The sequence below is a fragment of the Salminus brasiliensis genome, chromosome 16 (assembly GCF_030463535.1).
Source record: "Salminus brasiliensis chromosome 16, fSalBra1.hap2, whole genome shotgun sequence".
Taxonomy (NCBI): domain Eukaryota; kingdom Metazoa; phylum Chordata; class Actinopteri; order Characiformes; family Bryconidae; genus Salminus; species Salminus brasiliensis.
Genome location: NC_132893.1, coordinates 23,544,692 through 24,121,407, shown reverse-complemented (window position 1 = coordinate 24,121,407; position 576,716 = coordinate 23,544,692). Strand labels below are relative to the sequence as shown.

Here is a 576,716-nt window from a genome sequence, read left to right as displayed (position 1 = left end):
GGGGTCCATTTCATGGCAACAGTTAGAAAGCTGTGCTGTGAAAAGTTGCTGTCCTTCAGGTGTGACCTGGTCCAGACGGTCTCCGGCTATTAGAAATCCCAGCGCATCTTTCCCTAGAATTTCAAGCAGGGAAGCTAACCCCACTTGTCCAAGCCAGAGTTCCCACAATGACCCTTATTGATCACTGTCTGTGTGGTGAGAGTGCTGATGCACATTGGCTGCAAACCTCATCATCCAGGTGGCTGCGACATACCAGTAGCGCCTGAGGTGAGCCAGCGCTCCGTGTAAACATGTCAGGAAGAGCGCCGCACAAGCCCAGTGGTTCATTCATGAGCCATTACGCGGACTGTATTAATTTATCAATCATAGTATAATTTATAGCATAATTATGCATGATAATTAGATGGCTGTTCAATCACTGGTGAATGGATGGCACTATTTTCCCTAACGAACATCATTTGTTAATGAGGGAGAAAAAATGGGTGTGACTTTATGATAATGGCTTGTCAAATTCCACACTTTCCCTATCATTACCATACCCAAGACAAAACTCTCCCCTTGCGCCTGCTGTGGGAATCCAGAATAGAATGTATTATCATCAGCCCATCATCGGCTTTGTGCGATTTGGAGCGAAGACTTTCCTGTCTGGATGGATTAGCAATGTTGGAGTTGGAGCCCTACACTAAAGCAGCTCACCCTTGATATTCTGAAGGCCAGATGTGCACTTGTGATTCTCAAAATTAATTATTTCAGTTTACTAAGGCTATAGCTAATTACCCGAACTGCACAAAAGACCACCTACTAACTGTGCTATACTCATGAGGCATGAGGTTCAAAAGACGCAGTGAATTAGTGGAGCCTTCAACAAGCTCAGAACAAAATGGAGGTTCAATGAGACTTGGTCTCAGCCGTTACTCTCACCAAATATCTGGTCTCCATCTCCTTTTAACCCCTTAATGCTGAAAGGCCATATTACTTAGAAACTGTACAAATGGGTGGGGCTGTTCTTTGGTAATGAAGCTGGATGGGGCTGTTCTTTGGTAGAGCCACCCAGTGGGGCGTAGGCGTAGGGGTTTACGTTTACTTACATGGGTGTAATTCTACTTCAGCTATCATCAGAGGTAGTGTATTTTATAGAGTGAGTCAGACTGTGGTTCAGGGTTTACTTTGCTCTACAGCTCCAACTTTAAGATCAAGGAACTGAAAATCAAGCAATAACTGTTGTACTCAAGACCACACTGAAGACGACTTTTCTGTTGTCTCAGACCTGCCTTTAAATTGTCATTGTTTGTACTTGACTTGTCTTGATCTCAGTCTCGCTGTATTTCGGTCTCGGTCTTGACTCAGTCTCGCTGTATTTCAGACTCAGTCTTTACTCGGCCTTGACTCAGTCTCGCTGTATTTCAGACTCTGTCTTGACTTGGTCTAGACTCAGTCTTGCTGTTTTTTTTAAACTCGGTCTTGACTCAGTCTTGCTGTTTTTCAGACTTGGTCTTGACTTAGTCTCGCTGTATTTTAGACTCGGTCTTGACTCAGTCTCGCTGTTTTTCAGACTTGGTCTTGACTTAGTCTCGCTGTATTTTAGACTTGGTCTTGACTCAGTCTCGCTGTTTTTCAGACTCGGTCTTGACTCAGTCTCGCTGTTTTTCAGACTCTGTCTTGACTCAGTCTCGCTGTATTTTAGACTCGGTCTTGACTCAGTCTTGCTGTTTTTCAGACTCAGTCTTGACTCAGTCTTGCTGTATTTCAGACTCGGTCTTGACTCAGTCTCGCTGTTTTTCAGACTCAGTCTTGACTCAGTCTTGACTCAGTCTTGTTGTATTTCAGACTCAGTCTTGACTCAGTCTTGACTCAGTCTTGCTGTATTTCAGACTCAGTCTTGACTCAGTCTTGCTGTATTTCAGACTCAGTCTTGACTCAGTCTCGCTGTTTTTCAGACTCAGTCTTGACTCAGTTTTGCTGTATTTCAGACTCGGTCTTGACACGGTCTTCACTCAGTCTTGCTGTTTTTCAGACTCGGTCTTGACTCAGTCTCGCTGTTTTTCAGACTCAGTCTTGACTCAGTCTTGTTGTATTTCAGACTCGGCCTTGACTAAGTCTTGACTCATTCTCACTGTATTTCAGACTCGGCCTTGACTCGGCCTTGACTCTGTCTTGACTCAGTCTTGCTGTTTTTCAGACTCTGTCTTTACTCAGTCTCGCTGTTTTTCAGACTCTGTCTTGACTTAGTCTCAATATCTTTCAGACTCGATCTTGACTTAGTTTCGTTGTATTTCAGACTGTGTCTTAACTTGTCATGCTCTCATTTCTCTGCAAAAGTCTTAACTTGGTCTTGATCCCTCTGGCTCAGTTTCGGCTGCAGCCCTACAAGCAATCTTTTTCTTTTTCTTTCCTACTCCACGTCTGTGATCAGCCAATTAAAGTTGCTGCTTCTTACTGTGCAGTGTAGGTGCTTTAGAGGATGCTGGTTTTTAATACAGGACTAAGAGTGAGAAAGCTGTATAGATTTTAAACACTGTAAGTATTTAACTATTGTATTAGTTCTAACGCAGTAGCTTCTTGTTCGCGTGCTTCTGTTTCTAACGACCTTCCCAGGCAATTAGAGGAGAAGCTCCATTAATTATCGGCTTTGGTGCAACCAGACTGGCACTTTACAGAATCCACAGGAAACTTTATCAAAGCCCAAGACCCGCAGGAGAGCGATTTAACACCACTTTCCGCCTGCTTAGGATTCAGTGTCTTCTTAATCAAAGGGCATCTGCGTTTTTCATCCCCGATATTCCGAGGTTTAAATTTTTTTGTGGCTGAATGCGTGCCAGTTGTGTGTATGTATGTGTGCGTATTTGATGCATCTCATACATATTGCAGGATCGGTGCAGCCAACAATGTCATTGGATTAAGCAGCGGCTTCCCATGGGCGGGCATGACACTGTTACTAAATAAATGATTCTGTCAGATTACCTCAGTCTCAGTGCCAGCGTGCCAGCCACATGAATGTGAAAGTGCAATGAGCTAGCAAAGATATGTGTCAAACACTGTCCTGCTGGGAGAGCCGGCGCGTACATGTGGAATGTAATGAGGGACGTAATGTAAGAGAATGGAAGTGACATACTGTACTTTTGAGCTTTACACTGAAGAGCAGTATCAGTGAAACGACTGACGTGGCTGAGTGACCATAGTTCAAGGCCAGATGAGCTATAAAGCATCTCTATTCAAATGAAAATAATGTGAGAAATTAGCTCTGAAAAGAACTTTGCTCTTTGCACCAACCTTATGGAGAACTTCTGTTTTCAAGGGGTCCGATTATTGTTAAAGGCAAAAGTACTATATCTATTGAATGATATGCTATATGTTTTGCTAAGAGTCTACACCATTCAGTTCTTTAAGCGATGCCATCAAAAGAACCACCTTTTTAAACATTTTGTAAATAAATTGATGTAATAGTTCTTTACCACTTTAAAGGTTCTTCACACTCATCTCCTATACAAACATTGTGCTTTATGGAACCAACAGTGGTTCTTCTATGGCATCATTCAGAGAACTCTTTGCAGCACCATTATATTTAAGTGTTCTTCAGTTCTGGTCCTGGAGGACCAGCACAGGTTTGATGACTGGAATCAGGTGTGTCTGAGGAAATCACCCTACTGTCCAAGATGCAAGCCCTCCAGGACTTGAATTGAAGAGGCCTTGTTCTGGAATAGAATACAGTAGAAAAGAATAGAAGCTCAAGAGGCTTTATTGTCATTTTAACTACACCCAAGAATGCAGTGAAGCACAATAATGTTGATTCGGGACCCTGGTGTAACATAAAACAACACACCACTAAACAAGATCACATAAAGCACCTGAAAATATAGTAGAAATTTAAAGAGCTTCCACAAAACGAAAATGTTTAATATCAATTGGAGGCTTTCATAGACTCGTATATCCAAGTCAAGAACAATTGAGGAACCCATATTTATAGAAGTACAAAACCCCTGTATCTCCTAAATGTAAATTTTACGAGAGAAAGAAAAAGCCTTAACTTTCAATGAAAATGAATAGAGGATTTCATTCAAAGTAATTTTAAGCATTTCTATTGTTCCATTCATCATGATATTTTAACAATATGTAAAGAACACTTAGAGTCACATTATGGAAAAATGCAAAATGACAAAAATTTAGCTACTTTTGCATGACAACAATGTGCTCTAATAAGTCATTATCAGTGAACATGATTCGGGGCAGCAAGATCAGAAGATCTAAAGCATTTCCACTATAGTGATCACATTACCAGAAAGTAGCTTTGAAAAGATGTCTTCTGAAAAGTCCTGCTTTGTGAATGTATTTCGCAGTGCAGAACATCATAGTGCTTCTTGAGAAACCTTTCGAGATCTTGAGAAATAGGTATGTGCTCCAAATCTGCCATAATTCTCCTCCAGGGCCTAATTCCCGAGCTGTATTCCACAGAGTGTCTCCTACATTGTGACTTTTGCACTGCACATACATCCCTTCCCCCTGACCACACATAGATCCAGGTTTAAACTTGTAAAGACTTTGTTTGTTCCACATTTAGAGACGTAGCACGAAAGCGTGGCGCTTTGCTGAAGCCTTTCTCTCATTCTATCCCACTTGCTGATGCAGGCAGCGGCACTGGTCCGAAAAGCTTGGATAAGTAGAAAAAGGATCTGGACGGATGGACCAGAATGAAAAAGTCACCACTCTTGCTAGCATGCCGTTTCTCGATAGCATCCTCGATACATATGTATTTGGCTGCCTTGACATTTAGTCAACAACGCATGTGACTGAGCCAAAAAGAAGGGACAGTGAGCTCGAGAGTGAGCTTGATTGAGTAGAATGTGCTAAAGTGTAATTCAGAGGAAATACTCTACTGTTATGTACGGGTGGGCGATGTGGCGACTACTAGAAGTACTAAAGATCACCATGGTCATCTCAGCATACATATCATCTTATTGTCCACCCTTACTGTTACTTTTATTGCAGCTTCATTAGCTTACAGCTTCCTTGAGTGAGAAAAGAGAGGTGATGGACAAACTCTATGGATAACAGGTTCTTTTTCATTAGAGTGCTGAGTGGCCTCTCTTCTGGTAATGAAGCTCGTTATTGTTAATCACGTCTGAGAGGAGAGAGCAGCGCTCAGGGCTTCATGGAGTAAAGCTACAGGCTCTCAGCGCAGTCCAAGAGGCTGTAGGAGGTTGTATGGGGCTCATTCAAGGGCAAATCTTGGGCCGCAGTTCTTGGGAACAGTACCAGCAGCTCTGAAGTAGTGTTGCCAACTAAGATGGACTGCCAAGCTTAAATTTGTCAGTTCACTGATGTGATTGACCATCTTGGACAGTCACATCACTCTTGGACTCTTTTTTACTTACATCTCATATTGTTTACGTAACTGTTCGCTCCCCAGGCTGTACAGTCCTTATGTGGAAGTGTGCCACGGAAACCAATGCATTCAGAAATCCCCCTTATTTTGCCACACCCGCTTTTAAGAGTGTTCCTTCAGCTGTTGTGTAAAATTTCCGGGGATATTGTTTTCAAAGAGAAGGGCCTGTGTCTATCTTTGAATGCACTAAATTGAAAAAAAGCCATCCAAACATCCATACTGTCTGTTCTTATCATTTTGTGGAGGGAAAAGCATCAACAGAACATGTATGTGTATGTATGTGAGATCAGATTACCTATCAGGTAAGAGACGTTAGCTTAAGTGCTAATCTACCTAAGAGCCTCACTGCAGCGTCGCTGGCCAGCAGACACCAGTGCCAGTCAGCACTGGACTGGAGTGAGTTGGGGACAAAATGTCATCAAGAGAGCAGATGGCACTTGGAGAGGGCAAGGTCAATTGGGCTCTCTCGGGCCCTGGCTGCCAAAATATTGTCATAGTGCTTGTCAGTTTAGGAGTGTGAACTGTTCAGATGAATGGTGGATATAGGTCACCTTAAAAAGATAATGTGAACAGCCTAAAAAAAAACATTTGGTGAGAAAATGGACCTGCTGTGTGTGTGAATGTAGCCTTGCAGTCCTCTTTACTTTTTAACACACTGTGCTGTTATACAGAGTTATCTAGTGTTTCTTTGTCTTACTTTGTTCTTCCTCTGTAGATGTCTAGGATTAAACAGCTGAAGGTTAACATCTTGCTATATGAGCGGCACACAGCCTGAGAACCATGAAAACATACATTTGGATGCAATTTGACTAGTTTATATTGCTTTTATTTGATGTATTTTTATTATTCAGTCATGATATAAATATGACTGTTAATGTCTCTATGCAATAATTTATTCTACACTATTCCTAGAAAGACTTTATTAATATTTGGGTCATGATCATTTGGTTTTGTTCAGTGCCAAGTTTTTCTGGGCTTTGGTCAGTTTTGTTCTCAGACTTTCATTTTTACCTTCTCCTGTAAAGTTGTCATTTTGGAGATACAAGGTTTTCGTGATAACATAAAATATGGGGTCGAAGGGTAAGAGACAGAAAGTTCTACCAAAGACGTGGTCTACTAAGGGTCAGACTTATGATGGATAGATTCTTCCTTTAGTGTTTCAGGTTGCAGAATAGATGGATCCATAAAGGCAGTAATATTCAGGCCGTTACAGGGCGGTAATGAGGCCTGAAATTTGTGAGAGAGTTTGATGTAGAGCAGAAGGTCGTGATGGGTGACCTCGGAGCCGCTGATTAAATTATACTGCCACAGGGTCAATATCACACGCACTGTGTTTTTGATACTTTCCTGGCTCGGTTGTTATATCAGTGTCCAGCAGATGAAAGACAGTCCAATGAGACCATGTTCCCCTGCATTAACCTTTCACCTCATCTTAAGCAGTATTGATGATGCCTCCTGACACTATTGTAGCTTTCAGGACCTCCCAGGCAAGCGTGAAAATAATGTCCAAAACATAAAGTTCAGCTTTCATTCATGGTGGATTGATGGAAGACAGAAATACAGTACGACTCGCGCCTAGGTGAGGAGCACTGAAGAAGCCGAATATTGAACTGTCAGTAGTTTTTAAATGGACAGGGAGGAGGAGGAGTGCTCATGCGATTATATTGTAAATCTCTGTCATCCAGTTTTATTGCAAACATTGTATTGATTGGAATGATGGTTGAATTTAAAGCCAGGCTGATCTATATTTCATTTGCTTTCTGATTGAAAGCCATTATAAAATAATTTAGCCAGCATGAAGCGACATTGATTTTCATCCTCCAAACTGTATCTGCTTGTAGATACAGCGCAGAGCCCGTTCTACATGGATTAATTGTTGAAAGTGTTTAAAGTTCACTCCTCTGACGCTGCATCATGGTCTTATTTATGACTGTCCTCATTAGTCTCTGATTTCCTGCTCTTGAATGGGCATTGATTGTGGAACAGTTGTGAGTTTATTCGTTTATTGTTTTAATTAGTTAAGATATTAAATGATTTGCCTGTGTGTGGGTGGCAGGGTGGATGTGTCTGATCTGTTGTAAAGTAATCTGGAGTTTGTGAAGGGAACTATATCAATAAAACATTATAATCTTTTATTTTTTCATAATGGAAAGGCCATATTAAAACAAGCCTCATTTATTTTTCTTGATTATTTACATTTACTTATTATATATTTATTCAGTATTCATCAAGGACAAAAACATTATCATTACTCATAATAGTAATGCTTTCTGATGCTTTATATTAATACTGGCTTATTTACAAATAAGTCTGCTATAAGCTCTCAGTGTTGGTCCCATTTACTTCAACCATTTTATATTAAGGAATGGTTTATAAAATGTGAATTTAATATGAAAATATGCATACTTAATATGCAGGTTTGTGAACTTACATTGTTTGTCAATACTGTGTGCATATATTGCATAGAGATAAGTATTGTACAAAGTGTCACATTGACTATAATTCTAGCATAAAGGTATCTATATAGTAATAAGAAGTGGTTCTAATTTTAAAAAGGTTCTTCTACAAGACTACAATCTTCCTTAAACTCTTTAACCAGGCATTTATTGAGTATGAGCTGTTTTTTAACATATAAATGATGAGTATGTGATTTTGGTTGGGGTAAAAAAAATTATGCGATGTGACAGGCCTATTTACAACACTGTTATTTTGACTTTGTCACATCACATTACACAGGTGTGGAAAACATAGGTGCATAGTCCCCCATGGTAAAAAAAACAACAATATACAAAATAAGATATGTAGAATATATACACATTAACTTTCCATACACTATCCATACACTTTACACACTATATATACACTATACATACATATACAAAATTGCACTGTAAATGGAGGGTCTTGTGAAAGATTCTATTCCAGAATCTTAATGGATAGCGTTACTGACCTCTCGTGTCCTCTAAGCATGACGTGCTGTTAGCAAGCTGAAGAGATTGTAGCCAGTTAGCTTTTAGTCTAGCCTCCACTCACTTTCCTGGGTTTGGATTTCTTTCTTTCTCGGTTCATAAATATAAATAATAAATAATAATAAATAAATAAATAATCCCTTCTGGCTTGTATCCACCTCCAGTGTAGTCCAGTTTGTTTTTTAAGGGAGCGATGATAAAAAAAAAAAACATGGTAATAGACTAGTGTTATCCTTCAGCCTAGCATGGATTCCTGTTTGTGGAGTCCTCATGCTTCTAACAATTGCGTTATATAATCCTTCCCATAACTTTGATGTGCAAATGATGACATGGTTTTGTTATGTGCTTCAGATGTCTGTATGTTCACTCGTTCATTTGAATAATTCAGTGTGGTTGTTCCTCCTCCACAGCACTGAGAGATAACCGGATTGACCTGGTCCGAGCCTCATGGCAGGAGCTGACTATCAGTATTCGCGAGGTCACGCTGTCAGATGAAGGCCCCTACACCTGTTCCCTCTTCACCATGCCTGTGAAAATAGCCAAGGCATACCTGACTGTACTGGGTAAGGACCACAAACACGTACAAGCACATGTTTCAGAAGAACCCACTCTATATTGTGTCTCTACACTTCAAAAAATAAAGGTGCTACAAAGGGTTCCTTGAACGATACCATAAAATAACCATTTTTAATTTCTTAAAGAACCATTTAGTGTAAAACTGGTAAAGAACTATTACATCTTTTTAACAACATAGTTCTTTCTGGAACTAAATGTGGTTTCTCTGTGGCATCAATCAAAGAACCCTTTGTTGCACCTTTATTGATTTTTTCTTATTATGATTTGTATAAACATCAGTGTGACTCATTCTAGCTAAATATTTGTATCACTGTCTTAACAAAACCGTGTATCTTCAAGATATATATTTTTTCTTTCTTTCTAGGAGAAGGAAACCATAATGTATGTTTATGTAACCAGATGTTATTCCGTATTATTTTGGACAGTTTCTATTGGTTAATTCATTCCTAAATATTCATACTATGAAAAGAGCAGCTGGCATTTTCAAATGGTTTTGATGTAACAGCAACAAAATGTTTGGTAATGCTGAGCCTGAACCATGAAACAAAATGTGGAAACTATTTTTATATGTGGCCAGGAATTCTCATTTTTCACACCTTGGGCCAGAGCAATATTGCTTTATTGTTACTGAATTTTTGGTCCATTTTAATGAGTTCAGGAATCCTATGAAAGGCTTGACAGGAAACCAATATCGCCAGCACAGAATCCAGCAAAATTAGTCTTTGTGTGTGTGTGTGTGTGTGTGTGTGTGTGTGTGTGAGTTGATAGATAATTAGATTTTTACCTCATAAAGTGGTGGGGGTGTTGCAAATCTAATGTTGCTGGGGATCTGAGTTTAATGAAGCAGATTCGCTCGGTCGCAAGCTATCACTGAAAACCACCCAGAAGACAGTTTAATTAGTATTTCTATCAGACCTTTTTTTTACTTTTGTCAGTCAAAAGTCAAACAAACCCTATTCCACAGAGTTCCTTCTGCGACATCACTGGTAATGTCAGCATGGGCAGCATGCAAAAATTGCTTAATTCCATATTTCCAAGCTAATTAGGTACCCAATTACTTAGTCTAATTTTAATTACTTGGCGTATGCCATTAAAATCATTACAGAGATGTGTGGCTGTGTCTTTGTGTGTGTGTGTGTGTGTTAGAGCCTGACACAACATTAACGATTACTCATTGTGGATATGGGTACAATTAACTTACTCACCATGTTTAATCATGGAAGCAAAATGTGTAAATTATACATTTATAATTATCTCCTGATTTTTTATGCATATAGTGGGTTCTAAAATCAAAGCGGCTTTCAGGGCAAGACAGGCACTACAAAACAAGACTGATCCTTTTTTCACAGCAATTACCAATGATCATTAGAGCAATGCAGTTAATCAAACATATCACAAGCTTGCAGTTCGGACCTCTGTAAGCAGATAGCTGACTGCTTACTGCAAGTAGTGATAGTATTTCATCAGAATGCCTAAGGGGCAGATGTACAAAGCCTTTTGTTCGGTTTCCTCATTTTACCCAAAAAGCATGTGTGTTATGCAAAAAAATGGTGTATGGGTCTACACATCCAGTTCATGCATCATGTACAAATTCAGCACTGACAAGAACAATATGGATGGATGGCCATGTACTAATGAAAAATTACTGAAAATAGTATGTTACTCTATCAATAAATAATATGTTCTAATACCTCAACACATATAAGTAAATGTTTGTGGACACCCAATTGAGCTGTGGTGCAGTGGAACTAACTGTAACTTTAGCTTTTAGCCTTTTAGCTGCTCTTCTGGCTGCAGACACAGCTATTTTGGTTTTGGTGAGGCGCATTGCTGGCCCTCAGCGACACACTGCCTAGAGGCATTGCTTACTCCCTTGTTCTATTAGCTTTTCTGGGATGGGGTACTTCATGCATATTACAATCAAGTATGTACAAGGTAAATACAATTTGACATTCTAGGGCCCCTTTCATTATCCTAGCACTATTTTTATTGCAGTACTGATAATGCAAAGAATGCAATATGCAAATGACTTCTGTGGTCAAGTCCATACAGTTTTACAGTGGGCTCCCTGTTCTGTTTTATGACAATCAATGAAGCCTGTAAGTCTACCATCATACCGACCATCAAAACATGCCAGCCACACTGGGACATGGTTACAGTGCTTTCCGACATGTTTGCTATGTTGATTTAACTGGTCTTCCTCCAGTTTTGATTTATGTTTTAGGAATGCAATCACAGTCTTGCCCTTGGGAGCAATATGCTCTGCAGAATGCCCAATATCTGAACTCTTCTTCAATCAGAAACAAACCCAATATCTAATTTTTCTGAGTAATGTTTCCTATTGATTTTCCCATGTTGCGCAGAAGAGCCCTGAGTCTTGCACATACAACGTCAGACCTCTTACATTCTTTAGATGTTTCATGATGTTTGCTCGCTAAAGTGCCACCAAATGCAGAGAAATAAGAAAAAAAAATTCCTGGATTAAACATCTGTCCTCATTCTCTGCTGTGTTTGGATTATTTAAGTAAGTTGTTGATGTGATGGTATATTTCTATATTCAACTTCCATATTCCAGTTATCCATAGTGACAGTTTTTTAATGCTTTATGCATCTTATCAAACGGTGAAGACCTAAAAGTATTTAGAAATTAAATTTCTCATACGTCAATAAAAGAACAATAAATAAAACAAAAGTATCAAAAACGCAACACTTTGGCCCGGATGAACAGAGGATCACTGGTTCAATTCCTGGTCATGCTGCTACGTACGGGTTGAGTAATTGGCGGTCCAAATTGGGGAGGAAATGGGCAGAAAATCGAGAAAAAATGCAACACTCAAGGCGAACAGAAGAATGGTCAGATTAAGCTGCTAGAAAACACTCCAAAACAGTCTGATCAGCTCTAGAAGAAGATTATTTTTATGGATGAAACCAATATATATCTCATCATGAAAAGATATATGAGCATGTCGCATGATTATATAGTATTTCCTATTAATTTCCCCATGTTGCACAAAAGAGCCCTGAAAAAAAAACTTTATCAGGATTGAACATCTGTCCTCATTCTTTGCTGTGTTTGGTGCATTTGAGTAAGTTGTTGAAGTGATGGTATATTTGCTACTTAAAGCTCTTAGTTAACCATAAATTAAGAATGGTGTTTTTTTTACCTACATATATAAATCTTTAGTTAAAGTAAAGGAACGATAAGTTTAATGAAATTCTTCTATGTCACAACCTCCATTTTATCAAAGATAACGGTTTACTCTGAAATGCTATTACAATATGATCAAACAGCCACTATGAATAAAAGGTCCACATTCAAATTAACCTCAGCGGAGGACAACACCTCAGGCAAAACTGGGGGACTTAAGCAGGTGATGGTAGAATACTGATAAAATATTTAAAATATGTGCACGTTCAACAGCAGTGCAGGAGAACGCAGCCTGCTCTCAGGTTCAGGAGCAGGACTGTTATAGACTTACTCTGGAAGCTTTTTCAGAACTTAGTGCAGATTTAATATAGTAAACCTGGTGGTTATTTTACCTATTTTTGAGCTTGATCAGTCCATTGTTTTCTTTTGCGTCCGTATACTGATCATCCATAACATTACAACCACCTGCTTAATGTTGTGTAGGCCCTCTACACAATAATTAATTATTAGGAATTTATTACGTTTTCAGGAATTTGGACTACTGTATACTCTTAAACATTAAGGTGCTAGGAAGGGTGCTCTGAGTGATGCATAGAGAAACCATCCTCAGTTTCACACATGGTCCATCTATGGCACTGCTCAAAGAACCTTTGGTAGCACCATTCCCTTTTATGGGTGCCATGGGTGCCACTAGCTAGCCTTTTATGGTTTATGTGCTAGCTTTGCTTTGCTCCCCATGTCCATCAATGACCCTTGGGCGACCATTACCCCGTCACTGGTTCGCTGGTTCTCCTTTCTAGGCACTGAGTCCTGCATACTGAAACACCCCACTAGTCCTGCCTGATGCTTTAGAGATGCTCTGACCCAGTTGTCTAGCCTATCTTCACAGTTATGCCCTTCTCAAGGTCACACAGATTCTTATGCTTGCCAAGAACTGACTGTTCACTTGCTGTTTCTTAAAATTAAAACTACCAAAAAGACTTCTCTGAAGAAGTGCCACAGAACAACCACTTTTGGATCTCTAATGAAATTCTGAATGAATGTTTCTTTATGGAACTATGTCTGTAAATGAGATGGTGAGTATGGAGCACTTAAGTTAAAGAAAGAACCGCTATAGAACGTTTATGTTCTAGAAACATTTATAGAAAACATTGATCCTAGAACTATTTATCCAAGACAGTAACTATTTGGGTATAGTGATATAGCTAATGAGCCCTCCAACAAGCTGTATTGTGATTCATAAAAGGGTTCACTTGCATATTTCACTGTTTGCTGTGGGCATGTTTGAATAACTCAAGCATTCACATGATTCAACGAACACCTCAGTGACGCAGCCATCTCAACGTTGGCCCAACCATCGGGAGATCTCAGGATCGATCCCTGGTGATGCCACAGCCATCTGTGACCGGGAGAGCATAATTGGCATCACTCTCTCGGGGTGGGAAGGATGTGTCCACGCTTCACATGTCTCAGATAAAGCACAGGCCAGCCTTCATCCTCCAAGTGCTGGTAGCATTGTGTAATAGAGGGAGTTCTAGCTAGTGGGTGGGAATGGAAAGTTACTAATTGGAAGTTGCTGAATTGGGGAGAGACATTTGGAAAAATAAACAAATAATAATGCTGTTGGCACAGATTCACTAGTTTGCTTTAATACATTGTACGATGTAGCACAAACAACATAGAGCAATTTAATCACACTATGGAATTGGTATTAGCGTTGTGCATTAATGGGGTTTCTCTCTATTTTCTCTTTCTCTCTCTCTCTTTCTCTCTCTCTCTCTCTTTCTGTAGGTGTACCAGAGAAACCAGAGATTAACGGTTTCACTAAGCCAGCCATGGAAGGCGACCAGATCACCCTGACGTGTGTGACCTCGGGCAGCAAGCCTGCCGCAGACATCCGGTGGTTCAGGAATGAGAAGGAGGTCAAAGGTAGAGAGATGTGGATGATTTTAGTGATATATTCTGTGTTTAATTATAATGAGTGATGAAGAACTTAAATGACTCATTGCATGAGGTCAAGAAGCAGAGTCACATTTAGACACGCCCTTTCCATGCTAATAAAGACAGAGCAGTCTGAAGTCCATCTCTGCAGAGTACCACAATGTTCGAGTACCACAAAGTCTGTTTCAGGGGGAGGGGCTGTATGCTTTTTTTGGTGATTTAGCTGGTAGATGTGACAAGACATTATGATTAAGATATTAAGATATAAAATGCAGTCACTTTTGATTTCCTACTGGGGCTTTTAACGGACAATTTTGTAGGCAGCAATGATAGAGACACTATTCTCTCTATCACTGGTCAGTGGAGCAGCAACATGACTCTGAAATTGTTTTTTAAGGTAATGGCTGTATGGGATTTGGGGGTTGAGGTAATCCTGTTCACAACCTTACATAGACAACCTTATGTTTTGGCCTCAAAATAAAAATAAATAAATAAATAAATAATTTGAGCAACTCTGTTTGGATAGTTTATGGAACAGCATTGCCTTACACACAAGTCACATAGCATAGAATCACATCACGTTTTTGGCTATGTAACAAAACCCTTGTAATTATTGTTTGTGAACAGTCTTATAGTCTTAATAGAGTCTTACAAGATAGTGCTGATGTACCTAATTGAAAAGAACATAAAGAAGGTCGCCTAGAGTGAATGTTTGGCCAAGAACGTCCGCGCCAAAGTGGCTGTTACGTTTTACCACATCACAGTTTTATTGCGGTATGAGTGAACATTGTTTGTGGTTCATGGTTTGTCACTTCCATGTACCAAACTCTCATTATTCAACTATGCCAAGGCAAATACAGTTCTCCATTCTAGAGCATCTGTTTAGAGTAGCATACAGCTACTTACCCTACTACTATCCACTTATTGCTGTCACAGATGTACACATGAACACACACAGTCTGTATGTGTGTGTAGAGACATCTATTGGCAGCATGCAAGGCCTAATGCAAGGCGTGAGCTAGAAGGGCATTAAGCCCCCCCAGCACTGAGCTCTCTGGAATGATGGTGCTCCACCCAATACTTTTGGGATGATGAGTTGGAGATGAGGTGGGCTGGTGATCATCTTTCCCTGGACAGTGGAGACAGTTACTCCAACAAAAGCAGGATCAAGTCTTTTTTAATACCCTTGATTTCAGAGTGAGTGTGAGTTCACTGTGAGTGAGCAGGTGTCCCAATACTTTTGTCCATATAGTGTGCACTTTACACAGTGCAATTATCTCAGCATTTCTAAAGAAATATTAATTTTTTTAGCTTTGCACAGAATAGCCTCTACAGATTCATGCCTGTGTATCATTCATGTCACTTCTAAGTTGTGGGTTTTTTTATCCCCACCATTTCAATACACCAGCTGTGCTTTACGTTGCGTGAGCATTTTGCGATGAATGGATGAACAGAAACTGTCCGTAATTACCTGGAGTGAAATCTAACTACATTAACATACATTAAAGTTAGGAACTTTTTTTTTTGCTTGCTTCTACTGCAGTGCTACCGCTTCAGAGATGTCACAATTGCAGCGCTAAACCATACGCAGCGTGGTCTTTCATCCGGCTGTGTTTGCAGTAATGGCCCAGGTGAGAGGCAGTGCGCTAACTGGAACATGGCAGCATGTCGAGAGGTCTGCGAGAACTCTGGTCCGGATCTATCTGCTGTGCATTCCAAGCAGGAAGCATTGATTGCCTTTGTTTGAGCGCTGTGCAGCACTTCAGAAAAATACAGCTGTTCTAATTAGCGATGAGACTGTGTTCTCCGTGCTGGGTGATTATTGTGTCTCTCGCAGACAGAAGCAGCAGGGAGAGGGGCCGTGTGTTGAGTGGGAAGTGGGCTAAAAGATGAAGGCGAACCAAGCTGATTGTTCATTTCTTTGTTAGGACTCCAGACTTTGATACTGGCTGCTGTTTCATACTTAATCTCGGCTTTCTGTCGGCCCTTTTTGTGATACGGCAAGTTGACCTATTCAGGTTTCGCCAACAGATGTGCTCCTCTGTGGCTGATGGTGCGAGCTTGGACAAGCTTTACAGAATGTGGGTAGATTAAGTACCCACATACTCCCCTTGTCCTAAGGGTGAAAATGACCTGAAGACCTATGAAGACCTATTTAGCCTGGAGGTCTACAGCTTTCAAAACGGCAGTGTTTCACTTTCTTTAATGTTGGGGTCACTTAAGGAAAAGTCATTCAATTTCATGCTGAAATTTCAAGCAGGTTTTCTGCAGTCTCAAGAGGAGCAGTTCATACATGTGTGACTAAAAGATCACTTCAGGATTCGTACAATGTGAACTAAATATAGTTCAAGTGCAAAATATTGTACAAGTGCACAAACTACTGACGCAACCCTGACCTCCAGAAATCAAAGGATTTGAGCAGATAATGTTACAAAAATGATTTAATAATGTTATCAGCCAGTAAAATTGTATTACTTAAACCTACACCTCACACTTAACCTACTACACCTAAACCTAATTCTAACTAGAGATTGAGTTTTTACAGCAGTAACGCATCGGAAACAGTGGTTCGGAATCACACTCATAATAACGGTGATCGTCGAAAGCGAAGCTCTGTTATACCGCTGAAACAAATAATGTTTTAAATCTGAGACGCAGCAGCTCCCCGTCCTGCTGTAGATCCGAGTTCAACAAGCTGAATAGAAAATGTCATATATTTGCGCTAAAATATAAAATATAAATAGTAAAATATAAATAAATAAAAATTCGTTTATTTGATTATTTTCTTTTTAAATGGTAACAGAACAGCGCCACCAGTGGACAGGAGGTCCAATGTACAAATATGTTTATGCAAATATTACAATAAGTATGAATTTTAGGAGATCCTGTCATTTTCTGTGCTGTTTTTGATCCAATTTGTTTGACTGGCAAAAGACAACAGAAAAGACACACTGACTAACAAACTGGCTTTCAGCACTATGTCTGACAAGCTTTGCTAGCTAACATCTCTAAAGAAGATCAACTTCTAGCTTAATAAAATAGCTTAATAATTAGGAACATAAACATAGAGCAACAGAGACTGTTGCAGGTCAACAGTTAGTTTGTGTAGCAGTGATTTTGGTTTCATTGTAAGCAGCCTGAACAAAAATTGGTGGGGCATCACGCCAGTGATTTTGGGTGGGGCCTCACCCCAGGCTTATTTTTGTATCACAAAACCGTCTACAATCTGAATCGTTGTTTCATAACGATGGACCACTTTATGAAGTTGTTGTTTCAGGACAGAACATGCATTATTATCACCTGCTATTCACCAGCAAGGCCTCAAAAGGTGAGTTGAAAGGAAGCCTGATACCAACGTAAACAAAACTACATTTTTACAACCCTGGCTAGAACCTCTTAGCTGATATCTGATGAGACCTAACAGACAAGCATCTGTTCATTTAACTGTAATTAACAATTGATCAAATAACATTTGCTGTCAGGCTTGATCCAGGCTAAAAAGCGGAGTGACATTGTAAACACAAGGTTTTATGTGCCTACATTTCATCAAGGGATTGCTGATGCTATAGATGAGAGTGTGTGGAAATCAGCTTATTTGGGTAAAATCCTGCCACAAACTGATGGTCTGATTTTCTGCCTGTATTGACTTAGATTGCTGATAAAAATTTGCCCAATAACAATCGGATTGTTCAGGCTGAGGGAAACAGAATTAGAAATGGTCTCATTAACGGGGATTATTCTAAGGCGGTAAACAAGTTTTTGTTGGGGTTTGTAGAGGGTGGGTGTGTCTGCCGGTCATGACAGAACAATCTGCTAAACGCTTTCGCCTTCACTTTGCCTCGCTGTTTTCAACCTTTTAATTGGATATAAAATTCTTACAAGTTCTTACAAGTTTTCAGAGTGTAGCACGCAGATAAGCAGATGAATGTCCCTAATTAATGCAGTGATGTGTTTGGCATGACCTTCTGTGGTGTTGCTGTGTTCTCAAACTTATTTATTTCAATATAGATCACACTTTAGAAAAAAAGTGTTATTTTTATAGTTGAAACTTAAAAGGGAGACTCTTCAATGGAGTTTTAATAAAGGAAAGGATTAAATATGTATATGTACAGTCTTATGCAAAAGCTTGACCCTGGTCAAATCATTATCATTTATTATCACCATTATCATATATTTTACACATTATTAATTTTTTTTTTATAATTTCATATTTTTTTATGAAAATGTCACAATCTCTACCGAGAAAACACTTCTGTAATTAGTACCTGTAAAAAGTAGCTTTATTTGACATATGGCAAAAAAGAAATGCGATGTGTTACAAAATATGATATTAAATGTATTACAATTAATATATTTCATTTATTTTTTGACTTAATTTCATATTTATTAATGATTCATTTGGGGGGAAAAATAGGAATCGCATCAAAGCAAGAATAATATTTTCAAGAGAACGCCTAGACTGAGACCAGGACCTGTTCTCTGCCAGCTATTAAAGCATAGGGTGTCCTGACTTTTCCTCACAAGAAAATTGCATTTCTATTAATTAGATTTTAAAAGTGATTTTTAAAAGACATTTCTTCAGATGTATGTGTTTAAGTATGTTACCTCCGTCTCCATATATTACTCCAAAGAAGATGAAATTTCTAATGTTTAAATATATTAAATTATTTCAAAAGGATTTTATTGGTTGGTAACATCATTATTTTTAATTTCTATTCATTCATTCATAATTAAATTCATATCTCAACTTATGTCTCAAATTATGGCCAAAAGTAAAAAAAAAAATACAAATTTAAATGATAATTTTTTAACACATGAATTTTACATTTTGGAGATATGCTATTTAGTCGGCAGTAATTTATTTTTATATATTTAATTTCAAATTTTAAAAAATGTTGACTTTAATGACATACTAAGGGTCGTTGTTCAGTAATTACATACCAACTGGCTGAGCAGACTGGCTGAGCAATTCTGAAGTCAAAGCAGTGGGGAATTCAAAGTCTGAAACCACTGGATGCAGAACCTTTTACTAATGGTTGAAATAGATTCCACTATTGGTAGTAGACATGAAAACCTTTCTTGGTGCTACACAGAACCCGTTTTTGCAAAAATAATAGCACTGGGAAGAACGGAAACAAGGCCAGATTGTACTGAAGGTTCTTTTGTGGCTTTTCTCTGAAGGTTCTGAGCGTTCTACTGTAGCAGGTTCTGTGTGGCATGAACCAGCAGTGTTCAGTGACTCTTGTAAATTCCCTGTATTGTTTCGGTGCTCTAAGTGTTCTTTATTCATCGGCGTAGCTGCTAGACGCATTTTCTTGTGGAGCCGTGAGTCAAAGGAGCATTTCATCCATCATGCACTCGAGACTGGTTTTATTTCAGGATTTATGAGCAGATGCCTGGAATCAGATTCAATGCGGGATATGGCGTGTAAATATGTGTGTTACACGGCTCCACGCTGTCAATCTAAACTCGCGTACAGTGAGCAGTTGCGGTCCCTGTGCAGAATGGGGGGTGTCAGCCATGGACGTTTTCATCATGAACACATGCATCCCAAACTGTGATGGATGGATTCAATAACATGAGCACATCTCAGATATGCAGAACGAGTCTGTACAGAGAGACAGACAGACAGTGAAAGAGAGTGAGAGAGAGAGAGACAGGTCTAGAGAGGCCAATAAAACTACAGCATGGTTGTCATTAAGGCTGATAAAAAATTAAACAGCACAATAAGCAAAGGGACATCATGAGCAGTGCTTGAAGTGGCTGCTCTCTGCTGAAGTAAACAAAGGGATATTGCTCTTTCAGCTTGACTCAGTTTCCATCAGCCGCAACTGTCATTTCCTGCCGTAGCTTTGTGGCCACGTCCTCACATTGTGTGTGTGTGTTCATGTTCGGGATGCACTGTGCATCATGTGTTCATTGTTTTTGTGATATTGACCTTTGTAAATATCTGATATCACAGAAGGCCACAATATACACTACATGGACAAAAGTATCGGGACACCTGCTCATTCATTGTTTCTTCTGAAATCAAGGATATTAAAATATAGTCCAGAGAAGACTCAGATTTTGTAGCACTGCTGTGAGGATTTGATTGCACTCAGCAACAAGAGGTCATTAACAGGTCAGGATGTTGAATGGTCACCATCTCACCTCATCCCCCACTCATCCCAAAAGTACTGGATGGAGCACCATCATCATTCCAGAGAACACACAGTTCCACTGCTCCACAGCTCAATGCTGGGGGGGCTCTATACCCCTCTAGCCCACACCTGGCATTAGGCATGGTGCCAAAAGGTTCATGTTTATCTGCTCCCTAATCTATTGACAATACTTCTCTACAGGAAGTAGACAAGCTGTGTGTGTGCATTTGCACATCATAAAGTAGCTAAATGCATTCATTGGAAAGGGGTGTCCACAAACATTTGGATATAAAGTGTACACATGAGCCACTAGCCAATCAGAGTAGTTTTTTACTGTGTGCTCTGAGCATCCTGACCAATCAGAGTGCTTATAAAAGTCCCTTTTTTTTTTTTTTTAGAGTAATGCAGGCTGTTCCTAATACAAGCTACTGCCTGTTGTTCTACGTTCACAGTATATAGTACTGTAACCACAGTAACAGTGTTTTAGGCCATTGTACAAGCGTAGGCTGTGCCTGTGTATCTGTATTTATTGTGTTCATGTGTGTACGTGTGTGTGTATGGGTGAGGTGACAGCTTCTGTCATCACTGATCTCAGCACCTCTCCAGAACACTCATGGTGTGATGAAGGCATTTATTTTGGAGCTCCATTCAGGGAATAGCATCACAGTGAACAAGAAACACTGGAGATTTAGCATTCAGGCTTCTATTAAATCTCCATCTCTGAGTTTTAACCCCCCACCCCCACCCCCCACACACTCTCTCTCTCTCTTCACAACCGTCCCCCTGTGTGTGTTCCTCACACAGCAATAAATCTGTTTCCTTTTTTTCTCACTCTAAGCAAATCATCAGAGATTTCCCAGATCAAATATTGCAGAGTGCTCCAGCAAGACCATCATATCCCATCACTTTCTTTCTCTCTCTCTCTCTCTTTCTCCTGGTATTTGTGTGTGTTTGATTTCCAAAAAAAGAGACATACCTATAAAATATCAAAATATATATGGCTGCTGTCCAATGAAAAGCGTGTCTCCATGTTTGTCCATTTTAAGTTCTCTGTTTAAATCTTTTTGATGCACTTTATTTTTACAGGAGAAAGAAAAAAAAATCCTAGCTTTCAGAAGAAGTCTTGTATAGTCCCTGTAGATGCCAATAGACAAGGACTCTCTAGAGCCTAATGCCAGGTGTGGGCTAGAGGGGTATAAAGCCCCCACCGTTGAACTGTAGAGCAGTGGAACTGTGTTCTCTGGAATGATGGATGGTGCTCCATCTAATAGTTTTGGGATGAGTTGGGGAGATGGGGATGAGGTGGGGTGGTGACCATCCAACATCCTGATCTCACTAACACTCTTTTTGCTGAATGTAGTAAGATCCTAACAGCAGTGCTCCAAAATCCAATATAAAGTCTTTCCTGGACAGTAGAGACAGTTACTCTAATACCCTTGACTTTGAACAAAAAAAGGAATGAGCAGGTATTCCAGTACTAAATGAAACATTTTACACCTTTACAGTATTTTCTATATAGTACTGTCATACTAATTATCTGAAACCTGGAAGTTGTGCAGGACTAACATATTACTTCATACTTTTTACACCTTTCTGCAATCACTGCAGTGCTTTTATTTCTTTTTACAAAAATAATGATTCCATACTTTTGAACTGTGGTGTAAAAATAATACATACTAGGCATTTATATATATATATAAAAAAAACTAACTATTGACATATACATATACATATAGATATCATGCATCATTAGAATGTATTGTGATTTTTACCATATCTTCCGACCCTGTAGTATCACTATTGTACTAAAGCTTTATATGTGGCAATCTTATTGGTGGATGTCCATAATGTAGAACCTGTGGTTCATCTGTTGGTCCATTTATACACTGTGGAGATTTCCTTATGCCTGCAGCGATATGGGACATATTTATGACCTTAGGTTCTGACATTGTAGGATCACAAGCTGTGTGTACCTGTGTGTGTTTATAAATGCTGGAATGTAGTTGATTTTACTGCCACACCTCATTCCCTCTTAATTTACAGTTGCATCTGTGTTCTGCCCCTCATAATGAATTAAAACGCTCCCAGTACAATGGTGAAATCAATCGATACCTATTAAAAATGGAAGTCTTGTGATTCGGTTGTGGCTGAATGATGAATAAAACATGGATGTTAATGCCATTTTCTGTCACACACCAGCCCTGCACTACCTCTCCCAGACTTCTCCAGTGGAGCTCATATACAAGCTCTTCAGAGTTATGGGACTCATTTGCATCCATTGCCCTGTATTTTATGAAAGTTGCATTGCACTTTCCACATAGGAGCAGGCGATAAGAAATCAATATCATGATAAATTATGTGACGATTTCAAACTCGTCGTGTGTGCGAGCTTACTGCTGCGCGAGAGCAAATGGCATATCTGAGCATCGGTCTTCCTCAGAGAAGCTGCGTGCGAATCTTCAAACAGAATAATGCAATGGATCATCGGTATTCCATGTCAGTTTGTGTACGTCGTCTGTACAATATGTATCTGACGGTGCATTGTGGGATTGTTACAGTTGGCACTGTGTTTTCGGACACCATCATATAAACCCCAAAGTAGTGCACTATATAGTTTCAAGCACATTTTGTGAGTGTCATCAGTATTGGAATCAGAAATTGTAGTGCAGTGCAGTACATCCATGCGTTAAGAGTGTAACACTGTATTATTAAGAATATTAATATAATATGTATCCCTGCCTGCTGGTGTATGATGACGTATAATCAACAATTCAGGTTATTGCAGTACATATGGTATCGGGCAGACTATTATACTCAGTAACTCAGTAACTCAATAACAATGTATTCCTGTTACAGAGGTAAGTGAATGTAGTGTTAAGGGTTCTACCTCATGGTTCTTATTGATATAGATAAACGCACCCAGGCAGGAAGTCGTAGAAGGCAGCATCATTACCCACTACACTACACCACATTTTCTAGACAGCCTTTCATTTAGTGAATATAGCAATATGATTTTGCTGGCTTATTAGAACTAATCCTACATGTAATACATTGTGATATGTATCATGTGTCTTTAAAAAATTGTCCCCTGTAATAATATAGTAGCAGGCTTAAGCAAAGCAAGGCCGAAAGTTATATTTACCCTGTTAACAAACTGCATTAGACACAGAGGGTTTTCTTTTGTTGAGTCTTCCATATATTTGGGCAGGTGTCGCTGCACAGTAGAAAAGTGCACGCCTCACTCCAGAGCCTGCTAAATCTTCCTGAAGTCAACCAGGGATTTTGAGTTGAGCAGTCCTATGAGTAGTTCTCTCAGAAAGGTTTCTTTGTTTTCAAGATGTCTACTTGACCTTCACTGCCATTACATTATGAACTGAGGAAACAGCGATCTGAAAATGCTTTGGTATTTGCTTCTATTTAGCCTTCTCCTGCTTTGTGGACATTCATTATTTAAATTTTCAGCTGCTTAGAGGACCCCACAACTGCTGAGTGTAGTGACCAGGGTTGACGAATCAGAGTCTTCGTACACATTTAATATATTTGCATCACATAGTCTTCCCTAAGGATAAATGTGACCCTGGTAAAAGTTATCCGAGAGCTCAAACGTATTGGGGTGCCCAAACATTTGCATGGTGCTCCTGTCCAACTAAAATAATACATTTTGGAGATCCTTTCATCTTCTTCTCAACTATTAACAGTGGTTTTGGGCAAATTTTTGCATTGCATGAACTGTATTCTGTATTCTGCTCCTGATTTTGAAGGTTCTTTACTGATCCAGTGTATGGAATATGCACTAGAGGAACATTTCTGGACTCTACACTAGCATTCTACATAGAGCTCATGATTTTTCAATGTTTGGAATAGTGATTAGACCAAGAACATTTCTAAACTGGGGTCTGTTGACACCCCTGGATTAGGATTCAATTTCTGTTCCCTATATTAGTGTTCTGTATAGTGCTGTTGATCTTCCAAACTAAGGGGCGGTAATAAGGGGTCCGTTTCTGTTCCCTAAAATAGTGGTTAAGAATTAGTTATAAGGGGATATTTCCATTTCCTACTATAGTGTCCTATATAGTGTTTCTGATTTTACATTGTACGGAAAAATAATAAAGGGGCCATTTCCAGCTCAGTGGCAGTCCCCACCCACTGGACCCTAAGCACCTAAAAAAAACTCAGTTGAAGCCCCACTGGTGGTGTTGTATTAACTTTTCCAGAGTGAGAGAGAAGAGTTGGTGGAGAGAGTGAAAGAAAGGGAAACGGAGAGTGAGCTGTGCGCTGACTCTAAGCGCACTAGCAGCTTCTCACTGCTTAAAGCTCCCTCTTTCATCCTGTCAGCAGGAGGCCGAATCAGAGTCCAGCTTCACAGCGCCGCGCGGACACGCTAACGTTAACATGAGCGCTAATCCCTCCTGTGTCAGCCAAAGAGAGGAGCAAGCCGTTCTGTTTGCAGCCCAGGGTTTAGCAGAGCGCAGTATTTTACTGTATCAACAGGACATTGCTCGCAGTACGCACCCATATGCTGCTCTAAGCCGTATGTACATACAGCTTATTCCAATGGAAAACTGTACCAGCTAGGGGCCCCCATTAAAGTTTCAACTACTGTGTACTATGTAAGTGACAGGGTGGCCTCTTCTGAGATGTTAGGCAGAAAGATGGTGGTACACTGTGCGATTATGCTTACTTTCAAGCTCAATGTTCTATATGCCAACTGGTTTATCGTCTAATAATATCATGCTATAAATGGAGGTCCTTTGTATTTATTGTATCAGCGAAGAAAATCACAGTGATACAGATACTGGCTTGTTTATACTATAACAAATCAAATGGTTAATAAAACAATAATAATAAGCTTCCACAGTTTGTTAGAATGTTGGACCTTTATAAGACTTTAACGGCTGAGCTCATGATATTAACCTCTTTTAAGGTCAGGTATGAGGGCTTGCTTTAAAGCACTGTGCAAAAGTCAGGTACCATCCTACATTTATTTCATAATGAAAGGACCAATAGTAATGGTCTAAAATGACTTTTCCCAATTGTTGCGCATCTTCTTACATTTGCCTTTAAAGCCACTTGCAAATAGGATTATATTTTATATTGAAATGTTCAGAAAGATTTCAATGATACTCCACGTGACCTAGAGGAGATACTCTTACCCTAAACCCAAAAAACTGAAGTCGTATTTGAGAAATTCTTCATATTTCATATTTATTAGGATTTGTTTTGGGGCTTGAAATTAGTTTATTTTACTGAATTCTAGATTCATAAAGGTAGTGGAATGTATGAATAAAATAGTATATAAATGGTGACAAAATGCAGAAGAATTTCTTCAAGTGTCCATTGGTCAGTTTCACACAAAACATAGCTGGACATAGGAATCCAGCAGTTACAGATAAGAAGCAGAGATGAGTATTTTCAATTCAACCTTTATTTAAACTTGGAATATATTGAGGGTGACCCTTATTTACAATGTAGCCTAGGTGATACATACAGAAAATATAGATTGAAAATGAAAACAAGAAATTTGTATAATGAAACAAAGAATCAATTGTAATAGTTACCTAAGAGTAGACATTAAGCAAACCATAAAACAGTAAAATAAATAAAATGTAAAAGAACTAAATAAATAAATAAATAAAACATTTACGTGAAAACATTCACCAAGAAGCTATAGTTAAACCATGACTAAAACTAATAATTAGGAAATAAAAAATGATAAAAGAAAGTTCAGTGAACTAAAGTTAAATGTACTGAAACAGACCAAAATCATGTAGAATGTTAACTATAATCTTATATAACAGTATCTCAGCCCATCTTTACAACCTTGTAACTTCATATGTGAGTCACGTATGGGAAAGGACATGCTCTACAGATTCAGAAAATGTTTGAACCACATTCCTCTGATGTATTATCACAAAGATATTAATAGAAACATCGAGGAACATTGTATTTGATGTGCTGGTGTGTCTGTAGACTCCTGAGGGTTAATATATCTGTAGTTTCCCCTAGATAGCAATGATAGTAGAGGTATAGTAATCCCTACAAATTATCCCTTGACCACTGCATTGAGATGGAGGTTGTACTACTATTTTGTGTTTGTGTGAGAGGTACTGAGAAACAGAGAGTGTAAGAAAGACAGAAAGGAATTATTAATGCTGGGCTGGCTCAGACAATCACACGCACAAATCTGATCTCAGACTGAAGTTGGAGGCTCCTGGCAGCCAGCGCTAACACAATGTGTGTGAGTGAGTGTGTATGTGTGTGAGGATTAGCCAGATAGCATTGCACAGCATTGGAAGGAGATGGAGCTGTGCCGTGGAGCTCAACTCGGCCAGTCACACCATGATGATTAGCTAGCTACACCATCAGAGAAAGGCCGAGAGAAAGAAAGAGAGAGGGGAAGGAATCTAAGCCTATAGCACATTAGTTCCGGTCGGTCACATACTGTATCACTTCGGCTCATGTGGCACATGCTGCCTACTCTCTCTCGAGTGCGGGAGATTACAGCTCATCAAAAAGCATGTGATCCATTTTCAAAACCAACTTAAGCCTAGTTACCCACACCTACTGCAGTACAGCAGTTCACTACCCATGTGTGGAAATACAGCAGGTCTTCTGCAGGCAGCAATGGCCTTTACTGTCTTAATAGCCAAAGTCCATGCTTAAAGACCACTCTTTTATTCAGTACTGAAAAAGAAGACAAGGACAAAAGCGTAACCATTTCTGCTGCAATATAGAGACATTTGAACACATAGGTTATCCGTCAAGTCTGTCACTGAACCATTTAAGGATTCGAAGGTTCTTCAAGTTGAAGTCTGATTTCCTGAATTAGTGCACATTTACAGACATTATAGGACACCACCTCTTCAACCAAAACCTAAAAAAGCATAAATGGTAAGGAACAAACCCCACAAATAATTTTATTTCTTACCCAATGTGCACCCAAATGTGTTTTATAGTTGTTAATTATTGTTTCACAGTGCTTTAGAAGACCTTTGTGTAGGCCATTCCAAAAAAACACGTCCAATCTTGAGATCAATGGGCTACAACAGCAGAAGACCACATCAAGTTTCACATAGTCTTTCTAATGAAGCATCTAGTCTAGTGAGTGGGGACTTGCTTGTATGCTTTTGGTAATTTCCAAAGGAAACATGTATTTTCTCTTTTGTCTAAAGAGAAAAATAAACAGATTGCATTAATAAAAGATCAGTGATTTTTATATTTGTTCTCCTAAACCCCCCCTTAGGAGAAGAGAAGGTCGGCATGAGCACCTTGCAGCAGGATGTTAATGACACTTTTTGCTCAGGCAGAGACAATGGCCCTGTTTACATCTGGTGGCTTCATGCAGGATTATATCTGGATCCGATTGAGCTACATAAAAATGCAAGTGTAGACACACCCAAGACTCATTTAAACCAGATACGAATCCAATCACTCAAACCACTTCAGGAGGTGGTCTGAGAACCATGTTATATCGGTGTTAACACACCCGTCTCTCCAAGACACATTCAACCACCAAAACTCCCCAGTACAACTGAAACACCAGTAACAACGACATTCAATGAGCAAATTTGCATATTTTGTCCCATACAGAAATCAGTCTGACTAATCGAAAATGCATTTGAGTACCGAGTGTTAATGCATGTGGCTAAAATCATATCAGGATACAGCTCAGATACTAGTCACATGAAGTGACCAGGTGTAAATGGGGTCATTATGAGCCTCTTTACACCTGTCATTAACATGCGTTTCACATCCGTATCTGTATCTGGATATTCTTTGGCCGGATTTTGGTTACACTTTTCACAAAAATGCATCCCAAATCTCTTAAATATGTACAAAATCTTCTTACGAGGAATGGTGAGGGTATACAATATACAATACAATATAAGTTTTACACATTTTTTGCAGTTTGCGACTTTTTCAACTGAATCAATCATCTACCACTGTGTAATCAGTCATAATAAAAAACAGACGTATTTATGCTTGTCTAACAAAATCCAAACACGGAAGATGCATCTCTAAACCACATTGGAATGTGAGTTGAGTGATTTATGATGCAAGGATGCACAGGATGTGTGTTTACACCTGGCTTTTCATGTGGTGCAATCTGAATGTGATCCGGTTACCAAAAACACATGTTAATGCAGGGTGTAAACAGCCTCTATGAGACATGTAGCTATTCTGACAGACTGCAGTACACTACAGGACATATAGGGGGTGATATAGCTTCTGTTGATTTGCAGGATCATAACAGAAGGAATCGTTTATTAGAACTTTGAAGCATGATGGTGGTGAGACAGAAGCCGAGTGAGAGGAAATGACTAATAGTTATCAAATTAATCAATTAGAGAAATAGTCATTAGTTACAGCCCCTGTCTAAACAAAATGTTACATTGAGACCCTAGTCTTTTTTCTTCATTAACCTGTATTATTATAAGTCGTCCACGCCACAGCAGCATGCAGATATGTGCACGCAGAAGTAATATATGAACTTGTGTACAGATTCGAATTGTATGTATTGTATTGAATGTTGGGTGTTAAGTGTAGCATGGTGTTTTTCCTAGCCACACACTTCTCTCTCTCTCATTGCTGTCTAATGGGCGAAATGGAGGATGAATAGGCCAAATCAGCACGTAACCTTCCCACCTCCTGTTGATTCAAACGCCCGCCATTTGGAAATGAGCATTAAAATTCAGATCTGCTCACAGCAAAAAATGAAATGCTAATCTTTAGCCCCCTTTTTTTCCCCTACCTTTCCCGCTGCTCTCTGTCTTGGCGTATGCTTTAGCTATCTCCGAATGCCAGGAAAGTCTTCCAGTTTGAGGCTCTGCAAGGCACATTCCCTTAAAAGTGAAATTAGCAACGTTAAAGAGAACTCTGATTCACTCTAAATTGTGTCTCGCTATGAATATAATTACACATGCAGTGTGTGTTTAATAAGGATCTGTGAGCCCTCTGCGAGTGTGTGTGTGTGTATTTGTGTGTACAAGCGTGTGTGTACTGTGTTGATTTGCCTTCATAAATATTAATGTAAAAACATGCTGACCTTAATTTTGAATGTGTCTGCTGGCACATCTCCCGCTCTACCCCGTAGAGAGAGATAGAAAGATAAAGTCAGCGCTGAGCCTACTCCATTATGCAGATGGATTCCACACATATGGATGGATGGATGGATGGATGGATGGATAGATAGATAGACAGATGGATGCATGGGTAGACGATCTATCTTCATAGCCTTCATTGACTAGTGTTGCAGATTATGCAAAAAGATGGAAGTCTTTTCTGTCATTTTCCAAATTCTGTGTCTCACCCCACTGCAGACGTCTGCACAGTTACACAGAGCACTAAAGAACATCTGAATTGTCTTTATTTTGCTCCTTGAGTTCATGTTAGCATAAAGAGTCAAACACAGCTTTTTATTATTTTCAACTTAAATTAACTTGTCTGAAAGTCTGAAGAGACGTTTCTAAAATACCTGCTGTAAGTTTGAATGGATGAATGGATTATGTACACTTTCTGTAGACTTTCGAGAGTTGTAAATTATGCAAAATACTGAAGTCTTTTCATTTTGTGGATAGAAGAGCTATCTTTGGATGGATGGGTGTGAACTTCAATGAACTTAAAGTTCTGAAACTTTTCTCAAACAGCTGTTACACGTGTATGGATGGATGAATGGATGGATGGAGTGATTGATGGATGGGTTGAAAAGCTCTAGAATGTTCTTTATTTTGCTCTATGGGTTCATGTTGGTGTGAATAGTCAAAGACTGCTTTTTAATTCACCTTCAGTGAAGGTCTGAAGAAACCTTTATTTCAACAGCAAATGCTGTTGAAATAAATACAAGAAAGAAAAATAAATGAATAGATAATGTACACATTCATAGACTTTCTAGAGTTGTGAATTATGCAAAACATTGAAGTCTTTTCCGTCTGTGGATTGAAGAGCTTCACTTGTATTTCCCTCTTATAGACAAAGGGTGGTTGGATGGATTTGAACTTAAATAAACTTCAGTTCAGACACTTTTCAATCAGCTTCTTTCTTTCTGAGAAAGAAAGAAAAGTAAAAACTAGAAAGAAAAGGACCAAAAAAATAAAAACAAAAAAGTCAAAGCCAAACTAATGAAAGAAAATAAAATAAATTTAAAAAAGAAAGAAAGGAGCAAACTAATAAAGAAAAGAAAGAAAGAAAGAAAGAAAGAAAGAAAGAAAGAAAGAAAAGGAAAAAGAAAGGAAAGACCCAAAGAAAAAAGGAACAAACTGAACAAAGAAACAAAATAGAAAATAAAAGAAACAATAAAAAGAAAGAAAACTGGAGAAAGAAATGAAAATAGGAAAACAAGAGAAAGAAAGAAAGAAAGAAAGAAAGAAAGAAAGAAAGAACGAAATGACCAAATATAGAAAAAAGGAATAAACTAAAGAAAGAACAGAAAATAACAAAAGAAACAAGAGAAAACAAGCAAGCAAGAAAGAAAGAAAGAAAGAAAAGACAAAAGGACCAAATGTAGACAAAAGCAAAAAGGGGTTTGGTCAAAATATATTTTTGCATGTTTACTGTTTGAATACAATTGCACTCATCTAAAAGCTGTGTACAGTCACAGTATTCCAGATCAGGATGAAGGTGTCACAGTTTAAATGGTGTTGATATCTCGCAAACTGTAGGAGGAGGAGCAGCTCCAAAAACAAGTGGAATAAATAGATGGATAAAGAAGATAAAAATAAAACCTAGTGTTCAGAAACTTTTATCAAACTGCTGTTGCAAGTGAATGGATGGATGGATGGTTGGGTGGATGGATGGATGGTTCACATTGGTTAGAAGATAAATCATTGGATACACTCCAAATACCTTGTTTTACTCTTTCTATCCATCATTTCTGCTCAATCACAGAGGGAAAGCTTTCCTGAACTTCCTTATTGTATTCTCTGAAATAATGTCAGGGAACGATGGCCACACTTTACATTTGAACCTAAATGAACTTGGTCTGTGTTTCTGTGAAGGTCTGTGAAGTTACATGTCTGTGTGTTTGAAGCATGGAGGGAAACCATCCTTCACAATGTTAAATCTAATTGTAAGTTTATCTTTCAGAGTCTCAGATGAATTGTTCCATGTTTGTAGCTTCAGGGCTCGTTGTTTTGTGGGAATGTTGTTGTGTGAGCACTAAAAGAGGTTCTGTTGTTTGTTTGTTTGCTTGGTTGATTGATTGTTTGGTTGGTTGGCTGGTTGTTTACATCAGAATAAAAGTTATACTCACCTGAGCTCCTGATGTGCTGCTTGCTACCTATTCTCTGAATGCAGATTTCCTCTTGCAAAGACAGTGTGTGTGTGTGTGTGTGTGTGTGTGTGTGTGTGTGTGTGTGTGTGTGTGTGTGTGTCTACATGCAAAGATACTTTATTGAAAAAAGAGAGAAAGTAAAAAAGAAATAAAGAGAAAGAAAGAGAGAAACATAAAGAAAGGAAGAAAGAAAAAGAAAGAAAGAAAAGGAACAAAAGAAAGATTAAAGAAAAAAGAAAACAAAAGTAAAGGAAAAAGATGAAAGAAAGAGAGAAAGAAAGACTCAAAGAAACAGAAACAAAGGAAGAAAGAAAAAGACGGAACAAGAAATAAAGTAAAAAGTGAATTAAAGAAAAAATGAATGAAGAAAAACAATAAGAATAAAAAACAAGAAAAAGAAAATTGGAAGAAAGAAATATTAATGAAAGAAAGAGACAAGGAACAAGTGAAAAAGAAAAGAAAAGAAATAAACAAAAATAACCAAAGAAACAAGATGTTCTGACAGTACAGTTGAGGTGGTGTATGGGAGACTTTAATTGGCTTTAGGTTGAAGGATGGAAAGAATTGAAGGCAAGTGTTTATAAATGAATGTATAAAACATTCAGATACTCAGAGTGAACCAGAGTGAAATCCAACAAGCACAGTGTCGTATATGATTTTCACAAACAGATATTGAGACAGTGGGGTCTTTTACACCTTCAAAAAGATGGCGTCCAATCAAATTTGCTCAACGGAAGACTTCCTTTATTTAGCAGTGGAAAATCCACTCTTTTTAAAACGGATAAAAGTGAAATCTGAACTTTAGCCGTCTTTGTACACAAAGTCGGAGAGATGTGTTTTGAGATGGGAAGCTGGTGAAGTGTTCTGGGAGTGGCTAGAAATAATGAATGCGCCTCCTCACTTTAGCCAATGTCTTCCAGGATGTCCACTTTTCATAACTCAGACAAAAGCACAACTGCACGCTGTACTATAACATCAAACACTGATACTGTGTGACCTGTCTGTCCCTCCAATCATACTTTTTATTTTTAAATAAATAATATATATCATTCCCTTTTTACTCTTAGCTACATCTGGGAACCCACAGGTTGCACCTGGGAAACCACAGCAACTGCCTATCAAACACCCTAGCAACCACTAAGCAACACCATAAGAACCACCTGAAATAACCTTGTTACCATGTAGCAACCACCTTGCAACACACTAGCAACCACCTTGCAACACAATAGCACAAATTTAGCATCCACTTAGCAGCATGATAGCAACATAGGATACCATAGCAGCCACCTAGCAACAACAAAGCAACCACCTATCAACTACTTTACAACAAAATATCAACCACATGGGATGCTAATGCACCAAGCAACACTAAAGTGACCACCTTGCAACACTATAGTAACCACCCAACACCATAGGAACTATCTATGATACTGTAGCAACCATCTAGCAACCAACCAGCGACTATGAACAGCTCCATAGCAACCACCTGGAATACCATAGCAACCATGTAGCAAAACCAATACAACCTTCTATCTAGTTTTATCCTAGTGACCACATAGCAACATCCTAGCAACTGCCCGGGAGTAGAAACCACTTAAGTTGAGCATCTGTGTTTTCTTCAGGAAAATGAACTTTTTGATGTATTTGTCATAGTAATTATTATTATTATTATTATTATTATTATTATTATCATTATTATTGATTTAATTTTTTTTAGAAGTGAGTGACAGGATAAACTGCATGTGTGTAAATCTGTTGTTGTACAGGAGCGAAGGAAGTGAATGCCAGTGGAAAGACGTTTACAGTCAAGAGCTCTCTGCAGCTTCAGGTGGACAGGGACGACGATGGTGTGGCCTACACCTGCAAAGTGGACCATGAGGCCCTGCCCTCCACCTCACAACAGGCCACAGAAGTGCTGGAGGTGCACTGTGAGTAGCACACCAACACCAAGCCATCAATCAAGCCACCAAGACATCTATAGAGTGTAAAATGAACATGATCTCTTTTCTTTAATTTAAACAGCTTCCACTGTTTTAGTTTGAGTTTGCAGCGCTGATTCTGATTTGGAGTCTATGTAGCAGTGTGATGTGACTGTTTATATCTGTCAACCTCTGCAGATGCCCCTCGTGTTGAGATCAGGCCTTCTCAAACACTCCCACTGGAAGGACAGTTTCTCAAACTGGAGTGTGTGTCTAAAGGAAACCCCTCGTAAGTCTTTCACATCATCCACAGACACAGTTATTTTCCACAGGCTGTAATGTGAATCAAGCTCTGCTTATTATGGCTGAATATAACAGTTTAAAAGACGTCCCAAAGTAGTCGTTAAAAAAAAAACACGAACAGTAGTCACTGGAAAATGTAACAGTATAGCATCGAGCTCCAGCAGATTAAACAAATGCTCGTTGATCTGGTCTCTGTCTGTGAGGAGTTTGCTGTGTTCTCCCACAGCAAATCTTCTGTCTGTGTGGGTTTCTTCTGGGTGCTCTGCTTTTCTCCCATGTATGGTTGGTAAATAGCATGCAATTGTCCCTAGGTGTGAGTGAATGAGTGTGTGTGGTACCCTGCACTGGACTTTCACCCAGTGAGTCCGGGTAGGCTCTAGACCCACATAATATATAATATCAGATCTCTGGTCACGCTAAGGGTGCATTTTATGTGAATGCTAATGCAAGGTGTAAACAGTCTCTTTCTTTTTAATCCCTTGAACCATTTCAATAAATCATAAGTTTGAGATCTCACACAAACCGCTCCTTCCCCTCTTTTTTGGGCATGTGTTTATGTGTGTCTGTATGTGTGTCTCAGGCCAGACCCGGTACTGTGGACAAAAGACGGGGGTGAACTGCCAGACTTGGACCGCATGATCGTAGAGGGCAGAGACCTCACCTTCACGTCCTTAAACAAAACAGACAATGGCACCTACCGCTGCGAAGCCAGCAATCACCTGGGCACCAACCACGCTGAATACGTGCTGTTCGTATACGGTAAGTGCTGCAGAGGAAGCGCTAACGTGGCTAACGGAGTGTGACCGCGTTAAAAAAGCACCTGTCTCATGTGCTGAAATAGGTGCTCTCACCCCCTGCCATTGCCCAGTGCTGTATTGTCCAACCGTTTTAAACGCCAGCCCCCCCTTCCGCCTTCCCAACTTGCAGCGTCTGTAAAGCAAATACATCACTAACGCCCCCGCCAGTATCTCTTTAAGATTTAATCATTTTCCCCTTCGGAATCGATTGCAAAGTGACCTTCATGTGGCCCACAGAACCTGAATCTAAAGCCAGCTCGAAAGAAAGTTTAGATAGACACCAGCGCTCCAAAAACCCATTAAAACTTTTCAAAATATTGATGACCCGCTCCAGACCCGTGCAGCGGGAGAGATCGCAGATCAGTGGCCAGGGAGAGGCTGTGTTTCGTATATATCTGCTTTATGCGGCTTCATGCTTGTCATTGAGACACACCCATTCCATTTGGAGCATTCTACGTATGAATGGAGGTAAAATGGAAAAACAGACAGTCCATTGCTTTGGAAAGGTTTGTGGACGCCCCCTTTTAATGAATACATTCATCTATTTAGAGATGCACCATTGCTGATACAGATGTGCAAATGCACACACATAGCTTGTCTAGTCCCTAAAAAGAAGTATTGCAAATGAAATAGGACTTTCTGGAGCAGATTAATGTGAACCTATTGGCACCATGCCTTATGCCAGGCGTGGGCTACAGGGGAAAAAAGCCCTCTAGTGGTGTGACGATCATGTAACCTTACTAACGCAAATCCTCAAAGCAGTACTCTACAATCTAGTAGAAAGCCTTCCTTGCACAGTAGAGACAGTGACTCCAACATAGGCAGGATCAATTCCTTTTAATAATAATTTTCTGTATAGAGAAAATCATCAACTGTCACTTGAGGTCAGTGTTTTTGACCCAAATATTAGAAGTGATATGCTTATTCTATTATTTACTACTGTAAGCCTTGATTTTGGAGAGACCACTAACACCTTTTTTCAGGGAAGAGTAATAATACACACATACTCGCAAAAGCACATACTCACACACACACATGCATGCCAGTGCCATGTAACAGCAGTGAAATCCTCTTACTGGTTGGAGGACATCAGGAAAGGTGATATTTTTCAGTATAGTCAATATTAATACATACTAATACAGCATCTTCCAGCATTCCCACTCGTCCATTTACATTTACATTTCCACACCTTTATTTACAGAGCGTGAGGAAGCTGTTATGTGCAGCTTACTAGCTTCCACAGCTGTAAACAGCTTTCTCTCTGAAGTAGCAAATGCATCATTCTATGTTTGAAAGCTTCAGATCTATATTTAGTGCTCTAAGATTGACTTTCACAGTAATGTAGGAAAGCTGAGACTTTATTTGGTCAGAAACCAATAAAACTGTAGGCTAGATTTAGGCTAAAACCTGATGCCTCCTATGTAAAAGACTTTTTTTATAAAAAAAATAAACAAAATACCAGAATTTAATATTACTGATCAAACTGATCATACGTAATTCATGGGTAATAAAACATGAATTTCTAAGAGATTAACACATTTACTTACAAACGTATGATTGTGATTCATAGACATTATGCTTTTACAGTATAGGCAAGTTTATTTGTACAGCACATTTAAAGGTAAAAGGGTAAAGGTGCACATATTTGTTACTGTACTATGTACAGCTAAATGTGTCCTGCATTTTACCCATCTGTGGTAGTGAACACACACTAGTGAACCAAGGGGCAGTGAGCACACACACACACACAGAGCGGTGGGCAGCCAACTCCAGCACCCGGGGAGCAGAGAAGGTGAAGGGCCTTGCTCAAGGGCACAACAGTGGTAGCTGAACCCACAACCTTGTAATCAATAGCCCGGAGCTCTAACCCCTGAGCCACCACTGTTCCATCAAAAGTATCTGTATCCCCAAATGATTCATAAATCATTTGTACCCCTGGTATATTATATGATTCCATACAGGAATCATGAATGGAATCATTTATAAAATGAATAGAACTGGCCCAAGAATTGACCCATGGGGCATTCCACACGTCACGGCCAAGCAGCTATCAGTAGTAGTTAACTCCAGCTTTCTGAATAAAATTTCAGGTCTGTTCCAGATAGTCCTATCCAGTTCACCAGCATCTCTAGGAGAATTCCATGACTGATGTGTCCAACATGGCACTAAGATCTAGTAATACCAGATCTGATCATTTAACAGAATCTGTATTTAGACATATGTCATTTAATACCCTTGGAATTTGTCAAAGTTTGGTTGAAAATGACTTTCTCAATGATTTCTTATTTCTACTCATGAATAAATTGATAAGCAATCAGAGCTCCCATGTTGAAGAGTCGTTTGATGGCAGCAGTTTTCAATGGTTTTGGAAAAATATGTAATTGGAAGAAGCCCTTGACTATTTGCTGCAGATCCCTACGTTTCTTGGACGCTGGACTGGCTACAATGGAGGATGAGAGTTTAATCCCAGCACACCCCAGTTCCTTCATCCTCTCTGAAAAGCTCCTCTCTGAAATGTGTGGAGGGGAGACAGGCTCTCCTGATGTGTCTCCTAAAATGGTTCTTCTCCATTTCAGATGTCCGATGGCCCATCATTAAAGTGCTCTGCTTAAGTTGATACCATCTGGTCTAAAAAAGTAACTGTGTCCCCAAATGATTCATAAATCATTTGTATACTTGAAGTCTCATTTATAAATTGCAGTTGGAGAGGCTGGTGCTATCTATAAGAGCCTCTCAACCAATGTTTCTTTAGAGAAACATTGGGAAATGAAAAGTTTAAAGAACTTCCAAGACTGTTAGAATTGAGTCATAAATGTCTGCCATATCTGTTGGGAAAACCAGTGGTCCTAGGGCCTCCTTTTGCGGCGGAATGGCTTTCCCAGACACAACACTGCAGCACCGATGTTCCAGTGTTTCAGCGGTCTACTAGCCTTGTGCAACCGCATCTGCCGTCTCTATCAGCAGAAGCAGCTGCATGGCAATGGCCAGCAGCATTAAGCGGAAACTTCTCCATCCCTGCTGCCGCCTCCGTGGCTCTACACACCCTCAGTCCTGCAGGCTGGAGAGCAGCTTGGCATGCTGGAAGTGCTCCAAGTCTGACACTTGCTTTCCTGCTCTTTTCTCTCTGTCTCTCTCTCTGAGAGCTTCTGAGGGAGATTTAATGAGCGTGCGGATCACAGTGTAGAGGTCCGGGCTGGGGCCCCATCGAAATGTCAGGCCACTGTAAGGACATGGATAACCAAAGCTTTTAATGATGTTGACGCTACAAAGCTGACAACTTCCTGTAGGGATAATAAGCTAATTGGGTGTCACAAATATAGAGCACCTTGTCTGGATTCATTACTGTCCTTTCAACTGGCACAACATGTTCCCCCACTGCCTTTCATCAATGATTAGCACACGCCCCGGTACTGTACAAAAGCTCCTGGCATTTATAATGCCAACCTTTTTTATTATGAGGCCCGTTCACAATGCATAGCAGTTAGATTTGGGTACTTTTATTCATTTTATTTACTCAGTTATACGCTATGTCCAAATGTTTGTGGACACCCCTAATAATGAATGCTTTCAGCTACTTTAAGTTGCACTTATTGCTGACACAGATGTGCAAATACACACATACAGCTTGTCTAGCCCCTGTAGAGAAATATTGCCAATAGAATAGTACTCTCTGGAGCAGATAAACATGAATCTATTCTGGTTCAAATACCAGTCATGCTGCTAGCCATTGGCAGCCGAGGCCCAGAGAGAGCACAATTGGCCTTGCTCTTTACAGGTTGGGTAGATTGCGCTCTCCCCCCACATTGCGAGGAATTACAGTTTGGGTAATTGGCAGCCCAAATTGGGAAGGAAATGGGTGAGAAAAATATATAAATTAAAATAAATAAATAACATGAACCTGCTGGCATCGGGCTAGAGGGCTATAAAGCCCCCCAGCAGTGAGCTGTGGAGCAGCAATACTGTGTTCTCTATCCAATTGATGAGTTGGGGAGTTGGAAATGAGGTGCGGTGGTGATCATCCAACATCCATCCTGATCTGATCTGTTGGTGGCACTCTTGTTGCTAAATGCAGTGAGATAAGTAGAAAGCCTTCCCTGTCTATATAGTGTTTGTGGTCAAATAAATTTTGATTTTTAAACCAATTTTAACCTTCAGTAACAATAGTAGGCTTCTGGGCACTTTTAGGCACTCCACCTTCATGCAGTAGTTAATAGCAGCATATGATGAGTGAAGGCCAGTTGGTAATATGTTTGCATTACATACTTAATTAACCCTCGGACATGAAATTCTCAATCTATCTACTACCAAAATGGTCCATCTATTTGGCAGAAGGCAAGAGTAATTATCTACTGTTGTACAACTGAATCATTTACTGTAACAAATGTTTCACATAGCTGGGCTATGAATGAGCCGTTTTATTTTCCAAAGACAGATTACAATAATGACTTTCCCTTTAAGGAATATACTTCTTTTTCCATGGTCAGTGATTACAAAAGCCAATAATGGAAGTGGCAATGCTCTTGTCTTCAGTCTAATAATCAGTCTTTATTTTAATTACTTCTGCATTAGAATAAAACACAAGATAAACACATTCTGTTCATCTACTGTGCTCCATTTGGTAAAAACAGCAAATACATCAGTGGCTTTGCCCTCCTGTGCTAGCTGCTGCCGCGGCGGCAGTGTGAGGCGAGAAGTGTCTGAGGTGTTTTGCTTCAACAGGCTTCAACAGAAGTGTGGGGCGCGTGCCTTTGAGCTCATTAGAGAGAGAGCAGCCCGCTGATTCACCTTATCAGCCTCAACCCAACTTTACTCCTCAGCCTTTATCGCGGGGCTAAACACGCTTTATGCATTTCTAATGATCGCACGGCCCGGCTGAGACAGGCTGCCGACGTGGATTCGGGATTAAAAGAAAGCTTGAATGTGACCTGCCATTTGAAAAAGCCTGAATGGCTCAGTTCGAGTTACAGCACACAGCGATGTTCGGTTAAAGCTGATTGGCGTGAACTTTGCTTTGACTTTGCTCATGAATTTTCAAATGGCAGGTAGCAGACGAACCACAAGCTGACTTCAGCCTGTTCCTGCCTCTCATTCTGCCAAGTCCAGAGGGTTGTAGTGAGGAGCTACATTTTCTCAGTCACGTGCATCTAAGTAACATTTTGTAGGTCCTCAAATGATAATACTTTTACTCAGGAATATCTGTGAGGAAATTCTTCTCAGTTTAGGTCCTGAGGCATTATGACACCAATGAGGTAAATCATAATGACCACACGTCCAATATTGACCATACGTACCGCTATTGTTCCAAATGGCTTTGCCCAGCTAAGGCATGGCTTCTACAAAACCTCTGGTATCTGGTACCAAGATGTTAGCAGCAGGTCCTCATACAGTCTATAAGTTGTAAGGTGGCCTCATAGCAGATCAGACTTATAAATGGCCATTTTACAGAATCCTGATAAGAAGGAGATCTGGGGACTTTGGAGGCTTAGTCAACTCCTTGAACTCTTCATCATATTCTACAAACCATTCCCAAACAATAAGTGCATATTTATGTATAATATCACATACACAGATAAGCTGTGTTATTTAAACTGCCAGACTCCCACCAAGTTGTTTTTCACCAGTTGTTTCCACCAGGTACTCACCACTGCATACCAGGAACACCCCACAAGACCAGTCTGATGTTTTGGGGATGTTCTGACCCTGTCATCTAGCTATCACACTTTGACCCTTTGGCTTCTTTTAACAGGAATCACTTTCAAGAAGTGACTGTTCACCTACTTCATCTGTCAGTGGTTTTAATGTAAAGGCTGAATGGTGTAGATAACTATATTGTTTGTTCATAATTTATTCATTTTTAGTCATTTTACATTAATCTCACTCCATTTTAATTTGCTTTACTGTATGTATTCAAGGTGAAGTATATCATCACTGTCATATCAATACCTGTCGTATCCATAAAAAAACTGATTCGTGTTACAGGTAAGGACTGCAGGTGTTTCCAAATGACATCATATTTTGATCTGATAGTGATGATATATGATATGAATGTTCCATTGCTGTTTTGATATATTTTTTATTTGATTTTTACCTTTGTTGTTGTTTTGTCTGTATGCGTCCATGTCTGTCTGTTTGTGCCGTGTGCCTAATTGCCAGACGCCCCTACCACGCCCTCTCCATCCACAACTCCTCCCCCTGTAGCCACCCTCCCAGACACCACAGATCCCTTAGACTCCAAGCACTCCAACCCTGCAGTGACCGGTGAGAGAGGTACAGTAACCCTGCTGCCCTTCCTCCTGCTCCTCCTCTTCCTTGCACTCAGCTCTTCCTCACACTGTCACTGTCCTTACTGTGACCCCTACACCTTTTAAAGGAATGACCTCCCTTCCTCTCTTTCTTGCTAATGCTCATCAGTCACATGCTGCCTCCTTTTTAAAACTGACCTCCAGCACCTCCCTTAGATCTTGTCATTATCTGAAATGGAAAATCTGGAGCAGTCCAGCTTACCCTTTCCTGGTTTTACCATACTTTTACCTTTTAACAAAAAAGAGTCATTTGATTGACATGCAAAACAACCAATTGTGCAACTGTCTGATGTGCTGTGGAGAATATAAGGTATATCTTGCTTAACAGCAACTTTAAAGAACACTCCTGAAGAACTTTCAAAGATCTGGTTCTGTGAACTTCACAACCCTTCTTCCGATCCCAGCAGCTATACTGCTCTAAAGGCTCAGTCATGGCACGCAGAGCAGCTGCTGGCAAAGGTGTGTTTCCTGTTGGACTGATAAAAAATGCTCCACACCAGTGCAGATAGCCAATCAGAATGTAAGGGACAAAATCCTGATAGCTGTAGTCAACTTAGTGTGCAAAAGATATCAAACAGTTTGAGAACATCGGTGGGTGGAGCGTCTGAGATTACATACAGTGTGACCCAACTGAACTATTGACAATATTCACTGACTGCAACCCAGAGAAAATAAGAACTTATCATGTCTCGCAAGAATAATTTATGGTGAGTCTTATTTCAGCTTTGTCCGAAAGCATTCCAGTCACTGCCTGTGAGTCCAGAGCATGAGGTTTAAGAAGTTTGTTGAAGTTTAACCATGTGTTACTGTCCACTTAACCTTACTTTAGTATATAGAGCTCACTTAATATAGAACTTACAGCTTCAGCATTAGTTACACATAAACATAAGCCTAACTGCATAATCTTTAAATTCTTAAATTGCCAAATCAAGGAGCAACACTATTATTTTCATTATATTTGTTATCTGAGAAACAACAACTAAAATGTAATCAAATCAAAGTACTTACATTCTTAAAGGTAAATATAGAAGATACAGTCATGTCATTAATTTACATACATCTGCTTACCCTTATCATTTAAGCTGAATTAATGGCTTAGCTCTCAGCTGATTATAACACCAAAGGAACATTAACGTTAACACTAACTAATGAAGAGTTCCATACCTCATAATTCAGAAGCTGCTCTGAGGTTCCTACCAACTATCTACCAATATAATAGTGATACAGGCTGACCTGATAAGCCTAAACCCAAAACATCAACATAGTAAGAATAATGAACACCTGTAAAATGCACCCAATCCTAACCTTTAACTTTTACCATCACAAGAAGAACCCAAAAGGAATGTTTAGAAAATAATGAAGAAAAATAAGAACAAATAGAAACCCACATAGAACACCTGGAAATTCTGCTTTTTTCTGTAATTAATTTTGTTATGGATAGAAAAGTAAATTTCAACCTTGGGGACTACAATGTGGTATCTGTAGTGGTCTTATTCTAGCCCTCATAATTGACATTAAAATGAACCTAGCTAGCTTGTTGGATGTGGATTTGTCTGTCTTATGTTAATTTCTGGTTTGATTATCTAGCTATTGAAGTTATATTACAGTAATAACTCCTTACATAATCCCCTGATCATTGTCAACAGTTCCACCACCTCCAAAATTCCAGTTGACCTCCCTCTTTCAGCCTCAGGACTCTTCTCTTCTCTTGGTCTTTAATTAGCCTATGCTAGTTCTGTCTTGTGGGCCTCCCTGTGTGCATGGTTTATACATTTTCGTAGCTTAATTTATGGATGTACACAATCCTCACACATCAGCTGCTGCATATTTGCAATCAATTCATCAATCTGTGGCACATCATTAGTGGACCAAAATAAGTGCTTATCTACATTAGAGGCAACTATACCATGATGGTGTTTGTGGCCTCTTGAGGGTTTAAGGGCATGTCTGTGCAATAATTAGAATTCAGTCTTAGTTTGGCTTCTTCCTACAGGAACTGCTTTGCGATCTTTAGAAGAAATGTGTCAAAGGGGGGTTTTAGGTCATGGAGAAACAATTTTTGATTCTCTGAAGAACATTGAAATTGAGTGGTTTCATGCTTTTCATGTTTGAACCTATTGAACCTATTTATTACCCTGCACAGTAGAAAAGCGCAGCATGCAGAACAGCATCCAACTAACCCCGAAACTCAGTAGTTTTGGTGACTGCCTTGCATCAGACAGCAAGTGCACTGTAACTGTTAGGACTTACTTTCAGCAACTGATGTAACATCAGTTAGCTTTAACCTATCTCTTTCTGCGCCATTGTCAAATTAAGCAGAAGCTCAACTGTGCCTGAAGGAAACCATTCTCAAGCACTTTATGGAATTATAGCTTTTTTCTTTCAGTCTGCCACTCGCCGGGCCCCGCATTGCAGGGCGGCTCTCCGTGGCTCGCGTAGCACCCAAGGTCTGGAGTGTTAACAGCACTTATTTCCTCCGATGCATTAGCCGGCCATCTCAGAGCCTGCGATCAATGGGGGGATTTCAGTAGCGGGCAGTCGGGGCTTAATGAGCATAATAACTCTTCCCCACAGAAGCACGGGGCCCAGACGATGTCATCAGAGTAGCTCCCATCCCCGTTAAATCTGCCAAGTGCATTTTTATGGCTTGCAAATTAGCCGTGACCTTATGAAGCTGAAAGGTTGAATAAAGTACTTGGGCTACTGAGAATTTTTTAAATATTTACAGCTCACTTTTCATAATCAGTGTGCGTGTCCGCCCCGTCTCGGAACCCCCCGAGCTGTTATCATCCCACCGAGGCACTTCCGCAAGACACAGTGATTGGTCATGCCTTTTGTCTCAGGATGGGCAGGAAAGAATGCGCAAATCCATCTTGTTCAGAGCGCGTTCGATATGGGTTCATTAGCCGGGGACTGGAATAATAGGACCGAAAAAATGGGAGGAAAAAACAAACCAGAAATTCGGGAGCCGTTTAATTGCCATGAAACTTTTTTCGAGTTGTCAAACTAAGTTCTTTTTTTATTTTATTTTTTTAAATAATGCCATGCATTATTTTAATGGAAGGCCTAACTGCAGAAGAACTTGTTCTGCAGTACTAGTAATTTTAATGCATTCACAGAGTATATGCAGTAGAACAACAGCAGTTCTAATTTAGCATAATGTTTTAATAACAGCAAGCAGGCTTAAGTTGGTCAGCGTCCAGTGTCTCCAGATAGGGTTCCCACAGGCTATTTGGAAACATATGTATTCTTTAGGCATCCAGCAGACATCCAGCGCACAGCATGGCTTCTCCACAGGGGTGTAATAGGCGAACATGGGCCGACAGCTGTGGGCTGGACGCCGCCTTGTCCATGGGCTCTGGTCCCAGTGAGACACAAACAAATGAGGAATCCTCCCAGTGCCATTTCACAAGTTCCAGCGCTTTGCTCCTGGGCAGCTGGCACAATGGGAGAGTCTTGTTGATCCAATTAGGGCTTTGTGGATCCAATGAGGGCTTTACATGTTGCCTGCCGCCCTCGTTCTGCTTTCCTGAGCTATCACTGGAGCTCAGGTGAGCGTTTTACATATGCATGGGCCTGCGGCGGGCTGCTTTACAAAGCTCTTGAGCACAGTGGTCAGAGGATGAAGGCTGGCTTTGAGAGCACCTTGTGCAGTTTAAACTTGATGAGCTTGGCCTTTATTCAGTGGATTTGAGTAATTTCTCAGAGAGCACACAAGCCTTTGTGAAAGAAATAGAAGAGGTCAAATTACTCAAGGAATGTGTCCAAAAAGCAGTGCATTTCCAGCGGTATTGATTCAGCTCCAGTTTTCCAGTGTTACTGATAGAAGGGAGGGAAAAAGTGCTGCAGTCTGGAAAAAAATATGGGCCCTCTGAGGTTCCGCCAAAGGACAGCAGCAAAAATCAGTTTTGTTTAACAAAGGGGATAAGGCAAAGTTTGCTGCAGTGTCCCTCCAGGCCAGGTCAAATATTGAGACAGCCGCGCTGAGTGCCTTTCCCTGCCCTCTGCTCCGAACAAGCCAGAGCACAGGGGGGGATTTAAAATGTAATGCAAAGGTCCTTAGTGAGTCAGACAGCGTCGTTATTGATGATCTATCACATTAAGTCACATCGCTGTGAGAATTATAGCAACAATTTTAAAAAGGCAAAGGACGAAAAAGAAAAATCATTAAATTCTGCAGACGCGGATGAATTACGAATAATAGTCCCTCCATTCATTATGTTTTAATAGTAAGAGACACTTTAAGTAATTCTCTGGAATGAACCCTTCTGCTCTCTTCATTTTACAGTGCCTGATCTTGTTAAGAAATTGACAGCGTAATTTGGAAAGAGATGATGTAACGTCTCTGGACAGTTCTCCACTCGTCCTGGCACTTGTTGTGTTAGCATTAAAGAGACTGTATATCTTTTAAAAGAAAATGTAGCATGTAGCGTGTAAGCTGTGCTGAATCTTCTAAATGTGCTCATTCACTCACCAGTCTACACAGTCCATCTATAGAAGACGAGCTGCAGAAACAGCCTGTTTGGAAAAACAGCACATTTACATACACTGTAAATCCAAATGTTTGTGGACACCCTTTCTAATGAATGCATTGCATCCATTGCAACTAAGCATGAATGTGCAAATGCACACACACAGCTTGTCTTGACCTTGAAGAGAAGTACTACCAATAGAATAGGACTCTTAATCCCTAATGTCAGGCGTGGGCTAGAGAGGTATAAAGCCACTCAGCATTGAGCTGTGGAGCAGTGGAACTGTGTTCTTTGGAATGATGGTGCTCCATCCTGTACTCCTGGGCTGAGTTTGGGAGTTAAGCATGAGATAGGATACTGATTAACCAACATCCTTTGTTGCAAACAGTTGAATAGAGAATACACAGTACACATATTCCATAGCACTTGTGTTAGCAAGCGCCAATTGATAGGAAGTTTGCTGCATGCCGTAAGCTCCCTGCTTTTAGAGTCATTTCAACAATCTGTTTGCCTGTAGGGACTGGTTATTACCCAGTAACATGCCAAAGAAACAAATGTTGAAAGTAAAATAGATGAAATTCAGAGCAGCTGACTGACCTCAGTTCAGTTTCACCTCTGTGATACAGTATTAAAATCATCCTAAGTGGTAGCGAAACTGCTTACAGCTGTATGGATCCAGTGTATCTACTCCATATAGGTCATATACCCGCTGCTGCAGGGGTTTCATGACTTTGAGCACTTTTTAATTCCTCAGTGAGCCACAATGTGCCATGCAGCATTTTGACAGTACTACATTACATGAAAGCCATATCAAGACCACAAAGTTTGTTTTGCAGTCCAGTTTTAATGTATTTAATCTCTTATGTCATATTTCCTCATTTTAGTATCTTTTTGACATTGATCTCCTATTGTGGGGTGGTCGGTCTGCCTCTAGAAAAAAAAAAAAAATCCTAGAGGAAACGCTAGGATCTAAATGCAGAACAAATAACAGTCATTATTTTATTACTTTATAATCACTTATTGTAGATTAAAAGAATAGCCGAGTGGATACAGGTGGGTCTCAGCATTAAAAAGATAGGGAAACACTGCCAAGAGCTGTAAGCGGTTAGCTATTTAACAACATTTGCTGAAGGTACCACAGCTTGAAGTTAGCTTAAACTTGTTGGTGTCTGAAATTAAACCGTGACTTCTGTGTACTGTTACACCCCTAATAACAATTCAAAGATAAGTACATACAGAATATAGCCCTGCACATTTGCATTTGAAGTTGTCATGACTGCTTTAGCCTGGACTGAGGAGGATGGGTTTCTGAGGAGGATGTGTTCCCCTTTTGAGTCTGGATTCCTCTCAAGGTTTCTTCCTCTCGACCCCAGGGAGTTTTTCCTTGCCAGTGTTGCCACTTGCTTGCTCAGAAGAGGCTTGGTTTTGGATCTCTGTAAAGCTGCTTTGTGATAACATTTGTTGTAAAAAGTACTATATAAATAAAATTGAACTGAATTGAATTGAATTGAATTTTTAAACAAGGCACAATACATGGCAACCAATCAGAACAGTCTGTTAAATTATAGGAGATAAAGAGTTGTTAAATGATCATGTGAAAATAAATCTTGATATATAAACTGACACAAATCTTGGCTGTAGCTACCAGTACTATGATTTCAGCCGACAACCTGCTTGTGCCACTTGTCAGTCACCAGCTGCATTTGCTCTATTTGATGTTTGAGATTGTTCAGTCTCTCATCAGACCACACACACACACACACACTTTTTCTGGCCACAATTAGAAGCTGTAATTTGTTTTGAAAATCTAATTAAACCACTCGGACCACCAGAGTGTTCCCTCGTGCGCACGCTTGGTCCAAAATCAGCTCTTTAGAGGCTCTGACATGTAAATGATTCCACTGCTGGTGTGTAGTTCAGCCCCATGACACCTTGTTTCTGTGGATGTGTGTTTGTTAGGGAAAAGAGACGAGAAGACAAAATTAGGCAAAATTGTGCCTACGTGCATTTCTTTCTTTTTTTTTTCAGGACTGTATGAATAAAGGACATATGAACTCCTCTCATTCAGATGTAAATTCCCCTCTGACGGACCATGCGAGATTCTGATGGCATACCAATAGCTTCTACCAGGCCTTTCTATCTTGGCAACCCCTCAGCATTTCCCATTAGATACAAATGAGCAGGATTTCAGCAGAAAGTGGGCCATAATTAATGCATTGAACTATCCAATCAGTGCACTAAGCCCATGGTTAATTTCTTCTGCTCTTCAAAAAATAAATGCTTGTAAATGATTCTTGGCTTGGATGTACAGTTGTAGGAAATATCTTTAATTGGTACTTTTACTTTCTAAAGACACTTTAATGGCTTATTCTGCATTTTTCAAGTATTTTATTATTCCCACTTATGAAGTTGTGGTTCACTGTAGTCATGATGTTCATCATTATTTTTGACCATTTTGTTTCAGAATTCACCCAGAAATCATTTCTTTTTTAAAGCTTTCAGAAATGATGGATGTAACCCCACTTTAAAGAAAAGCACTGTATTTATTTAGTAGAATAATGATAGTTTAGTAAATGGACATGACTTACCATGAACCTAAGACACTGTTGTGTCCTCCTAAAAAAGAAAATCCAGCATAACCAAAAATGTCTATAAAACAGGTCGATCCCAAACCCTCAAACTACTATGTAACAGTCTTTATTTGTTATATTTACACCCATAAAACTGACATACTGACATACTAGCCTACTAGTAAAACACAACACCCATTTCAAGAAAACATGGTGTTGATACTTTTAATACTAGAGAGCAAAACGTCACCCCCAGACCCTGCTAGTTATATAAATACTGGTTGCTATGTAAACCAGGCCTTGAGACCGCAGCTTTTACTGTGCAAGTGTCTGCAAAATGGGAAAGCAAGTGGTTATCTGTGCTAAGCTAAAATGTAGTGCTTCACTTACACTTACAATCTTCACTTCCTCGAAAACAAACCAGACTCCCTCAGCTGACTACCACACCTGGAACTAAACACACATCAGAAAGGAAAGCATTGGCTTGCCAATTTTTCCAGTAGACTCAAGCTGGGGTGCTAGCCTAATAGCTAACAGGCTAAATGTCTTCAGCTAGCTAAACGGAAAATAGGTATTTACAGAAAAATAAATTGTGTTAAAAATTATCATCAGCATGTTTCATTCAGGAACAATAACAGGGTATAACAGTAAATAGGCTTGTAAAACCACATCTGAGCATTACTGTTTATACATACAATGACAAAAAAATACGGAATAAATGCATTCAATGGCTCCTTAAATATTTTAAAACTATAACATTTAGGATTTGAGTTTCAAAGCATCTCATCTGTAAAGTTACAGATGCTTAACTTCATTACGTTACCAGCTTGCTAATTAAAGAGTTAAAGGCAAAATTAGACAACACTATACAACAATTTTATGGTGAGCTTATCACCAGCACTTATTCCCAAATGGTACATACCTTATGTTCAAGCTTCTCCAAAACACATTTTAAATGTCAAAGTAAGAATGGCTAGCAATTGAGCCATTCTTACAAGGCAGTGTTTAAAAAATTATGTTTTTCCACTTGAATATGTAAATCATCTCTGCCCTGTGCAGTGCCTGGTCAAGTTCTAATAACTGCTATGTAAATACATTGTTTTTTATAAGATCATAAAAGCTACTAAATGCAAAACAGGATGTTGGTGCAGCTTACGTACCATTTACATGTACCATGTGGACAGCAGGGTAAGTGTTTCTTAAACAGCCTTTACATGCTACATCAGACTGAAATTTAGTTGGCTGTAGCTGCTGTAGGCCCTTCTTCACACTCACATCACATGTTTTTTTTTAAGTTGCTTCAAGAACCAGTAGTAGTTCATCTAAATCATGGCTTAAAATAACTCATTTTGTCATCTTTATTTTAAAGAGCGTTACATTGTGCGCACTGCGGCCGCTGGGTGCGGCACGTGGAGCATGTATCTAAAATCCAGGAGCCTTCAGCAACGAGTCCTCATGCTCTATCTTTCAGCACTCTCGTGTACCATAATATCTATAAGCTTGGAAAACAGCCAGGGAAGCCAAAAGCACATGACAGGTGGATGAGAGGAGCACTAAAGCACACTAAGAGGCCTGCAGTCCTTTATTGATCCAGAGCTAAAGGCCTTGTGATTCACACTGCAATTCCAGGGGAAATCTGAGTAATGGAGCTTTGGGAAAGCAAAAGCTTCGATTTCTTATTGCTTAACTTCATGGATTTCTTGTGTATCTTCTGCAGCCATAAAAATAACCTTGACCTTTAATGGGTAATCTAGAGTGCAGAGCTTGCTTTGAATGTTATAGTGTATCACAACTTGGTGAGAAGTACTGCACATTATTAAAGAGCACTGCAGTAGATGCAGAGATGTTTGACATTCAGTAATAATATATTACATAATTCATTATAGTTGCATTTAATCTAGACTATATGTCCTATTTTTTGTGGACACTCATTTTAACAAATGCATTCAGCGACACCCATTGCTGATACATGACTCTGTGGAGCAGAGAAACAGGAACCTATTGGCTCCATACGTATTGCCAGGCATGGACCACAGGGGTTAAAAAAAAAAAAAACAGCATTGAGCTGTGAAGCAGTGGAACTGTGTCCTCTGGAATGATGTTGCTCCATCCAATACTTTTGGAATGAGTTGGAAATGAGGCAGCGTGGTGATCAACCAATGTTCTTGTCGCTAAATGTAATCAAAGCCTCACAGCAATGTTCCAAAATCTAGTAGAAAGCTGACCAGGGACAATGAAGACAGTTACTCCAACAAAAGCAGGATTAACTCAGAAGAAAGAAGAAACAATAAATGAGCAGGTGTCCATATAATGTACATTCTATATTTACAGGTATATTCTGCATTTCTAAAGGTTCTATTAGGGATTGCAGCTTAGCTACAAGTCTATACACCGCTATTGCAGCTTATGTCACTCTAAAGGTTTTACTTTTTTTTTAGCTTTTATCTAAATTGGCTCAAGGTCATGGATAAGCAAGCAAAGTTCAGACACTAAACATATCCTGGACAGTCGACTATAAATGCGGCAATAAAAGTACCCAAAACACAACGCCATTTGTACCATTTGTAGAGCCCATATCATTTTTTCATTATTTTAAGTAACATAGTTTTTTAAGTAGCTTGTAAACGCTGTAAAAGTATTCAAATATGGATACTAATCTGCCAAAAACACCTATTTTGAAAGCAGTGCTTTAGTGATATCACTAAAACCCACTCATTTACATAAATGACAACACCACCAGCAGTCTAACCCCACCCATGCACACTGACTGCATAACTGCAAAACTGTGGGGTTTTATGTCCTTGCAAAGAGAAGCTGAATGTCCAGCTGAGTTCATTATTAAATCCAAATGAGCTCGTACTTAAACTCATAACGTAGTTAATAAGTTGGCCTTTCCGTCCCAGTGCATTTGTCAATTACTTGCTAATTTGTTTAGTCAGTGATTATGCAGTGTACCATTCGAACAGATGAGGCCGGTGAATGAGAATCACGGCTGCTTTCTTTCAGATATTTATCACCCTACAGCATGCAGTATTTCATATGAGCTGCTGTCTGTACATTGAGCACATTATGTTTCATTTGACTTTTTCCATTGACTTTTAAAAAGACACAGGGCGGTGTTTTGACTAGACGTTTCTCGTAATTCTCATGGCTAGCCAACCGTGTTCCCCTATACCCTTGAATCAGGTAACACATCATTGGTCACCTGAATCAGAAGGTGTATAGAAGTCTGCGTGTTCATCGGAGGGAGACTGGGAGCACCCCCCGCTGAATGTTAATGGAGGGAGTTGTATTGTGCTCTGAAGGTGAAGCTATTGCAGCTCAGCACTTTCTCTTCAGAGCCACTCTGTAGCTCACCTAAGGAAAAAAGGGCTGTGGTGCGTTCACATGCGCAGCACTGCTCCGTGTTCGTACGTTTCTCACCGCAGCCCTTAAGAGCGTTCTTTCAAACGCCTTAAAGATTAACGTAACAGTAATCCTAGACACAGTCCCAGCTCCTGAGGGACTGAACCCGAATGTGGCATCAATATTCATGCTACCTTGAATTCTCCTGCTGAGGAGAGGGTGAAAAGGCGTGTCGGCCTTTCGGCCACTCCAACATGTGTTCTTTTGATGAGAAAGGTGTCTTTGAGCCCAAGTTTTGTTTAGTTTAGTATTAAAGTGCATCTACAAACATTTTTACAGACATACTCCTTGTAGCATTTGGGTAAAATAAGTGATTTGTCCAACAAAAATCATTTGCTGCTGATTATTTCATACACTTTTGCAGTTTAAAAAAAGGCCTCAATTGATGATAAAAAATAAAGAGGACTTTTCCCTCTATTACATAGTGGTGGGCAGTGCCCACTGGTCACCGTGGCGACATCTGATTTAAAAGAGCCTCTAACTGGCTGCTTTCTACCCTGCCCACGACTCATTAAGCTTTGCCAATGCACACTAGTTGTCGACCGCCTAAAGTGCATTTTTCAGACGTGCTGAACATAGGGGGAGCACTTGCTGACATTGAGGGTGGTTGTACTCTTCAAATGGCACAAGAATTCAAGAAGTTGTGATGTCACAACCATGAACAAATTTACATATGATGGCGCATTCAGCCAACAGGAGTTTAATCTGTCCATTCACATTGAAATGATGAGGAACGTTGTAACTGCAGGGCGTCTGTAGCTGATTTATTGGGAATATTCTTGTTGTCCAAACAAAGCTGTGTTTCCAGCACGATAACTTTACAGGGGAAGGTAAAAACATGCTTAACTTTAAATGTAAATAAATGCGATTTGATTTTGGATCCCCTTCATCCCTCCCTTCCATGAAATACATGGTTTTGATATGACAACGACACAATAAAGGTTGTGTTGTTCTTGGCTGTTATGAAGACAGCAACTGGCAGTCCCTGAAGTTTGTTTTCACTGTCACACAAATGTCTATCGGTCCATTTATCATGAAATTTGGCCACAATATAAAGAACAACTGCCAGATTCATATTATGTCAAAAAAAGGTACTGTTATAAAAACAGCCTTTGAGTTAGAAGAATAAAGACAGTTCGGAAAATGGCCATGGAAAGAAATAAAATATCAGAAAAAAATAGAAAATGGGCTTCATTCAAATGACATCACAGGATATGTGAATCTGGAGCTCCTGTCTGGTCTCGGCTAGGGTTAGAGAAGTGCAGCTGTGGGGCTTGAACTGCCAAACAGACACCAGGCCATGCCACAGGCGGTCAGACACCATCGGGAAAAGCACAGTTTGAACCCGTCCAATTTGTTAAATATGTGAGAGTTGCACGATACAGACTGAGAATGGCATTATAAATATTGAAGGAGGAATTTGCATGCAGTGCTCCAGTATTAAATCTCATAGAGAAGCCAGTCTCAGGCCTTATTAAAAGATAATGTGTTCTGAAGGAAGAGGGATGCAATGCTACTGCAAACTTCTTGTGGCTAAGCCAAAATCACCACCCAGCAATGAAGGAGAGTTCTGATTAGTTTAACCAGTCAGACATAGATAGACTGGGTGGAGGCCTCGTATATTAAACTGGCGCATTTCCCACCGTAACAGCCCATTCCCCTAAACAGAGCAGAGCGTAATGAAATGCCCCACGTTTGCCCGTATCAATCTCCCTGCCTGTAGAAATTAGCTTTCATATCGTTATCATCTTCCGGGCTCTACAAAGAGTTTGCCGTGTCAATAGACTTGCCCTGGGAAGGCTCTCATCACGGTGGCCTCATTGGCCACTGATATAAATAGAGCAAGGGCTGAAGATATCCAATTATGACAAACCCTGAAGCACATGCTCTGGGTGACTGGCCCCTCTTTCACCCACTATTGAGATATCACAGTTTAGCGTGAAGGAGTAGGAACGACTTTAAAGCATCTATAAGTGCCTTTGCAGAAACACGCTATCTGGTGCAAGATGGTGGTTGTATGGATCAGAATAAGTCTTGCAATAGAATGAGCTTTTTATGTTATTTTTCATATCCTGGCACATTTGAAAAGGCCATCTGGACATTAGTGTGACTGTTTCATGAGTGATAAACCAGCAGAAGTTTTGAAAAGCAAACTTTTACAGTGGTATTAAAGGCTCTGAATCATGGGACACTTTTATTACCTATTTTTAGATGCAACACATCTCATGGGCCTGGCTCACTCACAGCTCACTTACTCACTCACTCATGTTTAGTAGGCTGGGGATTCTCTACAAGGGGGTGCTACTAGCATACTCAATACACTGTGGTGCTTCACTGTGCGTCCTCATATATATACAGTATTCTGCAGAGTACATTATTGAACATTATTCAACAGCTCCCCTGATTTAACATCAATAAGCACTGATTTACCAAACCAGGTCTTGGATAACTATAAATAATACTTGACCCCCATGAGGAGAGTCATGGAAGTGCTTTAATGAACACAGTGGCGTAAAACCACCCTGCTGAAAAGTCCAGCTTAAGGCCAGCTCTGGCTGGTAGATGGTTTCAGATAGTCGTTGTTTTTTAAGATGTTTGAAAAGCTGGTCATCCAAGTGAAAACATACCCTATGCTGGTAAACTAGCTGGTTAATCAACTCTTGCCCAAAATAATGTATATGTTTGATTTTGGTCATACCTTGGTCAACCAACATAGTCAAGCTTGGTCATGCTGGTTGTTCTTAATTCTTGTAGACCAGCCAAACCATCAAACTGAACCAAAAACCAGTTTGGGCTGGCCAAAATCAAAAACATATACATTATTTTGGGCAAGAGTTGATTAACCAGCTAGTTTACCAGCATAGGGTATGTTTTCACTTGGATGACCAGCCTTTCAAACATCTTAAAAAAAAACAAAAAACAAACTTATATTAGCTTTTATGCACCAACAGTTGAAAACAGTAAAACAGCCTTGTGTAATTGTAATGGATAAGAGGAACAATTATGAAATGATAATAAACAGAATTCAGACTTTTCAAAAAGCAGTAGTATAGGATATGGCCCTATGGGCCCTAGATCTTATGTTCATAACTTTTTTGTCCCTTCTACATTCATTAGTTACTGTTTGAAAGATACAAGGTTTTGTTATGACAGTGCAAAAGAGAAGGTAGTACAAAGAGAGACAGCAGGACTAATCTAGCACAGCTACATCAGTGCATTTTCCAAACTGCATGTGTTTTTAATACCCCCCTACTGTGATAATCAACCCTCTTGTTTCCAGCCTTTATTGCTCAGCCTCACTACTGTTCAGGTCCACTGAGCTGATTCTTTTACACCTGTTTTATGGTAAGTGTTGGCTAAGCACTAACGTTAGTGGGCGTTCTTCATTCTGAGGCTAGAAATAGTTTTTCTGTTCATTTAGAAAGCGTTTCTAGGCATTTAGTCCATCTATGTGTTTTGGGATGAACAGCACGGTGCAGGCATTCTGAGCATTCCTGGGTGTTTAAAATTGTGTGTTTCTCTGTGTGTGTGTGTGTGTGTGTGTGTGTGTGTGTGTGTGTGCGCGCACGCATTTCCCTACATGCTCTATTAGTCAGGAGCAATGACCTCAAAATTGGTGGGCTATAAAAGTGTTCCTTACCCTGTCAATTCTGTTTCTGCCTCTTTTACCTCATCTTCTAAAGACCACAAGCACACACACACACGCACACACATCAGTGTGAAACTGCTATGTGGCTCCAGTCTTCAACCTTCACGTCCAATCCTGAGCTCCTAATCCAGCCCTGGGTGGCACATACACACAGAGGAGACCTGCTACTGCCAGTGGAGTACACTGCTGTTCTGCAGTGTATACACTGTGCCAAGTCTTCCGTGCACTTGTAAGAATGAGCCTGAATGAATGAAAACCATATTTCCCCTTTGTATTCACATACTTAAATATTCATGCCTTTATTTCCAGACTCTTATCGGTATGCTTAGAACTTTGCTCCTCAGGGGTTTCTAAATAAATTCACTTTTTCCGGCTGTTTGTGTTTCAGTTTCTCTTCCCTAAAATGCCCACTTTGAATATTCTCATATTCTCATAGCTATTTGGACATCTAGTGTTATTGGGAGATATTGTACTCTGCAGGGACATGCAAAATAACAAGCTTTTTGTCTCTCTCCCTCTCTCTCTTACTCTCCCTCCCTATCTCCCTCCCCAGATCCCAATGCTCATAATCATAGTCCAGACCATGCTCTGATTGGTGGCGTAGTGGCTGTTGTTGTCTTCGTTACCCTGTGCTTAATTATCGTACTGGGCCGATATCTGGCGAGGCATAAAGGTAACTCCCTACTTGCACAAAATTTCATGTCAAAATAAAAAACACTACTAAACTTATTTATTCAAGCAATTTATTCAGACCTCATTAGTTAGGCCAAATCTAATTTGGCCATAAGTATAACTGATGATATATTCTGTCTCTGATATTGCCATTGCAGCTACCAAGATGATCAAATGTGTTTAACATAGTTTGTCTTTTCCAACTTACTTCCTTTCTTACCTGCTGTCCTAGAATTTTGCACTGTAGCTTATGACCTAACTGAATACTGATAGCAGATCTGGCTAAATTAGTCAAGTGAAGAGGCTTTTATTGTCCATCTACAAGTACAAGTACACAGTGGAGTTGGTACAAAATGGAATTAGAATAATACAATAAATACCATAAATACAACAGACATTACAGACAGTAAACAGACAGGATAGTGTGGCGCCGACACAGCACTCAGTATGGAATGTGTGTGGTGGGGATAAGGTGCAGAGGCATGTGACATGCTATGACATACAGCATTACACAGCCAGCTTATAACATATGTGAACACACGTTACTGAGCAGATTAGGGACAGCAGAGGGGGAGGAAGGATCATTCAGCTACTGGAATCCAGACCTCCTTTCAGTTTGTAAAATACACAGTAGCCTGCCCATTTGTTTTACTATTGTCGTGAACAGTGCGTGCAGCATTGTTGTCTAAAAATTCATATTCAAATTCATAAAAAGTAATAGTCAGTGTGTAATGGTCTTTATCTTTTAGTTATCCTTTATTTTAGTTTAATTAAAATGAAAAAATGTAGTCTGGCTGCAGATACATGTAGAAAACGCCCTGTGCAACCATATCGGTTTTAAATCAATGATAGGGAAAACAACAGATTTAAATTAATATTCAATTATAAATGATAAAATAATGTAGTAATATTTAATTGTGTGCAGAATAACAAAAAAGTTATGTACACATTTAAATGGTAGAATAAATATTACAGTGTTATGTATTATTGGTATACTGGACATTTTTACAAGAATAATCCATTTCATGCTGTTCTTGGCTTAACAATATTTGTATCTAATATTGTACATTGTATTTGTATGTAAAATATATATATAAAAAAAACTAATAGGAAAAATAACATTAAAAAAAAAAGAAACCCAAACTTTTGAACGTTCTACTTGAATAGTCAAGTAAAAATTCAGCTAGTTTTTTAGCTATCACAGTGGATGAGTAGGTATCCATTCCAACTGCATCTCTTTTGACATTTTCCTGTGACAGGCACATATTTGACAAACGAGGCCAAAGGAGCAGACGATGCCCCGGATGCAGACACAGCGATCATCAACGCCGACGGAAACCACGCGCACGCAGAAGAAAAGAAGGAATACTTCATTTAGACTGCGCTCCACTCCTTTCTCTCTCTCTCTGTCTGTCTCTGTCTCTCTCTCCCTCTTTCTGGTCTCGCCTTCCCTGCTCAGCGTCGGAACCTTATTCTGGCAGCAGTGGAAACTTCTCCTTTACACCCTCTTGTTCCTCACGCTTTTCCTTTGCATTCCTCTGTTTAGTGTTCCTTTTTTTTCTTCATTTTTTTCTGATGTCAGCTCACCTGCCACTTTTTATGAATCATAAAGCATAGCTGCTGAAGATGTTCGCCTTGATTTTTTTTTTTTTTTTTGTCCACGGTGTGACTGTAAAATACACACGAAACAAAGTGAAACGTGCCCCAAACCGCTCAGTCCAACAGTGAAAGTCCACCGCCCTCACCATGTCACGTCCCTTCACAGTGCCTAAATATACAGACATCCATCCAGTTTCACTCAAATGCCTTCGTTTTTTCTTTATTTTCTGTTGTTGTTGTTGTTGTTGTTTATTCGTCAAGCATTTTACGATTGGTTGATCTTCAGCTTTACGACAAAAGCAGTGTCATGTTTATCATATCTGTCCTGTATTGTATTTTTTTTTATGTGTTTTAAGGTGTACCTGAAATAACGTGCTGAACTTGAAGCAAAGGAGGTGGCCTGTACCCCTCTGCGGAAAAATGCTGACGAGTAATTAGAATACATTCCATAGTCCAAGTGAACATTACACGATATGAGGCCGAGAGCTCACACTTGGCACTTCAGATCAGTGTTGGATCATGTACTTGAAACGTAGATATCGGTGAGAAGATTGTAGAGATAGGACAATGGTTGTAGCGCTACTAAGTCCTCCCATGTGTTTTAGTTAATGTGATTTTGAACACCAAAAAAACGTAGCGAGCGCAATAGCGTGCGCAATAGCGAGACAAGTGGGCCGGGGGGCACGTCATTTTGTAGAATGAAGTTGTATTACTACCTTTTTCTGTCCTCGGTGTGTGACATACTATGTCCCCGTCTAGTCTGTATATTCCTGCACTGTTACGCTACAGGACATTGCCATGACTCTGTGCTTGTCATTGTGTGGGGGGAAATGTACATGACGAAAACCTCTTCTGCAGTTTACATACAGTACACATGTGCCCTGCTGAGGAATGTCAATGTACGATAGAGGGTTAACGATATTTAACCGCTGCATATCATTCAGAAATTAACGTAAAAAATAGACTTTTTTTGTATTCAGACATTATAACACTTTTAATGGATTTTTTTTTTTATTTTGTCCCATTCGTCCCACAACAATTCCAAAAGGTGTTCCAAAATGTGCCATTTAGGGTTGGTTTTTGGATTCGATTCAATGCAGAAGCACAAGAAAAGTAAGTTAGCAGTGACTGCTAGGTGACACAGAACAGGCAACTAGAAGCCAATGTCAATGTTCATCACTAAATCATATCTTACGGTTAGAGCATCTCATCCCAACACTGATGAATGGTGGAAGTGTTTTTGGAAACAGTCTGTGTCTCCTTCTGTTCTTTTTCTTTTCTATTCTATTTCTGTAATGAATAGACTCCCTTGTTAATAAGGCTGTATAATACATCTGCTAAATGTAGTAACTAGTGACAATTGTTGTTAGACCTTGGGAATCCCGCTTATCATCAAGTTTGTATATTAGCCAATTTAGACATTGATTAAAAGACGACAGATTTTTCTTTTTTATGTTTTTGGTCATTGAGGATTCTTAACAAGCGCTCCACATCTTTCCTTTGTTTCAACTTCAAGTATGTATATACTGTACAAGTAATACATTTTGGTAAAAAAAAAGGAGGAAAAAAAAACTCTTTTGATGTCATGATTTTATTTCCAATCTTATTGTAAATGACTTCATTTCACCCAGTTAAAAAAACAGTCAGCTATGAATCAGGTGGAACTAGGTGAACAAATATTCCAGTTATGAGTTCTAATAATACTGTAGATGCTGCAAATTGAGGTAGTGTTTGAAAGGGATGGGGTGGGTGGGTGAGTGGGGGATGGATTTTAGCTTTTAATACAAGCCCTTACTCTGTTATTGGTCCCAGTGAATAATGAAGAATATAGTAGCGTCAAGCTAACAGTGGTATTTTCCCAGATATTGATAGCTCGCTGTCAGTCCATGTACCAGTCTCTTGTGTAGAACCAGATCAATTAATGCTGGGAAAAGTATAGAATATAAAGCTTCAAATCTGCAGAGTAGAAAAGAAGTTCAATGGCTTTTACTAAATTTCCAATTCCCAGCGCACCACAATAAATTCAACACAACACACAGGCAGGTAGGTACTTTTCTTCTTTCATGCCTCCACCATATGTATATATGAACCACAGGACATCATCATTATTACAATATGGTAATATCAGTATTGCCATTGAGGAAGCATTGGGGGAGGCTACATGAGGAGAGTTGGGTATTTACTTGAGACCATTATTTCGACACTACTTGGAATTGACACCTCATTGAGATGCTGTACTGATTCACTCTTAAAGGGAATAAGGGTTCTTTGGAATGATTTCATGGAAGAACCAACTAATCCTTGCAAAGGATAAACCTCGCCATGCATGGCTCTTGAAAGGAACGCTCAAACATCTGCTGCGTCTGCAGCCCATGTCCGTGTACCATAGCAGTGGTTTAGCTCACTCTCCAGTCACCAAACAAGGAGGAAATCAGAGGAAAGTTATTCTCTATGGTAAGCGATCATGTGCAACAGATGTGGCAGAAGGTTCATTGGAAGGTCCTTTAAGGAACTGATGTTGGTTTTTCTCCAAAGAACTATTTGAGCATCTTTATTGTCAAGATTGTGAACCTGAAGGACGATCTCTTTCTCTCTATGGTCCACATGGTTCTTCTCAGTTAGACCTTTTTTCCCCCACTTTGACCAACTACACTTCGTACATTTCGTAACAAAGACTACATAAATCAGCTTCTCTTAATCACCATGGTTGCCTTTGTGTTTGCCGTGGGAGGTTAATGTCATGTTGTTTTGATGCAGCACCTTCTCTGGACTTGGCTCCTTGGAGTTCACTTTCCACTTTCTCGACATGCCAATGTACAATAGTCTCTCTCTCCCTCTCCCCCTCTCTCTCTCTGATTCTCACTCTCACTTTGTGCTGGATCTCTTTTATATGCTGAATGCCGTATATTCTGGTTTGATTTTCAGTTTCAGCCTGTGTTTTAATACCCTTTTATTTCTTTGTTTGCGTGCAGGATTACTTTTTTTATTATTTTATTGTTCTTCTTTATTGAGCATGATGATAATGTGCTCTCGAGTACAGGCAAGGCTGCAGAACCGTGAGCCACTTGTGATGTTTCCTATCAGCGGTCTTCAGGCCTGTCGTTTTCTGACATTAGCTTGGGTTTAATCAGGATGGATCAGTCACAAACCAACCAACACTTGCCATTTTTGCCTCACTATCAGGGCTCCATTTAGCAGCGTAGGCCTACAGGCCGCTGTACGGACAAGACTTATGTCTTTGAGGTCCGTCAAGGTCTTTGCAGGTGCTGTGGAGTGCTGGAACACAGCTTTCGCAAGTGTAACCTGTCGTTGGGCCTGTAGACGTGTAGAAATCTTGGTTCTTTTAAAAACACACATGAAAACTCTCAAACATTTCATTCTGCCACGCCCTTCACATTAGCTGCAGCGTTCCCATGCTCTAAAAAGGGAAAAACAAAGACAGACACATTGCCCAAGATGCATCTAATGTGTAAATTGTGATTAGGTATGGAATTGCTGTTTAGCTGCTGTGGAGCGCAGAGCTTAAATACAGTACTTTCCATAGTTTTGTTTTATTTATTTCCTTTTTTTCTCTCTTGCAAAGATTAGGAATTCTTTGGTTCGTATAATGTTGTTCTATATCTATACACACATGCTGGAAAGACCCTAATTTGTGTTGTAACTATTGTTTCAAAAGAGATATTTTTAGTGGATTTACACATCTAATGGAGAATCTTGGTTTGATCCGTCTGGCTGTTTCTATTGCTTTGATGGCAGGAGGTTGTACAAGAACTGCTGTTTGTTTTAAAAAAAGAAATAAATAAATAAAACGTATCTGTGTCACTATATCAATGCAATCCGTGTACAAATGGAATAGTAAATGTTTGTGTCGGAAACTGGCCGCCATATTACACAGGGCATGTGACTCTTTTTGACATTCTCTTTTCTTTTGGCGTCTCAGGAATGACTCAGTGAGTTGTTTCATAATTTAATTGGAGAGATTTTGCTAAGTACCTCCCACCTGCTCATTGCCGACTGCCGAAGCTCTGTATCTGTTGCTTTTCAAAAATAGGCAATTATAATGTTAATAAAAATCTCAATGTTTATTTAATGCTGGCTCTTCTGATGCTGTCTTTTTTCATGATTTCTGATTGTAGATTCATATGGAGAAAGGCCAGTGGCTTCTTTTACTTGTTGTTAAACGCTGTTAAAAAATAAAGGCGTGACAAAGGGTTCTTTGTGCAGCAGCATAGAAGAACCACTTCTGGTTATATAATGAACCCTTTTTGTAAAATAGCTTTGAGTTTAAAAACCTTTTAAATTGATTGAGAAGCTTTATATCAACTTCTTTAAACCTTTAAAAGGTTTGTTTATCTCTTTTACAAGAATGGTTCTTCCATGGCATTGCTCAAGGAACCCTGTGTAGCACCTTTATTATTATTGTTATTGTTGTTTGTTATTATTATTTGTGTAGTATACAGTGTACCAAGACAAGAACTGAATTTAGCTGCTTTAATGTGCCCCATCACTGACACAGATGTTCAATTGCACACACACAGCTTGAATAATCTCCATAGAAAAGCACTGCCAAGAGAATGGGCTCAACATGAGTCTAAGGTCATCATGCCCAACTGTGAGTGTTGGCTAGAATGGTATAAAGGCTGTGACATTAGTCTAAACTAGGGTGTCCATATTTTGGTTTTTAAAAAAGAGGACACTGAGGACACATAAGCGCCTGTCGTGGTTAGGATGCTGTGGCTGGGGGCTTCCAAGTAGGCCTAGGTTGAAGGACCATGGTTGTGTGTGGAAGAGAGGGCAGCAGGGAGTTCAATAATTCTAATATGTCTTTGTTAATGTACATTAATATATCAAATGTATTTATTTCCCAAAACAAAACAAAACAATAGCATTGATAGCCTACACTTGTTAGGCTTACATTTGTTCACTTTTTCACTAAGAATTAAACTAGAAAAAGTATTAAAGGCCTTAATAAAATGTAGGCCTTAAAAATATTTCTAAATCAAAAAGAACTATTTTTCTCTGATTACATGTTTGTAATTTTTGCAGATTACTATATAACACTGAATCCTTCATATGGTGTCTATCACATTCATAATATGGCCTGTTGGATTAAAGGTTATTCACTTTGGTCTGTGTTATTTACAGGTTAATATAATACAGAGCTTTTGTCTGCCTCTGGCTCTGTAGCTGGCGTTAAATGTAATCCCAGACTGATATATGGCTGCCAGACTGAAGGCACATCCACAGACTCAGTGATAAAAGACCGCAGCAGGGCCCCGTGGGGCGACAAGACAGGTGCCCTAAGGGTAGAGAGCAGTGATCAGTGGGATATCCCCAGAGGGGACACTTCCTCACTGCTACATTCACCGACAGTGGGGTCAGGCCTGTCAGACGAGACAAACACACACATGCCAACACGCACTTACCCGCAACCACCAGAGACAGCAATCCCATCCAAACACAAGAGCCGCGAGAGGCACTGTTCGCAACATAACCTAGCCCACAACATAAGCAATCTCATCCCAGGGTCAAGCACAGATTTAATAATGTGTCTCCAGGGCCCTGTTTGTGTGCTAGGGACATTTGGCTCTCGTTAGCAGCTGCCATGGAGTTGCAGCAGATGCTGATTCAGTGTGTCGGCCTAGTGTAAATATGGTAGGCCCACACTTTTCACACTGACTGTTTGGTATTAAAGAGCCCATGCCATACATTTTTCTTGGTTTAAAGGCCCACATAGAACATTCTTTTTTACAGGACGGCTTTACAACTTCTCTTTATCTCATACAAAAGACTGATGTAAAGGACCTCTGTTCTGATCACCTGCACCTGGACTGTATCTCATTCAGAAATATAGCAATATAGGTTGAAACACTCCTGTGGGACTGGGAGTGGCTAAACTGCTGTAGACTGAATAGGTAAATACATAGAGTTTTAGAGCATCAGGTTCCACTTCTGGCAGTCAAGAACAGAAAGCTGAGGCTGCAGTCGGCACAGGCTCACTAGAATTGGACAGTCGATGACTAGAAAAACACAGCCTGGTCTGATGAATCTCGATTTTTGCTGGTGGAGAATTTGGCACCACCAGCTTAAATCATGAACCCATCCTGTCAACAGTCCAGGCTGGTGGAGGTGGTGTAATTGTGTGGGGAGTGTTTTTGAAAGTTTGGGCCTGTTAATACCAATTAATCATCAACATGGCCTTTTTGAGTATTGTGGCCTTTCCAGTCACTGGATCTTTAAACTAGTGAATCCCATGAACCATGAAAACTGCACCTGCTTAGGTCTGATTGATGGAAGCACCCAAACATCACTGAAATCTAATCACAGAAAATTCTGTGTTCAAAAGAGTTTAAAGTGACAGTATCGTCCTATGATATGACATGATACACTATATGTCCAAATATTTGTGGGCACCTCCTTCTTATAAATGCATTAAACTATTATACAATTAATTTATATTAAATTAAACTTTAGGCTGCACCCATTGCTGACACAGACGTGCAAGTGCACACACACAGCTGGTCATAGTCCCTGCAGAGAACTATTAGCAATAGAATAGGACCCCCCCCCCACCCCCTGTGAGCTGTGGTGCAGTGAAACTGTGTTCTCTGGAATGATGGGTGGTGCTCCATTCAATACTTTTGGGATGAGTTGGGGAGTTGGCGATGAAGTGGGGTGTTGATCACCCAACATATGGATCTCACTAACGGTCTTGTCGCTGAATGCAATCAAATCTTTGCAACAATGCTCCAAAATCTAGCAGAAAGCTTTAGTAGAGAGCATGTGTCCCAATAGTTTTTGCCATATAGTGTGTGTGCTCTTTTCTTGTCAAAATACAATCATAAACTTTTGTTGATGCATGAAAGCGTAATATAAATAAACAATGAACTTGAGCTAAAATCATTCTCACCTTCTGATAATGCGATTTTATGGCAAGTAATTTGGTTCGTTCATCATGAAATGTTAACACAATATAGAGAGCAGCTGACATTTCCAGGGAGTGTAAATAAATAAATAAATGAATAGAGGAGTGTTTTTATGACATCCACGTCTTTACTTATAGCTTTTTTCCACAAAAGGCAAGCTCTCAATTTGGTGGAATGAAGACTAATAACCATTCATTAATTCTTTATTTATTTAATTATTTATTTGCTAATCTTACCCCACTGGGTGTCTAGTGAGAAGTCTAGGCATTCTGTCAGTATTGGAAGACATGAGTGATGTGTTGAAAGAAGGGTGAGAGGTTTACCTGTCCCATCAATCACCGCATAGACATGTGACCTTCCCTCAAATGGGCAGCTGGCTTTTGAGAGTGATGGGAATGCCATCCATGTCAAGAACCCATTTACTGTGTGCATTTTCATCCACGCTACCAAGAAGACCCTGCATTTTCAGTGAGCTGCAGCCAAGGAACGTATGCCTCTGACAGCTGACCTTGGACATTTAGTGGGCTGTTTATTCTTAATTAAAATGTATGAATGGAGCGACCAATGAGGCTGCATTTTTCAATGAGGGAACCTGTTCCAGCATAGATTAGTATTCTTCGAGACTAACTGAAAATAACCGTATTAACAGACTATTACAAACTATGCCAAACTTTAGGTTAATTAGGTTATTTTAATTAAGAATCCACAGGCAATTTAACACAGATTTTAAAGGGCCTGTATCACTTGTTACAATTGTGAATCAAGTTGCACCCATTGGACATTTGCATATATATATATATACACACACACACACAACATGTAAATGTAAATAACATCTAATGAATGCATTCAGCTACTTTAAGTTGCTCCCATTGCTGTCTAGTCTCTGTAAGTCTCACTGTGAAATAAGACTTTCTGCAGCAGATCAACATGAACCTGTTGGCACCATGTCTAATGCCAGATGTGGGCTATAGAGCTATGAAGCCCTCCACCATTGAGCTGTGGATCTGTGTTCTCTGGAATGATGGCGCGTGGTGATCATCCAAAATGCTGATCTCACTAACACTCGTCACTGAATGCAATCAAATCCTCACAGCAATGTTCCAAAAATTGTTTCCCTGGACAGTGAAGACAGTCACTCCGATAAAAGCAGGATTAACTCTTTTTTACCCTTGATTTCAGGAGAAACAATGAATGAGCAGGTGTCCTAATACTTTTGTCCATATCTTGTATATAATGTTGTAGTCACCAGCTGTTTCCATTTTTGCTGTTTTAAATACAATTGATGATAAATGGACCAATAGAAACACTCCAAAATGAGAAATGAAATCAGATTTTCACTGAACATTTAGAAGGACTTTTACTTCCCTTGTAAAGTTAATCATTTTGGAGATACTATGAGGTTTTATTTCCATTCTGTCATACATCAGTTTTGCCCAATCACCCATATTAAAGAATAAAGAATGCTTTTTTGAATTAGGCAGTGCATGGCAGCCAATCAGAGCACAGCTTATTTATGTATACAGCCTATTTAAAAAAAATTAAAAACTGTTTTACATGATTTTGTAGTGGTTTTTATACACACGCAAATGGCATTACCGGACCACAGAGCAAAAATATAAGAAAACGAACATAAGGGTCTTTCAACATACTGGGAAACTTAGCAGTGCTCCCAGTTACTGGTGGTCAAGGATTACTTTGAATAGGTCAGCTCTAAATTATTCTGTCTATTTAAAGCATTATTATTATTATTTTTTTGTCCTTTTTCATCCTGCACATTTTACAAAGAAGAGTCTGGAAAAACTGGCCAGGCATTTATGATGCTGCTGGGGTCAAAAGGTCACAGATGAGTCACCCTTATAGCACAGAGGTTTGGTGTAGAATTTTTTTTAAACTCATGTAGAAAATCTATGAAACAAGAGATGCACCATGAAAATGTTAATGTACTTGACCCTTACTGACCCCACAAAGCAGCACTGATTCTACGTAGCAATACGTGGTGTAACACTGAATGAGCAGCAGCAGCTCATGCCCAGAGGAAACGTGTCTCATATGAAGTGTTCGGCATGCTCCTGCCCACTCTGTCCTCCCCGAAGCTGCTAGTGTAGGCTGTGAGCTATACAAAGACACAAACATTAAGCAGAACTGCTTCCTACAGATGGAACAGTGTTACCATCTGCTCAAGCAGAGCCTTCTGAAGATTTAAAAAAGCACAAAGAAGTGACAAGAAAAACTGCACAAATCTGGTATCCATAAGCATTTCAAATGTCATTTATGATGATATTTCTGAACCAAAAAAAAAAAAAAATTTTTCAGGTTGCAGTTTGGGAACACCAATAATGTTGAGATTTTTTGATCCTCACAATTCACATTACATGCTTATTTGGTTAAATAAAAATGAACTAAAGGCCACATAGATATCCTGCATAACGTTTGACCTCACAGGGTCCAAATTCTACAGTGTAGTGCTCTGTTGTTTTTAAAGCAATCTGGGCTGAAATACTCCTTAGAATTTCAGTGGGAATGTTTGGAGCTTCTGTAGGTCGAACAGGTGGGTATATGTAAATGTACAGTTTGTTTTTGTGACATGAATTCAAAAAGGGCAGCTTTTGCAGCTTAGATTCCATATGTGAAGAGTTTTTTAATTTATTTATTTTCTTTACATATTCCTTTACGTTAAGTGAGATGTATAGAATTACTTCAGGACAATATTTAAGCAGCAGTGAACAGTCCTTAGAAGCAAGCTGAGTTGCAGAGCTTTCAAAGTTTAGGTTTTGCAACTTGATTTTTGGACAGCTGAAGCTATCAAAACTTCGTAGGCCTCTGTAGGTTGGATATATAGTATATTTGGTTTGGTTTGGTTTGTATTATGTATCGTGTAATGTCATATTATGGACTTTAGGTAAGGAGATGTCAGTTTTTGTGAGCCGTGAAACCAATGTGTGCAGCTGGGTATCTCCAACATAGCCCATTTTGTCCTGGAAAAACCCAAAGCCCAATCTTTCAGATCAGCATTCAATATCACAGGGCTGCCTGGTAAGTAATCTGAGTACACCATACCCAGAGCACACCAGATACTGGGGCAACACAACCATCAATGGACTAAGCTAAACCAGTTTAAAGGAGCCCTTTTTTGATGGTCTCTCACCATGCAAGAGGCATCACGTCAGCAACATGTGGAATGCGGCTACATTGACTCCAACACATGTAAGTAGCTGAAACACTGAATAACAATGCTTGGAATACAGTGTCACAGAACGGTTCAAGTCATTGAACAGTAAAGTTAAGTGGTTGATCCTACTCCTTTCTTCCGTAGAACAACCTTGTGTGCATATTTCTGTCAAAATCTGTTAAAAGAAGTGAAATATGAAAATACTTAGAGTTTATATTCCAATCCAAACACATTGTCAGCAAAGACATCCTTGAAAAGTACCCCTTATTGCACAGCGCTGCCCTGAAGAAAAAAGAAAGATTTCTGAACTTGAGAAATAACAAAAAATCTTTATAAAATCTGACAAAAAACTTTTCTACACCATCATACTCATATCTATATTTTTATTTATGGTTCATTTGATTATTTCTTTTATTTTTTTTATTAATTACTAAATTACTAAAGAAAATAATCTGACCTTCTCCTCACACCATCAGAGAATTACATCCCATCTTCCATCAATGCTTGATAGTGACTTTCACACCTTTTTGAACATTTTTGTAAGCATTCTGGTTGGCTACAATCATTTAAAGAAACATGTACTGGACATGGGACTGAGGGCAGCGCAAATCAAATAAACAAACCTTGAACTGGACCTTTTAATAAACTGGTATATGGTGTAATTCCCATTTTTACTAAGTCTACTGCACATATGGCAATAAAAGTCTCAAATCTTGAATCCCTAAGATAAACACTGAGACTTTTCAATGAATGTGGTCACAGGACCGTGCCATATACATTATAGTACATAACATCCCCACCAGACTGCGCCCTCATCTACTGCACCTAAATATGCCATAGCATAGGTTTAACTCCCAGCGACACTGTCTGTCTCTCTCTATAGCTCACAGACTGTGTTTGTCACAATAGCAGGCTGGTGTGGGGCTGTTACCTGCAGCAGTGCTGTCTCCTGTGGCATGTCTGCCGGGCTCCGCTTTTTATGATAATGCAGTCGAGTGTCTGCCAGAGTTTTAGCTTTACCTGAGACACAGCTCCGAGCTCCAACTGACAGCAGACACACACACACACACACATAGACACACAAGCGCACGTACACAAAGCACCTGGCACTTCAGCTAGGCCCACAGCCACCTTCTTTCACACACATGCATACACACACAACACACTTGTGCTTGAATACACTGACATGCATTCACACACGCACCACAGAAGGCAACAAGCTGTAACACACAAGAACCACTGGAAACAAAAAAGAAGGCTTTACACCGTGTCCAGCATCGTTCTTGCTTCTACCCACCTGCAGCGCACCCAGATGATTCTCTTTAAAACATTAACTGGTTACAATTCAATCCATAGTCACTGAAATTTCCTATAAAAGATGTTCAAAATTTAATGACCCCTTTCTGGGACTCCTCTGTTTTAATCTAGCACTACCTTTTCCCTTTCGTCTGAATGATGCCATCTTGACAAAGTCACACTCATTACATCCTAAAGGGCGCCAGAGCCATGATCATTAATATTAAACCGCACCGGCTCCATGTGGCATGTGTCTGCCTCTTTAACCTTGAGCTTTACTGGGGAGCTGGTGTCTTATTTTACATTTTTATGTATAGCATGTCAGCTTTGAGCAGATGGTATCCGTATAAATACGAGCTGCTCGTCACTTTCCCTTTCTCTCCACACCTGTTGCAGTCCGTGTGTTACTTCAACGTTAAGTGTCCAACCTGATACAGTCATCGGCAGCAGCCACCACCCCCGCCTACCCAAACCCCCATACACCCCATACACCACGACCTTCAGTTCATCTCTCTTTCGCCTTCACGCTCATGAACTCAATGAACTGAAAAAGTATTAAAATGAACAACAAAAAAGACTTCTGACATTGAAAATAATTGTTTATATTTAACATATGAATAATAAACACCCCTTCTAATGACTGCATTCAGCTATTTTATGTTTTAACCATCACGGACACAGTACAGCCATTAAAATAGGACTCACTGGAGCAGATAAACATGAACCTAGGCATGAAGTAGAGGGGCATCAAGCCCCCCAGCTTTGAGCTGTGGATCTGCTGTGTTCTTTGGAATGATGGTGCTCCATCCAGTACTTTTAGGTTGAGTTGAGGAGCTGGGGATGATGTGGGTGGTGATCATCCAACACTTTTGCTGAGTGCAATCAAATCCTCATAGCAATGCTCCAAAAGCTAATACAAGGCGCCCTGGACAGTAGAGACGGTTACTCTTTAATACATCTGATTTCAGAAGAAGCATTGAATGAGCAGGTGTCCCAATACTTTTGTCCATGTTGTGTGCATAAAATGTTTTAGCATGCAATATGTAATAAATCATTTCTTTTTTTCTTTTTTTTCTTTTTTGTTCAAATGTACTGAAGCCACATTGTGTACTCTGGAATGATGGGGCTCCATCCAATACCTTTAGGTTGGTTTAGGGAGTTGGGGATGAGGTACATTCTAACCTAATGCTTTTGTCACTGAATGCAATCAAATCCTCACAGCAATGTTTAAAAAAAAACTCCATACCCCATGCTTCTGTCTATATAGTGTATTAGCTTAATTGGTGCAAAAGTCTTTCTTTGCCAATTCCCTGCCCTCAATAACAGCACTGAGCCCACAACCAGCTGACATCACCACTTTCTCCATTATCTTCGTCTGGCATGTTTTGCCAAGTCGTTCGCTGCAGCCATTTTCAGCTTTTGTTTGTTTTCAAGGGCTTCTGACTTCAATCTCCTTTTCAGCAAGTAAAATGCATGCTTGATTGGATTTAAATTGGGAGACTGACTCAATCAGTCCAGAACTTTCCACTTTTTCTCCGCTGACAAACTCCTCAGCTTCCTTCTGCTGTGCGATTTGGGCCGTTGTCTTCCTGCATAGTGAAATGCCTGAAATTACAGTCCTGGAGTTTATGACGGCACTGTAAAAGTGGATTTTTACATTACAGAACACAACAGAATTCAATAAAGCAGCAAAATACAAGTATTCAGTCAAAGTGAACAGTTGAAAAAGGCACTGCTGGGAGTTTTTGCGCATTAGCAAACAGTGCTGTTAGCAAGAAGCGTTTGGCAGCACTACAACTCTGTGGAATGGCTAAGTGCTTTCATTTCTCCCTCTTCTAGAAATGAGAACATCCACAGAAATAATTAAATCACCTACAGCTGATATGAAGGTCGTGGCAATGTTGGGCTTTCAGTGTTTTCTTTGAACTGGTTTGGCAGAATAAGTGACAACTCACATCTATAATAGCAAAAACAAACAAAAATAAATATATACATTGGGGAGGAGGATTCTGAAATCAACAGAGGGGAAAACATATATACAGGGTAAAAAGTATACATACAACATATCTAATATTTGTTTAATTGGACTTGATCAGCTTATTTTAATAACCATCAACAAGCTTCTGGCAGAATTCTGGTTGGATATTGGATCACTCTTTTTGACAGTATTGGTTTGATTCAATTTGTTGGTTTCATTGCACAAACCTGACCTTGCACAAAAGGGGTGTGTCCTAATTGTGAACTAATTACTAATACTAACTAGTTTTTGAGTATTAAGTATAGATAGAAGTGTCATACACAGGACCAGTTACTCACATCTGGAACAATCATTAGAAATATTTCAGAATAATGATGCACATGCAGAGGTAACAGTGGCTGGAGAATTTGCAGTGATGTATGTCGGTAAAGCAAGGCTTCATTATTCCCAGTTCATAGAAAATTAGTTTGTGTTAATATTTGTGTATAAACCTGCAAAACACTAAAATCTGCACTATTAAGCCCTTAACACAGCAAGCCATAGCCTGCTTACGGGGTTAAGATTACTATGTTGTCTATACCTTATCGTTTTAGTGTGTAGTACATGAACTTTTGGGATGGCCATTTCAAAAGCTTAATGTTAACCTGTTTTATCCATTTAATAAACACCATGGATGTGTTTGGGTTCAATGTCCTGTTAGAACACTCAATTGGGAACGCCCAAGTTTCAACTGTTAGCTGATCATACTGAAGAATTCTGAGGTAGTCCTCCTTCTTTATTATTCCATCCACTTTATGCAATGTACCAATGTACGGTGAATGGTCGATCAGTCCATGGCGATGTAAAACACTGCAGACAGTGACACTGGTGTTCCAGCAGCTTCCAGTTCATGCCAGTTCTGTTCCTAGTTATTCCTGACCATCTAAACCAGCTTCCTTTCAGGGTGACAATTTTCATTTTCTTCCACAGATTGGCACATCTCCCAATAACTGTCTCTCATGTACAACTGTATAAAGTGATGATCATGGAATCTGCAGTTGTTTAAAATAGCTTCAAGAGACCTGTGTAAATCTATGATCACTCTTCTCAGGTCTGCACTGACCTCCTTGGACTTGTCCAATGTACTATGTGTTGGTCAGTCCACTGAGTGCTTTCAAACAACCCTCTTTTATGTAAGCACAGAGGAGCCTCCAGCTGTAGTCAATCATGATCACTAGCAGGAAGTTAAGAGGCCTTGGCATTTAAAGGTATTTTGGAAAATTTTGCACCACTGAATTATTAATGTAAGTAAGTCTGACTGTGATTTAAAGGGCGCAGACTAAACAATTTGCTACCAAGGAAGGCTGTCCAGTATTTATCACAGACACAAAATTCAGTGCCAATGGATTTATTTTGCAAATATTATTTTAGCTATGAATTTGTAATAATTGCTCAAGGACTTAAATATATATAAGATAAATGACTATAGAGTTTCGTACAAGCAGCCTCAGAGCCCTTGAAAATAGGGGCCTTGGTCGTCGCTGCACTATTCCCCTAGTTGTGACACCCAGTGATTACTGTATATGGGAGTAAATGTGATGCAGCTGAGCAGGGCCTGCAGTCTCTCGAGCATCTGCCCTGCATTTACACCCACTCACTGTCTGTCCTTCCGCTCACTCTTTTTATCAGTACCTGCACACTAATCCTGACTGGCTGGTGAGTATGCAAGCCAGAATGGCACTTCACTTTGGGGAAGTCATTCTCTTCCCAGGGGATGCTGGATAAAATGCCTCATTTTGGATGTCCTTCCCAGCTCACATTATCCTGTGTGTCCTGCTTTCCAGTTCCCTCACTTTCTCTAGAACACACTCACACACACAGGTTGGCAGTACCTCTAGTGACTTCTTTATTACTGTGGCTATGTCAGACTACACTTACATCGCAACCTCCTTAACAGAGAATAACAAAGAATAACAAAACTTTTCATCAATTTTTTCCCTTTTTCTCCCAATTTGATAGAGCCAATTAATCAACCTGTTCAACCCATCCATTCTCCCTAGCAATGCTTCTGACACCTGGAGGGTGAGGACTTAACAGATGTTTCCCCTGGTACATGCAAATTTAGCCACTGCCTTATTGCAAACTGCCTCCGCCGCACATGCAAGTTAGCTCCACCGCACCAGCTAACGGACACCTGTGCTATCCAACACTGCTTTTAGAGTGATGAGGGGAGAGCATGCATCTACCTGGTCTGGAGAGCGCATGGTCAGTTGTTCTCTCCTGGACTCTGGCCACTGATGACAAAGTGGCATGGTTCGGGATTCAAACTCACCAGGACATAGACCACTGAGCCATTTAGAGCCCCCGTCTGTAAAAAGTTTACAAGGAGGTTTTCCTCATACCTCCCAAAACCACATGTGACTATACTAAATTGTGAAAGAATGGGTGTGGGAGGTACCCTGTGATTGACTGGCACCCTGTACAGAGGGTGTTCCTGCCTTAAGTCCAGGTGAGTTCTGAGGGAGACATTACTCAGAAGCCATGTCTAGTCTTTGGATAGTGATAAAATGGCTATATTTACAGTGTAGGCATTGAACCCCTGCTTTCTCTCACCACCACTGTGAAGCAATCAGCTGGTAAAATGTTGCAAAACAATGTCTCAGGCATCAGGCAACATGTTTGGAACCATTTCATGTAATATATTTCTGTGAGATGGCTTAAATATTTTAGACATATGGTTTCCATCACTACTGCTGTAAACAATTCTGACTGAGTATGTTTTTCTAAAATGAAGCATTTAACATCAAACTACTCTAAATGACTTTGTTTACATCTCAAGCATTAAATAAACACAGAAACATAGAAAATAAATAATAAATAATATTTCCATCATATCTTGTGAGGACCATCTATCATCATAAAGACACTGAGTGCACTTTCATGCACTTCACCACTTCCGACAACTGCAGAACATCAGATTTAGTCGGTAATCCAATGAACATATTTACATACAATTTAGTAACCAGATAATGGCAAACACCATGTCTACATGAGTCAGGCAGTAATCAGAGTTCTGCTCTGCAACAGCCGATAATCTCCCAGAATAAGATGTGATGTAAATGTGAGAATACTCTGATTACAGAGCTAAAACCCAGCTTTCTTTATCGGATTTCTTAATCAGATTTCTAGACTTTACTCCAGTCTAAGAAATTGGAGTATGTTGTTCACATGACCACTTGAATAATCAGATCACAGCAGAAATCCAATTATGAACAGATTTTAGAGTGCATGTAGACCCATTCACTCAGTCCTCACTAGGGGCTAATAACAAATGCATACACACACACACACAGCGGCTTTTTCTTCATTCTACAAGAGTACTCTAAATTGTCCAGGAATAAAAGGCTTTTTTCCAAATTTAGATGCTAGCCAGTCTTGGTGCCCATCTCTTATTTTTCATTTTTCTCTCGTTTCCGTAATGTCAGTAATCACCCCTGGTGACACTGACTCATGACAGAGCTGCAGGAATTACCAACCAGCAGCATGATCAATCCCTCCGCTTCTTCAGTCCCCATTTCTTTTTGGTGTTGTCTACAAGATGAAGAATTCCCATCCTTTCTCCTCTATATTTAAACCATTCTCAAACTCGCCGCCAATTCATCAAGCTCCAGCACTTTCTTCATTGCGAACAAATGACTCTATGTAAAGCTTCTCTTTGGCACGTCATGACAGCTTGGTTAAGGAGATGGAAAAAGGGGGAAATTTAGCGTTCAAGATGGCGGAAGAGGTGCGCTATAATGTTGTCAGCTTTCCAAACCATGTTGCTTGCTTGAACAGAATTTACGTGCCTAAATATTGTCATTCCTTGGACCTCAATGTGTTCTCAATTTGCTTTTCTGAAGTTCTAGACAAAGGCCATTTAATGCGAGCGATCATGCATATGGATGCGGGTGATATGTGGAAGTACCCCTCATCAAATTCAGCATGAAGTCTGCCATTTGCATGTAGAAATCACTACCCCCCCCTTACACACCTCCCCACCCTCCTCCCTCCAAGTGCAATTATGCTGCTTGTACTGCTGAATGACGGTTCTTTGAGGTTTTTAGAGTGTGGCACGGTAGGTAGGGGCTTCTATCTCAGAAGAAATAGGCGACTAATTTGAACAAGACTTTTGCATAAGCCATTAGGGAATGGTAAGTCTCCCATTTCTTGCTCCCTAGACGTTCATGGAAAATTACTGCCATCTATGGATAGGACAACTCTCTCTATGGATCCTGTACTACTATAGTGGATTATGTACAAATAAAATAACAGTTGCATGTGCTATTATGTGCTTAGCTGGTGCCATGGTCCTGCAAGATGAACTGCTGTCGAGGACAAAGACATATTTTTTCCTTGATATGCCCCTCTGCTCCACAGTTTAACATTTCAAATTTAAATCAGACATAATTAAAGAACACAAACTGACTCTAGATTTTACATAGTCCCCTTCATTTTAGGGCATCATCATGTTTGGGACATACGGCTTCACAGGTATTTAAAACTACTTTAATTTATGATGTTAAAGCTCTATATCTATATAAGTCTTTTTAGAAGAATTTGTCCAAATCCACAGCCAAACTAACTAGCTGGAAGAGCTTTTTATAGAGTACTTTAAAACATGCTGGAGTCAGTTATAGTCTGAGATCTACAAGGCCATCGTGGACACAGTGCATTGGCATACATTCTTAGTGAAAAAAGATTCTGTAGGACTATTTTAGTGTTATATAGAACCATTTTAAGTTTTTAAAAAATCTATAAAACAGTTTAACTATCATAGAATTCAAATAATTACATAAATATTAAAATGTTAGTATGCAGTTTTGTAACCTTACAGATCTCCAATTTTGTGTCTGTAAAGGCTAGTCAGACTGTTATCCCAATAAAAAAAGGCATGAAGACATGTTCAGTCTAAACATTGCCATGGCAATTTAACAGCAGCTGTCATTACAAATATGGAGTTCATAAAGTCTCTGTTCAGAGGTTCTGGTTAGTTTCAGACAATTGAATTTGGATTTGGATTCATAACTTGGTGCTATGGGTCAGTGTTCAGAACGTGCCTGGGATATATCTGGGTTAGGATGAAAACGTACCGCTCAAATAAAACTATACATAGACTTTTATAGTCTGCAATAAGGTAATCCCAAAATTCATCTTATTATATAATATAATATGATTCTTTATTCAGTCATATAATAAAATATCAGTGTGCAGTGTGCAGTGTCCTTGCATTTCTATGAAGGTTTAAGCACACCCTGAAGTATTGTCTCTGTTAACCAAAGCCTCATTAATTTCCCATTTCTCCCTCATGACCATGACCCATTGACCTCAGTGCTGAAATAAAGGTTAAATCAAATCAGTTTGGGCTGGAAAGTGTGAGTGGACTTGTGATGAGAGTCAGAAATCTGCAGACAAGAGAGAGGTGGGAGAGATTAATGGCACTTAGAGGAGCTTGAGAAGGCTGTATATGATCATCCCCTGACAGTGTATCTCTCACAGTTTTGTGAGAAAGTGAAAGTGAAGTGGGCCAAGCCAGAATCCAAATGTAAAAATATTAACCTTGATCACTTGGTTTAGGGTCTGCTTTCTCCCACGCTCTCTAGTCACCTTGTTGACCTTGACTGAAGATCGTGTTCTAGGATGCTCTACAGTTTCACAAATTATAGTGGTTTGTGATGATTGAAACGTCGCTCCGTTTTGTACTTTCTGTCTCTGTGTGCCTAATTGAAGAAGCGGGGGTATCTATCACAATCCGATAGCATCTACAGCAAGCAGACGATTATTCTGTCAGCACCGCTCAGCAGGCTAATCAGTTAGGGGTGGACCAAACTCTACAAAGGGATCCGATCAGGCTCTGACAAGGCCAGCAGAAGAAAAATGTATGTAGCTTTTTATTATGAAACATCCGAACATGGTGATGGATGGCCTAAATTTAGCTTCAGCAAACTTCTCTGAGCTTCAATTGATATGAGCTGATTAATGACTATATGATCTGTCCAACAAGGAGATGGGAGAAGAGGAAGAGGAGGAGGAGAAGGAGGGAGAGAATAAAAGATTTTTTTTCAATATCGAGCCGAACTTCCAGTCACGGCAGGGAGATATGTTATATATTGGTAAGGAAGGATATACAGTATTTCTCATTAATTGCATAAGAAACCAAATTATCGGAACTTTTCAATCTTCTCAGTGAAGAGTGGGGAATGTTCAAAGCAGTGGATGTTCATTATAAATGCATGCAAGGCAAAGTGCCTTAAAACAAAGTCACAAAGCAATTTTAAAGCCCTATTCAAGACCTACCCAAACGACAGTGCAACCATTTCCCAGGATTAGCAGTGAGTTTAACAACAGAGAGCACAGTGAATATAGATATTGCCCGTTTTTGCGGGGGGACGTTTTTGTTGCGGTAATAAAAAGTGGCCTGCCAGCTGCGGCGACTCGTGATTGGGGCTTTATGCACCGGCAGAGGCACTCAGGGAGAGACTCATTCAAAACACACACACACACACACACACACACAACACCTGGCAGCCCTCATCAATCACTTCCTCTCTCTCTGAATACCATTCCACACCAGCCTGCACTGAAGGATCAGATCAGTGTTTAGTCCCTCCACTCACGTAAACCCCCACCCTGCCCAACCCCAGTCTGGCCGTTCGGACACCCATCACAATGGATTTAAAGAGAACACGTAGGTCACCTGGAGGCAATGTTTGTTTAATAGTCTCCCAATGCCCCTTGTAAATATGTATTAAAGATGTGCCATTAAGATCTTGCACTGGGGACCCAGCACCAGACAATCTGCAAACAGGCCTTGTTTAACTTCAGTAATACACTTTCAATTGGAAAGACAGGGAGGTCAGGTTCACTTCAGAGAAACCCGGAACTGGTAATACTGGTGGTGCTGTGTAGACTGCTCCTAACTGCTTGAAATCTGCAATAATTGTGTTTTTCACCCCCCATTATTAGCAATGCTGACTGGCTCTGCAATGGTAGGCTCTTAAAAAGACAGATTCTTAAAATGGATTTAAGATGATTCCACTCTCTAAGACCTTTTTTCAGTCTACAAAAGTGGTCCTGTGTAGAAAAAAAACGTATCAACCTATGATCCGAGGAGTGTTGGTATATTGAGTGTAAATTGGCACTCTCTTCTAATTGAGTGACATCTTTGTTCTGAGGGGTGTTGGTATATTGAGTGTGTAACCCCATCACGCCCATTATGAGTTCGGTTTCAGTGTCAGAGTCCCTCTGAAAGTCTCCAAGCGACTTTCTTAAGCTTTGACGTACATTTCCATTTGTCTCCAATACACTGTATGCCACTTTCAAGCCGCTGTATCGACTAACAGTCAAAAGGGGAAAATGAGCTTTGAGGTGCTCTTTTATAACTGAAAAATGTAATCCAGTCACACAGTTGATAATGCCACCGCTTACTGCAGGGTCCAAGTTTAATCTTTCCACGTAAACCTCAGAACTACAGGCGCGACTTCATCACCAATAGCACCTGTCAAACTGTCCCAAGTTCAGGGATGTAGAGGAGGGTAAATGCTGTTAACATACCCTTTTACCAATGTTGAACCATGACTGTGGGTGTTTCAGTGTCTCATGTGGTCTCAGACTGCTGACTCAGAGCTCATGAGCTCAGGCCCGTCTAAACAGACCCACAAACCAACCGGACACAAGGAAAACACAAGCCACAAAGCCAAGACCTGAGAGAGGACTGAACCCACAACCTCACCTGTATATCAACTGATATACACCACATCCCTAATATCGAGCTGGTCCCCCTTGTGCCGCCACAACACATCTGACCATTCAAGGCATGGACTGCAAAGGCTTCTGAAGGTGTCCTGTGGTATCTGGCACCAAAACTTTAGCAGAAGATCCTTTAAGTCCTGTAAGAGGCGGGACCATGGATCACATCAATGAGCCTTAGGTGCCTTGTCGGTCTTGGAATTACCGGCTCTGATGGTTTGCATCATACCTGCAGGGACGCTCATACCAGGTAACCTGGCAGGGCGACACGTCCGCTCCTTGTAGTCTCTCGACTGGCGTTCCACAAGGCTCGGTTCTTGGTCCTCTTCTTTTCTCACTCTACACCAGCTCTCTAGGTAAAGTGATATCCTCCCATGGATTCTCTTACCATTGTTACGCCGATGATACTCAACTCATGCTCTCTTTCCCACCGTCTGACACACAGGTTTCTGCCCGCATCTCAGCATGCCTCGCCGACGTCTCTTCTTGGATGGCGGCTCACCACCTCAAACTCAACCCCAGCAAGACGGACCTGCTGTACATCCCGGGAACTGCTGGACCAAAAAACGATCTTGCCATCACCTTTGAGAACTCACTGGTCACTCCTTCTACAGAAGCTCGAAGCCTTGGTGTAGTGATGGATGATCAGTTATCGTTCTCAAGTCATGTTGCAAACGTAACTCGGTCCTGCACATTTCTCCTGTACAACATCCGGAGAATTCGACCCTTCCTCTCTAGAGAGGCCACCCAGGTGCTTGTTCAGTCTCTCGTCACTTCCAGACTTGACTACTGCAACTCTCTTCTGGCTGGTCTCCCTCTGCGCACCATCAGGCCCCTGCAACTCATCCAGAATGCAGCGGCACGGGTCGTCTTCAATGTCCCAAAATTTAGCCATGTCACTCCACTGCTGCGTTCTCTCCACTGGCTTCCTGTAGCTGCTGCCCGCAGAAGACAAGCGTCCAGACTCTTTTCTGTCCTGGCACCAAAGTGGTGGAACGAGCTGCCCCTGGGTGTCCGAACGGCCGAGTCGCTTGCTGTCTTCAAACGCAAACTGAAGACCCACCTCTTCAGGGAGTACTTGCACGAATAGTTCTATGGTCGCCTAATTGTATTGTGTTTAGCAATGTCTAAGCTTAGAGGTATCTTTTGAATTATTAGTCTATTCTAACTAGCTAAAGTTTTTCTTGGGTAAATAGCAAAGCACTTTGTAAGTCGCTCTGGATAAGATCGTCTGTTAAATGCCGTAAATGTAATGTAAATGTGCCCATGACCCTGTTGTCATTTCACTGCGTTGTCTTTTCTTGGAGCACTTTTGGTTGGTACGGACCACTGCATACCAGAAACAACAAGACCTGCATGGTGTTTTGGAGGTGGTCTGACCATCCAACCATCCAACTATCTAGCCTTCACAGTTTAGCCTTTGTCAAAGTGTCTCAGATCCTTGTGCTTGCCCATTTATCCTGCTTGTAACAGGAATCTCCGCCAAGAACTGACCATTGACTTGCAGCCTAGTATCGCCCATGTTTTTCACCTTTACTATCACACTCTCAGTAGTGCTTATTATGTTATTGCTGATCGGTGTACTAACCATTAAAATATTAAAACCTTACTGTGCAGCTCAAATTAGATTTTAACTGTACAGTAAATACATGGATGAAAAGCTAGGTTTGGTTTATGTATGATGTTGTTTTTGCTTCACCTTTACATGCCTGCTGAAATTCAGAAAAGTTCATTAAAGAGTCAAGATGGTCATCAGAAACAGACGCAAGAAAGAGCAAATCAGTGCACAAATAAAAAAACATGAGTAAGAGGTACAAGGACGCATGTGGACATGGAGAAGGTAATGTCATCATAGGTACTTTTTATTAAAAGGCTCATTTTGCTTCGTACTTCTTGTGCTTCATTTCATGTCAGTTCTGCATGAGAAAGATTAAATGCTGCAAGAAACTGTACCACTTTCATCTCATTTATTCCACTTAATGGAATTCTCAGGCAGAGAAAAGGGAGGAAAATAACTTTAAAAGCGCATGTACGACGAGGGATTATTAGCTCTCAGCCAGAGCTTATTGCTTCGTCCTTTTCTTGCATTGTACTGAAACCAATGCAGATCAAATCCACAGGTTTTGCTAGCATGGCTTTGTGCATAGCTAAAATATGCATAGTAACAGCAGCTGATTAAGGATGCTGTATGCTGAACAGTTTAGAAGAAACTAGAAGCGATACTCTGTAGCACAACAAAATTATTGTGATGCTTCACTGACCTGTAAGCAGGAAAATAGCATCTCTAATATTTCTACTCCAGGCTCAGCAAACTAATTACTGCACTTTGTATATTCAAAAAACCTTAATCAACCCAAGTAAAGAAGCAAGCACACTGCAGGCCTCTGCAATTGACCCAGAATGTGGTGGCACATTTGTGTTCAATGTTTCTAAGTTCAGCCATGTAACTTCTCTGCGTTCTCTTCACTGGCTTCCTTTTCCTGTTGATTCAAAACACTGACTGCTGGCCTACAAAGCCAAGAATGGGCCAAGCTACAAAGCCAAGTAGTGGAACAATATTTCCACGTGGAACAAACCGAGGGGTTCGAACAGTAGAGTCGCTTGCTGTCTTTAAACGCCAACTGAAGACCCATCTCTTCCAAGAGTACTTAGGCGAAGTGTAGTGCTGAGTATTGTGGTCTCCATACTGACTTTTGCATTTAATAGTATCTACGTAAGCTAAGAGGGATCTTTTGTTTTTTTCTGAGTAAACAGTCACTCTGGATAAGAGCTTCTGCTAAATGCCTTAAATGTAAATGTAATGACTGCACTATGTAACTATGATGAAGTGTGCAGGACAAAGCTTGCATGAACTGAATAATGATGCATTACTTGGGTCATATTTGTGGTAATGACCTGTAATATCACTTGATTGCCTTGGTCAAATGCTCCTTTCACTTTCAGTGATGGTTCTGTATCTCTCAGCTTGTCCAGAAATTCATGTGCAAAGCAAGTCATTACGTATTATTACACTTCCTGACTGTAGAGGGAGCCCAGAAGCAAGGAATACCCATTCTTGCATTATACTGTTTAAGGGCTATATTGGCAGGTGAAATCAAGTTGGTATAGGTTAACATATCTAATAGATTTTATTATGAGATTGTGGCAGAAATAGTAGAAGATTATTAAATGTATTTCTAGACACACTCACTTGTTTAAGTCAATTTATCTGGTTTATCTAAGATATAAATTTTTAAAACAAACAAAATTGTGTCTAGAGCAATTAATACAATTTCTTACAACAAGCTAAATGTAGAAATAGGGTGAGCATTCCTATAATATTTATAATAACACTCATAATAAAGAATATTCTATATATTTACCAGATAAAAGTCCATTTCACTGGCCAGGATACCACTGTTTGCAGTGAAGAATGGCCAATCCATACAGGTTGACCTCTTTAGGTGGTCATGGCACCTGTGTTCAGAACTCACCCTGAACACAGGTGGGGGGGGGGGGGGGGGGGGCACAAGTAAATCTTAACCACAGCACGGTTTGCTTTAGGCACAATAACAGTCCCTCTTGTTTCCTGCTGATTGTTTCCTTTTTACAATTAAAGCCCACCATGTGATTCATTTTGTTCTGCCACCCCCACCTTACTTCCTCAGACGCTAAACACACCACAGCAAGGGAGAGAGAGTGAGCATCTCCCTCCAGGTGGGCTCGAACCTGCTGTGGTGTGTGAGTGTGTGTGTGCCGGGGAGCCGAGGCCCATGGGAGGCCATTAAACTGCAGCCGCTCTCCCGGCCCTGCCGAGCATGACAGCAGGTGAGGGTAAAAATAGTGAGCCATCTGTTAAAAGCAGGAGACGGCAAAAACCCTTTCCTCGTGACTCAGTGGGGACTCAATTAAAATGTGCATTTTTCCACGCCGACGGAGGGGGAGCGCTCTGACAGCCCCCCGGCCCGGGCAAGCCCAGGTGCAGCAGGCTCAGGTAGGCAAAAAAGGCGTCCCGGACTGAGGGGGGTCTGCACTTGCAGACTGCGTGACAGCCCAAGTGACAGCACTACTAAAGCTAGAGCTGTTTTTTTTTTTTCATTTTTTGAGAGGGGGGGGGGTTGTTCCCTTTCCTGCTATCAAATCCCTCTGTGTTCTGTTTATTCTTTCTTTCTCCTTTTCTCTTCCAAACACTTGGAAGTAAAACCTGAGCCCTCGTGGGCTTTTGCTTTTTTCCCCCTTTCTAAAGACACATGCTGCTACAAAGGCTCTTTTAATATTTTTTATGTGCACATGCATGCCAGCTTTCAAAAAGAGGGAGAAAACAACTACTGAAGACTTCCAGAAGACTTAATTTTCTATAATGGAAAGTATTTACCATACCTTACAATCAAAAAGGCTTATTTAGAACACTTTTGGTTCCCTAAAGAACCTTTTAAATGGGGACTCATTAAACAGATTCTTAATAAATTGTTTAAGGAAAATTAGATGGCAAATGAAAGTTACATGATTGATCATTAACCGCAGATCAATCAGTCGAAACATATTTGGTATTTGACTTGTGCTTCCATTTACAATTGCTAGGCTAATGCTGCTAATAAATACTGAACCTAGGTTCACCAACATACCAACATGCGACAGATACATACCAAAATCATTGGTTTGCTTTAAGAATCTATTCAGAAGCTACATATTAAACTGATTTAATAAAAAAGCCTGGAAAGACCTTATTTAAGCAAAAATTAGAAACACACCATTATCAACATAAAGTCGCAGATGTATTTTGTTTTTTTATAGTTTAAAACAAGTAACTTAAATATTCTAAACAATGTCAGTTTGTTTGCCTCAAATGCATAAAGATCTGGATGTATTTTGAGCAGTTTGAGAGATGATTTTATATTTTTATATTTAAAAAAAATATTTTTCATATATTTACCAAGATGAGAAGTCCAGTGCTCCTTAGCAACATCAGCCTAACATCTCCCTTCCAAACCTGAAGGAGCACAGATATCAGCAATATCTTGGCTGATCAACTGCATCTCAAGTATGTGATAAACCATACTATTTTTTTTTACTTCATTATTATTTTCGGTTTTAAGGCTTTTTTTTTGTAACCTTTACATTATGTGGAAGTTCTTTAAATCTTTACAAGGTTCTTCCGACTCACACGTCTCTTTTTAAATATGCTGTTTTCACTTACTCACACTGGTATATCTTATTTACAAAAATGCAGTAAATCAAATAATAGCCATCAAATAATATAAACATTTTTCCTAAAAGTTTTTAATTACATAGAGGTTCTTTAAACTTGAATGAAAAAATGGTCCTTTAAGGATCCAAAGGTAGCTCTACTATGGTACCAACCCCTTTTTGCAACTCTTTATTAAAGAGTGTGTTTCTATAAGAGTGTATGTCTGTTCTACACCAATTACAGTTTTATTTTCTACAACTGTACACTTTTTAGGAACTGTTCAACTGCTTAGCTGTTTTGATCTCTGGCTAAAGCGATGGGTGGTTAGTGTTTAGACGTCCTATTTTGGGTGGAATTCGAGTTAATCGAGTTAATCACATTTGCATGTTTGCAGAGCAAAGACCTCCGTGGCAATCAGAGCAGGTGCACTCTCTCGTTCGCACACACCGGTATCCTACCAGGACCTCATCATTATCTCCTCCAAATCATGGGGCCGAATTAGTGCAAATGTTTCAGATAGCAGCTTGAATGCCATCTGGCATGTGGAAACTTCTGGGAAGAAAGACATTAAGTCCAGTCAGCAAATGACAACCAATACAAGACCCAATCATCAAATCACAGCAAGGCCAATAAGTCTGCCGTCATGTTTGGAAGTGAAGTCTGTTTTACTAACTTAACCCAAACAGGGGATTTTTCAAGGGTTATTTAGTAAGGGAAATAGTTCTACGTGGAATCATGACTTAAGACCATGCTTAAATGGTGCTTTGCCTGGTTAAGGGTTCTTCACATTGGTGAAAAAAACTTTTGGGGATAGCTCTATATAATATATTTTGCAAAAACCTTACCTTATGTCAGAGAACATCTTTTGCATAGCATGTATAATTCTGAAACCTTCATATTCTTGCAGTGTTGACATTACTTATGACATTATTACTTAACTAATGATAAATAATGTATTAAAATAATTTTAGTATTGTTTCTATGCATTTGTCTTTGTTATGTTAGCATCAAGCTAATAGTGTTGAACATTCTTTCTCCCACACTGGATCTCAAATAGCTCCCTAAAACCCTTACGTAGTGCACTATGCCCAAATACTATGTCCAAATACATGCCCAAATACGAGGTAACTGGTTGCCCTAAGAAAATGCATCAATTTAGCTGCAGCAACATGATGTTTTACCCAAAAGGGGCTGTGGTTGTTTGGACAACAGAGAAGTGACATAGGATTGCTCTCATCCATAACGGAACAGTTTACCATATGTGCTATATATTAACTATCTGACTATCTGTTGATCCACCTTGTTCTATAGTTGTCAGGAAAATCAGGTTGTTGCATTAACAGTTTTAATGACTTGCTGCATTAACACAGAATTCAGTTGCTATGAGACTGGCATTATTGTGTGTTTTTGTATGTATATATATATATATATATATATATATATATATATATACACTGAGTAACACATTTTTCTTTACATTCAAAACACTTTAAACCCCAAAAGTTCCAATGAGCTATAAGTAAGAAATTATATCACACATAATTACACACAGCTGTTATCATCAGCAATTTCTAAGAGTTTCCCTTGTATCTACATTACACAGCAGGATATGATTCTGTAGGCCCATGTGGCATGTTTCACTGCTTTATTGGTAAGAGGGACTCTAAATACCCCTGAGCCTATAGTTAAATATGCTCTACAAACACAGCCGTGGCTGCTATCTGTGACCAGCAGCCGAATATGTTTCTCTACTTAATCCCCCTCTCCGGAAGCAGCCGCTATAAACTGCCCGACAGCACCAGCATTTCTGCAGCGAGGGACGCACACAGCAACTCACAGATACTTTGATGAGTGGTGTACAACATAGCCAAGAAACACTCAAGTCTGAATCCAGTCAAATGATTGATCAGTATTGTGTACAGTGTGATCCTAAGGGATAAAAAACAAACGTAATTAAAATATGGCTTTTTTTTACAGTACGTGCTTCAAAGTTCTTTACAATTTTATATAGACTATGTGGACACAATGAATGTATATATAATTCTGCTTTTGTTGGAGTAACTTGCTCTGCTGTCCAGAGAAGACCTTCTACTTTAATTGCATGGTCAAGATGTTGGAGGATCACCACCCCACCTCATTCCCAACTCCCCAACTCATCCAAAAAGTATTCAATGGAGCACCATTATTCCAGAGAACACAGTTCCACTGCTCCACAGCTCAATGCTGGGGGTCTTTTTACCCCTTTAGCCCATGCCTGACATTTGGCATGGCACCAGTAGGTTCATGCCTATCTGCTCCAGAGAGTTCTGTGTCAGCAATGGGTGCAACTTAATGTAAGTGAATGCATTCATTAGAAGGGGTGTCTGCAAACATGCATTCGGCTCCTTTAAGTTGCACAAATTGTAATGTGCAAATTCACATACAGCTTGTCTCACTATAAAGCAGTCATTTCATATTAGTAGTAGACAAACAACAGATGACAGTCCAGAGCTGTGCCACTACACACTCACACAAATTGATTTGACTGCAGATTTTAAAAGGAGCTGGAAGCTGAATGGTCAGGGAGGAGAGTCAGACCGGATTATAAGATATTAAACACACTATAAAACAGTTATTATAAGAAAATTCTCTACTAAACTAAATAAATCAGTCCAGAATGTCTCATTGCTGTTAAAAATAAAGTGATTTTAGGTCAATGTTTATTAGCAGCTCATCTTATATAAACTGTGTGGCTGTATAATTTATATATAACACCAAGATTGGATCGGTATCGGTTGATACTCAGCAATAAGAGATGGCCAAGAGATGGCCAACTGTCCCCCAACTATTTTTATTGGCCATAAATATGTAGATTCTGACAGGCTGTTACTGAGGTCTCGGCTAACATTGTTAAAGCTTCACTCTTGAAAATAAAAGAGGCTTTAAATGATTCTTTGAGCAGCGACATTGAAGAAACGCTTTTGGTTTCCTGTAGAACCGTGTTTGAAATAGAAACCAAAGGGGTTCTTCTATGGCATCACCTAAAGAACCATTTGTAGCCTTTATCTGTAAGAGTGTTCTGAATTAAGAAAACCATACGCAAAAGGATTTCCATCATATGTTTTAAATTAAAATCCTAATAAATAATAACAAATGAAATCTTGTGTTTTTTTGTTGTTGTTGTTTTTGGAGAGTGACCAGCATGTGAACATACTTTTGGCATTAGCATTAACTTTAACAATGTAAAACACTTAGAATTAGTCCCTGGTGACTTTTTGTTACCAAAAAAACAGGATTGGTTTGTGGATTCTTTCTCACTCCATGGAGCACATTATTTCCTGTTTCTAAACCATATGGGCTGTGAATTGCGGGAGTTGTTGTGAGACGCCTGACAGCCCAGGCTTTTCAGAGAATGAAGGTGCCGCAGTGAAGTTGGTGTGATCAGATGGCTCGGGCTTTGCCAGGGCAGCCTACAGTGGCTGAAAATAATGGGCAAGACAGAGTGAGCTCACACAACAGGGCTGATACTCCGCTAAAATCCTCCAGCAGAGAGATGGATGTCGCGCTATCGACTGTAAATCCAGCGGGGAGCTTGACACCCTTTTTCAATAACTACCCTCCAATAAACACAGTGAGTGACATATTCTCATTCAGTGTGGGCTTGTGCCTGTCCTGTCTCCATCAATCTCAGAGTTTCCACTTCATCTCCATTCAGGTCCCATCCCCCTCCAGAACGCAGGCCATTTGAGCCATGCGAAATTACTCGGACAGGTAATATCTTGACTTCAGCGATAAAAGAGAGTTTTATGGACAATTTTCCCTTCAGTGGTTGTTCTCGTTGCTCCTCCAAGCCAACTTTAGAACTTCCATGTCCTTCTACTTTCTCCCCGGCCCGTCTTCCCTCTTCCCTAGCCGGAGGCCAGCTACCTGGGCTTTTAATTACTGTTTTTCCTGAAAAGACTTTGATTTCTGCCACCTGCAGGTAAGTCCATTCTGCCATGACATAAAGGCTCTCGGTTAAAAGTAATTAGTGCCTAGGGAGAGAGGCGTACCAGGGCAAGGAAACAACTGTCAAGCCTCCGCATTCAGGTGCTTCACGCCAGAGGTACACGAGTCCTCGTCAGCCGAGCAGAGTATGAGAGGAACTCTGAAAGCAAGGACAGGGGGGGCTTGAGCCTGTACAACTGTGTTAATGAACATTGATTTTAAACCCAATGGTTATTGCAGCCTGGTTACAAGGTGCAGAGGCCAAAGCAGAACAGAACCAACGCTTAATATAATTATCTCCACAAAAGAATTACTGAAATGCTATGCATGTTTTACAAGAACTCCAAACTCCAAATTCACACTGGAGTTATTAAACACTGGAGCTATTAAAAAAGCAAGCTAGAGTAAAAACAGCAGCTATATAATTATTGTTCCAGGTTTCAGACTCACAGAAAACACTGATATAAACACTGGTATAAAATAGACATGAAGAGATAATGGACAGTACTATGTTTTGTTGCAGCTCTAATTGGATTAACTTCCTTTATTTAGAACAAGGATAGTGAGGGCAATTCCAGTGAGGGCAGAAATAAGAAAAAAGTCCCATACTTAAGTACAAATATTTAAAATGAAAACACTTAAGTAAAAGTTGAAGTATGATTTATACTTTCACTTGAGTAAAAAAAAAGTACACGCTCAAAAATGTACCTAAAGTAAAATAAAAAGATTCTAATTTCTTCATTTTAAACATTTCTTGAAATGTTGAGTTACATAAGTACATAATAGAAGTGTAAATAATAGCCTATGCATCATCTGCAAAATCATACACATTTTAATCTATTTTTGCGCAGAAAAACTTAAACTTACCTAAGTAAAACGCTGAGTTTGCCCGTTTCATATTCAATTCACAGGTGAACAGTGTGCTAATATATGGTTCTCAGCTCTGATACCCTAAACAAGTGATTAACACTAAAAGCCTGTTTAGTGGTAACAACCCCTCCTCTCCTGTTTAACTGTGTTGGTTTCCAGCTATTTACTGCATTCAAGAAATTGGTGGTCTCCTAGTCTTCTTGTCTCCTAGTCATCCATTAAAATTAACCGACTTGCCCACCTCTAAGTATGTGGCTACGTCTTCATTTACCAGGGTAGAGTACAACAATGTTAACCAGTAATGTCCCTCTCCCACCATCCTTACCGATCATCAATCATAAATGCTCAGCCAGATCAGAGGCCCTTCCCTTCCCATTTTACATTGCATTTAATTTATGCACATTGTGTTGGTTTAGAGCAGTGGTTCCCAGCTCAGGGCCTGAAGTTTCCCCTTCCCTGCACATTATAGTGTTAGCCCTGTTCCAAGTAATCAAGTAATTAACAAGCCTTTCCTGAGCTAAAATGGGTGCGTTACAGCAAAAAAACAAGAGCAGAGTGGGTGAAACTCCAGAAGCAGGGATGGAAAGCTGTGAATTGCAGTTTCTTATTATAGTTTTCTATTATTTTTGTAGTTAAAGCTGTGGAGTGATGAAGAACTGGAAATGTACTTTATATATGTATGTACTTTATGTAGCAATTGTACCTTAAAATAACCACGCATAACCATTTTGATGCTTCACTGACTTGTAATAGACAGAATTGTGTCTTGATCATTGTTAATCTGGGCTGGAACACTGCTGCTGCACTATGTACTTGGTGCTGCTACACAGTGAAAATTTATTTTTACTGGGAAAGCCAGGCTAGCTTGGCTTTCCCAGTATAGACATCATGGCAGAGGCTGTGAAGAGACCAAAGAAGACGTTGTCGGAGAAGGCAAGGCAGAGAACATGAAGTGAGCCGTCAAGAGTAACTCTCTGACTGGTGTTTGCTCATTGGCGAGAGCTAAATGAGCTAAAAGGATGCAAGACGGCCCTAGCCTTCTTCCTTTTGGACTAGTAGATAATAACTTGCTAGCTGGCTTACTTGTGTTATTGCACTTGCTTGATTGAGTTTTTGATCATAAGCTAAAGTAGCCCATTTCAACAGAGATTTAAATTTACATTTATGGCATTAAGCTGACGCTCCTATCCAGAGCGACTTACAAGGTTAATTGCATCACAGAGGTGGGCTAATGTAGTTTCAGGAGTCTTGCCCAAGGACTCTTATTGGTGTAGCACAGCATAGTCACCCAGACCGTGAATGGTCAGTAGCTCACTGGCAGGTAGTGGTGTTATCTGTTGTGCCACACCAACCACCAGTTGGTGGTTAAACATCTCGAGGTGATACCTAGCATGAAAACATGCTAGGTAAGACAACTGGACAATGATACTGATGATAGCGCTCTATACGGCTGTGTTGACTAGCTTACCAGACAAGTTTTACATTGTGTCAGTGAAATCTAATTTTGATGACAGGGTTGTGGGTTTGATGCGTGTTCACTGCACGGATGGGTTAAAATGGGACCATATTCCATCCTTTTCCAACACAAATGGTGAATATGGTTATCATGTCTTGTCTTGTTCTATGTATATTAGCATCCCCTGCATTCCTGCATGTTTTCAAGACTTACAAATGCCACAGGGTTTTGTTTGTGGTTAGAACATACATCTAACATACATCTAAACAGATTGTTACAGAAGCAGCCGTTCGTGAGGGGGAACTTGCAAAAGTGACTTGTAAAAAGTGAATTACACTCTATATCTGTATGGGGACCCCAATAGCAACTATACAACGATTCTCAGATAATGCTTCTTTAAATAGAAAAAGGAAGAAACATGCATCAGTGTAGAGCAAATGCCATACTCAGCGTGTTGATTTCTATAAGCTAATTTGTAAACATGAGTGAAGCACATAAGCCTCCACCATAGCAATCCCATGTGAGTCAGAGATGCCTGCTTTTCAAGACTGTATAGGCAGAAAGAAAAAGGAAAAGCAAAAAAATAAGGGGTGGGGGGGTGGTTGGGGGGAGGTTAGATTTTTAGAAAGACGGATATCCCGCAGCTTGAAGGCTGTTTTGGGCCAGACATTTATCAGTGCAACGAGTCGGCCTCTGACAGAGCTCAGAGCACCCTGGATATTAACTCTGCAGTGGGCATCGTGATCCTCCTCCCTGCTCACACGCCCAGCATTGCAATGGGCCGATGAGAAATGGCGCTTTCTTCGGGCCACGGTATATCATGGCGCGGCCTCGCCACGCGTTGACAGCTGTGACCTTGTTTGAATGTGAAAGTGAGACATCCACTTTTAAGTCGTAAAGCTGTGAAGCCTTATTACAGTTTTTTCCCTAGCAGTTTTACCCTTGAAGACAGACATATATAAAAAAGATGAATCAACAAACCCAGAGCCAATCATTACAGAGGTGCATGGCAGCTCATAACCTGCTTCCTTTTGGTGCCTCAGTTGTTGTTGTTTTTTTGTTGTCTTAATGGCTGCAATGATGCTGGGTTGAGAGTGCTAAAGTTGAAGTTCTATTCTTCTAAACTTTTTTAGGCACAGAGAAAGGGCCTTTTAGAGGCCCCACCATTCTGGCTGCAATGACACACAGATTTTTTGCACTTTGTACATTTTAAGTCCAATCATCATGCTCCAAAGCACGACTAAATGAACTCTTAAAAAGTATCCTGGATTATATATCAAAGTAATTGGCAATTAGGATTTGCTTAATGGTATAAAACAGTAACTCATCACTAAGATTGCGGTCACAATTCTTCATTTTGTGCTTGGGTTTTTCAAAAAAAGAAATAAAGAAAGCGGAAATGCAGCAAGCAAGGGACGGACAATGCAACTCTTAGGTTAACCTCAGCCCAACACTTAAGTCACATTGTGGCAATCTGTCCAGCATATAGCTTTCTGACAGACAATGTGTCATAAATAGGACCTTACAAGAGCAGTCTCCAGCCATTACTGTCATGTAAGACATTTTCGCCCCTCTGTCCCCCATGAGGCAGTTGCCCCAGGCTCAGGCTCCTTACTGAGCTGCTCTGATCTCTAGACCTGCCGGCTATGACCCCATTAGCATACTGGGGTAAACAGGCTTCACTTTCCATTCAAACTAATGCGTCTGCACTGAATGAACAATGTGTGGCGCTGGTAGAGTTTGCCCTCGGCTGCTCAATCCTGACCAGAGGAATGTTTTCTTCGGTAATGACCACGGTTAGAATTAGAAAAGGTTAGTCCGAGATCAGTGCTCGTGGGCAGCTTCCCGACCTCTGACTCAATCTGGTCGATCCAAGAGCTGGAAAGATGCCAAGCTGGCCTGATTTTATTTCCAGTTTCAAATTCAGTCAGTGGTTGCTTAAAGCCCAGATATTGAGGAATAAACACTGCGAACTCTGTTCATATCCTGTAGACCAGCGGTCACCATCCTACCTTCAGGAGATCCAACTTTCTACAAAACCTACACTCTTAAAAATAATGATGCCAAAAATAATTATTTAAGCAAGGCCATAGAAGAACTACTTTTGGGTCCATAAATAACCATGTAGAGTAATAGAGATAGGGGCGAGAATGTGAAGAACCCTCAAATTAGAAAGGAAACTTCACACTCAGACATCTCTGTTATGGTTCTTTATGAAACCATAAATGGTTCCATAACGAACCACAGTTGCTTCAGCACCTAAAGGGGTCCTTGTGGGCCGGCGTCCAGCAAATCTTTGTAACTAAATTTACTGATGAGGATTGGGCAGAGAAACCACCAGCCTCTGTTGAGCTCCAGTGCTCTACAACCAGCCAGTCAACCCTGAACTAAGCAGTGTTTTTCAGCTCGAGGAGGTGTTTTCAGCTTGAGGAGGAGTTCATCTCGAAGCTCCCGATCTCCAGAGGTAGCATTAGTGACCACAGATCTACAAGGTCTCGGAGCAAACTGACACAGAACTAGTCAACTTCTTCATTTAATAAATGAATATAGAGAAATCTGCACAGGTGGTGGCTAACTCAACACCTGACATACCCAGGCTGTCACTCTCTGGGCTGGCTGGCTGTAACTGATGGAGATATAGCACAAAGGAGATGCAGCATGGTTACCTGAGTTGAACTGCTCCCACTGTTAAACCCTTCCTTCTTTTGCAGTCTCTCCACTTGAAAATATTCCTCGGACACAAACGAGTGTTCAAACGAAGGGCTGCTATTAATGGCCCCCTCTTTGGAAGTCGAGACGATTTACTGGCCTAAGCCTCTCCCTGGGCCTCTCCATTTGTACTTTGTCTGTGTCCCACTAGCCCAGTCAAACCGAGTAAACAACATGAAGCAAGGAGAATGGGCTCTCCTTTGCCCTCTCTTTTTTAATTTAGACATTCTGGCTTCGCAGCTGAGGGACATTAGGGAGCGTGGCTAAGGAGCCGGCCTAAAGAGCACTGTGAGATTTTAGCCCATCAGGCCTAGCCTTCAATCGCCATGCTCTTCCTCTACCACCGCTTGTACGGACTCCAGCAAAACGAATCAGTCCTGCCCGAGGAGCCAGGCACCATGTGCTGCTTGAGATAGCAGATGAGATTTATGCAATGAAAGATGAGACGCTCTGTTCGGCAGAACGCAGCGACGGCTAAAATTGAATACATGGTGCGCAGCAGAGGACTGCGATCGATAGCGAGTTTTCGAGCACATTTCTGAATAGAGAAGAAGCAGCGGTAATAATAATGACGCTCATCATCATTCAGGTCTGTCAGTTTGGGCACGGCAGCGCTGGCATGACGGCCAGAAAACTTCTCTGCGTAACCTGAAGCAGGAAAGATTCTTTTGATTAGATTCGATTCAGTTTTAATACTGATAGTGTCGAGAGCTTGCTGAAAGCTCCTTTGCAGCGTGGAACGCTCTCCTCGTGGTTAGATGGATTCTTTTTGACCGTCTCAAAAAGAATGGGTTATGCAGTCCCGGGAAACAACGCACGTCAGAACAGCCCAGCCGAAAATACAGATGATAGGAAAATCCACGCATGGATAGAACCGCTCGTGGAGCTCTAGCTGCCCTGATTATCAAGCCGGCTCAGTCTGAGGCCTAATAACTGCCTCACAGATGAAATTGGATAAATTCTAATCTCCTCCCATCAGCCGGTGAACAATGAGGAAGACTGTGAGGGAGAGGAGCAGTGACCCTGTCATCAAACAAGGACATTTCCACACGTAGCGAGGAGGTGAGATTGTGGAAGATGAAAGCAACAACACAGCCGTGCTTTGGCACCACTAGGGGTCAGCCGAACCGGTGCTCATGCAAATTGGCTACTTTAATGGCGATAATGAGAAGCAGAGAGAGTGAGAGAGAGAGTGAGGCTGGAAAGAGGAACAGCTGGCCTGGTTTTCATTGTGTTGGTGGAATAACACTGACATGCTGCTATTTAGAGAGCAGAACAGTAGCCTACAGCGCGGAGCTGGAGCGTGACTACACGCCGAAGAGCAGCACGCCTCAAATGGGTCAGGATGGGCTGAATATTAACTAGGAGCGCACACAGTCCTCCTCTCGGCAGCATTGGGCAGCAAATTGAACATGCAGCCCCTGCCCTGCTCACTCGCACGTACACACACACACACACACACGGACAGAGAATACTGATTGCATTAAGATTAGAACAATTTCCAGAGACAGTGACAGGGAGGAGGGAGTGACTTAGACCAGACCTTTGTGGCTTCTAATTTTAAGGGAGTTGTTCTGTAATCTAATGGAGAATAACATTATTCAAGGGTTACACAAGGTCAAGCTTTAACCAGAACACAAAAAGCACCTGATTCAGCATTAAACCATATTTTAATCAATGAAGAACTTCCCATAGTTACCAATGCCATCCCAGTGAACACTAAAAAACCCTTCAAGAAGCTCTTTTCCATCTCTCAGCACTGACTGGAAACAATAAAACCGTACTAACCCACATGGTGGACAACTGTGGACAAATGTTCTTCTTTAGAACAAGCCAGACTGAGCCAAGAAGAAAGATGCAAGGAAATGCTGCCACCTAGGGTTAACAATTCATTATTTCAGTATCTGGATTATTTTATGACTTTGCAATTCACACTGTCTGTACCCAAATGTACAGGCCATAAAAGAGACAAGAAACATGACAAACACAACGCCTAAACAATTAACGTCATGAGCGTCACTTAAACAGATCTGTACGGTCATCATAACCATGTCTGCTTAGCCTCACTGCTGAATCGGTCCTATCCAACTGTCTGTTTACTTTCATACAAGCAATAAATAAAAGCAAAGCCTTCTTCACACAAACACAAACAAGTGACTGAAATAGCAGTGGGAAAGACCTGAATCCAAGAAACCACAGCCTTTTGGCGCCAGTAGCTTTCACTTAATTGGGAGGTTTCCAAGAACCAATGGCAACCGAGTTAGGCTTTTCCAGTAAGTTAGAAATTGCTATTGGCATTCCAGGCAAATTAAACTTGATAAAAGGCCTCTGAGAGGAAATAAAGTTTGTTATGACAGAGCGCCGTCTGGGAGAAGTCAAAAGTTTCTCGACAAATGCCAGACACTATGTCTTCTTGCTTCTCTCGCCCTCCCTCCACCTCTCTCACCTACAACTGTCTATTCATCCTCTTTTCTTCCCGCTGACTTGCCTTCGACACACCATTAACTGTGAAGTCAATGGCATAGCTGTGGTAGAAGGAGGATGAATACATTTCCTCTATGTAATGCATTCTCAGACTTCTGACAATCCAGCTTCTTCGATGCTCACTGTAGTCTTTACCACTATTGATTTTGATCATAGATAAGAAGGAAGAAATCTCTCGCTGAGCTTTAAATCTCTCCACTTTTGTTGCTGCTGTATTAACTCTATGCTTTATGCTACAGTAAACACCAGTCATTCGAGCTCGGCGGGACCCATTCCTGTCCGTCAAACGGGCCTAGACACTGCTGGTCCCTAAAATGGAGCAAGAGGAGACATGAGGGAATGAAAAAGAAGTAAACCGGCTTTTCTCTGGTTGAGATCAGCTTCTGATAAAGTGGTTGATGGGGCTGCTTAAACATGTAATCACTATAATTATAAACATTTGTCATTGTTTTCTGATTAAGAAGCAGCTGCCCTACATAAACCTGTATTGGATTACTCATGAAAATATATAGACAAGTCTAAAATAACTCTCAAATCTGCTCCATAATGTCATGCACCAAGCACTACTAGTACTGGGTAGGGCCTCCCGTTGCTCTTAAAACAGCTTCAATTCTTTGTGGCATGGATTTAGCATTCCTTCAAGTTTCTGATCCATGGCATGTCTGCATCATGCAATTCCTCCAGATCTTTCAGTACACTCTCTCTTGCTGTGGATCTTCTGTTCTACCTAACGCCAAAGCTGTTCTACTAAATGCAGATACGGTGACTGGGAAGGCCACTGAAGAACACTGAACTCATAGTCATGTTCATGACCCCAGATGGAGATGACTTTAGCTTTGTGGCATGCTGCATTATCAGGCTGGAACTAGCCATTAGAAGACTAACAATACTAAAATAGGCGGTGGCAGTCAAGCGATGATTAACGGTATTAATGGCTCCAAAGTTGTGTCAACCTATACCATCTGATCTACCTACCATCTGTGTGCAGAAATCAGAGCCTCCTCGCTGCTTCTGGTGAGCCTGTGCCCACTGCAGCCTCAGCTTTCCGTTCTTGGTGGACAGTAAGGAGCCTGACCTTTATCATCAGTTTGAAGGCAAGATGGGTTGTATATTCTGAGACTCTTTTTTTGCTCACTACAGTTGTACATAGTTACTGTAGCCTTTCTGCCAGCTTGAACCAGCCTGGCCATTCCATGTTGACAAGGGTGTTTCCATCTACAGATCTGCCGCTCACTGGATGTTTGTCCTAAAACTCTAGAGACCTGTTGTACATGAAACTCCCAGGCGATCAGCTGTTCTAGAAATACTGTAAAATTATCCTGTCTGGCACCAGCAACCATGCTACCTTCAAAATCATGGAGATCACACTGTCTGATGGTTGATGTGATGTGGTTGATATATGCATGATTTTATGCATTACACTGCTGGCATACGATTAGATGATTGTCTCAGTAGATATTTGCAAGAAGGAGCAGGTCTGCATGTACAAAAAAGTCACTGTAAAAGGTTTTGATAAGTTCTGGACACTTTCTATTGGTCTTTCAGCGGCTGATGAGTTCTGGACACTCGGTTGGTCTAAATGGCAACTGGTGTTTACAGAACATGTAAATATGTATTGTAGAAATTGATGTTTAATTACTACTTTTTACTTTGAATCAACAATGTAATTACATGCTATCACAAGGGCTACATCATCTGAGGCCTCAGATTAAAATGCCAGCATTTCACATTTCATAGCACAGCCTCTTTGGCAGTAATCAATTTGACAGTAAATCAAAAGCAAATTTCTAATCTGCTTGTGACACCAAAAGAGCTACACATCCATAACAACACACACTCCTGTAGTCAGTTCTTTTAAAGAAAATTCACACCTGAGGAAAAGGCTAGAAACATCAGAGCCCTCCACCCAGCATGGAACCCAATGTGGAACAGGTTCAAAAGACAAAGTGTTGGTAAACATACAAGGGGGAGACAAACAGCAGAATACTGATGTGCATAATCATTCCTAGGGTGTGTGAACCACCTCAGCACACGGTTCTTCAATGGCAACCCCCATCAAATATTTACTGTTCAGCCAGCGTTGAGCAACGCTTTAGCTGTTTAGCTGTGCTTTGATCACACAGGCTTCTCTTCTTTCACTGTTCCCTGATGTGAGGACTCTCTTGGTGTCAAGGATGAGAGAGGAACCATCCAACCTTCTAAACTTTGGAACCATAAACCCACCCAACACACCTTTAGAGCAAAAACGTGGTTCCAAATCACATACACGTTCACGCAAGCTCATAAAAGCATTTAGAAGTGAATGAATGCGTGTATGAGACTGGAAGTGTGAAGAAACACAAAGTATGGAGATAAAAGTGTAAAAAATGCCTGTATTGCAGACCCAGAGATTGTTTGCATTCTTTGAAAGTACCAAGAGCCTGTACATTGGAATGAATGAGTCTACACACTCAGACTCTTGATTGCAGACTCAGATTTTAATTTAACAATTCTAAACAAAAATGAGGCTTCCCAGTCCTGCAGTTGAGACTGAATGGTCCCCAGTGTATCAGAGCAATACACTGTGATATGCAGGCCTACTTTAGTTAAAACCTGCACAGGGATTTCTTCATAAAAAAAACAATGTTCCCTTTATGAATGACAGCACAGGTTATTTGGCAGAGGGAATGCTGTATTGGACAATTCCTTCCTCTCCTCCTTTCATACAATCTTATATACAACCAACAATATTTGCATTCAAGAGCATTCAAAGTCAATCACTGAAAGATCAATTATCAGCATGATAAACACAGATAGGCCAAGATTAAAAGAAAAAAAAAAAAGAAAAACAAATCTCAAAACTGGTCACTCTGAATGCTGTATTCCTGGGGGTCAAATATTTTACAATGCTTGGAGCAAGCGATTAAGGCAGCATCTTCCAGTCCCAAAAAAGGGAAGAGAGAGCTTGACTGTACTCCACAATTGTCTCTTTACACTTCTGTCCTCTGTGGTGCGAGTGGATGGCTGACCATCAAGCTCATTATTACTGGTGGAACATGGGGGTAAAGTTGGTGCCTCTATTGACACTTGAGTGAGGTTTAGTAACTTACAGTAAATTGTAAAAATGTACAAACCTAGAAGCTAAGAAATTTCTTCTGCTCTTTGTCACACTGATTTTGGTTTTCTTTACTGTCTACATCCACAACTTCTTCATCTGTCCATGGCTGTGGTGTTTAAAAAAAGGTCTCCCTGCACAGGGGGCATGTGGACTTGTTGCTTGATGTGAACCATTTGTACTAGAAAACAAACAAACAAACAAACAAGAAGGTTGATGAACTCACATGAACCTGAAATGCCTGAAACCACTGCATAAATGTTCAGTGGAAAAAACAGAACAGCAGTTGCAAAAAAGTTCCACATTCAAAGTCTCAAACCACTGGAGACTTTTTGGAGAACTGTATTTGCCAAGGTAACAAGATCTAAGAGACAAACTCACCAGGCAAGCCGAATGGAACTTCTTCTTGCAAGTGCGGCAGGCCTTCTTAGGCAGTGAATAGTTGGATCCATGGATGACAGAGAAGCAGATCATGCAGTCCTCCACTCCCTCAAAACGCTTATCCACATTATTCTTCCACAGAGACAGTCCTTCCATAATGCTGCCATTCTACAAACACACAAACACACAGCTCTTTCTTTACATGCTCTTACTGCAACATTTAAGAAACATGTAGTACAAGCTCTCAGTTTGTAACCATTTTTTAAATACACTACTGGTCCAAGTGCTTGTGGACATTCCTTTTAATGAATGCATTTAGCTACTTTAAGATGCACCTATTGCTGACACAGATGTGCATATGTACACACAGACTGTCTAGTTCCTGTAGAGAAGTACTTGCAATGAAATAGGACTCTATGGAGCAGATAAACAGAAACCTAGTGGCACCATGCCTAATGATAGACCTGAGCTAAAGGGGCTTTGAGCTGTGGAGCAGTGGAACTGTGTTCTCTGGAATGATGGTGCTTTATCCAATACTTCTGGGATGAGCTGGGGAGTTGGGGATGAGGTAAGGTGGTGATCATCCAACATCCTGACCTCACGAACTTGTTGCTGAATGCAACCAAATGCAATCGAAAATCTAGTAGAAAGCTTTCCCTGGACAGTAGAGACAGTTACTCCAACGAAAGCAGGATGATTTCAAGAAGAAACAATAAATGATCAGGTCTAATGCTTTTATCCATAAAATGTCTAATGAACATAAAATATGAATGAAGGACAGTTATTTTTATACAAATTATAAAAAGTATGACAATGGCCATAATATAATATACACAGTATGTCCAATAACTCAGGTAGTTCTTCCTTTGCTTCAGAAACAGCCTTTACTATTCGGAGCAGGCTTTACACTACAGTGAACACTGCAGTTACGCGATAAAGCTTCATCATCTCAGAGTACAAAGTTCTAGTACCTCTAATACAAGGGATCTTAATACCCCTCTAGCTGACGCTTGGCACTGGGCACCATGACCAGGCACATGTGTGACTAGCAATGCTTTTCTATGGAGATACAAGCTATGTGTGCAGTTTTACAGATGTTTCAGTAACGGGTGCACTGTATACCTAAATCAACAAAAAAGTGTTATCTGGATATTTTAGGACCTCTAGTGTATCCAGACACAATGTTTTCTGTGGTCCTACCTGATGCGTAAGGTAGGTGCTAAGCTGAAGCATCCAATTGCGCCACTGTTGAACGGCTACTCCTACCCTGCGACCACTCTCCACAGTGATGGAGCCCAGAGGGTAGTTCTGAGGCAGCTGGATCACCAGTTCAATAAAGATATCATCAACTGAGTATGTGGCTATCACCTCTCGGGTGGCAGAGCGTGCTTTTACCTGACAGAACACAGAAATACACATTGGCTTTAGCAATTACAATCTTCTAGAACAACAAACAGGAATTATTCTAAAATAAAAAATTTTCACAGGGCAAAACAATCAAATAAACACTCATGTAAAAGATTTGTTGACATCTGATATCTAAACATGGAGGCTATCTAAGACAAGATCAGTACTACTGCTAGAGTTCTGTTTGAAACACTTTGTTGAATGGCAGTGTGCGATTCCAAATCTACAAGTCTTGGCACTACAACCACTACCAGGACCTTACCACAAACCGTTCAAACTGTCACACCACAGGAAAAGCTGCCAGGGTTTTATGCAGTAGCTCACCGTCATACTGTCGAAGGTTTGCGTGCTGGACTGCACTGAAGAGATCTCCTGCGATGACAGCACACTGCTCACAAACTTGCTGGTAAACTTGTCCACAGCGCTGAACACACGCTTCTCCTGACTGTTCCACCAGAGACGTACCATGGCAGGCAGGTCCTTCAAAGCTCCATAGTACACAGAGCAGGCCAGGTGGGGGACCTCACACTGCAAATCTTCATTTTCTGTCATAAAAGCAAACACACGTGTGCAAACATAACGACTCACATTCATAAAGCTTATCAGAGTACGAACACTGATCAAGGATCTGCGTCTGTTAGTAGGATAGCGTAAAATATGAGCGATTCTGAGAAGCTTTATGAATACAAATTAGTGAGACATGGTGTCTATAATGACAAATGTGTCTAAAATGGCAAAATGTATTTCAGAGCAGTGCTCTGTACTCACGGCGCAGGGAGAGGGACAAGCTCTCAGTGAAGTAGCTGTTGGGGTCCTTGCTGGCAGTTTCTGTGGACTGCGCAGGCAATGTTGGGTTCTCTGGCATGAGCCGGAAAAGATGCAGCAGCAGCTTATGAAGGGCACGGGTCTTTTTTAAATACAGGGAGTACTGAACACGCAGCTGGAATAACCATAAAACAATGGCCAATAGATTAGAGAGCACAAATAGAACAGAACAGGTAGATGTTTACTGGTAAAAAGTAAGGTTGTCAAGATGCCACAATTTTGACTTTAACAATAATACAAAGTTTGTTCAATCCCTAATATAGTAAATCAGATGAAATACCTAAAAAATCAACATTAAAAGAACATGATTATCAAAAACAGTCAAATATTTCAACATAGTTAAATCTTAATTAAGATCAGTGATCTTTGTGTTGAATATGTTAATTTGTTCTATATATGCCAACAGCCAGATCTTCCTAAAAAAACGGATAAACTGAGAGTAAACAAGGTGCTATCAGTTATAACAGCTGCACACCTAACTGTAGTCTGTACTAGAGGGATTATAGCCCTGAGCAGGGTGTGCAATTTTGGACATGCACAGATTAAAATAGTGTATTTAAATGTATAGTGTTATGTTGGGCCTGACAGATGTCATACCTGAGAAGGTGCTGCCTTGAAGAAGGTCAGGATGAGTTTCCAAGCCAGCAGGTATCCTAGGATGCAACAGTGCTCCATGCTGAGGGGCTGCACCACAGCAAACTCACCCACCTGCACGCCACCTAGAATATTTTCCAACAGCTCCTCTGTGGCCGTAAGAATACTCATTATCGCTGCTGGAGGGGACCTACAGAAGAATAAAACTTCACTTTCGTCTCATTGCTTGCATCATGCTCATTGCTTGCATCATGCACCGCTTAGCGCATCTTTGATTAATGCTTTATTTTCAGCTGTATAAAGTCTTAAAGCCCACAAAGATTTCCCTGAATTTTCACATAATTTTAAGAATTTTACAAAAGGATGTCTTTTAAAAGCCACTAAAGTTTTTCGTTTCTTGTTGTCCAGCACTGACTTGTGCACGCAGTTATGGACAAAAAAGGCAAGATAATGGGCAACACTAAGACACAAAAACCAAAACTGACTTACAGGCAAGGCTCCTCCTCATCTTCATCTTCAGATTTGGCAGTGGCACTTTCACAGTCGCTTTCTGGTAGAAGAGGCATGACCCTGGCAAAACATGAATATTTAAAAATCAGGAACAATAACAACAACAAAAAAAACAACAACAAAGAAATCAATTTGCTGTTATAGAAAATGTGTGATGTGGCTCCAAACTCCCACCACCACAGGTGAGTATGCCTTTTTCTTACTTGTGAAGTACGTGATAGACAGCTAGCTGCAGCGGCCGGGCCTTAAACAGCAGCAGCGGTGCGAGAGTGTTGAGCAGAGTTTGAAGGGCATTGGGAAGGCTGCTTTTCTGGTCTGCCACAAACCGGGCCGGGAGTTTGTTGTTAGTGAGCAGCTGGACAGGGATGTAGGAGAGAGCTTCGCCCACTGCTGCCACCACAGCCAGAGGAAACAGCGGCTCATCTGGCTCGGGGAACTCCACTGTGGAGAACAGCTCATTAACACACTGCTCTCAACTTTACTTAGATATTTAAACACTTCAGTTATTAAAACTCATAGCAACCGACTCTGCATTTTACTTTTCTTGACAAACTTGATGTATTTCACTTTTTTTAAGGAGCAGCTGTGTTTATTCAGCACTCCAGCTATTAATGGAAACTGTTGCAGTCTGGTGTCCCTGTCAGTTAAAACTTTTGGAAACTTTTAATAGTCGTTCTGCATATAAAAAAATAAATAAATGTTTACAGTTCTTGGCTTCTTAACCAGTTCCAAGTTTGCTGCTCCTTATGACCACACTGAACAGCACAGGATATTAAATCAGACTATTTATTATCAATAGTTTACCTGGGATCTTAACTAAAAGAGGCAGCAGCAGAGAGTGGATTCCCTCCACAAAAAACTCCTGCCACTCTGAGCTAAGCTCAGGCGGCAGCTGCTCTGCCACTCCAGCAGGTGGTGCTGTGAAGAACTCTGCAAGTCTCACAATTAGCTCACAGTTTGCACACACAAACTGCTGCACCCACGGATTCCAGAATGCCCCACTGCTCTCGCTGGCAGTCTACAAACAGAAAAGACACATACACACATTCAGACATTTACACACATACTAACATCACCATGCACAAATGTGTTTTACTTTAGAACAAGTGCTTCTTCAGTTCTATGTGAGATCTCTCAAAACATTATTGCCACCCTGGGAGTAGTTCTTATTACTAACAAAGAACAGCTCACCTCCAGCCAGGCCAGCATGGAGCAAAGAAGGAAGTCCCAGTGAGTGCTGCCAAGAACTGTGGGAGAATGGTCCACCATCCAGCACAGGAAACGAATCATTTCCACTGGCAGAGCCAGCTCGGCAGCAGACGCCTTACCCAGGTCACTGAGGACAGACGAACAGATGACAAACACCGACCCAGGCCATCACACAAGCTGGCTCTGCATACTGTTTGTCCATCTAAGTTGTGTTAAAATATACAGTACTCTGCAAAGGTTTAAGGGACTACATTTTTTTAAATGTTAAAAGTTTTTAAAACACTCTTATTGGCAAGACAAATGGTTGTAAAATGTGCTTATGTGCCTAAAACCTCTGCAGGATGCTGTATATAAATATTTATGTATATAAAAGAGTTTATACCCTAGTCTACACCTGGCATTAAGCATGGTGACAATAGGTTCATGTTTGTCTGCTCCAGAGAGTCCTATTCTATTGGCAATAATTTTCTACACAAGCTGTCCATGTTTACATTTGTGTCAGCAGTAGTTGAGAAGAGGGCTGAATGTTGAGAAGATAGTGTGTATGCTGTAACGGTCATTAGCGGGTGATCAATAAAATCTAAATCCCTCAACAAGGGAGAGTTAGAAAGTAAATATAACTTGGGAAAGAAAGATCTGCCTGTAAACAACTGAAAACAATTGTTCATATAAACTCATAAGTATTCTAATGGAGTCATGGTGCTTTTAGTACGCATGTGCGTACAAGAATATGATTTGAAACACTTCCATTGTGCCTAATTTGCCAAATATATAAATACAAAGATATATCACACTAAATATGCAGTGTATATACAAATACTACTGCCTAATACTAAAGCAGCAGTCACTAAACCAGAAAGGCACTTCAGTGAACAAAAACAAAGACACACCTGCTAAAAAGGAACCACTCCTCTTTGCTGTTGCGCCACTCCAGCAAGGTGGCTATTACAGCCAGCAAAATCTCTTCCTCCACAGGAGTCTCAGCCTGCAGACAGCAGTGCAGCACAACTAGACATGCCCACACACCTGCAAAACACATAACACCTCTTTTAACAGCAGTTCAATGGGATTGCAATGGGTAAAAGTAAAAATGCATTAATTTAAAAGGGGTGTCCACAAACATTTGAACATATAGTGTCTGTATATGTGCGAGTGTGGCTGTGAAGAAGTCAGAGTGGGAGAGCATAAATCTTACTGTGGGAGCAGTCTTGCTCTCTCTCCTGCCAGTTAAGTAGTTCAGCAATGGACAGAGCAATCAGTGCCTCTCGTTCTGCAGTGGCCAGTAAGGGACACAGCACCTGAACAGTGCTCACACTCTGCTCTGTAAGAGGGTAGAAACTGACATACACACATATGCACGCACACACACACACAGCAGAGAAAGAACACTAGTGTTAATGGTGCTGTTGTGTTTTTAGACTGTCATTGTTCATGCTGTGCGGGTTGTTTAAGCAGGCACTGCTGGGGCATGGTAATGGCTTTAACATTAGCACATCCTGAGAGGCAGACATCTGGCTGCTGCTGCTGCTGATGATGATGATGAGCTGATCCACCTGAGAGTTTAGCAAGTGCACTACTGCTGAGCTACAGCTAGCTCATCTACATTCAAGTTTCTGTAGCTACAGTGGCTGGATGGAGTACAGTCATTCCAAAGAAGACAGTTCCACCGCTCCTCAGCTCAATGCTAGGGGACCTTATACCCCTTCAATTCATGACTGGCATTAGGCACGGTGCCAGTAGGTTCATGTGTATCTGATCCAGAGGGCCCAATTCTACTGTAGATACTTCTCTCTTCTCTACTTAAAGTTGCTTAATGCATTTAATAGAAGGGATGTCCACAAACATCGGATAGTAGATGTTCTACATTTTGTGTATATTTGGTATATTTCTGGCTATTTAATATATTTATTTCTTTAAATTATTGCTATCCTGCTGTGGAGTGATTACCTGAGCCTCAGCACAAGCATGTCAATGCCTTTATGTCCTAACATGGTGTGCAAATTGACAAATTGAATTGACTTATTTCCAAACAAGACAAAGTTCCAGGAGAAGCTACATAAAAAAAGATAGAAAAAAAGCAGCAACCTATAACTATGGTGGGAGAACACAGAAAGAAGGCTTTTGTTAACTGTGGAAGTGCACTTGTTCTTCCAAACTTCTCTTACCTCTCCACGTTACCATAGAGACTCTTAATGACACTGGCAACTGGTTTGCTATTCTGGATATAGCTTGCCAAAGTCAGTGACCAGAGGGCACCCTCTTCTCGTGACCTGAGTTTTAAACAAAGCAGAGATCTCAGATTAATTACGCTCATTAAAAACAAATTTAAGACATTTGCAATCAGGGGAGGTCATGCATACATGCATCTAAACATGGATATTAGTAATTAAGGACAAACTAATTAGAAAATAATCAATGTTGTGGAATTGGAACAGATTAGAATTTGGGCATAGATGAATGGGTTCACCTTGTGAACAGAGTTTCCAGAACACCAGCGTTGGCTGCACTGTTGCTATGGGTTTTCTCAGCCACGTTCCAGTCTTGAAGCATTTTGTGATATTCAGACACCATGGCAGGGCAATGCCCCATCTCTTCACACCACCGCAGAGCGTAGAGAATTTCTGCAACTACATGCAATACAAAAACACAGAAATTTAGACTATCCAGGGTCCAATTTTTTTTAAATTACAACTAATAGATCATTAACATGCAGACAAACTTCAATCAAAGTTTAATTTCTTTGGCACAAATAAAACTATCACAGTAGCATGTAAACACAAAACCCAGACTCTGCTGGGAATTGGTCTTCTCTGGGTATTAGACAATAATACAATTTTCATTTGCAACTGCTTACATTAGCCACTTCTCATTCACCTGCATCTCCTCATTCATTAGAACTGTTTCAATCATTAGCTTATTCATTAACTTAGAAGAGCCCACCCCCATATGGAACATGCAACGCATCAGTGCTGTATGTCTCACCAGTGTGTCTGAGATCAGGGAGTTCTGAGGTATTTGTCTCCTCCTGCTGGTTCTCAGCTGGTATTGCGATGAAGATGATTTTTCCTAGCACAGCACTGGCGCACAGATGTGCAGGGACACGACTCAAGCCCCTCATCTTCCACATGTCCATGCAGGGGTACTCCCCACTTGCTCCGAGTCGCCCGCACAGCAAGGGCCGCTTTACCCACTGCATTTGAGAAGGAGCATTTCAGCAGGGGAGAACAAAAACAAACACACTGTATAATGTTTTGATCTTACCCTCAACTTTAAAGTGTATAGTTGCTTATCCCACACAAAATGTGTGGTCAAACCAATAAGAAACCAGCATGACTCATCATCCCATTATATAACATGCAGTGGCATGCAAACATGTGGACACCACTCGTCAAACTTTCTGTTAGCATGAATAGCCAAGAAAGCCAAAGATGACCTGATTTCTACAAGACATAAAGTTAAAGTTTAAACGTTTCTTTAATAATTTAAGCAAGATTACTTTTTTTATTTCCATTTTTTACTGTTCCAAAATTAAAAAATGGGCACCCTGCATGGTCTGTACTTAGTGGCAACCCCTTTGGCAAGTATTACAGCTTTGTAGCCACTTATAGTCCATCAGTATCAAGCACCAAGTATGATTGATCCATCCCTGTGCTTTTCATGAAATTCTGCACCCTTTTTTTGCCGAACATACCTTTGCTCATTGCGGACAAAGAAAATCTCCATTTTAACTCATCCGTCTACAGGACTTGCTTGTTTAGATGATCCTTTGAAAACCCCTGATGCTGGATTTTGTGGCGGAGACGCCATATTTGTGCAGGTGTCGCTGCACAGTAGAACAGCGCACCACCAAACCAGAGTCTGCTATATCTTCCTGAAGGTTTTTTGCAATCAGTCAGGGGTTCGAATTTGCCATAGTGATGCCGTAGTGATGTTTTTCACTATTTTTTCTTGGTGTTCCAGTCCATGTTGAAATTGTAATAAATGTTAAAATGAATGCCCCCAAACCACTGCATGGAACTATATACTGAATCATGTGAGGTAAGCCTAAGTGAACGTATAATGTGTACCTGAGGAGGCAGAGCTTTTCTGAGGCAGACCCACTCCTTGTGTGTGGGGGTGAGACAACTGATGAACTGTGACAGCAGACAGTCATTTCGCTGGGATGAGGCCAAAGTTTCGGCCAAGGACGTCACCGCCTGCACCAGAACCTGCAGACTGCACAGAACAGACACTTTTTCAGCTTCAGATCACTATGATGGGGTGGGCAACATAATGTTTTATTGATCAAGTGATAAATTACATCACAATCCAATCTTTTGAGCATATCATGGATATTGTCAGTACTTGTACTTAAATAACAGTGAACCACTGCATGTTTCTATACAAATACAGTATAAATAGCGCTTAGTATATGTAATGGTGGCCCTGGCCACCTTCCTAGTAGTATGAATAATTATCCTTAGGCTCGGATGAAAGTAGCGAGAGGTGGCTTGAATTGCATTAGGTATTCATTATAGAAGTTAACTGGTCTACAGTGCTGCGTTGATTGCTCTGTACCAGTAGTCATCAGTGGCCCGTGGGGCACCACTGTTATGCTGTTGGGAGGCACTCAACGTACAAGAAGTCCATTTTTGGTACACCTTCACTACAGCGGCTATAGAACATCCCACAAAGTTAGCAGCTTTTAAAATGTTACCACCCTTTTTCAGTATCCCCCATTATCATGCCCTTTTGGACATAATTCAAATTTGCCATCTGAGGATCGTTTGCACTCTTTTTGCACAGGTGGTCATAATATTCTTTTAGGACTGTGACAGCGGGCGAATTGTGGTAGCATTTTGGAAATTGCAAATGTCCTTGAGAATGTACAGACAATGGACTTCTCAAACACTGAGTGCCACAACAGTATAACAGCATAACAGTAGTAGTACAGAGCAATCAATGCACCACTGTGGACCAGTTAAGCTCTGTAATGAACACCTTCTGTCACCTAATACAGTCCATGCCTTGACGACTCACTAGTGTTATCCGAGCAAGAGTGATGATTTCCACCTACATTTAGTAGGTGCTTATAGTATTCTGATATGACTATGCATATTAAGATGAACAGACATAAGAGAAATAGGTGTGTCTTCATGGTTTCTGGAAGTTATAACTGTATTTTCTGTATTTTGTGTTTTTATGTACAATAAAAGAGGAAAATAGGGGTGTTTCACACCTTTTCACATTAAGAGGAGAGGTGAGAAGTTGGTTTTTAACCCAGACAGCAGCGCTGTGAAGGAAGGTTCCCTTCGTAACCCCTGCCCCCAACTGAGTGACTAATGAATGCACTCCAGCAACGTAGGCAAGCTTTAGCTTCTGGAGCAGATCATCTAGGACACACAACAAACACACATATGTAAGTCACTCAGTCACTATTATCCAGTTATTACCATTAACACCACATAGTGCACAAACAGATAGAACAGCCACAGAAATCTAAGGTTTGAAAAATTGGTTTTAAGATTTAGGTTTTACTGTAGATTTATTTTTAACGGCTTAACTGTAATTCATATCTCCATATCTAGTGAGCAAAAAGGCTCCATTTTCAGTTGGGAAGTGACATTTTCATTTACACCACTGCCACAAATTGTGCTATGAGCATCCCCTTGTGGACAGTTATAAACATGACACAGCAATGACGGAGACCATTCTCCTTAATGCAAGTCAGTGGATCATCAAAAGGATTTTAAAATCTGTTATTTTAAGGTGGGATTCCTTCATGATGTTGCTTTAAATGCTAACAGTTTACAAAAGGATTTACATTGTATCACAGAGCACATGGTTCTGCAGATATACCTGAGAGATGTGTGAGGGTTTGGTCCTGAGCACATAATTGGAAAATGGTGAGCAGCAGCTCCTCGGTTGCCGCCAGCAGCAGACAGCCTTTTACAGATGAGAAAAAGTTGGAGGCCACATCGGAGATAAAGGAGACAAGAGGCTCCATATTCCCAGCATCAGACATGCCTTTCGCCTCTGATAGTGTAGCATGCAGACGCTCAATGATCTGCTCCACGTACATTTTACCAATTAGAGGCTCTGGAAGGAAGAAAAGTGGTGAGGTGAGTGGACAAAAGGTGACACCAACTGCAAAGGCACTTTATTGTCTGGATTCTCTTCGTCCAATAAAATGTTCTCAGTTCCCATCCACCTCCCCCACATCTAATGAAGTGCAACTGCATCTTTTGGAACTGCTGCTAATGCAGTGTCATTGAACAGCTGTATACGCTTGGAGGAGAATGCTATCTGACAATTCTGTCAACTAACAGATGTACCCATTAGCTAGCATCATGCTGAGCATTACGATGAGAGTAATCCACACACATGGTGCGTGTATTATTGTTTACCGTTATTGTGTTGCTGAGAAAGAGCCAAGCTGATGAGTGGCCAGCTGTGGTTGTGTTGGCTCATGAGGGAGGAGGTGGGTGAGGGCGATCCTTTCAATCCCAAGGCACACAGCTCACCAGCCAGGCCCACCAAGCGCTCACCCAGCACTGAGCCTCTTAACCAGCCTCCACACAATTCCAAACAGTCAGTATCAGCACCTGCCTGAACCCACAAATCCAGACAGCAAAGAGAGCAAAATCACTGTTTCCACACCTTTCAAAAACACAACAGCACAGCTTTATGAAAAAAGATTACTACAATCCAGCCTCTCAACATACCTTCTGGATAATTTGAAGAATAACACCCCATTTCAAGTCCATCTACAGGGAGACAGCGAGAGAGTGTAAGATTAAAATAACTCAATTTAATCCATTTGATGCGCTACATGCACACCTTGCACTTGCTAGACGAGGTGGGAGTAGTCTAGCCATACATTCACAACAAGACAAAGCGGTAAGACAGGAGTGTTAGCACCTTATCTTTTCAACATTGAATTCATAGAGAGTAATAAAAGCCACAGGTTTGAGGGAAGACATCACACACAGGGGAGATGGTGATAAACAAAAACGTTTCTTTAAATTTTATTAAGCCTAATAACTGAGCAGCTGCCCCTACTTAAAGGGACAGAGAGTAAAAGAGGGACTTACAGTGATGTGATTAAGAACAAGAGTCTGCTCTGCTTTGGAACTGCAGCACTGCAGAGAGCTGAACACCATGTTCACCAGGAAGTCTGTGTCCTTTCTGTCATCCTGCCGGAGCCACAGCACCACCCTCTGCAAGAGGAAGCATACAGCCGGGTTTTCGGACAGCGTGCCCAGCTCCGCATCCGCCTGTCCCAGCTTAGGCTTCCTATCTTCTGACTTTACCAGCACCTGGAACACCTGCGGCTTCGGGAAGGCGTGCAGCAGAAGAGCCAGGAAGCGCAGGTGCCTCTCTGAATTGCGCTCGCACACATAAACCATGTTCAATTCTGCCAGCTGGCATACCAGCTCCAGCAGGTGGCTGCTCCTCAGGGGAGAGTCTTGCTTCCCCTGCTTTTCAGAGGGCACTGTTGCTGGAGTTCCGCTTGGAGGATCTTCCCCTTGTCCTTTTTCCTCCTGCTCCGCAATGCAGATCTTCACAGCCTTCTTTCGCTTGCCTTGTTTAGAGGGGTTCTGCATGATCTGCAGCAGAGAAGCCACACCTTCCAGGGCCACCTGTTCAGTCTCCTCACGGTCCACATATTGCACACAGAGGCTGCCCAGACCCTCCCAGAAATCTACCAGGAGCCTCTGGAAGGTCCTTGCCTCACTCCCAGTCGTACGCTTCTCCCATGAGACCAGCATTTCAGTGATCTGAGGGAACAGAGGGCCGCTCTGCAAAGCAGGGCTTGCTAAAGCTGTGTCTATCAAAGGCAGGAGCTGTGAAAGTAGAGTTGAATAGAGGAAAACATCAATTCATCATTATTCAACACATCTTTGATGAAGACAAGAAAACATATGCAAGAATGGCATAATATCCATCATATTTGAGCCATATTTATGAGCCATATTTTGAGCCATGTATTATTACTCTACCGCACTTACTCAGTACACACTTATTTCACTTTCAATGCTAGTTCTGTGTCTCCCAGCCTGCCCAGAAATGCATGCAAGTATGTCATTCTTCATGGATGTTTCTGATTGTGCGAAGAGCCCAGGAGGAGGAAATGCTAATTATTGCATAATACTGGTTTAACACTTTGCTCTAAACCTGAAAATTAACTTAAAATTTAAACCATACAGAACCTCAAACTGTTTATGTGACTAAATTTCACATTTCTACAAGATGCTGATGTCAAATTTCAATGCCAGCTTTAGTTGCACCTAGAATATGAAAGTCCCCTAAACAGCACTACAGCTCTACTGTATACAGTTCTAAACCCACTTACCTGCTCTGAGATAAGTGTAGTCTGTATGGAGCGATGTTCTGGCTCCTCTCCTGCGTTCTGTAGTAGAAGAAAACGCAGGCACTCCATAGTGGCAAAAACGATGGCAGCACACTCTGAGGGGCTGGCTACTGCACGTTCACTTGACAGTCTGAAGAAAACATCAATCACCAGTTGTTCATAGATTTAATTTTTTTATTCAATATTCAACAACCTTCAAGAAATATAGTTTTATATTTTCTCTATAAGAATATTCTACTTTTCACATATGAAGTGAATTATACTATGTAATATTATTTAACAGTTTAGATGTTCACATTTATAAACCTGAACTGAGAGTCATATTACTACAAAAAGATATATTTCACATTAATGTGTACCCGCTGAGGCTGAAATCACATGTTTTGTTTAGTGGTGCAAGTGCATTACCCTTCTATGATGGAGGAGAAGAACGTTCTACAAAAGTCAAGTTTAGGGTCCGTGATCGCTCCCGGCAGTTTGCTGATGAAGGGGAGCATGTTGGGGTGCAGTGCAGTGGCCAGGCCACGACCTCCCTCTTTCAGCAGCACCCACAGCTTGGGGAGTACACCTTTCCTGGCATTTACATGCGTCCAACAGTCCTGCAAGATATTGCAAAATGATTTCCACTGATTTAAAGTAAGATTTAGGCCCTTAAGTAAAGGGCTGCACAAATACGGCAATTCTGGGTTGATGTCTAAATCTTCTGATACCAGTATACTTCCGAAAGTATCGGGCATCCCTACCGTGAGTCTAACTCCCTAGACTGACTCACTGAAAACATACTTTTGTTAAGCAGTTCTCACATTTAAGCAAATCTCACAGAATCCACTGCATCATTGCCAAGTGAATGTACATTAAAATAGTAAAATCTCAGTCAGACGGCATCATTAAGAAAGGGCCTAACCTCTATGCTGGAGAGAATGTGCAACACAGCCTCCCACAGTGGTGGCAGGACCACAGGGTCAGAGTCGTCGATACTGAGAAGCACAGCAGAACAAGCTTGTGCTGCTTCAGCTTGAACCAGCTGAGGAGTGAGTTCACACAGAGCAGCTACCACCTCGAAGAACGCCCCTCTGACCTGAAGCAGAGAGTACAACTTACAGTACAGAAACAGCATAGACAGCAGTCTCCTTCATTAGGTAGACTCAGAACAATAAAAATTGGCAAAGACTAATATATTTTAAAAACATTTTTATTTAAAGCTTCCTAGTTTATCTTAGCTGTGAAAAGTTTGTTGTGGTCAGGGACCAGTTTCCCATAAGTGTCTTAGTGCTAAAATAATCTTAATAATAGCAAAATAATCTTAATAATTAAAGAAAAAGTGTAAAGAATAAACGTGATGCTTAATGCACCATTTTTTAAAATCATTTTTGTGCTTAAATGCTTTCACAAACCTACTCTTAATGTGTGGCCTTTCCTAAAAACTCAGATTACTTACTTACTAATATTATCAACAGTGAGAGACCAAAAAGATAACCATCTAAAATTATCAGTTGTTTAAGTGTTGATATCTAGCTCACCTGTGGAGTTTTATGTTTGCTGTACTTCCAAAATTTCTTCTGTGAGATAACATGAGCAAGCCGTTCGCTGAGAGCCTCACTGTCTGTTTGAGGTAATGCCGTCAGCAGTCTCTTTAGTGCCAGCAGGGAGCTGGTGAGCAGACGCACATATTTTGCTTCTCGCTCCTCCTCTGTAACACTCCTGAATGTGTAAAATGTACAACACACACACACAAACACACACACACACACACACACACACAATCAAGGACACAAAGAGGAACACAAATTACAATGAAACAATAATAATAAAACATTGTACTATTACAGAGATACAACATATTACAATACAGCATCTGATGGGCAGCACTACATCAATCAACACACACTCACTGTGGGTCACTGAGTGTATCGGCTGTTTCTTTTAGCAGATTGTCTTGGAGCACCTGAAAAACAGAAGTTGTGCGTATGATGTTTCATTCATCATTGACACATTCGAATTATGAGTGAAAAGTGTAAAAAATTGAGATACATGGTGTGACTGCGATGACAGTCACAATACATGATGCTTGGCTGGAGAAATGTAAGAGCAATCCATCACTTGCTGTGAAGGGTGAATTTATTCCTTAATAGTTTAATAACACAAGTGACTTACATTCAACACTTCATCTCTGCAGAAGCTGAGAGCCTCTGGCTGTTTGTTGAGAGGAAAGGCAGCCTGGAAGGCGACGCTAGCAGCAGAGGCAGCAGGGGAATATGTGTCACACTGAGCTATGAGCCAGTGGCCCATTATACCTTTCAGGTAGGGGGCGAGGTTTCGCTTGACTTTTAGAATCAGCTGCTCGAACGCCTGCTGTGTGGCCTCTCGAACACGGCGGTCATGATCCTAATAAACATAAAAGTATTAGCTAGAAGTTGTAAATGTATTACATTTGCAGTGGGGCAAAAGAAAAAGTCATTTTTGAAACAAGTATCTTACCACTGATATTTTGCAGTATATCCGTGGCCAGTAGGGAAGAACTCCTTTTACTATATCCGATTCCCGCTCTTGACACATAGCTCCAAATTCTTGTACCGCCTGCAAAACAGATTTTACAGATTTGACCTGTTTGGAACCTGCATAAACCTCTGAGTAACGATATAAATGATAAAATATAAAAGGTGACATTAGCCCATTTAGTTCACTGTGACTTCCGAAATGTCCAGGGCTGTAGTTTGTCCCAGTGTTCTGTCTGAGAACATTAGTTAATAAGCTATTTTTAATTGCATCACACAAACATTCCACCTGACTGGACTCATTATCATCATAAGGTTATAGATTCCATCCATATACAAGCAGGAGACCATACAACAGTACTCAATAAAACTAAAAGTACACAATAGGTCCAAAAGTTTGAAGAATAGAATTTGAAATATTTTAACTTGACACCTTTTGAATGTCAAGTTATCTCAAACCTGGCAACAGGTTTTGAGAATTTTATTTTCCATGAATCGTAATTGACATCATGTACACGCTGTATACATTTCTGGGCATGTTGAGAGATATATACTGGCATCTAAAGTAAAAGAATCATATGGACTGACTTGGCAGAGTCATATTACAGGAATATGCATTTCTCAAAAGCACTGCCCTGCCCACTTTACCAAAGTTGCATAGAGAAGTTAGCAGCATGCCGAGCCCGGAGTAGCAATGATAGAGATGCTAATCTCCCTATTACAACTCAATTCATCTTCAATGATTTCTTAATAACACTAATATTTTATGGTAAAAAAAGCTACATAATGTTGTTTGGACTATTCACAGCAACATCATTTCTGCAGCCAGAAAAAATCTAAAATTATTACCTTCAGCTTTGTAACGGCATCTCTCTTGGACAACTTTCTCAAAACCAAGCGAAAGTCGGCATCTACCAAATTGTCTATTTCTTCTGCTCCGTGGACAGCAGGCACATATCCTGGCTCACTGGATGTCGAAATCCCGAATCCAACAAACCCAGGGACAACCCCACTTTCCCGGGCCAGTAATTCGGCTGCTCTGCCACTGCTGGACGGCTAAACAAAAAAAAGGACGCATAAAAAGAAGTTAGAGAGAGAAGCAAAGAAAATAAGACATTAGCCTCTGTGTTAAATAAATGTAAGAATAATTTAATGGACATCAAAGGACATCCAAATTAAAGATGAACTGCAAAATTAGTACAACTAACAAAATGATATTACAGTGAAGAAGACTTAAGGCGTACCTTACATTTACCATATTTTGATCTGTGTAAATAGTAAATAGTAAACAGTAACAGTCCTAAAAGGATCATCAAATTTACAGAAAAGTGCCTGCACTAGAAACCATTACTCGCTTCTTTACACTGTATATCTACACTGTATCCAGCTTTATCAGAAAACTAACCGGACAGAAAAGCCTCATGACATAACTGCTGCACATGATGCAGGTGACGTAGCTAGCTTTGACAGCGCTCAGCCCAGACCTCACTGACCACCCGCCACTGTTTTCATTTCAACGAGACTATTCACCTACACTACATCCGAACATGTGGTAAAACACTGCACACTTCTGGTCGAGTGTTTTATCACCAACACTGCCAGCCTGACTCGCAGCGACTCGTCAGTGAGTTCAGGCGGACTAGCCTGAAAGCTAGCTAACCCCCTATAACCGTCGACCCCACAGCCCTCACAAATCAATAAGCCTCCTGGCAACTTTAGTTTGTCTCACCCGAACATTTCCCTTCGTTCTCTGTTTATTTTTGCCACCCATGTTGGATTAACCCCTCAGTTTCGGTGCGGTTTCCAAGCGTCCAGACTCTTCACTGCACTTTACAACCGTCGCCCATGAGTGAGGTATGGACACGACGTAAAGCCACGTCATTTTCCCTGCGCCCCGGATCAGGTTCCGCACGTGTGGTACAGCCTCGCCTCAGTAATACAGTAAAGGTATTTGTTTTGTTATTTTTGTTATTATAATTTCATAATAGAGTCTTTCTGCCGTATTTTGGCATCGATCTCTACCTGGCGTTTGTTGCACAGAAACATTGATGTAGCTACTAGCTTCAGTGTCTGCTCTATAATTAGAGCAGTGGGTGGTTGGAAAGCTTTAGTGTGTATATCTGTGTATTTGTAAGACACATGTCCCCAGTACAAAAATATGTTTTCTTTTTTATTATTATTTACTTTTTGGTTGCTGAACGTTCCTAATGAGGCAAACTAGTCAGTGATATGACTTTAGTATTCTGCATTTATAGCTTATTAGTGTGAATAACGTTGCTTTTTTTTTTTTTGTTTGAAGGATTTTAATGACATAATTTGTTTAATTTATGTTTAATTTATTCTTATATCATAAGAATAAATAATAATAATAATAATAATAATAATAAATAGTACCCAGAACTAGAGCTGGCCAATATGATGATGATATTTTATCGTATTGTGATAAGTTTTGTTATTGTAATACACAGTATGCTTTTCTAAGCATATCGAGGATATTGCATGTTCCATTACCAATAGTGTAATTAGGCTGTTTAATTAGATGAAGTACAGCAGGCTGTATTCAGTATGGGAGAGTATCTGTTGCTACAGATGTATTTAGTCTGTGATTGCATGCAGTGTGATAAATATTGTGTATCATGGAGAAAAGCCTTTAAATATTGTGATCTAGTATTTTTACCATATCGCCCAGCCCTGATCAGAACGTGTTGTGTAGTAGTTATAAGGACACAGGTTTGGATCTTGACCTCTTTGTGCACTTTACTGTATATTGTCATATTGCCCAGCTCTAGTTCTGAGTACTGTTTATTAATATTTATTTATGTTTATCTTTATTATGTTATATAGCTAGTGATTTTACTGAAAAACACATTTACTGCTGAGAAACAGCTTTAAACAGATTCTCCAATCGTATATTACCATATACCTCTGAATCGCTGTCATTTGCTCAGATGCATCTCGGATATTTGCACAGTATTTTGTTTGATAGGAGATAAGCGTTATATCTGTAATGCTTGAAAATCATCCCTCAATCATTCAGTCATTTTTTTTCTGTTTCGACAGCCACCGTGTGGCAGGCTTTCAGAAATGAGCGGGGACGTGGAGCGCATGTTGATCCAGTTTCAGGATGAAGGGGGTGAAGCTCTTGGATCTCCCTTTGATGTACCGTTGGACATAACTCCAGATAAACTGCAGCTGGTCTGCAATGCACTACTACAGAAGGTAACTGCAATGAAGACACTGTTGAGTGGTTACGTGTTTTCTGTTCCACTGGTGAACTGTTTATATCTGACATGTCTAACACTTTTGAAACCATCTTAGCTTGGTATTATTGTGTATTTTTGGTTGGTCACTCTTGTTCTCTCCCTGTCCCTTGATTTAGGAGGAGCCAGTTCCTCTGCTGTTCTTTGTGCGTGATGCAGAGGTGGTGTCGTCCCTGGGTGCCTCTGTGCAGACTCTGGGTCTGGAGACAGAGCAGGTGCTGCCAGTGGTGTACCAGCCACAGGCTGTGTTCCGTGTAAGGGCGGTGGCCCGCTGCACCAGCTCTCTTCAGGGACACACTGAAGCAGTCATCTCCGTAGCCTTCAGTCCCACTGGCAAGTAAGTGGAACAGCTTTAAAAGTCACTGGACAAGAGTATCTGAGAGCCTGGGACTGAGGGAAAGATGGGTAAAGATGACGCAAAAAAATGTTGCTTATCCCATATGAATGATGCATGTCAAGGTCTGCGATGTATGTTACAGTAACTGAACAGTCAGATCTCATAGTCGAATTGTTGGCTGCAAAAGAAATGGTCAGGAGTAAAGATCTAAGTGACTTTGACAAGGGCCAAATTGTTATGGTCAGACAACTTCATTTCCAAAACAGCATGGTTTGTGGGATGCTTTTGATCTGCTGTGGTGAGTAACTACCAACAGTGTTGCAGTCTCAGAAATGTTTAATAATGGTTACAGGAGAAATTCCTTACAATACACAGTGAATCACCGCCTGCTGTATAGCTGCAGACCAGTAAGAGTTGATTGACTTGATCATCAAAAGTGCCTACAATAGGCACACAAGTAGCTGGACTGGACCTTGGGGCAATGGACAAAGGTCTCCTGGTGTGATGACTCTTTTACATCCCACGGGTGGTTGAGTGTTTACCTGTTGGATGTGCTGGATCTGTGTTAGATGCTAACGTTTCCAAATGCCACAGAGCTCCTTTATAGATCATTTGGTGGCACACAGATGACCATCAGCATTCTGGTGTTAATGCTTTGGCTCATCAGTACTGTGTATCAACACTTATATATAATGCATATGCGCATACATGCATGCAAACACGTTTTTTAACCATGTTGCTCAAAATCATTCTCCATAACTTTTCAGATACCTGGCCAGTGGGTCTGGAGATACGACCGTGAGGTTCTGGGATTTAACTACAGAGACCCCTCATCACACTGCTAGAGGTCAGCAGTAGTGTACAGAAAGAATGTTACTTCAACATTATGTTGATGCAGACTGAATATAATATTATAATATGTATGAATATATACAACTTTCAGGACACACACACTGGGTTTTGTCCATTGCCTGGTCTCCAGATGGCAAGAAGTTAGCATCAGGGTGCAAGAACAGCCAGGTGAGTACTCAAAGGTTTTCATGCTGCTTCTTAGGATGTTCAGTATCATTGTTGTCATTTATATTGTGCACATCATCTGTATAGATTATCCTCTGGGACCCAGTCACAGGACAGCAGATGGGAAAGACTCTGACTGGACATACTAAATGGATCACTTGGCTGTGTTGGGAGCCTCTGCACCTGTAAGTGACCTATCTGTAAAAACTTGTCTTTGTCTCATCTTTGAGCAAGCATCTCATACTTTTTAGTACTGCGTCTGCTGCACGGTTACAATGACACTCTCCTCGCTATAGGTTTGTTGTTTGAACACAATCTGTCCATTGAACAATTCCGAACAAGTGGACCGATAGAAATGCTCACATGACTTATGAGAAAAGAAAGTTAAGATTAGATTAAGGTTAAGGTTTCTTTTGTTTCAATTTTTTTTTTGTTTTTTTTTGGGGGGGGGGCGCAACACTGACCGGCCATCTCCTTGTTCATTAAATCAGCTCCACCTCCCATATAGGAACACTTTGTAGTTCTATAATTACAGACTGTAGTTCATCTGTTTCTCTGCATACCTTGGTATCCTTTTACCCAGTTCAGTTTAATGGTCAGCACCCCACAGGACCACCACAGACCAGGTATTTTTTGAGAGGTGGATCATTCTCAGCACTGCAGTGACGCTGACATGGTGGTGGCGCGTCTGTGCGTTGCATTGGTATGAGTAGATCAGACACAACAGTGCCGGAGTTAGAGACACCAGCTCATCTGTTGCTGCACAGTTTGTGTTGGTCATCTTCTAGTCCTTCATCTGTGGTCACAGTATGCTGCCCAAGGATGCTGTTGGCTGGATATTTCTTGACTATTCTTAGTCCAGCTGTGATGCAGAGGGGTTTAATAACTCCAGCAGTCGCACTGCTGCGTCTGATCCACTCGTACCAGCGTAACATACCCACCACCCAATGTAGATAGTGCATGTAGAAATAATGCGGTAGTTTTAATGAGGTAGGAGTGGCCGGTCAGATTTTTTTGGGTTTGGGTTTTTGGGGATAAATGTTGTGAATGTTTAACAATACACCATGAGATGTCTGAACTCTGTCCTCCGCTAGAGGACAGAATCATTGTGAAGATTATGTTGTAGTCAGAGTGTCTTTCTGTGATAAGACAGTGCTTAGGGAAGTTTAGTCCTGGGAAGACGGGTCCCTGCACAGTTTTTGTAGGTTTTTCAATCAAGCCCACCTGATTCAACCAACCTGTCAATTGCAGGGCACTTAACTATGCTGGAGTCCCTTTTTTGAAAATGGGGAAAAGACTAAACACTTGAATATCAACTATCCCTGCAATGCCCCAACCTTGCTGGCAGTTTTTTTTTAATACACCCTCAACCTTTTTAGCAAGAATTACATCTAATCATATATACTCTCTCATCCTGCCACAGGAACCCTGAGTGCAGATACTTGGCCAGTTCCTCTAAAGATTGCTCTATCCGGATATGGGACACAGTGCTGGGCCGCTGCGATAAGATCCTGACAGGCCACACGCAGTCAGTTACCTGTGTTAAATGGGGTGGGGATGGACTCCTCTACACATCTTCTCAGGATAGGACCATAAAAGTCTGGAGAGCGAAAGATGTAAGGACAAAGTTATATGTTTCCATGTGCGTGTGCATATACGTGTGTGTGTGAGAGAGAGATTTTTGTTGTACTAGGGCTATTTTTACTGTTTTTTTTTATTAAATATCACTTGTATTGAGTTGCAGTCTGTTAGAAGGACCCTGTCCAGTATTTAAATTGAAATTATAATTTTAGAACACTTCTGTGTTTGCGTAATTAATGCATTGACTCATTTTCTTCCATTATGGACGTCATTGATGACTAATCGAATTTGTCACCTAATTGCTGCAGCTCTGATTTTGTTTACTTCCTACATAATAATACTGTAGAGTACAAACCAGCATGACTTTTTTATTATAATTATGCTGTAAAATTAGATATTCCTAAGTCAAGAGCTTTTTCTGAGATGAAGTCTTTTTGTTTTAGGGGGTACAGTGTCGAACCTTGCAGGGTCACGCTCACTGGGTCAACACGCTGGCCCTTAGTACTGACTACGTCCTCCGCACGGGAGCATTTGAACCAGCCACTGCTACAGTCAACCTTCAGGATATTACCGGCTCATGTAAGACTCCCAGTAACGTCTTCATGCAAAGTCTCTATGTTTAATATCCGAGTTCAGGATTCACAAGAATGTTTTTGATTAATGTTAATCTGTTTGTGTCCTACAGTGGAAGAGATCAAAGAAAGAGCTTTGAAGCGATATAACAAAGTCAGGGTAAATGAACAGTGTGTTATGAATGGGTTTTTTTGTTTGTTTGTTTGTTTTTTGTCTGGTTTCAATGGAAATTCCTGTCTGATTCACAGGGTGAGGGTCCTGAGCGGCTTGTGTCAGGTTCCGATGATTTCACACTGTTTCTGTGGAACCCAGCAGAGGAGAAGAAGCCTGTGGCCCGTTTGACTGGACATCAGGCACTGGTCAATGAGGTGCTGTTCTCCCCTGACACACGACTACTTGCCAGCGCTTCTTTTGACAAGTCGATTAAGATCTGGGACGGCAGGACTGGCAAGTAAGTACTTTATGTAAAAATAAATAGCTGGGGGGGTCAGATCAATAAAACGAATAATTTGAGCCTGAAATAACTCGCTATGTGACGTTATATTATTGGCTGTGTATCTCTTCCTGTGTTGTTGAGTGTTTGAATAGTTTTTGTATGAAGGACTGCTTTTAGTTGCTCATCTCAAGCGCTTCAGTTAAAATTGGCTTATTTTAATGCAAAAGTTGTGTTTTAGATTCAATACTGTTTGATAATTTATTATTTTGAATTGTTTATTGATTGATAACCAAGATTTCAATATCTGTATCACACAAAAAGAGGTATGGAGTCTTCTCTAGAAAGTTCTAATTATTTCAAGTGTGTAATGTTGGCAATGACCGCTAAGTGGAAATATTACCACCATTGTACTTGAAGTATTTGTTTTATATAATGTGGCCAAGAGTTTTATCACGTGTCTAACCACGAACCAATAAACACAGCAAGAAATACAGAATGATGAGCAAACGATCAGAAAAGATCAGAATCAAATCATATAAACTTTTTTTTTCCCTGCTCGATAACACCTTACTATCTAAAGCTCATCAGCAGAGCAAACATTAAATGAGCTTGACTAAGGTACTCTAGATTTAAGATTGGGTGCTTCTGTTCTGGAACAATGTTGACTATAACTTAATGAGAGATTATATAGACAGACAGGTATTACCAGTATAATACAGCAGAGGGTGCTCAAGTTCCATGGTCAACAAGTCCATCATTTTAGCATGGTCTTTTGTGAAACAGTAGAAACTATAAATTTTTAGTTTTTTTTTGTGTATTTCACGTTCCTCATCATTTAATCTAGCTGTTTTTGCAAATGTTCTGCAACAAAAAGGCCTTCTTGTCTCCTGCTTGCAGGTATCTGACATCATTTCGAGGTCATGTGGGGGCAGTGTACCAAGTGGCCTGGTCAGCAGACAGCCGACTGCTAGTGAGCGGAAGCAGCGACAGCACACTAAAGGTGTGGGATGTGAAGACAGGCAAACTGAACGTGGACCTGCCTGGCCACGCTGATGAGGTGAGGGGTCTAGGCAGGGTCATCACTTATCACCAGTTATGTTTCCATCAGATTTTTTTAGGGCATGCATTTAACACTTTAAATCAGTTGTCAATGTAGGATATGAAAACTGAAATTGGATGGAATGTTTAATGAATGTTGACAGAAGTATAGAAGTGTGTGGTTTAGTAAACAGAAAAAACAGCATACCCTAGGTGGACTGAGGAGATGATGAGAATGTTGGGAAGCTGCCACATTTTAGCACAGAGAGAGAGATGTCCAAAAAAGAATGGGTCCAAATGCTGTCTTCTCTTCCTTGTGAAGCTTTGCCAGGCATTTACTGCAGCAACCTTGAGTTGTTGTTATTGTTGTTGTTGTTATTGTTTCTATTCATCAAATCTGACCTTTCTGTTCTCAAGTGTTTCCAGTGGTTTACATCTTAAAGTAAACCATCTGTATTTACATTCATGAAGGTGTCTCCTGATTGTAGTCTTTGACAATGATATGCCTATGTCCTCAAGAGTGTTCTTGACTTGAGTAGATGGTGTTAAGCATTTTCCCTCACCAAGGAACATTTACTGCAATCATCTACTCGAGCTGAGCTCACCAGTGCGTGCCTTCTTTTTAAGAATGTATCACATTGTTGATTAGGCCACTTGTAAAGTTTCTGCTATTTCTCTGATAGGTTTGTATTTTCAGCCTAATGACGCATTGATGCCCTTTGGACCTCATGTGAGGGGTTTCCATATACGACTTCCAAATTAAAATGAAACACTTTGAACTCCAGACCTTTTATCTACTTAATTTGTCTTAAAATAATGAGGAAGAAATGCCACAGTTGGCCATGATAAATAAGTTTGAGCTTTTTTTCCATTTTCAATTTTAATTGCTTCATTTAAAATTTTAGGTTATGGATTTTTTTTACATCCTCCTGTGAAATAGGTGTGTGTTGTGTTGTGTGTTTGTTTATTTTGGATTTGACCTTCTGCATTTTAATGCCATGCTGTGTGTGATGCGTGGTGGCAGGTTTTCGCAGTAGACTGGAGTCCTGATGGTCAGCGAGTGGCCAGTGGTGGCAAAGACAAGTGTCTACGGATGTGAGTGATTTGTCTTACCTACTATTGTTTTTCTTTCACAAAACAAAACCCAAAAACATTCATACATGTGTAACACTACCTGGCTCTAACACCTGGTCAATCTGTTCTTCCACCCTGTAGATGGAGAAGGTAGCAGACAGCCTCCACCAATCCATTGATCAGACGATCAGGTGCCTCACTGATTCCCCTGATTCCTTCATTGTGCGATGCCCCAACCCTGAGGATGACTGACAGCAGTATCAGTTTGAGGGGACTTAACCTAATCACCCAGGGCATACTAGCATCTAGCATACACTATGCACCCAAGAGGATATGTGCAACGCTTATGCACATGGCAGTCTTGTGCCACAGCAGACGACCAGAGGAAGAGAGAAACATGAGATCTGTCGTGGGTCTCTTTGGCTTTTCTTAATGGAATTTTGTTGTGGTAACTCAGTTAAAGGAGCAGCCAGCAGACCTGGTCCAATCTTTGTAATCTCCTTCGACACACACTGCTTGTAATTATTTAATCCCTAGCGCAGACTACATGGCTTATCCAGGATCTCTTCTACTAGTGAGAGATTCTGCCCCCATTCATTGAGACTAACTTAATGAGCTGGTGGTAGAAAGAATTTAATGGGGATTCCCCCCCCCCCCCCCATTTTTCGAATGGAACAACTATTAAATGTTAGGAGGAGGGAAAATAACCTCTGCCCAAACATGTTCAGTCCCTGTCGCACATTGACATCCATTGAAAGTTACTTTTGTAGTTTGTTTTTTTTGTAAAGTTGCTGTTTTGGAGATGACATTTATGCATCGCATCAACGAAATCCAGGTTGGTAAAGCAGAATAAAAATCTGTTAATGAAGCAAATCACTGGTTTTACTGTGATATTAAAATTGGGTCCAACATTTACACCTCAGGTGAGGTGAAGAAGTAAATGAGGCATGTGCTACATTGCTACAAAACTGTAAGGGAGCAGCTTGTCCTTAAAGGCTTTAGTGGAAGGTGAACACATGCCATCTGCTTTAGCAGTAGACTGGCACAACTTAGAATCAGGAGCTCGTACTCTTCATGTACTTTGACACCGGGGCTTTATTTTTTTGAGTTTGAATTTTTCTGTCTTCCATTTGTACAGAAAACGGACAAACATTGCTTAGCTCGCCATGAATGAACTGTTAGTAATACTGACAGTCTGAACAGCAGAATCAAATCATAAGTTTACAATTCCTTGTTTCAGAAGGAAACAACCATAGGGAAACACTCAAGTTGTACAAAAAAGCCATCATATACATCTAAACAGTTTTCCACACATTGATAAATGTTTCAGTGCAACAAATATAAAAAGTTAAGCCATGTACATTAGGAACAGGGGGGACTGTGTGCTTTGTTTTATCTTTTGGTTTTGCCACATACGTGGGCTACTTGGAGTAAGAGCATGGTGGTGAAGACACTTGCATGGTTTTACATTAAGTGAAAAAGTGCAGCTGTATGATACATATGCTAGGCAGAAAGGTTAGCAATATACGGTGCATCAAAACACCACACACAAGATTTACTCTTTCTTCTCGCTCATGCTCTCACGCTGCTGGGTAAAGCATGCAGACACAGATGGCTGCATAATCCAGAGCTCTCAGCCAGGGGTCAGGGTAAGACTTGTGCTCTTCACTTGAGTGACACAGCCAACTGTGTCTGCATAGTCCTCTTTTTCTCTACAGCTAGCGGTTAACCCTCTTCAGTCAGTCCTCCACACTTGGTTCAGAAACTTCACAACCTCCTCATAAAGGACAAAGACGATGGCCACGTCCAGACACACCCGACCTAGCCGAGGGACCGTACCCTTGTAGAACCTGTAGCATGAAGAAAAACATGTTATAGGGCTGAAGTGGTTAATGGATATTGAGAATGTAGAGATGATGTTGAAGATAAGAAAATGCATACGCTTGAGGGCCCTCGTTCTTTAGTATCTGGAAAGCACAGTCTAGTGTGTTCTTGTAGCGATGGGCTTCCAAGCCCTAGAATAGGAAGAAATTACCAAGGACTTATATGATGGCAAAGGAAAAAATTACACAAAACACTCAATTTGAACAGGAGGAGGTGTACCTGCATTCTGGTCTTCACAACATCAAGAGGTGTGTTCCCAAAGACGCTTGCCGCGCCTGCAGTAGCACCAAATATGGCTGTGACTAGTGGATGCATATCGCGTCTGGGGTCGTCACCTGGAAACAGAATCAAAAACGTTATGCTTTTGCTGTTTTTTTTTTTTAAATATTGCAATCCATTAATAGTCCAACAAACAATTTGGCATATCCTTTCTAACCTTTGTACCAATTACGTAGAAGGTTCATGACATAAAAGCGTATAGCTTGATTGGTCCCCTGTTTCAACACTGTAGCCGTCAGTCCTTGGTATGTCCCTCGAACCCCTGCCAAAAGAGAAGAGATGCCCTGCTTCACACATTTCAACCAGCATAATGGTTTATTTTAAAAGGCAAGTTATGAGTTTCATTTTCTGACTTGGTAACAGTTAAAACTTACACAAAGTAAAGAAAATTAGTTTTTCTTCATTCTACCTTGATCACGGATGATTTCGCGCACACCGTGGAAGAAGCCTCTGTATCGTGGCTGAAGGGAACACTGGTCATGGATTAACTTCACCTTTAAATGAAAGTAAAGTAAAGTAAGGAAATGAAACTGCTTAATGATATTCCCTCAAAATCTTGTAGTATAGTTCTAGAAAAACAGAGAGTATTGGGCTATGTTCACACAGCATGTAAAGTGGCCCAAACCAAATTTTCTTTTTTCCTTTTTCATGTGACAGTCGGCTCAACGGTTCATTCTCCTAAACTGCCACGCATGCACCAAAGGCCATTTTCCCTTCTCTTCAGCACACATTTATGAAGAATGTCAAGCAGGACCGCTGTTAAAATTGCATGAATCTCAATCTGGTTGTTCAAACCGAGCCACATCAGTGTGTAACGAATATGTATCGGATTTCCATACACATTACAATACCATATATGAACGTGCCAGAGTCAGAACTGCAAATGTTTTTTGCGGATCAGATGTGGGCCACTTTTACATGCTGAGTGAACGTAACCTTATTGCTCCAACCTTTAGCGTCTCCATTGGGCAGACCACTACTACTGCTTCAGTGATGCCTGCTCCCAGCCCACACAGCAAGCTACGGGTGTTATCAAGGCGGCCGTTATCATCTCGCATTGGGTTGCTCAGGACCTCAAATGTGCCAAACCTGCAATCAACCAGCCACAAGAGAAGAAATGAGGTGTACATGCATTTTCGATATATATATATATATATATATATATATATATATATATATATATATATATATATATATATATATATATATATATATATAAATAAAAACACTAAGTGAAGGCCATTTGGTGTCTCATTTTGCATTCTCAGAGAAAAAGGATGAGGACAGTAAGGATAAGGGCAAACAATTTAAGATATGACATCCACCCTCTGATTTTCTTTCTGATCACATTTCTAGGATTACAAAGGTATTCTAAAACCAGAATCAATACCAGTTCTTATCAAAATCTGTATCTGGGTCTGTATGTGTCCAACTATCAACTATTTGTGCTCTATAAGAAACAGAAGAAATTCATGGGTGTTAAATTATTGAAATGACCTAATATTAGGCCTGTTGCTTTCTTTTTCCAGGGGTGTCCAGAGTTCAGCACACCAGCCAATTTATCTGCTCTTGCAGAACTACTAAACCTGCCAATTAACAGGCGAGTTGAATCAGATGTGTTTGATCAGAAAAAGGGGGGGAGAAAAAAAAAAAAAAAAAAAAAAACCAAACACACCACTGTGCAGGAATCCAGCCCTCCACGACTGGAATTGCCCACCCTCGTCCTATTCTCTTACATATTTATTTCATGCAAAACACTGGTTAAAGAAAACTCTTGTTAATAATGTTTCCACATACGCCAGGATTGACAGTATTGACACTTCAGTATAGATCCACCAATATAATTTTTGGATGCATTTGTAAGCCTGTGGTCTTACCGAACTGCAGACTTGGGGATGGAGCCATAGAGAAGTGAGCTTAGGCCTCTGTATAGCCCTCTCAGTCCATGATCCTGAACGGTCAGCTTTACACAGTCCCCTAAACAAACAATTACACTTTGCAATTCACATTTTCAACATCTAGCTCACAGACTTAGGTCTCTGTGTTAAGGATTTTGTGAATGGCACTGGTTTCAGCAATTAAAATGACTTGGGTGCTGAAACCAGACTGAGGTTTTCCTCACCTATCCCTCTGTATCGAGGAGGGTTGGCCCTCTCGTCCAGCTGGAGTTGAGTCTTCACATATTCTGTCGGGAAGGTGATGCAGATCTCTATCCCTCCTGCAATCCCACCTGTACACAGAGGACAGATAGCATTAACCAAACATGAAAGCTGTCCAGGACCACCCATGTAATCTTGCCTTGATCACTTAGTAAGGATTCATGCTTACAACCTAAAAGATGGTGAATGCTATAGCTGGCTGGCTCACCATATTATGGTTGTGTTTTCTTTATGGCTGGTTGGTGTTTGTTTTTCACAACGTCATTGTCTCCTACCATAAATGGGATGCCCCGCCATGATGATACAACAGAGGATGTCAAGAGGCTAACGGTTGCTAGCTATGTCACTACAGGACAGGTCACAGTTAGCCAACTCGCTAATATCGTTAGCTAGCTATCTCTCTCGGTGGCAAACTCTCGATAAAAGCAAGAAAAGCACTGCGGCGCTCCTAATTGTTACTAAAAGAGACTAAAGGGGTATCCTTGCCACCACTTCTCGACGTGAAAACAGACATTTGACCCAGTGCTGCGTCTCACAGGCGCCAGTGTTGTTGTGCGGTGAACCATAGAAGCAGCTTCAGGTCGGCTAGCGACCGAAGCAGCAGCGCTTATCTGCACCATGTGCATTTACCTGCGAGAATAGCCTTTCCCGGGTGAGTGACCTTTCTTCCTCCTACCGCGGCAGCCGCTAAACTTCTCTTCCCTGCACAGAAATGTTGAATTGGCGCACACCTGCTCGCCTGAACTCCACCAAAGCTGCCTGCTAAACAAGACGGCGGAATCGAGGTCAGCGCCGCAGGATGCTGCTGCGACTTGCATCCCTGTCTCAAAATCGCATCTTTACACGGCCCATCCGAAACGGAGAACGGCTGGTATAAAGACGACATTTTCTAGTGAATTCTGGCCGCAACCACACAAATAGATTGGCATTCACCAGTGCTTTCACCTATATTTGCCTGCCCAATGAGACAGAGCCAGCACAATCACGGACGGACCACTCTATGGCGTGGGGGTGTGGCGTTCATGAATATTAAAATGTACGTCATGCGTCTCGTCCGCCTATTGGTTTAGCTGCAAGATGTGGTTAATTTATTCAGATATTCAACCTACTTAATAACAAAGAGCTCTCTCCGCCAATGGCATCACTGTATAGCAGCAGGTCCTGCTCTGGCATGATGTCTGCTATGAAACACATGATTGGTCAGCATCAGGGGAATTAAAATGAGCTTCCACAGAAAACTGAAAAAAAATAAATAAATAATAAAAAACATCAGATATGAACACGTGTAAGGTTTTATTTTATTTTAAATCGAAGACAATAAAATCAAATAAAGCTGATATTGCGGAATATTCAGATCAATTCACTGCAGCCGACTATAATGCAATCAGCTCTAAAATGAACTTTACTCAAACCACTCCCACGGATTCCCAAATAATAATCAGCAATCGGATATTGTATACATATTAAGGTTGTACAGTTCATTTGATCAGAGTTTTGAACAGAGTATTGAACGCAAAGTTCAAAAAGGAAAAGGAGTCGAAAATTAAGTTCAGGAGCGACCTCTAACGGTAAGCTGCGATTGGGAAACATGTTTTGTGTAACAGCCTTTAATAAGATAGATCCTTCTGGATCCTTTTCTGCCGGGTACCAGCCAGCATTTTACATGACACCTCATCTGGCAAATCTTAAAACAGCTGGCACTAGCCTGCACACCACCCGGCCAGGACACCATCCAGTACATCTTAAAAAAGCTGGCGCACCGTCTGGCACACCATATCCCTCATACTATAGCAGCTGGCACACCATTCAACACCACACGGCACATCTTAAAGCAACCAGCACACCATCTCCCTCATACTATAGCAGCTGATATATCATCCCATCCAACATACCATCCAACACACCAACTGGCATATCTTAAAGCGGCAAGAACACTATCCGGCAAATCTGAAAATAGCCAGCACACAATTCAGCACACCTTAAAGCAGCCGGCATACCATCTGGCAAGCACCTGGCACATATTAATGTTTCTGGCAAACATCACATCTTAACGTAGCTGGAACACCATCCGGCACAACATCCTGCACACGAACTTCACATCCTGCACATCATCTTAAAGTTGCTAGCACAATATCCGGCACATCTCAAAGTAGCTGGCACACTATCTGGCACACAATCTACCACACCATTTGGTACATCTTAAAGTAGCTGGCACACCATTCGGCACATCCTAAGACAGCTGGCATACCTTCGGGCACACAAAATGGCACATCTCAAAGCAGTTAGTACACCATCTGGTAATAACTAAAATCAATTAAACATCATGTGTCACACCATCTAACACACCAACTGGCACATCTAGTAGTTAACACACCATTTGGCACATCCCAAAATAGCTGGCACACTATTTGGTACATCTTAAAAAAGCAGGAACACCATCTGGTCATGCAATCAGCAGCTGGCGCACCACTGGCACATCTTAAAGTAGCTGGATGGTGTGCTGGCTACTTTTAGATATGCCAAGTGGTGTGCCGATTACTTGCATTGACTTTAAGAATTGCCAGATGACATACTGGCTGCTTGTAGATGTACCGGATGGTGTGTCACTCACTGTGTTATTTGGTGTGCTGGATTGTGTGATGACTGGTTTAGGATGTGCCGGGTGGTGTGCCCATAAACAATGTCCAAGTTGATGTGTTGGATGGTTGCTGGAAAACTGGATGTATTAGGATGTACCGGAATGTGTGTCTGCTACTTCAAGATGTGCTGAATGGTGTGCCGGATTATGTGCCGGATGGTGTGCCTGATGGTGTGCCAAATAGTGTGCTAGGTGGTTTGAGATATGCCAGATAATGTGCTAGCTACTTTAAGATGTAAAGGGTGGTGTGTTGATTGGTGTGCCTGATGGTGCTCCAGCTGCTTTAGGAATTGCCAGATGGTGTGTTGGCTGCTTTGAGATGTGCCGAATGGAATGCTGGATCGTATGGCAGATGTTTTAGCTTACAATGTGTGAGTTGATGTGCCAACTGTTAATGTGTCAAATGGTTTAAGGTGTGCCATATGTAGTGCCAGCTACAATCAGATGTGCAGGATGGTGTACAGAGTAGTAACAGTGTGTCGGCTAATTTAAGATGTGCCGGAAGGTATCGTTGGTTACTGTGCCAATGGTGCTCCAGCTGCTTTAGGAGTTGCCAGATGAAGTGTCTGCTACTTTAAGATGTGCCAGATGCTTTAGAATTTGACTGTTGGTGTGCTAGATGGTGTGACATTGAGAGTTATTGGATGGTGTTCCAGATGATGTGCCCGACAGTATGCAGCTGCTTTAAGATGTGCTGGATGTGGTGCAGGATGATGTGCCAGAATTGTACTGAATAGTGTGCCGAATGGTTTGCCAGATGGTGTGCAGGTTACTTTAAGATGTGCCGGTTGGTGTGTTGGATGATTTGCCAGATGGTGTTCCAGTGATTTAGGGAATTGCCAAATAATGTGCTGGCTGGTGTGCAAGCTACAATAAAATGTGATATATGGTGTGCCCGGATGGTGTGCCAGCTGCTGTTGGATATGGCAGATGGTGTGCTGCTTGCTTAAAGATGTGCCACATTTTGGGCCAAATGGTATGCCAGATCCAGTGGTGTGCCAGTGTGCTGGCTGCATAAAAACATTGTTTCATTCTCCTGTTAAGTTTATTGGTCACAGCAATGATATGTCAGCTAGGTTAATAGTCTATAATCTGGACTGGGTTGACTTGGACACCAATAAACTGATGCATCTATGCATTTCAAGGAAGAATAAGTCATTTAGGAATCTCCACATTTGTTGCGATGCATGTTAGCTGTGAAGCATCTATCCACATGTTTCTCAAAACGTTGCAGCATAAAGAGAGGTCAGAATGCTGGCCATTAACCAACAGCACTGCTGATGTGGAGAGTGCTACATTAAGCTTCCATGAAATGCATGGATGCATCAATCTGACCTTGACAAATTTAACTGTGTCATTTTTGGAACATTGATTTTTTTATCCTCTAATTCGAATTTGCACTCATTTGTACTCAACTGTAATGCAGTCACCTGTTTGTTTTTCTCTACAGTTGTTGAGATTTTAGTCACAGCTCTCTCAGGGGAGTTTAATCATGACCTTCCTCTGCGTCTGGTTAATTTTAGGCATTTCGTGCGTCTTTGTGCGCTTTATGCGTCCCGTGCATTTTTACGCATTTGGTGCGTTTTTGTGCAAGGTGTATAAAACATGAAAAAACTGAAGTGCACTCAAGAATCAGTGTTCTTTTAACGTCTCTTTATGCTGTGCCGTTGATAAACGTTCCCATACATGCTTTATAACCAACTGCACTGCAAGTGTGGAGACTTCTACACTACCTAATCTTCCTTGAAATGCAAAGATGCATCAGTTTAATTCTGGCGAAATGAGCTGCGTTATTCTGAGAATATTTATCGGTTTTATTATTATTTCATTTAGATGTGCAACACAGATTTGCACTTTTTAGGATGAAATGGTTCAGATATTAATCAAGTTATTATATTGTGATTAAGGAACATCTTAAATGTAGTCACCCTCTTTCTTTGTCTTTCTCTACAGTTGTTGTGGGTTTAGTCTGAGTTTAGTCTCTGAGGCGTTTAACCATGACGTTTCTCTGCGTCTGGTGTGTTTGGAAGCACCGGGTGCATTTTTTGGCATTCCGTGCGTCCTCATGCGTCTTTACGCATTTGTTGCATTTTTATGCAAGGTGTATAAAACATGAAAAAACTGAAGTGCACTCATGGATTCATGTTTTTTTAACGTCTTTTTATGCTGTAACGTCTATAAATGTGTTCATAAGTGCTTGACAACCAACATCACTGCTAATGTGGAGAGTGCTACACTACCTGAGCTTCCTTGAAATACATAGAAGCGTCACTTAAACTATAAACATAATTAGTCAGATTTTACAGACCTTTCCTGAATTATTATGATCAGACACAGTTTAATAAAACAGACAACACTAAAAATGTGTAGCAGAGTAACATTTCTATAATGAAATTCACTTTTTTAAACACTGAAAGAATAAGTATAGCCCACAGACAGCATAGACAATTTGTGACTTGCACTTATAACCTAAAACACTGAGACCAGACACGCAAATAAAAACATAAAATAAGTAAGGGCACCCCAGCGAAGGTAACCTTTGGAAAAGGAAAATGCCTCAGCTTACCTCAGCTTCCATGAAATGCATAGATGCATCAATTTAGATTGGTGAATTCAACTGCGTTGTTTCTGGAACATTGTTAACAATTTTATTTACTTTATTGCACTCATTATTGCACGAAGTACCATTCCTTGGGTTTTTGTATTTTCTAAATAAAAGCATTACATTCTGATTGAACACATTAAACACAAAATGAGCTGTAAATTTAGCTCCTGTCCAAATTTCTTACTCTCTGAGGATTCATATTATACATAAATAACCTACACAAATTGTCAAATGATTGACAGTGATGGCGACCAAAAAGAAACGCAATATTAAAGCCAAGTACCTTAATTAAAAAACAATACATTTATATTTCATTCAAAGTTTGGCAGAGAAGCATCATTATTATGATCAGACACCTTCAATAAACACATATTGCAGAGAACCTCCTTTTTTCAGAGCTCTTCTGAACTATGAGACACCTTCAACAAAGTAACAAAAGTAACATTTCTGTAGTGAAATTCACTTCATCAACTACTGAAAAGATAAATCTGTTGCAGCACTAGAGCGAAGTCCAACAACAGTCAACACAGACAATTTGTAACTTACTCCTACAGCCTACAACACTGAGGGCAGACAATCAAACTGAAATCAAATCTGAAATATGTTAGGACACCCCAGAGAAGGTAGCCTTTGGAAAAGGACAATGTCTTGATGGTAAGTGTCAGTGACTGGAGGACCCGCCATGTATGCAAATAGCTGGTGCCTGAAGCCAATGAGAAAAATGTAGGTTTTACTTTAGGTTGTACTGCAGGCACAAACCCTACAGGTCAGTGTATATTATTAAAACAGCACCACTGGCACTGTTACATGGGCCAAGTTCAGAAACGAAATCCAACATCGGTGCAGTTTCTATTTTTCAGTAAAACTCACACCTGTCCCATTGGCTCCTGCCATGAACCATTTGGATATTGAGCGTGTCCTCCCTCTTCACTCACCGTCAGTGTGTTGTGTTTTCTGACTGGTGGTATAGGTTTTTTGCCTATATTACTGTCAATATTTTAAAATGTCCATTTGGACTGGTAAGTTTTTTCGTCATTCATAATATTGTTAGGATGAGAACTGTATCTTTAGAGATCATTCTTTACTTTTCATTCATTATTTACAAAAACTCTCACACAGGTACAAGTACAGGTACAAATACATGACAGGCAGTGACTGAGTGACAAGGGATAGATGGATTTACACTTTATTTTGACATGTTTTCTAACGTCGGCCTTGCTGCAGGTTGTCATGAGTCATAAGATGGGATAAATGACAGCTGAGCACTTCAGCCATGCCTCAATAAGGTGTCTGTACTGTTTCCTCCAGCTTCTCCTTCTTTTTTCTGTTTCTTCTTCACAAGTATAGATCCTAAATTGACCTGGGAAAACTGGGAATATCAAACCAAATCCTTGTGTAATAAAAGGAACTCAGATAATACTCAGATACCATAACAAATCCAGATAGCAATCATTGATTAGATGTTAACGTTAAACTCAACATTTCAATATGATGTTGATTCATCATCACTTCTGCACCCTAAATTAATATTGAAATGTGGGAATATTGAGAAAATCTACAGAAAATCAACACTACCTCTTTAAACCTATTAAAAAATAAATTGCTGCAGTAAAATATGCTAAATCAAGCCTGTTTTATGTACATCATTGAGCATTTTGTAAAGCGCAGAATAGGGAAAAAAAGTGAAAATGTAGCTATTTAGTTTTTTCAGTAATATCAGTAAACATGAGCACAGTACAATAGAAATACAGTTGCACATACTGTTATGCATACAAACTCCCAAAACCTCCCTCGCATTTAGTACTACCTACTAGAAAAGTTAAGTGGATGTAATATTATCAAAATCACAACCACATAGAAAACTACATAAAATATCCATGTCATATGTTACCATGCATTAGGATGTTCCCAACTCTCCCCAAGTTAATATTAATGCCCTCAGTTCATGTTCCAAATCAGTAGGTGCAGCACTTGTCTGGCGACCTGTTCCAACTAAGCAATCCGGTGCATAGCAGCGCCTATAGCACATTTAAGGCAAGAAAGTAATTATTGGATTAACAAGTGTTGGATATCTTTACAACATCACGTTACCTATAGTTATATTTTCCTCATGATAATCAAACTCATACTATCCATGCTCAAGTCAGCTACCCCCATGCTAATGACTGAAAATATAGACTAGTTCATATGTTGTGCTAGCCTGACATTATGTGAGCATTAAAACTAATGCATTTCCATTAACAGCTGAAGACATAGACCTTCACTCATAACCAGGCATTTCTCCACAGAATAATGATTAGGTATTTTAGTTAATGCTTTAGAATAATTCCTATTCAGTTGACTAATTTATATTACCAACAATCAATTAGAAATTGATTTTTTTGTTTTTATTAAATATTTTCTTTGGACCTCAGAGGCAACAGTTAACTGTAAACGTCTGTTTGGGTCTGCTGGAGTGAGCTTGGGCGTCCTCTGTCACATGAGCTAGTCCCTGGTTGACTATAACTCAATGTATGTTGAATGTCATTTTTGGCAACGTTAGGAACTGCCAACTTTCTTTGTTACTTTACCGTTCATCCAACATAGAACAAACTAAATTTCACCCTCAATCAAAATGAGGATTATGATAAATAAATTACTGATGTTTCAACATGACCTTGTGATCTGGGGAATGTAAATATTCAACTCAAATAAGCATTATAATAAAAGCAAGTACAATAATTATGCATCTGCAGTTCTCTACCCTGCATCACACACATCACTGGACTGTGGCCAAGATGCTGAAGATTTACATTAATCTCCTATTAATCATTTAATCATGAGTGTCCAGGCAGCGGAACTTCCAGGCACCTGGAGCGACTGGTCCACAAAGCTGATATCAATAAAAGTCGAAGCTTTCTGGTAAACTTAGCAAAGATCAGCTTCCTGCTCAGTGTGCAGGCATTTGGTGAAGCATCCGTGAGATGGAAACAGCGGAATCACCAGAGTCTTTGGTGACACACTAGTGAATCTTGGCAGCGATCTTTGTTGGACGACCATATGAACACCTGCCTCGGATGCTGGTTCTGCCCTCTGCTCTCTTGTTTCTTTTTCTTGTTCTTTATCTCTTCATCCCTCTTTCACTCCTCCTCATCAGTCTCAACATGCTCATCAATTCTGCTGATTAGGTGCTCTTCAGAGACGTCCTCCAAACTAAGGCCAGGATTCTCTATCTTGCAGGGTCACCTAGGTTCATTTGGTAGCTTTTGTGTGGAACTCGAACCTAATAATTAGATCTTGATTTTAACCTCAGCTTGGAGGTCCCCAGTAGTTTTTTTTTTAGTTAATCTGAGCTACATGTGCTGAATGTAGATTTATTGGATGTACACAGAAGCTCTTCCTCTAACAAAGGACAACTTTGTAACCAACTATGCGTATCAGAGATGGTTATAATATTAAGCTTTTGTAAAGGCAAGCTACACTACTGAACAAAGACCACTAGAGTCCACAGTTTTCTGATAATAAACAGTGTGCAAATGTCTTTATTAATAGGCAGATTAGTATAAATATGCATTGCCACATATAAATGATGAAATAATGTTTATGTATACAATTTCTGAGTTTAGTGATTCACTGTTTTAACAAGAGTATACAAACTAACTTACCCCGGCTATCACTATAGTCTGGGTACATTTTTACCTTTAACATTATTTTGGTAGGCCCTATCATGAAATTTTACTTGTGGTTGCAGTGGAATGTGTCTTGGCAGGCTTTAATGGATATTAAGGCTCTGTCTGAAACCAGAGGTAGCTAGCTTACTGTATGCAGGCAATTATATGCAGTAACGTTCTGACAATGTCTGTTCCCAACGTCTGTTGCCAATGTATTGACAGCTCACTGCTAGATATGAGCGTTTAGCTGTGTTGTCATTAGCCATTAGTGTTTTCACCCAATAAAATAGAAGGGTAGATTATTAAACTTTAATTCTGACATGACTGGGTGCCTTCATGCCTCAGAATCCTGTCTGAGTAGGCAGCATTTATTATGTTTCAGTCACAGCAGAACTTGACCTGAACTTGACCTGTCCAGAACCGTCCTTGAAAGTAAAAGAAGTATGTGGACTGAGGTGGTAGACTCACATTACGTAGGGTTAAGCAGTTCTCGCAAGTGTTTTCCTGCCTGCTACACCAAAGTTACAGCACGCTGAGCCCACAGTAGCAACCCCTTACAGGTCAGTGGAGCATTCGAATGATTTGAAGTTGATGATGAAGTTATTTTATAATAAACGTGCTTTAAATGGTGTTATTGTCACCTACACCATAAAATTACACCTACACCATAAACCTAGCATTCTAAACTAAAACATTTTGACATGGCAGGCCTGAAAAAATAGTTATAGACCACTTACTTTACTTATCTTACCTCAGATTTGTTTTAAGCCGATCTTAGCTTCAAATTCAAAATATGTCCAGGGGTGACATAGGGTGCTAACCAGTGATTGTAGGACAAAGAAAATGTCTGTATATCAGTGTTTTAATGAAACTATTTTAATTCTAGTTACAGAAGCTCTGGCCTAAAACAGGCCTGGTTGTTTGTAGGAAGGGTGGCCTTCCTTGACTCCTGGTCAGGATCATATCTTAATGATATCAGTTGTGTAAACAATTTAAACAGTAATGACAGAGTATTTTTATTCATATGTTATTGATTAATACAAGATATTACAAAATGACTTGGTCTGAAACCAAAACGTGTCATCCCTGATTCACACATACAGGAGTTATTTGACAGCATTGCACATTACAACAAACATTTAAATTTAGCATACACCAAAGAGCCATAACGTTAACAGCAGGTGAAGTGAAAAACATTGATCATTTTCATCTGCAGTGGCATCTGTCAAAAGAATTCGATATATTAGGGAGCATGTGAACAGTCAGTTCTTGAAGGTGATTCCTGTCAAAAGCAGGAAAAAATGGTCAAGTTAATGGATGTCTTTGCAACTTTCACTAGGGCCAAATTCTGATAGCAAGACAACAGGATCAGTGGGGTCTTGTGGGGTTTCCAATATACAGTAGTGACTACCAACCAAAAGTGGTTTAAGAAAGGAATCACCAGTAAACTGGTGACACACTGATGCAATCCCAGCTGCTAATGTTTGGTGCAAGATACCACAGGTCTCATACACAGGTCTTGTGGAGTCCTTGAATGTTCGGATCTGTTATGGCATTGGTCACTCTCTTCATAACTGTGTCATACATCTCATTTTGTCATTACAAAGACAGACAACAACAAAGTAAGTTAAAAACAATATTGTATATAAGACTTCAAAACAAGATACAGCATGCATTTTGACAAATCCAGGCAGTAATACTGTCTATCAAAGCTAACAAATTCATCTAGTAACATACTATTTTAAATAGTACAGAAGGAAGTAGTTTACAATAGGCAGACAGCTTTTTTAAATGAATGAATTGCTTATGTCTCCCGAAATTGCTTGCTTCAGACAGGCTTGCTTCTGATCTAACAATTTAGTAAATCATAAACCTGACCCCTCTCCCCTTGACATTTAATTTTACGCATCCTTTTTCGGGCCTTCAAATAACAGGCATTTTTCCTGTGAAGGAAGAGGGATAAAAGAAAAATCAAACACCCATAGGAGAAGATAATCACAACAGCCAATTAAATGATAAAAGCTTCATAGTAGTGAATATGACTAATACATTTACAGAATGGCTTGTTCAGTTGGTAATGTAGGCCACGTCAGTGCAGTTAACCTTGCTTTGCTCTCCTTTTATTGCTTAAGTATAATTTAGCAATTTAGCATAAATTCTTTGTCAGAATTTATGAGGTGTTTTGTTTTTTTACCTCATGCCAGCGTAGTGTATCAAGTGGAAGCCCCAGATGGCAGTGTGGGCAACTGGCAACAAAGTCTGCATCCTCCTCTCCTGCTTCCCTCTTCATCTCTCTGGGACCCTCACTGTCCCACAAAGGGAAAGGTGTGGAGCGAGAGGAACGTGCTACTCCAAAGTGAGGCCTGGGGTCCAGCTGGTAGCTTAAGCGCTCACCACCATTGGCTGATGTTAAGGCCTCGTTCTCCAGCTGGAGCTGCAATAGAATATTAAGAAGACACCACCATCTAGAGGACACATGTAGAAGTGGCGCTTGGCATAATGCACTGCAGGCTCAAGATACATAATTTACAGCTAGCTGAAATGGTTGAAACAAGACACTGAAGTCATGGTAGGACTTTGAAACCCAACCGTGAATGATAAAGCAGTACCAAAATAGATAGACAAAACAGATCAGCTTACTGTGATAAATTCCACCATACTCCAAAAGCCAGAGAGTACCTGCGATAATTTGAGCTCCTCGTTGGGAAGGGATTTAACGCAGTACCAACAGAGCTCCAAGGAAATTCCTAAAGAATTATTTCAGCACAAATGAACTACCTCTTAGTCATGCAGAAGATTATAATGTAGATTAGTATACCGTAGATTATTATCAGAGTCTTTGTCTGTATGAACCATAACAGTGTTGATTGCAGTTAAAAGATCTTCTCAAATCTATCAAATTCTCAAGACCTACTTTCAAGGACACATTAGTAAATAACTGCCCTACAATGGTGTAACGTTATACTAATACAGAGATACGTACCCTCTGTGTTTGTGGGCACACCTTCAAAGCCTGACATTAGATATGGGGACTGTTCTTCTGGTTCAGACCATTTCTCAGGTTGTTCAGGTAGTTGTAGTTGTTCTTCGTACTTAGATTTTTCTCCAGATTTATCATGTTCTTGAGTCTGTTCTTGCAGCTCAAGTTCTACCTTTGTTAGGAGGTCACTTTCATTGCAACTCTGAAGAATACAATGGTAAAACAATGGAAAACAAGCTTACAAAGCAACCTAGCCTTTTCCATAGTTTGCACTCCAAGTCCAACGTGTGATTCTGTGAGCCCTGACCTGATCCTGCTTATCCTGTTGTATGGAATGCTCCTCAGTAGGTGGGGAGAGTGGCACACTGTTTGTCTGTATCTCACTGCGTACATGGGATTTAGAGGAAAAGCAGAAAATAAATAGCAGACACAGTCATATTCCACTTCGTGCTTTTTAAACGATTAAGACTTTCTTTTGTGTTCTTTAGTGCAATGCCCATTGCAAGTAACTCTCTATCCTCTAGCAGTAAGTCTTAACGTCTCGCTTACAGGACTTTACCCCTTAACGAGAGGTTATCAATGAATCCGGCTCTGAACTGCACCCAAAGAGGCTCAAGCCAAGACCCTAACATGCACTCTTGCTTTTGTCCCAAATGCCAATCATTAAGACCCACATTTAGACCTGTCTACTCACCCCATGCAAGCTGTCTGGCCATCCTCCATGCTGCCGGCCATTCCACCAACCACTGAGCCTATCGGGGTGGCAGCACCTGCTGTTTGTTTTTCTCCGTCTTCTCGCTTTCCATGAAACGGAAACCCTGAGCGTTCAATAATGGATGAGTCTGAATGGCTCACAAGCAGATTTGCTGTAAAGAGTAAGCGAAGGCCAGCTCAGGTGACGCCCCGTGGCTGGCAGACCATGTCAGTAATGTGGGCCACCCTGCCGAGGGACAAAGACCAAAGACAGATAACTGGGTTTATCTTCTTCAGTAGCACCCGTGTAAGCTGTAGGTAAATAATGCACTGCTGACGTTCCTCTGCAAAGACTTATCAGGGCCTCATTCATTTGCAGATCCGGCTCTTGTTACCATTTCTCACCATGTGTGTAGATTCTGCTATGCATGCAGTGAAGGCAGGGTGAACATAAGTGCGTTTATAAGTGTGTGTGTGTTTTGTGCGTTGTGTGCAGTGGAAATGTTCGGTGGAGGCCGAGCGTGAATATAAGTGCTTATGACTGTGCAGTGAGCTCATTAGTGTGGAGGTGGCCCACCACTTTATGGAGCTGTTGGATACGTACTTACACAGGATGAGTCACTCAAAGCTTCACCTCTATTCTCTCTTTTACTCCCTCCCTTTTCTCTCTCTCACTCCATCAATTTCTCACCCTCTTCACCTTTTCCTCTCCCCTTTTCAGTGCTGCCTCTGGCACAAACAGCATCAGTGGGGAAGGGTGGATTAAGTGGTAATGCCGTTGCTTTGCTCCACAGTTTTCACTATTAACCTTTCTTGCAGGTGTTCCTGACACAGCGATGATAATGATTTGGCTGCGAAATGCACAATGCCGTGAGCTAGAGACACGTTGGAGTTGTAGTGCATGTGCATGTGTGTCTGTGTGTGTACTGTGTGAATACAGCATTCCTTTTGGACACTTTGTTTTTACCTGTTCGGTTTAGAAGCAGGCTGTTATCGATGAAGGCCATCAAATGAATCATTAACCGCAGCTATGGCTGGTTAAATGTTCCGTGCATTTATGCATTTACTACATTATAATAGAAACATGACTGCCGTCTAGTAGAGAGCTGCTGGCAGTGAACGCTCAGCCATTCTTTCCAAGCTTTTGACAGGATTTGACACAGTGTAAACATTAAAAGCTCAAGCCCTCGCTGTCCTTATTGTCCTGTGATACAATGGCACAAAAACACAAAAAACATGTTGCCAATCTCAAAAATAAAGGTGCTTCAAATGGTTCTATGAGAGATGCCCTAGAAGAACCACTTTTGGTTCCATAAAGAACATTGTTTAGAATATTGATGTTGGAGTGTGTGGAACCTTTAAATTGGTAAAGAACCTTCATTCGAATCACCTTTTTTATTGTTAAGACTAAACATAGGATTTAAATATATGGACAAACGTATTGGGACACTCGTTCATTCATTGTTTCTTCCAAAATCAACGATTGGAGTAACTGTCACTACTGTCCAGGGAAGGCTTTCTACTACATTTTGTAGCATTGCTCTGAGGACCTGATTGCATTCAGCAACAAGAGCTTTAGCATTTGTAGGGTCAGGATGCTGGATGATCATCAGCTCACCTCATCACCAACTCCCCAACTTCTACAAATATTATATGGAGCACCATCCATCATTCCAGAGAACACAGATTCACTGCTCCACGGCTCAATGCTGGGGGCTTTATACCCCTCTAGCCCACATCTGGCATTAGGCATGACGCCAACATGTTCATGTTTATCTGCTCCAGAGAGTCCTATTCTATTCTATTAGATATATATATACATGTATATGTATGCATGCTATTGTGCATGATAGCACAAACACATTTATAAGATCAGTGCAAAGCAACACTGAATAGCCTGATCTGAATTTGCAAAACAACTTGTTTACCTCAGCAAGGAAGCTCAGAGCACACTATAGAGACAAGCAGAGAAACAGCAGCTCCTGCACAGGCAGGAGAGATGATAATTATACTGTAATTATCATCATGCATAAAGGTTTGGCGTATAAAAGAGGATCAAGGGGATATTATTGCAATCTCATGGAACTCCAAACGCTTTGGCTCAATTATTACTAATCAGGCAAATATAGGGAGTGAGCAAGATGTGCTTTAGTCACTGGGAAAGTTTGAGTGGAGAGTGTTTTGGCCGTTTCGAAGCGCTGTCGTGTGCTGGTTGGTTGACTTGGCGGAGTGCATCATCAGAGCTGCTTCCAGTACTGCGTATGACTCAGTGTAATTATCTGTCTGTTTTTATATCTGAAGTATCTGTGCCTCTGCCGTCACTGCCTTAGACTGTTTTTTGTGAGCTTGATTTTGTACAAACCTATGTGTGTGTGTGTGTGTGTGCTTGTGTGTAGTTGTGATGGAGTGATGAGTGAGTAAACGCAACAAATTGGCATGGGTGGAGACGCTGCATACGCTTGAAGGCTTGCTGCAGTTTGCATGTAAAACAACTGCTGTGCTTGTACATATGTGTGTGTTTGTGTAGGCTTTAAATGGTTATGTCACCATTTACAGTAATTATTGGCATAATGTAACAGACTCTTTTCATATTGCAGTGGAAATGTTCAGTGGAGGCCGAGAGCGAATGTAAGTGCTTATGACTCACCGGCATCCTTTGACAGCGGCTCAATGGCACTACTTTCCTCTCTGCCCGCTGATAGATCTCCTCTCATCACGGCTCACCGAAGGGCTCCTGCATGGCATCAAAGAGGAGAAAGACAGAGTGCAGTGAAGTACTGTGTTTCTCAAGCTGATTTACTTGCTGAAAGAAGCACTGCTGCTGTCATGCCTCAAGTTGGTGGTCATTTGGAGCTAGATTGAGTCAATTTGGAGCTGCTTCGCTGCTTGAAGCACCTTTGAGCGAAGCTGTAGAAGAACCATGTTTGTAATAGAGATGTGAGAGCATGAAAACCCTTTGAACTGGTAAAGACTCCTTACATCAAGTGAAGGTTCTCTAGATCTTTAAGGTTCTGCACACTCACACATCACAATGTTGAGCGAAGCCATAAAAGAACCACTCCTGGGTTCAAGGACCATGTTTGTAATAGAGCTGTGGGAAGAATATTTACATCACATGAAAGTTCTTAAAGAACCATTTGAGTTCTTCTTTAGACTTTCAACCATGTCAAAGAACCAACATCATGTGAATGTTCAACATCTCTCTTACAGTCATGATTGTGCAAGAATCAGGTTTTGCTCAAAGATCCATTTGAGGCACCTTTGAGTGGTGTGACAGAATGACCACTTTTGGTTTCATAAAGATGTGTGAGCGAACCTTTACATCGCGTGAATGTTCTTTAGACCTTTAGAGGTTCTTTACACTAACACATCTCTCTTACAGTCATGATTGTAAAAAGGTATTAGGTTTTGCTTAAAGAACCATTGGAGGCACCTTTGAGTGATGTAATTGAAGAACCACTTTTGGTACCATAAAGAACCATGTTTGTAATAGAGATTGAGAAGCGGGAAGAACATTTCAAGTTCTTCTTCTTTAGACTTTTAACCAATCATGTTTCGCTCCAAGAACCATTTGAAGCACTTATGAGTGATGCGACAGAAGGACCACTTTTGGTTCCAAAAAGAACCATGTTTGTAATGGAGATTGAGAAGAGACTGAGAAGCCTCAGAAGGACCACTTTAGGTTCCATAAAGAAATGTTAGTAATAAAGATGTGTGAGTGTGAAGAACCTTTTCATCACGTGAATGTTCTTTAGACCTTTAAGAGGTTCTTTACACTAACACATCTCTCTTACAGTCATGATTGTAAAAGAATCAAGTTTTACTAAAAAAAAAAAACATTTGAGCAATGCCACAGAAGAACCACTTTAGGTACCATAAAGAACCATGTTTGTAACAGAGATTTAGAAGTGTGAAGAACCTCTGAGTTCTTCTTCTTCTTCAGACTTTTAACCAGCCACTTTTGAGCGATGCCACAGAGGAACCAATTTTGGGACCATAAAAAACATGTGTGTAATGGAGATTGAGAGGAGACTGAAAAGAATTGGTAGAGAAGAAGACTTCTAAAGGGTCTTCGCACTCACACATCTCTCTCACAAAAATAGCTCTCAAGGATCTGTAGCATTTGAAGCATTTGATTTTTACGAGTGTAGGGTTTAAACAGCCGGAATCAGGTTTGAGGCCATGAAGTACTCTTTCAGCACTAATTCTATACATAATGGTGTGCTTGTGTAATGACATGAGCGCTGAAAGAATGTAAATCAAATGTAACCAGTTTTGCCCAGTGGGTGGTTGCATAATTCATGAATATTATGCACACTTCATTATGACAATAGATGTCCATTTGCACAATATTACTCCATTCAGAGGTCAAAACGATTCTTCTGCATTTAATTAGAGAGCAGTCTTTCATGCCAAAAAGGGTTTTGAGTTGTGGACTGTGTGTGGGAGTTGGTGTGGATGTGGGTGTGCGTGTGCGTATGTTAGGGGGCAGGTGGGTTGTTGCGTAGGTATGAGTGTGTACCTGTGTCTGCGTATTTGTCAGTGTGCATTTGCTTGGGGTCTTACATTAGGGTGACAACACATTTTATCTGGCAAGGGTGTATGAGTGTGTGGGTGTTTGTGTCCAGTGTGTGAGTATAAATCTTAATGCTTGGGGTTCTGCAGTGGTGCATGGCAGTAGATGACTCACCCGTCAATCATGTGACTCATTAATCACTGCAGCTCGCTCTCTCTCTCACTCTCTCTCTCTTTCTCTCTCTCTTTCAGCCCACCCCTCTCTTTTGGTTCCAGTTGTGTCCCCATACGTATTCCCGTCACATCATTGTCCTTTCTACATTCCAGTCTCTTTCTCTTTCTCCCTGCATTTGTGAATGACTCTTAAACATATACTTTTTCATGTCTCCCCATTTCACTGAGCGCAATAATAGTCAATTGGTCACAGAAAGTAGTGGTTTATTTTTAATGGTATGTGATTTATTGAGTCACAGAGGACATGTGGTGTGTGTCTCCAAGTGCAGGAATGAATATGAAAAAGCCTCATTTGAATCAAGTGCATCAAGCGCAGCAAATACCTCCAGACCTTTAATTCAGCTGCTACGCTGTAAATCCGTATTTACTTAATATTTTTATTTATAATTACATTTTTGTTGTTTTAAGGTTCATGAGTGATATCTACATAGCTTTTGTTTAGCTTCAAGCATAAGATCTGTACTGTTCTACGGTTGCTTTCATTTTGTTTCCGCACAGATTTCCACGTTCTGCTGCCAACTGCAGCCGAAGGCTTATAATTTCGACCATTGTATTTTCAATTGTGTGGGCAGGTGAAAGGAAAAATAATACAGTCTATTACAGTCAAGGTCCATTCTTGTGAGATATGAAATAGTGCACTTGAATGGATAAATGGCACATTATTCTGGATGACTAATCAAACGCTCTCCAATAAGGCATTTTAAAAAACTGATCTTTAATAAAATAGTTGCTTTTATTTTTCGTCATATAGCAAAACTAGTAATCAACATGCTGTTATTTACACATTGCACACACTTGTTTATTTGACACTGTACAACTTACAATCTGGAAGTTGACATCAACAACAAATTCCTTTCACAAGACTGGTTCACTTGTGGAAACACTTGTTTATCATAATTAGTTTTCTTTCTTAGGGTTTTTTTGTGTTTTTTAAATAACCACAGTTTTTCAAAGAGGCAATTTCCCCCACATTTTTTTTTTCGGCTTTTTTTAAAAGATGCAAATACAGATAGACGTGCAGACGTTCGTTTCGACCTCGGTTCAGTTCTCACGACTTTTCAAACATTTTAAAACTTCTTTAGAATAGACATAATATATACAGCTTTCATTTGACCCTCAAGACGAAGATACAGTGTGTTGATAGAATGTCAGAGGTAACCCCATAACCCACAGGCGTAGGTTTCAAGACCTTTTCAACTTGACAATAAGAAAACGATATGTGAAGTGTACAGAAAATCACTGGCATGGGGAAAGAATACCAAAAGACTACCTTAACAGGGCACCTATCCATGAAAGACACCCACCATTTTGCATTCCTTTCAACAGAATGGAAGAATTTTCTTTCAAGTATTGTTTGTGGTGGCTATTTCTTTTTGTTGTTGCTGTTGTTTCACATAAAGTTGTTTTCTCTGGTGCAAGACCTGCATGCACGTGAATTAAACGGATCCATATTAAGGCAATAGGAGCACTGATAATCACACCTAAACAGAGCCTATGAAAAAGATGGGTCAATAATGATACTCCTTTGACTGGAGTTACAGAACCAGAAGAAAGCTATAAGATGTGCCCTGCAGTGCCAAGTGATTCAAGATTTCAGCTCCAAGCTTAGACCCTTTTTTCAGATCACATTAATTAATCACATTAGACCAAAACAAAAAGAAAATCTTTCTGTAAACATGGGTCTCTTGCAGTTGGCACCTTTTTTTTTTGACATGCAAGAGTAAAACCATACCTGAATGAAACCTGACAAATTCACCCGTAAGTTCTCTCACCAAATGAAAATGTAAACTGCGAGAGGAGCGGAATGCAAACACACACAGAGGGTCCATAACCTCATTAACATCGCTTTCTGGCCTGACCTGGAATGTTTTTAAAACAAGAGTGGAGAAGTAACATAGAATTAGTCTTTTCTCAGCCCCTAACCTCATGCCCGTCACTCGCTCAGGTTTCCTCTTTGTTCTCCTCACTCTTTTTTCATCGCTATAGAATATCACCGGTCTTCCTCCCGGCTTCTAAAACAACCTGCGGTTGTAGTAAATCTTCTCGATGAAGTTCTCCAGCTCATCATCGCTGTCTGGCACTGGCTCTGGCTCATCGTACGCATAGTCTGGGTGGAAAAAGTAGTTGGGTGCTGCTGCACTCTGAGGGGGAGAACGGGGTTTGGGCACAGGGAGGGTCTGGTAAGTTCGGGGATGAGGGAGGATGTAGTTAGAAATTACTGTGTCCACTAAAGGGAAGGGGCTCTGAGGCTGACGTGCCCCCTGTGCCCAGTTTCGCTCCCTTGTCTTGGCCCTGTCCCTGTATCTGCGCTTGGGGGGCTTGAATCCGTAACCCATGGAGCCCCCAAAGTTGTAGTCAAAAGAGAGGGCAGGATTTGTGTAGAAGCGCGGTTCGGGAGGTGGGAAGTAAACAGGGTAATAGGCTCGATATGGCTTCTGGTAATAAGGAAAGGAAGGATATGCTAGTAACTGCTTCTGTGGTTTAAACCAGTAGTCCTGCTTGTTGAACTTGGCTTTGCTTTTCTCCTTGTACCATTTCTTATATGGGTTCACCTTGTGGGCAGATTTCTTTGGGGACTTGGGGTATTGATAAGCAGGAGCCCTTTGCTTGGCTTTGAGGGGGACTAAAGGACGGAAACGAGGAGCATTAACGGGGGGTGAGTCCTTCCTCTTCTTCTTCTCTTCCACATCTGTGATGATCTCGACCACGTCATCAGCAGGTAGGTGCAGCTTACTGGAGATTTCGATCAGCTTGTCAATGGTCTCGGGGTCCATTTCATCGTCATCACTGTCCTCCACTTCATTCGAGCGTTTGTCCTCAGCCACGTTGTTGAGCAGCGAAGCTTTCTTCATGTCTTTCATGTATGAGGCTGCTTTCTGTTTTCTGCCCATGTACTGCAGAAGCATGTCCGAAGCGATGTCTGCCAATCTCTGCTCCTCTTCACGCGCCTCCTGTGCCTCTGCCTCCTGCCTCCGCACCTCTTCCTGCTCAGCTCGTGCCCTCGCCTCTTCTTCCTCACGGGGGAGGACCTCCTCCTCCTCCTCAATGAAGTCGAAATCATCCATGAAGTTCCTGTCGAGCTGGGAAGGGTTTCTCTCTCTCTCTTCCTGCCACTTGAGCTTCTTGCTGGCCATGGCCAGCTGCTGGTTATAGGCTTTGTAACCCTTCAGAGGTGGGAGGATCTCATTGTCCTGCAGACCAAGGTCAATGTTTTGGAAATAGCCCCTGGTTTTACGCTGAAGGGAGGTGGCGAGTTGAGGTGGAACTTCGGTTTTCTTACTGAGTAAGCTCTGCAGAAGCTCTTCCTTTCCCTCAAATGTGATTGCGTCATTTCCCTTTTCATTCTCACCAGAAAGTCGTGCCTCTGTTAATCCTACCTTTTCTTCTCCTCCCTTCCCCTCGCTCACAGTAGACTCAGTGACTCCAGACTGTAACGTCTTTATGTTCTCCTCCTCTTCCATTCTTTCCCTGTGTTCATCCTGATCCCTCCACATCTCCAGCTCCTTCCCTGGCTCCATCCTCACAAACTCCTCTGTCTCCATCCGGCTACCTATCTTTTCTCTGGCTGGGTGGTCGAGAGCCTCCAGCAGGACAGAAGCTAGTGCCCTCGCAGAATCCATGTCTGTGAGGTGGCCCTGTCCTGTGGGTGACTGGAAAACCCTATCCACCCTTCTGTGTGTCCTGGCTGCTCCGTCTGCCGTGGCCAGGTCCTGGTGCACCAGCTGGAGCGTCTCATTGCTGGTGCGGGTGAGAGGACTCTCAGTAAGCAGCGGGGCAGCAGTGGACAGCTGTGGGGCAATGCTGAGCAGGATTAGCAATAGAGCAGAGGTACTGGAGGAAGTATGGCAGCAGATCATGACCATGCAGAGCAGACCGGATACGGCCAGGGGGAGAGGGGGACAGGGCAAGCACCTAGAAGAGACAAAAACCACAACAGAAAGTGTTGACACCCATGACCTCTTTAAAATATAGGTCTTGGTCATTATTAACTCTTGACATTAGGGGTCAGTTTCCTGGACATGGATTAAGCCTAGATTTAGCCTTGACTGCACAGAATTCTGATTTAGATTATCTGTCAAAAAAAATAATGTAGTCCAAGACTAGGCTTGTCTGAGGGACCAACCCTAAATTATTAAAGTGGTAAAGTAATTTGTATTATTGAAGATGGTAAATTAGGGATGGTATTTCCATCTTATGATACTTTTAGGAAAGTCAAGTCTGTACAAATGACACATAAATACACCGTATAAAATTATAAACACGTCTGAATTCCCAAACCGGTTGCACTGCTCCACAAAAAGCGGAGGACAGAGTTAATAGCCGATCTCTAGCTGCAGTTGCAGTGCGCCTTCTAATTACCTTGCGCCCAGTCTTCCTATGCCTGCACTGTGTTGCACTGCACTGTAACATTTTCCTCGGAATAGAACTTTTCTAAGACAGATTTCACACCTTGATCCGATTATTGCGAGATTGGCTAATTCAACAAATACGATATACCGTGCCGTTATACCGTAGATGGAGAAATGGTGATCTAGTGGGACTATTGCGCGCATCCTCTTCCCTTCAGATCAGCTTGCACCTAGTCTATATTCCTCATACTCTCTATAGGCTACTCTCTATAAAAGCCCAGTAGAATCCAGTGCGCTCTTTACATGCTTCATTTTCGAGGAATAGTTGGAAAGACAGTCGGTTTGGGCTCCAAAGGTATGTCTGTCAGGATTAGGGTCATTAAAAAGCGAAATCAGAACCGTAGCGCATGAATGGGTGGTTTTACGCAGGAAATGGTCCCTTCTGTGTTTGTCTGTTCAGTCTGCAATGAACTCAAAATGATGCAGGATACACCAGCCTAACTCCTGATACAGGACAGAGCAGTGGCATCGAGAATGTCAGTGAATTCTGCTTCACACCAATAAAAATTGCGAAGTTCTGCTCCGGAATGGAACTGAATGTAGGCTGCAGGCTTCTCGCGTTCTCCCGCTAGTCTTTGGTGCTGCAGATGTTCAGCAAAGATAGACCACTTTCCTTCAGGTAAAGCCAGGTCTTAGACTAGAACAGCCTACTCTGCATTAGTGCAGATCCAGTCAAAGTCTCTTTTTTCTTTCTAGTCGAGCATTAGCCTCAGTCCGTGTCTTGGAAAACCGACTCCTCAGCTGAGAACCTTCACATCAGCCTCAACGTTAAAGCAGTATTCTGCAAAACGTCCAGTCTGCTCTAATACTTCACCGTTTTTAGGGTGTTTTGAAGAGAACCGTGGAGTCTCCACTCACCTGCTATCCCGCAAGAAATCAGCCAGGAACTCCGAAGCGCGTCTGTGTGCCTCTTCGTGTCTAAACGCGTGAACTTCAAGCGCTGCTCTCGCTCCTTAATTTCATTCAGAACTGAAGAAGAAAAAAAGTTTCTTCCCCCCCCCGAAAAAACGCACACCTGCTTTGGTTCACGATTCGCTCTTTCGGGCACATGTGAAATAGGTCGTTTGTGAGCTGCACATGAACGCGCGGCGCGTGATGCTGTGTTGGTTTTTGTGTGTTTTTGGGGTTTTTTTGCGGTTCAGCACCGCGGACAGCGCAGCGCCAATATGTACCGGCGCTCCTGGCCACGTGACGCGAGGAGGGGGGAGAAAAAGCCTCGCGGCGCGTTTGACGTCATCCTCTTCATTGATAAGAATTTCGTGCGTCGCTCTCGCGCTCCGCCGCTCTGATGAATGAACGGAAACGGCATGAATGAAACGGGCCTCTCCATTAAGAGCCGCGGCGCGAAGCACGAACCCGCTCGCATTTAAAGCGACGTACCCCCTCCCCCCCAACACACACACACACACACACACACACACCGCCCCATCTTCCCCAGCCCCGTTACAGAATTCCCGTTCGAGCCTCGTGAATCTGGAAGCAAGAGGGCGAGGAAGGAGACATGGGATGCGATGGAGGAATCGGAAGGCAGGAGGGGCAGATGCTCGAACCCAGCCGGAGAGGACGCGGGCGGCTGGGGCCACCGTGACGCTCCATTGCGCCCGAGCTCCTTTTGTCTCCCCGTGATTCCCCCTCGCGCATCTCCTGCACTTATTTACGGCCTGTGTCAGGAGTGATCTGGATCAATTCTTCTACATGCATCCTAAATCGGGTGGGGGTGAAGTGGTTGCTGGCAGCCTTTAGTCTCGTCCTATGAGAGTGCGTGCGCGCGTGTGTAAATTACCCAATTTTAAGAGACAATTGCCCCCCCCCCTCCCCCTCCTCCCTCTCTGCCCCATGTACGGGGTTAGAAATTCATCATAAATATTCTGGACCTAACTGGAAAGCACTGCGTGGAATCCGGGCCCCCACCACCTCCACCAATCTCACTTTATGATTTGTTTAATTGGATCAGTCTCAGCGCGAATATTGAAGCCCCTCCTGCAAGCCACGACATCATCATCATCATCATCATCATCATCATCATTATGGAAATCTAATTTCGATTTCTGAAAACGCCGCATGCGTCACGGCGGCTTCCCGAAACACCAGTGCGCTTTAGTGATCCAATCACGGGCCTGTAGAGTTGAGCGCGCTCTAATCAGCCGTGGTTCTGATCTTCTAATGAAGGCGCGGTACAATCAGCCGCGCTTCTGGTCATGTAGGCTAACAAGCACGCGCTGCGAAGGCTGCTTGAGGTCGGACCTTTTAAAGGTTTGAGGAACCTTTTCTTGAGGTAAATGTTCTTTAGCAAATGAAAGGTTCCTCTCACTCACGCGTGGTTCTTTTTGGAACTATTTGAAGGGTAGGGTAGGTTTCTACAGGACCTCTAAGTGACCTCTACATAAGTAAGACCTCTGGTCTCTTATGAGCCTCTTGTTAGTCTTGCTGAATTAGAGGCCATTTGGAGGTCCAGTAAACCCCCCCCCAAACACAGTGCCCTCCTTCAAAATCCTCCTATAGTGAGAGCCACCAGCGTCGAAGCCCCCCAACCCTTTACCTCCTCTCAAATCCACCTAAGACAGGCCCCTTGGCTCGGTGCGTAGCAGTGGACACCGGTATGCAGTGAGTGGCTTCACGGGGGTTGGGAGGGGTTGGGGGGGGGTTCTGTTCTTATTATTAAAACACTAAAACTGTACCACTCGCGCAGAAGAAGGACAGGTAGACCTTTATTATGGACCCCCCCCCCCCCCCCCCAAAAAAAAAAAACATTGAATCGTGCATTAATGCATCGAAGTACAAAGCAGCCTAATGGAGGAGCCATAACAGACAGCGCGCGCATAAAAGGACTCTTTTCCTCCCACGAGATGAAACGAAACAAATGATCGTTGTGGGGACGACTAAGCCCCCCTCCGCACGCGTACACACCCTCTGCGGCTCGGGCGTAATGGTGTGGAACCCGCGCTTGGCGCCCACGCGCGGACCTGAGTGAGTGTGCGTGCGCGCGCGCGCGCGTGTGTGTGTGTGTGTGTGTGTGAGAGAGAGAGAGAGAGAGAGTTTGGCTGGGTGGGGGCTAAAGCGTCGCGTCTCTCAGCAGCAGAAGCGAGGCAGTGCCCAAAATGTCGGACTGAGAGGTGTGTGTCGGTTACGCAGCAGCCCCCCAAAAACACAGCCACTAACCGCAGGGGGCTAAGGGCGACCCGGCTGAAGCTCCTCAGTAAGGCGACGCGAGAAGGGGGCGTGCAGCGCAAGAGGGGGGCACAGAAAGAGTGCTGCATGCGGCACGTGGATGGTTATTCTGCCGTTCAGAGCCATGAGGGTCCACTGTCCGTCTGTGTGTGTGTGCGCGCGCGCGGTGGGCGGTGGGCGGTGTGTCGTGGCGTGGTTTACAGCACTAAATAAACACGATCATGTAGATGGGGCAGCGCACGGTCTGGTGTGTAGGCTACCGTACTGATCCTTATTAAAACAGGGTTTCTGTGTGGTGTACTTTCTGCGGTCCTGCTGACCACTCCTGTATCGTCAGCTTCGGGAGCGCGCGCTGAACGCGTCAGTGACGGATCACGTCCGAGCTCTGGGCTTCGTATTCGGAGTTAATGAGCCGATTCATATCAGCGCGAGCCGTCGGTTCTCTGCGATCAATCACCCTCGTCTCTCTCTCTCTCTCTGTCTCTCTCTCTCTCTCTCTCTCTCTTTCTCTCTCTCTCTCTCTCTCTCTCGGTCTCTCTCTACTGAAGACTATAGGCGTTCACCAACAACGCGCCTCTCTATTTGGCAGCTTGGTGATGTTTCATAAAACAGGAGGTTGAACGTGATGACGCGTTAAAGGCCTCCACAGCATACAGACGAACTGACTAATAGACTAATTGTATGTATGAAAAAAATGAATGAATGGACAGGTCACACAAAGACTTTAGGCTTTGTACAGTCATCAGTGGAATAGTGAGTAAACCAGCAGCACGTTAATGCAGATCTGTGTATATCTATCTATATATGAGTGTATATCTGAGTGTATCTATAAAATAAACCTGATAGATCTGTTGAATTAAAAAATAGGAATTTTAGTTTCATAGCCTCTCCAGTCTGAATATATATATATATATTTATGTACAGAGAGAGAGATGTCTGTAGATTAGACATAAATACTGTATTGCAGTTTAAGAGTATATATAGACTATCCAGTCTGAATATACATATCTTTCCAAGTACATATATATATATATATATATATATATATATATATATATATATATATGTGTGTGTGTGTGTGTGTGTGTGTGTATTATATTATATTATATTATATTATTTTTTTATATTATATATTATATTTATATATACTTTTACATACATTTAATACAGCATTAATAAATGGTGAAGTCGAAATGCAGTGCAAAGCAGTTTAAGTTACAGTAAAATTAAATCTGCTTATGAAGTCCAACAAGAATTTATACAAAATAAATAAAATGAATACAATATAAATATATATACGTGCGTAGAGTGAAAGTGCTGTTGGACACTTCACTGTTATTTCTGACTAAAAGACGTTCGTCAAGGCCACGTCATTCATTTATTTCATATAAACCTTAATGAACAGTTTTCCTCCCGTCTAAAATTAAAAGGTAAAATTAGGACCCGAGTTTAGTAACAGAAGCTGTATCAGCGCTCAAAATGACACACATGTACAAACGCGGATATGTTTATATGATGGTATTATGGACCTGTTCAGATTTCCTCCACGAATTGAAAATGGATTTTTAATAATAGATGGATTCAGACGTGTGTCACATTTTAGATTCCGTTCCCTGAATCAAATTCCGCCTGTGCTTCTGTATTTCGGGAAAGCTGCAGTGTGGATGTGAACAGTGTACTGGATGCGAGGCACCGTGGCTCTGTGAACCGATTCGCCGGCAGAGGGCACTGCCGCGTCGCTCTATCCAGCGCCATTGTTCCTTCGTTCCACACCCGTTTTGCGACAGACCTTGCTTCCGTGTGCTGTGATTGGCTGGTGGCGGAGGTGTCCTACGTTACGATTGGCTGTTCGCTCATAGTATGGCCTAGTAGCCAATTCTAGCGCAGCGAGCGGAAAACGGGCGGAGAAAAACAGCGCTTGATGAGCGACGTTCACCATGTGATGTTGCCAAGTTCACGTTTCAGTCCGGTATCGTGGTAAACATTAAAAAAAAAAAGCAGTAAGCCTTTTTGGATACGTCAGCGACAACAGTAAAAAAAAAAAAAAACAGGGTCAAGCGGGTCCACATTTGTCTTAAAGGCACAGTGCCGTCCAAAAAAGCTAATGTTGCTAACAATGAATGAAAGCCAATGGTCACTAATAAGCGTAATGCAAATGGATTCAAAAATAATAATTAAATTAATAATAATAAAAAATAACAATAATAATAATGCAGTCATACGCATACACTGATTTATTTTACATTTAACTGAACCGATTACTGACTGTTATAATTTAAAGTCAATAATAATACAAAAGAGCGAGAGGGCCGATTTCCATTGTGATCCCATAGATAGATTAATTAGGTCTGAAAGATCTACAGAAACACATGGAGGGCTTTAGAGACCCTGCTGGAAGCAGAAGGACTGCTTGTTCGATATTATGGCCAATGTTTTAGAATGATTGGCATAACTAATCCATGAGTAAATCCATCCTCCGCGGTCCGATAGGGATTAATTAATTAATTAATTAATTAATTAATTAAACAATTAAACGATCGGCACCGACCACTAAATGACAAAACGAGTGAAACCACCATCAGGGTGGAGGCGAGCTCGTAAAAATAACAAAGAGCTTATCTAGAACTTCGTCACTTTCCCATCGATTTGTCTGTATTCGACACCTTTTTTTTCACATTTTCAGCCACGTGGTTCACAAATTACTTTGAGCGCGCGCTCACCTCATCTACACTCGTTCTCTCCTTTTCACACACACACACACACACACACACACACAACGAACAAGCGAACGTACGCGTTGCCAAAAATGTTGTACGTGCGCGCACACAAGTGTCCTCCAAAACTCCTTGTGGAAATGAAAACTGTTATCGGTTATCAGCGCGGCGGCCGACTGGAAGGGAAGTCATTTGAGAGAGGCTTTAAACTGGGTAATTTGCCGATGTGACTCATCCGAGACACCCACAGCTTACAAGGCTCTGATCCATCCAAAGGGAGGGAGGGGAACGAATTTGGATGTGTGCGCGCACGGGTTACGCGCGCGCGCATATGTGTGTGAGTGAGTGAGAGAGCAAGAGAGAGCGAGGCAGAAAAAGCTCAGAAGATGAATGGAGATGGTGTGTGAGTATGCACTAAAGCGCCTAAGGGAAGAATGGTAACTTACAAAGTGGAATCATGTTCGCTTAGAGAGCGCAAAGATTTCTAAGATCCAGATGGACTCCCTCTTCCTCCTTTCTGTCACCATTCCCCCTCTCAGAGACCCTGGAGTGTAGTGGAACCATGCCCCTTACAATGAAGACCACAGGACAAAAAGCCTTTAACTGATAGAGCCAGGCACTGGACACACCTGATTCACATTGATTCTAAATGACTGAAAATACTGTGCAAGCGTTTGACCGTAGAGATCATGGAGTCCATTGCAGATACAAGGCAAACATGGAGAATGGCAGTGTTACAGTTCATGTGACCTCTTAGACATCAGTCTCCATTGCCGCAGTTCATGGGAAGTGTACCACATACCCTATCCCCCGTAGCTGTTATCCTGTCTCACTATGCCGCTGATGAGGAACATCTGAGTATACGTGCACTGGCTTTATTCTATATGCTGATTGTGTGTGTATGTGTGTGTGTGTGTGTGCGTAGGCAAGGCGGGAGATAACATCTGTGTAATTTTCCCGTGATGATGGGCCCTGTGGGAGCCAGCACAGGAGATGGACTGACTTGAGCTAAGTACTATTAATCGTTTAATTACCACTGCCTGATTCAATCCATCAAATCACGCCATGGTGTGCCTCATACAAATGCATAGACTCCGAGGTCATTCGTGCACTAGTCAGTCAAACGCTCAGCCGCTGCACAGTTGTTTGCCGTGTAACTGTTATACGACATGAAGGGAACACAGTGTCTCTTGTAGTAGTCTGTGTAAGAACGTCACATTCAGAGAAGCAGATGGCTGGTTGGTTTAGGGCAATATGTTTTATAATGAGTGTTATGGCTGCATTAGCGTGACAGATCTGCCCACTACAAAACGAGATGAAAGTCATTTCCAGCAAACTCAGCAAACTCCTACACTGAGGTCATTCAGACCTCTGTAAAGGTTGGTTACACAGATGGTAAGTTGTAGCGTTACAAAGTGTCATGTATACTACATGGACGTATTAGAATACCTGCTCATTCATTGCTTTTGTTGGAGTGACTGTCTCTACTGTCCAGGGAAGGCCCTCTCCTACACTTTGGAGCATTGTGTGAGGATTAGATTGGTAAGGATGTTGGATGATCACCACTCCACCTCATCTTCAACTCCCCAACTCATCCCAAAAATAATGGATAGTGGATGGTCCATTCCTGAGAACACAGCTCAGTGTTGACAGGCTTTATACCCCTCTAGCCCATGCGTGGCATCAGACAGGATGTCAGTATGTTTATTCTCATCTGCTCCAGAGAGTCCTATAGTACTTTTCTACAGGGACTACACAAACTGTGTGTGTGTGTGCATTGGCACTTCGTAAAGTAGCTACGTAAGGAATGAATGCCTTCATTTGGACATATAGTGTATGTATACAGTTGTCACATAAAGGTGGGAATCACTGGAACAGCACCATGTCTCATGATTAACCTTTTAGTTTGTAAGAGATGTGAATAAGAAATGGCAGTTAACAAGAAAGGTGGAGGTGAAGTTGAGGTCTGAAAGAGCTAGAAAACCTTCAGAGAGAAATGCTCAAAATAGAAGTCTTGGGCCACAATCAGCAAAGGTACATTCGGAAAATAAACTGCATTTCATGAAAAGAACACCTTGCCAACTATGAAGCATAGAGGTGGATCTATCAGGATTTGGGGTTGTACTGCCCTTAGTGGCACTGTCAGTATTGCACAGATGGAGGGAAGAATGGATTACACTCAATAACTGCAAGCCTTGGATGCAAACGTCAGACCATTTGTTAAAAGCCTGGAGCTGTAAACAGGTTAAGGATCCAAAACAAACCTCGGCATTCACTGTGAACAACCTGAGGAGACAAACTGAAGTAGTGTCCTGCCCTAAACACCATAGGACATTTGCGGATAGACCTAAAAGATGACCCAAGAACTAGAGACCTTCTGAAAAGAAGAGTTGAAAATGCAAAGTTTCCACCAAAGCAGGTGTTACTGTTTCTTTTCTAACTTTCTTTTGTAAGTTCCCCAAACCTTTCCACAGGCCACACTAATAGCTGAAGTGTCGTTTGGCCATGGATGCTAAGTGTGTAGCTAAAGATTTATCTGTTTTTTTATAATATCACATTTTGATTTTGTGCTTAAAAAAATGACCTAAAGCAGAACATGACTCGAAATGCGATATTGAATCGTCCCTTTGAGCTGACTGTGGGTGGGCAGTCTTTTAAGAGTCTGGGCTGAGTGCGGAGAGGATTGGGTAGTGTCCTCTGTTGAGGAGTGACCTTGTTGTTTTAGATGATGTTTTGATAAAATGGTCCGAACACTGCAGCCCTCCCTGTGACCCCACAGCCCTCTCTTGCTGGCAGAAATACACAAGGATGAGCTGATCTTACAGCTGTGCGATGCGTCTAAATGAAGCAAGCGTGTCCAGCATACTTCCACAGCATCTATAATGCTGACTGAAGGCTGGGTAATCAATCAGTTTAATTAACTGAACAAATGGTTCATGCTTTGCATAGAATAGGCCTAGTTTCATATCTGCTTATTGAGGCTCTTACAGCACTTTTTATTTCAATAAATCCCAATCAAGACTGCTAAGACCAGGACTAGCTAGACTAAGCGGTAGACTGGAAGAGGACCAGCATAGACCTAGACCACTTTTGGTCCATGTTTATTAAAAAGGTGTGTAAGTGTGAAGAACCTTTTTTACCGATTTAAGGATTCTTCACACTCACACATCTTTATACAACATGGTTCTTCACGGATCCTGAAGTGGTTCTTCTCTGACATCACTCAAAGAACCATTTGAAGCACCCTTATTTTTAAGAGTGTAGCACAAGCGTTGGAGGCTGCTGTTTCGTTGCTTGTCGTGATCTGAAAGCCTCTGCTATTGCAGAATGAAGGCTGTGCAGTGGTACTTCTGGTGCTTCTCGGACCCTGTGGCACAACTGCAGGAGGTGCTGAGGAGGAGGGTGAGCGGAGAGTTTGGGGGACTGGAGAGCACTCACTGTGACTGCGTCTACCACCCCACCCCACCTCACTCCACCTCGCCAGTCCAGCTCCATGGAGAACCGCATGAGTCAGAGCGCAGGCTGGAGAGTCTCTGTTTAGAGGATTTTCAAAACACACTCTCTGCTTTAATGGGGTCAATTGCCTGAACTCTGAACTTCACACCCTGCGTTTCATCCTGGCTTTTTTTGTTTTCACAACTAAATTGATTCTGTTTCACAATGCGCCTTTTCCCCCCTCCATAGCATGCCTTTGAAATGCTTTCTTTTGAGTGTTTAAATGCTTAAGAACATGAGTATTTCCCCTGTGCACATCTGCATGCTGGATGAAGCTAATTGGATAACCGTGCAAAGTTAGGCGTTAAATTGCTTTTTCTTTTTTCTTTTTTTTTTGCAGGGGGATAAACTTCTCTTTTTAGGGGAAAAATGGACCAGGCTGGTGCACACAATTACGTGAGTCATGAATTTAATGTCTTCTCTTCCCACTCGCTCTATAAATGACCGGAGAGCCATACATGGCCTCGGTAAGAGCATATCGGCATGATTAAAAGCTGGAGTGAAGAGTGGAACACTCCAGGCTGCTGCCTTTACCACTGCAGCAGACTGATAAGATTGGCCTGGGTCTAGTCACTGGATCTCTGTTACACCTTTGTTGCATTGTCACTGCTCCCCGCTTCATTTGTTTTTGTCATCACTGTCATCCTTTGGCAGGTTGAGCCTTTGTCCAAAGCCCGAGGTAATAATTAATTATGAGTCAGATAATGACTCAGGGCTCTGTTTGGCAATTGTGGCAAGCCGTGGCCGTCTTCTTCTGAGCTCTTACACTTCTCTACATAATGCCTCACTTCTTTTTTTCTTTTGTTTCGCTCTTTCTATAACTTGGAGCCATCGATCACATTCTCCCGGGTTCCTTGCAGTGGGGTGAGAGCTGAAGCGTGAAAAGTCATCAGCTTTATCATTTTTTTGTATGTGTGTGTGTGTAGTTCAGAAAAGATAAGCTGCCGCATCATCCCGGCTGCCTCTGTCTGCGTTTTAGATTCCACAACCCCTTACCCCCACCCCCTCATGTATGGAAATGGGAAATAGAAATTTTGCAGTTTGTCTTTTTAAAGAAAGGGGAAGAAACTGCTGTTTGTCTTTAAAGAGCAAAGAGAGGAAAAAGGGAAAAAGTAAGGCACACGTAGGACAAGTTGTAGAATTTGGAGGAAAGAGATAGAGAGAGAGAGACAGCGTGAAAGAGAGAGTGTGTGAGAGAGAGGGCGATCCAGAGGAATGCATAAAGGGGGAAGGAAATTGGGCGCACGGTAGAACGTGTTCTGAGGGAGGAAAAAAAAAGGGTGGAGGAAAGAGAAGAGGGGCTGGAGGCACAGAGAGTGTGTTGGGAAGTGAATGGAGGGAAAAAAGGTAAAGGGGGGACGGGTGGGGAGGCTGGAGAGACAGAGGGAGGGGTGGTGATCCTCGGGGCTGGATGACTCACTTCTCTGCAGCCGGCGTGTGCGTCACTGGCGCACGGCTGGAGGAGGAGATAGTGGAGAGGTCTGCACATTTAATTACAACCTGCCAATTTATATACAGTGTACACACACACACATTTCTCTCTCTCTCTTTCTCTCTCGATCTCTCACGTTCTCTATATCTCGCTCTCTCCCTCTCACTAATGCCAGCATATGATAACGTATGTTCAAAGACCAAAGACCCTCACATTTGTAAACATGGAAATTCCCCCTTACCGTGCCAGTGCAATATGAAATTGTGTCCGGTTTGGCTGCAGTATCTGTGTGCAGATGCTTTCCCTCCTCATCCATATGGAAATGTGTTTAAAGACAAAGCTGTGGAGATATCAGAGGATCTTCTGTAAGAGACATGAGTTAATTGGCAGTTTCTAAGTCATATGCCATTGGCTAAGCACACTCGTGCCGACTCAAGAGGAATGGGGCGCCTTTATTTTATAGAAATTATACCAGATAGGTCTCGGGCAGGTTAATGAGAATAATAATAAGATGATGGAAAAAATGAAATGAAAAGGCAAAGCAATACAATTGAACCTCCATACTGATTGTTTATCAGAAATACATAACATTATCTTTCCACTTTATATTTTTTATATATTTATTTATTAGTATCATCATATAAATATAACATTCACCATATCTAACTATTTATTTGCCTATTCTTACAATTAAATCACTGTATGTAAGCTGTAGGCGCTCAAAAATATGTGGGGGGGTTCACTTTACAGCTATATTGGGCTTGCAATGATTTCTTGTTTGTTGTTTTTAGGTAGCAGGAAGAGTATGTAGCCATAACATTAAAACTACCTGCCTAATGTTGTGTAGGCCCTCTTATGCCACCAAAACAACTCTGACCCATTGAGGCATGGACTCCATAAGACCTTTAAATGTGTCTTGTGGTATCTGGCACCAAGAAATATGCAGCACATCCTGTAAGTCCTGTAAATTGTGAGGTGGGTCCTCCATGAACATCAGTGAGTCTGTAAATCAAGGCACCCCATAAGGCCCTAGAAAGTTGCACCTTAGATGGTGGCCACCTTTTGGTAGCCATCAGCAAGCCCTCTAGCAGAATCCTGGTTGGATATTTGACCTCTTGTCTTGCAAGATTTGGTTTCAAATTAGTTTCCTGGCACACACCTGACTTCTAAACACAATCCACATATTTCTGACAGAGCTGAGGCCAAGATTTTGCGAAGGCCGTTCCAAAAGCTTCTTTTTAGGCTGCTTTATTCATTGCATGACCAACTTTGATGTGTGTCTGAGTCACCCTCTTGTTGAAACAACCAACTGCGTCCAGATTTCAACCATCTGGCTGATAGTTTGAGGTTATGCTAAAGAATATTAATGTAGTCGTCCTTTTTCATTACTTCATCCACTTTGTGCAGCTGCAGAGCATGATGCTACCACCTCCATGCTGGTATAGTATTCGTAGGGTTAAATCAAATGTAATACCTATTTATTGTCAGAAAACCCAATCTTTGTCTCATCTGACCATAGAACTTTCCTCCTGAACGCTTTTTCTTTGTTTATGTGATCAGCTGCAAACATTGAAGTCAAGCTTGAAGGTGGCGATTTAGGAGCAGGGGCTTTCTAGGGGCATGGGGCAGTCTATGTCGACACTGGTGACAGTGACACTGGTGTTCCAGCAGCTTCTAGTTCTTGGCAGATCTGTTCTGCCTTGATAGTTCTTGAGTTTCCTCTCAGCTGAGGGTAACAGTTTGGGTCTTCCTGCAAACCTTGGTTACACCTCCCAATAACTGGTACTTGCGCTCAATTGTATGAACTGATGATCTTGGAATCTGCAGTTATTTAAACATGGCTTCCAGTCTGTGTAAATCTACAGCCATCCTTCTGCACTGCACTCTTTGGACTTTTCCATTGTACAGTGTGTTGGTCAATCCAAGTCAATCCTAGGCAAAGAGAAGCTCCCAGGTGTAGTCAATAGTGATTACTAACAGGAAGTTAAAGGACTTTTTGTTCCTTTTTTTATTTAAAACCACTGCCGCTGACCCATTGTACTGTGGCATACTGCAAAGATTCTACCTATATTCTAGTCTTTGACAATGCTTTATTTGACAGACATGTTGGTTAGGTGCATGTCTTGAGCTAAGCAATTTGATTGAAAGCCAATCACTGTGGGCTACTGGTATACAGTAGCAATGAAATACACACACATTACAAAGCTCATTCTGTGGTTTCCTCTCTTGAAATGATGCCATTCACAGAGTAGTGTGTGTCATTCATAAAACAATGAACCTCTCTGCACACTGGGTCTCACAGGAGGGTTTTACAAACTAAAAGACTCTGGTTTTAGAACCACAAGCTAGAAACTTAACCCATTGTATATTTTGCATTTTCTCTCTTAGACGTTTCAGCTTCCCTCTCTCTCTCTCTCTCTCTCTCTCTCTCTCTCTCTCTCTCTCCCTTTCTCTCTCTCTCTCTCTCTCTCTCTCTCTCTCTCTCTCTCTCTCTGCATCACTCTCCTTGAGCAGCAGTTATCCCGTGAGTGCCTGCAAGCCACACTCTGTAGACAATAGCTGCAATCAGCCGCCCTTTCGCGAGCTGCACACTCTGTTCCGGGTTTCTAGCACAAGAAGAGAGCAATTTAAGCAAACAACAGCATTCCAAGGAAAGCAGAAAGAACAGAGAGAGGCTGCATGCCGTGCCAATGATTGGCCAATGCGGTGGCGGCGAGCTCTCAAAAAAGCACAAGAGCAAAACAGAACGTGGCGCCATTTCGTTTCAGCTCCAACATGGCTGCCTCGGGCTGAGCTGGCGAGCTGCTGGACCTGCTCCGGGTTAAAAAAAAAAAAAAGAAGAAGAAGCAGAAAAAATACGACCCTGACAGAAACCTACCTACCTCAGCGAACAAGGCTCCCGTTTTCATTCAGACAGAAGGAAGGGGATTGCCGAGAACATTGCCAAAAGCACAGCCGAGCGTCATTCGTTTTGTGATGGAACAAATGTCAGGCGCTCACATGCAAATGTCAGATGTTTATAGCACCTGCAGGCGAAAAGGATTTTCTAACTGTGAAAATGAGCTACTATCTCCACGCCGCATCTGCAGCGGCCGTGTATTTTTTTTTATTTTTTTATTTTTGGACTAAGGCAGAATGCAGAACTACAGTATGAGTCAGGCCTTATGTGACATCACAAACAGCTTGCCATTTTCACGCTCGAGTTGCACTCATTTTCAATCAAATGGCTTTGAAACGCTTCAGTAATCAGCCTCAGCTGCGAGAGAAGCTGCATTTTCTCTCCTTTTGAAATTATTTGAGATAGACCACCAAAAGGCGAGGGAGTGAATAATAAAGCCTATTACATTCTCCTGCAGTGCCCGTATAGCTTTACTGTCCTGCATGTCAGATAACCTGATACACCCCCCCGTCACGCTACATATTTTTCTGTAATGTGCTCATTTCGGGATTCGCGAGTGGCTCTTCCATTTGTTTTGCGCTGAAGGATTGCACGCCGCAACCAGTAAATAGTTTGGATGTTGCAGGATGCTCATAACAGGGCAATAATAATAAGGCACGAGAGCACATGATGAATGGGGGGAACGGACAAACAGACTGATAAAAGGAAGAGAAATGGCTTTGGAGGGACAGAGATGCGGATGGAGAGATGGATAGATTGAAGCAGATGACAAATGGAGAAAGAGCAAAGGGGGGACAGATTGGGAAAAGGAGAGAGAGAGAAAGGGAAAGAGAGAGAGAGCGAGAGCAGAAGCAGACAAAAGTAATGATTGATGTGAAATTGACATTAAATGACAGGGAGGGCGGAAGGAAAATGGGTGACACTCACAATAAATCTGATTTGTGCTGCCGCTCTGCCACTGTGTGCCCACTCGCTACGAAACACACACGTTCCACGGCCCCCTCTGACATCAGCATGACTGTGTGAAGGTGGTGTTTTGTCTTGTGATTGGACAGTGGGGGAGGTTGAGCACAGCACACATGTGCAATCCTGTCTTTTAACGTTAATAAAGAGGTCCATAATTGGGACGCTTCTCAAGCTATATTTAGGTTGGCTGATAAAGGCTGAGATAGAAGCAGGGGGTAGATTCAGGAAAATAGTGAAGGAAAGACAGGTGAGAGAGCGAGAGAGAGAGAGAGAATGAGAGACAGAAAGAGAGGTTTAAGAAGAACAAAAGAATATGTCAGTTCTGAAAATCACTAGACCTTTAAAATGATGATGCTGTCACGCAAAAACCTTGTTTCCCATTTTAATCCTGTAACTGTTTAAAAGGTTACTGTTTTAGAGATACAAGCTTTTTGTGTGACAGCCACGCTAGATATTTTAGTATGCTTATAACAATCCTGGATTTGGTGTACCAAGATTTTTCAGCAGTTGTTGTTTTATGATAGAGGTTGATTATAATGTCATGGTCTCCTTTGTCATCTCATGAGTCCTGAATTGAAGACCTATTTTAACAGCAAGACAGCACTCTCAAAAGTAAATGTCCCTGAAGCATTCACATAGAACAGTGTTTCTCAACCCTGGTCATGACCCTGCCCTCCACATTTTAGTGCTTTTCCAGCTCCCTACCCACCTGATCCAAACTAATCAGCTCATTAACAAGCCCTTTCTGAGATTCACCCAAAGAACTTTTCAATGGATGCTTTCTGTTTTATGTCAATCGCTGTTTTTAAGAACATTCACTGATGGGTTTTTATTTTGGCATAATTCAAATATTGAGGTATAAACAAAGCCATAGTGGTTTGGTGTGAAATGGTCCATTGTAGAGAACCAACTCTGTGTTTGAAGAACCAAATCATAACTCTATTCAATCTTAAAGACACCCTTACATTTCTGAAAAGTGTCATCTCTGTGATCTCACAGTCATACAGAGGATTCTGATGTGAAACAATGCATTGTAAGTAACCTTCTTTACAGGGGTTGTGATAGGAAACAGGGATATCATTGAACCTTATTCATCATCTTCCTATGAATTGTCTTACATTTTTGTAATGTGTTAATAAACTGATAACTGTTCACAGATATGCTTTTATAATGATGAACCACACTGTTTTTGAAAATTACACAATCCTATGTATCCTATGAGTTTTAGGAAGAAATTTCTTGTTAGTAACTGTTGGTAAAAAAGGCTAAAAGTCTATAATGCAAGTATAATGTTTACTCCTCAAAAAGTGGCTCAGATTCTTATGCACTTCTTTCCTGTTTTCAACACATCTGGCTGATCACTTGCTGCCTAATATGTAGATCGACCCGACCCTTGACAGGTGCTTTTGTAACAAGATCATTTGTGTAAATTTATGTGTTTTTTTTATCTAGTTCATGGGTAACAAGACCTAAACTAAACTCATACTAGCCTATTGAGTTTGCTCAATACAATTGTCGTCATCAACCGAGCAAGCAATTTAACGTTGGCTCAATTGGAGCTTTTTGGCTTTTATCTGTCTAATATACATTTCTTATTTAAGCCAAGTTGGTCTATTGTGTTGAACTAAAGGTCATTTTATGCTTCTGCCTCAAATTTATGCCATTGCCTAATGCACTCCTCTGTATAAATGTGAATACGTGTTGTGGTGACCCCAGCAACTGTTACTGGTCCCCTTGGTAGCATCATATTATATTTAAAAAAGTACACAACAGCTATTAGCATAATCCTGTCATCATGGTATTATTGCAGTATTTAGACCCACTTTGAATTTGGATTATTATGACAATAATCATTAGGTTAATATTAACATTCGGTACTCTGACTTTTTACATTATAATTGTAGACATCAGCTGACCTGTGATGAAGAGTTTGCCACAGATCTACACGTGTTGATTACTGTGTTGCACAGGTTACCATCTTCATTCTCTCTGTGGATGGCCTGAAGCCACAGATCTCTCCTTTTGCTGTCCTTCACTCTTTGGGGAAGTAAAGAAAACCGTAAGTAAATCAAAACCATTTGATTTATTGTTGTGCAGCAGCTTTTAAGCTTGCTGACACAATTACTTCCGATTTGGCAGCAGCAGCATAATTTGTTTTCACCCAAAAGGAAACGTGGTTGTTCAGGTGACAGGGAAGTGACGTCTGGTTGCTTCCATACATGGTGTAGCAGAGGCATAAATGACCTTAACAGGTACTGAAGTCTTACAGAATTCTACAGACCATTATTAATATATTTTTTCGATTGAGAAGACTTGTTCGTAACATATGTAACTATGTAATAACTTTGTGACGTAACATTCAGAGGCTTTATGCTCTTCTAACAATTCCGACTGGGTACGTTTTTCTAGAATGTCACATCAAACCCCAAACTGAATGATGTTGTTTACATCTTAACCACTGACTAATGCAGAATTATAGAAAATGGGGTGGAATTTCCCTTCAAACCTTTCTTGTGTCTGAGCCAAGGACACAAGTCACTATGTGTTATATGCTCATTTTCTTGCCTTCCATTGCTCTCCTTCGCTCTCCCACACAAGCTGATGGACAATGTCCATTCCTTTTCATCTGTCTGAGCTGCTTTGATATGAAGCATCAAAAATGCTGAGGTTAAAGTGTTCAAAGGATGAAAAGAGACGAGTAACAGAAAAGCCGCAGAAGAAAGTAACACATTATCACTCCCTCACACACACACATGCACACATACACACCCAGGCACCTGCACGCACAAACATGGCTGCTTTAACACTGCACGCGTCAAGAGATATGTAAACAGTGGCATCAGAACTCGGATTAAGGCTCACAGAGCCATCACTATCCTCAAACACACATGCAAGCACACAAACCCGTATCAGAATAAACAGAGAAAAGGGGAGAAATGTCAAAACAAGTGTGGCCGAAACAATGTGTTTAAAGGAAAAGGTCAAAATAAAGGATTCAATTAGACCAGCTGTCGACATTAACACAGCCATCACAGGCAAAAGGTCCCAAAAGGGACCCGCAGGACATGTGAAACACGAGCCAAATACAAATGAACATACAACATACACAAACACAACAAACGAAAGGAAAGCGAATATGTGAAAACAGCTAACAAATCCCCATCTTCAGACAAAAGCTACCTATTTTATTATAATAAGCACAAATGGACTTATTCTCTCCCCCACAGCAAATGGCTAATGTGTGGCGTGAGGCAGCTGCAGACTGGTAGGCGATCATCTCAGCCTATTGCGGCGGCTCAAATTAGCTTTGCCCAATCTCCATGTGCGGCGTACGAGCGGCTCAATAGCGCAGACAGTTTTTCGAATACAGATTAAGTCCGGTTCCTGGCTACATGAAACAGTCAATGGGGATTTTCCACAAAAAATCCTTTTTAATCTATGACTAGGCTTAATCTGTGTCCAGGAAAAACAGCCCCTGTGTTTATCTGAACAATGGACACACTGCTCTATTCAATAGATGGCGTACCCTCCTGAGCTTATAAACGCTGACCTCATTGTGTGTTGGAGCCAGTGCGGCGGCACAATGTCAGGCACGTGCATTGCTGTTCGAAACGTCACGTCTCATGAAGGGGGTCCAAATGTGTCTAAACGTGGCCTTATAACTCCAAGATACCATCTTTGTACGGCACTGTTTACGCAAGTGCGCTGCTCTGGCTGGGCCCTTGACATGTTTAAAAATAGCAAAAGGAAGCCAGACTGAACTAATCCTTTTTAACACAGTGGTAGATAAATTAAAGGGACCCACAGAGATGTTTATCATCAGAAAGGGAGGGTGTGGTGTGACACGCTTAGCAGATACGCTAAAAGGCCAAACAGAGCAATAACTATGACAATCTCTCATTAACAAAGCATTTTATTCCTCAATATTTGCCTCATGCACATCATTTGGCCACAGTCTTATTATCCTCTGCTTATGTGCCCCCCCCCCCCCCCCCCCCCTCCATATTTCTGTGGCTCTTCCTCTTTCTTTCTTTCTCCACCAATCCTGTGTCCCTGAATGGAAATCAGCTCAATTTAGCTCATTGCTAATGGCTGCTGTGCCTACCACCCCACACCTAATGGCACTCAATCTATTCCTTCATTTGCAGGCAGTAATTAAGTCTCTGTTGTGCGAGGGCAAATGTGCACACTAAAAACCCCACTTTTTAACAATTAAAAGCATTTTGCTCATACAATGTGGCTTTTAATTATTCTACACCAAGAGGGGTGATGGGGACTCTGCACAGCAGATGGTGACGATGCAGGAAACATTTCAGAAATGTTTAAAGACACCAGAGGAAAGATTTCCACACAGAGAATCTGTTACTACATGTAAGCTCAATATATGGAACCTTTTACACGTTTCACATCAAAATCTGATGTATGTCTCCTTGTTTTTACACTCACTGTTTATTATACCGGCTTATCCACTTACTTATGTTCATCAGTAGAACTAGATTAGAACTCTCTGGAGTAGATAACTATGAACCTACTGGCACAATACCTAAAAGACGGGTACAAAGCCCATGGTGGGGTGGTGATCATCCAACATCCTGACCTCACTAACAATCTTGTCGCTGGATTTAATCAAATTCTCACAGCAATGCTCCTCCATTGACTGTAGAGACAGTTACTGCAACAAAAGCAGGATAAGCTATTTTTGAATACCCTTGATTTTAGAAGAAACGCTGAATGAGCAGGTGTCTTAATACTTTTGTCCATATAGTGTTTCAATGAAGAATTTCAGCACTGAAAATCTCATGTAAATTCAACATTGATACTGTTAATATATGTTCAATACACCAACAATGTGTTCAATAAACCAACCATGGTCTAGTTTTATTCTAGTTTCCAATTTGAGGTTTTAGTATCATTTGAAATTAAAGTTAACTAAGCAGCTGCTAGGGTCCACTGATGCTACTGTCTTCAGTTAGAGAGAATTGGTGCTTGACAACACAAAGTCTTATTGCCATTTAGAAAAGACAGGAAGGCTATAAATAATAGACCAGTGGGTAACGCAGTTGCCCTCCATTTAGAAGATTGGAAAATCAATCACCATCCCATATTGCCATAATAAAAGTCCTTTGGCACTGCCCTCACCTCTCACTATAAGTAGCTGGACAAGAGTGTCTGTTGAATGCCTAAGTATAATAATGTGGTGTTTAGATGAGTAAATACTGAACTGAATTTTGTATGCTTTTTGCAGAGTGAAGATTGTTTCAACATTAAATCAGCATCAGTCCTAAACTGTTAGATCGGCAATTATTCCACCATCAGTGAGAGCTGTTTAATTAACATTGAGTCCACAATGGTGAATACAACCAGCAAAATCATTGTGAATTCAGTGTCCGAGATCTACGTTGATTTGTTGGTTTGCCAATCAACTCTAATCAGAGGTTGCAATTTGGATGTGGGCTTTGTTTGGATCGATACTTCAGCAATTAACATGGAGTGTGCACAACAACTTTTACTGTTGTCAGAGATGTTCAAGTCAGTCATGCCTGAATACGATAAAAAGAGGGTAATAGACTGTCTTGAGTGTTTTAAAGCATCAGGAGAATAACAATGGTACTGAGCGTAAGCATTACGGTGCATGAGTCAGAGTCACGATGCTCAAATCCAAAAACAGCTGCAGGCCACGCAAACTATTTCTTGGACTTTTCCCCAAATCTACTTTTAGAAACCAACCAGGGACGGATGGGTGTGAGCAAGTGTGTTGAGAAATTGTGCGACGCATGTGTGTGTGTTTATCATTTTAGTTCTGGCAGAATGCTTTGGAGCAGCGACTTACGTTTGTGACAGAAAGCCTATACGAGAGATTCAGATGTTTCGGTTTTACCAAGTCACTAATGTTGGATCTGCTTTTTTGTCACGCTCAGTGATCTGCCCGAAGCTATGCCGTAAGGGGAGTCGTACTGGATCCTGACCATCCGTAATCAGATGTGAGAGGAGGACTTACAGCTGGCCGAGCTGCCAAACTCAGGCAAGCTTGTAATCGACAGGAAATAGTAGGTGGGGGATAGAAATAAGCGCATTGACACACACACACACACACACACACACACACACACACATACACACACGTACATAACACACTCTTCCTTCCACACACACAGACACACACCCCAGGCCACCACAGCATCTCCACACAGCGTGCAAGAGCAGCTGATATTCCTGCCACGTAAGCAGCAGGCCGGGCGGGAGCGACATGGGAAGTTGGTTATTATTGTTATCATCATAACTATTATCATTATCAGCCTCGGCAGCAGCAGGTCCCCTTCATCTGGGAGTGATGCGTCATACGCCTGGGTCGAAACCATGAAGTGCCAGGAAGCGACCCGCACTGAATGTAAAATACAAAAGAGGTGGGGGGGGGGGGGGGGGGGGGGTGGCTTGAATCACTCTGGCACTCTTTCAATTTCTCCCTCTCCACCCCTCCTCCTCACTCTTTCTTTCTTTCTGTCTTTCTTTCTTTCTTTTGGCTTTCTGCTCAATTTTCTTCTTTAGTCGCAAACAAATATGTTTCCTTTCCTCACATCTGCCTCCATTTCCCACACACCTTTGTGCACCTTCTGCGACTTTCATGTGTTCTTTTCCTCGCCGCAACTCCTTTCTGATGCGTTTACAATTTCTTTCCCTTTCTGAACACCGTATCTTACACACACACACACACAAACAAGATATTGTGTGATACGCTTATCGGTACTGCCGCGCCACACAGTATCCCCACGCCGCTAGTCGTGCATATAGCTACCTATCACTTTTTCACCACTAGCTGTGGCATACATGTCCTTCCGCTTTGGAGACAAAGGAATGCCACCCTTCTCCCTCTCCGAAACGCCCTCTCTCCATCCCTCCCCCACTATGCAAAAAACCTGAACCCCCACAAAGAGTTTTATCCGCATTTTCCAGAAGCTGACATCTCCTCTTATCTCCCTTTGGCAAATACACCATGGCTAAAATCAATTTTCCTCTTATTTGTCTTGTTATTATGGACCCCTCCTACTCCCCCATCCCACTGCCTGCTGCTCGACACAAAGACTGTCACAGTGCATTAACACATCAGACAGCAGCAGCGACTGGATGCTGCCATCGAGTGGCTCCTCGGCAAAACTGTGACTTGCTGCTCCAGCTACTTCATATATCAACACAAAGAGACATATTTACAGTATGTATTAAAAATGTCATACATTTGATTCATACAGATAGCAAACTGTGTTTGGGAGTGGGAACACTGAGTAATGCTGATCAAATCTGTATGTGTATTTCCTTACATACAATACAAGCACTGTATGGTGCTGCACCATAGATCCTTGACACAATTCAGTGGCTAGTATTAGCTCATATGTTGTGTATACCATGTCTCATGTTAATAGGGTTCTGCACAGTGCATACTCCAACCATGTCTTTGTAAATACTGCAAATGACTGAGCACTTGAAGCAGCATGACATGCAGTGGGGCAGTGGGAGGTAGAGCAAGAGCGTCATCATTTTCTCCAGGGTTAATCAGGTTAGGCAGACTACTGTTATATGTGCTTTGCATTAATCCTACTTAATCTTTTTTTTTCTCTGCCTCTCACAAATCACATCTAATCAGAGATTAGCATCTAGAGACCATCACTAATTCCAGCATCAAAGTCTTCAATCAGCTGCTACTGATTTTCTAAGGTACTGAAAACAATATAGCACCTTAAGAGCAAGGGGAAAAAAATCGGAACAGTGATGACTCATGTAGCAACTCCCGTTTTGTTAAAATATTGTGAACTGCACAAAACCAAGGGTCAGATGATCTTTAAGACTGAATCATAAAACTACTCAACTGACTGTTATACCAACTATACACTTTTAGAACTGAGTAATGTGGCATTTAAAAATATATTAATATAATCTGATTAATGTTGGGAGATTTGTATAACAGTGAGAGATACAGTATACAGTATGTAATCAAATAAAAGTTTAATCTGTACTGTTAAAAGAGCAAGGTAACCTGCTAATAGTTAAGCCCTAAGACCCTGTATCTAAGCCCACACTTCACTCTTATAACTACTATAATTGTTGCCATAATTAACATCAGTTTCATAGGCCCTAAAAAAGAACCCACAATAAATTCTAATGCAAATAGTTACCAAATGAGTAATGAATTAATGAATAATTGAATAATAAACCTAGTTCAGTGGGTTGACACTTCCATTCCGACTCAGCTGGTTTATAATAGTTTAATAATAATGCTTTTATTTAAAAGAAACAGAAAACCTGGCTGCCATTGATTTTGGATTTCATTCAACTTAAAAAAAGACTGTAACAACAGTTGTTACGTTTTTAATTGTCTCTGCAGCATCACACTCTAAAATATCTCTTAATGGCATGTCAATTGTGTTATTTTGAAGCCCTTCACTTCAGTTGTTATTGATTATTAGTGGTTGATTTGGCCAAGATACTTACTTTTTTGTTTTGTTTTTTTGTTTCCATTTTTTGTTTAAAATGTATCTAGACATTTCTGCAAAACTACATTTTATCTTGTTTAAAAACAAAATGTCAAACCAAAGAGCATTTATTTTAAAGAACGTTCTGACAAAATATTATTTCAAAAGGCATTGTCTTCAAAGCAGTTTCTTTTCAGTTTTTTATCCAAATGACTTTTATTCACTGGTTGGAAATCTTCTCCAAGCCTTCCCTACAGAAAGAGTCGTCCATCAGTTTGATGTTCTGCTGAAAGCAGTCGTCTCTGAAACAAATATAATTCAGGAAAGTGACTGAAAGGACTTCATCATTTACCAATGTTTAACTGATTAAATGTTTCAGATACTGTATATATATTTTGTTCATTTACATTTTTGCTTGCTGTGTTTGTAACCTACAAATCTAAATAGATTAAAATGATATCTCTCTATCAGCTATCTGATGAATCAGAAATCAGGAGCATTCTGACTACACCAAATATTGTGGGTGATCTAATTATTAACAGCATGTATTAGACCACTGAGAAACACGTCAGCACACTGGTTGTAGATCTTATCTTAAACTTATCTGAACAGTAAGTGTCCTACAAATGTTTTTGCGGTTCTTAACTTTTGATTCTGACTCTATCTCTCCATCTCCTAATGTCTGTGTTATTATTCAGTAGCTACTATCAATTATTTAGTGACTACCATGAAACTAATATTCAAGTTATGTAGTTGTAAAAAGGAGCAAATAGAAAGATCTCTTTTTCAGCAAGAACTTAATTCACAGATGAGTTGCATGTTCTCACAGAACTGCTAGCAGGGATGGGTGCAGGAACACATTTACCAGAACACTTTCTGCAGCTTCCTCCTGAGCCTCCCCAGATAGGCTCTAACAGTGCTCTATGTACCAGAACACCTTCTGACCCAAACAGGCCAATACTGAACCTCCATTAAAGAGTACTGGTAAGGTAGGAGGAGGCAGAGAAACAAAGGGCTATGCAGGCTATAATCAATCCAGGTGAGGGCCTTCTTTCTTAGAATAGAGGGGTGGCTTTTGAATTAAGACATCACCTGAAAGCTAGACATTTGAAGTGAACTGAGCTAATAGATAAAAAAAAACATATCAGTGGCAATCCTGGCTACACAGAATAGTTTTTGGAAATTCTGAAAAGATAAACAATGATATAATCTTTTTTTCCGAACAGGCGAAACGAGCCCCAATATCGCCTTGCCTTTTCTGGTGTGCTCTCAGAGAAATGGTCCTTCAACATCTGATTCTAAGAGCATTTTATACCTGGACTTTTTTGGGCTCTGGCTCATTTTACCCTTGGTGAAATTCGTTTGGGGAAGTGTAAATACAGAAATCGCTGTCGGTTGAGGACCAATAGATTTGGGCCAGAGGGCTCACACAGCCAAGTGGTATATTGCCCAGATGATTACTGCTTCTATGAACAAAGGCCATCTCTGTCGTTGCGTTAAATTGCCCAGAAATACGCCCCTGTCCAGAACACCTTTTCTTATGTACTTTCTTGCTCCTGCCCCAGACAGATCTGACCAATAACATTCATGCCATTGGTTGTTGATGCATTTTACTGTGCTTGATTTTTTTCATGTGAAACCAAACCCAGGACATGTGCCCAACATTTTCCATTTAACTGCATTTAGATGAGCATCAAGGCTTACTGTATATAGTGTTTATGTAGCGTGTATGTATATACAGTATATATACTGTATATAGAGTTTATTGTCATGCAGTGCTGCTGTTTAGGGTATTTTTGGACCTCACTGGTAGAGTTTCACTGAGAGTTTTGAATTAAAGGTTGCTAGTCTTATTTTAAGATTCCATTTGTCCAAATGAAAAGCATTAAAGGGCTTAGCTATAAGCTGTAATGTGGCACTGTTGTAGAATTCCACCAGATAGAAAGCTTGAAAGGACCAAGGCTCCTGTGAATGATTCATACTCAGAACGTGGCTTACCCTTTTATCCAGCTCTACAAAGCTGCGCAGTTTGTCTGGCCCCAGATCGTCATCGTTAACTGCCCTGCAGCAGCGCACAGTGGGGTAGATGTCTCAGATGTAGAGTTCTGTAAAATTATGAAACTTCCAGGGCAAGCTTCCGCCCTCTTTCTGCCCTGACTTCACCCTCAGGCCTTGAGCCACCAGAGTGAGTCTGTCATCAACTACCAGTGTTGACTCCATAGCCACCTGCCACATGCAATATTTTCACAGCCTTTCAACACTGACTTTCAGCATTTCTCACACATTGTCATGTATGTTAAGAACAAACAGCAACATCATTTGACACTAGTATACTAGCACAGCTTACCTGCCTACAGGGGAAAATAAACAGTTCTTTGATATGCCGAATGTACGCCATTATTTCCCTGAAGCAAATCATTAGAGCTTGTCTCCTCCTTTTGTGGCTAGGTAGATTTTTCGGTTAGATTCCACCATACACTGATTGTAGCAGTCAGGAAAAACGTTATCAGACATAGCCAATGTTAGCTAATCTTCTGGACCAGCATGACAGAATTTTAAACCGTCTCTGTGAATTTTGTTCTGTTATAATTTGGGGGTGAAAACCAAATGGTTCACTAACACACAAGCTTGAAATTCTATTGAGAGACAAGTGCGTTAGTGTCTAAGTGATAAAGCAAATTTTGTGATTCAGATTTTGTGCGATTATTGCTTATTGCTCTTATTGCTTTTTTGAAGGCCACCAAGACACCTATGACTACTCTCATTGGTTGTAATTTTATTTGCTATCCAAAGTAATCAGTCTGCCCACACATCTTGGGAGTTTTTATATGTAATGTTGATTTGAAGGAGAAGAAAGGACAGAGCATGTCACATTTGCCAGTGGGAGAAAGGAATTCATGGAAAACAGTATGGTGGATCTAGTGCTGGAAACTAGGGAATATCACAATCAATAATGTACTGTATACTGTACGCACAGTAGTGTGCAAAAGGCCATACTCTGTAATGCTGTTTATCCTGTGAATAAATGTTTATTTTCTCAGAGTAATACCAATATTAGAATACATACAAAGCAACAATACAAATACAGATCATGGAAGACATAACATCTCTGGAAGATGTCCATGCTTTTTGCATGGAAGCTGTGGAAATAAGGGGAAATTGAGAAAATTGCATCCATAATTCAAAGACAAGAACAAAAATCTACTAAACATTATTACAGTTTTTTTTTGTTGTTGTTTTTGTTTTTTGGGTTCTTCTTTTGTTTTACTCAGAAAAAACGTATATGCACATACAATACACAGTATTGTGCAAACATGTTACTGAGTAAAATTACAATTCAGTAAACATTAAATTGAATAAATAAAAATATGATAAATATAGTTAAGAATAACAAGAATTTCTGTGTCTGTGTATGTGGAGTAAAATACTTTGAAAAGTAACAATGGCTGAGTACTGAATATACTGCCCCAGATGTTTATTTGTTATTCAAATAAATACATTATAAATAGTATAACATAGTTATAATACATTTACAATACCTGATTTGTTAACTCTTATTGGTAAGCAGTTTTCTTCATGTAAACATTCTCTTTCATGAACAATTTAATAATTAATCCCTTTTCAATTTTTTTCAAAAGCCCTTGATTACCAACCAAACATTTACTGATATTGAAACTGGCTTACTATAAAAAGAAAAAACGTATTGTGCTGTCCCTGTGAATCAACCTGTTCTCTACCAAATTTCAGTATGCCCTCTTTCTTTACCAACTGAGTTCCAACCCCCTCCTTCTCTAACTATTATTACATAACCAGGTGTTACAATGCAAATGAAGTGTTAGATCTTAAAAAGATGTTAGGGAATTATCATAGTAACTACTATGGCCTTAAAAACGGTCCCAATTTCGTATAATCAACAAATGTGAAACGTTGTCAAACATATATAATTACGAAAATACATAAAGTCCCTTGCAAAAGTAAACAACCACCTTGAGAGTACAAATGACCCATTGATATTTTCTGCTGTAGTTTAATTTTGAAAAGACTGAAATTCTGTGATATTGATTTTGTGCTAAAAATAATACTGCAAAATTTTGCATTGTGCTGTCATTTTTGTCTCAAAACTTTTTTTCAAGAAGAACCTGATCCATTTGGACTTCACACTTTCTCACTGCTGTGCTATCACAGAAAGCACTTATGTCTGCTAGCAAGGATGAGTGCATGAACACGTGTACCACTACTCTTCCTGCAACCTCATTCTGCACTTTCTTCAAGTGAGTGAGCAACGACATGCGTGCCAGGGCAGCGTTTGTCCCAAACAGGTCAACACTGAGACTTTGGGCACCTCCACTAAAGGGCACTGGGTATGGTGAAGTGTGAAGGCTGAGGAACGAAGGGCTATGCAGCCTATCAGCCATCCAGGTGAGGGCCTTTCTTCTTAGAATAGAAAGGTTGCTTTGAATTGGTTTTAAGGGCAGCCAGTCCTGAACGATGACACCACTTGGAAGGTGGACGTTTGAGGGCAGCTGAGGGTCCAGCAAGATGTTCTCCAACTGATCTCCCTGATCTTCCACCTCCACTATTTGTGCAGAAGAAGCCTTTTTCTGGTCCTCTTTGTAGAGTTTTCTCTTTAGTGCATTGACAAAAGTGGCAAAGCTGCCATCCTCACAACACAGAGAAAGAATGGCCTAAAACAGGAAAGATTTTGTGCAGTTAGCCATATTTGCCCAGAATAAATATTACATATATGCCAAATGTCAACTTCAGAATCTTTGGCAACCCTCCAGAAATCAGGTATAACTATTTATAATGTAAAATGGTATAGGTGTTCCTCAGAAAGGTTAGGAGATTTGTTTGTAGGGGTAAAAGTAAAACATTTAACACCAAGAACACTGTACCAACTGTTAAGCATGGTGGTGGTAGCATCATGCTCTGTGGCTGTTTTGCTGCCAGTGAAACTGGTATACTGCACAGAGTGGATGCAATAATGAAGATGTATCAAAGCTAGATGGTTAAAACTGGATAAATTTGAGGTTTCCACCAAGAAGATGAACCCAAACACATGAAAAACACTTATATGCAAGATGGACTGCATACTAACCATGGGGACCTACACAATATTAGGCAGTTATAATGGCTGATTAGTGAATACATGACTTACCCTTTGATCCAGCTTCACAACACTCATTCTCCCTGGACCCCGATCCTGAGTTCGAAAAATCCGACAACAGCCCAGAGTGGGGTAGAGGTGCCGGATGAAGTTTTCGGTAAAGTTATGGATCCTAGAAGTCAGATTGTGGCCTCTCTCATCTGACTTCACCCTCAAGCCTTGAGCCACCAGAGTGTGTCCATCATCAACTACCACCGCCGACTCCATAGCCACCTGACACATACAATATTTTCACAACCTTTCAGCCCTGACTTTCATTGTTTCTCACACATTGTCATGTATGTTAAGAACAAATAGAAGCATCATTTTGCAGTAGTCTACTGGTGCATTTATGTCTTAAGGAAAGAATAAGCAGTTTTTAGTTTGATGTACACTTCACATTGGAGCTTGTCTTACCAGTTCCTCGTCCTTTTTGGCTATGACAACCACTCTGTTTGGTTCATTCATCCACTGATCATATCGGTGAGGAAGATAATCATAGCCCCAGTAAACGTTATTTGAAATGGCCATAATGTCATCGTAATCCCCTGGGCCAGCAACATAGAATTTTAGGCCACCACTCTCCTCAATGAAGCCTCTTTCAATTTTGGGCTGTTTTGAGAAACAGAAAAAAATCGTACAGTAAGTAGAATCAGATTTAGTGTTTTAGTGGTTAAGAGTCATAAACAAATGCAGAGTTTCATTTGCATTCAGAATATTGAATTTATATAGGTCACCTTAAGGCTGCGCTGGAGGAATTGGGGTTCTGTTCTTCTATTAAAAGTGCTGCCACCACGCACTTGAGCAAGACAATTGATACGAAGTTGTTGGGCAGCCCTGACTCCGCTCAACATCCATAACTTTTGTACTGTCATCTTATGCATAGCAGCCTTGAACAAAACAGGTAAAAACATACTAAAATGTGTCCAAAGTTGAGCAGAAACAGCCACAGATTACACACAAGCAAATTTACTCTTTATTTTCATATGCACTACACTAAAACTTTCACCTACAACACACGATTCAGCAAGGCATACAAATAACAAACATAGCCCAAGTACAATTTATACTCACCAAAACAATGAGCAGATCTCACTGACCTGCATTTTTTACCAAACTAGTATCATAGTGAACTTACAGTTGCACAATTCAATTAACACAGACAGAAAACTATGCAAATGCTCTTTTATACAGTATACAGTAACTATTCAACCATTAAGCACTAGACTGGATGCTGTGCAGCAATATGCTGCTAGACACATAGCAGCAATGACCGTTGTTGGTGTTTGTGCACCATTCTGGAGAACTTTGATGGGTTTTATAAGCCTTAGCTTAGGCCAAACATAGCCATGTTTGCTGTGTTTCAACTTCTGCTACGACTGCGGGTTCTTGGCCTAGTGTCTGGAGAAGCCTACACTGTTTAGCTCCTTTCCACCCTGCTATGTATTACTGCATGTAACACAGAGTGTTTAGTCCAATCCTGCAGAAAACCAGTGACAACTTATGGATTGAGTGCACATGACTTATATACTTCATCAGGGGAAATGTTGTTAATGTTATTCATACAGTCACTAAATGTTTTCTGACCACAACCAAAGATCATAAATGTTCATGATCAATTAACATTGCTATTAGACAAGCTGCAGTTCTATTAATCTGTTGTTAACAGTGCTGACAAGATCATGATTGGCTATGGTTAGCAGTACTAACAAATCGAAAGAATGTTTATTTATAGGTTTGTTTGCCGTTGATAGAACTCCATTTAAGCTGTGAAAAAATGTTGATGAGAGTGGCTAATTAGGCTCTGTAAAAGGAAAGGCTTCTGTCTGAGAATGAGTAATTTAATACCCAAAGCTTGGTCTAAGTTAAATTCAAAAGCTTTAGTAGTATTAACCAGAATATAATTGCTGTTGCACCAAAACATGTATCTCTTGAAGCAATAGAAATACTACACAATGACTCTGAATAAACTCTTTTTACATTTACTTTCATTGAAAGTTCTAAAGTTTTTTCCCCTCTTTCTGTAAAGTTATTATATTCGAGATAGGATGCTTTTGTGCAACAGGATGACATGTGACTCTAAAGTGACTCTAGCCTTTGCTCTAACTTAACTGCCTAATATTGAGTAGGTACCCCTTGTGCCGCCACAACAGACCTGCCCATTCAAGGCATTGACTTTACAAGACCTCTGAAGGTCTTGATATGTACTGATCACTGCATGCAAACCTCCACATCTGTCTGAGGGTTTGGAGATGCCCTGACCCAGCCATCACAATTAGGCAAACACAACTTGTCTGGTCCCTCTAGAGAAGTATTGCCAATATAATAGGACTCCCTGGAGCAGATAAACATGAACCTATTGGCACCCTGCCTAATGGAAGGTGTGTGCTAGAAGGGGAATAAAGCTCCCCTGCATTGAGCTGTTAAGCAGTGGAACTGTGTTTTCTGCAATGATGGTGCTGGTGAGTTGGTGATGAGGTGAAGTGGTAATGATCCTACATCCTGACCTCACTAAGGCTCTTGTCCCTGCAGTTAAATCCTCACAGCATTGTTCCCAAATCTAGAAAGCCTCCCATGGACAGTTAAAAGCAGGATTAACTTTTTAATACCCCTGGTTTTGGAAGAAACAATGAATGGGCAGGTGGCCCTTACATTTGTTCAAGTAGTGAAAGAAGGTTAGTTAGAAAGAAATCATACAAGGAAACTGTACTGAATAATCTTCAGTCAAGACTACAATGAAAGTGGACATAGAAATTCTGAGGCATATCTAGGATATGACTATTCAGTATTGAACAAAACTGGTAGTACAATGATGTGCATTTTGGACTTACCTTTTGGTTAGAAAAGTCTGAAAGAAAGCTGTGTCCTGAGTCCTAAGAAGTCTGTGATACATTTTGCAAATTGTTGCTGTATTTAAACCCCTGCTGCCTCTTACTCCCTCCCACCAACCATGAGGGAGGGATTCTATAGCTTACCATAAAAAGAGATTTCATATTTAAGGAGTTGTCTTAAGTATTTAAGACTTTTCAAATCTGTAAACATTGAGCCATTATAATGAGAGATTTAATGCACAGGCTCACCTGGACTACAACTAGAGACACACTGAATACTTAGAGGCTCTAATTGGCTGTTAGATTTATTATTTATCCTCTTCCCACCAACATATATAAACCAGTGATTTTCTGTGACTGTCAAATTTTTTCAATAATTTATTTTAATTTGAGCCCCATTTTCTACCCAATTTGGAAGGACAATTACCCAATGCCTGTTCATGTGAACGCCTGTGCTGACCAACATCACACTAGGAGTGATGTGAGAGAGCAAGGCCAAGTGTGCTCTCTCTGTCTCTCTCTGCTAATGGCAAGCAGCATAACCCAGGATTCGAACCAATCATCAGTCCTCAGCAATTATCTGGGACTGTTTATTGCATGGATTTATTATTAGATTTAATTTTTAAAAAAGTCAGCTCTGATGCTGACTGGCAGCTGTCAGATGCAATACAGCATTTTAGTCAATACAGGTAATTTCATGGGGTGTGCAGCAGCATAGTGGCATAGACATATTCACTACTAAATAAAAATACACATAACATTAATATCACCTGCCTAAATTTGAGTAGGTGCCCCTTGTGCCACCACAACAGATCTGAGGTCAAATCAAGGCTGTCACCGGTTGTCCTTTTTTGGACCACTTTTGGTAGGTACTGACCATTGCATACCAGAAACGTTAAGGTTTCCTTCTTATCACTCTACCCTGAACATTATGTTTGTGCAAGCAATGCTGCACAGTGTAACAGAGTACCACCCTTCTGACTCAGCTAAGCTTTCATGCCGGTTCTTGGCGTTCATGTCTTGATTTGCCCATCTTACTGAAAAATTAAAAAATGATAAAGTGTGTCATTTGGCCAGACGTGCCCCAATCTTTACATACAACAGTACACACACACTAAATAAACAAGGTAGTCAGATTTGCAAAATCTATTGTCACTCTTGCCTTCACCTTCCTGCTACACCTGTTATGCTTGCCTGCATCTCTCCGCTGCAGACCTGTCCAAGTTTATCATTTGTCATCCTTGGTCTCTATCTGCTTTGATGTATTTTGTCCCATGGGTTTATCTGTCCTGTGTACTTCACTACATGCTATGATTAAATCAAGATGGTTTCACTCACAGTGTTTTCTAAGAATTCAAAACAATTTATAATGCTTTATAATGGGCATAGATCATGTTCAAAAAACACTTAGACCCCAGTGGACTTTTAGAACCGTGAGAATAAAGGATTTTTAGGAGGAACATTAGAGCAATATTGATATTGAGTTTCATCTCTCTATTACAAATTCAGAACATGGAGTATAAATAATTACAAAATTTCCAGAAAAGAAAAAGACAAGGCTATGATTTTGCTAAAGTAGCAGGGTATACATGGCAAAGCCTGTAATTTAAGCTTTGTAGGATAATTGAAATTAATATATTAATAAACATTGTTTATATGTGACTAAACACAAACTAATTAAATGTGTACAAAACTGCACACATACAGAATACAAGTAGAGCAGAAACAACACAGAGTGATTAGATCATGAATTTCATGAATGAAAATGTGCCCAAAAATTCAAAGCTGTTGAGGATTTCCCATCAAACCAGTATACTGATTTGCAGGCTAAGTAGCACTAAGGCCTGCATGCTCAAAAATACCCTCCAAACATCACTGGCATTCTCTGAACAAAGGTTTCTCTACAGCATTTTGTTAAGATTGCTAAAAGCACAAACCTAATTTCTGAAAGTCTGAAACAGCACGTTGAGCATCTGAAGACCTTTAATGATGTTCAGGTCAGGGGAGTGTGAAGGCTATGGCAAAACTTTTAGCTTTCATCTCTTGAGGTCATCCATTATAGATTTTGAGGTGTGTTTGGGATCATTGCCGTGCTGTGGAAGCCATCTTTTCATCTTCAGCTTTTTTACAGAGACTGTGAGGTTTGTTTAATTGAATCAGATATTCCCTCTACCATTTAGATGTTCACTGTGCCACTGGCACGATCAATCCACCCTTGTGTTTAACAGTTTGAGAGGTGTTCTGTTTTTAAACAAACTCTGCACCCTAACTTTTTTCCAAATATACCTTTGTTAATTGCAGCCAAGAGTTCTATTTGAACGGCATCAGTCTACAAGACTTGCAGACCACTCCAAGGTCCTTTCGGAAAATTTAACAGTCTTTCTATTTCTGTCTTTTTGCTCAAAATAACTAGGAACACGATGCTAACATGCTTTATTTCAGTTTCTTTCTTTATTCCTCCGCAGATTCTAAGATGAGTGGGCAAGGGTCACCTTGAAGGAGGCCTCAAAAGTCTAGCTCTAGCCCTTTTTGGATACCATTGACCAAATGACACAATTTCTTTGTCCTTTTTTAACTGAGAAGTAAACACAATTTATGATTTTAATTTTTGCTTAAAGAAAACACTGTATTTTATGTTTGATTAGTTACTGAGGCTGCCAAGGCTTTGGTGGGGCCAAGGATGTCTCAGCTTTAGCCAAAGACAAGCTTAGTCTATAACTATAGCTCTTATTCTCCAAGCAAACAGACATTGGATATAAGATGTCCATAATCTATTCCAAACCTACTACTTACCACACTAATATTCTCCATAGGGATGTAATGGAGGTAATGGAGAAGACCATAACTGCCATTCTCTGGTATGTCCAGAATTTCATACTTTGTATGTGAAAGACCCATTTACATGACATGATGTAAAGCCATGCTGCACAGTTTCACATGACAAATAACAAGTGCACTGCTGATTTTTATCTCTTCAACTATGTTAGAGCTATGTCCCATGCGTGACTTACAATCTTTCAATGTCACAGCTTAGGCTGCCCAAGTTGATCGATTGTCATCCTTGGTCTCCCTTATCTGCTTTGTCTTTTGTCCCATGGGTTCAACTGTCCTGTGTAATTCATTACATGCTATGATTAAATCAAGATAGTGGTTTTAAAATTCAAAACAATTTGTTGCCTAAATCATCTCTAATGTAATGTGTCAATGTTATATTGCTTCATTATGGGCATAGATCACGTTAGATTGAACACTTTAGACCTTAATAGAACTCTAGAACACTCTTTTGAAACCTTGAGAATAAAGGAGGATTTTTATAGGAGGAATGACCAGTATACTGATTTGCAGGCTGAGTAGCACTAAGGCCAGCATGTTCAAGAATGCCCTCCAAACATCACTGGCATTCTCTGAACAAAGGTTTCTCTATAGCATTTTGTTAAGATTCCTAAAAGCACAAACTTAATTTCTGAAAGTCTGAAACAGCACGTTGAGCATCTTGAGCAAGACCTTCAATGATGTTCAGGTCGGGGGAGTGTGAAGGTTATGGCAAGACCTTTAGCTTGCATCTCTTGAGGTCGTCCATTATAGATTTTGAGGTGTGTTTGGGATCATTGCCGTGCTGTGGAAGCCATCTTTTCATCTTCAGGTTTTTTACAGAGACTGTGAGGTTTGCTTTAATTGAATCAGTTATTCCCTCTACCAATTAGATGTTCGCTGTGCCACTGGTACGATCAATCCACCCTTGTGCTTAACAGTTGGAGAGGTGTTCTTTTTAAATAAACTCTGCACCCTAACTTTTTCCAAACATACCTTTGTTCATTGCAGCCAAGAGTTCTATTTGAACGGCATCAGTCTACAGAACTTGCAGAATTTTGTGTTTGGACACAAGAAAGCTTTTCTTCTGATGACTCTTCCATGGAAGTCAGTAGAATAGTTAATCACCACTTCAGGGTCTATTAAATCTTCCTAAAGGTGTTTTTTTTTTTTTTTGTCCAGATCTTCAACTTTCCAATTTTGGTGAGCCTGTGTCCACGGCTTTCTGTTCTTTTTGCTCAAAATAACTGGGAACACATTACTGACGTGCTTTATTTCAGTTTCTTTTTTTATTCCTCCACAGATTCTAAGATGAGTGGGCAAGTGTCATATTGAAGAAGGCCTCAAAAGTACAGTTTTGCTTGGGGCCTTCAAAAGTCTGTGGCCCTACCCCTGCTTGGACACCATTGGCCAAATAACAAATGTTCTTATGCTTTTCTTTTAATTGAGAAGCAGTAAACACAATCTGTAATTTTAATTTTTGCTAAACAAAAACTGTATTTTATATTTGATTAGTTACTGAGGCTGCTAAGGCTTTGCTGGGGCCAAGGATGCCTCAGCTTAACCAAGGCTGAGCTTATTCTATTATTCTATTATACTATAGCTCTTATTCTCCAAGCAAACAGACATTGTATATATATTACCAGACTAGTCTTCTCCATAGGAATCTACTCTGCCAGGTAATGGAGAAGACCTGCTATTCTTCAAGTCAAGTCAAGTCAAGTGGGTTTATTGTCATTTCAACTACATACAGAGTACACAGTGAAACGAAATAACGTTCCCCCAGGACCATGGTGCAACATAGACAGTGCATACAAGACACAAGTGCAACACAAACAAACAAGTGTGGACAGACAACACAACACAGTACAGACCAGAGAATAATAAATTCTCTGAGAATAATAATATTCTCTGGCGTGTCAAGAATTTCACGCTTTGTATGTGAAAGACGTGTTTACATGACATGTTGTTAACCCATTGTTGCACAGAGTTTCACATGACAAAGAAACAAGTGCACTGCTGATTTTTATCTGTTCAACTTTGTTCCACTATGTCCCATGAATGACTTCATGCATGATCTTTCAATGTCACAGCTTAGGCTAAAGCTTCTGTAACGCACTCATTGTGGAGAAGTGTACAAGATTGTTAGCTTAGTGCTAAGCTGTAACAAGCTTTATTGTGGCTGTGGTAACTGGATTTGGCCTGTTAAATGTGAGATTACCCACTGAATCATACAGCCACAGTGCTGAGAACACGTGTTTGCCCTCTGTAACAGTTCCTGAATGTGTGCACTTTTATTAAATTATATTTATGCTGATATTATTGTAGATTGTAGTAATTGTGTAGAGTCTGGCAGGAAAAAGGGCACACAAGTTTGATACTTCCTTCACGTCTTTGGTGTGCAAGGTGTCAATAATGTAATGTACATGTTCTGAAATGTGTTTTTGTCCCCAGATAATTCATCAGCAGTGTGAGTGCTTCAGTGACAGTACACTGGCTTGTAATAGAAAGAATGACGCCCGGAACACGGACAGCGTATCACACTGTAACAACTGTGATGTTCGTACAGTCTCTGACACTTCTTATTTTCCATATCTTAGACTTCGATCAGCCACAAAAGCACTTGACGTACCGTTGGACACTTTGCTTACTCCACACTGTGAACGCACATGGCGTACCTTGGACCAGTCCGTTTTGTCCACACTCAATGAATAAATTGTTAAATTCCCAGATTTCTAAATCATCAACAACTAGATGAGATGATTACCAGACCTAATCCAAACTGCCATTCCAGTTGTGCTATCTGCTGTTGCCATCAGCGCTTCCTGTCTCTTTTATTGTGCTTTCTCTTTCAGGGAGTCAACCTTCCACCACAGCTCTGATAAGAGGTGATGGTTTGCTTTATGTTCTGTTTGTGACCTGCAGGTGTGACGGTTCAGTGATAATTTGGACTTTACGATGGTGACATTGTCATTTGCTACGTTCCTACACACAAGGTAGGTGTGAAAAGCAAGGACGTCTGCTATCTTGCACTGCTGATGCTTCAGCAGGTTTGGACGTCTGAAGACACAGCCAATGTTCTGCACAAGACCTACAGTTATCTACAGATACAAAAAATATATCTTTCTCAGAGAGGAGGAGAAGAGTCTGCACTTCTGTAGACCTCTCTATCTCTCTCTCATTCCTCCATATATGTTTCAGGTCTTAGTCAGGTAGTGTTATTAGTGTGCTGTTAGTAAATCTACTGTGTTATCTTAACCCCTTACTGCTTATTACCCACTAACACATATTACTTAGTAACTACAGGGACTTCTATAAGAACTGGTGGGGCTGTTCTTTGGTAATAGACACTTGTAATAACACTTTCGGTCCTCCGGTGGGCCGTAGGCTTTTAGAGGGGGTTAAACACAGCTTGGCCACTCGCTGACACATGAGAAAGATCGGGAAGTGTCACTTGTTACTTGTGTTTCTACCACTACTTAGTCAACTTAATAGTCTCGCCCCCTATAAATCACAATATTAATGAGGGAGAAGGGATCCACTTTGGTTACACCCATTGTGTTTTGGGCACTGGGGCACTCAGGCAGTAAAATAGGAAAAAATGTCATAAATATTTCACATACAGAAACCTTTATCTCAAAGATACTGGCCACGGCACTTCACTACAGAATGACAACAACCTCAGAAGTCAATGAGAAATAGAAAGTGAACAGGCTTCCTATACTATGAGTAACATTGGAGCTGTATTCTGGTCACAGAACTGTCCCCATTTGCTTAGTCCCCTGTGTGAAATGATGGATTCACACAAAATATGTTAATTATTTATGCAATACAATCACGTGTGAACATATGTCATTATGACACACCCATCCCCTACTTCTTAAAAGTGTGTCGCCCGACCTACAGTGTTTTACCCTGCTGGTGGTGTACGAGCGGACCAACCACATGGGTGGCACATGGTTCTGTGAGGAACGTGTGGGCACATATGACAATGGCCTGCCTGTCCAAAGCAGCATGTACAGAGACCTCAGGTAGATCGTTGTAGACAATGCTTTTGAACACTTACCAGTGATATGTCCTAGTCCTGGAATACGTCCTCCTGTTATGCATACTGTAGTGTTTTCCCTGCTCTTAGACACCAGATCCAACTAATCAGGTTAGTAAACTTCAGTGCATCATCACTGTCAAACTCAAAACTTAAATTAGGAATAGCAGCTGCTTCTGTTACAGCAGAGATCATGATGTAGTAGTTACTGAACCATAAGGTTAATAACAGAATAATAAGCCTTGGTAAGCTCTTGATGAGGGAAAGAATGAGCCAGAGGAGGAAAACACCTAAATGTGCAGGGCATTGGCACAGGATCAAGTTGTAGATCACTAAGTTGGGCTATTTTTTAATTACACACAAGCAATGATGTATGCTTATGTATACAGGCCATCACTCCTATGTCTTTCTGTGTAAGACACATGTCATTATGACACACCCATCCACTAGATCCTAAAAGTAAGGGAGGTGAGCAGACAACAAAGGGTTTTAGCCTGAAAGCCATTGGCTGAGTGACGCTCAGTGTGTTTGTCATAGGAGGAGGTCTTAACGCTGTGCGCTTGGCAGGAGGAGGAAGAGGAAGAAGGAGGACACTTCAGGAAAGTGCAGAAAAGTACCCAACGCCCCTGTCGCACTGCATCAGTGGTCTTGTAGAATGGGGGGCTTCAGGTCTGCTGTGCAGGAAGTGCAGAAATGCATGAGATGTGCGGCGACCGCCTCGTTTCTACGGCAGGGGCAGAGTTAGCGTTTTGTTGTTATAGAGGTGAATATGTCACGACTGGTTAATGCCTTGTATATGAACCGTGGTTGTCTGCAACACCGCTGGCTATCTAAAGGACCAAAGTTCGCGTTAGTGACACTCGCTCCAAAATGGCGAATATAGCTTCCCACACCTACAGCAGATTAGACTCGTGAGAGACAGGGGCGACTTCTGCCTTGAAGTTTCAGTGCTTCTCGTTCTGACAAGCGAGGAAAGGTAAAAAACAAAAACCCAGAAGCCTGGTTATATCATTAACAGTCTTATACGGAGTATTTATGTCAGTGAAAACTCGTTGGAGTCAACAAAAGGCAGTGAACGTGTTGATTTAGGGAACTGCTAGCTTTCTGACATACAGTCTCTGCGAGCTTAACTAACTAATTACAGCTCACCAGATTTATTAATTTACTATTTCATTATGGTTTAAGGTCTGTTTGGGAGGTAACTGTTGGTAAATGATGGTAACTGTAAATACTGGCCTTCTCAGGGACTTGGGGAATGATTAGGCAAACAGTCACACACACTGAAACCCTGATAAATAACAATGTGTAGTTGTTTATTTATTTCTATTCATTCTAATGTTAGAAGTTTTATTTATTTATTTATTTTTTAAAATTCATTATTAATAACTATGGATAAATATCACAAACAGTCAATTAAAATGTGAAAAAAATTATATATATATATTAATATTAATGTTAATATTAGTAAGTAAATAAGTAATTGCCTGGACCTTTATACAACATTATACAAAAAATGTAAATGTCAAACATCCATTAACAGCCTTTATGGTTTACTTATATACTTAACTGCTTTAATTCCAATGTTTTACTAAGAAAAATAATAAAGACTTAAACGTGCCTCAATGTACATAAAACCTAGCTGGGAAAAACTACTACGTTCATATCTGTTATAATTAAAGTAGCCAAGCAGGTCATGCTTATAAAACACATTTAAATTGATTTTGCTTGGAGAAATCATTTTATTATGATGTAAAATAGCAAAAGGGCTTTTTCTGGTTGTCAAAAGTCTGGCAAAGTGTTCGCTTCAACATACTGAGCCTTACGTACGTGGTTTGGTTTGTGAATGCAGCCTTTCACATTATTTTTCCTGCCTCTGAGAACATCATGAAATGGTCTGCTGCGTTTGAGTCACTCGGTTTTCTCCGTCACCCCTGCGGTTTGGCTTTTGTGTGTGAATGTCATTACACTTTATCCTCGCCTGTGTCCTCTTGCTTGTGTGTCCGCCCCCTCCTTAGTGTTCTTCCTCTCACAGATGGGGAGGCTCCGAGTTGCAGTGGTGGGCGCAGGGGCTGCAGGGTTGTGCGCCGCCCGACACATCTTGTCTCGACCCAAAGTGTTTGACCCCCCGGTGGTGTATGAGCTGACCGACCACGTGGGTGGCACATGGTTCTATGAGGAACGTGTGGGCACGTATGACAATGGCCTGCCTGTCCAAAGCAGCATGTACAGAGACCTCAGGTAGATCGTTGTAGACAATGCTTTTGAACACTTACCAGTGATATGTCCTAGTCCTGGAATACATCCTCCTGTTATGCATACTGTAGTGTTTTCCCTGCTCTTAGACACCAGATCCAACTAATCAGGTTAGTAAACTTCAGTGCATCATCACTGTCAAACTCAAAACTTAAATTAGGAATAGCAGCTGCTTCTGTTACAGCAGAGATCATGATGTAGTAGTTACTGAACCATAAGGTTAATAACAGAATAATAAGCCTTGGTAAGCTCTTGATGAGGGAAAGAATGAGCCAAAACACCTAAATGTGCAGGGCATTGGCACAGAATCAAGTTGTATATCACTAAGTTGGGCTATTTTTTAATTACACACAGTGAATGACGTATGCTTATTTATATAGGCCATAATTCCTGTCTTTCTGTGTATTCTCTGTTTTTAGAACCAACCTGCCAAAGGAGGTTATGATGTTCCCTGATTTTCCCTTCGACTCCCACCTGCCCTCATTTCTGTCCCACCAGGATGTTCAGCAGTATTTGGAGAGATACTGCGAGAGTCATGCCATCACACCGCATATAAAGGTCTTTTGATTGGGATTATCCCGTCTTTTTGTTTATTTTGATATTTGAACTACATGAACATATTTGGTATTCAGCACATAACTGGCCAGGCACAAAGACATTGCACCACAATGTTCCCAAGCTCTTCAAGCAGTCATTTCCAAACTTCATTGACCGCTGGCCTAAAGCATTGCCATAGAGACAGTAGGGAAAAAAATGCCCCCCAAAAACAGCTCCAATCAGGTATGCCTGAGGGCCAATGAGGAGTGGCCTGCAAATGTCCTACGGTATTAGTGATGTTTTCTTGTTGGAGGATAAAGTAGCGCTTGTGACGATCTTCTCTCTCGTCGCCAGTTCAGCACCGTGGTGGAAGAGGTGAAGCCCATCTCCATGGAGACGGAGGAGGGGGGAGCTGTGACGTGGGAGGTAATTTCGCGTGGCATGTACGGAGGGCACAGCACACAGACATTCGACTCGGTGTTCATCTGCAGTGGGTGAGGAATGCCATTTCTGCTCTCTGACAGCACAAAAAGCCACTTGTGCTCGCAGTGAAGTTGATCCCTTGGCGCAATATTGCAGAGTTACTCTCTGTATTGTGTATTTTTATCATCCCAAAAGAGGATTATTTCCATTTTCTCAATCATTGTCCCCGCATTAAAACTGATTTCAGCCTCGCTGTGAGGATAAGAATGAGCGCTGTTTAAACCATTCATGAGGAAATTGTGTGAAGGAAGCTGCGAGGGAAAAGAGCAGCAGACCTCTAGGCATGACTCATGTGTTCCTTCCTTTTTCACAGACATTACTCCGTGCCCCACCTGCCCCCCATTCCGGGAATAGAGCATTTTAAAGGTGCAGCAAATGTTCAGTGTTAACAACAAACATGACCCTGAAACTGCAAACTGTTACTCGTGTACACTCTACCATATCTCTGTCTGTTGATTTGTCCCTCGCTCCTTCATTCACTCTTTTCTTCACGTGTCCTTTCACAGGAAAGGTGATGCACAGCCACTCTTATCGCTGTCCAGAGCCGTTCGCCAATCAGTCTGTTGTGGTTCTGGGTGCTGGAGCTTCTGGGGTTGATATCTCATTCGAACTGGTTCAGGCTAAAGTGAAGGTTCGAGACTTTATCATAGAAACAGTCACTGCTCATAACATTCGTTTGGAACCAGTATGTCCCACAGTAGACCATGGTCTATATTCTAAATAGTTAATTTTATGAACCTCCTGTAACCTTCTGAATACTGGTTGTTGCCAGTAGAGATGCTAAGACAGGTACCTAATAAACAATGTTGTTAAAGTCACTTAAATGACTCATTTCAGGCAAAACTGAATTCTCCTTTGTTTTAATAAGGTTTGATACAGTATGTAAACATTTAATTTTATTGTATTTTATTTTGTTCATACATGCATACCAAGCTGCAAATTCATCTTTTTTGTGATGTCACAACCATACATTTGCCTCCTAAGCCTAAAACAATTTAGCTTCACTCATTTATGTTAAAGTTATGACTAGTGTTTTAGCCTGACATATATAAATATTGACATATTGATTGATATATATATATATATATATATATATATATATATATATATACATATATATATATATATATATTTATACACACATATAATGACACAATAACAAACATAATATTACATTTTAATGGGCAAATAAGGATAGTAAATAATGAAATGGTAAAACAAACCCCTAAAAAATAAGCATACTAAAAAGGAGGATAAATCAAATGTAGTATACGGGCCCTTTAAAACCTGTATACCTTAAAATAGTGCCCAGTACTAATAGCATGTGTTGTATCAACCATTTTATTATAATAAAAAAAATAAAATAATTGCAAAATAGGAAAAAGCACTGTTGCACTTATGTTAGGAGGTCTGGACTCATTTAGTAAAGTTGTTCTTTTGGGTGATGGCACACTCTAGCAAATGCTGAAATACCAATCTTCTACTAGTGGGATTTTGTCAGTTTCCAGTAATATATAAATCATTTTGCTTGGTCTACACAGTGTATTGTAACTACTGCCATGAATACAATATTAAGGCTCACATGTCTTTCCAGTAAGGTAAATAAATAATTCATTGTTGACCTTTCAAATAATGTAGAAAGGTGTGCTATGTGTAGCAATGCTGACAGTAAGCAGATACTGACCTATTCCCTCTTTGCTTATAATCCATCTCTAGGTGACCCTGAGCCATAATAAATCTGCTCTGAAGTCCTCCTTGCCCCCAGAAATCCAGCAGGTGGCCCCTGTGGTCAAGGTCTTGGAGGATGGCTCTCTGCTGTTCCAGGATGGATCCGTGGCCAAAGCTCAAATTCTTCTGTTTTGCACTGGATACAACTTCCACTTCCCATTCCTCTGCCCCAAACAGCTTGGCTTGGAGGTAGAGCACCACCTAGTGGCTCCTCTTTATAAGTACCTGCTGCCTCCAGCCTTCCCCTCAATCTTCTTTGTAGGCATCTGCAAAATTATCTGCCCATTTCCTCACTTTGATTGTCAGGTAAGGATTCTGAGGAGCTGTTTATTTGGTGGGAGGTGCAAACTGACATTTCTCTGTCTGACGCTCTGCCTGTGTTTCTCTCTCGCTCTGTCTTTCTTCCCTTAGGTCCAGTTTGCACTTGCAGTTCTTGAGGGCACGGTTCAGTTGCCCTCGTGTAAAGCGATGGCAGAAGATGCTGAAAAAGAGAGACAGAGGAAGGCACTGTTGGGCGTTCAAGCGAAACACCTTCTGCAGATGGACTCTGAGCAGTGGGCTTACTATCTGGACCTGGCAACCACAGCAGGCTTCCCGCCTCTTCAGCCAGCTATACAGAGTCTTTACGAAGAAGTAGCAAAACAGCGCCAGGCGTGCCCCCAGGCTTACAAACAAATGAACTACAGTATTGTTGATGCCACACAGTGGCAGCTTCTGGAAGCACCGTCTGCACTGGCAGATAAGGTTTAGTTCGACGTTCAGGATCTTGGGAATGTGACTGTAGATGTTTCATCCATCAGCGAACTATTTGTGACCTTTGCAGTATCCACTAGATTCATGTAGTCTACTTCTGTAGAGGTTCTGTCTTTATGAATAAGGTGCTGCTCATATTAAACTTGACATTTAGCTTTCTCAGTGGTGCTGGGAAGTAGAGTACCACAGGGAACAGAACCATGAATAGGATGAATAGTAAATGACTGCAAATCCCACTGGAATAGTGGTATCACTAAGTATGCAAATTATTTTACTGATACTGAATAGGACACTCTAAAATCCTGCATGAATTACATGAGTATTTAATGTCATTACTATGGTTAATGACTTTTTAATGCAAATGAAATATTTTGATTGAGTCTGAGTCCTACACATTCATACAAATCAGCCTAATAATCTTTTTGTGGAATTCCCCCCCCAAAAAATGGCAGTAATAGTGCTAGAATCTATATGATTAATATAGTGCTGTATAATGATTCTCTAATAATGTATAAAGATTAAGCTAAAATACATTAAAAGACATTTTCATCATGTTCTGTTTTGTCAGAACCTTGCTTGTGTCTTATTGAGTGATTCACTTTGCAGTAATAAATGTGTTTATAACATTTTATTATATGTATTGCATTATATGTGCAATAACCAGTAGCTACAATCATTGTAAATTGATATGAATGGATAATCTTCAACATTATATACCTCCACTGTACCACCCTGTACACCTACCTAATATTAATCTACAATGCTAATAATAGTGAACCTGCAGAGATTAGGTAAAGTTCACATCAAACCTCAGAATGTGGGAAAAATGTGATCTCAGTAATTTTAAACATTGCATAATTGTTGGTGTCTGATAGGCTGGTTTGAGTCCTTCTAGAACTGCTGATCTGGGATTGTCCTGCACAACAGTCTCTAGACTTGACTTAGAATGGTGCAGTGAAAAACATCCAGTACATGGCAGTTCTCTGCACAGAAACGCCCTGTTGATGAGAGAGGTCATTAGAGAATGACCTGACAGACATCAAACCTTCAGACGGATGGGCTTCAACAGCAGAAGACAACATCTGCTTTCACATCTGTCAGTCAAGAACAGAAAGCTGAGGTTGCAGTTGACACAAGCGTACCAAAACTGGACAGCTGAAGACTGGAAAAACATAGCCTAGTATAATGAAGCTCGATGTTCACAATATAGCCATGCAGTTGTAGTTCCAGCATGACAATGAGTTCAGTGCTCCTCAGTGGCCTTCCCAGTCACTGGCTCTCGATCCAGTGGAACAGACTCACAGTATTAAAGTACATCTGCAGGAACTGTGTGATGCAACCATGTCAACGTGGACAAGAATCTCAAAGGAAACATCTTGTGAAATTCATGGCACTGTTTTCAGAGCAAAGTGAGGCTTTATTCAGTATAGTAGTATTATAAACACTTAAATATAAAGACTTTAGGATTAGTCTCCACAAGAAGAAAAACAGATATGAGAGTTTTGTGCTCTTACAGCAGCTCAGCTCAAAAGTCTGTTGTTTTACCTCTTGCAATAGTCTATAACACCTTAAAGTAATGAAAGAAAATGATGGTTAAATCAAGGGTCAGGCTTTTTCTGAGCTAGGGGGTGTTAAATTGTTCTTTCCCCCAGAATGTTTGAGCATCCCTCTGCAAAAATCCACTTCTTGAACACCAGATATTTAGCCCAAAAAGCCATTTGTCAACAGAAATTAAGCTTCTGTTTAGAAAGGCTGAAATTCTTCCCACAGATATTTCCTACGTGATTTACATCTTGCATCGTGGCCCTCATAAACAGAGTGAACTACGACACGTTCTTCTGAGTTCTCCCATCTGGTTGGAGTCGTCATCTCCCAACATTGTGAAATTGGACACCTAGTTTCTTAACCCTTCCCAACTCGTCCGCCCTTTCCACTCGCTCTTCTAAAAGTTGGGAAAGCAGCCCTGCACGCTCTGGGGTGGGAATGTTAGCTAGTCTAATGAATGTTCTCCGTTTAATATTCAGCACCACGCCGATATCTGCCTGTGACACCTCGCAGAGAGTCCGTCGAGTCGCCCAGCCTGAAGTTTCTGTTAAAACAAAACAGGGCTGAGGAGAAGGAGCTGGAGCTGGAGCTGGAGCTGGCGGGCGTGCGGGCGGGGGCAAATGGAAGACAGAGGGGGGGTTTCCTCTCAGAAGAGGAATGATTTAGCCTGCTTAATAAGATCTCATTAATTAAGCAGTGTGTGCTTAGAAGCCCCGGGGTGCTGTGGCACGTTGGATCGGAGATGTCAAGACCAGCCTTCCGATAAGAAGAGGTAAGAAACTTCACTGCTCGCCCATGAAGAACAGCACTGTGTGGTTGGTGTCTGTGGGATAGTCCTTCAGACTTGGTCTGGTAGCGTGTGGATAATGTCGAGATAAAGGGTCTCTTGTGGACCACGCTGTGTGTGAAGTGTGCGGTTTTATAGTTCATGTTAATGTAATGTGTCGCGATTTAAAGCCCAGAAATAGCTCAGAATGTTTGAAGCTGAAGGGAGGAACCCTGGGTGTGTGTGCAAGGGTGGGAGTGTGTGTGCTGAAGTTCACAGCAAAAATCAGCACTGTTAACACCCCTCAGTGCTAGTCCAAAAATCATCATTTGGAAAGTGAAAGCAGTTTTGCAGTATTCTGTAATGTGTCTTAACATTTTTTTAATATATATATATATATATATATATACTTACATTTATTACAAAATGCCTGTATTATTTTAATCCTGAGGTCAACTATTATTATATTATATTTATTTTATATTATTAGATTTTTTAGGCTCTCTTTTTATCCATAATTAAAACATATATAATTACAAATGCTGTATAAATATATAAGTGAAAGGCTGCTTGTGTTTCTGGGCCTTTGTGATGATGTATGTAAAAAAGCTCATTTACATTTATTATTATTAAATAAATTATTTATGTATTTTTTATTTATTTATATTATTATTATTATTATTATTTTGCCAAATAAACTATATGGACTAAGGACTAAACTTTGAAACAGGAAGTAAACACTAATCAACTTTTTATCCACAGAGATTTCACATACATGCTACATGATACATTTGTTAAAACAAGCAAAAAAATGTCACAAAAACTATGTATATATATATATATATATATATATATATATATATATAGCTTACTGCAGTTTAGCCACTCCCATTCACTTTGAAGTTATAAGGAGTGTTTCAGTCCAGAGGGAAACCAATTACAGGACATCTCATTTACATACATTAGCCATAAACTACCCTTTTGCTGTTCCAACTCTGGTTAGTGCACCCCAAGATGTTGAAAATTCAGCTCTTCTGTGTCTGTAACTCCACCTCAGTCGAGGATGAAATAGTGAGGATTTCCCACTATTACTATTGACAGATGTAAATTGCATGTGTTTACATTGTGAATCCTATCACACAATCAAGACTGTGATTTGTATGTCCTCTTGGCAGCAAGCTTGATGTGAAGAAGAAAAATAAACACTTTTCCTGAATAAACAGCTTCACATTCTTTTGTAAAGCATTTCATTCGATTTTGAATACCCTCCATCTCCAATGTGCAGCACTGAGTTTCCCTCACTCGCCAGCAGATGGAAGAGGAAGCGGACAGCAACGGGCAAGAAGAACATAGCCGCGATGACCCTGCTCTTCCTGGACCCAAAGCAGAGGTAGAGACCCAGCTTCAGCACAGCCAGGAGCCCACAACACCAGACCAGGACATGCCCATCATGCACTGGGAGGACCTAAGTTTGCGAATAGCAGAGCTTGAGAAACAGGAGGAGGAGAGAAGGAGAAGAGCAGAGGTGGGACAATAATCCTTTGGCTGCCTGACTCTGTAATATCTTAGTCCTCCCATAGTCTCTTTATAGAGACACATAAACAAACAGAACAAAAGTATTGGGACACCTGCTCAGTCACTGCTTTTTCCGAAACCAAGCGTATTAAAAAGTCTCTACTGTCCAGGGAAAGCTTTCTACTCGATTTTGGAGCATTGCTGTGAGGGTCACCACCCCACCTAATCCCCAACAGCCAAAAGAGTCATATTCTCCTGGCTATACTACTCTGTAGGGACTAGTCAAACTGCAGGTGTGCATTTACACATCTGTGTTAGCACTTTGTACAACTTAAAGTAGCTGAATGCATTCATTAGAAATGGTGTCCACAAACATTTGGACACAAACTGTATTACTAGCGTTATAATTGACTTGAAGATCTAAACTTACACTCTCAAAACAAGTGTGTTAATTCCAGACTAATATGAATTGAGATAAACAGTTAAACAGTTATTCAGCGTGGTTTGATCCTGCAGAACCAACAGTAATGGTAATAGTAATGATGATAGGAACCAGGCACCGTAGTTTAACGTCTCTGAAAGCTACCTCACAGAAAGATACAGGAAATGTCATTATTGGTAATAGTATAGAACATATTCAGGTTGCCTGAGATATACTTTTACGATAATGTTAGGTTTTGGACCAAAATGTATATACCATGTAGTGTATATACAGTCTATATAATGTTACAGCCTTTAGTTGAACTACAGCCACTATACCGTAAGATCCTAATTAAACAGTTTCTGCCAGATATGGTGTGTTCTAATGGCACCAGTTTTAAGAGTGTACAGAAAGTACCCTACTGTCACATCACAGTGTTCGTTGGTTTTCTTCAGAATTTCTCTTTAGTTTGTCTGTCCTAATCTTCGATCATCAGAAACATGAAAGGCTCTAAAAGCCACTGTAAAATTGGGTTCTAACATGCTTTTGTTGTCCATTGTTTTTTTCTAGTCCAAGGGTTCAGCAGAACAGGAATCAGAGCTGGGACAGTGGTCTCACGTCAAGCAGCAGTCGCCTCTCAGGAAGCAGTGGGAAGATGACGATGGCTTTGGAGGATGCCGTTTTCCATTCATTACATCTCGGTGTGTCATGACTGCTTCGTCATTTTGTATTAGATCAAAAGTCTCACAAAAATAGAATAACAGTGCCTAGCAAACATCATTTCATATGCTGATGGAGGCTGTGTGTACTATAAAGCTTCACTGATGTACTTTGAAGTTTTTGACCTGATATATTTCTACTCCTAGTCAGTTTATAAATGATGCCACCTTTAGTTCATGTTCTTATATGTATAAAAAGTGTGTGACTTTTGGGGACATTTGGGGATTTTGGGGACATTTTGGGGATTTGAGGGACATTTTGGGACAAAAATGCTCAGTTATTTTCAATGCTAACATTGTGTCTCAGAATGAAACATGCTGATTCTCTTTTTATGGTGGGCTTGAGGGGAAAGAAATAAAAATTCAGCATTTTAATTGGCTGCATGTGTCATTATGATGGCTCACAGGAGCCACATAGCATAGCATAGTTTTTAACACTGTAACACTGTACAAAAAGTGTAGCCGCTAGTGTCTTAGGTCTTCATGTCTTTTTATGTTGTTGATTTCTTGCCTTTTTACTGATTACTGATTCTGTAAAGCTGCTTCGTAACAGCACCAGTTGTAAAAAGAGCTATACAAATTCATTTGATTGGATTTGATTTAGTGGGTTCTTACCAGTAAAAAGAAAAAAGCCAGCACTTTTTTTCTGATGTTTTTAGCTGCAGTTTGGTAGTCAGCTGAGGTAGTCCAATTTGTTCTCGAGGGAACAGACGATGGATAGAAAAGCTAGTGTTGTCCAGGTAGCGGCCTGTATTTACATAACTAGCAGAGTCTTCAGTTTTATGTGCTGCTCTTCAGTATCAACAACACAGTATTCTCCTGATCAGGCTGTTTTTGGCCTGAAATTTGGGTGTGGAGATAAAACAAGCTAAGACTGTTACATAACAGCTTATGGGTGTTTTGGAATTGGCATGTTTATGCCAGTTTACCTTTTTAATGAAGAAATAACAGTGTTTGAGGTTCACTGTATGTCAGTTCCATTTACTGAACTCTCATTGTTTTGCTAAAGACAAAGCCTTAAAGACAGGCTACAGGCCACTGATTAAAGGTTGTAAAGGACATGGGTACTACAGCACATTTTGGAAATATAACATTGTCTCTCTTCTTTATCTCGTTCTGTAGGTTTAACAGCCCTAAAAATCTGCAGCTATGTTTTGTCAACAACAGTGACAGCGAGGAAGAGGATGATAAAGAGACATCCAGCAAAAAGGTGGGTGTAGAGTATTCGCAGTGCCAGAGCGGCAGTTCATTTACATTCTAAACTAATTGCTTGTCTTGCACTGCAATTTGTCTTACTACAGCTGGGTGTATGTCCTAGGATGTATCTTTTAATCTGCTTGTTCACTAGAGCCCGTGTGACACAGCGGGACATGGGCGTTGTTGTGAGGGCCTGAAGCAGGAAGTGAGAGCCGCTCTGAGTGAACTCAGAGATAAGCTTTGGGCTGAACAGAAGCAGCAGCAGGTGAGAGGAGGCCTGAGCTGTATCACATTCTAGCTTTTACTGAAGACAACTGTGATTAAGTCCCTTGTACGAGTCTTGTATGCATTCTTGAGGTGTGTCTTGGTGATTTAGCAGCAGCCGTCCCGCAGTGACATGAACATCCGGAGAAAAACGCTTAGCCGCAGCGACCTGCAGACCTGCTCTGTTCTCCAACTAAACGCGCTCAGTGCTTCCCTCAACGAAGACATTCAGGGTTAGCATGTCCTGCTTCTTTTTACATGGGTTTTAAATCATGTTCACCTTTAAGTCAAGGATGTAGCTGTACTCACAAATGTCAGACAAGCATGTGTTATAGTATTATAATATACTAGCTGTAATAATTATGGATGCACTGATGTGGATAATGCCAATGCAGATACCGATGCATAAACATCAAATGATCTATTTAAAAAGACATTGCAGAATCCTTTTTTTCACTTAAAGCAACAGTATGTAAGTATGTTACCCTAAAATAGCAGCTTCAAAATCATGTTCTTGGTACACTGACTGTAACAGGGAGAACAGCGTCTCTGTTATTGCCTCTCCCAGCCTAGAACTTTGCTGGAGCTGCACGAAACTTGAGAGAGAACATAAGAGAGAACTGCGTAATGATGCATGATCTGTCCTACTAGTCATTTTTGTGCTTACTAATATTACTTTACCTTGAAAATCTACATGTTCCCTTCACATCTGATGCTGTTTTCTGTATCATTCAACTCAGCCTTTAAACAAAGTTATACAGCTAACTTTAAGGCTTTGGGGCTCAAACGCCTCCAGGGAAAACCCAACAGCAAAACATACCAATTCTCGTAAAATTCCCCTTTAAACCCAGAATTTTACCAGGATACTTTTACTGGTAATGTTGGGGTTTTGCATCATTCACACATGCAGTTTTAAATGCTATTATATCACGATCCATATATTTTTTTTTTAAGTAATTTTAGATTTTTAATTTGGTGATATTCAGTGATTGAAAATTAGTATCGAAAATGAAAATGGTATCCTGCTGTTACTAGTTAAAAGTATATCTTAGCATCATACTTCAGCATTTTGCTCTTCTAGAATACAATACATGTGTATGGAATTATTTATTTTAATTATTGGTCAGATTTGTCCACTTTTCTGTCATTACTGGTGTGATTCATCATGATCATTGTAGGTATTCCAGTTTTTGGCTTTACTTCCCCTGTACTATACATAAATACTACTACTAACTGGAATTATTATTTGTATTATTAGTACATGATAATATTTATTTATTATTCCTATTGTTGTCTTTTTATTTTCATATGTAACAGTTTATTTATTTATTTATTTATTTCAATAATACTAATTTCAGTAATATTTGTTTGTTTATTTTTTTTTTTATCTTACTTCCAGATCTGAGCTCAGAATTAGTGAAGCATCTAGTGGTGCGGGACCATCTTCGGACAAAGCAGGACGCCATGCTCCTGGACGTACAGGATATGACATCCTCATGACTCACGTCAGGCCATAAGTAGCCATTCTCTAAAATGGACTAAATGGACTACAGTGGAAAATGGGCCTTTTTGACATCTGCAGTGCATTGTTAGATAAGATCATTTCTTCACCTTCTCCTCTAACTAAAGCCACAGCGTCCTGTTTGTCTCAAGTTGCTCACAGAAATGTTGCTTATTATGTGAGTCAGATTATTTTCAATCACAAGTTTTATTGTGAGAGTTTTGGCTTTTTGAATGTGAACAAGTAGCTCTTTAAGTTTTAAGCAGGTGTGTTCAGCATTATTAAACATGCCTGGTCATTAATGGTCAGTTTTTATCATCTATTAAGAACTCTGAAAGCTGCTATAAAATCTATGTGTGATTGATAACTGTGACACATATTAATCAGTGATTTATTTTTAATTAAAGATGCTTCATGTGAATATAAACTGCATAGAATATACTAGAGAATCTGCCAGGAAAGTGCGACTACAAATGGGAATTTAATTACTGACACATTCAGTATTTATTTTTCAAAAATGGACAGAATATATATCAACTGAATAACGTTTTTACATTATTTAATACCATTTTACACCATCAGAAAACACCTGCTGCCTTTTACATTGTGTGTGGAGAGTTCATGATGAATGGACCAACAGAAATGATCCAAAATTACTTGGAAAACAATATAGGTTTATTATAAAAATACAAAGTTAGCATTTCCTGTCCCGTAAAGGTACAAGTGATGAAATGAATTAGGCAATAATCAATCTTTTCATGAGCTGGATCAGTGTGGAAGAGGAAATATTTAGTAGAGTAATAGGTCCCCAGAATTGAAGCTCAGAATACCTCAGTTAAGGGAGTTAAAGTGTATTTTGACTTTTAACTCGTGTTTTGGCTCTAAATTTCAACCCCCATCTAAAGACAAAAGTATTGAGACACCTGCTAATTGATTGTTTCTTCCATAAATCAAGGGTATTAAAAAAAAGAGTTGGTCCTGCTTTTATTGGAGTAACTGTCTTTACTGTCCAGGAAAAACTTTCTATGAGATTTTGGAGCTGTGCTGTGAGGATTTGATTCCATTCAGCAACAAGAGCCTTAATAAGGTCAGGATGATTACCGCCCTACCTCATCCCAAACATATCAGCATCATCCATCATTCCAGAGAACACAGTTCCACTGCTCCTCAGCTCAATGCTGGGGGGCTCTATACCCCTCTAGCACACGCCTGGCATTAGGCATGGTGCCAATAGGTTCAATGAACAATGAACATCATGAGCTTCAGAAAGTTCTATTCCATTGGCAATAGATTGGCAATCTATTGAGGCAGCAATGGGTGCAACTTACAGTAGCTAAATGTATTCATTGAATGGGATGTCCACAAACATTTGGACACATACTGTATAAACTCCAACAAAAATGAAGGAATCTACAGTTTTCTGAAGAACTAACCTATGATCTTTTCTTTTCAGCACAGCACAGTAGTGACTCAGACATGGTAGTCAACAGTCAGCTGTTACATGTGCATGTCAGTGCAAGTCACAGAGTACAAACTAAACTATGTAATCAAATGCCTCATTTTTAGGTGCCTTGTTAAACCTTAACTTGCAGTGCGTCCTGAAATCTAAGCTGTAACCTACAACCTGACAAAGATCCACTTTCTACCGTGAAACAGCGCTGGAGCGCATGTCAGTGTCTACTAGACATGAGCTTTCAACCTTACGTAGCTGAGCCGATCAGCCAAGCACAGTAAAGGCTGGTCTGAGAGCGAGAGAGAGAGGGAGAGCAGCAGCAGCAGGACAAAAAGCTGGAAAAAACAGAGCAAGTGAATAGGAATCTTTCTTCTATCCTATTCGTGGACTTGGTTTTAATTCATGAAAAGAACAGAGGTATGGATGGTACGCTCTGGACCTGTGCTGAATGGTGATTTCCTTTCCTCAACAGGTAAAATATCCAACTCATCAATATACTTAGTTCTGCTCTAGCATTAGAAGTGTTAAATAGCCTTCAGTCTTTTGGGCAATGTTGTTAAATGCTATTTTGATTAAAAAGTTCATGTTGCTCCTTTACTATTATTGCAGAAGTCTCACACTGTACTGTACGCTGTATTGGGTTTCCACTCAGCATTTTCTGTCTGAATGAATGGACATTAATTATTTACAGACACATACCTGCAGGAACACACACTGTTGAATTGCAGAAGCGGCCTCCATGTCACAAACACCGCAGGCCGCACTGTAGTGTTCAGAGTTGCTACTCAAATAAGACTTTCCATACACAGTGTTGGGCACCAACACAAACTCTATTTAAAAAGCTTTCCGATTGGGCCGTAGAAGTTGTAATATTACTATTAAGAGAATAAATACAAATGATAGTAATACAAATGCAGTGATCGTGGTTGGTGGTGAATGTTTGTCAGTGTATTTGATTAACATTTAGCTTTGGTGTCCCAAGACGTTCTGCCAGGACCGTATGTGTTTTCCATTCACCCTATTCACTACCACAGGTGAATTCACTGCCTCTGGTAGAGTAGAACAGCATATGAAGATCTTTCTGGTGTATGTATCTGGGAAAAAAGTAAATGATGTGAAAAGGGAAGGATGAATGGAGAGCCTTGTTACTGATTGAAAGGTTAATAGACCAAGTGAGGCTGAATCAGCACAATACAACGAGTGGTCAACATGAATTTTCTTTGGAAATACAGAGTAGGCAGGGCAAAGCTGATACTGAACCCGATAAGGCAACTTGCGGCGCGTACTGCACCATGATCATGCTTTACATCGGTATGGTCTCTTAGCTTTAGTTCAAAAGTGAATCACTTATAAATAACTGTTTGTATTTTTGGAAAACATAGGACGTCACATACTTGGGAAGATTTGAGGATTTTACTACCTGGACATTAAACTGCGGAGCACTGACAGGACCAACCGAGAAGTGCAGGATGAGGTTCTTTTTCAGATGATGAAGATCTCTGCTTCCTCCAGTGACATGGCAGGTGCTTCGGTGGCCTCCAACTTCTCCAGCAACTACACAGCTTCGACTCTGACGGAACTTTTAAACTGCAGCAATGATGAGTCCTACAAGTACATTGTGTTGCCTCTGTGTTACTCCATCACATTCCTGCTCAGCGTCATCCTGAACTCCACCGTTCTCCTGCGCTCCTACCGCAGTTCCCACAGATGGAATGCCTCACTGATTTACATGGTGAACCTGGCTTCCACTGACTTGATGTACAGTTTGTCTCTGCCACTTCTGGTGGCCAGCTATGTTATGCGTGACCACTGGGTGTTTGGGGACTTCATGTGCAGGTTGGTACGCTTCCTCTTTTACTTCAACCTATACTGCAGCATTTTCTTCCTCACCTGCATCTCTGTGCACCGGTACATGGGCATCTGCCACCCCATCAGGACCATCGCCCTGGAGAGCAAGCGGGCTGTGAAGAGCATATGCGCCATGGTGTGGGTGGTGGTGTTCCTACTAACCTGCCCCATCTTCCGTTTTGCTCAAACTGGCAATGTAATGAGAGCGATGGAAAATGAAGGTGGAAGACATGGGGCCACAGATTTGGGGTCAAGTGAAAAGCTTGGTAGATCAGGACTGGAGATGTATAGGAACTGCTTTGATGTTGCAACAGACAGTGAATTCTCAGAGTACGTCCCATATGGAATTGTTCTCCACCTGCTGGGCTTCTTCGTTCCTTTCACCATTATCGCCTGGTGTTACTCACAGGTGGTCCGAACCATCTTTCAGACCCTGCACACCCAGCCGTACGTCCAGGAGGTTGGAGATACTGAGGGAGGCCCCGGTGAGGACAGATGCAGAACTTCCGTTTCCATTGCCAGCTCTCAGTTCGGCCCACACATAAGCAGGCGGCGCAAATCCATCAAAACCATCATCACCATCACCTTCCTGTTTGCGCTGTGTTTCCTGCCATTCCACATCACCCGAACCTTGTTCCTCATCCTCAAAAAGAGGAACGCAGAGTGCCACACCATGCACACCATCTCCGTCTGCTACAAGATCACTCGACCCCTAGCATCCTGCAACTCTTGGCTCAACGCTCTGCTCTACTTCCTCACTGGGGACAAAGCAATGCCGTGCTGCAGATGCGCGGGAGGCAGGCATCCTACACGTCCCATTTGGCCGCTGAGGATTTTTGGGGGACTGAAAAAGCGAGATGGTGGAGAGCAACATGGGAAATCATGCAAAGCACAAACATGAGAATGACCCCAAATCCTCAAAGGTTCTTGCCTACACAAAAGGGTTCTTTGGATTAGCTCAGTTTCTAATTAGTATTTTAAAGGGCAGTTCTTTAAGGAGCCCTTTTTGTGAATGAGAATGCAACAGTGAAGAATCTTTTACAGTTTAAAGCACCTTCACGTAATGTAGGGTCTGTAATAATGAATGTTTTTTTTAGGATCTGTTCAGGAAACCTTTTATTTTTAAGAGTGTAGGTCTGTAAATGTGACTGGTCTCCAGATGTTTATGTTTGAGTTATAATATTACACATTTATTTATTCTGTTTAGTGTTCATGAGGAGCAACAAGTAGCATTTTTCTTATACAAAGTCTCAGTTGTAACATGACTATACCTTATTTTCAGTTACACTGATTACTGAAACCTCATACGATTCACATGTGAAGTGTCTAAAAAGACATGTTCACTGAACAAAATGTGACATTGTGTGAATTATATGTAAATGCATCTGTATTACATCATGAAATTACATCTGTGAAAGGTATAACAATGAATGAGTCATGATGTGAATAAAGAACAGCTGAAAAAATGTGATGTAAATGTAATGTTTGTTATATCTAAAAAGTCCAGATGTTTTATCTGTTGGTGTGGCACAACAGATAAAACCACTAGCAGCCAGTGAGCTATTACACCATGTGGGAGACCAGGGTTTGATTCCCGGTCTGGGTGACTATGCTGCGCTACACCAATAAGAGTCCCTGGGCAAGACTCCTAACACTACATTGGCCCACCTCTGTAATACGAGTTACCTTGTAAGTCGCTCTGGATAAGAGCGTCTGCTAAATGCCGTAAATGTAATAAGAGGTGTGGAAAAGCAGGATTGGTGTATAAAAACCCCCAAAAACACAGACACACATTTCCTAAGGTTTTCATTGCTCTTTTAGACCTGTAGCTTTTGAAAAGCTGTATACATTGCTTTCGGAAAGTCACATTGTTGCAGCCTTGTACTAAAATAAACAAAAATAATAATGAAAACATACCAAAATCCCCCTCAGTCTGCACTCAATATCCCATAATGACAAAGTGAACACAGAATTGTAGAAACAGTGCCATAAGTATTCAGACCTTTTATTCATTTCCTAGTTGAAGCACCGTTGGCATCGATTACAGACTCTTGGGTTTGATGCCACAAGAATTGCCACAAGAACTTTTTACCATTCTTCTCCGCAGGTCTTCTCAAGCTCTGTCAGGTTGGATGGGGAGTGTCAGTGGACAGACATTTCAGGTCTCTCCAGAGAATGGGTGCAAGTCAGGGCTCTGGCTCGGCCACTTAAGGGCACTGAGGCCAAAACATTTAATTGCACAGTCCTTTAGGGGCTTTAATGTCTTTTACTGAGCTCCTGTCTGGCCACTCTGCCATAAAGCCCAGATTGGTGGAGTGCTGCAGTGATGGTTGACCTTCTGGACGTTTCTCCCATCTGCACATTGGATCTTTGGAGTTCAGCCAGAGTGACCATTGGGTTCTTGGTCACCTCTCTTACCAAGGCCCTTCTCCCTCAGTTACTTGCTGCTGACCTGCAGGAGTATTTTATTTATACCTTACTCCTGGTCTGTGCCTCCACACAGGCGTGTTTCTGAGCTCTACAAGTAGTTCTTTCCTTCTCTTGGCTTGTTTTTTGCTCTTATATTTGCCATTATTTGTTATATTGTCAGCTGTGAGACCCTATATAGACAGAAATTACCACAGGTGGTCTCCAATCAGAAATGGGAGGCCCCGTGTAAGTGTCATAGCAAGGTCTTTACACTTATGTCCATGCGAAATGTTCGTTTTTTCATATAAATTGATGGGGTTTTGAGTGTAGATTGATCAGGGAAAACACAAGGCCTCAACAGAAAAAGTGAAAGAGTGAGACTGAGGATTTTCTGAATGCATTGTAGGGATCAAATTACTTACTTTAGTTTATGTAATTGTGAATTTTGTCATAAAAAAAAAAAAAAAAATATATATATATATATATATATATATATATATATATATTTATATATAAATATATACATTGGTTTTCAACAGTCCACAATGTATACACACACCAACGAGCCATAACATTGTGTAGGTCCCCCTTGTACTGTCAAAAACAGGGCATAAGACAGCATTAGCATTTTCAGTTTTTCACTTCTTCAGATGCTCATCAATGACCCCATCACAGTTTCACTGATTATCCTTCTTTGTAGTGCTTTTGGTGAACACTAACCACTGCATGCTGGGAACACCCCACAAGACCTGCTGTAGTCTAGACTTAAAACACACCAGCTTCAAGAACTGACTGTTCACGTTCTGCCTAATATATCCTTCCCCCTGACAGTGGTTTTAATGTCATGGCTGATCAGATAATTTATAAAACACTAAACCTTTGCTCTGTAGTTAAGTTTAACTTAAATAATGAGTCAGGTTTCCTGCCACTAATAGGATGCAATGAGATTGTTGATTAGATTGACCTGGAACAACGTGTCAATAAATACAAAAACAGGAAGCAGTGTTACTAATTCACAGCATGTAATGAATGTATGAGCAAAGATGGACCATCTGTCTTTCCTCTCCTTGTGCTGGCATATAGGGAGTCTTAGTAGTCTTTCAGTACATACATTCCAAAAGATTTAGCTCATGAGTCCAGCTTCTCAAGTAAATAACATCTTCAGGCTCAAATGAACCATAATTCCTCCCCCACAGACACAGCTGTGGAGTTCCACTGTTAAAGATTATTCATGTTGCATAAGAAAGGCCATAAGATCCCATATGAACACTTGGCACGACTTCCATATGCTAATGACAGACGCACTGCTGTGAATGTTCATAGGTTTCTTGTAGAAATTAACTTTAAATGAACCCAAACTCTACTGAACCTCTTGTTGTTAAGTGACTGCCCTGCTGTTCGGTTATGGCACAGCAGGCCATATTATTTTTTTCCCCTCATGTTCATTTGCATACAGGCCAGTTAACTCACTTTACTTCTGTACTGTTATTTGAGATTCTATGGAGCCTAAAATATTAAGGTAGAAGAAAATATTTAGGGAAACCATTCTCTCAATTTTCTTAACCGGTTTCTTAATTAAACAATTTCTCCTAATTATCTCAATTTATTAAGTAATTCTTAAAAATCTTTTTAAAAAATAATAATTAAACTCTCAGTTAAACTGAGAGAATTAATTATTTAAATCGAGGGAATCATTTATATAATAGAGGGAATAATTTATGAAATTGAGGGATCGTTGTAAGCCTCTACATATTATTTTGCGACCTTGACACTTTGGGGGCACCGTATTTTAACTGTAAAACAGAGGCGAGTACAGATTTCTTCACAAGGCTAAAGTCACAGAGGCAGAAGAGAAGCATGGCTGGAAGATCAAAGGTGTCCATTGCACTCGGTTCAATCTGCAGTTCCCTCTGTGTGCCTGAGCGGGGTGCTGTTGTTCCAGCAGAAAGACCATCACTATTTGGTTGCGGGTAATATTTTTTATTTTCAAAATTAATGAAAGACTGACAAACTTCTCGACTACCTTGAATCGCACGGCTCATCTGAAAAGCAAAGCTCGTGTTGTCCGAAAGAAGAATGCATCCACCTGGACAACTTATTACCGTGGATTTGGGCCACGGATCGCGTAACGGCGTTATTCGGCTGGTTTACAAAGTAGCAGGTAAACTTGAAAAATAGCTAGGTAGCTAACTAGCTAACCTCGGCTCTCATCAAATTTGCTGCGAATCACAACTGTCAGCTTTCTTTGCTCTAAGTTGATGTTTAGTGTGGGTTGAAGAGTTGAAAGAAAAGTTTGCTCGCAGCCCAAGTGACAAAACTAGTTGGAGCCAGTGTGTGCTGGCGGCTCTTCACACTAAACCTGTCGGAGCTGCTCCGTAAGTTCACTTCAGCGAGCCGCTGACTAAAAGGAGTTTTGACCAGCTGAGTCCCGCGTTCAACGCTTTTTCACTTCGGACAGAAATGCGACAGAGTGGAGACCACGGCATATAACGCCAGCGCATTTATCCGGACGGCTTTGCATTGGCTCGAACAGTTTGGCGTGCGGCCTGCTGGTCAGGCTTTCGCCGCGTTCGATTTGTGGCTCAAGCCGCAGTAGAGCGCGCTCGGCTCGGTCGCCTCTACCAGCCACACTCGGGTTCGCCGAAGAGCCATGGAGAGGATGGAGGTGGACCAGTGCGCAGGCGCAGCTGGCGGAGGCGGTGCTCTGCGACGGTCCAACAGCGCCCCCATGATCACTAACGTCAGGTGAGAGAACTACAACTGCATCCCACCGTGAATTCTGCTTTGGAGGAGTGTAACGATACACACCTTCTGAGATTAGACACGGGTCCGATTCTGAGGATTTTGAGTCGTTAAATGTCTTGGCAGTGCATGTTAGTTATTAAATAGTACAGAAACCTCATGCTGGTGGAGGTTATCGAATCCTCGCACAGGCTGGGGATAAATAATGCATAATAAATTCTTGTTACTTTTTACTGTATTTATGTTTGCTTTCATCTGTTCTAATTATATATGGTGATTTTTACAAGCAAAAGTGCACTTGTTTTCACAACAAATACATGGTTAATGTGCCAAGATCTGGCAAAAGCAAAATATAGAGATGTAAAAATTGTGAATACACCTGTAATTATCGCTAGCATTACAGAGAAATATTGTAACAAATATAGTAATATTTAGGACTAAAGCCCTGTGTACTCTAAACATCCTGGCTCTTCAACTCTTCAACTATCAGTTTAAAATATTGTTCAAATCAGTTTGATACTGTTAAGACAAGTGTACTGCATGTAATTATTAATTATGAAAAATATTGCTTACAGTTACACATACCATGGTGTATGACCTAACCATCAGTTCATCAGTGCATTTATGGAAATGCCCCTATCTATCTAAAAGAACTCATCACAAACATCATCACAATCCCTTCATTCTGTAAAACTGTCTCTCCCGTCCTCGAACAAAACTCAGCACCATGGGTGTGGACCATCTCAGGGCACCGCACACAATTGAGAGTTTTAAAAAGGGACTTTTAACTTAGGGAACTTCTAGTTTTTTAACTAGAGCCTATGATTCTTAATTTGATTTGGTGATTTTTAATGTTAGTGACACTTTTACTTTGTAGCTTGTTAAAATTGTTTAAAACATAAAGTGCATTATCAATCTAATGTATTATTACTATTGTTGACCTGCATAAAAACCCTTAGCAGACCCAGCTGGCAATGATTTTGGACCAGAAGGGCATAAGGAGAGGATCTAAGTGACTTTGAAAACAGGTTATTTATTGAAGCATGGATAGCAGGAGCTTCAGTCACATAGGCTGATCAACTGCTTTAATAACAACAGTGACTAAATGGCCTCTGCATTTCAATCTACAGGGAAACCATTAGTAAATAGGTTTAGAAATTATTAGTGCAAAGTTATTAACTGTAATGCTGACATTCTCAATGTTCATTTCTTTACTGTGTCATTCATCTTGAGTGGAAGTTGTTACACCCATAACAAGTGGTCATAGTGCAGTGTATTGCTAGTAAACATGCTACATGTTTTAGTGTATGCTGTACCCCAGATTGAACTCATGAGCCAAATAAAAAGCCTTTTACGAGTTGAACTTGTAATGTAAAGCTGGAGACGTCCTAGACTATGCCATGGACGGACCAGGATTGAGAGCCGCTGTCATACCATCTATCTAGGAGCTTGGATATGCATCAATATAGCTTGGGAACTGTATTGATTTATGTTTCTCTGTACTTTTCACGACAGTGATGGGATGACCGTATTCAGCTCTAACAGCTCGGCTCGGTATCGGCGGAGCAGTGTGTCCGTAAACCCGAGCTGCCCCTCCAGGGTGAGTGACTAACTGGAACATGTAACTGTTACAGGCTTTGAAATTAGGTATTGTTGTTGATGCTCCGTTGCAAAGAGAAAGTCACTGTTTGGGCTTTTTGTCACAGACCCTTCCTCTTTCTCCGTTCTCCTGGTCCAGCGAGAGGCCGGAGCACAGGCGGCAGGTGAGAATGAAATCTTCTGTATTGAGCACAACTGTTAACATTAGTCAGGGAAGGGGAAGGAACTTAAGGGTATTTTAAATTAAACTTGCTTTGAGACATCAGTTTTTATTGCACTGACACTGATTGCACTGGTGTTTTTCTATGTAGATGGAGAATATGGAACTCACTCTCAGAGGGAGTTTACAGAGATTAAGGTAACTGCATTTTACATTCATACGTGTAGAAAGACTTGACTTGAACGACCTGAACCCATTTTCTTTTTAAATATATCTCATCTTTTTCTTTTAGTGCCTCAGCTGCAGTCCCCTTACCACCTACTAGTAACTGGCATGAACATCTGTCACCAGTGAGTGTGAACTGGTTTGAGCAGTGTTAGATAATGTTTTTTAATATAACTATGTTGATTGATGGGACATGGTTCTGCAATATATATGCATGTGTATTATGATCTGATTAGTCAGTGTCTTTATTGTTGATATTGTAATTATTTGCTTTTGTTATTGTTAAACTCAGCACACTTACTGTACATTGTATGTATTTTTATACTTATAAATGGCCAGTAAATAAACCGAACTGATAAAACTCTCCCTTCCTCTGTTTCTCAGGGATTCCATCCCCAGGACTCTGGCGTCACTCCTAATTCTTCACCTAGTCCAACAAGAAGGTTCAGAGGGTAAATCTCATTGTGCTAAAAAGTTAATGAACTCCTGTATTTGGCTTCGTTCACACTACAAGCCAACAAACAAATTGTTCAGTTATGATGTTTTTTCTTAGATCTGATCTTTTGATTTGACTTTTTACATTTGAGTGGATAAGTAATCCACATCTGCCTTTAAAGTAATAGGTTGGTGAAAAATAAAGTGAACATGATTTATCACTCACAGCAGTCAGTGATCTAAGAGAAGGCAGGTTAATGTAGTTTGTTACTCCTCGGTACCCCAAAATCGTCTGTAAATCTGAATAAACATGTTTTTACGTTTCGATTTAAAAAAAAATGGTCTTTATAGACTACTTTGTTATACCGTGTTCTAAACCACACTAATGATGACCTGGATGCATTTTGAGGCTTTTTGTTCATGTATTTACAAAGATTAATTTGACAATGTGAGTCCAATGTTATCATTGTCAGCCTAGCATCTCCCCTTGTAAACTAAAGAAGCAAACATGTCTTACCAAAACATCTGTAGGTGATGAATCAAGTTCATGAAACAATGGGTTCTACAGGGACTGAGTCTCAAATAGGTGCAGAAGCCCTTATTTTCATGACCTTTGTTGTGCACTACACAGGGAGTAAGAAATTCAGCCTGTTTAAGTAGCAGCGAAAGCTGTTGTGATATATAAAATAGCATGCAGAAGTATTGTCATATTTTCATGCAAAATAGAAACATTTCTAATATTTCATATTTCTGATAGGGGGTCAGTGAGTCCTGCTGTTAGATGGCCTGTGGTTGCACCGTTAAAACGAAAAGGTAGGATGTGGTAGGATATATATATATATATATGTATATATATGTATATGTATATGTAATATTTTGATTGATCTTTATTAATTAGTGATTTTATTAAATGGTTGGTTTGTGACCTACCATTCAGGTGGAGTTGAATCTGATGGCCCCCCTAAAAAACTTTTTGTTGCTGGAGTTGCAGATCCTGCCCACATAACTAGCTGTACTGTCAGGTGAGGCTAGAATTTTTGTTTTTCAAATGTATTTTCTAAAATCACAGAAAGGTTCAATGGAAACCCCTTTAGAAATGAGGTTGAAGCACCAAAAGAAATTATTTCTCTCCTTGCTCTTTACAGTGTTTCCCAGTCCGTGGATTCTTCCTCAGGAGCCGTGCCCATATGTTCAAGCCCTCAGAGCAGCCCGCTTTCACTTTCCCCTCCACCACCCTTCACCTCCCATCACCCCAGCATCTAAACTAACAACATTGAGCCTATCAACTCAGCATCTTCAAGACCATAGCCTAGCCTATTTGAGTCCTGGACTGGAAAAAGAGGTTGGTTGGACTACCAGAGTAAGAAAAACAAGGTCTCTATCTTCACTGCTTCTCATGCTTCCAGCTCTCTTTCAGTAACCTTGTGTTATAATCAGTTCTTCACTATTACAAGGTGCTATTGAGAAGTGTGTTTTGTTTTCTCCACAACGTCTGAAGAAAACATCTGAAAGGACTTTTGAAAATTGAAGAAAGCTTGATCTATAATTGAAGAGGAGAGCTGAAGACAAAATATTCAAATGTGCCAGTGTCAGGCACTGTACTGTCCATCATGTAACTTGTTAATAGTTTATTTGCGCCAAGGCAAGGATCTGTGGTCCCTTACAAAGTGTATCTTTTTGCATTTGCCTGTTTTGAGCATGCAAATAGACAAGACTTTGTTTTTCGCCTTCTTTAGCTTTATTTTTAAGCAGTGGCAGAACACCTTTTCTTAATGTCTGCAACTATTGACGCGCTCCAAAGAGGTCTTCCAGAATGTAACTATTCACATTTGAAATACACAGTGTTAGACATCTAGCTAGAAGGATTCTGAGATTAGTCGGCTAATAAGGCCACATTGCTGTTTATATGTATACTCAGTATAATTGTTTTTTCTTTTCTTTAAAAGTCTTGTTTTTAATAGTCCTTTTTATGATTTCTGATAATTTTCATAGTTTTTTCATAAAAAGAACCTTTCATGGACTGACACTGAGTGGATTCCGTTCTGAAAACCAGGGTCAGCTTGTTCTTCAGATGACAGTATATGGGTACCATAATTGAGGATAAATATAGCACTTTGCTCAGATATTCCACTTTAAAAATGAACATGTGACCAGAGCATTTTCGCACCACATGAAAGCCAAAAGCATTTACCAGCATTTGCCATATGTATTTTAATGCTGCATTAATGTAGCCCCTTGTGACCCTTAGCTTACAAACTGCGTGAAAAAAAAAGACAAGCTGCATGTGTAACGAATGTATAATAATTCTCCTTTGTATGTAAAACATGGCTTAATTTGATGGATATCATTTTTTTTGTATTTTGTTTGCACAGTGTTGGACATTATCAATGTTAATCAGTCTTGCTGTTACGTGAATGGGATCATATTTACATTTGTTGGTTAATTTGAGTGTGAGTAAGGAAGATTGAATGTACAGACTAACAGATGTACAGTATTTTTGACTGCAGATGTCTACAGAGACCTGCGCTTTAATGCTTGCAGAGCTCCCTCAGCAGGAATATGGCTGTTGCGGGTCTATTCATGCACAGCAGACAGTGCCCACAGCACTTCACTTCTATCGGAATTTCAGTCCAAAAATGTTGGTCATGTTATGATTCCGATGAGCTCAATGGGCAAAATGTTCGCAAAGAAAGGAAGGAACTTTTTCAGCAATTTGTAAAAATGTAATGGCCTTTATTTTTTTTATTTTTATTTTTTTTTTTTTGCATTTCTGAGCTTTATTGCTGGTACAATGAAACGCCTTGTTGAGTAATTCCAAAGACATTTGCATATGTTGTCACGTCCAGTCTCTAGTATGTTTAGTGTGATTTATCAAAGATTATCAGTGCTTAACTATGTGGGGTCTTCAAGAGGAATGTGCAATATAGACTGAAATACACCACAGAATAGGAGAGTTCAAGTTTTGAAGTAATTCCTGACTTTCTGTATAGTTTCTCCTGATTTTTTTTCCCATTTCAGCCAACGTACTGTTCTAGTTGAATCTCTTGTTTTAAGAAGGCACAAATGATCACAGTTTAGTTCTGTGAAAGTAGCTTTTAGTAACCTGGACTTCTTGTTTGAGTAGAAGACCAGACATCATTTGGACAAACTCAGAATACTGTGTTTGAGTTTTTTTAACTTTTGGTTTGTATACTTCATATATTTTTGTTTTTTTTTTACTCTCTTAAACGAGAGGGCGTTTCCCAAGAGTCACAAGTATTCTTTAAAAAAGAAAGATAAAAGGAAGAAGGGATGAGCTTTAATTTGATTTTTGAGCGTTACAAAGTTGGTTAAGATGTCAGTTGGAAGGCCATCGACAAGGCTGACGTTTGCAAGCACATAGAACATTCTACGATATGGCAGACTGTGGCTCTTGCCTCTTGTGTTCGAGATGTAAATATGTTCCGGTTGCCACAAAGAAAAGATAATGTATTTTTATGGAACTGTAATATAAAACAGAGGTAGCATTCCCTCTGAATATCACAGACCGTACCTGGTAAATTCTGTACCTGGTAAATTCTCATTTCTAGTGGATAAGAAGTGCTGTTTTAAAATGTACATTACATTGTATATAAAGATGACCATGACAATAAAAGAATACCGTATTTAAAAAAATGGGGCTTTATTTGATGATAAATTACAGGTCAGGGTTCATTTTCTCCAAAAGCTTCACATGATAAAGACCATCATTACAAGGCAAGTCACTATAGCAGTATGTATAACTGACCTCTATTTGAATTGTTGCTCAAATGGTAGAACCTGTATGAAAAAACTATATATACACAGTCACATCTCTGAGAAAATAAACATTTAAAAATATAATACAAAAGCACAACTACAAAACTACTGTATCTTAAATTTGAGCATCTATGGGTGTTTTGCAAAGCAAGATTTCTCACTAAGTCAAGCTACCCAACAAAAAAAAACAAAAACAAGAGGTCAGAACAATTTTATATTTAAACTAAGTTTGTGAGAATAGCCGTCACAGTCTTCTGGATCCAAGGAGTGGATCCAATTATCCTGAACTCCATAAACTTCTGTAACTACAGAAGTGGTCAGAGCCTCACTAACTGAGCCAATACATATCCGAGTAAATACATATCTGTACATCCACATGCAGTGTTGATCCTTTCCAGCAGAAGCTGTCATTGACACTTATCGTGAGAGTAGAGGCAGATCGCCAGAGTTCATTATGAGACTGGAATCCAAACTGAGACTTTCTAAAGAAAACACACACAACCAGTGTCAAACAATAATACAGATAAGATAATAAGATGCACCTTCGACTATAGAGTAATTATGGCAATATAGCAATTATATAATTCAATGACTAAAAAAAAAAAAAAAAAAAAAAGTCAACTGGTAGGTGCTTCAGTTTCTTAATACATTAAAACAACATTTTCCTAGCTGGAAATGTGGTTTATGTTTGGTTAATGACTGTTAGGGCCCTGTTCAGAGCCCTCTTTGGTGTTATGTTAAGGAAAGAAAACAGCACAAAACAGTCCAATCTAATCCAAAAGAATGTGTAAGATATTCATAGAATATGATTATTCAGGAAGGGTGGATTAATTATGTTTATTAACTTGAATATAGTTTGATTCTGTTCTAACTATTGTGAAATTGTAAGTTGTATCAATTTCATGGAGTACTTTTCAGTAGTATTCAATCAATGGATCAATTTTATGCATAGTTCACTCTGTAGCAGGATGTGTGCCTTATCTTACCTTGATCAAAGTTAGGCTTTTTGGTAGAACCCTCTCCAAGTCCTTCAATAGCCACCAAGTCGCTATTGACATCTGAGTCATTCAGCGCGCTGAGTGTAACATCTGATGCAGAGGACCACCACACAGTCAAATCAATAACTGTTCAGTTAGAATGGAAATAAATGCACTTTAAGTGAAATAACTCAATGTGTCATTTTACACTAGTCACCTGCAGTTTTGGCTTTCTTGATTGTGGATGGCAAAGAGGAAGCACTCTGCAGGCCTGACGTCACAACAACTTGTGACGTTGGAACGGAAATAATGGCCGATGCCATTGGTGCTGCTGTAGTTGCCATGGTGGTTTTCTTTACTGTTTTTTTAGGGGGCTCTATTGATAGAGGAACCCTGTTGTCCTCATAGAGCTTCCTCTTCACTGTGCTCTTAATCTGAGCACTGTGCACAGAGAAAAAGAGAGAGTTATTAATAATGCATCAGAAATTAAACTACCTTCTTACTGGACTTAAAAATATGTCCATTGTCAAAGACAACACTGGTGGAGCTACAGGGATTACAGATGACATTCAAACTGAAGCATCTATAACAGAACAGAACAGCACAAGATTCAACTTAAGGGAAAGCTTTTATGGACTGAGACTGAGTTTATGATTTCTGCCAACTAACAGACATTGGTATAGTTTCATACAGGTGTGGAAAGACACCTTGAGGAAGTGCTGGCACCCTCTCCTCCCAACTTAGTTGTTGTTAAAGTTTAAAAAGATTTATTATAAATATAAGCATATAAGGGGGAAATAATAATAAAATAAATAAATGTAGGATATGGCCCTTTATTTAAGATAACCTCTTGTGAGTCTAAAGCTGTACTCTTTAAAATTGTGATAAATCAATTAATGAACTGATGAATCGTTTTCTGATTTTTTTGTTTAAAAACTACTTTTCAAACATACTTTTATGTGGTGGGGAACAAAAAAATAAGGACAAATTGTGCTAACACTTACACTGTTCGTTCCTTAATGACTGAGCTGATGTTGTTCAAATCGTCCCCAAAGCGCCTCACAGCCGACCGCAGCATCTCAATTTCAGTCTCTGTCCATTTAGCTCTAGAAAGGAGTGTGGAGAAGGAAGCAAGAAACATCAACCAAATTAGGATCAAACAATGATCGCAATAAAGTTTGCGATCATTGAGGGGGGTGCATATATGTATATGTGTGTGTGTGTGTGTGTTAAATTACAATACATTTTCCATATATTTAGAGACCATTCATTTACTAAATCGTTCGCAAAACCTAATAGTATTTCTTCTGTTATGTTTCTAAAAATTCATTTTCTACCTTAATACTTTAGACGCTCTGTAAAAATGCAATAAATCCTACTCTATACAAGTTTCAAGTTTCAGGTTTAATTGTCATTTGCACAACATGTCAGGACATTTATGCATTAAAATGCTTGTGGTGAGGCTCAGGTTGATGCTCTACAGGAGGACAAAACTATATACATACTAATACAACATACAGAATATACAAAGACAGGAGGGATCTGTAGAAAGTCTTTGATATGTACATTTATGAGACAGGTATAGTCTAATACTGCAGTAGACACTGCAGTTCTAGTTTTGATACACTTTTTGATACTGTACAGAATTTGTGACATCGTTGTAATAAAGGTGACGAACTCCTTCTTACCCTGCAGGAGAGGAATCAGCTACCGGGTGCAGCTGCATGGTCAGTTCCCCCAGTTTGCTAAAAGCAGCGCCTGCGGCCGAGAAGATTTCACCCACCTAATTCACACAGGCAGCCAAAGTTACTAACCAATCATATTACAAAAATATATGTGCCATCCATCACACCTCAACCCCTCATCTTACCTTAGTGGAAGCTGAAGTCATCCTACACTTGTAGTAAGAGCTGAGAGATGACACCAAAACACAAAACACCACTGACTGAGCCCACTTAGCTCCGCCACTAAATTAGCTAGCTAGCTTACTTAGCTAGACAACGTCTGTCTGCTCCAACGACCAAAAAAACACAGTGTAAATTCAAGTTATTTTTGAAGCTCAAATCCCACTGGCTTACTGAACAACCCAGCCCAGAATAATACGGCAAATATGATACTTTCCCCCCCTTAGCAAGATGAATGAATATTTCATAAACAGTTAGCAAGGCTGCTAACTGATCTAGGAGCTGCGAGCCCGTAATGCACCGCGGGAGAGTGTTGGCTTGTGATTGGCTGCCGTGGAGCAGCAGCCGAACGGGAACGGAAACGAACTCAGTCGAAGATAACCGAAGCAGCTTTCGACCATTTTCACCAATTTGTTGGAGTGGATGGTAGCTGACAGTCATTTCTGAAGCTTCATCGTCTGTACTGGGTCCGACAATTCGGAGACGATGCCGTCTCTGCTATTTTGTGGCCCCAAACTGGCCGCCTGCGGCATTGTGCTCAGTGTATGGGGAGTCATAATGCTGGTAAGCGCCCATAGTCTTCGTGACATTGCTAGCTAGCTGAGAAGCTAACGTTAGCCGGAAAACAGGAGAACGTCAACCACTAATGTTCTCTGTTTGCTTGCCAAATGAATGATTCCTTAACGTTGAAAATTGTCTGTTTTATCACGTTTGGGTCTTGTCTGTTCCGATTTTTGTAGCTAGTAGCTAGGTTAACTGATACTGTCGAGGCAGGTAGGCAGTGGGTCCTGGGCGATACTGGATATTGATGCTGGTCGTGATGAAATGCCACACATTTCACCCTCTAAGAAATCATACTATAAAGAAGAGCTCATAAATTCTGTATGTTATTTTTCCTAGGCAATGTTGGGGATCTTCTTCTGTTCAAAATCTGCTGTTCTGATCGAGGATGTTCCCTTCACTGAAGAAGACATCCGTAATGAGTGAGTTGTTGTTAATATTAGCAGTATTAGTAGTAGTAATAATAATAATAATATTAATAATAATAATCTGTTGTCATTTATACAGAGCCGGTGATAACTTAATTCATCCCCCTTTTCTTTTAGCGCTACCTCAATTAAATAAATTAATTCCCCAGTCTTACTAAAGCATCCCATCTAAATTGAGGGAAATATTTATTAAATTGAGTGAATGATTTATTAAGTCAAGATAAATGATTGTTAAACTAATAAAGAAAAGGGTTGTTTGAGTGTACAATTTATTAAATGAAGGGAACGGTTCATGTCTCAAAATATTATTTTTCTCCCTTGACATTTTAGGGCCTCATCTATTTATACTTGTTCAGTGACATTCTTCTGTTTGAATAGACCAACGTGGTGGAGCTGGGTATTGAACCCACAACCTTGTGGTCAAAGTCCAAGCCCTCCTGTTGTAAACCCTCTTGATTCTGCTCATGTTAAACCAGTTGTGGGGTGTTTGTAACAGAGGTGGATGTCTAGTCTAAAACACAAATGCACCCATTTTCTTTGCTGTAAAACATCAGGCAACATATTTGCAACCATTTCACTGCAAAGGTAGATTTTGAAGAAATTCAAGTCAAATTAGTAAGCCTCATTTTCCTTTTGTGTGTATGCTGAAGCATAGGGACGTGACATGACAAGACATTTTAGAGATGGGCAAATCACCACTGCTGTACAACATTTCATTCTGCAGATATTTTTAAATGTCTGTTGTATTCCACTTTAATTCTAAGGCCAGGCAAATTGTCACACACCTTCTAAGATTTTTTTCTGTTTTTTGTCTTATTTGCAGCAAAAGTCCACCCCAGAACATCTATGCACTGTACAACCAAGTGGGCATCAACTGTTTCATTGCTGCAGCCATCTATGTCGGAGTTGGTGCTGTGTCTCTGTGCCAGGTTCGCCTGAACAAACGTCAGGAATACATGGTGACATAAGCTACAAGCAGTTCACAAAATTAACCGCAGTTCAAATCTTCCAATCATTATTTATTTGTAGGTGGCTAATGTGAAGACCTGTGGATTAGCATTTTATTTATTATTATTGGAGTGGAGAAATATTGACAAATATAAATATACAGAGACAGATTAAACGAGGCCTAGTTTCCCAAAAACATCTTGGTGGTAAGATCTTCTTAACTGGTAGAGAGTGTTCTGTGTTTCTGTCTCTACCCTTAAGAATAATCATTATGCTTAAATGCATTTAGGAAACCCAGCTCTGATCAGTAAACTGTTTTTCACTTATTAATGATAATGTTCATATGCATGTATGTGAATGTCCTTGTAAACTAAAAACCAGCAGGATCCTGTTTAATTACACATTCCTAGTGAAAGAAAATCCAAGCTGAGTGGACCACAATAAAGGCTAACTCTTAATGACAACCTATACAGTGAAGAGAAGCCAAGTACCTCTATTAAATACAGCGTGACAGCAATGTTATTTATTTAATGCACTGATTCATTGTTCATGTTGAGTTCTAATTTCTTAACTTATTTTACTTTGTGTTCCTCCCTTGTTTGTTTACTTCATGTGGTTTCTGTTACAATATGAAGGTACTGTTTGTGAATGTGATGGCAATGTGAATAACATGTGAAGTGGAAATAAAGCTCCATTGTTTCAACAACTTTTTTGTTTTATTATTTATCAAAAAGCAAAACAACAAAAAATACAAACCATGTTAATTAACCAATGTGATGACATTTAGTGAAGAAAAAGACTGACAAAGTCTTTGTCTGACCTCGGTAACCTTCAATTTGTCAGCCTGTTTCTAAAACAGAAGAAAACTTTAGGAGGTCAGAGAGATTCCTTTCAGATATAGCATTCCAGCAACTGGAGAACATACATGATCATTTACATAATAACCCAACTCCTATTCCAGGGTGTAAGGCGTACAAGCAGTTTGCATTAGAACAATGGTGCATCGCATCAGGTCTGCGGGTCAAGCATTAACTCGCAGGTGCGCCCTAGTTCTCCCAGTTTGACCCGGGCATATTCTGCACGGTTCAGGGCCATTTGGCAGTCCTTTCGCGCAGAGTACGTTGAGCCTTCATGAGGCTGTCCTGTCGCCACCTGCACTCAAATGGAGAAGAGAAAGTCAACACGCTGCAACTGTGTAGGATTGATGTCTTTAGTGATTCACACAACTAGTCAGTGCACCACTGCTAATATCACACAAAGATGTTACATTCCTTTGTGACATGCAAGTTCTTTATATGCACCATTTCCTTCAACCAGAAAGACTTAAAGGCATCAACAAGGATACATGTGTAAAACAGCTGGAAAGGTGAAGCTTTCACACAGCAGGACAAAATAAATCCTCTTTAGTTTCATGTGCATGTGAATGTCATCTACTTAAACATTACGTAAAATATAAATTACTGAATTTATACATCTGTGTGAATGGCTTAACATGCCCACCTGTGTGAGATAGCGGATCTGGGAGCTGAGCTCACTTTCCACTCTGTTAATAGAGGTTTGGAACTGGTTGAGCTGACGATCCAACAAACTTGCATTGTGCTTCTCCTTCGACAGCTCCAGAATAATAGTTCCTGAATACAGGACAAAAAAGAATTATTATTATTATTTTTTTTTAAATCAACAAATGTTAGAAGCATCAGAGTCAACATAAAATCCTAACACAGGGAAACTGCCAACCCATTTTAACCAACATCATTAAATATGTTTTTAGTTCATGTTTTAAAGAGGGTGACTGTGGCATCTCAAGGAAAATTGAAGGGTATCTCTTCAAGTAATGAATAAATGAGTTTGAGGGTAATAAGGAATATTACCATTAGCTACAACACAGCCAATCAGAGCAGAGATCATTTACATACATCAGTCTTAAAGGCACATTAGCAAATTTGGTCTAGAGAGGATATAAATGGCCATGTAAAACTAGTTAGCTGAATGGTGACTGATACATAACCCCACACTAATCCTAGGTGTGAGTTAAGAAACGCTGGATACCGGGTCCTCTTCATCAGACTCCGCTGATAATCACAGCAGGGTGCTAACACTAGCTAGCACTAGCTAGCTAACTAGCTACCTCACGGCAAAGGGACTTTAGCTGGCTAAGTGTGGAGACCCATTGCTACCTGCACACTGAAGAACGACGGCGATCTCCTTCTCCACGTCCTCCAGGGCTCGCAGTCTGTCGTTTGCCATTTCCAGAGACTTTTATCTACTTCATCTAAAGGTAAAACACAGAAGAACCAGCACGGTTAGCAACCGCCCACCACAGTGTTTCCGAGAGCTTCAGCGGAAAACCAACGACAACAAACCATGGAAAGATAGCTTACAGGTCACTTACATCGACTAGAAGACGGGATACATTAATACTAATGTTATTTAATACAACGTTTTATAAACAAACCTCATAACAAAGCAACACGCACACAGACAGTCCAGTAACGGCAGGCGGAGAGGGACATTTTGCGTTTCAGGAAAACGCGAAACCAGCTGTGGGGGAGAGGATGGAGAGCTGGTGTCTGCTGTGAACTAAAGCTATTCGGTTTAAGTGTTTAGGAGGAATTAAGGTTAAGGTTAGCTCCGAAGTCGTCTTATTGAATTGCCTTTGGAGAAACGAGTGGAAAGGACAACTCTCTAACCTCTGAGTAGACCGAGGTAATGGAGCTGTGGAAGAGTCACGTGCGGGCCAAGCTGTTTCAGAGGGACTGCTCCCAGAAAGACCCCTTCTCTGGACTCTTCACCAAAGGTAAACTAGCTGACTATCCTCCTGCTGGTGAGTGTGGAGAAACGGGGTTAACTGTCACACAGTAAAGCTTTTCTTATATAGCTGTTAAACTATGGAATAGCATTCCAGATAATATCAGGAACTAAATATGTGTTTTAAATCCATAAAACACTATTAAATGAGTTCATATTCCTGATGTATTGAGGCTCATCTCTTATCTGTTGTCTGTAATTGTGTAGGGCTATAGCGATACTATATATTCAAATATCTAATTGACATTTGATATTTTTTGGTAAATGTATTTGAGAATGATTCCTGGCTATAAATAAATACTGCACAAATTAGTTTGGCTCAGAAAAATCTAGCTTTTATTTCAAAGTAAAATATTTCATAGTAGCGTGGCTTTCATGTGTGTTTATCATGTTTTTAAAATTAATTAATTATAAAATTATTAAAAATTAAATTATAAAATATTTTTTATATATATATATATTTATATTAATGAGTAGTATTTCAAGATTTTTTTTATACACTGGTTTTTGAATGTTGCATTATTATTTATTTTTATTTATTTTATTTATTATTATTTCTAATGTTAGTATCCAGGTTAGAAGACATGCTAAGTCTCCACCTGAGTTTATGGGAGGACTTGGAGAAGCACAGGTAAATTGAGAAGACATGGTCAGAGATAAAACCGTTTTCATGTTCTGACTTTGTTGTGACGTGTTCACAGCTTGTTTTTCTGTGTTTTTCACCCTTCAGTTCAACTGAAAATAGAGCAAGAAGGCCGGTTCAAGGGGACGCCCCTCCAAAACTTTATCTGGAGTTAAAAGAGACCGAGCATGACAGACGAGAGGTATGTTCTTAAATGAAATGTTTCAAATAACACGGTAAACACTACGTTTCTCTGGTAACTCTAGACCTTTCCAAACTCTTAATATTGGTTGACTTTCCTTTGTCTAATTTAATGTATCACATTTACTATAATTTCAATATCGCCCCATTGACTGGATAGCCTTTACTGATTCACAGTCTTTTACAGAAAGATGCTTTGTAATGCAGTTAGAAACTGTAGACTTATATGGTGCTATATGGTACTTGTGTAATAATCTATAATATTTTCACATACTATATAATATTTTAGTTATTTGTTGCCTGTAATGTTTTTGAACAAGGATAGGGATATTGAGATCATCATGACATTTCCCTTAAAACTTGGCAACTAGGGTATTATTAATCAGGTCTATGGCATTAGGCTACCTGAATACTAGTGTTCTATGTTAAAATGTTTAGCTGGTTTTGACTAAACCCATTTGTTCAGAGATCCTGATATAGCATTTCTCCCATTTGTCGTTTCCTGGATTTCATTAGCAAAATGCACAAAACATAGTTACAAAAAGATTTATTGGATATTAATTGGATATATTGCTTATATTCTAGCAAAAAGTGCTAAAAGTATTGCTGTTTGCCACTATAGCATAAAAAGATATAGCATATTGTTGCTGAAGAATCTCCAGAATGGTGACTTTAAAGGAGAAGGCAAAAATGTTCTTAACTCTGAATGGAAGTCAATGTAAATTAAGAGTTTAGACCAAAAAAAATGTCTGAATTACTTGGAATATTCATCCATAAATATTTACACAGTATACAGAGCAGCTACAGGGTTTAAACTGAGGAGAGAACACAAAACGGCCAAACGTGGAGATGCATGGTTTTCGTTGGGGAGCAGCAATATGTATAATGCCCTGAAGTAATCTCAGTATTGAAACTACAGATATTATGAAATCACTACAAACTCTTTTGCACACAGGTTGGTGATAAAGAGAAATAATTTTATTTTCCAGCTTGCACAGAAAGTCTCAGACTTGACCAGTGATCTATACCTCAGGGAGGCGGAGCTGCAGTACTGTCACTCTCAGTAAGTAAATCCACAGATCAGACACCTCTGTATTTTCACACTGGTCACAAAGGTTGTCCTTATTTCACAGTGTGTTCTCCTGTTGCTGTAGAGTCGCCCGCTACCGCAGTGAAGCTGTTGTGCTGGCCAAAGGAGCGTGCTCACTGAAGGATGATCTGTCAGAGTATCAGTATAGACTGGAGTGTCAGTCCAAAGAGTTGGCAGCATTGAGTCTGGAGCACAAAATGCTAAAGAAGGAGCTTGCAGTTACACTTCAGGAAAAGGAGGAGCTACTTGAGCGCTGGTTGGAAGAGAAGAGAGGAGAGGCTGAACGTCTTAATAAACACAATGCTACTCTTGAAAGGTAAATGTCTGTCTTCTGTAAATCTGTTTAAATCAGCAGCTTGTTGGTGTTAAAGAAAAGAAACTGGTAACTTTACAGGATCAGACAAAAAAGAGATTTTATGCCATTTTGGAAAAACAGATAAATAATTTGGACAACAACAAGCAGATGCATGCAAGTGTGCCCAGTGCTAGACCCAATGTCCCATTTAACAGCAGCTACCAAAGGCGGGTTACCAAACTCTCTGTATTTTCATGGGTAAAAGTGAAGTAAATTTCAAGACTTATTTTAAGTTACTGGTAGCATCACTGAAATTAATAAATGACAACACAATTAGTGTTGCATTTGAGAGTGTAAGCCTTAGTGTCTAAGCACATTTCCCTTTGAGTAGTGGTCTCCATATAGAATGCTATCTAGTCCAGAACTAGGCTACTGAATAGAGAATTTCCAATGAAAGAACAATATAGTGCAAAACTAAGTTTTGTCCCTATTAAGGAATCTGACCCATAGTGTTGGTGTTGATCTTTGTTTTTTTTATATACTGCAATATTAGTAATGCACTATGAAACACTCATAGTGAACACATTTTAGTAGTAGGTCAAATCAAAGGATAATAGCCAATTAAAGCATTTAAAGGCAATGCTGTGACCACAACCTAGATACAGATCCTAGAAACCTAGAAACAATTTCTTTCCAGATATTAATTTAAATCATTTAAATATTTGTAATTTTAAACCTAATAATTAAGTCCTGCTCAGGCATGAAACTTATTTGAACCTTTTCACAATTTAGAAATGATGACAATCCATTGACTGACATTTGGTAGTTTGTTTTGGCATATTATATAAATGATAAAATCAGAAAAGCTATGAATACATAAAGGTCACCAGAATATACATTATATGAACACAGCCACTGGACCCTGGAGCACTGAAAGTATGTTCTTTGGAGTGACAAATCACACTTCCCTATCTGGCAGTCTGATGGACGAGTCTGGTTTGGCGAATGACAGGAGAACGTTATCTGCACTGTGCCAAGTTAAAATTTTGGAGGAGCAGGGACAGTGCTATGGGGTTGTTTTTTCAGGGTTTGGCCTAGAATTCTTGGTTCCAATGGAGGAAAATCTTAATGCTTCAGCATCACGATATTTTAGATGATTGTATGCTTTCAACTTTGTGGAAACAGTTTGGTGAATGCCCTTTTATGTTCCAACTTGACTGCCCCAGTGCTCAATCCAAGGCATGCTTGGGCAATTGTGTGGTATGGAAGAACTTGACTGGCCCACACACAGCCCTGACCTCAACCCCATCCAACCCCTTTGGAATGTACTAGAATGGAGATTGTGAGCCAGGCTCTCCCGTCCCAAAAGCAGTATCTGACCTTACAAATCCTCTTTTGAATGACTAGTGCAAAACATCCCACAGGCAATCTCATAGAAAGCATTTCCAGGAGAGTGGACGCTGTTATAGGACCAACTCCATACAAATCCCTATTGATTTAGAATGGGATCTCATAAAGCTCCTGTAGGCGTTTATCATGCTTTTGCTGGGGTAGCTGCCTCTGCTGTCCAGGGAAGACTTTCTACTAGAATTTGGAGCATTGCTGTAAGGATTTGATTGCATTCAGTGACGAGCATTATTGAGGCCAGGGTGTCAGATCATCACCACTCACCTCATCCCCACCTTTCTTCCTATTAGATGGAATCGCTTTGCTGGTCGACAGAACAGACGTCATGGTGGGGGGTCTTGTCGGCAGATGTGTGCGACTACCCACGGCCCAAGAATCATTCAGAGGGATTCAACTGATCTGCCTCTGCCAAACAAAAATGAATGAATAAATACTCACTAACCAGTGGCCTTTTAAATCAGTTTACGAATAATGTGCCTTCAAAAGAACTGTAGAACAAAGGAACTTTTTCTACAAATGATATGAAAAATAATTCAGTTGTCAGTTGTATTGTCCAATAAAAAGTGTAAAAAAAAATAAAATAATGCTCATTATTTCATTCAATGAAAAAAGGCAGGGGTTGGATTATTTTCAGTTTTATTTAAAAAATTAAATAAATTCTGAAATTCAAAAAAATGTAAATGGAAAACAATGTTTTTCACAATTAATAAACCTGTATTAACATGAAGATGAAGACTATACTTTTCTTTTAAATCTGAGACAATCTCTATTTATCAGGCAGAAATTTCATTTTAACCAAAAGCAGCACTTTTATTTACACCAGACTGATACAGTGCTGAATGGCAATGTAAAAACCACCCTTCAAATGCAAACACAGCCATAGACGGTCTTTACAGCACCAATGTAGCACACTCCATATCAGCACTGATATGAATGAATAAGTGAGAGAATGAGTGAAGGAGCCTGTATACCTGAGGGTTGGATACAGTATGCCATGGAGAACACAAACAGAAGTCACATTAGTATTAAACCATGCGGAACTGCTTAGCTGTTTCAAAAGGCTGTCTTTGTAAAACGCTGTAAAGGGCGATGAGGCTTGTGCAACATTGTTCTGCCCAGGATGCCCAATATGATCAGCTGCTCGTTATGTTTCCGTTATAACTGGTGATCAAGAACTCTTCACTAATGTTTACTAACACATACATGGAAATTAAGCTTTAAAAAAGGCATTTCAAAATCAAGTTTAGAAGATCACAGAACAACAAAATAGCATAGGTTCTTTCAATTTGGATCATCTTTCCAAATCTTATCTGCTTTTTTTCTTTTCTTTCCACTGAAGGTTGGCAGAAGCAGCACGTAAGCTCACAATTTGCTTATGAGATGAGTGATAAGTTTTCTGTGGTGTTTGTCCCCCCATTTTCAAAGCTCTAAAGCTCTTTAGCACCTTTCCTAAGATTTTCATTCAATCCTTTTTTTAACTGTAGAAAATGTTCAGCATCTCCAAAAAAGTCCTCTTTTTCTTTGAACAATACAGCCAAGAAGTGGGTAAAATACTGCCTCACCAAAGGGATGCCATGAAGCTTAGACGAGAGTTTGATAATGAGCGATATTGTTCGTTTGGGTGGATTAGTTGGTGGTTTTTGTGAGTTTCTGGGTTGAGTGGGAGGGGGAAAAAAAAGAACATGTGGGAGTAGAAATGGCTCAGCAGTCCTCGTCCTTGTCATCAGTGGTTCCTTTTAACCGCAGACGGGCGAAATCTTCAAACACCAGGTCATCATCCTGGGTGAAGCTGCTATTATATAGGGAGAGACAGATGGACAATTAAAATATTAGAAAACAGGATACACTCTTTTACTACAATAAAAAAAACTATTGATTTTAATTTACTGGAACAAGAAAACTCACTTTGTGTCAAACTCTATGAGGTTAGTGTCAATAGGAGGATCCGCCTCTGGCACAGCTGAAATAACAATACATGTTCACACTGATTCGCTATACAGACAGTACAAGACAACACATTGCTCAGTGGTAGTCAACCTTTACAAGTGTGGCAAAAACACGAACAATATAAATGAGAAATATATTATAATAAATAAAAAAAATACAACATTATACATGACAATTTTCACAACATACTATATAGTTTCTTTCTGTGAAAAATATGCAAAAATTACAAGTAAACAAAATGATAATAACGAATAAATATAAATCCATAACTGCCTGACATCCAATCAGCTGTTTGCTACTATGCAGTTACTACATGCTGGTTGTTCACAGGCTGTCTATAATTGGTCTAAATTAGGGCCACAGAATGCAAAGATAAGAATCAGCAGATTATTGTGCCTAACACATTACTGGTAATCAGCCAACTTATTTTTTTTTTTACTCTTTGTGAGCGAAGTAAATGCAATTGTGCTGCATTTCCATGCCATCTCAACATCTATACCAAAATGTCACAACATAATTATACATGACTTGTTATTATTATTATTTATTTTAGATGTATAATTACTTATACTACTTTTTACTTGCTCTTTAAAAAACAAACCATGTTATTTGCAGTGCAAGGTCCATTATTAGAAAGTACTGGAAATATGCTAGTATGTTTCTTTTCTTCATTTAGCCAACACAGTTTGAGCTTCTGGGTACATAAAAGGCTGATATAAATAAATTAATAAATACATGAATTAATTAATTAATCATATATTAGATAATTGGCCACCAGCCAACTGGCACTACAAATTCAGGAACAATGCACCTCCAGTCTAGGTGTGTCATTTTATGGTATATGCAGGTGTTCAGTGCTCAGGAAGTAAAGGTGACCCCCCCCCCCCCCAAACATGCAGGGTCACAGTGTAAACATCAACTCGACTCAGAAGCCTTAGCATCACGCTTTGAGTGCTGTGGTGTTGTGTATTCAGTTCTAAAAATTTAACAAACAAAAATGGGCTAATACCTGAGGCTGGTCGAGAGGTGGAGAGGTCTATGGGTTTGGGATGCATTAAAACAAAGGGCAGCTCCACGGAGACGTCTCTGTCGGAGGCAAAACAGCAAAACAATGGTTGATTTCTGAAGGACTCTGAGCAGTTTTGGCGCTGTAAAGCACAGCTATTCTGGGGTGTAAATACGGTTACAACACATGGCAAGACAAATAAATCCCCTCCCCCCACCCCCCAAAAAAACACAGATGAGTAGCAAAGAGGGCAAGCTTCACTGCAAACCTGGACAGGCAAATCAGGAAACCAGAGTGGATGCACAATGTATATTTACCTCTCCAGTAAGCTGCTTAAAAGCCTGGTGCAACGCAGGGGGAGTTAACAGACAGATGAGGGGGAACAGATACACAGAGAAAAAGATGAAAACACCAGCAGAGAACAGAATGACGTGAAAACTCAAATGACCCAATATTACCAAAGGGAATTACAGAAAGACATGGAGGTTAGAGGAGAGTCTTCCACCTATTTAGTGCTGAAAAATGTAACCACAATATTTATGACTTGTTACTGTACTGTACTTCCCATATGTCAATAATTTACAGTAAAGAAAAATTCACAATGGTGTATAATAGAGACCCGCAACTCAAGAGTTAATCTCTATACACTGTAAGCATTAGGTGTTAGGGGGTGTAACGATACACAAATGTCGCAATACAATGGAGTATTGGGGTATTGGGGTTTCTGCATTATGACAAGATAAAACAGTCAAAAAAAGACAGCAGGGGTGTAGCGGTACCCAAAAGTCACGGCCCGATTCACACCGTAGCTTGGACTTCATGGTTCAGTAAAAGTACGGTACAACATTGGGGGGGTTGGCTACACTTTTTAATCGACTTATGCTGCATAGTCCCACCTAAGATAGTTAACGTAGCCTGTAATGTGTTAATTAAGCTGTAAATGTTAGCATGTTCAATGTGGTCACACACACACTCACACACACAGCCCTTGTCCAATTCACCGTGATTTCATGAGCTAAAATAAAATGTTAAATGCCATAATTACTGTGGTAAGAACAGTGACAAAGAATAAACAGAGATGAAAATGAGAGTATGGATCACTCTCTGTACATGCAGCAGCAATAGGGAGAGAGATGAGCAAAAGAAAGATGAGGAGGGGGTGGAGTGGGGGGCAAACAAGACTACAGTCACCGTAGCAATACTCCACTAGTATTGCCACTAGTTTTAATAATACTATGCAGCTCAAGGTTTCCAGGTGGCCTATGGGCTTGGGAAATTACCGTAGTAAAGCATATGTATTCTCTGTGTGACTGAATGCCCCGAAACGTGACCCCTGTACGGCTAGGGTTTGGTATGACATGATGCGTAATGCACAATGAACAAGTCCATCAATAGCAATCGTTTTACACACGATTACTGTATGTACTTGTCAACACCAAGTTCTATATGTAATTTTTTTCTGTAAGATGCAAATTGCTCTGTAAATCCTCTGCCGTGTTTCCAAACAAGAGGCTCATTAGTTTCAGAGCTGCCCTTATAGAGATTCAAAATTAAAAAACTAGGAGCAACTAACAGAGCTAGACAATAAAGCTGACTGATGCAAACTAGCATTAAAAAAACCCTGCAAGATAAGTTGCTACGAGGAAAGCTTGGTAATATGTGTGAGGTGCTGTGTGTGTGTTAAGCAGGGTTCTGTTTATCAGTGACGATTTTATGAGCGTAATGACTTACTGCATGTATACACTTATAACATTAAACCCCAAGTTATAACGCCAGCTCTTAAATCTGGCCACATGGCAGTACAGCACCGCAAACGTCAATAAACAGTTAAGCAGTAGCTAAAATATGAAATATCAGTGGCTCGTCTTTTTGAGGATCACACCAATATTTCCAGGGTATTTTTAAGCAACTGTCTCATTTTCCAGTTGTTTTCCAAATCTTTAATTCCCTTATGTTTCCCAGAAAATCAGGGAAATCAGGAAGCATTCACCAGAACAGTGGTAACTATTAAAGTGTCTGATATCACACATTTTCTATAGATCATAGAATCTAACCGGATTAAATTCACAGCAGATAGTCTCCCAATCAAAAAAAGTATATATTATCATGTGTATTGTAACACCCCTTTGATCATCTTTTTACTACATGCACAACATGCCCAGAGAGAAATGCCAGTAGTAGCACAGAAAAGTCAGTGGGGAGTTTTGGCAAGCTTTCTACACGAGCCAAATGTTCAAGCATGATAGCACATTTGGTTCTCCTTACTGCCATTTGTTGTCTGCTCTTTAGGACAGAGCTCTATGTAAGAACAGAACATCAACCCACATCACACATACCGTCATCTTAATTTAAAATGAGTGTGTGTGAAAAACAAACAACCAAAAAAAAAAAAAAAAAAAAAAAAAAATATAACATAGCTGATTCAACAAGGAAAGTACCTTGTTCTGTGTATGCATTTGCATCGAGCTTCGAAAGATCAAAGCTATGAATCATATAACTAATCAAAAATGGATTTATGTAAAGTGTACTTGCAGCAAGTCCTCTGACGCATGAATTGTAATAGCTCAAATAACAGTCATCCAGACCCTGCGGAGAGAGTAAATGCCAGACTGCAAATGCACCCTGCTACGGTATAACTGCGTTTGGAAGATGGGACTGTGTAAGAGGAGCTGGTGACTCACCCTCCGCGAGAGACGACCAGTTTGACTTTGACTCGATACGACACCAGAACTCCAAGAACCTCCTTGTTACATCCATCCTTAACACTACAAAAGCCCAGAACAAGCAAAGGTGTAAGACACATATTTGTTGGTTCCTGATCCCCTAACACAACACAGACACAATCATTCTTGGAAATGAGTTAAAAGGTAGGGTAGGACTAACATGGTGCTGGAGGCCAGGTTGGTGTCCTCGTGTTTCAGTTTGCCATCTAGTGCAAGCCCTCGCTTCTCCCTGTTGTTGTTCAAGGTGGGCGTGAGTGTGTACACCTTACAAAACGTCGAGCTGGAGGACACCTGGTCACTGATAAAGCAATGGAGATTGGTTAAGAGGTACCCTGATACTTGTAGCTGGTTTTTAAATGCATTAGGACCACACAATATAGATAAAACACCAGAAATACTACATCAGCACTCAAAAACCTTCTGGCCATTTTTGACTTTATGATGAATGGACAAATAGAAATGCTCCAAAACTACTCAGAATAAATCTTTATATTGACTTCCTCCGTAAGGTCGCCATCTTGGAGCTTTTTTTTGTTGCATTAATAGCTTAATGCTATGATTGTGATATGCTGTGCAGCACACACAAAATATACTGGTGAACTTTTGACTTAACATGATATGACATGTTCCAAAATTGGCTAGCATTCTTTTCTGACCATAATTATTTATTGGTTGTTCAAGTCTCCTATGTATACTGCAGTTTTATGTAATAGCAGTATTGCAAATGTGAATTTTACAAACAATATATTGTGCAGCCCTAGCGCTAGTTACCAGTTAAATATTATTGACAAAAATATACATTGATGAGGATTTGATAGTTACTCTGCCTCAAGCTGAGCCACTGGACATTTGTACTGCGCTGTGCTGAAGAGGCATATATCAGCATACTGCCGCACTGAAAAGAAAACAAAATGAATGGTTGTCATATGGATCAGGCATGTATCAAATAACTACAACCAGTTGGCACAGGTGGGAGGCAAACATGTACAGATTGATATAAAGGAGTCTCTTACCTGATATTTTGACTCGTTTGACAGTCTTGGTTGAGTTGTTGGTCACATGCACATTCACACTAATGGGTTCCCCATGGTAATACAACTGTATATAGAGAATACACCAGCATATTCAGATATTAAAAGTACAGAATATTACTGTGTTCAGCACATCCATGAGTTTGTTAAATATACAGCCTGACAGTCACCTCTTTATCCAGAGAGGCCTCTAGGTGCAGAGAGCGGTCAGACATTAGGAAGCTCCTTGTTGTCTCAACCATAGGCTGGGGACCAGCTTTCTCAGGAGCATATTGGACCTTCCGAATCACTAACCGGACAGAATTCCTAGAAGAAATGTGCATCAAAACAAAACAAACAAACAAAAAAAAACAAAACACAAAATCTCAGAAGATATGTGACGATTCCATTCAGTCAACAGGTCTATATGTTTTAATATTTTAAAAAATGAAAGTGAGAGTTGGAGCAGAAGGTCCAGTCAGCTTACCGTTTATGAATCTTCTCCTCCACTGACCTGGCACAGAAAGCTCTGATCTCGTAATCTACCCCACAGGCCTGCGCAGGGCAGAGATAGACATCATTGAGCTGGGGAATTGCCAACTCTTGAAACCATCAGATAAGCGCATACATTTTAAACAATTAACCTCTGTAAAGGTCTATGCAGAGCTGTGAGGTGAAGAACCTCCACGTCTCAAACCATCAGATAAGAGGGTACACGCTGCATAATCTACAGATCCATTAAGCCGTGTGAATGATCTGCAGTGTGCCGCAGGAAAAGTTTAGAAATCTTAGTGTATGCACATAGGACCGAAAAATGGTGGGGTGATATTTACCGCAACTTACCGCAACTCTCACATTCATAAATGCAAAACTTCACTTATGAGTTACTCTAAATTCCAGAGTACCCCTTTCCTGATCAGTTACAGTTGCACAACTCCTACATTAAAATGTGACAGCTGCTTACCTTTCCAGTATCTTCAGGACCAGGCTGCAAGGTAACTGAACATGGCAGGTTCTGCGGGATCTGAAAAAGAGAAATTTATTCAACATGTACAATGTATTCCAAAGGGTACACAATTACTCTGCTCACAGGTGCATCTACAGTAACAGCATAAATTCTAACACAAAGACACGCTGTGAGAATTATAATGACTTACCGTAAAATGAAAAGGATGAGCATGCTGTCCCAGTTTCTTCAAAAGTCTCTCCTGAAGGCGACTGTTAGGCTTACGCTCCTCTTGTATGGGTGGGAAGGCTTGAAACGTTGATATGTAAAGATCTTTTCGAAAGGAAAGACCAAGAACATCCAGGTCTTCACGCCCGTAACGGAAGGCACAGGTTAGTGTCACAAACACTGGGGAAAAAGGAGAGAGGTCAGTCAACACTAAGCATCAAGTCATTTACAGCAAGTCAATGCCAAAAGAGTTGATTCTTTGACTCCAACATGTCTGGGAGTCAAGGTCGACTTTTGGCCAATGGCTCCGGGAGTCTAAATGCTTCGTCTCTGTCAACTCAGTCATTGGCAAAATGACAGATGCAGGAAAAGTTTAATTACCAACTACTGTGAACAAAAACTCGCACAAATATGATTTGATATGCGTCCTCTACTGAACCAATCTGCTCTGCATATTCTTATTACTGGACTGTAAAAAAAGAAATGATACAGGAAACCAGAAATAAACAATACTTTTCAAAACAAAAACATTAAGCATTTTTTACTGGGATTATAAATGTGCTAATTTACCTTTTCTATCCTTGAGATATTCAGGGTCAACCAAGATGACCCCATCTGAAAAGAAGGAGAGAAAAATGTTAATCACATGAAATTCCAATCATAATTCAGAATTCATAATAATTCATAAAAGACCTAAAATCCTTCTTTAATTACATTTTTAATGTCATAAAATATTTACATTTAGGTTTTGTGTCCATAACATAGTAACTGGTGGAGCTAAACTGCTGCTGACTGAATGGATGGATCGACATGCACAAAAGTACATGTGTTTACATGTGAAATGAACCTGGAGGAAAGTTAATTAGATGTTGTGACCTACACTTACCTACAGGGTCCACTTGATCTAAATGATCCACAAAGTCTCTTTTCCCCAAATATACTGTAATCTGAAAGACCACAGGGCGCATTATATGAGCACAAGAACAAACAGGAAGACAGTCGCTGAATGAAATACAGGCAACATTCTGTCATATTTACCTTGCAGTTAGGACTGGACTTCTTGAATACCCTACAGAAAGAAAACAAGTGTTAAAATAAACCAAATGACAAACATTGAATAATCTTCCTCGTTGATCAGCGTGGGTTTTTAGAGGTCCATCGCTAAGCATCATGCAGGGTTGTATTTCATGAGATCAGGAATTTCTTTGCAAAACATTTAGACTACCACTCTAATCTACAGATCCACTAAAGTATCAAGTTAAAATGTATTTTATATTTGTATTTTTTATGACTTTTATTATTTATATTGTGTATATATACTGCTAAATTATCAACTTTTTGAAACCGAGTGTCTTGCTATCCATTTGCTGTCCTGACACTGTGAATTCCCTCACTGGGGAACTAATAACAGATTATCTCATCTAGAAAGACATTAAATGTTCTCTCAATTTAATACATTTAAAACAATTATAATAAATTTAGCTAATTGTTAAATTGATCCCTGTTTAGCAACCAATTCTCTGAATTTAATAAACTGTTTAACAATTTAACCAATCATTCCCTCAACTTAATTAATTGTTCATTCAATTTAAAAATTAATTCCCTACATTTAATAAGTATTTCGTTTAGTTGAATAATTAATTCCCTCACTGTAATAAATCGCTGAGTTTTGAGGGGCTCAATAGTAAACAGGTCAGTGGGCGCTAGTTAGCCAGCTAGCAGTTTCAGCTCCTCGCCAATCCAGCAACACGCCCACACTCGGAGAGTCCACGGTCGCTCAAAGAGCTAACTAACGTTAACCGCTTCAGTGACAGTTTATGGTGTCCGCGGTCACAACCAGCAATTATAAAGGATACCATTTAGCTAATATGCAACGTTATCCTACCTACAAACACCTGGACAATCTGACTAAACTAGCTACGACTAACCTATGTGGGGTTGCTGAGTGCTGGGGATCTTAAGGATGCTAAAACGCTGCTGTTGTTAATTACTAGCGGTGAAAGCCTCGTTACAAGCTAGAGACCAATCACCATGTTAAACCTCACACGGACACTGCAGCTTTTAGCTATAGCTACAATCTCGGCCCTCGGCGCAGCTGGATGTAGATAGATAGGATACCTAGCTGGCCTAGTCCACAGTAGCTAGTGCTAGCTAACGCAGGCGCTGGTCTGGTTGGCTAGCCTGGCTAGTTGGCTAAAGGTTAGTTAGTGTGATACTAACGGGCTGCTGAAGGAAGGAGGAGGAAAAGAGGCACTGCACTGGGTTCATACTGCAACACAGCCTCAGCACGTAAGGACTCACCGTGTGCCTGCCTTGTCCCCCATATCCAGGGAGAATGTGGCCGTCAGATGATCGGGAACTCGTAGCGCTTAATCGTGATGTTGTGCAGTAAAACACATCTAGCGTTATTGTAGCCAGCAGCTCCGCCAGACCCAGACCCAGACCCAGACCCGCCAGCGACGATGAGCAGCTGTGCGGAGCGGAAACAGCGCAGTCTGCAGCGCCTCTACACAGAATACCCTTCATAATAAAACTTACACACACTTAAAACTAGATATATATAGGTTTTATAAAGATAGATAGACAGACATACATGTAGACAAATATATATCTAAATAAATAAATATAAATGTAAATAAATTAAATAAATATATGTAAAATATATATTAAATAATATATATAACTATATTATATTTTTTACATATATATATACTATATATTTTTTTTGCTTCTTATATTTCTATATTTCTATATTTTCATATTATTATATTTTATTTTTTAACTTAAATGTAACTTTTATTTTATTTATTTTACTTTTTTTGCACTTTTGCACTTTATTTCATTAAGTTAAAGTTTAGTTTAAATTTAGATCTTATTGAATAGCTTTGATGTGGGCAGACTGTCAAAAAAGCATTTCACTGCAAGTTATACTGTGTATTACTATGTATGTGACAAATAAAATTTGATTTGATTTGATTTGATTTATATAATATATATATATATATATATATATATATATATATATATATATATATAATGTATAATTTGCACGTCAATTCATCAATCCATTTATCTATCTATCTACGTTGCTGCCTTTCTCTCTATATGAGAGGAATCTACAGAAAGTTGAGTGGATCTTAGTCTGTCTATCTGTTTATGTATGTGTCTGTCAGTCTGTCTGTCTGTCTGTTTGTCTATGTGATTGAACCCCAAGTCGTTATGTCTGGTTTTACTTAGAGAAATTGTTAGGCTTTTATTTTGAAATGTCGCACCGTAGGAGCCCACTGATCTCAAATCAGCGCTAAAAAGAAGAGCCAATCAGCACTGAGGGGTGGATCTGAGTGAAGGCACGGCCTGTCTGCCCTTTAACGCTGATCTGAGACCAGCTGTGGTGTTTGTAGTCACAGCTCCAAGTTTCTGATAAGCAAAGAGCTCTTCAGATGCTGGGAGGAATACCGTATCGCTGCTCTGTCTGAGGGGGTTTATCATATTATCATATCATATAGTCATATTATACGAGCTCAGCTCCACTCATCCACTTTTATTTTTTATTTTTATTTTTTTACTTTCTTGGTACCAAATTGGAGTTAAAACGGGACAAGAGGGACCCCCCAAGGTAACCTTTTCTATCTAACTCTGTTTACGTTCATAATCTACTGGGTTTTAGAAGATTAAGAAGATTAGAGCTCACTTACGCTTTTCTCAGGCTGCTCCAAGATTCTGGTGCCTTTCACTCTAAAATATGCAGCGTGCTGGAACAAGAACAGGGAGTCATGTTTCAACAGGTAGGTGATTTTTGCAACAACCAACCATTTCATTTCGTTTATAAAGAATAAGCTATTCAATGAAAAAATGCCTTAATCTGCAGTGAAAGGTACTGGTGTAAAGCATAAAACACATAACAAACTAAAACGTTTTGGAAATCTGAAGTAATAGAAAGCCTTCTACACTGACTCATTTGCATGCATTTCTTAAGGACTGCAAAGATCATTGTACAAAAACAAAGAAGCTGTGATTTAAATTGTATACATAGATAGATTGTCCCACATTGCAGCCGAACAAAAGTAGTAAGAATAGCAAAAACAAGAGTACATCAAATACAGCATTATCATTATAATACAGATATATAAATAAAACAAAACAAAAGACAGAATAATGCAAATATGAGTTATAAAGAACAAAGAGTTCAGAAAGTTAGATACATCTTAATACAGTGGTGTAAGGACTGTAAAAAGATGTCCTGTAATCTAATAAAGGTGAAAAGCATTTACAACAAAAAAAAAAAAAAAACAAGAGGCTTATTTATAATGCACTTTTTGAAGTCACTGTTTTTTATTAAATGACTTTTCTGAATTATGATACATCTGGTATTAGAGAAAACCAGGCACTTATGCAGAATACCTGTTTTTACAGCATCTTTATTAATACCTACAAATAATTAAAAACAGTTATTCACGCTCTACAGACTTTTTAACAGGGTTTAAGGGTGTATCTTTGTTGTTGTTTCTTAAAGCAAGGCTGGGTTGGTTTGCAAATAGCTGCCTCAGGATGATTAAACTTGTGTAAACATGACAAGCCTCATGATGATGATGTGATGATGTGATGATGAAGCTGTGCTTTACTCAGACTGGAACGACATGGCAAGAATGGAAAGGAGTGTACGGCATGGCATTGATTGAGAGGGCCTACTCCTTTCTTAAATACTACTCCTTTCTTAAATAGATAGAGACTACAGTGGTTCGCCTCCACCTCAGGCTATTAAACCTCTTGGTCATAAACTCTGCCAGGGCATGTAGATCCTTCTCAGTGTACTCCTTGCAGTACTGAAAAGATTTTTGGAAGAACATAGATGTAAAGGTTGAATGGCTTGTGTAGAGGGGTTGGTTGTTGTGTCTTTGACTTATAGGATTGCTTTGATTTCAACGAAATGAAGGAGCTTTATTTTCCCTACACTATATAATATAATAATATGCACATATGTAATGCAGAAAAAAGCAGCACTGTGCAAAAGTCTGAGGCAGTAACAAAAATGACTTGAACATTATGAATGCATCTGTGTGGGTGCAGCAGCCTCTGGTTGGGGCGAGATACCCCACATTTCTTCCCCTACCCCCAGTAAGTACATTTCAAGCCAGTGTGGGGCTGATAGCTAATGTAACAGGATCATCCGTTAGCATTCTCTTCTAAGCATGTTAAGCTGTCCAATGGTGTTGGTGATGCTTTACAAGTCTTCTCTGCTGGTGCAGTCTAGTGGCTAGGATTTGGCCCAACTCCCTGGACTGCCTGGTAAGCCTGGTAGCGCCGTGGCCTGAAGGTTAGAGAAGTAGCTTAGTGACTGGAAGGTCGCTGGTTCGATCCCCTGAACTGACAGGACACGTCTGAAATGACCTTGAGCATGGTGCCTAACCACCAACTGCTCCCTAGGTAGCCGCAGCCAGGGCTGCCCCCTTCTCCAAGCACGTGTGTGTGCTTGGATGTGGAGGACAAACTCTTATGTAGGCAGCGCAAGTGGTGATTGAGTGGTTCTTCGGTTCTATGTAGCTAGCAGGTAGAAAATGGTAATAGGTAAACTGGGCAGATAAGTGCTTAAAACTTCCAACATGTAACAGAGGTGAATGATATTTTAAACAATATTTGAGGATGTATTTCTTTTACTCCAGTGGGGTAAAATTTTAAGATAATGCTTGGCTGCTGCAGTGTATTCCTTTTATAGCGTTTATAACCTTTCAAAAGCAATATTCTAATTATTTTTCTGTTATTTGTCTGTAATGCTAACTCAGGTGGATTAAACATTAATAAATGTTTATGGATAAGCATCTGCAGATATGTAGGCTGCATAGAAAGTATCAGCATCGGCCCACAGTTTCTATATGAGTGCATTTCTGTTTATTTATTAAAACAGTAAGTGTGTTTTTGCCTGGAAAAAACACTATGTAACATTGGGATCAAAACAAATAAACACACATTATCCAGAATGGGTTGTTTTTCATATGTTGGTTAGAAGAGCACAGGTTTGGTTGCTAACTTCTCTGTGAACTCCAGCCAATGTATGGATGTGGTCAGTTCCACCATCAGCTCACCTGATTTACTTTAATTTACAACCAGTTTAAGGATAGGAATCGGACGCTAACTGTTAATACTGGGATTCTTCAAGGCGATATAAGCCCTATAGCCCATAGTTTCTCAGTGATTTTAGTCCTATTCAAATGAGCCATGTTTTTACCTTCTGTATAAAAATAAATCCAGAAGATGAGCCGAGGGCTTCTCAGAGGCGCAGCAGTTCTGTGTAGCATATGTGTTATCAAGATGTAGCTGCTAAACTACTATAAGTCATTGTCATTAATGCCAATATTTCTTATCTCGTCCGAATCGGCCATATATGTTCCAGATGTCCTGTAGTAAAATTTAATTACTACACCTCCCCATGTAAATCCGTGTTTCCGTCTCAATAGGGCCTTGTAATGTGACCCATATATGTTTATTTCTGAGTAACAATCACAAGCTTATCTAAACCCAGAATTCTGTTGTAAAAATAGACAAATCCAATCTGAATATTATACATGGCTGCCCAACCAGCATAGCATTTGTGTGCTGAGGGTTAGAAGGCAAATAGCTGAAGTGCTTGGGTTGCTTTACGGCTGTCGCCAAACCCAGTCTGTTGGGGTTACGGAAGCGAGTCAGTCAGGGAATTATCACAGGAAAAACGTTATTAGCGCTGGGGCAGTAATTATGTATGCACTTCCTTTAGAGCAGGAATGCACCCTTGCTCCAGTAACTGTAATCAGCTAACACATACAAACACATAACTGCTGTAAATTGGTTTTGTTGTGTAGAGCACACAATTTCACTGAGCACCATTAAAACATGATTGGCCCCGCTCACTCTGTAACCTCATTTATCTTTAAAATTCAGCCCAGAGACTCAGGCACCAGTCTAACTATAAGCGATTATCTCTGCAGGCCTTAGGGAAAGAGAACTGGAGGACTTTTCAGTGGATTCAACCATTGAAAAGGCTTTTTGTTTGAGAACAGGAGAAATTTGATGCATCATTAATATGTTATTTTTCAACTAAAACCTGAAACCCATTGTATTAAACAGCCCATATCTTACATTTGCCTTGTATTTTGTTTATTTCTCCATTTTAAACATTTATGGTTTGGGTTTGAATACCAAAAACATCAAAATTCATTTTCATATGATTATTTTCCAACTTCTCTTTTCTCAATCAAAATGAAATAAGAAGTTTTTGTTACTATTCCTTTAAGACTGATTTATGTAAATGAAGTCCGTTCCAGTTTGTTGGTCTGCATTGTACCTCATTTAAAAATCAGTCAGGGTGAAACTCCCCTTTTAATTTTAGTGTGAGTGGGCGGAGCTAAACTGCTGTAGTCTGAATAGGTGGAGATGTAAATTATGTTGTGTTTGCGACACAAATGCAAAACAACTTGTTTTATTGCTTAGTTCGAATGATATACTTTTGGACTTCCTTTTTCAGAATCTTTTTGACGATGAGTTGCTTACTGATTCGCATTTCAACTGTGACACAAATATAAACAGTCTGTTTTAAATGGAAACCAGTTGTCTGCTGGCACCTAATTTAAATTAGGCTTAATTCGATTTTCGAATAAAAGCTCTCTTTCACAGTGGTCTGGGCCCTGATGCTTCACAGGCGGCCAAGGCAGCATCCTCTGATAGTCAGCTGACAATAGACCATCACATGCTCCATTTGGTCTGACATGAGAGCTCTCTGACAAGTGCCCGTTGTATGGCTGATATGAAGCAAAATGGCATGTTATTGCAAATGGGCATCAAATTATCGCAGCTGATTGATGCTGGCTCTTTCAAAAGGCCATTGCTTTCAATTTCATTCATGTGATAGTTGCAAAAGCTGGAAATAGTCTATAGCCAGTACAGTAGAAGCAGTCTGCCATGTTTGCCAGACTGTTTGTCAGATTGGCCTTTACTGTGTATGTTGTTTTGCAGCTGGTGGACGTCCCTCCTGATTTTCTAAATTATCCAGACACGCATGGGCAGTGCAAACAGATTTGGCGCCAGCCCTCGGGGTGCTGTTGAGCCTAAGTGATGCTGCTGTGCCCAGTGCTGCCCCGGTCCTAAGAGATCTGATCTGGTCACCATCATCTTCTGGAGGCTGGTCCCGGAGCGGTGGGCGGGCAGTATCAGCCTGTGCACAGAACCAGAGCCACTGATTGTTCATCTGATCTGAATCCGGGGACTGAAACTTAACCAGGCATCATGATTGACCTGAGCTACCTGACGGAGGAGGAGCAGGAGATGATCATGGTGGTGCTGAAGAGAGATACTGAGTTGAAAAAAAAAGAAGAGCAGCGAATCAAGTAAGTAAGACACCAAGTTTAGGTTCACTTGTAGTCACAGTAATTGTATGCACAAATTCTAGGCAACTTTCAGATTGTAGATTATGTATTATTACTATAGTTATTTAATTGTATTTAAATTGATTTGTTAAGTTCTTTATGTTTATGACTTTGAAACAAACATGTCATTAATTATCTAGCTGATGAATTTTTTATTGTATAATTACATTTAAATGGTGGAGGTAAATGATGCCAATAATGGCAATGTTGATTTTTTTCAAGCATTGAGGCCATTAATGTCTTTTTACAGCTCCATGACTGCCTTCAAACATAATATATACAACTATATATTTCTTAAATATTATTTGAATGATTTCCCTGGTATATCTGAGTTCACACAAATTTTCACAATTTCAAAACTAGTTTGGTTTCTTAGATTTGTTTTGGAATATGTGTTGGGGGGAGTGACTGTACTTCCTTGTATTTTTCCTGCATGGCTGGTGTTGTTTACTTCTGAGGCATTTAAGCACTTCAGTTCATTGCCAGTTCAGCTGTGGATTGTGGATTTGTGGATTGAGCGTGTGCGGATTCAGTAGCTAGAGTGTGGTAGAGCCTTGTTTTCCAAAGCAACCTGTGTTTCTCGCTTTCTCTCAGCGCTAAAGTTCCTTAAGCATTCTCATGTTCAAGTTGTTTCTTGGGTAATTGTTTTGCACGGCAAAGAATGTACGGAATTTCTTAGTGCAGATGTCACTGTAAAATCGCCTTATTAAGTTAGAGGTTAATCTCTGGGAATCAAGTTCTTAACAACTGCATTTTCTTCATTCATCTTTGTGGGAAGAAAATTGAGTCGAAAGTGAGTCAATAAGTGGATCTAATGCAGTTGTAACATATAGAATAAACTAAACATAACAGGCAGATTTTCTTTGAATATTCTGCATGGTGAACAATGTCTTGTGATTTTTAATAATTGATACACATTTGATTTGCAACATCATTTATGCTACAATCCTAAAAGATGCTACAATCCCTTTACTGTCTTTAGGTCCTTTAAACTTTGTTAAGTTAACATTTAAATGTAGGCCATAGCATAAATGTTATGGTATTTTCTTATAGCCATATATTGTTTTTAGTCATTTTTTAAAATGTACCATTTTCCCATGTAACAGGGTGTTTTTATTAATGTGCCTTTAGGACTGATGTCTTTAAGTCTTTAACAGTGTTAAAATTGATTAAATGATTAAATGTGATAAATGTGCCAATGATATTCTTTAAAAATAACAATTCTAAGGTTCTAAATGGAAACATAGAGTTCCTTCTATGGCAGCAACACCTTGGGTTTTGGTGCCTTTTATTTACAGAACATTGGCTTTGCTGTAAACGGCTGTGTAATCCGATCGTTTCCCGTTCTGTAGAAGAATATCAAAACTGTGATAAAGTCTCCACAAATCTTGAAAAGTTGAAACATGTCTCTCATGCCCCTCCACCCAGGAAGCTGCAGAAGACTGAGCAAGACAAGAGCAAGCTGAAGTATCTGACCGGAGAGTGGTTTTACGAAACCAAGTCACACCGGCACAGAGACAGGATCCACGGCTCCGACATCATTAGAGCCTCAATGAGACACACCAAACCTGTGACCATATGTGAGTGTGCCAACAGACACACTGACTGGACTCGCAAGTTAGATAAGAGCCAGACCGGCCAATTCTCTTATTACTGCCAGTTCGTTAGGGCTGGGAAACTGGCCATTGTACAGTCACATGTTGCCTCAAGCTCCGTCCCTACTTACATACGCTCTCAAACATTTACACCAGTGGCTGTGAAAATGAATCTGTGAACTTCTATATGAGTCCTGCCAGGCAAGATAGACCCATTAGCATAATACAAAATGTTTCAATTAGATTAACAATTAAATGGTAAATGTATAATAAAAGTTATATTAATAACTTTAATATAATGCAGCATGCAGCATGTTTGATTCAATACATATAATATAAACAAAAATACTTATTATTATTATAATATATACTTTATATATATATATAATATATACTATATATCATTTATATAGTATAAATATATAAACTAATATTTTAAAAAAGGGCAGCGGGACTGGAAAGTTCAGTCTCCCTGCTATTTGACTAAATTAACATTATGAAAGGTACAAGCAATGGGCCTTATTCACCAACCACGCTTAAGAAAGAATTTCGTTAAAACCCACTCACACGGTTTTCACAAAGATTCTAGCATTCACCAGTTTTTTCTTTTTTGGGATTTGTTCAGTTTACAAGGACAATGGGATCCATCATCTTAAGAGCAGAGCTGTGAACATGTATGCAGTTTAAAAATATTGGTGAACAAGCCCCGTTTATATGTTGCATAGATCAGATCTGATTGTCTTCCATGTGCGTGCTCAGCATTTATTATATGTGATTCCAGTTCTGCTTATTTAAGGGGTTGATTCGTGTTCACATTTCATTTACAGTAGCAGTAGTGTGTTTACTTGCATGGAAAGGCAAAGTTTATGGCTGTCATTCTACTGAAACAAAGCTGCTGAACTTTGGCCACCACCGTGTAATACTTTAAATAACCTTAAAAATGTTTGCTTGTAGATTACATGTGTATACAGATGTGTTTTGCTGGGTGGGATACGTTCATTAAGTCAGTTACAATCTGTAAGGTTTGTAATTAAGCTCGTATTTTGCCTTGATTTAACAAGATTAAAATCTTAAGTCGCTGTAACTCCGTGTGATTTCATTCTGGAGAAGCGCATGAAGATATACACAGTGGTTCTGCTGGGTGGATGCCTCTGAGTGTTTTCATTTCCTGGCTCTGCTGAAATGTTTATGTGAAGACCTGCACTTCTTTTGCTTCTTGATGTGGGATTTGTTTGGTTGAACATCTGTCTGTGAGTGTTTGTTTATATGTTTCCCTGACTCTTTGTGTGTGTGTGTGTTGGTTACAGTGGAGCTTTCTGAAATCTGTCCAGAGAAGCCTAGCTTTTTAAACAGTAAAAGCAAGGATGTATTTATCCCACCAGAACTCTCTGGAATTTTGGAAGAGTTTCCATCCTATGACAAAAGGTAAACATTTATTTATTGAATTTTTAACAGAAAAATATTTTTTAATGGGTGATTTTTTGGCTTTCTTTTTTTTCCTTTCTGTTTTTTTTTCCATTCCTAAGTTCAGTGCCTCCGAAAAAGTGTTTTTTTGGAAACTCATTCAGCACCTCACCCTTCTACTCCCACAGACACAACATCCGGCCATTAATGAAGCTGAGGATGTTGGCACAAAACAAACCCCACATTTCAGATATCCTGTTGGTCAGTCCCTGATCAAAATTCACTTGATTTTTAAAAAGAAAAAGCACTCGAAGAAATGTTGCGTTTTTGCATTTTCTTGGTGTGTGATGTAAGAACCTATAGTGCACATAAAAGACCCTTTCCCAGGGTTCATGCTTGGCATGTGACATAGAAAGAATTTAATCTCCTCTAGCTTTCTTCATGTTTGGAAATGCTGGTGAGGACCCCAGTGGGGAGTGAAGTATGTGCTGTACTCCACAGATCAGCTGGGGAAGTGCAGCACTTTCCCAGGCTTAGAGTGGATGTCATGAGCTTGAGGAGAGGTGAGGAAAAAGGAAAAGAGGAAAGGACAGGGCTAGTTTCTGGTATTGTCCGCTTGCAGTGTAAGGGGCTTGAGTTTTCTTTTTGTGTGTCTGATCTGCATAAATAATACAAAAATGTGCATACACTGTATGTCCCAATGTTTGTGGACACCCCCTCTAATGATAATAATAATGCACTAAGCTACTTTAAATTGCACTCATTTATGACTTACGCAGATGTGCAAATGCACACACGCACAGCTTGTCTAGTCCCTGCCGAGAAATATTGCCAATAGAATAGGACTCTATGGTGCAAATGAACATACTGATTGGCATTATGCTTAATACCAGGCGTGGGCTAGAGTGGGTGGGTATCAAGCCCCCCAGCATTGAGCTGTGGAGCAGTGGAACTGTGTTCTCTGGAATAATGATTGTGCTCCATTCAGTGGCTTTGGGATGAGTTGGGGAGTTGGACCATCCAACATCCTGACCTCATTAATGCTCTTGTTAATGAATGCAGATAAATTCTTACAACAATTCTTCAAAAACTAGTAGTAGCATTCCCTGGACAGTAGAGTTGCTCGAACAAAAAGCAGGATAAACTTGTTTTTTATTCTCTTAAGTCCAGAAGAAAAACTGTGTATCATTGTTGGAGCAAAATTCAATTTTTTTAATTTCCATATAAAAATGCCAGCTACTCTTTACACTGGATCAAAATGATATGGATCAACAGAAGTGGTTCAGAACTGCTTACAGTAATATCTATTTGCATTAACTTACATTTCAGTTTGTGAAGTTCACAGTGTTTTTTTGGTTCCCCTGTAAAGGTATTATTTTGGAGATATGCTAAGGCATGCACTGAGAAACAGGCCTTGCAAAGCTGCCACAACACTATCATCTGTAAAAAAAAAAAAAAAAAAAAGACTTCTTTACCTTCTGTATATTATGTATCATGGACATTAATCAGGCTGTTTTCTTAACAGAGAAGATCCATATCAATTGGCAGAAACTCAACAAAGCACATGCTCACCTGCTGCACAGCCTCAAATTAAGGTACCTTAATCAAATTCATTCATTTTCAGTGTGGTACACATTTAACCTATTTTAACCACTAAAGTTATTTCTGTGCTTTTGCAGCCTAGACAGAACCCCTTTAACAGTAAGCTTCTGAGTGCCAAATCTCCAAGAAAGACCGATGGAAACTTAACCAGTGGAGCAGAGGAAGCCCACCTGGCACCTGCTAAGGGGAACCAGACACCTTCAGACACACATCTGACACCGCTCGTAAAACCTACAAAACCATGCCAAACATCTGCAGAGTCATCCCAGACACCTGCTGAGGGTGAGGACCACTCACTGATCACTCATAGCCTGCTGGATGAACATGTCTGTGTTGATGTGATTCAGATTTTACTCATCAGGGTTGGGTTTCTCAAAAGCATCTTAGTCATTTTTTTTTTCCAATGGTGCACTCTTTAATAATCTTTAAATAAAGGTGGTTCTTTGAGTAATGCCATAAAAGAAGGAAGTTTGGTTCCCTAAATAACCATTTTTGTAAGAGATGTGTGAGTGTGAACCTATTCACCATTTGAAGGTTCTTCACACATGCACTCTCTTTTTAATCTTTTACAAACATGGGTTTTTATGGAAAAGTGGTTCTTCTACAGCATCACATAAAGAACAATTTGTAGCATCATTATGTTTCATTATGTATCAGATTATTTTAAGATTATCTGGTCCCAGTTCACATTAATAATGTTCTTCAGCAGTCTCCATCTAGCCCTATTTTAGCTGGATTAGTTTAACCAGGGTGAAATACACTATATGGCCGATTGTACTGGGACCTGCCCATTCATTGTTTCTTCTAAAATCAACAACATTACAAAATAGTTTGTCCTACTTTTGGTGGAGTTACTGTCTCTACTGCCCAGGGAAAGCTTTCTACTAGATTTTGCACCATTGCTGTGAGGATTTGATTGCATTCAATGACAAGAGCCCTAGTAAGGTCAGGGTTTCAGATTATCACCACCTCACCTCGCTCCCAACTCATCACAAAAGTCCTGGATAGAGCACTAAAATACAAGAGAACACAGTTCCACTGCTCCAAAGCTCAGTGCTGGGGGCTTTATACCCCTCTAGCCCACACCTGGAATTAGGCATGGTGATGTTCTGCAATTGGCTGAATCTGGAGCACCCTTAGTAATAAATATGCTAAAGTAATATTAGACTCAGTCTGAGAACTAGAACTGACCTCACAGTTATATAATAAACACAACCTGGTAATAGACATAGGCCTGTGCCGTACTGTTATTGTTACTGAGTGTGGAGCCTGTTGTGTAACACTGACATGTACATCTGGGCTTTCTGTGGGAATATGGAACATTTCAAAGAACGCTTTATCTGTTTGAATTCCCAGTCGAGCCCTGCCAACATTACAGAACCTTTTCTGGCACTACAACTCCAGCTCTAATAGTACTGTACTGAGACATGATGTGCTGACCAGATGCTTAATAGATGCTTGATAACCGTAGGACAAAAAATGTGTTGGATCCTAAAATAACTCAAAGTTGGGCAATCATGTCAGATGTTGTGTGAATGCTGCTGGACACATGGTCAGATAGTTAGTTCTAGCCTTACAGATAGTCGACTGTCAACCAAAACCAAAACACTGCAAGATCTACATACTTTCATGTACGTAATGAATGTGTTGTGTGTTTACTGGAGCTGACGCGACGGAGATCAGGCAGCCAAAGCATTTTCCTTGCACACACAGTAAGTCTGATTGACTGATCCCCATTCAGTGCAGCGTGTGAACCCCGCCTGGGCTTTCGGTGTTGGCTGTTTAACTCAAGCATGGCCTTATATGCTTTGCATGATATGTGTCTCGCCTCACCATGTTAATGTAACTAAAGACCCAACGTGGAGAACAGTCTTACAGTTCCATTAGACTGTAAAAGGTGATTCACGTAAGCATTGCCTTTGTGTATAAAAAAGCATTGCAAGGTTGTCGCTGTTGATGTTTTTTAAGGGAAATTGCAGTGAAAATAGTCTGCCAAGTAGTGAAGGGATTATACAGTGAGCCATGTAGCCCTGTACAAAAGCTCTAAGCTGCCATGCATGACCAGGCTATACAGTGAAGTACACTGATGGAATGTTTATCTGCTAACATCAGGGCCCAAGTTTCCAAGGAAGCTGAAGTCGTTATGAAAGCACTATTTAGGTATTTCCATGGAAAATCTGATTGCTAAATTTGTAAATAGTAAGTAACTGTAAGGGAAATGGTTTACATGGTCCAGTAAAAAGACATTTCAGCCAGTGATACTCATGTTTCTGCATCCTCCTATATATAAGAAATGTGTTACCTTGTGTGTTTAATGGTGATAGCAACTTCAGGCCCCTGCGGATGGCGTGGATATGAACCGGCTTTAAATCCCTGTGGAGTGTGAGAAGGGATACATAGAGTGAGAAGAGTTGGTAGAGAGTGAATGTCTTGTTCGAAGTATGAAAAACGGATCGCAAAGCAGATGTGATTGCATTTGGGTGTGCCAAAGGCAATAGTGTGATTAAAGTAGCTGAATTTGCAGGTGTATTGAAGGGTGTCCCAGTCTACAGGAAACTCTCCTCAGAATTGTGGGCGAAAGGCAAAACCTACGGTCTGGGTCCGCTGCCGTGTTTCACAGCTGGTAGCAAAAAGGTGTAATTGCATTTGCGCTGTCTGGACAGCTTATATGTAGAGTCTTTCGAATCAGTGTTTTTATGCTCTTTCACAAAGTCAAAGGAAAGGCATTGAAATGGTTGCTGATGGTTATTGGCCGGTTTAGATGTTTCAGTTAGCAATTAGAGTGAAGATTCTTGGACGGGCCCCTTTTAAATTCTGAAAAACATGGTTTCATGTGACTTAGAAATACCATCATGTCAAAACTTTATCTCATTTAACCATGATGTCATGTGAACTTATCCATATGAATTCATAATTTGATGAAGTCATAATTTGAATTCATTGTATGTCAATGTCCTCACTTTTTTATTTTTTGCCTGCTTCATTATCCATCCTTTTATTGTTTTCTAATTTTTCTTCCAGAGTTGCTTCCACCAGCTGAGAACTCTATTGCCCCTATTGCTAATCAAAACACAAACTCCCCAAAAAGCACCCCAGTCACAACCAGGCCACTGACAAAAAAAAAACTGCTGCTCTATTCTTCTCATGACTCTGTGCTGGGCACCAGCAGTGACCCTGTCACCAGACAGGACATGTCCCCAACTCCACGGGGCATTCTAAAGCACAGCAGCTCCAGCTGTAGCTTCACTGACTCTCTTTCACTCCGAAACAGCTTTAGCAGCCATCCCACCTCTCCACTTAGCCCTGAAAGCTCAGACAGCTCTCCCAGCCCCCCTCGGTCTCCCAGCTCAGAGTGGTCCTCTCCAGGGTGCCTAGATAGAAAGCAGGTACGCTTCTCTCCCATCATCCAGGCCACAGACACTGGGATCCTGGAGGTGCAGGACAGCAGAGAGCATGGAGAGCACAGCCTGCTGGACCAGGACGGCACTCCTCCCCCTGACCAGGAGAGGGAGCCGAACACAGTTGAAACCACAAATATAAGCTCTCTGCCGCTGTCCCACTTTGCACACACAGAGAAAAGCATAGCGGCGACTGAGTCAGAGCCACTGATCAGTACCCAGTCCTCTCCCATAGAAAAGGAGGCTGACTCACCCTCTTCTGAGTCCTCCATTTTGAGCAGTGAAAAAGTAGGTGAGTTCCTTGTTTGTGGAAACTGGAGTGATGGCAATGCCTATACATCAAGCACCATCCAGGCCCCCTGTGGTAAGACACCCAGATCAGTCTCTGGACATGCATCCAGATCAATTGATCAGTCAATCACTAAGCATAGCACCAATCAAATTACAAATAAATCAAATTTAGATAGTAAATCAGTGATGACCTGCAACAAAGCTCAATTTCCTATTTGTATTTGTTTGTATTGTATGTATTTCATTAATTATTTATTGTTGTTGTTAATTCTAGACACATCAGGTAGAGTGTTATACTAACAGTGTTTAAGTTTAACAATACATCTCCTAAAATCTGTTCCTCACACTAACGGCTTACCTGTGCATGCAACACACATACAGTTGGGCAGGTGTTCGGAGAGTGACACCGGTTTTGTAGTTGTGCCTCTGTACACCACGTTTGTGGATGTGAAATCAGCAAAGCACATCAAGATGTCATTGAAGTGTAAACTTTCAACTTTATTTTAAGAGATTTAACAAGTATTGCATTAACTGTTTAGGAATTAAGCATTCAGGAATGATTTACTGTAACCATAACCTTCACCTTGACCTCAACTCCTCCATTCGGCCTGGCAGATTATCTCGAGAGAAGAAACTCAGCATTTGGTGACGGTGTATTGAAAATAATTCTTATATTCAGAATTATTTTAGTTTGTCCAGTGACTTTTAAGCTTATAAAAGTACGCAAAAATGGCTGTAATTCCTAAACAGTTATTGCAGAATTTCTTTTAACAATTGTTGCATTAAAGGTGAAAGATGTTGCATCTTCATTCCGATGTACAGAGGCACATTATGAAAATTGTAGATCCAACTGTACATGCATATCACTGCTTATGCATGTATGAAGGCAAAGCTTACAAATGGTGATTGGTGAATTGGCACTGCAAGGAACTGGTATTTATTTTGGGGTTATGCAACTGAATTGCACACTGTACATACATACCTACTTAATTTTAAATTACCCACTAATGAAACCACCATACAATGATTTGAAATCATATGTGATCTATTTCTAAAGCATCTCCGAATAGAAATGTTGATGCAGGATCTGTTTTACTTTCTAGTCCACCATAATTAAGTTTCTGTATGGACTCTGAGAACCCTGATCCTGAATCAACACTCTCGTTGTGACTACACAGCAAAATTGCCAGCGCTGAATTAACAGTGTTAGTGTTATTTCTGTGACTGTTGATTTAACGCTGCCATATTTGCTGTGTACTTTTTAAATTCACATCCTGATATAGGTGTGTGTGTTTTCTGCAGATCATCAAGGCAGTCATGCTGAGCCTCAATCCTCGCAGGTGTCTGAGCCCCATTCCACTCCTGTGGAGCAAGGTAAGGCTGTTCACCTTAGCCCAGAGGGCCAGGCCCATTCGCTAACAGAGGAGGAAGGCAACTCCATTGCTAAGGTACTTGAGTGGTTTGGAAGGGTTTCCAAAGACAGCAGCAAAGTTAAGGAAAGGCCAGGTTCTCCAGAGGACGCTACCAAAGAGGTCCCTGAGAGTCATGATATTCCAGACACAGAACCTACATCACCAGCACAAGAAGAAATAAAGTCAAAGCCATCACCAAAACCTAGGAGGGGGTTGCTAGCACTGTTTTCAAGAACAGAGGCAAAGGTTGAGATTCCTGAAACAGGGCCAACTCAAGAAGATGTGGTTTTCCACCCTGACAACATCATTTCAGAGTGCCCACTTCCTCACACACCTCCAAACTCTGAGGTTGATGACATTTTAGACGTGCAGAATTCTTCAAAGCTGAATGTTGTAACAGAACATGAGGCAAGTTCACTTATTTCTCAGACTGAAGACGGGGCTAATTCAGACACTGTAGCTGATGATAACACCAAACAGAAGGAAAGTCTAGACCAAGGTGAAAGATCACCAAGTCGACTTGACAGCCTGAAATCTTTCTGGGAGCGGGGAAACAGAGGACCAAAAATAATAAGCATCAAAAAAGGTACAGATTTAAACCATAGTGAGATGCCTACAATAAGTGAAGATGATAACAAAGCCATGGACCACAAGCCCCCCGAGGTTTACATTAGCCCATCAACAGTAAAAACACTTTCTGAGAGCAAAGGAGGACAAGAAGAGGTATTATCTTGTGTGGATTCTCTGGAATCACATCAAATAATCAGAGATGGAGCTGATTCTTCTTGTATACGGTCTCATGAGGAGAAATCATCAGCTTCTGAAATTGAGCAGATTCCACAGGAGCCACAGGTGCCCAAATGCCAAACTGAAAACAAATCAGCAGTGTCGCAGAGTTCGACAGTTAAACAGAAGGAACAGATGGATGAAATTCCTCCTCCTGTGCCGTCAGCCAGAAAGCTCCTCACTCAGCAGGACACTGAGCCCGCCACCTTCAGCAATCTCAAGTCCTTATGGGAAAAAGAGAACAGTGGTCCTAAGATAATTATCATCACCCCTGAATGTGTACAAGATGTCGGTGATGTGGTATCTCTAGGAAATAATAAAAGTGCCAATGAGCCTCATCCGAATGTGAGTTCCACCAGCCCTGATCCAGTGCAAGGCCGTGGGAGAAGGAAATCTTCTCTGACCAGAGAAGCTGGAATGATCATGCTCTCATTGAAGGAAAAGTTAGAAAGGAGTCAGAGGAAGCAAAGTCCCAGCAAAGTCCCTATTAAAAGTCCTCTAGATGGGAAGTCCCACAGCTCTGACCATGTATCTCCACTTAAGACGACCAAGCCATCTTCAGATAAAGGCAGGAAGCTTAGTCCAAGAACATCCCCCATCAGAAATGTCAGCTCAAGTGCTCAGGGTTACCAGTCTGCAGATGACGATCTAATAAACGCCCCAGCTCAGTCCAGAACACCTAGTCCAAGGACCCAACCTAAGGTGCCACCTAGAGATTTATATCCAGTCAAAGAGTCTAGAAAGAATGGGTCGCCATTGAGAGCCTTTAGTATTGATATCGACCCAACCGAGAAGACAACAGTGGAAAGTCTGGAAAACGAGAAACCTAGCATAGAGTTTCCAGCTGGAAAGTCACTCACAGATCAATCAAATCCTGTGAGTGACAAGAAGATCCTGACTGGGCAGCCTGAGCAACTTCTCACGTCCATTTCAGGAGAGATGTCTCAGCTGAATCCACAGTACCAGCTTGCATGCCAACAGTCTCCAACATATCTGGGAAGGTTCCAAACCCCAGGAAGAATCAGCATAGGTAATATTAGTGGAATCAGTCCAGTTCATTCCTCACCTAAATCTCAAGGTCAAACTTCAGCCCAACCAATAACCTCACGTGAACACCACAGAAAGACATCATATCAAGGTACTGATGGGATACCAGTCATGCTCAAAGATCGAAAGCAGTGGATTGACTTGCAGCCAAGTATTCGTCTAGCCAGATCTTATATCCCTCTGAGTTATCAGTATTACCTGGGCCTGCCTGAGTCCGCTCACAAATCTGCTTGCCCGGACCAGCCAGACAGGCAGGAGTGGATCAGAGTAGAGGTAGGCGAGTATTCTGAAGAAGTGTTCCAGGGTAGAAGGAGCAATGAGAGCTCGCCCTCTCGATGCTCCCAGGCTGAGTCGGAGGAGATTACCTTTGATTCCTCCGGGAGTGCCTCGCCTGAAGCCTGGCCTCAGTCTCGGACAAGTTCAGTCTGTGAGCACCTCTTTACTTGGTCCAATCGGAGTTCACAAAAAACACTTTAATTTATTTGTTTGTCTTTAACAATATTCTGATTAGTAGAAGCAATGATTAACGCAAGGACATTTTGTAACACTCTGAAACTTAAAGTCTAAGGTCACTGATTAGAGGTCAAACAGATGTTCAATTTGTCTTATCAGGCGTTTCCATTATTCTGCCATGTTTCAATTCTTGACATATTTTTATACATTTATAAAAACCTTGCTTCTACATTATCAGTGTCTCTCTAACCTTGTCTCTGTCTGTGTGAAGAAATGAACTAGAAGAGGAAATTATGAATTGTTCTAGAAATGAAAATCCACTACTTCATCATTCATCATCCTGTTTTTCAATAGGTCTACATTACCATTATCATTTTAAGCCAATTTAATTCAACTCCATGTTAGTTTTGTTAAAGCTAGAGGGATGATCACCAAGGCAGATCCACACATTCAAATAATTTTAAGTAAATGGAGAAGGAATTTTGCTTTGCTTTATGACATTGCTTGATTTTGTAAACCAGAATCCAGTAGACAATACTTACATAAGTTAGCACTTTAATTTTTTGAGTAAGTAGATTTATGAGGTAAAGTAGTTTTCAAAAATTATAAATCCTTTCCTGTAGTCAAATTGCATTGTGTAATGGAATGCTATGTGACAAATTCTGATAGGTGGCAGTGTGGAACCCAGTCCTGTTAGAACAGTGTTGAAGCAAGTGAATGTCAGACCCATTTCTATATCCAAGAGCTTAGAGAACCTGGCAACCCTGCCATCACGTGAGTACCATTATGCACTGGGATCTACCCTGCTTTTGTTTAAAATGAAGTTTTAAATGGCCATCATGCTCTGTTCCCTGCTGTACTAGAAATGTAAAAATAAAGAATGTCTAGAAATAGGCTGAAGAATGTCGAGAATAAACCTAGAGTCAACTACATTGTCAGTGCATTCTGCTACAATTAATTTCACATTGTTCTTTTTCATACACCAAGGTGAAGAAAGGCGAAAAAATGAGCCAAGGAGTGACATAACATTGAGCGTGGAGGATGGTAAATATTTTGTAGTTCATTTTAATGACTTTTCCATATAGCATATCATAATCATTAGCCTGAAAGGTAAAGATCAGTGTACTTACGCTATATTGACAAAAGTATTGGGACACCTTCTTATTTATTGTTTCTTCTGAAATTCTGGGAATTAAACAAATATTGGTAAAGTGCATGTATTTGTTACTGTACTATGTACAGTGAAATGTGTCCTCTGCATTTTACCCATTTGTGGTAGTGAACACACACACACACACACACACACACACTGGGGAACTAGGGGCAGTGAGCATACACACAGAGCGGTAAAGGGTCAGACCCAGAGGGTTAAGGGCCTTGCTCAAAGGCCCAACAGTGACAGCTTGCTGAGCCTGGGTATCGAACCCACAACCCTGTCATCAATAGCCCGGAGCTCTAACTGCTCTAACCATCTCTATTGCCTAGGGAAGGCTTTCTACTAGATTCTGGAGCATTGCTGTGAAGATTTGATTGCATTTAATGACGAGCATTAGTGAGGTCAGGGTGTTGGATGATCACTACCCCAACACATCACAAAAGTATTGGATGGAACACAATCTTTCCACAGCTCAATGCTGGGGGGTGGTACACCCCTCTAGCCCAGGCTTGACATTAGGCATGGTGCCAGTAGGTTCATGTTTATCTGCTCCAGAGTACTATTCTATTGGCAGTACTTTTTTACAGGGTCTAGAAAATTCATACATCTGTGGCAGCAGTGTGTGCAACTTAAAGTAGCTGAATGCATTCATTAGAAGGGGTGTCCACAAACCTTTTTCACATATAGTATAAAGGCAACCCATGAAGCTCTGAGTTATGAGGCAAGCCCACTGATCTGTCTCATTCTGCTTACTGTACCTGCTGTTCCTGGACTAGTGTCTACAGCCCTGCACGTGCCCAGCTCCTCTGTTTCAGACCCAGAGCAGATGAAGATGCTGAGTGTGTCTGTGCCTGCCTTCATACAGCAGCAGGTAAACACACCTGTCGCTCTACCCTGCTGTTGCAGTACTTGGTGAAAATGCTATATGTGTTAAACTGACACAACTTGCTTGTAATAACTTGTTATAAAACAGTGTTATATGTAACTTGTTATAAGTGCTTCTCCACATAATGTCAGTATTATAGTAATACCTCTTATCTCGGATATAGAAACAATAGGAGAAGAAAAATAGGCTGTTAACTTTAGTATATATTAACTTAGACATTTTTCCCTGCTATTTTTCCCTACTATTATGAAAAAGAAAGTATAGTGAAAGTATATTGACATAACCATAAACATAAGGTGCTGTCATGACTTGTCCTGGGACATCCTACCCGCCATCAGCAGCTGGAGCCTGAGAGAGCACAATTGGCCTTGCTCTCTCTGGGTGGGTAGATAGCTCTCTCTCTTCCCACATTACTTTAGTGTGATGCTGGCCGGCATGGGTGTCAGCTAGCCAATGCATCAGAGCTGGGTACCTGGCGTTTTCCTCCGGGCACGTTGGTTGACCGGTGATGTTGCGGTGGTGGCTGGTTGAACATGTGTTGGAGGAGGCATTACAGGGGCATTACATGTAATGGGGAAGAGTACTATCAACTATGTTGTGTAATTGGCTACGTAAAATTAGGGGGGAACATTGGGCAAAAATGTATTTAAAAAAAAAATCTCATGGCAGATTTGTGTGTTTCTGTGTTTATAACCCCACAAACAGCCACTAGCAGCATGTGCACGCAGTTGTGTTGAACCTGTTTGTTGCTTATGTCTATCCTTGCTCCTTTATCTTGTAGAGAAGTGGCAGAGAAAGCGACTGCACCTCGGTCAACAGCTTCTACTCTGAAAGACAGAGGAAAGGCAGCACAAATACTAACCTTAGCAACACTTCTGACCTCGCCTCCATGTCTTCTGTATGTTACCCATTTCTAACACATGCAACAAGCTAATTATTTCTGCCTTCTAAGTACAGTTTGAGTATGTTAACGCACATATGCATGTCATAGTTCAGTTTGCTCCATTTCCCTGAGTGACGTTTGCCCTTGTCTCATTAGCTTTACTGCTCTTACCTCAGTAAATAATGTTGGATTGTGCTGCATGTGTTGGATTGGAAAGGTCAGTGGCAGCGTGATGAGCATTTACGGCACTGATTATGGCAACGTGGAGGTCAAAGGGACCATCCAGTTCGCCATTAACTATGTGCAAAAACTGGCAGAGTTCCACATCTTTGTAGTCCAGTGCAGAGACTTGGCAGTGGCAGAGCCCAAGAGGAACCGCTCTGATCCGTAAGTGTTTCGCTACACTCTAATAAAAAAGGGTGCTGTATAGCACTGCAAATAGTGGACCCCTTTTCATGCTATATGGAACCACCACAAGGAATGAGCAGGTGTTCTATGCTTATTATTTTTTGATAGTATTCAACATGGACACCATACTGAGAGTTGATGAATCTCCCGACCACCTTTAGAACATATATTTTTTTATTCACTTTATACATAAATATAATCTTGCAATGTTCCTGGGAAGTCATTTATTACTATAGGCACCAACATAATTTACTTGGATTGTTGTTTTCATGGTGAGAATAAGGATAATTCAGGGTAAGGAAATGTTTTACACAAATAGCTCCTATTTTAATATCATGTTTACGCCAGATTTGATTAAATAACTTCTAAAATGTTGATTGAAGATGAAGAGTTACTGTTATGATACTCAGGCCAGTGAACTGGTGCCATCCAGCTGTACTAATCTAATGTAGAGTCTGCATCTCTGTGGTTTAGATATGTTAAATGTTACCTCCTACCTGATAAAGAAAAGCTGGGGAAGAGGAAAACGTCTGTGAAGAAGAAGACTCTGAATCCCACTTACAATGAGATCTTAAGGGTATGAGTGGTGTTTAACAATTTCTGCAATGGCCTGTATCATTATTTCAAATTGTGAATAAATAGCCAAAATGTTCTTCTTCCCATGCAGTTTAAGATATCATTGGAGAATCTGAAATCTCACACTTTAAACCTCTCTGTGTGGCATAATGACACATTTGGGCGGAACAGTTTTCTTGGGGAGGTGGATGTGGATCTTTCTGAGTGGGACTTCAGTAACTCACAGATGATGGACTATGCTCTAAAAGGAAGGGTAAGGCTTTTGGGACATTTAGTGATAATATAAGACGTCTTCAGGTTTGTGTGTTGAGTAAAGGCAGCAAGAGGTCACACTTGGGTTGTATAACAGAACCATTGATGTTGACGTGCTCAAAACCAAAGGTTCTTAAAAGGTTTGCATGGTTTTAAGAAAAGCCTTAAAAGGTTTTGGAATCTTTACTTTTTGTGGAGGTTCTTTAAACCACTAAAAAGGATCACATATGTATATCTCATCCACAAAATGCTTCTTAAAAGGACTAAACTTTTAATTTTTCAATTAGTGTTTTGTGGCACCTTAATTTTTAGTGTGGTTCATTTTTCTAAGGTTTCTGTCCACCAGTTGAGCCCGATGCGTGTTAACCACACCATGCAATTGAGTGGGGAGATGAGAGTAGCTTTGCGTTTTGTCACGCAGACCTCTCAAAGTAAGTATTTAATGTCTGTATGTCCAAATGGAATGGAACTCATGGACCTGTAATATTACAAGATGCCTTCCCAACCAAATAATCAATCTTTTTGATTATTGTAGGTAAAAAAACGCCCCAGGCCGGTGAGATACAAATTTGGGTAAAGGAGTGTAAGAATTTGCCAGCCAGGGCAGGCACCATTGACCCCTTTGTCAAGTGGTAGGTCTTTTTCAGCTAGAAAAAAAAGTGCAACATAGTCTCAAAAATCATAGTCTCACTGCTTTTAGATATTTCCCCTTTGGGCAAAGATAGTCTTGTAAATGTAATCCTTCAGGACTTGGTGCTATTACAGTATAAGGTAATACAGGCTGATCTCTGAAGCAGTCATTGTTCACATACTGTATTTTGTGGCTTTTAGCACAGTGCTCCCAGACACTGCTCGCAAAGGTCGACAAAAGACTCCCGTGGTGAAGAGGACGACAAACCCAGTGTTCAACCACACTATGGTTTATGACGGCCTCAGACCAGAGGACCTGAGAGAGGCCTGTGTGGAGCTCACTGTGTGGGACCATGACCGACTTAGTAATCACTTCATTGGAGGCTTAAGGCTCGGTCTTGGAACAGGTGAGGGATACAGCCGTCTAGGTTCACAACAAGGTTCACAAGTTTCAGTTTTAATTTCATTTATTACTATACTACACTAATACTGGTGTAATACACATGGGTAGCACCTCTGTCGTATGGTCCATAGTTGACATGATTGCCTGATTTTTTTGTTTATATTAGATATAAATGTAATTTTTTTAAGTATCTAAAATTTGCCTAATATATTCAGGTCAAATGTCATAGTGCCTGATTGAGTATCTTAACAGTATCCTCACTGATTTCTGGGGCAGGGTTTTAAATGTTACTTTTTGGCTAAAAGAAAAAAATGCACACTTCACTTATGAACTATTAATACTTTACTATTAACTATTAATACATTGCGTTATGGTTACTCCAAATCAGAAGATGATTTATGGCAATTTGTGGCTTGCTGAAGTGCAGAAAAAGTACTTTTTGTAAATTGGAACAATTTTCTTTTTTCTTTTTTTCATTTAACATTATACTACACAAATACACAACATTACAGTGATGCAGGTTTCTTATTTATGAGTCAGCAAACCAAAAATGCTTTAATTCGCAAATGCATATTCCTCACAGATGAAAATGGTAATAAAAAAATGTTGTACCATTGGTAAGAACACAGTTAAATGAGCAAATATATTTTACATGAGTTGTTGTTTTTGTGTTTGTCTTTTCCCAGGGAAAAGTTACGGTTCTGAGGTGGATTGGATGGACTCTGTTTCAGCTGAAGCTGGGCTGTGGAAAAGAATGACTGAATCACAGAATGAATGGGTGGAAGATGTAATTCCTTTGCGAATGCTGATTATGGCAAGAACTATGTCCAAATAGTATTGGACCTATTTAAGAAAAGACAGACCAAATCACAGGATATGCTACAGGATGTGAGACAAACATAGCCTACCTAATTTGGGAAGAAGTCAGATACTAACACTAGATAAGAAAACATGTATATTTCATATATTCTTGTAAAATAAATATATTTCCTGTATTTTGTCTAATGAATAGAGAGGTCTTAAGACTTGGTCGTGAGTTTGATTGTGGTGTTAATTATCTAAATGAACTAAATTTTGTAGGGGGATGCACATGAGGATGTTCTGCAGGGGCTTATTTTATGAAAACAACTGCAATAAAGATGAACTGCTTAAGCATCCTAAATAATAAAATGCTGTACACTGTACCTTTTAAGTACAAATAAGTTAAATAAATATATTTTTAAATGACAATGAAGGACTGCAGTTTATAGAGAGTATATTTCTTACATGACCATATAGGAGCCATATAAATATAAATATGATTATTACAAGTTTGTTTTCATCAAATCAAACATGCCTCATCAAAAACTGAGATTTATCAGACTGGGCTACGTTTTTTTCAGTCTGCAGCTGTCCAGTTTTGGTTTGTTTCTGTGCCCACTGCAGCCTTAGCTGACTGCTCACAAAAAAATATACAGAGTGGCTTACTGTAACCTTTCTGTCAGCTCCAACTACTCTGGTCATTTACGGTTGACTTCTCTCATCAGCAAGGTATTTCCATTAACAGAACTGCTACTTACTGGATGTTTTTCTTTATTACACCATTCGGAGTAAACTCTAGAGGTTGTTGTGCTGAAACTCCCAGGAAATCAGCAGTTCTTAAAACACGGAAAACCCATCCTGAAACCAACAATCATGTCATGCTTAATACCATATTAGAGGTTGGATCCCTGTGTGCCGGTGCCGGCTAGCACTTCAATGGACATTTAAATCAGCCAGCGCACCAACCGACACATCCTAAAGGAGCCAGTCTATCAACTGGCACATTTTACAGCTACATCTACGTATATCTATTGCTGGATTGGCCTAAGCAAATTTGCTTATCTTGACAGTAATTATAACATACAACCAAAACATCTGTAATATTTGTTTTCCTTCTGGTCTTAATAAACATACTTTTATGGGGTACAGCATGTGAGGATAAGTCAGTTTGAAACAGCAGAAACGGCATCTAAAGACAAAACCTGACCAGCAAAACCAGAAAGTATTGCACTGCAGCAGGAAGACGCTTAGTAAGAAAAGCAATCACTTGTTAGTGTCAGTATTTATGCCTTTATTGCTGGAATAACTTATTTTTCAGATTTAATTCTCCAATTTCAACATACATTAGCTGATTTATGCTGGTTGACCAGCAAACCAGTGTTCAAAACACAACAAATGGTGTTTTTTTGCTGGTGGCTATGCTGGTCCATTCTGTTTTCCCAATAGTAGAGCATGCATTTATAGGCTCAAATGTGGGGTGTAAACAGTTCATGACATCTGATTGTTTACTCTAGAGTCCTGGGTTTCTTGCGCGAGTGCTGCATTTGCTGTTAAAAAAGGATAAACGATCAGAAAACACAGAGCTGTATATGGATGAAAAGTAAGGCATTTCAAAGGAGAGAAAAGAGGGGGGCGGTACACAGATAAGACAAAAGCGCACCAAAAATGAATGGGGGTTAAAACATGTGTTTTATTTATTTATTTTATTTTATTTTACTTTACATGCAACTCAGTTCCATGCGTGTCTTTCTTCAAACAAACATTGTATTTACATTTTTGCCATTTTTTTTTTTACATGTTGACATAATGTTAATCTAGTTTTTTACATCGAGTCAATTTTTAACCATTTTATGATGAATGGACCAATAAAAAGGCTCTATAATCACATTTAAATTAAATTATAATACAATTGATTATTAATACATAATACATAATACATAACCAATACTTTTTTCTCGATTTGCACACCGTGCGTAAAAACGCACCAGATGCGTAAAAACTAGCACCCCGGAGAAAAGCAAACAACTGACTACATCTCAGGTGTCGTTTTGTTACAATATATTAATTTGATTAATGGATCTGGACCCTGTCACACTCTGCACTCAGAACGGCGCAGTGTCCTATATGTGAAAGACACACTGCTGCAGACCACACAATGTTCACTACCGTACTGACACACACACTCCTGACTTAATAGATGGCGTCATCAGCGCACCCTTGAGATGGTAACTTTAGGACAAAAGCGAATTAATAATTAGTGATAAGACATTTTTTTACGAGAGGGATGCTGGTCATACCATCTTATTTGTTTAAACCTTAACTCATGCAAGATGGTCTGCCGACTGCTTTAAGATGTGCCGGTTGGTATGCCAGTTGCTTTAGGATGTATCATTTGGTGTGCTGGAGACTTTAGGTTGTGGCTGATGGATTGCTGGAAGCCTTAATATGTGCTGGATAGTGTGTCTGCAACTTTAAGATGTGCCAGTTGGTGTGACAGTTGTTTTAGAATTTGCTGGATGGTTTGTCGGCTGCAGTAGGATGTATCAGATAATGTACCGATAGCATTAAGATGTGCCTGACAGTGTGCAGGCATCTTTGAGATGTGCCATTTCGTGTGCTGGCTGCTTTAGGATGAGCTGTTTGGTGTGCCGGCTGCATTAGGATGTGCCAGACGATGTGCCAGTAGCTTTAAAGTGTGCGAGTTGGTGTGTGGGATGCTTTAGGATGTACTGGTTGGTGTGCTGACAGCTTTAGAGTGTGCAATAAGGAAGCCTGGCTGCTGGAATGTGCCAGATGGAGCGCTAGCTACTTTAGGATATGCCTGTTAGTGTGCTGGCTGCTTTAGAGTATGCTGGATAGTGTGCCATCTTATTTAAGAGGTGTTGGATGGTGTGGTGGCTGCTTTAAGATGTGCCAGGTGGTGTGCTGGTTGATTTAAGATGTGCCAAATGGTGTGCCAGTTGTTTCAGGATGTGCCAGTTGGTGTGCCGGCAGTTTTAAATTGTGCCAGATTAAGTGCTGGCTGTTTTAGAATGTGCTGGATGGTACGCTGGCTGCTTTCAGATGTGTTTGGTGGTATTTCGGCTGCTTTAAGATGTGCTGGATGGTGTGCCAGCTGACTTTAGATGTGCCAGATGATGTGCCAGCTAATTTAATAGGTGCCGGATTGTGTGCCAGCTGCTTTAAGATGTGCCAGGTGGTGCGCTGGCTGCCTTAAGATGTGTTGGGTGGTATTTCAGCTGCTTTACGATGTGCTGGATGGTGTGCCAGCTGATTTAAAATGTGCCAGGTGGTGCTCTGGCTGCCTTAAGATGTGTTGGGTGGTATTTCAGCTGCTTTACGATGTGCTGGATGGTGGGCCAGCTGATTTAGGATGTGCTGGATGGTGTGCCAGCTGACTTAAGATGTGCCGGATGGTGTGCCAGCTGATTTAAGATGTGCCGGATGGTGTGCCAGCTGATTTAAGATGTGCCGGATGGTGTGCCAGCTGATTTAAGATGTGCTGGATGGTGTGCCAGCTGATTAAAGATGTGCTGGATGGTGTGCCAGCTGATTAAAGATGTGCTGGATGGTGTGCCAGCTGATTAAAGATGTGCTGGATGGTGTGCCAGCTGATTAAAGATGTGCTGGATGGTGTGCCAGCTGATTAAAGATGTGCCGGATTGTGTGCCAGCTGATTAAAGATGTGCCGGATGGTGTGCCAGCTGATTAAAGATGTGCCGGATGATGTGCCAGCTGATTAAAGATGTGCCGGATTGTGTGCCAGCTGATTAAAGATGTGCCGGATGGTGTGCCAGCTGATTAAAGATGTGCCGGATGATGTGCCAGCTGATTAAAGATGTGCCGGATGATGTGCCAGCTGATTAAAGATGTGCCGGATGGTGTGCCAGCTGATTTAAGGTGTGCCGGATGGTGTGCCAGCTGATTAAAGATGTGCCGGATGGTGTGCCAGCTGATTAAAGATGTGCCGGATGATGTGCCAGCTGATTAAAGATGTGCCGGATGATGTGCCAGCTGATTAAAGATGTGCCGGATGGTGTGCCAGCTGCTTTAAGGTGTGCCGGATGGTGTGCCAGCTGATTAAAGATGTGCCGGATGGTGTGCCAGCTGATTTAAGATGTGCCGGATGGTGTGCCAGCTGATTTAAGATGTGCCGGATGGTGTGCCAGCTGATTAAAGATGTGCCGGATGGTGTGCCAGCTGATTAAAGATGTGCCGGATGGTGTGCCAGCTGATTAAAGATGTGCCGGATGGTGTGCCAGCTGATTAAAGATGTGCCGGATGGTGTGCCAGCTGATTAAAGATGTGCCGGATGATGTGCCAGCTGATTAAAGATGTGCCGGATGGTGTGCCAGCTGCTTTAAGGTGTGCCGGATGGTGTGCCAGCTGCTTTAAGGTGTGCCGGATGGTGTGCCAGCTGCTTTAAGGTGTGCCGGATGGTGTGCCAGCTGATTAAAGATGTGCCGGATGGTGTGCCAGCTGCTTTAAGGTGTGCCGGATGGTGTGCCAGCTGATTAAAGATGTGCTGGATGGTGTGCCAGCTGATTTAAGGTGTGCTGGATGGTGTGCCAGCTGCTTTAAGGTGTGCTGGATGGTGTGCCAGCTGATTAAAGATGTGCTGGATGGTGTGCCAGCTGATTTAAGGTGTGCTGGATGGTGTGCCAGCTGATTTAAGGTGTGCTGGATGGTGTGCCAGCTGATTTAAGGTGTGCTGGATGGTGTGCCAGCTGATTTAAGATGTGCCGGATTGGGGTTCCTGCAGATCTGAGATTTGTCAGTTGCTTTAAGATGTGCTAGGTCAAGAGCTGGCCAGCATTCGGCAGCCGGGAGGAGTGCCATCCAGCAAAAAATGCTGTGTAAAATGCCAGCTGGCACCTAGCAGAAACGGATCCAACACCCTGTCATATTAGTATTAAATCAAGCTGCTGGTCCATATCTGCATGAGCTTTTACTGACTTTAAAGACTCCACACTACACCTACGGGATTCCTGTCATTTGTTTGTAATTCTCGGTAATAAATAAATCAACGTTTTTATCCAGTCAGTTTTTGTCGTAAAATGTTTATTGACTCACTTGCTGAAAGGGAGATGCATGATAAAATGTTAACTCTGTAGATTTGTCGAAACGGAGAATCGAAAGATTCGGTTCACTGAACTGAATCAAACGTCCCATTCGCCTCCACTGTAATCTCAAGCGCCGCCCAACTCCCGCGAGAACTCGAGTTATCGCGCCATTTTAGCTTTTACGTTCCTTGTCCGTCGGCTCGGTGGATTTCGAGCTGCTTCGGTTAGACTCACGAAACTTTACCTCTGTAAACAGACGGCGTTCTTTATCGAGTGGGGCGATCTGTTGCGTTTAGTGGGGTCAGCAGTAACACGCACGGTAAGTTTTACTTCATCAACGGCGGCCGTACAGCTTAGTTAATCGTAGAAGTCGGCTGCCTTTAAAAATGCTGCATCACTCGGAATATGGCGCTCAGCGCGTGGCCTACGAAGGCTGCTAACCTGGCTAACAGGGCGCGTGTTTGAAAATCTTTTCCTTTTTCTCGCACAATTATGATCTTATGTCTCATTTTGAGCCCTGAATATGAATGATAACATTATTACGGGTTTTCTGAGCGAGTATTGTGGTTGTTTTGAGACAGATTTTAAGCGTTAAACGGCTATAGTAGTTTGTTAGCTAGCTAGCGTTATTTGGCTAAGGCTGTTTGGGGTTTGGCGGGCTGGGTAGATTCACGGGATTATGCAACGAATACTCTTGTGACAAGCAGAGCCGACCAAAAGTAAAGTGGTATACGTCTGACTTTCACTAGCTAAGGCTTTTATTCAATGTTTGGGGCCATTTTGCAGTCTTTACAGTATTTCTCTGGCGACTTGTGTTAGCCAACTGACAAGGCCTAGGTTATAAGCGGACGCAACTGTTGGCTAGTCTAGTAGCTAATACTCGAAACGTCTGTCCTCTGGTTGCATTTGGTGATAATATAGCACGTATGTTATGAAAGGCTGGTTGGATGCCTTAAATAATTCTTCAATCTGTTTTTCTCACTTACAGATTGTGCAAGTCCTACTCCAGAGGGGAGGGCGCGTACTAATCACAAAGCAGCAATGATCACCAGGAAAAGAGGAAGAGTAGTCAGTAACGGCGCAGACGCCACATTTACAAGTGATTTACAAGAATGTGATCATCCCTTCATCACTTCTGGAAGTGGCATAAATGTACAAACCTCACCAGAAAGTGATTCGAATGACTGGGGACTGGATGACCTGTTAAGGTCTGACTTCAGCTGGGCCTTAGACAGTGATGACTTCGCAGCCTTTCCAGACGTTGGAATGCAAGATCCCGTTCTAAATGCAGAAGGGACTACGGACCAGACATCTGATGTGCCTGCTTCCCAAAGCAGAGGTTCGGCGCAGAGGCAGAAAATGCAAGAGCTTTCTAGTGGCATCAACAAGAATGCCATGGCGGCGAGAATGAATCGGCTAAAGAAGAAAGAGTATCTGCATGGCTTAGAGCAGCGTGTGGGATCATTGACGTCAGAAAACCGGCATCTTAAGCAGGAGAACAGCAATCTTAACAAGCGTGTGGAAGAATTGGAGAATGAGACTAGGTACTTGAGAGCTGTGTTGGCCAATGAGAGCATGTTGGCTCAGCTGTTGTCCAGATTAAGCGGTGTGAACGGCATGAAATTCTCTACCTCGCTTTTCCAGGAGCCCAATGAGAATGACCACGATTATGCCATGCCAAGGAAGAGAGTGAAGGTGGAGGACAAAGGTGCAGCAGGCGGTGTCTGTCTGCACGTGGACAAAGACCACGTCTCTGTGGAATTCTGCACTAAATGTGCAGAGAGTGCAAGCTCTTCGCTTAAAATGTAGGGTCAAGTATCTTACCTTTTCAGCGTTTCCTGAGACTGAACTATATACATGATGTAATGAACATCAAAGGGACATCACAACAATAATTGTCAAATGTCAAGAGTTAGCTGTTTGAATAAGGACACTGACATTGCATGTACATTAAATCTAAAATCTGCTTTCAATACAAGTTACTGCTAAACTTGTTGACAGTTTTCTTCCAGGTGCTTGGTCTGCCCTGCGGGATGAGTGGGTCTCAGAACATCCATGACTACCTGAATCCATGGTAAGGATCAAGATGTTGAAGACTGCTCAGAAATCATTCTCTTCTCAGATGTTCTGCAGTGCTCTCTACCAGTTCACGACACAATATGAACTTGTAAATAGATTTTTTTTTTGTTGAATGTAATGGAGAGAGAAGATTTGTCTTTTGTTTTGTGAACATTTTTGGAAAATACAATTTTGGAAAACAGGAAAGTAGATATTTCTTGTGAATTTAAAGTACAGAGGGCTAGTTAGTAATTACTGAAATGTTTTAAAATGATGTTAAAAGGTGAGGTTTCACAAAGGGTGTATAGATGATAGCCATTATAATTGGCAATGTATCTGAAGGATTAATTCAGAAAATAGTATGTTTTGTTGAAAGTAAGCCCTTTGTGAAATGTCACTATTTTTTTGGAGGATGTTTTTCATGTAGCCCCTTATTTTTCTTTATGCTAAAGTGGATTTGCTGTGGGGGAAAGCTGAAGAATCGGGACCAGCAGCTTGCATCATGGCCTTCTAAATTTAAAAAGGTAGTACAAAGGAGTGTAAGTTCAAGCTTTTACTGGTACTCCATCACACTGCAGTCAGTTTAATATGTAGCTCTATGCTATTCTTTAAATGAGTTAGTTCCTCATTTATGTATCTGCTTAACATAACAGCAAACAGGATTTTTACTTTACTGTAACAGAAGTACTTCAGCTTCATCACAAAACGAAGAAGAAAAAGGTTTTTTTTGGGAAGGTTTGTCCTTTTGTATTTTGGTAAGAGATGTTTTGTGTATGAGTGTTTGGAATCCAAAGAATGTTTAGAAACATGGTTATCAGTAACTGGAAATAAATCATATTTTTTTATCAACTCCTGTGAGTAATGTACATTTGCTTTAACAATTCTCCTCTTCTCTTTTCAAACAGCAGTCTCTTCATTCTCTGCCAGGGTCTAATCCTCCCTCTTTTCTAAGTGGATAAAGTGTGGTAATGAGTTTGCCTTTCAATACAAAGTCCTACTCACAACATACTTGCCCTCAGTGTTGTGCAATTTAGGGAAGAGAAAGTATACATATTTCAAGCGTTCTTTGGCATGGTCATTACTGAACACTTTGGATTGGCAGGAAAAAAAAACCCAGAACCACTTGTACTTTGTTCTGAAAATGTTCAGTTCCCCACAGAGTTATCTACAGTTTTAAAACCAGCCTTTGTGATGCATTAGAGGAGACTTTAATGAGCCTTTAGTGGTGGCCATATTAATGCTTGAATTTCTACATAGAACATTGAAAAACATTCTACATACATTGAAAGGAAAAACAACTTATGAATTAGTGATCCATGTAGCTGAAATGGAAATAAGAGCATGAGCAATTTGGTATTGCAGTGTAGGTGCCATAGTATGTGTATTTATTTATTTATTTATTAATCTTGGAAGGGGAGTAGACGTTTAAGAGAAGAAATGTTAGAAGCCAATCCGATGGGGGTTTAGCCCAACGCTGATGCCTGCCTGCTTGCTTCTTGCCTTTCTGAATTTACCATTCTGTGGCCTCCCAGCACAGGAAAAGCTGCAGTCATGACGCTTGGTTTGTGCATGAACCCGTTTACTCATAACTAACAGTCTCTTGATGTGCACAGGACACTGACAAAGTATCAAACGTGGTGCGTATTGCCCTGTCCGCATCAATTAGGTCTACAAGGACTTTACATAGTGGGTGTACATTTTAGTGTGAAATACAGAGCAACAGTTAGTTTTGCTCTGTAACAGTTTTAGAACTGGCCCAGTTTAGTTGTTTTGAATATTTACATTTACATTTATGGCATTTAGCAGATGCTCTTATCCAGAGCGACTTACAAAGTGCTTTACTATTTACCCAAGAAAAGCCTTAGCTAGTTAGAATAGACCAATAATTCAAAGGATACCTCTAAGCTTAGACATTACTAAACATTATCTCTCAATAAAGTGACAGTCTGACGTTTAGGTTTTGTCACTTCCATGTAGCCAGCTATGCTAAAGTAAATAGTTTTTTTGTTCTCTGGCATCTTTAAATGTTTGTATGCATCTGGGATTTTAATCTGTATGAGTTTTACTTTCACAATGCAAAATGATCAGTTAGCAATGTGCATCTTCTGATTTCTGAAGACTAACTGATAAAGGGCTGATAATTTCACACTGTTCATTACACATTTTCTTTTTTTGGTTAATTTAAAAATAAATAAAGTCTGACCGGTATAAGAGGTGCTTGGGTATGGATAAAGTCGATACCATTGACAATTGGTAGGGAGTTTAGTTCCATTTTAAAGCACAAGCTCAGGTTTTCTCCTATGACAGGCGAAGTGATGGGCAACACAAAGTAGTGGAGTAAAATAATCAAAAACAAATGGTCATAATGGATTTTTTGATTATTTGTCACATAACCTTGTTTTAACACTGTAGAAAGTAAGGCAGGATTGGTATTTACTAGAATAATATGTGTATTTTAAACAGCATAAGCACTGAATCAGAAGTTTGCTTGGTAAATAGGGGCAACCTCTGAAATTAATGGCATGAGGGTAGTTCACATTTTGCTGTGTGGTCAAGTTGGAACTTTTTGTGCCACCTGTTTACCAATATAGGTAAAATAAAATCTAGAATTTGTACTAGACAGATCTGTATTATACTTTACCCAAAAATATAACCGCCAGTGATGCCCCAGGCATCAGAGTGTGCCCTTGTGCTCTCTTGGTGGGCTGGCTTGCCCTACATGTACACTAATTGCTCTGTCTGATAGGTGATTACAGCAACATTGAACTGCAACTGAATGGAGTGGAATGATGAAACCTGAAGCTTGTCTAGACTCTCAATGTTTATTGTAAAGTTAGTGACAGTACAATTGACAGTTTGAGATGTGTAGTTTTAATGGTTTACAATATAAACAAACAAGCAATCTGCAAAAGTATATCCTCATCATGAGATACAATAGCTTTTAGACCAAGGTTTGGCCAGTGTTGTCATGACATGATGGCTTAATCCTCAAGGTCTTCGCTCTCTGGTAATCGCAGCATCTTGTGATAGAGGTCAACGTGCTTCGAACTCAGATAAGTACCAAACAAAGTTTGTACTACCAGTAAAGCCCACACTCGGTTTGCAAAGGGTTTGGCCAGGTTTTTCGTGAAGTTTAGCAAGTTTCTCAAGTTTCCCCTATCTGGCATTGGACTGCTTTTGTACCTAGAAAACAAGAGTAATACATCTTTAACTAGGTCACAGGTGACATGGTTTGCTATGTATGTAAATAGCAGTTACAATAAAGATGGTAATAGAGACCAAACACATACAAGGTTGCAAGTCCAGCGTTCACAGGTAATGCCAAAAAGAAGGGGTATATGCCACCACCAATCAAACCCACTAAAGCACCTCTAGTGATGGCACACATTGGGCAGTCCAAGTCTCCTGCAACAAGAAAAACAGTCACGACACTTCACACCTATTAAAACAGGCTTCATCAATTTCATTACAGTACGTTACCTGATAGCAAACGATTACTGACAGCTCCGTTGTATAATGCTGCAGTTGTCAGAAAAGGGAGAACAGCCATAGGAAGACTTGAGGTGTATCGTGCTTGGGTGACATTGAGTGCACGTCGACAAAAACTATTGGCAATCAGACCCACCAATGCGGAGTTGGCACTCAAATACAATGAGCCATACATAAGTACGTTCCTGTTGGAAGAAACAGCAATCAATCAAAGTTCATATGTACTGGGGTGCTTATGAAAAGCTGCTTACCACCATTTATATTAGAAATTAATTTTGATCCCCAAAAACAGCATTGGTGATCACATTAAATCTAATGTCAAAATTTAATAGTAGCAAGATTTAAGTTAATTTACCAGGTAATTTAATGACAGGTACAAAGTACAAATATTCTAATAGTAGAGAAATGTAGTTGTAACATGAATATTTATAATGCAAATTCAATAATCAAGTTGTGAAAGAAATTGAAACACACATATACATACACACACACTTTATTTCTATATTCCTAGTATTAATAACATTTTACTTTCTAAAATGCTGGAGCATCTTTGATGTTTCAGGTTCCTACCTGTCAGCCTCTGGTAACATCTCAAATTTTCTGCTGATCATTTTAATAACATCATTTCGGGGGACCAGCTGGGTTTGGCCTGTGTCTTGCAGTGACATTTTGCCACTGTGTTAAATGTGTTCTGTGGAACAAAATAAAGAAGTAAGCAACGTAGCTAGCTAGGTACATACGAGCCGACGCTGCATCCCCGCTGGATTACAGGACATAAGCGTTTGCTTAGCATAAAACCAAGCGCAGGATGTGACCTACAACAGAGGAGAGTCTCATCCAGTTACAGACAAAACCAACTGCGCTCCTCCCTCAACGCACACTTCCTTACTCCTGCCAAGCTTATCGTGTTTCGGATTCGCTGTATTATCACTTACCTTTATAGCTGATTTAAAACAAACGTGTATGCAGCTAGAACTCCCTTCTCTCAATATCCCGCTGCTCAGCACCAACAGGGCGCAGCCATGTCTTACCACATGTTACCGTGAACCTTCACCCTCCAAATTTCAGGAACGAAAGGGCTGCTTCTGATTGGTCGGTTGCCCCGTAAGCAGTTTGAATCCGCGCACACCATTGGCTGCTGCAGCTGTCCATCACGGCGGGCGTGTTGCAGCCCACCCTCTGGTTGCTAAGGCGAAACTGCTGTTGCTGCTGCTGCTGCTGCTGCTGCTGCTGCTGCTATTATTGCTGCACTCACCGTACAGAGTCTCACACAGGCAGCCTGGACAGAGATGCCCTGCAGCCAGAGACAGACAGCCGTGTAACGGGGACCCGTGTGAAGTACATTTCAGTCACCGGACGTTTTCAGAGGGGTTTGTTTATCATAACTGATCGGAATGACTTGAATTGAGGAGCGTATTTGGAGCGCAGAGGGCCACGCGTCTTCACTCCGCTAGCATCAACTTGCAGGTGTTTTCCGACAGGCGTCGCACCGACAAGCTGCTGTTTGCTCGGTGGCATTAGCCATGAACAGCAAGATGGTTTAATAATTCAGCTTTTGCAAGACATATTTTGGCTGTAGATACCTCTCTGACCACACGTCGGTCAGTGCGGTACCTTCGGTGTTTTAACTTGGCAACCCACTGTTTTTTCCGTCCTGTATCTATTGCTGTTGTCTGACTGAAATTAGCCTGCTCGCCCTAAACACTCAGAATGAAGGCTAGTGAATTTGGAGTGTCTACAGAGCCTGTGAGTAAAGTCAGCTTTGGTACTTTCCTTCTAAAAAATATAGGCTTCCTGCCTTGATAACACCTCTTTCCTTGTTATTGTTGTTTATTAATAGTTTATGAACTGCATCCTATTAACCAACGTCAATTTCTGACATCTACAAAACCAACGTGAGTTGATCTGTTATCTGTTACATCTCTGATACGAAACTAGATGATTTCTAGAACATAGAAATCATATGTAAATGCCCTGTATAAAGTATTGTATTTAGAGCTGTGTGAAGCCAGGAGTGAAATAAATGCTTTAATTAATCTAGAAAAAAGTCAAATTAAAGCTCTAATAAGTCTATGACTCCAGCATGTCCTGATCTCCCTGTATCTGTAGTATTGGTTTGACCTGTGACTGCTTTCCATGCATTTTCATTCATGCACGGTTGAGGAGGTGATGGACTCTTGCCTGCCTTTCAGATCATAGACATTTGCAATGACGAGAGTAACTAACTGAGGCCTTGTGAAAGTTGGTGATGATGATGATGATGAAAGAACACAATATAAAAGCTCAAGTGCTGTAAAACAAGAAAGACAAAACGGCCACAAAGCCCGACACGTGGATGCGAGAGCTGAGAGTGTGGCACCATGCCTTTACCCAATCCACTCCAGTCACATGTTGGAAACACGATGGGCTGCTTTCCTTAATCAAATATGCTTCACTTTCATGGACTGAATCACACACATGCACACACACACACACACACACATACACACACAGGTGGATCGCCCTGCATATCGGATTATGAGTTCCTTTCGTTCAAAGCTGATACTCAGCAGTCATGTGGAGCCCTTGCCTGCTGTTAGAGCCTGAGGTAGCTTTCCCAAGCCTTTTCCACTGCTGTTATGACGGCTCCACCACGTTGGCCTGTTGGATCTCAAAGCTGCAAGCTGGCACTGGAGAGCTAAATGGCCAGTAAGACACTGCTTTAGCAGTTAGACATTTTTTCCTCCCCACAGTCCCTCAGATGAAGCGGGATTGTTTGTGTGTTGGCAGTCCCACACGGATCTAGAGAAGCAAGAATGCCTTTAAGGAAAAGAGGTGAGGGTCTTTACTTTACTGGGTCTTATTTTTACTCAACAATGGGTCAGATTTGTATTGTCAGTGCTTAATAAAAGTCAAATTGATATTTCTGTTCTACATTGTAAATCATGTTTGTGGTATATTTAGTAAGGGTTGGGCCATTTAACGATATGTTGTACCTCTTTGAGCATATATTAGATATCAGCAGTACATAAATTAAGTAAATAGAGCATAATCTGGGCTGTTTGACTGGAGTGCAGTAGATGTACTTTGTTAAAGGCCGTTGTGAAAAACGAACTATTGTGATGGGACTCATGTATCAGCTTCAAGTATCATGATGTTAGCTTGTTGTCACATCACCCACCCCTAATTGTAGCCTGGATTCTGAATAGCTTTTTATCCATTTCAATCATAATTATTGGACTAATCGCATCTGTGTCATAGATTGGCGGTAATGGAGCTCATAGTGTAATTATAGGCTACAGTGTAGTTAGTTAGTATAAATAGACTCCAGTATAGAATACATTGCAGTGTGTCCTCAGATGGTCTCAGCTATGCTGTAGTTATGTCGCAGACTAATATGCAACACTTAACTGCTTGTCAGGTTTCAGTTGTGTGATGAGCTCCATGTCTCATGTATCAGGACTGCATAATGGCCAAGTCAAAGGGGAAGCAGAAGTTTCACTGAGCTTTCATGATGAGCCCATACACATTAGAAAGTGCCTTTCAGTTTGCAAGCAGAGGAAATTGAATTGGCAACCATGTGAATCTAGAGCATCTAGAAGAACTGCTCTGAGGTTGGTAGATGTGACCAAAAGTCTTGGTCCCAAGCTGTCTGTGGTTACCTCCAAGCACAGATTGTATCAAAAATGCATACACTGCTTATTTATGATCAAAAAGTGTATCTGCTCAATTTAGGCCAACATGACAGAACAACTTTATACCATGCTAAGATTTTAATGATGAGTAGGAAAATGATTATTTTGGTTCTCTGAAGCAGCTTAACTGGAAGATTGAGAGACTGTAGAGTATTCAATGTGGTTCTTTTGTAGTAATGCTTAAAGAACCATGTTTGGCGCTGATCTGTTGTGCCTGACCTTTTGTGACTGTTCTGGCAGATACGACCCGAGCTTTAGGGTTGCTGGAGGACTACTGCTCCAAGCTGAAGAAGCCAGAAGAACAGCAGCTAAAAGCTGCCATTCAGCGAGTGGTGGGCATCTTCAGAAGCAGCCTCTTTCAGGCTCTTATAGGTGAGTCTTTACACATGTCTGCTACACACAAGTACTGAAACACACAGAGGTGTTTTTGTTTTCAGGAGAAATGGGGTCAGGGGGATGTAATGGGATCAGAGTGCAAATGCTTCTCTTATTGATTTTGGTGTGTGGTTTTTACGCAGTGCTTTATGTAACAAAATGCATCTTTGGGTTGACAGAGTGCTTTGTCTTATTAGTGTGTTCATCTTATCAATGTGTTATTTGCCATTGTCACATTTGCTCTGGGCACAGTTAGTTCATTCTGGAGCAATGGGCTCTTTCTGCAGGTTTGGGCTTTTCTTCTGTTATTTTTAGCCTTGCTGATGTGGCAGGAGATGGGGTGCCGAGTCTCTGGTCTTTTTTCACATGCTTCTCTAAATCTTTCTTTCACAGGCCTTCGTTGGGTATACAAGCACAAAAAGGAATGAGATCTTAGATGCATGATTATTAAGTCTAAAGATTGGCTTTTGCATGGTTTATTATATCTTTCAGGGTCATTCGAAGTTTAGTCATTGCCCTCATTACCCAAACCTGCTCCTAGAGAGTGATAATCCTGTGGAGTTCAGGTCCAACATGCCTGGGATGAATATTTAGATGTCCCTGAAGGTCTTCATTACCTGGATGAGCTGCGTAAGATTAGGGTTAGCAAAACTCTGCACTGTGGTTGATATCCAAGACCAGGAATAAGCACTTCTGTTGCATCATTGTAAACCAACATTTGGATTATGTGCATCACAGATTAAAGAGTCTGCGCAGAAGAGACTCAAGGCAGAGCCAGACTCTCCTACTTATTTGGTAGACCTGCATCCTTCTCCTAGATCAAGCGTGTCTCAGACCACCTTCATTGAGCTTAAGGCCAATTCATGCTGTGGTGAGCCAATGCAGAGTCTGTGCTGTTGACTTAATGGACATAGATGTGTCTGTGTTGCTCTGCAGCCAAAACGCTAGTGTGGTGAGGCCACTTAATGCCCCTGTTTTGAAACGAAGGCGACTGAAACGGAACAAATTCTGTTGGTGTGGGATCAAATAGCTGTTGTTTACTTTTACTAAAATTTCTGCAATGAAAGAGAGAAAAGACGTTAGAGGAAAGGAGAGGAAATTGACCCTGTATACCCAGTTTGTCCAGTAACTGTAATGTTTAAACATTAAAAGTGCAGTTCATTGCAAGTCCCACCACAACTCAGCTATTCCATGTAATGAACAAAAAGGGCATGATACAGGCTGAAACCATTCTCTCCCAATCAATCACTTCATTACTAAGTGTAACCCCACCTTCTTATGATATAGCAATGGTTTCAAAACTGAATTCTGGGAGAAAATCAAAAATGTGCCAATATCAGCACAGGGAAAACTAACTGTTGGAATTTGACACTAGATTGACACAAAATGAGCTGGAAATTGCGCTGTCAGTGTTTTCTATAGTCATTGGGCTGCGGTAACAAACATTTATGAATGCTTATGTGAGCTATCTCACAGACACTTTAGGTAGCTATTGTTGAGGTGGATAGCTAGATGGCTAACTTCTGCCCATTCTGAGTCTTTGCCTAGCCTGGGGCATGGGCTGTTGCACTGCAGTGATATGTCACTCTCTGGCTTGAATTATTTATATATACGACTAATATATTGGCCCATTTCTTTGTATTAAAGACATAGATGTAAGCAGTGGACTTATTTCTTGGTGAGAAGTGGAGAATGTTATTGTCATTTCTCTGACAAGCTCTCTTAATGTGCTGTTAGACTCATTTAGAGTTTCTGATTAAATATGACTCCCCTCCACTCAGCCCTTATCGTAATCTATGGTTTTATGCAGAATGAGCTTCATTTGAACAATGAGAGATTCAGTTCGGGAAGGACCGGATTGGTAGTTCGTAGAGAAATGATAGAGACCTTTCTTATCAAACAGGTCTTTTGGTTGTGGCTGGGCCCCCTGCTCCAGTGTTCTTTATTTAAGAGGACTATGATATTATCGGTTATTAAAAGTTGAATGTTGGGATGTCCCCATCTTGTTATTTAGCACTGAAATGAAATTGTGTGTGTGTGTGTGTGTGTAAATAATTTGGGTTTGTAATAGCAATAGCGTTCACCTTCGCTCAGTTCTGGACATGCTCTAGTCGACTCTAGTCATCTTTGCCAGTATACGTTGGTCTGTTGGCCCACATGCAAATGACTACATGCAAAAGTGCCTTCTGTACATCAGTACCATTTTAGCATTAAACCTTTACATCTGCCCAGAGATCTAGTCTATACATTGCAGAAATGCTTTCTGGAAGTAAGCTAGTGTCTAGGCTTGAAGCTCATAAAGAATGCTGCAATTGTAGCTGCAAAACTCTTAATGCATCGTGACATGAGTGGCCTCACAGGATTTTCTTTGCAGATTATGTTTCTGTTGTGTTTGCTAGGCATACAGACTGCTTAAATGGTCCATAATGTCTCAGCAGATGTTATGTAGTAGAGACACAGTTCATCATGTGATGGAACTCTGCCTAACATTGTTGAACGCACATGAACATCAGTGTATTACAGAGATACACATAGAGAACTGTGTTTTCCACTGTTATGCTAATTAATGACACAAGCAGTTTGCTTCTGCACATAAGAATTCCACACAAAGCCGTGAATTGGTTGCACAATTTCGATCATCACTTTTCTAAGTGAATTTTTGCAAAATAGTAAGACCTAGGTTCATCTGTGTATTGCTTATTGTCTTATTTTCTTTGGATACAAACACATTTAAGCAGCGAAGAACAATGCCTTCTGAAGCCATGGCATTTCAACCTGCAGGAGCACCAGCAAACAAGGAGCTGTTCCTGCATGTTTTTAAGCCATACAGGCAATAAGTTCAAGCAGTCACGTGACAAAATTAACCAATCTCGGCACTGAGAGCGGATAGCTTCCACACACACACACACACACACACACACACACACACACACACACACACACACACACACACACACATTTGCCTGCACCAGGGTCCACTTGAAGCGAACTCAAGACCCACCGATTTCTGGAGGACCAGAGATTCTCTGATGTTCTCTGGGCGGCCCCCGGGCTTTTGCACTTGACCAAACATACCACACTTACCTGGGCTCAGAAAAACCTGCTGAGGTAATATATAGGGTACATATGGTACATAGGGTTCGATTCCCTAATTGAACAAGCACACCATGCAAGAGGTAGGCAATATGGTAAAAATATTATATCACAACATATAAAGACTGTTTTAATAATACGCAATATTAAGTATGTAGACAAATATATATTGCAGACAAAATGCATCGGTAGCCACAGATTCTACTTCAGAACTACTTATCAAATGCTCTCCCATACTTACTGCAGTGATTTTTTTTTTCAAAATGTGCTGAACCTCATCCTCCTTAAGCAAGACTTCTAACGCTATATTGGTTTACCTGTGTCACTCGGTTCAAATATAAGTTGCTTTGGGTGAGAGTGTTAGCCAAATGCCATAAATGTAAAGGTAAAATATAAAATGTTCTCCAATGTGTTTTGCCATATTGCTAGTTCATTTAACAACACTCAATTCATAGCAGTGAACATGCATAATCCTAGTATGATATTCTGCGTGCATTTCCTTGCAATACATTTCATGCATTTCTAAATCATTTTAAAATAACCTGACTATTTTTTACCATGCACTGAAAAGTGCCACTCCCTTTTTGTCCTCTGGGCAGAGCAAATGGCCAGCTCTTCCTTAGGGATTCAGGGTTTCCTAAGGTCAGCAACTACATACAGACCATAGCACTGAATTATGTAACAATGGAGTTGCACTGGAGTTCATACTGTAATTTGGTTATTTTATTTAGTCAATAAAAAAATCAGTAAACCAATCAAACTGGTTTACTCTTCAAAATAAATGTCCTTTTGAACACTGCCACAGAAGAACCACTTTTGAAGAACCATGCTTTGTTCTTTTAAATGTCTAAATAACATTCACTAGACTATTTGCACACTATCTTATTTTCTATTATAGAAGCACCAAAGAGTGGTCCAACTGTGCACCAATATGTTGTTAATTTGGTTCAGATATTGTTGTGGAGCCTTGCATAAAGTTTTCATTTCTATAACAAATTCATACTGTCTCAGGCTTTTCGTTTGGACTGTCATCTGTGCTACAGATTACTCTCTGCTAAGGTGAAGAGAGAGAATAATCTAGCATGTTGATCTGGACGTATGACTGTCAGTAGTATCGCCACCTCTTTTTATCCTTCCGAGTTCAAGTGGCTTCCTTTGCAGAGTTGCTTCTCATCGACCTTTAAGGTTGCTGTTAAAGATTTTCTAGATCTGTCTGACTGTGAGCTTGTGCTTATTGATTGTCAAAAAAGCTCCATTAAACAATAATGGGTCAGTAGTGCTTCCTGAAATAGCAGTAATCATCTTATGAGGCATTAGAGGAAGTGTAATCTGGTCAGGGTGTGCACTGATGAAGCCCCATCACAACTAAAGTGGAGCTGCTGCTTAGCCACTTAAGCCATTCACACACACACACACAGACACACACACACACACACACACACACACACACACACACACACATACACTCATGCTCTGAGAGCTCATCAATGACACGTGAATACAGACACTTATTCAACATTCAACACATTTATACACTCATGCGCATACAGACAGTGTTCCCTGACGCACACACACATATGCTCTCACAAATGAGTTGTGAGTCAGGGTTAAATTACTGTCCTGTTTATTATTGCTAAATGAGTAAGTGCTATGGGATATGTGGGAATGAATGTATTCAGCACTGTGTTTAACCTCCAGATTTATGGGCGCTCACCTTCCTGTTAGTCTCTTCAAATGTAGGAAAACAGGACAGGTGAATAGATAGATACTGTTCTAGTTCAGTATATGGATGCCAGGAATCTTGGAAGCCACTGTGTATAGGAATGAATGAATTAATTAATCCTTGAATAAGTGTGTGTGTGTGTGTGTGTGTGTGTGTGTGTGTGTGTGTTCGTGTTCATGTGAGTTATGCTGCACATGTTCACTACAATTTCAATTGATTGCTTTTAGCTTTAGGTCTGAGTTGGGGAATTGATTTTCCAAGGCAAAAAGCAAATTCTGTTTGGCCCGCAACAGGACTGTGTTACAGATGATCATTTGTGTCATGATGCTAAAATGTTCCCATATTGGGCAAAAAATGTAAGTTCCACACTATATTAAGTGTCTCTAATAACTTTTGGTTTTGGTCTCTGATTACATACTGTTGATGTATGCAGTGTTACTGATGGATTACAGTAGGGAAGCTTCTGTAAACATTGTATGACTGTAACTGCTTTTCCATTACAGCTATTGCAGTGAAACTCAATTTGATACAAATTTGAATTTACATTGTCCTACTGTGTTATCAGCCAGTACACCACCAGTAGTTACATTATATTACATGGGTTGTTTTATGGTGTAATTACACAGTTATTAGATACACATAATATAAAGTGGCACCAAAATGTCCCCATAACAACATTATAAATAAATTAGAAATGAATGTAAGTAAATGCAACAAAGCACCTGATTTTGAAATGATCTGATGGCATGAGCACACTTATCAATAGATAAGTTGACTCAGGGCATGCTGCTGCAATTGAGATGAAATTTCAGTAAATAGACAAATTGATGTACACAGTTTCCTTTATAAAGTTACATTCTACCTATTCTACACGTATCCTTCCATTTACCCAAAAATTGCAAATCTGGGTTAGCTGTGAAATGACTAGATGCTTAGAACTACACTTCACAGGACAGATCACATTAGTATTATACATTGCATCTGTGAGTAAGTGGTCAGCGACCTAATTTTGTAGTTTTGCCTCTGAATCCTGGACTGGTGAATCTTCATAGCCAGTCTTTAAGTCTCATTTGCTAAATATCCATTATAGTTCCTGTTCATGCGGATTGTTTTGATACAGAGCCACTGCAGCCCAATCGGGAAACCAACCACAGTCTGCCAATTTTTTTCCACAGAGATCTTTAATGGGCCCCATTTGTCACTGTCAGATGAACAAGGTTGGACGCTGCCCTCTTTAATAGTGCAGGCATGGCTCTGTGCTCGTGTTTCACAGAGAGTCCGTCCCACGAGGAGGGCTTTTTTTCCCTACTGCTAAACTGTAATTAAATCATTCCTCTCATGGGATGACTGTCCCCGACAGCATCAGAGAGAGGGAGAGAGAGACATCGGTTCCATCAGGAATTCAGAATTAAGTACTAGACACAGAGAAAGTAGGTTTTAGGAATATCGGAAAAGCTGAATGGTCCATAATGATATGATAGCTTGCTGGGCTGTTATATCAGAATAGCTGAACTTTTTTGAATACAAGAAGCTGGCTGTGCTATTTCTGGAATTTTTGAAAAACTGCCTGTACTACAATGCTAGAAAGCTTAGCTTGTCTGTAATATCAGAATAGCTGGCTGTTATGGAATGTAAAATGTTTAGTAATGTTAGAAAATCTGGCCTTTCTAGAATGCTAGAGAGGGTGGATGTCCTAGAATGTTAGAAATGCTTGCTGCTCTAGAATATCTATAAAAAAAACCTGGCTATTCTAGAATGCCATAAAACTGTTCGTTCTAGAATATCTAAAAAGCTGGCCATTCTACCTTTGAGCTGTTCTGGAATATCTATAAAAAAAACTTGGCTATTCTAGAATGCAATAAATCTGTTCATTCTGGAATATCTAAAAAGCTGTGCGTTTTAGCATGTCTGAAAACTTGGCAGTTCTAGAATGTCAAAAAAGCTGATTTAACAATGTTAGAAAAGTCGACCTTTCTAGAACGCTAAGTAAGCTGGTTGTGCTAGAATGTCAGAAACGCTAGTTGTTCTAGAATGTCATTAAAGCTGACAGAATATTAGAAAAGCTTAATGTTCTAGAACATTTAAAATATGTCCATTTTAGAATATCAGAAAAGCTGGTCTTTCTAGAAGTCTAGAAAAGCTTGGTGTTCTAGAATTTCTTAAAAGCTGTTCTTAGAATATGTAAAAAGCTTTACAAAAAAATTACAGAAAAGGTTTATGTAAATGTAAATGTAATGTAAAGGTTTAGAATGTGAAAAAAGCGGACTGAGTGTCCGAAAAGCCGGAATTTCTAGAATTTCAGAAAAGCTGACTGTTCTAGAAAAATATCGAAGTCTTTCACTCACCTTTACACATGTGTAAATGTGATGTGAAATTATTTTTTGTTTTGAAAAAGCTATTCTAATAATGAGTGGCATTCAACTGGCAGTTCTTAAATGTCAGGAAAGCAGGCTGTTCTAGAACATCTGAAACCCTGACACTTCTAGAATGTCAAAAAAGCAGACAAACAAGCAAACAAGAATGCAAGGGAAGATTATATTAGAAAACTTAATGTTCTAAAACATAAAAAACAGGCTGTTCTAGAATGTCAAAATGTTTTAGAATATCTAAAACCCTGGCAATTCTAAAATGTCAAGACGCTGACTAAACAAGAATAACAGAAAAGCTGTCCAGCTGTGGTGGGCAGTGGTGGCTCAGCGGTTAAAGCTCCGGGCTATTGATGACAGAGTTGTGGGTTCGATACCCGGGCTCAGCAAGCTGCCACTGTTGGGCCCTTCACCCTCTCTGCTCCCCGAGCCTGGAGTTGGCTGGGTGTGTGTGTGTGTGCTCACTGCTCCTAGTTTACTAGTATGTGTGTGTTCACTACCACATGTGGGTCAAATGTGGAGGACACATTTCGCTGCAGTGACAAAATATGTGCAACTTTTCTAGCATTTTAGAAAAAAGCTGATTGCTAATTGTAAAATCTGTCTGTTCTAGAACATCAGAATAGTTAGCTGTTCTTAGACTGTCAGAAAAACTAGAATGCTAGATATATAGAATATCTGAAAAGCCGGCTTCTCTCCAGAATGTGGAAAAAACTGGTCAAGTGAGAACTCTGAATATTTTATACCAAATGACTGGGCATTACAGCCATCATAGTGGTGCCATGTTGCCTCGGTTGGATGTTGTCAGTGTGAGTGAAAACACTCCAGGCAGCTTGTCTGTGGGTGTGAGTGAGTGAATGAATATGGTTCTCTGTGGGTGTGAGTAAGCATGTCACTGTGTGTGGTGGGGGTGTAAATATGAATTTTGATGCATCATTTTAAAGGTGGCAATTCAACTGAATCAGTTTGGGAATATTAAAATCAATCATTCATAATGTTCTCCAATAAATCATGCCTTTACATTTGGCTAAACTAAAATTCCCAGCCTACTCTGGAATGCTTGGTGTATTGATTGTACTGCTTGTGTTCCCTCCTGTCACATTTGTGTATTTCATGTATTTTTAAAAATGACTGAATGGTACCAGAATAACGTTGGGAGATTTGAAAGTTCATGATGCACTGAATCATTTCCTGCAGATTTGTAATCAAATTGAATTGTTGTTAGGTCAGAGATTTACACTTCTTGTGTGGGGATTTTGTCAGGCTGCAGGTGGAATGGGATTAGGGGTGGTGATTCCTGCATGTCACACAGTTCTTTCCTGACCTGGAATAATCTGGTGGCCTTCCTGTGTGTTTGTTTAATCTCGCTTCTAACAGACATTACAGCGGGAATCCTCTCCCCCACCTCTACCACTCTCTCTATACCCACTCCAGCTTTGGCCTTTTCGGTTTGGTTCCCTTGCGGACGGAGTTTGGTTCCTTTGCTGAAGGGCTGAACACATGTGAAAAGACCTGCTCTGTGTAAACTGATGGAAGTTGGAGTTTTTGTTCATGCTGGACATTTGGTGAAGTGACGCTCGGGTCAGTGACCCGAGGCTCTGATCACAGGTCAGTGGTGGTTTGTGAATGAGAGTAGGTCTCTGGTTCGTAAGTTTGATCCTGAAGTATCTGTGTATGATTTCGGTGCTCCTGTAAACCCATTCCAGCTCAGGAAGTGCTCCTAAAGTAGTTGATTTGTCGGATCAGACGTTCAGGGCAAAGACATGGGTGCTCCGTGTTTGCATTAATGTAAATTTACCCCATGCTATCTGAGTAATGCTACTCTGTGCTAAGTAACATCTAAAAAAGCTTGTTTAATTTGCACTGTTTTGTTATATTTTCTTCAGCACATCTAAAGAGACAGTATTGTAACAAAGTTACAGACAGAACATTTACAGTCATACATTGTAAGTGTTATGTTGTAAATGTGAGGTTGTGGACGCCATGTGTAAAGTGCAGAAAATAGAATAAAAGAAACCGGGGGCTGTAAATCTGTATTACAACTAATTCTATCACCCAGTTGTAGTTCTTTGGTAGGTGATAGCTGTTGTGAGTATGCATCCTTTGTAAGCAAAAAGGGTTAATTGACAAGTAACGACAGTTACACAGAACCGTCTACAAAATGTTTTCCAAATAGTTCTTTGGATTTTCATAGTTTTGAATAAAACTATTGACTTTATTAAAGAACCTTTGGTGAACCCTTTTTAAGAGTGTAGTTAAGGTCTTTAGGTCAGTTATAAGTGTTTTGTATGAATGTGAGATGGCACACATTCTTGCTCTTAGGTGGCTGGGGCAGTTATGTTAGAATGTCCATTTAGCTTCACCTACAGAAAGCATCACTTTGCTCCTTATCACGTATCACAGTAGCAGTTCATAATACTCAAATAGTTCAAAAACTGGTTTAATATCAGTGAGAATGTAACAATAAAAAGTGCAGATCAAGGTGCTTTATAACATGAAATAATAAAACAGCAAAAGCAATAGCAAAAAACATACTAATTAACAACGGCATGTAACTTTTAAATGTATTTCTTTTTACTTGTTTTTACAAATTGTGTATCAAAGTGCTTTACAAGATGAAATAATAACACAGTAAAAGCAATAGCAAAAACGTACCAATTAACAACGGCATGTAACTTTTAAACTTTTAAATATTTTTTTACTTGTTTTTACAAAATGTGGCAGTTGAAATGTGTGTAATGTAGGCCTGCAGCGTTATACCATGTACTTTGTAAACTGTGGTATGAAAATTGAGGGTTATCACACATGTGTATATTTGCTTAATACTGCTATTGGAAAATAATGCAACCGAACAGAGATTCCCACCAATTTATTACTACTTTCAGTTTAAAACCAAACAGTCAATGCATTAATGAAGAAAATAATCAGCAGATTAATGCATAATGAACAAAATTTTTATTTTCAAAAAGGACACATTTTGCATAAAATGTAACTATAGTAAAACTTTTGTTCAACCAAAATATACAGTTTTCATTCCTCTAAGGGTCCATTTATAATAATAATAATAATAATAATAATACTGTGGTACTGTGGTATTTCCTGGGGCAGTTATCATAACGTGGAAATATCATACAGTTGCAACCCTAGTGTAATGTAATGTTTTGTAAGAAGTTAGTATCATGGTAGTGTGACACAGTTGTCACTGTGTTACAGTTGTAAAATGTCACTTTTTTAGTACAATAAAATAGTAAACAATTTAATACTATAACGTTCAATACGTCCAACTCAAAAATAACACAATCTGTATTTCATTCTGCTTTTGTTTTAGTGCAGTTTCTGTTTGGATATGTTAAATGTCCTTATTACTACTAGTTATTGGACAGAGAAGTTTACAATTGATTTAACATTTGAAGGGTTTTGTTTTGATTAAAAAGTGGTCAATAATCAGAAAATCAGATGTTCACTGAATGTGTTTAGTGCTTTTTATTTACTTTCATCGTAATATTGCTTTGATATCACATTTTTGTTGTATGTTGGATACCTGTGTGTCCTCTTTTTTTTTTTTTAAACAAAAATATGGTCTCCCTAGCCTTGGATACAATTTTTGACGATGATCAGCACACATTCAACCAGGTGTGTCTAAACTTTTGAGTGGAACTGTATGTCAAATTACACTTGTTATCAAGGTTATAATTTTCTATAATGTGGAATCTCCAATGTCCATCCTACTCTGTTGTATACTGTAGCATGTCAGAGGGACCTGTTCTGCTTTGAGGTGAATGCTGACCAGCAGATATGAACTTTTCCCTTACAAAGCCTTTACCTCCTGAGCACTAGTAGATACAAACTGCTGATCTGCTCTGGGTCTGCTATTAATTAATACAGTCACTGCTTGCTGATGTTCGATTCTTCTTGGAAAATGTTGCCATCTTGTGGAATATAAGGAGAATACCCTTATGCTTTTCACAGACCCTTAAACTTGCATTTTGGAGTGCACCCTAGTAGCTGGCTAGAACAACGTGCCTGAATTCTGGTGATGTTGTATGTGATTACAACCTCTTACCTTTCTTTGGTACATTACTTTTCCTTTTTCCATGCATCCTTGCATCTTCATACACTGGCAGGCAATACACCACTGTTGAGCCGGTATGTGTTTATAAAGAAGGTAATATGTTTCTCAGTGCATCCAGCATGTTTGCAGATACAGTAGAGCATTAAGATTAAGGCAATTGAAGATGTGAAGCATGAGCTAACACATGCATATAGGCTTCTTTGTGTCAGTTAGTGGTCCTAAGCTCACAAGTGTAATACAAGTAATTAGGAATGCATGATAATACTGCCGTTACATCAGTGATAGTAGATACTTGCTTGAAAAAATATTGGCATCCGACACATGTTACAGAAGTATATATTTCAGTAATATTTCACTCTGATATTTTGAGGGTGTCTTTGCTGTATACAGAAAGAGCAGAATGGCCAGGTGGCCCTTTGACTATTGCACTAAATAGTCAATTAATTTTGCTGCATTTATAATCTCATAAGGCTCAGTGGCCTTTGCTCCAAAGGTGTTATAGCATGGCTGACCGTGCACTCTAATCCAAGTCTTCTAGAAGAAGTAGTAGAAGAAGACAAGTGTTATAACGGTAAAGGTGCTTAATGTTGTAAACTGAACATTTGTCTGTAGTGCTAATCTACACTTAACATATCAGGCACCAGCATCAGCCCAGGATTCCCACTTTGTTGCATCCCTACTAATATTGGTTTTACTGTAATACTAAAGCAGTTTCCTGGGCTGATGCTGTAGCACATATTGCTGCAGTACCATTGGAGCCAGTAGTGCCAGCAGAGGGCACTCTGGTGTTCTGTGAAGTCAGAGGTAGGGAACTCTTTTAGCAAAGGACATTGTAATTGTGTAATTGTAATTTCTACATTAATTTCTCTCCAACTCTTGTAAGCAGAGGTCTAAATAAGTCCTGATTTTGGCAAATCAGATTGCTTATCAGATGTATTGATTCATGCATAGTTTCACAATAATATCAGATAATGAAAGACTGTCTGGTTAATAACAACACAGTCTGTTTTCTGATTTTGGCCATGGTAAATGATGACCACTACACCAGGGCCCAGTGCATGTACCTGCCACAACCCTTTAAGATAAGTCACAGGAGAGGTGCAGTCTGTGCTGGTCTCCATGGTAACACAGGCATTGGGCTGACAGGAGCACGGTGTCACAGCGAGCGGGCGGGACTCAGAAGCTTCGACACGTCCTATTTAAAGAAAATAAACGAGTGAGTGACTGCAGCTTAATTCTGCCTCTTCCATCTCTTTTCACGCAGCTCTAAGATTAGAACAGCTGGAGTCTGCTGCAGCTTGGGTGATTAGTGGACATGATCCACACATCGGCCAGCGTGCGTGCTGGTGTTTTGAGTAGTCGTGGCACTCTCTTCCGTTATGTCTTGTTTAAGCCTGTATTTATCAGTGGAAGGGCCATCTAGAAGTTCCCTGTGTTCCATAATCTTCTAAACAGCCCTACCATAAATAAATACAGGCATAAAAATTGTTCTTTTGAAAGCCAGCTCCCACTGTTGGAAAAGGGTACAGAGCACAGCCTCCATTGATCCAGGACTACTGTGGTGCAGCACATCTGAAGCAAAATGAGGTTAAGTGCTTTGCTCAGGGGCACAACAGAAATGATCAGGGGAAGACAGCATCCCTTGATCCATTGCCACTTTTTTGTTTCAAGCCAGCAGGTCTCCAGGCACTGCTGTGTAGCCGTGATACAAGTTTTGCTGCCACTGATACAAAACTTTATGTATTGTTGTGTTCAGATTTCACTAATTTACTATTCACTATAGCATTTGTTATATTGTAAACTGACTAGGGAGCAACCAATGAATGACTGAAAATGTATCAAGTTTTATCACTATTTAGTGAAGTATTTAAACAACACTGCAAACAGATAACACTGATGTTTTCTCCCAAATGTAGGCTATACTTGCTAGCCCAAGTATGCTGACAGCCCAATATTGACAGTATATTTCTTCCCTTCTTCTGATTCCAGTAAATTCTAAGAATTTATATCATTAGACTAAAATGTATAGCATTGAACTAAACTTTACAGAATTGACCAGAATATTTGCATTAGACCAAGATTTAATATCATTAGTTCGGATTTGGACAAAAATGTAAAGAATTTGACCTATGTCATTAGACTAAAATTGATAACATTCGACCAATAATCTACAGCATTAGACTCAAAAGAATAACACCAGACCACATATGTATAACATTAGACCAAGAATTTATAGCATTACACTGAAATTTATAGCAGTGGACAAGAATTCATAGAATTTTACCAAGGATGTATAACATTAGACTAAACATTATAACATTATACCAGTAATTTATATCTTTAGACCAATAATGTATAGCATAGGCAGACATCATCTCTGTGGTCATTTCCACAATCCAAAGCTTCACTTTAGCTAAGTCCATCAGGTGCTAAAAAACATGGAAGATAAAGATTCCCAATTAAGTAAAAACTAATATTCAAATTAGTTTGGATGTGTCAGACCTTTGGAAAACACTGTTTTCTAATAAGGAGTGATTCTGAATGTAGCATTTTTGTGTCAAATGTGATATGAGTATGAAGTCAGACCTAGTCTAGCACATTACTGATGATGCTGAGTTATCTGTAGTTTTGTCAGACCATTATCAGGCAGTCACAATTAAATCCTGTCATAAATCCAAAACCTCATTTGATAGCTCCAGGCCGTTAAGTGGGGTTAGTACTGGAAAGCAATCACAGCTGCTCTGTTAGAAGAAAGAGGAGTAGAACACTTTTCCTGTCACTTTTGAGCCACTTCAGTGGAAGAGTGGCAGCAATTTAGCTCTCAGTTCTGAAGCGAGCTCATCTTCTATATGGAAATGCACACGTGTGCCTTTTGATAGAGGTTATTTACTGAATAAGACTGTGTGTTCTTTCTGGCATGTAGAAAATCTACAGTAATGTAGAACTTCTAAATCCTCAGGGAATGTAAATGCTTAATTGCTTACGAATTAGGATAATATTGGTCTTGTGGGCTACCAAAATGCCTGTACAAAGTAGATCCTATGAATAAGCCAATTCCTTCATGTAGTTACCCGCAGTGTCTCCACTTTTGATGCAAATTGGATCATCCTGATCTTGGGTAAAGCTTGGGTAGTATGCAGTATAGCCAGTGCTATGTAGGGTTCAGTCAACAAAGTTAACGTAAGCTGGTAAGCTGTGCATCAGCAGAAAGCCAACCCAGCACTCATTGCCTACTGTAATTATTTTAATGTGGTGGATCATTCTTGTAAAAGGACCCTTTAGGTCAAATGTGTTGTTTAGCTACTGCAATTATCTCCTTAATCATCTAGCTATGTGTAATACCTGAAGATACAGATAGCTAATATCACAGTATGAAATGATCACTGAGGCAAGCTGTCTCTAGGGATAGTTACTGTGAATGTATTAATGCATTTTTTTACATCCCAATGCAAAAACATGACTGTGTGCATCATGGAGATGTGATAATGCATCCTGAAGCATAGGTGTTTTATTAGTTAAAATATGTAATGCAGTTGCATTTCCTTAACACCAAGATTTGCACACAATCAGCACTAAACAACACCCTACTCCAGCACAGAGATGTCATTCTCTGCACTTATCTCATTTCTAAGCTCTAGACTCCTTAGTAGATTATGCAACCACATGGATACTGACAGGTTCTTTGACAATTTAAAGGTTCTTCACACTCACACATCTCTTTTACAAACAGCATTTTTGCTGCTAGTTGTTATGGTTTTGGCATATGTACAAGTTAAATATGTATAATTGCTGTTTATGTTCTGTGCCTGCAGAGGTTGCAGCGCATTTTGGGGGAAGGGTGAGATCAGAGATGGAGTAGTTTTATGAATGTGCCTGAGCTGGAAGTTGTTTGTGATGGTGTGTATGTGGTGGACAGCAAAGGAAGCTGGAATAATCTCTCCCTGGAGAAGAGCTGAGATTAGTGCTACATGCCCACTCCACCCACCTATTACATAAGAGCAGAGACACTGCTGAACTTCAGCCTCTGTGTAAGAGAGACAGAGAAATCATGCTTAGGCTGATGTGTTGATTCGAATGTAAATCTTTTCCAGTTCCACATTGTGGTTGCCTTGGAAACACGGTGAATAAATTCTCTTTCCCTGTCCCATGCATTCTTTGTCTTGGCTGAATTCGTGGCTTAAAATCCGCTCACACTTAAAACTGATAGCAAGTAATAGGAAAGGATAAATGCCTCCTCAAGAGCAGCTCAGCTGCACTGACCTCCAGGGCAAACCAGAAGAGGGAGCTGCAAAAATGTTTTAAGTGTCCTTAAGGCAGGGTTAATGTGCCAGCACACTAGCAGCTTCTGTATTCCCTGCAGTTGGACTGCAGGTGACCGTGACCTTGTAGGCCAATGCCCACTCTGTACTCTGTACAGTAAAGTTCCCTTTTTAGTGTGTGTTTGTGGATCTGTGTGGAGAAAATAAAGGTAATATCAAAGTTCTGAGGATATCAGCAGCATACCTCTCTGCTTGAAAAGTGCTGTTATAAAAAGGTTCATAGACTAAGCTGCATTTTTATGGTTACCAAAGCAACATTTTACTTCACAGAAATAGAACAGTTGCTTTTATGATCATATCTGATTATGAAATCATTGCACAAAAATACCTACAATGTTTATATTTTTATCAACCTGACCTGATGCATGCTTAACAGTTTGCAAATCAACATTAATATCATATAAGAATATCTGAAAATTCTTCAGATGACTAAATGTCAGAATAAACATGGCCATCCAAACATTTATACCAGTAGATTCTACTTTGAAATTTCTGAAAGTTCGAATAGCAAAGAATTATAGTCATTAGGCATTTTCCTTTGGATAAAAAAGTCGCAAACTCTATGGCCTGGTGATGGGTAATATGACGATATTTAATTATTCTCATGAAAATATCATGTATGCAATATGCTTCTCTGAGAAACACTATATGGGCAATTGTATTAAAGCACCTGTTTATTGCCTCTTACGAAATCAGAGTTCATCCTGCTTTTGTTGGAATAACTGTCTCTACTTTCCAGTAAAGGCTTTCTACTAGATTGTGGATCTGATTGTATTCAGTGACAGGAGCATAAGTGAGATCAGGATGTTCGATGACCACCCTCACCTCATCCCCTACTCCCCAACTCATCCCAGAAGTATTGGATAGAGCACCATTATTCCAGAGACACAGTCTCACTGATCCTAGGCTCAATGCAGTCTAACCCATGCCTTACATTAGGCATGGTGGAAATAGGTTTATGTTTATCTGCTCCAGAGAGTCCTATTCTATTGGCAGTACTTTTCTACAGGGACTAGACAAGCTGTTTGTGTGCATCTGCACATCTGTGTCAGCAACTGCTGCAATCTGTTGCAAAGGTAGCTGAACGTATTTATTAGAAGGAGTGTCCACAAACATTTGGACATATAGTGTGTGACCTTGGGCTCATGGTAGCTTGCTCTGGAGTATCCATACCACGTTTCTTAGCCTTTCAGTTTGCATTGACGTAGACGTACAAATATACCTAATTGGTTTCTGTCCTCTGTTGTAGAGCTGCGTCTGTACCTCCTCCACATAATCAGAATAAATGAATAAATCAGCCATAATTTGATGATTTCTCAACAGATTTTCTCCAAATGTGCTTAGTTCTGATGGTCAGACATCTCTGCACATAACCGACTGTTTGAACTTTATTTGACATAGTTCTGAAAGGCCTCAGTTACAGTTCTGTGCTTACAGTTACAGTTAGATTCTAAAACCATTAAAAGTAAAGGTGCTGAGCTATAGCTGAACAGCTATAAGAAATGTTTTTGGATACTACAGTCTAATATTTGGATTTACATCACTGTGTTTATCTGATGCTTACAGGTAGTGAGTCGATCCCTCTTGAACAAAGTGACGTTTTTTTACAGTGTGCATGATATTCTTTGTTTTATCAGCCTATGCAGCTCATAAAATTATAATAAACTTGTCAGCACTAATAAATCACTGTTAATAGTATTTTGGTACATTGTCATATAATATCATTATTGTCCGGATAGTGGAGTGTATCGTACACAACATAAACGTCAGATAATGTTGTCCATACTTAGTGTGAATGCAGCCTTGATGGGTGTGTTCTTTACACAAATGGGTTGGTGTAACATTATAGTGAATAGTTTGGCATGCGTGGTGGCCTACATCCTGTTGTCCCATCTTTGCCAGAGGAATAATCCTCTCACCGTGCCCACCTCTGTAATGCTGACCCTGGGTAAACTCTGCCTCCGCCTGTTCCACTAACACAGGAGATTACTGTCCTGCCCAGACCACACACACATACACACACACTCTTACACCCCCCCCCCCCCCCCCACACACACACACCTTAGTACAGGAGTTTCAGCCTTAACCCTTTAAACAGGATTATCAGTCAGTTATTCATTCAAATTGTCTATTCAGTGTCTTCTAGGGTTGTATCATATGGAAGCATTGGATGATATGGTATTTAAGTGATTAGAAATACTTTAGTAAGTACATTTACATGATGCACTATTCACTATATGCACTATATGTTACAGTGTTTTACTGCTAGTAATGGCTTATTTCTATCAACTTAATCACATCTAATTATGCTCTTTGTAATGAAACATGTAGTTGGTCAGTGTTCTTTAATCAGTACAATGACGATATAATTTGGGGTAAACAAGTTGGCCAGGTCAAAAGAAGAAAATCTAAGATCAGGCCGATTTTTTTTTATATATATAAAATGGACTCATTAGATTATTGCTCTTTATTGAGCAGCTGTCCTGGTATAGCTTTTTTTCAGTAAGCAGAGCACAAAAGGGCTGGCCTTGGTGCTTCGTACATCGTGCAGCCTGCAGCCTCATGATTTCATGCAGATTAATGTGTTTTCTTCAATACAGAAGCTCATTGTCTCTGGCCTTACCATGGTTTGTCACCTAAAGGGCTGTATTGTTCAGAGCAATATTATAAGTACCAAGCAAACCTTCAGTGCAACAACAAAATGCTGTCCATGTTTTGCTTTTGGTGGTGGCCATGGCTTCATGAATCATGGGTAGGTTTAGTGATCAGTGCAGAATTGTAGTAATAGAGTTTGTGCATGGCTGGTATCAAATTCAGCTCTGATGCCTTCATTTTTCTCTTAACCCTCAATGTAGTCAATCAATCAAGTCTTGTTTGGTGTCCAAACCAGAATACACAGGAAACAGTGAAGACAATGAAGTTGTTCCATGGCATTGTTAAGAATGTCTAGACGAACCAATCTTTAAACTGCTTGATTTTTTATTTACTGCAAAAGTCACTATATAGTCAGTCAGAGTTTCCATTTCCGTTATTCACACTTTAGCTACTAAACTTGTCTTGGCTACATTAAGGGTAAGGCTAACTGTGTTAAGGTGTTTTTATTTACATACATCTGTTCATTTCTACACCCTTGAAATGCTGAACAGGTAAAAACACTGGAAAACGTCCAAAAATCCAAAATTGCTTGTGTGGTTTCAAACCTATGAGCGACTAAAAGAGAGAGATGGATTGAGCCTAGAGTTAAATTTGGGTCTGAAGCCGAATATGGCTCAGGAACATTCTGTCCAAACCCAATTTTTTTAACATCCCACATCACCAAGTTTAGAGTCCAAATCTAACCCAAACCTGCCCAACACTCACTGAGCCTTGCCAGTACCAACCAGAGACCAAAAACACCCCAACATTCCAGCGGATATTCAGTTACTTCAGTGATAATGAACCAAAGTCCCCAAAGGTTTTAGTCTAAATAAACTTGATGCAAAACTAATTTTCATGCTGACCCTGTGGACCTTAGTGGACTTTCACAACAGGTGAGGTTCCAGCATGCTATATTAAAAATTGTTTTATTTGTAAACACTTAGAGGGCTTCAGTGTCTTACAGAGGAAAAAATGACCCCAATTGATTCATATTGGTGATAATTAAAATGTGGTGTTGCAATGTCTACAACAAATATAGCCATTTTATTTACTGTCCAAGACTGGCGAATCAACACATCTTCTACAAATCCACAACTTTACAAACCTACTACATCCTCTAAGCTGAAAACTTAGGCCACTATTTTGCCTTGCAGTGCCCCACTTCTTATTCAATTGCTGTGAACAATTCAGAATCTGTAAATTTCTCTAGAATTAGGCATTTCACATCAAGCCACTCTGATTGACTTTATTCATATCTGAACTATTTAATTCTGCAGAAATAGAGCAAAATCAGTTGAATTGAAAGAACCTGAATGTGAAATTTGAACTTGACTGGTGTTTGAGATATGCTGTCAGCATGCATATATGCTATGGATGCACAATAGATGGTTTCAGCATCATTATCACGATGTGCACATGTGCAATCAATAGAAGTTGACATTATTCTCATTTCCAATGACATATCCACCAGAGACACACTGTATCGGCCAAATATCATTAATTTTATTCAAACAGAAATTTCAAGCACAAAATGAGGCCCAGTTTCAATTCTTGTGCATGTTTATATGAGCCTGGGGATGAAGACGAATGAAAGGGGCTTCATTACTCTAACCATATTAAGCACATCAGCAGATGGAGCATCTGAACTGAAGATCAGCACAATGCTGTGTATGTGTGTGCCCATGTAGGGTGTAAGGTCATTGTCTGAATTGTAGGGAACAGGAGGCCTCTGGGAGGATTAAGAGCAGGCTGCTCACATGCTGCTTGCTCAGGCATCTGGCACACATACACACACACACACACACACGCAGGATCATACTGCTTCAGTGAGCACACTCCACTCAACATGTCCATGGAGACCAGAGGAGTTTTGCTGCACTGTAAGTTGAGTAGATATTATTTCCACATTTTTAACTTTGCCTATGATGGAGAAATGTTGTAACTGGAGGCAGAAGGAGGCGCACAATGGTGCTAGAACTTCTCTCTTATTCAGTACTAGTAGAAAATAGCTGTACTTGTGCTCTTTGTTTTTCTTTTTTTTCCCCACAACCATTGAATCTCCCACGTCTTCTCTAAGCGCAGAGGATTTGCATAAATTGCAGTCTTTGGTAGTCACATTTGGTGCTTGTCTCTTCTCGTTTGTGTTTGTTCAGCGGCAGTAAGCAGTATGTGTTCGCACATTAAAGTTTCTGCAGAGTCTCGGGTGAACGGTGATAGCCCTGTGTTTACTCCTCGCTGTTGATATGTGAAGCACATCCGGCGTGCTGAAGTTTTGAACCAGCTGAACGATTGCAGGCAAAAGCCGCTAGATGGATGTCATTGGGCTGTATTTAAATGCAAATGAACACTTTCTCTCTGTCTTTCTCTCTCTGTCTGTGATGGCTCAAGCATCTGGCTGCAGACATGCTCATATTGTTGAAAGCAGAATGGCTGCTTTGTTCTGCTGCAACGGCAATATGGTTCTGACCTCCAAGCAGCTTCGCTCTCATCTCAACAAAGCAAAGCCCTCATGCATTTCTAATGCCTTGATTTTATGTAGTCTATTTGTTTGCATTTTCGTAGTTCCAGTCCATTCTCCAATGTCAGTTTATAACATATAACAGTGGAACCTTGTTGGTGCTTATTTTACATCATAGGGAACCATTTAACCAGAAATCAACATTCAGGACCTGGATGTTCCCAGACATGGAATAAGCCTAGTTTAGGACTTAAATTCTGTGCAGTTATTGAATCACCATTGTAAATTCCTTTTAGTTTTTAATTAGGCTTTAACTGGGTTTTGAAACTTAGCTGTCAAAAGGGTTCTTAGAGGTCTACTTAAAGATTTTGTATAGAATCTTTACTTTAGAAGCTTTAAAGAACCCCCTTTTTTAAAGTGTACAATTCCAGGCCTGTTCTGTTTAGTATGGTAGGGCCTCATAATATACAGTATTGTTTTTGCAGTATTGGCTGCAGCATGCAAATGAACGCTCTGACAAATTGCTAAATTTTTCAGTGTTTTAAAGGCAGTCACATTATCCTGTGTTCACATCATTTAGATAAAATGATGCTGGTGTATTTTTTTAAACATATATAAGCAATTAACCATATCACAACATTCACAATGTGCTTTTAAAAGTCAGAGTTTGATTGGTGTGGTAGACTCATGTATTCAGTATGCTAGATGTTCTCCCCATTTCCCATGCCTCATTGGGTCTGTTGCTGAAATGAATCACGTACCTCACATACCATAAATTTAACAGTTCTAGTGTCATTTTGTAATTATTACAATTGCCAGCACTGCACTTGTACTTTCAAGTGAAAGCTATACTGTAGACCTCCGATTTAGCTGAGTAAGTACCCTACAGATATGTGCGGTGAGTTTCTTGTTACCAAATAACAGACAGAGGGTCTTTAACTAATGTAACAGTGGCTGGTGAGCATCTCTTAACTGTAGTGAAAAAAGACCCTAACTACATACAGCTACATACAGATCATACAGCCATCTTTTCTTCACATAGGGAAACTGAATTACTGTGGGTAATTACTATAGCCATGGCCTGATATTTAAATGTGTAGCTTAATCAGGCTTTATACTGTTTTTCTTTTTCAGTCTGTGTTTCAGCATCTCAAGTTATGCCCATGTCTTTGGCTACAAAAAAGAAGCCAACTTTTACTAATGTTTTGTTTTGTTTTTTATAATGCGAAAGTGTCTGGATTAAATTGCTGGTTCATGCATTTGTCTGATCTTCAGTCCCCCAAAACGTTTTTGCTGCCATCCTGATTTCCTCTATTTTTGCATATTTTTCACACTAAATGGTTTTGGATTCTAATAAAAAATATTATTTTTTGATTAGTTTTTAAACACATTTGATCTTTTTTTCAGATTCTTGTCTGGAATGTGTTGTGATTGCAGCATACTGTGCAGCTTTATCTTACTTCAGTGTTCTGGAAAGGTTCTATTTAAGTGATTCAGCAGGGCTGGTAGCTATCAGGCCTGGGTGTTTAATTGTTTAATTGATCCCAATGATCAACTACATTTGGTTAATTTAATAAAGTAACTCAGGGGGCGGTTTCTTCTTCACACAGTGCCAGTTGGATAACATTTGTCCAGCAATAAATGAAATGATCATTTAGTCATTAGCTGTTGAAATTGTGTTAACTAAGGTTGTCTCTGTCTTGTTGAAGTTCTAACTTAACTCTAACAATGGCAGAGGGATCACTGTTTTTTATTAGACTGCTGGTGTTGATGTTTGTTGGGTTGGTGTGCTCTGGCTATTGAATACTGGAGTCTGTACCCGCTTCCACCTTTTTCAAGCAACTGTGTTTTGTATTTGTTTTTTTTTTGTTTTTTTTTTGGGGGGGTGGGCTATTTGATGTGTGCTGGATTGATGTGCTTTGGCCTCATTGCAAGCACTATATTACACTGTATTGAACCACTAAATTGTATATTTTGTATTATAACTAACTAGTTTTCTATTGACTAGTACGTTGTCTCATGCTGAACATATTAGTGGTTAGCTCATTGGTATACTATAAAGTACAGTTTTTGTTTGGTGTTCATTTGCAATTCTGAATTATTGTAAAAAATATGGTATTTAGTTCCATAGTTCACCTTCATAGTGTTTTATAATTTTATATTATTGTAATATATTCCAATAAACTAAAAATGGAAACAATACCATAAACATGTTAACATTTCAATTTAAATGAAATTCTCATATTTCTACAACAGAAACTGAAATTGCAAACTGGCCCTAGAATTGCTTGCACTCCAAACCACAGATTTTTGATCCGACTGACACCTCTGTCAGTATATATCGCACCACATGGAAAGCCTTGCATGTGTATTTGCAAGGCGTACAGGAGGTGCGACATATGGAGCCTGGATTTGAGGCAGGGTGGCTGACTTTGTGGCTTAACATAACTGTCGCTTTCTACATCTGTGTTCATGTTGCTGAACAGTGCTTCCCAGATGCTTCATGTGCGGGCCTGCTGTCTAGCTCAAATATGAATCTAGTTCTCTGGGCTTTGCAGAGTGTCTTTCTTGGTAGGATTGTGGCAGGACTGTCCATATTGAAACAGCAGTAATGTTTTAGCTCTGTTTAATGTATTTTATTTTTTAGCTGCGTTATCTGTTTGTTTCAGCTTTCTGCTGAAGGTGAAGCAGAAGCAGCAGGTGTTCTTCTCAGGTGTAAGGCACTGAATGAGCGTGCGTTTCTCACAGTGAAAAAACTCTTATCTTTCATTCCCTCAGCAATGACTGGGCCTTCCTGACTCAAAACCTGCCAACATAAAGGATGTTGTTGCCATTTGAGGCTGATGAGTTAGAGTGGTGATTTATGCGCCTTTTGGAGACTCAGGCCCTCATCAGAGCAGACCTATCAGACAAGTGGCAAGTGGCGTGATTTTTTTTATACATTACTGTGGATATAAAGCCCTATAAATTAAAGCCTAATGAGTAGTTAGTTAATGAACTGATATTTTCTGCGGATTTTGTTATTCGGTATTTGGTATTATTTTTGGTATTTTAGAAATCCTATGATTAAGTACTATTTTATAAGGAATACATACAAACACAAATCTTCAGTGTGTGGAAGATAGGTAAATGGTTTCATGTTGTTGTACCACTCATTATAACACTGGCTCTCTAATCAGTCCTCCAGTCCCCAGAGAGTCTTTATATATTTTTGCTCTATCCCACCTCCCACTGCATAGAACTGGAACACTAAATGCTATAGTGAAAAACACCTAACATTCCAAAAACATTAGAACACAAAAAAGTGAAGAGAACTACTGAAAAGTAAAGAAAAATAAGAGCTTATTAACAAGTGATACTGGAGCAATATCAATACGGATACTAACCTAATTAAATTGATTGTTTTGAAATTGCACAATTGTAACAGTTTTCTAAAATATCTAGAACAACGTTATACAAAAATTATACAGTGCCAAAAAAACTAAAATGTTGATTTATGACTTTATCCACTAACATTTGCTTCTTAGCCTTTTTATGTTTAACTGAGCACTGGGGTCAGATGGTATAAGACCCTATGTTGACCAGATATTAGAAAAGAGAAAATAATGTATCATAACCTAATAAGAATGTTGTGCAGTATTTATACAAAGGGATGCTCTTGGAATATTTATCTAATTTTGATATCCCATATTTTTTATGTACATACTCTATATTGGATTGAAATTGGATTAACATCTACTGGGATTAGCTTTACAGAATAATACAATTATTTTTTTATGTTGGGTTAACAGTGCAGTAAAAAGAAACTGTCTGTAAGGATTTGATTGCTTTCAGTCACAAGAACATTGCTGTTGTTGGATGATTAGTTCTTCATCACAAATGCCACTTTAACGGATCCTAAATAAGCTGGATATTGGATAGAGCTCCATCACTCCAGGAGAACACAGTTCATCTATTCTTCTGGAGGACTTCATACCCCTTTAGCAGATAATGAGCTACTATAGAGTGTCCAATTGATTTAGCTTTGCTTTTCAATGGAGATCATAGAGTATAAGCTATGTATGTGAAACCGAATGCCTGTATCAATTTACTAAATGTGATACTTTTGGAATATGTAGTATATTTAAGATATTGTGAGTTGCTGTTGTTTATCTAAGTTTAAGAAATTATTAAGGGAGTCTGTTCAATTTCTTCCCAAATAAACATGAATATAATTTGTAGACACAGAAATAGTATTAAACCTACTGGATTCTACTGCAAAACACCTAACAGCCTATGTGGTAGACAGTGTTAGGAGCATATGCAGTGATGCATCTTATATTGGCTGACTGTAAATGTGGTTAGTTGAAAGTGCTTGACTGAGCTTGCTAGAAATGTATTTCTAATCACACTTCTGACAGAAGTGCTCAAATTAATCTGCTGCTCTGCTCTGCTGTGGCTAAATCTCCAATCTCCAGGCTTCTGTGCTTTCCCTCCCTCTCTCTCTCTCTCATACCAGAAGTGTTTTTTTTTTTTTCAAAAACCAACAAATCAATCTATCAAATTGCCTGCATTTAATTTGGTGGGTTGCCAGTGAGGGGATTATTGTGGTTGTTAATCCGAAAGTCCAGTTACAACAGCATGCAGTGTGAAAACTGGAGTGAGAAGTAACAGTGTGTCTCTCTCTCTCTCTTCTCTTTTTTTCTCTCTTTGACATTACTTTCTACTATTCTACTAAATGTCCGATCATGATATTTTCTATTCTATTTCTATTAATATTTTTTTTTTGTAAAGAAATAAATAAATAGTAATAATAATCTTTAATGAGACATGCTGAATTATTTAGTTTAGTAGAGACTTTTCATAAAAGTAGTGTTCTATAGTGTGTTTAATATCTTGTAATCCAGTCTGATCATTCAGATCCCAGTTCCTTTAAAACACTGTGTGTGTGTGTGTGTGTGTGTGTGTGTGTGTGTGTGTGTGTAGTGGTATACATTCTGGAATGATATCTGTTGTGAAATAGCTGATGTGAAATAGCTGTTTTGTAGTGGGTGAAGGTGTTATTATTAGGTTTTCTATTGGATGTGTGTGTATTAGCATTCATGCTGACCTTCACTTGGTTCTGAACACAACCAAGAAAGGCGTGTGGTTCTCCCACCAGTAAAACAGATCGTTTCAGTGATAGTTTAATAAAGTTTCAAATATACTGTAAAATACTTTAAATAGTTCCACACTGACTTTAAACTATGACTCTATAACTATTTTTAGCTGGGCATAATGTCTGTTAATGACTGCTTGAGGACACCAGGGGGTGCACTAAACGCTGTGGTTAAAACAAAGACTCGGAACTGACTTGGGATTCAAATAGCCGATACCGGATCCAGCAAATAAGCTTGGATCACCCCTGGATTGGAATATCCGTAGTCTTTTGGTTCTCCCATTTTTTGTGTATTTTTCAGCAGTGTATTTTTCTAATATTTTTTTATGCTTTTATTTTTTTCAAATGATTATAATCAAAGATAAAAAATTAAATTACTTTATTGCCTCATCAATCAAGAAAACCCATTTTTTTATTAAGAAAGAACAAACTAGAGATCTAGTCTGGTCAAGACATTTTAGCTCAGTTTATTACCTTTGTAGAAGCAGTTAGTAATATAAAAGCCTTTATTCTCTTTCTCATCTGAACCTGAAACCACATCTCTTATTTATTTTGTAGGATCTGTTGTTGGTGATGTTTCTGATGGTGCGGGTGTCAAAAAAATGTTCAATACCAAATATCACTTAGGTAGTAAGAGAGTGAATCTTTGTTATCCATGAAGACATTGCTTAGAGTAGTAGTTCTCACGACAGTCCTCAGGGCCCCTAAAACCTAATACACAGGGATCGAACAAACACGTGGACCGTCTGGGGGGCTCTGTGGCCTGGTTTCAGAATGTGGACTGGATAAAGAATTTAATGTCAGTAGAAAAACCCACCTTTTTTTTCATGCTTATTCTCTCTTCACAGATATCCAGGAGTTTTATGAGGTGACCCTGTTGAACACACAAAAGAGTTGTGAGCAGAAGCTGGAGGAGGTGAACCACATGGCAGAGCAGTGGGAGCACTCGACCACTGACTCTTCAACCACGCGCCCACAGCCAGCCTGCGCACAGCCAGAGGTAAGAAATAGGAGGTACATGGACATATACTCGCTCACACACAAAACGGCCGGGTCTTTACATGCAGATTGCACATATGGTGGATGGAGTAAGAACATGTTTAGCATGAATTTATCAAACGAGTGCAGTCCTCTCTAATGTGAGTTAGGAGGCAGTCCTCATGGGGCCGCAGAACAGCGCATCTCTGATCCACACAGCAGACCCACATACTCCCACTTTAATTCAGATGATGCTTATCAGTAAATTGCTTCAAAGTCATATGTCTGACTCCATCATATGGCCATGCATATGTCTGGCTCACTGTGTATAGTGATTGAGAGTAATGCAATACATTTACTTGATTCAAATGTGTACATCATTTCCACATGAATAAATTGTGATACATCAACAGCAACAGCTCTTTTCAGACATGCAATTTTCACGGGAATTTGTTAGTAATTAATCCAGAAGGGATTAACTGTGAATGTGAGTCAAAATCCCAGAAACATTGATTCGTCAATTGCCCAAAATGAGACCAAGTGCAGTTCCTGGAAATTATTGGTTAGGCTCATGTGTGATCAAAAGCCAATTCAATGTCCTGCATTTGAGAGTGTAAATAAGTAACCTAAGCACTGTAGGTAATTTATATCATCCCTCAATACACATTTGATGTGTGTAATTTAAAACATGAATACATTGTTAAATAAATTATGTAGTATTCCCTACTGTGCCATTAATTTAACAAAACAATGTTTTTACAATGAAATTTCTCTTGAAGGCAAGTTTACTATTAAAGATTGACACCTGACTTGTATCTAAGTTGGATGATATTGAGTATTCTATTAATGTTTGATGTAAATATTGCAGAGAATGTGCTGACAGCTGCAGAGCCTCAGAAGGATTCAAACTACCAGATCAGCCATGTCTGTGTTTTCCTCCTTAATCCTCTGGAAAAAAAAAACTTGAATTACCTACTGTTTGTCACTCAAATCCAGGTCCAGGTACATTTCAGGCCTTAGCTGTTGCTACGCACATAATAAGTCTCTGAGTGCACTTATCTTTTGAGATCCTCCGCTAGATACTGAACACTTTCTGTAATGCAAAATGTCCGTGTTGTAAACTTTATGGAACAAAAAATTCCAGAATCACAAAAATCTAATCAAGTTGTTGTTCCAAACTCTTTAAATGTTTGCACTAAACTGTTGTGAATTTGATCATGTGACAATGTGATGCAAACATTTGGGTTCTAGAAGATGATACAAATGTTTATCATCGAGGAGACGAATTTGTTTTTGTTATACACGCCCCCGAAAAAAACAATCCAATCCAAATAGGGCTGTTGTTAAAATAACAACAACAACAACAAAAAATTCAAAATGACCACATGTCCAAATTTTTCTGGACACCTGAATGCATTTAGCTGCTTTAAGTTGCAATAGAATAGGACTCTCTGGATCAGATAAACAAGAAAGTATCAGCATCATGCCTAATGACAGACCTGGGATATAGGGATATAAAGTCCGCCAGCATTGAGCTGTGGAGAGGTGGAACTGTATTTTCTGGAATGATAGTGGTCCATCCAATACTTTTGGGATGAGTTGGGAGTTGGGCATGAGGTGGGCTAGTGATCAGCCATGATTCTGACCTCACTAATGCTTTTGTCACTGAATGCAATGAATCCTCATAGCAATACTCCAAAATGTAGGGGAAATCCTTCACTGGACAGTGGAGACAGTTCCTCCAACAAAAGCAGGATAAACTCTTTTTAAATATACTTGATTTCAGAATTGGGTTTCTGCTGTTTATTTGCATTGTCATATTGGTCAGTAATGCACAGTTTACCTAAAAGTAGTTTATTGTCTGTATACTCCTGCATAAAATTACAATGTAAAATATTAATATATAAACATATTGGTTGTCACGTTTTTCCTATATGTTTTCTAGTAAACATTTGCTGAAAACGATTGAGTTGCTAACATGATGAAGTGTCAATCTTATTGAGATAAATTATGTTTTGATCACTCATCATCTGAGTGCATTATAACAGCTCCAACACCAACTGCATGCCAATAACAGCTGCTTCAGAGCAGGCTCCCAAGTGGTTTATCTGTTTAGTGTTTCACCCTGTGGTCAGGAGACTGAATCTTGACGTTGTTCAGAGAAACCTAGAGCATAATTGAGGCTGCTTAACTGGATGTACTGGCCTGTTTAATAAAAAAATAAAATAAATAAAAATTGTTGTACTTGGACAAGGGGCTAATTTATTAGATTTCGCCATTTACGCTATATTTCCCTATATGTGTTTTTAATATTGAAAGAGAGGACAGCAATGTTAAGTAATCATGCTTCATCTCTTGATTAAACTTTGTTAGTAATTTACAGAACTGATTCAAAGTTGACTGAAGTGTAATTTTAGACTGAATACTTGAGTACTAAATTCCTCACTTTATTGCTAGTACTTCTGCTATGGGAGTTAATGCTGTTTTTTTTCTTAGCACTGTAGCCGTTCCAGCTAGTTGCTGCTGTACGATCCAATTTTTCATTTGAGAGTTTGTTTTCTGACCCCAGAGGAGCAACAACAGCCCAAAGCAGCTTGGAGCAGATTTCATCATCTGCTGCCTGTCTCTGCCATCCTTACTGTGCTGTCACAGCTTCTGCTTTCATTTCCCACCATTATGTATTGTTTTTTAAAGCATGTTAACAGTGTGAATAACCTTTGACCTTTGGTACTTTATAGACTTGCCAGCTTCTTGAGGTAATGCGAAAGCCTTTTTGACTTTAGACTGTGTGTGTGTGTGTGTGTGTGTGTGTGTGTGTGTGTGTGTGTGTGTGTTCTCTGCAGTGATGCATGTTCAGAAAGCAGGAAAGCAACATTCTAATTAAGGAAAACAGAAGCAGCATTGGCTTTGTGAGGAATATAAATGGCTTCATCTGTAAACCTGACACTACTACTAAATAACATTGCCTGTTCTCAGAGCACCCTTATTGTTTACTTTTCGAGACTGTAGACAACGCTGGACCAAAACATTTACCCAACCTTATAACAGACTTATGTCCTCTTTACCTGCACGCCCGCATAGTTGGACTTACGTTGTTCAAGTTCATAGTGTTAATTTGATAAAAAAGTAATATTTAAAAAAAAATGGTTTCAACAGATATAATAATACTAATAAAAATAATAATAATAATACTACTACGACTAATAATAAAATTCCCTATTTTAACAACAATGAGTTTAATTCATCCTGAACAATAAATAAAACTCAGCTGTGTAATGATAGGAAAGGGACTCATCGATGTTAAAAAATTATTTTCGCAAAATGGCTGCTAGGGTAAATGCGTTTCATTAGGTGGTTGTTTTGGCATAGCAGGTAGTTGCTAGGTAATATGGTGTTGCTAGGTGGTTACTGTGGTGTGACTATGTGGATTCTGGGATGTTGCTAGATGACTACGATGTTACTAGACTTTTCTGCTGTGGTAAGTAGTGGCTAGGTGGTTACTATGGTGTTGTTAGGTAGTTATATATATATATATATATATATATATATATATATATATATATATATATATATATATATATATAATCTCGAATAACCTTCATACCTTCATATATATATATATATAAGTCATTTAGAGCATTTCTATTGGTCTCTTCATCCAGAATTAGTGACACAGTGTACAGAGCAGCTACAGGCTTCAAACCATGGAGAAAAATACATGTTTTTCATTGGACAGCAGCAATTTACATGAAATAGTTTGTTCTGTAACTGTTACACATTGTCTTTATTGTTCAAATAAAATGCAATGATTTTCATTTATGACTATTTGCCTTTTTTAATTCGTGCAAAAATGATGTGACTAAAAAGTACTGTATGTCTGTTTATTCTGGCGTGTTTTGTTTCTTTTTTTTATATACCATATCGAGCTTAAACATTCCACTATACATATTTAAATAATAAGAACTTGATATGAGAGATGTCTAAGCCTCTTTATCTTTGTCACTCAGGTTGTTTTGGTGTTATAAAGCTTCTGTCACACACAGTGCTTCAGAAATGTCTGCAAATATTCCAAAAAATAAATCTAAGCATTTACATGAATACATCTATCTCAAACATTCTAATCAAAGCCTCTTGAGATACACCCTGTTATTTTTTACAGCTTTCATAATTTGTGATTAAGTGACGAGCTCTCACGATTAATGTAATTAGTTTCCTATAGGACACTAATTATTTCAAAATGAGCTGAAGCTTAAAAAGTGGTCTGGTGTCAAAACATGGAGGAGTGTTTGAACCACAGTAAGATCAGACCCACAGTAATGTGGGTCACTGTGTTTTTTTGCTTGTCATAAATATATTTATGCATCTTTAATGATCTGGACCAGTTTAGCTCTTCACTACCTAATTAACTCAGGCTTTTGAGAGCTGTCATTAGTTCTTATGCTGTAGCAGCAGGTTTCCATTTCTACTAAAATGACTTTGAGAAGAGGCAGAATCAGCACAGTGAATGTAAGGTAGCCAAGGACTAGCATCGTGTGTTGACTCATTTGTGTTATTTTCATCCACTAGGGGGGGCCAGGTCTGTGTGAGCACAAACTTCCCTCCAGCATACTCTCACACTCCCTGTCAGAGAACAACTGATCTGTCATATATTGATGACTTCTTTTAAGATATTGCATCCACTGGAATGATACTATTAAATTGTAATGCGTGGTAGCCTGAGGTAAACCATTTTATGGCCATCTTAAGTCTTAACTTAAAATAAAGTGATTGACAATATTAAAATATATTGTGTTGAAGATGATACAATTATAATCCATGGGATATCTTTTAGGTGGGAAGGAAATCAGTCATGATTTTAGTTGGTTTTGTTTTCAATGTTTATAAAAGGGTCTTGCACTTGGAGTCTTTTTTGGACCTAAAATATTATATGTGCATACTATTACATACTATATGTGTGGGATGCATTGTATGCATTTTCCCAGGTAAAAAAAAAATAGGTTAGGCCATGGCCCGAATGACCCCCTGTTGCATGGCCAATGTTTCCACTAATTGCCGACATAACTGTTTGTAACACAGAATACAAGCATTATTATACCGTCATCCTGTCAGTGGACTATAACAGCAGTGTTTTGATGGAGGTCAGTCTCCCAGTCTGCATGTCTGCTCTGTGTTAACCAGGCCATGCATGCTGGGTAAAAATAGCCCACAAGCCAGAGCGACAAATGAGTTTAGTAACCGTGGCTCAGCAGTGGATCAGTACTGATTGGTGGCCTGAAATGGGGTCACCTGGACAGGTATGTTGCTCACCAGTCCAATGAAGAGTCACTCTCTTCTACTGTTTCCCCCAGCCTTGTCTGTTCTGTTCCTGGCCTTAAGAGCAGAGGAGAAAAGTGACCTGTCTAAGCCTAATCATTCATTTGTATGTGGATGTGTGTGCGAAGACAGCTTGCTGTCTTAGCACTTGTCATGTTATGTAAGAAGCGTGTGTGTGTGTGTTTGTATGTGTTATGTTAGAGCAAGTTCAAGGCTGTCTGGCCTCACCAGGAAAAACATGACTGTGAATTGATGATCCATGTGTGCAGTTTGCTCTATACATTATGCATAATGTTTACCAGCTGCAGTCTTTCAGATGCTGAATACTGTTTGGTTCTGTAGAAAGCACATCACAGCACATCACAAGTATTTCTAAGCATTTATTAACCCCTTAACGCAGTAAGGCTTATTACACACTAAGGCATGTTATTGAGTAACCGCAGGGACTTCTGTACAGACTGGTGGGGTTATTTTTTGGTAATAGAGGTTTTTAATAACGCCTTTGGCCTGCATGCGAGCTATTGGCTGTTTAGGGGGTTAAACAAAATATTAGTGTATTTAGTTTAGATATTAACATATCAGTCCCAGCACACTCATGAGATATTTTCTTAGCTGTCATTTTGATATTGGCTTAATCATTCTCTAAGTAACTTGCATCAGTCATCTTGAAGTCTAAAGTCTTGAAGTCTTCTCTGTCCATTTTTTCAAAATATAATATCATACAGTGTCAGAAATTACATAAGCAGATCTGAGATTATAAAATTTAAAAAGTCTTGAATCTGTCAGAGACTTGGTTACACCAAAGACCCTAATTAGCATCTTTATATGTTCATGGTTATACAATGTATATGATAGGTCTGACTGGGAAATGTAACATGTGAGGGACGAACCAGACCCTAGTGGATCCAATAAACGGATCCAATAGAATAATCCAATAAACAGACCAGAGTCAAGACCAAAACAACAAACCAACCAAGCAACCAAACATAGGCAAATAGTAACTGAGAGGGCTAAGCTTGACAGTACTTCGCAAAGTTACTGACAAACTGGGGTTTTTATACAAACAGTATAAACAGCATACAGTACAGTTCTGGATTGAATGGTTGCACGCATGTGACAGTTTTGAGAAGTGTAGTTCAGGGTCTTGATGGAGGCAGTGGGAAAGCCCGGAAGCGTGACAAATAATGTTTTATATTAGAGATATAATATCTGTTCAATACAATATCTGATGTAATCAAGTTCGTGGCATATTATTTATAAGCATATGTATGTTTTCTGTTTAACATTGTCATTTGTACAAGTCTCTCTTTATGAGGTACTTTCACCACATAGCACGCTAGCATGCTCAAGCTCATTTTCGTTTCTGTGTAGATGGAAATATTTTCAAAAACAAAGGGAGGATTTTAATTTTAGATATTTGGATATGTGTGGACGGGGTCTTATACACAGAGACATAATGAGACATAATTGACAAGAATTACAAGGGCTGGGACTGTAAACACATGTTGATGGCTGGGCAAGGGTAGAAAAACTGAAGAATGTACTAAAGAGCACATGACAGAAGTAAACATAGGGAGGAATGAAAATAGAAAACAGGGCAGACATAAAGGCAAGTCAGAGCTACATGTTACAAACATTAATTTATCTTTTAATGGGAAATTTTGACATCAATTGAGAAGACGAGTAAAGCAGAAATGCTCCTAAATGCATTACAAATATTTTTGACCTTGCTCAGTTTATAAAGGGCCAAACAAAAACACACACTGATTAGATTTTCAGTAAGATAGAATGTAATCATAGAATGATTAAATAATGTAATATGACTGTGCTGCTACTAGCGGCAGATCTGACAGGAGACTTTGTAGCGCTCGGGCTAAGAAATGAAACATTACTTGTTGTATCACTCATTGATGGCATCATTACGGCCTCTTGCCTCATTAAAATGTGACTGATTGATCAAAAATGTTTGGAAGCTCTAAGAAACCACTGTTGAATGAAAGCTGTGATTTACTGTGTATGGGACCATTCAAACCATCAAGTGCATTAATCATGAGGATAGTAATGAGCCATGGATGACGAGGCCTCGAAAATGTACGACTTTTTCAAGTTGGTAAACATCACAGAATAACTTGATTATAAGGGGAACTAAGGGGTTTTAGTGAAAATTTATTGTTCAGTAGATGTAGATATTCATTTTTCGAACTGCCGCCAAAGCAACATCGCTGGGCAACCAGTGCACCTCACTGGAGAGAACAAGGCCAGTTGTGCTCCCTCAGGGCCTCGGCTGCCAATAGTTAGCAGCATGATCGGGATTCGAACCAGCGGTTCTCTGAACACGGGGACAGCACCTTTTTTAAAAAAATGTTTTTGTGGCTCTTTGTGGCTCCAAAAACATTCCACTGTTGTTGTGAGATAAGTAGCCCCTTTTCAGGACTATGAAGAAGCCAAGCATGTCTGATCTGCTACATTTCATTTAGAGGAAATGTGAGTTCTCCATGGGTGCATTTTAGTAAAACTACTTAGCATTGCAAAGCTGTGCTCTGCCTCTTGGTGCAGAATTAAATTGAAATGATGCTGTAGGCAGGCCACACTCAGACGTCCCCATAACTGCCATGTTCCCATCAGCAGGCTTTTTTCCTCAATTGTTATGCCTGTCAGATGTCTTCATGGTCATGTAGCAGAGTCAAGTGTTTACCATCATGCACTATCATGCATGCCCAATGAGGTGCTCAGTAATGTCACAGCAACCAGTAGATTGAAGGTTTCCAGTAACAGCCTTTCAACACAGTACCTATTTGAGACTTTAAGCAAATAGTTTGCTGAGAAATGTGCAGACCAAAGTTTGCACGTTGAACGAAATAGCTTTGTACTGACTGCATGCTTAAATCATCACACACTTGCTTCAAGCCATGCTGAGTTGCTAAGTAATCTCAAATAGACTTGCTAATGTGGTTTCTGACACTGCACTCTTACAAAAAATGAGCGCTACAAAAGGTTCTTTGAGCACTGCCATAGAGAAAACAACCCCGCATTCACCCCAATTAACAACGGGTTTTAGTAAAGAACCCCTTAACCAGGCAAAGAACTATTTAAACTCTCAAAGGGCACCATGTGTTGTCATGGCTCCATATAGGACCCCCACCTTCACTAATCAAACACCATAGGACAGCTGCCAGTTCTTAGGACACTGGTAATCCCCCCCATGATAGGCCCAGCACTTAGACAGCTTATAACCTGTGAGCCCCAAGCACTTACATGTAAACAACCAACTGAATTTATTGTAATGATTTTATTCCAGTTTAATGGTAAATCTTTACATTATGTAGAATTTTTTTAAATTTTCTTCACACAGACATACTGTATGTTGTATGTTTGTACAGGTGATGGAGAAGAGCCATGTGGAGCTAAGTGTGGAGGAGTCAGCAGCCGACAGCAACACAAATGCAGAAGTGAGTGTTACTTGCTGGTGTTCACCGGGGGAAGGGGGGCAAAATAAGCACAAAACAGACCCACGCACAACTGTGCTAACACTGGAGTAAAGGCTACTGCATAATCACCACCCTAAGTTATGCACAACACATGCACACATCATTGCTGATAGGTACGTAGAAGGCTTCACACCTTCTCGGAAAACAGCAGATTGTCAGCCTCGGCTGTGTTTACAGTGGAAAAGCCTCTGCAAAGCAATCCGAGATATTTCTCCAGATGCTGTTTTCTTCCTGTTCTCCTTTTTCTGTTTGTGGCTTTTAAAGGAAAAAGAGGCCTTCTTGAGCGTTTTCACTCTATGCAGATGGACATTGTTTGCTGTTAACGGTCAGACAGTTTGGTCTGGCCGTGTGACAGCACACTTTGATTTCAGTTAAGCTAAATGTCCTGAAAATTTGGTGAAATTGAAAGAGGTTCATCGTTCCTTATTTTCAGCTTAATTCCTGTCTGCTCCATCTTTAGAATACAGTTGACTACCAGGTCATTTTGACAGGTGTCTCTGTCCTTGGTAAAATAACAGAAAAACGGTTGACTCAAAGCACACTTAAAATAGGAGCCGATGGGCAGCCACTGAAGAAACAGAAGATGTGGATTGTATAGATTTTATAGGGGAGACCTAGTCTTAGCCTCTATTGTGCATTTACCTGTACCAGTATAGTCAGTTGCATTCTGGTGAACTATCTGACTGTCTGTGTCCGTGTCTATGTCTTGTTTCAACAGAAAACCAAGTTCAAGTGTGTTTTCTCTAATCTTCAGTGGTGAACGGCAGGACAAAAAAAAAAATCCACAATTGCATACATCACATGCCATAGCAGAATATTAGGCTGTGATTGGCCATTTTGCATGTTAGTCAAACTTCTTCTGTCAGAGTTGGCAGCTCTTGGCCATGATACTTCACTTACCTTTAACATTCAACTAAATATCTATTAAATCGAATTCTCATAAGCCCTAAACTCATTACCCCAAACCTAACCCTCCCCCTGGTCTACATTCTAACCTCAACCCCAGTTTCACAAGATAGTTAACAATTCGATTACTGTAGATAATGTATAGAGGGGGCTAAAGTGTACTATCCACATAAATAGAGACCCAATAATACCCTGTCCAAAGCCTTTTATCCTCTTTTTTGTAATGTCAGCACTCATCCGCACTCAGACCTTTAATCTGTGTAAACCACCTCTGGGGCAGAGGATTTTCAATACGGGCTTTTAACAATAGTTTGGAAAAGTGAAGTGTCAGATCACTATAAACCTGCTCTTCATACTAAGGAAGATCCACTTTGATGATCATGATGTTCTAATTCAACTTTTTTCAATGTCAGATCGTTGTAGCTAGAAGTATAAAGAAAAAAAGGTCAGAAGTTACCTCTAGAGCTCCCTAGCCCACACAATTGAATAGCATTGGCGCTAAACTGAATCGTATTAGATCAGTAGTCAATCAAATTGTGTTGAATCAGTACTTGTTTTGCTGTTTCGTTTCTGTATTGTACACTAATCAGCTATAACATAAAACATACTTGGCTAGAGGCATGGATTCCAGAAGACCTCTAAAGGTGTCTAGTTGTATTTGACACTAAGGTGTTTGTAACTGTTCCCTTTAATCTAACAGAAGAATTCTTCAATTTCTCATGACCCTGTCACTGGTACCACTGCATACCGGGAAACACCCGACAAGACCTGTGTGATGCTCTGACTTTATGTCTGCCTATTTATCCTGCTTTTAACGCATCACCTTCAAGAACTGACAGTTTATGTGCTGCCTAATACGTATATCCACCCCATAACACTGTGATGGCTGATTGGTGTATAGGTAACGAGATGCATATCTTATCGTCTGAAAATCGTCTGTTTGTGGGTATTTACTCTACTTAGAAAAGTTCAAAAGAAGGCAAAGTGTTTCCAAACATATTCTCTCCTTTCTTATTTTCTGGTTTCCCTTATTCTCTCCCTTTTCCTTTTTGCTCACTCACACACACTCTAATACACACTCTAATACGCATACTCATACCGAACTCTGGTAATTACTGAACACTAAGCAGCATGTCGTCAGCAGCAGGCCCGTGGAGTGTGCAGAGGCACAAACAAGTGCTGTAGATTTAGAGGAGCATTTCGTCTCGTTTAAACATCTGCCTCTGCACTAACAGCTAGTTGTTTATCTCCTGTCTTGCAGGTGTGGGTGGAACATGTTTTTGCTCTGATGATTATGAAACGAATTCCTTAATTGCAGTCATGCCACAGGCATGGCCACGTGCTGTGTCTAAAGCTCACTTTGTCTTATTTCCTTTTGTTGTTTTTGCAAAAAGACAGTATGTTTGGAGGTTTTGAAAAGCGGTGAATGCTGGTGGATACAGGCATAATGGAATTATGACATAACGTAATATGATAAAGCACAGCTGATGTAAAACACAGGATGACTTTGCCTAGGGAAGACACGAGAATGCTGCATGTTGTGTTTGTGTGTGAGAGAGAGAGAGAGAGGGAGAGGGAGAGAGAGAGAGCGAGATAGAGAATGCACTGTAATTAGTGAGCCGATACACTGTGTGGATCCTAAGAAGTGGCTCGTATTGACACAAAGCCCAGCAGTGTGACTGATGCCTCTGGTTGGGAGGCTGCAGTCTGTGCTATTAGCGTGTTGCTAATGATTGAAGATTGCACTGTGTCTGAACTTGTGTGCATATGTGGGTCTGTCTGTGTGTGTGTGCCTGGATTCTTCTCTGTAGTTCTACTCTTTACTGGAAGGCGTGTGGATCTGCAGTAATTGCCACCTCTCGCCCACACACACTGCTGCAGTGTGAGCAGTGAAGGCATCAGCATTAAGACGCATGCGTACACGCAGATGCACGTGTACAGACACATACAGACGCACATGTCCTTACACACACTACGTAGATTTACGCATGCACACACATACAGTGTGCACACAGTATATTATAGATGCATAGGCAAACACATGAAAACCTTGCTCACGTCAGGTTCATTCAGGTTTGGAAAATAATTTCCCAAATATATGTCAGACTGGGGGCCGAGGTAGAACTTCGGGACCTTGTAGGGATCCTAAAATGCTGTAGTTCTTCTCCTGTCTTGATTCTCCTCCTCGTTTTTCATTACTTTTAATCAATTTTAAATCTGGCACGCTGGAGTTACCCACCCATGTTGTTGACAGAAGCTAAAAAGCAGAAAATGGATGCATGAGAACAGCGATTCGATTCAGAAGAGTGCAATTTAGTTCAAATGTAAAGCCATAATACGATTGGCCAAACAAATCAATATGTTGTTTATGTTTTAGGATTAAACCGGTGAAGGCTAATGTCTCATTTCATATCAGGACCAAACAGCATGAGAACAGTGCACTGAGTGGGATGTACGCTACATGTCCAAATGTTTGTGGACACCCCTTCGTATGAAGGCGTTCAGCTACTTTATACTGTACCCACTGCTGAGACAAATACAGTATACACACACAGCTTGTCTAGTCCTTATAGAGAAGATTATCTGGAGCAGAAAAGCATGGGCTAGGGGTACAAAGGGGTACAAAGCCCCCCAGTATTGAGCTGTGAAGCAGTGGAACTCTACTCTCTAAAAATAGAGAGTTTTGTTCTCCAGTAGTTTTGAGATAAGTTGGGGAGTAAGGAATAAGGTGTATGCAGAGGGCAAAGACACAGGCTGTTAACTACCTATTGAACATGTCTCATGCTAATTTCATTATGAACCTGTTACCTTTTTCTGCTTTGTGAGCATCAATATTGGAAAGTATTGGGAGTATTGGGAAGGCTTAGTTTCTTTATCGCCTGGCATTTCCTAACAAGACTTAGCCCTAACAAGCCCTGATTAAGGCCTGAGACCCTGATAAAAGTTATCTGAAAGTTATCTCATTAAAAACATGCATAGACTTAGGGTGTTTACACACTGGACATTGCCAAGTCTTCAGACTCCTTTATTTCTTAGAAACTTCATTGTGTGATAGGTTTGATTTTGAATAGGTATAATTACTGTTTTTATTCATATCTGTAGTGACAAAGTGAAAATGTGTTCAGAGAGTTCTGAAAATTAATCAGAAATTAAAAACTGAAATCTTGTTTTTATGAAAGTCAGACCCTTTGCTGTGACACACCAGAATGTGTTCAGGTGCATCCCATTTGTTTGAGATGTGTGTAGAACTCAGCTGGAGTCCACCTGTTGCAGTCTGAGCTGATTGAGCACAGTTTAGAAAGACACACCTGAGGGTCCTAAAATTAAACTGCTTTGTTAGGACTAGTCCAGCTGTGCCTAAAGCTTGAAGAGTTCAAGCTAGGTAGGGTCTGTCAGGTCTGTTCTCGGCTTGGGAGGCCAACATCATCATTTTAAATATGGTAAAGTCAGGAAGGCTGTAAAGGGAATGCTGCAGTGGAGTGACATGGCTTAGGAAGCACAGGGCATTCTGTTTTTTTCTGCACCCACCTGTTTTGGGAACTTTTTGGTGGAGTATCACCCTGTACCCTAACTGTTCCACAACGAAGCCAAATACTGTGTGCCTGAACTGCAGCCAAACACCCTGTACTATGGACCTGAAGCAGTGCCAGCTGCTGTAACTACAGTATTCACTACAGGCACTGCCTGTTCAGGTGCGTTTCCTTCCTAAAGGAAACCACAGAGACACACACACACACACACTCAAGAGATCAAGAGTATGTGGTGCCAGGTGTCTCATTCACAGCTGTATGTGTTAGTGAAGTGTCCAGCTGTGTGCTGATAGGGCCTAAAACAAGCTTCCAGTAGAACAGCATGCATCATGCAAGTGAGGACTAGTTTTGAAGCCCTAAAGTCATAATTAATGACTGACATAACAAACGTATGAATTAATTTGTAATTTGAAATGGGTTGTTTCTTACTACTAATCAAAACTTTAAACTTTACACCTGTATCTGAGAATAGATGATATTAGTTATTAGATTTTAAATAGATTTAAAATAATATTACTTCAGTTGTTAATTCATAATTGATATGAATGAATAATTACTTGTATTAATTAATTATTATTTGTTTTAGATTTGTAGGTGTATTTTTTAGTTTTTAGGTGTAGTTTTGCTGTGCAGAACATGCATTCCATTTGTGCTACATTTCTGTTAAAGTTTGACATCAAAACCAATACAGAATTAAATTGTATGCAGAAGTTTGGACACTCCTATTCAGATGAAATATTTAATTATTTGTATTATTATTGTTATTATTATTATTATTATTGCTTCCTTAATGGAACCTAAGTAAATAAGCCCTGTACTTAAATGTGGTAATTCTGCAAATGTATTTGCTGACAGTAACCTATTGGACAAAAATAGTATATAAAATAGTGCATATTCTTTGTACATTCAATAAGTTATAATAAATAAACAAGTAAGGGTGTATTAAATACTTTAAAATGTTGGACTTGATAACTTATTTTCACTTAGAAAAAGCAACAAAACATGGAATCTGGATACCTCAACTTTTACAATACAACATAAAGCATTCTACAGAATTGTTGATCATATTAGAAAACAGATGACATTATTTTTGCTTTTGTGGCATGAAACCATTAATGCAGCAAGGCTAATTACTCACTAAGGCATTATTTAGTAACTACAGGGACTTCTATATACTGGTGGGGTTATTCTTTGGTAATAAAAGTTCCACTGCTGGTGGGCTGTAGGCTGTTTAAGGGGTTATTTTTTTGCCCTTGTTTAACCCATAGTGAGTTGTGGTATTTGCATTTCTCCCTCTGCTTACATTTTGAAGAGGGCATAAGCAGTGCTGTGTTTGCTGGCTAGCGATGCTTGTAGACTTCCTCTAATTATGGTAAGCTAAGCTGCCTGTCGCTGGCAAACTGCATGCAGAAACAGAAAAACAGTAATTCAGCCTACTCTGGGTTTAACTAACAGGATGTTGAAGTATCTGTTTTGCTGTGGGGTTGGTTTCATTTCAGAGTTTCAGTGTACAGTGTCTGAAACCAATGAGAGTTATAGGACTTTGGCGAACAGATTAGTTCCTCTTACTCGGAATGCAGTCGATCAGTCAAGATGCTGTATGAGTCTGAACATATTTGCGTCTTTAGTTTTGCACTTTCGGCTTATGTAACTATCAAGTAATGGATGCTTATAGCCCATAAATGAAATTCAGGCTTCAGGATGTTCAGTACTACTGTTTTTATTTACTGTTTTAGTATTTTCATCAAAGTGAAATGCGACATGCGATGCCAGTGAGTGACCATTTAGGCATGTGCATATTTAACCTCCTTGAACTATGCCTTTCGAAAATTGTGTGAAACATGTAGCATGCTGTCTCACTGTTCTGTGGGAGTCTGTGGTCTGAAGGAAGTTAAAACATTCTCCATAATGTGATCACTTAAAGCGGCTTCCCAATCCATCTGCTGAACGGCTTAGCGTGTGTGTGTGTGTGTGTGTGTGTGTGTGTGTGTGTGTGTGTGTGTGTGTGTGTGTGTGTGTGCTGTGCGCGTTTGTGTGGAGTGGCCATCGCACGGCTAGCTCCCTGTGGCTGAGTGCAGGAATGAAAGCGGTGATAAAAGTTCTGTTTCGGGATGAGCTGGAGGTGGGACTGGTCGAACACATTGCGTCTAGACAGCAGGTAGGAAGCTGGGAAAAGCCTAGGACATGGTCTGCCTAGGACATGTATCTGAAGGTGTATACAAGGGCTCCTCGGGACGCTCAGCTGGGCTGTATGTGTTCAGATTACTATCGTAATATATTATTTAATTGTATCTCTTACCCTTTTCTTTTATTTGTCATACTTTCATGATGAATAGACCAATAGAAATGTTCCAAAAGTACTTACTACATTGACAAATAAATACATAAATATTACATTGACATCCATTGAATGTGAAGAAGGTTTTTCCCTTCTCCTTTAAAGTTACTATTTTGAAGATAATTTTTGTGTGACAGCAACTTGTCTTGTCCTTTTATATGACAATATTTGACCAAACCAATCTCAAGATCTTTTTGCTTAGTTTAATTAACCCCTGCCCGTCTACTATGTGTAGCGGCATGGAGCGATATAGGAATCCTGGGCCAGTGGGGATAACCAATATTTTTGCATGCCCATATGTACACATTTGATGCCAGTGATGTACAAAAATACAAATATGTTTACAACCAGTGGAAATTTAGAATAGATCCACTTCAGCCAACCCCATGAAGGTGTAACGTTGCAAAATGCATACAATGCACAAGAATTTTAACACAGCAGCCCTATGTCACCAAACTGTTCTGCTCTTCCAGAAAACATGCAGTTTAAACAGTTATCCAGCCAGCATCTTCAGTCTGAAATCATTGGGAAACCTTTACTGTCATTAGCTCATGATCTCATAAGGATACCTCAAGCAGATTGCTTAATTTGATGGAGGGGGGTTCCTATGCCCTGGCCCTGATGGCCAGTTTGTCCAATGGTGAATGAGCAGCATACAACATTGCCTCTTTCAGTCTCTAGTTCTCTGTGTTGCAATGATCAGATTAGAGGCTTTTTTTCATGGGGGATTTTTGGGCTCTTAATTTAGCTCCAGAGTGCAGCAGAGTGCTCTTTTTGACTGAGAATGAGCTAACCTAGAGAGAGAGAGAAAGAGAGAGAGAGAGAGAGAGAGGAGAGTGAGGGGGAATGCAGAATTAGCCCACCTCAGTATGATTCATGCTTGAAGCCTTAGAGGTCTGCAAAATATATATGTGTGTATATGTATATATGTGTGTGTGTGTGTGTGTGTGTGTGTGTGTGTGTGTGGAAAGGGCTCCCTCGATCTTGAGGAGTTCTCTCTCAACACACACTAAAATCAAATCAACTTTGTCTGTAAATTCAGAACCATTGCAGATGCGAGGTTGTAGTACATGCTCATTTGACTTCTTCTCCCCTTTGCCACGTCACTCTAAGCAGTTTGACAGTTCTGCTCAGGATACAGGTATGTTGTTCCACTGCTCGCGTAGTTCAGCCTAAAATCTCTAAAACAGATCTTTTTTTTTCTTGAGCAATCTCAAGGGCAAGCATACCCTGTTAAGACGGTCTGTGAAATCTGTTTTAGCGGCACAATGGGCTCTGTAGGAGATCCACTCCCAGGCATTGATTTCTCTGCAGAGCTAAAACGATTTTCAACCTGGTATAACAAAGCGAAGAATCTTAAAGAGCCCGTATCCTACATTTTTCTTGTGACCCCCTTCCCCTGCAATCCACTTGTAGCATTGTGTGTTTTTTTTAAAAAAGAGCTATAGTTGATTTTGCATGGCTCTTTTCCAGCTCTTCTTTTCTTCTAGAATTAAAAAATATGTTTTTGTTTCTGTACCTTTAAAGCAGATACACTATTTGGACAAAAGTATTGAGACACACCTCTTAGTCATTGACCTCAAGTGTTTCATTTCAGTCCAGATGTATAAAATCAAGCACCTTGCCATGCAGTCTGCTATTACATACATTAGTGAAAGAATGGGTCGTCCTAAAGAGCTCACTGATTCCAGCGTGGTGCTGTAGTAGGATGCCACCGTTGCAACAAGTCAGTAGGTGAAATTTCTTTCCTCCTAGATATTCCTTGATTAACTGTGAGTGGCATAATTGAAAAGTGTTTAGGACCCACAGCAACTTAGACAACAACGAAGTGTTGTAAAATTACAGAGCAGGGTCGCCGAGTGCTGAGGCGCATAGTGCCTAAAAGTAGCCAACGCTCTGCTGACTCAGTAACCTGCTTGTTAGAGGTTACCAGAGATATTTTACTTACGACTATGGATGTAGAATGGGGTGGCATAAACGCTCCTGTAGGTGTAGTGTGTAATTGTCCCAATACTTTTGTCTGTGTAACTTTAAGTTTGAGCTTAATTCCTCATCTAGAGCCAGGAAGGGCCAGGGAACTGTCAGGAACAGCATGTCATTTAATTGTACCACTACAACCCAACATTTGTGACTTAAAGCCTTCTCAAAATAGTAAAAGCTGTTACTGCAGAAAGGTGGGACAAATACCACTTTAGTTAGTGCCCTTTATTTCAGAACAATGCAGTATTTTCCCAAGATATGGGCCCTTTAACACTCACAAACATGCATACACACACACACAGATGCAAATCTCCAGGGGCAGAGCACATGGGATGCTGCTGCTGCTGCTGCTGTTGTTGTGAGAGGCGAGAGCAGGCTTGTGAGAGAGCAGCTTCTCTACGTGCAGTCGGCTGCTCTGGAGGAGGCGGGATGCTGTGCGCTTTGAGCAGCAGCAGCAGCAGCATCCTCTTCCTCTCTCTCTTTCTCTCCCTCTCTCTCTCTCTCTCTCTCTCTCTCTCTCTCTCTCTCCCCCAATCTCTCCCACTCTCTCTCTCCAGTTCTGTGTCTGAAAGGCGGCCGTCCTGCACGGCCGTGGTCAGCCTGAGCTGTGGTGCGCGCTCCTGCTAGAATCATGCATGCTTCCGCTGCTGCTGTTGCACGTAGCTGTGTGGAGGAGCGCTCCAGTCTCTGGCAGCCTGCTGGGCTCCATTTACGCTAGCTTCTCTCTGTGCCTTAGCCTCGCTCTCCTATCCTTTCTGCTTTTTATTTATTTTATTTTTTTTACTCTCCTTTTCACCTCCCTCCATTCTGGCTCAGTTATTGGCGATGAATGGAAATCTCGACTGAGCTTTTCAGCTCATAATGGATTGCCTGTGTATCGTCACAACTAAGGTAAGGAACGACATGAGAGAGGGAGAGAGCAAGAAGCAGCAGGAATGAGAGTGAGTGAGTGAGTGAGGAACTGAGTGAGGCAGCGAGTGATGCAGAGTGAGAGTGAGGGAAGAAGCTCTTTGTGATCTAGCAGGGTGTGTTTGCTCTGTTTGTTCTGCATGTGAAGCCGTTTTCTGCCTGGTACTCTCCCCTTATATTGTACTGTGCTTCTGTATGGGTGTGTATGAACGTGAGCTCATATCTGCTGGTGTATTCCGCATTCAGCTACATTCTCTGCCGTTGACTCACATCAGCAGAGCTCTGACTTGAAGAACTTGTGAGAAACTTCAGCGGTTCTTCTGGCGATCATCAGATGCTAGTTTGGTCTCCTAAGCGGAGAGCTCTTGTAAGCAGCATGTTATGAAGAACCTTCAGCTTTTTTTCTTCTTGATTTCACTCTTGCTGGATGTTTTAGTTGATCCCAGGGTGCTCTTTCAGCTGTTCCTCCATACCCAGCACTGTAGGTGTGTGTTCATGTGTGTAGATGTGATTAGATGAGGAGCTGTGGCTGACTTTTTCCAACAGCGTGTGTTTCATTCAAGTGTACAGTGTGATGGATGGGATACAAGCTCATTCATTCAGAGCGAGAGTGCTTAATACCTGCTGGCTATTACCGGAGTGTCTCTCTCTCCTTCGCGCTCTCTCTATCTGCCGTTCTCATTTCTCTCATGATTACCTCCCCCCCGAGACCTCAAAATCTGAATACACACTTTTGTTAGCTGTGTATTAAGAATTCCCACTGATGCCAACATACCGTATCCTAGGTCTGCGCTGCACATTCCAAATGTGCCGCTGCTGAAGCTGAAAGGAATTACTAATGTTGTGTTTTTTTTTTTTTTAACAACGCTTGTACTGCAGCGCGGCTCTCTGTCTCTCTCGCTCTCTCTGTAAAACCTCAGCCATGTTGTCGGAGATAGTGGATGTACGATAGGTTCGGTGGCCTCAGCTTTCAGGGTGTGTTAAGTAGATGGTGTTGCAGCGCTTTCACCCGTGAGCCCTGCTCTTGGCTGTTTGGTGGAGTGGCTGTGTGGAGGAACGGATGGATTCACCCGAGTGAGATGTGCACAGTGATGAGCTCATCCATAACCTGCAGAACTGTCTTCTGCTAGGTTCCCGTACCTCCTAGCTGTGTGGAACCGAACCACGAGATACCGTCGTGCGCATCTGCTCAGCCGGCCAGCTGCAGAACTGATTCAGAATGTGCCTGCCTGGACATGGAGAGAGAGAGAGAGAGGGAGGGTAGGAGTTCAGATGCAGAGGCGTACAGGCAGCCTCAAGCATGCTTACTTCTCTCTGAAAGAAAGCTATGATCATTGCCTTGGAAACAAACAGAAGAGGTGGATTTGACATTGCATAATGTGCAAATTGCATTTGGAATATTATCTGTGCTGTGAAATCAGCAGAGCTAGTTTGTGATAAACCTTCATGCTATTTTGCCACTAGTGCTACATTATTACTGTAGCAGCTAAGGTTCTGCAGAATACTAGTGTAGTATAGTTGTAATATACATATATTCAAAATGAATTGGTGAACCAATGATGGAACACGATTAAAGACTGATGAATTATTTAGACTGATTAGTACATTGGGCCCTTGATACATGATTCAGATTGAACTGATGACTGTGCAGGATAATCATAGCACAAAACAACAGAAAACGTTGATTGGTTAAAGGGCTTATTTGTGTATTGCTGCATTCTTTAATTTCAGTTAATCGCAAAGGCTAATATTACACTTAAAATTGTACAAATGCACATTGACAATTGAATCATATTGGCAGCAGTAGATTATAAATATCTGCACCATACAGCAAATTTGCCATTGTTAAATCAACACACTGAGTGTAAACTGAACTATGTGAGTGTTGATTTAACACTGGAAAGAGACATTTGATTTGCCCAATATATCGTAGCTGTCATGCAAACAAACCTTGTATTTCCATTTTTCACTTTTTGACATAATGTCAATCTGGCTGTTGTCCCTTACATTGAGTCCACATTTCATGATAAAAGGACCAAAAGAAATGCTCCAGAATGACTTGTAATTAAATCTTTTTACACTGACTTCCATAAAAAAATAAGAATTTCTCCTTTTGTAAAGTACACAGATCAACCATGACATTAAAACCACTTAAGTAAAGTGAATAACATTGACGATCTTGTTTCATTGGCAGCTGTCAAGTGGTGGGATATTCATATTGGGCAGCATGTGAACAGTTCCTGAAGGTGAAGGGTTGTTAGCAGGACAAATTGGAAGGTATAAGAATCTAAAGTACTTGGTCAGGTCTTGTTGAGCATTCCCAGTATGCAGTGTTCCAAGTAAGCTGAACCAGTGACAAAATTATGGGCACTCAAAAGTAATATACATATATTCAAAATTAATTGGTGAACCAATGATGGAACATGATTAAAGACTGATGTGAAATATTTAGACTGATTTGTACATTGGTCTCTTGATACATGATTCAGATTGAACTGATTGTTCAGGACAATCATAGCACAAAACAACGGAAAATGTTGAATGGTTAAAGGGCTTATTTGTGTATTGCTGCATTTTTTAATTTCAGAGTGTTCCAAGTAAGCTGAACCAGTGACAGAATCATGGGCACTCAAGAGCCATTGATGTATGTGAGGAGCAAAGGCTATCCCATCTGGTCTGATCCCACAGTGAAAAGCGGAGCTATTGTAGTGCAAATTGCTGAAATAATGTCAAGGCTGGATTTATGTCTTTTGAAGACCATGTCTGGATGGGTTAAAGCTGTTTTGGTAGCACAAAGAGGATAAGGAGGATATTTATTGTTCTCCAGAACTGTAGAATGTCTGCTTGGTGATCTATTCTTAGTCCAGCAGTGCAGCTGAGGTGTTTACAAACTCCAGCAGCACTGCTGTGTCTGGCCAGCACAACACACACGAACACACCACCACCATGTCAGAGGTCCTCTGGGGTCCTGACCACTAAATAACAGGGTAAAAGGAGATTAGCAAAGTATGCAGGAAAATAAATTAATTTTTTAGAAAAATAATTATAGTCTGTAATTATAGAATTACAAAGTGCTTCTATATGGTAAGTCACTATGTATATTTTTCTCATAAATCTGTGCATTCTTAGTATATTGTGCAGCTCTGTAACAATATTTCCTATGTCTTTCATCCCTCCAGACATAAGTGAGCATTCAGTATCACTGGAAGCACTTCAAGTAATTATACTGCTTAAAACAGCAATGGCTTCTTTGTTGGCCTATCACTATACACAGACAGTGTCTATGAAGGGCTGCGTTTATAGCAAAATACTATGTATTTTTTAACAGCATGGCCATTTCTAGGTTGTTCAGTCTAGATGTCAAGTATAGCCGAACTTTCAGCTTTACTGAGGGGATGTGGTTTCACCGGTGCAAGCAAGAATTCTATTTTGACGAGTGTTGTAGAAACTAAAGATTTTCTGTCGGCCACAGTGGGTTTTTCACTGAGACTGAAGTGTTCAGACTTCCTATATTCTGTTAGTTCTGTCTCAGAGTTTCATCTGACCCTGACGTCTGCGTAGTCTCCTCTATCTCTGGCTTTCTTCTCTGTGCATGTTTTTCTTCTGGTCCATTCACATTTCGTTTAGAAGGCTTTTTTATTGGCGAAGCCCAATTCAGTCAGTTTAAAGTGGATGAATCATCGTTCATGTGGTTTCTTCTGACATGTCGAGGAAGGCATTTGACAGAGCCAAGTCAGCTTTACACACACACACACACACACACACACACGTGTGTGCACGCATACACATACAGAGACCCAATCAACTCAAGAGCTTCTGCAAACAGTGCAAGACGATAAACAACTCTTTGTGGCAAACAGGGAGCTATCCTGTTCCCAACTAATGCAGTAAAAAAGACTCTGATAAGACAAACTGTAATGACTTTGTGCAGCTCTGGAAAGCTCTGCTCTGCCCCCGTACAGGCAACCCACTGGAGGAGGGAATGATATTTATCTAGAGAGAGAGAGAGGGAGGTAGAGGGGACCCAGAGGAGAGCGAGGAATCTACAGATGGAAAGAACAGAAGCATTTTAAGTGATGTTGCAGGGCTGCAGTGTGAGATCATGTTCTCTCTCTGTTTATTCTTTACTCTCGATTTCTCTATTTTCCAATGTACATCTTAGTTGCATCCACACTCACTGGGTATCTTGACAGGTACCCCTGCTGTGTAGGTCCACATTTGTGAATGCAAAGGAAGCACCACAGGACCACCACTGACCAAGTATGATTTGGTAACAGCAGCAGATGAGTCATTGCAAATTTTAAGGTGCACCTTTATGGTAGGGCTACTTGATACAATGTCCAAGAAGTACCTGATAAGATCTATGAGTCTATGAATCTGGGTACAAGGTATGTTGTCTGTGTTTAAGAACAGCGCCCACTTTCCAAGATTCATTGATTCGCAGCAGTGTTTAGCAGATTGCTTTCTTCTCTAACGGATCTGTTTTGAATGCATGACAACACAGAGCCAGTGTAAACAGAGTGCAGACAGTGTGACTCTGTAGACAGAGTCATACGTGCTGTAACAGCTTTTGTTTGAATGGAGGAGGGGTACTGTACAACAGTGAATACAGTTCATAGAGGCATATCCAGACTTAATCAAAGCCAATGGTGTCTGTGCAAAGTATTTATTATGCAATAAAGCATCGAGGGGGGCTCTGCAGGGTGGCAGCTTAAAAGGGTATATACACTGACCAGCCATAACATTAGCACCAACTTTCTAATATTGATTGCCACCACAACAGATCTGAGCATTTGAGACATGGACTCCTGAAGTTGTCTCGTGGTATCTGGCACTAAGACGTTGGCAGCAGATCCTGTAAGTCCTGCAAGTTGTGAGGTGGGACCTTCACCTTTAGGTGCCCATGACCCTGTTGCCAGTTCACAGGTTGTCCTTTTATTGGAGCACTTTTGGTAGGTGCTGCATACCAGAAAAACTCCAAAGACCTGCTTAACATTTCGGGGATGTTCTGACCCAGTGGTCTAGCCATTGCAGTTGTCAAAGTGGCTCGGATCCTTATGCTTGCCCATCTTTACTGCTTCTAACACATCACCTGCAAGCACACATACAATGTTCATTTGCTGCCTAATATATCCCACACCTTGACAGATGCCACTGTAGATGAAGAGAATGTTTTTAACTTTGCCTGTCGCCAGTTGGTGCATATGTACATTTTTTTTAAAGAGCTGTTATTTTTTACTTTTGTAATGATGATTACTTTCCAAAATGTCAATGCAGCCCCATCCCTAGTCCTGGTAATAAACTGTTCCTTGTTATGTGAGGACACTGCTGTGTGTAAACAGACCAATGAAAATAGAGGAATTAAGCGATAAGCTACAATTTGGAGATTAAATTCTGCTGTGTTGTTTTCTGCCCATCACTGTTTAATGTAGACACCCGTAAATGTCAGTAATAGCAATAGTATTAATTCTTATGACTGCACCACTTCCTGATAATAGAGATGAGATTAATGAAGATGATTAGGAATTAGCAAAGCACTGGAAGTGCAGTATTTGATCATGTTTTAGTTAACATTGCCATCTATACTAAGACTGTTGCTTATCAGGCAGAAAACATGAATGAAAGATTTTAAAATATGTATCTAGAGGGCCCCAAAATAACTAACCAGTGCCCCTTCCCCTGACCAAATCAGCACTACATATACAGAAGGTGTATGTCCAGAGTTGATCAGAACAGGTTGGTTCACTACATAAATCTGTACTGTACAAAATCTCTACTGTATAATAAATAGATATTGTCCCTCTAGTAAAATTGAGTAAAGTTGCCCAGATTTCAGTATGTCTTGCTTGTGTTTTGCTCAACATTCAGGCCTTTAATTCAGCCCTTTCTTTATTCTTCATCCGTGCCTGAACTGTATATTCTGTGGCTGCTCTCTCCTGCTTATGCTCTGGCCTCCAACAGAACCCAGACAAAAATCTCATTATCATAATGAGCCTGGGTTTCCAGACTTGGAAAGCGGCGGCCAGGATCTGCAGGTTCAACAGCGAGGGAATGTGAGAGTGATTCTCCTTCTGAGAAATGAGGGAGAGCATTAGCTGAGCACTATATCGGTCTACTAAGGAATACTACCAGTCTTTCGGTAGCACACACACCCACATTCACAGGATCTGTACATATTTGATATGTAATACTCTTGATCTGGATGCAACAGCACTGAGAAACAAATTTGATCATCACCTAAAGGGTCAGTGATTATAGACTGTAAAACCTCATCTTACGTACTATGTATTTTACTCTGTGTATAAACTTACGGTATGTTGTATTTTGTATGGGATGTCCATGGAGAAAAAATATGGAAAACTGGAAGAAAAGAGATGACTTTGGAAATTGCACAGGTGGCCTGCTTAGCAACTGTCCAGCCTTGCGTTGCCTTTCTGAGATGCAGAACTTTGGAAGGAGATTGCACGGTGGTGTTAAACATGGACTAATGTCATTAATTAATGAATAAATCTTATAAATAAATAAATAAATAAATAAAAGGAAATAGGTTGTTGATGTGTCAAATGTATAAACATTTCTATCTGTTTAATCAGAATCCTGTTATCGACTTCTCTTTATTTAATTGTGTTGGCAATGTCTTGACAGTATTACATTTAGCCTGTGCAGGGATGTCCTACAGGAACGAGTGTCTGGTTTGTACAGGCCGTTCAGAGGAGAGAAGTAGAATATACTGTGGAGTGCAGTTTTTGTTCATTTGTCAATCACTCTTTTGCTCATACAATGAAACAGTCTGATTTATTTCTGTGCCTTTAACCTTATGAAAGTTCAGAGGATCTTCAGTTCTTCGCCATGATGACTACATTACTGCCACAATTAGCATCAGTTTCGTGAACCCTTAAACTGAGCCCTGTGGGACTCTACAGAATCTGCTGTTACCAAATAATGCATAATAATTTCTGCTTTAGATCTGATAACAGACTGAACCCTAGATCCATTAATTAGTTAAGACTGCTAAATGTAGATTACCTTGGTTCAGAGTGGTTGCCTTGTATTGTGCCTCAGTCAAAAATTCAGTCCCACTGAATAAGTGTTTATAACGTTTTTTTGTAACAATGAATTGGAGGGGCTAAACTGCTTTAGGCTGTGAAGGGGAAGGGCTACACAGTAAATACAAGGTAATTTGTGACCTATTCAGAACAGACTGTTGAAAAGTTAACAGCTCGTAGCTCTCTACTCCCGCTAGCCACTGCAACATAGTTGAAGTTACTTTGAACTGAACTTCTCTGAGCTTCTCATTAAGTTGAATGGGATTTCTTTCAGCATTTTGTAAAGCTTTTTGTTTAAATGGAGTAACAGTAGATTTGAACAGAACACATTTGTAGGCAGAAAAAAATAGGCAGAGAGACAAAGCAAGCGACTAAAGAGAGACAGGAAGAGAAAAGAATCTCTTCTCCAGGGGTTGTTTGACTGTGCTGATTGTCATTACAGCCATCTCAGGGATTCACAGTTTTTGTCTAAAGCTGTTATCAGTATGTTTCGCTGTTGGAGGTGCTATGTGTGTCTTCCTTCTATTTTAAGCCTTGTTGAAAGTATTCATGCCCACCCAACCCCCCTCACTCAGTCAGGAGTATACACAGCTCTCTCTCTCTCTCTCTCTCTCTCTCTCTCTCTCTCTCTCTCTCTCTCTCTCTCTCTCTGTTGTTCTGGGTAGAGTTTGAGTTATGTAATGGTTTGGTTGAGTTAGTGCTGAAAGATCCGCCTCCCACACAAGGATATGCATTGAAAGGCCTTGTGGATGTGCAGCAGCGTGTCAGTGCCGTGCTGCAGCTGCTGTTTTTAGCTGGATTGTCAGAAGTGATGGAATGACGACTCTCCTCATTTTCCTAAGCAGGATTACTTTACCACACATTCCATTTTCCTTTCCTCTCTTCTCCTCTCCTCTCCTCTGGATAGTGTGGGAGCTGAAGGTCACTCACTCTTTCTTTCTCACTGTGGGAAATGCTCATTGATTTCTATGTCTGTCCCACGTATTCCAGCCGCCTCTGAATGCGCACACAGAGACGCAAAACACACACACGCACACACATACAGCGGCTCATTCAATCACACGGGGGCGTCTTTGCGAACCTTGCACGATGCCCACACATTCTAGTTTACTTCAGTTTTCTACTTATCTTTTTCTCGAGTTTAAGTCTACTGTCTTGTGCTGTTGTTTGTCACCCATTTCTACAGCAGTCAAAATCATGTCAATAGACATAATACAGTACAACCTTATAGTGTTTATAGGCACTATAAACTATAGCAGAAGTTCTCAAGGGTGAGAGTTATAAAGACCTCAGCTTGAATTGTTCTGCAACATCAGTGTCTATGGGTGCACAAGATATATGCAGGATGTCTCAGGTGTCACAGGATGTCTGTATATTTTACACTTAATAGATAGCAATGTGGATAACACCATTGCCCCATAAGTAGCAGATGGGCGGTTCACTTCCAATATAAAGTCTGCTGTCTGTTGAAGCGAGAAACCAAGCAGCAACCAACACAATTGGCCTCACTGGCTTCCAACTGAAAGCACTGGAAGGACTGGGCCTAGTTTATTTGGATTGTCAGTTCTCAGGAGCAAAAACAGCATGTTTAATTAATTTTTAAGGGCTAAAATAAGGGGATGTGAAATAAAATTTGAGTCACCAGTATCATTGGTATAACCCTGTTGTTAAGAAGGCTTGGTTCAATATATAAAAAAATAACTAGCATAACTAGCAATAACTGTCCCTGGAACACTTTGTGTGACATTAACACTATGATTGAGGCCACATTAGATAATCAGAGGATGGATTTAGGTCATTGATAAGTCTGTAACTGCTGATCACAGGGTGACTGGCATGTTGAGCGTGAGCAGCAGTTTGAATGGACACATGAAGAAAAATTCAGATGTTCAGATAATCTTCTGTCTGTGTATTATATAGAACGCTTACATTAACTGTAACTTAAAAGCCACAATTATCTCTGGCTTTAACTAAAGCATAAAATCAAATCAAATGAAATATATTTATATCGTGCTTTTTACAGCCATTGCCACAAAGCATTACAGGAATCAGTAATAGGACCAGAGATCAACAAAACATAGAGACCTTAGTGGTGTTTGTTAGCTCTGCTGTGTTCTGATACTCACTGTACTAGGCTGTAGTGGTGTTAAAAGACTTTATAAGGCATGTTGTTTTTACACATTCTACAAATATGTTTAAGACACAGAGTAAAACAAACAAACAAACAATAGAGTACAATGCCACCTGTAATGGGATGCGGCAGATGTGCGCCAGCTTCATAGTTTCATCTAGTGGTTGAATAAGGAACTGCAGCATCCTGTAACCAAGAAGCTTTGCACAGAGCTTCTGTAATCTTTAAAACTGTTCGGCTCTTAGGATTGACTAAGTTAAACTCATATTTGGCCTGAATATCGGCCAATACAATACATAGCTGGACGATTTTTTTTTATCTCTAAATGAAACCTTTTCCCATTTGTATTCCATTAAAATCGAACAAGATTGTTTCTTTCCTCTATGACATTGCCCATTTGGAAAAGTATACCTAATCATACTTGCAAGATTGGGATTCAAGATTGCTTTATCCTACACTTTATTGTACTTTGTAAAAAAGTAGGAGTGCTTGCAGTTCATTAGTGTCATCAAACAAGAGTATCAGAGTGTAACAGAGCAGTTGACCTATCCATGCTCCATGCTTGTAGCAACAATTCTGAGGTAGCACAAGCTTTACAGAACACTCCCAAATCCCCATTCAGCCTAATGAATTTCGTTTGCATCATTTGAAATGAGTTATACTCTCTAAATTGCAGTTTTGTCATTAGGTTCAATGTATTATTGATATTTCTACTAACATTCTGTAAGGCTTGACAAACCTGGCACCAGCAGAGCAGGCTAATTAAAATCATACATTTAAAATCCTTGACTGGAAACTGCTTATAAACACTTTGTTTAAGTTTGAGATTACATGCAAAAAACACATTAATATATATATATATATATATATATATATATATATATATATATATATATATATATATATATATATATATTCAGCTGTCCTTACTCACGGCATTTGCTTAATTGCTTAATAGACCCGAGCTTCATGTTGACATGTGCTGTTTAAGGCTAGGGAGAGTTGCATGCGTATGAGAAATAGGAGAGGAGATATGTAAAAGTAAAGGTGCATGTACTATGTACAGTGAAATGTGTCCTCCGCATTTAACCCATCTGTGGTAGTGAACACACACACACACACACACACACACACACACACACACACACACACACACTACTGAACTAGAGGTAGTGAGTACACACACACCCAGAGCGGTGGGCAGCCAACTCCAGCGCCCGGGGAGCAGAGAGGGTAAAGGGCCTTGCTCAAGTGCCCAACAGTGACAGCTTGCCGAGCCCGGGAATCAAACCCACAACCCTGTTATTGATAGCCCGGTCCTCTAACCGCTGAGCCACCACTGCCCAAAGTCATTGTTTCTTTTGTATGTGCAGAGACGACAACACTATTTGTGTGTGCTTGTATGTTAGAGAAATGGTTAAGGGGTGGTGGCGATGATGATGATGTATTGCCATGCTGTTTGCGCAGTGTGCTTAACCATACATGTCTAATTTTTAACACACAGTGTGTGTGTGATAAGCTTGATCCTGCAGTTATGTTGACATCACTGACAGAGGCTCTCTGTATGGCCTCAGAGGGAACACAAGCACACGTTTGAACACACAGCCTTGATAGCCATGATAATGAGGAAAATTAGATGCTGCTATCAATCAGATGCATAAACTATATGAAAAACTACAAGACCTATCTATCTATCTAGTGATTCACAGGCATCATCTGTGGACACAGTTGCTTAACTGTATATGTTTTAAAAAGCTCACTTTTGTGTGTTTGGTTGATTTTTTTTTCAATATTCATTTAACCGAATGTTACCATGCCTGAAGTTTTAACCCTAGTTCTCTCTGTACGTGTATGTGTGGTCAGGTGAGGTGAGAGGAGGCTCATCAGGGGTAGGAAAGCTTGTCAGGCCATGTCTGATCCCATCCGTGCAGCTCAGTCACACGGTCTGCTCCACTTCTCAAAGTGTCACTGGAGCGGCTACAGCTTTTAGACAGGAGTCTACAGGCAGGGTCTGCTATGAAGCATTCTTATAGGAAGTTGGTTAATATTATGACAATGTCTTACTTTCGATAATCCCTTCATTGTTAAAATGCATAACAAATACTAAACCTGTATATCAGTGATCTCTTTTTTACTGCAGTAATTGTTGCCATGGTTAATTTACTTTGCCTTTAACAAGATTTCCTTGTGCTCGTGTATTTTTTAAATCCTGGCATGACACAACTGGAATGTTTGAAATGATTGATGGTCTTTAGAAAACAGCTGAGCACTCATAATAACTAACAAGAAAAGATAAAACATCTCATTTATGAGTGTTATGAAATAGTATGAATGCTTGAGAGCATTTAGCTGTTTAAACTATGGCCTTTGTGATGCTGCTTGCCTCATTGCAGTCAGCCAGGGTTTCTAAAGAGGACAAAGGACTTTGAATGCAGCAATTTGCACATTTGTCCAAAAACAAAGCAGCTGGTGCTTGGAATAAAAAATAGGAGTCCAGCATCACTACTTAATGACTCTTATGTCCGGCTGTGTAATAATGGCCCAACTGAGTGAATCCTTACAGGCGTAATAAACTCATGATGGAGTGGTTGAGAGAATCCTGACAAACATTAGAAACTGGTGAAGGAATCCTTTTAGGCTTTAAAAATGTATGACAGTATAGTTTCAATTATAAAAGATGGAGTCTTTACAGGCATTAGAAACTTATAAGGGAATCCTTACAGGCTTTGGAAAGTCTTAAGAAAATATTTGACCATATCCTGACAAACTTTAGAAACTTAAGGGAATCTTTCCAGGCATTAGATGCTCATGACAACGCGCTTGCAGGCTTTCAAAATGCATGATGGAATTGTTACAGGCATCTTATCAGGGAATCCTTGTAGGCACTTCTGGTATTTATGATGGTATATGTGAGAAAATCCTAAGGCATTAGAAACTAAATCTTTATAGGAATCCAGTATTCATGATGGGATCTTTACAGTGAATAAAGGCATATGAATAGACAAAAGGCATACAAGGGAATCCTTACAGGCATAAAAAAATCTGGGATTGTGAAGCAGAGCATATTTTTACATTTGATTTTTGAACTTGTGGTGGTGTAGCTGAGGGAATTCAATTCAGATTCAAATTCAGAATGTATTTATAGAGCACCTTTCACAAGAAAAATGGTCACAAAGCACTTTATAGAGATCCAGGTCCATGCCCTATGAGCAAGCACTACAATGGAGGTGGTAACGACAGTGGCAAGGTAAAACTCCCTCATACTAAAAAGAAGAAACCTTTGGAGAAACCAAGACTCAGTCTGAGGAACCCATCTGCTTTAGGTTGACCAGCACAGCACAGCACAGCACAGCACAGCACAGCACAGCACAGCACAGCACAGCACAGCACAAACAAAGAATTGTCATGTATTTTAGTAATTGATGATTGTGTAATCCGGTAAATCCTTAGTCGTGTCAGAAATTCATGGTGGTACAGCTTGTTTATCCTTTTGATGTGAGTTGCAGCTTTAAAAATAAGACTTACAGAATGTTAATATGCAGTTTTATATCTGTTACAGACTGTTACCGAACTGTTCAAATACTGTTGTCTTTTATATTCCGCTATATAGTGTTAGCAGAAACTCACAGTCAGTTGTAGAACAGTTTGTATGTTCTTTTAAGCTGTTATTGTTTAGAAGTTTTTATAATTAAGGTTTTTATAATTGGATATCTTGGTATTCATTTTGCCTCTGGAGGTAGCTAGCTGTGGTCATTAAAGCAGCATCTCCAAGGAGTTTTGACGGGTTAATTAAGTAGTTCTCAGAAATGATACGAACCTTTTTAAATAGCAGATTGTGAGTCTATGTGGTTCTTTAGTACTGTATGTGGAGAACAACCCGTATCCTAAGTTGATCCTCAGTCTAATATCAATCAATTCTTGTGTACTTCTCTCTCTCTTTCTCTCCCCTGCTATCTCTCTGCTAAGAGCCATTGCTCTCAGGATGCCAGACTAGACTTAAGCCAGAGGATTAAAGCTGTGACATCACAGGACCCGGCGCAGGCCTTATTTAACATCCACCACACACATAAATTCATTGGCAGCTCTTGCTCACAGACATTTGCACTCTATCTTCTCTATTCTTCTCTTCTTTTCTCTTCTCTTCTCTTCTCTTCTCTTCTCTTCTCACCTCTGCCACACTGCGTCAGGGGATCCCCATTTGCTTATGCTTTCCTGAGGCACAGCTCATTTTAGTGTGTGCCTGTGTGTGCTGTCTCCTACCTACAGGGCTGTATCTGTGTTAGCAGCAGTGCAGGGCATGACCCCATGTGGGAAACACACACTCAGTAACCTTCTAACCCTGCTGCGGTCTGGCTGTCAGTCGCCACAGAATGACACTACTGTGGCTGTATGCCATAAGTTCTGCTGTTGATGCACACACAGTGTCACAGACAAACACATCAGGCTTGAATGAGTTTAGACAAATTAAAAAATAGTATTCTGAGCATTAAGATGTGTATGAGATTTTAGTGTACCATCATGCTATGGAGAAAGAGTGTGTGGTTGTACGAACCATTTGAATCACAGTGAATTAGTTGTCTGGTTCATTCTGAAGGACATTGGAGCTATTATAACCCACTGAATCGACACAAATTCCTTTATGGCGCAACAGCGCAGTGACCAGACAGAAAAGGCAGAGCAGCTGAGGGCAACGTCAAGTACTGCGTTTTTCAGTGTCATTTCATCTGTCAGCCTGGAGTGAGAGGGGGCTTGATGGAAGTCATAAGGAAATTATTTGGGTTGTTGAGCTGGAAGGAAACTAGGGCTATAGGGATGGGTTTACATTAACACTAAGAGGTCCATCAGTTCACAGGATAGTGGAAAAACAGCTTTGCCAATAAATAATGAATCTCAGTGTCTCAGTCCAGTTAGTAGTCATGTCCAAGTCTAAAACCAGACTAAACGGTGAAGACTGAGACTAGATTAAGAGTTAAAATAATATACTGTGTATTGGTAAATTGGTCGATATGATACATAGCACAATACAGAGGTTGGGATTTAATATATATTATTTTTTTATAGTATATATTATTGGATTTATTGATTATTGGATATATTGCAATTCTGTATGTATGATTTTGTTAAATCAAATTGTAGGACAGCTGTAATGGAAAGCACCCTCATATGCATAAACTCTGAGTAAAAGAAAAGTGAACGTTTTCCACTCAGATTCCACTCAGAACAGTGGAATCTGAAAACAGTTGAGTGGTCAGAGGTTTAAACACAACACAAAATGAACCACCAACCTTTGCGTGAAACTATTATTAGAAATTGATACAGTGATTTTGAGAATCGGTACAGTCTTGAAAAATGTAAAATTGCAATTCTTATTACAATATATTGATATTTCCTTACAGCACTAGTAAATAAGTTATAAGCTTATCAGTTAGCTCTCTTAGGTAGCTGTAACTCTACATTCTGACTTTTGGAAGCAAAGGATGGTAAAATGTAAGTTGTTGTTTTAATGTTAGACTGTATAAAACGTGTTCATTTTCTAGATACTGAATGAAGAGAAAAGTGACCTGTTGTAATCTTGTTAGCCAATAAGCATCAGTGCTTTTTATGCGTGTAAATGCTGATATTTGATATTTATTTACTGATATTAAGGCTGATAAGATTGAAAATAAGTATAATAGTAAAAATGAGGAGGCTTGTTTTAAACAAGTAGACATTTAGCACAGTGGAGGAAACCAGTCAGTAGCTGCTTCTGCTTCCCCAATACATAGAAGAAGGAGGGAGTGCTCCTGAGTGGCCTTAGAAAACTTTAGAAGTCTTCCATACTCAAAAACTAAAATACTCTCATGACCAAGACCATTCATTATTGAATATAACATTTTGGGAATATTGCAGAATATTGCAAATTCATTTCTGATATGTATTTAGTGACAGCTAGTATAGCAAACTGCCTATTTCTGCCTGTTTGTCACTTTAGTGGTGTGAGTGTAAGGTTTACTAAAAAACTGGTAAAAAATCAGAACTGGATCAGGCTTAGTTTAGCTGATACCTGTTCCAGTAAGATATGCCTAGGTCATCCCTCTTAACAAAAAATATATAAGCAGCGTTGATCCTGTGGTGTGCACTTTTCGAGCAACTGATAAACTGTGCAGGGACAGATGGGCTACTTTTAGGAATCATTAACCTACAATGTACAATATAAGGTTAGGCTATGCAATAAGTTTAAGTAGAGTATAGAGTATTGTTGCTGTTGCACAAGAACTTTTTTCATTTTTGGCTAAATTAGAATCTGGCAGTTGTGTCCTTCTATGATGAAGGGACCAATAGAAAATGCTACATGTTTTTACATTGACTTCCATTGAAAGTTAAGAAGGTTTTTCCCCTCCTGTGAAGTTCCCATGTTCTCCATTCTGGAGGCATATTCCAAAATGAATATACCAAATAAATAAATAAAAAATAGGACAAATGAACAGATATAGAAATGTGTGCTTTACTGCTTATAGCATTGACTGCCCTTTGTGTTGGGCTGAGGTGTGATTTCACAGAGGGAGAGCTAGATGCACACACACCTATCCCTCTAATGTAAGTGATGAACTCCTACTACTGACCTTTGGAACCTTTGTATGTGTGTGAGAGTGAATGACTCACCAGTTCAGCAGGAGTTGCCTCTAGGAGGAGATATATTTATACTTGTTAAAGTATCTTGGCTCTACTGCAGCATTGCCTGCTCATCTCTTGTCCTGTTTGCAGCATTTCTGGTCTTACGCTAACGCTCACTTTCTATTTCTGTCTGTCTCCGAGCCAAGGACGGTCAAGAGAGAGAGAACGAAGGCTTTGGCGTGGGCAAAATATTACTGACATTTAACTAAGAGGACATCGTATGGGACTGTGTGGGCCACCTCCAAAAGCAACTCCAGCTAGATCCCCACACATTCACATACCTATGACTAAAGGAAGCAAAGGCTACATACACCTCCTCAGATGCACAGCCCTGACTGCGTGGTTTGAAGTATCGGAGTTTTTTTTTTTTTACCAATCTGTTCTATTTTAGGAACCAAACGGAGAGTCCTTGGGCTTATTTGTTCTTTTTGTTGCACTGGTGTCTTGCCTCTGCTTTTCTATCGCCTCCACACTCCTCTTCCCTACTCTGCCTACACACTCCTCACCATATAGTCTCTGTACTCTGTATAGAGTCTGTACTCTCATCCACTGTCCCCATCCACACTCCCTCTCTGCTCTCTTCCTCTTTTCACTTCAACTGCTTCAACTGCAAAAAAATATATTTTAGCCAGTCAAAATCCTCTTAATTGTAGCCTACTAATATTTGGCATTTTCAGATTGTAGTAATATGTAGTATGATTAACTTATCTTTATTCATTTGTACTTGTTTTATCTGACTTTATCTACCAAAAGTTTGTTCTATTGTCAGATCATTTTGCACAATTAAAGAACTAACAGATAGCCTTTGAGCTTTTACCAAGAATGAGTGCTATTCCAGTGGAATAAGACACACTCAGTATATACAGTTACTCAAAAACAGTAACACTAAGTTGGGAATAAGTTGGCAAATCTAACAAAAAATCTACTTGCAAAGATGATTTTTGCAGTTTTCAGAACCCAACTGAAACTGAAGGCCTTTCAAAGTAAGACTGTTTCAGTGTTTAAAGTCAATAACAATATCCATTGGCTCACACTGACTTGCTACATTAACTTTTGCCAAAGGTCAAGATGTAAATACATATTTTGTACACATATTATAGCGCAAACTCACTTTTACACATTTTAATACACAGTGATTTTAAATTTAACATGAGAATCTTGTTTTTCACAGTTTTGTTGTCAGTTGTTAGGAGATAAAAATGTTGCATGAGTCTATTTTGTACCTGAATGAGAAATGAGGGAGCTGTTGGCAGAGTATTTATAATGTGGACAACTTCCATTGGAGTGAATCCAGAATTAATAGATTCATACAGAGCATTTTGTGCAAAATTGTCATTTTAAAAAAATAACATAAATAAACATATTCTTACAGGCAACCAGCCAGCAACATGTTGACATGTTGACTTTATTTCACATTATTTCAAGCAGTAGTAAACTGTCTGATGCTCAATCTGTAATGCTAGTATTTTGAGGAGTGACTGACCTAAAAATACTGTTAGCTGACTTCAACAGTCTGTGCAAACCAGATGAAACAATACACCTGAAATTTAGCTTAAACAAAAACAGTTTTTAAGTTAAACTGGTTAAAAGCCAGGGAAAATGCTGCCTGAACACTTTATGTGCCACTTTTGGCTTTTTCATTGCACTGAAAGCAGTTAAACTTGAAGTTGTTCAACCAATAAATGTTATTCCTTCAAATGTATTATATTTTGTAATTAAAATATATAAAAAATGGAACTGTATAAGTATCAAGATGTATAGGCACCTATTTAGTAGGGCTGGGCGATATGGTAAAAATATTATATCACAATATTTAAAGATATTTTCACGATGCACAATATTTATCACGATACATGTAATTACAAACTGAATACATCAGTTGCGACAGATTCTTAAAAACTACTCTCCCGTACTGAGTACAGTGGTCTTTATTCAGCATCCGCTGCATTTCATCTAATTAAACCAGTCTAATTATACTGTAATGAAACTTGCAGCTGATCAGTGTTCTTAAAGTACTGACAAATTACATATTTGCGTCTATAATGTTGTGGTGGGCAACAACCTTTCGAATGCTGACGCTGCCACTAGTCGCTGTTGGAATGTGTAAAGCAGAAATGCCTCTCTATTTGATTCTCTATTTTAACTAATCTTATTGTCTCATGCGACTGGATGGTTATTAAAGCATTTCACTACCAGTCTGTTGCCGTGTATGACTATGTATGTGACACATAAACTTTGACTTGGTTGATTTGACATAATGCTGTTTGTTTATGGCAAGACAGTGTTAGTAAGGAGACTTATTGTAAAAATGAGAGATATTATTTGGCCTGATTTAACATGTACGTTTTTAAATTAGCATTAAATTAGCTATTAGAGTGGCTGAGTATCTGCCTACATAAGTAGTATCTGTGTAGACATAAGTATCTGTCTACACAGGCTATTTAAGTTTGCTGCTCCGCCGCCACACTCCCCCTGCACTCCCCCCCCCTTCATTACTTGCGCTACTCTGCCTTTACATACCTTCCCTACCTCTACACTGCTCCTTCTTTCCCTATTCCGTCTCTTCTTCTTTCTCTGTCTTTCTCTGCTGCTCATCTATACTGTAAAGCATGGACCACAGAAGAACTAGTTACCGTGGTAACAGGGAGACTGGCACCAAAAATATATTCTATAAAGCATCTCTGATGCCTCCCACTACATGTTGCCTCCTGCCAACATAGCACACACACCGAAACACACACACACACACACACACACACACACACACACACACACACACACAGAGCACAGCATGGCTCCCTTCCATTACACAAAGACACTTGGGTCAAAGATACTAACTCAGCTCCTCCTCAGTGTGACCTTCCAAATTCAGTTTCCTTGCACGTCGCCCACACTCACTTGAACTTTTTCCACAGGAAATCAGACAGTTCTTGATAGTATGTAAAGAGATGGTTTTAAATTATTATAATAAAGTGAAGCTTCGAGTTAAATGAATGGCAGTGATATGCTGTATCTAATGCTGCATCCAAGTGTTTTATGCACCTTTTACTGGGAGACAGAAATGTACCAGAGAGTGTCCTTAAAGGCCAGCCCAAAGTATGTGTGTGTGTGCATACAGAAATAGCAGACAGTGATGCAATAAGGCAGGTTATGGCTGTACAGTGACAGAGACTCTGAAAAAGACACTGAGAGACTTTAGAATCTGAGTTGCGCCCCCTAGTGGCCTTCCTGCTCTGGTACAGGGAGCTGTGGAGACTGGGTTACAATGCCTTATTCACATATTATTAATAGTTGCGATTAAACACCATATAGCCATAGTTACTGTATCTAGCTATAGCCATATCTATTGCTTTTGATTTACGTAGATCATTTCTAGTGAATGAATTACAGTCGTTAAATAAGTAAAACTCTTGAAAGGCTTCAGTATGACTTCTTAGATGTGCCGCAGTCACATTAGGACATTGGCATGAGACCGCATCACTGTTTTGCCCTACTCTATGCCTAATTCATGTATTTGCATTTTAATGCCAGTGCATGAATTATGCAGATAGACAGCACACACCCCATGCCTGGGCCTAGCGGATGCGGACCATTTGTGACTTATTCAAATCAAGTCCGAAGCCTTCATTAGAGATGAATAAACATGCCGTTGTCCGGTTGCATTAGAAAGGACGCCTGAAAGGGTCCTCAGCAGAAGCAGCATCATCAGCAGCAGTAGCAGCAGTGTCTCGTTCCAGCAGTGGGAACCAGGCAGAGCTTTACTGATGTAGACGCGGGAGCTGGAGGACAATTACATAACAGCTGTGTGGGTTTGTGTGTGTGTTTTAGTTTGTGTGTGTCTGTGTGTGTGTGTGTGTGTGTTTGCAAAGGTGTCGAAATGTAGAAAATGCAGACGGCCTCTCCCCTGTGTAATGCATCTTCCTCCCCGTTGCAGGGTCGATCTTGTGTGTGGAATTTGTTGCAGCTCCGTAGCTCAGAGTAACAAGTCGCCTTTGAAGTCCTCCTACATCCGCCCGCTCCTGGAGCGAAATGGAGACAGAGAGAGAGAGAGAGTGTGTGTGTGTGTGTGTATGTGTGTGTGTGTGAGAAAAAAGAGAGAAAGGGCGAGAGAGAGAGAGAGAGAAAGGGGGAGTTAGAGAGGTTTCCCTTGCAGTGGCGTGCATCTTCAGTCTCCAGTTTTTGGCTAGAACACCAACTCCAGCAGTAAAGCTCGCCGGCCATGTGTGTGTGCACGAGTCTGAAGCCACAAGAGATTGATAGCAGAACACACAGCTGCAGAAGAGCAGGAGAAGCTGACATGCCGCGGGATGTGATCCGTTTCTGACCCCCCCCCACACTCCCCACCCACCCTTTTCACTTTCCTCATCTCTTCTTCTTCTCCTTCTTCTCGTCCTCCTCTTCTTCTTCTTTCTCTCTCTCTCTCTCTCTTTCCCTCGAGAAGCTCCAACGTGACATCAACCCTTATGCCACACAGTAACTGCAATGTTTTTTGCATGTTATTGTGCACTGAGGACGAATGTGAAGGTAGGAATCGAGCAGTGTCTGTGTGCTTGCGGGTGTGTGGAAGTGTGTGTATGTCAGCTTGAGCTGCCATGTGGTTCATGATGTGCACCAGAGTTGCAGGTGGCTTCGGCATCTGTGAATGTCATACCGGTTTGTCGTTTCCAAGCTGGTGAGACATTGGCTTGTTTTCCGATCGATTTAGCACTCCTTTTATCTCAGCAAAGGAACGAGAGGCGAGGTTATCCGAGCCGAAAGGGACGACACAGCCAGGCATCAAAGTACAAGTGTTAGTGTAAAACTCTGCAAAGATCTTCAGCCCGATGTGTTGTGACAGCTTCAGCACACGCGACGTAATGCATGCAATCATGTCTAATGTGCGAGTCCCTTTTATTCTCGCCGACAAAAGAGTCTTTCTTTGAAGTTGCGAGAGTTCTCCCCCAGCACTGGCAGATGGTGGGCTAGCTTAGCGCTTAGCACCTAACTGCTAGCCTGCGTTAGTGTGTGGAGTAAAGGCTCCAGTCCAAGTCTTATTACTCTCTCTCTCTCTCTCTCGCTCGCTCACTCTCTCGCTCAGCTCTGAAGTTTGTCTCTGCTGAGTAATACTTTTTAGGAATGTAGTGGTAGCAGTAGGCCGTAACCAGGATCGTAACTAGCATATCTAAACATTGGGACCTTTTTGCAGCATTCAAAAATGTCAGATGCAAATGAATGCTACCAATGTCAGTACATTAGCCTACATTTAAATGAGCCAAATAATACATTTATTGAGTATGTGTGTAAATAGTATGTGGCTTAGTATGCTCAAATTCAGTGTTACAAGCCTATTTACAACCCTGTTATTCTGCCTCAGAATGAAACACGCTGTTTTTTTTTCTTTTACAGAGGGCTCCTCTGTACAAATCAAAAATGACAAGCTCTTCTTTTATTAGCTGGTTTAGGACACTTCACCAGTTTCTCTTGTTTTCACTAGGGCTTTCGCTGGTTGACTGGGTGTATGTACCTTTTGTGGGCATAAATAACAGTCGACAGTCAAGACTGTTACAAAATAGTCTGGAGGTTTTGGAATTGGTCCATTTTATAGCCCTGGAATTTATTTTGAAGGAGGCTACGTTTGTCCTTGAGGTTTATTGTATGTCACTGTCATGTATCAAAAGCATATTTTTTAACAGTTTGCCGTTCAAGGGCAACTTTGAAATGAACGTTTTTGGAGATGCAGGGTTTAGTTACAACAGCAGTGATGTGTTTTTAGTTCTGTAGATGTTCTCCTGACACCCTTAGCCGAACTGCTGAGATGTACTGTTTGATGGACAAACTGGATGTGTGTTACTAAGAAGTGTATGGGTTAACATGCTTAGACCTGTTGTGAGTAGGACAGCATCTGCCTTGCAGATAAAAGACACTTCCCCCATCACTAATGTATTACCTTCCTACTGCCCATCTTCTGTGCTCTGTTCTGTGGGTCCTCATGCCTCCACATTTTTTTGTCCAGAATAGATTGTATAAGCTTGTTTAAAAATCGTCAAAAAGGGCATACGAAACTCAGGCATGTGCTTGTACTGGCTTTAGGTATGGCAATTGGCTGATGTTCTTATCCAGAGCAACTTGCATTTGAATCCTGTTACACAGGTAGGCTAGTGTAATGTTAGGAGACTCGCCAAGGATTCTTAATAGATGTAGTGCGGTGTGCTTGCCAGGCTCGAAACCTAGTCTGCCACAGGGAGTGCGGTTCATTACTCTACACCATCCAAATTCATAAAAATGTGGAACCCAGTTCCCCTGGAAATGTGATCAGATCTTCATTTAATTCATACAACTAAATAGAGAACCCAATTAAGCATATGAGGCTAAATAATTACAGTTTTTACATGCATTTATTCAGCAGTGGTTTGGCCTCCAACAATCCACTTCTGCTTATCTGATGTTTCCTCAAGGCCACGTGAATTAGCCTATATTAAATATCTTTGTATGAATTTATTTAAATGTATAAAGGGTGTAGGGTATTTTTCTAGTAAACAGCAAAGCACTGTTGTAAGTCGCTTATATATACCTTAAATGTGAATGTAAATGTATAATTTACGTAATGTAACTGAATTATGAAGTTGGCAAACTGGTCTTCCACAGAAAATCACTTCAAGGTCATGGTGTGGCCAAGATCCCCCTGCATTAACATCTAAGGATCCACAGGCCTTTCTTGCATTAAGTAATGTCAATGTTCATGACTCCACCATTAGGTAAACACTGAACAAGGACGGTGTGCATGGCAGGACAGCAAAGAGGAAGCTGCTGCTCTCCAAAAACAACACTGCTGCCTCAACATTGACTGAGACTATGTGTGTAGCTGCAGTGTATACTGTATTAGTTCCCTTTGCTTGCCACAAACCAGATGTAAGCTTTCTGATAAAAGTATTTCTGAATTACCATATTTGAAATAACAGGCTTAAAAACAAAGAACAAACAGAGAGGTTGTCTTTTGAAAATCCTGTCAAATGTGGCATTGATGTTTATATTCCTTCATTTCTACTGAATGTTGAGGCAGGCTGAGACACAGTTGAGAACAGACATATTTGGTTTCTTGTTAGTTTAAACATTTGATATGCCTGAGACGTAGACTGCAAATTTTATATGCACAGTTTCTTACTGCCCCTGTCACGCAAGAACCTCGTATCTCCATTTTTAATATTTTTTTTTGACATAATGTGAATCTGACAGTTGTTCTTTACATTCTCAGTCTCAAAAATGAATGATTAATAGACCAATAGTAAAGCTTCAGTGATTTGAAATAAAGTGTTTCTACATTACTACTTCCATTCATTGGAAGTTAAGTTTTTTTCTTTGTCCTGTAATGGTGTTGAAGATGAAAAGTTTCTGCTTGACAATGACGATATGAGTGACTTTTTATTCTCGAAGCAGATTAGTACTTCATTCATTGGCTCATCCCTCCGTTACATTGTTCAGGGAAGTAACTTTACTTTTTTTATTTGTTAACCCGAATATGTGGAAAATGTGACGTATAGCTCCCCCATTAACCTTTTGCCTGCTTTTACTCAGACACTCAGTCAAGCACTGTGTAGCAACGTTTAACGTATACTGAAAATCAGACGCAAAAAACTTTTTATATTACTGTATTAAAACAATATTATTAATATATTATTTTAAGTTATTAAAAACAAAAAGATTTTGGGCTGTCTAGGTCAGAAAGCAAGGGCTTTAATGCACCATTCAAACATTGCTCTCCTTCCTACCACTTCCACCACTAGCCAATTCAGTAGAATTATGCTGAATTATCTATTGGAATAAATTTTCACCCACAACAACACTAGCTAACTTTGCTAAGTTTTTTATTACTACAACCACTAGATTATTACACACGCTGGATCTGCTAGCATTATGTTAAGGCCAGGAGCTAAGCTCTGATGGATAGCAGCGTCCAGCTATGCCAGCTAAACCTGTATGTGTGTGCTAATCACACTGTGTCTGACCTCTTTTACAACTTGGGTCAGTACAACACAGGATTGGAAGCTGAATGTCAAATGGGCTGTAGCTAAACTGCAGACGACAGATATGTAAGCATCTAAAAAATATGGTTCAAATCTGTCCATCGAAGCAACTGGCCGTGGCTTACTTATCGCCCTAATTCTACTTTTTCCAGCTTTGCTTCCAGCTTTTGCCATCAGCTTATATTCTCCTGTGATTTAGTTCTGTTTACCGATTTTGATTTTTCTCTGTTGATTTTGCTAGTGCTGGCTTCAGATAATTTAGGTCTGGGATGAGTAGAGTCTTATTAACGGTACCAGCTACTCAAACCAGCTGTTCTGCAGATGGCTGTTTTAGACAGGGTAAGAAGGATTATGTGTTGCCTGATCTTTGTGGTATTTTGATGAAAGCATGTCAGATCTTAGGGAACTGTGTTAACCTGTGAAAAAGCATTAGGGAGCACCACTTGGTGTCTGCTTTTACAACCTGAGTCAGCACAGCACACAACTGTTTGTGGCAAAACTGCATACAAGAGGAATGTAAGTATAAAAAAATAATTATTGATCCTGTGTTATTTTGACAAGAGTAAGTCACAGACATTTCATTAAGACCTCAGAGAACTGTGTTAATGTGTGGAAAAGGGACATAATATGTCACATTTAAACAAATGCTAGTACAGTTTTCGCAATGTAAGCACTAGAGGGGCAATGTCTGATGCTTGCGGCTGAGATTTATTACTTTAGCAGCTTATACCTGAGGGATGATACTGAGGAATGATGTCTGAAAATTGGAAAGCCAAGTCTGAGCCTTGGGTTTTGACACTTGATGACTTTTAATATCTGACAACCAATGTGTGATACGTGCTACCTGACACCTATCTGCTCTCTAAAGCTTGCAACCGATACATAGCATCTGACATCCAACAAACGGCAAATGACAAGCACTTCTTTGCCATATTTGTAATTCTAGAACTCCTGCCCATACACAGTATCCAAAACACCTGTTTGTCCAGCATTTATTCCAAAATCAAAGGTATTAACAGGGCACTAGTCCCCCTCTTTGCTATCCAACAGCCTCTACTCCTCTGGGAAGGTACTGGAATACTGGAATGGATTTGACTCCATTTAGCCACAAAAGCATTAGTGAGGCGAGACACTGATGTTGGTCGATTAGGTCTGGCTCGTTACAGTGCTCTAGTTCATCCCAGAGGTGTTCGGTGCTTGATCACTCTAAAGAATGTGATTCCACTGCTCCAAAACAGTGGGGAGCTATACACCACTTTAGCTGATGTGTGGCATGGCATGGCATCTAGTAATCGTAGGCTTGTGTACGGTTTCTCCAGAGTGTGCATATGCTCAAAAACTGAGCTGTTCTGGTCTGATTTGCTGAGCCACATTCAAAGCTGCTGAACGATACAACTGTGTGCTCATTCTTGGTTTTGTCAGATTTGTGGTTATAAGACATGGCCTCACCCCTTAGTGGCTCACTTTGTCAACATTGCTCTCCCATATTGGGAAATGGTGAATCGATCGTGCCGCAGGTTGAGTTACATACCCTAAGAACCCAGTTTGGGTTAACCGAGGGGCTGCCAGCTTAATATAATGTAGCTTTTTAGCTTGTAATTTCCCCTGCAAATGACAGCTTTCTGATTGTCCATTGCAATAGGATTGTACCCAGATCAGCCATGACATTAACAGTACTGACCGGTGAAGTGAAAAACATCTCAACATCAGTTCTTGAAAGTGATTTCTGTTAAAAGCTGCGAAGGGTCAAGCATAAGATTCTAAGCCACTTTGACAAGGCCCATATTTTGATGGCTAGACTACTGTCAGAGCATCAGGCAGGTCTTGTGGGTTTTTTTCTGATATGCAGTGGTCAATTCCTACCAAAAGTGGTCCAAGAAAACCTGCGACATGAGCATGACATGAGCACTTAAGGCTCATTGATGTGATCCACGGAGGCCCTACCTCATAACCTCATAACAGCACTGGTGGATCTGCTGCTAAGGTTTTAATGCCAGATATCACAGAACGCTATCAGAGATTTTATGGAGATCTGTTCAGATCTGTGTATAATCTTGTTTAAAATTTTTGGGAAAAAACATGTGTGACATCTCTTTTGAACAGAACAAATGCCGGAATGGAGCATTACTGTATAGTCAGATTAGATTGCTCTGTGTGAATGGGGTTTGGTCAGCTTGCATGGTTCAGCCGATGGTGGCAGAACCTGGCAGTTCTGCATAGTTATTCATTTTTTGACACCAATTAAACATTTAGCAGTATATCACAGATCATAACAGTTCTTGTCAATGCATTTTCACAGCACTGTGCAAACCTAATCCTGTTCATCCTTAGTTTATTAATTACAGCCTCCATCTTTAAGATTTAGACCTATAATGCGCTTTTGTTGGTCTTTGCATAAGAATGTTGTACTCAGAATCATTGAGTAGATAACTTGAGGACTGTATTATGGTGAAGCCAAAGGTTTAGCCTTTAAAAGTTTTGAATGATTGATTTCACGGCACAGCAGTAAGATCTTAGACCAGTAGAAAACAACCATGGTAAAAAATTAGGACACCCCATGAAAACCTCAAATCATTGATGTCAGACAAAAACCTTGTATCTCTAAAATGAGAACTTTACAGGAGAAGGAAAAAAAGGATTTCTTGTCTACTGGCCAATTTATCATGATATTTTGACACAATGTAAAGAACAACTGTCCCATTTAAATGATGTCAAAAACTGATCAACCGAAGACACAAGGTTTTTGTGTGACAATATACTATAGATATGAACATATGATTTTCATTTTATACCTAAACAAATAAAATGTAATATAACTAAACACATAAAGCTGAAGACATATCTTTCTTTAATTTGTAAAAGGTAATTAATAGATTTTTTTGTGCTTGTAAATACATTTGTAAATGTATTTATTTTAACAGTGGAAAAGACATCTTCACGTTTATTCATACTCAAAGTGACTAAAATTAGAACCACATGCACCACATCAGCTGTGGATGATTAGATCATCTTTAGAAGGATTTTCCCTTCCCAAACTCCTCTGCAACTACAGCCTTCTTTCTGAATGCCTCAGAGAGCTCTTTGGATCCTGCCATGTTGAAACCCACTCACTTCAACAACCAAGAGCAAACCAAGCTAATTGTCTGAGGTTTAAATAAGACAGGCTTCTCCAAAGTTGTCTCTAACCATGGTCTAATCTGATTCTGTTTTGTGTGTTAAGATATTTTACCATTTTTATTCTCCATCTCTCAATATTGTTCAAATGTAGATCAAATGTCTTTATGTTGTCCCTATGTCCCTATGTAAGACTAAGTTTTTCACGTGGTGTCTTTATTGTATCTGCCTATTTTAATGAGCTATGACTGAAATTGTTCCCACGCCATATTATGGCCATTTAAAGTTTTGGTTTTCAGGGTGTTTTTGCGTTGCTGTTTAGAAAAGTATTGGGACATCTGGTTATTTATTGTTTTTTCTGAAATCAAGGGTATTAATAAAGAGCTTATGTTTCTGCTTTTGTTGGAGTAACTATCTCTACTGTCCAGAGAATGCTTTTTTGATACATTTTGGAGCATTGCTGTGAGGATTTGATTGCATTTTCTCAGTGGATGATCACAACCCCAACTCATCCCCGACTTATCCCAACAGTTTTAGATGGAGCATCATCATCATTCCAGAGAACACAGTTCCGTTTCTCCACTGCTCAATGCTCAATGCTTTGTACCCCTCTAGTCCATGTATTATGCCATGGCATGGTGCCAATAAGTTGATGTTTATCTGCTCCAGAAAGTCCTGTTCTACTGGCAGAACTTCTCTACAGGGACTAGACAAGCTCTGTGTGTGCATTTGTACATCTGTATCAGCAATAAGTGCAACCTAAAGTAGCTGAGTGCCTTCATTAGAAGGGGTGTCGACAAACATTTGGACATATGGTGGATTTGTCAGTAGCTGTATTTTTGTATGAAGGTGGAAGTGGCTGTCAGTAGCGTAACAGTCTGCTGTAGCTCCTAATGGGTTTATCTGTATGCGCTTCCTCCGGATTAGACTGCCAGTGCGCACTAGGATTGCAGAGGTGGACATGCTTTTAGAAGAATGGGGAGGCTGAGAATGCTTTCCCGTATGTGTGTGTGTGTGTGTGTGTGTGTATTCATGCGAGATGGACTATGCAGTGTGGCAGTGCAGTTATAAGAAATCAATGTGATAATCATGCACTGTGTGTGTTTGTTGTGTTGAGATTCTTGTGTGTATGTGTGTGTGTGGGTAGCTGTGTGTGTGCTGCATTGGGATTGTTGCGTGGGTGGCTGTGTGTGTGCGTATGCAGGTCTGTGAGAATAGGGGGGTGGATGTGTGCGTGTGTGTGTGCGCGTGTGTGTGTATGTGTATGGACGTTTGGAGGTGTTGGGGGGGTGGCTGGACGGCTGTGTGTGGGCGTGTAAGAGAAACTGAACATGAGCAGAGTGAGAGAGAGAGAGAGAGAGATAGGGAGAGACAGCATTCGGGCAGTCTCTCAGTCTCTCTTGCTCCATCTCTGGAATTAGTAGGCTGTGTAATGATAGGCTTCTATTGTGTATGCTAGTGAGGCTAACATCTGTAAGAGCTCCACAGACTTGCAGAGAGTACTGGGGGACTGGTATTGGGGTCAAACATGTTTATAGCTGCATCAACCATTAGTTCCATAAAGATCTAACGTTGAATGCTTGTCTTATATAAGTCTAATCGTGTTGGCAGCACAGTTTGACTATCATGCTTTGCACAATTGATAATCATGACCCAGGACTATCTGAGATGGATTTGGACTAATGGTGGTTTTGTCAATATATTCCAAATGATGGAAACTAAAATACATTATATGTCCAAATGTTTGTGGACAGCCCTTTTAAATGAATGCACTCTTAAGGTTACTTTAAGTTGCAGTCATTGCAGACATCACAGAAATGCACACACACAGCTTGTCTAGTCCATATAAAGAAATGTCACCAAGAGAATAGAACTCTCTGGAGCAGGTAAATGTACCTGTTTGCACCATGGCTAATGGCAGGCCTGGGCTAGAAGGCCTGCCATTAAGCTTTAAAGCAGTGGAACTGTGTTCTCTGGAATGATCGTATATAATAATACATCCAATACTTTTGGGATGCGTTGGGGAGTTGAGGTGAGGTAGTGATCATCCAACATTCTAACCTTACTAACGCTCTTGTTGATAAATCCAATCAAATTCCCACAGCAGTGCTCCAAAATCTAGTAGAAAGCCTTCACTAAACAGTAGAGACAGTTACTTAGAATAATTTATTTTTTAATACCTTTGATTTTGGAAGAAACAATGAGCAAGCAGGTGTCCCAATACTTTTGTCCATATAGTGTATGTGTAAATGTCACTATTTGTGGCACTTTTGTGCTGTAGTTTGAGGCAATCTTGATACCTTAATACTGTGATGTATTCGAATATATCATGAATCACTGAATTTCATCCGTACTGCCCAGCACTAATCTCATTAGGCCATCCAAATCCTCTACAAGCTGTAGCCTCGTATAGTGCCGTTCCCTTCAAGCGCTCACAGCCGGTAAGTGTGACTCGGTGCTCTGTGAATGGGCACTGGAGGAGCAGGTGAGGGGAGTAACGTGAGCCATGAGAGCGCTTTCATTCATCCTCAACTCCTCAGTGTCATTCAGAATGAGGATAACGCTTCTCTCCTGTCCTCATCATAGTTTCTGAAGGCCACAGCTGCGCCACTGTTGAGCTCTCTGGGAAAACAGCTGAGAATACATTGGTGCGTTATTAACCATGGTGGTCGTCACTCACAAGCAGTAGAACTGGATGATGTACTGGTTTGTACAAAATTGGAAAAGACAATAGAAAAGACTAAGGCAAGGGAGAGGAACTCAAGAAACTTGGGCTGGAGTTCTGGGTGGCTTCAGCTGATTGAACTTGAAATTAGACCCCCCTGCCTTTACTGAGCAAAGACCAAGCATGAGTTGGAAGAGAAGGAAAGGCTGGGGTGGTGGTGGGGTGCAAATTTAGAGGAGCTTTTTTGTAGTGTGTGTATTAACGGACAGGGGGACTTCGGGCGTGGTTATTCTTTCAAACTTTAGTTATTTCATATCTCCATTTTCCCAAGCTGTTCAGAACTGTTGAAAAGATGAAAAAGGCTGAAAACCCTACAAGACCACCAGAATCCACTCTGTCATATAAATGGCACTGAACGTTCATCTTTAAAAGACAGAAAAGACAGAAAGTCCAGCAGCGGTTTTCTGTCCATCGATGTTTCTGTCCATCCTTCCACTCTGCAAGGATGTGAAGCGGATCCAGAAGCTCTAAGAGTTCTGAGAGTGAAAAAGTCCAGACTTCAACATCATTGAGATTGTGTGGATGGTGAAAAGCAGAAAATGCTCTGACCTTTAAAGGCCACTACACATCTTACATGTTTTATTCATGCTACTCGATCAGGTTAAAGCAGACGATTCATCTAATTGGGACAGCCCTCCTCTTGCTTTCCCAAAGTTTTCAAGAAGCAAAGAACATAAAACTAGATTCGAAAATAGACACAAATCTAGATTTAAACGAATAGGATGATAAAACTAGATTCATAAAACAGTTGCACTTGAAGACACTGTTTGTTTGTGTTCGCTGGATAAACAAAAACTGAATCACAGCTGGTGTGTATAATTCTGATATAAAATAGTGTCCCGATATCATTTACTCGTATTGTCTCCCTGCAGACTTAAAAAGCGAGTCTAGAAAAGAAGGGTGGACAAACCTAATACTAAACAAAATTTAGTCATCTAATATTATATTTATTAAAAAACATTCTTTTTTTTGACACTGAAAAATTAATAGTGACTGTTTTGACAGGAATTCAAATAAATAAAAGGTGGTCTCTGGCTTAGGCACAGTGCTGTAATTCTATATTATGTACTAATAATATGAAAAAAATATTCTTTACTTGTTATTATTAAATAATATATTAATAATATTATAACTCTTATAATTTAATGTTATATTATACCACTACTATTACAACTACTACAACTAATAATAGTAATAATAATAACAATATTATTTAGAACTTCATCTACTTTAAAGTGTAGCAGCATTACTTGAACAGTATTCTTGTTCAGTTCAATGCTCAGAATGAGTATCATCACCTGAAATATTATGTGTGTTAATCATATATGTTTTCATATTTATTTAAGGTACATAGTAATGGATTGTTTACTCAGGATGGAGGTTTCTACAATAGTACATTATGCCCAGCAGATCCAGGACACTACTGCACTTTCACTAGCCCACCAGCTTGTAAGAAACCAAACAAATCATTGGCTGCAATCTGGCTTTAATGATGTAAGCTAGACTCCATGTTAGACAAGTGCAGTGCCTGTAACACTGATATTGTCTATAGCTGCTGCTATTTATTGAGTGAATAGCCACCAGGTCTAGATACAGACATTTCCATTTACCTTACTGTAGAACTGGAGAGAGAGAGAGAGGGTCAGAGAGATGTGCACAATGCCACATCCAGTGCAGATGCTGCTTGGTTTAGTGTCATCTTGGTGAATGTATCAGTGCGGGAGAGTGGGCAGATGGGGATTGTTGAGTGGGTGTAGCGTGGCTGACTGCTGCAGCGTGCTGCAGAGGCGCTGCTTAAGGATGCAGAGTCAGTCAGAATTAATCTAAAATCCATCCTGACCTCAATTTTGTGACTAAAGCCCCTCAATCAGGCCATGACACCCCATGCTTTGTCTACATTCACAGCAGTGCAAGCCATCATTAAATAAAAGCCTGTGAAATGTCTGTAGGCCGTGCATGGTACTTTCAGTGTTCTGCTGACCGGCCACACAGTGCTATTTACCTGGACTCCAGTACAGCATTTGGGTTTTAGTGCTGACTCATTCTAGGATAATTCATGGGGTGTGTGTGCATGTGTATGTGACTGTGTGTCATTAGTTAGCGAACACTGCTGTCGCCCACGCCTGCTTCATTAGAAACCTGCGATTCTCACTTCAGCTGTACAGCCACACATAAAAATTCACACACACTCTTGCATTCACACCCAAATACATTCGTACATCATCTTTCCTCAGTGTCTCCGGTGGAATGTTAGAACCAAGATCTCCGACTATTATTTTCCCAAATCTTTTTATTATTCTGTGTTCTGGTTTTAGTTCAGGTAGTGTGTTCACACTGAGAAAGGCAATGTGTGAGAAGGGTGTTATTTACTCTGGGTAATACCTGCATGAGTTTGTAGTGGCAATGAAGAATGAAATGTGGAGTGTTGCCCACTGTTTACACTCAGCAGCAGTTAACAATTGTGTTTAAAAAAGCCAACACAGCGAACGATATCCACGGCTGCTTTGTTCAAAAATGTGAGGGATATGTCTTTACATTTTCGTATAGCGACTGTAGAAACTACAGAGGCATGATATAATGAGATGAGATGCTTTGTGGGACATTTTAGTAGTACATTAGTTTGGAATTTGTAATACAAAAGGCTGTACTCAGCCATGAGCATGCTGCTAAAACTACTAACACTAAAATCACTAATACTGCTATTATTACAATTACTACTACTTACAATAACTAACAATAATACTAATAAATTTGTAACTTGAGATGAGTTTGCCTTTTTAAGGAATAATTTCATAGTGCATCAGTGCAGAATGAAAAAATACTTTGAACATGGCACAGCGAATGAAAGGCAATAAAACATACTCATTTATTAGTGATAAGATAAAGAGAGGAATTCCAGTCACAAAAGCAGGTCAAACATGAAGTTAATGAATTTTGTTGAATGAATTATGTATTATTAATAATAATTAGGATTTTAATTATTACTTACTAACTCTACTACAACTACCAATACTACCAACACTACTAATGCTATTACTACTACTACTAAAACTACTTCCTCTATTATTACTACTATTACTACTACTACTACTTGTATTACTACTACCCCTGATCTAGGGCTGATTCAGGCACAGTGTACTGGGTATTGGCTATTTTAATCCCAGTCCAGTTCCCAGTCCGATTCTTTGTTTTAAACACAGTATTCAGAGCGCAATCTAGTGTCCTCAAGACACCATTAACATTATTGCCCAGTTGGCAGCAGTAAGGACATTCTCAGAAGGTAAATAAAGAAGTTTAGAGTCTGCTGTGTTGAACGTTTTTACTGTGGAACTTGAAAACAGGCCAGAATATCTGAAACTTTGTACAATTATCATTGAAACTCTTTGTTGTACCAAGATATAATAATATATCTATACTTATTTTATATATTAAAAGTGGCACATTGAATAAAATAATATAAAATCATTACAATATCTTGCCTTTATTGATTTTGTATCTATCTGTCTATCTATCTATCCATCCATCTGTCTTTACTTTTGAAAGTGAATAGAAGTTATGTTATATTATATGTTTCAACCAAATATTTTTCAGTAAACTGTTTAGGTTTCTGTTGTTTACTTGATTCTCAATTCTTCTGCTTCTTTTTACATAATCCTATACTAGATTTTAGCACCCTAAGAGGTGCTGAACAATGTGAAAAATATTCTTGAGGTCATTTGGCATGTCAGTTTCAATAGGCTTTTACTAAGATCACAAGTAAAATTACTTTTGGGAAAAAGTGAACGGTACACTGATCACCACCATGGTGACTTCTTAGTTATGACTTCATTAGCCTGCTGCTCATTTGGCATAATGTAGCAATGTTACCACTGAGTTGCATGAGTCTGATTCGTAGTTAATGGAATAATATAGTCCAGCAGTAAGATAGTATTGCACACTAGGGCGTTTTCACACTTGGCCCAGACTCTTAGGTCCTTGCTCAGGGTTGATTAAGTGCTCATTGGGGGAAGAAGGTCGTCATCTGTGATTTTCTTCCACATAGAAGAATTCCTTCCATCACTTACCACTCAAGCCTTGAGAAGCGGTGTTTATTGCTGGATGCATGCCATGTCTTATGCAAGTACACCTGCCAGGGACGCACCTTTTTTGGCTTAAACATTTTTTTAGCCATGCAGGCTGTTAGGAGAAACACGGTTTTTAGCCAGAGATCGGTTTTCTAGACCACACCCAGCCTCAGAAACAGCTTACACACTTCAGCAAACATACTGACCTCGGTCCAGAAAAACACTTAAACGTGTTCCCTGTTTTTTTCTTTTGTGAACTATATTTGATTAACTGACGACCTGAGCTTTTCTTTTCTGAGCTTCACCTTTTCTTCTGGTGACAAACAAGGAAAGGAAAGCACGCTTTATGGCCATTGCATAGCAGTACAATGGAATTTTAATCTGTGGCAGTGAACACACACTCACACTAGTGATTAGAGCAGTGTGAACATACAAATGTGGGCAGTCACCTCAGCACCCAGGGAGCAAACTGTGTGTTGAAGTGGGTGGCAAATAGGGATAGGTGCCTTGCTCAAGAGCGCTTTAGCCAGAAACACTGTTCCTTCACTCCGCAGATCATTACTCCCTGATGGTCCAGGAGGTAGAACCAGTGACCTTCTGGTCCCAATCCTTTTACATTTAGGCCATGGCTGCCTCCATGCCTAAGACACTTCTACATGATCTATGAGGTTCATGTGTTATCTACTAATTTAGCATCTGAGGTGTGTGGACCTTCTGATGAGCATCCTCACACAGCCTAACATGCATTTAGGATTCAAGATGGGCCTGTTAATGAGCCGATTAGCTGGATCATCTGTGGTAGAAAAAAAAAAAACATCAAAATTGCTGGACCTAGCATCACCAGGACTGAGTACCACTGACTACATAGTGTTTAAATTGAGAGAAAACAAAATTGCTCTGAGACGGAGTGTTGCAGTACAGTAGTTCCGTGCAGACGCGTGGCCCTGGCCCTTTCGGTTCCCACTTGGCCCGCTTCCCTGTGGTAGACTCCGCTGTGTGCCGCAGAGTGCTGATTGCAGCGATGGGAAAGCACTTCGGGGGCTGCCCCACATCTCAGATACACGCACACACGCACTTCACCACTGGACAGAGAGAGGGGAGCTGCTCCAGCAAGGCAGCACACACACCCCTGTACTGTCTGCCTGAAGACTGTGCTCAAGCTTCCTCTCCCTCACACACACACACAGCCATGCAGGAACAGAGGCAGAGCAGCTCAGAGGTAAGAGAAGAGTATGGGGATTATACAAGCTATTTTGGCTTTGAGTGGAGAGCGCTAAATGGTATAGGGAGGCTAACATAAGGATTTGCATGGCAAAGCGGTGGAGGGGTCTCTCGGTGATCTTTTTCTCTGGTTGCTAGTCATCAAACTCTGACAGAACAACTGCAGCAGGAAGTGTGTCGCCCTGCTGGCTTTCGTTCTCCCTTCTCTCTCTCTCCAAAACTCTCTCTCTCTTTCCCTCGATGTGTGTCTTCTCACTAGCATCTGCTTTTGCACTTCTTGGCTGTGTCATCATCTCATCTCAATCTCCTCTTTTCCTCCCACTTTCTTCAGTTCTCTCTCTCTCTCTCTTTCTCTGCTCTCTCACGCTCGCTGGTTCATACATGAGGGCATGATGTAAGGGTGCCTCCTGCTTTGAAGCACTGCAGATGGAGCATGCTTCATATGATTGTGGAAGTGCTTTAGCTTCTACTTAAGGAAGCACTTTACAGTGGTCAAGCAGCAGATGCCAGCTCTGTATGTATATTTGATGTATGTAAGTGTGTGAACATGTGAGGATGAAGGCTGTATGTCTAGTCTAGTCATGACCTGTCATACCCTTTCACTTGCAGTTGTTGTAGCTGAGACACAACACCTTGTATGATTTCAGTATATATCAAAAATCATATTTGGATAACTAATACATCCCAGTTATCAGTTATCTCAGAATCAGTTATTAATTCTAGGGGTTTTAACTGTTTTGGTTAATTCTTTGGTTTATTTTTTTATTGAGGATATGGCATTGTTATGGCTCTAGTGAGTATACATGTCAACTTGAGAGGATAAAAGCAGAGAGCAGTTATAAAACTGGTTGAAAAATGAATGGGAGTTCTCATAGCGCTCAACATGGCGTCTGTTTACAGATTAAGTCCCGCCCTTCAACAAAAAGCTGTGAGTGGAGGAGGGTCAGCTTGTTAGTGGGGAAAGCAAAGGCAAACTTAATGGATATTTACCATTGAATATAAACAAGGAACACGTGGGGCTAATGATAAGTGGGAACGGCTACAGGGAGATCAGGCTAGAAACACTGATGACAAGATGTTGTTGGGGCGGAGACAACAAAGCGAAGAACAAAGCGCAAATCTGATTTCAACATATCCAGTTTGTATCCACATAGATTTTTGATAGTCTGGACAATTAATCTGATTTTGGCAAATTCACTCACAACCCAAGAAACAATGACCATGTCACTTCCAGAGTCTAACAGTGCCACAGGTTAGTTGCTGATGCCTACATCTTTTCCACAGCAACCCATGCAGATAAGTTTTTTGATGTCAGGACACGCAAATCCAACCTGATCTCAAAAGATCTAATTTGAGAAACATATCCGTTTAGCCTGCAGTCAGAAAAAATAGTCATAGGAGCACACGGGATAAATGGCAGGCTAGGACAGACACAGAAAGGGGCAGCGACCAAATGGGAAAACCCTGACGGCGTTTGGAAATTCACTGAGTCATTCTTATTTGCATGGTTAATTAACATGCCTAGTGTTTTCTCCGTCTTGCGAAGTTCTTAAGAAGTCTTGTGAAGTTCCAACAACTTGGCAGTATCACTAGCTGCCTGGTCATTTGTATACCCCCCTAACACCTCCAGACCAACAGGCACGCTGATATCATTGATATGGATATTGTGATAAGCCATATATTTAAAATATAATACACTGCGAATTAATACTGTGACATAGTTAATGATTGACCTACATTATTTTGACCAAAATAGCTTAGTTTTATAGCAATCTTTATTCATTCTTAACACCCACTGAAACTGGATCTGGCACTAGTCAAGATGCTCAAAGCACACTTTGAAAGGACTGGGATTGATTAGAGGGCTTATTTGCATATTGCAGCATTCTACAATATCAGTCTTATAAAGGCTGATTTGCAAGAATGAAATGGATGGACTGAGGTGGAGATTATCTGCGAGTAGAGTGTGTTCCCAATGTGCATTCACACGCTCTTTGTTGATCAGCTCCAGTCTGGATCTTTGAGTGCATTCTTCATCCTGCTGCCCATCTTTCCATAGCCCGACACAATATCGCCATTGTTCACTCAGCCTCTCTTGTTACGGGCCTGCTTCCACGGCCAGACAGTGTGTGTATGACTGTGTGTTTGCTTGTTAAAGAGGGAGAGAGCGAGAAAGAGAGAGTGAGTTCATGTTACCCCTTCGCTGCGCCCATCTGACCAGTAAACATGGGCGACTAACAGATGCTGTTCCTCTCTCTCAGAGATGCAATACACACACACAAGACACCAGTACTCAGAGTACCCTCACCAACACTACCATGTGTCATGGTCAGGGCATATGTTAGCCATCACACTCTCATTGTGCTGGGTGGAAGGCTGTGGTAATAAAAGTGCAGTATCACAATATTCTGGAAAATTTTACAAGATCACTGTATTTTTCAGTACAACAAAAACAAGGATTGCCTAAATGTGTGCTCTGTGCCCTGATTGGTTTAATTAAGGGTTCTCCAACAGGATGTTTCATTGCCTGCTGCACAGCGCTATATCACTACCGCTTGAATTGAAATTATAATTGATTAATAAAAAAAGTCTATAAGCCTATTCGTCCTACAGCAGTTTGGCCCCGTCCATTTGCATTGAAGATGTTTGCAGGCAAAGTGCAGGGCATCCAGGGCACCATCTCGAAGGCACACTAGCAAAAACTGCCTATGTAATTCTAAAGGATAAAGAGAGGTTGGGAAATGGCCATGTAAACAAGAATTATGGAAGTTCTTGAGCCACAGAACCTTACAAATGTCACGGGTGGACCTCAGGGGAAAGAGAGAAGGAAAATAGCAGGACCAGGGCCCTTTAATATTGGACCAAAGGAAACCCTACACCATTCTGTGAACATATTGTAGCTACACAGAAACCACAGAAATGTACTGTATATTTACTTCATGTATTTTAGACTGTTCATTCAGAGCAATCTGAAGCCCCCAACAAATGACACAGACTGCAGCTACAATACAGCAAAAACTAAAGCTTAAAAGTGTTGTGCTTCCCTAATGCCAATGTACCAGCATAACATGACACTCTCAACAGCCCACCAGGGCACTAAGCCACCTCTCCCTTAAGCAGACTGACTACTGAGTCATGAATGAGGGGTATACCAAAAGAATTTTGAATGGATACTCCTGAAGGCCTGATTTGCTGACTTGCTGCGAGTCTCATGGCCAGCCAAAAGAACTGTTCCAACACAAGAATGGAAAGTAGGCTAGGCTCCAGTGTTCCTCGCTCTGCATAAAAAAAGAAAGACAAATACCCACAGTCATTTTTCACAGTGTGGAACAGCCATACCTGCAGCTGTTCATTTTTATAAAGCAATTACTTCAACTCTCGCAAGTTATCACTTTAGTTTTGCTGTACTGTTCTTTTTTTCTCTTTTTTCCCCCCAATTTAGCTAAACCAATTAACTTATCCACTTACTAGGACTCTCCATATCATTTGCAAAGCTCCTGACACTAGAAGGATGAGAACAAGCCTCCTCTGATACATGTGAAGTCAGCCATCGCCTCTTTTCGAACTGCCGCCAATGCAGCATCACTAGGCTGCTGACGCGCTCTGAGGAAAGTGTCGGATCCCCTGCTCTGATACATCAGCCAAGAGACGCCGGTGCCAGCAAGCATCACAGTGTGAATGATGAGGAGAGAGAGTGCCATTTACTCACCCAGAGAGAATGATTAATTGTGCTCTCTTTGGCTCTGGCTGCTGATGGCAAAGCGGCATGGCCTGGGATGTGAAAGTTTTGCTGTACTATTAAATTGTAATTATGTTACTGCGTATTTAATTACATTGTGTATTACACATAGATTTACATTTACATTGTATATCAAGAGTTAGAGTACAAAAGTTTCAAATCGGACTGAATTTCTCTACTTGCTTCATTGAGCCACGAGCGTTAAGTGCAGCTTCCAAGGATTAATGAGCACTGTTACCTTGGTCACAGTTGGCTTAATTATCTCATCATCTTGCTTTCACTGATTAAATTATTGACATTTGCTCTCAGGGGCTAATTGATGCAGATGCGGAATGTTGGAGGGTTCCTGACCTCAGGTGGGAACTGTGCAATAAGCATTTTATTTCCTGGGAGGGGATTTTTTTCCCTGACACACCACTTTTCTCCCAGCCTGGGACACTTTGTGACAGTAAGTCAGGAAACCAGTAAGTGCTTCCGACCACTAAGCGGTTGTTTGAGCCAAAAGCTTCAGCGCTTCAGTGTTAAACTCTGGCTGCGATCACACAGCTCTGTGAGTATGTGTTGTTTTCGTAATTAAATTCTGTGAAAAGCAGATTCTATTTTGGAGTTGGTGACACACCGTGACAGTAGGAGGGAGGTTATTCTGCCACCCTGTGTCCCGCTGCTTGTCCTTTTACCTGCAGTGTTCTGCTTTAGAACCTGCACCCCTGCAGTTAGCGTAACATCTCTGCACCACAGCCAGAACCAGCTACTCTGCAGTTTCTACACTTAACTCAACTTTCTGTACAATTCAGCGCCCCAGCTTACAAACCCTGGGATTGTTTACCTCTACATGACTGCTTTCCCATTACTTTTGTCACTACAGAGTTGCAATCGCCCATTTTCTTGGCACTTCTATCTGATTTGAGTGTTGGCTAATACAATTGATACGATCTTTGTGTCTTTATACATTAAACAGCCACATCATTAGGACAGATTTGCTGTCAATTAGTACTGAAGTACTGTCAGATCACCTTATATAATACATCACTCTGGGCTGTGAGGTTTTCATTATTAATTTATTATCTGATAATACAAAACAAATCTCAATGAGCATTCACTACAAGTTACTTTACCCTGGGCTTAGTTTGAGTTTTAATATTAAAACGTTTTTTAGTAACTGCCATAAACTATTGTTTTTTAAGGGCATGAATTGAAATCTCATGTATAGGCCTTTGGGCTTTAAAAGATTTCAATTTTGCAGTAAAATCACTTTTTATATGGGTTCTGAACAGATATCTTGGGCTTCTAATGTGAAATGTTCTCTCTGAATCTAAGCCGTCCACAGACAGAAGTAGTGCATGGTTATCAGGCTCTGTACATGGCTCTGTTTGTTTTGGTCTGTGTCTCCTTCGTTGTTTATGGCTTTGTCCCTCGGCTGTTTCTTACGCCGGCCTTACACCAAACAACTTTTTAAGTGATTCCACTGTCGCAGAAAACAGTTGCAGCATGCTTTTGTCATCTTGTTTGATGTAAGGTGGTCAGAATAGCGGAACTGATGTTTCGATAAAGTCAACTGTGTTTAATATTATCACAATTTTTGTCAGGATGACTGTGACCAAAAGCTGCTGCTGTTGCTGCTCCATTGTTCAACAGTCAAGTCTCTTCTTGTACATTTCCACCAGAAGCATTTTGGGAAATTATTTCAAAAGGAATCTAATTGCAGTCTTGCAAAAAGTGACCCTGCAAGATTCTCAGTCTGCAAAATCATCTGTGAGTTAGGACAGATGAGTGTCAGACTTTAGTCTTTAGTCTTTTCAAAGTTTTCTGGTGTAAGATAAGATAAGATAATTAGTCCCACAGTGGGGAAATTCACAGTGTCACAGCAGCAAAAGGATAGCAAAATGTAGATAAATTACTAAAATATACACAATATAAATAATAGAAATAAAAAAAATATATAAAAAAAACAATATTATTTCCAGATAATTGTAAATTGGTTAGCATTAGCATTTCGAGGTGTTCTCCATTGTAACCCTGCCCTCTTGTTATCTCTTTTAGGTTAGTCTCAGTGTATGTCTAATCCTGTGTTCTTGGTCTGGCTTTGTTCGTGTTTGTGTGTTTACACCTTTATGGATCCCTTTGTAGTTGTCTGTTTAGTTTGTCTAGTTATAGCCTTGCCTTTGAGTTTGTTATTCAGCCTCCAGTACATTCTATTATAATGATACTGCTGCCAGTAATTTTCTTTTTTTTTTTTTTTTGGGCTTTTTTGAAATCAGACATCATTCAGAACTGGTTTTGATGACATGGCCTTACAAAATGACAGAAAATAACTAACAGCCAAGTAACAGCTGTGTGCTCACATTTTACATGCCAGTGTTTGGAAAGGAAAAGATGGAAGGAAAGATGGCTACCAAAAACAAAGCCAATACACTAGCACTACAGGTATTACACAGTGACATTTTACAGGAATGTGATTCCAAAAACATTTCAACTCCATTAATAACTTGAACTGGAATTTTTTTTTGCTGCGTCTTTGTCATAGTAGCACAGCGGAAAAAACACAGGATCAGATACAGTACATACCCAGTCCAGTAATAATAATAATGGCCCTTAGCCCAATCCACTGGATCAGATGAGGACATCCCTACTTCTCTTGTTACTTTATAAGAGTGTGTTCTCTTTTTCCCTGCCTCAGTGTAAAATATCCTTTTGAGCGGTTTTGAACAGCGGTATATTAATTACACTTACTATTAGATACGTTCCTGATCCATTGTATTGCCTCCCGATCTGATTCCTGCTTTTTTCTAAGCAGTTCCACACTGCAGACTTTTAGACCACTCGTTAAGATCTAAAAAAAAGCTTCCCTGCTGCAAATTGTGGATAAGTCATTCTGCAGTGGCGGATCAGGTTTATTATATGTAGCTGATACTTGATACATTTAAAATATGCCCGAATCAACAACAACTCTGATCCTTCTTATTGGATTGTGACATCCGTGCGAATTATTGTTATTATTGTGATGATTATTTTTACCATCATGCACTTTCAAATACGTCTAAAAAAAATTGAGAGCCTTCTTTTGCTCTGCCTGGCTGATGTATAACAGTATTATTAGTAGGTTATTCTGGTCGGTATAACACAGCCCTGTGTGTTTAGAATACATTGTAATGTCTGCAGTTTTGTATGTATTAGTATAATCGTAGTACTAATATTTTGTCCATATCAAGCAGCCCTACTGTAAGTGTGTGTGTGTGTGTGTGCTCTTTACTGCAGGAGCAAAGGTCCACTGCAAAACTCATTCCCATTTGCATTCACATCATGTTCCAGTACTTTCTTTGGCGCTGAGCCTTGATATTCTAGCAAAACTTCCAGCACTGCTGCATGCAGGCAACAGCTCACATGAGCTCATCTGAGCTGCTGTCAGCCAGGCGGGTGTGAGCGGCAGCTGCTGGCTTGCTCCATGCACTCCTGTGTTAGAGAAGATAATTGCCTGGAGCTGTTTGTGATTACTGATTCTGCTGTTGTGAGTGTGTCCATTAGTTCCATGGCCAGTTTGGTGCAGCGGTGAGAATTGCATTGTTTCTGCTGTTTCCAACCAGCTTGTGTATTGTGAGTGTATGTGTTTGCATAGAGCAAGGGGGGGCATCTACACACTATTATATAATACTACTACGCTGTATTATGAATATTAGTAATAATAATAATAATAATAAACATAGTAAGCTGAGTAAGCACAGTGCCAGAGATATAGTACATGTGTGACACAGCTCCAGGGCCCTGAGGTTGTGGGTTCGATCTTTGCTCCAGTCTCTGTCTCTGTGTTTTGATACCTTCTTTCCATGGTTACATGTTCTCTGATTTCCTCTGATACCCTGAACAATACACATTCTAGGTAAATTAGCTATTCTAAATTGTCCTCTAGGGGAGAGTGAAAGAGTGTATGCAGTACCCTGCAGTAGACTGGCACCCTGTCCAGAGAAGATCCATACAATGTTCCCATTGTAGATAGCCTATAGACCCCCTGTGACCCTGACCGGGAAGAAACTGATGAGATAATGAATGAGTGAAGGATTACTATGAGTGAAAGATGAATTATTTTCAAAACTTTAGTCTATCAATTATGTGGGAATTGTGGGCTGATATGAGGTTCAGAGTATTTTTGGTACATATGCAAGCCTAAATTCTGGAATGCTATTGCTAGAGTTTAGGAATGCTGTAAGACCATAGTGAGTGGGGAACTTCACCACTGCACTGATAAGGACCTGGATAATATGCTCAGACTCATTTCACAATAAACACAAATGCAGTTACTTTCTGAACTAGCTAAGACTATTTAAAAAGGCAGGAAATAAAATAAATAGGGAAAAAAATGAGAAAAGAAATGAGAAAAGTAAGGGCCCTAAAACAGAGCCTTGTGGAACACCATATTATACTCTTTTGTGTTCAGAAGATTTTACACATCAGTGGCACTATTAGTAAGATCTAAAGTAAGTAAGGCAGCAACTTGTTTGTCTAAACCAACCAGCCCTCTAAGCCTGCCCATTACAATATCTCAGCCAGTTATTGATAACTGCACTCAAAATCAGCACTTGCAGAGGAGACTCTGTGTTCTGTGTTTCTAAAAAACAGACTGAAATAATTTATGCTTGTTATACTTAAAAAAGTAACAGCGCTCTTGGGCAACAGCTTATTTAGGTCCTAAATAGAGTGCAAACAGACCAAGACAATGCACCAGCTCTTAGGATAAAATGACAAAAGGTTTTGTGTAAGATTTATTGATTTGTTCCACAGTGCAGGGTTACTTTAAACAATGCAGTTGTCTCTACTTTGAATGTGGTAACTGCCTCTAACTGCGCTGCTTAGAGAGCAGGAGATTTTCTGTGATGAGCAGCCGTTTTTGGTCATGGCAGCAACACAAAAGCAGTCCACTGCAGCTGTCTGCTCAGTTCCAAGAGAAAAGCCGGTCTCTGCAGCTGTGGTTGTTTTCTTTCAAACCTTACCCAATTGGGCTAAATGCTTGAATAGGCAATTAAATATCCAGATTTAAGGATTCTTCCACATTCCTCTATAGGTAAAGTTGTGTGTTGATGTGTGTTTTAGGATGTTTTGTGTGAAAGACTTTCTTCAGATCAGGTTGCAAGATTTCAAGATCTAGGTCTGTACTGGACTTGACCATACTAATTTACAACTGTTGTTTTACTCTTCTTCTGTTCTGTTACAGTTAGGATGATGGTTTGGGCCTGTACTGTTACTCTTTGTTCAAACATGACCTTTATCAGGAGGTTTGGCATTTTTCTTAACTATCCAGAGCAGCCTGATCTTCTAGTGGAAACGTCCACATTGGTCAAACACTAGAAGACCCAGTGCTACATTCATAGTAAATGTAACCTCTAGCGATGAAGAAAGAACTACTGGGCACTTCTCTTAGAGTCGATTGACAGGGGAGAATCGACCCATCAAACCCAACGTTACTGTAACCAAGCAAAATCTACACAAATATCAAATGTAAATTGATTATCCTAATCTCCACCTAAACCTAATCTTAACCTTAATCCACACCTAATCTACACTTAAATATATTCTTACCCTAGCCTCAAACCACACCTTAATCTATGCTTAACCTAACTTTAATCTACACCTTAATCTACATCTACATCTAATCTTAACCTAGCTTTAAGATACTCCTTTATCTACACCTAAATCTAATCTTAACCTAAATCTTAATCTTAACCAAACCACACCTTAATCTATGCTTAACCTAGCTTTTAGATACTCCTTGATCTACACCTAAATCTAATCTTAACCTAGCCTTAATCCACACTGTAATGTATGCTTAACCTAACCTTAATCTACATCTAAATCTAATCTTAAACTACAACTTAATCTCTATTTAAATCCAATCCTAACCTAGCCTTAAACTGCACCTTAATCTCACCCTAAATCTAATCTTAACCTAGCCTTTTACTTTGATCTTAATCTACACCTAAACCTAACCTAAACCTGTCCTCAACCTAACCTTAACCCGGCCTTATCACTTATTCTTAACATAACCATAACCGTAGTAAAATGTGGGTCCATTAATTTGTTTTTATAAGCTCAATAAAGTTCATAAACAGCAGGACTTTATCTCTAACATTATCTCCCAGCACTGTTTTGTTTTTAGTTCTTCTTCAAATATCTGACAGACGGGTTAAGTGACTGTGATTTTGCCCAACAGCGCTTCTTTTGAAACTTCTTTTAAAGTTTGGAGGACACTAGTAGCATTTCTAGGAATAGTTGTATTCTTGTATTACAAATTATAGTGCTGAATTTTCTAGCCTCATGAGCTTCACCGGCTTTTCTTCTCTTGAATAGAATTCTGCAGTAGCAAGAATAAAATTCGGTATATATTTTTTTTCATAGCTGTATAGCGCAGCAGGCCATGCCCATACCTGAACTTTTCGTCTGACAATCTAGAATATTGTGCTGTTTGTTAAATACTTATTTTATTTATTCATTATCAAATTTAATTATGAATTATAAGATGACAGGTCAGATTTGATCACATTTCAAGAGAAATTTATACAGGAATCCAGATAATTCCACAAAGGGTTGACAGACCTTTCCTCACAGCTGTATGTATGCCACAGCTCAGATCTAATTGGACTTTACTGTCGTAATTAAACAGCATCTAAAACCTAATCAAAACTCTAATTAATTTACACTCTACTTTAGTTCTCATGTCTGCCGGCTGTGTAGCCCACGATTCCTTTGAGGCCTTTTACATGACTGTCTGCTCTGTCTGTGCAGCAGCTGGGCCCTGTCTGCTGAGACCCACAAGAGCAGCTCTTCCTTTTCAGCCTTTTAGACGCGCCTCCTTCTTTTAGATTTTTATTTGCCTTTTCTCTTTAATCTCTTGCCTTTTAAGGTGCTTTAAGAAACCTCAGTATTGATTCTGAGCCTCCAGAAACACAGGTTTGTTTGTTATCATACTGGGAGAAGGTGTAAAGGTGCTTTCAGAGTGAGAACCTCCAGTAATCTTTCATGCTTGATTTCATAGTAGGTGGAAGACATGGACCCTCACCTGGCAAGCACCCCATAGATATACTCATATGTTAAACTGCGCTATTACTTCTTAAAACTGCTTTAACCAATTTTCATAGTTCTTGCTAACATCTGCCAGAATAAGCCACCACAAGTCCAACACATCCGTCTAACTCTCTTTCCAAAGCCCCTCTCTTCAGCCATGACCAAGCACAGTAACAGAATGCAGCAGCAGGAGGTCCAAAAAAGTGCTGGTGCAGTGTGGGTGCAGTATTCAGTGATTCCTAATCAAAGCACGTATTAATACCCCATGCTTCATCCACCATGCTTTACAGTTAGGAGAACATTTTGGGTCTGTTATGCTACACCTTGTTCAAATAGGCTTCTGTATGATCCTGTAGAGTTACCTGCTGCAAAGCTGCTATGTTTATGGAGCTTTTATAAGGTATGTCCAAAGCACTCATAGCTAAGCACAAGTGGACATATATAGGCTAGGATTCCGTTTCCTTACCCAGGCAGACATTTACCAATAGAAGTAGTTGGACAAGATTACAGTTGCCCTGGGTATTGTTATATTACAATCCACTGCCCTTTAGCCTAGCCTTGCCTTCTCTTTATCCACACTGACTCCCAAGAAGACATCATGTTGATCCCTCTTACTCTACGTCATGTTCACTTATGACTGAGTGGCCAGACACAATCCATCATAAAGAATGCTGATACCACCATTATGATTAGGAGGTCATACTACTTGCAGACAAAAACCTGTCCCTGAGGATCAGCAAGTCTGAAGAACTGGTCATAGACCACTCTATGTCTACATCGGATGGGATGCTGTGGAGATGGTCAACAGTTTCAAAATCCTAGGGGTCACCACTACCACTGACCTCAAAATCCACTGCACGTTTTGCTGTTGTTAAGAATGTTCATCTGCCCCGATAAGCCAGCATGTCTGCTGAAGGACACCAGTCACCCTGCACACAGACACATTGCTCTCTCTTCTACCCTTTTGGGGAAGCGGTTCAGGACAATTGGTACTTGGATCACAGGATTTGTGGATTTGTATATGTTCCTAAGCTCAACGTGCACCATTTAAAGCTCTAAAGACCTTCACTTGATGTCAAAGTTCTTTACCAAATTTAAGGTTCAGTTACACAAATTATTCTTTGTTGAACCAAATGTGGTTCTTCTGTCTCTTCTTCAGAATTTTATTTACTTTAATCTCATCCTGTTTAGTAGGGATTAATACATAATATACTATATTGCCAAAAGTATTCGCTCACCTGCCTTCGCACACATGGGTTTAATATAATGTTGGGCCACCCTTTTCCACTGTTGAACAGCTTCAACTCTTCTGGGAAGGCTTTTCGCACCATAATCCCCCCTCCACCAAACTTTACACTTGGCACAATGCAGTCAGACAAGTATCCTTATCCTGGCAACCGCCAACCCCAGACTTTTTCCATTGAATTGCCAGACGAAGAAGAGTCCGACACTTTGCATTTGGTGATGTAAGGCTTGGATGCAGCTGCTCAGTCATGGAAACCCATTCCATGAAGCTTTCTACGCACTGCTCTTGAGCTAATCTGAAGGTCACATGAGGTTTGGAGGTCTGTAGCGATTGACTCCTTCCACTTTGACTCCCTGCCAGTTTGTGGCTGTCGTTGCTGTCGTTCCCAATCACTTCCACTTTATTATAATACCACTGATAGTGGAATAATTAGTAGTGCTATAATTTTACGACTGGACTTCTTGCACAGGTGGCATCCTATCATGGTATCATGCTGGAATTCACTGAGTGACCCATTCTTTCACAAATGTTTGTAGAAGCAGTCTGCATGCCTTGGTGCTTGGTTACACCTGTGGCCATGGAATTGATTGGAATACCTGAATGGGTGAGTGAATACTTTTGGCAATGACTGACATGTAAGTAAGACTTTCAGGTAACACTTCATTGGATAGCACAGTCTCTAGGCTTTGTAGATACTTACCTTTAGCTTGCGCTCAGCTGCCAACCCAACTTTTTTCTTTATTTTATTTTGACAGCTGAAGTCTTTTATTAAGGGCAGTGCTGGTGTATTGTGGAGCCTGAAGTGTGCTTTTGTGTAGTTTTAGTAGAGAGTCATGGTGAAATTGCCTGGAGACAGTCTGATGGATGCTGCTCATCATTAATGCTGGAAGACGTTTTGACTGCTTAAGCCTGTGGAGCATTTTGTGGTCTGTCGACCCACTGGAGTAAACGTTTGACTGACTTGTATATGAAATGTGATTCCAGAGCAGAGAAGGCTAATTCCAAGTTGTACAACATGTCCAGTCGATACTGTTGCGTGGAGTTGATTTGCTGCAGTCTAGCGTCTGCTTCATGGCTCAGTGTAATGTAGTTCTGGCTCAGACTAGCGGATGTGCTTGTGCTTTCTCCTGTGTAAGGTGCGCTGAAATATTAATGCTGTCTGTAGGGCTTTTAGCTGCAGGTATGCTTTATTCTGATGGAGAAGCAGAAAGGGGAAAGCATGGCTTCTCAACATATTGCCTTGCACTGGACAGAGAGTACTAATACGAGAGAGAGAGAGGAATTCTATTGCACAGTGCTGAATATCTGCTGACTACTGTACACCAGGGCTGCTCGAAGTGTGGCCTCCAGGCCGGAGTTGGCCTGTGAGGGCATTTGATGTGTACCTGTCAAGTTACCCAAAACCACCCCTTTTGCAAAAATAATATATACCATATTAAATTTTGATTCAAATGTTTATGGACATATGAGTCTGTGTAACAGCAGTGATGCTACAAAGTTGTAGCTCAGGTTAAGCTCCTTTTAGGCCTGTCACAATAATTATGTTATCAACTTTGCATACAATATATTTTCTAATTATTACATAGATAGTCAATTATTCAATTACATAGATAGTCAATTACTCCCTATCATATGTAATGCTCCTGACATTGGGAGGGTGAGGACTGACACATGCCTCCTCTTACACATGCTCAACAAATCACTGATACAACATCACCGCGCAACCAAAGCACTCATAGGAAAGCTCCAGGTGCCCACTTCTAATGCATCGGCAAGCAGGCGCCCATGCTGGCCAGCAGTTACACTGTAGGGAGATGTGGGGAGAGAGAGAGCCAATTATGCTATCTCTGGCTCCAGCTGCTGATCCTCAGTTCATAGTGGCAGCGCTTTAGTCTGCAGGACCACTCTGAGCCCTACAGTGTGTTTGTTTACATAAGAATAAACATCACCAATACTTTAGCCAGTCGTGGTATTGTTTTCTCATCTGTTCTCTGTATATTGCAGTTGTACTGTAATTATTTCAGGGGAAAATATATTGGAAAATAAATAAACTAATTGTTACAGGCCTAGCTCATTTTTTTTATTCACAGTTAGAACCATAGGAACATATAGAATGACATTCATGCTACAAAACTAAATGTTTACTTTTAAAACTAAACTTTACTTTATTAAATTTCTTTTCCCTCTTTTGCTCTAAACGTTTGCGACTTAAAGTGGCATTATGCCTGAATTCACACTTTTTGCTACTGGACGCCCCTGATCCTGCTGTCAGAATAAAGACAACCTTTTGGCATCAGATGAGTTTATTTCTTTGCAGGTTAGATGACCTTTGACATCTAAAAAAACTACAAAACTCTGTGAGAGAGGGATGACACTGATAAGGTGACAATTTACATCACAATTTTTTCAAATAACATTGGCAGGGATGTATACTCTGCTGTCGGATTGTCGTTGTTTTCCCATTAGCCATGAGACAGATCACTACAGCCAGCCTACCAGCCAGCCAGAGGTTTAAAGCCAGCCAAAGATTTACAGCCAGTCAGAGATTTACTCTTGTCCGGTCTGTTGCTGTCTTGTTAATGTTATCAAAATGTGTCTTTAATGTGGTGAAATTAATGTCATCCAGTCACTGAAAATGTATACTGATGCAGGATGTAAACATCCTATCACATTTTTACATTTTATTTTATTTTCGTTTGATGTTAACACTTTTTTTTAAATAAATAAATTCAAAGCATAATTCTTAAAACAATGTGACTTTAATTTATTTATTTAAATTAATTATTAATTATTGAATTGATCTGTCTACAACATATCATCTGTTCATGATATCAAAGCAGACAACAGAAGTGTTGACTAAGGCTATGTTCACATTTAAAGTCTCAGATTGGGACACATAAGCACAGTGATGCATTTTTGCTGATGATGACAGCAATAAACACATGTGTACAGGCAAAAAGACACATGAAATTCACTCATCTCTGACTGTTCACATTCATGTTGCCCACAAATCAGATATGTACTAAATCTTGGACCACATATAAAAGTGACCCAAATCTGATTGGAAATGTTCACACAGCCCTGAAAAATCTGATTTGAGTCACTTCAGCCTGGTAATGTGTACGTAGCCTTTTGAAGCAGATCTTTGATTCCTGCTTGTCCATCAAAGTAGCTGTTAAGACTTTTTGCAGCCAAAGTGGCGTATAATGAGAAAAACGTAGGTGGGGCCGAGCTAAAAATGATGCTTTAAGTAAAGTTTAACAGTGTGCGAAAGCTGGTAACTAAAGCTTCACCTGGATGCTATGTCAATGTTTAACACAAGCTGCCCCCACAGTATGAGTCATCGTGAGATCAGAATTTCGCCTGTACTTTTGTTCACGTCAGAAACCAAATAATCACGTTTTAGGTATTTTAGGAAAGTGTTCTATGGTAACTGACTATAGCTTGTTAATTTCCATAGCCTCTATGTTTAGTTTTTTTTTTTCAGTCCCAGACTAACGAAGCAAACTTTAGACACCAATCGTGTCTTGACTGAAAGGTGAAATTGTAGATAGCTGTATACATTTTTTTGATATTTTGCCTTTACATAAAGTAGTTCTGCAGTTGTTGCAGTTTTCATGGCAAAGCTTATGCAGTTCTGCCCCTAATTGACATACATTGACAAGTGACTGACTGGCTGAACTGCCTGCCAATCCTGTTCTGACGCTGCCATACACGGCTTTCGTAATGCTGTGTAAAAGTGGTCTGAAGTTTTAACAGTCACTTAAAGCTGCCAGGAGCAGAAGCAGTCAGTGCAGTTTACACACAGCAGAGAGGATTAGCAGGCCTCTGGTGACCCATGCCCTCTTGGAGAGGATTTGAACGCTGACATTTAACCAGATGCTGAATTCTGGAGGTGCTGTGAATAATTCCTGTGTGCCTGACTTTGATAAGACTGGTCATTAGGGGGTTGGGAAATGTCTTTCGGTTTGTTTCCATACGGGCAGATCCAGCCTCAGAGGAGTGCGTGTGAGATATGGCCTCTTAGACTGGTTATGAGCGTATTGATCCATCCGAGTGTCGGAGTGCTGCTCTGCTGCTGCCAGCACTTTCTCTCAACCCAGTCATTTCCTGAAATGACTTCAGCTCCAAGTAGCAGGACTTTTCCATTCCACTTGCTTTGCTTTTACAACTCCTCGTTTTGTACAAGTAGCTTACAGCAGAAACTGTGTTTCAAGATCTAATTAGTTGTCTGGCTCTAAAAATTAGAGTGTTGTCCTCTTCACTGTCTCTGTCAACACGGTGTTCCCTGTCATTATAGTGGGACGTGAGGATGACGGCAGCGGATATGCTGTTTCCTGTCTGTGATTGAATGAGCTGGTGGCTCATGACTCGGTGTCTTAACGTGTTTAGTTTGAAAATGTCACTGCTTCTGCAAATTGCTCTAATTTGCATCCCTAAGTGTAATTACTTTCTGTGCTTATAGGTTAATTATGCTGCCGTCCAGTCATCCAGCAACAAAAGCATCTAATATGAAGCAGTCCACAGACAGATAGGAGAGTCCTGATGTGACTTTGGCTGATTTCTGATTATCACGTTGTTTATAAAGTACTTTATTTCTGCTTTATGTGGACATTATATCTATGTACACCAGTTGCCTCGGTACTGTAAACCAGCTGTTGTGTGTGTTCCAGAATGGAATTTCTGAAGATATTCTGTCAAGTCATGCCCTCTGCTGGTCATTCTGAGCGTTGCTCATGGCAGCAGAGGATCTCTTTTACATGTACATCACTTGTATATTAGTTCTTAGTTTTATTAAAACTTTTTTTGAAAGTGGTAACTGCCATTTACATCATTTTTTTACGCATGGACCAATAGAAATAGTTCAGGTTTACTTGGACTAAACATCTAGTTACATTAACAAGTTAAACGATGTTAAAAACGTGCTCTTTACAATTTTCACTTGAGGGATGAGGGAAGCAACGATCTGCCCTGATAAGCTTTGTTACATTCACTTTGGCCACTTTATTGGAAACAATGAGCTTGAACAGAAAATCACTCCTTAAAAACACATTAAAAACCTAGTAATTCTGCTGAGGAAGAGATCCTCATACCAGTGCCACGGTGCCTGTCACAGCTGTGTTGAGAATAGTACACCACACAAATAATCTCTGATCAACATCGGTCCAAGTGCTGGATATGGGTAACTGACCAACTCATTGAGCTGTTGCCATTACTGAGCATGTTTGGAGGACGATGTAGGGTGTGTTCAGACTTGGCAAAGGTCTGTGAGTGTACTTCTTTACAGTAAGTAGAAGCACTCAGTCATTTGAACCCTGCAGTGATCTTGGCCTGCTTCCAAATAAACTCCGGTGCACATCATTTGAGCTATGATCATGACCCAGAGATGTATAAACAGACCAAACACAGAAATCATTGTTTATTATTTGCAGACCTTCTTTGCTATGTTTTCTGACACTGCTGCTCTATAAGCTCTGAATTGCCATTTTAAAATACCTGATACACACATATGACACCACATCAACTAAATTATATATTAATGCACAAACTTTGTTTTGCTGTTTTATAAAATCAGAAATGCACTTGAGGGCATGTGTTGCCAGTGATTTCAGGTCACTTGCTGCCATGGGAAAACCATGTCTTACTCAGCCTCCTGTGGCTTATTGCTCTAGAATATCAGAAGGCAGATTAAAGCAGACACACAGTAAGTACAGTAAAACCATGAGCAGTACAGCATGGTTCAGATTTTCTTTTAAATGGGCATATAATGAAAAACTCACAAACTGTGAAATAAAGCAACTCTATTAGGTTTTTGGTGAAAGAAAAAAAACATTCAACACACTGTTTGGATTTGGCTTGGCTTTCTGGGTCACAAGCAGTCTCATTAGAATCCAGTTGGAGTAGCTCCAACTGACTACAAGAGAGATGTGAACTCAAGGTGAAGTAAATGTTATCTAGCTAACAAGTGAGAATAATCTTAGAGGCAAAAATTTGTGTAGCTGGTGGAGAGGAGTAGTCAAAATAATGGAGGTGAGGTGAGCAGTCACTCATTATCATTTAAAAAAAAAGTTCAAATTCAGGTTTACCATTCTTAGCAGCACTTGTTGTGGCAGGGTAAAAATAGTGCTGTTAGTGTTGGATATTTGTATTACTTGTATTATTACCCCTTAAGGCTCTTTATGGACTCCGTGTTAAAGGGGTATGTCACTTTTAATGGATATAATGGCTGTTATTATTGCTAATTCCATATGATCTGTATGGCTTTTCAGATATGCCAGATATGTCAGTGTGAAAAGCATATGCAATAATGTATCATGTGAATTCAATAATGTATCATTTTCTGCTTAAGTCTAGACCAAAGTAAGCGACCTACAGATAAAACCAAACACCTCCTTCGCAGGATAGAAAAACGTTAGTTAGTTAGTTAGTCGTTATTTTAGAGTTTTGCTTGAGTTTGAGGTTTGCATCCACGTTTGGGGACACAGTGCACCTTCATAGGCAGAAGCCTGACTTGCCAGACTGCGTCACAGCACGCTCATAGACATCATCGAACATAAACTTTTTTTTTTAATCCATGGCCTATATTTATTGTGGCTTATGACTGTCTTTGAGATTCCCGTGGGTTGTGTTGCCTGGAGACATGAGTGTGGGATTGTGTGCTTGTTTGTGTTTGTGGCTGAGTGTCACACACTCCATGGCTGAATAACCCCAGGGGCTTGGAAAGGCAGGATGATTGGCATATGGGCAAATTTGTTTTAAATGGTGAGTAATATTTTGTTGAGTAAAGCCAGATTTCAGTGCATTTACCGTGTGTGTATTTTAAATAGTAAATACAAACAATACTGACTGTTAGTCATGCAGAAGACCTTAGTGTTTACTCTCTTGCAGTTTCATAATATATTAAAAGGGGCTGTATCCAAAGTTTCTCTTGTGTTATAAATACATTTCATATATGTTTTAGTGGTGCCAAAACCTTTAATCGTACATGCCTAGTTCCCAAACTGTTTGTATCATTTACAATTAAACAGGCTGTTTATGTTACTGTGTATTTAGGGCTGATGCATGTAAATGTGCCCTGTTCTGATTGGATGCCTTATATTATGCCTGTTTCGGAAGCAAGTCCGTGCTGTCACGCTCTTTTTAACCAATGGCTGGAGCTGGACTGCTAAAGGCTGAATGGGTGAATATATGAGTTGTTCTTTGTCAATTTTTTTTTGTTTTAATGCATTTGTTTCAAATAGTGCTAAATTACAGGATGTTCAAAGTTTTGCACTAATTTAATTTCATGTACATTTTCAAATATACTGGTTTAATCATGTTTATTTTCCTACATGATTTTTTATTTTATCAAAAATCAATTATGTTTGCATTCTTATCTGGAAAAAACTTTGGATGGGCGCAGTGTATGAAAGGTGCTATATAAACTTTCCTTGTCTTGCCTTTGATGTTAAGTTATTATTTGTTATTTATTACATATTTGTAAAATACTCAGACATGATTTACAACCCTGTTATTTTGCTTTTGAATGACGCTGATACAGCACTACAGTGACTCACACAAGCCACATATTATAGCATAGTTTTAACACTGTAACAAAAATACTTATTCCCGAGTCGTACTGAGATAGGAGCAGGTTAGCTTGTGGCCTTGCCTCAACTCCCAAAGTTTGGGTAGTGTCTTACCAGTAAAATATAATCCAGTGCTTTCCCTTTCTGATGTATGTTTAACTCCAGTTTGAGTTTGAGCTTCCCTTATGTGGACATAACTCCAGAGAAAGTCTAGCTTTAGTATTTAGATGTGTGTTACTGTGTGTATGTGTGTTTAGACACTGACAGACTGAGGTGGCTTGCTGGCGTATGTGCACATGTGTGTGCATGCATGAGTGTGTGTGTGTGTGTGTATGCAGGGACACCTACCTGAGGCATCATTAGCCATCACGTAAAGCTGCTTACGCTTAACTGCATGACACACTCTACAAACTAATGTGCACACTATGTACACTCCATTTGCACACACACACACACACACACACACACCTTATATAAACAAATGCATACTCTGTACCCCTCAAAGCCCTGAATTGCTTGCACACAGTGTGTTCCTTCTTTGTTGAAGTAAGGATTAATGATAATTAGCTCCAGCCCACGTTTGATTGTGTTAAATGGCGCCAACTTCAGCTCTCCCACAGCTTTGGACAGCGCTAGCTGATCTCAGATACACACACGTTTAAATGATTATATATTATTATTGTTTTTTTAAGCATCCAGGACAAAATTTGCTATAAGTGATCGATACACCATGAAGAATAAATTGGTTTGGTGAATAATCTCAGATGTATGCTTTAAGAACAGTGATCATTATCCATGTACTGCTCAGTAGACTACATGCCTTATTGATGTTAACATCAGAAAACTGATGCTCACGACTGATTTCGGTTCATTTGTACTATCACTAGTATACACTATTAGCCTACTGACAGTTTTGTCTACTGATTATTGGTGAAATATTAATATTATTGTTTTAAGGGTGATATTGAGAATTTGTATTTGAGTACTTGTTATTTTTGTATTTGGTGTTTGTTGGTAACATTAACAAATAATCAGTGCCTGTAAAACTGCAGTTCAGACCAGCTGTAATGATACTGTAAATGATGCTTCATTAACTAAATTTTCTTACTGGTCTTTCTTAGATCCATATTATATGTATGTTAACACCTTGGCTTTTTATTCATAGTGTAAATATTTGAATTTGAATTGTCTGATTGTGAATGCAGATTGGGGAGCACACAGAAAAGCTGATTTAGCTGATGATGGGTGGTTAGGGCAAGTGGGGCACTCTTTTATTGCTTATGGAAGCACAAACTTCTCATTTTCACCTGCATGTCATCTTTGTGCCGCTGGCACCTGCTAACACATGGGTGTTGTGGCAGCCTACACACATACCGTTTCATTAAGGTGGTACTGTTATTAAATAGGGTCTGTTCTCTCTTAGCACAGCAGATAACACTTTATGAATATTAGCCTTCATTAATGACTCAAATATAACCCTTGCTTTAGTCTTAAGCGCCCGTTATGTTCAGAAATAAAAACATTAGGTGAATTTTCATGGCTTATATATGTCAGTTGGCTAATTGCATCATTTATTTATTTCCTTTTTTACTGAATCACTGTTGTAATTATTATATTGGCATGCAAATGTTTGGGAACCCCTGGTCTAAATATCTGTTCTATAGACAAGAAAAAGAAATATCCTTGAATATGTATTGCTTCTGTATTTTTAAGCAATGCTACTTTTTTATTTCCATCTTTTGATTTTTTTAAATAATAATAAGCATTGAGCACTCTGCAGCTCAAGGTCAGTACTTGGTAACACCCTCTTTGGCATATAGTAATAATAATAATAATAATAGCTTGTGGATGCTGTTTGTAGCAGCTCATTAATTCCTCCTTACAAACGAGATTATTGGGTCATCTTGCACAGACTGTTCTTTTGAGGCCTGTCTGCCAATTTTTGATGATTTGTGGTATGGGTGACCTTCCATTGCATTTGGCATTTTTAGGTGTGTTTAGGATCATTATCCTGCTGTAGAAGCTGTCCACAAGAAGCTTTTTAAATCTGTTCTTCCCTCTACTAGTTAAATGCTCTCTGTGCTGCCGGCTGCAACACAAGCCCAAAGCATGCCTGATCCACCCTGATTGTGCTTAACAGTTGGAGAGGTATTTTCTCATGTAGGTCATACGCTCATATTTGTGCAGGTGTAGCTGCACAGTAGAACAGTGCACCAACACTCTTATTTTAACAACTTCACCAAAGAGGAAGCTTGCAGCTTCTGTTAGGGAACACAGGGCAGCGTTCTGTGAAGGAAAGTGGGAGAAAAAAGGGGGGCAGAATGATGGAGATATGACAGAAGAGAGGGAGAAGGATTTAGAGTGCTGGGAAGCAAGAGAGGGAGAAGAGAGGAAGCTGAGCAGTGGGTGCATCCATCCAGGCACTGTGTGTGTGTGTGTGTGTGTGTGTGTGTGTGTGTGTGTGTGTGTGTGTGTGTGTGTGTGTGTGTGTGTGTGCGCGTGTGTATATGTGTGAGGCGGACCCTTTGCTCAGTCAGGAGTGAAGCGTCTCTTGCCGGCTGGATGTGTGTGCTTTTGCTTTTTCTCGACGCCAGTGGTCCCGGAGCGAAAGGCACTCTCTCTCTGGCGCGCCGGTAGTGGAATGTCTCCCATTGTGAAAAATCCGGACTGCTTCTCGCCCATGCTGTGCCACTGCAAAGTTGCCTGCCACGACAACACCCTGTCTCTGATGTTCGGATGCAAGGTACGCTCCTGCTCTTCAGGCAGTGCTGGAGCCTACATGCCGCTTGAAGGATATATCAACTTTCCGAGCTTTGATAAGAACGCCAGTGCTCCGGTTTGAGGGTGGCTAGTGAGACATGTTGGTGCGTTTATGTTGGCGAGTGTAGTCCTGGTCTCAGGTTTGTTGGCTTTGGTTCATTCACTGACCTGTTCGGGATGGAGATGTATTAAGTGTGTAATTGTAAGATGCCAGACTATAAGCGAGTTCTTTCCCTGCTTCGCTGTGCCTTGTGTTCCTGTGTAATTATTACTGTATCACTCATGTACCGCTACTGTTGTGGTGTACTGTAACTCTGTACAGGGATGTGTTTCGCGTTCCCCGCGCATGTTTTGTCCGATTATGCATGGAGCAAAATACTCTGACCCTAGTGAAGGCAGGTGCTAAATAGGTGATTTTTTACTGAAGAAACTGCATCATTCCATGAATACAGCAAACAACATGTATGATTTCATGTTGCAGTGAATAGATTTGAAGTGGAATGTCTAGCTGTAAAGTCTGGCAAGCATGTGTGTCAAAATCACCTTGTTCACTAATCAAGCGTTTAGTATTGTGCTGGAGCTACAAGGCTAATGTTCCTGACGCCGTATGTTCTCTAAATTCAGACCTCACACCAGTAGACCTCTACTACTGTTGTAGCAAAGGAACCAGGGATGGACATAGCCTTTTGCCCATTTCTCTTGGTCGCAGCATTTCGCCATTTTGGCCTCTAAAATTAGACCTAGACCTAGACTACCGTGACTACTTGTCTTGAAGTTTTGTTGTTATTGTTTTTAGCAAAGCACCTGATGAGCTGAGTTTACATATTCACAAAAAATCCAACATTTAGGCTAAACAAAAATGGACATAGGGGACTAGATGCAAAAACAATTGGCTCTTTTTGGCACTGTAACACTCAACTCACAAACCAGATGGTCACGGATAAAAGAAAAGAAGAGAGATGTAATAGCAAAGGGTGAAGCCAAAATGATAGTACAAGACACAAGGCAGTGTTAGAACTGTGAGGCAAAGTAGTAACAACATGGGCTAGGCTAAAAAGGGTCAAACGAGAGAATAAGCAAAGTTAGGCAATAAAAAGACAAAGATAGAAAAAGTAGTTTGAAAAAAGAGGTCGAAACACAGTAGAGTAACACTTGGTGTGTAAATGCTAGTCAAAACAATCCTTTGCACTAGAGCTGCGTTACCAACAGGCTTCAATACACTTAAGGCCCAATGACAGGCAGGTGAAAGCAGTCAGTACACAGGTGAGCCTGAGCATGCAGGTTGGCCCTCATTAGTTGAGGATGAGCACATGGGTGGTGACAGAAAGTGTGCGTGCTCCTGGGAAAAGGAGTTCCCTGGATCGGCAGTGTTTGTGAGAGACCTGGGAAGCGTGATTTAGGTTTACAAGGTGCTATTTGGTGGAGTGTGACCTTCTTAGCTAAATTATTCTTGAAGCTTCAGTTTAAAACTAAAGAAGCGACACATCTTTGTTGATTGACTACATTTGGGGTTACACTGAACTAAACCTAAAATCTGCAGCCTAACCTCAGCGTGGTAAGCCTTTCTCGCTCTGTATGTAAATGGACTGTTTTAAATTGGGCTCTAATTAAAGTACATCTATGTCTGTAAGGAAAAGTGTGTGTGTGTGTGTGTGTGTATATATATTGGAATTAATGTTGAGTGTACGACACAAGTATGAAAGAACAAGAACCTAGAATGTGGCATGGGTTGATGAACTGTGGAAATGGAAGAGCTTTAGCCATTCCCGAGCTCCCGAAGAGTGGGGTTTAGCTCCAGGTTCTGTTGTGACATCCACACTACTCATGTCAGTGCCCTTAACATCAGTGCAGAGATTTACAGTGACCTCCTCACGCTGCAGCTCTTGAGCTTGGGAAGGTCCACTGCATGTTCAATAACGAGAGCGAGAGTGAGCAGAGATCAGAGTTCTTAAAATAAAGGTTACTTGGAGCAATGCCATAAAATACCACTTTTTGGACCCCTGGAAGAATGTGAAGTTTCTGTACCAGTTTACGAGAACTGTATGTTCAGTAAATATTTTTTCCTAGAACTGTATGTTCAAGCCAAGACTCATTTAGGTACCTTTATTTTTAAGCAGTAGTGTGTCTGTCTGTAGAACCTGCTGAAGTCAGCATCCTCTTGATAGCACTTTGCCTCTGTTCCATGTTTTCCTCTGTGGCCTGCTTTCCTTTCTCCCTTGGACAGCTTCAGTGGTTCACACACCACTCTTTGTTCTGTTCTTGGTCCTTGGACATATAGCAGAAGGCAATTTGATGTTGAAGGTCATTGTTGCATGAAGAGTATGTTAGAAACGCTCTAGAGAGATCATGCTCAGATGTTTAACAGGAAATCGCCAAAGGATGTTCTGTAGCCAGTGTAGAGATTAGCTCTGTATGGAGTATAGAGCTTAACTCAAGGACACCAAGTTTAAGAAGGTTAGACGCCTGAAGTATCATTTTGTACTGTGAGATTGCTGCAGATCTTCGGTGTTGACTGAAATGTATGCCTTCTACTAATTCTTTAGGTACTTAGTCTTAGGCCTTAGGCCCTTACGCACCAAGCATGATTCTTGCGTCGGAAGCATGTTTAAAACATGTGTATACATGTGTGCGATCATTAGGCAACTGCTCTTTCCTAAAAACACCCATAATTCAATTCCGCTCATCACGTGTCGTTTTTAATGAGGCAACCAATAAAATGAGAGTTCAAATGTGTCGCATCCAGTGAGATTAGTTTGACACGAAAAAATGCATGTGAATATTTAGACCATCATTTGTTATTGTGATACACAGTATGCTTTCCTAAGCATATTGAGGATATTGTTAGTGCTTAAAGATCACTGATCAACTGCTGCTTTCATTACAAACAGTGTGTGAGTATAGACTGTTTCATTAGATCAAGAAGTGCAGCAGATCACTGTATAAATCACTGTATTCAATACGGGAGAGTATCCGAATAGTACAAGAAAATCTGTCGCTACTGATGTATTTTGTGTATTATGTATTGTGAAATAGTGAAATTGTGAATATTGTGATATAGTATTTTTTACCATATCGCCCAGCCCTACAAATATGTGTGTAACGGGTTTTAGAATTATGTTTCGCAACAAACACTACTCACTGCTGAATAGTCAACACAAAAATAATATCTAGTCAGTGGTTGTCCTGTGTGGCTTTAGTCCATTTATGGATGACAGATGAGAAATGCAGTGCAGTACCTGTTACCTCATAAAATAACAAGTAGTACAAAGTAGCTGTATGTCTTTGTGCTTCTTTGACGGCTGCCCCAAATAATATATACAGTTGAAACCAGAAGTTTACATACACTATATAAAAAGACACATGCATTTTTTTCTCACTGTCTGACATGAAATTAGAATAAACTTTTCCCATTTTAGGTCAATTAGGATTACCAAAATTATTTATTTTTGCTAAATAATGAGAGGGATTTTTAAAGGCAATTTTTATAACTTTGTTCGAAGTCAAAAGTTTAAATACATTTCATTAGTATTTGGTACCATTGCCCTTAAACTGTATGACTTGGGGCAAATGTTTTGGATATCCTTCCACAAGCTTCTCACAATAGTTGGCAGGAATTTTAGCCCATTCCTCCTGACAGAACTGGTCTAACTGAGCCATGTTTGTTGGCTGCCTTGCTCTCACATGCCTTACCGGCTTCAGCCAGCATCTTCACAAAGCCTTTTGCTTTTGTTCTCGGGTTGATCTGCACATTTCAGACCAAAGCACGTTCATCTCTGGGACACAGAACCTGTCTTCTTCCTGAGCGGTATGATATCTTGCTTGTACTTGCGTATAATTGTTTATACAGATGAACGAGGCACCTTCAGGCATCTGGAAATTGCACCCAAGGATGAGCCAGACTTGTGCAAGTCCACAATTCTCTTCCTGATATCTTGGCTGATTTTTTTCGACTTTCCCATGGTGTTACACAATGTTTTTTTTTTTAAGCAGCATTATGTGAGAATTTGGAGAATTGTGATTACAGAGTGCCTTAGCCAATCAGATTGCGGGGTTGGAAATAACTGTGGTATCATATTATTTAGTGTATAATATTGAGTGGTTTTGAGAGTCAATATTCAGGTACTCGGTAGGGAAACACTAGTGAGTATTTAAAGCCTATACAATGGTGTGTGGGCCAGCCTTTCCTCCTTTCTTCTAAAGCAGATCTTAGGATAGGTTTGAAGCCTTTTCTTGGACAATCTCAAAATATGACACATTATTTTTTTCCTCAGGACTTTTTATTCATTTCCTGAAAGCTCAGTACAACTGCTTTGTAGTGTTTCTTAGGCAACTTACCTGTTTAGTGCTGTATTTTGTTTAGAATATGCTGCACTGTGTCTGAACGTAGTCATTTATCTCAGTAAATGCTGTTAGAATTGCTGTACTACACCTGCTTTATTGCCATTGCCTCTTATAGTGATGGCTCCAGCTGCACAGCCTTCAGTAGTTATACCTTCAGTTCAGACCGTGTGTGTGTGTGTGGGTTTGTGTGTATGTGTTTTTTAATGTCTGTTTTGCCCGCTGACCCTTTGAGCTCCCAGATTTGCCTACCAACTGCTGAAGCAGCCGGAGGGGCGGAGCTTTAGTAGAACAATTTTTTTTTTGTGCAGATTGCAAAGGCACAGATGCACACGTCTGTGTCTAATTAATGCTCACAATGTCCGGCCTTCACCTGCTACAGTTGCAGTAAGCTGTATATATGGTGGCTCGTATGTGCTGTATGTTGCGTTAGGGATGGCTGTTTGGCCTGTGGAGGAGGAAGGCAGAAAAGGGCGGGCAGTGCACTGGCTTTCTTTAACCCTCTATCCATCTGTGAGCTGAGTGGAGTCACGCGTGATGATGAGGAAGAGGATGAGGATGCTGATGACGAGTAGAGTGTATACTAAGCCGCAGAAAAGGGGTCAGTGCACACAATCGCACGGAGATTCCACACAATCCTACTCGGAGCCTAGAGCCATGCCACCTCACATTGCCATCTCCTCTCAACTCAGAGAGGAAGAGAGAGAGGGGAAAAAAGAGAGAGAGGAAGTAGGAGGAAGAGGAGGGGTGAAAAAGGGAGGCCAGATGAACATGAGGTGGAAACAGGACACACAAACTAAACACTAAGTAAATTCCTCCAGTCTTATGCTAACACACCCCAGTCATCTTCTGCAAGCTTCTTTGCTACTGAGGACCAGTTTACACAAACATAAGCTAAGCCTACACTTACACTAATTTACTCTGCTAATCAGGGATCTCCACTGCAAATCCTTTTTAGCTCTGAACGTGGCTGATTGTGGCTTCTAGGTAACAGTCAAATGCTACAGCGTATCTTTTTTTTTTACACAGTGGACTGTAACGACAGTATGTCTAATCAGAATGCCACCAACGAAAATCTAGAAAATACATATAGAAATCATTGCTTTATGTAAATGCAGATTCTGTGTATAAAAAGCCTGTGATTTTTCATGAACCTAATAACTATTGTACATTATTGTAGCCAGTGCTAGCTTACATATATAGTGCACAGCAGCAATGAACGGATGAGCAATGTGTTTGAGTACCCAGTGCTAACCTGGGTACAATAAAAAATTATAAATACATAAATAAATAAATACTTATGTATAATGTATTGTCACTGTCAGATTAAAACTAATTATTATTTTTTTATATTTTTTTTTTACATTTCAGATAGCTATTTTGTACAGTGACTGTGCCTAAAACTGAAGGCCTTGCTGCCTATGCTGTCTCATAAATCAGTACCATAGAAGGCAGCATTGTGATGAAGGTACCTTAAAGACAACGATACGTCATGATGCAGGAATATCAGCTGATGGTGTAACTAATTAAAATCATTATTCATAAAAAGCCAAAATATGGCTAATATATTGAGAATGTTTCCTCAGAAATAAAATATAATGGGAAAATAATTATTTTACATTTCTACTTGCCTTTTTCTCTTGAGACAAGTTGCTGTTAACCCAGAGGATCAAGGGATTTAGGATAGATCAGTGCTGCCTTTACAAATCTGCTGGATAAAAGTACCTTAGCATTTTATACAAACATTCGATTCGGACATGGCTCTGTAACTTCAGATACAGCCCTTGTGTGAACATTCTAAGTTGTTAGAAATCCAGTTACACTTAAGGTTGAGTGGTATCTACTTTACGTTGCTTTTGTGACGGATCTCATCCTTGTTATTTTAAAACTGAAAAAGAATAAGTTCAGTTTTAATGGCAATAACTCAAATCTAAAGGATAAGGTCGAGCAACTGGAAAGATGAAATCAAACATTTTTCCATGGTGCTGGATTATCTAGCTAGTCTGACTATAGATCCAAGCGCCACACAGCACAGTTCAGATGCAACTCTGACGACTAGTGCTGGACTGACATAAAGTATGATATAATGATGTATACATTTGAATCAAGGAAATTCAGCATACTTTGAAGAGTGTACTGTGACTGACTTACTGACTGTGTGTGGTAGAGAGAGAGAGAGAGAGAGAGAGAGCGAGTCTGAGAAATGTACTCGTATGTGTGTTATCAGCAATCTCATGGAGAGAGGAGAGCTGCCCTGAGGGTCTGTGGCTGTATCAAGGGCTTGCTCATAGAATGGCCATCAAGGAACTGTGAGTAAGTCCCTGCTGCTTTAGAGGCCGGCAGTTGTGCACAATAAGCTCAATAAGCCTCCCTCAGTGCTGTACTGCTGTTTACTTTTTTCACCCCAACACATATACATACACACATCTTTACTTTCCTACTATGTATGCACATGACGTGAATGCTGGTCAGGATGGCTAACAAGTAGGCGTGAACAGAAATCAATAGCATCAGTAGTGTCACAAAAAGGCTTTGAAAAGAACAACATATTGTTGCATAATAAAGCTTAGTAATGACAAGTGGGGCTTAGTGGGGTCATACTTATGTTTCCAGTATATGTAATTATCTCCATAAAAGAAGAACCTGGAACAAAAATAACACAATACAAGAATACAATCTCAGTAACCAAAAAAAAAGACTTTTGTAAAATGTCTCAGGTGGTAAAACCGTCTAAGCATTGACTCTACTATTGGGAGATTGCAGTTTTTGCCTCCAAGCACGGATGGCATTGTGTGATGGCGACGTCCTAGCTACTGGATGGCAAGAAAGTCAGCCTCAGGCATGCAACAGTTCCCATGGGTTAAAGGACCCAGGTATCGAACCCACAGCCCTTTCATCCATAACCCAGCACTGTAACCGCTACGCCACCACTGCCCCTAATTTGGTTTCTCTACAACACAAAAAACACACACCTTTACAGTATTTCAGGTCATTCTGGCTCCAGCAGTCTCTTCCCTGTCTTAACCTAAGCCATTCAGCCTGATGGCAAATGTCTTGCTATGCACTGTGCTCAATGGAAATAGCCCTCATATGGTATGGTTATGGGCTTGTAATTGAATTTGTATGACATGGAAGTCTGAATGCATTTTCTTCTCTGCAGTACAAGAGCAAGCGTGTCTCCCTAATGAGTTGAAACCTGGAGTATAAATAGTCTCGTTTCCCCCTGAGTCCCTCATTAAGGATACTTGCGTTCATAAAACAAAAGGACATTTCGAACAGCTGTCATATGGGCTTTCCTCTCTTGCCTTGAGCGCCAATCACTCGCTGTTAACCCATACAGTAGCAGTCTGAGCACTAGGCTACATAGTGTTAGCAGCCTGTCATTGTGCTGTTATGTAAGTAGAATTATGTTATAGAGCCAAATACTTTTACTTTCTTCATGTCTACCTGGAGATCCTGTTGCCAGGTGTTTCTTGGATGACCTCTTTTTCTGTCTCCTTGAAAGTTCCACCTTAGGGATTTCACCTCCTGTGGGTAATTGTGTAGACTTTTGCAAAATTGTTGCTCATCTTGGCTAATGGGCCTGAATGATTTTTAGGCAGTTATTGATAAATTGCATTTTGCTGAAGTTGCACATTATTACAAACATGATTCTTTATGGCATTGCCCCAAGAACCATTTGTAGCACCTTTATTTTTTCCTTCTTCCCCAGTAGTTTGGTAGTTCTAGTTAACCCACTCATTCGCTACTCTCCCTAGCAATAGCAATACTCCCAACACATGTCTCCTTCCATGGCTCAGGATCATCGTGGTAGCACATTAGATCGCTCAGCCACTTGGAGCCCAAATGCCTGCCCTGGCCTTGCCATCCTAATTACTAATAATATAATAATAATAATAATAATAATAATAATATAATGCTTTCCATATAAATAAAGGCTTCCACCTCTTCCAGAACACTGGGAGGGTGGTCCAGCACATTTTATCTGTTAGGGCTTGTTTTCTTTATAATGTTAGATTTAGCACATAAACTGAAATTCAGCTCTAAAAAAAAGGCCTGAAAATGCCATGGCTCATATTTTACATAAAATATGTTGAGTTATTTTCATTTAGAAAATCTAAAACACATAATTTGAACTAAACCTTTGGATACAACTGTTGATGTCATTTGTGTTGTGACCGAACACCAACACAGATTTCTAATACATGCTGTGTAGGGAGGGAAACTGTTATGGTTTGGTTGTGCATGTGTGTGTTTATTGAATGTTTGAGTGGGTTTGAGTCTGTCAGAACTGTAAATAGTGGCATCTGTGGCAAGGAAACCCAACATTGAGTCATATTAGTATCCCCCCACCCCCCGTTCTCTTCTCTGTATTCACTTTCTGATCCACTCTAATTCAGTCCCTGAGTCTTGTGTCTTTCTGCGAAAGATATAGTAGACTTTCAAAAAATGTCTTGAAGCCTTATGTAATTTCCATAATGCTAATTGGTGGCTATTTAATTATTAATATACTTATTAGCTTTTCAATATAAAAAAATAAATAGAAATATATTAATAAATAAATAGTAATGCATTTGACTGAAGTACACATCTAAAGATGTTCCTAATTTCACAATTGAGACTCTTTAAATAATAACTGATTTTCTCATTTTATTTGTCACACAACTGACATTATGTCAAAAAGTGATAAACGGCAACAATGGACATACAAGGATTTTGTGTAACAGCAAAGACAATATGCTTTTGTCCTTGCTGGGGAAATATTGCAGTGCATCCAACAATAACAACAACAACAGCATTGTCATACACACATTGAAACTACTCTGATGGACAGTATTTACAAATAAAAGGGGACAATCAGTATCTTTGTCTCTGTTCCTTTGTTTACATTCCCCATAGGCTTCATTTCTGCCCTGCCTTGTCTTCATGGTTGCCACCTGTGTCTCCATTTTAGGCCTACCCACTCATCATCTATCCCAGGTGTTTCTAGTCTAGTCCTGTGTTTATGTAGTCCTTTTGTTTCAGTGTTACTTGGTCTGATCCTACGTCTTTATGAGCATCAGCTTCTGTGTTGCTGTGTTGTGTTGCCTGTCCGCACTTGTTTGTGTTGCACTTGTGTTTTGTATGCACTGTCTATGTTGCACCATGGTCCTGGAGGAACGTTGTTTCGTTTCACTGTGTACTCTGTATGTAGTTGAAATGACAATAAAACCCACTTGACTTGACTTGAGTTGACTTGTGATATCGTAGCTGTGTCTGAAATCCTACATATAGATCCAGATCACTATATAGAGCATTATATAGTGAACAGAATTTGACTATTTCTGACACCTTGTTTTGTGTGTGAGCTCATTTCTGTGCAATTTGATGGATTATGTTTCATGTCTGTTTAGTGTACATTGTTTGCGGAACCCCAAATTAGTGCACTACTTACTGAAATGGTATTTGTGGGTAATTGTTTTTGTGGGTAATTTTCTTCTTCTTCAATAAACATCTCAACCTCAAGTTTCCATAAGAAAAGGGTGTGACTTCTGATGGACTTGTCTTTGCCCATTTAGACTAGGATTGGTCAATTCACGAGTTTAAACAGGCATAGTGACATGGCACACCAATGTAATGAACAGATCCTGAGGCTATGTGTAGTACTTATATGGTGATTCAAGTGAGTGTTAAGCCTTGTGTAAGTGTAAGTACCTGTGTGTTTGAGAAACATAGTAGTAGGGCAATGAGATGAAGACACAAGTGATTAATGAAGCTCATCCACTGTAACCTGCCTGAGGAGAACTTTAATCCAGTAATGCACTTCATAGCGGTGTCAAAGAGATACAGCTCTTCTCTCCTTACTTCTCATCAAACTCCTCAGCAACTTTAACACCTTAAACTCTCGGCCCATTGTTCACTTTTTAATCCTAAGACTTGCAGTAACTTGAAACCTATGAAACCTTTGCGTAAGATATGCCATTTTCAGAGTGAGGATTTCAAGTCCGGACCTGCCAACAGACCTTCAGAGTTTAAGACTGTTTAAGAAAAAGGTTAAAACGCCTCAATAACTTTGTTCGTTGTTAAATCTGACTGTGCAGCTCGCAAAAGGAAGTGCTCTGCATCACAGATTATGTACTTCCTTAAAGAGAGCAAGGAGCTTAAAAAGTTATGTCATAGAACAGTTTTTTTAGTTGATCTGAAACCCTGTTTCAGAATGTACCATAGACTGCAGTCCCTATAATCTACCTATAGATACTAAACTGCAACATGCAGATGTCATAAAAACCAACAGTGTTTGGGGCGAAAGCATTTTTCCTTGATATGCCCATCTGCTCCACAATTTAACAGTTTTAATTTAAGGGTATTTGCATTTCGGTTTCACCATGGTGAAATTATAACACTTTTTTTACACAGGGGCATGTGTTTTTACATTGTGTCAAAATTTCATTGTGAATGTATTGATAGAAATGTTTCAAAAGTAGTTGCTTTTTCCTTCCCTCGTTAATTCATGAGGTGCATGGCAGTATGTCTATGTGTGGCCATTGCTGGTATTGGAACTCAAGCTGTGCATGTTCTTCGGGCCTGTTTACACCTGGCATTAATGTGCATTATAGGTGATTGGAACATGTTCAGATTTCACTGTCAGAGGTGGTCAGCGACGGTTCTTATCCACATTTAACAGAAGTGTAAACGGAATGCGCTTTCTGTGATCAGATTCCATCAGTAAAATGGAAGTACGCCTATCAAAAAAACTTTAATGCAAGAAATAATTACGGTACACCTCTCTCTTGCTCTATCCACCTCATGTTCCCTCTCTTATGTGTGTGTGTTTTTTTTTTTTTGTTGTGTGTGTGTGTGCTCATTTGCAGAGTGTGTTTCCTTGTGGTTTAAATAGTCTATTGCATTTTCTGATAGACCTGATAGACCTGGAATGCGAGAACCATCTGTTTTGATGAGATACAGGAAGTAAAATGGAAATGGTGTATGGGTTGGTGTGGTTTTTTAGGCAGGAGAGTAATATCAGATCTTATCTGGTCAAACTGGGGATGCATTTTAATGAGAAGTGCAAACAGAATCCAGTCAAAGTGGATCCAGATGATATTAGGATACAAAACGCTTGTTAGTGCCATGTGTAAACAGGCCCTTAGACACGTTCTTTCCCACAGTGTCCTGTAAGTAATTTTAATAACCACTAACACACCTAATCCAGGCTTTCTGGACTACCTAGCTCAACTAAATATTTCCACATTTGCAAGAGATACCAGTGTTGTAAAATATCATTTTAAACAGTCTTAACAGGTTTACTTTGACATATGTGTAAATTAGCAGTTTTGGAAGAAAATCTATTTGATTTGATGATAACCTTTCAGTTAAGCATGCCCTTAAATGTGTGTTAAAAATAGGGATTTTTTTTGTTAGTTAATTTATCTTGACATGTTTACACAATGTAAAAGGCAGCTAGTATTTCTTAAAAAGGAAGTAACAAGCTTTTCATATGATGGTGATGAAATGCTAATGTCACATATTATTTTTGATATTTTTTTCAGCGATTAAATATATTAACCAGTATCAATATGCCAGTATTATGTTCTTTCTTTTTCATTTTTTGCCCTTCAGTTTATTTTTGATTGTTTATTTGTCCTCCCTGTTAAATAAGATCGCTCGAATATGTTTTTTTTTAATGTTTAGGCAAAACTTTAGCAGGATCTGTTCTCACTAACACTGTTCATATGAAGTGAACAGTAAGGCCTGTGCTTAGCTCAATAAAGGTGCGTTATTCACAGCAGAACAAAATAGGGCCTTTTAATAGGGGAGATCCCACTGCACGACCTGGCTCTTATGAAAAACCCCATAGAGACTTCACTCCTCCACCAGTAATTACTTTCTATTCATCCCATTCAGCTGTGCGCTCATACACATATAATAACTGCCGTCTGAGGTTCTGTTCATGTGTAAAATACCACACAGCAGGTCCTTATTCTACCTATTACTGGCTTTAAATGAGATATTACAGTCTTTTATTGGGTTTGTCCATAATGTGCTGTGTGCTCGCAGTAACTGGTAGGGTCTGCTTTTAAGAGTGGTCGTGTCTCTATTCCAAAAATGTATGTTCTGTTTAATTTCAGTATCACTGTTTTGTATTATAAGCTAGTAATTGTTCCTTTCCGCAAATCCACCTAAATATCTACTAAAGATCTCAATGTTCAGACACATAGATATAAATCTTGAGAATTGGTTGATGCTAATGTTACTTTGATAATTTTTCCTTTAAAACAAAACTTTTAAATCAAAGCATTCCCTTAAAGTGAGCATCTAAAAGTAGGCCACCATGCTTAGACAGGTAACAATATAACATTGTACATTTTCTTATTATGTCAGCCTGATACCTAAACCCATTGATATTGATATGTCATTACTAATTGAAATATCACATTTAATACATGCAATCATTGAAAATATGAATAATACATATATACATATTCTACTGTGGAGTATATGAGCATATTAAATCTGTTAAATTATTTTTTTTATTCAGTTTTTTTAAATAATGGAAGGTTTTTAGACAGCAATGCAGGGTTAATTGACTTTAGCATGATAGAAATAGAAATGTAAACATAATCAAAAAGAGAAAAAGAACTAAATGGGGCAGTGGTAGCTCAGCGGTTAGAGCGCCAGGCTATAGGTTGTGGGTTCGATTCCTGGACTTTGTTGGGCCCACTGTTGGGCCCTTGAGCAAGGCCCTTTACCCTCTCTGCTCCCCGGGCGCTGGAGTTGGCTGCCCACCGCTCTGGATGTGTGTGTGCTCACTGCCCCTAGTTCACTAGTGTGTATGTGTGTGTGTGTGTGTGTGTGTGTGTGTGTGTACCACAGATGGTAGTAAATGCGGAGGACACATTTCGCTGTACAGTGTACACTGTACAGTGACAAATACGTGCACCTTTACCTTTAAATTAAAGCATGTCTAATAGAAGGTAAATAAGAGTTTAAATAATATTAAAACAGCTAAATCTAACAGACTATTCCTCATGTCCATATATAGCTCATGGCCGGGTATAGCTTAAGTCAAGGCTAAGCTAAACTAGGACTAATAGCTAAGTAAAGGCTAAATGTAAATGAGACACAGAAAACTGACAGGAAAAGCAAATGCCAGCAGAGCTAGAGCACACAGGAGGTGCAGTGCTATGTGGAGAATGACTGAAAACCCGGAGTGTGTTACATTCCTTATAATGAGGTGAGAACAAGCTACAGGTGTCAGTACTCTGGCGCTGCCGAGGGTGAGATGTTGAATGTCTTGCATCAGCATTCACTAAACAGCTTTTTAAAAAGAATTTTGCAGGCTAATTACTGAAGTGACACAATCTCCTTGAAGGAGAGCATAGTTTAAGCCTTGTTTGGCTTTAGCTTAAATTGCTAAATAAATGCAACACATTTTGAATATTGAACACTAATTTCAAGTGATGTCTTCAGCTGAAGCAGAACTGATGTGTTATCCAGCATATTATTGCTGTCAAACAATTATACTACATATTACATACTACATGTCCAAATGTTTGTGGAACAGATAGACATAAACCAGATGTGGGCTAGAGAGGTTTTGAGCTGTGGAGCAGTGGAACTGTGTTCTCTGGAATGATGGTGCTCCATCCAATACTTTTCAGATAAGTTTAGGAGTTGGGGATGAGGTGGGGGATGTTTATCCAACATCCTGACCTCACTGACACTCTCTTTGCTAAATGCAATCAAATCCTGACAACAGTACTTCATCATTTAGTAGAAAGCATCACCTAGTCAGTAGAGACAGTTACTACAACTTTATTTTTTTAATATCCTTGATTTCAAACCATGATTGAGCAGGTGTCCTAATGCCTTTGTCCATACACTCTAGCTTAATGCATATCCATGCATGTCAACTTTACAGGTGAAAACTTAACTTTCAATGGAAGTCAATGTAAAAAGATTTTTATTCCATGTTATTTCGGAGCATTTCTATCGGCCCATTTGACAAAATGTAAAGAACAACTACCAGATTCGGATTATGCCAAAAGTGAAAAACAGAGAGTTATGATATGCTGAATGAATAGTGGCAGTATGTAGACCTTAATGGTTGCAGGTAAACCTCTGCTGGAATGACGTGCTATCTAGATTTTATGTTGTAGTTTTTGTGTGGATGTACGAAGATGATGATGAGCAATAGGGCTTAAATGTCAAGTCATCTCTCAGTGACTCTCTCCCTTTCTTTCTTTCTCCTGTGTGGAGGTGTGCAGTAATTACCCAACATGGAGTGCTTATTGGATATTTTTGGCACTGTGGATAATACTAAACCTCTTAAGGATGTTGTGGCCCTGTGCAGGAGTTGTTGATCATTCACAGCACTGTGGAGCTAAACATGAAGGCCTTCTTTTCCTGCATGTTAACATGCACATCCATTACGTTATTCTTCTGTAAAGATTTGCACCAAGACGCAGAGAAGAGGTTCAAGCAAGGGTGTTCTCAGACACCTTCGTGACTGCTTGCACATATTCACAGATTCACAACAGTAGTATAATTAGACCTTAAGGGTTGGTACTGAAGCTCAGCTGAAACTACACCATGTTTAGCTCTAAGAAAGAAACCACACTTTTGCTCTGTGTCTCTTTTCTTCAAGCGTGTTTTTGCATCTGTTTGAGAGGCTCTCCTTAGGCTGCTGCTCAGGGATCCTGAAACTTGTGCCTAATAATAAACCAGGCATGCTGCCGGCAGGGCCACAGCCACTGACGTGCTGCTGCTGCCAGGGGTTAACACCCACACAAGTCAAAGCATGCAGAATCAGTGCTGTTCCTGCAAAACGTACAAAAGCGTACAAAAAGATGGACTTCCTGATGTTTTATTGTGACAGTGGGGTGTTTTTTTGATCTCCGCTTCATGAAATGCTCTAAAACACAGACCGAAATCATAGCTTAGATATTTTGTTGGCTTGATAAAGCTGTCATCATGGCCAATCCAAATTTCAGCAACACTTCTTCGCTTTGCCTTGGTGCCTAGCAGCTTTTGGCAACATTCAGTTTCTTGATCAGCTGAAATGTTTTGATGCTTCATGGAACCACTTTTGTCAATGAAAAATATTTATTTGTAGGTTGATTACACCTTCTATTATCTATAATTTGCATGTCAAATGGCATAAAAACTTCTTTTTTTTTTATAAAAAAGTTTTTTATAACCCAGTATAACAGTTTTTTTATATCCCAAATATTCTTAACCCAGACTGACTGACCTACCTGACCATTTAGCTCCCAGATCCTTTAAAACACCTCCTCCTGTTCAGTGCTGGTTTACAACTAAAGAAAGGAGCATGGTTCTTCGCTGGTAGAACGGAGCGTTTCCACAATTGTCTTGTTTCTAATCAGGCGTAATTCAGGAGTAAAGTTGTGATGGGACTTTATCTTCCCAATTGGATAAAATGGAATAGAATATCTTTGTCGTTGCACAGCTACAACCAAACTGGATGGTTTTGGTGGTGAGAACATGAACAGTAAGAAAATAGACAAACGTTTTTACAAGAGAGTGATTAAATCATCCTCTTCTGCCATATTAAGCTGCTGTTCTAAGTGCTGTAAGTTAGTTGCTGTGTCATGTTTATAACAAGGCTCCAAGCTAATAGCTAAGCTGAAGTTGTCCTCTTATCCGAATCGTAAAGAAAGCAGCAGTTACGTTCTGCAGGTGAAATGTACACAGTTGTAACTGCTGCACTATTTAAGGTGAACCGGGAAGTTTAAATCAGAAGCCAACTTCAGCCTTGTTTTGGCTGCTACCTGAAGGTTTTTTTTGTTCCTTGTTTGGGCAGCTGAGAGTCATGTCGTTTATTGGCACGTAGCAGATGGCAGATGATGCGCTGCTACAACAAAACTTTGGGCCGCACTTAGTACAATATAGGAATGATTGAGGAAGTGTTGCAGGTCATGTGCTTCTGATATACTGATATAAGAACACTGTGTTCTTAGTAGGAATGTAACGATACACAAGTCATGGTTTGGTACAACAGGAAAAAGAGTAACAAAACCCCCTGAATGCATGAGTCTATGTTTCTTTTCATTTATTTTGAACATACATAGCCCCTCTAGGTAGGTAGGTATTTGCTATAGCCTATAATACATTAAGCAGTAAAATGTGAACATTGAACACACACTTTTGCATTTGTCATATTTTTATGTAGGGCTGGAAATAGAAAATAAAGAAAATGCATTAGAAGGAGTGTTTTTGTTCCACTTAGGCTATGTGTAAACATGTAAAGCTTAAGCCTAATCATCTCAAAGAAAAGGCAGAACAGCAAAGAAGCAGATCTTCAAGCTCTTGGGTGTCATTTGCACTTGTTGTAATCAGACACCAAAAAAGCTTGAGCTAAGCTTAGCATACATTACGTGTGTCATATAGTCATATAAATAAAGCCTTAGATTGTGACGTTTGCACTTTTGTGTGTGTGTGTATGTGTGTGTGTGTGTGTGTGTGTCTGTGTGTGTGTGTCTGTGTGTGTGTGTGTGTGTATGTGTGTATACTTTGTGCATGTACGTTCATACTGTATGAACTCTGGCTGGTCACAAATCGAGGCTTCTTCCCATGTGGTTGTGTGATGCCTTAAGTCGGTTCAGGTTGGTCTTAATTAGTTTGTATGATATTTGAGTGACTGTGGTTCGACATTTACGATTGGACTCCTATGTGTGTGTGTGTGTGTATGTGTATTTACAGAACAGGCCGCCGGCGGTTCAGGGTAACCAACAGCAGACCCATTCTCCGGCCTGTATGAACCCCAACCCCGCCCTGATGAGCTCGCCCTGGGTGAGATAGAGCCGGCAGCCCCGTCAGTCCGGAAAACTCCCTCACTCCACCCATCCTTTACACTTAAGGGGCTTACGCCCTACTCATGCATACCGTACTGCTTTCTCCTTCATGCTGCTTCTGTTATGCTTTGGTATAGCACAAAAGAGAATGATGCATAGGCAGCTCCATGACACCTTCATGACATCTCTCAGACTCACGTGGACCCACGTGCAAGTGTTCTTGTCTCAAGCTGGGACTACGCTTAACAGAGACTACACTTGCTCTGCCCATCAATTTGTCATTGATGTCTTAAGACAACCTTGTGACTCGAACCAACTTAAAATTAGGTATTTAAACAGTGCCGGACAAAATGGCAGTATTTACTATCAGTATCGTTATCATGATTTAATCACAATATGTTATATTGCAGCACACTTATGTGTGAAATTCTAAATAACACTATTTTTTCTCATTTTTTATAGGATCTTCTTCAGTGTATCACCACTGTTTTTTTTAGTCCATTTGAACTTATCGTATGTTGGAGAAATACAACAGAAAATATATTTTATGCTTTTTTTTAATTCCATATCACCTATTCCTAGTTTTAAATCCTTTAACACAGACCCATTAGATAATGCAAATATATACACAATTGCACAAAAATATGCATACTTATTTCCAAAATTAAATTAAACATATTGTCTTCAAAATTAAGTGACAAAAGTAGCATAATTCATAAATTAAACTAAATAATATACAAAGTTGTTATTTTAAATGAATAGTTTGTATAATACCATCAGTGACTAGCATCTCCAAAAGAAGAAAATAAAAACCTCATGTCATTCTATTTTATACTTTTATTTTTTTCCATGCCATTTTGATGAATTTGTAATAATCCATTTAATCAATAATAGAGATTATAAAAAGGCCTAATAACGTTTTGTAATTATACTACAGCAATCATTTTATGAACACCAAGGGCTGTTTTCTTGGACATAGTCCAAGTCTTAGGCCTAGTCTTGATCTATATTGCAGAAATTGTTTTAGTCTATACAAAATATATGCTGGATAACTGCCTCCTATTATTTAGCTTAATATTTTGTTGAAATACAAAACAGCCTATTTTTTTCAATTGTTAAAGGTCAGAGTATTGAATGATTTGCCCAATTGCAGTACTGAAAATGTATTGAACGTCTAGCACTTTATTAATTATATTGCATTAACAGACATTAATACCACATTTCCAAATAAAACAAGGTTTACTTATGACAGCAACGATGTGCTTACTCACACAAGCATTTCTGCCTTGCTCGCGGTGCGGTCCTAGACGTTTCTCTCAACCATGGCTTACCGCCACTTGTATGTCTCGCCCGTCACATCCTCTTTGGTTTCAGAGCCATGTGTCCAGTGCAGAAGCTGTGTGTGAAACGCAAAGATGTCCAGACTGTTTCATCCATGCACATCCAAGCCCACGTGGTAGCTCACACATCATGGGAGTCACTTGGTGTGCTCAGCAGTTTTTAAATGTCTCTTTGCATCGTTCTGATTGGCTTGTCTGTTTTGTTTTTGTTTTTCCCTTCTTGTTTCCTCTCCCCAATCTCTCTCCTCCCCCCCACTTCTCCTCCTCCACTTCTTCCTCCTGGTCATAGTACCGCTATCAGGATGACGAGTCTCCACCTCCTGAGCACGGCTTCCCACGGCTGACGAATGAGGTGCGAGCACCCGAACTGGTGCATGTGTCGGAGAAGAACCTGTCAGAGATTGAGAATGTGCACGGCTACGTCTCCCATTCACACATCTCACCACTCAAGGTCAGTTTTTTATTACCGGCCACACCATGAGAGACTGCTGCCATGGTCTTTCTCTCTTTCTCTCCCTCTATCTTTCTCTCTCTCTCTTTCTCTTACTCCTTGGTCTTTGTCTCGACCCACACGTCTTGCCGCTTTCTTTCTCTTGCTTCTCTCCCACCTCTCTTCCATTCATTCTCTCCCACAACCACCCTCATACAAACATACAAACACAATTATGAGAGGCATCAGGTTGCAGTGGAAAGGGCTTCAGTTCCACATACAGCTTAAAGCTATTCACTATTTATCTGGGCAGTAAGCATTTTAAAAGTACTAAAACCCTGTTCACCAAATCAAAACTTAAAAAAAATGCTATGGTTTCGAAACCTCCCAACTTTTATATTCATCTTAAGATTTAAAATTTGAAATGGAACAAAATGAATGTATTTGTTGTACCTTAAAGTTAACCTTTAAAAGCTGCCTGTTATTGGTACTTTGATCAAACAAAGCAAAAACAAGCTGAATTGTGTTCTGAATATGTGCGCATTCACATACTTGAACCACTTACTTAGTTATATTATCATTATGTCAAAATCAGTAATAACTAATAGGTAATTATGGTGGATTATGTAAATGTAGCAATTAATTATAGTCCAATGATGATTAACATTATTTAAATAAATAAATAAATAAATAAAGGAAACTTTCACTACCACTGTAACTCTATGACCAGTGTAAACATGCTCCAAAACTCTAATAAAAGTAGAAATTATACATAAGACCTGACTATATACATTATATATGGCCATATTTGTAATAGATCTAGAAATAATCTATTAAATTCAGAGACATGAGATTCACAACAGTGACAAAATCTTGAATGCTGAATGGATGAGAAAGGGAATCAAGCTCATTCTAACCAATCATATTTTTATTCATTCAAAAGCTGTATAGTGGTTTTTTTTTAAAGTAAATCCAAATTCAGAAATTGCACTTACTCAATACTGTATTGTACGTTACACTTTTCATCACAGAGTTTCTGAGATTACCCACTCTTAAGGCTACTGGCAAAAAGTTTCTAGCAGCACTGAGTAGCGTATAGGACCAGGTATAGATCTTGTGCATAAGAAAGGGTCCAGTGGGAATGCCAATGATACGAATGAGTGAATATACTAGCCAGATTATTGGAATAGCTGAACCTTATTAGATACTAAGGATCAGATTTGAGATGGATTGCGTTTAACAGTAACAAAACCTTGTCATCTACTGTCAGATTTATAGTATCTGAACACTGCAGTGATGTTCACATCTTTAATAAAAACTGCTTTCAGTCATTGTGGACTTTGCATGTGTTCTTGCCTGACACATCTGGTGTCCATCTGTCTATTAAACAGGTGAATTATCAGCACTGCAGTGTGCCTGTCATGTAGTGTTAGGCATGTCAACTCCCTCCCCTGTGCTTTTAGAGGAACACCTGGTCTTGCAGATGCTTCTTGCATCGGCCTGCAGGTGGAGTACCGCAGCCGGATATGTCAGTTACATCACTGTTGCCATGCCGTCCTACTCAGCATGCCGGTGGGTTTTTAAATTTAGGCAGCTATGTGAATCTAAACGCAGTTCATTTGGATAGTCTGTGTGTGAACAGCTGGCAATGGAGATCGACCTCTTCAGTAAGTTTATCTTGTTGCAGTGCGTTATGCCAACACTAGATGGCGACCAGGCCACAGGCTGAGTTTGGCTGGTACTCATAATCTAAAGTGTTCATTAAACAGACTTTAAAATAGTTTATGCCTTAATATTACAAGGAGGATCGTGATATAAGTGTATAATTAGACCCGTCTCATGTCATTGAGGTCCAGTTCCAGTAGTGTAGATGCATAAAGATAGATATACTGTTCTACTATTATTGCTCTAGTCGATTTGAGTGTGAAAACATTCTTCGGACAGTGATTCATGTTTGAAATGTACAGTGCTTTTGGATAGTTGGTGCCTGAATGGCTGGTAGTAAAGAGCTATTTGCACTGTGCACTGAATTTAGGGCTATATAGAGTATTAATGCATTTAGCAGACCTAAGCTGCCTATGATAATGATGATAATACATTTATAACCCAATAACAGCTACAGAGTAGTGAAAAAGTATTGATGTTTTTCTCTGTTATTGCATATTTGTGACAGTGAATGCTTTTAGATCTTTAAACATAATGATATAATGGAACTTATTAGATGTGAATCATAGCACACTCAAGCCACATTTTTAAATCATTTCATTAATATAAATCCAACATGTGAATTCCCTATGTAAAAAAATGTACCCACTTAAAAATAACACCAATTACAAACCAACATTTTCTATGTTATGAACCCAATCTTTTTGGCAGAGCTGCTTTCTTTCTTTATTTTTTATTTATTTATTTATTTTCTTTTTTGTATATTCGGGGTTTAATGGGGCATTTACTTTAACTAAATCATTGATCACTAATGGGGTTTCCATTCTTTATGAATTTTGAAAATGCATATTAAAAAACTGAAATAAAAAGACAGAAATTCCTAAATATGACCAAACTTTTACTCTTATAATGTAGAGAAGTTGGTTTGGAGATAAAGAAATATAAAAACAATGACTTTGCGAGTGAAGACATAGTGGAGCATGTTAGGCATCAACAGTCATAACTGTTTGTTGTGGTGATGTTCCCACCCAGAGGGTTTTGTGGGCGGCGGTGAAGTGGAAGAGCACTTTCAGCCCTCATTAAATCTTCACCTCACTTTGGACTGGTCTGTCAACAGAACATGATCCCAAAAATTTTTTTGTTTTCTTTTCTTTTTCAAATGTGAAACAAGCAGTAATGTTTATTTTGGGTTGCAGTTTTTTTGTTTGCTCTGCTGCTCTCCCAAAAGCACACTTTTACTCAGTTCTTTTTTGTAGTCATGAACACTGACCTTAGACAAGGCTAGAAAGACCTGCAGTTCCTTGAATGTTCTTCTGGAACATTGGGAGCTTTCCTAGATGATTTGCTGCGGCACATTTGGAGACATTTTTCGCTCCTTGAAAGTGTCTTAGGCTTCTCTAGAGTTCAGTAATATTCCATGACATGGGGCCAAATTCACAAAAACTTACAAAGGAAACATTAAGAAGTAACAATGTTCTCAACCACAATTCTCCAAAAAAATTGTTACATTTTACAAGTCATTGTTTTTTTTAATCTTATGGTAAGTATGTTATGCTGTTTTCACTGTTTATCATAAGCAATGGGAAATAATAACAGTTTTAGTTTTACAGTATTCAGTTACATCATTGCAGTGGATAGAGAGCAAAATGTACAAAAGCTGAATCAAACTAAACATTCAAGTTTTTTCAGAAAACAAGAGCTAGATGCAAATTTTCCTCATGTTGAAACTAACAGTTCTTTAAGAACATTACCCATGTTTAATCTTATTAAATTAGACATTAAATTATCTAGTAGTTCAACTATTTAAACCAATCATTTTATAGAATGACCTTCTGAACGTCTAAGACAAGTGTGAAAAATATTTTTTGAGAATACCATTTGAAAAATGTCAATTTAACTTTTCTTTGAGAAGAATGTCTTTATAAAGACACTTTTGTAACATGGCTCATGGTTATGTAACTTTCTAGTCTTTCCAGACTGCTATGGGTTCAACAGAACTCATCTGTTCTGGATTTTCCTTTGATCATGGCCGTGTGTGCTTGTAAAATCCATCTGATACTAAAGTCCAATGTGAGGGGGTTTTATATTCAGAGGAATTGGCTGCATTAAAAGCAGTCTGTGTTCAATCAACTGGATCTCATGAATTTGTTGTCTGATTAACTATTAAAGCAGTTATTTGTTCATACAATTTTAATCCATATATAAATCAATTAATTATGTATTTTAAATTATTTAAGCATGATTTAAATGATTTTTAAGCATTCACTGTCCCAAATATACAGTGATAAAGACAATCATAAGGGGGCACATACTTTTCCACAGAACAACATGCAAAAGTTGATCAGGAGGTGCTTGGGGTTTCTTTAAGTAAATGAACGCCTGTAAGTGTTGACATTTAAAGGAAAGAAATTAAAGGTTAGGAATATGGTGTTCTCAGGCCCTATGAAGAAGAAAGCTCCTTGATTTTCCTGGAGTGAGAGTTTGTGAGTTCCAAGATTCACGGTGTACTTTGCACTCTCCGTAACTACTTTCCACAACTTTCCATGACTAATCAGCCAAGACTTCAGACTCTTAAAACCTCAACTCATTCAATCATCTTATGATGGGAGCAGCCGTTTTATTTTGCGATGTTGTTCCTGTGCTGACACAGTCTTATCTTAGAGATGAAATTCCATCTAATAAACTCTCATTCATCTGCACGTAGCGCTGGAAATCTCTTGAGCTTTTTTCAGAGCTCCCAGCAGAGCCCCGCGTTAAGCTTCTTTTAAGCTGCTTTTTTGCTGGATGACATACTTCCTTATCTAAAGCATTGCTTAAAACACATTAGTTAAACATTTCTCAGATTTTGGCGTTTTGGCATGCCTCTTAACTAATACGCCATACTAACATAAAAGACCCATTTTCTATTAAGGGTCTATAATAACTGTGTTGTTACACATAAATAGTACCGGTAACAACAGTGTTACCACTGGTAAACGATTCACAAATACATGTGGACTACAGTAGTACAGCTTGTGTTAATTCATGTTTCAGCTTAAGTTTGACTCTTGTAATTACACAAATGTATCTGAGTAGCTGTAACAGCATATGCTCTCTATTGTGGTTATAAATGTGTAATAAAGTGATGGTAATTAAATTGATTTGAACTGCAGCTCTTCCTGGAACAGCTGTTGAGATTGAGTTTACAAGAGTGAAAACTGAAATGAATACACAAACATTAATATAGGCTACGTTACTCTGATCCATCTGTAACAGTGAATACCTCATCAGTAGTTACATTGTTATTACATTTACGTACATAATGTGTTACTATTTAATATAAAGTCGGACCAGAAATTTTTGAATACAGAGGTAAATCAGTTGCTTGATCCATGATGTCATCTTTTCTAACCCAACACAGTCTACAGTTAGGTACAGTTTTGCCTTTTATTGCAACTACTCTATATGGACAAAAGTATTGAGACACCTGCTCATTCATTGGTGCTTCCGAAATCCGGGGTATAAAAGAAGACATTATCCTGCTTTTGTAAGTCTCTACTACTAATTGTCTCACTACCCCACCTCCAAATATGCCTGGCATTCGGCGTGGTGCCAATAGGTTCATGTTTATCTACCCCAACAAATCCTATTCTAAGGGTAGTGCCTCTCTACACGGATTAGACAAGCTGTTTGTGTGCATTTGCACATGTTTATCAGCAACAGGTGCAACTTAAAGTAGCTAAATACATTCATTAGAAGAAGTGTCCACAAATATTTGAACATACAGTTCATTAGCAATTGTTTTAATTAACAGATGCCATTTGTCAACATTACGCCCCATTATCCGTTGAAGAAGTTAATGAATTGAACTGTAGTCCGCACATTAGCCTATAGGGGCGGGACTTCAGTCAGTCACAAATTTTCAAACTAAATGGGAAGAAACTATTTGCAGCTGTCAGCTTACATACACAGTTGCACAATCTAGCTATAAAGACATTCATGGTGTTTTTTTTTTATTATCAGCTCAAAACTGAGGACACATGTGTCAGCTTACTGGACATTTTGGACCAGAAACCAGAGTTGGTTATTGTCTAACAAATGCACCTTTTCACATTATACTAGCCTGAATGGCTTTGTTTACACCACAACAATGTAATTATGGAGAAATCTTGAAAAATCTGTAGAATGTTCCTTTCATGGCCAACCCCACATGAGGTCCCATTATAGCCCGGCATAATCACCATGCAATTAAAATGTACCAGTACACTGTTAGCTGTTAGTCAGGGCTGCACAGTGTTTGGCACTACCAGCTCAACTCTGCCATTCAGTACGAGAAACACGTAGCAACTCTGTGGGCGTCTCCTGCTGAGTTGTGAGCCGTGTGAGATGGGTGCACCTGTGTTTTCACCCTCGCTATGTTGACAGATTTTAAAAAGCTTTTTTTGGACCATTTCAGAGTCTAATTTGTATTTGTGCCAACACCAGAAAAACAAGCACATGATTATAGATTAAAAATGTCCCCAAATTATGAGGAGGACTGAAGCTTCACAGGAGTAATTGGACCTCTACAGACCTCTGTGTTGAAGTGCAGATGGTTCTGTCCATGGTCTTTAGAATGCTACGTCTACATTAAATGAGTTTTGGCCCAGCTGAAGCCATGATTTGTAGTCGATCAGAGTTACATGCTAGTCCACAGATTTTTGAGCAGCTGGAATCGACTGTTAGCACAGAAAATCGAGCTGTGAAGGGCACAGACTGTTAGTGAGAGTTAGAGTCTAGTCAATGATTGTGTATACTGCTCAAAGTCTTAAGTCCATAGCCATAGATAACTCCCACTTCGTATATCTACAGCTAATTTAAGCATCAGCTACTTATGACTTCAGTGTACATTAGCTTGCTCTGATTTTATAGTTTTGGCTTTGATAGGAGGGAAAGAAAGATGCTAATTTCCTCCACTACGTCTCACCACCCAAAACTTTATCCAAGCACTCTTCTTTGCTGAACAGGAGTAAATGGAGCAAGCAGCAACAGCAGCACGCTTTTCTACCTCCATATTTGTGTTGTTTTTAGTGTCTATTAGTAACAGGGGAGCATTTTCTTGTGCAGGATTTTTCTCAAATTATTTGTAAAGTGTGAACTGTTTTTTATTTTATTAGGATTTCAAAAGCAACAATGTGTAGCATTTTTATCATAAAAAACAGCTAAAATAAATTTTAATAATTGTGAGGCTCCACTGACTGCAATAGGGAGAATAACATCTCTATAATTGCCACTATAAGCTGAAATGCTGCTAACCTTCCTATGTAACATTGGTGGAGCTCCACGAGACCCCTCACGAGAACTGCCTAACACTGCATAACCTCATATTTGTGTCATATTTGTGTAAAAACTTTTACTCTTCGGGCATCAGTCCACTTCTAATGCTGGTTCTGTATCTCTCAGCTTGTCAAAAGATGCACCTTTATAGCTGTCCATGAGGGGGCGCTCAAATTTACAGCAGTGGTGTAAAAGCGAATGACGCTTATGTAGAGGGAGCCCAGAAGCAAATAATTCTTCCAATTCTCCAATAATACTGCATTAAGACAACCTTTATGGCAACACTCAATACTGGTTATCTAACGGTGTCTCATCTAGTACTCTAGTGGTGCTTGTGAGTAGCTTAGGCCAGGTAGATCAAATGAGAGACAGATACACTCTCACTCACTTATCCATCTGAACCTCAAAACCTCTTTGTTTCTCTCTCTCCCTCTCTCTCTCTCTCTCTGTCTGTCTCTCTCTCTCTCTCTCTCTCTCTCTCTCTCTCTCTCTCTCTCTCTCTCCCTCTCTCTCTCTCCCCTTGCTGTGGCTCATGCCGTGTGCCTGCGTTCTCATCCCCTTCCACCCCCTCCCTTTCCTCTCCTCCCTGGCCGGGTCTAATTGCTAGTGATCCTTTTTTTGTTATTTTCTCACCTGCAGCCTGCGCTGGTTACCCGGTTTGATCTAACATACCCGGGGGTGACCGCCGCAAACTACCTGGCAAGTTCACCATATTATTTTGAATGTCTTTTTTTATTTTTGTGGATTTTTGTTGCTCATGTCTCTAGAGGAACATTTCATAATGTGTTCTTGTGGACGTTCTGGTGTCGTGGTCCCATCTGCATGGAATTCTTCAGAGGGTCTCTGATAGCAAGCTGCTGAGGGTCTCTGGAGACCCTTAATATCCCTTTGAAGAAGCTCATTTGTGTTTTGCAATCGTTTTTACTTTCAGACTTTGGTTCTGTGAAATCAGACCAACTCATACACAAATGTTCATTTGATAATTTCCAGATTTTTCTTTTGTGACTTTGTGATGTTGATGTGATGTTTGATCACTGAATTGGTGTGTTTGGTGTATTTTTGGCACATTTATGTCTGTATTGTGTCTTTTGCCTTCTTTGCTCCTGTGTGGCTTTGGATTTTTGCTTATGCTTTAAGGTTAATTGGTATGGTAATAGTTTAAATGGGACAGTAATTATTTTCTTCTAGTTGTATCAAATGCAGTTGTCAATACTGTATGTAGGGTATGTGCAATCAAGGAGAGGGATTGTCATCTTTCCCATAGAGCTTCCCTTTAGCACAGTGGCAGAACTGTGCAATACCTCAGTTTGATGTTCTCTTCTGTTCTGACTTCTCCTCTCAATAACTCTCCTCTTTTCTTCTATCTTAACCTAATGTATCTAATCCTATCCGATCCTGTCCACTACTGTCCTGTCCTGTTCTGTACTATCCTATTTTACCTTATTCTATTGCATCTTGGTTGTCCTGCCCTGTCCTCTCTTAGCCTATCCTATCATGTCCTATCCTATCCTGTCCCATCATATTGTAACCCACATGACCCAGTCCAATTCTGTCCTGTCCTGTCCTGTCCTGTGCTATCCTACCCTATTCTATCCTATTAAATCCTATTCTGTCTTGCGTTGTCCTGTCCTGTCTTGTCCTGTGCTGTCTTGTCCTGTCCTGTGCTATCCTACCCTATCCTATTCTGTCTTGTCTTGCCTTGTCCTGTCCTGTCCTGTACTGTACTGTCCTATACTGCCCTGCCTAGCCCATCCTGCCCCACTGCCCCACTGTAGATCTCTTGTCCTGTGCTATCCTGCCCTATCCTATCCTATCTTGTCTTGTCTTGTCCTGTTCACCCTATCCTGTTTCATCCAACATTATCCTGTCCTGTCTTGTACTACTCTGTTCTCTCCCTCCCTTCCACTGTGACTACTGCACCTTTGCCACACACATCTTCTGTCAGATACATTCAGCCCACAACTCTGTATTAATCCTATTGCTGTCAAATAGCTGATACAACATTTTATGAAATCCCCAAATGTAAGCCATTCTTGTATACCGCAGTCAGAGTTGGCAAGACCTCAGCTCATTCTAATGCCACACACCCAAACTCTTGATTAAATCTCTATCGACTTTTTCTGCCTGTAATTGCCAGGCTTGCCGCCTCCTCGCGGCTCAGAAAAAGGGAGAGAAAAAGGGAGAGAGGGCCTGTGTGAGCCCTTCTGCTGCTCCTTTATGCAGAGGCGGGGAGGTGAGTTAGCTGGAGCTCCATTATATTCTCCCTGAGTCATTGCTAGGCCAAGCAGCGCCATGAATCAGCAATACCCCCCGCACCCCACTCTGCTGCGTAGCCTTGGGACCCATGTGCTAAAAGACAGCTTCAACACAGTGCTGTTATTGTGCTCTCTCAAAAGCCACAGATGTGCTGAAGCAGTGGCTTACTCATAACAATATCGACCCACACAGTTTTCATCTGCCACCTTTTACTTCTGAATATGTAAACACAGTCACATTACTGCCAGCCCTTCATCAGCGAGGCGCTGTGAACTTTGAGGCTAATAATGTGTCTTAATGGCTAGGGAGCACAGCAGGAGAGGGAGAGTGATCTTTATCAGGTGAGTCAGAGTGATTGGAGGGCCCTCGTTCTTCTGCGTGTGTGTGGAGAAGGTTGGAAGTAGGGTTGTATTTGGGGTTAATGGTGATTGTTTCGTTATCTCTACACCCTGGTGAAATAATTGCAGCAGACTCACAGCCACGTTCGAGCGCAGTGTGCATCCAGCGATCCGCTGATTGTCTGGGTGATGAGAAGTGGGCTGGAATTAGAAATCAGGCCTCTGTAGAGAGGAGGGGAAGACACCGCTCAAAGAAGAGATATTAATGATGTTCTTGATTATCCGTAATGAAAATACCAATTAATTTTATCTCTAGATCGTTTTATTATTTACTTATCTCCTTCTTTTTAGGATGGCATCTTTATATGACAGAATTTACCCCCTATACATTTAGTTATCCAGTGCATGCATTTTCATCATAAATATCAGTGTCAAGTCATATCAAAGACCACATAAGAAAGTCTAGAAAACATCTGGTTTCAGACAGCATGCACCTTGGCCGTGTTTACTATTACCCTTACTAAGTACTAAGTATTTCTGATTTTAGGTGGTGTTATTGTAAAATCTTCATCAGTATTGCATAACCTTGGTATACTCTTCGATTCTCCTCTTTCTTTTGAACCCCTCATTAGGACAGTGGTTCAAACTACTTTTTCACCCTCGGTCGTCTTCTACCCAGGCTCACTGCAGAAGATGCTGAAACTCTGGCCCATGCTTTTATATCGTCCGATGTACACACCTAAAAATATAGGTGCTTTAATGGTTTTTTTGAGCTATGCTGTCAAAGAACCACTTTCATCATAAAGAACCATTTGTAAGTGTGAATAACTGTTACAGTTTTACATCAAATTAAGGTTCTTAATTTTTAAAAGTTCTCCACACTCACGCATCTCATTTACAAACTGGAGTTTGCTGCTATAGAAGAACTAATATTGGCTCCATAAAGAACCACTTCTGTTTGGAGCCAGTATTAGTTCTTCTATAGCAGGGGTGGGGAACTCCAGTGCTGGAGGGCCGGATTCCGTCTCAGTTACGTTGTTTTTCTGCTCAAGCACACCTGATTTAACTCACCTTTTAATTGGCAAGTTTAGTCCCTGTGTTAGAGCAGGACAATCGCCAAACTGTGCTGGACTCCAGCCCTCAGCTCCCCACCCCTATTCTTGCACCAGTGTATAGGGCAACTCTTTCTTCATCAATATTCCTACACCCTAATTCACTCCCAGAACACTGTACAGTGTCACACCCCCTACATAGCTAAACTCCTGCACCAATACCGTCCTGCCTGTATACGCTTGACTTTTCTCTGTCCCTAAATTCAGACTGGTCTCTGCAGGGGGCAGATCTTTCAGTTCCTTGGCCTCCAAACTGTGGAATTCATTACCACAGTCTTTCTGCCTCTGAGCAGAAAGCTTTGCCTTATTCTTCTTATTATTATTATGAGTATAATTCTTACTTGTTTACAGTCTAAAACTAGACATTTGATCAAACTGTTTGAAGCTTATGTAGCTTATTTAATTCTACTTTTCCCAATTGTGATACATCCAGACCCTTTTGTCCATTTCATAAATAACAGATTAAGGCGAGTATGTGATGTTTTTACATGAAATATGTGTATAATGTAATAAGTAATGTCTATCTTTAATGTCGTACAAAAACCTTGTCCAAAAACATCTCCAAAAAGACAACTTTACAGGAAAAACCTACTACACTTTCAATGATAGTCAATGTAAAAAGATTTTACTGCAGATAATTTTGGAGCATTTCAGATGGTCCTTTAATCCATTTATTTTATGTTACACAAAGTAAAGAACAACTTCCAGATTGGCATTATGTGAAAAACAATAAAAATGGAAATACAAGGTTTTTGTCCAACAAAACAAAAACTAAAGAAGCAATTATTTAATTAATTAATTCATTAATTAAATAATTTAATTATTTATAATGAAGTATATGCTGTTTCAGGGAGTGGGGAAGAGGTTTCTGTCTAGCTGAAGCAGAATGAGGCTTTATTATATTAAAGCATGTACTACCAGGTAGATTGTCCCATTAGCATACTAATTGTTTTTTGCTCTTCCCAGTTTTGGCAGTTAGAGTGAACCTGCTCAGTGTGGCCCTGCGGCCTGAGCTTAATGAACGCGCCCTGTAGGTCTCTAATAACACTGAGCTCATTACTCCTTTAAAAGACTCCCTCAAAGAGCTTTAGGAGTCATAGTGCGCAAGCTATGCACACACACATACAGCCATGTGACAGAAAGAGCAATCCTTGCATCAAAGTGAAGAGAGTAATGGAAGCCAAAAACAAGTAAAGCCTGTTTGTCCTAATGTATGTAATCCTTGGGATGTATGAATTTAATTGGATTGAATGTGAGTGTAGGCCTTAACATTAAGGAACACTGTATAAAACACTCAAATAGATCTACTGATAAATTGAACCCAAAGGCAGGGGCACAAAGATTATTATTCATAGTCTTTTTTGTTTGTTTGTTTGTTTGTTTAATCAGTCATTAGTACAAAAGGCATTTAATGACACTTAAAGGCAGTTAATCACACCACATAAAAACACAGTTCTGAATAAATGTATATTTCCGTTCTTTCTTGGACACAAATATGTACATAGCTTCACGACTCTGGGATGGAATTAAGTCTAACTGCCTGCTTGTCAATAGACTGGAGATAAGTTTGAATCCTGTTAACACTACAGCCCTCCATGATAAGGAGTCTAGGAGTAGGAAGGCCTCAACATGTGATGTGGTGGTGTGTGTGTGTGTGTGATTGTAACCTGCCAGTTGGAATTGACAGTAAACAAATTGGAGAGTGGGAACACAGACTTAAAACAGCACAACATTTAGACTCAGTTTCAGCTGCAGATCATTCACTAGTGAATTTGAGGCTCAACTCAATGTGTATTCTCTAAACTGAAAAGCAAGTAAAACTGAAAACTGTGTTAGGAGAACTTTTGACTGAATTAAGTTGAGTTAACTCAAAAAAAGTTTGCTCAATTTATTGGGCAGTTTTTCACAAATTTACAGAATTTCTGTTTACAGCTGATATAACTGCACAAGGCTGCATTTCCCAAAGATATATTTTACATCTCCTGCCTTTGATTTCTATGACGATGCTTTGGTAGGTGGCAAACACCAAATCTTGTCAATGCATGAAAAAAACGTTCTGTTGCAAACATTTGCATTTACATTTATGGCATTTAGCAGACGCTCTTTTCCAGAGTGACTTACAAAAGTGCTTTGTTATTCACCCAAGAAAAAACTTAGCTAGTTAGAATTGACTAATAGTTCAAAGATACCTTTAAGCTTTAGACATTACTAAGCACAAGTCAATAAGGTGACCATAGTACTCTAATCGTCCAAGTATTCCCTGAAGAGGTGGGTCTTCAGTCTGCGTTTGAAGACAGCGAGCGACTCGGCCGTTCTGACACCCAGGGGAAGCTCGTTCCACCACTTCGGTGCCAGGACAGAAAAGAGCCTGGACGCTTGTCTTCTGTGGATTTTGAGGGATGACGGGTCAAGCTGAGCCATACTTGAAGCTCGAAGGGCTCTAGGTGCGGATCGGCTTTTGACTATTGCCATCAATTATGGAGGGGCTGGTCCGTTCTTGGCTTTGTAGGCCAGCGTCAGGGTTTTGAATCTGATGCGGGCAGCTACACGAAAATTTCCTAAAAAATTTCCAAACAGTGCTTTAGCCAATAGGAGACAATAAAGAGAGGGATTCTTAATATAAAGTGCACCAAGTTTGGAACAGCATACTTGTTATACAATATACAATGTTTTTTGCCGTTCTTGCCTTCGATGAAAATATCAGCAACCTCTCGCACTTTTTATACTTCTAAGCTTTCATGTTTGAATGAGTTTACAACCAGTTATAAACCCAGCACTGCCGCTTACCATACCTTTCAAGTCCTCATCATTATAAACACCCTACAAAACAGGGCTCATCCTGGAAAACTGCATCAGGAACACCGAGTTAGTGGGAGGAAAGATATGACAGCTTTCACTCAGACGCCGTCAGTATCGGGAGGTGCCATCAGCGTTCAGGCTTGAAGGAAAGTCACAGTTCAGCACTGCATTATCTCTATCTGCAGCGAGGCCATTAGGAATGTGCTTCGCAAACACAAACAGTTCTGGCTTCTTCACGCTTCTGCGACAGCTAGGCACGTTTCCTTTGCAAACTCGGTGTCAGTGCTGAAAAGAGAGCGGCAGTGGGCTTGGGTGAGAAACGTTTGAAAAGATTCTGCTCGCAGATTGATGGCTGTTGCCATAGTAATGGTGTTAAGCGGTGCGTCTTTTGGATTGGATGCACACGGGCGAGCAGGGAGCGACTTCGGCAGGTTCTGTTCTCCAGAGCAGAGGTTCTGATCCTGGCTTTGAGAGGAGGCTCCTGTCTTCTGTATGCACTCTTGTCTATGCTTCCAGGCAAAGCATGAGGAACTGTTACTGCTCCTTGTGTGATTAAATTACCCTTATTAGTTTATTACTAAGAATTACTGAAAATGCATTTAATGGTAAATGAAAAGGTCATAGTTAGCAAAACATCATCTCTCCCTGTTTTTCTATCCTGCTGTCTTTTAATCCTTCTGTTAATCTTACTTTTTCAGTCTCTCAATTTGTATCTCTGTTTATTTATCTTTTGCTCCTGTACATGTGTATATATAATACATAAAGTTACTGGGTTCATTGGGTTTTTCTCATCTCTCATCTCTCTCTCTCTCTCTCTCTCTCTCTCTCTCTCTCTCTCTCTCTCTCTCTCTCTCTCTCTCTCTGTCATTTTTTCTCTTATTTTTATTTTTTTTTATTATTTTTATTTTGTCTGTTTCTTTCTCGTCCTCTTTTTTCTTAATCTCTTTTTTTGTCTCTCAGTCTCTATAGTGGCGTCCGAAACTCTACCCGATTCATTATACAGTGCACTATTTTAAGGGTTCTGCCATTTCGTAGTGGTGTAACAATCCCACCGTGCACTGTAATATATAGTGTACAAACAAAGTACACTAAACGGATGTGGAATACCCATAATCCATTGTTTTGTGAATACAAAACGTGCAGCTTCTCTAAGGAGGAAGCGACCGCCAGATTGTTTTTATGCAACACACTCTGCTGTCTCACAGCAGTGAACTCACACACATAACGAGGTGCCTGAAGTGGTTCACTACCCTGTCGAATTCTGTTCCCCATAACAGTGGCCTGATGCACTGGATTTTTGCATGTAGGGTCTGGTGAATGGTGGCAACGATAGTGACTCTGTTCTCTCGATTACTCTTGTTAAGTCAGTGGAGCATTACAGTGATTCTGAAGCTGTTAGGTTAAAATGTTACATGCAGTTATTATCTCTCTCTCTCTCTCTCTCTCTCTCTCTGTCATTTTTTCTCTTATTTTTATTTTTTTTGTTTCCTTATATTTCTTATTCTCTTTCTCTTTTACTGTCTTACTTTCTCTTGCTTTTTTCTCTCTCTCTTTTAATTCCTTTTAGTCCTCTGTTTTTTATCTGTCTTTTATTTTCACTCTCTCCCTCTTTCACTGCTGCATTCTCTCTTGTTTCTTTCTCATTTTCTGCTCTTTATTTCTCTTCCTCTTTTTCTATTTGTATTTTTCTCTCATTCCATTTTCATCTTCTGTCGATTTCTCCATCACATTTTCTGTCTGCTGTTCTTTCCAGCCTTACAGCGTTTGTTACTTCTTTGTACACCATCTTTCTCTCTATCTTTCTCCGTCACTCTCTCTCTCTTGCTCTCTCTCTCTCTCCCTCTCTCTCTCTCGCTCTCTGTCTGTGATCACACAGCAGATGCTGAGAAGGTCACAGCCGACAGAAGTAGGCACAGTGACGTGGCCTGAATACAAACTAAAGGACTTTGCACTTCTTTAATCGCAAAGAGAAAATATCTTGACTCGGTCGTGTCGCAGGTTTGTTTTTGTAACAGTCTTTTGTAGCAGGAACTGAATTGTACAGAATTGTAAAAAACAGTTAGGGTGCAATTAAAAACGTTTTAACTGCCAAAAAAATAGAAATCAAGGCTGCAAAGAGCAATGTGAGTGTGCTGGTTCACTGTGAAACACAAAAGCTAAGCTAACCTTCGTAAATCATGATGTTCTTAAACCATGGTCATTCTTTTGTAAAATGTATCAGGTGATAATCCTGTCTATTTACTCACACTGGCTATTTTTTTTTTTAAATCTGTTCCTGTGGTGAATTTACAAAAAATGCAACAGAATACTTTTAGTAGTTAATAAGTGATTTAAGTGAATAATCCAGTAAGTTCCAGCCTAAGCTCTATCTGCCTCACCTGTAGTGCTTGATCAGTTTATACTCACACAATGATTTTAAGGTGTTTAATTGTACTTTCAGAAAACCCTCTTATAATAGAGGCTGCATCACCTGCCTATTAACTTCAATATAATTAAGTTTCAGGTCAACACTTTTTTTGTTTATTTCTCTTTGAAAAAGTTCTGTAGCATTTTTGGCAATATTAATGTTTCCAAAACATGGGACAGAAGTTCTCCTTTGACCTTAAATACTTGGGTAATGATTTAGTTATTAATCCTAAAGTGAAAAGTTTTGTATAGTTGATCTTTTAACCTTTGTGAAGTCTCACAGGGTTCTATTTTAGGGCCTATTGAACTGATGTAAATTATCACAGTAATAAGGTATAGGCTTACATGAGTTTAAATGGTTTAAGGGGTTAATACACTTTTCTTTGTAGCGTCTTGACATCAGTGATACACCTACAGTTTATGGCCTTGAATAGTTCTGACCTTTTAAAGTCCTGCAGTTTGCAGTCCTTGACAGCAGTTGTTTGGGAACAGGTGTGTCCTGGTGGAAGGATTTTAATAATCAAACCCACACGCCCCTCTGTGACCTTGCTATTAGAATGTGGCCTAAGCATGTCTCCTGCGGGTGTGTCTTCACGCCAGCCCGTATATATGTGTGTGGGTATTTTCTCCCTACATCTTTAATGACAGTGTGTGTGAGCAGGTATGACAGGGTCGCAGCGTTCTGTCAGTGTTAGGTGATGGAGGTGTCAATATGACAGTGTGCTCAGCTCACTTTTCCTGTCTCTTGGGAAAAGAAAGATGGCAGATGAAGCTGAACTTTTTTACCAGTTTCTTTTTGTATTTTTGGGCAGACTGTTTTTTCTAAAAGTTGTGAAAGCAAAAGATTTGAAAGAATTCGCAGAGTTGAGCTGTGAGCTACTGCGATTACTTGAAATATTTCTGATTCACTGTAATATATTCTGCATAAAGCAAGGCACATGCTCCAGAAACACTGTATATTTGGAAACAGCCCCATGCATATCTAGCTGTCACACCGGGTTACAGCGATTCTTTACAAAAGGGTTCTTCAATTCTGCTTGTGAAGGAGGGCTAGTGTCCTGAACAGTTTGAGGATTTCTCTGCTGAGTACTGTTACACTATTTATAATGGCAACTACCTTTTTTTATCATGCAAACATTTTCACAATGAATTGCTTCAAAATTACTTGGAATAAAATGTTGTTTCATTGAAGTTCTTTTTCTTAATACCTGTTACTGTACACAGGTTTGTACACTCAACTGTACACAAGTTTGAAAAAAAGGTGCTTCTAATTTTTTGAGCAATTCTTTGGTTCTATTAAGAATCATGTTTTTTATGTTTTTGTTTTTTTTTGTCAATTTTTTCCTCTTTTTACTGCCAGTTAACCCACCCGCCGGTAGCTCTCCTGAACATTATCAATGCTCTCAACACTAGTAGGGTGAGGACTCTTCTCCGATACATGCAAAGCCAGCCTCCACCTCTTTTTGAGCTACAGTCAACGCGGCATCACATGGCGTCTGACATACCAACGTGCTCGGGGGAAAGTGGCGGGTCCCCAGCTCCAGCTAACATTCAATAGTGATGTGGGGAGAGAGCACCAGAAAGAGCACCAGAGAGAGCTTGGTTCATTGTGCTCTCTCTGACTCCCCCAGGTTATAATGGTAGCACATTAGACTGCTGAGCCACTCAAAGCCTCCCCCATAAAAGTCATGTTTGTAATAGATGTAATTCATAATATAAAGTAATAGAAGTCTCGATGAGAGCGCTTCAAATTGTGCTCTCTCAGACTCTCAAAGCAGCATGGCTCTGGCTGTACTGGTAGCGCATTGGACTGAAACACGCTAAAACAAGCAGTGTTTCTTTTTACCTTTCTATCAACACATCATCCTTACACTCACACATCACTATTACAAGCATGGTTATTTATGTAACCAAAAGTGGTTCCTCTATGGCACCACTCAGTGAACCATTCAAAAATTTTTATCTTCCTTTTTGGAGCTTTTGTAACTTGGATTGTATGACAGTGTTAGGCCAGTCACATGACAATCAGATGGCATTGTTAAAACTGCTTTTTCAAATATGCCTGGTCTTGTAGAGCACTTTACTAACTATGTTTCAGCATAGATGAAGGGCCAAAGTTTTCAAAGGTATATTAGTGTAGTCTAAATATATACAATCAGACTCTGTTTAGGCTGCAGTCTCCTTTCCTCTTCTCTTCTGCTTTCTGAATGCAAGTCCCTTATTGCCTGTACTTCACTACCGTGTCACTGTTGTGCACTCTGATTTGTGCTTGACTCCCTTTATCTCCCTGGGAGCACCTGGAGAATCGAACCATACACCCGTCACTGCTCTTTCTTCTGCTCTGTAATGAGGCCCAAATTTATGCGAGGGACCATAAAAAACGAAATGGTGCTTTCACACATACACCTCAAGTCTGTGTGTAGTACGGACTAATCATATAACTTAAAGTTAAATGTTTAGTGTGTAGCTCATGTTTGAGCTGTAAAGAGGAAACCGAAACACCTACACAGTTAAGAGCTTGCGTTTTCAGCACCACGGAGAGCTCCAGTGACCTCCTCGATTGTGAGTTTGTTTATGTGTAGGTTACAGCTTTTCTACAAAAGATGCTGTGGAATGAGCTTGACAATGGCTACAAGATTTTCCTTGAGAATAACACATATTAAACATTACCTAATTAGACTACTGTCTGCAAAAATTGCTGACCACAAACACACAAGACAGAAATCCTACAAACACAGTTAGTGTAACCATGAATTTCAAGGGACAGCATTTGCAGATTATTGGTATCTAATAAACTGTAACTTTGACCACAATCTGGCCATGTACATCACTGGACATAAGGCAAAAGAACATTTACACTATAAATGGGGAACAATGGGAAAATCTAAAGCTAGATCCAATGGTAACATGACCTATTGACAATGACTGCATATATTGTTATACAGCTTTAGACAGCTAGGTTAATGTTACACAACCTTTTGGAGAACTTCTCATGGAATTCTTTCCATGTTGCCCCTGTCAAGCTGGTTCCTCCCTGAAAATTAAATTTATTTTTATATAAATTAAGTAATTACCATCATGATGGTGTAAAAACTGCAATTGCTCTAGGGTTTCCCTGCTATGGTGGGATTCATGCATCGTCCATGTCTGATCTGGAAGTGTGAAAAGGATCTTGTAAGTTATTTACCAATGAATGCCTTCAAACATTCTAAATGTTGTTGTGTTTCTGTCCCAGGCCCAACAAATATTTGAGAAGGGGTGTTTGAACTCTGTGTGAATAGTTGGGTCCCATTGGTGTCAGAGAAATATTTAAAATGCTATCTGAGCTGCTTATCAAACCTGAAATCCTGCAGCAATATTCTGCAAATCACCCACCAGGGAGAGAAAAGGAGTAAAAAAGAAGTAAAAGCAACTCTCTATCTGCCATCAGCTGTGTAGAAGAAGATTCACCATTCACCATTTAATGTGTGTGGCACTGGGAGACTTCCTACAGGAGTCCATTTGCTGTGCTCTATCTCGGTTTGCTATATCGCCCTGTTGTGGATACTTAAGTGGGATGAATACAGCTACACTATTCATACATCACATGCAAACACTGTAAAAAACAAGAACATTTAGTTGATCTATTTGCTAGGGACAAATGTGGTTTCTGCTTGTGGCTCTTGAGCTTTGTTTCTTTTGTATATGAGAGAGAAAAAGATGTATCGTGCATATGCACTCTGCTGCATACGTAAAGGTAAATTAAGGGTATTAGAAGCATCTATTACCCTGACTGGGGCTACTTTGATGTAACCCCCCCTGCAGTCTTTAGTCTTTAACTAGACTCTGCATGTGTCTGTTCCCTGCTGTCTCCTTCCGCTTCGGAGAAGCCGCTTAATGTACAGCTGCTTTACCTATACCCATGGCCGTTGTCTTAGATAGAAACCTGGGTACAGTTCAGTGGGCTGCAAGTCTGAGATATAGTTCATATACAGTGCTATATTTATCACTTTAGCCTCGCTATAGCTTGGTATACTTCCAAAGCTTGAGACATCTCCTATAACTCTGCCATTGCCTTTGCCTACTCCAGCAACCTGGGCATATTTTTAACTCAGGTCTCACACACACACACACACACACACACCTACACCTACAGCTGGTTCACTAACACTCTTGCGGCAGTTTCCAATGCAAATAGGACGCATTCCGCCCATGTGTTATGTATTAAACTAGCATACAGACGTTTTGCAGCATCTACATGGAAAAACAAGAACTGCAGTCGAGGGAGGGTCATGTAAAATGTGGGTAGAGATATTAAAAGTGTGGTTGATTACATAGTTTGTTTGATTAACTTTTTCATGTTTTCATGCTGTCTGTATTGAACACCACAGGAATCGCAATATTAGAAATTGTGCAAAATTATAGTTTTGAAAACTGCAGCATTCAGTTTTTCAGCAACCACAACTGATAAAAGTGTTACAGTGGTTTAAGGGCTCTGAGTGGTCCAGCAGTATGACCTAGGTCATGCTGCGTGCCATCAGCAGCCAGAGTCCTATAGAGCACAATTTTCCTTGCTTTGCTGATGCATCAGAGCTGGGTACCTGGTGCTGTCCTCTGAGTGCGTTGGTTGCCTGGTGACGTTGCTTAGGCGGCATTTCAAAAACAAGTTGATTGTGCATGTGTTGGAGAAGCCAGGTGTCAGTCCTCACCCTCTCAGTGTTGGGAGCATTGCATGTAATAGGGGGGGAGTCATTGACTATCTAAAAGTGGGGAGAACTGGGTAAATAAAAAACCTTAAACAATACCACAGAAGAACCACATTTGGTTCCATTAAGAACCATGTTTGTAATATAGATGTGTAAATGTAAAGAACCTCTTTTAAAAGAAAGAAACATCAGGTCATCTACAGGTTCCTTACACTTGCACATCTCTATGAAAAACATGGTTCTGTATGAAACCAAGAGTGGTTCTTTAATGGCATCACTCAAAAAAACTTTGGTGCACCTTTATTTTTTTGCTCATGTTGTTTTGTATTGCTTGAGTTTTCCATTGCGTACATCAGGCCGCTGACCACTGGTTGCTAAGTAACAACAATGGTCACCTTACTCTAAGCTGCAGGAACTATTTTTTTTTCCTGGATAAAATGACCAATAATAAACATAGATCTGAAACAGGGGCTTTAGTGCTAATCTTTTTTTCCTTTTTTTACTCCAAAAAACACTAAAACCTTGAGGTTGTGTGTTTTTGTAAATAACAGCACTGTTTTTTTTATTTTTCAGATATATCAGAAAATTTATTTTCCAGATATGCACTACTGTTTCAAAATTGGGATGATATTGTTAAAAGCCCCAATATCACAGAAACCTACAAATGACTTCACCAGTCTATAGAGTCTGTATACAAACAAAAAACGATTTATTTGTCACAAAACCAAGACATATGTGTCTAATCCAGCCTAAACCATGCATGGATAAAGAACATGCAAAAACTGCCTGTTTAATTATAAGAGATAAAAATGATAGAAATGAGCCTATAAAAACAAATTATGGTTGTTTTTGGTACATAAAACCAATAAATGGAACTCGCAAGACAGAGTCATTAGCAGAGAGTTCTAAATCAAGTCCAAAGTTATAAAATTAGTGACTCGATTCCCTGGTGGGGGAATCCCTGAAGACACCTGAACACACCCTCACTCTCTTATTCATCTCCAACTATTATCACCTTATTATCGGCCTAATCCAGAAAGTTAGAAATAGACTGCAGGAATGCAGGCATGTATATGATTTCTAATTTTAAGAGTTGCTTAAATTTTTATAATCGAATAGGCTTTTATTTTTAGGAGTCAAAGAGCCATTGCCTCGTTCATCTAAAGCACTGAGTTTGGTGTCTTGTCTGATGTCTTGCCAAAGAGAATTGTTTAAATTTAGATGATAATGTATTCCATTAGATACATAGTTATCAGTGCTGTAACTGGTGAGTTGAGTGGGTTGGAGCCCCATCAACTCCATGTACTAATTTCATTAAAGGTCATTCCATTTACACCATTGTACCTGTTGATATTCTAGCACTAGCTGTGCAAAGGTGTGGACACCCTAAGCACCTTTCTGAGAAGGCCTCAGACTTGAGACATGTCAACAATCGTAATAAGGAACTGTGAACTAACTTACAGGAAATCCTGATGCTTCAAACCTTGTTCCAACACTCATCAAACATGGGCTCATGGTAAGGCTATACGAAGATACAAGGCCATGCGTTTTCTACTGTGCAGAATGTTATTAGGCAATGGCAGCACAGATGAGACTGTGGAGGTCAAGATACGACCAAGAAAGACCAAAAAACCTCTTGGAGAGAAGTGATCATGTTAAAAACTCCCATATGGCTGCCAAGAACCTTCATGCAAGTTTAGAGTTAAGAGGGTGGTGCTCTGTTCCACTCTGCAACATTGCTTGCACAAGCTTAATCTGTATGGAGGAGTCCCATACAATGGGAACATTGGGAGCACCATGGACTGATGATAAAGTCAAAACAGCACTCTTTGGCCACAATCAAAAAAGGGGTATTTGGATAAAAAAGGTATTGCAAAAATATGCATTTCATTACCAGTACATCCTGCCAACTGTAAAGCGTGAGGGTGGATCTGTCATGCTTTGGGGTTGTGTTGCTGCCAGTGGCACTGGCAGTATTTAGAAGTTGAATGCCATCTTTATCCACCTGTTCTTACATCACATTGCACTTGATGTGACATAACTCTGAATGTACGTGAATATCTCTGCATGTGCATGGGCGTGTATTGTGTGTTGGGTGTGTTTGTATTGCACAGGATCAATGAAGTCAAGGTCATGATGCAGGTCAATATTTTTATGAGAATCAATGACTGCTTAGCGTGGTTGAATGTGTGAGTGTGTGAATAGGGCTATGACTCCATTAGTCTGTAGACCCACTAGAGCATGCATATGTGTATGTGAGGGTGAGTTATCGCTGCCAAAGCAAATCTTTGTAACAAAACATTCATTTTAAAGGAAAAGAAAAAGACAATCTTGTGTAACAAGTTCATTTCAGTCATGTTGGACCATTTCTATTGGCCCGATTATCATGACAAACAAGTGCAGCTGTGAGATGCATGGATGTGCTGCTGTTTGCAAGCTCATTTCTTCAACCAGTCACACAATGCCTGAAATATGGACCAATGGCAGGAGTGTGTGGGTGCGACATATGCCTAATGTGCCCTTCCTCTTTCTATCTGATCCCCCTTCCTTCCCGGCTTCCCCTTGTCTACACTTAAGTGCACTTCTAGTCCTTCCTGTCTGCCCTTTATCAATGTGCTCAGGGCGTTCTGTATTATGTCAGCTGTCCTCACTGTAGACGGGAGATTTCTATTTGAGTTCTGTGTAGTGTGTGATTGTTCTCACTTGTCTCTCGGCATGCACACAGCTGCTCTGGTTGATATATAATTGATTTTAACATCATCACCCTGAGAGACACCTCTGAGCAGGCAATAACTTTACCTTTCAGCAGAGGAGCGCTTTCTGAACACATGGACGGAATCTCAATGGGCTGTAGCTTGTGAGGCTGACGTGCTTGGTGGTATCTGCCGCAGTGCTCCACCGATAGACCTCAGAGATGTATTGTCGTTTTGTGGTCTGCCATTAGTGGACAAGCCCTGGGTCCAAGCTGTTTTTGTCCATGGGAAAACATGTTGAAAAGCACCTCTGTTGTGTGTATTGGTTAACCAGTGAGTTCCAAAGCTAATACAGTTTATCCATTGTACATTAAAAGATGATCAAGTGGTCAGAATAGGAATATTACTGCATGTAAATACACTATATGGGCAAAAGTATTGAGACACATGCTCATTCCTTGTTTTTTCTAAAAGCAAGGGTTTAAAAAGAGCTTTCTACTAGATTGTGGAGCATTGCTGTGAGGATCTGATCACATTCAACAACAAAAGTGTTGTGAGATTATCACCACCCCATCTCATCCCCAAAAGTGTTGGATGGAGCACCACCATTCCAAAGAGTCACAGTTCCACTGCTCCACAGCTCAATGCTTAGGTGCTTTTTACCCCTCCAGCCTGGCATTAGACATGGTGCCAGTAGGTTCTTGTTTATATGCTCATGTGTATCTGCTCTAGAGAGTCCTGGTCTATTGGGAGTACTTTTCTACAGGTACTAGATGAACTGTATATCAGATTTGCATATCTGTGTCATCAGTGAGTTCAATGTAAAGTAGCTAAATGCATTGATTGGAAAGTAGTGTCCACAAACAATTGGACATATAGTATGTTTAGTTACTGTTATATAGTAGTGTTGCTTTTAGCCTTTCTTCCCGTGTCTAGACTTGTTGCTAGACGTGTTATCTTGCTTGTAACGCGTGTATGGATCTATGTAGCAATATTTGTGTATATTTGCTTATACTGCAGCTTCCTTTTGGTCTTGTAATTCACATGATCCAGTTACATTTAGTGGAAATGTGGGTTTAGGTAGGGCATGTCAGCTTTTTAAAATATATATAACAGCACAGAAACAACCACAGTGCCGCTTCACTAACAGACAGCAATAGCAATGACAATACAATGATGACAGGGACAGTAACAATGTTATAGCAAGATGCTAAGCTAACATACATGGATGTGTAGTGTTTGTGTATAAAAATGTTCAAGGGTAAATGCATGTGTTCGAAGTGACATATAGAAAATTCAAAAGAATGGAAGAGTTGTGCAGGTGGTTCTATTTATGTACAGCTTGGCTGTCATCTTCTTTTCACGTGGTAGTCAAGTGACTTTGGCAGGAGTAGGATATTTTTTCAGTATGTGAAATGCTTTTAGAGTGTTAGATTACATTTAACATATCGCTGCTGTCACACAAAACTAACATAATTTTTACCATTCAAATGTGGCATCATTTATATTGTTTCAGTATTTCATGATGAATGGACCAATAGAAATGCAATAGAAATGAATTGGAATAAAATCTTACTTTCAAGATTTTTTTTCCTTTTGGAGACTTAGTTTTTTGTGTGATGATGATTAACTACTGTGTACAAGTCAGAGACCACCCCTAATTCATTTAAACTGCAGTCAGAATAGCCAGTAAGTACAGACTATTAGTTTTTAAGCGTCAGTAGAAAGGCAGAAATGTATTTTTATCGTAAATACATAAAACATATATTTCATTTTCCTGGAGGCTCACTTGTTCACAAAGTTCAGTCTCAGAAGTTGGAGCTTTTTCTGCTTCTCACCATCCAAGCAATCCCAAACACATGCAGTGACGTAGAACCACACTGTAGGGTGGTCAGTTAATTGCTATGTGAACAGCAGCAGCTTCTTTGTTTGATTTGCATATTTTCTTTTCTCAGTAAGAGCCTCTTGATCAGCTCCACATCCTTTCAGACCCACAGTGTTGAGTCGTCTTCTCACAGTGGAAGGATGGACAGCAACAACTGTGGACTGTTTCAGAGCTCAAGCAAGCGTGGAGCTTAGGTTTTCTTCTTTCTCTTAAGGATTAAAGCTTATGGTGGTTATCTGGTGGGGGCAGTTTTGGTGGTCTACTATGTCGTTCATGGTTGTTAGTGGTTTAATTTTCTATCTTTTACCCTTCCAGTTTGGGAAACTCAAATCTTCTCAGAAATATGAACATGGGATGGAGTACAGTCTGTAATTGTGGAACTAAAAAGTGCTCCTATAAAGTCTATGTAGCAGTATTCATTTTCAACTACTTAAAAACCAGTGGGACAAAATGTATACGCTTTAGGCCATTGAGTTTGACAGGAGCAATATTTGAAAATCCTCATGGACAGAGCTAGCTAGATCCCTGGAATGGAGTTCTTATTTGAACATCTCACTAACTACCAAATAACACTCTCAGAGGCCTATGGGGCTGCACCATATGATGCAATACCAGTCTGCTGTATAAATAGCAGAACTCTTGATATTAGCCCAATAGGTTATAAAAGCTTAATGTTTTCTCAATGCAAAATCATGAAGCCCTTCAATTGATGGGCACGTCCACACACTTAGCTAGTGGAGGCTGCTCCTCTGCAGACTATCTGTGTGTGTATAGGTGCTGCCCTAAACGTGAGTGTCAAGCTTCTGTCAAGTAAGTTTCAGTCTGTACCCTGAGACAGCACTCGACTGAAACCACTTCCTCCAGATGGTCCATGGGGACTCTGTGAGCAAGTCTTTTAGCCCACTGTTCATCTCTCTGTCATATTAGTCTTCAGGAAGCGCCCACTGTGTTAACACGGTCCAGTAATGAGTAGTGAATGCTTTCCCATGAGGTGGCACTGATGAAACACTTGTGGAGGAGCAGCTGTACGTGACTCAATGAAGTGTGTTTGGATCACTGAGCAATCGTGCTCTGAACCCACCAGCCCTATTAAACAGAATACATTTCTGCGTTGCACTGTGGACTAGTGCCCTTCTCCATCATCATTCCCACGCAAACACATTGAGGAAATTGCACTGTGCACACAGAGCCCCTCTGTGCATGAGAATCAATACAGCACTGGACTCGAGTTCAATATCATAGTGCATTTGTTGGAGAAGAACTGCAGGACTCAGAATAGCCAAGCTAATGAGGAGTATCTAAGAAGCAGCCTTTATTGTGGGTAAATGTTAGCAACCATTAGCATGATCTATATTCACATTTTTATTTTTAGCTATATATATATTTTTATAGGTTCTGTAGGTTCTAGGTTAATGTGACAGAGAGTAGCCAGTGTTATTTAGAATACCTAAAGGTGCTAAAGAATGCTCAAGGCCTCTGAGAGTGTTATTTGGTAGTTAGTGAGATGTTCAAATAAGAACTCCATTCCAGGGATCTAGCTAGCTCTGTCCATGAGGATTTTCAAATATTGCTCCTGTCAAACCCAATGGCCTAAAGCGAATACATATTGTCCCATTGTTTTTTCTTCAGTACTTCAGTACAGTGCTCTGATGCAATTTAACAAACCTATTTACAACCCTGTTATTTACCTCAGAAAGAAGGTACATAGAAAGTAAATGACATTTTCCTTTTACAGCCCACAGCTACAAACACGTTTTCTGTAATTATTCAAGATAGTGTTGCTGTCCTTGCTGGGTCCTAATAGTGTCCAGTTGGCACAGTGTGCTGTTAACTAGGTGAAGAGATTGTGTTAGCGTTAGCTTTTAGCATTTTCAGACACTTCAGAGGCATTGATGTGCTGCCATGCAGTCCTCTGATGCGGATATCCAGAGCACGATTTGTTCTTTTGCACCTAGCATTAGCTTTTCAGCCATTATCCCATTTCTAGCCTCGTTTCCACATTCTCCTGCAGTAGCTGTTGTGTTTCACAACATGTAAGGGTAAAATATAAGGGTGTAAGTCAAGTCAAGACTGTTAGGAAACAGTCCTAACTATTTTAATCTGTTTTACTCAGGTGGGTTTTGCTTTTGAAAGAGAACACAGCAGTGTTTTGGGTCCACAATATGTCATTGGACATTTCCAGGTCCTGCGCTTCTGTTATTCAGCTATTGTTCAATAAATTCTTCTATTATTCAACAAATACAGTTTGACACTCTAGTGCCTCTTTTTTATTTGCCATTACATTTCTGAACAATTGGCAGTTTAAAATGCATTAACAGAGAGTAGCAGTTGAAAAGAACTATTCAGTCTGATTCGTTTAATTCAGCGTTAGCCAAGGCTGACAAATAAAACAAGAAAGAACAGCAGGAACAAAAATCTAACAACTGATAAAAATGCATTAATAAAAGAAGGTGACTGCATAATTGACTGACACCCAATACACTGGTTATTGTTGTGTACAGGCTCATGAATTGACCTGAAGCTGTTCCAGTGCACTGGTTCTTAAACTGGTCCTCAGGAATCCACAGATGGTTCATATTTTTGCTCAACTTACAGCACATAGTGAAAGAGCGGAAACATGGACCATCTTGGACTCCCTGTGGACCGATTTAAGAACCACTCTTCTAGAAGTACAGACAATAACCCATGATAAGACTCAGAAAGGTGCATTGTGATGCTGTTCATCACGATAATGATAACATACTGTCATAGGGAGTGTACAGCTTTTCTAAGAAGACAATGAAACAGTATTGCTGTAATAATAAACGGTCCTGTGACGGAAAACGTCAGTTTAGCTTGCCGGTGCTGAAAGGAGTTGTGTTTAATGGAGTCTATTAAAACAAAGCGTATCTGACAAAGTAAAGTGGTGGATATTCAAAAGGCATACAGTATGCAAATGAGAGTGGCCCTTAGGCTACAGCAAGAGAGATGGAGGGCGGCAACGGGGAGCATTTAGAGCAGCTCCTTAATTAACTTCAGTTGAAATGGTGGTCCGCCGTCTTTTCTTTCTGATAACAGGTGCACAAAATGGAAACTAATGCACAGTATCTGCAGCAATTAGACTTGCGTTGCTCATACGCGCCTTATTTGTCAAATTTCTATCCCAGTTGCCTGTGCATGGTTTGTGTGTAGCAACATGGGGCAGTATTAATTATTCATGGACTTCACCTTTAATCCTAATGTGTGTATGTGTGTGTGTGAGTGAATAAATTAGTGTCTTTAAGAGCCGTTCTTATCTTGACAAGCCAGTCGCTTATTGTAGGCCTTGTGTAAATTTGGGAAAGTCAGAAGCTTGGAGATTTTAACGAATGCAGCGTGTGAATGCTTTTTAACAAGGGGCCTGTGTTTATTTTAAATGCCAGCTGGGACGGACCCCAGAGCCTGATGTGAGTCAGCTCAGTAAAACTAAGGTGCTTTCTGGTGACCGTGACCATGAGGAGGTCATATATCTATGTCTGTCCTCAGGGCTTGTCAGTCATCCATACTGAGCCACTAGCAGACCCAGGGAACCAGCTTTAGATGGAGGATTTGTCGTCTAGTTTTCAATTTGTTTTCAATTATCTTTCCAGTAGCCAGACATACCAAAATGTGCTCACTTTCTCTGACACTATAGACTCAAAGTAGATTAGACTCAGTATCTGGGATTCATTTCTGGTCTTAATGGAAAGCACGCTGACTCACGCTCTTCAGTGCGTTAGATAAACCTCTTCATTTCAGCATAGGAAATGTTTATTCTGCTTGATACTTTTTTTAAAATATGGAAACAAAAAAAGCAAAAGACAGTAATTTCACCCACAAGCACAACTGCTATTGTACTGTCTATGTCTATGAATTATTGTAAAAGGGACCAAAGCAGTTAAACAAGAAGGGTCCTCCACTTTCCACAAGACCAGGCTCTTTGTGACATTTATTAGGCCAGTCTTCTTTTGTATATAATGCCATGTTATTGACGTAAGTTGGTGACTGCTTACTCTCCTGTATATTGCTTTTCCCCAGACTCCTCTAAGGGTTACGTCACGTTTGATTAAATATAGTATTTCACTGAACTTTTTCACCAGCGCTCAGAGAGATGGCTGCTCTTATCTGATTGTTTTCTCTGATTCAGTTCTACTCATAGGTCTATGTAAGCTCTGCATTTAATGAGATCATTGTCATCGAGAAATTGAACTCTTTGTGTGACTCATGATCAGACCTAAGGTACAACAGCATTATAACAGAAGAGGGTACATTGAGACTATGCTTTTTTTGCAACATTCTTAAAAATAAAGGTGCTTCAGAGGGTTCTTTGAGCAGTACCAATTTCAAAGGTTCTCTATTACAAACATGTGTCTTCATGGAACCAGAAGTGGTTCTTCTATGGTATTGTCAAAGAACTATTTAAAGGTTCTTTATTTTTGAGTGCAAATGCAGGTGTAAAACACATTCACATACAATATTTGGGCAAAAGTATTGGGACACCTACTCATTCATTGTTTCTCTTGAGATCAAGGTTATTTAAAAAGACTTTATTCTGCTGTTGTTGGAGTAACTGTCCAGGACAGAAAGCTTTCTGCTAGATTTTGAAGCATTGCTGTGAGGAATTGATTGCGTATGGCGACAAGAGAGTTAGTGAGAGAGTTAGATGTTAGTTGATCATCAACTCATCTCATACTCAACTCATCCCAAAGGTATTTGATAGATCACTGTTCATCATTCCACTGCTCCACAGCTCCCATGTTGTTATACCTCTTTAGCCCACACCTGGCATTAGGCATAGTGCCAAAAGGTTCATGTTTATCTGCTACAGCAAGACCTTATTAAAATGGCAGTACTTCTCTACAGATACTAGACAAGCTGTGTGTGCCCCTTTGCATCTCTGTGTCAGCAATGGGTGCAACTTAAAATAACTGAATGTTCTCAGTAGAAGGGGTGTCCACAAACTTTTAGTCGTGAATTCTGTTGTTGCTTGTTTGTCACAAAATGCAAGTAAAACAGTAACTTTGTTGTGCAGCCTTCAGCAGTAATAACATCAAACAGCATTTCCTACGTCTTCATATAAGTCTTTCTGTAATGGTTGTGGAGGAATTTGAACTCAATGTTGTACTGTTTTTTTTTTTCTGAACTGCTCATTTGAGGACCTGCCACAGCATCTGTTATTGGGTTCAGGTCAGGACATTGACTAGGTCACTTCAAAACATTCATTTTGTGCCTTTTTTGCAATTCAGATGTGGATTTGCTTTTCTGTTTTGGATCAGTATCTTGCTGTGCAACCCAATTATATTTCAGCTTCAGCTCATGAACAGATGAACAGTCACCGAGCTTAAGAATTCTCATACACAGAACAGAACTCATGGTGCCTTCAATGATAGCAGTTTGTTCAGGTTTCGATGCAGCTAAACATTTCCACAGTGTCCCACTACCACACCTATGTTTTAATGTTGGTATGATGTTCCTACTGTGAAGTGCAGTATTAATTTTAAGCTAAAAACATTACACTTAGGACTGCTTTATCCTTTTACCCTATCCTAAAAGCCTTTGGGATTGTTTAGGTGCTTTATTGCTAATGTGAAATAACCATTGGAGATTTCTACCTTGTGTTTTTTGCTCTCCCATGAATGCAGTGTTTTGTCCAGTCCTGTTCTTACTGTGCAGTTGTGGTACTAGCTTAGACTAAGGTCAGCAGCTGTACTGGAACCTTTGGTGACCTTCTGAATGAGTTACCAATGCACCCTTTTGCCAGGTCAGCCACTACAGGGGAGATTTGTTCCTAGGGGTCTTGATTTGTAGATATCTCTGGGTCTTGCTGTGGTTTTATCACTTTCCAGTCTTTCCAGACTGCTGTACTTCAGCTGAACTCCTCTGTTCTGGAGTTTCTTTTGATGACCTTGTATGCTTGTGAAAGCTTTGTTGGTGACTACATCACTCTGATGATGAACTTCAATATGAGTGAATTTTACATTTATTGCAGCTGGTTGCATTCAAGCCTGGGTCTCGTCATTATTAAATAACCTTGAATAACTTCTTAAATCAATTAAATATTAATTTTAGAAATGTGTTTGATAAAGTTCTCTTTGATTAATATTGCAATATTTTAAGATCTAAAACCACAGGAGCGCCACCCTCATTCCCCCACCCCCTAATTCATGTAACTGTACTCAGAAAACTGCAGATGTGAAATAAGTTGATCCCAGATCAGCACACTTAATCTCAGCAGATGTATACATGTGGGCCTGTGTTCCGAGTGGGAGGTTATATTAACGTGACCTGAGTGTATATCTGTGAAGCTGTTACTAGACAGAGAGCTTTAGTAAATCCCCTGCCAGCCGGATCATGTTTCTGCCTCTCCACCTGTCATATGTTACTCTTCTGTTGAACACAAGTTCATCTACGTCCGTACCAGAGGCTTTGAGTCCACGAAGATCACAGCGTTCCTGTTCTACAAGCTGCTGCGGTCTTTTATAAACCTACCTGCCACATCTGGACTGGAAACAGACTGGAGTCTATACTACAGTGGATGGTAATAGAGGAGAAAAATCGGCTGGTGTCAGCTTAGAACTGTGTGCTGAAATGGAAAATATATAGAACTGTATCATTTATTTATTAAGTACTTTATTTGTTTAATCTGTTTAATGAGATTTTATTAAAAGTAATTTTGGACCAGGGCTCAGAGTGGTCCAGTGGACTAAGACCCTGCCACTATGACCTGAGGATCCAAATCCAAATCCTGGGTCATCCGCAGCCAGCGCCTGAGAGAGCACAATCTGCCTTTCTCTCTTGTGTTAGGTAGATGGTTGTCCTCTTCCCACATCACTTCAGTGTGATGCTAGTCAGATACTGGTCAGAGCTTGTTTGCCCTGAGACGCTGCAGTGGCAGCACTACAAAAAGAGGTGAAGGCTGGTTGCATGTGTGTCGGATGAGACAAGTATCAGTCCTCACCCTGAGTGGGTTGGGTAATTGGCTTTCTAATTAGGGTAATAATTAATTAAATATGTAAATAAATAAATAATACATTTTGGACCTATGCAAAAGGGAGTCTGCATTTTCAAATGGTGTGGAAAATGGACTACTGGAAAACTAAATGGACTAAAAACCTTCGGATATGACAGAAATGATGTACAATACAGTCTGAAGTTTGGAAGCACCTATGGGTATATTGTCTTGTCTTTGCTGTAGGCGTTTTTAACTATGATGATCAAAAACACACAATCTGAAATATTGGGTTTCCATCAAATAGCTCTATTTAGAAGTACATTGTCTCAGCACATCTGATTAAAAGCATTTCTAATTAACATTTAACAAAACACACAATAATTAGAATCATATAGTGAATGGGTTTTTTGCAGCGCTTTTGGTAGGTACTGACCACTACATTCCAGAAAACCCCCCACAAGATGGATCTTGTGTGCCTGATCCATCACAATTTGGTCATTGTCAGAGTGTCAGAGAGTTTCTTATGCTTGCCCGTTTCCCGCTTTGCATATCTGTGTCAGCAATGGGTGCAAATTAGCTGAATGAGTTCAATAGAAGGGGTGTCCACAAACATTTGGACATACTGCCTGCTATGTGGTAGTTTAAATTTTAAACCTAAAAATAAAAATGAATTCAGTGGTCTCGCTCCAAGGAACCCTTTTTGCCACCTTTACTTTGCACTTTTAACTCTATTCCATTCTTCCAAATGAGCCTGAATAAGGCTTTATGCTCTAGTTGGTCTTTGCAGTTTGAGCGGCATTTCTTTGTGTTTGTACTGGTGTGTGTAAGGTTGCTTTGGATGGGATGGGATGGGATGGGGTGGAGTGGGGTGGTATGGGGTTGGGTGGGGTACAGCATGTTTTGATGCTTCAGACGCTAGCCTCAACCTCCCACTGGCAATATGTAAATACATCTACAAACAAGAAAGAGCAGAATGGCACACAGAGGAAAAGCACACACACATGTGTGTGTGTGTGTGTGTGTGTAACAGAGAGAGAGAGGGAGAGGGAAAGGGAGAGAGAGACTGTGGAGAGGTTTCTCTAGAGATGCTTAGAGTGTCTTGCCCTCAAGTCCCACTCCTGCAGTCTCTCTCTCTCTGACTCTCAGTCTCGCCTTTTCTTTTTCACTCTCTCTCTCTCTCTCTCTCTCTCTCTCTCTCTCTCTCTCTCTCTCTCTCTCTCTCTCTCTCACACACACACACACACACACACACACACACACACACATGCTCTCTGTCTCACCTGCTGTGGGCAGTGCGTGTGTGTGTGTGTGTGTGTAATATTACTGAGAGAAGAGCGGCGCGAGTTGCTTCTCTCTCTCTCGCTCTCTCCCCCTCTTTCTCTCGCGCCGGCTACTGCTCATGATAGCGACTGCACTAGGCTGTTTACTCATAATTCATACAGTGGGGTTGTGCTAGGATCCGCTATGCTCGCCTCCATCTGGTACGCCAAGAAGCTGGGGCGCAGGCTCGTGCAGAACGCCAGGAAAGCCAAAATGCAGAAGGTAAGAGCGACAGGGACACATTTTCTGCATGCTGGTCTGACGGCTGTATGTGTGTGTTTCTTTGTATTTAAACATATAGATGTAATATGTATTTTTATATATAGACTTATTTATATGACAGAATGTCAAGGCTGATGCTGAACAGGTTTCCCTAAGGATTCTGTATGTGAAGATATGAGTTCTGATCTTGGATTTGAGTCTGAGTCCTGTGGGTTGGAGAGGGATTCCCAGATTCTTGGAGTTCTGTGAGCTCTTTGAATGGGTTTTCCAGTGTCGTATGGAGCGAGCGTGAGTGTAATAACAGCTGATCCTCATTGACCTCGTTGATTGTGGATGGGTTTATAAGGTTGTTTCGCTTTAAATACAGCAGATCCTCTTATGCTGCTTCATATTCTCTATTACTGTCTTTCTGTCTTCGTCTTTCTCCCTCTTTAAAGAGGCAGTCTTGTGCGTCCTCCCGGTCCATTCTAAGAAGGGCCGATGTGAGTTAAGTACCCATCATTTTAAGCCATTTTAGAAAATTATGACTTAGTTAAGGTTTTAGGAGTATTCTAGAAATCACCTTGGCAACCCCATCTCTTCTCCACTAAAGAGCCCTTCTCTTTCTGCTGAGTGTGAGCATTTATTGGTGTTAAGAAGAATGTGCCGTGTGCAGACACGTGAACGATTCTATATTTACTGTTGTGTTCTGTTGTGCTGGTAGGATGTGATGCGATGGCAGGGTTGCCAACTCTCACGTGTCGGACGTGAGACTCACACGATTTGCTCCAATCTCACGCTTTCACGTCACACTCTTCATTTTCACACATTTGCAATAGCCCCTCAATCCCTTCTAAAACATTCTGCAGATAAATTTGACTACTGATAGAGTTTCCTTTAGCTGCTACTCTGATTTGGCTGATTAAGCACACTCTGGAATGAAAAAGGAATGAAAACGAGTAAGCTTAAGCTAACTAGTTAGTCAGTCACGGCCATGAGTTAGATCAGGGCGCGCAGACTGGTACCCACAGCAACAGCAAACCAGACAGTTAGCTGTCTTGAAGGATTGCAACCATATGTGCAGAAAACATTTGGTAAACTTGGATGAGAACTGAGGAAAAGTATAAGGGAAAAACAAGACTAAATCGGAACTAAAGTGACACATATCAACAGAGTTTACGGTAGGGATGGGCAATAAATTGAAAATGAATCAAAACCGACATTCAGAACAGTGCATGGTGGGTAAACTGCAGAGAAAAGTGTGTAGGCTATGGTTTGTATGTGATTCATGGGCCACCCTTACACAGATTTTAAATTCATAACCTCTACTGAAAACCCTGAGACACCCCACGCATAATAGATATTAGCATTGGCCTTATATCAGCAGAAAATGCTGCCTTGGATATCAGCGGGAATAATGAATTCAGTCTGATGCTGTAACAAATCTAGCCTGGAATGGCACACACTCGCAGTATGTGATGTCATATTGCTAGCTGTGTGTTTCTTCCTGTGAGGTAGTAAGTTAGAGGCCTGGTTGACTCATCACAAGTGTGTCATACCTGTGTTACACAAGTGGCCACTCGCTGCAGAAGGGCATCAAGGGACAAATCATCTGCGTTAGCCTTGGTGTGTTAATCAGGCAGGTATACAAACTGTGCAATGCAAACTTTACTGGATGACTTATGATGTTAAATGGTATTGTTAGCAGTGAATTTAAAATAAGGAAGTTGCATTAGCAGTTACATTACAGATGACATTTAGTCTAAAGCATTAGCAAATTGAGTGTTATGGTTTTGAACTATTAACCAGTTATTGGGTTAGAAACAGCTTTGTCTGCTGCGTTTAACAAGGTCTGAAAAGGGAAAAGCATCAGGTTGAAATGCTCCTCTCCTGCTCCTGAGAGGTCTCACAAATAACATTTTTCTTCAGCTAATAAAGTAACGACACTGTAGGTGCACAAGGTGCCAGGGATTCCCCTGATAGGAAATGGCACAGCCAGGTGTACAAGGGCGTATTCAAACCGGTATTTAAAACAGAGGCGAATGTCTGAGTAGTTTGAGCATGTTAGCCTTCCTTTAGATGCTCGCAACTTTACTTATGTGAAGTGCTTTGATTAAAAACAAGATTTGCTCTGAACAAAGAAATGCCATTCATCGACAGCTTTGAGATCTCGCAAAAGCTTTTCTAAACATGGAACATGACTTTCCGAGGACTACTGCGCTAAATATTTGCACATTTAGCATTAAAAGCCAAATAGATTGTATGTGATTTACCATTCAACTCGACTGTATATTTAGCTCAGCTGCTATTGGATAATTATATTTTACTCTATGAGAGAATCGGTGTCTCCTCCCCCCACAGGTTGCTTTGAAATTCAGCCCGAATATCTTGTAGCGTGAACCAGGCTTTAGGCTGCTTTCTCAAGGACATTTTAGCACTGTGGAAAAAGTGTTCATGACAGGTTCTGACCTCAGAAAAGCTGCCCCACATACTCCATACTCTCAATGTTAGACATCAGATTAGTCCTTGTCTTAACATACAGTATCTGATCCTATGTATTAAGGACAGAAACTCAGCAGTGCTACTATGGACATCAGCAAACATAATGGACAAGACTTATAAAATGGGCAGGCAGATCTGCGGTAACACAATTGCTCATCTATAAATGAGGACTACTGTGCTGTTGCTTCTGATATGTAGCACCACCACACTTTTCGCAGGTGCCATTAGGGTTTAAGAACAGAACAGTGTTGCACACATATCATTGTAAATTTCCCTGCAGGAAATTCAGTTCAATTCAAATTAAATTTATATAGCGCTTTTTACAACGAATGTTGTCACAAAGCAGCTTTACAGCAATCCAGGTCCGAGCCCCTTTCGAGCAAGCTAGTGCCCAGAGCAGGACAGTGGGCAGCAGGGTAGTGGAGAGCCAGGTCTTGCGGTACCAGGATGGAACAGTTGGAATTAGGCATCTCAGTACATGGGAAACTGTAGTAGATTTTACATTGTTCAATATACAGTACCATATACAGATGCTTTAGGCATCTAAGCACGTTATGCCAAATCACATCAAACAGATGCTCATAGACATAAAATACAGTACAGCGCATGTTCTCCCGCTGGTAGAAACAGAATGAAAAAGAGTGTTTCAGCAATTGTTGTTCAGTTATATATATATATTCAGATATTATTTTATGTTTTTAATTTTCCACTGTAAAATAGTGCCACACTGCAGGCTCTAAACTCCTTTACTTACCTTCTGAGAACGCTCTGCAGTGCTACTGGCTGGGCAGTAATGTTCATTAAAGGCTCTTTGAGGACACTATAAACATTGTGGTTAAAACAAATAATCTGAACTGGATTGGGATTGAAATATGTCCATTAAAATATGCCTGGATCGGCCCTGACACTGGATTGGACAAGAGCAGCCTTAGTTTTAATGAAACCTTCATTTTTACACAGTGGTGTAAAATCACTACTTTTTGTATGAATGTAATTTGTATTTATTACTGTATTTTGAGAATTGATACAGTATTGCAAAACTTTATTTGTTAACGATATTATGATAGTTCAGTTTATTAATATTTTCTCACACCCCTACTCGACACTGCCAAGGTGACTTCATTAATAGGACTTAATTAATTGCCACACGTTCCATGTGCCATAGCACCTTTACTGCTGACTTATAAATCTGGCCTGTAATCCTTAAACAAGCCTGCCCTTTGATTCTATATCCTTTTTCTATTGGTGTTTATTTGCTTGCGGACTGAATGGAGCTTGCTGAATGCATAAGCCTCCTGCACTGTGGTTTCGGCCCATTTTGTCCATATAGCACATTTCCAGTAACTGTTACCACAAAGCAGCAGTTTTGCTCTTCAGCTAAAATTGAGTCTGAAAATGGAAATGTCAGTGGCGCTCCGGCTGAATGGATCCTTGATTACATACGCACTCTGTGTGTGTGTGTGTGTGTGTGTGTGTGTGTGTGTTAGAGAGAGAGAGAGAGAGAGAGGTGCTGCCTAGCGTAGTGATGTGTTATGCTGATGTACAATAGCAAGGGACAGGCAGGGGATGTGTACATGTGTTTGAGGGTGTGGGTGAGTGTGTGAATGTGAATGTGTGTGTCAGGGCTACTAGTGTATGATTGAGCATGTGTCACTGCTTTGCTCCAGCTGGCAGAGCTTGGGAGGTTTATCACTTTCTCCAGCAGCAGCAACAGGCTTCACACATCCACACACACATGCACACACACTCTCTCTCGCTCACTCTTATACACACATACACACAGCTATAAGGAAATTCCTTTTTTTATAGGTGAGTGTGCCTGTGTGTGTTCATCGTTATTCTTTATTAGAGTATCTTGGTAATCACTCCCTAGCAACCTACAACCTGGTGTTTGGGTGAAGTAATCCAGAGCATTCAGGGTCTCTCCATCTCTCTCTCTCTCCTCTCATGCTTTCACTCATTCTCTCTCTATCTCATTCCTTCTGTCATTCCCACTCTCTAACACTGTCTCTCTCTCTCTCTCTCATCCTCCCACTCCCCCCTCTCCCACACACACACCACAACGTCACCAGCAAGTAGGAGAGCGATTGATTGGACGCTCAAGGACACATCCTGTAGTCTGTACACTAACGAAGCTTTTGGCTGCAGACAGAGCCCACTTCAGGACACACCATACTTCGTCTCTGACAGAAACTGCCTTTTCATTGCCCATGTGGCAGTGATTCATCCACAGCTGCACAAATGCTGGAGTACCCAACTCCAGTCCTGAGGCCACAGTGCTGCAGTTTTGGGGTTTCCTTGCATAATAGTAATAATAATAATAATAATAATAATAATAATGTGTATTTACATAGCACCTTTTACAAATTAATCTCACTGTACTGTACTTAACAATGAACCTGTTTTTAACAAAGAACCTGTACGACCCTATATTAAGCATAAATCATATCAGATGATCTTGATTACTAGTAATTTTTCATCAAAAACAGAAAAGCTTTTATGCATATGTGATTTTTGATCACCATGCACCAGTGGGAATAGGGAATAGGAATGTTAATATGTAATAGAATTTTTAATCTCCCTTGCCCATTACCAAACACTGAATCTAACACTAAGTCAGAGACCCTCCACAATACTTTTTTTACACAGTAAAGTTTTACACAGTTAAGTCATTTAAAATGTTTAAATGAGATGTTTGAATGTGAGGAATGTTTAAAGAGTCTCCATATACATTCCTGAACTCATAAAACACGTAGTACTCTATATTTAATTATGTTTGTAATAACAGCACCATATAAGATCATTTCTATGCAGAGAAGTATGGTATTACATTAATTATGATAGCTCTAGTGCCTAATGCACATACAGAAGATCCAGAAGAGGATGGTTGCTAAGCAGATGCAGAAGCTTCCAGAGCCTTGTTTAGTGTGTGGGCTGTCCCGGAGCTGCGCTGACCCACTCTGTGCACGATTACTGGGTAGGAGACAGTTTGTCTCTGAAAAAAGCCATATCAGGGAGGGGAGAAAGATTGGCAGTAATGGCTGCTCTTTGATTAGGCAACCTGCCTGCCAGGCTCTAGCACGAGGACACCTTGAGTGTTTCGGCTGCATGATGTGTTGAATGTGTTAAATTCAGCAAATAAATAGAAGCAATGTAAAACCTGCCCCATGCAGGGGGTGAGTTAACTCATTTTCACTTAGAAACTCAACAAAGCATGTCATTTCACCTGGGGTGTGTAAACTTTTCCATTAGACTGTACGGGTCGTAGGGCTGCTGGGTTTTTATTACAACAGAAGCGCTACACAGAACAGGATCTTGTTACTCCAGGACCAGAACTGAGAAACACTGGCCTGTCACAGCAGACCCTGCCATGCCTACAGCCAGCAATTCAGCAGAGAGGCTCTGAAGAGGCCTGCTTCAGCAGTGTGTTGTGTAATGAAAGGACTGTGGCTCCATTTGTCATGACTGTACACTGCCGCTAGCTCTGCTGTTCTACACACATTTGAGTGAAAAGTTAGCCTGGGCTCAGTGGAAGTGTGTGAACTTGCCACAGGTGTACTAGACTAATCCTGTCCACAGTGTCTCCTTCTCATTTTGCTCACACTCTTAAAAAGAAAGGTGGACTGAGGCCACAGAAGAGCCACATTTGGTTCCTCAACTAACCTTAGGCAGTATAATGGTAATACTGTACACTGCGTTACATAAAAATGTTGATATCTTAAAATGAGGACAGTATTTCAAATTACAATGTGTTCAACAGCTGAACTGAGCTGTCTGATACTCGGTGGCTCTGTAGCTGAGCTAGCTAAGCAAAGGCTATCCTAGCAAGTGGACTACAGATCCAAAAACCATGGTGAAAAGACTTTTACGTTCCACTTTCTGTCCGTCCAATACTTGTCGCTTATTATCATCTAAATGTTTTTAAGTGGGCTCTCAGTCAACCAGACTTATCTGTGGTGATCAGATTGTTATCCTGCTAAAGTTAACCAGCTTCTCTCTCCTGATTCACACCAGTTTAACATCAGCAGTTTTCAGACTGAAGATTTAACATTTAGTGAATGATTGATTTAAAATTGCACTTTTAATCAGGGACCCTCAGTTGTAAAAAGTCTTTTTTTTTCAAAGAACTGTACAACTAAGCCCAAACCATGTCAAAACCTTTATTTTTAAGAGTATGGCTACATTAAGCCCAGGGGTTGGTCTTTCATCCCATAATAGTCAACATTCCTGATTGCCCTGCAGTTCCTACCACAGAAACACTTTAGCCATAAACACATGAGAAATGGCACCTCAGTCATTTTCCCATATGCCAAGTGCCTCCTGAGGGAATTCAATTAATTTGTTAGACGTTTTTTAGTTACTTTGCTTTTGTCATAGAGCAAATCCATGCTATTAGCTCCATCAGCAGAGCAGTATTGACACACACTTCCTAACAAGGCTGTTTAAACAGACCCTCTAATGGATTTCTGCCTCTTTTGAAATTGATTTTAACTCCCACGTTGAGTCTTATTTTTAGTACAGATTTGAGTTGGCATTGCATCAGTGATACGAAAAACTTTAATTCAGCTGCCATCTGACCTCTGTAGGGTTAATGTAGGATGCAAAAGATAACAATCTCCGTCTCTGTCTTCATTTCTCTCTCATTCTGTCTCTCTTTCATTCTTTCACCTGCTTGACCTGTGCTTCCCTGCAGCTGTTTCTTGTACGTGCCTGCCTTTCCTAAACTTTTCTCAGTCCTTTAGAGCACTGTGCAGCACTGGCACCACTTAAAGGGAGAGAATGTTGGCGTGTGTGTGACCATGATGCATGGAGTGAGCAGTAGTCAGCGATTAGTAGTCAGCATTTCTCTCATGTGAAACAGTGTGCGGTTATTAGTTATTGGTATATCTTATAGTGTGGGAGGCTGTGACGACTGTAGGATGACCAAGGGCAAAACATTATTGTGATCTGTTAACCAAAAAGGGTTGGTCAGTGTTTTTTTTTATTTTTTTTTTATTGAACATACATTTTTGCCTATTTTTTTCCAAATTTGGAAGTGTCAGTGGACTGTAAACAAAATGTAGAGATAACTAGGTTTGTAACTAACAAGAGCCATATCAAAACAGGAGGCTCCCAAGTGGTGCAACTGTCTAAGTGGCCTCTATATCATCAGGCCATTCGTTGATCTGTGGCCAGGAGTCCAGCAGGAACACTCTTCCTCTCTCTCCATCACATCCTCAATCACTATGCGGGCGTCTGTTATACATAACAGGATTGGTTAGCGTTTTCTTTCAAGCATGTTGAGCTTAAAAATGGCATTGTGTTAGCAGCAGTTTGAAAAGATGCCTTGGTGCTTCACAAGCTTTGGAATGTTAGATTTTTAATTTTATGACGATCCATTTGGCCATACAGTATAACTGGCCTTCAGTGCCTGATGGTTCTGATGGTGTCATAAAATAACTTTTAAATAGCCTTTGCCTTTGAGTGCAAGTATGTACCAGCCATTAAACTGTCTGCCTTAATGTGAAACACCGTCCCTGAGGTTTTACATGGTTTTACGTGTCAGTTTTTCGGTTGTGCTTTTTCGGTTGTTAGCTCTGAGCCCTAAATGAATATATAATTTGATTATGCCAGTGTTCTCAGTATGGCTGATTTGCATAAGAGCTAGCTCCGAAGACATATAGGGCCAAGGAATTATAGAATTAAAGCAATCACTGGGGAATACACATAGTTATCAACCCCTGTGCCATGGCTGTACACCATTTAAGCTGCTTTAAATAATACTGCTGCCGCTGATGTGGATTGGTTTTAATATTGCCTTAAAGTGATCATATTGTATCCAAAAAGTTACTCTTATGACATTTGTTTGGAATTATTCACCAAATTTCAGTTTTGCATTACCATTTTACAAACTGTCCTAATGTCTTAGAATAGGACGGGCAGTTTTGGTTACTGTGCCTGTAAGACCGGCACACGATATGTAAATAATCCCTGTTCTGATTGGCTGCTCTCATTGAAAAAGCAGGCCAGGCTGTAAAACTTCAACATCAATGGGAGGGCTACAGCTGTTGTCAGCTGAATAGTTGGACATAGGCTAATACACTCTATGGACTCTAGCCCACGCCTGGCATTAGGTAGGCTTACAAACTAATAGGTTTGTGTTTATCTACTCTACTGGCAATACCTCTCTACAGGGACAGGGAATTTCTTTTTTTTTTTTTTTTTTTTGCAACATGTTTGGACTAGGGAGCAAACAATACATTTGAAACTTGTCTGCTTCAAAATTATTTTCCTTACAAATGTGCAGAAAATTCAGTTTTCCACAAAATGAGCCCTTTAACACAGTGCAGGCTGTAGTGTAAACCCTCAGGCGCTGAGTGCGAGCTATAGGTCTTAACCCGGCAGCTCTCCTGTGAGGACAAACGTTATTAAAGTGGGCCATGCCAAAAGCCTCTCCCTACATCTCTCCCTCTATTCGCTTCCATCAGGTTTCATCGCACTGAGCTGACTTCTTAAATTGGTTTTGTGGAAAAGGATCCTATCTCCCTGATTTATTTAACAGAGCCGTGCCAGGCTGCATTGTTCTCTGCATTCATATTAGAATACGGCCGTTCCTTTGTGCCTGTAAAATGAGAGTTCCGCATTAACTAAATGATGAAGGCCCCTAGTTTTTAATTTTTTTTTCTACCTCTCTCTTCCTTTGATGAATGCCTGCATTTAGCGACTTGGTGGCACAAAGCACAGTCCAGAGTTGTTCTCCGGACACTGAAAGCTGGGCCAGCTGTTTTTGGGCCAGCATGTTTTAACGTTATTGCAGCGGAAGAAAAAAAAAAAAAGAAAGTCGCATGGGCGTTTTTGAGTATTACCTCACAACTGATTTTCTAAATTAGTTATTAGAAGAAGTGCAAGGGGGAAACGTATGTGGACGTCTCCCAGTATTCCTCCATTATTGATTTTCTTAATTAAATGTGAGACAGAAGAAAGCAATGGCATGCTTTATCATTATGTAGACGTGCGCCGACATTTGATTTATGTGCATAATATTAGAAGGAGGCAGTTATGATAGCGCAGTGTAGCGCCGGGCTAGAAGTACGGCAGCTATAAAAAGGAGCTTGGCAGCTTCCGCTTGATTTTCACATACAGCCTTATCCTGCAGTGTTATCTGGAATTAAAATAATTTATTTGTGCAAACTTGGCTCGGCCGCATAGATTAACATCTGTGATATGGCTTGTCTAATCCTGTTTATGAGCCGTTCCATTTGTAAAATCTTGCCTGTTTTCCTCTCAGTGTAGTTGCAGCTGCAGTAATAGATGTTGACAGTCCAGAAAGCTTGAAGCCAGGACATTTATTCCCCCCCTATCCACCTTTTTTCCACCTCCACTGGCCGGACAGTATATTATCCAGCCCTCAGAAGAACTCTTTAAGTGTCAGATGCAGCCGTGTGATTAAGGAGACTTCTGATAGGCTGCTCCAGAGAAATGTTCCAGCATCTCAACAAGATCGCAGCTAACTGTGCTCGCAGGGACCCCTGGCTGTGATGGTGTATGGCACAGATGCAGCTTGAATCTGAATTCATTTTTTTTTTTGTACTTTTAAGATGTTAAAGTTTCTATTTGCTAGTTCGGACCATGCCTTCAGCATATCGTCGCTGTCTAATGAAAAACATGTATCTCCAAAATGACAACTCTACAGTCAGTGTAAAAATATTTGAATCCAAGTCATTTTAGAGAATTTTAATCGGTCCATTCATCCAGAATTCTTCAGGGTTCATTACAGGGTTCGTTTCATTGGGCAGCAGCAATATGATAATTTGAAAGAGACTGTAAGAGAGGGGAGATAACTCAGGGACCTTGTTCTGGAGTTCACATGGCTTCTCCTTGGGGTAGGAAGACACCCCCCTCTAATATGTAAAGCTAAGAATGAGCGATATGAGACATGAGTTAAAAAGGAGGCGACATGGTGGAGGTGGTATTTATAGAATGTTACATTCGGATGTTAAAACCCAATTTTAATTGGTCTTGGAGATATTGGGCTGTTTTTGGGCTCATCACTCTCCTCAATATGACACAATCCACATCATTCAAGATTTGTGTGAATTTCCTTACATTTGACACCTTCACAGACGTGCCACTTAAAAGCTCCTATTACCTTTAAGCTGCAGTGCTGCTGATCTGATGCACAGGAAACATGCAGCTGATCTTAAGCTCAGGAAAGCTTATCATGATAAACATACGATACTGTCAGATCACCAACCTCCAGCTGCACTCGCTTGCACATACTTTTCACAAAACCCTTTCTCACTTTCCCAGTCTTTTGGTGTCTATCTCTCTCTCTCTCTCTTTCTCACTTTCTCTCTCTGCCCCACCTATCTCTCTCTCACATTTCCTCTCTCACACACCCACTCCAATAGAATGACCTTATCAAAGCGAGTTGTTTAACTGTGGTGCTCTGCTCACATGAATCTCATTTCAGAGTGTAGGTGTCTCAGCATAATCGATACTCTAGCGTCTGTGTCCTGAGGGCGTGTGGTTTACAGCCAGAGCGCCACAGACAGTCAAAACAGAGACACAACTCACTTTGAGTTGGAGAACTTTCAGTTCGGTTGGTTACAGATAGTCTGGAGTTTTACCAATAGAGCTTATTGCTTTTCATGTTCCACCTCGAGTATGGTTCTTTTATGGCAGCTGCTGCTAAATTGTTTGGAGTACCTGAATGAGCTTAAATTAGCAGACTTAAACTAAAAATTCAAATTAGAGTGTTAACTGTAATAGAAATATGTATTTTGACTTATGCAGTCAAGCTGTTTAAACATTTTGGCAAATTGTGTCTTCATCTTTTAGTTTATTATTACTATGTTTTTCATAGTCATTTAAACTGGAAAATCAGAATTCTGCATTGATTCTAACACCTAAAGCACTGTGTATATATCATTTCAATATTTTGACGAACACTGAGCTACAATTTCTCATTAGATTGAACGGAATTTCTGTCAGTGTTCTGTAAAACTTGTCAAAAGATGCTCTGTGACTCTGTGGCCAGATTAGACAGCTAGAAACCTAAATAAAAGCCTGCTCAGTTCGTCAGATTTAACCAAGATTCCTTTTACAATAACAAAGGAAACTTCATGATCTGAAGCGTAACACACCAGCTGTCAAACGTGGCGGAGGCACTGCAATGGCATGGGCATGTACCACCACTACCACTGGAACTGGGTCACTGGTGTTTATTGGTTATATGACTCTAATTCCTAAATGCTTAATGTAGTATATTTGTTCAATTCTGTGGATTAAAGAGGAAAATCTGCACTTCAGCCACATCTTGATTTTGTGATATTGAGTTACAGAAATATTGTCACTGCTCAAATTTGAACGAGCCTAACTGCATCAGTTTTCGCTAATGAGCTTAAAGGGACATTTTATATTCCATGTTGCATCAGTGATAAAAATTTATTAATTTAAACCAGAATGACTAAAGCAGATGTCAGGCTTTTTTGAGAATATTGTGGTGTTGGAGGAATAAGCAGTGCTGTGTGTGTGCACTGGGATGGTGTTCTGTATTATTTAATACAAAGTGTGTGTGTGCAGACCTTGTAGTCCAGCCAGTGTGACAGTGCGTGGGTGCCTCAGAACCTCTCTGTTCTTGTGCCTGTACCAAGAAGGAAGGGCAGTACTTTATGTCAACTTTGTGCCTCAGAGCGCTACATTCAGAAATGTGTTTTTCTAAAGAAACTATTGTTAAGACCATATAATACAGTAAATCCTAGAGATTCAAAAATGCTCTGATGATAATGTGATTTGAACCATTTTTGGTCCCATAAAGAACATTTTTTATAGAAAAGATATGCAAATCATAATAATGATATGCACAAAAATATTCAAATTGAAATCAAAGCTATAAAAAAAGAATTTATCCTGCTTTTGTCAGAGTAACTGGAAAGGGAAGGCTTTCTACTAGATGTTGGAGCATTAATGTGGAGATTTGATTGATTCAGCAACAAGAGCATTAGTGAGGTCAGGATGTTGGATGAACACCAGCCTACCTCATCACCAACTCCCCAACTCATCCCAAAAGTACTGGATGGAGCACCATCATTCGAGAGAAAACAGTTCCACTGCTCCGCAGCCTAAAGTTGCGGGCTATATACCCCTCTAGCCCACACCTGGCATGGTGACAATAGGTTCATGTTTATCTGCTCCAGAAAGTCCTATTCTATTGGCAGTATGTCTCTACAGGCACTAGACAAGCTGTGTGTATTCATTGGCACAGATGTGTAAGTCAACAATTGGTGCAACCTAAAGTTGCTGACTGTATTCATTAGAAGGGGTGTCCACAAACATTTGACATATAGGGTATGTGTGAAGAACATCTTTACACTCACAGCTCTTTGTAGCATCTTCATTTTAGGAGTAATTAGAAAAAAAGATTACAGCACTCAAATGTGGACATGTTTGACATATATTTGTTGTTTTATAAACGAGGGCAAAATATTTCATATTTGACAGAATTCTGTGAACAAGAAGTGAATAAAAGGATGATTACTATACTGTACAGTATTTGGTAGGTGAGAATAGGTGAAGTGTCAGAGCAGCACTAACGATGGGTAGAGGCTTCATTAGGCTTCATTTTAATGAACATCCTGAGAGTGGCACCGTGTAACCACAGTTATTACTGTACCATCAGGAGGGACTGAACTAATGACACGCCCTGTCTCTGTTTTTTTTTTTATTATTATTCTCTTATTTTCTTTCATCTCCCTCTGTCTTTGTCTTTGTCTATTTAGGGACGTTGTTAGTGGGATTACTTTGCGCTCTGACCCAAATTCTGCATGTCTGATTACCTACAATCTTTTATAACCATCTTTTGTCCGGTAATTAGGTTCATTTAGCCAAGATGAAAAGTTCTGCTTTGATGTCGTGCTGGGTCTCAAAATCAATTGACTAATTTTTCTTTTTTTTTGTGTGTTTTTGCTCCGTGCTTTGGATAAAAATAACCCTGACCTGTGTCAGTATAAAGTCATTATTTGGAAACCTGTTTGGCTGACTGCTTCGTTTACCCCGTAATTGGCTAGACAAATTGTGGGGTGGATTTTGTAATTCAGGAGAGATGTGCTGTCTGCCTTTGACAGGTGACTCCGAGCGGCAGCAGCACTGTGTGGAATGAAAGGTGGGCTGCGGGTACAGCGGGGGCTGATTCCCCCTGAGCCTTTGCCGCACTCATGGCCCTGTCTGCTCTCAGACAAGCTGCCAAACCTCGCTCACTCACGCAACCGTCCCACCGCTGCCCTGCGTCTAACAGCCTGCTGACAGCTCGTGACACAGGCCAGGCAGGACACAATTTATACTCACACACACATACACTTGTGCACACACTCTGCCGGCGATTTAGCTCAGTGGTATTTGGTCAGAGTTTAGCTGCCGGTGCAGTACTCAATGGATGGTTTTAAATGACAACTTGAGAAATGTCTGTTGAATCCCAGCAGTGTTTCACAGTTCACTTCAGTGTGCAGGTTTCTGCAAGACTGTATATGTCTATGTATATCTGGTCTGACCCAAAGGAGAGAAATATTCAATTTGAGATTGGTCCTTAAAGTAATAGTCTGATGACAAATCTAATAACTATGAGTTATCACGTACCCCAGATGCAGTCAGTCAGTTTGGTGTCTGACATTTGCTGCTCTAGTTCAGAACGAGAGATGACAAACCAGACAAATCGGTGTGGTTTAGAACGCGGTATGACCTACTTCCAAAATCAAAAAAATATTAGCCCCTTAACTCCTTAAAAAATTGCTGGATTGCTGGTGGGCCAAAAGTGATATTACAAACTTCTATTACCAAAGAATAGCCCTATTAGTTTCTATAGAAGTCCCAATAGTTACTGAGTAATACACCTTAGTCTGAAAAAAGCCTTTCTTTGTTAAGGGGTTAAACAGACTATGCCCCGCTGGCGGGTGAAAAGTGTTATTACACACTTCAATTACCAATGAATAGAACCACCCGTGTCTACAGAAGTCCCTGTAGTTACTGAGTAATACACCTTAGTGTGTGATAAACCTTTCTGCTTCAAGGGTTTAATAGTCATGTTTTGAAACGAATAAAGATTTAGTGCTTGTATTCATCAAAACGATTTGTTTGGTAATGGTCTAAGTCAATTATTTGTTAGCAACGTTAGCCTAGCATCACCCGTTATATAACATCAGATATTAAACACATCTTGGCTGATCGACTGCATCTGGGATAAGTGAAAATGAAGTTCATTGGATTGTTTTACAGAACTGTTCCTTTAATTTTAATTAGTTCTCCTTGACATGGTTCAGTCCTGCTTGAAATCAGTGTGAGAGCTGAGACCGAGAAACCATTCTTAGATTTTCTCACTTTGATCTAAATATTGTGTCACAGGTGGCTTAACACATTTTAGTCAGATTAATCTCACACCAGTCTCACCTGAATAAGATTCACATCGGAAAAGTGTAAGAACTCATCATTTCTTTTATAGTTCTCTTCAACTTTGCAGAAATCGTTCAGCGGCCTATCAGAGTAGAAAGAGAACTCATACTTTTCTCATTTGTCTCCAGAACTTTCTGCAGTTAAATACTGATGTTAATCTCCTCTACTGAGGGGAGGCTTAGAGAAAGAATTCAGAAATCAGCGATATTTCATTAATATTGAAACCTGTTACTTTCTTTTCAGGCAAAAGATAGTAAGCACCTTTTTCCTTTGGAACTATAGTTGTGTTTTATTGCTTGCATAGTTCACCAAAAAATCTAATTTACTAAATTTTCTTCTTCTGTCAGTGTAGGTTAGTGTAGTTTTGCACTGGTCTGATAAGATTATTAAACCAAACAAGTAATATAAGGTAGTACAGCTTGACGAATCATAATGCACTTGTGTATTAGCCACATTCAATTTGTTAAAAGGGGCACACTGACACTATGGCCTGAGGATTGCAAGTTAGAATCCAGGGTCATACTGCTTTGCCAATCAGCAGCCAGAGCCTGAGAGAGCACAATTGGCCACGCTCTCTCTGGGTGGGAAAATACAGCCATTGTGATTCTGGCTGGAAAATGAAATTGGATGCATTTTAATGATAAGTGTAAACAGAATCCGATCAAAGTATATCCAGATACTGTCCAGATACAAAACGCATGTTAATGCCAGGTGTAAACAGGTCCTATATGATACACTGTTAGCTATAAAAATATAAAAATTTTAAAAAGTATATTGCACAGCCAGAACTAAGAAGTTTGTTAGAAATTAATTAATAGCTCCACACGCTTTAAAGCAAGTGTGTGGTGATGAAGGTATGGCGCTACATAAGCTTCCATTACATTACTTAGCTACATTGGCCCTAGCACCAGTGTGAAACTAAAAGAAGCAAACTTCACCACCAAACATGCCTTAGCTGATTGTCTACTATGTCAGAGGGGGTGGGGAATTGGATATTGTATGTAAATTGGATATTTTTCAAACTGTTACTCTAATAAACTATTTATCTGTAAATATACAGACAAACACCAGCATCCTATGCTCCCACTGGTCCACCCCAGCCCCACCTCCTGTTTTCAAGACCGTGTGAAGAGCAGCTGGGAGATGGAGAGCCATTTGGTCTTAAGTGGGTTCAGAGGGAGAGATTAGAAAGACGGGGGCTGAGTGGAAACGTCCTGCACCTGCTCAGCTGCACCTGCCTTTTTTCCGCTACCCTTCTCTTTCTTCCTTTCTCTCTCTCTCTCTCTCTCTCTCTCTCTCTCTCTCTGTCTCTCTCTCTCTCTCTCTCTCTCTCTCTCTCTCTCTCTCTCTCTCTCTCTCTCTCTCTCTCTCTCTCTCTCTGTGCTCTTCCCATCCCACCAGGGCTGCCCTGTGCTTGCAGCCTGTCTTTGTCTGACAAATGGCCACATTTCTTACTACGTGCACCCTTCTTTTTTGTAGGAGAATCATTTTTGTGCACTTTGAAGCTTCATCAAAGCATCCTAATGTCTTTGTGTGATGTTCAAAGACCTTTTGATCGTTGTAGGTGTACACCAAGTGCTGCCTTGATTGTTATACACAGGTCTGAATGCACTGATCTGATTAACCCGCAGACATTCCAGTTATCTGCGGTGAAAACAAAAGCATGGCGTAATTTAATAATGACTTATTTCTCTCTCCCTTTGAATGATTGGAAACAGGCAGATGAAGTCTGTCAAAAGTGTCGGCTCTATACTGTCATGCGACCTCACCTGCGCTTTTCATGTTGCTACCGTATTAGTGTTTGTTTTTTTATATGTAGAATACTACCATTGGAGCTGGAGTTGACTTCAGAATGTGGAAAGAAATTGGGAATACAGTCTCGAAGCTGAAACAGAATGTAAATTTAAAGCAAATGTGATGTGATAGCTAACAACGTATGGTTTTATTGCATAACTGCATTTAAACTGTGCTGCGAAACTGGTACGCTACAGTGCACGGGTGATTGCCGGGCACCGACACCGCTACCTCTGTACAATGACCAATCCAGCAGGTAATAAACAGGCCACAGTGGTACATCATTCAGTTACCTTTAACACACTCTGCCATCTCTCTCTCTCGTTTTCTCTTCCTCTGTCTCTCTCTCTTTGGGACATGTGGCAGAGCAGGTCCTGTTTGTTTAAGGAGTGGGAGTTCAGCTTGTCTATAATAGATGAAGCACCACTGCAGACAGACGGGTATGTGCTGGTGTCAGTGGGCTGATGAAAGCATAGATGCTGCTGCAGGCGCTACTGTACAGGGAGGCTGCTGTTGGATATGTGTGAGCTGTGTTCTAATGTGGATTATTCTGGACTAAATGACTACGTTTTCATCATTGTGGTATATTCCATGATTATTTTTTTCTGGGTATCACAGTAGGCCTACTTCTGACATATTGAACATCTCAATACGGATCATTTTATATTGCTAATAGGAACGCTTATCTTAGTGGCTGTAGAGATTTGTGATCTGGATGATCTGGATGATCATTAAAAAAAACTTTTGGGAAATAAGATTCTAAACAACAACAAAAATAAATAAATAAATAAAAAGAATTACAAAGGAGTGAAAAGCTAGAAAAAAGTTATCTGCCTGATCAGAAGCATGTAGGCGTTTCAGACTGCAGACTGATTGACAGTGATGCAGTCAGGGCAACGTAAACAACCCCACGGCAGCAGGCTTTTATTCTCTGCCAGTTCTCTGAATCTGAGCAGGATATCGGGTTATGGGTGGGTAGCAACAGCAAATTCCTAGTCATTAGAATGTCACCCAACTTGATCAGATGTTAGAAGGTGCTCCAAAGTGAATCCTGAATGAACAGGTTCGTACAGAGCTTTTGTGAAAAATCCTAATTTGTCAGTGATTCCTCACTTGTTTTCTTGAGACAGACCAGCATAAAATATTTTAACACTGCTGTCCTATTTAAATCGCTATTTAACCCTGGTTATAGGAGTATAACAGACATTTTGGTCACTTGTTTCACAGTCTGAGCATTACTTGACATCAGCACTTTTCAACATTGTTCTGTAAATCTTACAGAACAGAAATCTTACAGAAAGACCAATATTGTTTTTAATTTGTCAGTAATATGTAATATATAAGCTGTATGCTGTGCTCTGGTCAATGTGGGCCAAAGGGTGATGTCACATGGCTCCCTTTCCCACTCTGTACACCAGATACAAGGACCCTTAGCCTGTTCCATCTCCTCATTCTTAATGCCCCCACTCATCCGAGGGTGGGCGAGGAAGTAAGTTAGTAAGTGCAGATGATAAAGCAGAACAGAGAGAGCGAGAGACAGAGAGGGAGAGGGAGGAAGAGTCTTATCTGTGACTGACCAGGGGCAGGATAATCCCATTGCACACAATGGAGCTGAACAGGGCAGATTTCGTCCTATCAGAGTCCTTGTCTGAGTCTGCCAGAGTGTGTACACACACACACACATATAAACACAGCAATACAACAAAGACACTTGCATACAGAATTTTAATAGGGATGCGCACACACACACACACACACACACACACACACACACACACAATAGGATACGATGAATGCAAAACAAACATGTTGTTGCTGTCAAAAAATTGGAACAGTAGCAGTTTACAACTCAGACACTTTAAGAATGACACAGAACAGAAATATTTGTGGGTGTATATATAAGCAACCACCTGCCCTCCTTGAGTACGTCCCGCACGCTACCACAACATATCTGACCAACACTGACACTGTTCCTGACAGTGACTATTCAACCATGCTTCTCTTTCTTTAACATGACTGTGTGTGTGTATGTGTGTGTGTGTAGCAAGGCACCAACTCCTGAAATGCACTGGCAAACCAACAGCCCATTCATTTCCTCTGCTGGACTGATGGGGCACAGGTTGCGCTTGTGTTATTCTGAATGCTGTAATTACAGGAATAGCATCTTTAGCTAAGCTATTCTTAGCCTTTCCCTTCACCTTTAGCTGATCTGTCAAATGGAACCACTGTTCTTTTTTGAGCCCTCTCTCTCTCTCTCTCTCTCTCTCTCTGTGAGTGTGTGTGTGTGTGTGCTCCATCAGCTCATTGATTGGCTGTAATCTGGTTGTGGCCACACGGCCCAACTCCATTCCCCGCGGCACTAATTATGTGCATAGTGATTTACATCACAGCCCTGCCCTGTTCTAATCTAATCTGATTTATCCCTGCCACTCTGGCCTCATCTCCAACGCGCGCATATTGAGTTTGTGTCACTCCTGGCCCTTTCTTTGGCCTGGCAGCACCCCGGATAATGCAGCCTAGCCTAGCATAGCCTCAGCAACCGTCCAAGCCAGATTGCTGAACCATTGCTGTTGCATCTGTAGGCCAGCAGTGGTGGGACGCAGGGCAAAGAGAGTCAGTGGAGCTGTCTGCAATGGGGAGTCAGTCTGGGAAGAGAAAACACTGACTTGGAGCTGTTATCGTTACAGTCGTGGAGGAGTTTCCTCAGGGTAGCTTGTGCCAGGCACCTGGAATTTTGGCAGGTACTTCTTTTGCAACCTGGATTAGCTGTCTGACAAAGCTGTGGATTTGTTTACGGGTTTTTTCATCTTCTGGATATAAGCTGACAGACTGTAACAGCTCTAGCGAAGTTGCACCAGAGCTTTGGGACTTTGGCCATTACTTCCTTCTGTTTTGCTTTGAGAGCTGGATTAGTTCCTTCATCTTCTGGATATAAGTAACACTGATAAAGCGTTGAGATTATCCTGTGTTATTAGGAGACTTTGTGGTGGATTTGTTTATTAAGCGAGTGTTTTACTGGGTTTCCTGGGTGTCCAGCTCGGCTGGGCAGCGCCTGCGCCATCCGCTATGAACTACACAATGGTTAACAATGGCGGCTACAGGGACAAGATCCATCGAGGCAGTGCCCCTACCCTGATGCCCCCACCCTACTGTGAGACCCTGAGCCCGCGGCACATGCGCAAGCGCCTTAGCATGGACGTCCTCAGGAACAGGGCTCCCGAAATGGGGCCCATGAAATGGCCTTCGCTGGTCACCGTCTGTAAATGGAAGCAGAATCTCACTGAGAGATTGCTAAAACGACACCACGGAAGCTGTTCCCAGGTCAGCATCCACATGGGCTTTGGCCTGAGTTAGCATCAAGGCTTGTCGATAATGATGTTACCGCAATATGAATTGATGTGTCTTGGTCTTGTCTAGATGTCTGCCAGCTGTAATTGTGTAGTTTTATGACCTCACACATCTCTTATATCCATTATGGCCCTGTTTTTTCCAGGACCGTAAAATCACCTAAATCGCAACTATGTCTTCTACCAAAGTAATGTTAACCTTTCTCACATTTACGTTCCTCCTGGTACTGGCAGACGTGGCAGGCTTTTAACACTGGCACTCTGAAACCTAGCTAGGATTTGAACTTGATGAGCAGGCAGTTAGCCACTCTAGAGCTGTAAATATACACTACATAAAACACAGCTATCTAAGTGGCACAACTACAAGTGGCACAACTGTCTAAGTGCCTGCTTATTAAGCAACAGGGGATCATAGAATGGAGTCCCGTGCAATACTTGCAAACAGCACAGCCCTCCATGGTCAGGAGTGTGAGAATAGAAAGGCCTCCCCCCTGTATGGCAGATGGGAATAAAACATCTATCAAAATATTTAATCAATTCCAGTTGCAGCTGCAATGTTTGAGGCTCAATTTGAATTTTTGATCAAACTAAGATGCAAAAGTGTAAATTGTGAGTTAGTTTGACTAAACTATGTTGAGTTAACTCAAACAAGCTGTGTAATCAGTCACTTTATAATTTTAAGGCCTTTTTATAGTGTACAAATACATAGAGTGTCTGTTAATCTTATGCTTATGTTATAATATTTACCAGGTATCATGAATTGAATATAGTCGAATGTGAACAGTTAAATGGATATAGTGGGAATATTGCAATTAAGACATTACAGTCACCACTCTTGGGTCTTTAAGCTTCTCATTTTCTCTAATATTCTGTGTTATTAACCTTTTGAACAGTCTCTCAAACGGCTGTGTGATATCAGCACTTTCAGTCCCTCTTTCATTAGGTAATGCCTCTTTGTCTTTCTGCCTCTCCTACTCTCTCTATTTTATACTCTGTGGGCTTTTGGCTCTCTCAGAGAGGTTTTATTGAACCATTGAACCCGTTTCATAATTTCAGAAGTTGCTTACGCCGCCTGGCCCTCTCCCAAAAGCACACAGTGCATTAGCTTTTGAGTGTGGCTCATGGAAGCAGGGGTGCCCGGGGAGAAAAGCCTGGTGACTCGGAGCAGAGCGTGTGGTTCCGTCTGCTGTCTGAATGATGAGTCAAGTCATCCAAAATGTTTTCTTTTATTTATTCTGAGCAATTTTGTTTATTTATTTTGCTTGTTTCTCTCTATACCCGGTTTGCTAAGCAGTAATTCCCACTGCAAGCCACTATTGCTAGAGATTGAAAACCAGTAGATCTTCCTGTAAAAAGCTGGATAGAATTTAGATGCTGCTTATTGGAAACATGTAAAAGTGATGGAATAGCGTCTGCCGAAGCATCTAAATAAATTTAAGCAGTTGCACTAATGCACACAAACTTTTAAGGCCAGAGTACATCAAGCAGGCCAACATGAATAAAGGACCATATTTGAACCTTCACATAATATAAAGCCTCTATCAATGTAAATGTTTTTTCGTCAAACTCTAAAAAGGCTCTTGTCACTTAAGGCCCATTTATGCTCAACATTAAATACGGCAATTTTTTTTGTGCACGTATGGACAGAATGGAGCAGTGCCACTGGAAATCATGTGGGCAGTGTAGCCAATAGATCAAGCCAAACACGACCACTGCCATACGGACACGATGAAGGAGAAACTCAGAAAAGATAGAACAAAAGGCAGAAAAGAACCTTAAAGCGAAACCGTTGAACTGCTTTTATGAAAGTTTACACCACTGCCTCTTTTGTCTTTTTTTTACAGTAAATACCATACACTTCCCATGTTTGTTATTGCCAGAAACGTTTGACTTTGAACAGCCCTTTAGTGAATGTATGGCCTAACATCCATTGCAGTGCAAAAGAGGCATGGAAGTATGCGGGCAGTGACGATTCCATCTTTTGAAACGAGCGTATTGATTTTCATATGTAAAGGGAGTATAAATGAGCCTTTACACATCTCACCTGTGAAAGAACTGTCCATTAAAAGGGAATCTTAGAGAATTAAAAGGGTTTGATCTAGGCCTCATTTAAAGAAACCTCTTTGGTGCCTTTGTTTTGAGAGTGCACATTGCCATGTAGAAGTGTGCTTGCACAGTAAAGAGATGGAGAGGATTTCGCCCTGTTTCTACTAAAACGTGCTATTGATGCTCACTGAAATTGGAAGTTTTAGGCCTGTTAGATTATCTTAGCATTATTCAGAACATATCATTCTGACTGAAGCATTATCATTGTTATGCTAAACTTCTCCTTTAACTCTAGAAACTATACATTATTGTTGTTACACAGTGTAGTTAGATATGGATTATTTCTTACTCATAGCTGCTTGAGCAAGCAGAGAGATTGTGCTGAAAGAGGAGATTCAGAACATTTATTTGTTGCCACAATTGTTTGTATGCAGAAAAAAAATTTTTATGATTGGAATTTAATTTTGTGTGGAGTCTGTTTGTGAGAAGAAAATATCTTGTCTTAAACAAATTAATTAGAAGTGCAGACTCAACCCTGTTGATATACAGTAGATTGAATACACATTGACAGTAAGTGATATTTCTTTATGTAACTATGTTCATATATTTTTAATTATTTTATTATATTTGAATGATATAGCAGAAGCAACTGCAAAGGTTATGGTGAAGTATCATGGCCTACTGCTAATTAGCAGGAAAGAAGGATGGGTCAGGGAGGCTAAAAGGCTGGAGCAGACAGACACGGGCGGATAGATCTGATGGAGAGAGTTCTGCTACAGTCGAGATGATGAAAAGTTAGACGACATGCTGGCATGTACTTGTTGGATGATTAATAGCAGAACAGAGTTCTGTATTTCTCTTTCTTGTCGTTCTTTTTTTTGTTGTTCATCTCTCTGTCTCCGCAGCGCTCCAATCAGTGCTACACCAGCACAGCCTCCAGCTGTTCACCTCTGCCTCCTGTCATTAAATTATAATCAGCTCTCCGTTTCACACGCGGCTCCATGGAATCTTGGCCTACTCCACAGCTCCTCGCGCTTTCTGCGTAATCTAATTACCTGCGCCCCGCAGGGAACGCTGCTCTTGCCCTGCATTATTTAAGGCATAATTCAGAAGGGTGCCTCGGCCAGGGTCAGGTCGCCCTCGCTGTCAGGAAGCTGCTCCGCACTGTCTTTGCCAGGTCACAGTTCAGTTGACTATGAAACCTCTGTGCACAGAGTTTAGACTAACCAGAGCTAATCTAACAATGATAATGACTGTAGATCTAGGCCAGAAAATAGGATTCACAACATTTTGATGGTCCAGAATGGGTACTTTGAAGACAGCTAGAACGTACATTCAATTTAATGTGTATATTAATAGAGAATGCATATTAAGTAGTTGAAACCAGGGCAGAAACAGATGCTGGGGGGCTACTAGCAGGCTGGCGAACAACTTATTAGATCACACTGGCCATTTTATGCTTCCCATGCTTTTCTACAGCCACAGGGTGGGTTGGCTTAGAACTCTTACTGGGCTATATATTTGACAACTGCCTGAACGTTTTGTGCATGTTGCCGCTGTTTTCATTGGTAGGTGGATTAAGTGGATGACTCAAAACTAATACAGTCAGAAACTGCGACACTTTCTCAGGGGCTTGAATAGATGTGCCATCTTAATTTACCTTGTATATGATCTAATCTGCCTTAAAATGGGTAACTTGTGTGAACCCTCCAACAGACAGATTATAGAAAGAGGTACACCAGGGGGTTGTGACTGAATCTTCAAAGCTTTTTCAAATTGGATTTTGGTGTGAGGCTTTAGATGCTAATACTGCAAAATGTTGTTTTGTGCAGTGAAGGTCCACACAATAGTGACGGGCCCTTTTTTAGGTGCCAGCATAGTGGTTTGATTATGCATGTTGGACAAATGTGTTTCTTCTTCTTCAAGCCCACAATTCAGAAATTCACTCTCACACTGACGTTCTCCTCTCCTCTTCCTGCAGTAGAATCACATATTACTGCATATTTTGGCTGCATAATAATTATTTAAAATGTTATCTTGATAAATCTGAAGTTTCATTAGTTGGAGCTAAATCTTTGCTCTTTCGAGCACTGGATTCCTCTGTTGACACTGATGGTTACGTCATCAGTTAACACTGCGTGTTTACACCCTGTGCTTAGTGATGTTAAATTGACTAGCGCCTCTATCTTCTCTCCTATTGACTACTGTAACTCACTTTCATATAGTGTACCTGTCAAATTGATCAGTCGTCTCCAGTACATCCAAAACTCAGCAGCCAGAGTTCTTATTTCCACTTCGAGATGGTTAACTTGGGCAATAGGTTGTATGTGTAGTGGAACTGACGATAATTCAGGTTGCATTAAGAGGAAAATTCTGATTGTAATATGATTAACTCCATAATCCTAACCCTAATGCTGATGAAAATCAACTGATGGTGAACTCACACTAGGCAAATTGTACCGTGCCTGAGCACTTTTCCTGCACAAGGCCTGGTTTGTTTGTCTTGTGTGATCTATACCGCTTGAAGAGGTGGGCTCAGGCATGGTTCAGTTGGACTAGGGCACAGTACCCATCTATTAATGTAATTGCTGACCATGCCCAAACATGACGTTAGTGATGCTGCATTATTAATTAAAAGAATCATTATCTTAAAAACGTTAAAAAGGTTCTGTGCATGCGCAGTCCAAATTAGGCAATGCCTAATTACAGCAGCTGTATTGTGACAATGTAAGCATGCTCGGCCCTGAAACGTTAAACACAGTGGGAGCGCAGGCCAGTGGAGAAGAGGGGAAGTCAGGCGATCGTGCTCGGGCATGGTACAAAGCAACTGGGCCTAGTGAAAGTACAGACTGAGTTTCAGCAGCTAGTTAGTTTACAGTTCGAGCAGTTGCAGATAAGCCGTAAAGGACCATCAAAATAAATTTCAGTCCTGGAAACCAAGCTGAGTTGATTTTGGAATGGGCATTTCTTAAGCCTGCTTGTAAAACAACCAAGACTTCTCCAGTAGTAGCCTCTCAAATGTTCATTGCATAACAGTCTTCTAAGCTTTTGCTTAGTGAATGTACCCAGGTCCATTAGAGCAGCCTTTATGAGTTCTGTCGTATAGTATAGTACAGGCTATAAACACACTAGCACACACACACACACAGTTACAGACACTGCAGGCTTTTGTTGCCTTTAAAGGGCACAGCGGAGCGGAATGTGCACTCAGAGCCAGACGACAGCGCTGACACTCTTCTGATGGGGATGAGAGAAACTCGACTGTGTTGAAAAGTTCCATCCTTTACTTTAAACAAGCCTATCAAGAATGTCATTCTCTCTTTATTCTCCCTCTCTCTCTGTTTCCAGCTCACGCGCTTTCTCTCTTTTCAAGTAACACAGACACTTTTCATCATAGTGTCCTGCTGGAGAGAGTCTCTTTGGTGTGAAGTGTGTGATGGAGAAAATCACTGTCTGCATTGCATTTTTTTATTCCTCGGAGTAATGGATTCACTCTCATGTGTTGCCTGTTGTGGGAATGATGAGCTGAACATGCCACCTTGTGGTGAACTGCAGTAATGGCCGTTTCTTTGCCATGGCAGCTTCTGCAATGTAGTTGTATGGCTGTTGGGGTAGTTAGTGCACAAAGTACTAAAAAAAGGGGAGGGGGGAGGCAGTATGGACTATAGCTGCACTGTATGTATATTGTTTGTATATTGTTTAGGGATCATCATCGCTGCATCATGCGGCCTTTTGCAATACTGGTCTCGTTAAAGGCTGCAATATGCAAATGAAACTTGAAACATAGAGTGGTATGGGCATGGTGACTAACCACTCTGGGCTTTAGATGAGTAGATGAGTTTCTGTGGGTGTTCTAGAGGCAGTAAATTATTCAACAAGGGTCATAGTTTTGGTCAAATAACTACAGACCAAACCACATCATCAAGTTATGTGGCATATGTTGCAATATCTAGCAATGTGTTCATAATAAGAAATTTGGCTTGTGGTGTGCAGTACTGGGACATGGCATTGAGAAATATAAGCACGTCAGATATTTTACGTAGGAAAGGCACTAGAATGAGTGAGGTAGGTTAGGCTGGGGGCATTGAGGACATTGGGGACATCTCTCTAACACTTTCTGAAACATCCTGTTTTGTCCTCATCACTTTTTAAAAGTGTAGTTCAGGCACTTTCTACAAATATCACTTTTTTGTAGTGTACACTGTGTCGACAAAAGTATTGGAACACCTGCCTGTTCATTGTTTTTTTCTGAAATCAAAAGGATAAAAAAAGAATTGTCCCTGTATTTGTCTCTACTGTCCAGAAAAGACTTTCTACTTCATGTTGAAACATGTTGCTGTGAGGAGTTGATTGTATTTTGATTGATCCATCACTCCAGAGAAGGTAGTCTCACTATTTAAGACCTAATGTGGGCTAGCTTGGCATCAAACATAGTGATCTTATGGCTCATGTGCAGAAGCTCCAGAGCATCACATTCTATCTGCAAACTGTGTGTGTGTATATATGAAGACCTTAAAGTAGCTACATTCATTGAATAAAAGGAATTCCCACAAAGTGAAGTGTACATGTCATCAGTTTGGCCTATTAATGATTAGCCTTCTTATGTTACATGCCTACAGTAAGTATGAGGAGTGTTTCAGTCTGGACTACTTTTTGAATGAGGAAAAAATATATTTGGGGCAATCCCTAATCAGAAATTTAGATCTTTAATATCTGAAATGTAGGATGTGAACTGTTTAAAGGGAATGTCAGAGATGCTTTTGCCAGATATATTGTACGGATGTCTGAGAAGATAATTCAGTGACATTTGGTGACATTTTCCTGGTTCTCTCTAAGCGGTTGTGCCGATGACGTGGCGTCACGCTTTGCTGACATTTATGTCTACAAATTGGCATCAACAACTGCTTATGAGACATAAACACACACACATCACAAAAATGAGCAGGATTCATAAACAACGCAGACCATTTAGAGTATCTGTGCACTTTCCCTTCAGAAGTATGTTCAGATGTGTTCCTAACAACATTCTTCCAAGCGTCCACCAGTTCTTTCAGATACTTGAGGTAAAGAAGCTGATCTTGACTTAACTTGAATGCAAGTTGGCCCTAAAGGTCAGTGCATCTTTTCAGTCCAGTTGTTAGTTAAAGCTCTAGGCCTGCGTATCTTGTACAATATGGGTGAGATTGGCTGCGCACCCTTGGAGGATGAAGATACTACTTGTGATTGTGAAAAGCACATGTGCTCGTTTCTCATTAGAATCGCTCCTCTGTTTTTTGAGTCCTTGATTTCGTTGCCATAGCAACCGCTCGTCGCGGCAGACAGCTGTGTGTTTGGAGCATAATGTACGCATGTCGGTGTGTGACCGTGTATGTTGCACTCTTACAAACACATTCACCAAGTCTAATGTCAACTGCAGTTCAGTGGCAGACATGAGCATGTAGCATTTCCTGATTGCTTACACAGAGCTTTCAGCACCTACCATCCTTTTATCGGCTACACACACACACACACACACTCACTCACTCTATAACCAGTGCTCTGCCGGTTCTACCCTGAATTTAACTGCTTCAGATTTGCGTTTCACCATGGTAAAACCCAATTACATCAATACAGTTATTACTAAAAGTATGTAAAACTGAAAGACAGAATTGTGCTGATTATATTCTCTTTTTTTTTATTTATGTGGAAATGACGCACACGTTTGAATCAAGTAAATGCAGTGCATTACTTTAATGAAAGCAGGTGCACAGCAATTTTTTTGTTTCAGATCTATTAGCATCAAAGGCTTTCTTGATTACGGCAGAAGCTGCAGGCACTTTGCATTACATTCACAAGGAGAATAGGCTTTCATGAAAAAAGACAGAGTGGATGACTGGATTTCAAAAAAACTCAGTCACAGACAACTGTCAGCTGTGTGCCACTCCTTTCAAAGCTGTTCATGACTGATGCCAGTGAAAGAATGCAGTGTGGCTGTAGATTGTGATGTGATTGAAGAAAACAATGGTCAATGCGGAGTGTTTCTATAGAGCCCGCAGAGCTCACAACACACTAGTTCCGCATGTATAGCAATGAAAAGTTCTGGATACAGTGAGTGATAACACACTAAATTGGCACAGAAAATAAAAGCTAAAATAAAATAATGTAAAATCAGATACTGTCCTGTTGCTGATTGTGGCCAGGGAGTTCTTCATCAGTCCACACCAATTCTTTCCAAAACTCATTTGGTTTCTCTAGATGTTTTGTAGCGTATTTCAGACAGAGTTTTGTGATATGGTTGAAGTTAAGGTTTCCTTTTTGTGATTCTTCCATGAAGATTATGCTGCAAAGTGGAAAGGTGCACAACTTTCTTGATTGCAGTAATATGGTGGTTCTGATTTGCGGAGTTTTCTCCCAGAGTTTTATTGGTGACCTCCACAGTTCCCTTAACCTGACACTTCTTAATGAGAGTCCACACTGTAGAGACTGCAAGCTGAAGAAAGCTTAGCTATCTTCCTAAAGCTGTCTTACTAAACCTTTATACGTGGGATTAGAGAAGCCAAAGATGTGAGGAGATATAGCTTGGAAATTTAGAGTTGGTAACATGTCTCAGGCCAGACATAGGATACTGTGCCAAAAAAGACCCTTTGCGCAGTGCCTTGGGTGACCAAACTTTTTTATTTTGTTATGCTGTGAATGCTAGAATGGACATTAGAGGCTGGGATTCCTTATACTTTTAAATAAAACTGCTTTAAATTTGTATTTGTAATAAAGAGGCTCACTGTTCTAAACGTACTGACAATGACCTAGATACACTAAGAAAAAGAATGGTAATAATAATTTTGTACACTATATGAACAAATGTATTGGGACACCTGCTCATTATTTTCTGTTCCTAAATCAAGTCAAAAGTTTATCTTACTTTTGTTGAAGTTTAGGCTTTCTGCTAGATTTTGGAGCATTGCTGTGAGGATTTGATTACATTCAGCGACAGGATCATTAGTGAGAACAATCAAAGTTAGATGATCACCACCCCACCTCATCCCCAACTTAAAGTAGCTGAAGGCTCGCATTAAAAGGGGTGTCCACAAACATTTGGCGACCTGTAGTATATCTAAATCTTCCAAATACATTCATTACTTCCCCCACTCACACTGAATGAGGGATTAGCCATGCTAAAGGGTTTACGAATTTCTTTAACATCAGAAAAGCTGATTGTCTGAGTCTTAAACCCACAAAACCATGTAGTTGCGTGTATGGGCCTGAAACCAAGCTAATGAGGTGCTGTCCTAATTTGCTTGGCTTTCTCTAACTCCTAGCCTTTCAAGTCAATGAGCTTCATTCAGTAGAATCTAAATTGACATCCATATATGAAGAAATAATTGTGACATGGATGCACCGTGGGGCTGTAGTCAGTAGGGGGAGTAATGCAGTTTGGCCAGCAGTGGGTTTGCAGTGTGGAGGTGATTGTAATGTAATTGGATGGTTTATCTTGGGAGGTTTAGCATCTATTACTGTGTGTAAAGCCCCTTGTTTTGATTAAATGTGACGGAGGGACTTATAAATAGACCTGTTAATGAACCAGAGAGTGGATTGTGTGCATTCCTACACACAGCCACTAGCTGGGTTATATTTAGGCCATGAACGATTCCAGAAAGTGTTACTGGATTAATTGAAGCTTACGTTCAGAGTTCACAGTAGAGCACTGTGTTTTAAAGCCGTCATAGTGTGGGTGATACTCTGACTTACTTGCTGCATATGCTCATCTTTTTGTTTTTTTGTTCTTTGTCTGTCTTAGTGAGGACATGAGAGGAGCATGCTAAAGTAGGTACCACACATTTATTTAGAAGTGTGGAATTGCTGTGCAAAAGACTGGATTCACATGTTTTTAATAATTCAAAACGTAAGTCAAGCTGCAAGTCTAAATGATTCTACTATAATACAATGCTGTTAATAAATAAGGGCATTTTACATGTAGCCCAAAAGAAAGGCTAGCTAATACATCAAAATTGAGAATGCTGTATATTGAGATTGACATACAATATAATTGACTTCCTAAACTACTTGGAACCACCAAATGCTTTTCCTGAGTGCATTAACAGCGTCTTTATTCTAGAGTTTTTCTGGAACCAGGTCTGCTTGCTCTGAGAGTTCAGCATATTTGGTCAAGTGCGAAAGCTGATTTCAGGAGCGGTCCAGAGCACCAATCTCTGGTCCTCCAGGAATTGGTGGTCTAGGGTTCGCTTCAGTAAACTCTGGTATCCTTGCATGTGGAAGCTATCCACTCCCGGTGCTGCATGTGTGGTTGCGTGATTGGTTCTTTTTTGTCAAGTGACTGCTTCGACTTATCGCCTGCATAGCCAACCAAAAACCTTCTCTTACAAGAACAGCTCCTTGTTTGCAGGTGTTCCTGCACGGTGCAATTCCATGACTGCAGAAAGATGCTGTTTTTCGCCCCGCCAGTGTTTGTATCCAAGCCCCTCCCTCCAAACCAGCCCAGAATTAGTCCTTGGGTTGCAGACTTGTGTATTCGGGACTGTATTGTAAAATCCACATCTCTAACTACTTTTTGTTGATTAGATGTTAATGTCTCAACTCAGTGTACATCAATCCACCATAGCATTAAAACCATTGACAGGTGAAGTGAATGACATTGCTTATCTGGTCACAACTGTCAAGGAGTGAGATATACATATTAGGCAGCAAATGAACAGTCAGTTCCTAAAGCTTATCTGTTGGAAGCAGGAAAAATTGGGAAGCGTAAAGATCTGAGCTGCTTTGGCTAGACGACTTTGGCGAGACTACTGTGGCTCGGGGTGTTTGTGTAATGCAGTGGGTAGTACCTAACAAAAGCGCTCCAAGGAAGGACAACTGGTAAACTGACAACAGGGTCATGGGTGCCCACAGCTTATTGATGCGTGTGGGGATGGAGGGCTAGCCCATGTGGTCAGATCCCACAGAAAACCAAACTGGCTATGTTTTGTGGAGTTTGTGCTGTTTGGACGAGTCAGAGCTGCGTTGGCAGCACGAGGGAAACAACTTAGGCAGGTGGTTTTATTGTTATGGCTAAATGAAAAGAATTGCTGATTGCTTATGTGGGGCAAAAATTGCCCAATTTTGATTCTGGATGATTGCAATAATAACAAAAGTCATTAACATGGCAAGGGGTTTCCTTCTGCATAGTCATGATGTATTAAAATAATGAAGCTGATTTGAGGATATTGAAAAAGTCTGCGTCCCCAGAAGAAAAGAGGACAGGGTTTTATAGAGGAAGCACTGCTTGGTCCCCAGCTGTGCAAGGATAGATTGCTTCTGCCTGGAGCAGGGGATGCTGTCAAGTCCCACTGCCAGCTGAATCATCTACTGACAAAGAGCTCAGCTCTTTCTCTCTGGCTCTGCTCTCTCTCTCTCTCCGGCACATGCACACACACACACACACACACACACACAGGCGCACAATCTCCCGCTCTCTCTTTTGCTCAGTGCAGAGAGAGCAGGCGCTCGCTGCAGCTGTGTGTCCACGGCGACCACTGCTGCACACAAACGACAAGAGCAAGCGGGACAAAAAGAGAGAGGGGGAGAGAGAGAGAGAGAGAGAGAGAGTACACAAGAGCCAGAGAGAATGACTGCCCACCTGAACAAGCAGCAGAGCTGTTGTTTGGAGATGCACGGTGGCCGTGGGCCGGACGCTCCGTGTTCGTGCAGCTGGCAGCAGGACGTCCAGCGTGGATATGGTTGTCATGCGTCTTCCTCTCCGGCCATGTCCATGTCCACTCTGCCGCGACAGCGCGCCAAGCTGACCTCCTCGCGCTCTGAGAGCTCGTGGAGGAGCCCGAGCCGAGGAGCCGCGCTCCGGGCCAAGGGGGGCAGCTGCGAGTTGTGGGCAGAGTGCAGCTGTGCCCAGCACGGCTGGAGAGAATCTTACCAGGTAAACGAGACTGAAAGCTGAATCAGCTGTAATTCGCCCAGGTTGTTTCATGTACAGGGCATTGGCTTTGGTGGGTGTGCACATGTTTAACCCTTCGTAGCAGAGGCAAAAATAATGGCTGTTTCTGCTTTTTGGTAAATAATAGGATTTCTCAGGTTTTTTTGATGTTGTTGCATTTATTCTTAATATATCTTTGCTGTCACACATAAATCTTCAAAATTAGAACTTCACAGGACAAGAGAAAAATCTTCTTAACCCCTTAACACCCAGAGGCTTATTACACACTCAGTAACTGCTAGGGCTTTTGTGCAATTGGGTGGGGTTGTTCTTTGGTAATAGAAGTTAGTATTAACACTTTTGTCCCTCTGGCGAGCCATAGGCTGTTTAAGGGGTTAACTTTCAATGGAACTTAATACAAGATACAAAGATTATCATTTTGAAGTCATTTTAGAGCATTTCTATTATTCAATTTACTATTTTACATAACGTAAAAAACACAGACAGAGCCAAATTCTGTCAAAAAGTGAAAAACACAAAAATGAGATGAGGATTTTATGTGACAGTGACAATATGTGTGTAAATACGTAAAGCATAATGCAACAAAGTCATCAATTTTTATTTTGCATGAGTTCAAAACTCAGAAGTTCAAAACTCATACGTTCAGGCAGATTGCACTTGGTTTTAGGCCTTTGGGTCATGAACTTTTGTTTAGAAAATTCTGGTGTGTTTAATAAGGACCTTTTACAGTATCACAGTGCATCCAACAATAAAGGTAGCTTTGTGTTTCTCTTACACAGTGGCATACAGAATGCTGATGTTTCACATGTTGATGCTTTAGTCAGCGTGGACATATATGTGCTGCACAGTGGGCAGACAAAGTCTCTTATCACGCAAATAAGAGATGATAAACGTGTAACCTAGACAAGATTAGAACAAGTGTTTTATACGCAGGTATATTTTACTAGAGATGTCGCATGTACCAGACTTTTGAGACCCCTCCCCATTCTCAATCCACAAATGCACTCTCTCATAGCAACTGTTGCTAGGTTGAAAAGGCTTCACAGAATATTGGCAAAAATCATCATTTTTAACCTAATGAGATTCTGTAGGGCACTGTGGGACATTAGGTATCCAGTTGAAAATGATGCTCTACCAATTTGCGTAGTTGTAGCAAAACCTTTTAGGTTAGAAACAGCATTGCTAAATGTTGATTAGCATGATTTCAATAATAAATGTTCCTTGCTCTGTGCTCCCCCTACAGTCAGGAAGTGTAATTCATGCTTTGAGGATGAAAACTGAAAGTGAAAGAAGCATGTGGGCTGACATGGTTCAGTAGTATTACAGGATTTTACAGGATTTTAAGTATGCCTGCGCACTTGTCACCAGCGTTTTCATGCCTGCTTCCCCAAAGTAACCAAGTGCAGTTAGCAGCGTGCAGAGCCCAAAGTAGCAATGACAGTGACACTATTCCAGGTCCATGGAGCATCACGGCGAATTTTATAATGAAAGGTAAAAATAACACAAAATGCTGCTTTAAATCTTAATATATGTTTTATTTTCATTGGTTTAAATAAAGTAGCAGCAAATAATGAAAATGTGAAACTATTAAATAATTCTTTCATATATTTTGACTAAACCAGTGTGAAAAGTTTCTCATTGAATTCAACTAGATTTTTGCCAAAGTTGCCAATGCTTGTCCAACCTGGTGACGGTTGCTATGAACGAAAGCATTTGTAAAGAGAGCAGGAACAGGTCAAATAACAATGTACAATATAAGCATGGAATATGAAGCATAATATAAAACATATACAAGCTCTGAGAAGACAGACCACACAGTGCGAGAGGAGAGGGGGGGAAGATGAACAGAAAAAAGGAGATGGGAGGAGAATCTTGCAGTGCTACAATGCAATCAACATAATGGCACTATTAAGAGGGAAGTTGGAGAGGAGGTAAAATCAATGAAGTGGAGTTGTCTGTTCCCTGTCTTTCTCTGCTGGAGCTCCTTCAGAATGACCTAACTGTCTCAGCTCAGAGCTCAGAGACGTGCCAGAGAAGCGAGCACTGGGCTGGGTTCTATACTGTGATAGTGATGCTGATGGAGACTGTGGTGTGTTGTGTAAGAGATGGTCAAGTGTTGTGCGCTATAGGCAGGCTGCAGTATGCATGACTACATCATCTCAGGGCAGGGATCTGTGTGTAAGTGTGTGTGTGTGTGTGTGTGTATGTGTGTGCATGTATGCTCAGAGCACTGTGTCCTCTGTTCAACGGGCAGTGCACGCAGATATATAATATTTGAATAACCCTTACTAGTCTAGTTGTTGCTGTACTTTTGTTATACTGTTAAGATGTACAGTTTCAGATGTACATAATAGTTAGTTAGATAATTCATCAACAGACCCCAGTCACGTTTCTGACTTTCATCCTATGTTTTGTGACACTTGATGAAACCTGGCCCAAATAACCTGACTTGTTAATGAGTGTCCAGAATGATATATTTTTTACATATGCATTTAAATCATATGATATATATATATATATATATATATATATATTAAAAGCAGTTATTACCAGTTAATATGAATCTATGTTAAGATTTTATTTGGGAGAATATCTACCAACCTAATTAGAATTCTTTGCACTAATGTTGTTTTTGCTGAAATACAAATATTTACTGTTTTTTTTTACAGTTTTTATTACTGTGTAATTGAGCTACTGATAACTCTATAGCAAATTCGATGCCATCTACAGTCTGACTAGTTTCAACTTTATAGTTTATATATATTATATAAGTCCATATTATCTAGAATTGTTCAGTAGTTATCATTATTATTAATTTGTTTTATTCAACCAATTAAACATTTAATATTTAAAGTTGTATAATTGTTGTATAAATGATCACATTTTAGTATGTCACCAATTGCTTGTGTAATGACGAGTTTGATAGATGAATAATCTATAGATTTTTGAAACTATTAATTAATTGTTCAGATTACGATTTGCTCAGCTACCAAATTTAGCTTGGGGTTGTTTTATGCATTTATCAACAAGCAATGAAGACAATTAAGATGATTAATTAATTAATGTACTGTTTTAATCAACTTTACTGCTGATATAAATAAATAAACAAAACAAAAATATTGTTCCTGTCAAAATTCAAAACCAATGATGTGCAAAGTAGCAGCAATAAATTATAAAAGCAGTAAATCATCTCCCCTTAATCAGTTTTCACATGTTTTTGGGTCAGCAAAAAAGTAAAAAGGGAGACAAATATGAGACACTAATTTTATCTTTCAGTTTGAAAGTATTTTGTGTTTCTGCATCGTCTGTATTAGTGACTTTTATTTTGACATGGTCTGTTTGTTTGTATAAGCGCCTTGTTTTGGCATGATCCGGTTGTTAATTTGTGTGAGGGACATTTACTTTGATGCAGTCTGTTTCTTTAGTTGTGTTAGCGACTTTTGTTTTGACATGGGCTGTTCATTTGTATTGGTGGCTTTTATTTTGATATGGCCAACCTGTGTCCGTATGAGACTCCCACACCTCACACTAATAGAACTCTGCTCTACTCTCACACACTTGGAGTGGAGCCTCCATTTCATTTGTGCAGAAGTAGAGATACGTGCTTGGTCTGAACACCGGTTTCACGTGTTAATCCCTGTGATCGCGATCTGTTAAATCATCGCTGCTGTCCTATGTGCTCGATGCTGAATGCTCTATCAAAACAAAGAATCAACCTCCAAAAGAATCAACCTCTCCATGATCCCCCTACAAATTCATCCAGCGTGGAGGGTGGAGCATAATGGGGAAAAAAAGAAGATGAAAAAATTGCATTAAAGCAATGTCAAACCTTGTCACTGTGTGTGCAACAATGCAATCAACATAATGGCACTCTTGAGCAGTAAGTGGGAGACGAGGTAAAATCGATGAAGTGGAGTTGTCTGTACCCTGTCTTTCTCTGCTGTAGTTCCAGATAGTCCAAACTGGATCATTTAGGAGCTCAGAGGCATGCCAGGAAAGCTTGCAGTGCAGATCACCGTGGGCTGTGATCACGATCTGTGAAATTATCTCTGCTTTCACCCGTGACCTCATACTCTATCAGTGTTTTGATGATTAACCCTCATCGTATGTGCTACACGTGGTAATACATGCACAATTGGTCTGCCCATTCTCTGGCTACAAATGCATTCTTTCAGAGCCACTGTTGGTACGAAAGCTATGCAGACTATCCACAAACCTGTAAAAAGTGCTTTGTCTCTTCAGCCTATAAGAATTAGTTAATGTGATGACAAGCAATTGAACTGGGTTTATTTGTTTTTTAGGAACGGACAAACAGAGCAATGAGAAATTTTACATTTCATTACAAATGCAAATATTTATGAATATGAAAGGTTACACTGTTTATTATAACTGTGTAATTAATCTACAGTGTGACTAAAGATGATTTGTTTTTAAGATGATTTATAATATTTTTTAAGAGTGTAGTTTCAGTAAGCTACAACAGTTGGTAACATAGCATGTAATATAGTAATATTACATGCTACATATTACATAGTATTACATATTACATAATATTACATGCTATAGTAATATTACATACATTGTAATATAGCATGTAGCAATAAACCAAATGTGCTGAACGCAGCAGTTTCCTATTAGATTAAATAAATTTTTTGGTCTGCTTTCTGTAAAGCCCCTCCAATCTAGCATGCGTTGCTTCAGAGGAATGCATTTGTGGGCGGGGCCTGAATACATAATTTGTTTTTTAAGCTTTCAGCGATTTGGTAAAACAGGAAACAAATATTATAATTATAATATTGCAGGGTAGACTCTTGAACCTCCTCATAGGAATGGTCACTGTGGTCTTTCAGCGATGGTTACAATCACAGAAGGCTCATTATTTTCACTTTCCACTTGTCTTTCTGTACGTGACTCTGTAAGTGAAGAGTTAACTAGTGATGAAAAGCCTGCATGTCTTTATGGCTGTGCTACTAAATTTGCCCTGACATTCTTTACGAATGCTCATCCCAGTGCAGCCAACTGCATCTGAATTAACATATCCATTGAATATTAAAGTGGCTGTCACAAACTCGCCCATCAGCAGTCTCTGATGTTTCCTGCCTGCCTTACATTGGTTGCCATGCCCACCATTTGCAACGACTGTGCTGTTTGAAACGACATGGTGAGACGAGGCTTCGAGTAAGAGTCTCTTAGAAATGGACTCTGACTACTCTAGGAAGCATGAGCCCTGTAAATTTACAAAGCCTGTTCTCAAATATAGGATTGCGCCACGCTTTTCTACAAGATTTAGTCATTCAGGATGTAAACAGGGTAATTCACAGTGAGTTGATGTGAAATGCAATGTTCTACACTTCGCAGTGATAAGAATTAGACATCCATTTTTTATGTTGCACAAAATGCTTATGCTACATATGCTCCCTTATTGATGAGACATTGATTTGAGATTTGAGAGTTCTGAGCTAAGATTTGGTCTAAAACATTGTTTTAAAGACATTCCCGGTAGAAAAGGTACATGGAGGGCATTGTAGAGTTCAAAGAAAAACACTGTTTTATCATTATACACATTACATTTAAAAATATCAGAACACAAGCTAAGGTTCACTTGTCCACTGTAAGAAACCAGTTGATTAGGCAGCAATTTTGGAGAAATGTAGGATCCCACTTTAAATATTTTAGAGTATTGTTTTTCTTTGGTGCTTAGGTCTACATTTGTGTTTACTTGTGCCATTGCCCTTAATAGGGCTTATCATCATTTGATCTAGTACAGTAATGGAATTACTAGGGAGGTAATGAAACCCAATGAAACCTAATGAAACCCTAGGGAGGTAAGAGAGGTGTGGCTGTCCACAGCTTGAGTGCTGAAATCTAGCCGAAGGTGCCATTTCAGCACCATGGACAGTGTCTAGCTGTTTTTTATTTATGACAGTCTTCAAAGCACAACATATTCTTACTGCACTGTAAATGTATATTCAGCTTCGCTGCGCTCAGGTCCATTAAGAGCAGCTTTATGAACCCACCCTGATTAATGAGTGCCCTGTCCCCCTTCGCCCTCTGTTTGCTTACCTCTGGGCAGATCGTGCAGTGCTCATGGGTGTGTTATGATGTACGGCTGCTGCCTGGAGATTGCTGGTGATGGCGCACATCCGTCTTATGATGAAAGCTAGACAGGAATTACAATGAGACTCACACACCGGTATACAGGCGGTGCCTACAAGTGATGTATGGGGCCGGTCACGCAATCACAGATGACTGATCGTGGGTTGAATGATGCTTTGGGGTTTGGGGTCCTAGAGCAGCATTTAAATCCTTGCACAGCTAGTCTGCCCGGCCACTAATTGGTCATTCTTCAGGCATAGCTCCTTCTTTCTTTGTGTTACTGTTAATCAGGGACCCGTCGTGCAGGCACATCGATTAGCAAGTCGTCCTAATGAGAACACTGTATGTTTTTTGTTTTTTTCTTATGTGCATTTCCTGCACATGAAGCTCACAGATACTAAATCTGGGGTTTAACAGGAACGTCTATGTAGAATGGAGAATGGAATGAGTGTTTTTTTAATGTATATATAATATGGGATATTGAAAACAGAATATTGATCAAGTCTAGAAAGCAGCAGTGGACCCTTGCTGTTTACTCAAATGCATATCTTTCATAAAAAGAACTCCTCAGAAGCAGCTTTTGTAGCCCCAATATTGGGAATTTGCACAGGTTCAAACAGCATGAGTCTTTCCTTTTAACTTGAGTCTGTCTTCATAGATTCGTCCTTAAGCAAGCTCTGTATTCTTCTACTTCCTGCCTCCCTCTGTGTTGTTCTCTTCCTGTGCTGTTGTTGATGGTTTTTAATGTGAGCACGTGCTTGTGCATTATTGAGGCTGGTGCGGTGGCTCTATGTATAGAGTCTCTTTGGCCTGAATTATTAAGAGCGGTAAACTAGAGCAAGCACTGCAGCTGGAGCATATCTTTGAGTCTCCCCAAAAAAAGCCGCCTATGTGTTTAACACATTGACATCGTCTGAGACCCCTTTAATGCCTGCTTGAACCAGGGGTTAACATGCTTTTGATCATAATCACATAGCACTGGCTATTGAGTCTGATCAACTCTGGATCAACTTCTGATCTCCCAAGGTGGTTGAGGACACATTGTAATTTACACTGCCTTCAGATTTTAACCTACAGGCACTTTGGGGGATGTACTTTAGAATGTACTTTAATGGAAACCTGCCGCATTTTTTTAATGTAATCTCTACCTGGTGCATTAATAGCATACGATCAATAACACAGACAGTAATTTCCCTGCACTTAGAAAAGTACAGGAAAAGCACTCTAAAAAATAATCACCTGCTCTCTAGCTTTGATTAAAAGTGTGTTTCCAGTCAACAGGTTTTCAAGTGTTTTGAGTACAAGGAAATTCAACCATATGCAACCTGGTAGAGATTAGACTGAAAATACCTCCCTTTAATTCCAGGAAGTAAATGTTCATAGTGTTGCTATTCATAATTCGGACACAGATACACCATTATTTCATATCATGATTTGCAAGTGAAGTACAAAAACAGTGATACACGATATGGACAAAAGTATTGGGACACCTGCTCATTCATTGTCTCTTCTGAAAATAAGGGTTTTAAAAAAAAAAAGCACCATCATTCCAGGGAACACAGTTCCACTGCCCCACAGCTCACTGTCCCTCTAGCCCACACCTGGCATTAAGTATGCTGCCAATAGGTTTGTGTTTATCTTCTCTAGAGAGTCTTATTCTATTGGCAATACTTTTTATAGGGACTAGGCAAGCTGTGTGTGTGTGCATTTGTACACCTGTGTCAGCAATGGAGACAACTTCAAGTATGTGAATGCATTCATTAGAAGGGTTGTCCACAAACATTTGGACAGGTAGTGTATCTTCACTCTTCACCCTTACAGTCAAGTTTTTTATATTGCCAATTCTATTTGGCCAATGGTGACCGTGGAGATGAGAAACCTTGAGAAGAACTAAGACTAAAAAGGGCAGCCCATCATTATCTGGTTGACAAAAATTGCATAATATTAGATAGAGGTTGATATTTAAACGACTGAGAACAACTGATACATGTTAAAATTATTATCAGGGGGAAATGAGAATAGAGTCTATGGTTTCCATGAGAGCATGTTAATATGAATACATAAAGAACTGTGATTAAAGTAGGATTAGAGATTTATTAGTATTAATGGATTTATTAAATATCAGAAGGATGAGTGCATTCTTTAATGAACTATAGAAGTGAAATGATGTGTATAGGACGACATTGACTGGATCTTTTGAGTTTCATTAAAGAGAAATGCAATTATTATAGTTCATAATTAAATTGTTTTCTGTACTATGCTAAAGAAATACACATATTCTGTGTACCACGAGTAAATATATGGCTTAGTAAAAAAACAGTACTACTTTAGTGCTGGTCTAATTCATGTAAAGACGTATTGGTAAAATGTATATCACTAAGAACTTTTTATATTATGCATTACAGATCATGTGTTATGCACTGTATCTTGCCTCAAACAGGTTGAGGTTTGGGTTTAGGGTAGCTGTAGGGTCTATGTATATTTAGAATCAGGGGTAAGCTCTATGTGGGGTATTGATAGTTAAATGTGTGTGTAGTGGTGGATAGCTGTATATCAGTTAAACAGAGTTATACAGGCCTGGTAGTGTATTGGTCGTGTGCGTGGTGCAGGCGGCAATCAATTTAGCTGTATCAGCTGCACACTACACTTAACAATATGGGCTTAACTGGACTGACAGGTCTGTTAAGCCCTGGTTTTTCTGCTTTAGACTTTTTGATGTGTGTAGAAATGCCCTTATCTACCTGTTTGTTCAGCAGTTTCCACATAAACAGAAACAGAGAGGAATTTTCTTCACAATTAATCACAACACCCACAGTGCTCGCTCGTGTTGTTTTGTTTGTGGGTGGTTGCTGTCAGTGCGTTCAGAGATCTTTGGGGAGCTTATAAAAAGGAGTTTTGCGTCAAGCAATGGAGTGTTGCTGTTGTAAGAACTAATTGTACATGTTTTTCAAATGCTGTCTTTATAGGACAAGGAATTTCAAGTGATCCTAGGTCCGTTCTGATAGATCACATCTTAAGAAATATGTACGTTATAGTTTTTATGTGATAAAGAAGTCATAGAAAAGTGATAAGAAAGTAAAGTAATGTAATTACAATCAGGGTTCATCAGTAATTTTAGTCTGAATGCTCCATGTCAGTCATTTTTATGGACTGTGCCCTCCCGAGTCAGTAAAGATTCCGGCGCCTTTTGCCTTTTGTAAAACAAAAAATTATAATGTTATATTTTTGCTGTGGAAATGTGCTTTGTCATATCCTGTGGCAATGTGCGAGTCCCACTTTTTCTTTCACTGGCTCTATTTCTCTCTTGCCTCCATTTCAGACATTAATTTTCTTGTTTATTTATCTATATTTCCATTATAAATGTACACGTTTTAGATTGTTGTTGTTTTTGCTTTTCTTTACATTTGTAGATTTAATAATTAACACTTCTATTTGTATGTTTAGTTTGTAAGTTGGTTGATTTCCAATAGATATATTTAATAATTAACATTGACTTTATTATTATTTCTTTTATTCTTATTTATATATGTATGTGTATGTATATATGTATATTTAATGCTTTTTAGATACATCAAACATTTTATTAAACTGACTGAATCCTAGTTAGGCTGCTTACATATGTAAGACTTCCAGAAGGTCAAGAGTATAGGCTTGTTTTGGTCCCTCTTACTGTACATCAAAATCTGATTAGTTAATTCCTCTGAAGTCTTTCCCTGAAGGGATGGAAAGCCCTGAGGGTTTCCCCACTGGATTAGATAGACTAAGTGTTGGACTGCAACTGTAAACAATGAGCTTCCTTGAAGAGAGCTTAGAAAATGGTTAAGTTAACACACATCAAGTCATGATGTAATGATTATTTGTTTATATGAATGTATTGTACTGTTTATTACCAAATAGGCATGTTCTACCCAGTTAAATAGCTTAAACAAAGTCCTCTCCCTCACGCTTTCTCTCTCGCCTGGCTTTCTCTTGCTCGCTCTTTCACTAAAGTAGTCCATGGTGCAGAAGGGCTGCAGAGGGAGTTCTGCCCCAGTTTGGTGGCTCTTCTAAGCCCTGTGGGAGTTATTCAGTATTTCCAGTGTATTTACCCATACACTGCGGAGGTGCCCCCCCCCCCCCCCACACACACACACACTTTCCAGTACCCTTTTCACTCTCCGCACTTCCCCCTGCCACACTCAGAATCCCTCACACACACATACGCTCTGCATTACGCATGCAAAGCACTTAGCATCACCCTCTCAGCACGTCTAATACTCACATCCACCCCCCACCCATTCCGCCACCCCCCCGCCTACCCAACTCCTCATCTGAACAGACCATAAAAAGAGCTAAAAAAATTGAGTGTTTACTACAGATTCCCTACAGCTCTAGTGTGAGAGCACATGCAGCGGTGAGGGTCAATGGTGAGGGAACATTGTTGGTGAGGGTACAATGACATGAGCTCTGGGGTAAATATGAGCACAGTGTGTGTTATTTTGAGACAGTGAGTTCTGAGTACTGTATCTGTTTACACAGCTTCTTATTAGATTACTGCATCAGCTGCTCATACAGATACAGCAGTCTCTCTGACTCTGCTCATCAGCCGCTCTCAACTGCCAGCAAAATCACATACAGACACGCTGGCTAATTCAGGGTGGTCCAACCCCATCGTTTCTCTTTCTCTTTATCTCTTTATTTCTTATCATGCACTATACTGCTCTCCCTCTTTCTGTTCTTCTCCCTCTATCTCTGTCTCCCACCTTCTCTTCTGTCCTCTCAGTTTTCAGTTTCAGTTCAGTTAACTTTGTTGACATGTCAGATTTACATTTGCATTGTCAAAGCATTGCAATTATAGTGTATATATGAATAAAACAAAAATATCTAAAAAGTATAGATTTATAATGGTAAACAAAAATATAAAAAATATGAATGTCTGAAATAGAGGCAAGAGAGAGATAGAGAGAGTGATAGAAAACGTGGAAGAGAGTGAGAGACAGACAAGAGTGAGGAGAGAGAGAAAGTGAGAGAGATAGATAGACAGGGAGGACAAGAGAGAGAGAGAGAGAGAAAGAGAGGGAAAGAGAAAGAGACAGGTGAGAGAGATAGAGCAAATGAGCGAGAGAGAGAGACGTAAAGAGGGAACTGGCAGAGTGCAAGAGAGAGATAGTGAGAAATGAGAGAAAAAGTCAGAGAAGACAGAGACTTTCCACTTTTTCTCTCGCTCTCTCTCTCTCTCTGTCTTTCTCTTTCACCTCTGTCTCTCTGTCGTTCTCTCTCTGTCCTGCTCTCTCTTTCTCCCCCTTACACCCTTTATCTTTTTCACTCTCACTTTCACTGTCTCTCTCTTGCGCTCTGCCACTTTTCTTCATACTCTTTTTGTCTTTTCTCTTTCTTCTCCAATATAAAAAATGATGTGTAATTCATATCCATATTAAGCCTGGCTAACAGAATTGTTCTATGAGCATTAGATTTGCTACATACTTTACTTTTTTTTTTTTGCACCATTCCTTTAGCAGGTGTAGACAGTTTTCCCCAGAACCTCTTAATATGCCAGAATGATATTCACAAAACGGTCCTGACTCACAGCTGGTTTTGAAGTCCCAACACAGTTTGTTCACAAAACATGATTACAGCGTAAGACTCTTCACTGTGGAACAGGATTCGCCGCCCTTTGAAGTCGGCCACGGTGACAAGCAGAGGCATGAAGTGTTTCTTCTCCTACGTTACTTAAAGAACACTTGTATCACCCCATACACCAAGCAGCTGAGTCAGTTAAGCTGCTTCTGAGCACATCAAATACAGCTCCATATGATTGCCAGCCTCTGTGCAGCGCAAGAAATCTGTCGCTTCGTGTTCTGTCTCCTCCCTGAGGTGGGAGTTTATGATTGGCCTCTTGAGATGCTCTTGAGAAAGCTTTCTAGAGCTTGCTAGAGCTTCCGATTACTTTCGAGTGACGCCCAGCCGTGCCATGTAGTGTGGAACTGTTTAACCATTCAGCATGCGCTCTACATTTTATCTGCCCGCCTGTGTTCTCTTCTGAAGACGCTCCGAACTCCAAGCTGCACTTACAGAGCTCCCGAAGGCATCCAGCTCAATCAGCTTCAGCTCGCAGGACTGCTCATTCCAGTAGCTAGATTACTCTTGACGCTGGGTTGAAAATTAGCGTAGACTTTTCAGAGTCAGAGTTATTGATCCCAGTGGAGACCACTCATACTTGTTTTTTTGCCAAACTCTGAAATAATAATAAAGGTTCCTAAGTAGTTCTTGACTTGGATGAACAGTTAAAGAACACAACATTATGGATTGACATCTTTACATCATGTATTTTATACTGTCAGTTCCACTTTACTGAAGGGTGTAAAGCCAAGTGACGCCTACCTTATCTGAATTGAACCTATAGGTATGTTTACATAGGCTTTTCCCAGCAAGCTCAGCTCAGCTTCTCAGAAAGCTCTTCATGTTCTGAGATGTTAATGTCAAAAGCAGCTTTAATGACAGCATATGTTTGATGGGATAAACCTTTAGAGATCATGTAGTTTGTGGAGGTTTGTGTTATCTTGAAAGGCTTATGTGGGTGTTGATGCTGCACTTCAGGATAGGTTCTTCTCAGGAATGGGTTAAAAGGTTCATTTCATTTACATGGTAATAGAAGTGGATTATATTAGCATCACTGGTTTAGTTTACTGGCTAGTTGGTGTAATAGAAGACTGGGTCTGTGATGTGTATAGGATAGCGAGGTAGGCGCTGCTTTTTTGAGACCATTCTGACCATTACTCTCTTTCTATCAGAGACTAAATCTGAAGTGGTAGATGAAAGACTTTCTGTCTATGTTCAAGACTCTTTAAAATGAAGTGTGTATGTGTGTGTGGTCCACATCGATAGAACAGGAGCTCTTCATTAAGTTCTCTCTGTGCTGTATGCGTCTCTCTGTCTGTGATTGAAGCAGAAGCTCTTGAGGCTTTAGATTCATTAATGCAGTTGAAGTGGTGTGCAGTAAGCAGGGGAAGTCTCTGCCTCTGTCATTGATCGTTCTCCCACCTAAGCCTTGTTGCACAGGCTGCTACTGAATGCTAGTTCCTGGTGTGTGTCTGTGTCTGTGTGTGTGTAGAACAGAACTGTGCAATTTTCACTGAACATTGAGCTCTCTTTATTCTGCCCTGAGGTCAATTTTATGCTTTTGTAGTCTGTTGCTTAATCATTGTTACAGGAAAACCTTCTGCGGTTTGTGCTGAAATCTGTGTATGAAAGTTTGACTTGTGAAAATACTCTCTTGAAGTCAGATATTACAGGGTACTTTCATTGGTGTTTTCCTTTACAGTGGTGATGATAGAAAGCAGGGGTCACTATGTCCACAGTTTAAATTTAGGCATTTGACCAGTGACCAGTGAACCCTTATGTGTTTATAATGTCTCATTTTCATCTCTGCACCTAATCATTCATGCGACGTGTATCTAATCAGCCATTAGTGTGGCAGCAATGCAATGCAAAAAAACATGCAGATACTGGCCAGCAGCTTCAGGTAATGTTCACATCAACAATCAGAATCAGGAAAAATGTGATTTTGATCTTGGCATAAATTTTGGTGTTAGGCAAACTGATCTGAGTATTTATAGAACTGCCAATCTTCTGGGATTTCACAACAGTCTCTAGAGATTACTGTGAATGGTTTAATGGAAAACATCCAGCGAGCGGAAACGTCAACAAGAAACGTCTTGTTGATGAAAGCCCTGAAAACATGCCTCTGTGGGGCCTGTATGGGTAGCCCAACTGGCAACCAGAAAGTTTTGGCCCTACATATGGATACTCACCAGGGTCCCACTAGGGTCAGTGATGGGACCAGGAGGGGCTAAACATTTACAGTGCATTTGGGGCCCATTTAAGAAGCCCAATGTGTCCCAGTAATAACACATGGACAAACACACTCAGAGCCCAAGCCCACCTGGAACCTACTTAGCCCACGTTCCACTCATGTAAAACCCACATGAGCCTGTTGCCCGTAATAGGCCAACTGAGCATGACCAGACTGGTTCGAACTGACAGAAAGGCTTCAGTAACTCTGTACAGTTGTGTTGAGCAGAAAAGCATCACAGAATGCACAACACGTCAGCCAAGAACAGAAAGCTGAGGCTGCAGCCCACCGAATCTGGACTACTAAGACTGGAAAAACATAGCTTGCTCTGATGAATCTCTATTTTCGATGAGAAAAACAGATGGAAAGGTCAGAATTTGGCACCAACGACATAAATCCATGAACCCATCTTGTCTTGTGTCAACAGTCCAGACTGTAGGAGGTGGTGTAATGGTCTGGGGGATGCTTTCTTGGCACTCTTACGCAAACAGATGCAAAACATAGCACTATCAGATGTTAAGTAATGCTGTGTATGAGAGAGAGAGGAGAAGTGGTATAATTAGGATCAGTACTCATACTCTGAAGTCTCAGTGTTTAGACACTGGTTCTAATCAGCCTCAGCAATAACAGAAAGATCTTTGTATTTGGAAGCAAAGTAAAAAAGGTTTTCCACTACTCTAAATATTATGTGACTAAAAAGCTTTTCATGTTTTTTTTAGATTTTTGCTCAAAACAATCATCCTGTGTACCTTATAATATCATCATTTATCTCATATGTAATCCCATGACTCTCTATGTGTGTGTTGTTTACTCTGGTTTGGAGTGTTATGTTTGCCGTGTGTTCTATATTGAAGCAGTGTTTATCAATATGGCATCGTTGAGCTGAGCCCCAGCGCTAACCACCACAGCTCCCAACTCAAGCAGCACTCGGCCATTAATAGAAAATAGGGCAGTTCACACATTGCCAACCCACTCTGATCTTTCTCTCTCTCTCTGTCTCTCTCTCTCTCTCTCTCTCTCTCTCTCTCTCCCTCTCTCTTCCTCTCCCCAATCTTTTTCTTTTTTCACAGGCAAGCCCTGCACCAATTATAGTCAACACGGACACTTTGGAGTCGGTACCTTACGTGAGTTTTTCATTTGTTTTCCTTCTTTTGTTGTGTATTAGTCAGCACATCCTAGCACATCCTAGCACATACAGCACAAAAATAAAGGTGCTACAGGGGTGTTCTTTGAGCGATGCTGTAGTAGAACCACTTTCGGTTCCATAAGAAACCATGTTTGTAAGATTTGTAAGATAAGTGAGTGAAGTGAAGACCCTTTTAAAGGCTTAATGACCCTTTACTTGATGTAAAGGTTCTTTACTAGTTTAAAGGTTCTTCATACATCTTTTTTAAATGGGTACATGTGACTGTTTTTAAGAGTGTAGTGGCTGTTAAATCATTTCATGAGGATCAATACTCTTGCTGTGTGTATGAAGAGTAGCAATGTGTGCGATCCATAAAGCACAGTCTGCGTTGAGGGTTATGAAGAGGAGTAAGCTGTGGCTTATTTAGCAGCGTTTATCTGGCATCTTGTGGTATGAGACAGGTCTCTCAGTTAAATTATAGATGAATTTTCATTAATAAAACAGTGCTGCTTATTAAAGCGGGGCGAGAGCAGGGGCTTTTCAACAGCCTTTTTTTAAATCAGCATCAAACATGAATGCCTGTTTTTTGTGCTGTTTGGCAGCAGCGAAAGACTGGCTGGACTTGAATGAAGAGATTAGGATGGAGACAGGCAGGTCTAAGATCAGGGGCTGTGTTGGTTGAGTAAAGGAGAAAGCACAGAGGGAGACAGATGATGGCCAAGACTTATCCCAATATGAATGGACTGTGAATATTACACAGGAAGAGCAAGAGGTCAGAGAATTTGTTGGCTGTGTGTGATTTTAGGTTAGGGATGCCTCAAGGTACTAGTATTGGTCCAATACAAAAAACAAAGTATTTTGCTAAACTAAAAAATATGACACATGAACTCAAGCCATTGTGTTGCTGGGGCCAAATGTCATGCTAGTGGGTGCCCCAAGGTACTAGTATTCGTCCAGTCCCATGTTAAATTCCATCATTATACCACATTATATCAGTATAAAAAGGGGGGTTATTTTCCCAAGCATTAAAGTGAATTACTAAATACGACACATGATCTTCAGCAAACATTTGGCCATAGCTGGTCTTAGGTTAGGGGTGTCCCAAGGTACCAGTACTAGTCCACAAGCATTTTTAAATTCCTGTTCTATACTGCATTATATCAGTATAAGATTTCTTTTAATCTCCTCAAGTATGAATACAAGCAAGCAAACATTTGTTTGCAGCAGGTCTTAGGATTGGTGTGCCCCAAGGTACCAGTGTTGGCCCAATAGCATTGTCACACACTTGTACAATACTGCATTATATCTGTAGGAGATTTTATTTGTATTTTCTCAAGCATGAAACTGAATTAGTAAATATGACACATGGAAATGTTAGCTCCATCTGCATAAGTGTGCACTGAGCTCCATTCTGCCTGAAGCACTTGCAGCTGCAGAAACTTTGCACTCCCAAAGCTGGGCCTCGCTCTCTCTCTTAGCATTTACTCAAAAGCTGTGTCATGATGTTCTTTAGTGCTTTTCTACACTTGCTAGAATGTGTACCAAGGCAAACTCTAGAACCACTGGTGAACATTTGTTATTGAGTGCAGACATTTAACAAAATAAAAGCCAAGCAGTTAATACTATTAAAGCCACTGTAATGATTGCTATTATTTTAGATATGATGTCTGAATATCTGTACTGCAGCCTGTGCAGAATGGAGACAGTGCTGGCGAGTGTGATTGAATGGAAGGATTCATTCTTAAACAGCAATTTCAGCATTGCTCAGCAGCTCTATAAACTCTCCAGTTTTTCCCTTTTTCTAGCTGAGAGAGAAAGAGAGGGTGCAAGGTTGGTAGAGAAGGCCTCATTGATGATAATGATGGAGTGCTTGAGCAAACGAGGTGTTCACTCACGCACTTATCTCAGACAGAAAGGAGATGCTAGTCTTTAGCGTGGCATTGAGAGTGAAGTGGAACATATTCATCTTTTCCTACCCATCAAATCTGACATTGTAGAGCAGTGAAGGGGTACATGGTGACATTGTGAAGCTAGTTCTCTAGTACTTAGCAGCACTTTTGGGGAAATGGTTTAGGTTTTAGTATTACCTACTGGTTAAATGGCCTGAACTGTAGTATGTTATTTTGTTCAGTGAGGTGAACATCTTGTAACAGCCAAATATAACTTGGTAAGAACTCCATATGTAGTCATTTCTGATTCCTTACATTGCCTGTGGTTGTCAGGGTAAGCATTCAAGAACATCTATGCTTGTGTGCAAATTGTGTTGTGGATGTTGTAGAGATCTTGTGTCTAATCTAGAGTGTGTTTTGTAAATCAAAAGTGTGCTCAGTTGGTTTGTGTTCAGGAGACTGTTTCAACTGTTTTGCCTTAAGATCCTTTTGGGTTGCCTTTTCTGTATGTTGTAGCCCATTATCCATGTGCCCTGTGAAGTTCCATCTTATTTAGCAGCTTTTAACTGAATGTGCTAAGAAAGAATAGTTCAATACACTTCAGAATTGATCCTTCTACTTCTATCAACAATCATATATTTAATAAACACTAGTGACCACATTCTGTTGACAGCCGTACATACCCATGCTATAACAGTACCTCTACCATGTTTGACAGATGATGCGTTATGCTTTGGATCGTGAATCCTTTCTTTCGTTCTCCATACTTCAGATCGTTGGTTTCATCTGTCCAGTGAACCCTGTTCCAGTACTGGGCAGGCTTCTAGGTGCAGTCTATCATCCTTTCTATCCTAGCCTTACTGTTCATTACTACATCTTGAAGTAAACCCTCTGTATTTACATTTATGAAGGGACCTTGACACATGGCCCCCTACCTCCTTGAGAGTGTTCTGTGGTATCTGTAGTTGTAAATGAATGGTGGTGATGCTGAGGATGTGAAGACAATGAGGATAACAGGACGGTAATCAAAGCCCTGAGACCGACTGAGCCAGTGTTTAACTGTTCCCCTTTCCAAATGTGCCCTCTGCCTGGCACTGCACCCCCTGGGAGCTCTCACTGCCTGTCAAGAAAACCACCACTTCCCTTTCACTGCTGATTACTGCATGCTGCTCTATATTGAGGAAGTTTTTTTTTTTTTTTTTTACATATCATAGCCTGAGGAGGGCAGGATGTTTAGTGATGATGACGGGTATAAAGATGCCCTGTGCTTTGGGCAGGGAGTTCACAGGGCAGTTAGAGATCAGTCTCTAATAGAAGCTTATTTTCTCCTTGCTCATACGCCAAATTGGGAGGTGCATTTGCAGGAAAATGACAACAAATAGCCATTTTTTATGCGCTTCTTTTTGTACATTTTTTGTGACCACACAGGGAAATGGTCAGTCTTTTCTTTTTTAGTTAAGTTTGGGGTTAGGCTTTATAAAAATAGCTTTGTACTACATTTCAAAATTACAAGATTGTCTAAACTATACCACATTGTTAACACTCAATGTTAACACTCGATGTCTTCTCTGCCACTTTAGAACATCTTCTGATTTTGTCTGGCCATCACCTATTTGTGGGGTTCCATGTTTGAGTCTTTTCATGATAAGTTGTTGTCAGTATTGACAATTGTTGGTATGTTGGTTAGATGAAAACAGTTATAACAACAGTTTTGGGGTCTCCTGACCCAGATAACTTGCCTATGTGGGGCCTGTATGGTTAGCCCAACTGGGAACCAGAAAGTTTTGTCCATGGGATCCATGTTGGCTCCACATGTGGCATCCCACGAGGAGTTATGGAACAAGGACTTTAACACGGGCCCTATCTGGGTTGCACACTGGAGAGAGAAGCTGGACTACCCTAGCCCTCAGTTAGCAGGGTAACATTTTGCACAGCACAGAACAAATTCAAGTCTGTCATACTGAAAGTCCACTTATAAATATTTAGACCAGACTGAGATTGAGCAGCTGCTGCTGAAAGGACAGAAAGTTGAAATTAACATGTCCTTTGGTTTTGGCTCTTTTACAGATATACTGAGTATAGCACAGACTAACTGCTGATCTACTGACTCTTATGTATGGACAGCGAAGTCAAGCGCCTGGTATTAGGAGTAATGGAATGACAAAATGAGAGCTCAAAGTTGAGTGAACAGCTTTAAGAGTCTTTTCTACTGTTTCAGGCACATTTAGGAGACTGGCTCATTCAGGTTTGCATTTTTTCCCCTTCAGTCGAATTCAGCACGTCACTAAACCTGGATTGGAGCTTCCACAGCACCCCCACCCCGTAGCTCTTTTAAATGCACATGGGGGAATGATCTTATTTGACTGTGAACTAGATAGGTACAGGTACTAGACAGGTACATTTTTCATTATACCACCCAAGCCTAGAACCATGTGATTTCAGAGTGAGCTGTAACGATGGGGCAACACATGTACAAACCCGCTCAGAGCCCATGTGAGACATAAGCATGTTAGGTGGGTAGTGGCACAGTTCACTTACATTTCACTCAACTCAATGTGTGAACTTCTTTTGAATAGTCTTTTTTTCTATTCTTTGAATAGGCTTCTTTTTACATACAGAACCGTCAATAAGTGCTCTCTTTCAAGTGTGTTCAGCTGTCCAATGATGTTGTATCAGTGAAGTTTAAAAAGAGGCATTGATTATTTTTCTTATACTAAAATCTTTACATTAACTTACATTAACTTTATTATCTTATAAAGTCTATTTCTTTGAAATTGTGTAAAAGAGTTTCTGTGTGTCTGAACATGACAGTGTTTGTGTGTGTGTGTGAGTGTCTTTGCTCCCATTTTTCAAAGTGTGAATGTTGGCACATTCACTGTGACTCACCAGTTTAATATGAGGCTGTGTAAGCCTGCAGTTTGGATGGAGGCCGCTGTCCCCTCCCCTCTGCAGCTGCAGCCTTCCTCAGCCTCCACTCATTCCAGCCTACAGTCTACAGCCCCACGATCCCCTCTCCCTGAGGATGCGCCCAGCTAAAGCACCACTTAGCAATGCAGATGTGAGCCCTGCTGCCGGGGTTTAGCTTTGAGACGCGGCGGAGCCACGTGAGCGTGATATGGGCTCCGAATGCTAATGCCACTTCGAGCTTTTTAATTGGGCCACTTCTGGAGTGGGAAAGACAGAAGGGGCCATGTTTTCTCCACATTAAGGAAAACAACCCCCAGTTCTGAAGCTTCCGCGTAATGAAGACTCTTATTTGTTGGTTTATACTGCCTTTCTGATGTGCTGATTCCTTCTCCTGAGCTCTGTTGTTGTTTTGTTCGAGATGATGAGTGCTGTTGTCCTTTTAATGACTTCATTTGCGCTGTAACATTATTTGAATCGTAGCTTCATTCGTCAGTTGACGGCACTTCCGCTGATGATGTTGGTGGCTGTATTTATCTGTGTGTGTGCTGGTGGCGGATCAGTGCGTGTGCCCACAGAGGCAGCAGGAGGCTTTCGAGAGCGCTTCTTGTTCTTTCTCATCTGCCCTGATTAGCTGGTGCCAAAGCTGGGTGCCTGCAGGGCCATCCATGGGAAAACAACGCTGCTACTACACTCACAACATACACGCAGTGCTCAAAAAGACCTTCCTTAGGGTTATCATGCTGTCCCCTTTAGACTGCCGTCACTCCATCGCCTTACGGAGGTGAAGTTATGTTGCTGTTGCGTTACGTCAGCATGAGCTCATGCTCTCTTGTGGCTCAGAGTTGGTGTTGTGTACAGTGGAATCACTGCACTGATTGATTGGAAGATTATGAAGCCTACTGCCTTGTCCAATACTTTCAGTGAATATACCTTGACCCCTTTACCTCATTATATATTCTTCCCCTAGAGTAGTGGCAATACATGTGTGTCCATATTGGCTGTAGTAAAATGGATCAGCAAGTGGAACTGAGGCTTTCTGTTAGACACGACTTAATGAAAGAAGATCAGTGCTGCCTTTATTGTTGGATGCACTGTAATAGTTTCTGTTTATAGTTAGGGGAGCAGAAAATGAACTGATCTCTAAAAGGCATAAAGTTAAGAATTACATTTTGAAAAACATTTAAAGCAAGATTAATGTATTATTTGTGGGGCACTCCAGGGGAATTAAGCTCTTAGATTACATTAACATGTTTTAGACCTTAATTAGCTTGCTAGGGTTATGGCAGGTGATGCAAATTTCACAGCTTTGTAAAAACTCAGACTCCTCAAACCTTTCTTCCAACAATGTGCAGCCTCCATAAATAAAAAAAAGTAATTGATGCCCACGAAATGCCAGTAAAATTAAAACTCTCGTTTGACTGCCAAAGTCCTTCAGGAAGATTTAGCCGATTCTGGTCTCTGGTTATATCCATATTGGCTGTAGTAAAATAGATCAGCAAGTGGAATAGGACTATATATATGATTCTATATTCTTCTATATATATGATTCGATATGATATATGATTGTCTTTTTTATTGAATGCACTGCAGTGCTGTTTAATAGTTTCTGAGCCATCATGTACACAGATCATGAAGTGCTTTGTTAAAGCAGCATAAGATAAGATTCCTGTTTATCATAAATAAGAACATACGATAGATGAGGATATGGATTTGTAGGTCTGGGTCCTGGTTGATGCTGTTAAAGCTTGAAGTAAATTTGAGTTGTCTGCATGTTGTGATAGTTTGTGAGCCCACAACCCTAGCATTCAACATACAGGCCTACAACTGCCTGTTTGATGGACCTTTTTTTTTTTTTTTAACACTGCACATTTTTTTGCATTCCATAACATCTTCCCACCCATCAGCCTTCCGCAGTGTTCCAGAACCTCATAATTAAAACCTTGATGACACTGGTATTAGATATTAGATTAGATGTAGTTAATTAATTAATGAGCTCTTGATCATTACCCGTATCCTTGGAAGGCCTTGTCTTTTTCTCAAATATATGACATCAGCACTGTTGTCACTACTCCAAGATCATTTGTCCTGAGAAACTGGCAGTAAAAAAGGCTACAGTGACATATTTGTAGGTTTCATTGATTCGCCTCTAAGGCTGTGTGTAAGGTATTTTAGGTGCACCTGAAGCTACAGTGTGTTTCTAAAAACAGCACTAAAGCCGTATGACCTGAATGTGGGGGATTCTTCTAGCCTGTTAAAGCAGGTCAAATACAGAGCCTCATAAATGGGTCCAGATTATGACTGTGGAGCTAGCTGTGTGTGAGATGAAGCTCTGTGGGGCGTATGTGTCTACTGTGTGTGTGAGGAAGCCAGAACGTGTGTATGTCTGTGAAGGATAAAGAGTGAAAGAGAGAGTTTCTTCTGATCATTGCTTATGATGGCCTTGTTTAAAGCTGAATCATGAGAGAGCTTTTTAATCAAACACACTAATGACCCAGATGACCCTCGTTACAATTTCACCTCTAAAGTTAATTATTTTCATGATCATTTCTCACAGCAGCCTCACAGTAATTATATTTCTTACTTTAGCTTTCAGTGTGTGTGTGTGTGTGTGTGTGCATATGTACAGTGGCATGCAAAAGTCGGCATCACAAAGTAAACATTATGCATTATTTTAAACAATTTAAGCAGGATTAGAGTATTATTTTTGTTTTGTACAATTTTAGAGGGAGAAAAGAAAAGGTGTGCCATGCAAAAATGTGGGTACCCAAGAGATTTGAGCTCTTAGACCTTAGTAATCAATAGGAAATGCAAGGTGCAAATGCAAATACTCCTCAAACTTTGTTCCAACAATCAGCTGCCCTGGGTTCCTTTAAGCAGCAGGAGATACATTTGTGGTAATAAAATTAATACATGGAAATCAAATTTAAACACCTTTTGACTATAAAATACTGTTCTATTGTTTCACCCTCTGATGCCATTAAAGAGTCATCAGAAGTAAAGCATTTCTGCATCCTCACCACAAAATCCAGCCTTAGAATTCAGCCATCAAATTGTTGGTGAGCATCTCAACAAGCCTGATGCATTTTGTATTTTTTCAGGCTGTCCAGTTTGTCTTTTGTTGTTATTTTGAAAGTTAAGATCAGGTCATCTTTTACTCGCTTAGCCATTTATAGTAATAGAAATTATGACCAGGGCTGCCCAAATTTGCATGCCACTGTATAAAGCATCTGTGTCCATATGTGAGTATAGATTGAGGCATTAGGTTTGAATGAGGGCAGTACAGGGAGCATGAGGTGTAGTGCAGGAACAAGAGCAGGCGCAAAGAGTCTGTAAATGGATATGGATTTGTATGTCTGAGTTCAGATTGAAGCTATTAAAGTTAAAGCAGACTGTCTGTCACACTGCTGCTGGAGGAGCACGGAAAAGCACCTGCATTCTGATTCGACCGCAAACAGCAGTAGATCAGCAAAGTGCTGTACAGTACCTTATAGTAAGGTTTGAATGAAATGTGGATAGATTATTGAAACTGCACAGCTGCATTACTGTGTAATGTGGAAAATGATGATAAATTTGGAACTAAAAGGTTGTCCCTTAGGAGCTTTTTTTGACAGTACAATCCTCTGTATGGACCCTTTTACCTTGAATGTATTTTTATTAAACAAATTTCAGGCTGAAAGCTTTTCAAAACACTATAGTAAAGGCACCAGGTTGTGTATTTGTACCCATTTTGTGTAATGGTTTTATGTAAGGTCAGTTTTAGAATCACTAAGCACTTTGGATCTCTGTTTACGATCAACGCTCACACAACATACTATTCTGAATGACTTTGCTTAAAATGTAAAAAAGGAAAAATAGCTGAAACTGATTTTAGATGGTCTGCTGATTTTTGATGGTCAAGGTGATTTACAAGCTGGTCATCCAGCTGAAAACATACCCTATTCTGGTAAGCTAGCTGGTCATCCAGCTCTTGACCAGCATAGGATATGTTGCATTTGATTCTGTCCAGGTTTGGTCTTGCTGATTTTCCAGCTTGGTCATCCTGGTCAACCAGATTAGTCTTGCTGGTCATGCTGGTCGACAAGCTAGGTCATGTTGGATTACCAGCTTAGTCTTGCTGGTTATACTGGTCAACCGGCTTAGTCTTGTTGGTCATGCTGGTCGACCAGCTCAGTCTTTTTGGTCATGCTGTTCGAATAGCTTGGTCATGCTGATGGCCTAGCTAACCATCACACTCAAACAAAAACATACCCTATGCTGGTCAAGAGCGTAATATAAGAACAATTAGCAATGTTTTTATGAAGATTCCAGGAAGGTCACTGAAATAATTTCTGTTTCAGGAAAGTTCTTTAAACTCATGCATCACAACATTTCTTACACAACACAGAAACATCTGAAGTATTTTTGCCAAAACTACAAAAAAACAAGAAATAATAATACATAAAACATTGTATTAAACAAATGTGTAATAAAACGTATTCCAGATTTCAAAATATTAGCATTTATTTAAACATAAAGTAGAATATGTTCTGAATTTACACTGATAATAAGAATTTTGAATGGTTAACATGCCTACCAAATATAAAAGCCCCTTTATTTAATTGTGTAAATAAAAAAAATTAAGTTGAATAAAAAAACATTCTGGAAAACATCTGGAAAACCTGACAGATTGAATGCTCTAAGAACCAAAATAGTTATGGTTAGAATGTTCACATAATGTTGTGCCAACCAACTATATCTATCTGGGTTGTAACCAGGCTGCTTCTTTCACAGAGAATACATTATAATGCTTGTTACATTGAACATGTCTAATGGTTATCTCTCTTTTTTATTGCAGGTCAATGGGACAGAAATTGAATACGAGTTTGAAGAAATCACGCTAGAGCGGGTAAGTGGAAGCAGTGATCTGTTAACTGATGCACATACAGTATATGCACAGGATATATACAGTTGCAGTTCAATGCTTGCGCCCTGTTTCACGCTCATGTGGAGTTGTTCTGCATGCATCTCACTCACGCATAGAGACAAGGAAATGAATCGTGCCAAGCCACAGCAATGGCTCCCAACAGAATGGATTAGACTCTCAGACTGCAGTCAGCAATTCAGAAATCACAGTGCATTTGATTATTCCACTAGTTAGCAAGCTTTATTATAATGCTAACAGCAGGCTACGCTGGCACAAGTAACCATTCAGACAGCGGCCTAGTTAACATTGGCTGGCTGGCTAGCTTGCTCGGATAACCATTACTGTCTGAAAAGCAACTTTAACGATAACTATAACGATAACAGACACAGTCATGCTGAATTTTTTTGATCACAGTGTGCTGATTGTGATAGTTGGTGGCAGAATATAAACAGTGATGGCACATGACTGACATATACACTATATGGACAAAAGTATTGAGACACCTACTCATTCATTGATTCTTCCGAAATCAAGGGAATTAACAAAGAGTTTAGCTCACTCCTCTAGCTCACGTCTGGCATTAGGCATGATTCCAATAGGTTCATCAACATGTTTATCTGCTCCAGGGAGCAGATATTCTATTGACAATACTTCTCTACTGGAACTAGACAAGCTGTTTGTGTGCATTTGCACATCTGTGACAAGTTGCATTCATTCTGATATCAAGACTGTCTATAATATGCAGCAGCTGTTCAGATTTCTGAAGCTCTAGTTTACTTCACTCTAGATCGAGGGCAAGTTTTGTTGTCACAGTGGATCCTTACAAACAGATCTTTCTCCCTGAAAGGTCTTGGAGTGAACACTGTGTTCCCGAGGGTACATTAGGGCTAATTGATCTCGGAGGATTGTGGACAGGCCCTGGCACAGACAGCTCTGGGTTGGTGGTGTGGTGTGTGGTGATTCAGCAGCACTCTTAATTGGGATGCTATGTTCAATGTGAAAAACTGAATAGCACTCTCTAGGCAGTGTGTGTGTGTGTGTGTGAGAGAGAGAGTGTGTGTGTATGCATGTTTTGTAGAAAGGGGTAGCTGGCTGCAGGTGACATTTGACAGATGTAATCGAATCCATGGGACTGAATACGACACTGGGACAATAACAAAGGTCAACAGGACCAAAGGGAGCGCTGATTTGTCAAAGACTGGCGCCTGGAGGCTCAGAGTGTCTGCCCACATTTCCCTGGTGGAACACACTGAGATAAAGTGGTCTTAAGCTAGACGCTGGACGTAGTCTCTCTCTCACTCTCTCTCTCTTTCTCACCCACACACTTAAAATGGCCCCATATGGCATATGTAATACTAAAAAGTGCTATTGTGTATAACTGCTAATATGTCATTCTAGTCAAACACTCGTGCTTTATGAAATCATTTTCATTACAAGTTAATACTGCTAATGTTGTAAGACTGGTAACCTCACCAAAATTCCCCCCAACAAATGGGCACTCTGTGAAATTAGGTTAGTTGAGCTTCTCTGGAAGAACATTTTTATGTGTAGTGGATCTGGACATCATTTTAATAAACAAGAGAGTAATCCTGCTTGTAGCATGGATGTAGCAATATTTATTATTTGATATTACACTAAATGTATCAGGTGTGGAGCATTTTCTGTTTACCACAGGATGCGACTTTGACCATTCATTTCTAGCAAACAGAAACCCATTGCAGGCTAGCATAGAGTTGCTAATATGGGCATGGTGCGGACTATAGAATGAAACACAGCTTCAGAGGTCTAATGTAAACAACAGATGTGGATATTGGTCCATTTAATCTGCTAATACAGAAAGACTGCAGTTAGTTAAGCTATACAAAAAGCCACTGCAGGCTTATATTCGCTGTAGTTGCAAACTTTGATAACACGAAGTGCCTCTGAGACGCACAGATATTTTTTTTAGCAAAAATGTAATGAGATGCTAGGCTAGCTGGTTACAGTGATTGATCATTAGCAGTTCACAGTACACAGCAAATCTGACTGCAAATCTAACTACAAATTTTAGGTTTAAAACAGGAATATTTCAAAATATTCTATTACAATGTTGCAAATTATGCATTAAATTAACTATGCATTATTTAATACACAGTAATGTTACTGCACTGTTTGTCCTGTTTCTCATTCAAAAGGTATTCTCACTTAACAGCACAAACTGCTTAAGAACAATTACACAGGCTAGTGCCAGGCATTTGAAAAGTATTATGTACGCTGTATAACATGCTGTATAAATGAAGTGTTAATCACACACAGTGTATGTTCTCATCAGGCTTCCTGTAGCTTATCTGATCACAGAACTCTCAGCCTTGGAGACCTGTGTTTTCTCATTTTCACTCTACCTCTGAAGACGAATATGCTTTAATCACAAGAGGCCTCTTGATTCCCCTCAAATGCCAATTAATCAGAGCTCTGAGAAAGTGACAGTGTACGCGATGCAGAGGCATCTAGAATGTACCCCCTCTCCCTTTCAAGCAGACTCACTCATAAACACAGCCTGTCTGGGTGAGTATAATTAGCTCCATTCTGCCACTCTCTGAGGCTGTTTGGCTGTTTATCAGCCAGAGAATCAATTAAAGTGCATCAGTCTCATGCTCATCCCTCGCAGGAACATCACTCTGCATGGGCGAGAGAGACAAAGTTAGTTTGGGTGAGATTTCACAGTTACTTTTCAGACGTGTGGTTTTCCTGACTGTGTTACCTCCTAGCCACCAGTGGTGGCACTGTGAAGCCGTTTTCACATATGAACTCCGGACCAGTTGCCCTTTCACGCACAAGTACAGCCATTGATTTTCTATGTCAGAAGATTTCTTACTACAGGAAATGTTCCTCAGGCTTTAGGCAGGTGGTGGCCCGTGTGTAGCCCGTCCAGGAGAACACGGCAAGTCGCAAAAAGTATGCTGATAAAACTGATTCAGACATTTGTGTACATGTAAATGCTCTTCTTATTAATGATAGGAAATGCTCTGGGTTAACGTGTGTGTCTGAAAGAGCCCTAAGATTCTTAGCAGGACAAACTCAGCACTGGCAATTGCAATTGTGGAAACCACCATGAATTCCCCTTTTATTGTGCACAAGGCCTACTGCTTGGTATCAGTATTAATTTTGGGTTGTTATGTGTAATATTTCTTGGTATTACCTGACTCTATGCTTCCTGAGCTTTGTTGCAGTTTGTCAGGGTGACCTTGTGTCTCTGGAACTCTGGAATATCATAGAGCATTAAAGAGCATTACCGACATTGAAAATCCATGTTGACAGTTTTTAAAAATAATTTAACTAATCATTTCAAGACTAGTAATACGCCTCTGAGACTTTTACATATGCATGTATACTATAAACTTGTTCTTTTCTAAGGGGGTGTGTACACTTTTGCATGCATGTGTCTGTCTTTAGGGAAATTCAGGATTGGGCTTCAGTATAGCAGGCGGGACAGATAACCCTCACATAGGAGACGACCCCGGAATCTTCATCACCAAAATCATCCCTGGAGGAGCTGCGGCAGAGGATGGCAGACTGAGGTCAGTGTCACAATGGATTGTGTTTATATATATATGTGTGTGTGTGTGTGTGTGTGTGTGTGTGTGTGTGTGTGTGTGTGTGCACTTTTCTGCATTCATTTTGATTACTTAGCAAGGTTTGATTAAAGCTGCCCTTGAATGGAAAACTTTCTTTTTTTACTTGGCGTAGTTGAACATAAAAAAATGGCATCCCAATAACCTCAAACACTGTTGTGACCTCATTCACTCTTTGTATTCACACTGTCAAAGTTGACTTACACTCATCCCACTAGTGAAAGCCTTTCAACTAGTAAAGCTGTGATGTGATAAAACGTGACGTCTTTTATTTTAACAACACTAAAAGAATAAAAGTATAATAATACAGGTTTATGAGAACGCTAAAGCTGAGCAAGCGAGCAGGTATGTGCTAGCCTAGTTGATCAGCTTTTCCTGCCCACCTTTAAAAAAAAACTGGTCTAATCACACATCAGAGAGAGAACTCTAAAGCACCAATCCCGAAGCCAATCCTGTGGGAGCAAGCATGTATTTATGCTAGGTTAAAAGCTAAAAGCTATCCCTTGCCATTATTTCAGCTGATCTCACGCCACACTAACAGTATGCCAAGAGGACGGCAATACTAACTGGTAAGACTGAGAAATAAAATAATTACGATGATCTTCTTACAGTGATGTGGCATCTGTAGGTCATCGCAGTGACGTAAACCATTTAATAAAGGCAGAGCTCATTAAAGTATTCACCAGCCCATAAGAAAAGGAAAATCGGTGTGTTTCATTCTGAGGTAAAATAACATGGTTGTAAAACTGCATCTGACCGTATTTATACAACAAAGAACTGAAGATAGTCTTCAGTAATGAAGTTGAACTGAATGTTACATGGATCCTAATTGCTTTAGGTTTTTTTCGGACATTTTTTCTCCCCATACTTGCTGTAATTGTCAGTTTCAAGCTCAGGGACATGCTCAGATTAAATAGTTGACGTCACTCTCACACTCTCTCTTTTTCTACCTCTCAGTGATTAAGACTGAGCTCTGTATCTCACTTCTAATGACTCTCCTGAGACCGGAGAAGCTGTAGAACACACACTTCCATGTGCATGCACACACACACACACACACTCATCTCACTGATTGTAGCAGTGTTAGGAAATGGATAAGACCATTAGAGCTGATTCAGGAGATGAGTGCTGGGCTATTGGGGAAGTGTTTTTCTTATTACAGCAGGATGATTGTGTCTCTGTTAGATGCCCGTCAGGATGATCAGGATCTGATTGAGAAGGCTGTTTTATTACAGACAGTCATAATTGTATAGCAGGCAAGAAAGCAGAGCTGTGTGTGTCTGAGTTTGCGATTAAGGCCAGATGTGTGTGACAGTGCTGTTTGTGTGAGTGTGCTCTTTGGCTTGGCTGTCTTTCAGAAGCCCCCTGTGTACCCACAGTGCACACACACATCCTGACCACACTCTCTGTCTTTCTCTCTCTCTACTTCACACTTTCTTTATAGGCCAAATAGGCCAAATGTATCTCAGACAGTGTATCTTTTACTATAGGCACTGTATAGAGCTTCAGTATGAAACTGGTAGGACGGTGGGTGGAGGTTGAGGTTGATCTAGTATGCATGTTGGAAACAGAGGTGAATCTTTGAGATCAGTTGTCTCAAGGGATAGTACAGGTTAACTGAACCAAAAGATAATGGGAGCTGTGAAAGTGTTCTGTGATGGCCATGTAGATGTATAAGAGGATGAAGTGTGTGATTGAGCAGATGTTCCCATCCCAGGAGAAAGTGTGGGAGATATCATCAGGGCAGTATTTTGCCAAACAGGATTTCTTGGTTAGCCAGAAAGTCAAGCCTTTGTAGATGTTATTCAGCTTTTGAGAAATACACACCAGTAGTTGGAAGGACTTAACTGCACTGATTTGTGAGGATGTGATGTTTATGACTATTTTAGTGGTATTAAGCCCTTCCTGCTGGCTTCAGAACAATAAAATAGTGCAGGAGAGTTGTCCTTCAAGACCAGGATTGTGAATTGCAGGAAGCAAACTAAGTATAGTCATAGGTGCACTGGAACAAGGAACTTCAAATATGAAGTTCTTGTTCTAAAGCTCCTATTTAATATTGAAGCACTGACATGTAGAAGAATGTCCTAAAAATCTTTTCTATTTATTTTTATTTCTTTATCCATCATTATTTATTTTCTTATCATTATTCTCACATAACTACACTCTCTCTGCACTCTGCTGAAGTTGTCACTGATATAGGAGCAGTGCAACATGTCACACTCTGCTGCTGTGTAAGTATGTGTGTGTGTGTGTGTGTGGTGGGTCCCAGCTGCTCTGTGTGAGCATGCCTCAGGAGATAGCTGTCCTTGGACCAGAGGCTGCCACAATCTGGAACTCTCCACAGGGGTGGATAACCATACAGCAGGGGCTTACACAACTCTAACTCTGTGTATTTTGTGTGTGTGTGTCTGCAGGGTGAATGACTGTATCCTACGTGTGAATGAAGTAGACGTGTCCGAGGTTTCCCACAGCAGGGCCGTGGAGGCACTGAAGGTTGCTGGGTCCATTGTTAGACTCTACGTTCGCAGAAGAAGACCCATGCTGGAGACCGTGGTGGAGATCAAACTCGTCAAAGGACCAAAAGGTTCCAACTTGTTATTGTCATGTTGCTATACTAGCTTAATGTCATTTTACAAGTATGTAATCACATGGTTTTGTTCCATAATGTACTGCATTTACACTTATGGCATGAACAGACTACACTGTAAACCCAGATAGGTTGGATAGGTGTTGTAGGTCTAAAAGGCTGTAAGGCTGATCAAGAAAGGCTTACAGATCAAGATGCTGCTGGTTTTCTCAGAACATTGGACATTCCAACCCAGAGCCCAGGCCTCAACATCATTGAACAAGTTTGGGGCAGTGAAAAACAGAAATCGTCCTAATTTTAAACTTAACTAAGACTAGTAATAAACTATTCATTTGCAAGCCCCCTAAAAGAATGGAACATGTAATTAAAGCAAAAGGGGGGGTAGACCAAGTCTGAAACATCAGATAGTGTAAGTAGTTGTTGGGATTAGTACATAGCATTTTCCTCCTGATGCTGAAAAGTTAATAATTTAAAAAAATGCTTCTGGGCTCCCCCTACAGTTGGGATGTTTTTACACCACAGCTGTAAATACAAATTATGTTATGAGCTTGGGCAGCCATAAATGTGCATTTCTGGCAAGAGGTCTTGTGCACCTCCACCAAAGTTACATAGTAAAGTCAAGGTACCGTCAAATGTTTAAAGCTGTATTTCAATATATCAGTTGTCATAGGACGGTGCATTAGTCTGTTTAGACTGGAAAAGGTGGTGGTCTTAGACTTTTGCACAGTGCTGTAAAGATAAATTAAAAATAAAATGACACCAAAAACAATTTTAAACATGCAACTTATATGAGTGAAATAAGCAAGCAGAACCACATATTCCTTCCTCTTTCTTGAATTTCTTGTAACTGTTTTTCTGTCCACAAAAGTGTCCTTGGCAGAAAGACAAAGTTAAACAAAACACCGGATCCTCTGCTCGTGTGTGAGCAGATTGTTATTTGTTTGTTGCTTGTGTATAAGTTGTTGTTATGGTCAGGGTGGTAAACAGGGCGCTTTTCTAAGAAAGGCACAAGCTGCTTTGATGCATTATTTAGATATCAGAGAGGAAGACACATCACACTCTCTCTCTCTCTCTCTCACGCTCTCTCTCTCTTATACACACATACAGATGTGCAGGGGAAGAGCTGCAGGCAACACATACAAATTATCATCAATGCACAGTCCTACGCAAGCACCATCTCTGTAGGCTCTAAAAGCCATGGACACTTAACACATCCCTCTATTTGGAACTCTATACACTGCAGCGGTAGGAAATTTAATGGTGGATTTAAAAGAGTGCGCCTCATTAAAAGTCTTTTAATAAAAGCTGCAGGATGAATAGAGTGAAACTTCAGTGCTCAAGAAGGCCGGAAGGAGCAGAGGTTCCGTTCCAAATTCATCAGTATATTAATATGAAAACGCAGCCTGAGCTTTGAGTACTGCGAAATATTGTGTTTAAAAGAGCAGCTACTGAAATATTAAATAGTCTGATTTTACTCTCTTTCTCTCTCTCCTTCCTCCTCAGGGCTGGGGTTCAGTATTGCAGGTGGTGTGGGGAACCAACACATCCCGGGTGATAACAGCATCTATGTAACTAAAATCATAGATGGAGGAGCGGCGCAGAAGGATGGCAGGTTACAGGTTGGCGACAGACTGCTGATGGTGAGTTTGGAGATCCTCAAAGGTCTCTAGAACTAGACAGAGTTGACTTATCCATTCTCCACCCAGAAACCTAAAATAAATAATGCACCAGATCAGTCCATCACAAACAGTGTGAACATTCTGTCTCTCACACACACACACACACACACACACACACAGTATACATATACTAGATAGGTTACACTATATGTCCGAATATTTGCCGCCCCCCCCTCCTTTAATAACTGCATTCAGCTACTTTACATTGCATCCATTGCTGATGCAGATGTGCAAATGCACACACACAGCTTGTCTAGACCCTGTAGAGAAGTATTGCCAATAAATTAAGAAACGCTGAACCAGATAAACGTGAACCCATTCATTGCCAGCATCTTGTAAACAGTTTAGTAACAGTTGCTATGAACATTTACATTTATGGCATTTAGCAGACGCTCTTATCCAGAGCGACTTACAAAGTGCTTTGCTATTCACCCAAGAAAAGCCTTAGCTAGTTAGAATAGACCAATAATTCAAAGGATACCTCTAAGCTTAGACATTACTAAACAAGAAGAAATGCAGTTGTCAGCAGGGCATGGATAGGTCGGTCAATTGCAGAGTAACACCATTGCAGAGTAACACCATGGTTAGAGTTAATAAATTTGAGTGTTGCTTCTGATAGAGTACTGTGGTTCCTTGAGGTTGCTCCATTTGAGTTCTGGGATTTCATAGGTTAGACAGCATTGACGATAGGCTGATAGGAAAGGATGTAGGGCGGGGCTTTAGTCAATCACAAAGGAGCTATCAACACAATCCAGCTGTAGAAGATATAGTAAGACAGCGAACGGTTTGATTAAATCGATCCCCGCCCTCATAAAGACAAATCAGCAATGAGTATCGATGCCTTTTTCTTTGAGTGGATGTGGGCTTGAGCCTGAAAATGTTGACTCTTTCCTAGAAACCCTCCCAGCATAACATTCACTGTTGTAGATTTGAGAGAACAAAAGCAGATCTAACTGCTCACAGTAGAATCTGATGAAATCTAGTGCAAATCGTGCAGAGCTAAACATTTAGTTACTTTTTGAAACTCAGAAACAGTAAATTAGTAACTGCATTAATGATCCAAACTGCTGTTCAGCACCACTATTTAACGCTGAACCCATGCCAATTCATAACCATGTGCAACTGTCTCATTTAACTATATATGGTTAGGTTATGCTATATATGTAGCACGGTGGTTAACAACACAGCCTTCCTCATGGGGTTAGATTCCCCCAGCCGGGAAAGCACATCAGTCCCTCTGGGTTTATGATTATTTGATTAAACACAGTTTGCCCTCTGTCCACACTGCCATAGTTACAAAGCAGTGTTTTACTACATTATGGGATATCATATTATCATATAAGAAATGTTGTGAATATGTCTCACTCATTTTTCCTCATTGTTGTCTGCTTATACTCACTAGCTCTGCTGGTTTCACTCTAGTTGTGTAGAACGAAACAAACACAGGACACCAAAGGAAGGTCCTTTATGTTTACGTCTTTCGTCTTCCTCAAAGTGCTTCCAAACACCTGAATTAACATTTGATCACTTTGCAAAGTGGCAAATATGAGAAAACAAACCACCTGATCACCATTTGTGTTGCTCAAATAGGAATTTGACCTCCGCCTTTAACCCATCTGTGCAGTGAACACACACATACACTAGTGGGACACATGCCTGGAGCTGTGGGCCGCCCTAGCTGCAGCACCTGGGAGCAATTGGGTGGTAGATGCCTTGCTCAAGGGTTCAGTCATGTCCTGTCGGTTCAGGGGATCAAACCAGCGACAAGGCAGTCACAAGGCACTTCGTCACTTCTCTAACCTTTAAGCCACGGCTGCCCCTGAGTGCGCCATTCACATTACCCAGCTAGTCTAGGCTGATGCCTTTGTTTGCCTTCGGAAAACAATTGTGTGATTGGAGTATATCCATTGTTTGAACTGCTTGTTTACTGTGATCTGTGTGGATTTTGCTGGTGTAGTACATTCATATGCAGTTTACACTTGGGGAGAAAAGTGACTCATTTGACATGTAATGATGCAAATTTCCAGCCAACGTTTGTAGACATGTTTTTATTTGTTGCTCTGTGACTCACTACGTGCTGAAGACTCAACAGTACAGCATTTCACATGAATGTTTAAAGGCTTACTTTTGGGTGCAGTTTTACAGTGGAGTCCATCAAGAGCTTCTGTTATTGCAGCACTGAATACTGTCCTGCTGCTTGCAGTGATTCCTGATTGCTACTTTTAAACTTGCGCAGCAAGGGCTCAGCTAAAATGTGGCTGGAGCTCAGCCATCTCAAATGTAACTGGTTTCCCCCTCACCCAGCAGTAGTTTATGACTCAGGCCCTGCTGCCACAGAGGGTCGTTAAAGTCGTTAAAGCTGAGTTTGATTTAATTAACAGGATCAGTGCTGTGTGTAATCCTGTGTGTGCAGGGCACATTTGGCTGCACTGATTTGCCATTGACTACTGAAGCATGTGGTATAGTGTGTACTCTCTCTCTCTCTCTCTCTCTCTCTCTCTCTCTCTCTCTCTCTCTCTCTCTCTGTTGTTCGCTATCAGGTAAACAACTACACCTTGGAGGAGGTGACCCACGAGGAGGCAGTAGCCATTCTGAAGAACACGGCGGACGTTGTGTATTTGAAGGTGGGGAAGCCCACTAGTGTTTACCTTTCAGATCCCTATGGGCCTCCCGATATTACCCACTGTAAGTAGCTCTTCACACACTATTGCAGTAAATTATTACATCAATAATGATTGTTGTGGTATTTATGAGCAGTTGTGTATGTAAGCTAGGTGACGGGGCTTTTTCTTGTTATACGCAGCAGAGCGTTATTGTTATGCAATATCTTTTTGGGACATTTCTATTGGTATTTTGACATGATGTAAAGAGCAACTGCCAGATTCACATTATGTCATAAAAGTAAAAAATGGTGTAATATAGTTTTTTATACTAGCAGCAGGAAGTATATAGTAGAACACACTTTTGCCATTTAAGTACAGTTAGTATTTTGTATTTTATTAGTATCTATTGGATTTTATTGTATTATTATTATTTATCTTCTTATATGTCACAGTTTTTGCTGTGACACAAAAATCTGGTATCTGTAATGACAAAACCTTCTCTACTTTGAATGGAAGTCACTGTAAAAAAAAATCTACTAGATTCAAATTATGTCAAAAAGTGAAAAATCTTTATATATTTATTTGCGACAGCAAGGATATGGAGTTCAGTGTTGCTTTATTGTGTTTTATTATTTTTATTCATTATACTTTTACCTAATCAAATTATTAGAGTAGTAATGTTTTTTTCATCCTTGTTCATGTTGTTGAAGGCACAAGATGTTCATAAACAAATGTTCTAGTTTGCTAGTTGTGTATAGACACACATTACGTAGACTGAGGTCTGAGTTTCAAACCTGGTGGACCCATCCATATTAATGCCCAAATATTTAGAATAGGATGTGATAAAAGCTCATGCGGAGTGCAATGCTGAGGTGTCCCAATACTTCTGTCAATATGGCGTAGCTTGGCAAAATGACTGTTTATATGCATTATTAGTAATTTTGTTTTTAAGGCCACTTCAGGTGGCCTGGTGTTGTGACTAAACTCACTCTTTACCTGTGGTAAAGTTTCAGCTAATCACAAGCTTTTGTGTCATATTGCTTTCATAAAGTTTGTAATTGTAAAAAAAAGATGGAGCAAATAAGATCTGAGGGAGAGTGATTGTTGTTTTTTACCAACTTTTGAGAGTCTAGTGACATATGGCTGTTTTTCCTCTTTGTATCTCTCCCTCTCCCTCTCTCTCTCTGGGCAGCATTTTCCCCTGCTATGGATAATCATATCTCTTCCGCTGGTAATAACGGGACTCTGGAGTATAAGTCCAGTCTTCCTCCCATCTCCCCCGGCCGCTATTCGCCCCTGCCACGCCACCTGCTAGGGGAGGAGGACATTAACAGGTTGGATGGCTTTTCATTCTTACGGTAATTCCCTCCCTCTCTCCGCCAGACGCCACAGCCCACAGGTAGAATCTGTGTAGACCCCCCCGCCCCCCCAACCCAGTGTGTCATCGTGTGGAAATCCCAAAGGCAGTAAGGCAGAATCATCACAGCTCGTGATGGGATTGCTTTGGGATTTTTTTGAAGCCCCTCCTGTTCCACTCTGTTCCCCTCCCCCGTTAGTCCACCACCTCGTCCCTGGTGTCAGTCTTTTTATTGAAACGTCTGTGCGAGTGTCACTGTGCTGTGTTGTTGGGTTTTTTTTTTGTTGGACTGAATCGCAGGATGTATTCACTGTGCTGCCTTAGGGCTGTGCAACTACACTTTAAAACATATGCAGTTCCACATTCATTATCTAATAAAGTATGTTGGCACAAGTGATTCATCCTAGCTCTGCAGATGCATTCTTTCTGAACAACTGAAGAATGCAGGGTTCTACAAGGTGTTGTTATGTAATGAGCTAAGGTTAGCATGGGGGCAAATCTGTCTACCTAGTTTAAATTAGATACAACTACACGGTCCAGCTGGGTCACTTTGTGGTTTTAACTGGGACATGTCGTGCTGGAACTTTATGTAGCAACTCTAAACAAAGATCGCTGCAGTTTCTCATAAGGTTGAATGGGATTGCTGTGGAAGTTGCTGTAAAAGGACGCTTTTATGGGCAGAGAATGAATAGGTCACATATTCCAAAGGTAAGTAAACTGAAAGCTGGAAAGTTGAAACTGGAAAGTTGATGCAATATACAGTATCATTTACTCAATTATGTGTGAAATTTCTAGTTATAATATTGCACACATTCTAATATATATTTTTAGTAATCTTTTTAAACTTATATATAAAATAAATAAAATAATAAAATATAAAATATATAAATAAAAGAGTGTAAATGGTCCAGTCGTCTGATGATATCAGATTAAACTCTTCTGTGTGCCGTCTCCTTGTGGAGAGCAGATGGCATCCAGGCTTGTTTGTCCGTGTGTGTGTTGAGTTGTTTTGGGGGGCTTATTTTAAGAGGCATATGGTTCCTGCAGGGCAGGAGATATTTCTGACTGGCTGCTCAGCGTAAAAACCTGAGACAAGCTGGCTGGAACAGGCCTGCATGCGGGACGTCTGAAAAGCTCACAGTCACAGAGGGGGTAGAACACACACTCTTACTCCTACAAATTGTTACAAGTAATAGTCATTCTTCTGTGCTACTTGGAAAGCCAGTTAGAAAACTTTGGAAATGTGTTAAAGGTCATCAAAATGATTTCTCACACTGTTTATCACAACAAACCGTACAGTGCTAAAGAGAGTACTGGGTATATATATTTTTTTTAATGTATTATTATTTTTATTGTAGAAAGACCAGTAAATACAGAATATGCATTTTTATTTTTTGGTAAATATGTATGTAAGTTATTATGTACTTACACTCTAATTGTATTCCAAAATGACAATACCTACTAAGGGTTAACGTCTAATCTACTTGCTTGCTTGTGAATACCTGCACACTGTATAGCTGTATACTGTACTGCTGTGGGTCATCTACCTCTTGTTGGCTGTGCAGATGAGTTGGGCAGTAGAGGGCATTTAGGTCAGACTGTGCCTGTTGTTGCATTAACAATAAGAATGCAGAGCCTGTGGGGCTTTCTGTACGGATATTGGATAATACAGCTACAAGAATAGTCTAGTAGATGAGGGCAGTTGTTTACAGCTGATGCAGCCTTGTGGACATGTGGCCTGTGCATAAGGGCAGCTTGCCGGATTCAAGAACTCCAGTGGGCTTTATTGGCTTACAGCCACATCAGACGCTTACCAGCACATTATCTTAATGCAGGCCAATAAAAGGAAGGTGGGAAAACTAGAGAGAGAAAGCACGAGAGAACAAGTAAAGTCACTCAGCATTTTAAAGCCTGTTTCTTAGAGTTAGTCTTGAATTAGTAATGTAGTGAAGTGTTGGAGTGATGGGCGGGACCTCTGTTTGAGCTGCAAGATTGGGATTAGCGGCCCATCCCTAAAGCTTAGCTGACTCCAGGTGCCTCTCCTAGGCTCTACTAATCTGCCAGCTTAGCCCCCATGATCCCCCCTGGTTATCCTGTGAAGAAAGAGCCCTCACATATTTAAAGGGTCTCAATCAGGACTCCCACAAGCTACTGAACACGATAGGAGAGGTCACAGTGTTATGAGTTTAAACTCACTCAAAGTCAGAAGGAGAAGAGTTGATTCTGGCAGATAGACTAAGATGATTAGCATTGCAAAGCTTCATGCAGTTCCGCATTATAAATGTAAACCTATGCCATAGCCCTGCAGATGAATAATGGATCAGCTGGGACAGAAGGCAGAAGACTGTCTGACAGTGTGTGTGTGTGTGTTTGTATATGTATGTGCTAGGGGCTGGTGGCTATGATGCAGTGTGGTGTGATGCAGAGGAAACAGTATAAGTAAGCAGTGTGGTGTGTGTGATGGGGGGGTGGGGATTATAGTAGTCAGGCCAGTAATAAGATATGATACAGGTTAGCCTATCAGAACAGAAAATGTGCATATGTCAGTCTTACGGCACAAAAAACAGCCTGTTCCATTCTAAAAGAGGTCAGAAAATGGTCATGTAAAAATGAATTATGAATTTTTGATGTGTGTAATGTACTTCTAAAAGCGTAATTAAAGAAAAGCATGGCATATGGACCCTCTAAAGTACCCATAGTTCTCCCACACACACATAAATATGCCCCTATGGGTAAGGCACCAAACATGTGTGTCTGTGCTACACACACATAACCCACTGCACACATGTCCCCATCACTGACACACTTTTTAACACATGGGCACCAAAGTCACACACTCACCGCACCCTCTGCACATGAATCATTTAGTTGCTTAAGTGGAGCACAGTCCCCACAACTCAAGACTTGTACACACACCACACACATAGACTGAAACACACAAACACAAAACAGCAGCAGCTCTAGAAAGAGTATATCAGTGATGTCACCAAGTGATGTCGCCCTCACCACTTGGAAGTTCATCACGTCCATGTTAAAGTAAATGTATACATGTCCCCAATAGGTTCTGCCAGCTCCTGCTGGAGTGATCTCCAAGCATTTCCAGACCAAGTGGCAATCGTTGGGCATTCTTGTCAGATGCCCTAACTACCTTTACTGGCTCTTCTTAACGTGAAGGAGCAGCCGCTTTACTCTGAGCTTCCCTCGGATAACAGGCCTCTTCACTGTTTCACAAAGAGTGATTCAAACGACCCAGGGCTGAAGACTCATTTCGGCTGTTTGTATCCGCAATCTTGTTCTTTGGGTCAGTACCCACACTGCTTGGCCAAGTAAGGGTTGGTACATAAATCAACTGACAAATCGTGAACTTTGCTTTATGGCTCAGCTCTCTCTTCCACACTATGTATAGCGGCCGCATACATAACCTACAGTGGATCTCATGATCCCTCTTCCCACCTCCCATCATTCATAGTGTCATCAATCATTCATAGTGTCCACAGGCATCCCACGTATCCCGGTCATGCTCAGCCTGAACACCTAACATGGGACAACCATGTGGACCTACCACCCGCAAGGTCCGGATCGGGGATGCAGTACAATGCCCACTGGGCAAAGGCGGAGGGCAGAAGGGCCCTTGGCGCCATGGACCTTAAACATATTTTATACAGCTTTTTGATACATCCCAAACTATCACAAGAAATTGGTACGAAGTTTAGCTTATTAAGGCAAGAGGACCATCCTCTTGTGGAACCAAGAAAGTAGAAATTAATGTGGAAAGTAATGATGCATGCAGCTGGTGAGCTTATACGTGACATTTTAATATGCCAGGCCTTAGATCTCATTTTCTGTTTGAGCATTTTTAGAGCAGTGCAGAGAGAGTCAGCTGACATTCAGGATTTTTATTTTTGCATCAAACTCAGTGTGATTGCCAGAACGTGGCAGGCTGTAAATCAGTGTGAGAACTGTGCGGCCTGAGCACATGTTTTTTTTCTGCAGCTGACACCAAGGCAGCACCATAACAAACTATGTGTGTATTTAGTTGGGTTATTATTGTGTGATAGGCCACATAAATGAAGGCACCGGAGAAGCTCCATGTTGGGGGACTGAACATGAGTGCAAAATCATGCTCAGTACCAATCCTCAGTATAAATCCCAGCCAGCATTGGGCTGTAGAGCTGTGGAACTACATTCTTTTGAGTGATGGAGCTCCATCCATTTCCCTTGGGATGACTTGAAGTGCTTAAACGCAAGAGGGAGAGCTAAGAACAAAATGAAGAAAGAATGGGGAGGGGAGAAGGCGAAGTAGGACAAAGAGAAGATGGAGATAGAGAGAGAACAAGGATGCTGGAGGAGAGCATGTTAGAAGGTCTGAGTGGTGAGGAGAGAGAGAGAGCGAGTGAGAGAGAGAGAGGATGCTTCCTCAGGCTTTGTCTCCAGTGCAAGAGTCATGAGTGGAGCCATAAAATACAGCTGGGCCTGAAAGAGTGAGACGTAGAATAGTGAAGAATGGAGAGAGAGCAGAAAAACAGACCAGTTTTCACAACGGCTCCTGTGGTAGCATGTCCTGTGCTCACTCTCTCTCTCGCTCTCTCTCTCTCTCCACCCCTCCCTTACTCTATCTCTCTGCCTCCCTACAGTCTGGCTGTAATAAATCCTCTTACCACCTGTTGTACGATTTCTAACCAACTGGAAATAGGCTTAGAATTGTAGAACTCAAGAATGGAGCTAGAACTTGACAGAAGTTTCAAAGACCAGTCTCATTATGTATTATGCAGCATCATTTAAGATCCAGGTTGTAATTTTCTCTGAATTGGCTAACACTCTCTGGAGATTTTTAGAATTATTGTCCTCTTTAAATCATTATAATCATGATCATGACTACATTGGCCACAGTAAAGTGGATCAACATGTGGACAAGGAAAAAGGCATTGGGCACAGTAAAGTGGCATTGGCCACATTGGGCTCAGTAAAATGGCATTGGCCACATCGGGCCACATTGGGCACAGTAAACTTGTGAAACTGAAGCTCTCTGTGTCCTGCAATGTTTTATTTCACTATAATAAAGAAGCACAATGCTATCTGTATTGGTGGATGCACTGAAATATTTTGAAACAGTTGAAAAAGTGCACCAATACTATGACTGGTTAATTTAAAAGGGAATAATGAACCTGTTTCATTGGATTAAATTTACACACATTCAGAATGAATTTCTGAGCTATGAGCAATTACTGATTGGTTTAACAATAATTTAACAATAAAATAAATAATACTGTATTTACATGTTGATTTGTGGTCCTTATTCAAAAGGTAGTTTGTGACACAAACATCACAGTATTAGCAAATAAGAATGCATTGAACAACAGAATTAACAGTCACTTTATTGGATTGATTCTAAAGGGTTTAAAAGAGCCTTGCCTTAAATGCACTCTTTATGGCATTGTTGTGGACTTGGTGAAGTTGTTGACTGTCTGTCTAGTCTGTTAGTTATGTTTGTTGGTGTCCGAAGCCCAGCTGATCCCTCTGAAGGATCTGTTCAGTTGTGTCTGTGGCTGTCAAGCTGTTTGTAATCGTCTCAGCGTTTGCATGCAGTGTCCACTCAGACCTTAAGCACATTTTAGCACTTTCAAACACATCTCAATAAATGCAGAATTGATTTGTGGCTGTGTGTCTGTGCTGACCTGCTGTCTCTCTCTGATCAGAAATCCCTCCTTAGATGATGGGGAGGGCCACAGGTTTGATTCCCAGCACTTCCAGTTGAGGTGAGAGTCAGACATTTGAGACCTTGTGATGCCATACTGGCATCACAACAATATGCAAACAAGCCTCAAATAATGAGGAAACGTGTAACTTGAAGCTGTTTCCTCTTAAATCTGTCACATACTGTTCTGTTAATGTTGTATTTGTTTTTTTGTTTTTTTTTAATCGGCAGTATTTATATTTCCAGTCATATTTTGTTATCACAACATGTAGTGATACATTAATACATTAATAAACATTAACATTCACTGACAGGTAAAGTGAAAAACATGGATTACCTTCATCTACATTGACATCTGTCAAGAGACGGGATCTACATATTAGGCAGCAAATGAACAAGGATCACGTTATGATCACGTTACATCTCCAAAACATCAGGCAGGTCTTGTGGGGCTTTTCTAAAATACATATTGGATAGTACCAGACAAAAGTGGTCCAAGACAGAAACAACCTGTGAACCAGTGACATGGTCATCAACACCTAAGGCTCATTGATCCATGGAGGCCCAGACTCAAACATTCTGGACTTCTGCTGCTAACGTCTTGGTGCAGGATACAACAGGATACTTCCAGAGATCTTGTGGTGCCCATTTCTCGAATAGGCACAAAGAAAACCTACTCAGTATTAGGCAGGTGGTACCAATGTTATAGCTGATCGGTGTAATCAGCATATAAAGTAGGATAATAGACATGTGGATCAGACTGATGAGTCTAGCTACTCTGGGTTTTGCACTTCATGCTTTATTGATTTATAGTATAATATCATAATTGTAACACTACATTGTAGGACATTGTAGACCTGGGCCATGACTTTCCGTGTTTCACACACAGCCCTGGAGTCTAAGAGCACTGTCTCAATCGCACAAAACTCCTCCAGTGCATGGTTTTCTCAGCAGTGGATGATTTTGCACAAAGCACTTGTTTTTTGCTTGTGGACATAGTTCTGTTTAGAGCTGATATCCTTGATAACTCAAAACTGTAGTGGAAGGAAAAGGTGGCTATGTAATGCAGTAATGCTGTAAGATATATAATTCAGAGCAGGAGGAGCGGATTAATGAAAGAAAGAGGGTGTATGGGTGAAGGAGAATGACTTTGAAAGAGAGAGATACAGGGAGCAGTGAGTGCCAGCGAAAGCGCCACTCAGGCAGAATGCCCTTGAAGAGCCACTAGACTTATTTCACATAAATGGTGTTACACTATTGTAAATGGTGAGCTTCTGGAACACCTTTTGTTAGTTTTACTAACAAAAGACAAAAGTAATTTTCCTGATAATCATGTGTTCCCCATCTCTACTTATCATAACAAGACCATTACACAAGTGTTTACACAAGTCAATATAAGTTTCCAAGAGACCATAACATTAACAGCTGAACATCTAAACTGTGGTGGTCTGTAAAACCTTTTCTGCAATTGGGGAATCATGGACATGGATTGTATTGCTCACTTTTGCAGTCTGAAGTGTCTCCAGCAGGGACACTGTCATCTCATCTTTCGTATGCATGTTTTAAATAGTATTAACACCAGCAAAAGCACATGCTGAGCTCACAAAGAGCTCACAGCCCGTTAAACCAATTTTGCTTATTAGATAGTATATAAGCATTTTTTAGCTGCAGTGGAGGATGAAAAGAGATTCTCACATCTCTGAGCTAATATATTAGCTAGAAGTTCTCTGCATGGATCTACCAATCTGTACCATTCTAAAGTGTGAAGTATTGTACTTTAATATTATTGAATACAACTGCAAACACTGGAAACATTACCTACAGATGGAAACATTCACATAACTTGTTAACATAAGACATAACACAGGATACAGGTGAGAGTTGGGTGTATTGCAAGAGAGTAAAAGAAAAGTGAAGCTAAATACACTGTCTGACCAAATGTTTTCAGACACCCCTTGTAACAAATGCATTCAGCTACTTTAAGTTGCAGCTATTTCTGACACAGATGTACGAATGCACACACACACACACAGCTCGTCTAGTTCCTGTAGAGAAGCATTATCAGTAGAATAGGGCTCTCTGAAGCAGATAAACATGAACCTGTGGAGTAGTGGAACTGTGGTGGAATACTTTTGGGGCAGGTGTCCCAATATGTTTATACATATAGTGTATATAGAACAAACACCTGTCAAACATGGCATAAAGTAGAGATGGGTTTAAATGGGACCAGACAAAAGAACTATGAGATAATGTTTCTACTAACACACAAGACTATACTAGAAGCTCCTGAGAATAATGTTGAGGAGGATGGGCTACAGACTAGAACAGGTGAAGGTGCAGGACAGGGAATCAAAAGTGAACCAATTATGAGTTGTTCTGTTTTTTCTAAAGCGAATTCTTCATATTTAGAGACTGAAATGTTGTATTTTTCACCTCAATTCACAGTTTACAGTTCACTGTTTCAGTATATTACAGTATATGTTTTGTGCAGCCCTAATGTTAAATTGCATTTACCTTTGATGTCTTAACCAGATGCCATTGATATATGTAAATCAGTATTCAGTAAGAATCATTAAAGAACATGTCTTAGCAATGGAAAATGCATGCAAAAAATAAATGGCTTCCAGATGTTCCCTGTAGTCTATTTGAGTGTAACTTTTGCCGTACAGGTGTTCCAAGCCATGAAGACTCAACGCATATCAACGAACCTTGGCTGACTAAAGCTTAACTAACAGCACAAGTCCCTTGTTGGTCTTCTAACATTGATACTGCATAACTATTATTTCCTCTCCTCTCACTCTCACTTTCTCTCGTTCCTTCTTTCTTGCCTTCTCGTGCGCTCACTAACACACAGCTGTTCTGCTTTCTGCTCTCTCTCTCTCTCTCTCTTTTCCTCCCTAGGCCTCCAGAGCCCGTTTACAGCACTGTGAATAAACTGTGTGATCGCGCCCCCTCTCCCCGCCACTACTCCCCTGTGGAGTTCGATAAAAGCCCAATGCACTCCATCCCTTTCCCCCACTACCACATAGGTCTGCTCCCTGACTCCGACATCACCAGGTACTGACCACTCGACACTCTGCATGCAAATGAGGGTTACCTGCATGCCCCGTCCACAACCTGCTCAACTGTAATACACCCCCAACCCCTCTGACCCGAAACACCTGCATGTCTCTTGACCCTAGTCCACCTTTGTACTCTGTTGCAGACTTTGCTATAGTGAATTTACCAAATCTGAACTCAGCCTTTAAAAACCAACAGTTGTTATACTTCTGCATTTTGCTATCAGTGTTAACTGTATTTACAAATCGTAAAACATCTACTGTGCTAATTTATGTGAATGTGGTAATCATTTACACGTTTAGAAGCTTTTACCAGGTTTCTTTAATTGAATCATTAATAACAAATTACATCATGTGTTTATTCCTGATGAAAACTGCACTTAAGGGTGATCCTTCTTTAAGGTGTCTGGACTTGTGTGTTGTGAGTACTACTAAGAACTTCTGTGGCTTTGATGGCTTAAAACAGAAAAGGGAAGACACAAAAAAAGAGCCTTCAGATGCTGTTTCAAACTCTTACTATAAAGAATTCCACACTGTAGTCCTTGGCTTGTGCTTTTATGTAGTATTATGGCTTTACACTGAGCAGAAATGAATCTATAACATAACACTCACCACGTTTTGTCGCTGTCATACAGACACCTCACCTGAAAAAGGCATCACATTTTTTTTTTTATACAATTTCAAAAATGAAAAACGGGCTCAGAGTGGTCAAGAGGACTAAGGTTCTGCCACTATGACCTGAGGATCGCTGGTTCTGAGGATCGCTGGTTTGAGGGTTGCGGATCATGCTGCCTGCCATCAGCAGCCAGAACCCAAAAGAGCACAATTTGCTAATTTGGGGTAAATGTCTCTCTCTCCAAACATCACTTCAATGTGATGATGGCTGGCAGGGGCGTTTGCTAGCTGATGCATCAAAGCTGGTTACCCAGGGCTTTCCTCCAAACGCGTTGGTTGTCCAGTGACACTGCATTAGCGGCAGTTCAAAAAGAGGCAGTGGCTGGTCATGCGTGTGTTGGAGGAGGCCTGTCTAAGTCCTCACCCTCACAGTGTCGGGAGAGTAACGTGTAGGGGGAATGTACTAACAAATAGGTTAAACTTGAGAAAAACTAAAACTGTTGTTTATGCAACAGCGGCAGTATGTTTATATGTATTAGTATGTATTTCTTGCTGGCTTCAGTGTAAACAACTGTATTTTTTAAGACATTTTTTGTTATGTTATTTTTTACTTTGTAACCTTAAACATCAGTGTATCCACGAAAGGGCGAAAAGCTGAGTGCCCAAATTTCAGAAACAAACAGAAACATGTCATGTGACAATATAGATCATGTCCTAAATGTCAAATGCCATCTAGAAACCATAAAGAACATAATCTAGCACAATGTGTATGGATCATAAATATACAGATTGGAAAAAAAGCTATCTGCTGAAATACATCATGTTTTGATTCAGTCTACACCCAAACTAGTTCCTTAGTCAAATAAATATAGTATAATGTATCAATGCAATGAATATATTCACTGATGAGAGCCAAAACACCACCTACCTGATCTGCTCTTGGCCCTCCATGTGCCACCATAGGCATGCCGTCTACATGACCTGGACCTGTGAAGGTGTTGTGTAACATCTTGTAAATTACAATGTTGGCACTTCCTTGAAAGTTTCGTAAAACTTTTTGTTCCAGTACATCCCATAGATGCGAGATATGGAGGCCATGTTGTCAAGTTCCTCAAACTATTCTCAAACAATAAGTTCAGGGTGCATTATCCTGTGGAAATGGGTGTACCTGGTCTGCAGTGATAAGGTAATTGATGTCCACATGAATGGTTGGTCCCAGGGTTTCTCAGGAGGACATTGCTCAGAGCATCACAGTCACACCAGACACACCAGTCTGTTTTCTTCCCACAGCGCATCTTGGTACCATCACTTCTCCAGGTAAATGGCTGTCCTGCCATAACAAGACCCATGGCTATTTTCAAGGTTGCTCAGATCTTCACACCTACCCTTTATTTATCCCACGTCCAACACACCAACTACAAGCACTGACTCCACACTTACTATCTAATGTGTCTAAAACTTGAGATGCACCGAGATGAAACATGGTGCCAAAGTTCCTGAACCCGATCTTCTTTCTGACTCCCAATAACCCCTCCAGCCCCGCAGTGTGTTTCAGGATTGGGTTGACTGTATTGTTTATTGACAAATCTCTGAAGGTCACAGCATGGATGCTGGCAGGATGCAGAGTGGGGTGTGCCTGCAGCGCTTAAGTGCTGTCTGAGCATCGTAAACGGCAGCGAATCGATTGGATCTTTTTTATTGCTTCTGTAGCTGTTTTCCTTTTTATTTGTCTGAACAGTTTGACATTTAATTGCCTATAAAGCGGGAGCGGCTCATCCCTCGTACTGCTGATTAAATTAACACAGATATAAAGTTTATAGTTTGGAGATTAATAGAGTTTAATACAAGGTTTTATTTCAGAAATGACGTGCGTGTGAGTGTATGAGTGTCTGTGCCAGAGGCGTAGCTCAGTGTGAGTCTGTGCGTTTTCGCTTGTGCAGATGGCTATGGAACGTTTGGGCTCTATCTAGCTGCTGCACCTAGTGCCGTGCCTCAACGTGGGAGGACTTTGTTTACCGCTTTGTGTAGAATTTTAATGATCAGTGCATGACTTAATGAATTATAAAGCATTCCCTAATTGGCTTCACAGGGAATCAGACTGATTTTTATGTAAGACCGCTAAAGAGACACATCACCTACTGCATTAGTTAAAAGCTTGGCACGTGCTGCTCCATGACAACATAGAGCAACTTTTATGATTTGAGGGTGTTGTGTTTTGGTGCCGTTTGTCAGTGTGTGATGACATAAATGTGGGTGTTTGTTGTTTTAGTGCAATATAATTTATTCACAGCTGGCAGTTCTGTGCAGAGCTCTGAGCTGAACCGAGAAAGAGATAGATAGAGAGAGAGAGAGAGAGAGAGAGAGAGAGAGAGAGAAACAGAAAGAAAGCAATGGATGGAGTCTGGTTCAGCAAACAGACCCTCTGAATGAAAGCTTCTCCAGATTTAATAGCCTTACATAACCCTGCTGAGGCTGTTTATCACCATGCTGCACCTTTGCCTGGTGATACGAGGTCTCATTCTGCATCCAAATTGGCATGTTAATGAGCTAATGCATATTAATAACTTGAGCTCAAAGCCACCAGACCAGAATTACCAGTGATACCCATGATGAGATTATAGACCAAAGCTCAAACTCTCTCTCTCTCTCTCTCTCTCTAATATATATATATATATATATATATATATATATATATATATATATATAAAATAAAAGTATTGGGACATTTATCATTTATCAATAAGAGTGTTAATGAGGTAAGGATATTGGATGATTACCACCCCACCTCATCCCCAACTCTTCAAGAGAACATAGTTACACTGCTTTAGCCCCTGCCTGACTTTAAGCATGGTGCCAGGTTCATGTTTATATCATGTATATATATAGCATCAGCGAACAAGCTCCTCCTTTTTCACTGTGCAAGACCCCACATTGACACCACATTGGCACGGAGCAAGTTTAACTCCTCTTTAGCTTCAGACGCCGCAGCGTTCCCCTTCTTGTTGTGGCTTTATGCAGTGATTAATGGTTTGTTGTAAGCAGTGGAGCGAGAGAGGCATGTTAATTTTGTTTCATTTATGAGGACAGTGCTTAAGAGAGACAGACCATAAATCACCATTCCCCTGGGCTGGATCTTATCACTGCTAATTGATATGCAATGTGTGACTGCTGGAAAAAGGACAAAGTGGCCCAGTTCAGCACACACATTGACAGACTTGATGCACTCGTCTCTGGTAAACACCAACGCAGCACTCCTTAGGTGGATGAGGAGCATGAACTCTTTTGCACTGTTACGTTTCTTGTGTATTTATTGAGGACCGGCTCATTTGAATTTGACTGTAGTGTGAATCATTTTGCAGTAAGAATAGCAGCTGTCACCTGCCATACAAGCTTTACAGAACAGTGGCAATAACATCTTGTTCTTGTTCAACCTAATATAGCAATTTAAGCGCACAGCTTGGTTATACCATTATCAGAATGTCAGATCAGATCTATCCTAACTAATCAAACCATCTGTAGATCCAGGCTCAAGCAGCTGCTTTTGTGCTGTATGTCACCCCATAGCTTATTCCCAAAGCGATCCTTGCTTCCTGTGTGGTACACTATAATGCCATATACAACCCATATATCTCTCTTGATAAAACTAAAGCTATTTCCAGATAGTGCAATGCCAAGAGGTTGTTTATGACCGAAATCTGAAGTACAACAAACCCACCTAATATCAGTACAGTTAACATAGGAACATGATTTCAGCAGAATCTATAAGTTGTATAAGATCAGGAGGCTCTCAGTAAGGAAGCTGGATCATTATTCTGTTGTAAAGGTGGTTCTTTATAAGTTCATTCACCACATTCACTCTTCAGTATCACTAATGACACTGGCAGTAACACAACTCCACAGCATGTGATACATCCACCCCCATGCTTCACATTTGACAAGGTGTTCTTTTGGGTGGGATAGAATATGCAAATTCGCTTGTTGCGTGGCAATGATTACTGGTGTTTTGGTTGTACTGATTGTATTTTGTTTTATTTTCTGCATCTTGGAGAGACGGATGTGTTTTCACTGTTATAACATGGCTCAAATGGCTCTCAGAACAGCTCCTGAAGTGTTTGATCTGGTTTCTTAATTCCTCAGTCCACATCACTTGTTTCCAAAACTCATATGGCTTGTCTAGATGTTTTGTAGCATACTTCAAATATTGAGCTTCTTTTGACTTGTGCATGAAAGTTGTTTTGTGGAGGAAGTATAAAGCCCCCCAGCATTGAGCTATGGAGCAGTGGAACTGTGATCTCTGAAATGATGGTGCTCCATCCAACACCTTTGGGATGACTTGGGGAGTTGGGGATAAGGTGGGGTGGTAATTATCCAATATTCTGACCTCACTAAAACTTCTGATGCAGAATGAAATCAAATCCTCACAGCAGTGCTCCAAAATCTTTTTTTTATATTCTTGATTAGAGAAGACACAATGAATGAGCAGGTGTCCCAATACTTTTGTACATATAGTGTATCTTGTGGTTGGAGCATCTGTAGGTCAGTGTCTATCTACAGGTTTTAAGCTGCGTAATGGTGCTAATGAGCAGCTGAACAGGAGCTCAGGTAAAGAGTGTGGGGTGCATGTGCACGTAGTGTTTCCTAGCTTTCCTCAGCTTTCTGTGCACTGCGTCTCCTTCTCTTCTAAATCCAATTACAGTGTGGGAACTGTGCTATTGTGCAGCATCTGCTCCACTGAACCAGCAAATAATCAATCTCTCTCTTTCTCTCTCTCCCTCCCTCTCCTTCTCTCAGCCAGTGCACTGGGTTCTTCTCTCAAATCTCAAAAGGTTAAAGCCACATTATACCACTGAAAGTAGAGCACGCACTGTTCACACAGGCTTGTCTCGCCCTCTCCTCAAGGAAGGTGTTGTGTGTGTGTGTGTGTGTGTGTGTGTGTGTGTGTGTGAGCTGGAGATAAACGGAGCATGTTTAATGTGAGGAGTATTATCCTTGCAGCTGTATCGGAGATACAGCATAATCTCCATCAAACCCCCTGGCTGTCACTAACAGCAGTGCAGAATTAGTAATCAGTCCTTTGTTGATGGACAGCTGAAATAGTTTATTTCATACATGCTGCCCAGAATAACCTTTAAAGTTTGAGTTATTGTATTTGCACAGCAAGTGAGACAATGAGGTAAATTTACAGTAAATCTACATTCTGAATCGATGGCTTTGAATGTGTGGCCTTGACTTTTTTCAGTATCTTTTGAAAGTTTAGGTAGCACTTAATTTGAAGGCTACCTAACCAGGGACAGAAAGGCTTATTACACACTAAAGTGCATTACTCAGTAACTACACTGACTTCTGTACAAATTGGTGGGGCTGTCATTTCGAGGCTATCTGCCCTTTCCAGAGGTCGATTAAGCCTACTAAGTGGATCTATTCAAGTAATTTTTGCTGGTCAGACGCCCCGCAGAGGCCCTGTCCAGGAAGTGGCAGCATTGACCTGAACTGGGCTTTGGAGATAGACTGGACCACCCAGGGAAAGAGATTAAGCAGGGCCCATGGAGAGCATATTGATATAGTGTCTTTCTCTCTGTCAGCCCCGTGTGGGTTATCTGCACTGGTTAGATTCCGGACATTGTATCTTCTGAGGAGTATTGATGTGTTTTAGTGGTGTTGATATGGTTGTATAGCATGAGTGTATTGATATAAGTGAAGGCCACTAATGGAGATGGCTCATTGCTTTGTCACAGCATGAGTAGACTGATCTTTTGCAGATTATAATGAGAGGATGACTAGCAGAGAAGGTCTGGATTCCACGCTTTTACTGTGCCTTTACTATTCAGCGGGTACTTACCCCCTTATCGCAGCAAGGCCTATTACTCACTAAGGTGTATTACTCAGTAACTACAGGGACTTCTGTATAAACTGGTGGGGGAATTATTTGGGAAATATTAAACCTGTTATTTATTATTATTATGTTATTTATTGTGACATATTAAATTGTCAAAAAGTTAAAAATGGTAAAATAGAGATACAAGGTTTTACATGACAGCAAAGATTGAATTTACTTGCATTTGTCCATCCATCCATTCATCCGCTCATCCTTCTTGTCAATTCAGTTAATTATCCATCCATCTTTCTAATCATCCATCCATCCATCCATCTACTTATCGTCCATCCAGCCATTCAGACATCCATCCCTCCGCCCATCTGTCCATCCAGTCATCCAATCACACAACCATCCATCTTTTCATCCATTCATCCATCCATCCATCCATCCATCCATCTTTTCATCCATTCATCCATCCATTCGTCCATCCGTCAATCCATCCATCCATCCATCCATCCATCCATCCATCCATCCATCCGTCTATCTATCCGTCCATCCATCCATCCGTCCATCCATCCATCACCTATGATGTACCTAACAAACACACACTTCAGAGTATATGTTGCACAGGGTAATAAATGAGTGTAAACACACTGCTCTTATGCAAGTTGGGTGCATTGCCTTGCGTTCTGTAAGCACTGCAGGGTCTCTGAGAAGAGCTTGTTCAAATGAACATATTGTGCTTTTAGAAGTTTTCCATGTTTGATATATTTCAGTTTAGAAAATATACTCATAGGCTATTCTTTAAACTCAGGAAGGTGATAAGTGAAGTCCTGAGTCACGATTTATCACCCGCTCTACAGCTATATAACGTAACAGTGAAGAAAGTGAGCTAGGAGTATTTACACACCGTTTATGTCACTTCCTTTGTGTTTTTGGTGCTGTAGTCTGTCTGTGATGTGGCCTTCCCTCTTCAGTAGTCTTTTAATGGAACATTGAAGCTTCAGCCCACTCAAACACTTGAGTATGCTCACATCTCACTGTCCAGCTCTTTGTGCGTCAGAGTTGTAGCTCTTTGATGATCCTATGAGTCATCCAGCACTTTGCAGACACTTAAACCTACCATTAGGGGGCTTTTTGATGACTAAAGTGAGTAGTATAATCTTGTCAGTACGAATATGTGGGAAAGAAATAGATATCAAAGTCAGGTCTATGGTGAATTATGCTAATTTCCCAGTGTAATAGTTATTTTAGGACTGCTGTTTAGTTTTCCCGTCATAAAACAGTCACTGAATTAGAAGGATCTTAGTGGCAGAACACAACAACCATAGCTAGCCATAGCCATAGGATATTTTGAAATATTTTTGACATTCTGAAATCCCAAATTCACACAGATTAGCAATGAAATATCAAATCTTAATATGAGACAAATTATTAAAAGTTCTAATCAGAAAAGGTCATGTTCTTCAAATGTGTCATGTCTCTTTACTGTGCCTTTCTTTTCTGTGTGCTTTCTAAAGTTGTATTCATTGGCTCGTCTGCTGAGAATTGTTAAGCTGTCCTAGTAAAGGCACAAAGAGCACCATGTTTACTATGTTAACCTGTAAAAAACTCACTGATTTTACCTACTGGTAGGAGTAAATTAAATCCAGCACTTATACTTACTCTTGCGTAAACTGTTGTACATCCATCCACAGTTCAGATAAAAATGTAAACACAAACTGTTGTTGATGTCCTCATGTAATTCTTCTGTTCTTTACTGGATAATTTACCATATGCTGTTTGTTATAATATTTCACAGCTTTGCTGAGATTTTAAGCTAAAAAGACAACATACACCATATCTGCTAATAAATGATGTGCGGACCCTGGAACATCTACTGATTAAAATACTACTGTAGTCAATGCCTATGTAAGAAAAATAAATAAAAAAAAATAGTCTATTGATTCCTCTGTTGTCAACTAGCCAATCCTAATACAACTTTTTCCAGTATAAGCAAACCAAAAAAATATGGGCTGTTCAAAAAAATAAATGCATAGGACACAGAAAATACATAGCAAATAGCTTGGCTCCTCCATTAAAGTTACTAGCCAATCATACTAGCCAATCAACATTTGTTTATCAGCTCCTGTGTTAATGCTCCTAGTCAATCCAAGCTCAGTAAAAATACAATGCACTAATTGACCCCTGAGTTAAATCTATAAGCCAATCTAAGCTCTAGAAAAATAGAGGGTGCTAATTGGCTAGGGCAGGAGAACTTTAATTGCCGCCTCTGTAATGAGCTTCTAGCTAGTCTTGCACAGCAAAAATATGGAAGGCTTGTTTGCATCTTGTGATCACGTGGACTTCTTGGTAAATACAGTAGAGTCAAATTCACAGCTCAGGAATTATCTAAAGGAAATGCATTCGCAGTGTTAGCTATACACATCATTCTGCACATGTTCTGTTGTGTGATATTTCAGTGGTATTTAAATTGTAGTCATTGTCCTGGTGGCGTAAATGGAAGTTGGCGGTAAATAAATAGCTTGAGGGCGAGAGGTGTGTGGGTCTGCATGTATAATGACGTGGGAGCAGTGTAATCTACGCTGCTTTTCAGCAGGCATTAGGGAGCGGCCGAGGCTTTTAGAATTTAAAGCGAGTGCAATCTGTTTTGTTTGTTTTCCCGTTTGGAATTAGGTTTCACAGTGATAAATGTGGGGAAATGAATGTGCAGAGAGAGAGAAAGAGAGAGAGGCTGAAACAGGCACCAGGAGGCAGGTACTAGCTTATTGGAATTCCTGTGGCTGTTGTAGAGGGGAGAGGTGTCTGACTGTATCAGTGTTGGGCTGTAGAAGGTAAGGCAGCTGGCCAGAGGGGGATATTGTACCTCAGCGAGAAAGAGAGAAAGAGGGTTTTGGGGAGAGAGAGAGAGAGAGAGAGAGAGAGAGAGAGAGAGAGAGAGAGATGCAAGTTGTTGTTGTTATCAGTACCACAGTCCAGACCTTTGCTGCATTGTACAAATGAACAAACCTCTAGAAGTTTTGGAGCTCACGTTTTAAGGAATTGAGGAAACTGAGTCTAGCATTCACACAGGTTTACACTGAATTCATGTTTTTTTACTGGTGTAAATGGAGAAGAGTGATGAGCTCTTTTAAACAGGAAAGTTCTTTTGCTATTTATTCTTGAATGTGTGTATAATATCTCAAGAGATCCTGCAGCCTGGGTTAACTGCAGAGCTCTTTAGATGTTAAATGATTGCTTTTTAGCCGTGATATTGGTAGAAATCCAGAAAATGCAGTGGAAGTGGCTATTTTATTAGTTTTATTAGTATTTTTTGTGTAAGATTGTGCTCAGTACTCTCCAGGACTTTTTTACTAGTCCAGGAATATCTTTACCAGTACCTTGCTGCAGGTTCCACCAAAATAAAATCTAACTCACGTCATTCAGTTAATCAAGTACTCCTAAAAGGCAATAATTAGATCAGGTATGGTTGTTTAGGGATGCTGCAGAAGTCTGTAGGTACAGTTGATCTGGACAAGAGTTGGTGACCACAGGTGTCTTATATGCAGCACAGTGGCCAATCTTATGGAGATTGGTTGCCATCTAGTGGTTAATATGGGTATTAATATGGGTATTTTTCATGTACATACAGTGAAATGCAACAGTCTGTGACTGCTAGCACTTCTATTTTCTATTAATTTTCTAACTGTATACCAATTTTGTCAATGAAATTGATATAATCAGAATAATCATTTGTGTGATTGGTAGAATCTTTGAAGTGTTTACATGAATTATAATATGAATTCCTTTGAGACTTTTCTTTCAAACTTTAGTACACCATTATATTTACCAATGCTGGCTTGATGACTTTTGCCTGTGCATTCAGCTAAGTTGCACCCATTGCTGACACAAGTGTGCAAGAGCACACACAGAAACTATTGGCATTGTGCATAAAGCCAGGCATGGGCTAAATGGGTAATCAGATTATCAAAGCAATTCTCCAGAATGTGGTAGAAAGTCTACCCTGGACAGTAAAGACAGATATTCCAACAAAAGCAGGGTATTGTTTTAAATACCTCTGATTTTGGGAGAAACAGTGAATGAGCAGGTGTCCCAATAATTTTGTCCCTGTAGGATATTTTTATTTTCTCTTCTGGACTACTGAGTTTTTATAGTCAGTATTTTACTAGCTACATGCCAAGCATTTGCTGACACCAGCAAACCACAGCTGCTACTAATTTCAGTAGACAGTTCAACATGCTTGTAGGAGAACACTAACCTCTGTTATGTACGTTTCCAGACACCAAAGTTGGCTGCAATCATGCTAGCATCATTCAGATGGCCACAGATGGCTTTGATATCTCTAAAGATGTAACTTCCCATTTAATACTGCGAAAATGAGCTGAATGAACACGCTGGAGGTTGAACGTGCCATGTAAGCCATTAGTATTTGGGGATGTGTACACGATGTGCTGAGAGATTGCACTGATGTGTTTTCCATGAAGAGGCTGTTATGTGAGTTATGTGTTTCTGTGTTGGCTCTCGCTGTGGGCTTAACTGTTACACTGGCCCAGTTAGAGCCTGGAAGCAAGAAGGATGAAAGACGAAGTAGGACAGATAGAGATATGTAAATAAAGGACTTGAGCAAAGGAAGAGATTGAAAGAATGAAGAGAATCACAGGGAGAGTAAGAGAGAGAGAGAGAGAGAGAGAGAGACAGAGAGAGAGAGGAAAGGCCTTTTTTGTCATCATATGTAGGTCAGAATGGAGTGGATTAGTCTGCTGTGCTAAAAAAGACATCTTGAGTATGTGCTCTGTAAACATCTAAGAGCCGCAGCCTCCATGCTCCATCTGAAACTGTCAGAAGTGTCACAGCTGGAGCTACACCTTCTTTTGAATGGCAGAGTCTAGAGAGGCAACTGTATATACTTTATAATTTCCAAATGTTTGTGGACGAAATGTTTCACGAATGCATTCAGTTACTTTAGGTTGCACCTATTGCTGACACAGCACAGACACAGCTTGTACTGTACTGCCAATAGATTAGGACTCTTGGAAGCAGATAAACATGAACCTATTGGCACTATGCCAAATGCCAGGTGTGGACTAGAGGGGTATGAAGCTCCCTAGTATTGAGCTGTGGAACAGTGGAACTGTGTTCTCTGGAATGATGGTGCTCCGTCCAGTATTTTTGTGATGAGATGGGGAGGTGATCATCCAACATACTGATCTCACTAACGGATCCTCAGAGCAATGCTCCAAAATCTAGTAGAAAGCATTCCCTGGACAATAGAGAAAGTAGGATAAACTCTTTTTTTAATGCCCTTAATTTCAGAAGAAACAATGAATGAGCAAGTGTCCCAAAACATTTGCCCATATAATGTATGTGACTTTATCACTTCTGTCCATGTGGATCTGTTTATTGCAGTTAGGCAGTTAGGTGCAATCAGAGTGCTGTTTGAGTTGAAGGCAGTGAATCAGTGAAAAAGCTAACACACACAGACATACACAAAATTTATACTTTATACATGTACAGATACATTGCAGATTTATACTTGTATACTATACCATATTATAGGACACCTATATTATTATTTAATAATAACCTTTATTATTATTTAAATCTTAAATAACTTTTTTTGGTAAGCAGGATAAATGGAGTGTATTAACTTAGACATTACTTATTAACTACAGTAACCGTGTAGCTCCAGTACAAAACAAAAAAATACTTGACTAATAGACTAATGTTTTAGGGGTAAAATGCTAACTGTATTTTGTCTCTCTAATTCACTTACCACCATAAAAGTTTTAGACCCAGTGTGAAAACACTACTGAAAATGACTTCTTCAGCAGTGCTGGTGACCATAGAGTCAGCTGTTTAGAATCCATATACCATCTTCATAGCCACTGCTACTACTGTAGTGTTAATGTTTTCACTGTTTTACCATTTAAAGTTTTGTCTGTTTCACCAAAATATCAAATAGTTTCAGTCTATTGTTGTTGTTTTTTTAGGTTTATATAAATTAGCATTTAGCTAACATTTAGTTACATAACACCAGATCCAACGCTAATCCACCCACCTGATTCAACTAATTACTGACCTTCAAGTCCTTGATTGGCTGAATAGGGTATGTTTGATTTGGGTTGGAGTTCACACATGCAGAAAGGTAACTTTTCCATGAAAAGAGCACTGCACTGAGGTATCGGTTACACTTGTGCTTTATATCCAGCCAGTTTCATTATGCAAAGACCGGGTTCAAATCCTATCATTTACTAAAGGAGTCACTTTGACTGTTAACCGTTAACTGTATCATTCAAAGTAAGAACAAAATGCATTGCATTCTGCAACTTCAAGTTGCACCCATTGCTGACATAAATGTGCAGAATGCACACACAAACAGCTTATCTAGTCCCTGTAGTAAAGTATTGCCAATATAAGATCATCAAAGAGCATCAAACATCCTGACCTCACTGCATGTGTCACTAAATGCAATCAAAACTTCACAGCAAAGCTTCAGAATCTAGTGGAAAGTCTTCCCTGAACAGTAAAAAACAGTTACTCCAATAAAAGGAGGTTGATTTTCTTGAATTCAGAAGAGACAATGAATGAGCAGGTGTCCCAATACTTTTGTCCATATAGTGTATGTTCACTAGGATGGCACTGTTGAAAGTATGAGGTCAGCCTAAACGTACTGTGACCATATAGCAGACTTTGGTTTGTCTGTGAACATGCACTCAAGCAGGTGCCTCCAGGACTGCTAGATCATTCTATGACCCACTGTAGTAAGTGTGTGTGTGTAGTTCTGTGGTGGTGTGTGAGTTTACGTGCCTATGCTTGTATGTGTGTGCGTGCCCCATCTCCGTCTCCAGGAAACCACTCAGAATTGGGACAAATGCTGTGTAAGTGGAGCAGCCCCCTATTGGGCATCAGCCATTGTGCTGGAGCGTACGCTACACCGCGAGTCAGTCTGTCCGGCTGGCCTGAGTGTGTTTGTGTGCTTGAGTGTGTGAGTGCGAGCACGCCTCCCGCGCGCGTGTATGTACACACTGTTGTAGGGCGACGTTTGTGTGTGTGTGTGTGTGTGTGTGTGTCAGGAGAGATGCTGAGCCCCACGGACTCTGAGCTAATGTACTATTGGACCTGTATGTACAGGGAGCCGAGGAAGATCGTGCTGCACAAAGGCTCCACCGGCCTGGGCTTCAACATCGTGGGCGGCGAGGATGGCGAGGGAATCTTTGTGTCCTTCATCCTGGCTGGGGGTCCGGCAGATCTCAGTGGAGAGCTGCGGAGAGGAGATCAGATCTTGTCCGTAAGTCTGTTCCCCAAAACATACACATTCATAATGTACGCCACAGACACACCCAGATTTGCAAAAACATATACATCCAAGCCTGAGGTTGTGACCTGGATGAGGGTTTGATTCAGTGCCTCATGTTCGGTTCTCACTGTTTAGTGTCTAGTATGTTGCTGTTTGTCCTAACCTCATGCACACACACATGCAAGCACATGCTTTTTTGTTAGGTCACGGGGTCATACAGGTTCCATGTTTAGCGTACAGATGGTTGCTGTTGGAACAAAACGGCATTATCGTGTTAAATTTTGCACAGTTTAGGGTTTCTTTGTCATGAAATTTCCATAGAATCTAAAGGTCATTTCCAAATTCCATAAAATACAGAAATAAGGTACAGAAGCTTTAATAGTGGAGCTGAGTTATTTGTATTTTATTTGTAAAAAGCACTGGTTAAAACTCTTAAAAAAACAGTTTAGACTCATTTTACAGAATCTAAAAGGTTATTTTTCTAAATTCCCATTGTTTTTGTCTAGAAAATCGCTAATGAAAACGCTCCCAAAAATGTGCACGTCTTGTAATTTCTCTATATCATTCATATTTTGATGATATTTTTAATTCTGTTCAGTTCCAGAGCAGTACAGTTCCTCTGTTGAACAGCAGAGGGTGCCACCACACCTCATGGATCAATACAAACACGTTCTCCTAAAGATAATTTAGGAAAGTTACTTACTTAAAATCAAAAGTTTCCAGAAGGTCAAAAATAATTAAAATGGCGTCACAAGTAGCATCACATGAATTCTGGAGTAGTTGCACAAATGAAACCACTGTGAGTCAGACCGAATAAGTCTTGGCCAGAGGGCTACTTATCACTGTGTTTCTAATTTCTCTGTCACAAACATAAGAACTCTGCACTGCTAGAAGTAAAACCCTTCAGTCTAAACTCCTACGGCTTAACTCATCATTAGGCCTCATCAGGGCCTTATCATCAGTGCCTCGTGCCTATCTACAGGGAGGAAATCTAATTGTGGAACGCCACAAATCACCCCTAATCAGACACCTTCAGTTCTTGTTTTGTTCATAATCAGACACTCAGAGTCCCCAGTCCACTCCAAATCAGATGGGCTCGATCATTATCCCCACTCACAATCAGTCCCGCTCAGTGTTCTAATGAGAAGCCCTCAGTCTGTTCGGTGCCAGTCAGTAAGGCTTCAGCTCAGTTCAGCTTGAGTGTAGTTCAAGTAAGAAGGAAGAAACAAGGAGAAAGATGCAGATAGAGAGGAATAGTAGAGAAATAAAGAAAGGGAAGTACTGGAAGAGAGAAACAAAGGGAAAAGTGGGCTGCAAGGAAAAACAGAAAGACTGTAGCATAAGACAGAGTTAGGTGAAGTAGACAGGAAGGGACTGTGAAGGAGAAGGGGAGGGAGGAAAGGGAAAGCAGGGTGCAAGGGAAAATGGGTATAGAGAGACTGAAGGAAAAGACAATAAAAGAAAATGAGTTGGGAGGAAACAGGAGGGAAAGTGAGAATTAGGAAGAGCTAGACTGAAGGAAAAGTGGATGAGGAAAGAAAGAAAGGGAGAGACTGGGAAGGAGAACAGGGGGAGCCAGAAACAAGAGTAAGGAATGAGAGAAGAACAAGAGCGAGGAAGAGGAAAAATGGAGAAATAAAGAAATGGAGAGACAAAGAGAAAGAGATCAGGAGACAGACAAAATAAAGGAATAATGAGGCTGACTAAGAGGCTAAAGAAGAAGGAGAGAGCAGAGACATGGAGAAATGAGGAAAGGAGGATGTAGAATGGAGAAAAGTAAGGAAAGCCATAAACAATGGGAAAGAAGTAGGAAAGAAAAGCATTAGACTGGAAGATAAAAAAGAGAGAGGACAAAACATGGGGAAATTGACAGAGACAGACTGAAAGAGAAATAAGGGATGAACCAAAATTGGCAAAATTAAGGAAAAGAAGACTCTAGGGAGGGCAAAAAATTATGGGAAAAGAGCTAAAGAGTGAACGACTGGAAGCAAAGAAGAAAAGAGGATAAATAGAGAAAATAATGCTCTAGGGGCTGAAAGGTAGACAACAGGAAGAGAAAGTAGAAAGAGACGGACAGAGAATGAAAAGTTAGGAAAAGTGGAGAAATGAGGGGAGAAGGAGGCTCTGGAGGGCAGGTAGGTAGAGGAAACAGGTAGGAAAACCATACTGGAAGAGAAGAAAGAAAGAGGAAAAGTAGAGAAATAAGGAAAGGAAAGGGCTGGGAGAGAGAAAGGGAGAGAGAGAGGGAGGAATATCAAGAGAAAAATTATGGCTTGCTGGCCTGATTTAGCTTCTAAGAATAACTCTGGTGTGCCTCCTGAGTTCACACTGTCAAATGAGTCTGAGTACACAGGGCATACTGCATGCACACACACACACACACACATACAGGAAAGACTGCCTGAGCCTGGGCGCACAGTAGGTTATGCCACACGCACTTACTCACACGTGCCTGAGCACATGCATGCTGATGCACACACTTACACACACACAGACACCTTCTGCCAGCCTTCCCCGCAGTGAGTCGAGTTAGTGCTCGGTAGGATCCTATTATGAGCGCTTTATAGCAGTGTGACTCTGCCACATGGTGTATGCCAACAACCCGCTGCAGTGACTTTCCCCAGCCTAGAGCTTCCGGTCTCCAGTCCACAGCCCCCCCATATAGTAGCTGCTGTCATCAGTATTGACAGAGTTGTATTGTTATTGCACTTTAGTTTAGAATTATTTTATTGTAATAAATTGCATAATTATGTGAATAATTACTGTGTAACCTAATCACATTTCAGTGTATTTCATTTAATAATTTAATAATTTATGTGCTTCACTGTCGAAAAACATGCCAGATGATGTAAAAACAGGGCAGAAATGCAGAGGATATTTGGTAACACTTTGATATCTATATAAAACTGTCCTAACCATCTACTAAACTAACAGTGTCTTATTGTTACCATTGTTGCCTTGACAGTTATCTTAACTGTGTTCAAAATCTATGTCTAAGGCATATGTGTGACATGTTAATTGCATGTTTATGGTTAAATAACTGTGTCTGTTTTCCATGCAGGTAAATGGCATTGATCTGCGAGGTGCCACTCACGAGCAGGCCGCAGCTGCGCTTAAGGGGGCAGGACAGACGGTCACCATCATTGCCCAGTACCGACCTGAGGGTGAGTGTCTGACAGCTTCCCTGGCCAATCAAATTGGCCAGAAGTTACAGTGACTCTTAATTCCCTAATCCTCTCAGAGGTCATCCTTAGCCCCAGGCAGGACAGGAGCGCGACTCACTCAGACGTTTTTGGGGCAATCCCGGCCCTGTACACTCTCAGTCAGCACGTGGCCCCTGGACGTTTTTTTTTATTTATTTTTTTATTTATTTTTTTTTAGCTGCCATGTTTGATTAGTCTGTGCTGTGTTTTGGCTGCTGCTCTGGATTTAGAGATACTGACTCATCTGTCTGGATCCTGATGAAGTCAAGGAAAACAGATGCTTCAGTCTTACTGGCCACTTGTTAGCTTACGGTCTGAAAAGACTAGGAATTGATCCAATTCTAAAATGAACAGTCTTACCTCAGGTTTGCATTAAAACACTGATTCATCATGCAGAGAGAGAGTTCACCTGGCATTGTTAGCGGTTTGTGGGAGGTACAAACATTTCGCCCAATGACCTCACTAGTTTCCTTCCCATTGGCAGTGAGTATGGTGGTGAAGTGAGGTGTGAATGTGTGTGTGTGTGTTTGTGTGTGTGTGTGTGTGTGTGTGTGTGTGTGTGTGTGTGTGTGAATGTCTGACTGCGTGTTGAGCATGAGAGAGCAGAGGTGTTCTGATGTCTGCTCTCTTTTTTTACTCGTCAGAGCTTGCCTTGTGCTCTCCGCGCCGGGCCCCGCCTCCAGCCGCAGGTTTGTGCCATGCGATCAGTGCCTGGGTCAAGAGCTACCTGCAGCCCCAGCCCCAGCCCCATGCTCACACATATATACACACACACATACAGCTGAAACCTTCAACAGCCCAACACAACCAGTGTTTCAGAATCCTTTAGTCATTGTGGTCAGCAGAATGATATATCACTGCTCCACCCTTAAAATTGGGGATTTGATAGCTTTATAGACCAAATGCAAACACCCCACTTTGTATAATGATATGTATATATATATATATATATATATATATATATATATATATATATATATATATATATATATATATATATGTATATATGGACAGTGGACAGTACATGCTTATTCGCTTAGCAACAACATTAATACAAAACGTAATGGTTTAACATCACATCCTTTATCCAGTGTTCTGCAAAGCTTCTCCAGCAGCACAGCTATGAAAGAGTTCATAGGATCGATGGAGCATGGATAAGTCAGTGTTCAGGCCCATAGTTATTAAGCATCTCTGTGAATTTCCCCACTGCGGGACTAATAAAGGACTATCTTATCTCAGAGTAAGAACCCTGATCTAACTTCAGCTCATACAGTCTCATGTATGCAGTTTCAGTGCCACTGATCCTAGATCATCGTTCCTACTCTGAGAGGTTTGACAGTTATGGACCCTGGTCATTATGAGTGTTGCAGACGCACCTGGAGTTCTAGAACTCGCCTGAAGGACTCCAGAACTCTGGTTTGTGTTTGGGTCCAGCAGGTTTTCATTGGGGCTTTGGGGTGCAGGCTGGGTCTTCTTGCTCAAAGGCCATTCTGATCATGGGGCTCTCACACAGGGAGTGGGAGGGAGAGAGAGAGAGAGAGTTGTCTCTCTGTCCTTGAACCACATCACTGACCTCTGTGCACTTTTCCCCTCTCCCTCTGCCTGCTTGCACACCTTAACCCAGCCACAGCCCTCCTCTCTGTGCTTACCCTGGCTATTCCACCCACCCCTGACCAGCACACTGCAGCACACACACCCCTAAAACACACACACAGCACACTCTACTCACAGTCAGTTTGTGCAGCACTGCAGGAAATAGAAAGTTACTTCACACACCGCACTATAGAACTAAACTAGAAAAAAAGCATTTGTTATTGAAGTAGGATACCTTTGCAGACGTGTGTAGATCCTTTCTAAGGGTGATTGTTTCTAAGGATTAGGTCGCTGATATAACAAGGTTGAAATGTTAAAAAATGTCCATCTTTATTAATAATTATCTGTAATTGTTCTGACCTATATTAATATTATAATGTTTTTTTATGTATATATATTGTTTGAACTGCAGTGAGCATATGACTGGTTACAACTCTTCAGGCAGCTCATTGGTTGATTTTACATTGCTGTTTGTTTTAACATTTACAGTACTTTATTTATGGGTGCCGTAGAATGGAAAATGTACATACCTTGGCACAGTTGATTAATAAAAGTTCAGGAATTGGAAGTGGCATATCGTGAACCTCAAACACTGTTTTCCAGATCCCGCTTAAGCAAAAAATAGAAGTAAAATGGACCAATTCCAAAATCCAAACCCTGTTTCATGAAACTCAGATTTTTCAGTCTTGTCTCAGTAATATTAATATGTACCTACCAGCATTGATGATGCAGCAACACACATTGACCACTTCCTGAGAATGTGGTGCTTTTGTTACTTTTGTAGTCAGCTTTTGGACCCATTCATTTCCAGAATGTGCATCGGTAGCACTGGTGAGTATGCATTGGAAAAATCCGCACCCGTCTTAATCATAGGGCTATAAATGGATGGTAAAATAGCCCCTGAGCAAGTGAAGTTGCAAATTCAATAAATACTCAATAAATGCATTCTATAACACCTTAAATCACTTAAATGGCCAATAAACCCACCATTTTGCACAGAAGTCCCTGTAGTTACTGGATGATACGCCTTAGTGTAATATGCCTTGGAGTGTTAAGGGGGTAAACATGTTTTATGCAGTCTTTAATTTGAGGGATGCTGGCATTATCCACTGTGCCATCCATTTAAGTAGATTTAAGGGATTGATTCTAAATTAGCAGTTGTAAATAGCCGTAGACCAGTACAGCTATTAAAATGGCAGTAATATACATAAGGGCAGTCATTCATATCATATTCAGAATATAGTGTATATAAGTGTAACAAGTATTAGGTGCAACTCCTAACCTGAAGCAATGAGTATAAATTGCGTTAGTCATTTCAGTCGCTAAAAAAAGAATAATTTTTTTGCACCTTTTTGGAAAGATAGTGTTCAAAGACATTTGTTTGGCTCACATGGACACTGCACTGCTCTCTTCTCCCTCTTCCCACCTCTTGCCCGCTGCCTGCCTATTCAACTCCAACAGTCCCTCCGCCTTACAGTCACACTCACACACCAGGCACAAAAACGCAAGCTGTAGTGCTGTAGTAATACTTTTTGTGCTGCAGTACTTGCAGGTAGGCATTACCTGTCTGTGGGCCGGTGCATGTGTGTTAAGTGCATAGCATATTGCCTGCTGTTATTATGAAGAAGTGTTAACTGCAGTGCTTGAGCCTGCAATCCTGTATATTGGGATTATAATTTTAGATACTCAAACGTGATTTTAGAGCTATGCCATGTCCTGCTAATATTAAATCCTGCTCTCATCTCCTGCCCCCCACCAGTCTCTGTCTGAGGCTCATGTTGTCCTTTGGCAGACAGCAGAGGTCATCTCTAATAGCAGAGGCTAAGCTGAAACTGAAGCTTGCTTGTGCGGCACATTATTCACGATAAGCTTTCTGTTCTGCTGCAGTGCAAACACAGTAGGGGAGTATAACCCAGCCTAGCTAATCTCACAGGAACATCTGATACCGTATCATCATTTGCCTATAAAGAGATCCGCATAGCTTTTCTCTCCACATATAGGGCAGGCACTGCCACACCCTTGGCTACAGTCTGCCCAACAGGAACAGATAGGACAATATTTTACTGCTAATGTGGACCACCATTTCAGTTCCTCACTTTCATAACTACATCATTTATATGTTATCAGAATAGGTCATAGTATTTACTCAGTAATACGCTATTTGTCCAAATGTTTGTGGACATGCCCTCTAATGAATGCGTTTAGCTACTACCCATTGCTGACACAGATGTGCAAATGCGCGCACACATAGCTGGTCTAGTCCTTGTAAAGAAGAATTACCGGGAGAATAGGACTCTCTGCTGCAGATAAACATGAACCTAATGCCCTCTCAGCATTGAGCTATGAAGCAAAGGAACTGTTCTCTGGAATGACAGTGCTAACATCAGTGCTCCAAAATCTAATAGAAAACATTCCCTGGACAGGATTGACAGTTATTATTTTAATTTTAAAATAATAACTGTCATTTTAATACCCTTGATTTTGGGGGAAACAGTGAGTGAACAGGTGTCCAAAAATGTCTGTGCGTAAAGCGTTTCTCTGCAAGTTATGAAATTAAGCTTGTTAGCATTAGGACTCAGCCAGGTGGGCATTTGGTACATGAGACAGGCCCTATTGGAACTACAGATCAGAAGAGCTAGCACATTTATCCTGACCACGGTTGCAAATGACAAAGCCAGAAGTTTACAAAAGATACTTGCTTACTCTGGTGGCCTTGGAAGAACTTTGGTCATTTTGCTGCCTGACTTTCTCAGTCTGGGAGCAGCACAGTGTGCCTAGCCTAAGGCAGTGAGGGTAAAGTGCCTTGCCCAAGGGCACAACCAGAAATGCCAAGTAATTCCAAGTTCTGGTGACAGTTTTCAGTGTGACCTCAGTAACAGCCAGTGAAAATTAGCGTGTTATTGTGCTACTGCATGTGAATGCTGTGCATCTGTTTGGGTGTCAGAAAAGACAGAAACTCGCTAAGAAAAGATGTAGGAGTACTGTTTGTTAAAAACAGCAACAAATAAAAATGAGAAATTTTACAAAATAGAAATGGAAACAGTAACCCCCGTTCGTTTGAGCAAGTAAGCCAGTGGGACTGCTGAGCGGCGCTGTGTGTATGACAGACGAAGAGACATGTTTACCTTGTCAAACTAAGTAAACTGAGAATCAAATGAGGATGGGTGGATGGGTGGATGGATAAGTGGATGCTGACAGTCCAGCTGGTAAAATGTTTCATCTCAATTGGGAATGCATGATGGGTAATAATAGAACCAAAGCTGGTAGTAAACATGTCAACAAAAGCTGAGCGAAGATCTATACAGAGACTAAGACTCATTAAGAGAAAGCCCAAAGAGAGAAAGGCTCTTTGACCTGGAAGAGAGTAGAGAAAGATGAGCACTGATGGGGTGGGAAGATCACAGGAACACAGGAAGGAAGCTACAGCTGATTGAGAGAAGAGAGAGACAGGTGTTGCATTGCTGGGAGTGATAGACAGATGGCATGGTTAGATAACCAACAGTTCTGCCTCAGCACCGTCTGCAGAAAACATATTCACACCTGATTTTATCTGAATGCTCTCAGGCACAACATACTTTGAATCCAGCTGCTGGCTCATGATTCGCTCTATAACTTATCTTTGTTTTGATCTTACTAATATTACACTGGAAATACACACACACACACACACACACACACATATATATCGTTGTCGTCACGCAAACCTTTGTATCTCCAAAACAGCAACTTTACAGGAGAAGGAAAAAAACTACTTAGGTCTGAGCTCCCTTGGTCAAATGATTTTTTTTTACTTTTTCATTCAGGAAACACAGCTTATGTAGCAGAAATACAAAACTTCATTTACGGTAACACTGTCTTTAATAACATAAAAAATCTAAATCATCAGTGTTGCAAAGTCTTGATTAACACAGCATAGATCTGAGACGTCACCAGTTCTAATAAAAAATCTTGTGCTAACACTCATCAAGCATGGGCTTCTCTAAGCAGTTGTCTATAGATCTAAATACTCGCTCAAAATAATCGCTGCCCAAAAAACAGGGGAGGACTATAGGAAAGTAGCCTGCTGCTTCTACAGTGCAGACAGTTATTGAGAAATGTCAGCTCAGTGGAACTGATAAGATCCCAACACCTATATGCCTGCTAAGTACCTACATGAGTCATGAGAGTTAAAAAGGTGGTGCACCGTTCCAGATAATCTTCATGAAAGAGCCATTAAAAGGAAACTTTCTCTGCATGCTCGTTTCAAAACTCAATATTTGAAGTATTTTACATCTAGAGAAGTCAAATGAGTTTTGGAACTATAAATACTTGTGGCCACAATCAGTAAATGTACGCTTGAAGTAAGGGGGGGGGGGTGTATCATGCTTTGGGGTTTTGTCTCTAGCAATATTGCACAGATGGAGAAAAGAAGGATTTAACAAAATACCATCAACATTTGGATGCAAAAGTCAGACAATCTGTGAAAAGGATGCAAATCACACATAAAACCACCATGGACAACCTGAAGAGACACAAATTACAGCTTTGGAATGGCCCTTACAGTCTCCTGGCCTGATGTGATCATGTGATCTGGTTATTAGATGTTTATTTCTTTCTATTAGCCTGTAGAATCTTACCATTTTAAAGCTTTTTAATAAAAAAATATACTGATACTCGCTTTAATTATCATGGTCAGAAACAAAAAAGTGGTATTGGGGCATCTCTAATGCTTTGTTTGATAAAAGTACTCATATCCCGAAAGAGTGAGTAGTTGTTAGAACTGGAGACTATATACGCAAGCTTTAAAAGAGTGTCCTCGAATGCTGCCCTCAGCTGTCGGAAGTTTTTATTTGTGCTTTGAGAATAGCGAGGGGCTTTTGAGCTGGCATTTTCTAATGGAAGAGCTGGGTGAGCTGCAGTGGAGCGAGGTTGTCATTGCTGGCATTTGGGTGTGTGTATGTGTGCGTACTCTCCTGTTGGTATTGGAGTGTGTGAGGCTGCTGGAGGAGACGGCCTGACATCACCAGCGTTCAGACGCTAACTCTGTCTGACAACTATAGCCTCCATAGCAGCACCTGGAGAAATTTTCAAACACGCAAACGCACACACGCACACGCACATGCTCACAGACCCGCACTCATCAAAAACCTGTTACAAAGAGATTCCACTTGTGAGTTTCATAACACAGGTTTTCCAATATTTCCTAATAAAGAGCTGTACAGTGTGATGACTGCAGGGAAGAAGTGATTACTTTCTGACAGCTGCTGTCTACACAGACATGTCATTTCCCTTGCATGCGCCTAGAAGGATTACTCACTCTGATTGGGATATTTACAATGAGAGGAGAGCTGGATATCCATGTGCATGTCTGAGTGTGTCTGTCGTCTGTATAAGGGATGTCGAGGTCATTTAACATGATGCTGAATTTGCAGAACTCTATGATATATATATATTTAATATTTGACATTATTAATACTCTGCTGCCTCTGTTATGCAGTCTTGCGTCTCTGTTATGTTATATGTCAGTCAGGGCCCAGATTACCTGTATCATTACAGAATACTAGCTTATTCTGTATTGTTTGGAAGGAGATGAATAAGTACTGAAGCCGTTTCGCTGCGTCCTTAGGGTGTTATCTGAAATTTAGGGGGCTCTGAAATATATACCTAGTTTTTAAGTGACTGAGAAGCCTGTCTTTGCAATTTTTAAGTATTAAATGTATAATATATTGTGTATCTTTAGTATTAGTACATATAATAACCAGTAAGCTGTTTAAAAAAAGCACTTCACTTTAGATGAGCCTCTAAATATAGACTAACAATATTAAACATATCAAACACTACTACCCCATAGCAAGAAATGCACCCATCAGCCACGATATTAAAACCATTCACAAGTGAAGTGAATATCATTGATTCTCTTATTATTATGGCAACGTGTGGGATCTGTTATGCAGCAAGTGAACAGTCAGTTCTTGAAGGGCATGTGTTGGAAGCAGGAGAAATAAGAATCTGAGCCACTTTGACAAGAGCCAAATTGTGATAGCTAGATGCCTCTGTGATAGCTAAGAGAATCTACGAAAAATCAGGCATGTCTTGTGGGGTGTCCCCAGTATGCAGTGGTTAGTACCTATCAAAAGGGGTCCAAGCAAGGACAACTGGTCAATCAGTGATGGGTCATGGGTACCTAGGTCCAGGTCTCAAAGTGTAAGAGCTGGTTTAAGGATCTACATATTATTATATAAAAATACATAGTCATATATAAATATTATGACCACTTACCTAATAATGGGAATAACCACCCTTAGCTCAGATGACACTAGCAATTTGTCATTCCCCTTTGGGATCAATGGCCCGTGGGGCACCACTGTTATGCCCTTGGGATGCACTCAATGTGCGAGAAGTCTTGCTAGTGTCATCTGAGCCAAGGGGGTTATTACCACTATTAGTTTAAAAAAAAAGTTTACTTTGCATGCCATAGTACCTGTTGAATTGTCAGCATTTCTAAATTCATCATTTAGAAGCAATAGAAGGAGCAGACTGATAGCAATGTGTGATGTGTCACCCAGCATTTAAACCAGGGCCTGTGACTGAGTAGAATCAAGCTCTTTTGCTCTGCAGGCATTATACACTCTCAGAGGACTCATGATCACATGCTTACATAATAAACACACACATACACTTGTTAGAGTAGGTCCTTCACTCGCTTGAAAGTACATAATGATTATGCTGTAGTGTATTTGTGAGTACTGTATGTATGGGAGCTATTGGCTCTCCATGGCTCTTCTGTAGCAATAGCTGTTGTTATTTTCACTCCAGTGCAGCATTAAATACTATCTTTACCACATGTTGTAAAATCTCTGATCATGGACCTTTCGTAATCCAGCTGTCTCTCTCAGGTTGGAGTTCAGAACTAAGCTTAACAGAGCATGTATCTGGGAAAACTCCATCTGGTGTTTGTTATCTTTCTCCCTAAGTGTCAGCAGTTCCAATAGACCGGAGCATTACAAAGATTTGAGAAATCAAACCAGTGACTCATGATCTGTTTTTTTACACCTATGGCAGGAATAATTAGGATAATGGATAATGGATAATGTTTAATGCATGAGAATTTACAGCCTGTTGTTAAGAGGATTCATAGTCTTCTAATGTTATGCAGTATGAATGTGCTGGATCTGTAGTGGATGTAATGTATGTCCTTTATGTGTATGGAAAGAATGTAGCTGGCCTTCCAGAACCACTTCTTAGCAGCATGTGACGGATAAACAGTGTCAAGAAAGAATTTTGTTAAATCTGTTATTTTCTGTAAGACATGAGAGACAGAAGGAGAACAAGAGAAATATAATTATATATCTTCAGCATTACAGTGGCAAAAGCTATGTGAAATGACTACAGAGTTCAGTAATTTTAGTATATGTAGAGAACACCAATTGAAGATTAGTGTTGACAACATGACAAGAACTATGGGAGGGAACGATTCCTGATGTCCAATTCCTAATTACTTTATGATTCACAATGTCAAAGGTGGCAGAAATATTAAGTTGGGTGAAGACCAAAAATATATTTTACCGTCAGGGTTTCATAAGAGCTCCCGTGGGTAGGTTTGTGGATCTCCAATAGATTGTACATCTAGAAACAGAGGGGAATAAGGACAGAAGTACAGGTAGAGAATAGTCTGTATCCAGTATGTGGGTTAGAAAAGCATGTTTTAATTTGGAAGAAACATGATTTTTGCTGCAGTAATGGAAGAAAAGAATGAGGTAAGCAGCACTTGATACTTTTCCAGGTCGGTTGGCGAGTCAAATTTTGTTCATTTTCTCTCAGCTAGTAATAATGTTCTGCTGAATCGGAGAGCATCTGACAGCCAGGAAGTGGAATATGAAGGTGGTGACAGTTTTTAGACAGGAAGGCAGAATCCATCTACAGATGCTGAGGGAGCTGAGCTGAGGGTGGCAGCAGCAGAATTGGCTAGCAGTTCTGAAAGTAAGAGAACTGAGAAGGTGGAAAGGTGGAAGGTTCTTACTGCAAGCTATAGCAGAGGGTGAAACAGCATATGAAGTACAAGGGGGATGGGGGAAAGATATTAAGAAATTATCATATTTGGTTTCAAATTACTGTAAGAAAATGACAGTATCAAAAAAAAAGCATCTGAGGTGGTTGGTAAAGAGATGAGATGGTAAAGAGTCTCTTTTCAGTGTCAAGTCAGAATCTCCCAACAGGATGATAACACGGCAATAATAGGGAATAGGTTTTAGAGACAGTGACTACATAAAATCAGATGAAGAGATCTGATGTTTCGAAGATAAAGAGTTTAGCAGTGAACCGGTTCTCCTGCCTGATCCTGATGGCCTGATGAAGGGTCTTGAGGTTTGGAAGAAAGAGCAGGCTGGAAGACTGGTGATCTTTGGGATTATCCAAGTTTCTGTTAGGGTTACTAAGTGGACAGTTTCACCATCTGACAAATAAGCGCTGGTTCTTGACGACTGAATTCCTGATCCAAGTCAGCAGTTAGCCACCAGGTTTAGTAGTTGTGCCACAGTAGGGAAACTAGGCTGGGCATTCACCTTCCGGACCAAGTATGAACACCATACTTTCTGTTTTTTTTGTGACCTTTGTGTTGTCTTTTCTTATGTAATTTTTCCTCCCAGTCTGGTACTAGCAATTAAAGATTAACAATCGTAGCTTCCTATAGCACTAGCAATACTCCTGACACTAGGAGGGTAAGGACATAAGATCTCCTCCATTACATGCAAAGCCAGCACAGTGCCTCTTTTAGTATTGTCTGCGATTCAGCAGTGCCGGGCAGACAACACACTCAGACCCTCAAAAGCCTCGGGTCCCCGGCTCCGCCACACCAGCCACATGTGTAGTGCGAGATGTGCTCAGAATTTTGACTCTTCATATAAGAGGAGTATACAGAATAAGACTGCACAATGGTTGATATTTAATGGGCGATTTTCTCTTAACTAAGGAAAACTAAAAATTACCATTTGCTACTTTTATCACTTCAAAGGCTTGCTGACGTTCTCAGACTCGTAAGATGAGCGATGTGTAAGATGAGAAAAACTGTGTGGCGTTTGTTTATAGGGAAATAAATAATTCAATTTAATTTAAAAAATTCACTTTACTGATAGCGTCGCTGTTTACTCTGTTTTGGGCATTTTCTTTATTTGGAGGCGAGCCAAGCAATCACGGGCAGATTAAAAGAGAGCAGATGACACCCAGAATAAAATCCACTGCGCCTTTTGATCAGGGAGAGTTCACAAGGAACGAGAAAGACACGTGCATGGCTTTAATGTGCTTGGGTTGTAGAGAGGCACTCTAGTGTTACAGCCTGTAGTAGAGCTCTGTGTTGGGAGAGAGGGAGAGCAAGAGGGAGGAGAGGAGAGAGAGAGAGAGAGAGAGAGAGAGAGAGAGAGAGAGAGAGAGAGAGAGAATCACAGCGTGGCAGACTCTGCATATGTGTGTGTGTGTGTGTGTGTGGCTGTGTGTATATGTGTGCTCGTATGGGGAGCGGCCAATCCCTCACACACTGCAGACACTGAGCATCTCGCTAAACTGAGACACTCGTGTCCTACTCTTCCTCGCTCTTTCACTATTCCCTCTTATTCATTCACTCTCTCTCTCTCTCTCTCTCTCTCGCTCTTTTCACTCACTCCCTCTCTACCTCGATCACTCATTCACTCCACGCTGCAGCTTACACCTCGCTGGTCCAGCCTTTGTTCTTTGTTGCACTCTTCATCTCACGAGCACGAGGGAGAGAGTGTGTGTGTTTGTGTGCCCCGGAGATTTACCGAAGTGTGTGTTTAAGAGGCTAGGAGTACCTTTAGGATCCCAGCTGTGTGTGGGGGGGGTGGATCTGGACTCACAGAGGTAGGTGTGTACTGCACTGTACTGATTTCCGTCCTCATATGAAAGCGTGTGGGTGTGTTTGTGTGTGGAGGGAGGTAGCTGTTCTGTATATCTGCAGTGTGCTACAGTTAAGCATCTTGTCCTCCTGCACTGATTTTGGGTTTGGTTGAGATTAGGTCACCAAGGATGCAGGATCTATTTTTAGAAGGATTCATACGACTAAAACCCTGAACGGCGCCTTATTTTGGTGTAGCCTGGATTAAAGATTAAATGTGGTTTGTTTCATGATTAATAAAGACCAGTGAAAACAAGCAGAAGAACATGGACCAGTTTTTAGCTGTCGTAGCAAAACCTCTATGTGGACAAAACTATTGAGACACCAGCTCATTTAAGGGTATTAAAAAGAATGTGTCCTGCTTTTGTTGGAGTAAATGTCTCTGCTGTCCAGGGAAGACTTTCTAACTTTATAGGAGTGAGAAATGGTATTTAGCTCTAATGAAAGTTAATGTAAAGGCAAACGACAATACAAACAGTTGTATTAGAGTCTCTGTCTTGTTCTTTCTTACAGTTTCTCCCTCTCTCTCTATCTGCTGGAGATGTGGACCATGGACTGTTTATTTACTTGTTTTTGGGAGGTTTTTTTTCTGCAGGCTGCACTGCTGGACGATGAACCACTGAGCAAAATTTAGCTGTATGTAAAAACCACAAGAACCACATTTGGTTCCATAAAGAACCATGTTTGTAATAGAGATGTGTGAATGAGAGGAACCTTTAAATTGGTAAAGAACTTTTACAACAAGTGAAGGTTCTTTAGATCTTAAAAAAACAAACAGATCAGATCCGAATATTGCAGTGCGTGTGCAAATGTGGCAGGGCATGTGTGCATATCATTGTACATAAAAGATGAAAAGTACTCCATGCAGACTTTTGTTTTTGCTCATGCGTGTGGTTTTGGTCGTTTGGTCAGCGGAGGTTAGCAGACCCACCGCGTTGCTGAAGGGCGAGTGAGGCTTGCCGTGTCATTGTGAGTCAGTCTTCTCTAAACAATCGATACAAGGCTTTTGCATGACAGTGACTGTGTATTTGCTGAATTTTACATATTACGGAAACAATAAATAAAACATACAGTGTGGGAAACAATAAATGGTTATAGTGAATTTAAAATGTTAAACATTAAACATATTCTATAGATATTATTCACTATATTTATACATATTTAATAGATTTTCAATAGAAGTTATACTCCAAAAAGGCTTTTTTTTGTGGTAAATTCTTTCTCTAAAGCTCAAGGAGCTGAAGAAGCTGTGTGCACTGTCACCTACTTAAACTGTGCTTTCATCTGAAGCCTCTATCCTGTCTCCATCATGCTTCATTCTTTTAATGCATGATTAATATGTATTACTTTCTCCTAAGTGTTATTATGTGTGTGTGTGTAAGTATATGTATATGTATAGATATATATGAATCAATTTTTGCACTTTCTAAGTCTAAATCTGACTGACATTCATAGTTAGGTACACTGAACATACAGATGTATGTAGATACCCTTTCTAATAAATGCATTCATCTTTTTTAAGTTGTACCCATTGCTGACATAGACGTGCAATATCACACATACAGATTGACTAGTCCCTGTAGTCAAGAACAGATAAACATGATCTTTTTGGCACCATGGCTTGTACCAGGCAGGGCCTAGAGGGGTATAAAGCTCCCCATCATTGGGCTGGTGAGTAGTGCTACTGTATTCTCTGGAATGATGTTTAATGCTCCCTCCAATACTTATTGGATAAGTTAGGGAGTTGGAGATGAGGTGGGGTGGTGATGATCCAACATCCTGACATCATTAGTGCTCTTGTCACTGAATGCAATCAAATCCTCAACAGCATTGTTGTAGAAAGCTTTCCCTGGACAGTAGAGACAATTATTTTTTTTAACACCCTTGATTTTGGAAGAAATTATGAATAAGCAGGTGTCTCTAAACTTTTGTCCATATAGTGTATATGTATATCTCCAAAATGGCAACAAGAGATGGAAAATGCCATTGTAAGTTATTGTAAAACAATTTTGGGGTATTTCAGTAAACAGTAAACAATCGATACAAGGCTTTTGCACGACAGTGACTGTGTATTTGCTGAATTTTAAATATTAGGGAAACAATAAATAAAACATACAGTGTGGGAAACAATAAATGGTTATAGTGAATTTAAAATGTTAAATATTAAACATATTCTATAGATATTATTCACTATATTTATACATATTTAATAGATATTCTTTTTGGTTGCAGTAACAGCTTCTGCTCTTCTGAGAAGGCGTTACATTAGATGTGTACATTAGGAGTATTAGTGAGGTCAGGTATTGATGTTGGATGATTAGTTCACCCCATCCAAGATATGTTCACTGCTGCTTTATCTTTTCCACTGCTTCACAGCTTGATGACTCCAGCTGAAGCTTGACTTCATGCACATCACATGATCTTTGGCTTGTATATACCAACAGCTTAGACTTTTGGCATATAAATATTCTTGGGCCCTGTGGTGTGAGGGTTGTTGTTTGCCCTGAGCAAAGTCTTTCTGCTCACCCGGGGCTGTACTTGGCTGCTGAGCTGGATGGATCTGACCTTCAGTGTGGTTTCTGCTGCAGGCTTGTCCTTGCTGTTAACTGTCATTGCACTCTGAAGGTCAACAGTCAAGTCTGCATACCCTCTTCAGTTGCACTCGGCTGAGCTCTCAAACTACAGCTCTTCAAGAGGAAGCTAGTGCTAATTATGTCAATGATAATACTCTGAACAGACACACTAGTGTTCAAAGGTTGAGAATCACTCTTTCAAAATGATTCAAAACCCAGTTTTAGTGCAGAGATATGTATATGGTGAAGGTCAGGTTAGACACTATATATATATATATATATATATATATATATATATATATATATATATATATATATATATAAATACCTTATAGTGCATTCATCTACTTTGTAGTTGCATCTGTGAAGCTATGCACATGCAGACACAGCTCATCTAGTCCCTGTAGAGAAGTAGAATAGAATAGAATAGAATAGAATAGAATAGGACTCTCTGGAGCAAACTATTTTTTAATGTTCTTGACTTCAGATGAAACTATGAATGAGCAGGTGTCCCAATACTTTAGTCCATATAGTGTAACAATTATTACTTTTGACAAGTGATCCCAAACTTTTGAATGGTAGTGCATGTTACAAAAGTTACTCAGGTAGTGAACTCCTGCACAGAGCCTTATTCTCTCTTTCTCAATGTCTCTCTCTCCCACTCTTTTTCTTTGAGCGTCTGTCTCCCTTTCCCTCTCTCACTTTCTCTTGATTTCTTTGAATGTCTGTCTCGCTCTTACTCTCTCTGCCTTTCAGGGACTCTCTCTTTCTTTTTCTCTCTGTCAGTGTCTCTCACCCCTTTTTCTCTGAATGGTTTACTTGCTCTCTCTCTTTCTCTGTCAGCCTCTCTCACCCCCTTTTTCTCTGAATGGTTTGCTTTCTCTCTCTCTCTCTCTTTCTCTCTCTGTCAGTCTCTCTCACCCCCTTTTTCTCTGAATGGTTTGCTTGCTCTCTCACTCTCTTTTCCTTAATGTCTGTCTCTTTTTCTTCTTCTCTCTCTCTGTCCTTCCTTTTGTCTGACAGTCTCTCACTCTCTTTTCCTCTCCCTCCTTTCCTATCTCTCTCTCTCTCTCTCTCTCTCTCTCTCTCTCTCTCTCTCTCTCTCTCTCTCTCTCTGTGTGTATTGGTATGGTAGCCTGACCTTGTGGCTGAGGGAGTAGTACTGTACTGATCTCTGAGCTCAGATTCAGCAGGACTGTGTGTATTGATGTCCTGTATTGATTCTCGCGGGCGCCAGATTTTCGCAATACTGCACCTTAAAGGACACACAGCAGGAAGAGCCAATAACATCTGTGTCAAACAGCGTCTGTAGCGTAGTGTGCACACTGCACTGCTTGGGGTGATGAATAAGTTACTGTATTTAAGCCAGTGTACTAAACAAGAGTAACAATAGTCTTTTTGTTGTTGTCTGTTTGTGTTTACAGAGTACGGGCGCTTCGAGGCCAAAATTCATGACCTGAGAGAGCAGATGATGAACCACAGCATGAGCTCTGGATCCGGATCCCTCAGAACCAATCAGAAACGCTCCCTTTATGTGAGGTATGTGCGTGTACACACACACACACACACCTTCCCAGGATGTGTGGTCTTACATATGTTTACCCTCAGTAACCTAAAAGATATATTTCACATAACATATTTCTCTGATTATTGTCTTCATAGCCCAGACATGTGTTGTTTGGGCTGTGTGGTTTGAAAAAAAGCACTTATTGTATTTCTGTTACATTAATCAATACTGAACTGTTTAATTACATCAGTGTGACGAAGTGATATAAGGGAATTTGTAGTGAGAACTACCACTTGATATTTACATTTGGATCAGATGCTAGACAACCAGGGTTCCAGGGTTCTTGAAAATGTGGAAAACCTGGAAATTTAGAGACTATATTTTGAGTCACGGGAGCTTCTGGAAAATGTGAAATTTGCTAAAAACATTGGAATAAAGTGTCCTGGAAAAATTAAGCCTTTGAGCCACTGAGATTGCACTGAGATTTTAACTACTGATGTCATATTGATTGAGGTTTGTAATGCTGCACTGATACTGAATCATTTATTATAGATACCACCTCTTTTATACTAGATATGGAAACATTCATAAGAGATACTAAATAATTAATAGAAAATACTGAATAACAGGTCTCAAATTCACAGCCTAGAGTTCAAAGGGATTAACTCCCTGACAAGTCCACACAGTTCACTAGCTACAGAACCTTAGCAAGCTATGGTAGCACCACCAGATTATATGTTATTTATAAATAATGTAACTTATTTATTCAGCAGTGAACCAGCAGGAGTCAGTAGCTTACATTAAATGGCCTTCATTGACACACTGTGGTGGATTCTTCACTAATTACACATATACACTATGTGTCCAAATGTTTGTGGTCACCCTTTCTAATGAATGCATTCAGTTACTTTAAGTTACAGTTACATTCTTGCCGCTCAATGCAATCAGATCCTCACAGCAATGCTCCAAAATCTAGTAGAGGGTATTTTTAGTACCCTTGATTTCAGGAAAAAAAATAATTGAGCAGGTGTCCTAATACTTTTGTCCATGTAGTGTATCTATAAACACTACATTACTGTATTTATGAGACAGTCTTAGTCTTAGCCATAGATATTTTCAGTGGTAGGTAAGAGTGATGTGAGGAGAGCATGAGTAATGTGGCTGCTGCAAGAAACGGATCATGTGACTGAAACACACAAATACATGCCTCAGTCTATCCTTTGATAATGCAGACATTTGAATCTATATACTAACATACAAAATATTGCATAAAAACACTCACCGCTTGTGTCGACGAACACAGAAGAGCCTGTGATTTGTGTCTCTGCATCTATACAGAAGTAGGTGGAGAATTGCTTATTCTAATTCAGTCATGTGATATGGATGCAGATGGAATGTTTACTGCACCAGAAAATATAGCAAAAACTGCACTGGCTAGAAGAATAGGGCTCAGCCAAAGTGATGCATAGCTCTGTCAGTGCTCTCACACTCATGCAAGCACACGCATGCTTATATCTCTCCTCTTCAGCTACTTTTTCACTGTGCTGCTGCTGTATAGCTGAAAGATAAATGGACTGTAGCTCGGTAGCCTGCTGATGTATAGGTGGTGGAAGAGAGAAGGAGAGGGGCTTGGAAACAAGAAGAAAGAGAGAGCTGAGCTTGGTAAAAGCAAGTCCCACAGGATCTCATTTACTTACTGAACAGCAACGACCTGGTGTCTCTAACACGCTGATAGCTGAACAGGACTATAGATCACCTTACAGCCGCATACAAGGCATTTAGAGTCCCTCTGCAGCCGCATTCAGGATCCGAGGGTCTGAGTTATATCACAGATCTTTCTCCTCCTTTTAGCCCTAAAAGGCCTGAATCCTGCATTTGTCTTGAGCTTTATTTTTGCCCTGGGGACCACTTCTGACCAAAACAGTTGTAATCTGTTTTTACGTGAACATTTTTTAACCTCTTTTTATTATTTAGTCTGTTTTTCTTTCTTTTGTTTTTCTTTCTTTTGTTTTCTTTGTTTGTCTTTGTGTCTTTAAGAGTGATATATGTAAATGACCTACACTCTGACTCACTCCCCTGTGTTGTGCTGCATTAAAAAAGCAGTCCAGGTTTAGACACTCTTTATTTTCAGTGTGAACGGGTGAATAGGAAGATATACTGTATGTAGATGTGTTGGTTTCTATGAAATCACACAGTTTGAATAATTGGACCATATGATATGTAGCATTGCTTATATAGTGTTTGTCAGAACAAAACCTCATATATTATATGTCCAAAAGTACTGCTCATTCATACTTTTTCAGAAATCTAGTGTATTTAAAAAGTTTATCCTGCTTTTGTTTCTGTCTCTACTGTTCATGGAAGGCTTTCTACTAGATTTTGAAGCATTGCTATGAGAATTTGATTTCATCCAAGGACAGGAGTGAGGTCAGGATATTGGATGGTCACCACCCCACCTCATCCCCAACTCCGCAACTCATTCCAAAAGTTTTGAATGGAGCACCATCCATCATTCTAGAGAACACAATTCCACTCATCCACTGGGGGGCTTTTATACCTCTCTAGCCCGTGCCTTACATTAGGTCCTATTCTATTGGCAGTACTTCTGTACAGGGACTTGACAAGCTGTGTGTGTGTGCATTTAAATGAACTATATACATAAATGTTTTTAAAATGAGTTACTGTTCTTTATTATAATGGCAATGATAATAAGAAAACATATTATAACGATTATTATTAGCATATTGTAATTCAGGTAATTAATAATCAAGGAGGGTGTTTTTTGGAGGTCTTTATATAACCAGCATTTGTTCAGTAAACTAGATCCTTCCCACATATAGTCACTAGCATAACAAAGCCTAGTAGAAACTTTAGCAGTATATAATACAGTTTATATAAACTAAAACTAAACTATTCTAAATGCTTATGTCTAAGCTCTCTCTTAGTTGAAATGTTCTCTTTTGGAACATTTGTCCATCAGGTGTTCAAATATTTATTTTTAACAGTGCCATTTTTAACAGTTGATACAAAGCTGTGATAGCCAGGAAAGGCCTACAGAAATACCTATTATCTCACTCTGTGGTTGTTGTGCTAAGGATGTGTAGGGTATTGTGTGGTCTCTGTGGTCTTCACAAATGCACACACACACACACACACAAATGCACATTCTGTTCTCACTTGGAAGCTCAAGAGTCCATGAATATAAAACGCCTCAAATAGTTCTCTCAATCATTTTGTGGCTCACTGAGAGATTTGAAATGGAAATTCAATGTATTCTTGATATTATTTTCTCCAGCTATGTCTCTTACACACACTCTCACACACACATACCAAAATGCATACAGACACAATGAGAGGTTTCAGTTTAAAACTCAGTTCTCCCAGGAAATGTTTCTGATTTGGAGAGACACTGATTTGTACTGATTTGTGCATGTGTGTGTGTGCGTATGTGTAAGCTAACATGCTTCACTGCTAATGCACTCTGTTTATCATTTCAAAACATTCCTAATAGCTGCTTTTGCCTCAGCGTTTTTCCCCATTACCATGGCAACAGCAGTAAAACGCCACCCTGCCTGCTGCTGTGAGATAGATTGAGAGGGCTGCATTGGAGGCTGTGTGTAATGCTGCAGCTAAACTAGTGTTACAGCTGCTGTCAGCAGTGACAGATCTGCCACAGTCTGCTCTGAACTAGGAGAGCAGCAGGCTACGTGTGCAGGTGTGTCCAGTGTGTATGTACTACTGTATATAGTCATGGGCAATTCAGGAAATGTGTTCTGTTGAGTAATATATACACAGCTAATGGTTTAGACATGACACTGAAATGTACACTGTGCTTTACACACCAATTTAAAGTAACACTATGTATCATATTCAGCCTAAAATAACAGCTTCAAAATCTTTGTGACCTTTCACTGACCTGTGATAGGGAGAACAGCGTCTCTATCATTGCCACTCCAGGCTCAGCACTGTGTAACTTTGGAGGAGCAACTGTTTGTGAGGACTGCATAACACAGTGTAACCCAAGTCATATTTGTGTACTATATACTATATACTGTAAATCCTATAATACAGTATTACTCTACCTCTCATCTTGTTCAGAAATCCATGTGTAAAGTGTGTCTTTTAGTGGTGGCTCAAGACATGAATTACACTTCCCAACTGTAGGAGGAGCCCAGAAGCGAGAACCAATTCTAATATAATGCTGGTTTCATTCAGGAAGAACTAGGCTTCCTTTTTAATTACTTAGCAAATAAAAGATATACAAACAGTAGTCAAAACTTAGCTAAAGCTTATCCAGCTATAGCTTTTCACAGCATGTTATGGTCACTGGATTAAGTGTCAGTTTTAGCGAATTATCTTTCTCACAGAGGAATCAGGATGTACGGTGCGCAGGGAATTGCATACGGGTACTTCATGGATCTGATATTTGTGCATAGGTAGTGAAACCAAATGCCATTCCCACCCTCCAGTGATCACTGCCATCTCAAACGCTGCCACCTTAGTGATGATCTGAGGTGGATGATTGAGGTCTGTCCTGAGGAGCTATAGCAAGCAAAAATAAATGAAGTCTTCTCTTAATGTAGAGAAATTCCTCTGGCCAGGCTTAGTGGTAGAATACTCTTTATTCTTCAGGAAGAGTTGTTTGTTTGTCCATACCATACCACTTAGTTTCCCACAGATCTGTTTCTGTAATAGCAAAGCTTGCTCTTTGTTGTGTTTTGAAATCTCCTGCTTCTACATGTTACACAAAAAACAACAATCAGTGTTTGGAGTTCTGCGTTTAAGTCAAATAGCCCCTTCCTGGTTGACAAAGCCTAGTAGGAAAGGACGCTTTTAGCAATAACATGTTTTTTGTTTCTGTGTAATATTTTACTCAAATCTTCAATATGCCGATGACATAATACTCATAGTGCAAAATCAGGAGTATCTAAAAGCCCACATAAGGATGAAAAGCAGAGTGAATAGATGGGACTTCAGCTGAATATAAAAAACATCCAAATGTCATGGCACTGATTGATGGTGAAGATATGGAATTAATGGGCAGCTTTTGCCTGCTTGGGCAGTTTACAGCTAGTATTAACAGCAGAATTCAGAAAAAGGAAGAAGATCAAAAACTTCCACAAACAAATAAATAATAAAACTGAAACTATCTTATTTTGGATGTTAAAGATATTTGGAACAGTTGGAAATTAATGAGGAAGAGGATGGCCAGCAAAGATGGATAAAGGTATTGGTATAAATTTAGATGCAAGATCTATACAGAAGATGGATATTCTGGAAATACACTGCTCAGATTACCTGGAGTCAGAACTGACTTGCTAATTAATAATAAATTGACAAGTCAAATTGGTTATATGTTCATCAATTACTTATGCTCACTTGTCATTTTTGCAGTTATCTGGATGAATGTAATAAAGATTCATTGTCTTTTGAGGCTGTTATGTTGCTACTAAATAGGGAAAAAGAGCAAAGACTTAAAAAACTACCAACTAACCAATTACACATAATTAAATATGATTAAATACTGAATTGCTGGAATGTTGGTTACATATTCATATATTCAGATATTTTCTGCGGTAGTTATTGAAAACAGAGTGCAGAAAGGTTAACATGTGCATGTTATTGTTGTCTGAAACCATCACAGTCAGCTACAGCTTAGTTTTCCAATGACTGTTATAACCACTAAGTTCTGCTGAGGGACCAAGTTACATTACAGCTACGAGACGCAAGTCACCTTTTTAATGCCTCATAAGTTTGTATCATGGAATACTGACATCATACAGCTGGTCACTAAGCATACAAAATATGCTATATGTCCAAATGTTTGTGGATTCCCCGTCTAATGAATGCATTCAGCTACTTTATGTTGCACCCATCGCTGCACAAATGTGCAAATGTAGGTTGTGGGATAGAGAGAATAAGGCCCCCAGCATTGAGCTGTGGAGCAGTGGAACTGTGTTCTCTGGAATGATGGTGTTTCATCCAGTACTTTTGGAATGAGTTGGGGAGTTGGAGATAAAGTGGAGGTGGTGGTCGTCCAATGCTCTTGTCACTGCATGCAATCAAATCCTCATAGCAATGCTCCAAAATCTATAGATAGGCAAGTTTCCTGGATAGTAGAGATAGTTGAGTTACTTCAATAAAAGCAGGATAGGGTTATTTTTTATTCTCTTAAATGAGCAGCTGACCAGAAATCTAGTTTACCAAGCCTATCTCATATCAGTATCAGATTGTTTTCCACACACTGCCGCAACTACTCTCTGACTTGTGTGCAGGTAATCAAGACCATGACTGGTCATTTAAACCAGAATCGACTTCTTATTTACTTATTCTACTGAGGTGTACACTGCAAATCTTGCCACAACACACAATCAATACCACGCACAGATATTTATTGCTTTCTTTCAGCGAATGGCTTTTAGGTTTTAAGCTGGTTAAACTCTATAATCAATGTGCTGGAAGGTTTAAATGTAATGTTTCATGTTAAACCAACACCTATTTTAATGACAAGTGAAAGCTCAGTGGGTTCAGACCAATATATAAAGACAAGCTTCTCTGTATGTGACTTGCTTCTTGCTTTTCAGACATTCAGACAGTTAAGTTGAAACCTGAGTAGACAGAGAGTTTTTCCTGTGGCTACCTAAATTCTCTTCTTCACGCCTTCTTCATTTTGCATTTCCTGCCTATATTTAGCCTTTATACATACTCCTGCATAGAGACCTACACATTTAATTATACATCTAATCTCAGGCTTGTGCCATTAATTTTGCACAGTTTACATATCATACATTTTTGTAATATGTTAAATGTAGTAATAAACAGTAATTATGCTTTAAAAGGTGTGTTTCAGACTATGTTTCTGTACAGCATATGAACTTATTTTTGCTTTGAAAATTAAAAAACAGTGTAATTCGAACGGGATGCAAAACTTTTGCATGCCTCAGTACATATGCACCCTCTATGCAGTCATAGGTAATTATTTTATATTGTCGCTCCTGCGCTGTGTTACAGTCAGCTTGGTGGCCTAAGGATCTGGCAAACCAGCAAAAAGGCAGATGTATTCTTATGGACTAAGAATGTGGCAACAAGTGAAACATCAACAAAGAGCTTGGTAGCCCACAACGGTATTCACCCTTGCTATAGGCACTTTGTGGTTGCCATGCCAACTCGCTAGTCTTTGTACAGTAATGAGAGTGAGCATATTTCCTGAATGTGTGCATGTGTGTATATGTGTGTGTGAGAGAAAGAGAGAGAGAGAGAGAGAGACAGAGAGAGATAGAGATAAGGCCATAAATGTGTAGGTGTGGTCTGAGATTCCTCTATCAGTAGTCTTGCTCTGAGTTCATGATGATGATAATGCAGCATTAGTAGCCTTTAGACCTTACAGGCTTTTCTCACCTCAGTATAATAAGCTGAGCATCTCTCAGATGTCCTGCTCTTATCAACAGCATTCAATTTCTAGAAACAGAAAGCAGAACTTAATATAGAAGATGGCCCTTAATGCTGTTATCTTTTCTCATCAGGGGATTCTTGATCACACATTCATGGAGATGTGATGAACATTGATGGCCCTGATATTGACTACCTAAACAACAAGATAATCTTCCAATCAATCTGCAGCGAAAACTGAATGTTCAAGGTTCTCTCTAGTGGTGAAAGATCCATGACTTTGTTCTGTTTGTTCAAAAAACTCAGAGTAAGCTGTTCATTTATGCTTCTCATGAAAAGTAGTGTAGTAACCTCTTGATGTAAGGTTCTTTACCAGTTTGAAGGATCTTCACACTCACACATCTCTTCTTATCCAGAGCGACTAACATTTGAATCATGTTACACAGGTAGGGCCAATTAAGCATTAGATGTCATGTCCAAGGGCTCTTGGTGTTTTGGTATAGCTTAGTGTGCTTGTCTGGCCGGGAACCAAACCCTGGTTTGCCACAGGAAAGGTGGTGTTGTTATCCGCTACACTACACCAACCACTGGTTTGTGATCTTCTACTGGCAGTAATTTCACCACAGTTGAAGTATATTCTTGGCCTGTCCTAAGCACAGTGAAAACTGCAATATGAGTGAACATAAAGTACATTATGTTGCAATATACAATCACTCCATAAATAATGTTTTTCAGCAGCTGGCCCTGGTTGCCAAACAGTGTAACATCAGAGATTACTCCATAAACAGCCCAGTTGTAAAATATTGGCCTATTAATATAGAATTCAGTTTATTAATGTGGTTTATGTAGTTTTGGGTTTAGAGGCAAAATGACACGTTATAATTGCCAATAAAAAGGATGATGATAAAGTATGTCATTCATGTATCAAAACAGCTTCATCCAGTCCTCTGACAGCTCAGGTTCACTGATTGATCCATATAGTTCCTATTATATTATTACTTCAGATGAACTGCACCAGAGTTTGCTTGGCTAATGCATGCTCATCCGGGTTCAAATTGCAGCATTCTCACTTGTCCTAACAAATTGCCCTTGAAGTGCAGCGTGGTTCAGTGCACTCAAACCAAATGTGTATTGTTGTGCATGCAAATGACAGAAGCAATAGAAAAGCATGAATGAGCACCTCTTTTTGGAGACAGTGCTGTCTATTTGTGTGTGTGTCTATAGTTGTCAAGCTTCAGTATCTGCGTCACGAGATAGACCGGCGTTGTCATGGCTGCGCACAGAGGCAGTACAGACAGTTGTAGTTCATTTTGTTTTTGTTTCTTGGATCTGGGTGAGGGCACCAGGAAGACGGTGGTGAATGTGACGTAAAGTCTCTCCTGACATTGTAATTCAACTCACTTTTTGAAGGGTATCAGCTTCCGATTTGGCTGACCCCTCTGAATGGATAGTTATATGGATTACATAATGAGACAGTGTGTGTGTGCATGTGTGTACAGCTAAACCAGCCAATTATCAGATGGTAAAATCTTTTCAAAGAAGCAAATTTGGAATTTAAGCTCTACATTTAAGGTGCTACAAAGGGTTCTTTGGGTGAACCACTTTTGGTTAATTGGTGAAAAATTGGCTTTTAAATTGGTAAAGAACCTTTACATCAAGTGCATGCTTCTTCTCTTTTACAAACATGGTTCTTTATGGTCTTTGTGGTCCTTCTATGGCCTTGCTTAAAGAATCAATTTTTGCTCCTTTATTTTTAAGAGTGCAGGGAGAAAGATCAAATAGTAAATAAAAAACTTCGTTAGTGCTTTACCATACAAATTAATTCATACAAAAAATCTCAAAAGCTCTGAAAACTGAACTAATAAGTGGTCATATTGATCAGATGTGTTCAGCTTGCCACCCAGGAGCTCCAAAAATACCACTAGCTTCTTCACATTTTGACATTGGCCTTTCCATTCAGCATCCATTCAGAGCGGACTGATAGACTGGTCCAGTATGATTCATATCCTGTATGTAGCTGATGATTGTGTCTCACACGCTGTTGGTTATTCTGTGTCTCTGGGTTCTCCTGCTGTAAAGCTGTCTGAATGAATGAAAGTGTGGACTAGCGTAGTAACAGCTAAATGACTCACCAACACAGGAAAGAGAAGAAACTAGGTCTGGATCACACTGTACCAAACTATATAGTGCTCTGAGCTTTCTGTTCCTTAGGTTTTCCAAACCTCTCAGGCTCTGGTTGTTTAATTAACCACTTCAAGCTGTGTAAGTTTGTATGTGGGTCCACACTATAATTAATTGTAGACATTGGATTAGTTACACTGGATACTAAGTGTTAGATACTAAAATTGTTTTGAAGAATTGAATGATTTACCTAGGGTTTAAGAGGTTAAACTTTCCTTAAATAATATGTTGCTGACCATACATTCAGAAACTTAGATTATGATGATTTGGATGTAAGTCAAAATGCTAAGGGATTCAAATTAGTTTAAGTCATTTTAAAAGTGAACTAGATTCCTATGTGTTTGTTTTCTTGCCCTCAATGGTAGGTTATGACTAGAGATGGCATGATACCACATTTTCCAGACGAGTACCAGACGATAACAAAATGTCCAATATGTCCAGGAACATTAGCTTTTATTATTGAAGCACTACACATGAAAAAGTCATGGACGGAGCACTGTCATTCCACAGAACATAGTTCTACAGCTATACAGCTCAAACCCCTCTAGCTCAGGTCTGCCATTAGACATGATGTCAATAGGTTTGTGTGTAACTGCTCCAAAGTGTTATTCTATTGGCAGTACTTCTATACAGGGACTAGACAAGCTGTGTGTGTGCATTTGCACAACTGTGTCAGCAATAGGTGCAACGTAAAGTAGCTGAATGCGTTCATTAGTAGGGGTGTCCTCAAATAGGTGGATGTAGAGTGTATGAGTGTCCAGCTTCATTAGATCATATTTATAACATATTGATTTAAATGACAGTGTTGAGAAATCATGTTATTAAAGGTAAAATGAGATTAACTTTTCTGCATAAACAGGTCTTCTGCTAACAGCCATCTCATCCAAATGTTGTACCTAAATAAGCATGTAGCTAAGATGTGATTAATGTATTTCCTTAATTAATTATTGTGTGTTTTTATGTTGCTTTGCATTGTGTTGCATGACATGCGAATGATGGTCTTGTATCTGGGGTGTCCTAATTTATTGAAGTTTTTAAGGGCTGCGTGTGGGGGATGGTATTTTTCTGATAATGGCAGTGGGCGTTGGGTTTCCGTGGAGATTTGACTGCAGCGTTGAGCTCCTTGTGCTGGTTCCTTCCGCTGTCTGGGTCAGAACAGAGAGACAGGCAGGATCAGAGAGAAACCACAGAGCTGGAGCTGTTAGAGCAGGTCACAGCAGGCCAGTATTTATGAAGCCTCTCACAGCAGGAAATCAGTCACAGCTGCTAGAAGGTTCAGAGCGTGATGGAAATTGTCAATTTGGCCACACTGAAATCGAAATTTATGCAGAGAGGTCACCGTAACTTTAACATGTCACACCTTCAGAGTGTTAGGTAGTGTTGCGCAGGTCGTATGTATATGTGCACGTGCTGTTCCTGTCTGAACACACCAAGAGAATGATGTTCTAAACTTGTAATGTAAAAATAGTCCTGATATGACAGTGACAATATGCATTTGTGTGAGGTTGCTATCTCTCTTGGCAGGTGTGCTTTTAGACACATTCAGCCATTACTCCCAATTTGAGTTGTCATAGCGACAGACTACTGCAGACTAGGAAGGTAGAAATGACTGTGTGTTTGTGTGTGTGTGTGTGTGTGTGTGTGTGTGTGTGTGTGTGTGTTTGTGTGTGGTCTCTTCACAGGGCACTGTTTGACTATGAACGGTCGAAGGACAGCGGCTTGCCCAGTCAGGGTCTCAGCTTCCGTTACGGAGACATCCTGCATGTCATTAACGCGTCTGATGACGAGTGGTGGCAGGCGCGGAGAGTCACTCCAGATGGAGATAGTGAGGAGATGGGTGTTATCCCCAGCAAGAGAAGGTACATTGCATTACACAACTGTTATAACACACTAGCATTCAAATATCAGGCATCTTTTGTCATATTTTGAATAAAAGCACGGAGAGCTATAGCGCATATAATATAACATATGAGCTAGCCACTAAAGGGTGTTCCTAGATGTTTCAATGAACATCTGGATATTAATTCTGTAACTTTATTCTTAAAGCTATGTGGATTGCTCAGTTCATCATTCCTAACAATATACTAAAAGTCCTTTTTAAATTATTTTGAGTAGCCTATAATAATTGTTTAAATGTAATTCGCCACTGTACCGTTGTGTCTCCAATTTTTTCAAGCCTTATGTGTTTCCATTTTTAGCATAATGTGAATCTGGCTGTAGTTCTTTACATTGTGTCAGGATTTCATTATGGATGGACCAATAGAAATGCTGCAAATTGACTTTGACTTTTTACATTGACTTTTATTGAAAGTTAAGAAAGGTTCTCCTGTAAAGTTGTCATTAAGGATGTACATTATAGTATTATAAACTTTAGAACAGATGATTCCAACTGTACAAATGGATAAGTTCAGCATTTTTGCCACTCAGACCTAAAGTAACACACCCCACAGCTGAATCTCAGGCTGCAATGTAAACACATTCTCCTAGCCTGAGTGATCTAAACAGGACTTCACTGTACAGTGCCATTGGACTTTTAGCGGTGCACTGATTTACAGCACAAGCAATTAGTGTAATATTTAATATAATTTTTTATATTTAATATATTTTGCTTGTCACAAAACACCAGATCACATTACAACAGATGCATATAAACATAAATACACTAAGAAGTAGCAAGAATTCCTCATTTTGAAGGACGTAGTTGATCTCTTGTGAGCTAGTTTGAAGAACAAAGCTTGGTTCTAGGTTTGTCCTAGATTAAGCACCAAACCAGCTTTTGGATGCTAACTATCAATAATACTCTAGAGCTTTGGAGATGTTCTAATGAACACAGTGATGTAAAACTACTATTTGCATTAAGTAAATTTACACTTTCTGTCTCGATAAACAGTTTGTGGAGGTTTGATAAGGCCATAATCTCTCTATGACCCCCCCTTCCTCTCTCTCTCTCTCTCTCTCTCTCTCTCTCTCTCTCTCTCTCTCTCTCTCTCTCTCTCCCTCTCTCTCTCTCTCTCTTTCTCTCTCTCTCTGCGGCAGGGTGGAGAGGAAAGAGCGAGCCCGTCTAAAGACAGTCAAGTTCAATGCAAAGCCTGGCAGTATTGACTCTAAAGGGGTGAGTACTAAACGCTGCCACTTATCTGTTGATCTGCTGGTCCTGTTTGAGGAGGGAAAGATTCATCAGTGCCAATCCATAGCTGTTAGGCTTTACCAACTATTCTTCAGCAGCTACATTGTCTTTAAGAATAGACTACGAGAAAGTCAACTCTGAGTGACACCCAATTTCACATGTCACTTTAGATTCAGCCTTTCAACTCTGTCCAGTCTATCCAATTTAAGATCAGTTCTCCTCTGCCGCCTTACATTTACTTTTGCACATTGAGTTTAAGTGATGGTTGGACACACACAGACACACATACATTCATCCTCTGCTCAAAATGTGCAGCACACCCTGTACTTTCAAGAGCACAGCAGGATGATCCAGTTCAATGTAAAATCAGGCCAAAAAATTATCTTTTCTCAATATATTAACAAAAATCTCAGAACAGTGTATGTTAATCTAGCACTGTGCACTGGCTTGTAATCAGGGCTGCAGCGCTGTTCACATGCTGAATACGTTTTCAACTAGATTTTAGACCAGCCCTGTGTTATGTTAAAAGGTATCCATAGCAACAGCTTAGCCAGGCCCCTCCATCTCCCGCATGGGTTCTAAAGCTGCCTCTCTGTCTTTCGCTGGCAACAGGAGTGGTGTCGATGTGGGCAGAGTTTGTAAAATTGGCACTGAGGAATCAATTCAGGGTTGTAATGGTCTTATATGCCAGCTGGAAGATGATCTGCATCATTTGTTACAAATTGTCGGATTATCATTGTTTGAGAACGTGTGTAAAGTCATTACATTAAACAGTATTATGTTGTTGTAAAGCTCTGAAAGTGAATGTGTACGTGTAGGTTTACTGCCATCAGGATTTAATCACATACAGTCTTTGAATATGTATTCTAGAACTACTAGAACGAAGCAGAATCTTTGTCTGGCCCTTTTTAACACACTTAAGCCGATGTGCATGTACAACAGCACACATTTCAGCTTAAAAAAGCCAATTTTAGTTTAATGTAAACTAAAGGATAAAGCAATGTTCCACACGTATATAACACTAACACTTGCACAGATCAGACCCATACCTCATATCTACTCTCTAATCGAGATATATACTCCAAAAGATATCCTGTTTTTGGAGTTTGCCTATTTCTTAAAGTCACTAGGTAAACATACACTGCACTCGTGGTGTAGCCCATCCCAGCATAGCAGCTGTGTAGTTTATTTTGCTGTCGTTCGGCCTGCCGCTGTGTTAAGCCCCAAAGCCTCTCAGCGTCCTGCATGCTTGATTTCTTTATTCGAGTTGTTCTCGTGCGTTATCTGTCTATCTCAGCATGGCTCTACTCCCTGCTGCTGCATGGCTGGAAACAAGCTTCAGGCCTCTTCTGTTCTTCGTTCAGTGTGTTCTGCGTTTGATCATGTTGTTTTGATTTCCGTCCATTTGACTTGTCTGAGAAGTCCGCCGGGGCAGAGGTGTTATGGACAGCAGCGATTATGGTGACAGTTTTCCGTTCAATGAGCTTGTCAAAGCGCTGGCATTCTCAACAGTGAGAATAATGAGGTGACTGATCCATTTTAAGCATTAAAGCCTGCTAACAAGCAATTGACTTAGCCATGATCTGTACACAAACGTCTTCTAGACTTTTATTCATTTCAAACGATTTTTGTTTTGTATGAGTGTGAAAGGTCACACTGTTAAGAAAGATTGGATGTATTTTTTATTCCTTGTGTAGATTGGATGGATAGGCCAGTTTAAACATTGTTAGCAATGTCACATTTGTGAGTCAATTGACCTACCCTTGCTTTATCCAGAAATGCATTCTTTCATAGCAACTGTTGCCAGCAGGGCCAGATTAAGATCACCTAGTGGATTTAGGATGCCGTGTCCTCACAAGCTCTGGAAATACAACATTCTCCTAATCATGGACAATGCTTATATATTCAGAGTAATGGATATGGTAGAACTTAAGACCAAAATGAACAAGAATCGTATCACTCAGTGTTTATGCATTTAAAATTCTGATTGGTGCTCAAAACACCTTAGGTGTTCAAAAAGAAACTACTGTAGTGCTCTTAAAGGGAAATTCCACCAGGTTGTTTTAGCCCACTCATATTTCCTCACATGGTGGTGAACCAGGGTTCTATACATGGTAAACCAGGGCTGTGATGTCAACACTGATACAGTCAAAACCACCAGTGTGCTTATGAGTATTGTTAATGTTGGTAAAATTTTAATCTGAATCTGAATGAATTTGGGGATTATTTTTGCCTTAGTAAAATGTGAAGAAGCATCCTTACACTCAGATCAGTGCAAAAATAATTTTAATCTGCAAGTTTTCGATCAGAGACCTTCTTCAAGGCATCGGTAGGTAATAAGTGAATACAACAGTGCTAAAACATTTAAAAACAGCCCTGTGGTTTTTGTTGTATTTCGATGTACAGTAGTGCTTTATGCTCTTTAAATTTCCTTGTGGACACTTTGTCTTTAACTTGATGTGTAATGGATCATGGACAACAATTCCCATGATGCCTGACTACAAGTTCAGCTGACTGACACATGTGCTATGTAGTAAGCCTAATTAAGTGCTGTGTTTAAATGTTTTGGCACTGTTGTATTCATTTGTTACTTAAATATGCCTTGAGGAAGGTCTTTGAGCCAAAGATTGCAGATTAAAATGATTTTTGCATGGATCTGAGTGGAAGGATGCTTTTTCACATTTAGCCTCAGTTTAGTCTTGATACCAGATAAGTGGTGTTTCTGATTATTTTACCTTAAACTTATTTTTATTTATTATTATTATAATATTATTATTATAATAATAATTATTATTATTAACTTATTTTATTATTTTGCCTTATACTTTTCACCTGCAGGGGGACCCTGGAGCAAGGAATGCTGATTATCACATGAAGCTGCTTTAAACAGAGACTTTCTAGTCTGGTCTGTGCATACATTTAAAACAGACTGAACGTTTAAACTAGCATTATGTAAAGTTATGATTAGTCATTGGGTGTCCCTGAGCACCTCAGGTCTCCCATATCGTAGATTTGGCCATTATTGGCTGGCGGCTGAAGGTCAGAGCCAGTGACTGTAGAAAACATGGCCAGTGTAACATCTCTCAAAAATGAAGTGACCACAGGGCTAGCTGGTTGTAGCGCCGCCCATCGTCGTCACATGATGTTTACTGTGACAAAACAGCCCATTTTCCATCAGAGTTTTAGTGGATCTGCACTTTCTGCACAGACTCTGGTTGTAAATTTGACAACATGATAGACAGTTTTAACTTGGTTTTTATAGAACGAAAGAAAATGGAATCACTGCGTCCATGTTTAATACAGTCATTGGTCAGGGTTTAGAATGAGAGCTTTGAAATGCTGTGACACAAAGCCGGAATATGTGATTGTGATTGTTTTTTTGTTTTTTTTTAAATAATTGATTAGAAGTGCAGTTTTCACCATACTAAAAATTTATTACACAAATTATGCATTCCAAATTTAGAATAGAACAAAACTTGTCGTTAGGTGCAATTTCTCCAATGGTGGTCCAAGTGGTCTAAAGCTAGTCCGACCCTGCAAGAGCAACTATTAAAGATTGCGTTTGGATGCATTAACTGGAGGAGCAGGCTGCAGGTGTGTTTTATCCGTCTTGCCGTGGCTGCTGTCCTTCCCACCTCTCTCTGTGCAAATGTTGTTTTGTCAGCATGTCTGTGTATGTGACAGCATCTCGAGCCCCCTGTCTGCCCCATGCTCTCTCTCCCACACAGTCATTCAGTGACAAACGTAGAAAGAACTTCATCTTTTCACGAAAGTTCCCTTTCTACAAGAACAAGGAGCTGGACGAGCAAGATGGCAGCGACTCAGAACGTAAGTAGCTGCGCACTCATTCGCACATGCACACACATTTAGGATGCACCCGCACCCATACACACACACGCACACATCTTGGTTAGGGTGAAAGGAGGTATAGGAGTATGTAGGGAGCTCCAGGGTTGCCAGTGTGTTCTCTGTTCTACGCCCTCCCTCTAACTCTGCTACTGCGGCTATTCTTCTCTCCTTCTCTCCCTCTCTCTCTCACTCTCTCGTTCTTACTCTCTCGTTATCCTTCTCTCTATCACTCTCTGTCCTCTGCCGCCTCTCTTTTTGATCCCCCCACTCCGTTTCTGTGGACGGCTGTCTGGTGTAGGACATCTCTGGAATAGGGGACGACGGGTATGGGACAAAGACGCTGAGTAAGTCTCTGCAGGAATGGTCCCGCCTTTGACACCTCCCTCCCCCTCCCCCTCCAGAACACTTTTTTTGTGTTTGCGTTGGGCTATGTCTTTTTCTGTTGCAACAGTAACACCTTCAAGTCTGTAGGGAAGGTTGACATGGAGGTGTAGGGCTCAGGATGGAATGGTTGTCCTCAGTCCCAAGTCTACCTGCATCTTAATTTCCCTTAGTTTGTCTTTTGCTGTCACTGCATGGCAATAACCTAGTTATTCATTTAATAACCTATCTTTATCTAAAGATCTGCTTCTTTAACTTTGCCATTTCACAAACACTCTGCCTAGATCTAACATTATCCAGTGTTTACTGTCTGACTTTCGACCCTTTTTGGATTTTAGAAGATGTAATTAGCTCCAGTAACAACAATAGCATGTTGTTTTTTGTTTTTTACTTTTTACTCAAAGACCCCCACCCCCCACCCCTATGTTAGGAATGTCAATACGGTGTACTTTTTCTTTTTTATAACATTTGTGTTAGAAATAATTAAATACTGTGATTTTTTATTACATTTAGTGTTTATACATTTGCATTTGTGTCATTTTTAAAGAATCAAAAATGCTTGACTTGCTTGATTTGTACACAGTACACAGTAAAAATGATAAAGTCAGGCTAACTTTAAATGATAAAATAACTAATTACAACTTAGTTTAGTCAAAAGGTTTTTAGTCATTAGTCATTTTTAGTCAACAATACATTTTACGAGGAGCCTCAAAAATAGTAAATGAGCTGCAGCTAAAACAATTTGTGCAATTTTAAGTCTGTGTTGGCTTTGTGTTGTTGTTTACCATTTATTTCCATCTGCAGGTTAGGATTTCCCCTATCACATGGAATAATGCCTTCCTATTCTCAGACTCCTGACCATGGAGGGCTGTCACTGACATTTGAACAGCTCTAGAGTAGCACAACAGTCTAACAGCAAGTTTGTAGAGATCATCAAGTCCAAATCCCAGCAAGGGCTCAGTGCTCCAATGTTAAATATCTTCCAGTCTGGGGACGTCATGTGATAGGAGGGGTTCTTACCTGCAGATAAAAATAAACAGTAAACAATTTGAGTGGGAGGGGCACAGACTAAATATTTAAAGCAATTTCAGCTGCAGCATAATTACTAATATTTTTGAGGCTCACCTAAATATGCATTGTAAAAAAAAAGTTCTGTTAATTCAAACAGTGCCTTGTAATCAGTTATTTCATCATTTTACGTTGGCCAGACTTAATTTTATGACTGTGTGCAGTAAATCAAATATAAACATTTATTTGCACAACTATAGCCTTGATAGTGTCAGTATATAACATATATTTGAATAACTAGCGAATGTAAACTCAATGTAAATGAGAGCAGAGCACAGCCTAACACTTGCTAAATTATTTAAAAAATAATATAACATTTTAAAATACCATCACTACAATGATTATATTAAGTTATACTACACCATGGTTATTGTGATTATTATATTATGTTATTATGGTCATGTTGCACACCTGAGCAGTACAACAGTCTTGGTGGTTCTGTGACTTTTATCAATCATTTATACATAGTTCATAGACTTTGTTCCTCCTAAGGTTTCTTCCTCCGGCTTACTCTGGATTACTTACCCCATAGGCAGGATTCATTCTAGTTAGGTAAATTAATACATTGCAATTCAAGGATTCAGACAAGCTTTCAAACTTTAATACCTAAACAAATCTGCATTAAAATACATATATTTATTCCCAGAGGCTGTGTGTCAAACACAGGAAATGTATTTTTGACTTTGTGGGTGCTATGCTTTAGCATGCCCTGCTCTCACTGTGGGCTATTTATGTTGTGCTGCGTTACAGCTACATAAAAATAATATTGGTGCGAATTATATGGCTTACGCACCTCTGTGGTGAACAAATTTTCATGATCATAAAATCATGTCATTGCTATTGCTAAAAGCAAGATCTACCTGGCCATGATACATTTCACATTTCAGCTTTCTCATTAGCGAGCGTTTTTGGAACCACAGGGAGTCCAGAAGGGACATTTAGGGCTAGAATAAGTTATTCACTTCATGAAATCATTTTATTCTAATCAGATATTATTGCATCATAGCTTCTAACTCTAAATGGCAGTTATGAGCTAGAAATATGGTCACCTCAAAAGCTTTTGATATTTGATTTCAAAAACACACCCAGTGCCCTTTTAGTGCACACTGGAATATAACGTGAAAGAGTGCTGAATGGTTCGGTGTGTGCGCTCTGGGTGCTCACTGTCAGATTCTATCATTCTGTCAGCTTTCTCTGAGGCTAGTTTGCCTTGAGCTGGGAGACAGGCTGTGAGACAGGAGAGGCAGTAAGGAAGTCAGGAAGGCAGGCAGCAGGAAGGAGTGACAGGACAGGCAGTGGTGGGTGTTTCTATATATATTCACCCTGTTTTTCAATGGTCAGGAATCCACATGACCACAACAGAGCAGGTATTATTTGAGGGTGGTGGGTCATTCTCAGCTCTGACATGCTATCAATACTGACTTGGTGGTGGTGTGTTATTGTGTTACGCTGGTACGAATGGTCTCTGGAGTTGTGTCCACTCACTGCCCACTTTATTAGACACAGTTCTACCTTGTTGGTTCACCTTGTAGATGTATGTACTGTGTATATATCTTGCCTAGAGCACTAGATAAGTCAGAGACAGAAGCTCATCTGTCTCTGCACATGTTGTGTTGGTCATCCTTTCATTTTTGTGTTGGTCACTGTCTTTCATCAGTGGTCACAGCATGCTGTTGGCTGAATATTTCTAGTTGGTGGATTATTCTCAGACCAGCAGTGACACAGAGGTGTTTAAACACTCCAGCAGCATGTCTGTGTCTGATCCACTCATCAGTGCAGTGCTTAGAATGACACATCATTACAAATAATACCTGCTCTGTGGTGGCCCTCTGGGGTCCTGACCCTTAAAGAACAGGGTGAAAAGAGGCAAATAGAGTATGCAGAGAAACAGGTGGACTACAGTCTCTAATTATAGAATTACAAAGTGCTCCTATATGGTAGGTGAAGCTGATAAAATGGGCCATGTTCATTCCAAACCAGGGGTGGTCATAATATTCTGACATGACTGTGTATATATCTTGCCTAGAGCACTACATAAGTGTAGAATTAGATGTTTACCAGTGTGTTACATCTTTATTAGTATAGCAGTGGATAACAAATCAAACATCGATTGCCTGCTGATATGTAATGCACCACTAACAAATATTGCTCCCTCAAAACAGCAGTGCAACATCACCATCATAATGATAAACAACCTGTTTGTTTGTACAGTCCAGACTGTAGCTTCTGTTTGTAGCGTCATCTATAAAAAGGGATTGTGATCTGTCCATCCATCATCCTGACTGTTATAGAAAATAATAGTGCCTTTATTCAGTGGTTTGGTGTGAGAAGGCTGTCTTTAAGAAGCACCATGCCAAATAACCAAACTGGCATTGCATTCCATAACTAGTCTGCCTTCTCTGTTCCTAGACATAAGCTTAAGCATGTTCAGATTCTTCGCAACTTCATTTTGCTTTAGAATTGACTACTAAACTTCCAGGTACACAATGCCTCCATATTCCCAAGACACCAGGCCTGGCGTGTTGTGTAATTTTCCTCCAAACAGAACTACAGTCAACCATTCTGAAATCAACAGAAGTCACTAACAGTAGCTCATGTTCCTCCATTTTGTAGTGGGTCGCATGATTAGCTTCAGTCTGATTGATCACAATCAGGAATGTTTAGGAGTGGTCCTGGGGATCTACCACCTTGCTGAGATGCTCTTATATACAAATCTAACACATCAGATCCCGGTAATGAAGACCTTCAAAGCTTTCTGACCATAAGAGTCAGTGTTGAACTCTGCAGGTCGGTAGAGCTCCAGGACCAGGAATATAATTATTCCATCGACAGTATTAAAACCAATGCTACTGCTCCTCACCGAGTCTTCTAGTCTCCTCCATGTCCAGAACACTCCAGAAATGGCTACTCTGAACCAGTGCCTCTCTAATCAGACGAAGAAATCTGATTAGCACCATCGCTGTGGGCAGACTCCAGTTTCATTACTGATTAAATAACACTGTTATTCATTGTATTCCTCCAGAGCTCTGTGTTCACCTCTTTAATCTGCACAATGGCTGCTAACTAAATCCTGATGCTGTTTTTCTGCACAGTGTCCTTGTCTCAGAGTGCCTAATGACATTACATGTTCAGTAACCTATTTATACACCCGCTGAAGCTGCACTTCACAGAAAGGAAATTCTTTGACAAAGGGCACAACATGTACAACTGCTTTCTCACTTTTTTTTCTTTTTTTTTTTTTTTACACATACACATGCTTGTTTTCATACCTTGTCAGGAAGTGGGTTCATACATCCCTTGCAGTTTAAAAGTTTTGAACCAATGCTGTCAGTACAATGAATCCCATTTGGTTGCAGATATGTCTAAAATGTATTAAATAATTGTAATGAGAAGAACAAAGAACAAGAACAAGAACAAACTTAAATCTAAAAAATTTAAACAAATAATGAAATTAATATCCAGAATGCTTCAGAAATTGTGAGCAGCTCTAAAAGCAGGTCTGGGGGAAAAAAGCTATTCTAGGTAAATGCATTAAATGTCTTGTTATTCTTAAAATCTTGAAATATTGAAAAAAAGAAAATTTTGTGTGTTGTTTATAATGATTTAGTCTACATTATTAATCATTAATAAATATAAAATAACAAAATGTTAAATATGACCAGAGATTCCAAGCTTTTGAATAGCTAATTAACTGTGGATTGGTTTCCCAGACCTTTTTTAAGGCTAATCATCCACTAAAAAAAATCCAATGGTATTGTACAAATGACCAAGTCTAAGAATAACCATGCTTATTATGTATGCCTAATCCATACATAATAAGCCCTATGTGTAATAAATATTTTCCTACCCTAACTTTAAGCTCAGTAACCAAAAAGCAATTGTGTTACCCTTTTAATAAAAAAATAAATAAAAAGCACTTTTTATACATCAGCATCCTCTTTTTGCTCTAAACACTGTAGGTAATTTCTGTTTTTTACTATGGATATTTTTGTCCTACAAATGTATAAAAACAAACCCCCACACACACAGAGCCTATGGGTGATGCAAGCAGAGTTTGTGCTCAGTGGATGTGTTTGTGTTCTCTCTCTCTTCAGGGAGCCAAGAGGACCTGATCCTGTCCTATGAGCCTGTGATTCGACAAGAGAGTAAGCATAGGCCCCTTCTTCACCTACTGTGTGAAACCCACCATGTGGCATTAACCACCAGCAGGACTAAACAAGAGGTAATGTGACAGATGTTTTTGTTGCTCACCACAAGCTTGTTCTTCTTTTTCGGTACAAACAGTCAGCTATGCCAGACCTGTTATTATTCTGGGGCCCATGAAGGACAGGATCAACGACGACCTCATCTCTGAATTCCCCGACAAGTTCGGCTCATGTGTGCCACGTAAGTGTGCAGAGCTAATTCACACTGATTACGTTTGTGGTAAAGTCTCTGTTCATGTGGGTTTTTTTTATGTTTGTTTGTTTATTAATCTAGAGCTGGCCTAATTGGCAAATATTTGTCTCTAAAATTGACTGGCATTGTCATTTCAAGGCCTAATTATTCAGTTGATCAGTGCTGTTAGTAGAGCTCGTGTAACTGTAAGCCTCTGTGATGTTGGCACTAATGATAAGCATGGTGATCTACCAACGTTGGTGAGTGTCTGTTTCCTGTTCTCACTCAACTGGTCCCTGTTCTGTTCACTCATGCTGTGTTTGTCTCATTTTGAAGCTACTGAAGCTTTTATTTCAAGGTCTGCTCATGAACTACAGTCATAGTGTGGTGATTGGATGGGTTAACTGCAGCACAACACTATTATCTTTAAGCAGCCCTTAGTTTATGATTAATATATATATATATATATATATATATATAATGCTTTCATTTCACTCATTTCCTGGTTTGGGTTTATGTTGTTGGTACGGTTGATGTTGGTGGTTTGGTTGCAGTTTTGTTCCTTTTTGTGTTTTTATCCTTTGCATGCTTTTGTTTTAATCATTGTTGTTCATTTTTTAAAATCTTTTAAAAGCGGATAACAGTTCAGGGCAAACTGGTAAGTAAGAAAAAAGGCATCAATAAACAGGACGTTTATTGATGTTTATATAGCATAGGTTTTGCTTCCCTCCTTACAAATTGTTGTTCATTGTAGATGTTCAAATGTAGATTCATGCTTGAGCCTAGTGTTGCTTAGTAACCCACGATAACAATACTTAGCAAACTGTCAATAGCTCAAGATCTGGGAACAATGACCAGCATCAAACATGTTAGTCTTCATGGTGGTGCTGTTCCTTTAGCTACGCCGGTTACACACTTTTTATATGACAGTTTATTTGACTTAATGAATTGATCCACTTTTTTCTTGTGTAATTTAGATACCACAAGAGCAAAGCGGGACTATGAGGTGGACGGGCGAGATTATCACTTTGTCACCTCACGAGAACAGATGGAGAAGGACATCCAAGAGCACAAGTTCATTGAGGCGGGACAGTACAATGACAACCTGTACGGGACCAGCGTCCAGTCAGTCAAATACGTGGCTGAAAGGGTCAGTATAAAGGAGAGAGAACCTCTCAGTACCACACATCAGACCTAGGTGAATCTAGAGTCCAGTTTTGGTTGTATTTATCTCACAGTGTGAGAGTTCATGGACTATAAAACCAATCCTCAGTTTTTCTTTAACGTGAATTGTAAATTGTAATTTAACTTGGCAACTGTACTCTGTTTGTACTTTATGTGGTCTGAGTTGCTGTGGTTCCTAAACCACTTCTAAATAATACCACCCAAGGTTGATGGTGAAATCAACCCAGACAACCCATTCTTTTACTAATATTTGTAAAGGCAGACCGCATGGCTAGGTTGATTTTATACACTTCCAGAGTAATACTTTTGTCCAAATATGTATGTGTATGACATGATGAATTGTCCTTAGTGTTGCCAGGTATATGAACTAACAAGGTCATTTTGATCTTACGTTGACTTTAAGCATCAAGGTGCCCTTTGTCTCAGCCATTTGATCAATTTAACAATGTTCTTGTTTTGTGTATTCACCTTTGCAGGGGAAACACTGCATACTTGACGTATCTGGAAATGCCATAAAACGACTACAAGTAGCACAACTCTACCCTATTGCCATCTTTATAAAGCCTAGATCCATCGAATCTTTAATGTAAGTCCTCCTACTCCCGCCCCCATGCGTTATACACCATACACACCTGTTTGATGGCTGTGTGGCTTGTGCTGCAAGCTCATAACTTGTTCTTGTTCCATTTGCAGGGAGATGAACAAGAGGTTGACGGAGGAACAGGCCAAGAAGACATACGACCGTGCCATGAAGCTGGAGCAGGAGTTTGGGGAGTACTTCACAGGTAACTGCACTTGCCAAAGCCATTCAGACACAGAAAGATGAGCTGCACCTGCCATGCCTTCCAGGCTGCTAGAGAATACCTCATCTGCATATACTAGTGTCCTGTTAACATACACATGGCCTCAAGGGTCAACCAGAGCAGGCCATTGTTCTCCACTAAGATCGACAGCAGAACCAGTGAGCTACTGCGCTTTACCAGGGCCCACAAGGCCACATTGGCTCATGAATTATGGATCAGTGCAGATGTACTTACAGTAAGGTCATCTATGGACAACCGCACCACCTAATGATTAATGAGCACACTGAGCTGGGGAGGCAGGTGTGTGCTCGGCAACAGAGATAACGAGGTAGGGTGTTGCTCGGAGACGCTGTTTAGTGCTGCGTTGTTTTAATGAAGGAAAATTACTTTTTAATAGAAGGGATTTGTGTGAAAAACACACTCACAGCCTATTAATCTCCAAGATTCCAGTTGGCAGGTAAAATGCATAATCTCCTGTTTGTGCCTTAATTACATGAATACGTCAGATAAAAGCATGAGGAATATGACACACACTGCTTAATAAAAGTGTCTAATGGCCCATTAAGCCCTCAAAGTGAATGTTATTTAGCTATTGTGAGGGTCTGTTATCTCTTGCAGTGGAAGGTTAATAAAAGCCTGAGGAATAATGTGCATACGAGCAATCTAATAAAACTCTTTATTATTTCCTTTCCTCCTCCTTTGCCTTATAGCACTGGTGCAAGCGGACACATTGGAGGACATTTACACTCAATGTAAGATGGTGATAGAGGAGCAGTCTGGACCTTATATCTGGATTCCCTCCAAAGAAAAGCTATAAGGAATACACTGCCCTGCCAGGGACCTTGGACTGCAAAAAACAAAAAGAACAAAAAACACAAAAAACAAAAACAACACATAGGCATAATTTGTAACATATGATAAATTATTATGGTAATGTTTATTGTTGATAATTATAGTGAAGACTCTTTTATTTGTTTGTTTGTTTGTTTGTTTATGTTTGTTTTGTTTTTCACTTTCAATATGAATGTTCCTGAATGTACACCACAAAGTGTTGGAAACATTTTTGGCCTCGAAAACAAGGACTGTTTGTATATTTATTGGTTAGTAGTTTTCTGAGTCGTCGAGAAAAATCCATCCAATCCATTAAGGAACGTTGGCTGTTTCCCGTAACGGTTCATTTTTCGGCTGGAATTTGAAAGGGAAGGACAGAGCGCGCAGGTCAGGATACTGCAAGATGGATGAGTTTTACACCGCCGCAGCCTCCCAGAGGAAATCATCGTAATGATATCAGCTTGCCCTGCTTCGTGGCCGGCCGCCGCCCTGCCCTTGCAGGTCTGCGTTTCTCTCTCTCTGCAGCGCTCCGCATCTCACCCGCTCTGGGATCTATGCACTTCCCCTCCCCAACCACCCCGTCACACTTCATCTCTCTTCCCTTATTCCTACATTGCTTTTGTATTTATTTATTTATTTTCTCCCCTCATCATCCGCTTCATTCGAGCATCTCCTTACAGATTTCTAGTTTGAACTTGTTAAACTGTAAATGTAGCTGCGTTTCTAAACAGAACTTTCAGAACAAGTCAACAGATGCTTTAATTAGTGTAATCTGTAAAAGGGATACAACTGGGTATAGGAAATATGACACTATATTTTGCTATTTATATTGATAGAGGGCACAACAGCACAGAAATATTTATAAAGATAATGTATAACTTTGTTTAAAAAACTACTTTTGAAAAAGCTGATTTTACTGGTGTAAGATACAGTGTTGTGGTAGATGTAGTTCTGGTGGGAATTTTGTTGTGTTCCCTGTGGCCCCTGGTTTTCAGCAAGGGAATACCTGAGTGTATGTGTTTGGGTGTGTGTGTGAATGTGTGTGTGTGGTAGGGAATGCAGTGTGGTGACCAATACATTGTTCTCTAATCTGACATCTGAGACAGATTTAGTGTATCCAGACTGAACCTAGTTCTAAACCTAATTTCTTAAACTCCAGAGTTGGATTGGAGTTATGTCTTGATCAGAGGTGGCCAAACGTTTTGTCCTGGGGGCTAAAGTACAGTGTTTGTGATTGAAAGACAAACCAGTAAATATATATTTTACATTACACTACATTGTTTTTTATTTAAAATGATTTTTTATTAATTAAGTTTTCATTTTTACCGTACATTCCTACTTAAAAAAAGGTTCTTCAAGGATTCTTTGGTAAATGGTCTATATAGAACCATGACAAAGAATCATTTTATTGCTTAAATAGTCTTTGGCCTGGTGTTCATAAATGGTTCTTTGCCTAAGTTCTTTACAGACAAGGACATGTTCCTGAAGGTGGTTCTACAGTATATAGCACCAAAAAGAGTTCCACCATTGTTAAGATTGACGGAAAGCTTTTATATAGCATACACTACAGTCCTTTTGCTTAGTTCTCTCATTAGGTGGGAGGGTGGGGCCACAGTAATCACGGCCACACTCTGGGCAGCCCTGATCTAGATTCCCACCAAATCACTATTGCCTCCATTCAACACGGTCATAGGCACCATATAGAGCACCATTATCAGGATCCAAATTCTTGGGAAGTAATGATTTCATGCATCAACCTGCAGCGTATGACTTACCATCCATGTGCATCATTCAGTGGTGTACATGGTTTGTACTCTTTCATTGTTACTAAGTGCTGTCAACTCTGAGTAAACAGGACATCACTGAAAATAACCCCGGTTCTGCTGTTGCAGAGCTAGAGCCCACTCTATAACATGTAACCTCCTTTAAACATTTTTAATAATAAAGAGGCTTCAGATGGTTCTTTGGGCGATGCCAGGGAAGAAGCACTTCCATAAAGTAGTTCCAGAAATGATGGTGATGTAAGAGTGTATCCTTTAATAGAGTGTGTGACCTTTAAAAGGTACCTTACAGTCACACATCTCTAATACAGACATGGTTCCTTATGGCACCAAAAGTGCTTCTTCCATTTGAAGCACCTTCATTTTTAAGAGTGTGTTTAGAGATATAAGATCTAAATCTAAAGAAGCTGAGGTTGTGAATCCGGCCTTTCACGCTGACAGATTCTTTTTTCCCCTGACATACTTGCGCACACACACACACACACACACACACACACACACACACACACACCTGTTTACAGTGCATGCATGCACTGCATAAAGCTGTGTGCAAATTCTGTCATGCTGTGTAAGTAGCTTTCAAACACATCTGCACTGTATTTAGTGCAAATACGCAATGAAGAGATAAGCACATCCTTGTCTCATGATGAAAACACCTGCTTGGCTGCCATTTTGCAAAACCACTAACACTGTTGCAGCATTTGTTCTGAGAGATATGCGTGGCAAGAGGCCTGCTGACGTATTGGTCACCACCACTTGCCTTAAAAAGAAATAACTGGGTTTTTTTTTACCCTCTAACTTCCCACTTTTGTGGATGTCGTCATGTCTGTGGGTGACTGAGGATGTGCGAATAATGAGAAACAATGCTCTTGTGTAGACGTCATGGACATCTGCAAGCATGGCTTACACTGGAAAATGAGATGCATTGAATTTACGTGCTTTTTTTAACATGAATAAAATATATCAACACAATTGTGTCTTTTAGTTGAATTGCTGCGGGTAATAATTGTGTTGATGTAGCATACTGTCGCTGTCATGCCAAAACCTGGTATCTCCAAAATGAACATTTTACAGGTGAAGGAAAAAAGCCACTTATCTTTCAGTGGATGTCGGTGTAAAAAGATTTAATTCCAAGGCATTTCTATTGGTCTATTCATTATGAAATGTTGACACAGTGTCCACTTTATATCAACAAGTGAAAAATGACAAAAATTGAGTTACAGGGTTTTTGCATGACTGTGCCGGTTTATTCATGTATAAATCATGGACACATTGGAATTCCAATGTACCACCTTTTCCAGATTGCACACCAACTTAATAAATTGGAAAAAGCTTACATCTTTAACCATTTTTCTTCCAAAGATATTTAAGATCAAGTCATTATTCTCCTGCCCCAGTGTGCTTGTTCTCTATAGCATATCACACCTGTAATTATCATTGCTCATGTGTTTATGGCTTAAATACAGTTTAAGTGACTTTTGGAGACACAAAGAAGTGCCAGGAGGAAAGTAACCACTGATTCTTGGTTACAGTAGAGCCACGCATTACTGTATCCCCTTCCATTAAAACAGCTTAAGTTCAATTTGCTTAGGTCACTCAGTTTATTTCACACTGAGCAGACGTGCTTGGTGTGTTTAGAAGACATCATCACCTTTCAGACTGTGTGCACTGGAGCGAGAGTCCCAGCAGCCTCATGGTGCTCCCTGTACAATGTAGTCCCCCTTGAAAATAATCAGCATAGTAAAAATGGACTGGAATGCAATTGTATTTTCTCTCAGGGTTGCCGCATAGGGCATAAGAACAGAAAACCACACCCGGAGTCAGAGGACAACAGCTTGAAATTACGTTACAATGGAAATAATTTCTATTCAGTTTAATTCTGTCCCTCCCTTTTTTTGGAAGTTGTTTTTATTCCATTTGTTTGTTTTGAATGTGTTTTTTATTTGTTCATTTTTTAAACTTAGCACACAAAAGTGCTGTATAAACAGAATATGCTGTCATTTCCCCCAATTACACTTAAAAATGTGCAATGTTGTAAATAATGTTGAGTCAACTGGCACTTTAGTCTGTCAGACAGGAAACAGGCCATAACCTTTTTTCACTTTTTATTTCTTTTAGATCTCATTAAGCATAAATGCACCTAGAAAACACTTCCAGGTCCCCCTCCTTTCCAACTGTACATATTGTTTGTGTTGCTTCATTCCATGGTTGTAAACGTTTAAAGCACACTTAACACGAGTGGGACTGTACAGTTATCACGGGCGTCTGTTCTTAAATGAATAATGAGTTCTTTTTTTATTTTTATTTTCAAAGAAAAAAACTGAAAAGGAAAAGGAACGTGTCCTTTTGCATCATGTTGCAGTATGTACTCCAGATTGCTTTGAAGAATCACAATTAAAAAAAACGACAACAACTTTGCTTTAGGCGTATGTGAAGGCTCTACACTCAGCCTCCATCTCTACTAATGTAAATTAAAGCTTTGGTGAGACTTTTCCACACAGACTGTCTGTCTCCTTTGTGTTGAGGGTTTGATTTTGTATTTTTACTCTCTGTGTCCAGCTGTTTTAGCTTCTCTCTACTCACAGGGCTAAGACCCTGTCTACACCTGGTCACTTCTTGTGACTAGTATCTGGATTGCATCCTGATGCAATCCAGATATGAAGATTTTAGCCACTTGCATTTACACTTAGTGGTCGAATGCATGAAATGGTTTAAGTGATCGTATCTGTTTTAAATTAATCTTGGGTGCGTTTACATTTTCACTTTTATGTGGCTTGGCACATAAAATCCTGATACTCAAGACGGATGAAGTGACCAGGTGCAAATGGGGTCTAAATGTTGGGATTGGGGTGTGGTTTTAGATCACTGATTAGAACTGACAGTAACACACACTCAAATATTGAGTTTACTTGTAGGTTTAATTGCCATAAAAGTGTATTTAACCATAAGGTCAGCAAAAACACAGTTCAAGCAAAAATACTAAAAATATAGTAGATACAGTAGGATGGTAAGCAAATGAGCAGAAGCTGGAACAGGGGATATACTCTATGAATACATACATCTGAATATATGCAAATGTTATATAAATATATATATATATATATATATATATATATATATATATATATATATATATATATATATCAAATTCTCACAGTAAGGCTCATCAGTGCATCAGCCTTCCCTGGACAGGATACAAAAACTTGATTTTCTTGATTTCAGAAGACAACACATGAGAAGTTGGCCCAATACTTTTGTACATAAATAATGTTTGAAATAATATGAATCTGGCAGTTGTTTATTACATTACAAATTCATGATGTTTATACTTGGAGGACATGTGGCCTCAGGAAGTTTGCTATTTTGTAATTCCTATCAGGCTTCTCAAGTCATTGCATTCGTCAGGAATCGGACACATCAGAGTTCTTTGTTACTAATCAACATGCACTGTCTGATTTGACTCCTAAACAAACTGTATAAAACAACACTGTTTTCTGGGTCAGTGGAGTTCAGCAATAGTAAATAATGAAGTCTCTGCTGCTAAACTGTATCGCAAATAAACTACAAATGTAATTACTACAATGTAACTGAAGAAAATGTAGCTTGTCTCCTTCACTATACTATGACAGCACTATATAGAAGCATCCAAACATTAAAAACACTCAGAAAAGTGCAAATCTTTCAAGACCTTCCATGAATACATGTAACCTGTGTTTGACTCAGCTTGTAGATTTTACAAGGATGAAAGACTAAAATAGAGAAACAACCCCTGGATGTGTTGTGTTAGAGGAATGCAGAAAACTGACAGGGTTCTGTGCTCACCAAAAGCTAAAATACATAAATCTCTTCCTCTGCCAAACTTCCTTTGTGGTAAAAGGCTAAAGAAAGTATAACACATACACTGAGCAGCCATAACATAAGTACTACTGGCAGGTGAAGTGAAAAACATTATCTTCATCTACAGTGACATCTGTCAAAGAGTGGGATATATTAGGCACTATGCGAACAGTCAGTTCTTCACAGTGATGTGTTGTTAAAAGCAGGAAAAGTGGGCAAGCATAAGGATCTGAGCCACTTTGACAAGGGCCAAATTGTGACTGGGTCAGAACATCTCCAAAACATCAAGCTGGAGGCCCCACCTCACAACTTAAAGGATTTAAAAGATCTGCTGCTGTCTTGGTGTCAGATGCCGCAGGACACACAGAGGTCTTCTGAAGTCCATGCCTCGAATGGTCAGATATGTTGTGCCAGCTCAAGGGGGATCAATGCTCGTCACTAAACACATATGGAAAACCTTTAAAGATTCACTTGCAGCTTCCATGAGGAAGACCGTTGCTCAGACCGTTGTTTATGTGATGCAATTTGAACATAACCAGGTGTCTGAAACCTGATTCTGTTCCATATTTTTCCCTGTTTACACATTAAGGGGATAGCGAATAGGACTGAGTTTGAGACACAGCTGTAGACTTTCTCTGTCCTTGCACCAAAGTGGTGGAACGAACTTCCCCTGGGTGTCCGAACAGCCGGAATCAGCACTTACTCTGCAGTTACTAAAGGCTTGTGTATGTACATAGCTGTGGTATATTGTGCGTCTCTTGTATCTGGGTATGACTTTTGTAATTGGCAGGATCTAAGTCTAGAAGTATCTCTAAAGTCGGCAGTCAGACAGTAAAGAACCTTAGTAAGTCGCACTGGAGAGAATCATGTGCTAAATGCCATTTATTGTAAATTTAAATGACTTGATAGCACATAAGTTATTCATTGTGGAAATTAATTTAACGCATTAAGCTGACGCTCTTATTCAGAGCGACTTACAAAAGTCCTTCGCTGTTTACTTAGAAAATACCCTTAGCTAGTTTGTATAGACTAGGATCCAAAAAATACCTTTCAGCTTATATGCTACTAAACACAAAAGTCAGTATGGAGACCACGATACTCTGTACTACACTTCACCCAAGTACTCTTGGAAGAGATGAGCCTCCGGTCGGCTTTTGAAGACAGCGAACGACACTGCTGTCTGGACACCCAGGGGAAATGACAGTTTGACAGTTGATGACAGTTGAATTAATTCAATAATCAGTTTTGCAGTGTAAAAAGTAGAATGCGTCGGTCTCTCATGAGACCTTTGTTCAGACCTGTGTTGTCATTAGCTCGTGGTTTGAGGGCTGTGCTTCTTCATCTTCCACAGGGATGTACAAGATTTCAGTAAAGTCTTCAGCAAGTTGTCCTTTATCTGTGGCGTGCTGAGAAGCTTTCGTCTTTATGAAGTAGAAGTACGGCAAAAATTCCACATTTAAAGTTTCTAGCTTAAGAAAATACATGGACAAATGAAACATACATAGACAATATGTGTTCAAGGAACTGACGCAGACTAGGAAGAGAACGTAAATAATCATATGATTTTCATTTATTACCTGAGAAGATACGAGCTGATTATTTTTGCACACTGTGAAAAACAACAGGACATAAGATTACTTAAAAAAGAAAAGAGCTGAACCATCCGCTGTGTGTGTTAAAGTGACCATCATGACAGGTAACATAAAACATCAGAATTCTGTATGACGTTTGTTAAACAGCACAAATTCTACAATCATTGTGCAGTCAATAAGTCATAACAAGCCCATACCCCGATGAGCCAAAGCATTGTGACCATTTTACTGATGATGCAAATAATGTCAGTCATCTTGTAAGAATAGAACATGTGGGTGGCCTATATCTAGTGAGCTTCCGCTATGGCCTGGAGAGCACAAGTTCAAATCCTAAGCCATTCTGCTTTGCCATCAGCAGTCGTAGTCCAAGAGGGCACAACTGGCTGTGCTCTCTCTGGATGGTTAGATGATGCTCCTCCAAGCATGATGGCTGCCTGGCAATGCCGCACCTCACCCGGAAAAGAGGTGGTGGCTGGCTTTGCATGTTTTGGAGGAGACATGTGTTAAGCCTTACCCTCCTAGTGTTGGGAGTATTGCTAGTTTTCAGGGGAGTGATGAACGTGTGGGTTAATCAGCAGTACCAAATTTGAAAAAAAGGGGAAAATTGGCACAAACAAAATATTTTAAAAAGCAAGCAAAAATGGCATGTGTCAAAGTCTGGAATATATGTTAGATGGCAACTGAACAGTCGTTTTTGTAGTCGCCATGTTAGATGTAGGAGAAATGGGCAGACATGAAGACTTGATATTGCAATTAAATAAAACAAAATATTAATATTGCCATTAAAAATACATGATTTAATGTGACTGGTAAAAAATGGGAAATTACCGTATATATAGATGCAAATAAAAATGATGCACAAAAGTATGGTGGGGATTCCGGTAAAGTACAGGATATTTATAGTATGTGCAGTACTGCTGTCCTGACAATGTGTAGTGTTTTCACCTAGAAGAAAAAGAATACAGTATAAGTGCTCCAAAGTAGTGTTTCAAACCATGAGTAAATGACTACTGCTGCTATGCTTTTTTTTACATAAAGTGCTATAGAAACAGAAATGAGCCTAATCCATCACTATCCAGTGTATGTGGCTCTCCAGACGGACAATAAAAAGAAGAAAAATAGCACTGTGGTTGTTTGGTTGTATAATTATTATTAAATTATCCCCATATGAGGAGGCAGGGTCTCAATGGGTTAATAACATTTACATTTACATCACATTTCTACTTCTCTGCACCATGATACTTTTTTTAACTTTGCCCATTTGGCCTCAAATGAAGACATTGTTTCTTGCTCATTTCTGACCTGAGATGTTCACATGTGCCTCTGATGTTCCGTCTGCATTGGAAACCTGACAGGTGTACCTGCCCCAGTCTGACCTGCTCAGGTTAGACACATGCACAGTCATGTTCCTCTCACTGAGGCTGATTCTCTGGTCATCTGGCAGTGGCAGGCTGTCCCGCAACCAGTGCAGGTTCAGAAACTCTCCTCTCACTTCACACCTCAGGGTCAGAGTGTAGCAAGAAGTGTTCACAGCTATCCTTAATGCAGCTGGAGGAGCTAAAACCAGAAAACACAGCCGAGGTTAATCACCTTCTACTTTCTCAACAATCCAGCAAATCAACAAAAATCCAGTCATTTCAGAACAAAACTCAAACACTGTGTGCTACAGTCAGGCATACTCACATAGTAAAGATAACGTGATGTTACACTTTATAGTTTGATTGGAAAACAATAGTTTCTTCTCATAAACAGCTTCATCTTCTGCTGTCAGACTGACCAAAATCAGACTCATATTCTGTACATCAAAATGAATATTTTGGCAGCAGTTGCAAAAGCATGAAGTATTTGTTTTTTTTAAACAAATATAACAGACGCTTTGAAGTTGGACTTCTGTATTTAGACCATTCCACTCTTGATGCATTTTGTTGATGTTCATGACATACGTGGAGCTCCACTCGACTGTGTAACACACCCTTCACTTTCTGCTCACCACTCGTTCCACCTGCAAAACAATGTTAGATATCATAATATTTCCATTATTGCATAAATATCATTAAACCTAAAGACTGAAAAACTATTTCTATAAAGCTATTTCTTTAGTGTAGAGTGTAAATAACACATCACCTTACCAGCAAGTGACGACAGGAGAATCATCATAACGATAATATGGTTTCCTTGCATTGTAAATAGTCCAGAGTTACATGAATTAGTCTTTTGAATTATATTGAAATAGTCTTCTAATTCAGTCAAGTCTATAACAGAACGCGAAACCCCCTCATTAAAACTTATTAGTCTTGCTAACTGATCGTCAAACGTTTGCAGTTTAAGGCGTAGCAGAAGAGTAAAGCCACTACCAATGACTGAGTCAAGAACGTCTCAAGACTCTTTTAAATAACACGATTGAACCGATTCACAACTTCATCTGAATCAAATGTTCTTGTAACTTCTCGTTGAATTTGGGAATAAATACTGATGAAATACCACATTATGCCAAAATAACAAGCTCTGTTTGGCTCCTTTTTCTCTTACATGTTTGTGCACCTCGAATCTAACTCCATTGGTAGCCGAAGAAACAATAAAACTCACCCACTGAACTGAGCATTAGTCTACACAGACACGACTTCTCTTAAGGCTTAAACCTGGAATCACTCAAACGGACGAGTCACTGAACCGAACTGTTTCGGAAGAATCGATTCAGCAAATTCATACACCTTTCCATTATTATTGTAAAATAATTCAAATAAATTAAACCATATGGTTATTATGATTATTAACCCTCTTTTGGTCACATTTTTTGGGACCACTGATTTACTGTGCAGCACTTTAGTAGACACTTGCAGTCTCTTAAATGTGCTATATAACTCCCTCTCCAGAGAGCATCATGCTTACTGCAACCTCCCCCCTTTACCTTACTATGATAATACCATTATAATTTACCATAGCAAGACTACGATGGCAGGGCCATATATTTTTTGGAACCTACACTGAAGGTAGCTGTAATATAGAATGTCAGGCTGGCTAGAATTCCAGGTACAACTAGAATAAAACCACTAATTGTACCATGGTAAAACCAGCAAGTTTGAATATTAACCAGGTCTGACCTGGCAAGGCTGTTAGGCCTGGTGAAATCAGCACCAGAGTGAAGATGCTCTAGCCAATTCTACATACTCCCTGTAATGCCTCAGCACCATAATGCACTACACACCCATCAAAATCACATTATTATCATTAAGACCTTTGAGAGGTTGGTCCTTAAACAACTAAGACATGGACTACTAGGACCTCTTCCTGATGGTTTCTGACGTCTCAAGTGCCTTCAGCCCCATCATGCCCGTCTCCGTCTGGAAAACAACACTCTCCTAGATCATGGACAGACAGTGGAGGGCAGCACTAGAGCACCCCAGTGAACTGTCCTGTCTCGCTTCTGCTTTACCCTGTACAGGTGCAATACCAGCTCATACTCAGTTTTTCTGATGACTCCCCCACTGTAAGATGTATCAGTTCTCAGGCTGGTGGTCTTCATGTGCAGAGAAAGCCACCTGCATCTTATTGTCAGCAAGACATATGAGAATTTCCGCTTTGTGAGGGTGGCTTGTGAAAACAGTTACCCTTCAGAGAGGATGTGAAGATGAATCACCCTATGACCATGTAAGGGTCTTCATGAATGACTGACTGACTAAACAGGAGAGATAACGCGGACACTCCATATAAGAAAGACCAGAGCAGGCACTTCTTTCTATTGATGCTTAGGTCTTTCAGTGCATGCAGTTGGTCTGTTGTGTGTTCTTTTCCCTGCTGTGGTAGCAGCAGA

General features: G+C 40.2%; 18 protein-coding genes across 59 annotated transcripts in view; 11 read left to right on the top strand and 7 right to left on the bottom strand.

The window, feature by feature from the left end:
* The window catches only part of cadm2a (cell adhesion molecule 2a), a 425,903-nt gene extending 364,699 nt beyond the window's left edge, over nucleotides 1-61,204 (top strand). Inside the window, exons 4-11 of one of the 2 annotated variants that reach the window (XM_072658900.1) lie at nucleotides 8,760-8,912; nucleotides 13,865-14,002; nucleotides 33,193-33,354; nucleotides 33,544-33,634; nucleotides 34,229-34,407; nucleotides 40,599-40,712; nucleotides 55,397-55,516; nucleotides 56,775-61,204. In XM_072658900.1, coding sequence (XP_072515001.1) covers nucleotides 8,760-8,912; nucleotides 13,865-14,002; nucleotides 33,193-33,354; nucleotides 33,544-33,634; nucleotides 34,229-34,407; nucleotides 40,599-40,712; nucleotides 55,397-55,516; nucleotides 56,775-56,893 — 1,076 coding nt within the window. In that variant the 3' untranslated portion in view covers nucleotides 56,894-61,204. The remainder of the gene's footprint in view (nucleotides 1-8,759; nucleotides 8,913-13,864; nucleotides 14,003-33,192; nucleotides 33,355-33,543; nucleotides 33,635-34,228; nucleotides 34,408-40,598; nucleotides 40,713-55,396; nucleotides 55,517-56,774) is intronic. The other variant, XM_072658901.1, reaches the window with a different exon arrangement.
* Nucleotides 61,205-97,263: 36,059 nt separating this feature from the next.
* ltn1 (listerin E3 ubiquitin protein ligase 1) lies at nucleotides 97,264-115,624 on the bottom strand. The gene is made up of 30 exons (XM_072658326.1): nucleotides 115,503-115,624; nucleotides 114,623-114,829; nucleotides 113,757-113,855; nucleotides 113,433-113,663; nucleotides 113,171-113,223; nucleotides 112,799-112,979; nucleotides 112,183-112,356; nucleotides 111,687-111,877; nucleotides 111,261-111,408; nucleotides 109,999-110,751; nucleotides 109,630-109,671; nucleotides 109,312-109,513; nucleotides 108,764-109,003; nucleotides 108,144-108,297; nucleotides 106,993-107,140; nucleotides 105,908-106,115; nucleotides 105,393-105,552; nucleotides 105,091-105,195; nucleotides 104,121-104,263; nucleotides 103,816-103,951; nucleotides 102,908-103,052; nucleotides 102,521-102,734; nucleotides 101,920-102,157; nucleotides 101,696-101,776; nucleotides 101,210-101,396; nucleotides 100,556-100,727; nucleotides 100,112-100,332; nucleotides 99,581-99,775; nucleotides 98,381-98,548; nucleotides 97,264-98,180 (listed from the first exon to the last, which is right to left on the bottom strand). Exons 1-30 carry the CDS (start codon nucleotides 115,542-115,544, stop codon nucleotides 98,118-98,120), a joined length of 5,301 nt encoding a protein of 1,766 aa, XP_072514427.1. The 5' UTR covers nucleotides 115,545-115,624; the 3' UTR covers nucleotides 97,264-98,117.
* nle1 (notchless homolog 1 (Drosophila)) lies at nucleotides 115,542-123,962 on the top strand. The gene is made up of 13 exons (XM_072658327.1): nucleotides 115,542-115,720; nucleotides 116,834-116,992; nucleotides 117,153-117,370; nucleotides 118,138-118,217; nucleotides 118,314-118,390; nucleotides 118,475-118,572; nucleotides 119,811-120,003; nucleotides 120,412-120,547; nucleotides 120,654-120,700; nucleotides 120,790-120,992; nucleotides 121,875-122,034; nucleotides 123,040-123,110; nucleotides 123,231-123,962. The coding sequence occupies exons 1-13, from the start codon at nucleotides 115,619-115,621 to the stop codon at nucleotides 123,241-123,243; spliced, it is 1,557 nt and encodes a 518-aa protein (XP_072514428.1). The 5' UTR covers nucleotides 115,542-115,618; the 3' UTR covers nucleotides 123,244-123,962.
* Nucleotides 123,963-124,178: 216 nt separating this feature from the next.
* slc25a1a (solute carrier family 25 member 1a) lies at nucleotides 124,179-128,410 on the bottom strand. Its single transcript, XM_072658662.1, has 9 exons — nucleotides 128,042-128,410; nucleotides 127,375-127,482; nucleotides 127,130-127,229; nucleotides 126,203-126,341; nucleotides 125,662-125,746; nucleotides 125,410-125,514; nucleotides 125,193-125,308; nucleotides 125,031-125,104; nucleotides 124,179-124,939 (listed from the first exon to the last, which is right to left on the bottom strand). Exons 1-9 carry the CDS (start codon nucleotides 128,295-128,297, stop codon nucleotides 124,825-124,827), a joined length of 1,098 nt encoding a protein of 365 aa, XP_072514763.1. The 5' UTR covers nucleotides 128,298-128,410; the 3' UTR covers nucleotides 124,179-124,824.
* Nucleotides 128,411-145,440: 17,030 nt separating this feature from the next.
* Nucleotides 145,441-150,335, bottom strand: LOC140536764 (uncharacterized). The gene is made up of 2 exons (XM_072658763.1): nucleotides 149,994-150,335; nucleotides 145,441-148,638 (listed from the first exon to the last, which is right to left on the bottom strand). Exon 2 carries the CDS (start codon nucleotides 148,587-148,589, stop codon nucleotides 146,739-146,741), a length of 1,851 nt encoding a protein of 616 aa, XP_072514864.1. The 5' UTR covers nucleotides 148,590-148,638; nucleotides 149,994-150,335; the 3' UTR covers nucleotides 145,441-146,738.
* Nucleotides 150,336-187,658: 37,323 nt separating this feature from the next.
* Nucleotides 187,659-193,410, top strand: LOC140537064 (uncharacterized). 4 transcript variants are annotated; one of them, XM_072659225.1, is made up of 8 exons: nucleotides 187,659-187,867; nucleotides 189,120-189,342; nucleotides 189,777-189,915; nucleotides 190,249-190,388; nucleotides 190,691-190,743; nucleotides 190,884-191,008; nucleotides 192,094-192,411; nucleotides 192,517-193,410. In XM_072659225.1, the coding sequence occupies exons 1-8, from the start codon at nucleotides 187,798-187,800 to the stop codon at nucleotides 192,853-192,855; spliced, it is 1,407 nt and encodes a 468-aa protein (XP_072515326.1). In that variant the 5' UTR covers nucleotides 187,659-187,797; the 3' UTR covers nucleotides 192,856-193,410. The 4 variants fall into 4 exon arrangements, with proteins under 4 accessions (XP_072515326.1, XP_072515327.1, XP_072515329.1 ...); XM_072659226.1 differs by having other exon boundaries at nucleotides 187,778-187,867; nucleotides 189,137-189,342; XM_072659228.1 differs by having other exon boundaries at nucleotides 187,785-188,080; nucleotides 189,137-189,342.
* Nucleotides 193,411-194,788: 1,378 nt separating this feature from the next.
* On the top strand, nucleotides 194,789-201,088 carry LOC140537075 (schwannomin-interacting protein 1). Of its 4 annotated transcripts, none has more exons than XM_072659244.1 (7): nucleotides 194,789-195,175; nucleotides 196,482-196,694; nucleotides 197,676-197,806; nucleotides 198,947-199,034; nucleotides 199,173-199,286; nucleotides 199,398-199,518; nucleotides 200,685-201,088. In XM_072659244.1, the coding sequence occupies exons 2-7, from the start codon at nucleotides 196,482-196,484 to the stop codon at nucleotides 200,783-200,785; spliced, it is 768 nt and encodes a 255-aa protein (XP_072515345.1). In that variant the 5' UTR covers nucleotides 194,789-195,175; the 3' UTR covers nucleotides 200,786-201,088. The 4 variants fall into 4 exon arrangements, with proteins under 4 accessions (XP_072515345.1, XP_072515344.1, XP_072515346.1 ...); XM_072659243.1 differs by having other exon boundaries at nucleotides 196,479-196,694; XM_072659245.1 differs by having other exon boundaries at nucleotides 196,455-196,694; nucleotides 199,401-199,518.
* An 89-nt stretch (nucleotides 201,089-201,177) lies between these two features.
* LOC140537074 (P2Y purinoceptor 3) lies at nucleotides 201,178-205,537 on the top strand. The gene has a single exon (XM_072659241.1). It carries the CDS (start codon nucleotides 203,726-203,728, stop codon nucleotides 204,986-204,988), a length of 1,263 nt encoding a protein of 420 aa, XP_072515342.1. The 5' UTR covers nucleotides 201,178-203,725; the 3' UTR covers nucleotides 204,989-205,537.
* A 2,896-nt stretch (nucleotides 205,538-208,433) lies between these two features.
* Nucleotides 208,434-214,874, top strand: LOC140536875 (P2R1A-PPP2R2A-interacting phosphatase regulator 1). Its single transcript, XM_072658938.1, has 9 exons — nucleotides 208,434-209,241; nucleotides 210,754-210,838; nucleotides 210,945-211,001; nucleotides 211,149-211,195; nucleotides 211,290-211,347; nucleotides 211,607-211,674; nucleotides 212,415-212,470; nucleotides 212,595-212,679; nucleotides 212,803-214,874. Exons 1-9 carry the CDS (start codon nucleotides 209,147-209,149, stop codon nucleotides 212,918-212,920), a joined length of 669 nt encoding a protein of 222 aa, XP_072515039.1. The 5' UTR covers nucleotides 208,434-209,146; the 3' UTR covers nucleotides 212,921-214,874.
* Nucleotides 214,875-215,301: 427 nt separating this feature from the next.
* On the bottom strand, nucleotides 215,302-218,625 carry bacc1 (BPTF associated chromatin complex component 1). The gene is made up of 6 exons (XM_072658940.1): nucleotides 218,282-218,625; nucleotides 218,100-218,194; nucleotides 217,416-217,517; nucleotides 216,629-216,852; nucleotides 216,421-216,522; nucleotides 215,302-215,916 (listed from the first exon to the last, which is right to left on the bottom strand). Exons 1-6 carry the CDS (start codon nucleotides 218,300-218,302, stop codon nucleotides 215,852-215,854), a joined length of 609 nt encoding a protein of 202 aa, XP_072515041.1. The 5' UTR covers nucleotides 218,303-218,625; the 3' UTR covers nucleotides 215,302-215,851.
* Nucleotides 218,626-218,665: 40 nt separating this feature from the next.
* rnasekb (ribonuclease, RNase K b) lies at nucleotides 218,666-220,958 on the top strand. The gene is made up of 3 exons (XM_072658943.1): nucleotides 218,666-218,879; nucleotides 219,216-219,298; nucleotides 220,128-220,958. The coding sequence occupies exons 1-3, from the start codon at nucleotides 218,802-218,804 to the stop codon at nucleotides 220,270-220,272; spliced, it is 306 nt and encodes a 101-aa protein (XP_072515044.1). The 5' UTR covers nucleotides 218,666-218,801; the 3' UTR covers nucleotides 220,273-220,958.
* Nucleotides 220,947-222,801, bottom strand: med11 (mediator complex subunit 11). 2 transcript variants are annotated; one of them, XM_072658941.1, is made up of 4 exons: nucleotides 222,708-222,801; nucleotides 222,430-222,524; nucleotides 221,753-221,883; nucleotides 220,947-221,404 (listed from the first exon to the last, which is right to left on the bottom strand). In XM_072658941.1, exons 2-4 carry the CDS (start codon nucleotides 222,497-222,499, stop codon nucleotides 221,261-221,263), a joined length of 345 nt encoding a protein of 114 aa, XP_072515042.1. In that variant the 5' UTR covers nucleotides 222,500-222,524; nucleotides 222,708-222,801; the 3' UTR covers nucleotides 220,947-221,260. The 2 variants fall into 2 exon arrangements, with proteins under 2 accessions (XP_072515042.1, XP_072515043.1); XM_072658942.1 differs by having other exon boundaries at nucleotides 222,645-222,726.
* On the top strand, nucleotides 222,186-227,322 carry LOC140536874 (autophagy-related protein 16-1). The gene is made up of 6 exons (XM_072658937.1): nucleotides 222,186-223,049; nucleotides 223,628-223,691; nucleotides 223,791-223,884; nucleotides 224,873-224,946; nucleotides 225,038-225,289; nucleotides 226,966-227,322. The coding sequence occupies exons 1-6, from the start codon at nucleotides 222,962-222,964 to the stop codon at nucleotides 227,099-227,101; spliced, it is 708 nt and encodes a 235-aa protein (XP_072515038.1). The 5' UTR covers nucleotides 222,186-222,961; the 3' UTR covers nucleotides 227,102-227,322.
* On the bottom strand, nucleotides 227,276-236,991 carry arrb2a (arrestin, beta 2a). Of its 2 annotated transcripts, none has more exons than XM_072658935.1 (15): nucleotides 236,837-236,991; nucleotides 235,574-235,604; nucleotides 235,422-235,482; nucleotides 235,106-235,150; nucleotides 234,519-234,715; nucleotides 234,326-234,385; nucleotides 233,849-233,916; nucleotides 233,553-233,688; nucleotides 233,365-233,449; nucleotides 233,174-233,246; nucleotides 232,512-232,649; nucleotides 232,310-232,393; nucleotides 229,632-229,708; nucleotides 228,581-228,635; nucleotides 227,276-228,467 (listed from the first exon to the last, which is right to left on the bottom strand). In XM_072658935.1, exons 1-15 carry the CDS (start codon nucleotides 236,857-236,859, stop codon nucleotides 228,377-228,379), a joined length of 1,224 nt encoding a protein of 407 aa, XP_072515036.1. In that variant the 5' UTR covers nucleotides 236,860-236,991; the 3' UTR covers nucleotides 227,276-228,376. The 2 variants fall into 2 exon arrangements, with proteins under 2 accessions (XP_072515036.1, XP_072515037.1); XM_072658936.1 differs by having other exon boundaries at nucleotides 227,276-228,464.
* Nucleotides 236,992-237,990: 999 nt separating this feature from the next.
* sytl2a (synaptotagmin-like 2a) lies at nucleotides 237,991-261,279 on the top strand. 3 transcript variants are annotated; one of them, XM_072659170.1, is made up of 20 exons: nucleotides 237,991-238,151; nucleotides 238,242-238,320; nucleotides 242,519-242,889; nucleotides 244,357-244,508; nucleotides 245,831-245,948; nucleotides 247,453-247,522; nucleotides 247,607-247,811; nucleotides 250,551-251,291; nucleotides 252,521-254,890; nucleotides 255,586-255,690; nucleotides 255,904-255,960; nucleotides 256,849-256,943; nucleotides 257,740-257,856; nucleotides 258,059-258,228; nucleotides 258,724-258,826; nucleotides 258,917-259,078; nucleotides 259,409-259,508; nucleotides 259,613-259,709; nucleotides 259,909-260,114; nucleotides 260,797-261,279. In XM_072659170.1, exons 3-20 carry the CDS (start codon nucleotides 242,789-242,791, stop codon nucleotides 260,943-260,945), a joined length of 5,118 nt encoding a protein of 1,705 aa, XP_072515271.1. In that variant the 5' UTR covers nucleotides 237,991-238,151; nucleotides 238,242-238,320; nucleotides 242,519-242,788; the 3' UTR covers nucleotides 260,946-261,279. The 3 variants fall into 3 exon arrangements, with proteins under 3 accessions (XP_072515271.1, XP_072515273.1, XP_072515272.1); XM_072659171.1 differs by lacking the exon at nucleotides 237,991-238,151 and having other exon boundaries at nucleotides 238,235-238,320; XM_072659172.1 differs by lacking the exons at nucleotides 258,724-258,826; nucleotides 258,917-259,078; nucleotides 259,409-259,508; ... (1 more) ...; nucleotides 259,909-260,114; nucleotides 260,797-261,279 and having other exon boundaries at nucleotides 258,064-258,193.
* A 4,883-nt stretch (nucleotides 261,280-266,162) lies between these two features.
* On the top strand, nucleotides 266,163-268,881 carry crebzf (CREB/ATF bZIP transcription factor). The gene is made up of 4 exons (XM_072658593.1): nucleotides 266,163-266,293; nucleotides 266,963-267,779; nucleotides 267,976-268,048; nucleotides 268,485-268,881. The coding sequence occupies exons 2-3, from the start codon at nucleotides 267,016-267,018 to the stop codon at nucleotides 268,031-268,033; spliced, it is 822 nt and encodes a 273-aa protein (XP_072514694.1). The 5' UTR covers nucleotides 266,163-266,293; nucleotides 266,963-267,015; the 3' UTR covers nucleotides 268,034-268,048; nucleotides 268,485-268,881.
* A 1,956-nt stretch (nucleotides 268,882-270,837) lies between these two features.
* On the bottom strand, nucleotides 270,838-272,595 carry tmem126a (transmembrane protein 126A). The gene is made up of 5 exons (XM_072659082.1): nucleotides 272,457-272,595; nucleotides 272,092-272,212; nucleotides 271,513-271,706; nucleotides 271,323-271,437; nucleotides 270,838-271,215 (listed from the first exon to the last, which is right to left on the bottom strand). Exons 2-5 carry the CDS (start codon nucleotides 272,187-272,189, stop codon nucleotides 271,014-271,016), a joined length of 609 nt encoding a protein of 202 aa, XP_072515183.1. The 5' UTR covers nucleotides 272,190-272,212; nucleotides 272,457-272,595; the 3' UTR covers nucleotides 270,838-271,013.
* A 113-nt stretch (nucleotides 272,596-272,708) lies between these two features.
* On the top strand, nucleotides 272,709-569,974 carry dlg2 (discs, large homolog 2 (Drosophila)). Of its 31 annotated transcripts, none has more exons than XM_072659047.1 (30): nucleotides 272,722-273,267; nucleotides 273,362-273,416; nucleotides 274,254-274,335; nucleotides 275,436-275,567; nucleotides 302,224-302,375; nucleotides 311,047-311,115; nucleotides 395,176-395,265; nucleotides 396,897-397,058; nucleotides 404,637-404,696; nucleotides 477,673-477,726; nucleotides 487,359-487,409; nucleotides 490,860-490,984; nucleotides 493,453-493,622; nucleotides 495,129-495,265; nucleotides 497,845-497,989; nucleotides 499,100-499,265; nucleotides 504,961-505,020; nucleotides 507,861-508,016; nucleotides 521,580-521,736; nucleotides 524,807-524,909; nucleotides 540,422-540,536; nucleotides 551,757-551,933; nucleotides 553,111-553,186; nucleotides 556,930-557,029; nucleotides 562,594-562,644; nucleotides 562,784-562,885; nucleotides 563,854-564,026; nucleotides 564,538-564,647; nucleotides 564,755-564,846; nucleotides 565,575-569,974. In XM_072659047.1, exons 3-30 carry the CDS (start codon nucleotides 274,317-274,319, stop codon nucleotides 565,679-565,681), a joined length of 3,111 nt encoding a protein of 1,036 aa, XP_072515148.1. In that variant the 5' UTR covers nucleotides 272,722-273,267; nucleotides 273,362-273,416; nucleotides 274,254-274,316; the 3' UTR covers nucleotides 565,682-569,974. The 31 variants fall into 31 exon arrangements, with proteins under 31 accessions (XP_072515169.1, XP_072515167.1, XP_072515154.1 ...); XM_072659046.1 differs by having other exon boundaries at nucleotides 273,714-274,335; XM_072659053.1 differs by having other exon boundaries at nucleotides 272,721-274,335; nucleotides 556,996-557,029.
* Nucleotides 569,975-576,716: the final 6,742 nt, after the last annotated feature.

Bases quoted from the DNA above. Each gene is read 5' to 3' on its own strand.
- arrb2a (XM_072658935.1), bottom strand. From the start codon at position 236,859: ATGGGGGACAAGGCAGGCACACG. The intron at 233,247-233,364 runs GTAAGAGACTCC...TTTTCTTTTCAG, and splicing joins CAAACGAGTCAAAATATCAG to TGCGGCAGTATGCTGATATA. The intron at 228,636-229,631 runs GTATTAGCCCAT...TTGTTATTTCAG, and splicing joins CACCTCTCGACCAGCCTCAG to CTGTGCCAGAGGCGGATCCT.
- nle1 (XM_072658327.1), top strand. From the start codon at position 115,619: ATGAGTGAGGTATGGACACGACGTAAAGCCACGTCATTTTCCCTGCGC. The intron at 118,391-118,474 runs GTGAGTACTCAA...TCATCTGTATAG, and splicing joins CAGGGTGCAAGAACAGCCAG to ATTATCCTCTGGGACCCAGT. The intron at 120,004-120,411 runs GTAAGGACAAAG...TTTTTGTTTTAG, and splicing joins AAGTCTGGAGAGCGAAAGAT to GGGGTACAGTGTCGAACCTT.
- med11 (XM_072658941.1), bottom strand. From the start codon at position 222,499: ATGGCAAACGACAGACTGCGAGCCCTGGAGGACGTGGAGAAGGAGATC. The intron at 221,884-222,429 runs GTAGCAATGGGT...TCCTGTATTCAG, and splicing joins CGTCGTTCTTCAGTGTGCAG to GAACTATTATTCTGGAGCTG. The intron at 221,405-221,752 runs GTGGGCATGTTA...ATTTGAGTGCAG, and splicing joins AGATCCGCTATCTCACACAG to GTGGCGACAGGACAGCCTCA.
- LOC140536874 (XM_072658937.1), top strand. From the start codon at position 222,962: ATGGAGCTGTGGAAGAGTCACGTGCGGGCCAAGCTGTTTCAGAGGGAC. The intron at 223,692-223,790 runs GTAAATTGAGAA...TTCACCCTTCAG, and splicing joins GAGGACTTGGAGAAGCACAG to TTCAACTGAAAATAGAGCAA. The intron at 224,947-225,037 runs GTAAGTAAATCC...CTGTTGCTGTAG, and splicing joins CTGCAGTACTGTCACTCTCA to AGTCGCCCGCTACCGCAGTG.
- bacc1 (XM_072658940.1), bottom strand. From the start codon at position 218,302: ATGACTTCAGCTTCCACTAAG. The intron at 218,195-218,281 runs GTAAGATGAGGG...TGTGTGAATTAG, and splicing joins TGACTTCAGCTTCCACTAAG to GTGGGTGAAATCTTCTCGGC. The intron at 216,853-217,415 runs GTAAGTGTTAGC...CTCTGTGCACAG, and splicing joins GTCATTAAGGAACGAACAGT to TGCTCAGATTAAGAGCACAG.
- slc25a1a (XM_072658662.1), bottom strand. From the start codon at position 128,297: ATGTCGTCTTTATACCAGCCGTTCTCCGTTTCGGATGGGCCGTGTAAA. The intron at 126,342-127,129 runs GTAAGACCACAG...GGTTGATTGCAG, and splicing joins ATCCCCAAGTCTGCAGTTCG to GTTTGGCACATTTGAGGTCC. The intron at 124,940-125,030 runs GTATGCATTTTC...TTCATGCTACAG, and splicing joins AAGAACGAGGGCCCTCAAGC to GTTCTACAAGGGTACGGTCC.
- sytl2a (XM_072659170.1), top strand. From the start codon at position 242,789: ATGATTGACCTGAGCTACCTGACGGAGGAGGAGCAGGAGATGATCATG. The intron at 245,949-247,452 runs GTAAACATTTAT...TTTTCTTAACAG, and splicing joins TTTCCATCCTATGACAAAAG to AGAAGATCCATATCAATTGG. The intron at 247,523-247,606 runs GTACCTTAATCA...GTGCTTTTGCAG, and splicing joins CTGCACAGCCTCAAATTAAG to CCTAGACAGAACCCCTTTAA.
- LOC140537075 (XM_072659244.1), top strand. From the start codon at position 196,482: ATGGAAGAGGAAGCGGACAGCAACGGGCAAGAAGAACATAGCCGCGAT. The intron at 197,807-198,946 runs GTGTGTCATGAC...CTCGTTCTGTAG, and splicing joins TTTCCATTCATTACATCTCG to GTTTAACAGCCCTAAAAATC. The intron at 199,287-199,397 runs GTGAGAGGAGGC...TTGGTGATTTAG, and splicing joins CTGAACAGAAGCAGCAGCAG to CAGCAGCCGTCCCGCAGTGA.
- LOC140537074 (XM_072659241.1), top strand. From the start codon at position 203,726: ATGATGAAGATCTCTGCTTCCTCCAGTGACATGGCAGGTGCTTCGGTG.
- LOC140536875 (XM_072658938.1), top strand. From the start codon at position 209,147: ATGGAGAGGATGGAGGTGGACCAGTGCGCAGGCGCAGCTGGCGGAGGC. The intron at 209,242-210,753 runs GTGAGAGAACTA...TTTTCACGACAG, and splicing joins CCCATGATCACTAACGTCAG to TGATGGGATGACCGTATTCA. The intron at 211,675-212,414 runs GTAAATCTCATT...TATTTCTGATAG, and splicing joins CCAACAAGAAGGTTCAGAGG to GGGGTCAGTGAGTCCTGCTG.
- LOC140536764 (XM_072658763.1), bottom strand. From the start codon at position 148,589: ATGGTCATGATCTGCTGCCATACTTCCTCCAGTACCTCTGCTCTATTG.
- dlg2 (XM_072659047.1), top strand. The intron at 493,623-495,128 runs GTTCCAACTTGT...CTTCCTCCTCAG, and splicing joins ACTCGTCAAAGGACCAAAAG to GGCTGGGGTTCAGTATTGCA. The intron at 524,910-540,421 runs GTGAGTGTCTGA...TTGTGTTTACAG, and splicing joins TGCCCAGTACCGACCTGAGG to AGTACGGGCGCTTCGAGGCC.
- tmem126a (XM_072659082.1), bottom strand. From the start codon at position 272,189: ATGTCACTGCAAGACACAGGCCAAACCCAGCTGGTCCCCCGAAATGAT. The intron at 271,438-271,512 runs GTAACGTACTGT...TTCTTGTTGCAG, and splicing joins CAGTAATCGTTTGCTATCAG to GAGACTTGGACTGCCCAATG. The intron at 271,216-271,322 runs GTATGTGTTTGG...CTTGTTTTCTAG, and splicing joins AACGCTGGACTTGCAACCTT to GTACAAAAGCAGTCCAATGC.
- LOC140537064 (XM_072659225.1), top strand. From the start codon at position 187,798: ATGCATGAGATGTGCGGCGACCGCCTCGTTTCTACGGCAGGGGCAGAG. The intron at 189,343-189,776 runs GTAGATCGTTGT...CTCTGTTTTTAG, and splicing joins AGCATGTACAGAGACCTCAG to AACCAACCTGCCAAAGGAGG. The intron at 190,389-190,690 runs GTGAGGAATGCC...CCTTTTTCACAG, and splicing joins TCGGTGTTCATCTGCAGTGG to ACATTACTCCGTGCCCCACC.
- ltn1 (XM_072658326.1), bottom strand. From the start codon at position 115,544: ATGGGTGGCAAAAATAAACAGAGAACGAAGGGAAATGTTCGG. The intron at 105,553-105,907 runs GTGAGACATACA...TATTGCATGTAG, and splicing joins CCCTGATCTCAGACACACTG to TTGCAGAAATTCTCTACGCT. The intron at 105,196-105,392 runs GTGAACCCATTC...TTTAAAACTCAG, and splicing joins CTGGAAACTCTGTTCACAAG to GTCACGAGAAGAGGGTGCCC.
- rnasekb (XM_072658943.1), top strand. From the start codon at position 218,802: ATGCCGTCTCTGCTATTTTGTGGCCCCAAACTGGCCGCCTGCGGCATT. The intron at 218,880-219,215 runs GTAAGCGCCCAT...TATTTTTCCTAG, and splicing joins TATGGGGAGTCATAATGCTG to GCAATGTTGGGGATCTTCTT. The intron at 219,299-220,127 runs GTGAGTTGTTGT...TCTTATTTGCAG, and splicing joins GAAGAAGACATCCGTAATGA to CAAAAGTCCACCCCAGAACA.
- crebzf (XM_072658593.1), top strand. From the start codon at position 267,016: ATGATCACCAGGAAAAGAGGAAGAGTAGTCAGTAACGGCGCAGACGCC. The intron at 267,780-267,975 runs GTAGGGTCAAGT...ACTTGTTGACAG, and splicing joins GCAAGCTCTTCGCTTAAAAT to TTTTCTTCCAGGTGCTTGGT.